Consider the following 568,733-nt stretch of genomic DNA (forward strand, 5'->3'; position numbering starts at 1 on the left):
ACGGGTGCCAATGCTCTTCCGTAGTCTCCTTTGGCTAGCTGAGAGCCAGGGGCTGTTCCTTTGGAGAAAGCTTGAGAAATGTTAAAAAGGAGAAAAAAAAAGGGGAAAAAAGTGGTGGAAAGAAAAAGGGGGAAAAGAAAAAAAAGAAAAAGAAAAAAGGAGAAAAGAAAAAAAAAAGAGAAAGAGAAAAAAGGGGGGGAAGAAAGGCGGAAAAAAAAAGGGAAAAAGAACCCCAACTCAAATATAAAAAAAGGTTGTAAGAAAAAAAAAAAAAAAAACAAACACAAAACAAAACCAAGCAAGGAAAGTGGTGAAAGCCGCTGGGAAGAGGAGGGACGAGGGACGGGAGCGAAGGGGCGGGGGGGGGTGTGAGGTGGCGGTGCCAGTGTGGCCCCAGGGGCTGTGACACCATATTTTTGTCCTCTACTGCAAAGTGTTCCGTGAAAAAAAAACAACCAAACCCCACCCAACGACAACATCATCACAAGAAAAAGAGAAATCTCTGCAGCTCACACGAGCCTGAGCTCGCTCTCCGTTGCTCTCTTTCCAGTGTCTCGGGGGGGTCATGGCCGAGCTGAGATTGGGGGGTGGTGGTGGTGGGAGTTTGCCCCATGGCTGTGATGGGGGGAGAAGGGGTGGGTGGGGAGTGGGGGCTGTGCTGTGGGGTTTTTTTGGGGTGGTGGTGGTTTTTTGCCAGGCGCAGCTTTACCCAGTGGCTCGGGGAGGTGTTGGCATCAGGAAGCCTGTGCTAAAGCGGGGTGGGGGCCTCGCCGCAGTTGGTTAGCAGAGCCAAAGTGGTTACTAATGGTTATTAATGGTGCACTAATTACGCCCGTGTAACTGGGAAGCTCAGATGCCCCCAGTCACCCCCCCCATCCCCCCCCCCCGGGTGCTTCTCTAGCCAGGCGAGCGCTGGGCGTCCCCCCCGCAGGAGAGGAGCGCACCTCCGGGGTGGGTGGAAGGGCGTCACCCAACGGGGAGAAGACCAAGATGGGGCTTGGGTGTCCCTTGGGGTGGCCGGGTGGCGGGGTAGGGCTGCTGGGGGCTGCCACGATGAGGGACACCCCCACGCCTTTCTCCATGGCTCCCAGAGCTCTGCTCCCTCCCTCCCTCCCACCCATCCAGTGCCACCGGAGAGGTGGTGTCCCCCCTCCCGGGGTGGGCAGGGGCTGTGCCACCCCACCTAACACCTCAACGCACCAAACCAGCTTTCAGCAGTCACAGCCACCCGGGCACTGCCAAGGGGGCAGCAGGGGCTCCCCACAGGGGGCTTACAGAACACAGAGAGTGTCCGTACACCACTAACCCCTCTCCAGGGGCGGATTTTCGGGATGCTGCTTGCTCATCTCACCGCTGAACAACTCCCCGATTGCCCCTTCAGCACATTGTGACCATCGCTTCGTGGCTTTTGTGCTCCGATGCTCCTCCTGGCTCCAATCCTCTTCCTGGGGGATTGTGAGGGAGCAAAAAACCACATCGCTACATCCAACTTTTTTTCAGTTAAATAAAAAAAAGAATAAATCACCCTCTCTTATTACCAGGTAGAGTTTTGTTCCCTTAAGGCTCTTTTTATGAAAATAAATATTTAAATTATATAAAGAAATAAATACTTCTCTTTTCACATTAGATAACTCCCTGGAGACAGCAAAAAACAACCCAACACCACTGTGCACCAGTGTCCACCAGGGCTTTATACTTTTGTGGCTCTCATGTGCCAGGCCATCGAATCCACACAGTCCAATAAAGTCGGTTGTCCCTCTCCTCCTCCTGGCTGGAGGCAGGGCACCTCTACTGTTGACCGTAGTACCTACGATTATCAGATTGGTTCCTACCTGGTCCGTAGGATCGCCTACCGTAGGTTGGAGCAACCTTCTTCCTGTAAGAATCCTTTCTTCTATCGGCTTCATTTTGCAACTCAAGCACCCGTGCCTGTAGGGCTGAGGTAGGTTCTCCATCCCACTTCTTCATGTCTTCTGCATATTCACAGAGGCAAACCCACAGGATATCTCGCATCAGCTTTGATTTGTCTTGAGTCGGAGGGTGCGGCTGCCGGTGGTGCGGGTGCCGGTGCCGGTGCAGGCGGCGGCGGAGGCGCCTGTGCCGTGGCGGTGCGGAAGACGGCTGTCGGTGGTGCCGTTGCTCCGGGGGGGGCAGCTGCGGCCGGGCCGGGCGGAGCCGCGGTTCGCGCCGCTGCAGATCGCCGAGCGGCTGCGCGGGTCTGAGTGGCGGCAGCGCACGGTCCCCTCCAGCTCCCCCTGCACAGATGTTTCACAAGAAACCACCCCTGCACCACATTCAGGAGCATCAACAACAAAACCACGATCTTAACAAGGTACCAGTCCTTATCCTCAGAGCCCAGAAGGTTGCCATGCCCCAGCTCTGATGGGGTCACATCAGCATAATTATCAAAGGGCGAAGTAAACATTCCCCAGGTAGAAGAACCCTTTGATCCCTTTGGTCTCTTTTCTACTGAGCATGAGGCAGATGGGATGGAATACCCTGTTGGTCAGTTTTGGGTCACCTGTCCTGTCGCTCCTCCCCGCAGGTGGGACCCCACTATGCTTTTCCGCTTCCGACCCTCCAACGGGGCAAATAACAAAGCTGGTTGGCCGTGGGGGTTATAGCAATGAGTATAAGCAAGAGCCTCTCTGCATCCCATGCCTGGGCATCAGCTGTAACCATTGCTCTTATCGCTCTGAGAGAGTGAACGCTGACGGCACAATAGGCAGTTAATTTCAGTTGGTAGAAGAGGCCCAGCTAAGAAGCCAAGTTACTGAACAAAATTGGTTCTCTTTTACCTCAAACCAGGACACAGGGAGAGTTTCCTTCCATTAAGGCTCTTTTTATTAAAATAAATATTTATATTATATAAAGAAATAAATACTTCTCTTTTCACATTAGATCACTCCCTGGAGGCAGCAAAACAAGCCAACCCCAAACCAGCCCAAAGGACAGGGGCTTTGGTGAGAAATCAAGAGATGGTAAACGCTTTCTTTCTGTGGTCGTGACAAATCCAGTTTTAGGAATCAAGGAGACGGTAGATATTCCAGAAACAGAGGAAAACTCTCTTTGAGGAGACGGTAGTTCAGCACGTTGTCCTTGGGAAGGTAAGTTGGGCAAACACGACTGTAACCACCACCACGGATGTTTCCCATTTGTCTGTAACGTGGTCGCGTGCGCTGTGAGGCGCGAGCGTGCGGCTCAGCCATGGAAGTTGACGATGTTCCTTCTTCACTCTGCCCTTAACGAGGTCACACCCACCTTTCTGGCTTTTGCTTAAGGTGCGTTAGCTAATTTCAAAGAGAGTTACTGTCTCCAAAATAAGGGGGGGGGGGGGGTGGGTGGGGTGGTGGTGGGGAAATAAACTGTCTTAACCACTACTTCATAACTTGAAGAGGAAAACTTGTGTACCAAAACCCCAGAGTTACTGTCTCCAAAATAAGGGAGGTGGGGGGAACAAACCATCTTAACTTCTACTTCATAACCTAAAGAGGAAAATTCATCTAAGAAATGTAACTAAAGGTCTAAGAAAACTAACTAAAGGTCTAAGAAAAGTAACTAAAGGTCTAAGAAATGTAACTAAGGTCTAAGAAACGTAATTAAAATAAGAACTCTAATAGTCCATGTGTCACAGCAGCTGTTGGTGGATTATCTCCCACACCATCTTCTTGCGGAAGTATGGCATGTGAGTCTGAAAAGAGAAGAGAAATCCATTAAATAATGACATCACGGTAGAAAGAGGCGGCAAACAGGCATAAACGCCCAGCGGAGTCCTTAATAGGAAGTTCCCTTTAAGAACTGTCAACCGTTTGGGTACAACACCCCACGCGGCTCCTAAGAGGGTGACACGACAACCCGACAAAACCAGATTGACTTGACTGCGCGACAGCTTATGAGCACGCTAATAAAAGACCGGTGTAAAATGAAATCAATAAAAATAAGCGCTGTCTTGACTGGTCAAAGGGTAGAAGCCATTTCTCCAAAAGATACGAGCCCAGATATGCCAAACCCGCTGGCGGCAGTGCCTTGCCCAAGAGGAATCTCACCGGCAGCAGCTCCCAAAGGCGGGGATGGAGAACCACAGCTCTGCCCTGCCCAGGCCACTTGGAAGTTCTGACCCCAGCAACTACGCACCGAAACGGGGCACGAAACCTCAGCCCCTGCCCCGGACACAATTAAGAGCTGCTGCGTAACCTCCCTGGCTCCTGTCCCTGCGCGAAAGGGGCTGGAGGGGTTTATGACCTTCACTCACCTGGGTAAAGTTGAACGGTTTCTCTCTGGCGATGTAATCTGCGTATTTGCACATAAAGACGCCGCAGTCGCTTCCGTTCAGCTGCTGAGGGATCTCCTAAGGAATGCAAAGAAGATGGAGGATTTCCCTCTATCTCAAAAGAAAAGCAACTTGGAAGTAGCGCACATTACCCACACCGACACTGCGCTCACCGCACACTCCTGACCCTACTTGCCTAATCCCCGATACCCACTCCCGCCCACGAGGAACAGACCCAGTTCACTGCACACCATCCCTCCCCTCTGCCTCCCGGACTTGGACACTACGATCCAAATTCTTGGCAGGCCCAGAAGGGGCAGCAGCCCTCCTCCCTGCGAGGCCTCTCGAGGTTCGCACCGCCTTTTTCTTAAGTGACCTTTCTTAAATCCAGTCTTTAGGGACTGCTTTTTACTATCAACTCCTCGAGAAACATCAGCTCAGCCCTTTCTTTGCCACGTGCCAGGATCTGGGCCCCAAAGAAGCACTGACAGTTCCCATTTCAAACCCAAGTGGTGCTCACGTACACGTGGCTCCATGCTGTGAAGAGTCCACTCCAAAACATTCAGCTCCAGGTTTCTTTTTTCCCGGCTTTCTTTTTGCAGGTATTGGCTGGTTAAAACAAAAGGGAAAAAAAAATCCCTGCCAAACGGCAGGACAGTAAAATGTCAGAGGATCCTCACTGCAGCTGATTTAAGGCTGATTTTGAGGAAAAATCCCAATCTGAAACTTACAAACACAGGGAGAGGCTGTGAGCTAATGGTCAAGAACAAGGCCAATGATTCCATTGCTTCAGAGAGGTCAAAAAGCCCCAAATCACATGTTGTCAGAGGACAAAGAGACAAACCAAGCAAGGAACTGTAATGCCATAATTCCACCGTGTGCCTTCATCCCGCATCCTGGGATCCAACTAACAAAGTCGGTAGACGTGTGCCACGGGGCTATGGCGTATTTGGCTGTGCCTATCACGGGAAGGTGGCAGAATCCAGGCACCCCAGACCCTGGGCGGAGGGGACGCTGTGACACCAGATAAGCAGCCGATGCCAGACAACTCGCAGCAAGCAACGCCAAGATTCTGGGTTGGTTATCTACAAGCCATGTGAAAACTTGCAGTCGCCTTACAGGGACTCAATCTAAAATCCCTCTCCTCATTCACACCAGAAAAGCAGTGACGGAGCGGTTACTTACAGCAAAGTCTGACAAATCTTGTCCCCTTTCTGGCCCAGAGAGTCCAAGTACATGATGGTCTTCCTCCTGAGATCTATGACCTGTTATTAAAAGGTGACCATTAGACAAAGCACAACCTTGTGCCGCACACCCCCCAACACCTAAATGACTTCTCTTGCCAGTTTTTGCTCCCCGTCCAATTCTAAAGAAAAAGCCCGTGGGACTCACGGCTAGTGTCCAGTGCGCTTTCAAGTTTACAGGCACGAAGATGATGTCCTGCTTGAAGACATCGACACTTCTGGTCCATCTTCGTACTGCATCGTAGCCACCAGATCTTAGTTTGGCATAAAAGAAAGTACTGAAATCGTGGACCGCTGGATATCCTTCCTTCTTGCCTCTTTCCATCAGCAGACCCATGTAGAAATTAACAACCTGTACCATAAAGAGGAAACGTGAGGTGTCAAAATAAGACGCTGCCTTCCCCAATGAAAAATACAGCACCATGTCTTTTCTGGCCACCCTTAAGCACGCAGCGCAGAGAACTCCAGCCTCAGCTGTCAGCTTTTGTTCCCAGGATTTCACACGGGGCTACATCGGCAGTTTGATCAAAACACCTGCCACCCACACCAAAAACCCGGACGAACTCCGGGAAGCTGCATCATACAAGAAGTAACGGAACTTCCAGAAACGCTTGACCCTTCAATACCTCAAATAAGACTTCTACAGAGGTTTTTAGGCTCTGCCACGGATGTCGTCAAAGAACGTTGACGCGACTTCTGTACACGGCAGAGGGGTATTTTTCAATAAAGGCTGAGTGAGACTAGCCCTGTGCTGCAGCTGGTTTTACCTCATCGTTTAGCCAGCAAAGGTTCCTGAGCGTGCGGATGTCTTCGCGAGTGACCTTTAGTTTGAAGGCACTGCTCATGATCTCATCTGGCTCACCTTTGCCAAATGCGGCACTGACCTCTCTCTCCATGGCCTGAAAGGAACAATTCAATGGGGAAGGACTTGTGAAACAGCGCATGGAGCACGCTGACCTGGGGGCAGCTTTCCACTGAAACACGGCCTGTAAATTCAGCTCAGGTGACAGAGCAACTGCCTCCGACGGTTTCTTGGCTCAGTCAGCGATAGCGCTTTTGCCTTGCTTGGTTGGCTTCAGCATCCCAACTTTGAACTTTAGAGCCCAGGCTTGCTGCCATTTCTTTTCACCAAGGACGTTGGGATCAAACCCGTAAACTCAGCAAACACGCTAAAGCAGCTGAAAATGGAACACAACTCTGGCAACCCCCTTTCCCAGGTGCTGCTGCGGCCCTCGCAATACCCAGGTTTAAGCCAATCCCAGCGGGGAATGCAAAGAAACCACTACGGATGGTGGTATAAAATACTCTGATCTGCGATAGCATCTTCTTGCTTGAATCTGGGCGAGCAAAATAAGAAAACCACCCGGTTTCCCTTGTACCCAGCATCAACGCTGCAGACCTTGTAAACTCTGCATTTGCCCGCCCTTTCCGAGTCCATCCTCAACAGGCAGGAAAAGGTGGGGGGAGCTCAATTAGACTGCAACTCCAAAGAATAAAAGCAGCCAAAATTCATACAAGCAGGGGAAACTGAACTCCCACTCCCTGGGGAACGGCATCACGGACCAGCACAAGCTGATCTTTCAGGTTCTATCACCACGGTAGGACAAGAGGCACATCCAATAGAACTGGATGAGTCGGGTTAGCACTGCTCTGGAGACTGGTGTTCAACCTGGACTCATTTTTTGTCCTGCTAACAGAAGGCCCACAAACCCTCAGGGCAGCACAACTGAAGGAGCGCTGGAGCACACGAAATCCTTCAAACCAGCTTTAGTGCTGACCCTCGCACTGCAAAGTCACAGCCGCAGACACTCGCTAACAGGTTCAATGCAAGTTCTTCAGATTTCAAAAAGCCTCAAGAACCACCGAGAATAAGAGGAGTTCCCTGCAGCTCTGTCACAACCTTCTCTTTTGTCTAACAGACTGTCGGCTGTGGTACCTCTGTGAGCGGAGGAAAGCGTTCCGCTGTTTTTCCCAAGCCTGGCACTTTCTTTCCTTCCACGGTGAGGCTGGCTGACTTTTTGGACCGAACAGGTATAGGATGTCCTTGGAATAACGCATCTTCTGAGATTTCAGCTCCATGCTGCCTCTGTTAGACAAACGGACATTAAGCTAGCAATCAAGCACAGATTTGTTTGCTTGGGGACAGGACAGAAAACTGGAAGAGTTTTTGTACACACATCCAAACAGCAAACCCCAAAGTGACTTTTTATTGACGACTGCATTCCAACTGTGCACCCATGGAGTGCTGCACTTGGAGGCAAGAGAGGCAGAGAGCTCGTTTGGCTTGGGCTAGCGTTAAGAACCCCAGCAAAGCCTCCACGTGTAGGTATTAAGTTGAGAGTGAGACTACTATTTATGATTTCCATGATTAAAATTTTATTTTTGACCTCAATCCTGACCAGAGATGGAAGTCAGGGATGTACTTCCCATCCCAGCAAACAAGATAAGACTAAAGACACCCCAGTCCAGCTTTGCAGGTCAACTAAGGCTGTGCAGTAAAGATTTTGAGGCTATACCCAACACATGAAAGGGGAAGAATCAAAATGCTATAGTGTAGCGTGCTCCTAATAGTCCAGAAACAAAATTAACGGTAGCGGAAAACACTTTGCCATAGCGCTACTCATCAAATAACGCTCCCGCTTTCCCGGGGAAAAACAACCTGGGCAAATACAGATATTGTTGAGTAAGTCACGTGAAGTGGAGAGTGCTGAAGTTTCTGATCACAAATAGCTCTATTTTCCTTGTGAATAACGCAAGCTTACCCCCGCGATGGTTTGTTTCGCTGCTCCTTCCTCTTCCGGAGAGTTTTCTTCTGGTGTGCAGTACCCGCCAGGAGAGGGAGAGAGAGAAGTGAGCTTTGTATCTGTCCTCTCCCATGGAATTCTCAGGAATTCACCTTCTGGACAAGAAAGGCTTTTTCAAGGCTTATTCTGACTACAGCCCCAGTTGCACACATCAACACGTGACAATATCGCCTCAACGTCCAGCACCATTCTTTCTTAGCAGCAGGACTGGGATAGAATGAAGAGCTGGGAGCTTTGCAATTTTTTTTTTTTCCCATTTACTTGTACAAGACTCCTTTTCCTTCTCTTTATCAGTTGCATTATTTAGAAAACAGAGAAGCAACCAGCACTTCCTCTATCGAGTGCTTTGTGATCTACTGCTGATAAACACTGCACGCTGGGTGTTCTACTGCAAGGTGTAACAGGAACATCTGCAACTAGACTTGCATCCAAACAGAGTGAGCTTCGGGAAACTAAGGCCAGCACACTGAATTCCAAATGGGACAGCGACAGGATGTTTACTTGCCTTCTACAGGCCAGTCAAGAGAGTGACTATCCCCATTTGGAGAGGATTGTCATTCAAACCACGCAGACTCTGAAGAGCAAACAAATACACAGACATTAAAGTTGTCCAGATATGTGTCCCTGCTTCAAAAACAAGAATTCGCATTGTCACCAAAAGACCCCTTTGAGAGAGGCTGCTGGCCTCTCAAACCCAACTGCACGCTGCTTTTTTCCCCCTCCTAGTCAAACCCCACGCATCCTCTAAGTCCCAAAAACTGCCTCAAGTCCCACCAGGCTTTACAAGCTCTCTAATCCTTATGCTCAGGATGCGAGTTTCCAAGCGAAAGAAATGAAATGTCAGCTCGTTGATGGCTCGGCAGAATGACTCACAAACAAAAACGGATTCTGCATATCCAAGGACAACTTGGGACGGCCACCACTCGCACCCTTACTGGCTTTCTTCCCACAGCAAACACCACACCAGCACAACCCTCTTTGTCACGCAGCACGGCTCTCGCATGGCAGCTGTGCTGGAGATGCAACTGGCTTGCGAGCAATTCCGGAGCCGCAAGGTAGCTACTCATTACTACATTAAAAGAGACTCTACCTGATCGTATCACCTCTCTGCGACCACTGCGGGCAGCAAACATCTATACATTCGACACCTGCACAGAAAAGAAGTAGTAAGAAAACAAGAAGTCGATTTTCAATCACCAATGGATGTACATAGCTCTCCATTTCTGAGTGATAATTAAAAAAAAAAAAGAAAAACTTTGAATGCTGACTGTATGGTCAGGAAGTTTGAATTCTGGCAAGCGCTTTGAACATCATCTGCCAGTCTATAAGAAATGCCCTATTCTGATTTGAAGTCTACCTACAAAGTGGAACGGATTGGAATCACGGGGATACTCACCGGTCCTGAGTGTTGGATGTGGATAGACCTCTCCTCTGTATTTTGGTTCTTCCAGGTGACTCACAGTCGTCACTGGTTCCTTAGAGGAGGCTTGAACACTTTGGGGCAGGAAACAAACAACAGAGGAGAATCACAATTTTTATATGTGGGGCATTTGTTATCAGTGTATACCAATTCACGGTGGCTTTTGGGGTTTTTCTTTGAAAAGAAAAAAATATTCTTTGCACATCCGACAAATATCTGCATCAACCTGAGGAGGACACTTTACTCTGCGGGACAAGACAGCGTTCATTTCAACCAGCCTTGACCAATTCTGCTCAATCTATTTGTTAAAGATTATGCTGACAGTGAGAATGGCAATGTCCACAACATCCACACTGCTGGGACATTTTACTTCAGACCTGCCCTGCTCTGACCTCAGGGACTATATGCTCAGTAGCAGTTGGAGTGCATTAGACACCTTCCCCAGGAACCTTCTCTGGTTTACCTTCCTCTGAAAGGAATCTCTTTCTCATGCTCCAGATCTGCTCCAAAATATGAGCCAAACCACAATAAGCAACGACTGGCAGATTAGACGCCCAAAGCAGAGTCTTGACCCGCTCTCAAATGCAGTGCACTTAAACTCAGTGCAGCCAAAATTACATGAGAAACTGTTTTCTGTATCATTTTCATGATATGGATTTTCATCTGAAGTGGCGGATTCTGGCGCAGCGCGCTCCTTAATGGGTGGCCTCAGTGGTAAGAAGCTGTCTGGAGCAGATTTGATGCTCTGTTTGCCGTTCCGGCTTGTGCTGAAAACATCAACGGCAAAAGAAATCGTATCCAGAGAACATTCCAATATGCACCTCCACCACCAACTACTTTGTCAAGCACGTACACCGATGATGATGGAGACAGACACGAGATGTTCATGACTTTCAGATGAAGATACGCTGTTGATTGTGTCCTCAGCCTCCTCTCAAGTTCAACACTTCCTCTTACTGCAGACCTTTAATCTCTACCTAATCTCCTGCGTCAATTAAGTAGCTGGGTTTAAAGAAAAAGTTGAAAATTGGTTCTTCGGGGGGGAAGCAGCTGGAGACCTCCCTTACCATAGGCAGTAAACCTTTTGGGGAAGAAGTCAAAGAAAACAGAAGGATTTTTACCTCAGACGTGGAATTATCTTGTGAGGATGGGATAGTGGTTCCTTCGTCAGGTGAGCATGGGTTCCACACGGCATCTGACCTACGAGGGAAGAGCATAAGGCATCAGGAACTCTAAAAGGAAACTGAAGAGGTTCATGAGTTTACAGTAACGAGCTTCACCAAAGATAAACTGTCATTTTCTCTCTCACATCATCATATTATTTCTGTTATGTCACTTGAGGACATTTTCAGGTTTTCACACCGGCAACTACAGCAAGTTGTGCGCACAAGGTATTGCCAGCCAAAACCTGAAATACAAAAGGCTTCTCGGGATCTACTACCTAAAAGAAGCATTGAAAACAATTTACTTCTGGCAAGCTAACAGTGGACCTATCAGAATGGAAGGACTGCATCCAAGGCAGCTCTGGTACTGAGATGACAAGATAAATGCCCGTCCCCACTCCAGAAGCAATGCAAGGATGCAGGTAAGAAACAGAGGTCACGCTCAAGTCTTCCCAGATGCCGCCTCGTCCTGTGCCTGCAATAATCCGTACAGAACCCTAGGGGTAGGCTTGGACGGTACACAAGGTAGGGTGAAAATGAAACAAGTCGTATAACTTGATGTCAGCCTTACCAATTTGTAGCATTGCTACATCGAGCGATGAAAATCTTGGTCTTTTACTTGAAGGCTCAAAAGAAGTGGACTGAATCTTAAAAGAAAACAAAAAAAAGTACCAATGTGAGTATAACCTGAATGAGAATCCAAGCAAACACACTTCCTGAGACTTAGTCAGCTCTGCTATGACTTGCGGACCATGACTTGCTGGGTCAAATTGCAGAAGAATGCCAATCTTTGCAGGACCTTTGACAGGTACGCTTTAATTTTTGAATACAGGCTCTCATACATGCAGTCAGCTCCTAAACATTCCAAAGTGTGATAATTCAGCCCTTGAAAAATATATTTTGTACAAATAAGAGTTAACGACTCTCTCAGGAATGAAGAATTAGAGCCCGACAGTCTCTTAGGCCTCTAATTCCATGGGGTAATAAGAAAAATAGCACTACACCTTTGAACCAAACTAGGGAGTCAAGCAGTAGGTGGCTCATTTTTACAGAGCCAAAGTCCTACAGGAATCCTCTCCTGGGCTGGTGGCTAATGAGCAGAAAGAGGTTTATCCACAGGAAGTATGCAGTTTTTCTTGTAAGGTAGTCTATTTTGATTCCTTAACCACAAACTCAAGAAAGAGAATAACGCAGACTTGAGTAAGGCAAACCCAGCCCACATTAGAGCTGCCTGCTAGAAATGGAAAAGAACCACCTACAGCTGTACAGGCTCAGAGCAGGCTCAACCTCAAGATGCATTAGGGAGAGACGCTTGCTCTCGCACCTTGCACAGATCCTAATATTTCAAACCCCTCGCTAACCTCTTCCGCACACTCTGTGAATGGAACATCTTCGCTGACGGAGGCCGCCGGGCGTTTGGTTGCCTTGGTCGGCAACTGCACCACAGCAGAAACTTTCTCTTTCTGTTCAGAGATGGAATAATCTAAAAACCAAAGACAGGCCATAGAAGAACATGATAGAAAACCAACAGAGGTACATTGCGAATACAGCCAGGAGGGAGCACACAGCTTTGATTTAAAATACTCTTTCTGCTGACACACGCGGGCTCACCGCCAGAGACCTGGGCTATCTCCTGCTGGCAGTAAAAGTATTGGGCCCTGCCACAGTCACCGCAGAGAACGTCATACAGAGGGCTAAGCCCTACCGTACACCCTCAAGCCATTGGCTATAGGGATAGATAGCCACAAGGAAAGAACAGCTTGAAAAGCCACAGCTTCAGGAAGAATGCCAGAGCACAAAAGCCAGACTTTTCCAAGGGACACGAAACCTCAGAAAAATCAGGCATATTCAATACTTCTGTAATGTGCAATACCTGATGTTCTCTTTTTCGGCGGACTCTCGTCACCATCGTCCACAGGTATCCAAACGCTGAGGAAAGAACACACACAACAGTTTTTTGCAACCCTAGGGAAGCTCCCAACAGGCTGACTTCCCTTCACAGGGCCCAAACTTCCAAAGTTACTTTTACTATCCCGAAGGTCTCCCCCTCCAAATGCCCCTGGGATCATCTCAGGCACATACACATAACTGCACCCCTCCTCAACACCCCCCAACCTCTCCCAGCCAACGACTGCTCTCAGAGAGCTAATTATCCCGCTAATTATGCCTCTATTTGCCACCCCAAATGTCATGACAGACGGCAAGGATTCTTTGAAGAATTCTATGGTCTTTCTTACACAAAGGAATTTCTTTTAAACTGTTACGCCCCCAAACCCTGATGATAGCATTGCTTCTGGACTATCTTCTCTCTGTATCAGGAGCACAAAGAAGTCCCTAACGGCACCTTTCATACAATGTCAAAAGTATTGGCTATTCCTATGCTATTAAAGTCAGGCAGAAAATATCGAGGGGTAGGCATTAGAGGCAAATATCTTCCCATGAAAATGCATTCTTACTCAGCATATTTGATACTTCAGAAGGCAAAAGTAGAGAAGGCAAAATCTTTGTATCCTCCTGCTCAATTGTTCGCAGGAGCTAACTCCTTCTGAGCTGCTCTCCAGGCTCAAGGCTACGTCCTGAGAGAAGCGCAGTTTCAATACCTGACGGCACTTACGGCAACTGCCTGTGAACAGAAATGCCGCTTTCTCCAGCTTTACCAGAGCACCCGGCACCTGGGAGAGCCTTGTTTTGTCCTTTTTTACTTTACCAGCCACTTGGAGGTTTAGGATCAGTTTGAGGGCGAGAAAAGAGGAATTCTCTCCTGGGAAGTTGTACTAAGCTGCTCCCCGCTCCTTCACCACTCCAAGTCTCCACCCCCTCTTTTTCCCTTTTCAAGCCCCCGCTGTGCAGACGGAAAGCCAACGAGGGGGTGGCTTTGCCCACGGATTTGGGGGGAACATCTGGAAGCCACAGTCATCTCAGCATCACAGGGGAACGACTCTGACTGCGGCCCGGGGCGAGCCCACAGCGGCAGGAGCCACAGCCGCCGCACAGGGCCGGAAGGACGGGGCTGCCGGGCTGGGAGAGGGCGGGGGGGGCACGGGGCTGCCGGGGCCCACCACGAGCCCCACCGCCCCGGAGGGGGGGCTCTGGGCGGGCAGAGGGGCCGAGGCCAGAGCCAGTGGAGCCCCAGAGCAAGACCCCGCCCTGCACCCGAGCCCACAGAGCGACTAACGCCGCTCCCGGCCGAGGCGCCGGGCGGGCTCCCGCCAAGGAGCCCCGGGGGTCCCGCAGGCCCCAGGCGGAGGGGGGAGTGGGCGCCGGGGCGATGCCCGGGGGCGGCCCTGAGGCGGCGGGGCGGCTCGCTGACCTGGGGGGCGGCCTCTTGCGCGGCGGCGGGGCCGGGGGCGGCGAGGAGGGCGCCGAGGGCCCCCCACAGCCATCGGTACAGGGGAGGCTGAGGGGGGAGAGAGGGGCGGGGCGGTGGGTGCGCGCAGGCGCGCCGCGTCTGTGCTCTGCCTGAGGGGGCCGTTAAGGGCCGCCCGGCCCGCTTCTGCCCTGCCCTGCGGTGGGGCCGGGCCGGCGCCGTCCCGCCTCGCCCTCCTGTGTCTGGGGGAGGCGCTGGCCCTTCTCCGGAAGCCCCGAGCCGGGCCCCGGCTGGCAGCTGGGCGCCGGGAGGCCGGGGAGTGCCCGGAGGCGGGGAAGAGGCCTGTCTGCCCTCGGGGAGAGGCCCCCCCAGAGGCCGGAGGGGGCCCCCCAGAAGCCCTCCAGAGGCGGAGGGGCCCCCCAGAAGCCTCCCAGAGAGCGGAGGGCCCCACCCCCGAGAGCGGAGAAGCCTTTCGGCGTCCCGCAGGACTGAGGCGAGCGGCACCGCCCGGTGGCGCGGGCTCTCGCGCGCCCCCTCCTGCCTCCTCTGCCCGCGGTGGGTGAGGGAATGCCATGGGATGGTGGCATGGGGACAGCCACCTCCTTTATCCCTTGTCCGGCCGGTCCCCTGACCCTCTCGCTCTTCTGTGCCCCCGCAGCTGCTGGAGCAAGAGGCTGTGAACCTGTTCATTGGGACGCAGGGGGTGGGGGCCATCATCGGGAAGAAGGGGCAGCACATCAAGCAGCTGGTGCGGTTTTTGGGTGCCTCCATCAAGGTGAGGAAGGGGCCGCGGGGCTGGTCCTGCGTTTTGTGCCTCAGTTTCCCCTCCCCACTGCCGAGGGCAGGGAATGGGAGTCTGCGGGTTAAAGTGTTGCTCCCCAAATTATCATAGAATGGTTTCGGTTGACAGAGACCTTGAAGACCATCCAGTCCACCCTGCTGCCCTGGTCAGGGACACCTCCCACCCGCCCAGGTTGCTCCAAACCCTGACCAACCTGGCCTTGAACACCTCCAGGAATGGGGCAGCCACAGCTTCTCTTGCCATCTCATGTTGAGCTTCTCATCAATCAGCACCCCCAGGTCCTTCTCCTCAGGGCTGCACTCCATCCATTCTCCGCCCAGCCTGGATTTTTGCTGGGGATTGCCCCGACCCATGTGTAGGACCTTGCACTTGGCCTCCTTGAACTTCATGAGGTTGGCATGTGCCCACCTCTCCAGCCTGTCATTAGTAGAAGGCCAGGCCTGCAGCACCCTGGTTATCAGCCCAGCTCAGGTGGGAGGGGATGCTCCTGCATGGGGCGGTTGCCCTGCGTTGGGGGGGTACATCCCACCAAGGGAAGGTCTTGCTGAAGTGGGGGCTGCGCTCATGCTCCCTCTCCCTCATCCCTCCCCAGATCGCCCCGGCAGAAGGTCCCGAGGCCAGCGAGCGGATGGTCATCACGGGGCTTCCCGAGGCTCAGTTCAAGGTGCGCTGGGTGGGGGCTATGGGGGGGGCGACAGTAAGGGACAAGTCGAGGGCATCCCTGTGGTCACCACTGTGCTGGCAGCCTGCCTTGGCCTCCCTCAGCGCCAGGGGAGCTTTTTGCTGGGTACAGTGGTTTTGATGCTGCTGGACATGGGGACATCGTCAGCTTTGGGGATGGAGAGGCACAGTGGGCGCTGCCTGATGGTTTTCCTTTCTGTCCGTCTCCTCCCCAGGCCCAGGGGTGAATATTTTGGGAAGATGAAAGAGGAAAACGCGAAAGACGTGAAGCTTGAAGCCCACATCAAGGTGCCTTCTTTCGCCACCGGCCATGTTATAGGCAAAGGTGGCAAGACGGTAGGTGGTGGTGCCCCAGGGACGCAGAGTTGGGCATCAGCCGTCACCCCTGCCCACCCCAGGGGGACAAATCCTGGGTGCACAGTAGTTTCGGCGATGTCTTGACCCTCAGCCCCTATGTCCTGGTGGTGGTTCTTGTTGGTCCCAAGGAAGGGGGAGACACACAGGGTGCCTGGTGCCGTGGTGACACCGGCAGCAGAGCATTTTGGCTCTTCCACAACAAAACCCTCTTGTGGTTCGCTCCAGGTGAATGAACTGCAAATTTTAACCAGTGTGGAAGTCCTTGTGCCACGAGACCAAACCCTGGACAAGAACGAGGTCATCATTAAAATCATTGGGCACTTCTTTGCCAGTCAAGTACGGTTTGGCCGTGGCTTTACCCAATATTCCCCGGCTGCTTCCGTCCACCGAGGAAAGGCGTGGGGTGGCTGAGCCCAGCACCACCCGAGCGTCCTGCCACTCTTCTTTCAGGTGGTCCCTGTGCCCCCAAGAGGCACTGAAGGTGTTTCGGTAGCTCCCCCCGGCTGTGGGAGTGCTGAAATTGAAGATTGGCTCGATTGAGCTAAAAATGGGTGTTTTGAATGCTGTGCAGAGCGGCACCCAGGGTGTGAATGGAATCCTCAGTGCGGGCAGAGCCACGCGCATCGCACCTGGGTGCATCTTCCATAACCTTGTCTCCTGTCCACTCGAGAGGGATGGTGGCCCCCCAGAAAAATTCAGGTGGTCTTGAGGAGAGATGGAGGAAGCACAAGTTTAAAAAAAAAAAAAAAAACAAACCCCAAAAAACAAACAAACAAAAAAACCAACCAAACAAAACCCCTTGAAATTACTTACAGCTTGTCCAGAGTGACAAGTTGGGAGGGGCGAGATGCTCGGTGGGGGCTTGGGGGTGGGTGGTAGGGGGAGAAACAGTGCCCTGACCCCCACCTCTTGCTTTTCCCCTCTCCTCCCCAAGACTGCACAGCGCAAGATGAGGGAAATGTTCCAGCAGGTGAAGCAGCAGGAGCAGAAACACGCTCCGGGAGCCCCGGCCTCGCAGCACAGCAAGGGAGGCTCCCGCAATGATGCCCAGCACTGCCCAATGAATGTAACCCCACTGCCAGACTTTGCCCCCCCTCCCTCACCCCCAGCAGGTCAGGGGAGCAAACCAAAGACCCCTCCCAAACACACCTCCCCCCCCCCCCCATTCCACGTGGCACTGTGAGGATGCGCAGCCGAGGGGTGTGGGGAAGGCTCTCTCCATCACCTCCCGACGCTATCCCTTTAGTTGGACTAACATAGGCAGAGAGAGAGAGAAAGAGAGTTTTTATTATTCTTTTTTTAAAATTTTTTTATTTCCTAAAAGCCACCCGGTTTTCATCCCAGGCATGGCCAGAGGAGCTCACCCAGTGTTGAGGGGGGGAGGTTGGGCTGCGTCGCGCAGCGCAGCGGCTCATCAGTTTTTAGAATTAATGTAACAATAACAAAACTAATGGCGATTTTTAAGTTTTTTAAGGATTTTAATTCTTTATTTATTTCATTTCAGAGGGGATGGGGGCAGGAGGAGGATGTTTATTTTTTAGCACAAGCCGGATTTTCTAGAGGTTAAAGGAAAGGCCATGCTCGGCTGTAAACACTTTGGGGAATGATCCCGGTTGTAAGGAGAGAAGGGGGAAAGAGGGGCAGGGGTGGAAAGCCAGATTTCCAAGAGGCTGTCAGCCCAGGGCTGGGGGAAAAAAAAACAAACACACTAGCAAAATAACTTATTTTTTTTTTAATTTCAAAAATAAAACGCATACAACCCTCAACCCCAGATGACACACACACAACCACACAGAAAAACTACCTCAGGGTTTACCTCAGCACATTGCGCTTCTGTTTCCCTTTTAGAGATTTTGTGTGCCTTACAAAACTGATAGCTGGCACGTTATTTTTGTTTATTTTCTTAATAAAAAAAAAAAAAAAGAGTTGGAAAACACGCTCTACTGAGTGCGAGGCGGGAGAAGGAAAGCAATCCCACAGGTGCCAGAGCTCTTCCATAGTCTCCTTCTGCTGGCTGAGAGCCAGGGGCCGTTCCTTCGGAGAAAGCTTGAGATGTTTAAAAAGAGAAAGAGAAAAAAAAAAATAAAAGAAAAAAAGAGGGGGAGGAAAAAAACGAGGGGAAAGAAGAAAAAAGGGAAAAAGAGATAAAAAGGGGGGAAAAGAAAAAAAAAGGGAAAAAAAACCAACAACCCCAAATATAAAAAAAGAAAGGTAGAAAGGAAAAAAAACCCTAAAAAAACCAAGCAAAGTAAGTGGTGAAAGCCTTCGGGCAAGAGGAGGGACGAGAGCCAGGGGGTGAGGTGGCGCTGCCAGCGCCGCCCGGGGGCTGTGACACCACACTGCAAAGTGTTCTGTGAAAAAAAAACAAACAAATCCCATCCAACGACAACAACATAAAAAAACAAAGAGAAATCTCTCCAGCTCACACGAGCCTGAGCTCGCTCTCCGTTGCTCTCTTTCCAGTGACTCGGGGAGGGTGGGTGGGGGGGGGGGGGGTCATAGCTGAGCTGAGAGTGGGGGGGGTGGTGGGAGTTTGCCCCATGGCTGTGATGGGGGGAGAAGGGGTGGGTGGGGAGTGGGGGATGTGGTGTGGGGTTTTTGAGGGTGGTGTGGGTTTTTTTGCCAGGTGTCGCTTTACCCAGTGGCTTGGGGAGTGTGACGAAACGGAAAAAAGGACTTCACTGAGAGGTTCAAATTAACAATTTCTTTGGACTTCTCTCACAGGCCCAATACGTCACTATTGCAAGTTCTGTGTGTGCGATGGCGATTGCACTATTGCGGTTTAAAAGAAATTAGCGGGATCCACTATTGCGAGCTACAAATGCCCCCGACAAGTAGCAACACAAACCACAAGGGCGCTAGATATTAATGCCTTAGAAGAGGGCACCAGTCACAAACTCAATCGCATGCCCTATACCGTACGGATGTTTCTTAGTCACTTACCCTCTCTCTCTCAGGTGAGGTCGCTCCATCCCGGGGAAGTTACCCTGTACAGCGTCCTGGATGGGGGGGCGGATCTCCTAGGGGCCAGCTGTATCCTTGGAGGATTCCCCATTTGTCTCCCCAGACCCTGCGGTTTATATTTCCTGACTCGGTGAGGGTGCAGGATTATGCCTGAGTGGATTACACTGTCTGGGATATTTCCCTCTGGTGGTGCCATAGCGAAGTCTCTGTTGCCAATTTGTGATGTCCAGCGCTCAACGCCACGGGCAGAGTGGTGGGATGGGACTCGGGGCATTTTGATTGTTAAGGGCCATTTGGTTTTGGTTGTTCTGTGCCATCTGGAGATAAGCCCGGGCTGAGCTGTTTTGCAGCTCCCCCCACGTTCTCTCTGCACAGCCAAGGCACGGCGGGGATGGAGCTGAGTGGGATGGCAGCTCCCTGCCTCTCACCTCTGGTGCTCTGAAACCGGCTTGGCTGGCTGCTCCCACACGGTGTGTTACTGGCTTGCCCAGCAGGTAAAGAACCCAGATTTGGGACGCCACTGGGGTGTCCGTAAGGGGTCCTGGGCTGCCCTTATGGGGTCCTCGGGGGGAACTCTTGCAGGCCAGAGGGAGTCTGGGGCAGCCCTTCAAGGATCTGGGGGTCCCCTCTGGTGCCTCTGGGGAGGGTTTTGTGTCTGGAGAGGGCCCAGCTGGTTTCAAGAGGTGCTTCCTCCCTTTCTCCAGCCCACCCAGCTCCCCCGAAACCACCCCCCCCCCAGGTTGGTGGGTGCCAGCAGTGCCAGCCTGTCCCACTGGGTCGGGCACTGAGGGGGGCACAGCCCCAGCCGCGGGATGGCAGGATGAACCACAGCACCAGGGATAGAGACCAACATTTTATTTCTTTAACATTTCCCATGGGGGGCACCCCAGGGTTGCGCGGCTGCACCACAGCTGGTGCCAGGAGGGACTCCCAACATCCCCCCCACAGCTCACCTGGCTCCGCTCGTGATGCTTTTGATGGGGCTCAGCGCGGTCTCTTCTGTGCTACGGACCAAGCGGCTCCAGGTAGGCGACTGCTGCACCGCACTGTGCCACAGCGTGGGGAGGGGTGGGGGGCTGTGGCATGGGGCTGGGAGCTGCTCCCACTCACCCAGCTCCCGGGGTCCAGGAGACGGACTGGAAGTAGCCAAACCAAGGGACGGGGCTGTGCCCAGGGCTGCTGGCCGCTCACTCCGTCCCCTCCCTCAGCAGCTTCTCGGCTAGCGGATGAAGGATGGGAGCTAGAGTCAACACAGGAGAAGCAGGGAGTGTGGGGGAGACCCCCAGATCCTGCCCCAGACCCTCAGCCCATGCCCTGCCCTGCCTGCGCTGGGCAGCCCTGCCCGCCTGCTGAGGAGGGGGTGCTGCCTGCGGGCCCCGACGGAGGAGACGGGGTGCAGCGGGTCTCTTCTCTCTCCTCCTCTGCAGGGCAACCGAGGAGGCAGAGAGGAGGGAGCACCGGGCCCCACAGGACCCACTGGGCTCCCTGCCAACCATATACCATCTGAGCAGTGATGCCTCTCTCTACCCCCTGCACACCCCAAGCCCCCACGTCCCCCTGCCCTCCTCTGCTGCCTATAGGTCCTATCAGTGGGGACACCTCCTTCTGGTCCAGGCAACCCCCGGGCTCCTGGGCCCCCCGAGGGCCACCGCAACAGCCCCTGCAGCCTGTGCTCGCTGGCCAACTCGGAGGACTGCAGCAGCCTGTTGAGGAGCAGCTCCTCTTCCCAGAGCTCCCTCTACGACATCCTGGAGGCCTGGCCCAGTGCAGCAACAGAGCCAGTGGTGCTCACACACTCAGGACAACCCCGCTCTCCCATGGCTGCTGATGGAGCAGTGGGGAAACCGGGGCCGGTCCTCGGACATGAACCTCCACAGGAGCTGCCAGCAGGGACCGAGAAAGAGCGGGTTCCCAGGCAGGGGACGGGACTGAGTGTGGAAGCATACGCTGTGGGGCTCTGAGCTGCTGCGTGGTGCCAGGTCTATCCAACGTCAGGCAGTACGTTCCCAGGAGACGTCACCGCTAACAACTCTTCCGAGGAAGTCGGGCCGTTTCTGTAGTCGTAGCCTGCCTGGAGAAAGAGCCCCACGGAGCTAATAGTCTGCTGAGCAGCAAGGGAGCAGAGTCGCTGACTCTCAACCAAGGACTGAAATACAGCAACCCACTCTATTGCCTTCCCCCTTCGCCCGCTGCCTCCCACAGTTTGGAAGAAAAGAACCAGTGAGCTCCAAGTGAGGGGACCCCTCCCCCACTCCCCCAAATCTGCCCAACATCCCCAAACCTCCCTCACGACACGGGACTCCTCCCACACACCTCCACTCCCCACACCGACAACCCTCCCCCTCCCCCAACGCTCCAAAAAGCAGCAGTCCTTAGGGCAGACTCCTTAAGCTGACTCCACAGCTACGGCTCCCCGTCGGCTCTGGGGGAGACAAGGGGGCCCCGGGGCTCTCCGTGGGCTTTAAGGGGGTCCCAGGGCTGCCCACGGGCTCCCAGCAATGCCCGTGCCCACCACCCACCCCCGCTTCAGGGGGCCCAGCGCTGACACCCCCCGACCCATCTCGGGGGTACCTGGGGGGGCTCGGCCGTGGGCTGGAGGCGGGAGAAGGGGGCACGGCCGGGCTGACCTGCCGGGGGGGGCTGAGAGCGGAGCCCAGAGCGGAGCCAAGCGCCCGGCCAGGCCGGCCCCGGGCACCCTGCGCTGCGGCCGGGGCTGCCGCCACCTGCGGGGAGCGAGCGGGGGGCGAGGGGCGGCAGCGGGGGACGGGGGAGCCTGAATCGGCCCTGTTCTCCCCGGGGACCCCCCACTCGGCTCTGCCCCCCCCAAACAGGCCCAGGCCGCCCCCGAGCCCCCCAGCCCGGTCCCGACACCCCACAAACCCCCCGAAATGGCCCTGGACACCTCCGCACCACCGCTCCTGCCGCCACCCCCCCCCCGGTCCCCCGTCTCCCCCGGTACCGACCGCCGCAGCTCCCGACCGCCGCCGCACACCGGAAACGTTCTCCTTCGCGTCCGCCCACCCGCGCGTGCGCCGAGGGGCAGACCCGGGCCACGCCCCCCAGCGGGGGGGGCCGCGCCGAGGAGAACGAGGCCCCCTCAGCCCCGCGCCGACGCTTCCCTCCGCCCCGGGCACTGCGAGGCCGAAGAAACCAGCCCAGCCCTCCCCAAAATGAGCCGGGACCACCCCAAAACCAGCCCAGCCCTCCCCCAAATGAGGGTGTGTCGTTGTTGGGACGGACACGACACTGGACATCAAGTTGCAGCAATCCAATTTCTTTATTTAACAAGCAGTGCTTTTTTATATTCTTTATCCAGGTGCTTATCTATGCATATATTCAGCATTCTACTTTTGCCCGATACGCTCTCACATCACACGCTGTTCATGCTCTGGTCAGAGCCAGGATGTTTGCCAACCCTTATCTTTTTACTCAGCTCTTCTCAGGACTCCCCACTCTCTTCAAGGGTCCACGGATATCTGCTCAAGGTCAATGTTAAACTCGCATTCTGATCCCTCGGACCAGCCGAGGTTTCCCACAGGGGACAAGAGTCCCCTGGTCCATGGTGCTGCACTGCCTCAGCTAAGCAGCGTTGGGTTCTGTTTGCAGTACAACCTGTGCAAAGTGAGGAAGATCTTCGTGGGCACCAAAGGAATCCCTCATCTGGTCACCCACAATGCCCGCACCATCCGCTATCCAGACCCCCTCATCAAGGTGAATGATACGGTCCAGACTGACCTGGAGACAGGCAAGATCACAGATTTCATCGTTTGACACAGGTGGGTCTTGCACCCCATGTGGCAGTTCCCCACTGTGGAGAGCAGTACAGGAGTTAAGTACAAATGCCAAACAGCTTTTCTCTAAAATAAAGAAGCAGTGGTGGCAGTCTTGGGAAAGGGGTGGTTTCCCAAGAAACCACCTGGAGCAGGGTTTCCTCCCGTGTAGGAGGCGTTTGGCATAGGGACTTGGAGGGATTCCAAAAGCAAGCAGGCACCAGGTAAAAGCAATGAGCTGGCGGAGGGGTTGCTTGAGTCTTGGGACCAGAGAGAGCTCTTTGGCTCCTCGAAGTGTGCCAGTGTTCCTGTGGGACATACAGGTGTCCCCAGGTGCTCTGGTGGCCGCTCCGTGGGCCAGTGTGGCCCTGTCGCTGCCCTTCTCCAGTGGTGCTCCTCAAGGAGCCAAGCGGAAGGCCTTCACCACAGCTCCTGGTGCCAGCTCTTCTCACACCTGTATTCCGTGCCAACTTGGGCCATACTGGAGTGATCACCAACCGGGAGAGACACCCCGGGTCATTCAACGTGGTTCACGTGAAGGATGCCAATGGCAATAGCTTTGCTACCAGGCTCTCCAACATCTTTGTTATTGGCAAAGTAAGGCTGCGTGGGCACAAGGCGGGTGGGTGCTCTCCTAGCTCCCCAGGGCTCGGTGCTGGGGCCGGTTCTGTTTAATGTCTTTATCAACGATGTGGAGGAGGGGATCGAGTGCAGCCTCGCTAAGTTTGTAGAGGACACCAAGCTGGGTGAGAATGTTGATCTAGTGGTGGGTAGGAAGGCTCTACAGAGGGATCTGGACAGGCTGGCTGGCTGGGCTGCAGACAATGGTATGAGTTTCAACAAGGCCAAGTGTCAGGTCTTGCACTTGGGTGACAACCCCGTGCAGTGCTACGGGCTTGGGGAAGTGTGGCTGGAAAGCTGCCTGGCAGAAAGGGACCTGGGGGTGTTGGTCAATAGCCATCTTTCTCCTGAGATGGGCCAGGCACAGACAAGCATTGGGGGAAAATTGTCATCTTTTATTGGCCTCAGAAAGCCTCCATAGCCGAGCGGAGGCTGGCAGCACGATGTCCTCAGGGCAGATGAATGTCTGGGGCGCTGTCCATGCACCCATCCTTCGGTTGCCTGGATGCTGTGCAGGCTCAGGGCCAGATGCCACCTCTGGGGACCCGCCTGGCACTGGCAGCAGGACACTACTGTTCTTTCTGTCCCGCTATGCAGGTACAGCAGAAAGCCCTGCGCAGAGCCCTGAGTGCCCTCCTGAAGAAGGAGGGCCGTCGCTGTCGAGCCGGGGTGTGTGGCAGGGCCACGATGCCTGCGGGGAACAGAGAGCTGTAGGTGAGGGGCTGGGCAGGCAACGGGCAAGCCGCTGCCAGCCCCCTGCCACCGATGCGGTTCCCCAGGGAGGGGTGGCCACAGCACGGCCAGTCCCCGTGTGTGCAGTGCTGCCGACCTGCCCTGGGTGCTGCTCGCCGGGATGAGCAGCACCCAGCCAGGCCTGCCCTCGGCTCAGGGACCTACCTGGGACATCCTCCTGCACGTCCCTGCAGCCGCAGGAGGGCTGTGCACCGCCTGGATGCTCGGAGAGCGCCTGCAGGGGAAGAGCAAGAGCAGAGGTAGGGGAGGGAGGGGATGTCAGCGGGAGACCTGGAGGGCACCAGGCATCTCCCTGCTACACACAGCCCGGGCGCTGCGCCTGCCTTTGGCAACTCAGGATGCCCGGTGCTGGCCACGTGCGCCTGGCTCACCTGGTGCTGAGGTTCCTGAGCCACGGGAGAAGCTGCTGCACCTCCCTGGTCGTCTGCAGCTGGGGCGACAGGGGCTGTGCTGGCCTCTACGTGAGGTTCTGCAGCCAAGAGACGCTCAGTGTCTTGGTGTGCTGCAGGTGTTCTCGCAGCCATCTCTGCATCCGCGCTCTGTGCCTGCTCCTGCTGGATCACAAGCACAGCACCGGCCATGGCCTCCCGCACAGTGTGCCAGGCAACGTCCTGCAGAGCCTCCTCATATGCTGTGGGGCTGTGCGGGGCAGGTGCCTGGCTCTCTGCCTCTTCTGCTGGGGCAAAGTGGGGTGCGCCAACGTCTGCCGGAGCGTTTTGGAGCACTGAAGCAGCCACTTCATCCTCCTGCGCTGCCGGGGAGACAACAGCTGTGCTGTCCTCTCCATGAGCCTCTGTGGTCACCGGACCCTCGGTGCCCTGAGGTACTGCCGGTGTTCTTGCTGCCTGTTCTTGTTGGAATACAAGCACAGCGCTGGCCACAACCTCCCTCACAATGCACCAGGCTGTGTCCTGCAGTGCTGCCTCGTAGCCTGCGGGGTTGTGTGGGGCAGCTGCCCGGCTCTTTGCCTCTGCTGCTGGGGCCTGCTCGCCAAAGGCTTCTGCTGGCTCCTCTGCCTCCTCTTGTGCCACAGGAGCGAGTGGTGCACGCTGCCCCTCTTCCTCATGAGCTCCGGCCAGGCCAGAAGCTGTTGGTTCAATGTCCCTGGGACCATAGCTGGGACTTTGCAGATCCCCAGCTCTGTCTCCGGTCCCCTCTGTGTCCATGCTGCTGGGCCAGCCAGGCCCCTCCTGAGGACTAGAGTGGGCATCCTGGAAGAGCTCCTGGACCAAGGAGTTGTTGACACAGATGCTGGGGATGTTGATGTCTTCCCCCTGGGTCAGCTCTTTGTCCCTGTCGTTCTGACACTCCTCCTCGGCCAAGGCCTTTTCCTCTGGGCAGTCCCGCTGACACTGCAGGCTGGCATTCCTGAGCTGGGCCAGACTGTGCCCGGTGTGGGCCAGGAAGCTCCTCCCCAGCTCCTCCGGAGCCTGCATCTTGATGGATAGGATGTCCACATGCTCTGCAGAAGCCTGGTGGTGCACCCCCGGTGATCTCTTGTAGAGGTCGCACCTGATCCACATCGCCCACATTGCTGGGTTGTGCTCTGCTGCGTGTCCCCAGCACCCCGGCCTCATATGCTGTCCCCGGGCAGCTGGTGCAGGGCCCCTGACGGCAGCATCAGTGTCCCCCCCATGCATGGGGATCAGGCGAGAGCTGAGCTGCAGGAGCCTTGCTCCCATTGACACCTGGACCTCGTCTGTTCTTGCTGTTATTGACAGGGCCCTGTTACGTGCCCAGTCCCACGGTGCCACTGCCTGCTGGCTGTGACTCCAGCTCCCACGGAAAACCTTGCCTGGGACCTCACTGGTGAGGCACGGAGCTGTCCCCTTCACAGCTGGTGTATAGGCCGCAGGGCTCTGCGTGGCAGGCCTGAATCTCCTGACCCTCGCAGGTCTGCCCCGCTCACCGCAGGTGCCCCGAGGAGGTGGGACTGGCTGTCGGTGTCTGATGGCTGCACTGCTGCTGGCCGTGTCCCATGCCCCGGCAGAAGGTGCAGCGGGTGCTGCTGGCAGAGCAGGCAGCCTGCAGCGGGTGCTGTCAGCTGCTGGTAGCCGAGCTGCGGGTGCGTATCTGGGTGCCGCTGCCCGCCCGGGCAGAGTCTCCAGTTTCTCCACGATGCTGGGCAGTACCATCGGGTTGCAGGGCAGTGCCTCCATGTGTGCCACGCTGTCTGTCTGCAAAAGAAGCTGAGGAGAGAGGCTGTGAGACGGTGGCCCTTGCCCCCCTTGTAACAGCTGGAAGAGCTCCTGTGGCCGGGCTCCCCCGCCAGCCCCCAGGGCAGCGCTCAGCCCCACAGGCAGCTGCCGCCCTGTTCCCACAGCCGGCTGGGAGAGGGCTGGTCCCTGCAGGAGCATCCCCGGCATGCCCAGGCAGCCTGATGGGCATGGCACAGGGGGTCCAGCTTGCTACAGGGGCCGAGCCCGCCTGTCCTCTCCTGCACCTCCCACCTGCCCGTTGGCAGCTCCCCAGGGTCGGGAAAACATTCAGCCCCGTCTCTCGCAGGTTCCCTACCTGTGCGTGGCGACTCCCAGCGGCCTGCAAGCTCTCTGGGCAGTGCAGGTCTGGCAGCCTGACCCCGTGGAGGGACGAGGCCGGGCTCTGCCTGCCCTGCGGCGCTGGCGTTGGTGGCCTCTGGCCCACCTGCGGGCAGAAGAAGGAGAAGGCATGGGATGGAGGTGGCTGCCTTGGCACAGTGGCCCCCAGAGTGCCATCCAGCTCGGCCTCGGCACGAAGGCAGCTCGGTGTGGCCCCGTCCCACCAGCAGCCTCTCCCTCCTGCCCTATCCCTCACCTGACGCCTCTTCCGCAGGCTCAGCAGCCCCTTGTTGGGCTGAGATGGCGTGTTCGCCTCTCTGTCCATGGGCATCTTCGGCGTCCTGTGCCGTAGAGCTGCCGTGGGCACCCAGGGGAGATGCTGCCTCCTGAGGCAGGTGCTCTCCTGGGAGTGGGCACCCCAGGGCTCTGGCCCCTTATATACCCCACGGTCACTGTGGCCACCCGTGTCACAATGGCTGCTGGGCATGATGCGGTGCCCCCATCACAAAGCGCTGGCAGTCGCCATGGTGATGCCCACGCCCATGACCGGCTGGGACCAGCTGGGACTGGTTGTGCCATGGCTCCGAGGTGGCCATGCCCAGCATGGGTCAGCCCCTGCTCTCCCCTCAGAGAGGCCCTGGGAGGCCCGAGCCAACGCCTCCTGCACAGCCCGGTGCCAGCGGCCTCTGCAGAGCTCAGACCTGGGTGCCTTCAGCAGCTCGGAGTGCCACCGCCCTGGGCCTTGTCCCCCGGCATTGCTCCTGTCCGGCTCCTGGAGGTGTGCCAGCATTCCTGCGGGACATGTAAATTGAGCCCGGTGGTGAACTGGTTGAGCCTGGTGATGAACTGGATTTTCCTCTCCCTGAACTTACTGGCCTGTCTGGATCTACTGGCTCTCCATGACAGCAACCATCAGACAGGCACCAGGAGCATGTTCGGTGTCTGCGCAGCTGTCGCACTGCTGGCTGTTGGCCGCCTCTTTGCCCTCAGCTGCCACAATGCTGAGCTCTGCACTGCCGGACAAGCTGATGCCGACACCACACGTGAGCTGTGATGGGGTCCTGCGATGGGTGTCACCCCCCTGAGGGACCGGGAAAGGGTCATGGGGACACCCTGACCCGCTGCTACAGGATGAGTGGCCCCCCCTGGGTGGCTGGTGACCCCCAAAGCATCCTTGTCCCCAGTGCCTCTGTGGTGGCAGGGGGGGTTGGAAGCATGTGGGGAGGTGTATTCTCCCTATTTAAAAAAAAAAAAAAAAAAGGTGTTTCTGCAGATCCCCACCCTTCCTCTGCATGTTTTTTTGGGGGGGGGAACCTACTCCAGATCTGCCCCCTGCCCAGCACGGGGCTCTGTGCACGTGCGAGTTGCACGGTGGATCCGCGTTGTCCCGCGCAGCGGTGCCGGAGTCAGGCTCACACGAGTGTTCCTGGTACACGGGGCGCCTCTGTGCACACCCGCCGTTGTGTTGCACAATCGCCCCTGGTGCAGGGTGGGGGTTCCGTGAGCACCAATGCTTGTGTTGCACAATGGTCCCTGGTGCACGGGGGAGTTTCTGCGTCCACAGACACCACACGAACACGCGCCGGCACCACGCTCCGCCCGTTCTGCTCCCGAGCCCTAGCGGCTCTGCCCCGGGCAGCGCGGTACAGCGGGGACGGCGTGAGGCGTCGTGCGGATGCGCACCCCAAGGGAATGGCACGGGGACTACAACTCCCGCGTGCCCCGCGCCGCCAGCCGGCCGAAACCGCACTCGAGGCTGCGAGTGGGGCTCTGTGTGTGTCAGAGTGGGCGATGGTGTCATTTGGGGCAGCCCAAGGTCACCGGGGGTGGGGGGTGGGGGGCAGTGCTGCGGTGGAGGAGCAGGGGAGTGGGGGATGGGGAGGGTCACGCGGGGGTCGCTCCAAAAGAGGTGGGTCACAGCCCCCAAATGTCTGGAAGTTCATGGGGGGATTAAATACCATTAAAACCTGTGAATGTGGGTGTGAGGCACTGAAATGGAGAAAAAGCCTTTATTTTACTCTATGTTGATAAATGAGCATTCATTTATGTATATCGAAGGAGTTCAAAATAAAAACCTACTCTAAAAAAAAATATCTACTCTATTATATAGGAGAAAGGTTAACAAAACTGCCACCTTAGACTTCCGGAGGGCAAATTTTAATCTGTTCAGAAGACTGCTAGACAGAATCCCTTGGGAGGATGCCCTGATGGATACAGGAGTCCAGGAAGGATGGACATACTTCAAGAAAGAAGTCTTAAAGGCACAGGAGCAGGCTGTTCCCATGTGCCGAAAAACAAGTAGGCGGGTGTCCTGGTTTGAGAGACACAGGACTAATTTCTCTTCTAACACTTGGGAAAAGTGCACTTTCAGAAGACTCCAGTGTCTGAATTTGTGAAAATATTGACTTTACAGCCAGCTATGGTGTGTGGGTCTCAAGGTCTCAGTGTTTTCGAGCTCGCCAGGTGCAGGGATGAGGAGGAGCGAGACCCGGGCACTTGACCCAAGCTGGCCAACAGGATTATTTCATACCATTAACGTCACACTCATTATAAATTAGAAAGTTTGCTGCAAAGTTCGCTCTCTCCCTTGATGGCTGCCATCCTGAGAACTTCGTGCCCTGGTGCCGGAGCCCTGAGGCCTTCCCTTCCTCCTGAAGCCGTAGCGCTCGCAGTGTCCCACATTTGCTGTCCACTGCTGGGAGTGCACAGCTTCCTACTGATAGAATTGGCGGAGTATAATCTTTGCATATTCTGTATTGGTGTCGGGATCAATATCAGCTCTTCAGTGCTGTTAATGTTAATTATCTAATCTTATTCTATTAAATCTGTTTATACTTCAGCTCTCGGGTTTTCTTGTTTTTCCCGATTTCCCTTTCCCAGGTGGGGAGGGGTCATCGGGTGATAGAATGATTGTCTAAATGACAACAAATTGTTATGGGTCTCTCAAACCATAACACTCCTGAAGACACCATTGCAAACTGAAATTAACATCACCGTGCACCAGTTATTCTTTATGTTGTCTCTATTTTTTCAGTCTTTCCCTGTCTGTTTTGTGCTGGGGTTGTGTCTTTCTGATGGCCAGAAATGGCCTTGTCATTACAATTCTCAGAGAAGGACTGGCAGTGTAACGTGCTCTTGTTGTTGTTTCCCCAGCATCATCTTTTTGCCACTCCAGCATCTTTTTGGTGGAAAGAACTGACCTGGAAGCACTGATTGTTGTGGAAAGGTAAACTTGTAGTGTGACTGTTTGGTGGTATTGTTTCTTGTGTAACTCTGCTTTTCACATGGCTTGTCTCAGCTAGTGAATGCTTTAAGTGAAATGCTACTTTGTTTATGTTTCCAAATTGATGTACTGAAGGTGTTGGGTTGGAATGTGTTTTTCTGCACAACCTAGAGTTTTGGGGAAAAGAGCAACAAGCTTTAAGATTTTGATCCTTGCGTGTCACAAAGTGGCAATGTGACTTTGAAAAACTGTTCTATGGGATTCTAATAAAAGAAGCAGCAACTTGGAACTTGGTGTTATTTTAATCAGTCTTTAATCAGTCTTACCCCGGCAGAAAACACTCATTCCCTCCAAGAAGCAGCAGAGGTTTCTAGTATGAGCCGGGCCTCTGCTTCCCAGCAGGAAAAGGTCAAGATTGGTGAAGATACGGCGGCCTTGTGGAAGGAAAGGGAAAGGTACTGGAAGCAGAGGAGCCGCAGCAAGGCAGCGGGGCTGCGTCTGGGGGCCTCTTCCCGCTCTTGCCCTCGGCATCCCGTCGGGGCGGGAAGAGGCGGACGCCTCCAGCGGCGCCTGTGCTGTCGGCACCGGTGACTCGGGGCCCGATGCTCCTGGCTGCCGCCGTCAGTGCCACCGGCCCCGAGCTCGCTGGCGGGAGCAGTCGGGGCGGGAAAAGGCTTCTGCGTTGCTCCTCTTGCGCAGACGTGGCTGTGCTACTTACCCGCCCCGACGGGGGCTCCCCCGGCCGGGGGCTGCCCCTCCTGCCGCTGCCTGTGCCGCTGCGCTGCGCTGCGGGGGCTGCTCTGGGCGGCCCCTCGGGCTCCTTTCGCTCCGCATCGGGCAACCTGCGGCGCTCGGTGACTCCCGGGCGCAGCCCCACAGGGCTCTGCCCGCCCCGCGGTGGCCCCACCGCCCTCCCAGCGGGGGAGAGGGCGGGTACGGACGGGACGGTGTGTGCGGCACAGAGCCCGTGCGGCGGGGCCCGGGGCAGGCAGGAGGGTCCGGCCGTGCCCCCCGCCGGCTGCCCCGCCAAAGGGGGATGGCCGCCGGGACGGAGCCGGCCCCAGCCCAGCCCAGCCCCGGGGCTGCCCCGACGCCCGGACAGCGGGGACCCGAGGGACACCGAGTGGCTGCCCCGGACCGGCCGGGACCTCGGGGCAGCGCAGGAGGGGAGCGCCCCGCGGCCGCCTCCCGGGGCGGCTCGGCCCCTCCGCCCGCCGCTCCTCTGCCCGCCCTGCGCCAGCCCGGCCCCGCCGCCGCGCTCGGGGACGGCCCTGACCGGCCGAGAGGGGCCGCGAGATGACGAGCCGATCCGAGCGGGGCCGAGTGTTGCCGAGCGGAGCCGAGCGGCAGCCGGTACCTCTCGCCACAGCCGCTGGCGACACCTGGGCGTTGCCCGGGCAACGGCGGGAGGCTCAAACGCGCCGCAGCGGAGGGAGCGGCCGGTGGCCGAGGGAGCCGCTCCGGGGCCGGCCCGCTCCGCGGCGGAGAGCAGCGCAGCGTGAGGGGGGAGCAGGGGGACGGTGCGCTCGGCCTGGCGGCAGAGCCGGGGGGGAAGGAGAAAGGCTGAGGAGCAGCCGGGAGCGTGAGCGAGAGAGAGAGGGGCCGCTGGAGCCGCGCTCTGCCCTCCCGGAGACGGGGACGGGAACGGAGGACCCGATCTGCCGGGCAGACCCTCCTCTTGGGGAAGTCTGCTGCCCCCCCGGGCCCGGGTTAAGGACGTCACTAGGAAACTTCCCGGCCTGGTACGGCCCTCGGACTATTGCCCAGCGCTGCTCTTCCCTGTGGGTGGCCACGAAGCCACAATGCGTAGTCCGAGGGCGATCCGGAGAGACTTCAGGGCCTTGGGATGGGTGGTAAGGGAATCTGGAGCGCCGGCTATTTTTCCTCTCTCCTTCCAGTTATGCGCAGCGACACTGGAAGGAACAGACAGACCTGGTCTCTTAATACATGGTTCCGTGGCTGCTGTCACCACCACAATTTTGTTGGGTGGTTTTTTTTTTTTTTGGTTGGTTGTTGTTTTTTTTTTTTTTATTTATTTTTTCACAAATAGGGTGGCCTCCATGGTGCCAGGCCTGCTGGGGTCAGATGGGATTGAGCTTTCTGAAAGGGGGAAGAGGGTCTTTGCTCAGGAGCCAGTGGGGCTCATTGGCAGAGCTTTAAACTAGACTTGAAGGGGTCAGGGATAGGATCAGGCTTGCCCGTGACAAGCTGCGGGAACGTGCTAAGGTCAGGGGGACGGGGCGCCAGCGAGGACCCTCAGCCTGTTGGTCTGAGACGTGCTGGGTGCAGCAGACTCGGAGTCTTATGGAGATGAGCCAGGGGCTTCTGACGGAACAGAAGCCAACAGGGAAACATCAGTGAAATCACAGTGTCATAGAATCATTTGGGTTGGAAGGGACCTTTAGAGGTTGTTGAGTCCAACCCCCTGCAATAAGCAGGGATGGGGCATCTGGGAAGATTATGTTTTTTGATGATGAGGGTGGGGAGACACTGGCCCAGGTTGCCCAAAGAGGTGGGAGATGGCCCATACCTGGAAACATTCCAGGTCAGGTTGGATGGGGCTCTGAGCAAACAGATCCAATTGAAGACGACCCAGATCATTCTATGATTAAGTACCGCTTGGAAGAAACATACAAAGGAAAACTGAGTTAGAATCAAGTTAGGCTGATTCACACGGGGACTGGAGACACAAAGAGTAAGGAAGACCCTCCCATTGAGTCACGAGGTTCAGAGTGGATCCCCTTGCTTTCTAAACTCCTTATGGAGCCCCGGTCTCAGACTTGGAGAACAGCTTATGTCTAACGGAATTATCTATACAATGTTTGCAATAATATTGAGTAGCTGCATGGATTAGTAATGTCTCATTAGTACTAATTCAGCACGCTCTCAGTCACTTACTGAGGATCTGCCGCAGCTAAGGCATCTCTCCGCCGTGGGTGAGGAAGGCTCTCAGTCTCAGGTAAGGAATCTCTAACCTTGAGAGTCGCCCCTGCCCACGGGGAGAGTCGCCTGGCGTGCAGTCCAGCTGCCATTCAGGGAGAGGTCAAATTGGGCTCCTCCTGACGGTGATATTTATCGAGGGGAGTAGTTGGCTGCTAGGCGATAGCACAGACAAGAGAGATGTCTTTTGTTTAGCTCGGGTATCTCGTTCTGTACTTTGGTTATCTTGCATTTTTAGGGTTTGAAACCACCTTTAGTTCTTAAAGCAAGCAAACAAATAAACTTCTCCTGTACAACAGAATTTTACATTGTGTAACAGTTCTTTGGTTCCTTTTCCTTTCAGAATTCCTCCAAAGAAAAGGAGTGTGATTTTAGTCCAGCATCCCTCAGCGTGGGCTGTAGCCAAGTGAGATTCAGTAAGTAAAGAATTCCTGGATTGTTTCATTCAGTTCGGTCATATTAGACTGCTTGCCCTCACTATCCCTTGGCAGCACTTTCACAGCCCGACCAACACTGGGGCTCTGCGCTTTCCTTGCACCATAACGCTCCCAACACTCTCTCCCACACTCGCCAGAGCCCCGCTCCAAAATGGAAAACATCCAGCGACTGCTCCTACACAAAAGGAGCAAGGATGGAAAGCTGTTCCTGCCTTCACCATCCCGTAGCAGCGCTTTGACAGGCAGCTAATGGCAGCGTGGGCTGAGGCTGAGGTCCCCAGCAGCACGGGTGGCCCAGAGGAGAGAGGTGTCTGTTGCGGATGGAGCGATGCACTTCACTCGTAGAGAGAAGCAGCGACACGTTTATTGATACAAAACAGGGATTTAACAAAGTTTGAGAGTAAATGCGACAGTGCTTTAGCAGGATTCGATGGCAAGGTACACTTGGCTATTTCCTGCATGGAGGACAGGGTCAGGCAGAACTGCCAGGGAGACCCTCCTGTTGGGCTGAGGTTCGGAAAGGAGCCCCTTGCTTTCTAACCTCCTTCTCAGAGAGGAGTCTGGGTGCGGCTGGATCCAATCCTGGTCCCGGACTGGGTCAACGGTTTATGTCTAAGGGATTATATATGTGCAATCAATCCTTTCTATCACTTAGCTAAGATTTCACAGTTTCGCGTGCTATTAATCACTGACCGAGGATCTGTTGCGGCAAAGAATCTGTGAAGCTCGAGGAGTAACCTTGAGAGGCGTCCCCGCTCATGGGGAGATCCTGGCGTGCAGGGGAGCTCAAAGGGCTCTTGGGCTGTTCACTATTTATGTGGGTGAGATGATTGACCTATACTCATATCTGCATATTGGCCACAGTACCAGCACTGCTCAAGTTAGCCCTTGGCTACTGTGGTGTTATGTGTTTCCCCAAAACCACATCGAGCCGGGGGCAGCCATCACAAGTACACGTGCCCATTGTGACCACCACAGGTGTTAGTGCTTGGGCAGGGTCACGGGAGATAAAGGTCAGGTTGGAAGGTGGGGAGGGGGAGCACACCATCACAGTGTCAAGGAAGCGATGTTGGTGCAATACCGTTCCCTCCTCAACATACCTTTTCCAGCCACGTGTCCCTGGAGCTGTGGGATTCTCATACAGAACGCAAACCCTAACCTAACGCTAATGGGAGGGTTGGATGGATCCAGGAACAGAGACCTATTGGCAAAACAGAAGGAAGCTTCCGTGGAGGAGTCTTGGTAGCTACCTGTGATAGCAGGTACCTCAACTAGAGATCAAAAGTCTCTGGGAGATGCCGGGGAGGAGACATGGGTTTATCGCGGGGTAAAAAGCTTTGCGTAAAAGAGAAAAAACATGATAGGTAACTTCCCAAAGAGAAAAACCATCACAGGTATCTCACTTTGAACGGTCTAGAGGTCCTACCAGGGATCAGAGGTCCCTAAACTACATGACAAAAGACAACACCAGAAGCCTGGGAGAAGACTTGGTTGCAACCCAGAGGATGGAGCATTGTAGAAGGAGAAAAATAATCTCGGGTATCTTCCCTGGAGGAGTCTGGGGTTGCTACCCGGGATTACAGGGCCCCAAATCACAGGAAAAATGTCTGCGGGAGACGCCTGGGAGGAATCTCAGGTGCATCCCAGAGGATGGAGCATTGCCCAAGGATAAAAATCATTGCGGGTATCTTCCCGGGAGGAGTCTGGGGTTGCTACCTGGGATCACAGGACCCTAAAACACCAGAAGAAAGACTTGCGGACATACCGGCGAGGAGTCTCGGGTGTATCCCAGATGACAGAGCATTTTCCAAGGAGAAAAACGATCTCGGGTATCTTCCCTGGAGGAGTCTGGGGTTGCTACCCGGGATCACAGGGCCCTAAAGCATTGGAGAAAAACCTGCGGGAGACGCCTGGGAGGAGTTCTGAGCAGACCCCGCAGGATGGACCACTGTGAAGAGAGAAAAAACATCTTGGGTATCTTCTCTGGAGGAGTCTGGGGTTGCTACCCAGGATTACAGGGACCCAAACCACAGGAAAAACATCTGCGGGAGTCGCCTGGGAGGAATCTCAGATGCATCCCAAAAGATGGAGCATTGTCCAAGGAGAAAAATCATCTCGGGTATCTTCCCTGGAGGAGTCTGGGGTTGCTACCTGGGATGACAGAACCCTAAACCGCGAGAAAAATGACTCAGGGACATAGCTGCGACAAGTCCCGGATGCATCCCAGAGGATGGAGATTTGTCCAAGTAGAAAAATCATCTCGGGTATCTTCCTGAAGGAGTCTGGGGTTGCTACCCGGGATTAAAGGGACTCAAACCACAGGAAAAATGTCTGCAGGAGACGCCTGGGAGGAATCTCAGATGCATCCCAGAAGATGGAGCATTGTCCAAGGAGAAAAATCATCTCGGGTATCTTCCCTGGAGGAGTCTGGGGTTGCTACCCGGGATCACAGGGCCCTAAACCACTGGAATAAAGACTCAGGGACATACCTGCAAGGAGTCTCGGATGCTTCCCAGAGGATGGAGCATTGTCCAAGGAGAAAAATTATCTCGGGTATCTTCCCTGGAGGAGTCTGGGGTTGCTACCCGGGATTACAGGGACCCAAACCACAGGAAAAACATCTGCGGGAATCGCCTGGGAGGAATCTCAGATGCATCCCAAAAGATGGAGCATTGTCCAAGGAGAAAAATCATCTCGGGTATCTTCCCTGCAGGAGTCTGGGGTTGCTACCTGGGATGACAGAACCCTAACCCGCGAGAAAAAAGACTCAGGGACATAGCTGCGACAAGTCTCGGATGCATCCCAGAGGATGGAGCTTTGTCCAAGGAGAAAAATCATCTCGGTTGTCTTCCCTGGAGGAGTCTGGGGTTGCTACCCGGGATTACAGGGACCCAAACCACAGGAAAAACGTCTGCGGGAGACGCCTGGGAGGAGTTCTGGGTAGATCCCGCAGGATGGACCAATGTCAAGAGAGAAAAATCATCTTGGGTGTCTTCCCTGGAGGAGTCTGGGGTTGCTACCCGGGATTACAGGGACACAAACCACCGGAAAAATGTCTGCGGGAGACGCCTGGGAGAAATCTCAGATGCATCCCAGAGGATGGAGCATTGTCCAAGGAGAAACAGTATCTCGGGTATCTTCCCTGGAGGACTCTGGTGTTGCTACCAGGGATTACAGGGCCCCAAACCACAGGAAAAACATCTGCGGGAGTCGCCTGGGAGGAATCTCAGATGCATCCCAGAAGATGGAGCATTGTCCAAGGAGAAAAATCATCTCGGGTATCTTCCCTGGAGGAGTCTGGGGTTGCTACCTGGGATGACAGAACCCTAAACCGCGAGAAAAAAGACTCAGGGACATAGCTGCGACAAGTCTCGGATACATCCCAGAGGATGGAGATTTGTCCAAGTAGAAAAATCATCTCGGGTGCCTTCCCTGGGGGAGTCTGGGGTTGCTACCCGGGATCACAGGGCCCTAAACCACCGGAATAAAGACTCAGGGACATACCTGCAAGGAGTCTCGGATGCTTCCCAGAGGATGGAGCGTTGTCCAAGGAGAAAAATGTTCTCGGGTATCTTCCTGGAGGAGTCTGGGGTTGCTACCCGGGATTACATGGACCTAAAGCACTGGAGAAAACTCTGCGGGAGACGCCTGGGAGGAGGTCTGGATAGATCCCGCAGGATGGAGCACTGTCAAGAGAGAAAAATCATCTTGAGTGTCTTCCCTGGAGGAGTCTGGCGTTGCTACCTGGGATGACAGAACCCTAAACCGCGAGAAAAAAGACTCAGGGACATAGCTGCGACAAGTCTCGGATGCATCCCAGAAGATGGAGATTTGTCCAAGGAGAAAAATCATCTCCGGTATCTTCCCTGGAGGAGTCTGGGGTTGCTACGCGGGATTACAGGGAACCAAACCACAGGAAAAATGCCTACGGGAGACGCCTGGGAGGAATCTAAGATGCATCCCAGAAGATGGAGCATTGTCCAAGGAGAAAAATCATCTCGGGTATCTTCCCTGGAGGAGTCTGGGGTTGCTACCCGGGATCACAGGGCCCTAAACCACCGGAATAAAGACTCAGGGACACACCTGCAAGGAGTCTTTTTTGATTCCCAGAGGATGGAGCATTGTCCAAGGAGAAAAATCATCTCGGGTATCTTCCTGGAGGAGTCTGGGGTTGCTACCCATGATTAAAGGGACTCAAACCACAGGAAAAATGTCTGCGGGAGACGCCTGCGAGGAATCTCAGATGCATCCCAGAAGATAGAGCATTGTCCAAGGAGAAAAATCATCTCGGGTAACTTCCCTGGAGGAGTCTGGGGTTGCTATCTGGGATGACAGAACCCTAAACCGCGAGAAAAAAGACTCAGGGACATAGCTGCGACAAGTCTCGGATGCATCCCAGAGGATGGAGCTTTGTCCAAGGAGAAAAATCATCTCGGGTATCTTCCCTGGAGGAGTCTGGGGTTGCTACCTGGGATGACAGAACCCTAAACCGCGAGAAAAAAGACTCAGGGACATAGCTGCGACAAGTCTCGGATACATCCCAGAGGATGGAGATTTGTCCAAGTAGAAAAATCATCTCGGGTGCCTTCCCTGGGGGAGTCTGGGGTTGCTACCCGGGATCACAGGGCCCTAAAGCACCGGAATAAAGACTCAGGGACATACCTGCAAGGAGTCTCGGATGCTTCCCAGAGGATGGAGCATTGTCCAAGGAGAAAAATGTTCTCGGGTATCTTCCTGGAGGAGTCTGGGGTTGCTACCCGGGATTACATGGACCTAAAGCACTGGAGAAAACTCTGCGGGAGACGCTTGGGAGGAGGTCTGGGTAGATCCCGCAGGATGGAGCACTGTCAAGAGAGAAAAATCATCTTGAGTGTCTTCCCTGGAGGAGTCTGGCGTTGCTACCTGGGATGACAAAACCCTAAACCGCGAGAAAAAAAGACTCAGGGACATAGCTGCGACAAGTCTCGGATGCATCCCAGAAGATGGAGATTTGTCCAAGGAGAAAAATCATCTCCGGTATCATCCCTGGAGGAGTCTGGGGTTGCTACGCGGGATTACAGGGAACCAAACCACAGGAAAAATGTCTGTGGGAGAAGCCAGGGAGGAATCTCAGATGCATCCCAGAAGATGGAGCATTGTCCAAGGAGAAAAATCATCTCGGGTATCTTCCCTGGAGGAGTCTAGGGTTGCTACCCGGGATCACAGGGCCCTAAACCACCGGAATAAAGACTCAGGGACACACCTGCAAGGAGTCTTTTTTGATTCCCAGAGGATGGAGCATTGTCCAAGGAGAAAAATCATCTCGGGTATCTTCCTGGAGGAGTCTGGGGTTGCTACCCATGATTAAAGGGACTCAAACCACAGGAAAAATGTCTGCGGGAGACGCCTGCGAGGAATCTCAGATGCATCCCAGAAGATGGAGCATTGTCCAAGGAGAAAAATCATCTCGGGTATCTTCCCTGGAGGAGTCTGGGGTTGCTACCTGGGATGACAGAACCCTAAACCGCGAGAAAAAACACTCATGGACATAGCTGCGACAAGTCTCGGATGCATCCCAGAGGATGGATCTTTGTCCAAGGAGAAAAATCATCTCGGGTGTCTTCCCTGGAGGAGTCTGGGGTTTCTACCCGGGATTAAAGGGACTCAAACCACCGGAAAAATGCCTACGGGAGACGCCTGGGAGGAATCTAAGATGCATCCCAGAAGATGGAGCATTGTCCAAGGAGAAAAATCATCTCGGGTATCTTCCCTGGAGGAGTCTGGGGTTGCTACCCAGTATCACTGGGCCCTAAAGCACTGGAGAAAACTCTGCGGGAGACGCCTGGGAGGAGTTCTGGGTAGATCCCACAGGATGGACCACTGTAAAGAGAGAAAAATCATCTTGGGTGTCTTCCCTGGAGGAGTGTGGGGTTGCTACCTGGGATGACAGAACCCTAAACCGCGAGAAAAATGACTCAGGGACATAGCTGCGACAAGTCTCGGATGCATCCCAGAGGATGGAGCTTTGTCCAAGGAGAAAAATCATCTCGGGTGTCTTCCCTGGAGGAGTCTGGGGTTGCTACCCGGGATTACAGGGACCCAAACCACAGGAAAAACATCTGCGGGAGACGCCTGGGAGGAGTTCTGGGTAGATCCCGCAGGATGGACCACTGTCAAGAGAGAAAAATCATCTCGGGTATCTTCCCTGGAGGAGTCTGGGGTTGCTACCCGGGATCACAGGGCCCTAAAGCACTGGAGAAAACTCGGCGGGAGATACCTGGGAGGAGTTCTGGGTAGATCCTGCAGGATGGACCACTGTAAAGAGAGAAAAATCATCTTGGGTGTCTTCCCTGGAGGAGTGTGGGGTTGCTACCTGGGATGACAGAACCCTAAACCGCGAGAAAAATGACTCAGGGACATAGCTGCGACAAGTCTCGGATGCATCCCAGAGGATGGAGATTTGTCCAAGTAGAAAAATCATCTCGGGTGTCTTCCCTGGAGGAGTCTGGGGTTGCTACCCGGGATTACAGGGACCCAAACCACCGGAAAAATGTCTGCGGGAGACGCCTGGGAGGAATCTCAGATGCATCCCAGAAGATGGAGCATTGTCCAAGGAGAAAAATCATCTCGGGTATCTTCCCTGTAGGAGTCTGGGGTTGCTACCCAGTATCACTGGGCCCTAAAGCCCTGGAGAAAACTCTGCGGGAGAGGCCTGGGAGGAGTTCTGGGTAGATCCTGGAGGATGGACCACTGTCAAGAGAGAAAAATCATCTCGGGTACCTTCCCTGGAGGAGTCTGGGGTTGCTACCTGGGATGACAGAACCCTAAACCGCGAGAAAAAATACTCAGGGACATAGCTGCAAGAAGTCTCGGATGCATCCCAGAGGATGGAGCTTTGTCCAAGGAGAAAAATCATCTCGGGTGTCTTCCCTGGAGGAATCTGGGGTTGCTACCAAGGATTACAGGGACCCAAACCAGAGGAACAATGTCTGCGGGAGACGCCTGGGAGGAATCTCAGATGCATCCCAGAGGATGGAGATTTGTCCAAGTAGAAAAATCATCTCGGGTATCTTCCCTGGAGGAGTCCGGGGTTGCTACCCTGTATCACTGGGCCCTAAAGCACTGGAGAACACTCTGCGGGAGAGGCCTGGGAGGAGTTCTGTGTAGATCCCGCAGGATGGACCACTGACAAGAGAGAAAAATCATCGTGGGTGTCTTCCCTGGAGATGTCTGGGGTTGCTCCCCGGGATTAAAGGGACTCCAAGCACCGGAAAAATGTCTGCGGGAGACGCCTGGGAGGAATCTCAGATGCATCCCAGAAGATGGAGCATTGTCCAAGGAGAAAAATCATCTCAGGTATCTTCCCTGGAGGAGTCCGGGGTTGCTACCTGGGATGACAGAACCCTAAACCGTGAGAAAAAAGACTCAGGGACATAGCTGCGACAAGTCTCGGATGCATCCCAGAGGATGGAGGTTTGTCCAAGGAGAAAAATCATCTCGGGTGTCTTCCCTGGAGGAGTCTGGGGTTGCTACCCGGGATTACAGGGACCCAAACCACAGGAAAAATGTCGGCGGGAGACGCCTGGGAGGAATCTCAGATGCATCCCAGAAGATGGAGCATTGTCCAAGGAGTAAAATCATCTCGGGTATCTTACCTGGAGGAGTCTGGGGTTGCTACCCGGGATCACAGGGCCCTAAAGCACTGGAGAAAACTCTGCGGGAGATACCTGGGAGGAGTTCTGGGTAGATCCTGCAGGATGGACCGATGTCAAGAGAGAAAAATCATCTTGGGTGTCTTCCCTGGAGGAGTCTGGGGTTGCTACCTGGGATGACAGAACCCTAAACCGCGAGAAAAAGCACTCAGGGACATAGCTGCGACAAGTCTCGGATGCATCCCAGAGGATGGAGCTTTGTCCAAGGAGAAAAATCATCTCGGATATCTTCCCTGGAGGAGTCTGAGGTTGCTACCCTGTATCACTGGGCCCTAAAGCACTGGAGAAAACTCTGCGGGAGAGGCCTGGGAGGAGTTCTGGGTAGATCCCGCAGGATGGACCACTGCAAAGAGAGAAAAATCATCTTGGGTGTCTTCCCTGGAGGAGTCTGGGGTTGCTACCTGGGATGACAGAACCCTAAACCGCGAGAAAAAAGACTCAGGGACATAGCTGCGACAAGTCTCGGATGCATCCCAGAGGATGGAGCTTTGTCCAAGGAGAAAAATCATCTCGGGTGTCTTCCCTGGAGGAGTCTGGGGTTGCTACCCGGGATTACAGGGACCCAAACCACCGGAAAAATGTCTGCGGGAGACGCCTGGGAGGAATCTCAGATGCATCCCAGAAGATGGAGCATTGTCCAAGGAGAAAAATCATCTCGGGTGTCTTCCCTGGAGGAGTCTGGGGTTGCTACCCGGGATCACAGGGCCCTAAACCACCGGAATAAAGACTCAGGGACATACCTGCAAGGAGTCTCGGATGCATCCCAGAAGATGGAGCACTGTCCAAGGAGAAAAATCATCTCGGGTATCTTCCCTGGAGGAGTCTGGGGTTGCTACCCGGGATCACAGGGCCCTAAAGCACTGGAGAAAACTCTGCGGGAGATGCCTGGGAGGACTTCTGTTTAGATCCTGCAGGATGGACCGATGTCAAGAGAGAAAAATCATCTTGGGTGTCTTCCCTGGAGGAGTCTGGGGTTGCTACCTGGGATGACAGAACCCTAAACCGCGAGAAAAAAGACTCAGGGACACAGCTGCGACAAGTCTCTGATGCATGCCAGAGGATGGAGCTTTGTCCAAGGAGAAAAATCATCTCGGGTATCTTCCTGGAGGAGTCTGGGGTTGCTACCCAAGATTAAAGGGAATCAAACCACAGGAAAAACATCTGTGGGAGACGCCTGGGAGGAATCTCAGCTGCATCCCAGAAGATGGAGCATTGTCCAAGGAGAAAAATCATCTCGGGTATCTTCCCTGGAGGAGTCTGGGGTTGCTACCCGGGATCACAGGGCCCTAAAGCACTGGAGAAAACTCTGCGGGAGATACCTGGGAGGAGTTCTGGGTAGATCCTGCAGGATGGACCGATGTCAAGAGAGAAAAATCATCTTGGGTGTCTTCCCTGGAGGAGTCTGGGGTTGCTACCTGGGATGACAGAACCCTAAACCGCGAGAAAAAAGACTCAGGGACATAGCTACGACAAGTCTCGGATGCATCCCAGAGGATGGACATTTGTCCAAGGAGAAAAATCATCTCAGGTATCTTCTATGGAGGAGTCTGGGGTTGCTACCCGGGATTACAGGGACCCAAACCACCGGAAAAATGTCTGTGGGAGAAGCCAGGGAGGAATCTCAGATGCATCCCAGAAGATGGAGCATTGTCCAAGGAGAAAAATCATCTCGGGTATCTTCCCTGGAGGAGTCTGGGTTTGCTACCCGGGATCACAGGGCCCTAAACCACCGGAATAAAGACTCAGGGACATACCTGCAAGGTATCTCGGATGCTTCCCAGAGGATGGAGCATTGTCCAAGGAGAAAAATCATCTCGGGTATCTTCCCTGGAGGAGTCTGGGGTTGCTACCTGGGATGACAGAACCCTAAACCGCGAGAAAAAAGACTCAGGGACATAGCTGCGACAAGTCTCGGATGCATCCCAGAGGATGGAGCTTTGTCCAAGGAGAAAAATCATCTCGGATATCTTCCCTGGAGGAGTCTGGGGTTGCTACCCACTATCACTGGGCCCTAAAGCACTGGAGAAAACTCTGCGGGAGAGGCCTGGGAGGAGTTCTGGGTAGATCCTGGAGGATGGACCACTGTCAAGAGAGAAAAATCATCTCGGGTACCTTCCCTGGAGGAGTCTGGGGTTGCTACCTGGGATGACAGAACCCTAAACCGCGAGAAAAAATACTCAGGGAAATAGCTGCAACAAGTCTTGGATGCATCCCAGAGGATGGAGCTTTGTCCAAGGAGAAAAATCATCTCGGGTGTCTTTCCTGGAGGAGTCTGGGGTTGCTACCCGGGATTACAGGGACCCAAACCACCGAAAAAATGTCGGCGGGAGACGCCTGTGAGGAATCTCAGATGCATCCCAGAAGATGGAGCATTGTCCAAGGAGAAAAATCATCTCGGGTATCTTCCCTATAGGAGTCTGGGGTTGCTACCCGGGATCACAGGGCCCTAAAGCACTGGAGAAAACTCGGCGGGAGATACCTGGGAGGAGTTCTGGGTACATCCTGCAGGATGGACCGATGTCAAGAGAGAAAAATCATCTTGGGTGTCTTCCCTGGAGGAGTCTGGGGTTGCTACCTGGGATGACAGAACCCTAAACCGCGAGAAAAAAGACTCAGGGATATAGCTGCGACAAGTCTCGGATGCATCCCAGAGGATGGAGATTTGTCCAAGGAGAAAAATCATCTCGGGTGTCTTCCCTGGAGGAGTCTGGGGTTGCTACCCAGGATTACAGGGACCCAAACCACAGGAAAAATGTCTGCGGGAGACGCCTGTGAGGAATCTCAGATGCATCCCAGAAGATGGAGCATTGTCCAAGGAGAAAAATCATCTTGGGTATCTTCCCTGGAGGACTCTGGGGTTGCTACCCAGTATCACTGGGCCCTAAAGCACTGGAGAAAACTCTGCGGGAGATACCTGGGAGGAGTTCTGGGTAGATCCCACAGGATGGACCACTGTCAAGAGAGAAAAATCATCTTGGGTGTCTTCCCTGGAGGAGTCTGGGGTTGCTACACGAGATGACAGAACCCTAAACCGCGAGAAAAAAGACTCAGGGACATAGCTGCGACAAGTCTCGGATGCATCCCAGAGGATGGAGCTTTGTCCAAGGAGAAAAATCATCTCGGGTGTCTTCCCTGGAGGAGTCTGGGGTTGCTACCCGGGATTACAGGGACCCAAACCACCAGAAAAATGTCTGCGGGAGACGCCTGGGAGGAATCTCAGATGCATCCCAGAAGATGGAGCATTGTCCAAGGAGAAAAATCATCTCGGGTATCTTCCCTGGAGGAGTCCGGGGTTGCTACCTGGGATGACAGAACCCTAAACCATGAGAAAAAAGACTCAGGGACATAGGTGCGACAAGTCTCGGATGCATCCCAGAGGATGGAGCTTTGTCCAAGGAGAAAAATCATCTCGGATATCTTCCCTGGAGGAGTCTGGGGTTGCTACCCTGTATAAATGGGCCCTAATGCACTGGAGAAAACTCTGCGGGAGAGGCCTGGGAGGAGTTCTGGGTAGATCCCGCAGGATGGACCACTGTCAAGAGAGAAAAATCATCTTGGGTGTCTTCCCTGGAGGAGTCTGGGGTTGCTACCTGGGATGACAGAACCCTAAACTGCGAGAAAAAAGACTCAGGGACATAGCTGAGACAAGTCTCGGATGCATCCCAGAGGATGGAGCTTTGTCCAAGGAGAAAAATCATCTCGGGTGTCTTCCCTGGAGGAGTCTGGGGTTGCTACCCGGGATTACAGGGACTCAAACCACAGGATAAACATCTGCGGGAGACACCTGGGAGGAGTTCTGGGTAGATCCCGCAGGATGGACCAATGTCAAGAGAGAAATATCATCTTGGGTGTCTTCCCTGGAGGAGTGTGGGGTTGCTACACGAGATGACAGAACCCTAAACCGCGAGAAAAAAGACTCAGGGACATAGCTGCGACAAGTCTCGGATGCATCCCAGAGGATGGAGCTTTGTCCAAGGAGAAAAATCATATCGGATATCTTCCCTGGAGGAGTCTGGGGTTGCTACCCAGTATCACTGGGCCCTAAAGCACTGGAGAAAACTCTGCGGGAGAGGCCTGGGAGGAGTTCTGGGTAGATCCCACAGGATGGACCACTGTCAAGAGAGAGAAATCATCTTGGGTGTCTTCCCTGGAGGAGTCTGGTGTGGCTACCCGGGATTACAGTGAACCAAACCACAGAAAAAATGTCTACGGGAGACGCCTGGGAGGAGTCTCGGATGCATCCCAGAGGATGGAGATTTGTCCAAGGAGAAAAATCATCTCGGGTATCTTCCCTGGAGGAGTCTGGGGTTGATACCCGGGATCACAGGGCCCTAAAGCCCTGAAGAAAACTATGCAGGAGACGCCCGGGAGTAGTTCTGGGTAGGTCCCGCAGGATGGACCACTGTCAAGACAGAAAAATTATCTTGGGTGTCTTCCGTGAAGGAGTCTGGGGTTGCTACCCGGGATCACAGGGCCCTAAAGCACTGGAGAAAACTCTGCGGGAGATACCTGGGAGGAGTTCTGGGTAGATCCCACAGGATGGACCAATGTCAAGAGAGAAAAATCATCTTGGGTGTCTTCCCTGGAGGAGTCTGGGGTTGCTACCTGGAATGACAGAACACTAAACCGCAAGAAACAAGACTCAGGGACATAGCTGCGACAAGTCTCGGATGCATCAGAGAGGATGGAGCTTTGTCCAAGGAGAAAAATCATCTCGGGTGTCTTCCCTGGAGGAGTCTGGGGTTGCTACCCAGGATTACAGGGACCCAAACCACCGGAAAAATGTCTGCGGGAGACGCCTGGGAGGAATCTCAGATGCATCCCAGAAGATGGAGCATTGTCCAAGGAGAAAAATCATCTCGGGTATCTTCCCTGGAGGAGTCTGGGGTTGCTACCCGGGATCACAGGGCCCTAAACCACCGGAATAAAGACTCAGGGACATACCTGCAAGGAGTCTCGGATGCTTCCCAGAGGATGGAGCATTGTCCAAGGAGAAAAATCATCTCGGCTGTCTTCCCTGGAGGAGTCTGGGGTTGCTACCCGGGATTACAGGGACCCAAACCACCGGAAAAATGTCTGCGGGAGACGCCTGGGAGGAATCTCAGATGCATGCCAGAAGATGGAGCACTGTCAAAGGAGAAAAATCATCTCGGGTATCTTCCCTGGAGGAGTCTGGGGTTGCTACCCGGGATCACAGGGACCCAAACCACAGGAAAAACATGTGCGGGAGACGCCTGGGAGGAGTTCTGGGTAGATCCCGCAGGATGGACCAATGTCAAGAGAGAAAAATCATCTTGGGTGTCTTCCCTGGAGGAGTCTGGGGTTGCTACCCGGGATCACAGGGCCCTAAAGCACTGGAGAAAACTCTGCGGGAGAGGCCTGGGAGGAGTTCTGGGTAGATCCCACAGGATGGACCAATGTCAAGAGAGAAAAATCATCTCGGGTATCTTCCTGGAGGAGTCTGGGGTTGCTACCCGGGATTAGAGGAACTCAAACCACAGGAAAAATATCTTCGGGAGACGCCTGGGAGGAATCTCAGATGAATCCCAGAAGATGGAGCAGTGTCCAAGGAGAAAAATCATCTCGGGTATCTTCCCTGGAGGAGTCTGGGGTTGCTACCCGGGATCACAGGGCCCTAAACCACCGGAATAAAGACTCAGGGACATACCTGCAAGGAGTCTCGGATGCTTCCCAGAGGATGGAGCTTTGTCCAAGGAGAAAAATCATCTCGGGTGTCTTCCCTGGAGGAGTCTGGGGTTGCTACCTGGGATTACAGGGACCCAAACCACCGGAAAAATGTCTGCGGGAGACGCCTGGGAGGAATCTCAGATGCATCCCAGAAGATGGAGCATTGTCCAAGGAGAAAAATCATCCCGGGTATCTTCCCTGGAGGAGTCTGGGGTTGCTGCCCGGGATCAAAGGGCCCTAAACCATCGGAATAAAGACTGAGGGACATACCTGCAAGGAGTCTCGGATGCTTCCCAGAGGATGGAGCATTGTCCAAGGAGAAAAATCATCTCGGGTGTCTTCCCTGGAGGAGTCTGGGGTTGATACCCGGGATCACAGGTCCCTAAAGCTCTCGAGAAAACTCTGCGGGAGATACCTGGGAGGAGTTCTGGGTAGATCCTGCAGGATGGACTGATGTCAAGAGAGAAAAATCATCTTGGGTGTCTTCCCTGGAGGGGTCTGGGGTTGCTACCTGGGATGACAGAACCCTAAACCGCGAGAAAAAAGACTCAGGGACACAGCTGAGACAAGTCTCGGATGCATCCCAGAGGATGGAGCTTTGTCCAAGGAGAAAAATCATCTCGGTTGTCTTCCCTGGAGGAGTCTGGCGTTGCTACCCGGGATTACAGGGACCCAAACCACCGAAAAAATGTCTGCGGGAGACGCCTGGGAGGAATCTCAGATGCATCCCAGAAGATGGAGCATTGTCCAAGGAGAAAAATCATCTCGGGTATCTTCCCTGGAGGAGTCTGGGGTTGCTACCCGGGATCACAGGGCCCTAAACCACGGGAATAAAGACTCAGGGACATACCTGCAAGGAGTCTCGGATGCTTCCCAGAGGATGGAGCATTGTCCAAGGAGAAAAATCATCTCGGGTGTCTTCCCTGGAGGAGTCTGGGGTTGCTACCCGGGATTACAGGGACCCAAACCACAGTAAAAAAATCTGCGGGAGTCGCCTGGGAGGAATCTCAGATGCATCCCAGAAGATGGAGCATTGTCCAAGGAGAAAAATCTTCTCGGGTATCTTCCCTGGAGGAGTCTGGGGTTGCTACCCAGTATCACTGGGCCCTAAAGCACTGGAGAAAACTCTGCGGGAGAGGCCTGGGAGGAGTTCTGGGTAGATCCCGCAGGATTGGACCACTGTCAAGAGAGAAAAATCATCTTGGGTGTCTTCCCTGGAGGAGTCTGGGATTGCTACCTGGGATGACAGAACCCTAAACCGCGAGAAAAAAGACTCAGGGACATAGCTGCGACAAGTCTCGGATGCATCCCAGAGGATGGAGCTTTGTCCAAGGAGAAAAATCATCTCGGGTGTCTTCCCTGGAGGAGTCTGGGGTTGCTACCCGGGATCACAGGGCCCTAAACCACCGGAATAAAGACTCAGAAACATACCTGCAAGGAGTCTCGGATGCTTCCCAGAGGATGGATCTTTGTCCAAGGAGAAAAATCATCTCGGGTGTCTTCCCTGGAGGAGTCTGGGGTTGCTACCCGGGATTACAGGGACCCAAACCACAGAAAAAAATCTGCGGGAGTCGCCTGGGAGGAATCTCACATGCATCCCAGAAGATGGAGCATTGTCCAAGGAGAAAAATCATCTCGGGTATCTTCCCTGGAGGAGTCTGGGGTTGCTACCTGGGATGACAGAACCCTAAACCGCGAGAAAAAGGACTCAGGGACATAGCTGCGACAAGTCTCGGATGCATCCCAAAGGATGGATCTTTGTCCAAGGAGAAAAATCATCTCGGATGTCTTCCCTGGAGGAGTCTGGGGTTGCTATCTGGGATTACAGGGACCCAAACCACCGGAAAAATGTCTGCGGGAGACGCCTGGGAGGAATCTCAGATGCATCCCAGAAGATGGAGCACTGTCCAAGGAGAAAAATCATCTCGGGTATCTTCCCTGGAGGAGTATGGGGTTGCTACCTGGGATGTCAGAACCCTAAACCGCGAGAAAAAGGACTCAGGGACATAGCTGCGACAAGTCTCGGATGCATCCCAGAGGATGGAGCTTTGTCCAAGGAGAAAAATCATCTCGGGTGTCTTCCCTGGAGGAGTCTGGGGTTGCTACCCGGGATTACAGGGACCCAAACCACAGGAAAAATGTCTGCGGGAGACGCCTGGGAGGAATCTCAGATGCATCCCAGAAGATGGAGCATTGTCCAAGGAGAAAAATCATCTCGGGTGTCTTCCCTGGAGGAGTCTGGCGTTGCTACCCGGGATTACAGGGACCCAAACCACAGGAAAAATGTCTACGGGAGACGCCTGGGTGGAGTCTCGGATGCATCCCAGAGGATGGAGATTTGTCCAAGGAGAAAAATCATCTCGGGTATCTTCCCTGGAGGAGTCTGGGGTTGCTTCCCGGGATCACAGGGCCCTAAACCACCGGAATAAATACTCAGAAACATACCTGCAAGGAGTCTCGGATGCTTCCCAGAGGATGGAGCATTGTCCAAGGAGAAAAATTATCTCGGGTATCTTCCCTGGAGGAGTCTGGGGTTGCTACCCGGGATTACAGGGACCCATACCACATGAAAAACATCAGCGGGAGACGCCTGGGAGGAATCTCAGATGCATCCCAGAAGATGGAGCATTGTCCAAGGAGAAAAATCATCTCGGGTATCTACCCTGGAGGAGTCTGGGGTTGCTACCTGGGATGACAGAACCCTAAACCGCGAGAAAAAAGACTCAGGGACATAGCTGCGACAAGTCTCGGATGCATCCCAGAGGATGGAGCTTTGTCCAAGGAGAAAAATCATCTCGGGTGTCTTCCCTGGAGGAGTCTGGGGTTGCTACCCAGAATTACAGGGACCCAAACCACAGGAACAATGTCTGTGGGAGACGCCTGGGAGGAATCTCAGATGCATCCCAGAAGATGGAGCATTGTCCAAGGAGAAAAATCATCTCGGATATCTTCCCTGGAGGAGTCTGGGGTTGCTACCCAGTATCACTGGGCCCTAAACCACCGGAATAAAGACTCAGGGACATACCTGCAAGGAGTCTCGGATGCTTCCCAGAGGATGGAGCATTGTCCAAGGAGAAAAATCATCTCGGGTATCTTCCTGGAGGAGTCTGGGGTTGCTACCCGGGATTACGTGGACCTAAAGCACTGGAGAAAACTCTGCGGGAGACGCCTAGGAGGAGTTCTGGGTAGATCCCGCAGGATGGACCACTGTCAAGAGAGAAAAATCATCTCGGGTGTCTTCCCTGGAGGAGTCTGGGGTTGCTACCCGGGATCACAGGGCCCTAAACCACCGGAATAAAGACTCAGGGACATACCTGCAAGGAGTCTCGGATGCTTCCCAGAGGATGGAGCATTGTCCAAGGAGAAAAATCATCTCGGGTATCTTCCCTGGAGGAGTCTGGGGTTGCTACCCGGGACCACAGGGCCCTAAAGCCCTGAAGAAAACTATGCAGGAGACGCCCGGGAGGAGTTCTGGGTAGATCCCGCAAAATTGGACCACTGTCAAGAGAGAAAAATCATCTTGGGTGTCTTCCGTGAAGGAGTCTGGGGTTGCTACCCGGGATCACAGGGCCCTAAAGCACTGGAGAAAACTCTGCGGGAGAGGCCTGGGAGGAGTTCTGGGTAGATCCCACAGGATGGACCACTGTCAAGAGAGAAAAATCATCTTGGGTGTCTTCCCTGGAGGAGTCTGGGGTTGCTACCTGGGATGACAGAACCCTATACCGCGAGAAAAAAGACTCAGGGACATAGCTGCGACAAGTCTCGGATGCATCCCAGAGGATGGAGCTTTGTCCAAGGAGAAAAATCATCTCGGGTGTCTTCCCTGAAGGAGTCTGGGGTTGCTACCCGGGATTACATGGACCCAAACCATAGGAAAAACATCTGCGGGAGACGCCTGGGAGGAGTTCTGGGTAGATCCCGCAGGATGGAGCACTGTCAAGAGAGAAAAATCATCTTGGGTGTCTTCCCTGGAGGAGTCTGGGGTTGCTACCCGGGATCACAGGGCCCTAAACCACCGGAATAAAGACTCAGGGACATACCTGCAAGGAGTCTCGGATGCTTCCCAGAGGATGGAGCATTGTCCAAGGAGAAAAATCATCTCGGGTGTCTTCCCTGGAGGAGTCTGTGCTTGCTACCCAGGATTACAGGGACCCAAACCACAGGAACAATGTCTGTGGGAGACGCCTGGGAGGAATCTCAGATGCATCCCAGAAGATGGAGCATTGTCCAAGGAGAAAAATCATCTCGGGTATCTTCCCTGGAGGAGTCTGGGGTTGCTACCCGGGATTACAGGGACCCAAACCACAGGAAAAACATCTGCGGGAGACGCCTGGGAGGAGTTCTGGGTAGATCCCGCAGGATGGGCCAATGTCAAGACAGAAAAATCATCTTGGGTGTCTTCCCTGGAGGAGTCTGGGGTTGCTACCCGGGATCACAGGGCCCTAAAGCACTGGAGAAAACTCTTCGGGAGATACCTGGGAGGAGTTCTGGGTAGATCCTGCAGGATGGACCGATGTCAACAGAGAAAAATCATCTTGGGTGTCTTCCCTGGAGGAGTCTGGGGTTGCTACCTGGGATGACAGAATCCTAAACCGCGAGAAAAAAGACTCAGGGACATAGCTGCGACAAGTCTCGGATGCATCCCAGAGGATGGAGCTTTGTCCAAGGAGAAAAATCATCTCGGGTATCTTCCCTGGAGGAGTCTGGGGTTGCTACCCGGGATTAAAGGGACTCAAACCACCGGAAAAATGTTTGTGGGAGACGCCTGGGAGGAATCTCAGATGCATCCCAGAAGATGGAGCATTGTCCAAGGAGAAAAATCATCTCGGGTATCTTCCCTGGAGGTGTCTGGGGTTGCTACCTGGGATGACAGAACCCTAAACCGCGAGAAAAAATACTCAGGGACATAGCTGCGACAAGTCTCGGATGCATCCCAGAGGATGGAGCTTTGTCCAAGGAGAAAAATCATCTCGGGTGTCTTCCCTGGAGGAGTCTGGGGTTGCTACCCGGGATTACAGGGACCCAAACCACAGGAAAAACACCAGCGGGAGACGCCTGGGAGGAGATCTGGGTAGATCCCGCAGGATGGACCAATGTCAAGAGAGAAAAATCATCTTGGGTGTCTTCCCTGGAGGAGTCTGGGGTTGCTACCCGGGATCACAGGGCCCTAAAGCCCTGGAGAAAACTCTGCGGGAGATACCTGGGAGGAGTTCTGGGTAGATCCTGCAGGATGGACCACTGTCAAGAGAGAAAAATCATCTTGGGTGTCTTCCCTGGAGGAGTCTGGGGTTGCTACCTGGGATGACAGAACCCTAAACCGTGAGAAAAAAGACTCAGGGACATAGCTGCGACAAGTCTCGGATGCATCCCAGAGGATGGAGCTTTGTCCAAGGAGAAAAATCATCTCGGATGTCTTCCCTGGAGGAGTCTGGGGTTGCTACCTGGGATGACAGGGCCCTAAACAACCGGAAAAAACTCTCAGACACGTAATTGCGAGGAGTCTCGGATGCATCCCAGAGGAAGGAGCATTTTCCAAGGAGAAAAATCATGTGGGGTATCTTTCCTGGAGGAGTCTGGGTTTGCTACCCGGGATGACAGGTCACCAAAACACTGGAAAAAAAGACTCAGGGTCTTACCTGGGTGGGGTGTCGGGTGCATCCCAGAGAATGGAGCATTGTACAAGGAGAAAAATCATCTTGGGTATCTTCCCTGTATGAGTCTGGGGTTACTTCCTGGGAGCTCAGGTCCCTAAAGCAGTGATCAAATGGCTCCAGGAATTGCCTGGGAGGAGTCTTGGGTGGACCCTGGAAGATACATTTTCATAGTAAAAGAGTGTTTTGGTAGAGAATACCATGTCAGGTTTCCATGCTGGGATGGCCCTGAGGTGCCCCCAGTGGAAGCAGAGGAGGGGTTGGGCAGTGCACGTGTCCCCTGGAGCCACCGCTGCCCTGGAGGTCACGCAAAAGGTCTTGCTCGAGTGCTCAGGGAACAGCCGATCGCCAGTTTTGGGGTTAGGAAGGAATTTTTCCCCCGGGGCACACTGGCACGGGCCCCCGGGGGTTTTTCACCTTCCTCTGCAGCCCCGAGCACGGCCCCTTGCCAGGGCTCCTCGGGGCCAGTTGTGGCCAGCGGTTCCCTGTCCTGGCAGGAGCGGGAGTCCAGCGGTGCCCTCCATCCCTCCGCCTCTCCTCCCTGTGCCAGCTTGGCAGGGGCACCTCCGGGACCTCCCTGCACGAGCCCCCCGGGGGTCTTCTGCCCTGGGCCGGGCACGGCCTGCTTGCACAGGCTGCAGGCGCCATGCTGCCTCAGGACGGAGCGGGCAATCGAAGCGGAGCCTCCGTCTCCTCTGCCAGAGCCGCCGGCTGTGCCTCGTCTGTCCCGGCCGCAGCCCGAGAGCGTCTCCACCGGCCCGGGCCCGACCCTGTGCCCCGGGGGAGCCCCGCAGCCTCTGCCCCGCCGCCAGCCCGCCTCTCCCCGGGCCCGTCCCCGTCCCCGTCCCCGTCCCCGCCGGCACCGGGGGGAGCGCCGCCAGCGGCCGCAGCCCGGCCCCTCTCCGCACCCCCGCTGCCCGCCGACGGCCGCCCCGCCAGACCCCCGGCAGCAGCGGGCAGGGGCGGGGCCGCGCCCGGGGGACGCCCGACGGCTGCGCCGCTGCCCGCTCCCGCGGGGACCCGCTCACGGGCCCGCCGGCCCCGCGCTTCTGCCCTCGGGCCCCGCCGCGGCCTCCGCAGCCTCCGCGGAGCGAGGCCCACACGCCCCCTGCCCGCAGCCCCCGCACGCACCCACCGGGACCCCCGGCCCCCTCCGCGCCCACACCTGCCCCGCCGCTCCGCCGGGGCTCCCGCCGCACGGCCCGGCCCGGGCCCGCAGGGCCGCAGCCCACTCGAGCCGAGCCCGGCCCAGCCCGGCCCAGCCCAGCCCAGCCCGGCCCAGACGAGCCGAGCCCAGCCCAGCCCAGCCGATCCAGCCAGCCGTGCGGGCAGAGCCGGGCCGAGCCGGGCGGGGGGAGCAGGCGGCAGGCGCGGCCGGAGCGAGGCAGTGCCGCCTCCCCGGGACTCCCTCCCGCCTCTGCCGGGGATGGGGGGCGGGTGGCCGAGCAGCGCAGCGTCCCCGCAGGGCCCTCCCTGCCCTCTGCACCTGCGGGAGCAGACAAGTCCCCCCCAGGAGAGGCACTCGACGCTGTTCCATCCTTCCCCCGCTCTCTGCCCCCCTGCCCGTCCCCAGCGTCTTCCCGTCCTTTGGGACCTGCTCCTTGCTGCCCAGCCAGCTCCTCTGGGAAGCCCCTTCCCGGGCACTCTTGGGCCAGCAGGCAGTGCCAACGGCGGCCCTGGCAAGGGCCTGTGGCCCAACGCCTGTGGCAACCCAGCCCCGTCCTGCTGGGGAGGGCGAGGATGGGGCTGTGCTTGTGGCCGGGCGGGAGCAGTGTGGGTTGGGGGGATGCTGCCATGCCCCCAGGGATGCCATGCCCGTGGGGGTTGCCATGCCCACTGGGGTGCTGTGCCTGGGGGATTGCCACGTCTGTGGAGATTCTACGCCCGCAGGGACGTAGGTGCTGTACCCATGGGGATGCCGTGCCCCTGGAGATGCTGTGACCATGGTGGTGCTGTTCCCGTTGGGATGCTGTGCGCGCAGCATGCTGGCACTGTGCGAGGTCTGCTGGTCCCTGCTGCAGGACTGGGTGATCAGTGTGACCATCGGCTGGAACTGCAACCTGGACCTATCCGACAGCGAGTGCCGCCCTCGCTACTCCTTCCACCACCTCCACCCCAAAAGGACTTCGGCTTCCCCTTGGCTACAGCTACAGGTGATGGCCCTGTCCCTGCCCTGGCCCCGCTGCCCCGCATCCTTCATCCAGCCCTGCCCCACCATCCCCACAGCGCCCATTGGTCTGAGGATGCTCTGTGGTGGGGGGGCATCACCCTGGGGTGCTCCAGCCTCAGGCCAGCCCATCCCGTCCCTGCCCGGGTACCGCCGGAGCTGCAAAGGGCCATGGTGGCAGGCTGGGGTAACACTCGCTCTGCCCGAGACCATCCAAGTCCCCCCAGCTCTCAGTGACATGCTGCCCCCAGAAGGAGTTGCACCCCTGCCTGGGTGGGACATGTCCTACAGCCACGTGTCACTGCTGCCAGCCCCAGGCCTGTCAAGAAACCCCCGTGCTCAGCATCCCTGCCTGGGGCTGCTCCCTGCGGGCAGAAGGGAGGGGACGGGGACGGGGACGGGGGACAGGGACGGGGACGGGGGGATGGGGTAATGGGGGCGTCCCCATCCTTGAGCCCTGCAGTGCTGACGTGTGGAAACAAACTCCACAACTCACGCCGAGTTATAAAGCAGCTATGTCTATTGCAGCGCTGGGTGCAAGGGGGATCGCTCCTCCAAACTTGCACACCGTAAAGGGTTAGTTATACAGCTTATAGACATGCCATATATACACATTCACAAGGGTTTCGGAGAAGTGATTAACATGCTCATGACTTTTCCGGGAACTCATTACCATAAGCTACTACCCACCCCGGTATGCGCATTATAGTCTCCCGGTGGTCCTTCAGAATCCTCTGGGAGTCGTTGACTCCTTTTCAATCACTGTATTGTTTTGGTCAACTGTCCTTATCTGGTTGCCAAAGCCGCTGCTCTATGGCTCCAGATGGCTCTGCTCTCTGCCACTTCCAAGGTAGAGCTGCCCCAGGGTCACCATTCAGGAGCCTCTCAGCTACGACTCTCGCTATGCATTTTGCTATGTTGCAATGTCTCACTGGATGTTGTTTCCCCGTAGCGGTGCCATGGTGGGGACAGGCACATCCCCCAGCGCTCGTGGGGAGCTGGAGGGTCCTGGGGCTGCTTGCCCTGCTGCAGGCATGTGGGAAGAGCGCGGGGTCCTCCCAGCCCCCTCCGGGCACCGTCCCTGCCCACAGGCTGCCTGCAGAACCTGACACAGGCAGGCACCTTGGTTCGGGCGGCATTGCCCCCCCCGCTGCTACTGCAAGAGGAGGTCGCCCCTGACGGCACCTTGGCGTTGTCCCGAGAGCCCCCGGGGAGCACAGGAGGGGCTCTGCCCGCAGCCCCGGGGACCCTTTTCCCCCGGAGGGGGGCAGGAGCAGGAGCCGCCTGTCCGACGCTGGCAGCCCCTTCCCCTAGAGCTGCAGGGGGACAGCCGGGGGGGCTGCAGGGGTCAGACACGGACGGGTCCGTGGTCCTTCCTGCCCAGCAAGGTCACAGCTCCACCCCCTCAGCTGCATGCACCCCCCCACGGCCACAGCTCCTGCTTCCCCCCTCCCCAAATCTACACCTGCCTTCTACAAGCCAGTTCTTTACAGAAATTCAACATTAAAACCGCACCTGGGGGCCAGCACAGCCCTGCGGAGCACAGCTCCAGCCCTCGGTGCCCCCAGACCCCCGTGCCCGGCAGCGGGGGGCAGGACAGCCCCACGTTCCAGCTCTTCTCCCGCAGCTCCTCCGCGTTCGGCTCCCCTTCCCCCTCCTCTTCTGCCCCCGCCACCTCCTCCTCCCACACTCCTCTCTTGCCGCTGTCCTTCTGGAGGGAGACAGGGACGGCGCAGCAGTTCCTCCTGCCCGGCCAACACCTCCCTGCTCAGCTCAACCCCCCCCGCTGCTGCCGGGGTACGGAGCGCTGCCCAGCTCTGACCTCCCCGTAGCGGACGCGAGAGTCCAACTTCCCTCGGTACCTCCATAACCGGCTGGATCCATCCAGAGCAGGAACTCCCCGCAGCGGGAGCAGGAGATGGTCAGAGAGCGGAAGATCCCCTCGGAGTGGGTGCGGGAGGGCAGAGACTGCAGTCCCCCCCCGCGTTGGCATCGTCCCGAGTTCAGAGCCTTCTCTGGGGGACACTGTGGGGAGGAGGCGGTGCTGGCAAAGAGGGGGGGTTCCCTTCTCCCCTCCCACCACTGGGGGATGGATGGGCCGACCCCATCCGACCCCCGCCGAGCGGAGCCGACCCCATCCGAGCGGAGCCGAGTCCCGCCGGTGCCCGCGGGCGCGGTGCGGCTCCTCCCGCCGCGGGTGACGGCGCGCAGGAACCGGCCCCGCGGCACCGGGCGCTGCAGCTGCTCGTCCCGCTGCGCTCCGGCGGGGCGGCGCGGGCTCGGGGAGCTCCTGCCCAGGGCGGGGGCGGGCGGGCGGAGCGGGGCGCTGCCGGGGCCGGGGGGCGGCCCGCGGGGGAGGGGGCGTGTGGCGATGGGAACGCGCGGACTGCGATATGCAGGATCGAAACCGGAATCCGCTGTATTAAGCAAGCGTGCTCTTTACATACCTTTCTACCAAGGCAGTAATTGCCTACTTTACTTGTTTACACCATCGCGTACTCCAAAAGATCACGTTCCCACCGAAAAGGGAATCTCTCTTCCCTGTGAGCAGCACCTCCTTATCTCGGGAGGAGCTTCACACAACTTCGTCGTCTGCCAGAACAGTGCTGCAGCTGCTTATTCCTCCCGATTAGTTCTACCCCACTTAACCCTTCTTTTGCCTCAGTCCCCACATCTCCCCCTTTTTTGTTTTTCAATTAGAAACGCCGAGTTTATCATCTTCTGCAGGGCCCTTTGCAGACAAGAGTATAAACATGGAACAATTCATGCTATAAAAAAAATTATGATCAATATCATTAATCCTGTCTTAATAATTGCAGCTATCCATCCTGTAATTCCCCAACCAGATAACAAATCGTTCAACCAATTCCATTCATTGTCTATTTGCAACTTTCTGACCCCCTCCTTTAACATTTGAATGCTGTTATGCACAGATTCTGAATGATCTGACAGATTCACACGACACACTTCTGAAGACCAAAGTAACCGCTGGGCTGTAGCCGGCCCACACAAAAACCAACTTCCTCGTACTTTCACCGCTGCAGCAAAAGTTGTCGCCAACATCTCCATGTTATGAGAGTTAGAACCGATTCTTTGACATGCCTCAATCATTTGGACTATCGTTGGATTTTGTAACGAGCGCAAAATACACTGACATTCATAATTAGCATTTCCCACAATAAGCTGCGTTAACAAAGACTCTTTCGCAGCAGCATTCGCTGCTTGCAAGGGCTGCCACTTGGCAAGCAGATTTCCACGTTGACTCAAATAATACCATTTGCGTAGGAGTAAGTATTAAATACGTAATTTGCCAAATATCATAGGGTGTTAACTCATTCCCCCAAAATATTCCTTGTAGCAAACTTTGAGTATGTGGTGCACTTAACCCATTTTGCATAACAGTTTGTCTCAAGTCTTTAATTACTCCATAAGGAAAAAGCGTGTGCTCATTAGGCTGATCCGTTCGTCGTAAGACGGGACACGCTATTGCATTTCCACATGCTGTATCTCCACTGTCCAGTGCCTTTTGCTTTATTTGCCTCCATTTTTCAAGTGGATCATATCAAAAAGGGACATCTTCATTAAAGTCTGCTAACATAGTACCTTCCCCTGTGAAACTTGCAGTATTAGACTTCTTCGTAGGTGAGTCATAAAATCCTGGCAAATCAGAGGAGGCTGTCGCTTAAGTTTTGAAGCATCTGCGTTAGATTTTGTTGGATCAGGGCAATCTCATAACTCTGAACTTTCCTTAACCACGAACTCAGTCTGAGATGCCCGATCTCCTGGACTCTCCTGCAGTTAATGCTGTTTTAGCAATTTCCGCTATGGAATCACGGAATCACGGAGTTTTCAGAGTTGGAAGGGACCTCTAGAGATCATCTAGTCCAGCTCCCCTGCTAAAGCAGGATTGCCCAGAGCACATCACTCAGGACTGCATCCAGGTGGGTCTTGAAGATCTCCAGAGAAGGGGACTCCACAACCTCCCTGGGCAGCCTGGGCCAGTGCTCTGACACCCTCATTGTAAAGAAGTGTTTCCCTGTATTTGAACGGAACTTCCTGTGTTCTAACTTGTGCCCATTACCCCTCGTCCTGTCACTGGGAACCATTGAAAAGAGTCTGGCTCCATCCTCCTTCAACCCACCCTTTAGATACTCATATGCCATAATAAGGTCTCCCCTCAGCCTTCTCTTCTCCAGGCTAAAGAGTCCCAGCTCTCTCAGCCTTTCCTCATAAGGGAGATGCTCCACCCCACCCAGTTTGGTATCATCAGCAAACTTGCTGAGGATACACTCTGTCCCCTCATCCAGGTCATTAATGAATATATTAAACAAAATTGGACCAAGTATTGACCCCTGGGGGACACCACTGGTTACAGGCCTCCAACTAGACTCTGTGCCGCTGATCACAACCCTCTGAGTTCTGTCCCGCAGCCAACTCTCAATCCACCTCACTGTCACCTCATCTAGCCCATACTTCCTCAGCTTCCTAATGAGGATGTTGTGGGAGACAGTGCCCAAAGCCTTGCTAAAGTCAAGGTAGGTGACATCTACGACTTTCCCCTCATCCAGCCAACCAGTTATAACATCACAGAAAGCTATCAGATTGGTCAAGCATGATTTACCCTTGGTAAATCCATGTTGACCACTTCCAATAACTTCCTGTTCCTCAACGTGTTTGGATATGACATCCAGAATGAGTCGCTCCATTACCTTCCCAGGGACAGAGGTGAGACTAACTGGTCTGTAATTCCCTGGGCCCTCCTTCTTGCCTTTTTTGAAGATCAGAGTGATGTCAGCCTTCCTCCAGTCCTCAGGCACCTCTCCTGTTCTCCATGACCGTTCAAAGACGATGGAGAGTGGTCCAGCAATAACATCCGCCAGCTCTCTCAGCACTCGCGGGGTGCATGCCATCAGGGCCCGTGGACTTATGAATGTCCAGCTTGGCCAAGTGGTCTCTGACCCGGTCCTCCTCAACTGAGGGAAAATCTTCCTCTCTCCAGACCTTCTCCTTTGCCTTCAGAGTATGGGATTCGTGAGGGACAGCTTTAGCAGTGAAGACCGAAGAAAAGAAGGCATTCGGGAACTCTGCCTTCTCTGTGTCTTCCACCACTAGGGCACCTGTCTCATTCGCCAGTGGGCCTACATTTTCCCTAGTCTTCCTTTTTCTATTGATATACTCAAAGAATCTCTTCTTATTGTCTTTAACTGCAGTGGCCAAGCTGAGTTCTGAAGTTCACTTGTGCTGTTGTCTGAAGTTTACTTGTGCTGTTTTCTTCTCCGGGCAACGCCAGCAGCAGAGCGGTCGGAGGAGAAGGGTGAGTGCCAGGCTGGTGGTGTGGAGGGGCGTGTGAGTGTGATGTGCGCGGTGGCCCCGGAGGGCACTGAGAAGGGTTGGTTGGTCTGGCTGTGCGGGAGGATGCTCTGCCCGCGGCGACGGCCCGAGCAAGTGCGGCCTTGGGGAAGCGTCTGGTTGAGCGTTTGTTGGTGTATTGGAGAAGAGCTGGGCAGGTGTCCCAAAGGTCAGCGTTTGGTGGGACCCCCTTCAGCCCAAAGCTTTGTGGGACCTTTTTGAAGCCACCCTGGTGAGGCCTCTGCTCCTTCCACCCAAGTACTTTACGTTTCACACCGTGGAGTGGTCATTTCTGACTGCATCCTCAGCAGGACCTGGGGCCGGTGGCAGTAGCTTCAACTGTGGAGCTCTAGAGACCTGGCAAGGATGGAGGAGAAGGAATGAGGCTCCTGGTGAAGGGAGGGAAGTGAGGAGGTGCGGTGTCCACGCTGGCGTTGAGGACTGGCTGGGCAGGAGAGGACATGTTGGTGTAGGAGCCATGGAGCAGCCCATGGCCAGAAGCAGAGGGTGGACATGGGGAGCATGGGCTCAATGTGAGAGGGAGCACAACCTCAGCACAGCGGGTTTAACTAGAGGTCTGGGAGCGAGAGCGTCGTCCAGCCTGGGCAGGGGAGCTGGGTCTGCTCCTTCTCCACGTGAGAAATGGTGGTTTGCAGGTAGCATCTGGTTGCACTTGCTGGAATGCAGAGCAGGAGAGAGTTGTGTCTACTGCCAGGGGAAGTTTCTGATGGATTTGAGACATGGAAGAGTTGACGAGGCTTTGGGCTGGGTTGACTTGAGTTGGGGTGCTGGCACGCACCCCTTGCTGCTTTCCCCCCTGTCCCCAGCCCAGGTCTTGGGGGAACATCTTCCTCAGCCTTGGCTTTCTCTTCTCTTGGACCTGGAAAAGTGAAACGATGATGGAAATCAGAGCCAAACCAGACATGGTGCTCGGTTCTCGCCAATCCCCTACTTTCTGCGCAGGGGACCGATGGTGGTCACAGCACGGTTTCAGCTTTGCGGGGTTTTGGCTGCTCTGAAAGGCCGTTGGGGCCGGTTTTCCCCTACAAAGGCAGGACACAGGCAGAAACATGGCATCGGGGAACTGGGGGTACCTGGGTGCCCCCATCCGCCTCCCAGCCCCATCGCGCTGGGTCGGGGCCGCAGCTCACCCCAATGCACCCTCGGGTGCCCCCGTGCTCTGTGAGGGGGGTTTCAGGGCCTGAAGGGTTGTCCCTGTGTCCCTGCCGGGCTCACTGTGGTGGCACGCTGCTCTGCGTCGGGCTGGGGGTGGCGGGGAAAGGTCTGGCAGGCTGGGGCCGTCACTGACCCTCGTTTTCTCTCCCACCATGGAGCTCCTGGGTGTACCTCTCAGGTCTGTACGGAGCCCCCCCGGCTGGCACCTGCTCCAGGCTGAACAACCCCAACACTCAGCCTGTCCTCCCAGCAGAGGGGCTCCAGACCTCACAGCATCTCCATGGCCTCCTCTGGCCCCGCTCCAGCAGGTCCATGTCTTTTCTATGTTGGGGGCTCCAGAGCTGGACACAGTACTCCAGGTGGTGTCTCACCAGAACGCAGCAGAGGGGCAGAACCACATCCCTCGCCCTGCTGGCCCACTTCTTCTGATGTAGCCTGGGATATGGATGGCTTTCTGGGCTGAGATCATGTGTTGCCGGCTCATGTTGAGCTTCTCATCAATCAGCACCCCCAGGTCCTTCTCCTCAGGGCTGCGCTCCATCCATTCTCTGCCCAGCCTGGATTTGGGCTTGGATTGCCCCGACCCACGTGCAGGACCTTGCACTGGGCCTCATTGAACTTCATGAGGTTGGCATGTGCCCACCTCTCCAGCCTGTCATTAGTAGAAGGCCAGGCCTGCAGCACCCTGGTTATCAGCCCGGCTCGGGTGGGAGGGGATGCTCCTGCATGGGGGTGAACGTCCCACCGAGGGAAGGTCTCGCCAAAGTGGGGGCCGCGCTCATGCTCCCTTCCCCCATCCCTCCCCAGATCGCCCCGGCAGAAGGTCCCGAGGACAGCGAGCAGATGGTCATCATCACAGGGCCGCCCGAGGCTCAGTTCAAGGTGCGCTGGGTGGGGGCTGTGGGTGGGGGGGACAGTAAGGGACAAGTCGCGGGAGTCCCTGTGGTCACCACTGTGCTGGCAGCCTGGCTTGGCCTCCCTCAGCGCCGGGGGGGCTCTTTGCTGGGTACAGTGGTTTTGATGCTGCTGGACGTGGGGACATTATCAGCTTTGGGGATGGAGAGGCACAGCGGGTGCTGCCTGATGGTTTTCCTTCCCGTCCGTCTCCTCCCCAGGCCCAGGGGTGAATATTTGGGAAGCTGAAAGAGGAAAACTTCTTTAACGCAAAAGAAGAAGTGAAGCTTGAAGCCCACATCAAGGTGCCTTCCTTCGCCGCCGGCCGTGTGATAGGCAAAGGTGGCAAAACGCTGGGGGGTGGTGCCCCGGGGATGCAGAGTTGGGCATCACCCATCACCCCTGCCCACCCCAGGGGGACAAATCCCGGGTGCTCAGTGGTTTCAGCGACGCCTTGACCCTCAGCCCCCATGTCCTGGTGGTGGTTCTCGTTGGTCCCAAGGAAGGGGGAGACACACAGGGTGCCTGGTGCCGTGGTGACACCGACAGTGGAGGATTTTGGCTCTTCCACAACAGAAGCCTCTTGTGGTTCGCTCCAGGTGAATGAACTGCAAAACTTAACCAGTGTGGAAGTCCTTTTGCCATGAGACCAAACCCCAGACGAGAACGAGGAGGTCATCGTTAAAATCATTGGGCATTTCTTTGCCAGTCAGGTACGGTTTGGCTGTGGCTTTACCTGATCTTCCCCGGCCGCTTTCATCCACCGAGGAAAGGTGTGGGGCTTGCTGAGCCCAGCACCACCCGAGCGACCTGCTGCTCTTCTTTTGGGAGGTCCCTGTGCCCCCAAGAGGCACTGAAGGTGTTTTGGTAGCTCCCCCCGGCTGTGCGAGCGCTGAAATTGAAGATTGGCTTGATTGATCTAAAAATGTGTGTTCTGGAGGCCGTGCAGAGCAGCGCCCAGGGTGTGAATGGACTCCTCTGTGCAGGCAAAGCCACCCGCATCCCACCTGGGTGCATCTTCCATAACTGCACAGCGCCAGATGAGGGAAATGCTCCAGCAGGGGAAGCAGCAGGAGCAGAAACACGCTCCGGGAGCCCCGGCCTCGCAGCACAGCAAGGGAGGCTCCCGCCGTGCCGCCCAGCACCACCCGATGAATGTAACCCCACTGCCGGACATCCCCCCCGCCTCCCCCCACCCCCAGCAGGTCAGGGGAGCAAACCAAAGACCCCCCCAAACACACAGCCCCCATTCCCCGTGGCGCTGCGAGGATGCACAGCCGAGGGGTACGGGGAGGGCTCTCTCCATCCCACAGCCTCCCCCTTCCTCCTCCCTCGCCTCCCGACGCTATCCCTTTCGTTGGACTAACGTGGGCAGGTTTGGGTACCTCAGCACCTCACGCTTGTGTCTCCCTTTTAGAGATTTTGTGTGCCTTGTGTAAAACTGAGAGTTGGAGCTTTTTATTAGAAAATTAATTAAAAAAAAAAAGAACCGAGTTGGACAAAACGATGGGGATAGGCAGCACTGTGGTCATTCTCTCCGGGGCGTTGTGGAGGAAGGCTGCCAGTCTTCCTCCCAGTGTACTTTTCCCCGTTGGCTCCAGACTGCTGCTGGGGCTGAGCTCTGAGCCGCCAGAGCGGTTCTCAGCAGACGGTCACTCGGCGCAGACAATGAGGCCCTGAATAGCCCTTCCTGTGCTCTTGATGGCTCCGGACGGCTCTGCTCCTCTGCTGCTTCTAAGGTGGGGCTGCCCCAGTGCCCTCACTCAGGAGCCTTTTGTCTGTGCAGGTCTCACTTGTGACAGGGGGTGGGGGTGTTGCCAAACTAACTGCTGTGTTGCGATGTGTGAGTGGGTGTTCCTGCCCGTGTCAGTGCCAGAGCTCTTCCGTAGGCTCCTTCTGCCAGCGGAGAGCCAGGGGCCGCTCCTTCAGGAGAGAGCTTGTTTAAAAAGAGGAAAAAAAAAAAGGGGGGGGGGGGATGAAAAAAAAAAGTGGGAAAAGAAAAAAGGGGAAAAAAGAGAAAAAAAACGGGGGGGGGAAAGGGGAAACAAAAAAGAGGGGAAAAGCAAAAAAAAGGGAAAAAAAGGGGGGAAAAAGAGAAAAAAAGGGGAAAAAAGTGAAAAAAGAAGAAATAAGGGGAAAAAAGGAAGGGGAAGTGAAAAACAAAAGGAAGAAAGAAGAAAAAATGAAAAAGAAAAAACCCCCACATATTAAAAAAGAAAGGTAGAAAGGAAAAAAAAAAAACAAACGAACCAAGGAAGGAAAGTGGGAACAGCCGCCGGGCAGGAGGAGGGACAGGAGCCGGGGGAGGGCGGCGCGTGGGGGGAGGTGGCGGTGCCAGCGCCGGCCCCGGGGGCTGCGACACCACGTTTTTGTCCTCTACTGCAAAGTGTTCTGTGAAAAACAACCAACCAAATCCCACCCACCGACAACATCAAAACCCAAAGAGAAATCTCTCCAGCTCACACGAGCCTGAGCTCGCTCTCCGTTGCTCTCTTTCCAGTGTCTCGGGGAGGTGTTGGCATCAGGAAGCCTGTGCTAAAGCGGGGTGGGGGCCTCGCCGCAGTTGGTTAGCAGAGCCAAAGTGGTTATTAATGGTTATTAACGGCACAGTAATTAGGCCCGTGTAATGGGGAAGCTCAGATGCCCCCTAAGCACCCCCCGGTGCTTCTCTAGCCAGGCGAGCGCTGGGCGTCCCCCCCGCAGGAGAGGAGCGCACCTCCGGGGTGGGTGGAAGGGCGTCACCCAACGGGGAGAGGACCAAGATGGGGCTTGGGTGTCCTTGGGGTGGCCGGGTGGCGGGGTAGGGCTGCTGGGGGCTGCCACGATGAGGGACACCCCCACGCCTTTCTCCATGGCTCCCAGAGCTGTGCTCCCTCCCTCCCTCCCACCCATCCAGTGCCACCGGAGAGGTGGTGTCCCCCCTCCCGGGGCGGGCAGGGGCTGTGCCACCCCATCTAACACCTCAACGCACCAAAGCACCTCCCTGGGGGAGGGACCCTGTGCCTGGTAGCCCCATGCTCCCCAGCACTGTAAGGATGGGGCTGAGCCCCCACCACGGCCACCCTGTGCAAACCAAAGACCCACACACAGAACCCCTCCCCCCATTCCCCGTGGCACTGCGAGGATGCACAGCCGAGGGGTACGGGGAGGGCTCTCTCCATCCCACAGCCTCCCCCTTTCTCCTCCCTCGCCTCCCGACGCTATCCCTTTAGTTGGACTAACAGAGGCAGAGAGAGAGAGAGAAAGAGAGGTTTTATTATTTTTTTTTTTAATTTTTTATTTCCTAAAAGCCACCCGGTTTTCATCCCAGGCATGGCCAGAGGAGCTCGCCCAGCGTTGAGGGGGGGAGGTTGGGCTGCGGCACACAGCGCATCGACTCATCAGCTTTTAGAATTAATGTAACAATAAGGAAACTAACAGCTATTTTTAAGTTTTGTAAGGATTTTATTTTATTTATTTATTTATTTCATTTCAGAGGGGGTAGGGGCGGGAGGGGGATGTTTGTTTTTTAGCACAAGCCGGCTTTTCTAGAGGTTAAAGGAAAGGCCGTGCTCGGCTGTAAACCCTTTGCGGAAAGATCCCGGTTGCAAGGAGAGAAGGGGGGAAAGAGGGGCAGGGGGGGGAAAACAGATTTCCAAGAGGTTGTCAGCCCAGGGCTGGGGGGAAAAAAAAACAACACTAGCAAAAATATTAATTTTTTTTTTAGTTTCAAAAGTAACACACACACAACCCACAACCCCAAATGACACACACACATCCACACACAAAAACTACCTCAGGTTTTCATACCTCAGCACATTGCGCTTCTGTTCCTTTTAGAGATTTTGTGTGCCTTACAAAACTGATAGCTGGAGCATTATTTTTGTTTATTTTCTTAATAAAAAAAAAGAGTTGGAAAACACGCTCTCTACTGAGTGCGAGGCGGGAGAAGGAAAGCAATCCCACGGGTGCCAGAGCTCTTCCATAGTCTCCTTCTGCTGGCTGAGAGCCAGGGGCCGTTCCTTCGGACAAAGCTTGAGAGATGCTTAAAGAGAGAAAAAGAAAAAAACAAAAGAAAAAAAGCGGGGGGGGGGGAAGAGGGGAAAGAAGAACAAAGAGAAAAAGAGATAAAAGGGGGGGAAGAAAAAAGGGGGAAAAAGAAAAAAAGGGAAAAGGAAAAAAGGGGGGGGGGGAGAAAAAAAAAGGAAAAGGAAACAAAACCCCCAAATATAAAAAAAAAAGAAAGGTAGAAAGGAAAAAAAAACACAACCAAACCAAGCAAGGAAAGGGGTGAAAGCCACCGGGCAAGAGGAGGGACGAGAGCCGGGGGTGAGGTGGCGGTGCCAGCGCCGGCCTGGGGGGCTGTGACAGCACACTGCAGTATTCTGTGAAAAAAACCAACCAAACCCCACCCAACGACAACATCAAGAAACAAAGAGAAATCTCTCCAGCTCACACGAGCCTGAGCTCGCTCTCCGTTGCTCTCTTTCCAGTATCTCGGGGGGGGGGTCACAGCCGAGCTGAGATTGGGGGGTGGTGGTGGTGGGAGTTTGCCCCATGGCTGTGATGAGGGGAGAAGGGGTGGGTGGGGAGTGGGGGATGTGGTGTGGGGTTTTTTTGGGGTGGTGGTGGTTTTTTTTCCAGGTGTCGCTTTACCCAGTGGCTCGGGGAGTGTGACGAAACGGGAAAAAGGGCTTCACTGAGAGGTTCAAATTAACAATTTCTTTGGACTTCGCTCACAGGTCCAATACATCACTATTGCAAGTTCTGTGTGTGCGATGGCGATTACACTATTGCGGTTTAAAAGAAATTAGCGGGATCCACTATTGCGAGCTACAAATGCCCCCGACAAGTAGCAACGCAAACCACAAGGGCGCTAGATATTAATGCCTTAGAAGAGTGCACCAGTCACAAACTCAATCGCATGCCCTATACCGTACGGATGTTTCTTAGTCACTTACCCTCTCTCTCTCAGGTGAGGTCGCTCCATCCCGGGGAAGTTACCCTGTACAGCGTCCTGGATGGGTGGGACAGATCTCCTAGGGGCCAGCTGTATCCTTGGAGGATTCCCCATTTGTCTCCCCAGACCCTGCGGTTTATATTTCCTGACTCGGTGAGGGTGCAGGATTATGCCCGAGTGGATTACACTGTCTGGGATATTTCCCTCTGGTGGTGCCATAGCAAAGTCTCTGTTGCCAGTTTGTGATGTCCGGTGCTCAATGTCACGGGAAGAGTGGTGGGATGGGATGGTCAGCTCCCTGCCTCTCACCTCTTGTGCTCTGAAACCGGCTTGGCTGGCTGCTCCCACACAGTGTGTTACTGGCTTGCCCAGCAGGTAAAGAACCCAGATTTGAGACGCCACTGGGGTGTCCGTAAGGGGTCCTGGGGGGGACTCTTGCAGGCCAGAGGGAGTCTGGGGCAGCCCTTCAAGGATCTGGGGGTCCCCTCTGGTGCCTCTGGGGAGGCTTTTGTGGCTGGAGAGGGCCGAGCTGGTTTCAAGAGGTGCTTCCTCCCTTTCTCCAGCCCACCCAGCTCCCCTGACACCACCCTGCCCCCCAGGTTGGTGGGTGCCAGCAGTGCCAGCCTGTCCCACTGGGTCGGGCACTGAGGGGGGCACAGCCCCAGCCGCGGGATGGGAGGAGGAACCACAGCACCAGGGATAGAGACCAACATTTTATTTCTTTAACATTTCCCATGGGGGGCACCCCAGGGTTGCGCGGCTGCACCGCAGCTGGTGCCAGGAGGGACTCCAACGTCCCCCCCACAGCTCACCTGGCTCCGCTCGTGATGCTTTTGATGGGGCTCAGCGCGGTCTCTTCTGTGCTACGGACCAAGCGGCTCCAGGTAGGCGACTGCTGCACCGCACTGTGCCACAGCGTGGGGAGGGGTGGGGGGCTGCGGCGCGGGGCTGGGAGCTGCTCCCGTCTCACCCAGCTCCTGGGGTCCTGCAGAGGGACTGGAAGAAGCCAAAGCAAGGGATGACGGACGCGAGAGCCCACCCGCAGGAGCAGAGCAGTGAGTGGCCCCAGCACCGAGCACCGGGCAAACAGCCCACACCCCACGGCAGCCCTGAGCCGGGGCTGTGCCGAGGGCTGCCGGCCGCTCACTCCGTCCCCTCCCTCAGCAGCTTCTCGGCTAGCAGATGAAGGATGGGACCTCAAGTCAACACAGGAGAAGCAGGGAGTGTGGGGGAGACCCCCAGATCCTGCCCCAGACCCTCAGCCCTGCCTGTGCTGGGCAGCCCTGCCCGCCTGCTGAGGAGGGGGTGCTGCCCGCGGGCCCCAACAGAGGAGACAGGGTATAGCGGGCTCTCTTCTCTCTCCTCCCCTGCAGGACAACCGAGGAGGCAGTGAGGAGGGAGCACCGGGCCCCACAGGACCCACTGGGCTCCCTGCCAACCATATACCATCGAAACAGTGATGCCTCTCTCTACCCCCTGCCCACCCTAAGCCCCCACGTCCCCCTGCCCTCCTCTGCTGCCTATAGGTCCTATCAGTGGGGACAGCTCCTTCTGGTCTAGGGAACCCCGGGGCTCCTGGGCCCTCCGAGGGCCACCACAAGCGCCCCTGCAGCCTGTGCTCGCTGGCCAACTCGGAGGACTGCAGCAGCCTGTTGAGGAGCAGCTCCTCTTCCCAGAGCTCCCTCTACCACTTCCTGGAGCCCTGGCCCAGTGCAGCAACAGAGCCAGTGGTGCTCACACACTCAGGACAACCCGGCTCTCCCATGGCTGCTGGTGGGGCAGTGGGGAAACTGGGGCCGGTCCTCGGCCAAGAGCCTCCACAGGAGCTGCCAGCAGGGACGGAGAAAGAGGGGGTTTCCAGGCAGGGGACGGGACTGAGTGTGGAAGCATACGCTGTGGAGCTCTGAGCTGCTGCGTGGTGCCAGGTCTATCCAACGTCCGGCAGTACGTTCCCAGGAGACGTCACCGCTGACAACTCTTCCGAGGAAGTGGGGCCGTTTCTGTAGTCGTAGCCTGCCTGGAGAAAGAGCCCCACGGAGCTAATAGTCTGCTGAGCAGCAAGGGAGCAGAGTCGCTGACTCTCAACCAAGGACTGAAGTACAGCAACTCACTCTATTGCCTTCCCCCTTCGCCCGCTGCCTCCCACAGTTTGGAAGAAAAGAACCAGGGAGCTCCAAAGGAGGGGACCCCTCCCCCACTCCCCCAAATCTGCCCAACATCCCCAAACCTCCCTCAAGACACGGGACTCCTCCCACACACCTCCACTCCCCACACCGCCAACCCTCCCCCTCCCACAACGCTCCAAAAAGCAGCAGTCCTTAGGGCAGACTCCTTAAGCTGACTCCACAGCTACGGCTCCCCGTCGGCTCTGGGGGAGACAAGGGGGCCCCGGGGCTCTCCGTGGGCTTTAAGGGGGTCCCAGGGCTGCCCACGGGCTCCCAGCAATGCCCGTGCCCACCACCCACCCCCGCTTCAGGGGGCCCAGCGCTGACACCCCCCGACCCATCTCGGGGGTACCTGGGGGGGCTCGGCCGTGGGCTGGAGGCGGGCGAAGGGGGCACGGCCGGGCTGACCTGCCGGGGGGGGCCGAGAGCGGAGCCCAGAGCGGAGCCAAGCGCCCGGCCAGGCCGGCCCCGGGCACCCTGCGCTGCGGCCGGGGCTGCCGCCACCTGCGGGGAGCGAGCGGGGGGTGAGGGGGGGGCAGCGGGGGCCTGAATCGGCCCTGTTTCCCCCGGGGACCCCCCACTCGGCTCTGCCCCCCCCCCAAAAAGGCCCAGACCGCCCCCCGAGCCCCCCAGCCCGGTCCCGCCACCCCACAAATCCCCCGAACTGGCCCTGGACACCACCGCCGCCGCCGCCGCCGCCGCCCCGCCCGCGCACGGTCCCGCTTGCGCTTCCGGTCCCCTCGGCCCCGGTCCTCCCGTCTCCCCCGGTACCGACCATCGCAGCTCCCGACCGCCGCCGCACACCGGAAATGCTCCCCCTCTCCTCCGCCCACCCGCGCATGCGCCGAAGGGAAACCCGGGCCACGCCCCCCAGCGCTTCTCTCCGCCCCGGGCAGTGCGAGGCCGAAACCAGCCCAGCCCTCCCCCAAATGCGCCGGGACCCCCGAAACCAGCCCAGCCTTCCCCAAAATGAGCCGGACAGCCGTCTGCAGAGCTCCGCCAGCCCCCCCGACGGACATCACGGGGATGGGGGGAAAGAAAACAACCAGAAAGGTACTGAAAATAGCTTGGAGACGGTGCTTAGAGATCCTTCCGAGAGGCAAAACCCGGCCTTTGTTCTCATTTTTGAACACGGGGTTTCGCAGTGCTTCGCGGGCAGTGGTTATCCAGGGGCATCAGCTATCCCGGGAAGCGAACGTTCCCATCCCGTGTGGCAAAAATCCACTCGCATGAATAACTTAGACAGAACCAGCCCACAAAAGGACAAGAGGCACCTTTGGTCACCCTTTGCTTGAAGCTTTGTGAAAACTGTATAGTCAGATTGGCCCTGTCCTGCAGTTTCTTTCCCAGAGTTTTGCCCCAAACCCACGCTTCTAGCCCCGCTCCCCAAGCCCTCCCTCAGGGCCCACCACCTTTCCCCAGCCCAGCCTGTCCTTAAAGCTTTTCTTTCCACACACAGCCCTTTCCACTCACCTCCCTCCGGGGCCTCCTCTCTCACAGGCACCTCACAGCCCTGCAAACCTCCCTCTCACGAAAAGCCATTCCCCCCTCGCTTCCCCCCTCACGCAACACCTATTCCCCTCACACACTCGCTCCCACACCCCCCACCATCCTCTCTTCCTCCTCTCCCATCTCCCGCCCACCCCATCTCTCGGCCCCCCTTTCCCTCTCCTCTCATCAAAATGGCGCCGCCCTTCCCTTCCCTCCCCCTCTCGCCTTTTCCTGCCTCAGCCCCCACCCCCCGCTCAGGTGACACCGCACACAGCCGCCATGAGGCGCGGCGGGGAGGGCCGGGGCTGTGAGAGGCGATGGCGGGGAGGGAATTTTCCGCTTTTTTCCTCTTCTTTTCATCTCCTCAGGCTTCGGGCAGCCCCGCGTGGGCGGCTGGAGATCCCCCCCTCCCCTTCCAGGAGTGGCCCCGGCCCTGGGGCGGCCCCCACCTCCCTCCTCCCCACAGGCTCTCCTCAGGGGGAGCCCCCAAATCTGTCCCCTGGGTGGCCCCACAGCCTCCTGTGTGTCCGGGAATGGGGTTTCCCTCAGGGGGAGCCCCCAAATCCATCCCCAGGGTGGTCCCACAGCTGCCTGTGTGGCCAGGAACGGCGTTTCCCCCATGGATGGAGCCCTCTCCTTCCCCCTACCCCACTCCTGGGCAGCCTTTTCCTCCCTCCCACCTTCTCCCCACAGCTCTTCCAGGGCTGGGAAAACACTCCTGCCCTTTCTCTTCCTGCGGGTTTTGAGAAGAAGAGCCCCCCATCTCCCCAGCCCACACGTGGGGTCTGGGCAGCTCCACGCCTTGTGTGTGAACTGGGAATTGGGATATTTCAGTTTTCTTCTGCGATCAGGCCTGGTTGTGAAAGGGCCAGTTGTAGTGGTTAGGCTTTGGTGGGTGTGAGAAACGCGCTCACTGTATTGAATTTTAGTCCGGGGCAAATTCGGTGGAGCAAAGAATATTTATTGCAGCGCTGGGAGTTACACAGGGGATTTCTCCTCCTGTGTCTCATTTTTCCCTTTACAACCGCTTGTTTTTATTTCATATTCCTTATAATTATTCATGTTTCTTCTTGGAACATAGTTTGCATAGTCAATGAGTTTTTGGAACGCGACCCACCCCCAAATACATAATCGATGAGTTCTGGGAATGCAACATGCCCCCAAATACATAGTCAATGAGTTCTGGGAATGCAACATGCCCCCCTCCCAGGCGGCATGCTTCCTCTGGGGTCTTCCTGATAGTCCATGGAGGGAGGGCCAAAGTCTTTATCACCATGTCCTTCTTGTGGCTTCTTCACTCCTTACACTTCTGTGGTTATCTTAGCTAGAGACACCACCCTTTGTTTTGCAATGGTTCGGTGCCTCCAACTGTTGGTTTCGTCTGATACCCTATCTAACACTATCCCCTTTCCCAAGCGCATAGCAAGCACATAACTATCTTTAGCTGAAGCCATAGCGAGCACACATCTATCAAACGCATAGCAAGCATATACCCATCTTTAGCTGAAGCCATAGCGAACACACATCCATTTTAGCTGAAGCAAAATTCTTTTGCTAAATTACTTATTACAGTGGGTGAGTAAGAGCAAATCTTATTGAACTTTTCCTTTTTTCAGATTTTGTGTAGGGGGCTCGTTGTCCTCACGCCCTCGAGTTCTGCTCCAGGTCAAGCGAAGCCCCATGGAACTGGCCCTAAGGGCGGCAGCGGCCATGGACCAGCGCCCATGCGGCATCAAGAAAGTGGTTTATTTCAAGGTGAATCTCCCTGTTTTTCTTGAGAAGCAGGGGGCTGGTTTGTAGCGAGGCTTAAAACCCCGCATTGTGCCTAAACATGGGGCTGATTTCAACCTCAGGGGCTGCGACTATGTCCAGCTCTGACTCACAGCCCTGGCAGCACCGTCAGCGTGCCGGGCTCGGCGTTCTCTTTTATTTTGAAGGGTTTCTTACGGATCGGCAGCAGCTGGGGATATTTAGCAGCTGTGTATTGGTGGTGGAATCCGTGTGGTGAAAAGATCTTTGGGGTAAAGAGGTGACTAGTTGTATTTTTTTTTTGCACCTTGAGAATGTTTCTTGTTGCCTTGTACCTGTAAAAAGACGTTCAAATCGTTAAGGCTGAAGAAGATGGTAACAATCATAACCCCTCTGTTTCACAGGAATTTCACTTCTGTCCTATTTTCATAAAATTACCTCCTAGACAGGAATATGTTTTGTGGATGGTTTGTTTTTTTTTCTTTTATGAGAGTCCTTTCAGCCTGCTCTCCAGGTGGAAATGGGCAATGCAAAGGCATTACAATGATAGATTTGCTAAATATGTTGCCAAGGTCTCTATTACTGGCTTTCCCGGAAGCGGGGAAAAGATGTCCTGTTCAATTCTATTTTGCATTTGAAAGTCTCTGTGAAATGGATTAAGCAGAGAGGGCTTCTTTTTGTGGGTCTGCCCTTGGAAGGAGAGCGCCTTTAGGAAAAGGCTTTTCTGGAGGGGACAGAGAACTTAATTGCTGATGGCTATAAAAGCGCGCGCTCTTTGGGTGGCCTGAAAACAAAACACATGAAAATCCATGACTGAAAAATGAGACTTTCTCCTCATGATTGGGGCTGGTGTTTTTACTGATTCGCCAATTAGTAACGGCTCGTTCCTTACGCGTGGTCCTTACTTGTAGTTGGGACCCTTGAATTGTTTCCCAAAGCCTAATCCAGCGGGAAGTGCTGGGGTTGTCAGGTTGCTGCAGATCAAATACCAGGTCAAATCGCTGCAGATCAAATAAAAGAGAGCGGTTTGTAGTTGTCTCATTCCCTCTGTCTTTTCCCAAGAAAGAGGGGTGGAAAAATGGTAAAATTTGTTACGTTGAAGGTCGGTGATAATCCAAAACTGCAGAGCGAGCTGGGTGCCCATGGAAGGGGAACCACACTCTCAAGTGGAAATACTTGGGGTCTTGTTGCCTGTGGGAGGGAAAGGGACGTCAAGAGTCAACCTAAAGGAACTTCTCACCTTCACAGATCGGGCTCTGGAGGTGACGGTTAATTGAGGGGAGTTGTGGAAGCGTGCCTTACTGAGCAACATGCTGCTGCTGGCCCGAGACTAAATGTCTCCAAAGTTTGGGGTTGGTTTAAGTGCTTTTTGGTTATTAGCTGGATGTCACTCTTACAAGCACCTCTTGCCCTGTCTGGAGGGGTTTGCTGCTGCCTCCTGCATTGGGCCAAGGGGACCGGCAGCCCTCAGGGCAGGGTATTTCTCAAGTGCAGAGGTTAAACCTGGTGCGTGCTGCTTAAAAACTGCTCTGGGTGTTAGTGCAGCGGTCACGGTGAGAAATGTGTTGGCTTAGGGGAGCCTGAGATTTGCATTCCTCTTACCTGCGTGGGATTTTGGGGAGCCTGGGTGGTACAATCCCCTTCCTGCTCCCAGATTCCTGTCGCTGGCCCGTCAGCGGGGTGTTAGCAGAGCTGATGCCCACAGCAGCTGAGTGTCGGCATGATCCCGGCATTGCCGGAGCTCTGGAGCCAAGGAATGGGAGCGTGGCCCATTTCCATCACAGCTTGTGAGGGAAATAGTGCGGTTTGATATAGCCGGGGTGCGTAAATGGGGATTCCTCTTCGCATGTGTGTTACTGGGAGTGTTTCTTAATGCCTTCGAAGCTTTATGAGATTGGTTAATGAGCGTTGCTTTGCCGTGCAAGTGCAAAGTGTTATTTTCATGGAGAAACCAGCTCAGATGTTCCGTTTATTTTTCTTTTTTTAAAGGCAGAATGCCTATTTTAAAGCTTTCCTTGCAGGCAGAATAACATCTGTTTTTGAGGATTGTTTCTTTCCCTGCAGGGTGGAAAAATCTAAAGCCTCACTAAGGCCGCAGAGGAAGAAAACTTGTCAGTTTCCTAGAGCAAACTGCAGTTTGGAGAGGGGGGTGGTTTGCCAGAGTGCCTTTTAGCCCCTCGTCGGGCACATTTCTTTTCCCTGGGGGCTGAGGTTTAACATTGGAGGACAAACCTTATGAGGAACGACTGAGGGATCTGGGGTTGTTTAGCCTGGAGAAGAGGAGGCTGAGGGGAGACCTTATCACCCTCTACAACTACCTGAAAGGAGGTTTTAGAGAGATGGGAGCCGACCTCTTCTCCCTGGCGACAAGTGATAGGACAAGAGGAAATGGGTTCAAGTTATGTCAGGGCCGGTTTAGATTAGATGTTAGGAAGCATTTTTTCACTGAAAGGGTTATTAAACATTGGAATAAGCTGCCCAGAGAGGTGGTGGATTCACCATCCCTGGAGGTGTTTAAGAAAAGGGTAGATGAGCTGCTTAGGGACATGGTTTAGGAGTGGTGGTGTTTTTATCAGGGTAGGTTAATGGTTGGACTTGATGATCTTAAAGGTCCCTTCCAACCTCACTGATTCTATGGCCTTTTCATTTGCCTAGCTTTTGGTTGTATGAATTAATGCGTGTTTCAATGAGAACCAGAAGACCTAATTTCTGAGTCGCCATCTTAAAAATTGTGCAGGGACGGAAGTGGGACAGGGAGGTGACCGGAGTGAAACGCTGAAGGCTGTTAAGGCTGGAATAAGGAATGGCGGGGCTTGTTCTGGTCACCCAATATGACAATAAAAGGCCACAAGTTCCTCGTGGAGGTAAAGAACCGACAATCTGGGAGGGCGTTCAGGGTCTTGCCTGGCCGAAGGGTTTCCAGGGGAATATGGGGGTCACTCTCCATCTCATTCCTGGTGAGCTGCCTGCCTGTTAAGACCATTATTGTATTATAATCATGGAGACAGGGCCTGAGTTTAGGTTTAGGAAACCATTAGCTAATTTTGTGGTTAATTCTTTTTTTTTTAGAGTGACTCTGTGACTCGGTTCTCTCTGCTGAAGATGAGACACGTCCTGCCCTCTGCTTTGGCAATGGCAGCTTTCCTTGGGCGCAGGGACCGCACACCCCTCTGGTCCTTTCTCTGTAAGTAAATCGTGGCTGTGCCGCCTTCCTGCCCGGCCTGGGGAGCTTGTCCTTTACTGAGTGAGAAAGCAAGTTTTTCCCTGGAAGAAATAAAGAGATTTAAAAATCTCTGTCCTTCTGTGTAGCAGTGCCGTCCCAATGCGGCCTCGGGAGAGGCACCTTTCCTCCAGCGCTGGAACCATGGCAGGGAAGGGACCTGCTGTCTTGTTCAGATGGATGAATTTCATCGTTCTTTGGCAACAAACGAATGTGGTGACAATCATTACGTGGTCCAGCCGGCCTTGGTGGTCAGCCCCCTCCTCCCTTTCCCTGTGGGAAGTCTCCAAGGATCTCCCGGGCTATAGGAACAGGCAGGCAGTAAGGATGCTGCGCTGGGAAGCTTTGACTGCCTTTGCTATCTTCCTCCTGCAAATGGAGAGATGAATCCTCAGCACTTTGGAGCTCACCTTCCCCAAACGCTGAGTTCGCTATTTCTTATCCACAAACGATGTGTTATTCTGTGCAGGAAACGGGATTTTTCAGAAATTCCAGCACGGTATGGGAAGAAAACACTCCTGGCATTTTTAATGCAGGTTATTCCTTTTTTGTGTCGCAATTAAAAAGCGACATCTGTAACTTTGAAACAAATATTTATACGTATTTGTCAATGGGTGCAATTCACGTAGTTGCTGGAAGGAGAATGGATCTTAACCGCATCTCTTATTTCAGGCTGTATCGTGATAACGCCAGGGATTGATGTCCCGCTGGGGATTTTTCTTCAGTTCCCATCTTTTGCCGCTAATTGAGCAGCAGAGATTTCCCAGCTAGACAGGCAGTGAGCTCTACTGAGTGAATGCAAGCGCGGATCTAATGTTGACGGTGATTAAACTATATTGTTAAAAGACTCGTGCCTTGCAAAGAAAGTCTGGAAAAGTGAAAAAGGATGTGCCTTTCTCCTTTGGGATTGCTTTTGTGGCAGAGGGGATGGAAACAGCCCACCGGGCTTTTGCTCCGCTCCTGGCTTTGGATTGGAAAAAGCCCTGAATGGCTCAATCCCTGCGGGGCCGACTGTAACCCAGGTGAGGGGCAGCTGTGCCAGGAGATCCGGAGGGTCCATCTCCACACCTTCCGTGTCCAGTGAGAGATTTCCCCGAAAGGGGGGACATTCTGGGAGAATGGGGAGCGGTGTTCAATGATGAGGGTGGCGAAGAAGGCTAAAGGATGGTCTCAATGATTTTTACCGTGAGCGGGTTTTTTCATATATCTTTCGGGCAGAATGGACGGGGACTTTGTGTTTTGGCCAATGAAGGTTAACTCTAAAATCCGCATTGGGCCGTGAGTTCCGGCCCAGCGATCAGAATAACCGCAAACCCTGGGGAAAGGGGGCTGAGGAGTGGGTGCGTGGTTGGTTCGGCGCCGGGGCTCTGCCAGCCCTCACTGTTGCCGTTGACCTTCTCCCTGTGGCTCGGCCACTTCTCCCACTGCCCCACAGCACTGCGGAGGGTAATGGAGGGTTATTTTTGGCTGGAGTATACCCCTGTGCTGGCCAGAAATGGCCAGTGCTAGCCCAGGCTGGGCTTGCCACTCAGGCTGACCTCATGATGCCGGTTGCTGGCCTCCCGCCTTCTACACAACATTCCGACGGTGGTCTTGGCCCACCGTCGCAGCTCTTCTGCTGCTGGCTGTGGCTCTTGGAGTGAACTTTGCCAGTTTGCTCAGGGTTTTGAGGAAGGAAGCGGCAATTTTCTTGCCCGATGGGGCGCAAAAGGGCTCATGTGGTGGAACGGTAATGCTGTTGGTGGCGAGAAGGGGCTGTGGGAGTTGTTAGAGGGCAGTTGGTGACGCTGTGCTGGGAAATAACTGCCGTACCTGACACATCCCCTCCTTTGAAGCGGGTGCGTGCTATCGTGCTGTTCCCAGCTCTGCTTTCTCACCTCCTCTGCCTTAACAATTTCAGACACGTCAACATTGGCAGCGACTTTCAGGCAGAGATCCCAGACCTGCAGGAGAGATCCCGTTTGGAAGAGGAGGAGGAGGGAGCGTCGCTAGTGTGGAAGCCCTGGGGAGACATCGCAACAAACCCGGAAACACAGGACAGAGGTTTCTCTTAACGTTTTTCTTGTCAGTTCCCCCCCGAGATACTAAGGGTCGAAAACTGCACATTTTCACAGCAGCTGTTTGTCTGTTGGGACCCTCTCCCTCCTTTCATTGACTGCCTTCATGGCTGGTAGCACCCGAGGGTGCTCAGATCTGATGGGACAGTGAACAGATAACCGGTGGTGCTCTGAGTCGCGTCCTCTGGGAGAGACGGTCAGGGGTGTTTGTAGCTGTCCCACCTCAACTGCAGCGACCTTGGTAGAGGGGAGATCTGTCTCTGGAGCTTCTGGTCCCAAAGCTGCTCTGAAGGGAGAGAGAGCGATACCGGATAACCTGCCTTTTTTTCAGTGCCTTTTCTGGGCCTCCAGTCTGTCTGCTCGGTTTGCCCTCGGCCTTGTATCGTATCTTTTCCTCTTTCTTGATGGGAACTGACTTTCTGTTGGTTTTTGTTGCATTTCTAGTGACAAATCTGCTCAATTTCGCCTGCTCCAATATGGTGCCGGGGGGAAGAGGCAACCTGGAGCACGCCTTGCACCGCCTGCATGAAGCTCTGGTAAGAAGCAGCTATTTTCGAATTCCTACCGGACTAGGACAGCCTTTGTTACTGGGGTGAGCTGGGAGTCGCTCCTGAGTTTTCTGTTCCACAGGCTCCAGTCCCTTTGCTAAAGGGGCAGAGTTCTTGCGTGCTGCCTGTTGGCCGCCCTCTGCATTAAGGTCTTGTGGGATGACAGACCCTGTGTATCAATGAGAGCTTGTTGTGTCTCTTGTCAATTCTGTGCCAATTTGGAGAATAGAAGTCCTCCTACTCCTGCAGGCAGCTCTGCCTGCAGCAGGGACGAGCCCAGAAGGACTCCAGCAGCAAGCAATGGCTGTTGGGGTGCCACAGCTTGGTCCCCGGAGATCTGCGCAGGTTCTGGTTTCTTAAAACACATCAGTGTGGATTGAGGAAATATTCCCATCGACTGCCGTGGGCGGAGGTGACCCCGACGCGCTGTTTCTGAGCATCGACTGAGCACCGTCTTCCCACAGTGGGCTAAAGAGTTGAGGTCCCTCCTGAGGGGGAATCTAAGTCTTGTTCTCTGAACTCCCGCAGGAGGGTCTGGAGATGCTGCAGTCTGGGGCACCCCAGCGACCTGAATCCCATCCCCTGGCTGATTATCACTACGCAGGTAAAGCGGAAGCAGAGTTTGTTGCTTCTCCGGGAATGCGAGCGGGTACTGCCGTTCCCTTTGTTCTGATTGAAAGAAGTGATTTTTAGAAACATGCGAGCAGCGGTTCGTGTTCTTCGGGGCAGGGAAAATAGTCGTTTTAATCTGTTCCGGGGCCTTTTGGCGCGGGGAGTGCCTTGTCCCTGTGTTCCAGCCCACTGCTGTCCTGTGCAGTGATGCCCCACGCTGCCGTACGCTCCTCCTTTTGCACGCCGGCTTCACGGCAGCTCTGCTGGCAGCCATAACTGCTCGTGCTAACGAACTCCCTGCGGCATTGGCTAATCACTTTCCAAAGGAGGAGAGATGTGGATGTGTGATGAATAACTTGTGCGGATTTCAGGTAGGCTGCGAGTGGTCTAATCATTTGCACGTGGCTGTTTCTTCCCAGGCTCAGACACTTGGACGCCCCTGGAGGAGCAGTTGTTTAAAGAGGCTTTTTATGTGCATAAGAAGAATTTCCACCTGATACAGAAGAAGGTAAAGCAGTTAGTCCGAGGCGGGTCACGGGTTGGTTGCGTGGAGGGGAGTTTTAACCCAGAAAAGTCTTTTGATCGGCGTGTCAGAATCCTGTCCTTGGGATGCAGCTTCATGCTAAAAAGACACTGGTACGAAACATAATTTTCCCTAATGTGTAATTACCAAACAATATTTAATCTCTCCGGTACAAAATATGGGAAATATTAAAAGAATAATGACACGTTCCGCTGACCATCGGCGTGTAATGTACAGTTCTGCTCTCCCAAGGCTTCTTTACAGCCCTTTCAGAAGAAGGGGGCTCGTTTTCAGCCTGATCTCACCTGTGGGAACTGCAGACGCAGGGGGGGACAGACAAAGAGCACTGGATAGATCCGTCCTGGGTCTGTGCCTTCGGTGTTTTGCTGCGCTATTTCCCTCATCGATCGCTTCTGGTTTTCTCCCGACAGATTCAGACGAAGACCGTGGCCCAGAGTGTGGAATATTACTATACCTGGAAAAAACACGTCAGGTTTGGCGCCACCCGACCTGGACGGATAGCCAAAAGGCTCCAGGGAGGCACGGATGAGGTGGAGGAGGCTGAAGAGAAGGTAGGAAAACCGCTGGGGGTGGGTGCGAGATGCCGCTCCTCCATGATCGCCTTCTCCCGGGCTCTGGGAAACGATACCCTTCGCATTAAACTTGCTGCTGCTGATGATTTTCGGGGATGTTTTGTAATGTCCCAGTGCTCTGGAAGAGGAACTGCCGGGGACCCGCCTCTGCGCGGGTGTTGCCAAAACGTTCCTTGCCAGGAAGCAGAAATGTGGCTCACAGAAATATATATTATTTAGGGTTTTTTTTGGTGGCAGCCACTGGGTAAGCATGTCACTTCAGTTCTCAGAAATTCTACTGTTCTGCTGAGGACAGTGGAAATAATACGGTTTTTCTTTCACCATCTGTCTTTGCACCCCATCCTCCCTGTCGAATTTCGGCATTGTTTTGGCTGTTTTAACGTTCAGAGGAGCTCAGCGGGGCAGGCTGGGGCTGATAGAACGCGTTCCACCCAGCACACAAATAAACCCCTCAGTGTCTGGGCCGTTTGGGGATGTTTCCAGCCAGTTTTTCGCTTTAGCTGTCCCCCTTGCTGAGGAGATGGAGAAATGAGCACAGGCTGTCTGCTTTACAGGCTGGTTGCAGCCCGAAGAAGAGGCGCCGGCTCGGGCCGAAGGAGAATGCCAAAAGAAAGCGGAAGAGCAGCGAAAAGATGCCCTGTGGCACAGGCAGTCCCTCCCGCCATCCCGGGGACGCTCCGCGTGGGGCTGGGGGCGCAGGCGATGCAGCTGGGTTTCCCTGCGGGCAGTGTGGAAGGTGAGCTGCTCGCTTTTTCTTCTTGAAACTCACTGCTTTGGGCTCAAACAGATGGAAACTCTCCGAGATGGCCGGGGGGGAGCAGAACTAAGGGCAGCTGGAGGATTCCCCCTGTCCCGCTGCCACCTGCTGCTTTTGTTGGACTTTTAGCCGAAACTGCTGTGTTTTCCTGTGCCTTTGAAGGCCTCACGGTCTCTTCCCTGAGGTGTTGGGGCACCTGTCCCATGCCGCACGCTGCCACGTGTTGTCACCACCATTTGTTTAACAGCTGCTTTTCCTCTGTGCCCGTTGGAGCAACGAACCTGTTGGGATTGTTCCTGCTCAGTTCCATCCTCCTCCCGTCTCCCTGCACTCGGGGCTCCTCCGTCTCCCGCTGACTGCAGCCACAACGGTTTCTCTCTCTCCCTTTGAAGGCCCTTTCCTCCCATTACAGGCCTGGGGCGGTTCATCTCCTTGGGCGAGAATCCCAGCGTTTCTCCTTTGTTTGGCTGAGAAAAAGGTTCCACTGAAGTTTCTTCTTGCGGTTTGCGGCCCGAGGGCTCCCGCGCTGCAGTCGCTCGTGCCAAGCGACATCGCTCGTGCCACGCAGAGCCACTCGAGTTTCAGTCCGACCCGATTTTAATCCATCGTGATGTTAATTCTCCTATTTTAATCCCCAATGATCTGCCGTGTTTAACCACCTAGGTCCCACCCAGCCGGGGGTACCGGCAGAGACTGTATGGCACCACGCAGCAAAACGCACAAGAAACTCACAAAATTAGAAGTAATGAAACGTCGTCTAACGAATTTTTTTTTCTTAGAAAAGGAGTTAAAAATCCCCGTTTGTTTTTTCCCTTCCAGGGTGTTTGGGACAGTCAACGGGAGGAACGCGCATGTGAAATACCATCGCCCACGGGAGGATCAGAAGGCCCTGGAGATGTCTTCAAAGGGCAGCGAAGCTGGCAGAAGCCCAGAGGGTGACCTCCTCCCTTTGGCAACTGGGCAACTGCCGGTTCAGCCCAGCAACCAGGTCCCTTTCCTCCACTAAGAAAACCCCACCCACCATCTCTCGCCTTCGGCAGCGCCTGAGCTCTGCGGAGGGTCCACCACCACGAGGTCACCCCCGCTCCAGAAAGACCCAGAAGATAAGAACAGCAGAGAATAAGGTATTGTATTTAATAGTGTTTCCCCCTTAGGTGATAGTGACGTGTAGATTTTCGGTCTTAGTTAGGCATCTTTTAGCTCTTAGTTTTAGGCTTTAGTGTTGTTCTGATAGGAGTAAGGTTTGTTGTTCTTCTGAGAGGAGTAAGTTGGTTTTTTTTTTATGTGTTCTCCTCAATTTATTAAAATGAGCTGTTGAACGTTCAAGTCCTGGGGCTGCTCTTGCTGGGTTTGAGCCAGAAATAATCGAAGCCGTCAAAACCCGTTCTGTGTGCGGTTGGTGGTGCGAAGCAAAGGAGAACCTGGGCCTGCGCCGCACAGTGCTGTTCCCCGGTTGGTTTTCCCACCGGAGAGCGCAGCGGCACTGCCATGACAAAGCCGGCAGCAGGACTGGGGCGGGTGAAGGCGTTGGATGGCCGCGAGGCCTCTCGGTTATTTGCCAGAGTCGGCGTTGGCCTTTCGTGCTGCACTGTAGCGCCCATCGGTGTTTGCACAAATAACGCGGTGTTTGGCAGTGACAATGGCGGTTGAGTTAGTTCAGGGAATGACATCTAAAGAAAGGGGCTGGTCTCCGCCGGCGGTGTACCGGGAGGGTGAAAAGGTTTATTTTTTGTTGCCAGGCCACCCGATTTTCATGGCTTTGTTTCTTTTTTTTTTTTTTTGGTGTGGCTGAATATTCCCGCCCGGTTGAAGCAAATTTGTATTTTGGTTCTGTTTTGTCTTTAAAGGATTGATCTTCAGGTCTGGGCCATGGTAAACTTCTTTCCCCGAAGCGCCCGCTTTGCAGAGCGGGTACGAACATTCTCCTTTTGTTTCCCATCACTTGTATTTATAAAAAAACTACCCTAGAAGTCAGAAGAGGCATTGGCGTGTTCACACCTCTTCCCTAAGCCTGCTCCTCACTGCCGGTGCTGCCAAAGCGATGCCAAAAAGGCGGGAGCTTGGGAAAAATACCCGGCACTGTATCTAACTGTGGCGTCCAAAACCCCACGGGTCGATTTAAACCTCCGCTGACCCAGGGAAGGGCTCCGCGTGCCAGTTCCTGTTCCAAGTCTTGTTGCTGTTTCACATTGATTCTAAAAAATCAGAATGGCGGATACAAGAACAGAATTTGGACCAGATTCTCCGGCACAAGGACAGTGCACCAATGCTCAGGGCGCTTTCCCCGGCAGCGAAGGCCTGGTCTGGCAGGAGGGCGGTGGCGGGGATGGCGAGGTACTGCCTGCTCAGCTGCCCCATGGCCGGGAAGCGATGCTCGTTCTTCTTCCACCAGCGCAGCAGCTGGTGCTGCGCTTGCAGAGGGGCTCCAGGATGTAGTTTTCCAGTTGCTGGTGGATCTCGGGCATGCTCTCCATCGGGTCCTACCCCAGAAGGATGTCGTAGCTGCTCTGAGACGGGGCGCTGGCGCATGGGTCCTTGCGAGCAGGCAGCTGGCTGCCGGCATCTGCGCCTGTGGCTTTGGAATCCGAGTTTGGCACCCCAGACTGGGTGGCAGATGGGGACTGGTGGTTGCAAACCCGCAATAGCGTGGTTCTCACTGGCTGGTGCAGCTCGCTTCTCAGGCTGGGGCTGAGAAACTGCATCTCCTTTAAGTGCAGGTCCAAAACAGATAACTGCTGGGCTTTTGAGCACTTTCTCGAATGCAGTTCCCTTCAGTTTGGAAGACGGCAGAACATGGAGAATGGCATTACATGCGATCTACTCCTTGGTGTATTGATTGGACAGGGAATCAGTCAAAAGAGAAAATAAGAAAAATTAATTTGCCTTCTACTTGGATGGCAGAAATCTACGAGAGGCAATAGAAGGGGGGTGGTGCTGTGAGGGCCATGGAAAGGGGAGTGAAGGGCATCTGCAAGGTTGGAGGGGGTAAGGAGGGGGGTAGGTGTCTAAAATGGGGTGCTGGGGGTGTGCAAGGAGGGGGGGCAGCAGGCCCCTGAAGGTGGGTGTAAGGCATCTGCAAGGCGGAGGGGTGGGGGCGCAAAGGGGGAGGTGAGGGGTACCCAAGGTGGGTGTGGGAGGGAGGCACCTGGGCGATGCCTGTTGGGGGTCTCCCCACCAGACCCCCCCCTCCTTGTCCCCTCCTCCGCATCTCGATGTGACCCCCTGGTGATGCTGCGGCCCTTCAGAGCAGGGGGACAAAGGCCACTGTCCCCGCAGAGCCCCATGCCACCCGGTCACCTCAGCTATTGTCCCACCGGGCGCTCGCGCGGATGTGCCCGGTGTCGGGGTGCAGGCAGGAGGTGGCTGGGTGGTCCCCCCATCTTTCTGCATCTCCTTGGCCTGGGGGAGGGCCTGTCCGCCCCCCCGCTGCACCCATGGGACCCGGCTGCAGGAGGTGCTCTCGGGTGCAAACGAGAGGTGGGCAATTAATTAATCTGCCCTGAAATTACAGCTCACGGGAAAGACTGAGAGGAATTTGCGTCTCCGCCAGCAAGGGATGACGGTCACGTCCTGGTGATGCTCAGCTGTGACCTGCGTGTGTGTCCCCCCTCACAGCCCCACTTTGGGGCTCTGGAGATGTGTCCTCTCCCAGGTCCAGTCCCCGTCACAGCCCAAATCCTGGCTCAGGAGCCAGAGGGGTCCCTGCAGGGGACGGTGCTGATCCCCACGATAGCAAAGGAGGGAGCCACAGGACCGGTGGCTTCGTCTGGGTAGGATGGAGATGGAGAGGGGCGAGGAGGGGGGTCTCCTGCTCCGCCACCAAAGCAGCTCCCCCAGTTTGGCCCCTCATCCCCTTATAACACTGGGATCAGTGTTATTAATTACATTTTGTGCGAGATTAATTACATCAATCCTCCCTCCGGCTGCTAGTGGCCAGTCCAGCTTGCGTGTGACGGGATGAGAGGGCCGAGGTGGGAGGTTTGCCTGCTTGTGTGATGCTTTTGGCCTCCCCCGGCACCGGGAGGACTCAAAGCCGGACCTGAACCTCTGCTTTGTGCTTTTCCTCATCCTCAATTACACCAAAGCTTCCCCAGGGAAAGATTTTTCTTTCTAACCGGAGGAGTTGCACTGAGACAGGTAAACTGAGGCAGGACAGTCAAAAGTCCCTCTCCCTCCTGCTGGGACAAAAAAAACCCTGCAGCAAAATAATAATTTGGAGAAGTTTTCTTGAGAGGGAACAACACCCTCTGCTCCGAAACTCAAAAGTGAGCTCGCCATCCCCTTTCCCAGCCCAGTTTCGATGATTTGATGTTTTCCAAGCGCCTGGCAGCGGCGGCAAAGGACAAAGAGGGAAGGCGAAGCGTCTGTGAGTGCTGGTACCCATCCTGGGATGGGATAATTTGCTTTCTGGAGGCATCTCTCCGTCCTGCTCTGTCCCATCCCAAGCCCACACATCTACAGATCCCATAGACTTATTAAATTCTTAAATCCTCCAGCGATTTCCTCAATGAAATAACCTTTCTGAGTCCATTTGAGTGGCTTAATCGGGGAAAAAGAGGGTTTTGAGTGGCACCGTTTCCTTCGGTGGCATCTCTGTGCGAGGTTTGCCACGATTTCGGGGATGCTGCAACAACTGGGGAAGGGCGATGGGATGCTCGGAGCATCTTGCCACGGACCCACTTGGCTTCTTTCCTCCTGTCTTTGTGCCTGAAGCTTTAATACTAAATAATAAAAAAGCAGCAGAGATCTGAGCTTGGATCCCGATGGGATTTTAACGGATTAGCCCTCGTTGTCACCCTCCTTCGCTGTGTTATTTTACATCCCATGTAACCTTTCAGGGCGAGCCGGGGCCGTTAACCTTTGTGCTGAGCAGCGCCGGGGAGGAAGTTCATGACAGCAAATGAATCTGTAGGCTGGAAATGAGGGATTAGCTCCGCTCGGAACATAAAGTAGGGCTGGAGATAGCTGGCGGAAGCCAGGAGAGTAAAACATGGGGCTTCTCTGGACATTTCCATACGGCGTAGGACTTGGTCTGGCTAACGAGGGTTTATGGAAGCCGCGAAGGGACGGAGGCCGTGCCAAAGGGAGACCTCCCTGAAACACCCTGATTTGATGCAGGAAATGTTGATGAAAATCAGGGCTGCCCCATAACGGGCATTTCCCCAACGGTTTGTGCCTCACATGGTCTTTTGGCAGTTTGGGCTTTCAAGTACACTCAAACACTGTGTGACACCTTTTGCCCCGCCGAGATGCAGCGTTTCCACCCCTTTTCTCTATTCTGGATAGTTTTTCCTCAAAACAGAGCAGGTTTCTCCCCATCCGCTAAGTTTTCCAAGCAGGATCAGTATTGGGGTGTATGGCTTTAAATAACTGCCGGGGTCACCCTGAACATTCCGATCCCAGCAACGGTCGCTGTTTATGTGCTGGAGATGGTGCAGACTGGGAGTCACTGGTCTGCAGTCGGAGGGTTTGGTCCTCTGATTGATCTGGAGGCTCAGTTATCCCCCAAAACCGGTGACCGACTTGAGGATGAAGCAGGAGGAGGGTCCCAAAATGACACTTCTGGAAGAGTTACAGGTGGGAGGGGTGTGCCGAGGGGCTGCGCATCCCCCAAAAAGGGGGGGAGACTTCCCAAAATCCCACTGGCATGTCGCCAGAGCAGGGAAGGATGCGGGGGGGACGATGCTTTGTGCCCTGCCGGGGGCAGGTTTAGCATCGTGGGTGGGAGCACGGAGCCAAAATGGTTTCTGAGAGAGAAGCAGACATTCCCCATGTCGCTCGGGGGGATTTGGGGAGCTGTGATGCCCAAATCGCTCCATTTATTCCCACTCTGACACCCCTGTAACACACTCAAGCTTGCCGTTGTATTTAAATTGCGATTTTATTTCAATTGTGATTGTATCTAAGTTGCGATTTAATTTAAATAGCGATTTAATTCAAATTGGGGTTTTATTTCGGTGGCGATTTTACTTAAATTGTGATTTAATTCAAATTGGTGTTTTACTTAAGTAACGATTTTACTAAAATTGCCATTTAAAGCGATTTGATTAAGCCCCTTTTGTCCCATGCCTTTTCTGAGGTTGGGGTTTGGGGTTTTGAGGTTTTTTTCCGGTAAATCTGGAGGGGAGTAGACGCATTGCTAAGAAGGGACAGAGGGTGGTGGAGATCGTCGTGGGAGAGAGGACGAGAAAGCCACAGGCGCGTCATAATCCGGCTGCCGGGTGACGTGGGCGAGTGCCGGGAGCTGGTGGGGAGGTCGCAGCAAGTCAGCTTTGAAATTAGTACTCGGGGGCCAGAAAAAACTCATTTCCAGATGGGAACGTTTGTTCCTTTTGCTCATTAAATTAACTGGTGAGCGGGGGAGGTGTGAGCTTCCCGAGCGTTGCTGCTGCGCAGCGGCAGGTGATGCCATTCAGTCAAAGCAGGGATTTGGGGGATAAAAAGCAGATTTCCGGTATTTTGCTCTTCTCTAAAGCGAAGTGTTTCCTGGAGGCCCTTTCAAAGTTGCAGTTGCGACTCGAGTGTGAGATGTGGTTGGGTTTTTATTTCTTTGAGCGTGGTAATCCCGGTGATGCCCTTCCCCAGCCCAGGGACAAGGGGAGAAGAGAACGCCTGTAGTTCTCCTTTGGCTTTTAAGGCACAGATGCTCTTTGTGCAGCGCTGGCAGTGGTATTTCAGCCAAGGAGGGCATTAGCTGTTAGCCTTTGGCTTTTCTTTTGAGGAGAAAAACGCAGTCTTGCTTGCAGCAAGAGAAGCCCGAGCCTGGTTGGGCTGAAGTCGAAGCTTCACCCTTGCAGGTTCTTGAGGGCCTTTGGAGGTTGGTGGTGGCCATGTCCTGTGGCCAAGTGCCATCTAGTGAGTTCTGCAGGTATCACGTTTGGAGAATGAAACTGGCTGTGATCAAAAGTGTGGAGTTGGGTTCCCCCACCCCACCCCACTCCACCCCCAGTTTGGAAATCCCTTTTTTAATTTTATTGTTTCGAAAGGAACCACAAGAACAAAGCAGGAGGTTTGGTTTTGGTTTGAAACACTCAACTCTCTCCCCTTTTAGTAAATCCTTCCAGACTCACAGTATATACAATACAGGTGACATTACAGGTGGTTTTATTTGGGTATGGGAATAAAAACCTCCAAGTCCGTGTTTTTAGGGCTGTGCCTGGAGGAGGAGACACACGGAGGTGTGATGCTCTTGGGCTCGCGTGGCGCAGGGATGGGTGATGACTGGGAGGACGTAAGGGAGCTCTCCTCACCTGGCCCCAACTTATATCTTCTTCTCCTCACTAAACAGAGACACGACGAGGAGGCGGTGATTGACCAGGGAAGAACGAGCACCATTGTCAATATTCACTATGAGAAGGAGGAGCTGGAAGGTGAGTCGGGAGAGGTGCCACCAGTCCCACGCGTTTTCCCGTCGCGCAAAGTCCCTGCTGCGTCCCGTGCTCAGCGTACGCATCACCTGCAGCGAAACGTGGCGTGCTTCTAAATAAGCAAGCACATTTATTTTCACATTGTTTTAATATTATGGCTTTTAGACAGAGGGGAAAAAGCCCCCGTGGCATCTGCGGTGTGAGCGTTGGCCACAGAGCTTGGTAGTTCCCAGCTTGTTTTCTCAGAGGCTGCTCTTGGCTTGGAGAGGTCAGGAGAATAAGTTGATGGCTGCAGACACAGGGCTGTGATTTTCTTTTTTTTTTGTTCCAGACTTCATTATCACAGGACTGATTGGATATCCTCTTGTTGCCTTGTGCCATACAAAGATTTTAAAAATAATTACCTTCTGTCGCTGCTTAATGAGCAGGCCTGAGTGTTGTCCAGCCGAAGCTGGAATTTTAGACAAGGGTTGATACTTTCAGGGCACTTTTAGGTGACCTGGAGCCATCGCTTGTTGTTGCTCTGTTGTTGCAAAGTTAGAGTAAAACAGGCTTGGAAAAAGGGAGGGGTCTCTGACATTCGGGGATGCAGTGAAACTAAAACGAAGAGAAGTTGGTGTTTCCTCCTGGGATGGATGTGCTGGTTTAATCGTGGCAGCGGCGTCAACCGTCTCCGCAATATCGAGAGTGATGCGAACACTGCTTTTTTCGCAGGCCACCGCACCCTGTCCGTGGGCGTGCGGATGCCTCTGGTGAGGCAAAGCCACCGGTGCCACCGGCACCACCGACCCCACCGCCAGAAGCATCAGAAGAAGGAAAGGGAGAAGGACTGTGCCCCGACGGAGCAGGGCTACCACTGTAAGTCCCGCCGCAGCGTTCACGAGCCTTCTCGGGGCTGCATGGGTGCCGGGGTCCTCTGCAAGCAGGTCTGTGTGGCTGATTTGTGTGGTTTGCTGTTCTTCTGAGGGAAAGTGGCGTTATTTGGGAGGCAGTTGAAGGCATAATGGATTGAGGCTGGTCTTCCTTAGAGGGATCCTGCCATTAAAAATGGAAACGTGGGGAAGGAAAGTGGCCCGTCCTTATGCAGAGGTGGAACAGATGCTTCTCCTTCTCCGTGGCTCTGTGCAAGCCCGGCCAGACCCGGGGTAGAGGGGCTAGCCCAATATTTAGGGCTGAACTGGTGCTGATCGATGGCCACTTTGTGTGTGAGCGTGATGGGTCAAATGCAGGTGTGGTAACGGGATTTATCTTCTGCCCCCAGACACCCCATCCCAGCGGGTGCAGTTCATCCTCAGCACCGAGGAGGACGAGCAGCACGTTCCCCACCACTTGTTCACTGAGCTGGATGAGATCTTCCTGAAGGAGGGTGAAGATGCCGAGTGGAAGGAAACGGCAAGGTAAATCCCTGCTGCCGGCTGCGGTGGCAGCTGTGGGCTCTGCCTTCCGCTCTCCGGGACGCGAAGCTTTTGCAGCTGCAGGTGCCGATGCGCGGAGCCTTCTCCTCTTGCCGCCCCGTAGCTGCACCAAAGGGGTTGCAGAGCTGAGGCTATTTTCTTGCAACGGGGCTGATCGTGCCCGATGTCCGCAGGTGGCTGAAGTTTGAGGAGGACGTGGAAGATGGTGGTGAGCGCTGGAGCAAGCCCTACGTGGCCACGCTGTCCTTGCACAGCCTCTTTGAGCTGCGGAGCTGCATCATGAACGGGACAGTGCTGCTGGATGTTTGTGCCAACAGCATCGAAGAGATCGCAGGTACTGAGCGCACTGCGTCCCGCCGGGAACGGCCGAGCTCAATTTGCCGCGGTGCCCTTCACTCCCATATCAAACCCTGCCCCAATGGCACGTCCTTTTCCAGAACCTCCGCTGTGTTTTTAAGTGGTGGGTTGCTTTTTGGATGTAGACTGGGTGTACAACAGTCACATCAGCTTTTTCTCCCAGTATGGGAGCCTTTTGAAAGCAATTTGTGGGGTCAGAGAGGCGATTAGAGAATATTCTCCGGCCAGAAAGGAGTGTCAGGGCTTGGCAGGCTGCTCTCAGGAACACGGAGTCTGCGTAAGAGCTGAACCTCCTTAAATAAACTACTTACTACAAGCTGTTTCCTCCCGTTCTTTGTTTTGGTTTTTTTTCCTATTGCCTTAACATCCAGGATTTAAGAGCTTTAAAGGCAGAGTTTATCTGGCAGGTGACCAAGCAGCATATTTCTGTGGGGAAGATAATTGAAGTTAATTGAAAAAGCAGCTTTGGAGAAATTATCTTTGACTGGCAGGTCTCCATTCAGCCCTTGCAAGAGCTGGAGAAATCGGAGCCGTTATTAGCACGTTTCTCCCTGTGTTTGGCAAATTGCAGTCGATGGGCAAAGGAAACTCTGGGAAAGTCTGTGATAGAGATTGCTTATAATTTGTTGAAATGTGTCGAGTCTAGAGAGTCTGTCTAGAAACGCCAGATCGGGCAAAAAAATGACATTATCTAGGATGGGGAATAATTATCTGAGCGGAGTGATGAATAAGCACTTTGATGATGGCTTTTAGCAAAAGAGAATTCTTCCTTTCGCTGCAAAGGCTGAACTGCATTAAAACGTCTTGCTAAGCAAGGCTGAGCCCACGTTAGGGTATCCTGCGTGGCGCAGCCTTCGCCGGGGGCTTGAGGGGTCGGGGCTTGGGGACTTTCTGCTCTGACGGCTTCGTTTCCCGTTGCCATCTCCAGATATGATCCTGGGCCAGCAAGAGCAGTCCGCAGAGTTTGATGAGTGCACGCGGGCGAAAGTTCGAGAAGTGCTTTTGAAGAAGCATCACCATCAGAACGAGAAGAAAAGAAACAACCTTCTCCCCATCGTCTGCTCATTTGCTGACATGAGCAAGAAGCAGTTAGACGTGCATCCCCTCGACAAGCCAGGTGAGGGTTCCTGCAGGGTTTGGTACCCAGTGAGGGTTTCTGCCAGGCTTTGGCACCAGGTGAAGGTTTCTGCAGGGCTTTGGCCCCATTAGACTTCTCCCGGCAAAGGAGAAGTGTCCCGATTGCTCCTTGCCTGTCTTTCTCAGTGTCTTTCTTTCTCCTCCCAACCCAAACACTCACTCCTCATCCATCTCCCACCACTGCAGAAGCTAAAAATGGGGTGAACCATGACAGCCATCCGATGGATCTAAGCAAGGTGAGACACTCGTAGCTTTCTTACGCTTTTAGGCCAGATTTGCTCTTGCAAACTTGGCTGCAGAGTGTTCTGCAGAGTGCTGTGGGCTTTGCTTTTGGGGTAATGGCTGAAAATCCCTTGTCGTGCCCAGGCGGAGCTGCGCTTCATGAAGAAAATTCCCACCGGGGCTGAAGCGTGCAGCGTGCTCGTAGGAGAGCTGGATTTCCTTCGCCAGCCCATCGTGGCATTTGTCCGCCTGAGCCCAGCTGTCCTCCTCTCGGGCATGATGGAAGTTCCCATCCCAACGAGGTCTGAATGAGAAGCGCAAAGTTTTTATTTAAAAAAAAAACACCACAACAAAACACCAAATTCATGCATCAGTTGGGCGTCCCAGGGGAACACAGCCAGTGGGAGCAAGCACATTTCTCCCACCCACATCTCCCTGCTTTCATTCCTCCCTTCCCTGCTGGAGCTTTTAAACCCATTGGCCAATTTTAATGAAAGTTGGTCCAAACCTCAAATTTGTGTTTGGTTTTGATGCGTTTCAAATTCATCACCGGAGTCGGTGAGCCTACACGTCCCCCCTGGAGCCACGCTCTGGGCTGGGAGCTCCCAGGGATTTCCTTGGGTGCCCTTTGAGTGAGGCCATGTTCTTCTCTCTCATTTTGGTTTTCTTGCCTAGGTTCCTGTTTGTTTTGCTTGGACCAGGAGGAAAAGCCCATCAGTACCATGAGATCGGCAGGTCCATGGCTACTATCATGACGGATGAGGTGTGACGAGATAAGAGATATCTCTGGGTCATTTTTTTGGGGCTTCACCTCTCCCTGTCTCTGTAGTAGTGAGGAAGAGGGTTTGTTGTCTCTCTTAGCTGCCTGCAGGAGGCTAAAATCCCACCTGGGCTGCAGCCCGCGCCTCATCCTTCTCCCCAGGGTCCCCAGCATGCTGTCCCCAGTGGTGGCATTGCCAGGGCCAGTGAAACTTCTCCTCTTGAAGCAGAAGGCTGTGGTGTGCCATGGGGGACGGGAGCCTGGTGGAGATGGTTACAAATACTGTGATGCACAGATTTTTGCTTTGGGGGGAATATTTCCTGCCACTTCCAACAGGCGATTTGGGGGAAATGACCTTGCATTTAGCCAAGAGCTTATTACACTGGTTAGGACATCCGAGATGGGTCATGCTCTCACCAGTTTGTCTCCTACGGCAGGTTTTCCACGACGTTGCCTATAAAGCCAAGAACCGGGCTGACCTGGTGGCTGGCATCGATGAGTTTCTGGATCAGGTCATGGTTTTGCCGCCAGGAGAGTGGGATCCCTCCATCCGAATTGAGCCCCCGAAAAACGTCCCTTCGCAGGTGGGTGCTGCGGCAGAAGGAGGCACGAGGAGGACAGGCAGGAGGGCAGCACAGCTGGGGGTGCTGCTCAGGGGCCCAAATTCACAGGTCACGTACCCAGCCCAAAAAGCAAAACAAGCCAGTGGCTGCAAAGACATATCTTTATCTTATTTGCATTTTAACAGGAAAAAAGGAAGTTGCCAGAAGCTCTCGATGACAGCGCTTCTCACAGCAAGCCGGAGAAGCACAGCGGTCCTGAACTGGAGCGGACAGGAAGGTGTGAACTGAAATAGTTTGGTGGGGTGTTTTTCTGTTTGCCCCTAAAATCTGAGTGTGCACCTCCCTTCTAGCAGAGTTTTGGGGTTAACTGGGTCAGTGAAGGGGCTCCAGGTTCCCAGCTTGGTCCCCTGGGCTGGGCGGGTGGGAGATTTGGGCAGCTGGGCTGAGCCGCAGCATGGTTGCACACAGGTTTTCTTGCTTTGGGGTGGAAGCAGATGTGTAAGTACCTCCAGGTAGAGCTCTGCTGCTTCTCAAAGTGAGGGACTGTTGCAATAAGAGGGGACGGGCTCTCAGGTTTGGTCTCCTTTTCTTTTTGTTGGAGGGGTTTTTTGTATGCCTCAGTTTCTACTGGGGCTAAAATGGGAGAAGGAGACTTCTTTTTAGCAACGGAAGTTACTCTGTGCTTGTGATTGTCCTTCCTCAGCCAAGAAAACTCAACGCTGTCTTCCACGAAAATGTTGTTTTGTTTTTTTTTTCCTTCCTCCAGGCTCTTTGGCGGTTTGATCCGGGATGTGAAGCGAAAAGCCCCCTGGTTCTGGAGTGACTTTCGGGATGGTCTGAGCCTGCAGTGTCTGGCGTCCTTCCTGTTCCTCTACTGTGCCTGCATGTCCCCCATCATCACCTTCGGGGGACTGCTGGGGGAGGCGACCAACGGCCACATAGTGAGCACCTCTCTCTGTTGGGTGGCACGGGGGAGGACAACACTCATGCAAAAGTCCTTGCTGCAGTGAATTTGCACTTGTTTTTTTCCCCCTAATGATTTAATTACTCGCTGCTGCCTCTCTTCCCCGGACAGAGTGCCATGGAGTCGCTGCTGGGCGCATCCATGACCGGCGTGGTGTATTCCCTCTTTGCTGGCCAACCTCTCACCATCCTCGGCAGCACCGGCCCCGTCCTCGTGTTCGAGAAGATCCTCTACAAATTCTGCAAGTAAGGCTGGCTTCTGCGGCCAGGTGCTGCGAGCGCCTTTGGAAGAAGGCAGGGATGGAGAAAGGATGTTTTTCTTAGTGGTAGTTGGTAGATTTAAGTTGTCTTCTGTGTCACAGACATCACGCGCTGCTGCTTTAGTATGTGACGGTGCAGGAGCCCTCAGTCTCTGAAGGATGGATGGGTGGTTCGGGTTTTTTAGGGTTAAAGTGAAAGAGCAGGAGGAGGAGAAACCACAAGGATGTGGATGCCCGAGATGGGCTGCACAGGGAAGATGAGACAAATGACTCTGGTTTGGGAATGAGGGAAGATTTGCTTTCCTCTCAGTACAAACTCGGGCACTTTTTTGTATGATTTTTGCTGGAAGTGGAAATATATTTTACCCACATATCCAAAGAGTTTTCTGGTCAAATGTTTTGATGATTTTTGAGAAAGCAGGAGCTTTTCAGGCGAAATGGATATTTTCCATGACAGTCTTTTTGTTGTGGCAACTGTGATGGGAGATTAACCCCCTTATTGCAATTAAATTTATTATGAAGCCCCAACTTGCTGGCAGCAGGTAACTGGGTGCAAACCCAGCCGGTTTCGCTGTTAGGGCATTGGGGTGATATGGGAGAACACCACCTTCCACAACAGGGACCTGACCTCAATTAGCCTCCGAGGCATTAACACAAGGTCATTGTTAAATAAGGATTAATTAGCCTCTCCTCCTGCGGGCCCACACCCTGTGCCGCAGCCCCGAGGCTGTCTGTAGTAGGACCGGAAACTGCATTTACCATCCGCAGCCTTGACACGCTCCTGAATTGCTGCCGACTTTCCCCGAAGGAAGGCACGGCTCGGAGTCTCTTGCTGCCCTCTCCACCCTGCGTTTTCTTTTGCTTTCCCAGGGACTACGCGCTCTCTTATCTCTCTCTCCGGGCATGCATCGGGCTGTGGACCGCCTTCTTCTGCATAGTGCTGGTGGCCACTGATGCTAGCTCTTTGGTGTGCTACATCACCCGCTTCACCGAAGAAGCCTTCGCCTCCCTCATCTGCATCATCTTCATCTATGAGGCTCTGGAGAAGCTGAGTCACCTGCGAGTGACCTACCCTGTGCACACGCACAGCAAGCTGGACTTCCTCACCATCTCCTAGTGGGTTTCTTCCTCCTAAAGTGCCGCTGCCCCTTGGCAGGAGCTCAGGGCTGCACCTCCATCGCCTTCCCCTCACCCCTGTCTTGGCTTCTCTCCTCCCAGCTGTAAGTGTGAGGCACCGACCCATCCCAGCAACGAAACCCTGCAGTTCTGGGAGAGCAACAAGATCAATGTGTCTGGCATCACCTGGGAGAACCTCACGGTGACTGTAAGTGCCCCGAGTCACTGCTTCCTCGTGCCGCGGCCGCAGGGTCCAGGGGCACTGGCCTGGTGCAAAGCTCAGAGCCCTTCAGGTGATGGTGGGCTTCAACTTGTGCCAGTGCTGCTCTGAAAAGTCATTACTTCAGTGTGTTTAACCTCCTTGGGCCTGGGAAGGAGAGTTCACCTCATCCCCGACATGGTGGGCAATAACTGTTATCCTCAGGACAGCGGTTCTGTCTGGGAGCAAGGTTCAGTGGGTGCTTTGGTTATTGGAGAAGTTGGAGGACTTAAGTTCATGCTTGAAGGCTGTAATTAGCTTCCTTCATTGGTTCCTAGTAACTCCAGGCCTTGCTTTCTTACTCAGCGCTGTCTGAAGGTACGTGCATAAACTTGCATGTCTGAGCAGCCCCTTGGGCCATTGTTGCTGGAAGCAGAGCTCAGGCACAGGGTGGGACGCTCTTATGGACATCTTCACCCCCCTTGGCCGTGTCCTGTGAGCCCGACCCTGGGAAGGGACAATTTGTCTCTTCTCCTTTCCTGTCACTGTTGTCTTAGCCCTCCTTCCCCGTTCCCTCTTTCACTCTCCCCAAGAGTTCCCAGTGTTTCCTTCCCCTCTGGTGTCTTCTTCAGCCACGGTTACCTGCTGTTCAAGCAGAGGATGTGCCATAGGTCTGTGGTACAGTGTCCCATCACATCTCCTCTCTCCGCTGTCTGTGTAGTTCCATGTGTCACTTATTCAGCTGCTGTTGATCGTTAAATATAAATCTCCGCTAGCTGCAGCAGTCCCGAGGTCACAGATCTTGGAGCAAGATCCTCCAAACCCCCTAGTTATCCGAGGTTTCCTTGACGCATGTGCACTACCTTTGTGTCCTGATGCTCTGTTTCCCCAGGAATGTCGGTATTTGCATGGAGAGTTTCGTGGACCTGCCTGTGGACACGATGGCCCCTACACGCCCGATGTCCTCTTCTGGTGCTGCATCCTCTTCTTCTCCACCTTTGTCCTGTCGGGCTTATTGAAGAAGTTTAAAACCAGCCGCTACTTCCCGACCAGAGTAGGTAGAAGACGGTGGCCAGCAGCAGTCTCCACACTCATTTCCCAAAATGGCTTTCCCGGAGCACTAAGCAGTGTTTGCCACCGCTTGGTCAAACTGGGAAATATTGGACCTTGAAGGCCAAACTTGGATGTCTCTCACTCATTTCCAGGAGTGCAAAACGATCGTAGCGTTTCCCACCTGCCTCGTGACCTGCCCCGGAGTGGTTTTTTCCCCAGGCAGTGGGAAATCGGTCTTCCAAAGTTGGTTGTTTGTTGTATTTTCATTTGTGGTTTTTTTCACCTTGTGTGCCCAAGGGGAAAGTTGATTCAAATGAGGAACTGCCATAGAAAAAGACACAAAAGACACTGTTTCTTCCTTTTGAGGAGCAAATGATGCCTCAGTGCCTTATTCCCATTGTAGCTGTGAGTGCAGCTGTAGTGGCAGACGTCTGTTTCATTATTTTTTAATATTTATTGGCTTTTTTTTTAAGTTTGAATTTAAACCACCCTTTTCCACCTAATTAAACTTTTTTTATTGCCTGACACCAGATCTTGCAGGTACAAACACAGCAACACTATCCAAACGAGGGATTTGGCTGCATCTTCTCAGAGTGGTGGGAATTTGTTAACCAGCCTTAATGCTGTTGATGTCTTTAACTTTTCCATCTCACGGTATGGCCCCGTTTGTGCTGTCCCTTTCAGCTCTGCTTTCTTGCCCCAGGTACGGTCCACAGTCAGTGACTTTGGTGTCTTCCTCACCATCGTCATCATGGTCCTCATTGACTTCCTGGTTGGGATCCCATCGCCGAAGCTCCACGTCCCCCACATGTTCAAGGTAATGGGGTGTTTTGGTGTGGAGCCGCTTTCGGCCCTTGGGGATGCCACAGGGTGATGCTGGGACAGGACAGGGCTGAGTCTGGGGATGCTGGTGGTGTTACCATCTCCTCTTCCACCTCCGAATGCATCGTTTCCTTCTGGAAAGAAGACGCCAGCCCCAAAACTTGATACCTACAGAAGTATCTATAGGTGCTTGCGACGAGGACGCTGGCACTGCTGAACCCCGTAGGAGAGGGTGACGTGAAGGCAGGGCCAGGAGATGAGGCGGCACAGCGATGGAGAGGAAAATCAAAGCCAGTGAAGTGGCTGGGCTGGGAGTTGATCCTGATGTGTGTTTTGGCTTTGTTGCAGCCTACCAGAGACGACCGCGGGTGGTTGGTCAACCCCATAGGGCCCAACCCTTGGTGGACGGTGTTGGCCGCGCCCATCCCAGCTCTGCTCTGCACCATCTTGATATTCATGGACCAGCAGATCACGTCTGTCATTGTCAACAGGAAGGAGCACAAGCTGAAGGTAAGGGGCTGCAAGAGCTGACCCCATCCCCACCCCACTCTGGGCTGCAGGTGTGGGGAGAAGCTCCTATGCCAAGTGCTTTGTGAAGGCGTTGGTTTGGGACAAGGTCAGGCTGTGTGGCAGGATGCTCTGCTGGATTAGTGATGTCACAGGGAGCAAACGAGGGCAGTTCAGATGAGCAATCTTTTGGAGGAGCAAATTAATTTTCGAGCACTATAGAAGCGTGTTTTTGTTTCAGAATGCCAGCAGGAGCTGGGGGAACGAACTGTTTTGACACACTGCCAGGGATAACTCAGGGTCACATCTTGCTTACAAGCAGTAGAAATTTCTTTATGAATGAAAATAGTCTGTTTGTTTGTGTGTTTGTTTGAGAAGTAGCTATTGCACAAACCTCCCAAATCCACTTGGTCTGAACTCCTGCCAGATTTTCACGCAAGGTGCTTGCGCAAAGACCAGATCCATCCTTATTTTTGCCAATTCTTCTCTTTAATTTTCAAGAGGGTGACTTGCGCCCAAGTAGGGTTTGAGTCTGAGTCGCGACGTTGTCCTTGCTCTTGTGCTGTGGGATGCTCTGTTCCTTGTTTTGCTGCCCACAGAAAGGATGCGGGTACCACCTGGACCTTTTCATGGTGGCCGTGATGCTCGGGGTGTGCTCCGTGATGGGGCTGCCCTGGTTTGTGGCTGCGACTGTCCTGTCCATCACCCACGTGAATAGCCTCAAAGTGGAGTCTGGCTGCTCAGCTCCAGGAGAACAACCCAAGTTTCTGGGGATACGAGAGCAGAGAGTCACCGGCTTGATGATCTTTGTGCTCATGGGCTGCTCTGTCTTCTTCACTTCGGTGTTAAAGGTAAGAGGAAAATGCAAAACGCCCAACAAGCGTGAGCTTTTTGGAGGTTATACAAAAACCATCCCCTCCCTCCAGGCCTGAGTAGGTGTGGAGCAGAGGAGGAGGCGATCCCAAACCTTGAGGCTTGGCCCACGGTGGGAACCAGCCTTAGTTACCCTTTCCAGCCCTTCACACCCCAGTTTGGTGTCCTCGAGGCAAGCGAGCAGGACAACTGCTTTAATTCCCAGGTGTCTCTCAGGCCCACCTGTGTTTATGGGTTACGATGAAGTGGATTCAGACCAGTACACTGCTCTCTTTCAAGCAGGCAGCACCTTATGGGATGCAATTGGCTCCCCCAAATGCCTCCCAACAGCCGTTCCCAGTAGCTAAACACACCAAAATCATCCCCGTGGGCTTCCTTGTGTGTTCCTCCCTGTTACGGTTTGAGAGACCCATAACAATTTGTTCTCATTTAGACAATCATTCTATCACCCGATGACCCCTCCCCACCTGGGAAAGGGAAATTGGGAAAAACAAGAAAACCCGAGAGCTGAAGTATAAACAGATTTAATAGAATAAGATTAGATAATTAACATTAACAGCACTAAAGAACTGATATTGATCCCGACACCAATACGGAATATGCAAAGATTATACTCAGCCAATTCTATCAGTAGGAAGCTGTGCACTCCCAGCAGTGGACAGCTAATGTGGGACACTGCGAGCGCTACGGCTTCAGGAGGAAGGGAAGGCCTCAGGGCTCCGGCACCAGGGCACGAAGTTCTCAGGATGGCAGCCATCAAGGGAGAGAGAGAACTTCGCAGCAAACTTTTTAATTTATAATGAGTGTGACGTTGATGGTATGAAATAATCCTGTTGGCCAGCTTGGGTCAAGTGCCCGGGTCTCGCTCCTCCTCATCCCTGCACCTGGCGAGCTCGAAAACACTGAGACCTTGAGACCCACACACCATAGCTGGCTGTAAAGTAAATATTTTCACAAATTCAGACACTGGAGTCTTCTAAAAAAGCGAAGTTTTCCCAAGCATTAGAAGACAAATTAGTCCTGTGTCTCTCAAACCAGGACACTCCCACAAAGTCACCTCAGCTCTAGGCTAAAAGGAGGCACTTCGCTTTTGGGTGTTGCCACAAGAATGTGTAGAAATGTTCTTCTGCCGTCACAGAACGTGGCGTACAGTAGCATGGGTGAAATGGCCTATTTTCCTCCAACCTTTCAGGAAAATAGGATTATTCTAATGAAACATAACTCAGAAGCTCAGCCTAAAGCAGAGCATTCACTCACTCACTCGCACGCACAAAACCTCTACGGGTTAAGAGGTGACACATCTCCAACCCTGTGGAAACTGGAAAGTTTTAGGCAATTTTAGGCAGTGCCTCTAGAAGAGAGCAGTAATACTGAAAAAGCAATTAAAAAAATAAAATATTTCATTCTTTTTTTTTTAATTTCCCAGTTTATACCCATGCCTGTGCTTTACGGTGTCTTTCTCTACATGGGTGTGTCGTCGCTCAGAGGGATTCAGGTACGGACTCTTACAGCGTGCGGCTCCCTGCTGTGTCATCTCCAGAGAAGCAGGAAAAAAGCAGTGGTGTGGGAGAAAACCTCCCCAAAAGCAGGCAGTGAAAGTATTTTGTATAAGGAAAAGATTGGTGGGGGCACAGGAGGTACGTAGGGTGGGAGGACCAGGCAAGTTCAGCGCGCTCTGCGTCACGGTTTGGGACAGGGCAGTGTTTGGTGTGGTGAAAATGGGGGAATTCAGTGCAAAGCGAAGGCGATTTCTACTGCCGGTGGGAATCCTCACTGGGGGATTCAGTGGGCTGAGAAATGCCAAATAACAAACAGAAGAATAGAATATATTAAAAATATATTTTTATAGAAGAACAGGGAGAGGGGGTGAGATGGTCTGAGGAGGACCTGGGGGTGCGGACTGATGAGAAGCTCACCGTGAGCCGGCAATGCGCGATCGCAGCCCAGAAGGCCGACCGCATCCTGGGCTGCATCAGCAGTGTGGCCGGCAGGGCGAGGGGGGATTGTGCCCTCTGCTGTGCTCTGCTCTGGGGAGACCCCCTGCAGTGCTGCCTCCAGCTCGGGGACTGCAGCACAGGAGAGCCATGGACCTGGTGGAGCGGGGCCAGAGGAGGCCCCGGAGCTGCTGGGAGGGCTGGAGCCCCTCTGCTGGGAGGACAGGCTGGGAGAGGTGGGGGTGTTCAGCCTGGAGAAGAGAAGGCTCCGGGGAGTCCAGTGCCTAAAGGGGCTCCAGGAGAGTTGGGGAGGGACTCTGGATGAGGGAGGGGAGTGATGGGATGAGGGGGGATGGTTTGACACTGACAGAGGGCAGATTGAGATGAGATATCAGGGAGAAATTTTTCCCTGTGAGGGTGGTGAGGCACCAGCGCGGGTTGCCCTGAGAATCTGTGGCTGCCCCATCCCTGGAGGTGTTCAAGGCCAGGTTGGACGGGGCTTGGAGCAACCTGGGCTGGTGGGAGGTGTCCCTGCCCAGGGCAGGGGGTGGGACTGGATGATCTTTGAGGTCCCTTCCAACCTAAACCCTTCTGTGATTCTATAATAGAAGGACGTGGAATTATTGCAATTTGGTGGGCAGCTCTCATGGACACACTGGTTTATAGATGGAGCAAAGGGAAAACGGGTGCTGCTCCCGGGAGGATCAAAGTGGGATCCAGGATTTCTCACTGCACGCGAGATCCTGAAAACTCCTTCCACATCCCAACAGGGCCGGAAACTTTCCGCAGCTCCAAGGGGTAACTTTTCCGCTTTTATTTTGCAGTTCTTCGATCGCTTGAAGCTCTTTTGGATGCCGGCAAAACACCAACCGGATTTCATCTACCTGCGGCACGTTCCCTTGCGGAAGGTGCATTTCTTCACCGTGATCCAGCTCATCTGCCTTGTCCTGCTCTGGGCCATCAAGGTGTCCCGTGCTGCCATCATCTTTCCCATGATGGTAAGAGCCGGTGCCGCTCGGCAGCGGGACGTTTGCAGCATCAGAGTGAGACGTAGCATCATCTCACACCTCACCCCCTCTTCCTTCTTATTTTGTGAAGGTTTTGGCTCTCGTGTTTGTCCGGAAAGTGATGGACTTCTGCTTCTCAAAGCGGGAGCTCAGCTTTTTGGATGACCTTATGCCAGAAAGCAGGAAGAAGTTGGCCGATGCCAAAAATGAAGCCAAAGAAGAAGAGGTGATGCTTGCTGGGTGCTCGGGGGTGGGTGTCTCCCTCGGGCTCTGAGATTGCTTCTTTCCGTCACAGCTTCTCTTGAAATGTTGGGGGAAGATCCAAACTCAATAGAAATAGATCCTGACAGCCTGGATCCCGCATCATAACCTTGTTTTTAAATTAGCAGTGAGCTTAACACTTGAATAGCGGTATAATTTTTAAAGGTGCCATTTATAATAAACATTATAATTATGATGGAAAGATTTGCTCATAAGGGTGGTTTTAACTCACCACCACCACCCCCCCCCCAAAATGTTTGGAGTGAAAGGTCTTTCCCTGGCTGCGCTAACAGAAGGTCAGAAGGAGAGGGCAGCACGTGGGCTTTGCTGGGTGTTTAGTTTATCTCCACTTCGATCATAGACAGAGAACTTTGATTTGTCCCTTTTTATGTCAGGAGTCCCAGGAGATGATGGAAGCTGCTGCTGCAAACTCTGTTCGGCTGCAGCTGGGCAAGACCAGCAGCGCGGATATCCCAAAGCCAAGCAGCGACAGGTAAAGCCCCACCAAGCAGCAGGACCCCCGGCAAGATTAGCCTGAAGGGGGTTGGCAGAATTTTCACTGCGTTTATCTTTGCTGAGCATCCCAGCGCCATGCACTCAGCTTGGCGGGAAGAGCAAATTTATGGGCAGGGCGGGCGGCAGAGCGCTGGCACAGGCTGCCCAGAGAGGTGGGGGAGTCTCCTACTCGGGAGCCATTCCAAACCCGCCTGGAGGTGTCCTGTGCCACTGCTGTAGGTGCCCCTGCTCTGGCGGGGGTGGGACTGGGGGAGCTCCAGAGGGCCCTTCCAGCCCTGACCAGTCTGGGATTCTGTGCAGAGCCTTTGCACAGAGCTGTAGCTCTGCGGCTCTCCGGCTCGCCTTCCAAACCTCCTCATCCCGCCCAACCCGCTGTGCTTATGCTCAGCTTTGGTTCTCCTCCCCCCCGTTCCTCTTGCTGGTGCTGATGCGCTGGGTGGCGTCAGTTCCCACAGTCACAGATTGCTGTCTCAAATATTTATTGCAGGACTGATCCTTCGGAGATTAATATCTCGGATGAGATATCAAGAACACCCGTGTGGAAGGCTCTCACTATGAGCATGGAAACAGTCTGAATCTGGGGAGGAAAGAGGTAAAGGATCGCGTGGGAACGTGGCCGTGCTCCTTTGCGAGCGGTGGCACGTGCCTATGGCTTTTTTTTTTTTGCCGGCAATGCTGAGCAAGCGGCGAGGGCTGCGGCACACGAACCAGCTCCTCTCTGCCGGCACGGTCCCACGAGCGGGGCAACAGCCCCACTGATGACGCTCTCCCTCCTTTTCTCTCTCCTCCTCCCCCCAACTCCAGTTTTCGTGTTTAGGAATCTTGACTTTGAAGGAGAGGCGTGAGAACGTGACTGGGGATGTGCCCACGCAGACATGGGCAGAAACCGCTTTTATTTTGTTTTCCAGTTGGCGGATTCCCCTTTAAGCCACGGCGATGGTTTCAGCTGTCCTTGGTGTGCTTCAGGCATTCCCTCTCTCCAGAGCAGCAAACTGAGGTGCACATGACAGTCAGTGGGAGTTCGGTGGTGTTCCGCCTCCGTGTGTTCGTGTGTGGGTTGTTGCCGTTTTGTAGCGGTAGAGGGACTGCTGCCGCTTCATCGTTCAGTGCTATTTTTTTAATACCTCACTCCTTCTGTTTCTCTTTTTTTTTTGTTCCCCCAAAATAAACTCTGAATGTTTCTGTTGTATGTGATGCATTCTCCACTTTCTTCTTCATCGCGACCAGATTCTCGGGTCTGGTTTGGGGTCCTGCCTTCAGTTCGCCCTTCTGTCTCTCCCTGGCAGGAGAGGGATGCCCTCCGTGGCGGGGCAGCGCGGAGCGCCCGAGCGGTTGGGCCGAGGCGAAGGAAAAGCATTTACTCCCTGCGCTCCAGTTTTACACTGGAGTTTTTTTGGAATTTTTGTTTGTTGGTTTGTTTGTTTGTTTTATGATAATTATTTTTCTTGCTGCGGCTCTGCCGTCAGCCTGGAAGCTGCAAAAGGCAGAAATGGCGCCTTCTCCTCCCCCGGCTGTTAAATTAATATAAGGCAGCGCTTCAGATCAACCCCCTCCAATCCGCCGGGTGGTGGCGGGAGTGTCCAGGCGAGACCTGGGGCTCTGTGTCCCCGGGCTGCCCCTCTGCTGTCCCTCCGCTTTCCTTCCTTTTCCCTCCCTGGCTCTCTCGCTGTGGTGTTTTTTCCTCCTCCCCTCTCCTCGCAAAGCCGCGTCTCTCTCGCAGGGTGGGATGAGCCCGGAGGCAAGTGGGAAGGTGCCTTTTCCTCCTTGGCAGCTGCCTCCAGAAGTCCTTACTTAAAAAGCAAAGCAGATTTCCCCGGTGCAGCCCTCTTCTGTATTCGAAGCTCGGGGGTTTTTGCTGCTCACAGGGTGAGATTTTTTATTTATTTATATATTTATGTATTTATTTTTAATTAAATGAAAGCTGAGGTCTTGGTTAACAACGTGACTCTGAGCCACCTAAAAGGCGGCTGTAACCCCCCTGGGCTGACTGTGGGACACAGTGCTGCGCCTGTCCCCCCCTTCGTGCTCCGTGATCCCATGGCCGGCTCTGTATTTTGGGAGGATTTAATATTTCCCTGTGCAGAGGAGAATTTTACGGGGAGGAGTCGGGAGTAAAAATCCCTCTCAAAGCTGCTCCTGGAGTCGCTTTAGGAATCAAAAGAGATATCCCTGCAGTGACCCGCAATGCTTTAGTTGGCAGCAAAGCCCCTTCCCAGCGAGGCGGGACGGGGGCTGCTGTGCGCTTCGGTGCCTTCAAACAGCTCCTCACACCCCCCGGGGGCCCCTCGAAAGAAGTTTCCTAAAATGATGCGCATAATAGAGATCCTTAAGCTGGGGGGAGGGGGGGGTAATGTAAAAAGGTAATAAAAAAGGGTGGGTTTTTTAAAATTATTTTAATTCCCCCTCCCCCAGTGCGCTACATGTAGAAATACAGCAATTATTTTAGTTGCGCAGATGCTGAAATATATTTATTTTATTGTAAGAGATGATCTAGTTTGGAAACGCTCCGTGTTGTAAATCAAACTGGGGGTGGGGGAATCCCCCAAGCGAATCTGTGTTATTTATCACTTTGAATCTTTGTGTGGTTTTGTGTTTGGTTTTAGGTTTTTTGTTTCATTGGGTTTTTTTAATTTATTTTGGGTTCATTCTGTGGAACACAGATGACACAAATCCCTGTCGCCGTCGCGTGGGTCCCGTCGGTGGAGCGTCACTGTGGACTGAGGGGTTCCCCCCGCCGGAGCCGGGACTGTCGGCCCTTTTTCTCTTGTTGCCCATTGAACGTAATGGGAAAAAAAATGGAATAAACCTCTCGTTTGTCTCACTGCGCCGCTGCCGTGTCTTTGGGAGGGCGGGGAGGAGGCGGAGGGGGCTGTGGAGCTTTTTTTTGGGGGGGGGGGGGGGGGGGCTGGAGGGGATGGGGGAGTGGGCAGCACTGATTTTTGGGAGAAAGCCCATTTGCGTGGGGCTGGGGGTGGGGAACCAGCTGACTGGGGAAAAGGCTGAAATTAGCGGGTTTGGGGGGTTGAAAAATTTAATGACTTAACTATGTTTTGGGTTTTAATTTTTTTTTTTTTTAATTTGGGTTATTAAATTTGGGGGTTTAAATTTTGTTGTTTACTTTAATTTGGGTTTTTAAATGTTTTTTTTATATATAATTTTGGTTGTTTCTCTGTGCAAGTAATTGCAATGAGCTCTGTGTTGCAGGAGGGAGGGGACAGCAGTGTCACACGTGTCCCCTCTGCCAGACCGTGGGGTGCTCAGGGAGCTCAGAAAGGGGACTGGGGGGAGGGAGGGGCCGGCGCACAACAGAAATTGAGCATTTCTTCCTCCCTACATTCTTGGGGGTATATTTTTGCCCATTTGCAATAGTTAATTAGCATTACATTAAATCCAAAGAGATTCTAGTTATCTTTCATATAGTATTTTTTTTATTCATTTCTTTCAAACCCCCCTCTGTCACAGGTCTGTGGGGTCAGGCAGGCGCATCCCCAGTTCCCTTTTACCTAAAATTTGAGGAATTGAGTGAAAAAAGAGGGCACCTGAGCCAAGCCAGGGGTCAGAGCCTGGAAATCCCGGGGGACCAGCGGCGTGCGGGATCCCTGTGGGATGCTCGGAGGCGTTGGAGACGTCAGAAACCTGCTGCCGGATTTAGGGAAGGTTTTATTACGATTCAGGGAAAGCTGCAGGATCCGTGGTGCTGTGGGAGCAGTTACAGAGAAAACAGCCAGAGAAATCGAGGTTTGAAGGGGCGGTCGAGCCGCGGGGGCACTTACCTTCTGCAAAGACAGCCGTTCCCCTAAAAGCAAGATCCTCTTTTCCTCCTTCGAGCTGGTTGTGGCTAAACTCTTCTCCTCACCGGTGCCTTTAAGCTGGTTAGCAGGATGCTAAAAGCTGACGGGTAGGTCACTGCTACTCCTGGTTTTAGTCGGATGGGTCATTATGAATCATTACAGCATTTTTTAAGTGGGGCTGTTGCAAAAAATACAGTTGTTGCACTATTTCCCACCTTACGCCTTCAGCGAGGGGCTGATTTGGTGGTTGGGGGTGGGGGGGTGGGGGAGGGTGGGGGGTGGGGGGGGGTGGTGGTGGTGGTGGTTCTCTTTTCTATTTTTTTCCACTCTTTGGACCAAAGGAGTGACCTGTGGGTTTCCTCCTTTCAGGTGAGATGGCCCCGTGGTGCCACAGCCCATCTCGCAGGGAGGAATGATTTCTCTGCCCACGGGGCCGCCCTTTCCAACACCTTTGGTTTGAGTTGAAAAAGTTAAGAAACAAAGAAGAGGAAAAATGTAAAAGAAGCCTTTGGGTACCCAAGCACCGGCTGCTGCTTTTCGCCGAGTGAAACTCGGGTGGGAGCTCATCAGCTGGACAGACACCATCATAGACTCACGGAATGGTTTGGGTTGGAAGGGACCTTGAAGGTCATCGAGTTCCACCCCCCCACCATGGGCAGGGACACCTCCCACTAGACCCAAGCCTGGTTTCATCCCCCAAGGTCAGATCTGAAACTGGGGCCGTTCCCCACCAAGTGTCAAGGACCGGCGCAGGAAGTGCAATTCCGGGGGCTCTGGTGGATTAAAGGAGCTGCTTCGGTCCCTCAAGATACCCTAAAAAAAACAGAACAGGGGCAGAATCCACCCAGTGTGAAGGAGTTACAGCAAGTTCTAGGAACTTTAAGCTGTTGGCGTAAACACACCCCTGGCTTTTCCATCATTGCTCGCCCCTTGATGATTTGCTCAGGAAGGGAAAATCCTGGGAATGGACTGACCAACATACCAATGCCTTGGAATTGCTAATAAAAGAGCTGAGGTTATTCCAACAACTTGGTCCTATACATCCAACTGACCCTGTCCATGTAGAATGGGGGTTCAGTGAACGTGGTTCTCACTGCACTTTGGCAGAAGGGACCCACACATCTCCACTCCCCACACCGACAACCCTCCCCCTCCCCCAACGCTCCAAAAAGCAGCAGTCCTTAGGGCAGACTCCTTAAGCTGACTCCACAGCTACGGCTCCCCGTCGGCTCTGGGGGAGATAAGGGGGCCCCGGGGGTCTCCGTGGGCTTTAAAGGGGTCCCATGGCTGCCCACGGGCAGAGAGAGGGGTAGGAGAAGAAAAAAGGAGAAGAAGAGAAGAGGTGGGTCGAGGGGGGAGGGGAGAATGGTGGGGGGAATGGTTGGGGGTGTGGGAGTGAGCGTGTGAGGGGGGAGTGAGGGGAATGGATGTTTGTGAGGGGGGAATAGATTTTCGTGAGCGGGAGAGGTGAAGGAGCGGAGGTTTGCAGGGCTGTGAGGTGCCTGTGAGAGAGGAGGCCCCGGAGGGAGCTGAGTGGAAAGGGCTGTGTGTGGAAAGAAAAGCTTTAAGGACAGGCCGGGCTGGGGAAAGGTGGTGGGCCCTGAGGGAGGGCTTGGGGAGCGGGGCTAGAAGCGTGGGTTTGGGGCAAAACTCTGGGAAAGAAACTGCAGGACAGGGCCAATCTGAGGATACAGTTTTAGCGAAGCTTCAAGCAAAGGGTGACCAAAGGTGCCTCTTGTCCTTTTGTGGGCTGGTTTTGTCTAAGTTATTCATGCGAGTGGATTTTTGCCACACGGGATGGGAACGTTCGCTTCCCGGGATAGCTGATGCCCCTGGATAACCACTGCCCGCGAAGCACTGCGAAACCCCGTGTTCAAAAATGAGAACAAAGGCCGTGTTTTGCCTCTCGGAAGGATCTCTAAGCACCGTCTCCACGTTATTTTCAGTACCTTTCTGGTTGTTTTCTTTCCCCCCATCCCCGTGATGTCCGTCGAGGGGGCTGGCGGAGCTCTGCAGGCAGATGTGGGGCTCATTTTGGTGAGGGCTGAGCTGATTTCAGGGAGTCCCGGCTCATTTTGCGGAGGATTGGGCTAGTTTAGGGGGGTCCCGGCGCATTTGGGGGAGGGCTGCGCTGTTTTCGGCCTCGCAGTGCCCGGGGCGGAAAGAAGCGGTGGTGCGGGGCTGAGGGGGCCTCGTTCTCCTCGGCGCGGCCCCGCCCCTCTCGCCCGCCGTTGCCGCGGCGACGTTGGGGGGCGTGGCCCGGATCTGCCCCATGGCGCATGCGCGGGTGGGCGGACGCGAAGGAGAACGTTTCCGGTGTGCGGCGGTGGTCGGGAGCTGCGGCGTTTGGTACCGGGAGAGACGGGGGGACCGGGGCCGAGGGGGGCGGGAGCGGGGTGGGGGTGGGGCGGCGGCGGCGGCAGGAGCGGTGCGGAGGTCTCCGGGTCCAGTTCGGGGGGTTGTGGGGTGGCGGGACCGGGCTGGGGGGCGCGGGGTGTGGTCTGGGCCTGTTTGGGGGGGGTAGAGCCGAGTGGGGCGTCCCCGGGGGAAACAGGGCCGATTCAGGCTCCCCCGTCCCCCGCTGCCATCCCCTCACCCCCCGCTCGCTCCCCGCAGGTGGCGGCAGCCCCGGCCGCAGCGCAGGGTGCCCGGGGCCGGCCTGGCCGGGCGCTTGGCTCCGCTCTGGGCTCCGCTCTCAGCCCCCCCCGGCAGGTCAGCCCGGCCGTGCCCCCTTGGCCCGCCTCCAGCCCACGGCCGAGTCCCCCCAGGTACCCCCGAGATGGGTCGGGGGGTGTCAGCGCTGGGCCCCCTGAAGCGGGTGGTGGGCATGGGCATTGCTGGGAGCCCGTGGGCGGCCCTGGGACCCCCTCAAAGCCCACGGAGACCCCCCGGGGCCCCCTTATCTCCCCCGGAGCCGACGGGGAGCCGTAGCTGTGGAGTCAGCTTAAGGAGTCTGCCCTAAGGACTGCTGCTTTTTGGAGCGTTGGGGGAGGGGGAGGGTTGTCGGTGTGGGGAGTGGAGCTGTGTGGGAGGAGTCCCGTGTCTTTGGGGAGCTTTGGGGGTGTTGGGCAGATTTGGGGGAGTGGGGGAGGGGTCCCCTCCTTTGGAGCTCCCTGGTTCTTTTCTTGTAGACTGTGGGAGGCAGCGGGCGAAGGGGGAAGGCAATAGAGTGAGTTGCTGTACTTCAGTCCTTGGTTGAGAGTCAGCGACTCTGCTCCCTTGCTGCTCAGCAGACTATTGGCTCCGTGGGGCTGTTTCTCCAGGCAGGCTACGACTACAGAAACGGCCCCACTTCCTCGGAAGAGTTGTCAGCGGTGATGTCTCCTGGGAACATACTGCCTGACGTTGGATAGACCTGGCACCACGCAGCAGCTCAGAGCTCCACAGTGTATGCTTCCACGCTCAGTTCCGTTCCCTGCCTGGGAACCCGCTCTTTCTCGGTCCCTGCTGGCAGCTCCTGTGGAGGCTCCTGGCCGAGGACCAGCCCCAGTTTCCCCACTGCCCCACCAGCAGCCATGGGAGAGCGGGGGGTGTCCTGAGTGTGTGAGCACCACTGGCTCTGTTGCTGCACTGGGCCAGGGCTCCAGGAAGTGGTAGAGGGAGCTCTGGGAAGAGGAGCTGCTCCTCAACAGGCTGCTGCAGTCCTCCGAGTTGGCCAGCGAGCACAGGCTGCAGGGGCTCTTGCGGTAGCCCTTGGGGGGCCCAGGATCCCGGGGGGTTCCCTGGACCAGAAGGAGCTGTCCCCACTGATAGGACCTATAGGCAGCAGAGGAGGGCAGGGGGACGTGGGGGCTTGGGGGGGTTAGGGGGTAGAGAGAGGCATCACTGCTCAGATGGTATATGGTTGGCAGGGAGCCCAGTGGGTCCTGTGGGGCCCGGTGCTCCCTCCTCGGTTGCCCTGCAGAGGAGGAGAGAGAAGAGACCCGCTGCACCCCGTCTCCTCCGTCGGGGCCCGCGGGCAGCACCCCCTCCTCAGCAGGCGGGCAGGGCTGCCCAGCACAGGCAGGGCACGGGCTGAGGGTCTGGGGCAGGATCTGGGGGTCTCCCCCACACTCCCTGCTTCTCCTGTGTCGACTTGAGCCTCCCATCCTTCATCCGCTAGCCGAGAAGCTGCTGAGGGAGGGGACGGAGTGAGCGGCCGGCAGCCCCCGGCACAGCCCCGGCTCAGGGCTGCCGTGGGGTGTGGGCTGTTTGCATGGTGCTCGGTGCCAGGGCCACTCACTGCTCTGCTCCTCTGGGCGGGCTCTCGCGTCCGTCGTCCCTTGCTTTGGCTTCTTCCAGTCCCTCTGCAGGACCCCGGGAGCTGGGTGAGACGGGAGCAGCTCCCAGCCCCGCGCCGCAGCCCCCCACCCCACCCCACGCTGCGGCACAGTGCGGTGCAGCAGTCGCCTACCTGGAGCCGCTTGGTCCGTAGCACAGAAGAGACCGCGCTGAGCCCCATCAAAAGCATCACGAGCGGAGCCAGGTGAGCTGTGGGGGGGATGTTGGACTCCCTCCTGGCACCAGCTGCGGTGCAGCCGCGCAACCCTGGGGTGCCCCCCATGGGAAATGTTAAAGAAATAAAATGTTGGTCTCTATCCCTGGTGCTGTGGTTCCTCCTCCCATCGCGTGGCTGGGGCTGTGCCCCCCTCAGTGCCCGACCCAGTGGGACAGGCTGGCACTGCTGGCACCCACCAACCTGGGGGGTGGTGGTGTCGGGGGAGCTGGGTGGGCTGGAGAAAGGGAGGAAGCACCTCTTGAAACCAGCTCAGCCCTCTCCAGCCACAAAACCCTCCCCAGAGGCACCAGAGGGGACCCCCAGATCCTTGAAAAACTGCCCCAGACTCCCTCTGGCCTGCAAGATTCCCCCCCCAGGACCACATAAGGGCCGCCCAGGATCCCTAACGGACACCTTAGTGGCGTCCCAAATCTGGGTTCTTTACCTGCTGGGCAAGCCAGTAACACACTGTATGGGAGCAGCCAGCCAAGCCGGTTTCAGAGCACCAGAGGTGAGAGGCAGGGAGCTGCCATCCCACTCAGCTCCATCTCCGCCGTGCCGTGGCTGTGCAGAGAGAACTTGGGGGGAGCTGCAAAACAGCTCAGCCCGGGCTTATCTCAAGATGGCACAGAACAACCAAAACCAAATGGCCCTTAACAATCAAAATGCCCCGAGTCCCATCCCACCACTCTTCCCGTGACATTGAGCACCGGACATCACAAATTGGCAACAGAGACTTTGCTATGGCACCACCAGAGGGAAATATCCCAGACAGTGTAATCCACTCAGGCATAATCCTGCACCCTCACCGAGTCAGGAAATATAAACCGCGGGGTCTGGGGAGACAAATGGGGAATCCTCCAAGGATACAGCTGGCCCCTCGGAGATCCGTCCCCCCCATCCAGGACGCTGGAGGGGAGCATTTACAGCCGAGGACGGCCTTTCCTTTAACCTCTAGAAAAGCCGGCTTTTGCTAAAAAACAAACGTCCCCCTCCTGCCCCTGCCCCCTCTGAAATGAAATAAATAAAGAATTAAAATCCTTGCAAAACTTAAAAATAGCCGCTAGTTTCGTTATCGTTACATTGATTGTAAAAACTGATGAGCTGCTGTGCTGTGCGCCGCAGCCCAACCTCCCCCCCCCAACGCTGGGCGAGCTCCTCTGGCCATGCCTGGGATGAAAAACCGGTGGCTTTTAGGAAATATCAAATAAAAAATTAAAAGAAAAAAAAGAATAATAAAACCTCTCTTTCTCTCTGCCTGTGTTAGTCTAACAAAACGGATGGCGTCGGGAGGCGAGGGAGGAGGAATGGGGAGGCTGTGGGTTGGAGAGAGCCCTCCCCGTACCCTTCGGTGGTGCATCCTCGCAGTGCCGCAGGGAATGGGGGAGGGGGGGTGTTTTTGGGAGGGGTCTTTGGTTTGCACAGGGTAGCAGTGGTGGGGGCTCAGCCCCATCCTTACAGTGCTGGGGCGCACGGGGCTACCAGGCGCAGAGTCCCTCCCCCAGTGAGGTGCTTTGGTGTGTTGAGGTGTTAGATGGGGTGGCACAGCCCCTGCCCGCCCCGGGAGGGGGGACACCACCTCTCCGGTGGCACTGGTTGGGTGGGAGGGAGGGAGGGAGGGAGCAGAGCTGTGGGAGCCATGGAGAAAGGCGTGGGGGTGTCCCTCATCGTGGCAGCCCCCAGCAGCCCTACCCCGCCACCCGGCCACCCCAAGGGACACCCAAGCCCCATCTTGGTCCTTTCCCCCTTGGGTGACGCCCTTCCACCCACCCCGGAGGTGCGCTCCTCTCCTGCGGGGGGGACGCCCAGCGCTCGCCTGGCTAGAGAAGCACCGAGGGGGAGTGGTTAGGGGGCATCTGAGCTTCCCCATTACACGGGCCTAATTACTGTGCCGTTAGTAACCATTAGTAACCACTTTGGCTCTGCTAACCAACTGCGGCGAGGCCCCCACCCCGCTTTAGCACAGGCTTCCTGATGCCAACACCTCCCCGAGCCACTGGGTAAAGCTGCGCCTGGCAAAAAACCACCACCCCAAAAAAACCCCACACCACATCCCCCACTCCCCACCCACCCCTTCTCCCCCCATCACAGCCATGGGGCAAACTCCCACCACCACCACCCCCAATCTCAGCTCGGCCATGACCCCCCCGAGACACTGGAAAGAGAGCAACGGAGAGCGAGCTCAGGCTCGTGTGAGCTGCAGAGATTTCTCTTTGGGTTTTGATGTTGTCGGTGGGTGGGATTTGGTTGGTTGTTTTTCACAGAACACTTTGCAGTAGAGGACAAAAACGTGGTGTCGCAGCCCCCGGGGCCGGCGCTGGCACCGCCACCTCCCCCCCCCTCCCCCCTCCCCCGGCTCCTGTCCCTCCTCCTGCCCGGCGGCTGTTCCCACTTTCCATCCTTGGTTTGTTTGTTTTTTTTTTTTTTTTCCTTTCTACCTTTCTTTTTTAATATGTGGGGTTTTCTTCTTTCTCCCTTTTGTTTTTTGCTTCCCCCTCCTTTTTTCTCTTTTTCCCCTTTTTGCTTTTTCCCTTTTTTTTTGCTTCCCCCCCCCTTTTTTCTCTGTTTCCACCTTTTCCCCCGTTTTCACTTTTCTCCTTTTTTCACTTTTTTCCCCTTTTTTTCTCTTTTTCCCCTTTTTTCTTTTCCCACAATTCCGCCCCCCCCCCCCCCCTTTTTTTTTTTTCCTCTCTTTAAACAAGCTCTCTCCCGAAGGAGCGGCCCCTGGCTCTCCGCTGGCAGAAGGAGCCTACGGAAGAGCTCTGGCACTGACACGGGCAGGAACACCCACTCACACATCGCAGCACAGCAGTTAGTTTGGCAACACCCCCACCCCCTGTCACAAGTGAGACCCGCACAGACAAAAGGCTCCTGAGTGAGGGCACTGGGGCAGCCCCACCTTAGAAGCAGCAGAGGAGCAGAGCCGTCCGGAGCCATCAAGAGCACAGGAAGGGCTATTCAGGGCCTCATTGTCTGCGCCGAGTGACCGTCTGCTGAGAACCGCTCTGGCGGCTCAGAGCTCAGCCCCAGCAGCAGTCTGGAGCCAACGGGGAAAAGTACACTGGGAGGAAGACTGGCAGCCTTCCTCCACAACGCCCCGGAGAGAATGACCAGAGTGCTGCCTATTCCCATCGTTTTGTCCAACTCGTTTCTTTTTTTATTAGAAAATTAATAAAAAAAACCCTCCAACTCTCAGGTTTCCAAGGCACACAAAATCTCTAAAAGGGAGACACAAGCGTGAGGTGCTGAGGTACCCAAACCTGCCCCTGTTAGTCCAACTAAAGGGAGAGCGTCGGGAGGGGAGGGAGGAGGAAGGGGGAGGCTGTGGGATGGAGAGAGCCCTCCCCGTACCCCTCGGCTGTGCATCCTCGCAGCGCCGCGGGGAATGGGGGGCTGTGTGTTTGGGGGGGTCTTTGGTTTGCTCCCCTGACCTGCTGGGGGTGGGGGAGGGGGGGGGGATGTCTGGCGGCGGGGTTACAGTCATCGGGCGGTGCTGGGCGGCACGGCGGGAGCCTCCCTTGCTGTGCTGCGAGGCCGGGGCTCGCGGAGCGTGTTTCTGCTCCTGCTGCTTCACCTGCTGGAGCAATTCCCTCATCTTGCGCTGTGCAGTTATGGAAGATGCACCCAGGTGGGATGCGGGTGGCTTTGCCTGCACAGAGGAGTCCATTCACACCCTGGGCGCTGCTCTGCACGGCCTCCAGAACACACATTTTTAGCTCAATCGAGCCAATCTTCAATTTCAGCACTTGCACAGCCGGGGGGAAGCTACCGAAACACCTTCAGTGCCTCTTGGGGGCACAGGGACCACCCAAAAGAAGAGTGGCAGGGTGCTCGGGTGGTGCTGGGCTCAGCAAGCCCCACGCCTTTCCTCGGTGGATGAAAGCGGCCGGGGAAGATCAGGTAAAGCCACGGCCAAACCGTACCTGCCTGGCAAAGAAATGCCCAATGATTTTAACGATGACCTCCTCGTTCTCGTCTGGGATTTGGTCTCGTGGCACAATGACTGCCGCTGGTTAAGTTTTGCAGTTCGTTTACCTGGAGCGAACCACAAGAGGGTGACGCCCTTCCACCCACCCCGGAGGTGCGCTCCTCTCCTGCGGGGGGGGACGCCCAGCGCTCCCCTGGCTAGAGAAGCACCGGGGGGGGGGGGGGGGGGTGGGGTGGTTAGGGGGCATCTGAGCTTCCGCATTACACGGGCGTAATTAGTGTGCCATTAACCACCATTAATAACCACTTTGGCTTTGCTAACCAACTGCCCCCACCCCGCTTTAGTGCGGGCTTCCTGATGCACACGCCTCCCTGTGTGGGAGCAGCCAGCCAAGCCGGTTTCGGAGCACCAGAGGTGAGAGGCAGGGAGCTGCCATCCCACTCAGCTCCATCCCCGCCGTGCCTTGGCTGTGCAGAGAGAACTTGGGGGGAGCTGCAAAACAGCTCAGCCCGGGCTTATCTCAAGATGGCACAGAACAACCAAAACCAAATGGCCCTTAACAAACAAAATGCCCCGAGTCCCATCCCACCACTCTTCCCGTGACGTTGAGCGCTGGACATCACAAATTGGCAACAGAGACTTCGCTATGGCACCACCAGAGGGAAATATCCCAGACAGTGTAATCCACTCGGGCATAATCCTGCACCCTCACCGAGTCAGGAAATATAAACCGCAGGGTCTGGGGAGACAAATGGGGAATCCTCCAAGGATACAGCTGGCCCCTAGGAGATCCGCCCCCCCATCCAGGACGCTGTACAGGGTAACTTCCCCGGGATGGAGCGACCTCACCTGAGAGAGAGAGGGTAAGTGACTAAGAAACATCCGTACGGTATAGGGCATGCGATTGAGTTTGTGACTGGTGCACTCTTCTAAGGCATTAATATCTAGCGCCCTTGTGGTTTGCGTTGCTACTTGTCGGGGGCATTTGTAGCTCACAATAGTGGATCCCGCTAATTTCTTTTAAACTGCGATAGTGTAATCGCCATCGCACACACAGAACTTGCAATAGTGATGTATTGGGCCTGTGAGCGAAGTCCAAATAAATTGTTAATTTGAACCTCTCAGTGAAGCCCTTTTCCCCTTTTTTCACACACACAGAGCAGAGGTATTTCTAAGTTTATGCCATTAATGTGCAGAAATGGGCTGCTTGTCCCAAAACAGGAGCGCTCACACCTTAGTTCCAAAAATCTCCACTTTTATTCATTGATTATTACATATTCGAACAATTAATACATATTCCCTGTCATTCCCTCTAATGACTGGTCGAGATTTCTTTGCTTCCCACGTAAAGGAGTGCGCAGACTCTGTCTTATTTTTCCTTCTTTTGAGTAGGTGGTACCGTTTGGGGAGGTGGTCAATGAGTGGGTGGTCACCATCTCCCCCTGCCGGAACTCCCTTTTACCTGCTTTTCCTCTCATCTTGGCACTTCCGAGTGGTTTTCGGGGTTTGCTGACCAGGCCTACAGTTCATGGCTCTCTCGACAGGAACCCCCTGCTTCTCAACAGTGCTCCATCGCCTGCTGGGTAGTTCCTTAACTGAACCATAGATAAATCGTGTCCAGTAACTATTTCTCTATGTGAAGATGAGGTCAAGAAATGGCGTTGGGGCAGTAGAGAGGACTTGAGCAGCAGCAGGTTTCCTTTGTTGCTTCAATGACATTTAATTTTCCTAGTTGATGTCCGTTTTACTACAACAATTCCCCCCTTTGAGACTTATCCAAGTTTTTCTGTACTTGGATGAGCCTCATTTTCTATCCCGTATCACTAATACATAAGATTGAGATAATTGCTTGATAACGAGGCTCTTAAGACATTCGAACAAAACTCACTATGATGACAAAAACCTTTGCAGCCATCTGGTCAGGGCAAACTCCAATGTCATTCCCTGGACTAATCCAACTGCCATTTTCACTGCCGAAAGCCGCGTTATTTGTGCAATCAAACACCGATGGGCGCTACAGTGCAGCACGAAAGGCCAACGCCGACTCTGGCGGATAACCGAGAGGCTTCGCGGCCATCCAACGCCTTCACCCACCCCAATCCTGCTGCCGGCTCTGCCACGGTGGTGCAACGGTGCTCTCCAGTGGGAAAACCAACCAGGGAACAGCACCACGCGGCGCGGGCCCGGGTTCTCCTTCACTTTGCACCATCAACCGTGTGGAACGGGTTTTGACGGCTTCAGTTATTTACAGCACAAACCCAGCAAGAGCAGCCCCAGGACTGGAATGTTCAACAACCCAATGTAATAAATTAAGGAGAACAACACATAACCCCCCCCACTTACTCCTATAACAAGATAAACATCCTGACTCGTACCAGAAGAACAAACCTCACTCCTATCAGAAGAACACTAAAGCCTAAAACTAAGACCTAAAGGATGGCTAGCTAAGACCTAAAACCTACACGGGACTATTACCTAAGGGGGAAACACTATTAAATATGATAACTCTTTCTCTGCCATTCTCAACTTGTGGGTCTTTCGTGAGTGGGGGCGACCTCGTGGTGGTGGACCCTCCGCAGAGCTCAGGTGCTGCCGGAGGCGAGAGATGGTGGGTGGGTTTTCCCAGTGGAGGAAAGGGACCTGGTTGCTGGGCTGAACCGGCAGTTGCCCAGTTGCCAACTAGAGGCGGTCACCCTCTGGGCTTCTGCCGGCTTCGCCGCCCTTTAAAGACTCCTCTGGGGCCTTCCGATCCTCCTGCAGGCGATGGTATTTCACGTGCGCATTCCTCCCGTTGACTGTCCCAAACACCCTGGAAGGGAGAAAACAAACAGGGATTTTGAATTCTTTTTTTTTTTTAAAAAAAAAAAAAAATCATTAGATGACATTTCATTATTTCTACTTTTGTGAGCTTCTGGTCTGTTTTGCTGCGTGGTGCCATACAGCTTGTGCCAGTACCCCCGGGTGGGTGGGACCTCGGTGGTTAAACACGGCAGATCATTAGGGATTGAAATAAGAGAAGTAACGGCGAGACGGCTTAAAATCGGGTCAGACTGAAACTCAAGTGGCTCTGCGTGGCACAAGCGACTGTAGTGCGGGAGCCCTCGGGCCGCAAACCGCAAGAAGGAACTTCAGTGGAACCTTTTTCTCAGCCAAAAAAACCGAGAAACGCTGGGATTCTCGCCCAAGGAGATGAACCGCCCCAGGCCTGTAATGGGAGGAAAGGGCCTTCAAAGGGAGAGAGAGAGAGAGAGACCCTTGTGGCTGCAGTCAGTGGGAGACGGAGGAGCCCCGAGTGCGGAGGAGATGGGAAGAGGATGGAAATGCCGAGTCTCCATCGGTTTGAGCCCAGATCAGCAGGTTTTGAGAAGAAAAAACGAGCAGCTCACCTTCCACACTGCCCGCAGGGAAACCCAGCCACATCGCCTGCGCCTCCAGCCCCGCACGGAGCGTCCCCGGAATGGCGGGAGGGACTGCCTGTGCCACGGGGCGTCTTTTCGCTGCTCTTCTGCTTCTTGGTGAGCTTTTCATTGGGCCCGAGCCGGCGCCTCTTCTTCGGGCTGCAACCAGCCTGTAAAGCAGACAGCCTGTGCTCATTTCTCCTTCTCCTCAGCAAGGGGGACAGCTAAAGCGAAAAACTGGCTGGAAACATCCCCAAATGGCCCAGGCAGTGAGGGGTCTATTTGTGTGCCGGGTGGAACGTGTTCTATCAGCCCCAGCCTGCCCTGCTGAGCTCCTCCGAACACTAAAACAGCCCAAACAATGCTGAAACTCGGCGGGGAGGATGGGGTGCGAAGACAGATGGTGAAAGAAAAACCGTATTATTTCTACCGTCCTCAGCGGAACAGCACTTTCCTCCACAAAAGTCTGTAAAATGGGTTTAAAACGTAGAATTACTGAGCACTGAAGGGACATGGTTACCCGGTGTCTACCACCAAAAAAAACCCTAAATAATATGTGTTTCTGTGAGCCAAAGTCCCATTTCCTGGCAAGGAAGGTTTTGGCAACACCCGCGCAGAGGTGGGTCACCAACAGTTCCTTTGACGGAGCACTGGGACGTTACGAAACATCCCCAAAAATCATCATCAGCAGGTTTAACACGAAGTGGATCGTTTCCCAGAGCCTGGGACGAAGGGTTCATGGAGGAGCGGCATCTCGCACCCACCCCCGGCAGTTTTCCTACCTTCTCTTCGGCCTCCTCCACCTCATCCGTGCCTCGCTGCAGCCTTTTGGCTGTCCATCCTGGTCGGGTGGCGCCAAACCTGACGTGTTTTTTCCAGGTGTAGTAATATTCCACACACTGGGCCACGGTCTTCGTCTGAATCTGTCGGGAGAAAACCAGAAGCGATCGATGAGGGAAATACCACAGGAAAACAATGAAGGCACAGACCCAGGACGGATCTATCCAGCACTGTTTGTCCTCCCCTGTGTCTGCGGTTCCCACAGCGCAACGCACGGGTGAGATCAGGCTGAAAACGAGCCCCCTTCTTCTGAAAGGGCCGTAAAGAAGCCTTGGGAGGGCAGAACTGTACGTTTCGTGCCGATGGTCAGCGGAACGTGTCAGTATTCTTCTAGTATTTCCTGTATTTTGTACTGGAGAGATTAAATATTCGCTTGATATTCGGGCAAATTCGGTAGACATTAGAGCCAATTATGTCTTGTACCGGTATCTTTTTGGAATGAAGCGTCATCCCAAGGACAGGATTACAATGCACCATTCAAAAGACTACTTTTCTGGGTTAAAACTCCCCTCCACGCTACCAACCCGTGACCCGCCTCGGTCTAACGGCTTTACCTTCTTCTGGATCAGGTGGAAATTCTTCTTATGCACATAAAAAGCCTCTTTAAACAACTGCTCCTCCAGGGGCGTCCAAGTGTCTGAGCCTGGGAAGAAACAGCCACGTGCAAACGATTAGACCCCTTGCAACCTCACGGAAACGCGCACAATTTATTCGTCACGCGTCCACATGTCTCCTCCTTCGGAAAGCAATTAGCCAACACCGCAGGGAGTTTGTTAGCACGAGCAGTTATGGCTGCCAGCAGAGCAAGCCCTGCACGCAGTAAAGCCGGGGCGCGAGGGAAAGGAGGAGCGTTGGGCGGCGTGGGGTGTCACCGCAAGGGACAGCAGCAGGCTAGAACACAGGGACGAGGCATTCCCCGTGCCAAAAGGCCCCCAGAACAGATTAAAAAGACTACTTCCCTGCCCCAAAGAACACGAGCCACTGCTCGCACGTTTCTAAAAATCACTTCTTTCAATCAGAACAAAGGGAACGGCAGTACCCGCTCGCATTCCCGGAGAAGCAACAAGCTCTGCTTCCACTTTACCTGCGTAATGATAATCAGCCAGGGGATGGGATTCAGGTCGCTGGGGTGCCCCAGACTGCAACATCTCCAGACCCTCCTGCGGGAGTTCAGAGAACAAGACTTAGATTCCCCCTCAGCAGGGGCCAAAAGATCAACTCTTCAGCCCACTGTGGGAAGATGGTACTCAGTCGACGCTCAGCAACAGCGTGTCGGGGTCACCTCCGCCCACGGCAGTTGATGAGAATATTTCCTAGTCCAGTAGGAATTCGAAAAGAGCTGCTTCTTACCAGAGCTTCATGCAGGCGGTGCAAGGCGTGCTCCAGGTTGGCTCTTCCCCCCGGCATGACATTGGAGCAGGCGAAGTTGAGCAGATTTGTCACTAGAAATGCAACAAAAACCAACAGAAAGTCAGTTTTCGTCAAGAAAGGAGAAAAAGTGCGATACAAGGCAGAGGGCAAACAGAGCAGACAGACTGGAGACCCAGAAAAGGCACCGAAAAAAAGGCAGGTTATCCGGTATCGCTCTCTCTCCCTTCAGAGCAGCTTTGGGACCGGTAGCTCCAGAGACAGATCTCCCCTCTCCCGAGGTCGCTGCAGCTGACGTGGGACAGCTACAAACGCCCCTGACCGTCTCTCCCAGAGGACACGACTCAGAGCACCACCGGTTGTTATCTGTTCACTGTCCCACCAGATCTGAGCCACCCTCGGGTGCTACCAGCCACGAATGCTGTCAAGGAAAAGAGGGAGAGGGTCCCAACGGACAAACAGCTGCTGTGAAAACGTGCAGTTTTCGACCCTTAGTATCTCGGGGGGGACCTGGGAAGAAAAGCGTTAAGAGAAACCTCTGTCCTGTGTTTCCGGGTTCGTTGCGATGTCTCCCCAGGGCTTCCACACTAGCGACGCTCCCTCCTCCTCCTCCTCCAACCGGAATCTGTCCTGGAGGTCTGGGATCTCGGCCTGAAATTCACTGCCGACGTTGACGTGTCTGAAATTGTTAAGGCAGAGGAGGTGAGGAAGGAGAGCTGGGAACAGCACGCTAGCACGCACCCGCTTTGAAGGAGGGGACGTGTCAGGTACGGCAGTTATTTCCCAGCACAGCATCACCAACTGCCCTCTAACAACTCCCACAGCCCCTTCTCGCCACCAACAGCATTACCGTTCCACCACGTGAGCCCTTTTGCGCCCCATCAGGCAAGAAAATTGCCACTTCCTTCCTCAAACGCTGAGCAAACTGGCGAGGTTCACTCTGAGACCGACAGCCAGCAGCAGAAGAGCTGCGACGGTGGGCCAAGACCACCGTTGGAATGTTGTGTAGAACGCGGGAGGCCGGCAACCGGCATCATGAGGTCAGCCTGAGTGGCAAGCCCAGCCTGGGCTAGCACTGGCCATTTCTGGCAAGCACGGGGGGTATACTCCAGCCAAAATAACCCCTCTGTTACCCTCTGCAGCGCTGCGGGGCAGTGGGAGAACTGGCCAAGCCATGGGGAGCAGGTCAACAGCAACAGCAAGGACTGGCAGAGCCCCGGTGCCGAACCAACCGTGCACCCGCTCCTCAGCCCCCTTTCCCCAGGGTTTGCGGTTATTCTGACCGCTGGGCCGGAACTCACGGCCCAACGCTGATTTTAGGGTTATCCTTCTTCGGCTAAACCCAAAGTCCCCATCCATTCTACCCAAAAGATGTATAGAAAAAACAGCACAGGTTAAAATCATTGAGATCATCCTTTAGCCTTCCTCACCGCCCTCATCATCACACACCGCTCCCCATTCTCCCAGAATTTCCCTCCTTTCGGGGAAACTGCTCACTGGACACGGAAGCTGTGGAGATGGACCCTCTGGATCTCCTGGCACAGCTGCCCCTCACCCTGCTCAGAGTTGGCCCCACAGGGATCAAACCGTTCAGGGCTTTTTCCAAGCCAAAGCCAGGAGCGGAGCAAAACCCCCGTGGGTTGTTTCCATCCCCTCTGCCACAACAGCAATCCCAAAGGAGAAAGGCACCTCCTTTTTCACTTTTCCAGACTTTCATTAAAAGGAGGAACCTCTGAACAACGTAGTTTAATTACCGTCAACGTTGGATCCGCGCTCACATTCCTGCGTAGAGCTCACTGCCTGTCTAGCTGGGAAATCTCTGCCGCTCATTTAGTGGCAAAAGGTGGGAACTGGAGAAAAATCTCCAGCGCGACATCAATCCCCGGCATTATCACGATACAGCCTAAAATCAGAAATGCGGTTAAGATCCCTTCTCCTGTGAGCGGCTATGTGAATTGTACCCGTTGACAGATGCATACAAATATTCATTTCAAAGTTACAGACATCACGTTTTAACCGCTACACCAAAAAAGAATGACCTGCATTAAAAACTCCAGGAGCGTTTTCTTTCCATAACACGCTGGAATTTCTGAAAAATCCATTTCCTGCACGGAAAAACACGTCGTTTGTGGATAACAAATGGCAAACTCAGCGTTTGGGGAAGGTGAGCTCCCAAGTGCTGCGGATCCATCTCTCCATCTGGAAGACAGCAAAGGCAGTCAAAGCTCCCCAGCACAGCATCCTTACTGCCTCCCCTTTCCTACAGCCCAGGAGATCCTCGGAGCCTTCCCACAGGGAAAGGGAGGAGCGGACTGATCACCAAGGCTGGCTGGACCAGGTCACCATTGTCACCACATTCGTTTGTTGCCAAAGAACGATGAAATTCGTCCACCTAACGATATAGCAGGTCCCTTCCCTGCCATGGTTCCAGCGCTGGAGGAAAGGTGCCTCTCCCGAGGCCGCATTGGGACGGCACTGCTGCACAGAAGGATAGAGATTTTTAAATCTCTTTATTTCTTCCAGGGAAAAACTTGCTTTCTCACTCAGTAAAGGACAAGCTCCCCAGGCCGGGCAGGAAGGCGGCACAGCCACAATTTACTTACCGAGAAACGTGCAGAGGGCTGTGTGGTCCCTGTGCCCAAGGAAAGCGGCCATTGCCAAAGCAGAGGGAAGGACGTGTCTCACCTTCAGCACAGAGAACCGATTCACAGACTCACTCTGAAAAAAAAAAAAAAGCATTAACCACAAAATTAGCTAATGGCTTCCCAAACCTGAATTCAGGGCCTCCCTCCGTGATTATAAAGTAATAATGGTCTTAACAGGCAGGCAGCTCACCAGGAATGAGATGGAGAGTGACCCCCATATTCCCCTGGAAACCCTTCGATGAGGCAAATCCCTGAACGCCCTCCCAGATTGTCGGTTCTTTACCTCCACGAGGAACTCGTGGCCTTTTATTGTCATAGTGTGTGACCAGAACAAGCCCCGCCATTCCTTATTCCAGCCTTAACAGCCTTCAGCGTTTCACTCCGGTCACCTCCCTGTCCCACTTCCGTCCCTGCACAATTTTTAAGATGGCGACTGAGAAATTAGGTCTTGTGGTTCCCATTGAAACACCCATTAATTCATACAACCAAAAGCTAGGCAAATGAAAAGGCCATGTTAAACCTCAGCCCCCAGGGAAAAGAAATGTGCCCGACGAGGTGCTAAAGGCGCTCTGGCAAAACATCCCCCTCTCCAAACTGCAGTTTGCTCCAGGAAACTGACAAGTTTTCTTCCTCTGCGGCCTTAGCGAGGCTGTAGATTTTCCCACCCTGCAGGGAAAGAAACAATCCTCAAAAGCAGATGTTATTCTGCCTGCAAGGAAAGCTTTAAAATATTTTTCTTTTTTTAAAGGCAGAATGCCTAAACGGAACATCCGAGCTGGTTTCTCCATGAAAATAACACTTTGCACTTGCACAGCAAAGCAACGCTCATTAACCAATCTCGTAAATCTTCGCAGGCATTAAGAAACACTCCACGTAACACACATGCGTGCACCCTGTAAGCACATGTGCAAAGAGGAATCCCCGTTTACGCACCCCGGCTATATCAAACCGCACTATTTCCCTCACAAGCTGTGATGGAAATGGGCCACGCTCCCATTCCTTGGCTCCAGAGCTCCGGCGATGCCGGGATCATGCCAACCCTCAGCCGCTGCGGGCATCAGCTCTGCTAACACCCCGCTGATGGGTCAGTGACAGGAATCTGGGAGCAGGAAGGGGATTGTACCACACAGGCTCCCCAAAATCCCCCGCACTTAAGAGGAATGCAAATCTCAGGCTCCCCTAAGCCAACACATTTCTCACCGTGACCGCCGCACTAACACCCAGAGCAGTTTTTAAGCAGCACGCACTGGGTTTAACCTCCGCGCCTGAGAAAGTCCCTGTCCTGAGGGCTGCCGGTCCCCTCGGCCCAATGCAGGAGGCAGCAGCAAACCCCTCCAGACAGGGCAAGAGGTGCTTCTAAGAGTGACATCCAGCTAATAACCAAAAAGCACTTAAACCAACTCCAAACTTTGGAGACATTTAGTCTCGGGCCGGCAGCAGCATGTTGCTCAGTAAGGCACACTTCCACGACTCCCCTCAATTAACCATCACCTCCAGAGCGCGACCTCTGAAGGTGAGAAGTTCCTTTAGGTTGACTCTTGACGTCCCTTTCCCTCCCACAGGCAACGAGACCCCAAGTATTTCCACTTGAGAGTGCGGTTCCCCTTCCACGGGCACCCAGCTCGCTCTGCAGTTTTGGATTATCACCGACCTCTGTGCCAGCTCCACCAAGAAGCCAGGTGAGAGGCTCTGAATCACGTTACTAAAGATCCCAAGGCTTGACCTTGTTCCATTTATTTCTAAACCTTTGGCCCTGGATCAATGAGTTCATTGTTTTCAGGGCGTTCCAGATGTAAGCGCTGAGTACTGTTATTGGTGAATCCAGAACTGTCAACAGTGATAAAAAACAGAGCGCAGGAAGACAGTAAGGCCTCCGAGTCCCAAACTCAAATAACAGATGGCTAAAAAGGAAGGAGGAGCACACAGACATATTCGAATCCTGCTGAAAATAGTCAGCCATGGCCAACAGGAGCCGAGGAGGCAGTGGCCGTGGACACCTGGCTCGGGGGAGCCGCGCAGCTCAGCACGTATTTCGAGAGCTTTTCAGAACAAGTAATAAAAGCTTGACAGCAGCAGGGAGTGCGGGAGTCGCGGCAGCAGTTGCATCGATAAGCAATCTGCGCAACAGTTCCTAAAACAGGGGCTGCCCACAATCAGAAGTTGACTCTTTGGTACAAACTCCCTCCACACCAGTCATCACACAGGGGAAAAAAAACAACCAAGCTATTGTAGGGCTCAGTATTACCCATTTCTCTGCAGCTGGACAGAAATACACACTTCTGCGGCTTTTCCCACACTGGAAAATTCAAAGCACCCAAACAGGGCGCGCTTTTAGAGACATCAGCAATTAAGTTCTCTGTCCCCTCCAGAAAAGCCTTTTCCTAAAGGCGTTCTCCTCCCAAGGGCAGACCCACAAAAAGAAGCCCTCTCTGCTTAATCCATTTCACAGAGAATTTGAAATGCAAACAAGAATTAAACAGGACATCTTTTCCCCGCTTCAGGGAAAGCCACTAATAGAGACCTTGGCAACATATTTAGCAAATCTATCATTGTAATGCCTTTGCATTGCCCATTTCCACCTGGAGAGCAGGCTGAAAGGACTCATAAAAAAACCTCAAACCAACCACAAAACATATTCCTGTCTAGGGGGTAATTTTATGAAACGATTTGAACACCTTAACGATTTGAACATCTTTTTACAGGTACAAGGCAACAAGAAACATTCTCGAGGTGAAAAAAAAACAAACCACCTATTCACCTCTTTACCCCAAAGATCTTTTCACCACACGGATTCCACCACCAATACACAGCTGCTAAATATCCCCGGCTGCTGCCAATCCGTAAGAAACCCTTCAAAATACAAGAGAACGCTGAGCCCAACGCGCTGACGGTGCTGCCAGGGCTGTGAGTCGGAGCCCCTGAGGACAGAGTCGCAGCCCCTGAGGTTGAAATCAGCCCCACACTTAGGCACAACCCGGGGTTTTAAGCCTCACTACAAACCAGCCCCCCGCTTTTCAAGAAAAACAGGGAGATTCACCTCAAAATAAACCACGTTCTCGACGCCAAAGGGGCGCTGGTCCATGGCCGCCGCCGCCCTTAGGGCCAGTTCCATGGGGCTTCGCTTGACCTGGAGCAGAACTCGCGGGCGTGAGGACAACGAGCCCCCTACACAAAATCTGAAAAAAAGGAAAAGTTCAATAAGATTTGCTGTTACTCGCCCACCAAAGCCTAACCACTACAACTGGCCCTTTCACAACCATTCCTGATCGCAGAAGAAAACTGAAATATCCCAATTCCCTCTTCAAACACAAGGCGTGGAGCTGCCCAGACCCCACGTGTGGGCTGGGAAGACAGGGGGCTCTTCTCAAAACCCGCAGGAAGAGAAAGGGCAGGAGTGTTTTCCCAGCCCTGGAAGAGCTGTGGGGAGAAGGTGGGAGGGAGGAAAAGGCTGCCCAGGAGTGGGGTAGGGGGAAGGAGAGGGCTCCATCCATGGGGGAAACGCCGTTCCTGGCCACACAGGCGGCTGTGGGACCACCCTGGGGATGGATTTGGGGGCTCTCCCTGAGGGAAACACTGCTCCCAGCCATGCAGGAGGCTGTGGGACCACCCTGGGGATAGGTTTGGGGATGAGGGGGGATCTATCCCTGAGGGAATCACTGCTCCCAGCCATGCAGGAGGCTGTAGGGCAATGACAGAGATGGATTTGGGGGCTCTCCCTGAGGGAAACCCCATTCCCGGACACACAGGAGGCTGTGGAGCCGCCCAGGGGACAGATTTGGGGGCTCTCCCTGAGGAGAGCCTGTGGGGAGGAGGGAGGCGGGGGCCGCCCCAGGGCCGGGGCCACTCCTGGAAGGGGAGGGGGGGATCTCCAGCCGCCCACGCGGGGCTGCCCGAAGCCTGAGGAGATGAAAAGAAGAGAAGATGAAAAGAAGAGGAGAAAAGCCGAAAATTCCCTCCCCGCCATCGCCTCTCACAGCCCCGGCCCTCCCCGCCGCGCCTCATGGCGGCTGTGTGCGGTGTCACCTGAGCGGGGGGCGGGGGCTGAGGCAGGAAAAGGCGAGAGGGGGAGGGAAGGGCCATTTTGAATGGGAGGAGAGGGGAAGGGGGGGCGAAAGATGGGGGGAGGGGAGGGGAGGAGAGAGGAAGAGAGGATGGGGGGGGGGTGGGAGCGAGTGTGTGAGGGGAATAGGTGTTGCGTGAGGGGGGAGCGAGGGGGGAATGGCTTTTCGGGAGAGGGAGGTTTGCAGGGCTGTGAGGTGCCTGTGAGAGAGGAGGCCCCGGAGGGAGGTGAGTGGAAAGGGCTGTGTGTGGAAAGAAAAGCTTTAAGGACAGGCTGGGCTGGGGAAAGGTGGTGGCCCTGAGGGAGGGCTTGGGGAGCGGGGCTAGAAGCGTGGGTTTGGGGCAAAACTCTGGGAAAGAAACTGCAGGACAGGGCCAATCTGAGGATACAGTTTTAGCGAAGCTTCAAGCAAAGGGTGACCAAAGGTGCCTCTTGCCCTTTTGTGGGCGGGTTCTGTCTAAGTTACTCATGCGAGTGGACTTTTGCCACACGGGATGGGAACGTTCGCTTCCCGGGATAGCTGATGCCCCTGGATAACCACTGCCCGCGAAGCACTACGAAACCCCGTGTTCAAAAATGAGAACAAAGGCCGTGTTTTGCCTCTCAGAAGGATCTCTAAGCACTGTCTCCACGTTATTTTCAGTACCTTTCTGGTTGTTTTCTTTCCCCCCATCCCTGCGATGTCCGTCGGGGGGGCTGGCGGAGCTCTGCAGACGGCTGTCCGGCTCATTTTGGGGAAGGCTGGGCTGGCTTCGGGGGGTCCCGGCGCATTTGGGGGAGCGCTGGGCTGGTTTCGGCCTCGCACTGCCCGAGGCGGAGAGAAGCGGTGGTGCGGTGATGAGGGCGGGGGCGGTGCTGGGGGGCGTGGCCCGGGTTTGCCCTTCGGCGCATGCGCGGGTGGGCGGACGCGAAGGGGAGCACTTCCGGTGTGCGTCGGCGGTTGGGAGCTGCGATGGTCGGTACCGGGGGAGACGGTACCCGGTCGGACCGGGGCCGAGGGGGGCGGAAGCGGAAGCGGGAGCGGGAGCGTGCGCGGGCGGGGCGGCGGCGGCAGCGGCAGCGGCAGCGGCAGGAGCGGAGGTGTCCAGGGCCAGTTCGGGGTGTTTGTGGGGTGGCGGGACCGGGCTGGGGGGCTCGGGGGGTGGGCTGGGCCTGTTTGGGGGGGGCAGAGCTGACTGGGGGGTCCCCGGAGGGAACAGGGCCGATTCAGGCCCCCCGTCCCCCGCTGCCCCCCCCTCACCCCCGCTCGCTCCCCGCAGGTGGCGGCAGCCCCGGCCGCAGCGCAGGATGCCCGGGGCCGGCCTGGCCGGGTGCTTGGCTCCGCTCTGGGCTCCGCTCTCAGCCCCCCCCGGCAGGTCAGCCCGGCCGTGCCCCCTTGGCCCGCCTCCAGCCCACGGCCGAGCCCCCCCAGGTACCCCCGAGATGGGTCGGGGGGTGTCAGCGCTGGGCCCCCTGAAGCGGGGGTGGGTGGTGGGCACGGGCATTGCTGGGAGCCCGTGGGCAGCCCTGGGACCCCCTTAAAGCCCACGGAGAGCCCCGGGGCCCCGTTGTCTCCCCCAGAGCCCACGGGGAGCCGTAGCTGTGGAGTCAGCTTAAGGAGTCTGCCCTAAGGACTGCTGCTTTTTGGAGCTTTGGGGGGGAGGCAGGGTTGTCGGTGTGGGGAGTGGAGATGTGTGGGAGGAGTCCTGTGTCTTTGGGGAGCTTTGGGGGTGTTGGGCAGATTTGGGGGAGTGGGGGAGGGGTCCCCTCACTTGGAGCTCCCTGGTGACTGTGGGAGGCAGCGGGCGAAGGGGGAAGGCAATAGAGTGGGTTGCTGTATTTCAGTCCTTGGTTGAGAGTCAGCGACTCTGCTCCCTTGCTGCTCAGCAGACTATTGGTTCCGTGGGGCTCTTTCTCCAGGCAGGCTACGACTACAGAAACGGCCCCACTTCCTCGGAAGAGTTGTTAGCGGTGACATCTCCTGGGAACGTACTGCCTGACGTTGGATAGACCTGGCACCACGCAGCAGCTCAGAGCCCCACAGCGTATGCTTGCACGCTCAGTTCCGTTCCCTGCCTGGGAACCCACTCTTTCTCGGTCCCTGCTGGCAGCTCCTGTGGAGGCTCCTGGCTGAGGACCAGCCCCAGTTTCCCCACTGCCCCACCAGCAGCCATGGGAGAGCGGGGTTGTGCTGAGTGTGTGAGCACCACTGGCTCTGTTGCTGCACTGGGCCAGGGCTCCAGGAAGTGGTAGAGGGATCTCTGGGGAGAGGAGCTGCTCCTCAACAGGCTGCTGCAGTCCTCCGAGTTGGCCAGCAAGCGCAGGCTGTAGGGGCTCTTGGGGTGGCCCTCGGGGGGCCCAGGAGCCCGGGGGGTGCCTGGACCAGAAGGAGCTGTCCCCACTGATAGGACCTATAGGTGGCAGAGGAGGGCAGGGGGACCTGGGGGCTTGGGGGGGGGGCAGGGGGTAGAGAGAGGCATCACTGCTTCGATGGTATATGGTTGGCAGGGAGCCCAGTGGGTGCTGCCTCCTCGGTTGCCCTGCAGAGGAGGAGAGAGAAGAGAGCCCGCTATACCCTGTCTCCTCTATCGGGGCCCGTGGGCAGCACCCCCTCCTCAGCAGGCGGGCATGGCTGCCCAGCGCAGGCAGGGCAGGGCACAGGCTGAGGGTCTGGGGCAGGATCTGGGGGTCTCCCCCACACTCCCTGCTTCTCCTGTGTCGACTTGAGCTCCGTTCCTTCATCTGCTAGCTGAGAAGCTGCTGAGGGAGGGGACGGAGTCCTCCTCCCATCCCGCGGCTGGGGCTGTGCCCCCCTCAGTGCCCGACCCAGTGGGACAGGCTGGCACTGCTGGCACCCACCAACCTGTGGGGGGGTGGTGTCGGAGGAGGTGGGTGGGCTGGAGAAAGGGAGGAAGCACCTCTTGAAACCAGCTCGGCCCTCTCCAGCCACAAAACCCTCCCCAGAGGCACCAGAGGGGACCCCCAGATCCTTGAAAAACTGTCCCAGACTCCCTCTGGCCTGCAAGAGTCCCCCCCAGGACCCCGTAAGGGCAGCCCAGGACCCCTTACGGACACCCCAGTGGCGTCCCAAATCTGGGTTCTTTACCTGCTGGGCAAGCCAGTAACACCCTGTGTGGGAGCAGCCAGCCAAGCCGGTTTCAGAGCACCAGAGGTGAGAGGCAGGGAGCTGCCATCCCACTCAGCTCCATCTCCGCCGTGCCTTGGCTGTGCAGAGAGAACTTGGGGGGAGCTGCAAAACAGCTCAGCCCGGGCTTATCTCAAGATGGCACAGAACAACCAAAACCAAATGGCCCTTAACAAACAAAATGCCCCGAGTCCCATCCCACCACTATTCCTGTGACGTTGAGCGCCGGACATCACAAATTGGCAACAGAGACTTCGCTATGGCACCACCAGAGGGAAATATCCCAGACAGTGTAATCCACTCGGGCATAATCCTGCACCCTCACCGAGTCAGGAAATATAAACCGCGGGGTCTGGGGAGACAAATGGGGAATCCTCCAAGGATACAGCTGGCCCCTAGGAGATCCGTCCCCCCCATCCAGGACGCTGTACAGGGTAACTTCCCCGGGATGGAGCGACCTCACCTGAGAGAGAGAGGGTAAGTGACTAAGAAACATCCGTACGGTATAGGGCATGCGATTGAGTTTGTGACTGGTGCACTCTTCTAAGGTATTAATATCTAGCGCCCTTGTGGTTTGTGTTGCTACTTGTCGGGGGCATTTGTAGCTCGCAATAGTGGATCCCGCTAATTGCTTCTAAACCGCAATAGTGTAATCGCCATCGCACACACAGAACTTGCAATAGTGACGTATTGGGCCCGTGAGTGAAGTCCAAAGAAATTGTTAATTTGAACCTCTCAGTGAAGCCCTTTTTCCCGTTTCGTCACACTCCCCGAGCCACTGGGTAAAGCGACACCTGGCAAAAAAAACACCACCACCTCAAAAAAACCACCACCACCCCAAAAAAAACCCACACGACACCACCCACTCCCACCCACCCCTTCTCCCCCCATCACAGCCATGGGGCAAACTCCCACCACCACCACCCCCCAATCTCAGCTCGGCTGTGACCCCCCGAAGACACTGGAACGAGAGCAACGGAGAGCAAGCTCAGGCTCTTGTGAGTTTGGTTTTTGATGTTGTCGTTGGGTGGGTTTTGGTTGTTTTTTTCACAGAACACTTTGCAGTGTGGTGTCACAGCCCCCGGGGCCGGCGCTGGCACCGCCACCTCACCACCGGCTCTTGTCCCTCGTCTTGCCCGAGGGCTTTCACCCCTTTCCTTGCTTGGTTTGGTTGTTTGTTTTGTCCTTTCTACCTTTCTTTTTTTTTTTATATTTGGGGGTTTTGTTTCCTTTTCCTTTTTTTTTCTCTTCCCCCCCCTTTTTTTCCTTTTCCCTTTTTTTCCGCTTCCCCCTTTTTTCTTCCCCCCCTTTATCTCTTTTTCTCTTTGTTCTTCTTTCCCCTCTTTTTTTTTCTCCCCCCATTTTTTTCTTTTGTTTTTTTTTTCTTTTTCTCTTTTTAAACATCTCTCAAGCTTTCTCCGAAGGAATGGCCCCTGGCTCTCAGCCAGCAGAAGGAGACTATGGAAGAGCTCTGGCACCCGTGGGATTGCTTTCCTTCTCCCGCCTCGCACTCAGTAGAGAGCGTGTTTTCCAACTCTTTTTTTTTTTTTTTTTTATTAAGAAAATAAACAAAAATAATGCTCCAGCTATCAGTGTTACAAGGCACACAAAATTTCTAAAAGGGAAACAGAAGCGCAATGTGCTGAGGTACGAAAACCTGAGGTAGTTTTTGTGTGTGGATGTGTGTGTGTCACCTGGGATTGGGGGTTGTGTGTGTGTTACTTTTGAAATTAAAAAAAAATAATAATTTTGCTAGTGTTTTGTTTTTTTTTTTCCCCCCAGCCCTGGGCTGACAACCTGTTGGAAATCTGGCTCTTCCCCCTTTCTCTCTTTGCAACCGGGATCTTTCCCCAAAGCATTTATATCCAAGCACGGCCTTTCCTTTAACCTCTAGAAAAGCCGGCTTGTGCTAAAAAACAAACACCCTCTCTGCCCCTGCCCCCACCCGCTCTGAAATTAATTAAATACATAAATAATTAAAATCCTTACAAAACTTAAAAATCACCGTTAGTTTCGTTATCGTTACATTAATTCTAAAAACTGATGAGCCGCTGCGCTGCGCGACGCAGCCCAACCTCCCCCCCTCAACGCTGGGCGAGCTCCTCTGGCCATGTCTGGGATGAAAAACCGGTGGCTTTTAGGAAATAAAAAAATAATAAAAAAAAGAATAATAAAACCTCTCTGTCCCTGTCTCTGTCTCTCTGCCTGTGTTAGTCCAACTAAAGGGATAGCGTCGGGAGGCGAGGGAGGAGGAAGGGGGAGGCTGTGGGATGGAGAGAGCCCTCCCCGTACCCCTCGGCTGTGCATCCTCGCAGCGCCGCGGGGAATGGGGGGCTGTGTGTTTGGGGGGATCTTTGGTTTGCACAGGGTGGCCGTGGTGGGGCCTCAGCCCCATCCTTACAGTGCTGGGGAGCACGGGGCTACCAGGCACAGGGTCCCTCCCCCAGTGAGGTGCTTTGGTGCGTTGAGGTGTTAGATGGGGTGGCACCAGCCCCTGCCCGCCCCGGGAGGGGGGACACCACCTCTCCCGTGGCACTGGATGGGTGGGAGGGAGGGAGGGAGCAGAGCTGTGGGAGCCATGGAGAAAGGCGTGGGGGTGTCCCTCATCGTGGCAGCCCCCAGCAGCCCTACCCCGCCACCCGGCCACCCCAAGGGACACCCAAGCCCCATCTTGGTCCTCTCCCCGTTGGGTGACGCCCTTCCACCCACCCCGGAGGTGCGCTCCTCTCCTGCGGGGGGGACGCCCAGCGCTCGCCTGGCTAGAGAAGCACCGGGGGGGGTGGTTAGGGGGCATCTGAGCTTCCCAGTTACACGGGCGTAATTAGTGCACCATTAATAACCATTAGTAACCACTTTGGCTCTGCTAACCAACTGCGGTGAGGCCCCCACCCCGCTTTAGCACAGGCTTCCTGATGCCAACGCCTCCCCGAGCCACTGGGTAAAGCGACGCCTGGCAAAAAACCACCACCCCCCAAAAAACCCCACAGCACATCCCCCACTCCCCACCCACCCCTTCTCCCCCCATCACAGCCATGGGGCAAACTCCCACCACCACCACCCCCCAATCTCAGCTCGGCCGTGACCCCCCCCGAGACACTGGAAAGAGAGCAACGGAGAGCGAGCTCAGGCTCTTGTGAGCTGGAGAGATTTCTCTTTGGTTTTTGATGTTGTCGGTGGGTGGGATTTGGTTGGTTGTTTTTCACAGAACACTTTGCAGTAGAGGACAAAAACGTGGTGTCGCAGCCCCCGGGGCCGGCGCTGGCACCGCCACCTCCCCCCACCTCCCCCCCCTCCCCCGGCTCCTGTCCCTCCTCCTGCCCGGGGGATGTTCCCACTTTCCATCCTTGGTTTGTTTGTTTTTGTTTTTTTTTCCTTTCTACCTTTCTTTTTTAATATGTGGGGTTTTCTTCTTTCTCCCTTTTGTTTTTTGCTTCCCCCCCCCTTTTTTCTCTGTTTCCACCTTTTCCCCCGTTTTCACTTTTCTCCTTTTTTCACTTTTTTCCCTCTTTTTTCCCTTTTTTCTTTTCCCACAATTTCCCCCCCCCCCCCCCTCTTTTTTTTTTCCTCTTTTTAAACAAGCTCTCTCCCGAAGGAGCGGCCCCTGGCTCTCCGCTGGCAGAAGGAGCCTACGGAAGAGCTCTGGCACTGACACGGGCAGGAACACCCACTCACACATCGCAACACAGCAGTTAGTTTGGCAACACCCCCACCCCCTGTCACAAGTGAGACCTGCACAGACAAAAGGCTCCTGAGTGAGGGCACTGGGGCAGCCCCACCTTAGAAGCAGCAGAGGAGCAGAGCCGTCCGGAGCCATCAAGAGCACAGGAAGGGCTATTCAGGGCCTCATTGTCTGCGCCGAGTGACCGTCTGCTGAGAACCGCTCTGGCGGCTCAGAGCTCAGCCCCAGCAGCAGTCTGGAGCCAACGGGGAAAAGTACACTGGGAGGAAGACTGGCAGCCTTCCTCCACAACGCCCCGGAGAGAATGACCACAGTGCTGCCTATCCCTATCGCTTTTCCAACTCGGTTCTTTTTTTATTAGAAAATTAATAAAAAACCCTCCAACTCTCAGGTTTCCAAGGCACACAAAATCTCTAAAAGGGAGACACAAGCGTGAGGTGCTGAGGTACCCAAACCTGCCCACGTTAGTCCAACTAAAGGGATAGCGTCGGGAGGCGAGGGAGGAGGAAGGGGGAGGCTGTGGGATGGAGAGAGCCCTCCCCGTACCCCTCGGCTGTGCATCCTCACAGCGCCGCGGGGAATGGGGGGCTGTGTGTTTGGGGGGGTCTTTGGTTTGCTCCCCTGACCTGCTGGGGGTGGGGGAGGAGGGTTTGGGAGGGGGGGGATGTCCGGCAGCGGGGTTACATTCATCGGGTGGTGCTGGGCAGCACAGCAGGAGCTTCCCTTGCTGTGCTGCGAGGCCGGGGCTCCCGGAGCGTGTTTCTGCTCCTGCTGCTTCACCTGCTGGAGCATTTCCCTCATCTTGTGCTGTGCAGTCTTGGGGAGGAGAGGGGAAAAGCAAGAGGTGGGGGTCAGGACACCGCTTCTCCCCCCACCACCCACACCCGAGCTGCCACCGAGCATCTCAATGCTCCCAACTTTTCACTCCAGACAAGCTGTAACTAATTTCAAGTTTGTTTTTTTGGTTTGTTTTGTTTTTGCCTTTTTTTTTTTTTTAACTTGTGCTTCCTCCATCGCTCCTCAAGAGCACCTGAATTTTTTTGGGGGGCCGCCCTCCCTCTCGAGTTGACAAGAGACAAGGTTATGGAAGATGCACCCAGGTGGGATGCGCGTGGCTTTGCCCGCACCAAGGAGGCCATTCACACCCTGGGTGCTGCTCTGCACAGCATCCAAAACACCCATTTTTAGATCAGTCAAGTCAATCTTCAATTTCAGCGCTCGCACAGCCAGGGGGAGCTGATGAAACACCTTCAGTGCCTCTTTTGGGTGGTCCCTGTGCCCCCAAGAAGAGCAGCAGGACACTCGGGTGGTGCTGGGCTCAGCCACCCCGCGCCTTTCCTCGGTGGATGAAAGCGGCTGGGGAATATGGGGTAAAGCCATGGCCAAACTGTACCTGACTGGCAAAGAAATGCCCAATGATTTTAACGATGACCTCCTCGTTCTCGTCCGCGGTTTGGTCTCATGGCAAAAGGACTTCCGCACTGGTTAAGTTTTGCAGTTCATTCACCTGGAGCGAACCACAGGAGGCTTCTGTTGTGGAAGAGCCAAAATCCTCTGCTGCTGGTGTCACCATGGCACCAGGCACCCTGTGTGTGTGTCGCCCTTCCTTGGGACCAACGAGAACCACCACCCGGACATGGGGGCTGAGGGTCAAGATGTTGCTGAAACCACTGTGCACCCGGGATTTGTCCCCCTGGGGTGGGCAGGGATGACGGCTGATGCCCAACTCTGCAGCCCTGGGGCAAAGAGGGGGGGGGGGGGCACCCATGCACACACACACACCCCCTCCCGACTGTCTTGCCACCTTTGCCTATCACACAGCTGGAGGCGAAGGAAGGCACCTTGATGTGGGCTTCAAGCTTCACTTCTTTTGGGTTAAAGAAGTTATCCTCTTTCAGCTTCCCAAATATTCACCCCTGGGCCTGGGGAGGAGACGGACAGAAGGAAAACCATCAGGCAGCACCCGCTGTGCCTCTCCATCCGCAGAGGGGATGATGTCCCCATGTCCAGCAGCATCAAAACCACGGTACCCAGCAAAGAGCTCCCCTGGCGCTGAGGGAGGCCAAGCCAGGCTGCCAGCACAGTGGTGACCACAGAGACGCTCTCATCTTGTCCCTTAGTGTCCCCCCCACCCACAGCCCCCACCCAGCGCACCTTGAACTGAGCCTCGGGCAGCCCCGTGATGATAACTATCCGCTTGCTGGCCTCGGGACCTTCTGCCAGGGTGATCTGGGGAGGGATGGGGGAGAAGGAGCATGAGCACAGTGCCCACTTTGGCAAGACCTTCCCTCGGTGGGATGTCCCCCCCACAACGCAGGGCAACCTCCCCATACAGGAGCATCCCCTCCCCCCTGAGCCGGGGTGATAACTGGGGTGCTGCAGGCCTGGCCTTCTACTAACGACAGGCTGGAGAGGTGGGCATGTGCCAACCTCCTGAAGTTCAACCAGGCCAAGTGCAAGCTCCTGCACCTGGGTCGGGGCAATCCCCAGCACAAATCCAGGCTGGGTGGAGAATGGATGGAGTGCAGCCCTGGGGAGAAGGACCTGGGGGTGCTGATTGATGAGAAGCTCAACATGAGCCGGCAACACGTGATCGCAGCTCAGAAAGCCACCCGTATCCTGGTATCCTGGGCTGCATCAGAAGAAGTGTGGCCAGCAGGGCGAGGGAGGGGATTCTGCCTCTCGGCTGCACTCTGGGGACACCTCTCTGCAGTGCTGCCTCCAGCTCAGGCGGTTCCAACAGCAGCAGGACACAGACTTGGTGGAGTGGGGCCAGAGGAGGCCCTGGAGATGCTGTGAGGGCTGGAGCCCCTCTGCTGGGAGCACAGGCTGAGAGAGTTGGGGGGTTCAGCCCGGAGAAGAGAAGGCTCCAGGGACACCTTAGAGCCCCTTCCAGTCCCTAAACGGCTACAGGAGAACTGGGGAGGGACTTTTTACAAGGGCATGGAGTGATAGGACGACAGGGAATGGCTTCAAACTGGAAGAGGGGAGATTGAGATGAGATATCAGGAAGAAATTTTTCATTGTGAGGGTGGTAAATCACTGGCCCAGGTTGCCCAGAGAAGTTGTGGCTTCCCCATCCCTGGAGGTGTTCAAGGCCAGGTTGGTCGGGGTTTCGAGCAACCTAGGGTGGTGGGAGGTGTCCCTGACCAGGGCAGCAGGGTGGACTGGATGGTCTTCAAGGTCTCTGTCAACCCATTCTATGATAATTTGGAGAGCAACACCGCAACCCGCAGACTCCCATTCCCTGCCCTCAGCAGTGGGGAGGGGAAACTGAGGCACGAAGCACAGGACCAGCCCCGCAGCACCTTTCTAACCTTGGTGGAGGCAACGCAAACCGCACCAGCTGCTTGATGTGCTGCCCCTTCTTCCCGATGATGGCCCCCACCCCCTGCGTCCCGATGAACAGGTTCACAGCCTCTTGCTCCAGCAGCTGCGGGGGCACAGAAGAGCGAGAGGGTCAGGGGACCGGCCGGACAAGGGATAAGGGAGGTGGCTGTCCCCATGCCACCATCCCATGGTAGTAGTTGCTCACCCTCCCAAGGTGCCCAAGCGAAGAAGGGGTGCCAGGCATTTACCGGGTGCTGATGGGGGAAGGTGCCAGCCAGGTGAGCTCCATACAGACCCGAGAGGTATGCTGAGGAGCTCTATGGTGGGAGAGATAATGAGGGTCAGTGACGGCCCCAGCGTGCCAGATCCTTCCCCGCCGCTCCCAGCCCCATGCACAGCAGCGTGACACCAGCGTGAGCCCAACAGGGACACGGGGACAACCCTTCAGGCCCTGAACTCCTCCCCTCACAGAGGGTGTGTGCACCCGAGGGTGCATTGGGGTGAGCTGCAGCCCCAACCCAGCGCGATGGGGCTGGGAGGTGGATAGGGGCTCCCAGTTTCTCCCACTCCCTCCCCGCTGCCACGTTTCCACCCGTGTCCTGCCTTTGTAGGGGAAAACCAGGACACAACTCTCTCCTGCTCTGCGTTCCAGCAAGTGCAACCAGATGCTACCTGCAAACCACCATTTCTCAGGGGGAGAAGGAGCAGACAGAGCTCCCCTGCCCAGGCTGAGGGCCACTCTCGCTCCCAGACCTCCATTTAAACCCCCCACGCCGAGGTTTTGTGCTCCTCCTCGCATTGAGCCCATGCTCCCCGTGTCCACCCTCTGCTTCGGGCCACGGGCTGCTCCATGGCTCCTACACCAACGTGTTCCCTCCTGCCCAGACACTCCTCGACGCCGGGCTGGACACCGCACCTCCTCACTTCCCTCCCTTCACCAGGAGCCTCGTTCCTTCTCCTCCATCCTTCCCACGACTCTACAGCTCCACAGATGAAGCTACAGCCACCGATGTGATAAGCTCAGCACTGTTTGTTCACCAAAACTAGAAACTTACATTGTTACATTGTTTTACAAAAAGGCAATTGCTGAACCTGCTGTTGCAAGATAGCCCGCATCCTGTTGAATGAGCAAGGCTAAAACTGCAAAGGTCAGGTTATGCAAACAAAGTAGGATGTGAAAAAGACTTGGAGGAGGGGAGGGGGGCTCATGAAGACGAAGAGTACATGATGTGAGGAAGACATGAATCTTTCATCCCTGTGACAACCAGGAGGAAAAGGAAAGCAGAAAACGACCCCCTAGCAACAAGTCGTGTCGTGCAGATGCAGAGTACCTCTCTACCGGAAAAAGAAGAGTATAAAACCAGGGACTTTCGGGAACCGGGCGCCAGCCGTCGGCGGAGTGAGACTCCCGGGCCGCCCAGCGCTGTTTTGCTTGCTGCCGCTTGCTAAATAAATATTCCAAATTTTTAATTGACTCTGTCTCGCATCAATTTGTGGGATCAAATTATAACAACCGACACCACGTCCTGCTCAGAACATTCGCTCCTCTTACACTTAAAAAACTCTCTGGAAAAGCCTCTCCGCCACGGGGCTGCAGCAACACCCGCACATGTCCACCCCCCGTTAACGACGGGCGAGCACCGCATTGAAAAGCCCCCTTAGTAGCAAGGGCAGGGCGAGGCAGCGCCCCAAGAGCCAGCCCAACCCCCCAGCACACAGCTCAGCACTCACCACACGCTCGCCGGCCCCCGCAGCAGCGGCTCGAGCGGGGCTGCCCGCGGCCGGCGGTTGGGCGCCGCTCCATCGCAGCCGCTCACCATGGTGGAACGCCGAACGCAGTCCGCGTCCTTCCAGTCGCGCCGCAGCCATGGCGCAGCCGGATGCGGCCACCGGAGCTCCGCGCCAGAGGGGCGCAAAGCGCCGTGCGAGCGCGGAGGAAAGGGCTCGGTAAGCCCGGGATTGGCATTCCCTCACCCACCGCGGGCAGAGGAGGCAGGAGGGGGCGCGCAAGAGCCCGCGCCGCCGGGCGCTGTCGCTCGCCTCAGTCCTGCGGGACGCCGAAAGGCTTCTCCGCTCTCTGGGGGGCCCCTCCGCCTCTGGAGGGCTTCTGGGGGGGCCTCTCCCCGAGGGCAGACAGGCCTCTCCCCCGCCTCCGGGCACCCCCCGCCTCCCGGCGCCCAGCTGCCAGCCGGGGCCCGGCTCGGGGCTTCCGGAGAAGGGCCAGCGCCTCCCCCAGGCACAGGAGGGCGAGGCGGGACGGCGCCGGCCCGGCCCCACCGCAGGGCAGGGCAGAAGCGGGCCGGGCGGCCCTTAACGGCCCCCTCAGGCAGAGCACAGACGCGGCGCGCCTGCGCGCACCCACCGCCCCGCCCCTCTCTCCCCCCTCAGCCGCCCCTGTACCGATGGCTGCGGGGGGCCCTCGGCGCCCTCCTCGCCGCCCCCGGCCCCGCCGCCGCGGAAGAGGCCGCCCCCCAGGTCAGCGAGCCGCCCCGCCGCCTCAGGGCCGGCCCCGGGCATCGCCCCGGCGCCCACTCCCCCCTCGGCCGGGAGCGGCGTTAGTCGCTCTGTGGGCTCGGGTGCAGGGCGGGGTCTTGCTCTGGGGCTCCCCTGGCTCTGGCTGCCCTCCCCTGGGCTGGGCTCGGCCCCTCTGCCCGCCCAGAGCCCCCCCTCCGGGGCGGTGGGGCTCGTGGTGGGCCCCGGCAGCCCCGTGCCCCCCCCGCCCTCTCCCAGCCCGGCAGCCCCGTCCTTCCGGCCCTGTGCGGCGGCTGTGGCTCCTGCCGCTGTGGGCTCGCCCCGGGCCGCAGTCAGAGTCGTTCCCCTGTGATGCTGAGATGACTGTGGCTTCCAGATGTTCCCCCCAAATCCGTGGGCAAAGCCACCCCCTCGTTGGCTTTCCGTCTGCACAGCGGGGGCTTGAAAAGGGAAAAAGAGGGGGTGGAGACTTGGAGTGGTGAAGGAGCGGGGAGCAGCTTAGTACAACTTCCCAGGAGAGAATTCCTCTTTTCTCGCCCTCAAACTGATCCTAAACCTCCAAGTGGCTGGTAAGGTAAAAAAGGACAAAACAAGGCTCTCCCAGGTGCCGGGTGCTCTGGTAAAGCTGGAGAAAGCGGCATTTCTGTTCACAGGCAGTTGCCGTAAGTGCCGTCAGGTATTGAAACTGCGCTTCTCTCAGGACGTAGCCTTGAGCCTGGAGAGCAGCTCAGAAGGAGTTAGCTCCTGCGAACAATTGAGCAGGAGGATACAAAGATTTTGCCTTCTTTACTTTTGCCTTCTGAAGTATGAAATATGCTGAGTAAGAATGCATCTTTATGGGAGGGTATTTGCCTCTAATGCCTACCCCCCGATATTTTCTGCCTGACTTTAATAGCATAGGAATACCCAATACTTTTGACGTTGTATGAAAGGTGCCGTTAGGGACTTCTTTGTGCTCCTGATACAGAGAAAAGATAGTCCAGAAGCAATGATATCAGCAGGGTTCAGGGGCATAACAGTTTAAAAGAAATTCCTTTGTGTAAGAAAGACCATAGAATTCTTCAAAGAATCCTTGCCGTCTGTCATGACATTTGGGGGGGCAAACAGAGGCAAAACCCCACCTAGGACCAACCTTTGTGCTCCATTCCCAAAGGAAAAAGTGATTGAAGTGGGTGTATGCACGAGTTGCTTTGCCACCTTTTATGTCCTGTCCTCCTTAGACTTTTCTTTGCAACTCAGTGTAGTGATTTAGGAAATGAGATGGCGTAGTAATCTCTGGTGTGCTGCTTTCCCTGAGGAAAGAGGAAAACATTACATTTAAACTCAATTTTTTGGCAATAGGAACAAATGTAAAATGTTAGGAAGCATTAACAGAATGAGAAAAAGAGGCCTAATGTGCTGCAGCGGGATAATTAGCTCTCTGAGAGCGGTCGTTGGCTGGGAGAGGTTGAGGAGGGGTGCAGTTAGGTGTATGTGCCTGAGATGATCCCAGGGGCATTTGGAGGGGGAGACCTTCGGGATAGTAAAAGTAACTTTGGAAGTTTGGGCCCTGTGAAGGGAAGTCAGCCTGTTGGGAGCTTCCCTAGGGCTGCAAAACACTGTTGTGTGTGTTCTTTCCTCAGCGTTTGGATACCTGTGGACGATGGTGACGAGAGTCCGCCGAAAAAGAAAACATCAGGTATTGCACATTACAGAAGTATTGAATATGCCTGATTTTTCTGAGGTTTCGTGTCCCTTGGAAAAGTCTGGCTTTTGTGCGCTGGCATTGTTCCTGAAACTGTGGCTTTTCAAGCTGTTCTTTCCTTGTGGCTATCTATCCCTATAGCCAATGGCTTGAGGGTGTACGGTAGGGCTTAGCCCTCTGTATGACGTTATCTGCGGTGACTGTGGCAGGGCACAATACTTTTACTGCCAGCAGGAGATAGCCCAGGTCTCTGGCGGTGAGCCCGCGCGTGTCAGCAGAAAGAGTATTTTAAATCAAAGCTGTGTGCTCCCTCCTGGCTGTATTCGCAATGTACCTCTGTTGGTTTTCTATCATGTTCTTCTATGGCCTGTCTTTGTTTTTTAGATTATTCCATCTCTGAACAGAAAGAGAAAGTTTCTGCTGTGGTGCAGTTGCCGACCAAGGCAACCAAACGCCCGGCGGCCTCCGTCAGTGAAGATGCTCCATTCACAGAGTGTGCGGAAGAGGTTAGCGAGGGCTTTGAAATGGGTCTGTGCAAGGTGCGAGAGCAAGCAGCTCTCCCTAATGCATCTTGAGGTTGAGCCTGCTCTGAGCCTGTACAGCTGTAGGTGGTTCTTTTCCATTTCTAGCAGGCAGCTCTAATGTGGGCTGGGTTTGCCTTACTCAAGTCTGCGTTATTCTCTTTCTCGAGTTTGTGGTTAAGGAATCAAAATACACTACCTTACAAGAAAAACTGCATACTTTCTGTGGATAAACCTATTTCTGCTCATTATCCAACAGTTCAGGAGAGGATTTCTGTAGGACTTTGGCTCTGTAAAAATGAGCCACCGACTGTTTGACTCCCTAGTTTGGTTCAAAGGTGTAGTGCTATTTTTCTTATTACCCCATGGGATTAGAGGGCTAAGAGACTGTCGGGCTCTAATTCTTCATTCCTGAGAGAGTCGTTAACTCTTATTTGTACAAAATATATTTTTCAAGGGCTGAATTATCACACTTTGGAATGTTTAGGAGCTGACTGCACGTATGAGAGCCTGTATTCAAAAATTAAAGCGTCCCTGTCAAAGGTCCTGCAAAGATTGGCATTATTCTGCAATCTGACCCAGCAAGTCATGGTCCGCAAGTCATAGCAGAGCTGACTAAGTCTCAGGAAGTGTGTTTGCTTGGATTCTCATTCAGGTTATACTCACATTGGTACTTTTTTTTGTTTTCTTTTAAGATTCGGTCCACTTCTTTTGAGCCTTCAACTAAAAGACCAAGATTTTCATCGCTCGATGTAGCAATGCTACAAATTGGTAAGGCTGACATCAAGTTATACGACTTGTTTCATTTTCACCCTACCTTGTGTACCGTCCAAGCCTACCCCTAGGGTTCTGTACGGATTATTGCAGGCACAGGACGAGGCAGCATCTGGGAAGACTTGAGCGTGACCTCTGTTTCTTACCTGCATCCTTGCATTGCTTCTGGAGTGGGGACGGGCATTTATCTTGTCATCTCAGTGCCAGAGCTGCCTTGGATGCAGTCCTTCCATTCTGATAGGTCCACTGTTAGCTTGCCAGAAGTAAATTGTTTTCAATGCTCCTTTTAGGTAGTAGATCCCGAGAAGCCTTTTGTATTTCAGGTTTCGGCTGGCAATACCTTGTGCGCACAACTTGCTGTAGTTGCCAGTGTGAAAACCTGAAAATGTCTCCAAGTGACATAACAGAAATAATATGATGATGTGAGAGGGAAAATGACAATTTATCTCTGTTGAAGCTCGTTACTGTAAACTCATGAACCTCTTCAGTTTCCTTTTAGAGTTCCTGATGCCTTACTCTCTTCTCTTGTAGGTCAAATTCCGTGTGGAACCCATGCTCACCTGACGAAGGAACCACTATCCCATCCTCACAAGATAATTCCACGTCTGAGGTAAAAATCCTTCTGTTTTCTTTGACTTCTTCCCCAAAAGGTTTACTGCCTATGGTAAGGGAGGTCTCCAGCTGCTTCCCCCCCGAAGAACCAATTTTCAACTTTTTCTTTAAACCCAGCTACTTAATTGACGCAGGAGATTAGGTAGAGATTAAAGGTCTGCGGTAAGAGGAAGTGTTGAACTTGAGAGGAGGCTGAGGACACAATCAACAGCGTATCTTCATCTGAAAGTCATGAACATCTCGTGTCTGTCTCCATCATCATCGGTGTACGTGCTTGACAAAGTAGTTGGTGGTGGAGGTGCATATTGGAATGTTCTCTGGATACCATTTCTTTTGCCGTTGATGTTTTCAGCACAATCCGGAATGGCAAACAGAGCATCAAAGCTGGTCCAGACAGCTTCTTACCCCTGAGGCCGCCCATTAAGGAGCGCGCTGCGCCAGAATCCGCCACTTCAGATGAAAATCCATATCATGAAAATGATACAGAAAACAGTTTCTCATGTAATTTTGGGTGCACTGAGTTTAAGTGCACTGCATTTGAGAGCGGGTCAAGACTCTGCTTTGGGCGTCTAATCTGCCAGTCGTTGCTTATTGTGGTTTGGCTCATATTTTGGAGCAGATCTGGAGCATGAGAAAGAGATTCCTTTCAGAGGAAGGTAAACCAGAGAAGGTTCCTGGGGAACGTGTCTAATGCACTCCAACTGCTACTGAGCATATAGTCCCTGAGGTCAGAGCAGGGCAGGTCTGAAGTAAAATGTCCCAGCAGTGTGGATGCTGTGGACATTGCCATTCTCACTGTCAGCATAATCTTTAACAAATAGATTGAGCAGAATTGGTCAGGGCTGGTTGAAATGAACGCTGTCTTGTCCCGCAGAGTAAAGTGGCCTCCTCAGGTTGATGCAGATATTTGTCGGATGTGCAAAGAATATTTTTTTCTTTTCAAAGAAAAACCCCAAAAGCCACCGTGAATTGGTATACACTGATAACAAATGCCCCACATATAAAAATTGTGATTCTCCTCTGTTGTTCTTTCCTGCCCCAAAGTGTTCAAGCCTCCTCTAAGGAACCAGTGACGACTGTGAGTCACCTGGAAGAACCAAAATACGGAGGAGAGGTCTATCCACGTCCAACACTAAGGACCGGTGAGTATCCCCATGATTCCAATCCGTTCCACTTTGTAGGTAGACTTCAAATCGGAACAGGGCATTTCTTATACACTGGCAGATGATGTTCAAAGCGCTTGCCAGAATTCAAACTTCCTGACCATACAGTCAGCATTCAAAGTTTTTCTTTTTTTTTTTAATTATCACTCAGAAATGGAGAGCTATGTACATCCAATGGTGATTGAAAGTCGACTTCTTGTTTTCTTACTACTGCTTTCCTGTGCAGGTGTCGAATGTATAGATGTTTGCTGCCTGCAGCGGTCGCAGAGAGGTGATACGATCAGGTAGAGTCTCTTTTAATGTAGTAATGAGTAGCTACCTTGCGGCTCCGGAATTGCTCGCAAGCCAGTTGCATCTCCAACACAGCTGCCATGTGAGAGCCGTGCTGCGTGACAAAGAGGGTTGTGCTGGTGTGGTGTTTGCTGTGGGAAGAAAGCCAGTAAGGGTGCGAGTGGTGGCCGTCCCAAGTTGTCCTTGGATGTGCAGAATCCGTTTTTGTTTGTGAGTCGTTCTGCCGAGCCATCAAGGAGCTGACATTTCATTTCTTTCACTTGGAAACTCGCATCCTGAGCATAAGGATGAGAGAGCTTGTAAAGCCTGGTGGGACTTGAGGCAGTTTTTGGGACTTAGAGGATGCGTGGGGTTTGACTAGGAGGGGGAAAAAAGCAGCGTGCGGTTGGGTTTGAGAGGCCAGCAGCCTCTCTCAAAGGGGTCTTTTGGTGACAACGCAAATTCTTGTTTTTGAAGCAGGGACATATATCTGGACAACTTTAATGTCTGTGTATCTGTTTGCTCTTCAGAGTCTGCGTGGTTTGAATGACAATCCTCTCCAAATGGGGATAGTCACTCTCTTGACTAGCCTGTAGAAGGCAAGTAAACATCCTGTCGCTGTCCCATTTGGAATTCAGTGTGCTGGTCTTAGTTTCCCGAAGCTCACTCTGTTTGGATGCAAGTCTAGTTGCAGATGTTCCTGTTACACCTTGCAGTAGAACACCCAGCGTGCAGTGTTTATCAGCAGTAGATCACAAAGCACTCGATAGAGGAAGTGCTGGTTGCTTCTCTGTTTTCTAAATAATGCAACTGATGAAGAGAAACAAAAGAAGTCTTGTACAAGCTATTGGGGAAAAAAAAAATAAATTCCAAAGCTCCCAGCTCTTCATTCTATCCCAGTCTTGCTGCTAAGAAAGAACGGTGCTGGAAGTTGAGATGATATTGTCACATGTTGATGTGCGCAACCGGGTCTGTAGTCAGCATAAGCCTTGAAAAAGCCTTTCTTGTCCAGAAGGTGAATTCCTGAGAATTCCATGGGAGAGGACGGATACAAAGCTCACTTCTCTCTCTCCCTCTCCTGGCAGGTACTGCACACCAGAAGAAAACTCTGAGGAAGAGGAAGGAGCAGCAAAACAAACCATCGCAGGGGTAAGCTTGTGTTATTCACAAGTGTTATGGTTTGAGAGACCCATAACAATTTGTTGTCATTTAGACAATCATTCTATCACCCGATGACCCCTCCCCACCTGGGAAAGGGAAATCGGGAAAAACAAGAAAACCCGAGAGCTGAAGTATAAACAGATTTAATAAAATAAGATTAGATAATTAACATTAACAGCACTAAAGAACTGATATTGATCCCGACACCAATACGGAATATGCAAAGATTATACTCAGCCAGTTATATCAGTAGGAAGCTGTGCACTCCCAGCAGTGGACAGCAAATGTCGGACACTGCGAGCGCTACAGCTTCAGGAGGAAGGGAAGGCCTCAGGGCTCCGGCACCAGGGCACGAAGTTCTCAGGATGGCAGCCATCAAGGGAGAGAGAGACTTCGCAGCAAACTTTCTAATTTATAATGAGTGTGACGTTGATGGTATGAAATAATCCTGTTGGCCAGCTTGGGTCAAGTGCCTGGGTCTCGCTCCTCCTCATCCCTGCACCTGGCTAGCTCGAAAACACTGAGACCTTGAGACCCACACACCATAGCTGGCTGTAAAGTAAATATTTTCACAAATTCAGACACTGGAGTCTTCTGAAAGTGCAGTTTTCCCAAGCATTAGAAGAGAAATTAGTCCTGTGTCTCTCAAACCAGGACAACAAGGAAAATAGAGCTATTTGTGATCAGAAACTTCAGCACTCTTCACTTCACATGACTTACTCAACAATATCTGTATTTCCTCAGGGTGTTTTTCCCCGGGAAAGCGGGAGCATTATTAGATGAGTAGTGCTATGGCAAAGTGTTTTCCACTGCCGTTAATTTTGTTTCTGGACTATTAGGAGCACACTACACTATAGCATTTTGATTCTTCCCTTTGCTGGGGTTCTTAACGCTAGCCCAAGCCAAATGAGCTTTCTGCCTCTCTTGCCTCCGAGTGCAGCACTCCATGGGTGCACAGTTGGAATGCAGTCATCAATAATAAGTAACTTTGGAGTTTGCTGGTTGGATGGGTGTGCATAAACCCTTCCAGTTTTCTATATAAGCAAGATTTTCTGTCCTGTCCCCGAGCAAACAAATCTGTGCTTGATTGCTAGCTTAATGTCCGTTTGTCTAACAGAGGCAGCGTGGCACTGAAATCTCAGAAGATGCGTTATTCCGAGGACATCCTGCACGTGTTTGGTCCAAAAAGTCAGCCAGCCTCGATGTGGAAGAAAAGAAAGTGCCAAGCCTGGGAAAAACAGCGGAACGCTTTCCTCCGCTCACAGAGGTACCACAGCCGACAGTCTGTTAGACAAAAGAGAAGGTTGTGACAGAGCTGCAGGGAACTCCTCCTATTCTCGGTGGTTCTTGAGGCTTTTTGAAATCTGAAGAACTTGCATTGAACCTGTTAGCGAGTGTTTGCGGCTGTGACTTTGCAGTGCGAGGGTCAGCACTAAAGCTGGTTTGAAGGATTTCGTGTGCTCCAGCGCTCCTTCAGTTGTGCTGCCCTGAGGGTTTGTGGGCCTTCTGTTAGCAGGACAAAAAATGAGTCCAGGTTGAACACCAGTCTCCAGAGCAGTGCTAACCCGACTCATCCAGTTATATTGGATGTGCCTCTTGTCCTACCGTGGTGATAGAACCTGAAAGATCAGCTTGTGCTGGTCCGTGGTGCCGTCCACCGGAGAGTGGGAGTTCAGTTTCCCCTGCTTGTATGAATTTTGGCTGCTTTTATTCTTTGGAGTTGCAGTCTAATTGAGCTCCCCCCACCTTTTCCTGCCTGTTGAGGATGGACTTGGAAAGGGCGAGCAAATGCAGAGTTTACAAAGTCTGCAGCTTTGATGCTGGGTACAAGGGAAACCGGGTGGTTTTCTTATTTTGCTCACCCAGATTCAAGCAAGAAGGAGATGCTCTTGCAGATCAGAGTATTTTATACCACCATTTGTAGTGGTTTCTTTGCATTCCCTAGGCAGACTTAGATGGGAATGTGCAAATTGGGACCAGTTGTGTGCACAAGCTGGACTCCCCATTGCCTGACTCCAGTGTAGCTGCCTCAGTTTCCCCCTTTGCCGTTCCCTTTGAAGTCCCCCACCTTCACGTTCTTTCAGGCTCCTGACTTAGCTGCCTCGGTACGGAGGATGCCCTCTGGGGTTGGCTTAAACCTGGGTATTGCGAGGGCCGCGGCAGCACGTGGGAAAGGGGGTTGCCAGAGTTGTGTTCCATCTTCAGCTGCTTTAGCGTGTCTGCTGAGTTTACAGGTTTTATCCCAACGTCCTTGGTGAAAAGAAATGGCAGCAAGCCTGGGCTCTAAAGTTCAAAGTTGGGATGCTGAAGCCAACCAAGCAAGGCAAAAGCTCTATCGCTGACTTAGCCAAGAAACCGTCGGAGGCAGTTGCTCTGTCACCTGAGCTGAATTTACAGGCCGTGTTTCAGTGGAAAGCTGCCCCCAGGTCAGCGTGCTCCATGCTCTGTTTCACAAGTCCTTCCCCATTGAATTGTTCCTTTCAGGCCATGGAGAGAGAGGTCAGTGCCGCATTTGGCAGAGGTGAGCCAGATGAGATCATGAGCAGTGCCTTCAAACTAAAGGTCACTCGCGAAGACATCCGCACGCTCAGGAACCTTTGCTGGCTAAATGATGAGGTAAAACCAGCTGCAGCACAGGGACAGTCTCACTCAGCCTTTATTGAAAAATACCCCTCCGCCGTGTACAGAATTCCCGTCAACGTTCTCTGACGACCTCCACGGCAGAGCCTAAAAACCTCTGTACAAGTCTTATTTGAGGTATTGAAGGGTCGATCGTTTCTGGAAGTTCCGTTACTTCTTGTATGACGCAGCTTCCCGGAGTTCGTCCGGGTTTTTGGTGTGGGGGGCAGGTGTTTTGATCAAACTGCCGATGTAGCCCCGTGTGAAATTCTGGGAACAAAAGCTGACAGCTGAGGCTGGAGTTCTCTCCGCTGCGTGCTTAAGGGTGGCCAGAAAAGAGGTGGTGCTGTATTTTTGGTTGGGGAAGGCAGCGTCTTATTTTTACACCTCACGTTTCCTCTTTATGGTACAGGTGGTTAATTTCTACATGGGTCTGCTGATGGAAAGAGGGAAGAAGGAAGGCTATCCAGTGGTCCACGCGTTCAGTACTTTCTTTTATGCCAAACTAAGATCTGGGGGCTACGATGCAGTAAGAAGATGGACCAGAAGTGTGGATGTCTTCAAGCAGGACATCATCTTCGTGCCTGTGAACTTGAAAGCGCACTGGACACTAGCTGTGAGTCCCACGGGCTTTTTCTTTAGAATTGGACAGGGAGCAAAAACTGGCAAGAGAAGTCATTTAGGTGTTGGGGGGTGTGCGGCACAAGGTTGTGCTTTGTCTAATGGTCACCTTTTAATAACAGGTCATAGATCTCAGGAAGAATACGATCACGTACTTGGACTCGCTGGGCCAGAAAGGGGACAAGATTTGTCAGACTTTGCTGTAAGTAACCACTCCGTCACTGCTTTTATGGTGTGAATGAGGAGAGGGTTTTTAGATTTAGTCCCTGTAGGGCGACTGCAAGTTTTCACATGGCTTGTAGATAACCAAGCAGGAATCTTGGAGTTGCTTGCTGTGAGTTGTCTGGCATCGACTGCTTATCTGGTGTCACAGCGACCCCTCCGCCCAGGGTCTGGGGTGCCTGGATTCTGCCACCTTCCCGTGAGAGGCACAGCCAAATACGCCATAGCCCCGTGGCACACGTGTGCCGACTTTATTAGTTGGATCCCAGGATGTGGGATCAAGGCACCCGGTGGAATTATGGCATTACAGTTCCTTGCTTGGTTTGTCTCTTTGTCCTCTGATAACATGTGATTTGGGGCTTTTTGACCTCTCTGAAGCAATGGAATTGTTGGCCTCGTTCTTGACCATTAGCTCACAGCCTCTCCCCGTGTTTGTAAGTTTCAGATTGGGATTTTTCCTCCCAAATCAGCCTTAAATCAGCTGCTGTGAGGATCCTCTAACGTTTTCCCATCCTGCCGTTCGTCTTCCTGTGATCCTTCAGCTGCTTTATTTTGTTGTTGGCCTAAATTACAGAGATGAAAAGGGATTTTTTGTTCCCTTTTGTTTTAACCAGCCAATACCTGCAAAAAGAAAGCCGGGAAAAAAGAAACCTGGAGCTGAATGTTTCGGAGTGGACTCTTCACAGCATGGAGCCACGTGTACGTGAGCACCACTTGGGTTTGAAATGGGAACTGTCAGTGCTTCTTTGGGGCCCAGATCCTGGCACGTGACAAAGCAAAGGGCTGAGCTGATGTTTCTCAAGGAGTTAATAGTAAAAAGCAGTCCCTACAGACTGGATTTAAGAAAGGTCACTTAAGAAAAAGGCGGTGCGAACCTCGAGAGGCCTCGCAGGGAGGAGGGCTGCTGCCCCTTCTGGGCCTGCCAAGAATTTGGATTGTAGTGTCCGAGTCCGGGAGGCAGAGGGGAGGGATGGTGAGCAGTGAACTGGGTCTGTTCCTCGTGGGCGGGAGTGGGTATCGGGGATTAGGCAAGTAGGGTCAGGAGTGTGCGGTGAGCGCAGTGTCGGTGTGGGTAATGTGCGCTGCTTCCAAGTTGCTTTTCTTTTGAGACAGAGGGAAATCCTCCATCTTCTTTGCATTCCTTAGGAGATCCCTCAGCAGCTGAACGGAAGCGACTGTGGTGTCTTTATGTGCAAATACGCCGAGTACATCGCCAGAGAGAAACCGTTCAACTTTAGCCAGGTGAGTGAAGGTCATAAACCCCTCCAGCCCCTTTCGCGCAGGGACAGGAGCCAGGGAGGTTACGCAGCAGCTCTTAATTGTGTCCGGGGCAGGGGCTGAGGTTTCGTGCCCCGTTTTGGTGCGTAGTTGCTGGGGTCAGAACTTCCAAGTGGCCTGGGCAGGGCAGAGTTGTGGTTCTCCATCCCCGCCTTTGGGAGCTGCTGCCGGTGAGATTCCTCTTGGGCAAGATACTGCCGCCAGCGGGTTTGGCATATCTGGGCCCAGTATCTTTTGGAGAAATGGCTTCTACCCTTTGACCAGTCAAGGCACTGCTTATTTTTATTGATTTTGTTTTATAGCGTTTTGTTTGTTAGCGTGCTTGTAAGCTGTTGCACGGTCAAGTCAATCTGGTTTTGTCGGGTTGTCATGTCACCCTCTTAGGAACCGCGTGGGGTGTTGTACCCAAACGGTTGACAGTTCTTAAAAGAAACTTCCTATTAAGGATTCCGCTGGGCGTTTATGTGTGTTTGCCGCCTCTTTCTACCGTGACGTCATTATTTAATGGATTTCTCTTCTCTTTTCAGACTCACATGCCATACTTCCGCAAGAAGATGGTGTGGGAGATAATCCACCAACAGCTGCTGTGACACGTGGACTATTAGAGTTCTTATTTTAATTACGTTTCTTAGACCTTAGTTACATTTCTTAGACCTTTAGTTACTTTTCTTAGACCTTTAGTTAGTTTTCTTAGACCTTTAGTTACATTTCTTAGACGAATTTTCCTCTTTAGGTTATGAAGTAGAAGTTAAGATGGTTTATTCCCCCCACCTCCCTTATTTTGGAGACAGTAACTCTGGGGTTATGTTTTTTTTTTTTTTTGCCAACACCACCAACAGCTGCTGTGAGATGTGCACTATTAGAACAACGCTGTGATCACCTCCGGGTGACTAGTTGTTATTGTAGTTACATTTCTTAGACCTTATTTGGAACAGCAGCAGGCACACAAATTTTCCTCTTCAAGTTATGAAGTAGTGGGTTAAGACAGTTTATTTCACCGCCCCCCCCCCCCGCCTTATTTTGGAGACAGTAACTCTGAAATTAGCTAACGCACCTTAAACGAGAGCCAGAAAGATGGGTGTGACCTCGTTAAGGGCAGAGTGAAGAAGGAACGTCGTCAACTTCCATGGCTGAGCCGCACGCTCGCGCCTCGCAGCACACGCGACCACATTACAGACAAATGGGAAACATCTGTGGTGGTGGTTACAGTCGTGTTTGCCCAACTTACCTTCCCAAGGACAACGTGCTGAACTACCGTCTCCTCAAAGAGAGTTTTCCCCTGTTTCTGGAATATCTACCGTCTACTTGATTCCTAAAACTGGATTTGTCACGACCACGGAAAGAAAGCGTTTACCATCTCTTGATTTCTCACCAAAGCCCCTGTCATTTGGGCTGGTTTGGGGTGGTTTGTTTTTTGCTGTCTCCAGGGAGTTATCTAATGTGAAAAGAGAAGTATTTATTTCTTTATATAATTTAAATATTTATTTTAATAAAAAGAGCCTTAATGGAACGAAACTCTACCTGTGTCCTGGTTTGAGGTAAAACAGAACCAATTTTGTTCAGTAACTTCGCTTCTTAGCGGGGCCTCTTCTAACTACTGAAGTTAACTGCATATTGCGCAGACAGTGTTCACTCTCTCAGAGAGGTCAGACCAATGGTTACAGCTGATGCCCGGGCGTGGGATGCAGAGAGGCTCTGCTTATACTCATTGCTATACCCCCCACGGCCAAACAACTTTGTGATTTGCCCCGTTGGAGGGTCGGAAGCGGAAAAGCATAGTGGGGTCCCACCTGCAGGGAGGAGCGGACAGGACAGGTGACCCAAAACTGACCAACAGGGTATTCCATCCCATCTGCCTCATGCTCAGTATAAAAGCTGAGGGATCAAAGGGTCAGTGCTCTTCCTTCAATGGCCGATGTCTGAGGGGGACTCTGTTTGTCTGCCTGCGATCCCCATCCTGAATGCAGATCCGGAATCCAGTTCCTGTCCGTCACTGAGTCCAGCCTGGGACTGCCCCAGTGCCAGCCGGTGATGTGATTGTCATCTCGGGAGCTTGATATGGTTTTGTATATATTTTTCATTATTTCTTTTTATTTTATTATTAATATTTCATTAAAGTAGTTTAGTTCCTTCTAAACTCCTAAGTCTCTTTTTCCTCCTCTGCCTCTCTCTTTGAAGAGGGGTAGAGGGGAGCATCTGTCGGTCCCATTTGGGGTCCCCCAGGTCCCCAGTGGTGGATTTGGCCTAAACCACGACAGATTAATTGGCGCCCAACGTGGGGCCCGAGCAGTGCTCCACCAGAGCTGTGATAAATTGTCCAAACAGTTTGAATTCCAGTTTGCTCAGAGATTAGAACAGACAGCTTGCATCATGTCGTTCTTAGAGGAAATATTGTATCATGCCTTTAAACAGCTTTGTTGGACCTTAATGCAGTCAACTTGGTTTAACCTGCCAAAGGTGTTGCAAACTTCATTTATTCTTTGTCTTTTTATGCGAAGGTTTAAAGGTGCTGTTTTGGTGTGGTTCGCAATTCAGATGTATAACACGATGAGTTGGGTAACGGCTCTACCTGTATATCTCGGGCATCAGGTGATGGGTTCTGTTATTAGTTACACTTTCGGTTCTACCTGGGGAATGTTTACTTCGCCCTTTGATAATTATGCTAATGTGACACCCTCAGAGCTGGGGCATGGCAACCTTCTGGGCTCTGAGGATAAGGACTGGTACCTTGTTAAGATCGTGATTTTGTTGTTGATGCTCCTGAATGTGGTGCAGGGGTGGTTTCATGTGAAACATCTGTGCAGGGGGAGCCGTAGGGGACCGTGCGCTGCCGCCACTCAGACCCGCGCAGCCGCTCGGCGATCTGCAGCGGCGCGAACCGCGGCCCCGCCCGGCCCGGCCGCAGCCGCCCCCCCCAGAGCAACGGCACCACCGGCAGCCGCCCCCCGCACTGCAACACCACCGGCCCCTCCGCCGCCCGATCCGGCACAAGCCGTGCCCCCTCCTGGAGCGGCACAAGCCACGCCGCCGCCTGTCCCGGCACAACCTACTGCAGCCACTACAACCAGTACCAAAACTACTCAAACTCCATCAAAATCGGTACAAGCTGCCCCGGTAACCAGGAGGAAGAAGAGGAGGTCAACTCCTTCCCCTGCCCCTTACGACAAAGACCACCTCAAGTCAGATAGCTTGGGGGAGAGTTCTGAAGAAGATCCAGGGGAGGGTCCTTCAAGACCAGATAAGGGAAAGAGACCTTTGAAAACAGACAGAGGCGAGAGTCCTTCTAGAGCAGATGCTGCAGAGGCCCCCTCTAGGGCAGCCTCACCACAGGAGGACTCAGATGTAAAGGGAGTTGTTCAATCCTTCTCTAGGAAAGATCTGAGAAATATCAGGAAGGACTTTAGTCGTCATGAAGGCGAAACACTTGTCTCCTGGTTGCTCCGATGCTGGGATAGTGGAGCAGATACCCTAGATTGAGATGGCAGAGAAGCTAGGCGATTGGGAAACCTGTCCAAGGATGGAGGGATTGATAAAGAGATTGGGAGAAAGACAAGCACTCTCAGTCTCTGGAGGCGACTGGTGTCAGCCATAAAGTGCAGGTATCCCTTTAAAGACGATATCGAATGCCGTCCAAGTAAATGGACCAACATGGGAAAAGGTATTAAGTACCTGAGAGAAATGGCTGTGCGAGAGGTGATTTATAGTGATGGGCAAAGTGATTGTAGACCCTGAGGAAATGCCATGCAAACGGTCTATGCTCAAAAAGTTTGTACAAAGTGCACCATCAACATATTCCCACCCATTGTCAACAATGGTCTGGGGAGGATCCGATACTGACACACCAACTGTAAATGAAGGGGTTAATAAGGTATGACAGTATGAAGACAGTCTCTCTGGTCCCTTCTCTGTGGCAGCCATAGAAAAGCTGACTGTGACCACCGAGAAAATGACTGAGAAACTGACTGAGAAAATAGAGCAGATGACCCAGAAATTAGTTGAGCAAACCGATAAACTGTTTGATAAACTAACCAAGGTGGAGGAAAAACTCCATGCTTTCCCTGTACAGACTCATGTTGCAGCTGCTAAGAGGAAACGCCCTCCTACTCAAGAGAAAAACCACCCTCCGACTCAAGACAAATCAAACCCGATGCGAGATATCCTGTGGGTTTGCCTCTGAATATGGTGAAGACATGAAGAAGTGGGATGGAGAACCTACCTCAGCCCTACAGGCACGGGTGCTTGAGCTGCAAAATGAAGCCGATAGAAGAAAGGATTCTTACAGGAAGAAGGTTGCTCCAACCTACGGTAGGCGATCCTACGGACCAGGTAGGAACCAATCTGATAATCGTAGGTACTACGGTCAACAGTAGAGGTGCCCTGCCTCCAGCCAGGAGGAGGAGAGGGACAACCGAGTTTATTGGACTGTGTGGATTCGATGGCCTGGCACATTAGAGCCACAAAAGTATAAAGCCCTGGTGGACACTGGTGCACAGTGTACCCTATTGCCATCGAATCATAAAGGGGCAGAAACTGTCACCATTTCTGGAGTGACAGGCGGATCTCAAGAACTGACTGTATTAGAAGCTGAAGTGAGCCTAACTGGGAATAAATGGGAGAAACACCCCATTGTTCCTGGTCCAGATGCTCTGTGCATCCTTGGCATAGACTATCTCAAGAGAGGGTATTTTAAAGACCCAAAAGGGTATCGGTGGGCTTTTGGTATAGCAGCTGTGGAGACTGAGGATGTTACACAGCTGTCTACCTTACCCGGTCTTTCAGATGACCCTTCTGTTGTGGGACTGCTGAGGGTTGAAGATCAGCAGGTGCCAATTGCTACTGCCACGGTGCATCGACAACAGTATCGCACCAACCGGGACTCCCTGATTCCCACCCATAATCTGATTCGACGGCTAGAGAGCCAAGGAGTGATCAGCAGAACTCGCTCACCCTTTAACAGCCCTATATGGGCAGTGCGAAAGTCTGACGGGACTGGAGATTAACAGTAGACTATCGTGGCCTGAATGAAGTTACACCACCCCTGAGTGCTGCTGTGCCAGACATGCTACAACTTCAGTATGAACTGGAGTCAAAGGCAGCCCAATGGTATGCTACAATGGACATTGCTAATGCCTTTTTCTCTATTCCTTTAGCAGCAGAGTGCAGGCCACAGTTTGCTTTCCCCTGGAGGGGCGTACAGTACACCTGGAATCGACTGCCCCAGGGGTGGAAACACAGCCCTACTGTTTGCCATGGACTGATCCAGACTGCACTGGAGAAGGGTGGAGCTCCAGAACACCTACAATACATCGATGACATCATTGTGTGGGGTAATTCAGCAGCAGAAGTTTTCCACAAAGGTAGGGAAATAATTAAGATTCTTCTGAAAGCAGGTTTTGCCATTAAAAGAGGTAAGGTCAAGGGACCTGCACGAGAAATCCAGTTTTTGGGAATTAAGTGGCAAGATGGCCGTCGCCAGATCCCAATGGATATAATTAACCGAATAACATCTATGTCCCCACCTACTAACAAAAAGGAAACACAAGCCTTTTTAGGTGTTGAGGGTTTCTGGAGAATGCATATTCCAGGTTATAGCCAGATTGTGAAACCTCTCTATGAAGTGACTCGAAAGAAAAATGAGTTTGTGTGGGGCCCTGAGCAACGACAAGCCTTTGTGCAAATTAAACAAGAGATTGTGCATGCAGTAGCCCTTGGACCAGTCCGAACTGGACGGAACATTAAAAATGTGCTCTACACCGCAGCCGGGGATAATGGCCCTACCTGGAGCCTTTGGCAGAAAGCACCAGGGGAGACTCGAGGTCGACCCCTGGGATTCTGGAGTCGGGGATATAAAGGCTCCGAGGCCAACTATACTCCAACTGAGAAAGAAATCTTGGTAGCATACGAAGGAGTTAGAGCTGCTTCAGAAGTAATTGGTCCTGAGGCACAGCTCCTCCTGGCGCCCCCATTACCAGTACTGGGATGGATGTTCAAGGGTAAAGTTCCTTCTACTCATCATGCCACCGATACTACCTGGAGTAAGTGGGTTGCCTTAATCACGCAACGAGCTCGAATAGGAAACCCAAATCGCCCAGGAATCGTAGAAGTGATCACAAATTGGCCCGAAGGCAAAGACTTTGGGATGCCACCAGAGGAGGTGGTGACACGTGCTGAGGAAGCTCCACCATATAATGAACTCTCAGATAATGAGAAACAGTATGCCTTGTTTACTGATGGGTCTTGTCGTATTGTAGGAAAACATCGAAGGTGGAAAGCTGCTGTATGGAGTCCTACACGACGAGTCGCGGAAGCTGCTGAAGGACAAGGTGAATCGAGTCAATTTGCAGAGGTAAAAGCCATCCAGCGGGCATTGGACGTTGCTGAACGAGAAAAGTGGCCAATACTCTATCTCTATACTGACTCATGGATGGTGGCAAATGCTCTGTGGGGGTGGCTAAAGCAGTGGAAGCAGAGCAACAGGCAGTGCAGAGGTAAACCCATCTGGGCTGCTGAGCTGTGGCAAGACATTGCCGACCGGCTAGCAAACCTAGTCATAAAGGTACGTCACCTAGATGCCCATGTACCCATGGGTCGGGCCACTGAGGAACATCAAAGCAATCAGCAAGCGGATCAGGCTGCTAAAGTTTTCCAGACAGACTTGGACTGGGAACATAAAGGTGAACTATTCTTAGCTCGGTGGGCCCATGACACTTCAGGTCATCAAGGAAGGGATGCAACATATAAATGGGCACGTGACCGAGGCGTGGATTTAACCATGGACGCTATTGCGCAGGTTATCCATGACTGTGAAACATGCGCCGAAATCAAGCAAGCTAAACGGTTAAAACCTTTGTGGTATGGGGGACGATGACTGAAATATAAATATGGGGAAGCTTGGCAAGTTGATTACATCACACTCCCTCAAACTCGCCAGGGCAAGTGCTATGTGCTTACAAAGGTGGAAGCAAGCACCGGATGGTTGGAAACCTATGCCGTACCTCATGCCACTGCCCGGAATACCATCCTGGGCCTTGAAAAGCAGGTCTTGTGGCGACATGGCACGCCAGAAAGAATTGAGTCAGACAATGGGACTCATTTTAAAAACAATCTTATAAGTAATTGGGCAAAAGAACATGGTATTGAGTGGATATATCATATCCCCTATCACGCACCCACTTCTGGGAAGACTGAGCGATACAATGGACTGTTAAAAACCACCCTAAAAGCTATAAGAGGTGGAACCTTTAAAAATTGGGACAAGCATTTACAACAAGCTACCTGGTTAGTTAACACCAGGGGATCCATCAATCGAGCTGGTCCTGCTCAATCAGACCTTTTACATACTGTAGAAGGGGATAAAGTCCCTGTGGTGCATGAAAGGAATTTGTTAGGGAAAACTGTTTGGGTTTTCCCTGCTTCAGGCAAAAGCAAACCCATTCGTGGGACTGGTTTTGCTCAAGGACCTGGATGTACTTGGTGGGTGATGCTGAAGGATGGAGAAGTTCAATGTGTACCCCAAGGGAATTTAACCCTTGGTGAGAATACTCAATCCTGAGCAGTATGATGCTGATCACTACGTAATACTAACAGTGTTCGATACGTGTTTTTCAGAATAACACAGTGGTGATGAAACCTGAGCTAACTTCATCAAGTGGCGTCCAGCAAGCTCTTCAAGATGAACATGCTACCCATGGGCACGAACCGGAATGAATTTTGTACCATCTTTCCTGCCCTGAGATGAGATCCTGCAATCATGAACTAAATGGACTTAAAAATTTGTATATAAATATAAACCGTAGATGAGTGACCTGCATATATCCATATCATATATAACTGTGTGTGTGTAAATTTGATGTATAAAAGTAATAGTAATCTGAGCAAGATGCAAATGGTATGGAATAAGGGGTGGAATGTCCTGGTTTGAGGTAAAACAGAACCAATTTTGTTCAGTAACTTGGCTTCTTAGCTGGGCCTCTTCTAACTACTGAAGTTAACTGCATATTGTGCAGACAATGTTCACTCTCTCAGAGTGATAAGGCCAATTGTTTACAGCTGATGCCCAGGCATGGGATGCAGAGAGGCTCCTGCTTACACTTATTGCCATAACATCCAAGGCCAACCAACTTTGTTATTTGCCACGTTGGAGGTCGGAAGCGGAAAAGCGTAGTGGGGTCCCACCTGGAGGGAGGAGCGGACAGGACAGGTGACCCAAAACTGACCAACAGGGTATTCCATCCCATCTGCCTCATGCTCAGTATAAAAGCTGAGGGATCAAAGGGTCACGGGCTCTTCCTTCAATGGCCGATGTCTGAGGGGGACTCTGTTTGTCTGCCTGTGATCCCCATCCTGAATGCAGATCCGGAATCCAGTTCCTGTCCATCACTGAGTCCAGCCTGGGACTGCCCCAGTGCCAGCCGGTGACATGAGTGTCATCTCTGGAGCTTGATACAGTTTTGTATATATTTTTCATTACTTCTTTTTATTTTATTATTAATATTTCATTAAAGTAGTTTAGTTTCTTCTAAACTCATAAGTCTCTTTTTCCTCCTCTGCCTCTCTCTTTGTAGAGGGGTAGAGGGGAGCATCTGTCGGTCCCGTCTGGGGTCCCTCGGGTCCCCAGTGGTGGATTTGGCCTAAGCCACGACACAGTTTCACCCTCCTCCCATCCAATCCGCACTTGGGTCTCCTCTGTCTCCGGACTCTCTTTGAAGGCCCTTTCCTCGAATTACAGGCTTGCTCCGCTTCATCCAGTTGTGCAAGAATCCCAGCGTTTCTCTATTTTCACTAAGAAGAGGTTCCACTAAAGTTCCTTTTTGCGGTTTGCGGCCCGAGGGCTTCCACGCTGCAGTCACTCGTGCCAAGCAACATCACTCATGCCCAGCAAAGCTGCTCAAGTTTCAATCCACCTTAATTTTAAGCAATCACACCATTAATTCTCCTATTTTAATCCCCAACAATCTCTCTTGTTTAACCAGCAAGGTCCCACCCAGCCAGGGGTACCGGCAGAAACTGTGTAGGACCACGCAGCAAAACACAGCAGAAACTCACAAAATAAAACTAATGAAACGTGGTCTAAGAAACTAAAAAAAGAAATTAAAAATTCCCGTTTGTTTTCTCCCTTCCAGGGTGTTTGGGAAGGTCAATGGGAGGAACGCTCACATGAAATTCCATCGCCTGTGGGGCAATTGGAAGGCCCCAGCAGCGTTTTTAAAGGGAGGTGAAGCCAAGAGAAGCCCAGATGGTGACCTCCTCCAGCTGGCAACTGGGCAACTGTCATCTCAGACCACCAACGAGGTCAATTTACTCTGTTTAGAAAACCCCACCGACCTCTAGCATGGGGGCAGCGCCTGAGCTCTGCAGAGGATCCACCACCACGAGGTCGCCCCCACTCCAGAAAGGCCCAGAAGAAGCAAACAGCAGAGAAATAGTTATCGTATTTAATAGCGTTTCCCTCTTAGGTGATAGTCCCGTGTAGGTTTTAGGTCTTCGTTAGCCATCTTTTAGGTCTTCGTTTTAGGCTTTAGTGTTCTTCTGATAGGAGTAAGGTTTGTTTTTCTTCTGATAGGAGTAAGGTTTGGTTTTCAGGAATCATGAAATTTTCAGAGTTGGAAGGGACCTCTAGAGATCATCTAGTCCAGCTCCCCAGCTAAAGCAAGATTGCCTAGAGCACATGACTCAGGACTGCATCCAGGCGGGTCTTGAAGATCTCCAGAGAAGGGGACTCCACAACCTCCCTGGGCAGCCTGTTCCAGTGCTCGATCACCCTAACCTTAAAGAAGGTTTTTTCTTGTATTTGAATGGAACTTCCAACTTGTGCCCGTGTCCGTGTCACTGGGAACCACTGAAAAGAATCTGGCTCCATCCTCCTTCAACCCACCCTTTAGATACTTAGAAGCAATAAGAAGGTCTCTCCTCAGCCTTCTCTTCTCCAGGCCAAAGAGTCCCAGCTCTCTCAGCCTTTCCTCATAAGGGAGATGATCCAATCCCTTAATCATCTAAGCTGCCCTATGCTGGACTCTCTCCAGTAGTTCCCCATCTCTCTTGAAGCGGGGAGCCCAGAACTGGACACAGTATTCCAGTTGTGGCCTCACCAGTGCAGAGTAGAGGGGAGAATGACCTCCCTCCACCTAGTGGCCCCAGTCAGATTCAACACTTGGCTCCAAATAGGCTGGAAAACTGTCCTTACCCCAATGCACCTCAGAAATCAATCTGCATGAACAGGGAACTGTCACTCTCTGCAAACTCATCACCAGGGGAGCTGGAAAAATATTTATAAAATCTATAGCTACTTAGAGTCCAGACGATAAAAAGCACAGCACAGGTCCCATGAGAGAAACTGCAATGGGAAGAGGTCTTGGTTTGATTAGGTTGCTGGATAACAGCTTCAAGTTAAGGGATTTCTTGAGCTACCGCAACCATTTGCTGATTGTCCTCCTCTTCCTTCCCCCTTGCTCTTCTCCTCACAAATCAATGGCAAAGGACACAAAGGGACAGACTTCCTTCATTGTATCCAAATGCCCCAGTGCCTTACAGGAACACATTTTAAGGAAAAGAGCAACAGAAGTGACTGACAACATGGAAGAAGAATGGGCAATAATCCATTAAAAAAAACCCCAGACAATTAAACGACACCAGAAAATGCAATTGAAATGCCTCCTCTCTTCTTTGGCACTTGGGAAACTTCATCTGGACTCTTCTGTCCCCCTCCTGGTTTCCACAGCCCAAGAAAAGACTTGCTGTGGGCCCAGCCCAAAGCCTTTGGGATGGTGAGGGGCACACAAGAGGCAGGCAGAGGGAGCTGCCTCTGGTCTGCATCAAGAAGAGGAGGCTCAGGGTGGACCCAACTGGTGACTACAGCTGAACAAGTGGCACTAGGCCCAGAAGAAATCCCAGCTAGACAAAATGAAAAGATTGTCACCGTGAGGCTCCTCAGACACAGCACAAGGGCCCAGAGGGGTTGTGAAGCCTGTCCTTGAGGGTACCCAAACATGACTGAACTAAGTCCCAAGCAACGGGATCCAGCTGTGGCTGCTCTAAGCAGAAGCTTGGACTGAAGACCTCCAAGCATCTCTACCAACCTCTATGCTTCTGTGGTTCTTCAAAGGTGAGCTGTCCTGCCTTCCCCAGATGGGCAGCGACAGCCACAACCTTGTGGAAGGCGGCCTGTCGCACTACCACCCAGACACCTACTTCAGATGAAGAGCCACTATCAAGCACGGGGGGCTTTGCCACTTGCAGGATACTGTGTCGGTGGGAGGGCACTGAGGACCCCCAGCCCTCCTGGAACACTGTTGCCACCATGTTGTTGAGACCCCAGCCACGGGATGAGGAGAGAGCTGGAGCCCAGGGCTCATGAGGGGAGCTGGAAGGCGGTCCCTATGCCCAAGGGGTGGCCTTTCTCTCAGGCAAGCAACATGGCGGGCAGGAGCGAGCCCCAGGAAAGAGGCTTTCGGCCCCCTCGACCCTCCTCCTCTTCCCATATTTGGGCACGTTTCAGGCCACAGCCCCCCCACGCCCAAACATACCATAGTTGGCCACACGCATCAGCCACAGTCCCAATCAACATCACAATGGCTTCCTGATGTCATCAGCCACCTCACACTGCCTGTTCTTGGGGACCTATAAAAGCAGGGGTCCCTGCAGCTGGCCCACAGTTTGCCGAGCTTCCAGGCCCTCAGATGCCAAGCATGCTTGGAAGGAAGAGGAGCTGGAGCAGCGAGGCGCATGGCTGCCCACCTTTGTGTGGAACGCCGCAGAGCCACTCCCCGCAACCGCAGAGGAGGCAGGCTCATCCCAGGAGGAGGAAGCTCAATGAGCAGAGGCGGCACACCACTCCTGATGGCACAAGTGCAGATGACCTCGATTCTATAATCAGAGGCATGGAGCGCCTGACCATAAGCTCACCAGAAGATGACACAAGCGCAGCTGACCTCGATATTATAATCAGAGGCATGGAGCGCCTGACCATAAGCTCACCAGAAGATGGCGTGGAGCCCAAGCGCATCTGCCTGCCAGGGAACAGCCAGAGCAGTGAAGCAGATGGCTGTCCACTTTGGCATGGGACGCCACAGAGCCACTCCCTGCCACCAGGGAGGAGGAAGGCACCTCCCAGGAGGAGAAAGCGCAAGCAGCAGAGGAGGAACATCACTCCTCATGGCACAGGTGCGAGTGACCTCGCTTCCGCGATCAACGGCACACAGCGCATGGCTGTAAGCCCACGAGAGAACGGCGTGGAGCACAAGTGCATCTGCCTGCCAGGGAGCAGCCGGCGCAGCGAGGCAGATAGCTGCTCAGCTTGCCATGGGATGCCACAGAGACGCTTCCGGCAACCATGGAGGAGGAAGGCACCTCCCAGGAGGAGGAAGCGCAATCGGAGGAGGAGGAGGAACAACAACATCATCACCCCCCATGGCATAATTGTGACTGCCCTGGCTTCTGCAATCAAGAGCATGCAATCCACAGCATACAATCAACTGCAACACATTTTATGTCTTTAACTTATTAAATTGGGTTGGTGAATGTAAAAGTTCTGGGACTGCTCTTGCTGTTTGTGCCGTAAATAATTTAAGCAATTAAAACTTGTTCCGCTTGGTTGGTGGTGCTGTTATGGCTGGAGAGACCCATAACAATTTATTGTCATTCTATCACTCGATGAGCCCTCCCCACCTGGGAAAGGGAATTGGGTAAAACAAGGAAACCCGGGAGCTTAAGTATAAACATGTTTAGTAGAGTTAGATTAGGTAATTAACAGCACATTCTCCTTTTGCTCCTCATCACTTGTTCGTAAAAAAACCTGAAAATCAAAGAAGCGGCGGTGTGTTCACACCTCCTCCCTAAGCCCGCTCCTCGCTGCGGGTGCTGCCAAAGCGATGCCAAAAGGTGGGAATTTGGGGAAAATACCCAGCACGGTATTGAAATACAGGTCCAAAAGCCCCGCGGGTGGATTTAAACCACCGCTGCCCCACAGAAGGGCTCCACGTGTGGATTCCTGCTGCAAGTCTTGCTGCTGTTCCGTACGGCTTCAAAAACCTCAAAGTTCTGACGCATAAACAGAATCTGGGCCAGATTCTCTGGCACCAGGACGGCGCGCCCATGCTCCAGGGCACCTTCCCTGGCAGCGAAGGCCTGGTCTGGCAGGAGGGCGGTGGCGGGGATGGCGAGGTACTGCTGGCTCAGACGCCCCGTTGCCGGGAAGCGATGCTCGTTGCTCTGCCACCAGTGCAGCGGCTGGTGCTGCGCTTGCAGAGGGGCTCCAGGATGTAGTTTTCCAGTTGCTGGTGGATCTCGGGGTTCTCTTCATGGCGTCCTTCCCCAGAAGGATGTCGTAGCTGCTCTGAGACGGGGCGCTGGCACATGGGTCCTTGCGAGCAGGCAGCTGGCTGCCAGCATCTGTGCCTGTGGCTTTGGAATCGGAGTTTGACACCCCAAACAGGGTGGCACATGGGGACCGGTGGTTGCAAACCCACAACAGCATGGTTCTCACTGGCTGGTGCAGCTCGGTTCTCAGGCTGGGGCTGAGAAACCACATCTCCTGGAAGCGCTACCCAAAACAGAGGCATCTTCGGGTCTGGGGTTCCCCTGATGGTGCTGTGGGTCCCTTTATGGTTTCCTGGTTTGTGCTGGACGGGCCCTTGAGGACACTGCGTATCCGCTGCGGTGTCCTGGTGCTGTAGTAAAATCCCTAACATGGGTTCAATTACAGCATGTCTGCCTTTACCAAAGACAGCAAACTCTCCTTTGGAGCAGGGAATTTGAACACAGAGAAAAGCATTATGTGCAATCTACTCCTTGGTGTATGGATTGGACAGGGAATCAGTCAAAAGAGAAGATAGGAAAAATTAATTTGCCTCCTGCTTGGATGGCAGAAATCTACAAGAGGCAATAGAAGTCGGATGGTTGAAGAAGATCTTGCTTGGCTTTGAGTTTGCCCGGACCAGATGGCTGCAAAGCCTATTGCGAAACCCAATCATTTTTGTGATTGTAGTGATTTTTGTTTGTGTTTTGTTTGGATGTCTTAAGAGCATCGTTATCAAGCAATCATCTCAAGCTTATGTATTAGTATGTGTATTAGGAAATGAGGCTCACTGAAGTAGAGGAAGACTTGGGTAAGTCTCAAGGGGGGGGAATTGTTGTAGTAAAATCGACATAAACCAGGATAATTAAATGTAAACTGTAATTGAAGCAACAAAGGAAACCTGCTGCTGCTCAAGTCCTCTATACTGCCCCAACGCTAGTTATTTACCTAATCTCAATATAGGGAAATAGTTAGTAGACACGATTTCTCTATGATTCGGTTAAGGAACTACCCAGCAGACAGTGTAGCACTGTTGATAAGCAGGGTATTCCTATCAAGAGAGCGACGAACTGTAGGCCTGGTCAGCAAACCCAGAAACCCACTTGGAACTGCCGAGATCAGAGGAAAAGCAGGTAAAAGGTGGTTCCGTCCGGGGGGAGATGGTGACCACCGGCTCATTGACCACCTCCCCAAATGATACCACCTATTAAAAAGAAGGAAAAAGAAGACAGAGTCTGCACGCTCATTTACTCATTTACCCAATCATTAGAGGGAATAACAGTGACTATGTATTAATTGTTTGAATATGTAATAATCAATGTGTAAAAGTGGAGACTTTTGGAACTAAGGTGTGAGCGCTCCCGTTTTGGGACAAGCACCCATTTCTGCGCATTAATGGCATAAAATTAGAAATACCTCTGCTCTGTGTGTTATTGGCTTGCCCAGCAGGTAAAGAACCCAGATTTGGGATGCCACCGGGCTGACTGTAAGGGGTCCTGGGCAGCCCTTATGGGGTCCTGGGGGGGACTCTTGCAGGCCAGAGGGTGTCTGGGGCAGCCCTTCAAGGATCTGGGGATCCCCTCTGGTGCCTCTGGGGAGGGTTTTGTGTCTGGAGAGGGCTGAGCTGGTTTCAAGAGGTGCTTCCTCCCTTTCTCCAGCCCACCCAGCTCCCCTGACACAGCCACCCCCCCAGGCTGGTGGGTGCCAGCAGTGCCAGCCTGTCCCACTGGGTCGGGCACTGAGGGGGGCACAGCCCCAGCCGCGGGATGGGAGGAGGAACCATAGCACCAGGGATAAAACGTTGGTCTCTATTTCTTTCACATTTCCCATGGGGAGCACCCCAGGGTTCCGCGGCTGCACCACAGCTGGTGCCAGGAGGGACTCCAACATCCCCCCCTGTAGAAAGATTACTAAAAATGATCAATAATACAGCATTGGTCACACGTTAAGGAATGGTATACAATCAAAAGGCTTCTGTGTGAGCCGACTCGGGCAGGACGCAGGAACGACCACAAGACCACGGATGAAAGACAAAGAACAAATGTGATCTCAATACCTCGCGAATCGGGGAGTCTCCACAGCAACGCCCGGGCAGAGGGACACACGCAGGGGATGCAGGTGCCACAGGGTGGGAGAAAGTCCTTGTTAGCAGCAGCGTGAGCTCCAACTCGCTGTTCTCGCCTGCTTTTCAAGGGTTCAAGCAGGCGTAGTTTTCCACTGTGCTCTGACCTTCTTCAAGACCAAGGCAGTGATCTCCCATATGCCAGATAAGGTGTTCCTAAGCCCATCCCAGGCTCACGGTATCTAAGTGCAGATATTCCATCTGCGAGCACACGGGGCTGAATTAGTGTGATAGATGTGTTGTCCAGCACCCCAGGTGCGCGTCACTTGAGCGTGTTTACAGTCCTCCTCGCCAATCTTCTGTTACTTTCCCACATTCCACCCCCTCGCTCAAGAGACCGCTTCAGCTGGGGCTGACAAAGTTGGAAATGTTCATTCAAACTTGTGGGGTGTAATACAGAGTAATTTACAGAGGCATGAAATAAACACACATAAAAAAAGAAATAAACAACTCTCTAAAGTAAAGCTTTGAATCAGGTGTCCCATTCCTCCTGTCAAGAAATTAAACCCCTCAGCCAGCCGGGCACCGCCAGTACGTTGTTTCACTGGATGCATTAAGTCCTGGAGGATTTTGAATGTCTTGCTTCATGCTGACTGCTTCCTCAGTTATGTTGGAACAACACGTGTTTTCAAAGTCGAAGCAGCATTTCTGATGTTGAGGGAGGAAACAGTCCACCATCAGTTGGGTTTGTAATATTCATTGGCGTACAGCTGTTACCTACTCAGAAGAGAGCAATGAGAGACATTAATACCAAAACCACTTTGCACAGTGTAGTTCTATAGTACAGCTGCTGGGGTTGATGTGCCATGGAAACAAGTTACCAAAAGATCTGCAGCTGCTCATCTTCCCTTGATACAAAAGGCAGATGAGTTAGTGACAGTAGAGGCTGACCAAATCTAAGTATTTGCATGTTGGTTTGTCAGAGCTGTACCCAGGGCATGCACTTGTAGCACAAGACTACAAAGCACGAGTGGCCAACCTGTGATAGGGGAGAAAAGCAGCAGTGTCATCTCCTTCCAGTGACACATAGACGTCGCTCCAGCTCCTTCAGCCAATATTACTCTAGATTTGATACCCTCATGTGGGGTAATTGCCCATACAGACTGGAGAGCTGTGGCGTGCACTTTTTCAGATGGAACTTCAACGTGATGTTGTGTTTGCAACACCGTTCCGATGCCGTCTCCTCTAGATAAGATGCAGGTATTTGTCGAAGATACCTGAAATACAAGAACTCGAGAATCTGATACTAATAAGTGATGTCAAATAAGAGGGGAAGTTGGGGTATAATGTATTGTGGAGTCTTGTAATGCCTTGGACCAAAATCCTACAGGTTCTTTCTCATTTCTTGTCCCAATCATCTGCCACAATCCCGAGAGTGTATCATCTGGACTTGTTACTTCTAATTCAAAAGGATATCCTTGCTTAGGAGTGCATAATTGCAAATGCTCAATCAAAGCATTTTTGCAGGCATCAGAGGCTTCTTGTTGCTTGGTCCCTTGCCAGAAAACTTTCTTCCTCATTAATTTCTGCAGAAGGCACATTAATATCACCAAATGTGGGAAAAAGTCCTCCAATACCCTAAAAGTCCCCCAAAGGTCTGTAACTCTTCTACTGCGATGGGCACAGGAAGCTGCTGGGCTGTTTGCTGTACCTGATTTGGTATTCCTCTCATCTGTCCATGCCAAACTACTCCCCAAAATTGTACGGTAGTACTCGGACCCTGTACTCTCTTGGCATTCATTGCCCAGCCTCAGTCCTGCAAATGCGCTTTCAGCAATTTGGCAGCTGCTTCACTTTCTTGTTATGACTCGGCCAGAATCAATAGATCATCAATAGAACGGTAACCAGTAACAGTCCCCGAGCATAGTGCTAAATCAGCTGCTGTCATTAGGCGGCAAATGGAGGGACTGTGTGTGTATCCCTGAGGCAATACTCGGAAAGTACAGTGCTTTTGTTTCCAGGTCACACCTTGCAGTGAGGGGGCAGGCAGGGTGGAGGGGGGTGAGGAGTTGGTGGTGGGGCAGGGGGCGGTTGGCTTTTTTGCGTAAACGCTAACTTTTGCCATTGTCGAAACCTTTTTGATGCTGTGATCCCATCTATTTCTGGTCGGGGGATACTGGCTTGCACAAGATTATTCCACATTTGTTTCCTTGTAACCTGTGCTGTAACTCCCCTCGGTTTTGCCGGCTTTACTTTATTCACCACCTGCACAGATGGTCCCGAAATTGCAGCCCCAATTTCCCTCAAGGTGTTTCCTAGGGCACCTACATTACCCACAGCATTTGTCACATGGGGTTTAGTGAGGCAGGCGGTCCCCTCACAAACTGCACTTTGATACTTCTCGTCACTGCTAAACTCTCTGGATTGCACCCTGTACCCAACACATGAGCCATCCCCACCTGCTGCACCAAATTAGTACCTTTCTCCATTGCACACCAGTTTCTGAGGGACGACACTGATCCAACGGGTTCTGTATATGCTGCTGAAACTGCTGCACACAACCACTGATACAACATCGGTGCAATAATGTCTCGCCTGGCAGGACCTCTGACATTTTGCAGCTGAGCATATCCTCATTGTGTCTGATCATCAATGGCTATAAGGCTTACTAAATCTTTTCCACCTGCTGATAAAAGAATAGATGTAGCTCTACTACCCCAAGATTGCAAAATCCATGCCGGCATTCCTTCCTCACTCTTTTACTGATACATCTCTAAAAACTCCCTTAAATCTTTCAGGAGTTCCTCATCTACATCCTCCTCATTAACAGGAGGTCCCTAGCATGTACCTGCAAGCACGGCACCCACGTTGGTCTGCCTGCTGACCCTGGCCCCTAAGCCGGCTCCTGTCCCACCCCGAGCAGCAGGCAAGTCCACCTCCTCGCCTTCCCACATGGCCCTTCCTGAAGAACCCGCGTCTCTCCACTGCAGCTCTCCCGCTGTGCCATTTACACACCACACCTCCACGGTCCCAGTGTGGTCACAGCCTGGTAATCACGTGCAGACTTCTGGCCCTGCTGGTGGTACTCCGTGCAGTGTGCAGGAGCGTGCCAGGCATGTCAGGGAGGTACCAGCTGGGCTGGTTTCCCACCCGGGAAGGGTGTGAGAGTTCAGGAGGCTGCACATCTTTGCGCTGTGGGCTATGTGTGGACTCCATCTCTCCTGCCCCTACGAGGAGTTCTGGGATGACACATGGGGTGTGCACAATCCCTTTAGATTGATCCACGCCAGGAACAGGCCAGTCAGTCCAGCTGGGAACAGCCCCAGAGCTCTTGATTTTATATTTCTAGGTGCATATCAGCAGCTGAGAAGCCGCCCAGCCCCTTGGCTAACCGCCACCGCTACAGCCGCTGCTCCCAGCATCTGCCCCTCTGCTGCAGTACCAGCATGTAGTGCCAGGGAAGAAGAAAGAAAAGTGTATGATCATATGGAGAGGGAGAAGGCAGAGATACCCCACAGGCATCGCTCAGGCCACCCACGGTGGGAGGGATCTGCTTGCGAGAGAGCCTCAAGGTGTCTGTGAAGTGGGAGAGGCCCCTGATGCCCAAGCCCAGGAGAAGGTCCCAGGTACAGCTGGTCAGCCTGGGGCTGAGACCTTGGCTGTCCCATAGTGGTATGCCCCCTCAGGGCAAGGCATCTTGGGGCAGGACATGCTCTCCAGTTTGGAAAGAGGAAGCTACAGCCATCAGAGGGATCCCTCTGCCTTCAGCCAGGACTTCTACTGCCCCCGTGGAAAGCCAATTCTGGGTGCCCAGGCAGTCCCCTTGGGGGGCAGGGAGGTCCAGCCTAAAGCCGGCCTCCAAAACCTCCTTCTGTCTGACGAGTGGTGTCAGAGATATCCCCTCCTTCCCCCAGGGCTGCCCTCAGTAGAGGGATGGGTCCTGGAGCCAGGGGAAGCACCATCCCTTCTTGGACACAGTTACCAGGGGAGCTGCCTCTGCTGCTCTCCACACAGCCTGTTCTCAGTGACGTGCTGGAGTATGTTCCTCCGTGCCTGATGCAGCTCCAGCCTTCTGAGGACTTGGGTGGCTTGTGGAGAAAGGTGGCTGCAACAAGAGGGCAACATCATCCCTCTGCTGGAGACCCCTTCTTGCCACCTCAAGTCCACATGCCCACCCTGTCCCACATCCACCCACCCTTTAACCCTGCGGGTGGGTTTTGGGCCTTGGCTTGGGAGGGCAATCCACATCATGCCCATGGTAGGAGACATCAGAGAGTGTCCTGTACAACCCCAGGACGCAGGGACCCCCTGGGCATCTCTGCGGGGTCATGGCTGCTCGACTGCCCCAGGCTGTGGCCCGAGTCAGCACACACTTACTCAGGCTGGAGTCTCTGCAGCTGGGCTGCTGCTGCCATCTCCTCTGCTGGGAGAGGCTTTCCAGCCTTCCTCCACCTCTGGCTGACCTCCTTTCTCCTGGGCTGGGCTGGAGGGTGGGGAGTCCAAGTGCCTGCAGTGCCGAGTGCCTGCCAAGGAGGAGACGCTCTCAGCAAACCAGACAGCAAACAGAGGTGCCCTTTCCCAGAGGACCTCCTGAAAGGAGCCTGCAGCGGGACCTGGGAGCCGGGAGACTCGGCACCGCGTGCCCGTCCTCACGGATGGCGGCTGCTTTGCCCCTAGCACCCTGCCGCCCACCTCTCCTGCACAGGGCTGAGCAGGCAAAGCCCTGCCCTGCAGCTGGGGGTCAGTCGTGCTCCCACCCCCACAGACCTGCCACCCCGGGTGCCGCGACAGAGAGGGTGGCTGCTGTCTCAGCGCTGTCAATGGCTGCCTGTACCTGGGGCAGCTGTCGGTCCTCCCCTGCAGGCCAGGCTTCCCACGCCCCCCATTCGGCCCTCACTTGTTCCTGCCGCTCCTGTCACGGCATCTTCAACCCGTCCCACTCTGCAGACAGCTCCTGACCTCCTGGAGGGCAGGGAAATGCAGCAGGAGGCAGGATTAGTCTTGGCTCCTGGAGGGGCTTCCTTGGTCAGCAGTGCTTTGCCCCTGACAGATCAGGGGCCGTGGAGCCATGCCAGGCTCCTCAAGTCCTGACAAAACACAGCAGAGTGACCAAGACCTCCACTGCCAACCACCTGGAAAGGACTCGCACATTTTCCATAGCCCCTGTCCACAGTAAGGTTTCCCTGACCACTCAGGGGGCAATAAAAGGCAGGAAGGGCATGCAGCACCTTCCTTGTCGTGAAGCAGATCTGAAGGAGGTGACAATGAATGCAGGCCAAGGGATCCTTTCAGGATGGCTCTCTGCACAAAGAGGCCTTTGCCGAGTCTCAGACAGCACAGCAGTTAAAGCAAGGCAGGGCACGTACCTGCAGTGCTCTCTTGCAGTTTTCAGAGGATGGGAGGGCCACGGTGGGCCTGGCTGGAGGAGCTGGCTCCTGCCTGCCCGCCTCCTTGGTCCTGGGGGAGCTGCCTGGACACCGGGGGAGCGCACTGCAAAGAGACACCAGGAGGAGGCGGCACGAGCACGGGGCAGGTTGGCCTCCCGTGTGCATCTGGGATCAAAGCTTCCCAGGCTGGCAGAAGAAGCGGGGGAGGTGGGGCCGTTTCCCATGGCAAGGGGGGATGAGCCCTGAGCCCCTTCAGGAGGATGGGAGAGGACTGCACCTCAGGTCTGCTGTAAGGGCAAGCAAAGTGATGCGGGGTGCACTCAGCATCTGCCGTCTTCCCCACTCAGAGGCCTGCGATGAGGCAAACAAGCTCATGAAAACCATATGGCACGTGTTGGGGACCTCCAGAGTCCCTACAGCCACAGTGTCCAAAGGGGATGGCTCTCCTGCATGGCTGCAACTTAAACCTGGAAAGCAAATGATGACACAGGCTTGAAGAGGGCTGATCCCTACCCTCTGCAGCTCCCCAGCACTAGTCCTCCTGGCTGTCATGTGAGGTGTGGCATCCCTCTCCCTTTGGGGCCATGCACGCCTTTTATTGGCAATCTCCCCCCAACACCAGAAAACTTGCCTCTCCGTGTCCTCTCCATCTGCACTTGGTTCTCTCTGCTGGCAATGACGGCAGGCTGGCTGCGAGAAATGCGATCACGATGTCCAGTCACTCCAGGAGAATACACACGCAGCCCAAACTCAGCATTCGTTAAACAGAAAGCAGTCCCTTCAGGACTGATCCCTGACTCGGCGCCTAGTGTTGAGCCCCTACAACGCGTGCTCCTAAGCAGGAGCTGGCAAGCCACCCGCTCGCTCGCTCGAGGGCTGCAGAAGAACCGCACTCACTTTGGGAATGCGTGGGGAACAAGCAGCTTAGCTCCAAGCTGACGGCCACAGTGCAGCAGCCCTCCCTCGCGCTTGCTGCTTGCCCTCAGCTCAGGGAAAAGGGATGCTCTTTGCAGCTCCCTGCCCAAAACTCCTCTCCGACGTGCTCCTGCTCTGCCTGTCAGCAAGGGTCCCCCAGCACAGCCCCGCTGCCTCCCGACCCCGCTCCTGGCTGTGCAGCAGATCTGAAGCGAAGCAGTAGGGAGCCCCTCAGCAGTGCCCAGCAGTGCCCAGGCCTCGCCAGGAAGTCCTGGCAATGCTGCTTTGCTGGGGTGACCTCCCTGTGCCATCAGCCTGCGTCACGTGAAGGTGTGTTATGACACCTGCAGGGAGGGGGCACAGCTGGGTAGAGAGGAAATAGGTTTCCCATCTTGTCCTGGGAATCAGCGATCCCCTTTTTCCCCAGTCCTTTCCCAAAAATCCCAACTGCCCCCTGCACCAGTATGTCTCTGCCACTGGCAGCCCGTCCGGGCAGGTGGGGTTTAGGGGTGGGCTGCGGCTGGGCAGTTACAAGAGAGGGCATCGAATGCCTCTGGGATGCATCGGCCTCTCCAGCGTGCTTCAACACTCCTCTCTGCTGCATGTGGCTGCTGCGGCAGGAGTAGGATGGGCTTTACGGCAATGCTTTTGCCTGGGACGGAGTTAGTTTGCTCCACAGCAGCCTAAATGGTGCCCTGTTTTGGATCCGTGACCAAAACAGTCCTGATAACACAACGCAGTTTTAGCTGTTGATGAACAGGGCTTGCACAGCAGCAAGGCCTTCTCTGCCTCTCGTGCTGACCCACCAGCAACTAGCCTGGGGGTGGGCAAGAAGCTGGGAGAGGACACAGACGGGACAGCTGACCCCAAATGACCAAAGGGATATCTCACACCATAGGACGTCGTGCTCAGCAATAAAAGTTGGGGAAAGATAGAGCAAGGTGTTGGGGGAAGGTCTCTTGAAGGCTATGGCGTTTGTCCTTCCAAGTGACTGTTATGCGTGATGGAGCCCTGAACATAATGAGTAGCAAAAGGTGCAGTTGCTCTAAATTTTGGCATCTGCTGTCATCTCAGTTGGACAAAGGAATTTCCCAACAACCTCCAAGGAGATGCCCCTAGATGTTGCCCCGTCTCTCAGAGTTGCTCCCTTAGAGCTTGCAGTTCCCTGCACGTACCCTGGACCAACTCAGTACCTCCCATGTCACCAGGTGTTTGTGTCTGAGCAGCTCACCACTGCCCTCCACCTCCAGTCATTAGCAGCAGAGCCCAGACAAGGAGCTCCCACCAGGGCGGCTGTGTTGTGCACACCTGAGCTGAGGCAAGAGGAATCCCACCTCCTTTGATGTATATGTAGTGTGCATGGGAGGGAACCGAGTTCCTTCCTGTCCCCAGGACTGAAAACACCAGAGGAGGTGCCTCAATTGACTCAGCTGAATCCCTTCCCTCCTCAGGGGTAAAGGAGATCCCTCCCTGGCACTGTCTGGTTGTCCTGCCTAACGATGGGACAAGGCAAGACAATTCTCACACCCAGCTGCTTTCCTGGAAGGAGAAATGACACTGCTGGAAAGAAGCCTTTGACCCCAGCTGAGGAAGGGAACATCAGTGATTCCTTCCGTAAAAGGAGCAAGGAGACAATTCTGAGAGAATGAGGTAACTTCAGAAGGCGGCCACCCAGCAACCCAGAAAACCAATAAGAAATCAAGAGACCACCAACCAGAATGAAGCGATTGCACTTGGGCATTGGGTGATGGGCGGTATTTTCTGGGGAATCTGTCTGTAAGGGTATAATTGGGGTGCGCAATCTGCAGTAGGGGTCCCTCCCTGGAGGCAACAGCTTGAACTGCTCTGCGTGTCGGGTAAATAAACCACCGAGTTACTCAGCAGACTGGCGACTCGTCTTCTGCGAGGGGCAACATGGGGCTGAGCCCTGTTGGGGTGGCACATACATAATTCCTACCACAGTCTCGCTGGCGGCTGCGTAATTCCTGAAACAACAAGCCAGAGGCTTCTCCTGCCCTAACACCTACTCAAACACAGATGACATTACAAGCAGCTGCACAAGCCAGGTCCTGCTCCTGCTCTCAGGCAGGCACCTCTTCAGGCACATGGGACAGCACAAGCACATGAAAAAGCCAGGTGTGACCTTCTACACTATCACCTACTCGCCCAGCTGTGGCAGCACAAGCAGCTGCACAAACCAGGGCCTTCTCCTGCCTTAAATCCTGCTCAGCCACCAGTGACCTCACAAGCACCTGCACAGCAGGAGCACCCTTACTGCCAACCCCCAAGATTTTGCCCCTCCATCCCTGTCTCCCACTTCCCCAGGCTCTCCCCTCTCCCAGGCACCTTTCTCACCTGCTCCATGACATCCCAACATCTCCGGCTGTCTCTGTGTTTGTGTGGCAGATGGTACCTCAGAAGCATTGTCCCAGCCACATCACCTGCATCTCCTTCTGCTCTCATTGTTACTGCGCCAGCTGTCTGATGAGCTTTTGCACCTCATGCACCCTCTCATCCTGCCTCTCTTCTGCTCTTAAACCTGCAAGAGAAGTGACAGCCAGGCGGTTGCCCCCTCTGTGGCATCTTACCAGCACCTGCCTGAGATGCACAGCTGGTGGGAACTGTCACCATCAGTCCCAGCATGGCGGGAAGTCTTCTCTTGGCACAGCAACAGCTCTGGCTGTGCTTGGTGCGTACCGTGCTTCCTGAAGGAGAACCACAGCACTCAGTGCCTCCTGGGAAGAGCTGATTTGAAGGCAGCTTTGTCGCAGGTCCCCAGGCCGCTCCAGGGGTTCTTCCTCTCCCCCAGCTCAGCCACAGGTCCCTCATCTAGCTCCTTCCAGCAGGATTTTGCAGAGCCTGTTCCAGCTGTGAGCACCGGGCCAAGGGCTCGGGGCACAAACAGCCCCCACCCCCCAAGGCCCAGCCCACAATGCGACTCTGTCCCCAAACTACTACACCTGCCAAACAGGCTCTCCCGTTACCGCAATGATCTTCCCTTTTAAGAAGAGCTTACGTAGTCGCACACCATGAGAGGGCGATTTGGACTTCAGCCCCAGAACAAAAGAATTCCCATTATAGAATCTCAGCCAACACCTCCAGGAGCCTCTTGTCAGCGACCCACAAACACTGTTGCAAAGAAAGCTGACAGCTAATACAAAGTATTATAATATAATATAATAACAAAGTGTTATACTATGTATAATACAAAGTATATGACAGCTAATACAAAGTATCTTCTACTGTCATTACCACCGGTCTGAAACATCTCCAAACCATCACTCACCGATGTCGACGTGGACATCTCTGCCTGACAAGAGACAACTGGCCCCAAAACTGGATCTTAGGGTGTCCTGGCTCTACTGAAGCCAAACCATTTAGAATAAGGATACAAACAAGTTTCAGAGAAAGCAGCATAGTTAGTGAAAGAGGTGAGAAATGTAATGTGTCTCAGCCACCCCTAATTTCACAGGAAGTTTCAAGAGTTTTTGTTTTTTTCTTTTTTAATCACTGCCCAGCACAAGTGAAAAAGCACACACCCACTCTTTTAAGGAGAACGAAAAACCACAAGAGTAGGACTGTCGAGATCTGAGCAGCTCAACCACTGCCACAGCATTTTCTGTCCCTACGAGCAGTCCTGCCCCATTCCGAGGCACTTGGAAAGCGCCCACAAGGACCATCTCACTCACTGCCTTAATCACAACTAGCGGTGGCCTCGGCACCCTGAAGCTGTTTCTGTCACTGCACACATGCAGTTCATACGGCCTTTCTTGACGCAGCCTCCTTCCTCGTGGGACTTCCCACCGAGTACCATGATGGCAGCTCTTCACTGTATGTCCACAGAGCAGCTTCCACCCACTGTCCCCTGCTCACAGCAAGAACAAACAGCCCTGTCCTCTCCCCTGCCCGTCTCCACACTCGCTCAGGAGGGGCTGCTCACGCGCCCCTTGCGGCCCGAAAATTCCTAACAAGGCTCATGGCTAGAAGAGAGTTGAGACAATTTAAAACCAGAACCAACCTTTGACTGGCAGCACTGTCTTTCTCAGTTCTTTGTATTTCTTTCTTCCCTCCGGAGTACATATCAAGATCTTCCTGACTCAAAGAAACAAGAAAGGTCAGTCACAAACACACAGAAAAGCAGACACCCACCAACTCGGGGACTGCACAGTAGCACTCTCAAGGCCCTGCCTATACACACAAGATTAAATTAACAGACTCCTCTCTCTCACACACACAAAAGCAATTCCAACTCAAGGTGCTGCAACCCACACCCCTCCCTCCCCTCAGGCCCTCTTCTTCTCAGGCCCCTCGGCCCCGCCCCCGGATGGCTGTGACTGACAGCCCAACACCGGCTCCGCTGATTGGCTCAGCCCTGGCCAATGGCACGGCGAGGGAAGACCCCGTGGTGAACCAGTGGAGGAGGGCTCCCTCACAGCCTGCCCGGGCCTCAGGTACCCGTCGGCGGCCTGAGCCTCTCTTCCCCCCAGAAGGGCGCTCCTGGGTAAGATTCGAACACTTCCCCGGGACACTTAGAGATCTCCACAGAGTGGTTTTATAGCTTAGCGCATTTGTAACCGAGCTGCATTACTGACGTCTGTAGTATTCGCACAGGCTTTGCAGACAGTCACTTATTTATTTATTTATTTATTTATATTTTATTTATTTAAGTAAATCTTATTTAACTTTTCCTTTTTTTAGGTTTTGTTTAGGGAAGTCATTGTCCTCATGCCCGCGAGTTCTGCTCCAGGTCAAGCGAAGCCCCATGGAACTGGCCCTAAGGGCGGCGGTGGCCATGGACCAGCGCCCCTTTGGCATCGAGAACGTGGTTCATTTCGAGGTGAATCTCCCTGTTTTTTTCAAAAGCGGGGGTCTGGTTTGTAGTGAGGCTTAAAACCCCGGGTTGTGCCTAAACGTGGGGCTGATTTCAACCTCAGGGGCTGCGACTCCTTCCATCTCCGACTCACAGCCCTGGCAGCACCGTCAGCGCACCGGGCTCAGCGTTCTCTTGTATTTTGGAGGTTTTTTTACAGATTGGCAGCAGCCGGGGATATTTAGCAGCTGTGTATTGTTGGCAGAATCCGTGTCATGAAAAGATCTTTGGGGTACAGAGGTGAATAAGTGGGGTTATTTTGTACCTCAAAAATGTTTCTTGTTTCTTTGTACCTGTAAAAAGATGTTCAAATCGATAAGGCTGAAGAAGTCGGTAACAATCATAACACCTCTGTTTTGCAGGAACTTCACTATCATAAAATTACACCCTAGACAGGAATATGTTCTGTTGGTTTGTTTTTTGTTATGAGTCCTTGCAACCTGCTCTCCAGCTGGAAGTGGGAAATGCAAAGGTATTAAAATGATAGATTTGCTAAATATGTTGCAAAGGTTTGTATTACTGGCTTTCCCTGAAGCAGGGAAAATACATCCTGTTTAATTGTTGTTTGCGTTTGAAATTCTCTGTGAAATGGATTAAGCAGTGTGGGCTTCTTTTTGTGGGTCTGCCCTTGGAAGGAGAGCGCCTTTAGGAAAAGGCTTTTCTGGAGGGGACAGAGAATTTAATTGCTGATGGCTATAAAAGCGCGCCCTGTTTGGGTGGCCTGAAAACAAAACCCGTGAAAATCCATGACTGAAAAATAAGACTTTCTCCTAATGATCAGGTCTGGTGTGTCTACTGATTCGCCCATGAATAACAGCTCGTTCCTTACTCGTGGCTGAGGACCCTTGAATTGTTTCCCAAAGCCTAAGGCAGCGGGAAGGGCTGGGGTTGTCAGATCACTGCAAATCAAATAAAAGAGAGCAGTTTGGAGTTGTCTCGTTCCCTCTATCTTTTCCCAAGAAAGAGGGGTGGAAGAATGGTAGAATTTGTTACATTGAAAGTCGGTGGTAATCCAAAGCTGCAGAGTGAGCTTGGTGCCCGTGGAAGGGGAACTGCGCTCTCAAGTGGAAATACTTGGTGTCTCGTTGCCTGTGGGAGGGAAAGGGACGTCAAGAGTCAACCAAATGACTTTCTCGCCTTCAGAGATGAGGCTCTGGAGGTCACAGATAATTAAGGGTAGTTGTGGAAGTGTGCCTTACTGAGCAACATGCTGCTGCTGGATCGGGGCCTAAATATCTCCAAAGTTTGGGGTTGGTTTAAGTGCTTTTTGGTTATTAGCTGGATGTCACTCTTCCAAGCGCCTCTTGCCCTGTCCGGAGGGGTTTGCTGCTGCCTCCTGCATTGGGCCGAGGGGACCGGCAGCCCTCAGGACAGGGACTTTCTCAGGTGCAGCACCTGTCGGTGCTGCTTAAAAACTGCTCTGATGTTACTGTGGCGGTCACGATGTGAAATCTGGTGGCTTAGGGGAGCCTAAGATTTGCATTCCTCGTAACTGCGGGGGATTTTGGGGAGCCTGGGTGGTACAATCCCCTTCCTGCTCCCAGATTCCTGTCACTGACCCTGCAGCGGGTGGTTGGAAGAACTGATGCCCGCAGCGGCTGAGGGTCAGCATGATCCCGTCATTGCCGGAGCTCGTGAGCCGAGGAATGGGAGCGTGGCCCGTTTCCATCGTGGCTTGTGAGAGAAATAATGTGGTTTGATATAGTTGCGGTGTGGAAATGGCGATTCCTCTTTACACGTGTGCTTACAGGGTGCACGCAGGTGTTTCTTAATGCCTGCGAAGCTTTATGAGATTGGTTAATGAGCGTTGATTTGCTGTGCAAGTGCAAAGTGTTATTTTCATGGAGAAACCAACTCAGATGTTCCCTTTATTTTTCTTTTCTTAAAGGCAGAATGCCTATTTTAAAGCTTTCCTTGCAGGCAGAATAACATCTGCTTTTGAGGATTGTTTCTTTCCCTGCAGGGTGGAAAAATCTACAGCCTCGCTAAGGCCGCAGAGGAAGAAAACTCATCAGTTTTCAAGAGCAAACTGCAGTTTGGAGGGGGGTGGAGGTCTGCCATAGCGCCTTTTAGCCCCTCGTCGGGCACATTTCTTTTCCCTCAGGGCTGAGATTTAACATAGCCTTTTCATTTGGCTGGGTTTTGGTTGTATGAATTAATGGGTGTTTCAATGAGAACCACAAGACCTAATTTCTGAGTCTCCCTCCTAAGAATTGTTGAGGGACAGAAGCGGGACAGGGAGGTAACCCGAGTGAAACGCTGAAGGCTTTTAAGGATGGAATGAGGAATGGCCGGGCTTGTTCTGGTCACACACTATGACAATAAAAGGCCACAAGTTCCCCATGGAGGTAAAGAACCGACAATTTGAGAGAGCGTTAAGGGATTTGCCTCATCGAAAGGTGTCCTGGTTTGAGAGACACAGGACTAATTTCTCTTCTAACACTTGGGAAAACTGCACTTTCAGAAGACTCCAGTGTCTGAATTTGTGAAAATATTTACTTTACAGCCAGCTATGGTGTGTGGGTCTCAAGGTCTCAGTGTTTTTGTGCTAGCCAGGTGCAGGGATGAGGAGGAGCGAGACCCGGGCACTTGACCCAAGCTGGCCAACAGGATTATTTCATACCATCAACGTCACACTCATTATAAATTAGAAAGTTTGCTGCGAAGTGCTCTCTCTCTCTCTCCCTTGATGGCTGCCATCCTGAGAACTTCGTGCCCTGGTGCCGGAGCCCTGAGGCATTCCCTTCCTCCTGAAGCCGTAGCACTCGCAGTGTCCTACATTTGCTGTCCACTGCTGGGAGTGCACAGCTTCCTACTGATAGAATTGGCTGAGTATAATCTTTGCATATTCCGTATTGGTGTTGGGATCAATATCAGTTCTTTAGTGCTGTTAATGTTAATTATCTAATTTTATTTTATTAAATCTGTTTGTACTTCAGCTCTCAGGTTTTCTTGTTTTTCCCGATTTCCCTTTCCCGGGTGGGGAGGGGTAATCGGGTGATAGAATGATTGTCTAAATGACAACAAATTGTTTTGGGTCTCTCAAACCATAACAAATTTGGCGCCCAACGTGGTATTGTAACAAGTTTGGCACTCAGTGTGATATTTTGCGCTTAATTTAAATAGTGCTGTGAGAACCATAAGTTTTAATTGGAGAATTCTGAAGGGTTGAAGTTTTAAACAGATTTGATTGGATTCATTAAAAAGTCACTATGACCCTGTTGGAATGGTTTCAAAGGAATCTGGTCGGAGTTCTCCGCTATCTTTGTATAAACTTAGGTCAGGAGCTATCAGAGCTGTGGGGGAGGTCATTGCTGTTTCTCTCTCCTTTAAGGCAGCTTATCGTTTCTCAGTTTGGATTCAAAAACATTGCCTTGTTATTTTGTGTGGCGGTATTTTGCTACGTTATCGGGTCGTTTGTAATCTTTCCATTATTTGTCACCTATGTAATGACATCTCGAGAATCACAGCGGTCAGACCCACCTCGGGACGGTGGGAGTCCTTTGCTGACCATTGTGCATAATTATACCTTGGGTTATGTTACGGGCCATTTAGCAAAGGAGGGGATGTTTCTTGAGAATTTGTAGGTACTGATGTCATCAATAGTAACAGTTTTTGAGAGTTTGGAATACCCTTGGAATATTTTGATTGTTGTGCTTGGGTTGTTAAGTTTTGAGGGTTCGATCTGTTTTGTTGTCTGGACCTGCAGTAGATGGAATCGTCCAGCAGCAACCCCGCCGGCTCCTACCACGCACAGCCGCCACCGGCCTCTATGGCAGGCGTTGATCCAATCCAGACTCTGCAGGCTGAGATCCTGCCGGCTCCTACGACAGTCCCCACCGACCCCCCCTGCTGTACACCGTACCGGCATGGCCCCCGCCAGCCCCCCCGACAGACATCGCACCTGCACATTCCCGGCCAGCCCCCCCGACGGGCATTGTGCCTGCACAGCCCCCGCCAGCCCCCCCGACGGGCATCGTGCCTGTACAGCCCCTGCCAGTCCCTGCGACATACATCATACCTGTGCAGACCCTGTTGGCCCTGTGAAAGGCACTGATCCTATCCAAACCCCACCACCTCCCACAAAAGGACCCGCAGCTGCAACAAGTACTAGACCTACTCTGACCGTGGTGATGGCTGATGCAGCTGAACTACAGACACAACCAGTGCCAGTATTAGTCAACCCTGTACATAAGAGGAAACGTGCAATAGGGCTAGATAGCAATGGTCAACCAGGGACATCATACAACAAAGTGACAGAGGAGACTACTCGATCATTAACCCTTAGTGAGGTGTGTGACATACTTAAGGATTACGGCCATCAGGAAGGCGAGCAAGTGATTCCTTGGCTACTCCGATGCTGGGATACTAGAGCTGATAGTTTGGACTTAGATGGTAGAGAAGCCAAGCGGCTGGGACCATTAGCTAGAGATTCGGGTATTGACAGGGCTCTTGGAGGACCGCCAGAATCCCTCACCCTCTGGAGGCGACTCCTGTTAAGTGTGAGGAGCAGGTATCCCTATAGGGACGCTATCCCATACCGCCCATCCAAGTGGACAACTATTGAGAGAGGTGTTCAGAATCTGAGGGAAATAGCTGTGAGAGAGATGATTTTTACTGATTTGGACAACCTGCAGGCATCATTAAATCCAGATGGACTCAAAATTACTGGACCCATTTGGCGCAAGTGGGTACTGAGTGCACCGGCAGCGTACGCTCATGGATTGGCATTCTTTCGTTGGAAAGAGGATGAGGCACCGACAGTGGGAGATGTGGATACTGACATGCAGCATTATGCACATAATCTTTTTTCTACCCCACAGGACGGTGTCTCAGCATTGGACAGGTTACGTGACCAGGCCGGTGTTTCAGCGTTGGACAAGTCGTGTGACCAGGCTGGTGTCTCAGTTAAGGAAAAACGCTTTCCTAAAAGAACTGTTCAAGAGAAACGATGCACACCGCGACGTGTTCTGTGGGCTACTTTGCGTGATTGGGGGGAAAACATGAAGCAGTGGGATGGAAAACCTACTTCAGCATTACAGACACGCGTACGTGACTTGCGGAGTAAAACACCCCCAAGGAGGGGTTCTTTCAGAAGACATGCTGCTCCAGTTTCCAGTGGACAGTCCCCCAGACAGCACAGATGGGCTTCGGAACCTGATTTACGACATGTGGATGTCAGGGATGGCACTGAGGGACCCTCTAGTCGAAAGTAGAGGTGCCCTGCCTCCAGCCAGGAGGAGGAGGGGGATAATCGAGTTTATTGGACTGTGAGGATTCGATGGCCTGGCACATCAGAACCACAAAAGTATAGGGCCTTGGTGGACACTGGTGCACAGTGCACCATAATGCCGTCAAATCATAGAGGGGCAGAACCCATCACGATTGTTGGAGTGATGGGGGGATCTCAAGAGCTGACTGTATTGGAGGCCAAAGTGAGCCTAACTGGGAATAAACGGGAAAAGTTCCCCATTGTGACTGGTCCAGGTGCTCCATGCATTCTTGGCATTGATTACCTCAGGAGAGGGTATTTTAAGGACCTGAGGGGGTACTGGTGGGCGTTTGGTGTAGCGGCGGTGGAGATGGAGGAAGTTATCCAACTGTCTACTTTGCCTGGGCTGTCAGAGGACCCTTCTATTGTGGGGTTATTGAGGGCTGAGGAACAAAAGGTGCCCGTTGCTATTACAGCGGTGCATAGGCGACAATATCGCACTAATCGAGATTCTTTGCTCCCCATCCAGAAGTTGATCTGTCAGCTGGAAAGCCAAGGGGGGATCAGTAGGACTCGTTCACCCTTTAACAGTCCCATATGGCCGTGCGAAAGCCTAACGGGGAATGGAGACTGACGGTAGACTATCGTGGCCTGAATGAAGTCACACCACCATTGAGTGCTGCCGTCCCAGATATGTTAGAACTTCATTATGAGCTGGAGTCAAAGGAAGCTGAGTGGTATGCTACAATGGACATTGCTCGTGCCTTTTTCTCTATTCCTTTAGCGGCAGAGTGCAGGCCACAGTTTGCTTTCACCTGGAGGGGTGTCCAGTACACCTGGAATCGACTGCCCCAGGGGTGGAAACACAGCCCCACTGTTTGCCATGGACTGATCCAGACTGCACTGGAGAAGGGTGGAGCTCCAGAACACCTGCAATACATTGACGACATCATTGTATGGGGTAATACAGCAGAAGAAGTTTTTGAGAAAGGGGAGAAGGTAATCCAAATCCTTCTGGAAGCTGGTTTTGCCATCAAACGAGGTAAGGTCAAGGGGCCTGCGTGAGAAATCCAGTTTTTAGGAATTAAGGGGCAAGATGGGCGTCGTCAGATCCCAATGGACGTGATTAATAAAATAACAGCTATGTCACCACCTACTAACAAAAAGGAAACACAAACCTTCTTAGGCGTTGTGGGTTTCTGGAGAATGCATATTCCTGGTTACAGTCAGATTGTGAGCCCTCTCTATGAAGTGACGAGGAAGAAGAATGATTTTAAATGGGGCCCTGAGCAGTAATCAGCCTTTGAACAAATTAAACGGGAAATTGTCCATGCAGTAGCCCTTGGGCCAGTTCGGACTGGACCAGATGTAAAAAATGGGCTCTACACTGCAGCAGGGGAGAACGGCCCTACCTGGAGTCTCTGGCAAAGGGCACCTGGAGAGACTCGAGGCTGACCCCGTGGGTTTTGGAGCCGAGCATATAGAGGATCCGAGGCTCGGTATACCACTACTGAGAAAGAGATATTGGCAGCATATGAAGGAGTTGGAGCTGCTTCGGAGGTAATTGGTACTGAAGCACAGCTCCTCCCGGTGCCTCGGTTGCCAGTGTTGAACTGGATGTTTAAAGGGAAGGCTCCTTCCACACATCACGCCACTGATGCGACGTGGAGTAAATGGATCACACTAATTACTCAGCGAGCTCGAATAGGGAACCCTAATCGTCCAGGAATTTTGGAGGTGATCACGGATTGGCCGCAAGGCACAGATTTTGGCGGGTCCCCAGAGGAGAGGGTGGTGCGTGCTGAGGAAGCCCCACCATATAATCAATTATCAGCAAATGAAAGGCAATATGCGCTATTCACAGATGGATCTTGTCGTATTGTAGGAAATCAGTGAAGGTGGAAAGCTGCTGTATGGAGTCCTACTCGGCAAGTTGCAGAAGCGGCTGAGGGAGTGGGTGAGTCGAGTCAGTTTGCAGAAGTGAAAGCCATCCAGTTGGCTTTAAATATTGCTGAGCGAGAAAAGTGGCCGGTGCTTTATCTTTATACTGATTCATGGATGGTGGCACATGCCTTGTGGGGATGGTTAAAGGAGTGGAAAAAGAGTAACTGGCAGCGCAGAGGTAAACCCATTTGGGCTGCTGATTTGTGGCAAGATATTGCTGCCCGATTAGAAAAGTTGTCTGTTAAGGTACGCCATGTAGATGCCCATGTACCCAAGAGTCGGGCCACTGAGGAACAACAAATCAACCAGCAGGTGGATCAGGCTGTTAAAATTAAAGTGTCCCAAGTAGACTTGGATTGGCAATGTAAGAGTGAATTGTTTTTAGCTCGGTGGGCCCATGACACTTCAGGTCATCAAGGAAGAGATGCGACATACAGATGGGCTCGTGACCGAGGGGTGGATTTGACTATGGATAATATATCACAGGTTATTCTTGAATGTGAAACGTGCTGAAATTAAGCAAGCTAAATGGTCAAAACCTTTATGGTACGGGGAACAGTGGCTGAAATATAAGTATGGAGAGGCCTGGCAAAGTGACTATATTTCCCTTCCACGAACCCGCCAGGGCAAGTGCTATGTGCTTACAATGGTGGAAGCAACCACCGGATGGCTGGAAACGTATGCTGTGTCTCATGCCACTGCCCGTAACACTATTTTAGGCCTGGAAAGACAAATGTTGTGGCGACATGGTACTCCAGAGAGAATTGAGTCAGACAATGGGACTCACTTCCGAAATAATCTCATAGATGCCTGGGCTAAAGAACATGGTATTGAATGGATATATCATATCCCCTACCACGCACCAGCTGCTGGGAAGGTCGAACGATGCAATGGATTACTGGAGACTACCTTGAAAGCAATGACTGCTGGAACATTTAAAAAGTGGGATGAGCATTTACCGAAAGCCACCTGGTTAGTCAACACCAGGGGAACTGTCAGCCGAGCTGGTCCGGCTCAGTCAGAGCGTTTACCTACTGTAGAAGGGGACAAGGTCCCTGTGGTGCATGTAAAGAATATGTTGGGGAAAACAGTCTGGGTTACCCCGGCCTCAGGTAAAGGCAGGCCCACTCGTGGGGTTGCTTTTGCTGAAGGACCAGGGCATACCTGGTGGGTGATGCAGGAAAATGGAGAAGTTCGATGTACACCGTTAGGAGATTTGATTTGGGGAGAGAATCCTTAATTTTAAAATGTGTGGTGTTAATTGTCACATAACACTAACAGTGTTCAATAAGTGTTTTTCAGGATAACATGGTGGTAATGAAACCGGAGCCAACTCCATCGAATGGCGTCCAGCGACAGGGAACATGCTAGCCGTGAGCACAACACGTTATATTGCTGCGCCCAACTCTACACGTCTGTTGTCCTGTATGGAGGCCCGGTCCCGATCTGACAACTGAGACGATGCCACATCACTGGTTCTTACCCTAAAAGACTATTGTGATAGATGGAACTCCTAGTTTTCAACTAAAAAACTTAATAGACCTTTTAGAGGAATAGTTTATAGCTTTAGAGGATTATATATTTGTGTGTATATATATGAGAGGACTAATACAACAGTAATTTGAGTGTGTCATATATATGGTATGAAATAAGGGGTGGAATGTCCTGGTTTGAGAGACACAGGACTAATTTCTCTTCTAACACTTGGGAAAACTGCACTTTCAGAAGACTCCAGTGTCTGAATTTGTGAAAATATTTACTTTACAGCCAGCTATGGTGTGTGGGTCTCAAGGTCTCAGTGTTTTCGAGCTAGCCAGGTGCAGGGATGAGGAGGAGCGAGACCTGGGCACTTGACCCAAGCTGGCCAACAGGATTATTTCATACCATCAACGTCACACTCATTATAAATTAAAAAGTTTGCTGTGAAGTCTCTCTCTCCCTTGATGGCTGCCATCCTGAGAACTTCCTGCCCTGGTGCCGGAGCCCTGAGGCCTTCCCTTCCTCCTGAAGCCGTAGCGCTCGCAGTGTCCCACATTTGCTGTCCACTGCTGGGAGTGCACAGCTTCCTACTGATAGAATTGGCTGAGTATAATCTTTGCATATTCTGTATTGGTGTCGGGATCAATATCAGTTCTTTAGTGCTGTTAATGTTAATTATCTAATCTTATTCTATTAAATCTGTTTGTACTTCAGCTCTCGGGTTTTCTTGTTTTTCCCGATTTCCCTTTCCCGGGTGGGGAGGGGTCATCGGGTGATAGAATGATTGTCTAAATGACAACAAATTGTTATGGGTCTCTCAAACCATAACACTCCTGAAGACACCATTGCAAACTGAAATTAACATCACCGTGCACCAGTTATTCTTTATGTTGTCTCTATTTTTTCAGTCTTTCCCTGTCTGTTTTGTGCTGGGGTTGTGTCTTTCTGGTGGCCAGAAATGGCCTTGTCATTACAATTCTCAGAGAAGGACTGGCAGTGTAACGTGCTCTTGTTGTTGTTTCCCCAGCATCATCTTTTTGCCACTCCAGCATCTTTTTGGTGGAAAGAACTGACCTGGAAGCACTGATTGTTGTGGAAAGGTAAACTTGTAGTGTGACTATTTGGTGGTATTGTTTCTTGTGTAACTCTGCTTTTCACATGGCTTGTCTCAGCTAGTGAATGCTTTAAGTGAAATGCTACTTTGTTTATGTTTCCAAATTGATGTACTGAAGGTGTTGGGTTGGAATGTGTTTTTCTGTACAACCTAGAGTTTTGGGGAAAAGAGCAACAAGCTTTAAGATTTTGATCCTTGCGTGTCACAAAGTGGCAATGTGACTTTGAAAAACTGTTCTATGAGATTCTAATAAAAGAAGCAGCAACTTGGAACTTGGTGTTATTTTAATCAGTCTTACCCCGGCAGAAAACACTCATTCCCTCCAAGAAGCAGCAGAGGTTTCTAGTATGAGCCGGGCCTCTGCTTCCCAGCATGAAAAGGTCAAGATTGGTGAAGATACGGCGGCCTTGTGGAAGGAAAGGGAAAGGTACTGGAAGCAGAGGAGCTGCAGCAAGGCAGCGGGGCTGCGTCTGGGGGCCTTTCCCGGTCTTGCCCTCGGCATCCCGTCGGGGCGGGAAGAGGCGGACGCCTCCAGCGGCGCCTGTGCTGTCGGCACCGGTGACTCGGGGCCCGATGCTCCTGGCTGCCGCCGTCAGTGCCACCGGCCCCGAGCTCGCTGGCGGGAGCAGTCGGGGCGGGAAAAGGCTTCTGCGTTGCTCCTCTTGCGCAGACGTGGCTGTGCTACTTACCCGCCCCGACGGGGGCTCCCCCGGCCGGGGGCTGCCCCTCCTGCCGCTGCCTGTGCCGCTGCGCTGCGCTGCGCTGCGGGGGCTGCTCTGGGCGGCCCCTCGGGCTCCTTTCGCTCCGCATCGGGCAACCTGCGGCGCTCGGTGACTCCCGGGCGCAGCCCCACAGGGCTCTGCCCGCCCCGCGGTGGCCCCACCGCCCTCCCAGCGGGGGGGAGGGCGGGTACGGACGGGACGGTGTGTGCGGCACAGAGCCCGTGCGGCGGGGCCCGGGGCAGGCAGGAGGGGGGGATGGCCGCCGGGACAGAGCCGGCCCCAGCCCAGCCCAGCCCCGGGGCTGCCCCGACGCCCGGACAGCGGGGACCCGAGGGACACCGAGCGGCTGCCCCGGACCGGCCGGGACCTCGGGGCAGCGCAGGAGGGGAGCGCCCCGCGGCCGCCTCCCGGGGCGGCTCGGCCCCTCCGCCCGCCGCTCCTCTGCCCGCCCTGCGCCAGCCCGGCCCCGCCGCCGCGCTCGGGGACGGCCCTGACCGGCCGAGAGGGGCCGCGAGATGACGAGCCGATCCGAGCGGGGCCGAGTGTTGCCGAGCGGAGCCGAGCGGCAGCCGGTACCTCTCGCCACAGCCGCTGGCGAGACCTGGGCGTTGCCCGGGCAACGGCGGGAGGCTCAAACGCGCCGCAGCGGAGGGAGCGGCCGGTGGCCGAGGGAGCCGCTCCGGGGCCGGCCCGCTCCGCGGCGGAGAGCAGCGCAGCGTGAGGGGGGAGCAGGGGGACGGTGCGCTCGGCCTGGCGGCAGAGCCGGGGGGGAAGGAGAAAGGCTGAGGAGCAGTCGGGAGCGTGAGCGAGAGAGAGAGGGGCCGCTGGAGCCACGCTCTGCCCTCCCGGAGACGGGGACGGGAACAGAGGACCGGACCTGCCGGTGACATGCGGAAACGAAACTCCAGAGACTCCACAACCCGGAAGGTTGTAAAGTGGGTATATTTATTCAGCGCTGGGCAGCACGGGGGGTCGCCCCACCACAATCGTGTGCGCCCAATGCAGCGGCCTTCTCAAATATATATAGTTCTTAATTACATAATCATAAGATTTCCCAATACGCCTATACATATGCATAACCTGTCCCCACTTCGTATTAAAATTAGCTCTAAGAAGTCATTTCCATAAACTCCTCCCAACCGCGCTTGCGCAATGCCTCCTGGTGGTGGTCGCTGAGGGTCGTGACCACGAAGGCTGATGATTCCTCTTCATCACCGCAAGTAACTCTTTGTCCTTGCGCAGACTCAGTTCTTCTTTGGTCTTTGTCCAGACCGCAGGGTTGGTTTCAGCCGCTTTTCAAGGCATACTCTTATTCGTTATCAGGAGCTGTCCTTGGCAATCTCAAGACTTCTTGCTTCGCCCATTTTTATCAGGCCTGTCCTTTAGGTTATGAATCACTGCTAGTCAATCAGTGCACAATGTGTTATTGTCTCTATCGCATACCCCTGACTCACCGGGCAGACCCTCCTCTTGGGGAAGTCTGCTGCCCCCCTGGGCCCGGGTTAAGGACGTCACTAGGAAACTTCCCGGCCTGGTACGGCCCTCGGACTATTGCCCGGCGCTGCTCTTCCCTGTGGGTGGCCACGAAGCCACAATGCGTAGTCCGAGGGCGATCCGGAGAGACTTCAGGGCCTTGGGATGGGTGGTAAGGGAATCTGGAGCGCCGGCTATTTTTCCTCTCTCCTTCCAGTTATGCGCAGCAACACTGGAAGGAACAGACGGACCTGGTCTTTTAATACATGGTTCTGTGGCTGCTGTCACCACCACAATTTTGTTGGGTGGGGTTTTTGGGGTTTTTTGGTTTTTTTTTTGGGGGGGTTGGTTTTTTTTGTTTGTTTGTTTGTTTGTTTTTTTCACAAATAGGGTGGCCTCCATGGTGCCAGGCCTGCTGGGGTCAGATGGGATTGAGCTTTCTGAAAGGGGGAAGAGGGTCTTTGCTCAGGAGCCAGTGGGGCTCATTGGCAGAGCTTTAAACTAGACTTGAATGGGTCAGGGATAGGATCAGGCTTGAATGGGTCAGGGATAGGATCAGGCTTGAAGGGGTCAGGGATAGGATCAGGCTTGAAGGGGTCAGGGATAGGATCAGGCTTGCCCATGACAAGCTGCGGGAACATGCTAAGGTCAGGGGGACGGGGCGCCAGCGAGGACCCTCAGCCTGTTGGTCTGAGACGTGCTGGGTGCAGCAGACTCGCAGTCTTATGGAGATGAGCCAGGGGCTTCTGACGGAACAGAAGCCAACAGGGAAACATCAGTGAAATCACAGTGTCATAGAATCATTTGGGTTGGAAGGGACCTTTAGAGGTTGTTGAGTCCAACCCCCTGCAATAAGCAGGGATGGGGCATCTGGGAAGATTATGTTTTTTGATGATGAGGGTGGGGAGACACTGGCCCAGGTTGCCCAAAGAGGTGGGAGATGGCCCATACCTGGAAACATTCCAGGTCAGGTTGGACGGGGCTCTGAGCAACCAGATCCAATTGAAGACGACCCAGACCATTCTATGATTAATTACCGCTTGGAAGAAACATACAAAGGAAAACTGAGTTAGAAGCAGGTTAGGCTGATTCACACAGAGACTGGAGACGCAAAGAGTAAGGAAGACCCTCCCATTGAGTCACGAGGTTCAGAGTGGATCCCCTTGCCTTCTAAACTCCTTATGGAGCCCCGGTCTCACACTTGGAGAACAGCTTATGTCTAACGGAATTATCTATACAATGTTTGCAATAATATTGAGTAGCTGCATGGATTAGTAATGTCTCATTAGTACTAATTCAGCACGCTCTCAGTCACTTACTGAGGATCTGCCGCAGCTAAGGCATCTCTCCGCCGTGGGTGAGGAAGGCTCTCAGTCTCAGGTAAGGAATCTCTAACCTTGAGAGTCGCCCCTGCCCACGGGGAGAGTCGCCTGGCGTGCAGTCCAGCTGCCATTCAGGGAGAGGTCAAATTGGGCTCCTCCTGACGGTGATATTTATCGAGGGGAGTAGTTGGCTGCTAGGCGATAGCACAGGCGAGAGAGATGTCTTTTGTTTAGCTCGGGTATCTCGTTCTGTACTTTGGTTATCTTGCATTTTTAGGGTTTGAAACCACCTTTAGTTCTTAAAGCAAGCAAACAAATAAACTTCTCCTGTACAATAGAATTTTACATTGTGTAACAGTTCTTTGGTTCCTTTTCCTTTCAGAATTCCTCCAAAGAAAAGGAGTGTGACTTTAGTCCAGCATCCCTCAGCGTGGGCTGTAGCCAAGTGAGATTCTGTAAGTAAAGAATTCCTGGATTGTTTCATTCAGTTTGGTCATATTAGACTGCTTGCCCTCACTATCCCTCGGCAGCACTTTCACAGCCCGACCAACACTGGGGCTCTGCGCTTTCCTTGCACCGTAACGCTCCCAACACTCTCTCCCACACTCGCCAGAGCCCCGCTCCAACATGGGAAACATCCAGCGACTGCTCCTACCCAAAAGGAGCAAGGATGGAAAGCTGTTCCTGCCTTCACCATCCCGTAGCAGCGCTTTGACAGGCAGCTAATGGCAGCGTGGGCTGAGGCTGAGGTCCCCAGCAGCACGGGTGGCCCAGAGGAGAGAGGTGTCTGTTGCGGATGGAGCGATGCACTTCACTCGTAGAGAGAAGCAGCGACACGTTTATTGATACAAAACAGGGATTTAACAAAGTTTGAGAGTAAATGCGACAGTGCTTTAGCAGGATTCGATGGCAAGGTACACTTGGTTATTTCCTGCATGGAGGACAGGGTCAGGCAGAACTGCCAGGGAGACCCTCCTGTTGGGCTGAGGTTCGGAAAGGAGCCCCTTGCTTTCTAACCTCCTTCTCAGAGAGGAGTCTGGGTGCGGCTGGATCCAATCCTGGTCCCGGACTGGGTCAACGGTTTATGTCTAAGGGATTATATATGTGCAATCAATCCTTTCTATCACTTAGCTAAGATTTCACAGTTTTGCGTGCTATTAGTCACTGACCGAGGATCTGTTGCGGCAAAGAATCTGTGAAGCTCGAGGAGTAACCTTGAGAGGCGTCCCCGCTCATGGGGAGATCCTGGCATGCAGGGGAGCTCAAAGGGCTCTTGGGCTGTTCACTATTGATGTGGGTGAGATGATTGACCTATAGTCATATCTGCATATTGGCCACAGTACCAGCACTGCTCAAGTTAGCCCTTGGCTACTGTGGTGTTATGTGTTTCCCCGAAACCACATCGAGCCGGGGACAGCCATCACATGTACACGTGCCCATTGTGACCACCACGGGTGTTAGTGCTTGGGCAGGGTCACGGGAGATAAAGGTCAGGTTGGAAGGCGGGGAGGGGGAGCACACCATCAGAGTGTCAAGGGAGTGATGTTGGTGCAATGCAGCTCCCTCCTCGACATACCTTTTCCAGCCACGTGTCCCTGGAGCTGTGGGATTCTCATACAGAACGCACACCCTAACCTAACCCTAATGGGAGGGTTAGATGGATCCAGGAACAGAGACCTACTGGCAAAACAGAAGGAAGCTTCCTTGGAGGAGTCTTGGTAGCTACCTGTGATATCAGGTCCCTCAACTAGAGATCAAAAGTCTCTGGGAGATGCCTGAAAGGAGCCATGGGTTTATTGCGGGGTAAAAAGCTTTGCCTAAAAGAGAAAAAACATGATAGGTTACTTCCCAGTGAGAAAAAACCATCACAGTTATCTCCCATTGGAGAGTCTGGAGGTCCTACAGGGATCTGAGGTCCCTAAAATACATGACAAAAGACAACAACAGAAGCCTGGAAGGAGTCTCGGGTGAAACCCAGAGGATGGAACATTGTCCAAGGAGAAAAATCATCTCGGGTATCTTCCCTGGAGGAGTCTGGGGTGGCTACCCAGGATGACAGGGCCCAAAAGCACCGGAATAAACACTCAGTGACATACCTGCAAGGAGTCTCGGATGCTTCCCAGAGGATGGAGCATTGTCCAAGGAGAAAAATTATCTTGGGTATCTTCCCTAGAGGAGTCTGGGGTTGCTACCCGGGATCACAGGGCCCTAAACCCCAGGAAGAAAACACTCAGAAAAAGAGCTGGGAGGAGTCTCGGGTGCATCCCGCAGGATGGACAATAGTCCAAGGAGAAAAATCAACTTGGGTATCTTCCACGGAGGAGTCTGGGGTTGCTACCCGGGATCACAGGGCACCAAAACACCGGAATAAACACTCAGGGACATACCTGCAAGGAGTCTCGGATGCTTCCCAGAGAATGGAGCATTGTCTAAGGAGAAAAATCATCTCGGGTATCTTCCCTGGAGGAGTCTGGGGTTGCTAACCGGGATTACAGGGACACAAAACACAGGAAAAATGTCTGCGGGAGACGCCTGGGAGGAATCTCAGATGCATCCCAGAGGATGGAGCATTGTCCAAAGAGAAAAATCGTCTCGGGTATCTTCCCTGGAGGAGTCTGGGGTTGCTACCCGGGATCACAGGGCCCTAAAGCACCGGAATAAATACTCAGGGACATACCTGCAAGGAGTCTAAGATGCTTCCCAGAGGATGGAGCATTGTCCAAGGAGAAAAATCATCCCGGATATCTTTCCTGGAGGAGTCTGGGGTTGCTACCCGGGTTTACAGGGACCCAAACCACAGGAAAAATGTCTGCGGGAGACGCCTGGGAGGAATCTCAGATGCATCCCAGAAAATGGAGCATTGTCCAAGGAGAAAAATCATCTCGGGTATCTTCCCTGGAGGAGTCTGGGGTTGCTACCCGGGATCACAGGGCCCCAAAACACCGGAGAAAACTCTGCGGGAGACACCTGGGAGGAATTCTGGGTAGATCCCGCAGGATGGACCACTGTCAAGAGAGAAAAATCATATTGGGTGTCTTCCCTGGAGGAGTCTGGGGTTGCTACCTGGGATGACAGAACCATAAACCGTGAGAAAAAGACTCAGGGACATAGCTGCGACAAGTCTCGGATGCATCCCAGAGGATGGAGCTTTGTCCAAGGAGAAAAATCATCTCGGGTATCTTCCCTGGAGGAGTCTGGGGTTGCTACCCGGGATCACAGGGCCCTAAACCCCTGGAAGAAAACACTCAGAAACAGAGCTGGGAGGAGTCTCAGGTGCATCCCGCAGGATGGACAATAGTCCAAGGAGAAAAATCAACTTGGGTATCTTCCACGGAGGAGTCTGGGGTTGCTACCCGGGATGACAGGGCCCAAAAGCACCGGAATAAACACTCAGGGAAAAGCTGCAAGGAGTCTCGGATGCTTCCCAGAGGATGGAGCATTGTCCAAGGAGAAAAATCATCTCGGGTATCTTCCCTGGAAGAGTCTGGGGTTGCCACTGGGAATCACAGGGCCCCAAAACACCGGACTAAAAACTCAGGGACATACCTGCAAGGAGTTTCGGATGCTTCCCAGAGGATGGAGCATTGTCCAAGGAGAAAAATTATCTCGGGTATCTTCCCTAGAGGAGTCTGGGGTTGCTACCCGGGATCACAGGGCCCTAAAGCACTGGAGAAAACTCTGCGGGAGACGCCTGGGAGGAATTCTGGGTAGATCCCGCAGGATGGACCACTGTCAAGAGAGAAAAATCATATTGGGTGTCTTCCCTGGAGGAGTCTGGGGTTGCTACCCGGGATCACAGGGCCCTAAAGCACTGGAATAAACACTCAGGGACAAAGCTGCAAGGAGTCTCGGATGCATCCCAGAAGATGGAGCTTTGTCCCAGGAGAAAAATCATCTCGGGTATCTTCCCCAGAGGAGTCTGGTGTTGCTACCCGGGATCACAGGGCCCCAAAACACCAGAATAAATACTCAGGGACATACGTGCAAGGAGTCTCGGATGCTTCCCAGAGGATGGAGCTTTGTCCAAGGAGAAAATTCATCTCGGGTATCTTCCCTGGAGGAGTCTGGGGTTGCTACCCGGGATTACAGGGACCCAAACCAAAGGAAAAATGTCTGCGGGAGACGCCTGGGAGGAATCTCAGATGCATCCCAGAAGATGGAGCATTCTCCAAGGAGAAAAATCATCTCGGGTATCTTTCCTGGAGGAGTCTGGGGTTGCTACCCGGGATCACAGGGCCCTAAACCTCAGGAAGAAAACACTCAGAAACAGAGCTGGGAGGAGTCTCGGGTGCATCCCGCAGGATGGACAATACTCCAAGGAGAAAAATCAACTTGGGTATCTTCCACGGAGGAGTCTAGGGTTGCTACCCGGGATGACAGGGCCCAAAAGCACCGGAATAAACACTCAGGGAAAAAGCTGCAAGGAGTCTCGGATGCTTCCCATAGGATGGAGCTTTGTCCAAGGAGAAAAATCATCTCGGGTATCTTCCCTGGAGGAGTCTGGGGTTGCTACCCGGGATTACAGGGACCCAAACCACAGGAAAAATGTCTGCGGGAGACGCCTGGGAGGAATCTCAGATGCATCCCAGAACATGGAGCATTGTCCAAAGAGAAAAATCATCTCGGGTATCTTCCCTGGAGGAGTCTGGGGTTGCTACCCGGGATTACAGGGCCCCAAAACACCGGAATAAGCACTCAGGGACATACCTGCAAGGAGTCTCGGATGCTTCCCAGAGGATGGAGCATTGTCCAAGGAGAAAACTCATCTCGGGTATCTTCCCTGGAGGAGTCTGGGGTTGCTACCCGGGATCACAGGGCCCTAAAGCACTGGAGAAAACTCTGCGGGAGACCCCTGGGAGGAATTCTGGGTAGATCCCGCAGGGTGGACCACTGTCAAGAGAGAAAAATCATATTGGGTGTCTTCCCTGGAGGAGTCTGGGGTTGCTACCTGGGATGACAGAACCATAAACCGTGAGAAAAAGACTCAGGGACATAGCTGCCACAAGTCTCGGATGCATCCCAGAGGATGGAGCTTTGTCCAAGGAGAAAAATCATCTCGGGTATCTTCCCTGGAGGAGTCTGGGGTTTCTACCCGGGATTACAGGGACCAAGTCACAGGAGAAATGTTTGCGGGAGACGCCTTGGAGGAATCTCAGATGCATCCCAGAAGATGGAGCATTGTCCAAGGAGAAAAATCATCTCGGGTATCTTCCCTGGAGGAGTCTGGGGTTTCTACCCGGGATCACAGGGCCACAAAACACCAGAATAAACACTCAGGGACATACCTGCAAGGAGTCTCGGATGCTTCCCAGAGAATGGAGCATTGTCTAAGGAGAAAAATCATCTCGGGTATCTTCCCTGGAGGAGTCTGGGGTTGCTACCCGGGATTACAGGGAACCAAACCACAGGAAAAATGTCTGCGGGAGACGCCTGGGAGGAATCTCAGATGCATCCCAGAGGATGGAGCATTGTCCAAAGAGAAAAATCATCTCGGGTATCTTCCCTGGAGGAGTCTGGGGTTGCTACCCGGGATCACAGGGCCCCAAAACACCGGAATAAACACTCAGGGAAAAAGCTGCAAGGAGTCTTGGATGCTTCCCAGAGGATGGAGCATTGTCCAAGGAGAAAAATCATCTCGGGTATCTTCCCTGGAGGAGTCTGGGATTGCTACCCAGGATGACAGGGCGCTAAACCACCGGAATAAGGACTCAGGGACATACCTGGAAGGAGTCTCGGATGCTTCCCAGAGGATGGAGCTTTGTCCAAGGAGAAAAATCATCTCGGGTATCTTCCCTGGAGGAGTCTGGGGTTGCTACCCGGGATTACAGGGACCCAAACCACAGGAATAATGTTTGCGGGAGACGCCTGGGAGGAATCTCAGATGCATCCCAGAGGATGGAGCATTGTCCAAAGAGAAAAATCATCTCGGGTATCTTCCCTGGAGGAGTCTGGGGTTGCTACCCGGGATCACAGGGCCCTAAACCCCAGGAAGAAAACACTCAGAAACAGAGCTGGGAGGAGTCTCGGGTGCATCCCGCAGGATGGAGCATTGTCCAAGGAGAAAAATCATCTCGGGTATCTTCCACGGAGGAGTCTGGGGTTGCTACCCGGGATGACAGGGCCCAAAAGCACCGGAATAAACACTCAAGGACATACCGGCAAGGAGTCTCGGATGCTTCCCAGAGAATGGAGCATTGTAATGGAGAAAAATCATATTGGGTGTCTTCCCTGGAGGAGTCTGGGGTTGCTACCTGGAATGACAGAACCATAAACCGTGAGAAAAAGACTCAGGGACATAGCTGCGACAAGTCTCGGATGCATCCCAGAGGATGGAGCATTGTCCAAGGAGAAAAATGATCCCGGATATCTTTCCTGGAGGAGTCTGGGGTTGCTACCCGGGATTACAGGGACCCAAACCACAGGAAAAATGCTTGCGGGAGACGCCTGGGAGGAATCTCAGATGCATCCCAGAAGATGGAGCATTGTCCAAGGAGAAAAATCATCTCGGGTATCTTCCCTGGAGGAGTCTGGGGTTTCTACCCGGGATCACAGGGCCCCAAAACACCGGAATATATACTCAGGGACATACCTGCAAGGAGTCTAAGATGCTTCCCAGAGGATGGAGCATTGTCCAAGGAGAAAAATCATCCCGGATATCTTTCCTGGAGGAGTCTGGGGTTGCTACCCGGGTTTACCGGGACCCAAACCACAGGAAAAATGTCTGCGGGAGACGCCTGGGAGGAATCTCAGATGCATCCCAGAAAATGGAGCATTGTCCAAGGAGAAAAATCATCTCGGGTATCTTCCCTGGAGGAGTCTGGGATTGCTACCCGGGATTACAGGGACCCAAGCCACAGGAAAAATGTTTGCGGGAGACGCCTGGGAGGAATCTCAGATGCATCCCAGAAGATGGAGCATTGTCCAAGGAGAAAAATCATCTCGGGTATCTTCCCTGGAGGAGTCTGGGGTTGCTACCCGGGATCACAGGGCCCTAAAGCACTGGAGAAAACTCTGCGGGAGACGCCTGGGAGGAATTCTGGGTAGATCCCGCAGGATGGACCACTGTCAAGAGAGAAAAATCATATTGGGTGTCTTCCCTGGAGGAGTCTGGGGTTGCTACCTGGGATGACAGAACCATAAACCGTGAGAAAAAGACTCAGGGACATAGCTGCCACAAGTCTCAGATGCTTCCCAGAGGATGGAGCATTGTCCAAGGAGAAAAATCATCTCGGGTATCTTCCCTGGAGGAGTCTGGGGTTGCTACCTGGGATTACAGGGACCCAAACCACAGGAAAAATATCTGCGGGAGACGCCTGGGAGGAATCTCAGATGCATCCCAGAAGATGGAGCATTGTCCAAGGAGAAAAATCATCTCGGGTATCTTCCCTGGAGGAGTCTGGGGTTGCTACCTGGGATTACAGGGACCCAAACCACAGGAAAAATGTCTGCGGGAGACGCCTGGGAGGAATCTCAGATGCATCCCAGAAGATGGAGCATTGTCCAAGGAGAAAAATCATCTCAGGTATCTTCCCTGGAGGAGTCTGGGGTTGCTACCCGGGATCACATGGCCCTAAACCCCAGGAAGAAAACACTCAGAAACAGAGCTGGGAGGAGTCTCGGGTGCATCCCGCAGGATGGAGCATTGTCCAAGGAGAAAAATCATCTCGGGTATCTTCCACGGAGGAGTCTGGGGTTGCTACCCGGGATGACAGGGCCCAAAAGCACCGGAATAAACATTCAGGGACATACCTGCAAGGAGTCTCGGATGCTTCCCAGAGAATGGAGCATTGTAAAGGAGAAAAATCATATTGGGTGTCTTCCCTGGAGGAGTCTGGGGTTGCTACCTGGGATGACAGAACCATAAACCGTGAGAAAAAGACTCAGGGACATAGCTGCCACAAGTCTCGGATGCTTCCCAGAGGATGGAGCTTTGTCCAAAGAGAAAAATGATCCCGGATATCTTTCCTGGAGGAGTCTGGGGTTGCTACCCGGGATTAAAGGGACCCAAACCACAGGAAAAATGTCTGCGGGAGACGCCTGGGAGGAATCTCAGATGCATCCCAGAAGATGGAGCATTGTCCAAGGAGAAAAATCATCTCGGGTATCTTCCCTGGAGGAGTCTGGGGTTGCTACCCGGGATCACAGGGCCCCAAAACACCGGGATAAACACTCAGGGACATACCTGCAAGAAGTCTCGGATGCTTCCCAGAGGATGGAGCTTTGTCCAAGGAGAAAAATCATCTCGGGTATCTTCCCTGGAGGAGTCTGGGGTTGCTACCCGGGATTACAGGGACCCAAACCACAGGAAAAATGTTTGCGGGAGACGCCTGGGAGGAATCTCAGATGCATCCCAGAAGATGGAGCATTGTCTAAGGAGAAAAATCATCTCGGGTATCTTCCCTGGAGGAGTCTGGGGTTGCTACCCGGGATCACAGGGCCCCAAAACACTGGAATAAACACTCAGGGACATACCTGCAAGGAGTCTCGAATGCTTCCCAGAGGATGGAGCTTTGTCCAAGGAGAAAAATCATCTCGGGTATCTTCCCTGGAGGAGTCTGGGGTTGCTACCCGGGATTACAGGGACCCAAACCACAGGAAAAATGTCTGCGGGAGACGCCTGGGAGGAATCTCAGATGCATCCCAGAGGATGGAGCATTGTCCAAAGAGAAAAATCATCTCGGGTATCTCCCCTGGAGGAGTCTGGGGTTGCTACCCGGATCACAGGGCCCTAAACCCCTGGAAGAAAACACTCAGAAACAGAGCTGGGAGGAGTCTCGGGTGCATCCCGCAGGATGGACAATAGTCCAAGGAGAAAAATCAACTTGGGTATCTTCCACGGAGGAGTCTGGGGTTGCTACCCGGGATCACAGGGCCCAAAAGCACCGGAAAAAACACTCAGGGAAAAAGCTGCAAAGAGTCTCGGATGCTTCCCAGAGGATGGAGCATTGTCCAAGGAGAAAAATCATCTCGGGTATCTTCCCTGGAGGAGTCTGGGGTTGCTACCCGGGATCACAGGGCCCTAAAGCACTGGAGAAAACTCTGCGGGAGACGCCTGGGAGGAATTCTGGGTAGATCCCGCAGGATGGACCACTGTCAAGAGAGAAAAATCATATTGGGTGTCTTCCCTGGAGGAGTCTGGGGTTGCTACCTGGGATGACAGAACCATAAACCGTGAGAAAAAGACTCAGGGACATAGCTGCCACAAGTCTCGGATGCATCCCAGAGGATGGAGCTTTGTCCAAGGAGAAAAATCATCTCGGGTATCTTCCCTGGAGGAGTCTGGGGTTGCTACCCGGGATCACAGGGCCCCAAAACACCGGAATAAAGACTCAGGGACATACCTGCAAGGAGTTTCGGATGCTTCCCAGAGGATGGAGCATTGTCCAAGGAGAAAAATCGTCTCGGGTATCTTCCCTGGAGGAGTCTGGGGTTGCTACCCGGGATTACAGCGACCCAAACCACAGGAAAAATGTTTGCGGGAGACGCCTGGGAGGAATCTCAGATGCATCCCAGAAGATGGAGCATTGTCCAAGGAGAAAAACCATCTCGGGTATCTTCCCTGGAGGAGTCTGGGGTTGCTACCCGGGATCACAGGGACCCAAACCACAGGAAAAATGTCTGCGGGAGATGCCTGGGAGGAATCTCAGATGTATCCCAGAAGATGGAGCATTGTCCAAGGAGAAAAATCATCTCGGGTATCTTCCCTGGAGGAGTCTGGGGTTGCTACCCGGGATCACAGGGCGCTAAAGCACTGGAGAAAACTCTGCGGGAGACGCCTGGCAGGAATTCTGGGTAGATCCCGCAGGATGGACCACTGTCAAGAGAGAAAAATCATATTGGGTGTCTTCCCTGGAGGAGTCTGGGGTTGCTACCTGGGATGACAGAACCATAAACCGTGAGAAAAAAGACTCAGGGACATAGATGCCACAAGCCTCGGATGCTTCGCAGAGGATGGAGCTTTGTCCAAGGAGAAAAATCATCTCGGGTATCTTCCCTGGAGGAGTCTGGGGTTGCTACCCGGGATTACAGGGACCCAAACCACATGAAAAATGTCTGCGGGAGATGCCTGGGAGGAATCTCATATGCATCCCAGAAGATGGAGCTTTGTCCCAGGAGAAAAATCATCTTGGGTATCTTCCCTGGAGGAGTCTGGGGTTGCTACCCGGGATCACAGGGCCCCAAAACACCGGAAAAAACACTCAGGGACATACCTGCAAGGAGTCTCGGATGCTTCCCAGAGGATGGAGCTTCGTCCAAGGAGAAAAATCATCTCGGGTATCTTCCCTGGAGGAGTCTGGGGTTGCTACCCGGGATCACAGGGCCCTAAAGCACTGGAGAAAACTCTGCGGGAGACGCCTGGGAGGAATTCTGGGTAGATCCCGCAGGATGGACCACTGTCAAGAGAGAAAAATCATATTGGGTGTCTTCCCTGGAGGAGTCTGGGGTTGCTACCTGGGATGACAGAACCATAAACCGTGAGAAAAAGACTCAGGGACATACCTGCGACAAGTCTCGGATGCATCCCAGAGGATGGAGCTTTGTCCAAGGAGAAAAATCATCTCGGGTATTTTCCCTGGAGGAGTCTGGGGTTGCTACCCGGGATCACAGCGCCCCAAAACACCGGAATAAAGACTCAGGGACATACCTGCAAGGAGTTTCGGATGCTTCCCAGAGGATGGAGCATTGTCCAAGGAGAAAAATCATCTCGGGTATCTTCCCTAGAGGAGTCTGGGGTTGCTACCCGGGATCACAGGGCCCTAAAGCACTGGAGAAAACTCTGCGGGAGACGCCTGGGAGGAATTCTGGGTAGATCCCGCAGGATGGACCACTGTCAAGAGAGAAAAATCATATTGCGTGTCTTCCCTGGAGGAGTCTGGGGTTGCTACCTGGGATGACAGAACCATAAACAGTGAGAAAAAGACTCAGGGACATAGCTGCGACAAGTCTCGGATGCATCCCAGAGGATGGAGCTTTGTCCAAAGAGAAAAATCGTCTCGGGTATCTTCCCTGGAGGAGTCTGGGGTTGCTACCCGGGATTACAGGGACCCAAACCACAGGAAAAATGTCTGCGGGAGATGCCTGGGAGGAATCTCATATACATCCCAGAAGATGGAGCTTTGTCCCAGGAGAAAAATCATCTTGGGTATCTTCCCTGGAGGAGTCTGGGGTTGCTACCCGGGATCACAGGGCCCCAAAACACCGGAAAAAACACTCAGGGACATACCTGCAAGGAGTCTCGGATGCTTCCCAGAGGATGGAGCTTCGTCCAAGGAGAAAAATCATCTCGGGTATCTTCCCTGGAGGAGTCTGGGATTGCTACCCAGGATGACAGGGCGCTAAACCACCGGAATAAAGACTCAGGGACATACCTGCAAGGAGTCTCGGATGCTTCCCAGAGGATGGAGCTTTGTCCAAGGAGAAAAATCATCTCGGGTATCTTCCCTGGAGGAGTCTGGGGTTGCTACCCGTGATCACAGGGCCCTAAAGCACTGGAGAAAACTCTGCGGGAGACGCCTGGGAGGAATTCTGGGTAGATCCCGCAGGATGGACCACTGTCAAGAGAGAAAAATCATATTGGGTGTCTTACCTGGAGGAGTCTGGGGTTGCTACCTGGGATGACAGAACCCTAAACCGTGAGAAAAAAGACTCAGGGACATAGCTGCCACAAGTCTCGGATGCATCCCAGCGGATGGAGCTTTGTCCAAGGAGAAAAATCATCTCGGGTATCTTCCCTGGAGGAGTCTGGGGTTGCTACCAGGGATTACAGGGAACCAAACCACAGGAAAAATGTCTGGGAAATGCCTGGGAGGAATCTCATATGCATCCCAGAAGATGGAGCTTTGTCCCAGGAGAAAAATCATCTCGGGTATCTTCCCTGGAGGAGTCTGGGGTTGCTACCCGGGATCACAGGGCCCCAAAACAACGGAATAAAGACTCAGGGACATACCTGCAAGGAGTCTCGGATGCTTCCCAGAGGATGGAGCTTTGTCCAAGGAGAAAATTCATCTCGGGTACCTTCCCTGGAGGAGTCTGGGATTGCTACCCAGGATGACAGGGCGCTAAACCACCGGAATAAAGACTCAGGGACATACCTGCAAGGAGTCTCGGATGCTTCCCAGAGGATGGAGCTTTGTCCAAGGAGAAAAACCATCTCGGGTATCTTCCCTGGAGGAGTCTGGGGTTGCTACCCGGGATTACAGGGACCCAAACCACAGGAAAAATGTTTGCGGGAGACGCCTGGGAGGAATCTCAGATGCATCCCAGAAGATGGAGCATTGTCCAAGGAGAAAAATCATCTCGGGTATCTTCCCTGGAGGAGTCTGGGGTTGCTACCCGGGATCACAGGGCCCCAAACCACAGGAAAAATGTCTGCGGGAGACGCCTGGGAGGAATCTCAGATGCATCCCAGAACATGGAGCATTGTCCAAGGACAAAAATCATCTCGGGTATCTTTCCTGGAGGAGTCTGGGGTTGCTACCCGGGATTACAGGGACCCAAACCACAGGAAAAATGTCTGCGGGAGACGCCTGGGAGGAATCTCAGATGCATCCCAGAGGATGGAGCATTGTCCAAAGAGAAAAATCATCTCGGGTATCTTCCCTGGAGGAGTCTGGGGTTGCTACCCGGGATCACAGGGCCCTAAACCCCAGGAAGAAAACACTCAGAAACAGAGCTGGGAGGAGTCTCGGGTGCATCCCGCAGGATGGACAATAGTCCAAGGAGAAAAATCAACTTGGGTATCTTCCACGGAGGAGTCAGGGGTTGCTACCCGGGATGACAGGGCCCAAAAGCACCGGAATAAACACTCAGGGAAAAAGCTGCAAGGAGTTTCGGATGCTTCCCAGAGGATGGAGCATTGTCCAAGGAGAAAAATTATCTCGGGTATCTTCCCTAGAGGAGTCTGGGGTTGCTACCCGGGATTAAAGGGACCCAAACCACGGGAAAAATATCTGCGGGATACGCCTGGGAGGAATCTCAGATGCATCCCAGAAGATGGAGCATTGTCCCAGGAGAAAAATCATCTCGGGTGTCTTCCCTGGAGGAGTCTGGGGTTGCTACCTGGGATGACAGAACCATAAACCGTGAGAAAAAGACTCAGGGACATAGCTGCCACAAGTCTCGGATGCTTCCCAGAGGATGGAGCTTTGTCCAAGGAGAAAAATCATCTCGGGTATCTTCCCTGGAGGAGTCTGGGGTTGCTACCCGGGATTACAGGGACCCAAACCACAGGAAAAATGTCTGGGAGATGCCTGGGAGGAATCTCATATGCATCCCAGAAGATGGAGCTTTGTCCCAGGAGAAAAATCATCTCGGGTATCTTCCCTGGAGGAGTCTGGGGTTGCTACCCGGGATCACAGGGCCCCAAAACACCGGAATAAACACTCAGGGAAAAAGCTGCAAGGAGTCTTGGATGCTTCCCAGAGGATGGAGCATTGTCCAAGGAGAAAAATCATCTCGGGTATCTTCCCTGGAGGAGTCTGGGATTGCTACCCAGGATGACAGGGCGCTAAACCACCGGAATAAGGACTCAGGGACATACCTGGAAGGAGTCTCGGATGCTTCCCAGAGGATGGAGCTTTGTCCAAGGAGAAAAATCATCTCGGGTATCTTCCCTGGAGGAGTCTGGGGTTGCTACCCGGGATTACAGGGACCCAAACCACAGGAATAATGTTTGCGGGAGACGCCTGGGAGGAATCTCAGATGCATCCCAGAGGATGGAGCATTGTCCAAAGAGAAAAATCATCTCGGGTATCTTCCCTGGAGGAGTCTGGGGTTGCTACCCGGGATCACAGGGCCCTAAACCCCAGGAAGAAAACACTCAGAAACAGAGCTGGGAGGAGTCTCGGGTGCATCCCGCAGGATGGACAATAGTCCAAGGAGAAAAATCAACTTGGGTATCTTCCACGGAGGAGTCTGGGGTTGCTACCCGGGATGACAGGGCCCAAAAGCACCGGAATAAACACTCAGGGAAAAAGCTGCAAGGAGTTTCGGATGCTTCCCAGAGGATGGAGCATTGTCCAAGGAGAAAAATTATCTCGGGTATCTTCCCTAGAGGAGTCTGGGGTTGCTACCCGGGATTAAAGGGACCCAAACCACGGGAAAAATGTCTGCGGGATACGCCTGGGAGGAATCTCAGATGCATCCCAGAAGATGGAGCATTGTCCCAGGAGAAAAATCATCTCGGGTGTCTTCCCTGGAGGAGTCTGGGGTTGCTACCCGGGATCACAGGGCCCTAAAGCACTGGAATAAACACTCAGGGACAAAGCTGTAAGGAGTCTTGGATGCTTCCCAGAGGATGGAGCATTGTCCAAGGAGAAAAATCATCTCGGGTATCTTCCCTGGAGGAGTCTGGGGTTGCTACCCGGGATCACAGGGCCCTAAAGCCCTGGAGAAAACTCTGCGGGAGACGCCTGGGAGGAATTCTGGGTAGATCCCGCAGGATGGACCACTGTCAAGAGAGAAAAATCATATTGGGTGTCTTCCCTGGAGGAGTCTGGGGTTGCTACCTGGGATGACAGAACCATAAACCGTGAGAAAAAGACTCAGGGACATAGCTGCCACAAGTCTCGGATGCTTCCCAGAGGATGGAGCTTTGTCCAAGGAGAAAAATCATCTCGGGTATCTTCCCTGGAGGAGTCTGGGGTTGCTACCCGGGATTACAGGGACCCAAACCACAGGAAAAATGTCTGGGAGATGCCTGGGAGGAATCTCATATGCATCCCAGAAGATGGAGCTTTGTCCCAGGAGAAAAATCATCTCGGGTATCTTCCCTGGAGGAGTCTGGGGTTGCTACCCGGGATCACAGGGCCCCAAAACACCGGAATAAACACTCAGGGACATACCTGCAAGGAGTCTCGGATGCTTCCCAGAGGATGGAGCTTTGTCCAAGGAGAAAAATCATCTCGGGTATCTTCCCTGGAGGAGTCTGGGATTGCTACCCAGGATGACAGGGCGCTAAACCACCGGAATAAGGACTCAGGGACATACCTGGAAGGAGTCTCGGATGCTTCCCAGAGGATGGAGCTTTGTCCAAGGAGAAAAATCATCTCGGGTATCTTCCCTGGAGGAGTCTGGGGTTGCTACCCGGGATTACAGGGACCCAAACCACAGGAATAATGTTTGCGGGAGACGCCTGGGAGGAATCTCAGATGCATCCCAGAGGATGGAGCATTGTCCAAAGAGAAAAATCATCTCGGGTATCTTCCCTGGAGGAGTCTGGGGTTGCTACCCGGGATCACAGGGCCCTAAACCCCAGGAAGAAAACACTCAGAAACAGAGCTGGGAGGAGTCTCGGGTGCATCCCGCAGGATGGACAATAGTCCAAGGAGAAAAATCAACTTGGGTATCTTCCACGGAGGAGTCTGGGGTTGCTACCCGGGATGACAGGGCCCAAAAGCACCGGAATAAACACTCAGGGAAAAAGCTGCAAGGAGTCCCGGATGCATCCCAGAGGATGGAGCATTGTCCAAGGAGAAAAATCATCTCGGGTATCTTCCCTGGAGGAGTCTGGGATTGCTACCGAGGATGACAGGGCGCTAAACCACCGGACTAAGGACTCAGGGACATACCTGGAAGGAGTCTCGGATGCTTCCCAGAGGATGGAGCTTTGTCCAAGGAGAAAAATCATCTCGGGTATATTCCCTGGAGGAGTCTGGGGTTGCTACCCGGGATTACAGGGCCCCAAAAAACCGGAATAAACAATCAGAGACATACCTGCAAGGAGTCTCGGATGCTTCCCAGAGGATGGAGCTTTGTCCAAGGAGAAAAATCATCTCGGGTATATTCCCTGGAGGAGTCTGGGGTTGCTACCCGGGATTACAGGGCCCCAAAAAACCGGAATAAACAATCAGAGTCATACCTGCAAGGAGTCTCGGATGCTTCCCAGAGGATGGAGCTTTGTCCAAGGAGAAAAATCATCTCGGGTATCTTCCCTGGAGGAGTCTGGGGTTGCTACCCGGGATTACAGGGACCCAAACCACAGGAAAAATGTCTGCGGGAGACGCCTGGGAGGAATCTCAGATGCATCCCAGAGGATGGAGCATTGTCCAAAGAGAAAAATCATCTCGGGTATCTTCCCTGGAGGAGTCTGGGGTTGCTACCCGGGATCACAGGGCCCTAAACCCCAGGAAGAAAACACTCAGAAACAGAGCTGGGAGGAGTCTCGGGTGCATCCCGCAGGATGGACAATAGTCCAAGGAGAAAAATCAACTTGGGTATCTTCCACGGAGGAGTCTGGGGTTGCTACCCGGGATGACAGGGCCCAAAACCACCGGAATAAACACTCAGGGAAAAAGCTGCAAGGAGTCCCGGATGCTTCCCAGAGGATGGAGCATTGTCCAAGGAGAAAAATCATCTCGGGTATCTTCCCTGGAGGAGTCTGGGGTTGCTACCCGGGATTACAGGGAACCAAACCACAGGAAAAATGTCTGCGGGAGATGCCTGGGAGGAATCTCAGATGCATCCCAGAGGATGGAGCATTGTCCAAAGAGAAAAATCATCTCAGGTATCTTCCCTGGAGGAGTCTGGGGTTGCTACCCGGGATCACAGAGCCCTAAACCCCAGGAAGAAAACACTCAGAAATAGAGCTAGGAGGAGTCTCGGGTGCATCCCGCAGGATGGACAATAGTCGAAGGAGAAAAATCATCTCGGATATCTTCCCTGGAGGAGTCTGGGGTTGCTACCCGGGATCACAGGGCCCTAAAGCACCGGAATAAACACTCAGGGAAAAAGCTGCAAGGAGTCTTGGATGCATCCCAGAAGACGGAGAATTGTCCAAGGAGAAAAATCATCTCGGGTATCTTCCCTGGAGGAGTCTGGGGTTGCTACCCGGGATCACAGGGCCCTAAAGCACTGGAGAAAACTCTGCGGGAGACGCCTGGGAGGAATTCTGGGTAGATCCCGCATGATGGACCACTGTCAAGAGAGAAAAATCATATTGGGTGTCTTCCCTGGAGGAGTCTGGGGTTGCTACCTGGGATGACAGAACCATAAACCGTGAGAAAAAGACTCAGGGACATAGCTGCGACAAGTCTCGGATGCATCCCAGAGGATGGAGCTTTGTCCAAGGAGAAAAATCATCTCGGGTATCTTCCCTGGAGGAGTCTGGGGTTGCTACCCGGGATTACAGGGACCCAAACCACAGGAAAAATGTTTGCGCGAGACGCCTGGGAGGAATCTCAGATGCATCCCAGAAGACGGAGAATTGTCCAAGGAGAAAAATCATCTCGGGTATCTTCCCTGGAGGAGTCTGGGGTTGCTACCCGGGATTACAGGGACCCAAACCACAGGAAAAATGTCTGGGAGATGCCTGGGAGGAATCTCATATGCATCCCAGAAGATGGAGCTTTGTCCCAGGAGAAAAATCATCTCGGGTATCTTCCCTGGAGGAGTCTGGGGTTGCTACCCGGGATCACAGGGCCCCAAAACACCGGAATAAACACTCAGGGACATACCTGCAAGGAGTCTCGGATGCTTCCCAGAGGATGGAGCTTTGTCCCAGGAGAAAAATCATCTCGGGTATATTCCCTGGAGGAGTCTGGGGTTGCTACCCGGGATCACAGGGCCCCAAAAAAACGGAATAAACAATCAGGGACATACCTGGAAGGAGTCTCGGATGCTTCCCAGAGGATGGAGCTTTGTCCAAGGAGAAAAATCATCTCGGGTATATTCCCTGGAGGAGTCTGGGGTTGCTACCCGGGATTACAGGGAACCAAACCACAGGAAAAATGTCTGCGGGAGACGCCTGGGAGGAAGCTCAGATGCATCCCAGAGGATGGAGCATTGTCCAAAGAGAAAAATCATCTCGGGTATCTTACCTGGAGGAGTCTGGGGTTGCTACCTGGGATGACAGAACCATAAACCGTGAGAAAAAGACTCAGGGACATAGCTGCCACAAGGCTCGGATGCATCCCAGAGGATGGAGCTTTGTCCAAGGAGAAAAATCATCTCGGGTATCTTCCCTGGAGGAGTCTGGGGTTGCTACCCGGGATTACAGGGAACCAAACCACAGGAAAAATGTCTGCGGGAGATGCCTGGGAGGAATCTCAGATGCATCCCAGAGGATGGAGCATTGTCCAAAGAGAAAAATCATCTCGGGTATCTTCCCTGGAGGAGTCTGGGGTTGCTACCCGGGATCACAGGGCCCTAAACCCCAGGAAGAAAACACTCAGAAACAGAGCTGGGAGGAGTCTCGGGTGCATCCCGCAGGATGGACAATAGTCCAAGGAGAAAAATCAACTTGGGTATCTTCCATGGAAGAGTCTGGGGTTGCTACCCGGGATGACAGGGCCCAAAAGCACCGGAATAAACACTCAGGGAAAAAGCTGCAAGGAGTCTTGCATGCTTCCCAGAGGATGGAGCATTGTCCAAGGAGAAAAATCATCTCGGGTATCTTCCCTGGAGGAGTCTGGGGTTGCTACCCGGGATTACAGGGCCCTAAAGCACTGGAGAAAACTCTGCGGGAGACGCCTGGGAGGAATTCTGGGTAGATCCCACAGGATGGACCACTGTCAAGAGAGAAAAATCATATTGGGTGTCTTCCCTGGAGGAGTCTGGGGTTGCTACCTGGGATGACAGAACCATAAACCGTGAGAAAAAGACTCAGGGACATAGCTGCGACAAGTCTCGGATGCAGCCCAGAGGATGGAGCTTTGTCCAAGGAGAAAAATCATCTCGGGTATCTTCCCTGGAGGAGTCTGGGGTTGCTACCCGGGATCACAGGGCCCCAAAACAGCGGAATAAACACTCAGGGACATACCTGCAAGGAGTTTCGGATGCTTCCCAGAGGATGGAGCATTGTCCAAGGAGAAAAATTATCTCGGGTATCTTCCCTGGAGGAGTCTGGGGTTGCTACCCGGGATTACAGGGACCCAAACCACAGGAAAAAAGTCTGCGGGAGACGCCTGGGAGGAATCTCAGATGTATCCCAGAAGATGGAGCATTCTCCAAGGAGAAAAATCATCTCGGGTATCTTCCCTGGAGGAGTCTGGGGTTGCTACCCGGGATCACAGGGCCCTAAAGCACTGGAGAAAACTCTGCGGGAGACGCCTGGGAGGAATTCTGGGTAGATCCCGCAGGATGGACCACTGTCAAGAGAGAAAAATCATATTGGGTGTCTTCCCTGGAGGAGTCTGGGGTTGCTACCTGGGATGACAGAACCATAAACCGTGAGAAAAAGACTCAGGGACATAGCTGCCACAAGTCTCGGATGCTTCCCAGAGGATGGAGCTTTGTCCAAGGAGAAAAATCATCTCGGGTATCTTCCCTGGAGGAGTCTGGGGTTGCTACCCGGGATTACAGGGACCCAAACCACAGGAAAAATGTCTGGGAGATGCCTGGGAGGAATCTCATATGCATCCCAGAAGATGGAGCTTTGTCCCAGGAGAAAAATCATCTCGGGTATCTTCCCTGGAGGAGTCTGGGGTTGCTACCCGGGATTACAGGGAACCAAACCACAGGAAAAATGTCTGTGGGAGATGCCTGGGAGGAATCTCAGATGCATCCCAGAAGATGGAGCATTGTCCAAGGAGAAAAATCATCTCGGGTATCTTCCCTGGAGGAGTCTGGGGTTGCTACCCGGGATCACAGGGCCCCAAAACACCGGAATAAACACTCAGGGACATACCTGCAAGGAGTCTCGGATGCTTCCCAGAGGATGGAGCTTTGTCCAAGGAGAAAAATCATCTCGGGTATCTTCCCTGGAGGAGTCTGGGATTGCTACCCAGGATGACAGGGTGCTCAACCACCGGAATAAACACTCAGGGACATACCTGGAAGGAGTCTCGGATGCTTCCCAGAGGATGGAGCTTTGTCCAAGGAGAAAAATCATCTCGGGTATCTTCCCTGGAGGAGTCTGGGATTGCTACCCAGGATGACAGGGTGCTCAACCACCGGAATAAAGACTCAGGGACATACCTGGAAGGAGTCTCGGATGCTTCCCAGAGGATGGAGCTTTGTCCAAGGAGAAAAATCATCTCGGGTATCTTCCCTGGAGGAGTCTGGGGTTGCTACCCGGGATCACAGGGCCCCAAAACACCGGAATAAACAATCAGGGACATACCTGCAAGGAGTCTCGGATGCTTCCCAGAGGATGGAGCTTTGTCCAAGGAGAAAAATCATCTGGGGTATATTCCCTGGAGGAGTCTCGGGTTGCTACCCGGGATTACAGGGACCCAAACCACAGGAAAAATGTCTGCGGGAGACGCCTGGGAGGAATCTCAGATGCATCCCAGAAGATGGAGCATTGTCCAAGGAGAAAAATCATCTCGGGTATCTTTCCTGGAGGAGTCTGGGGTTGCTACCCGGGATTACAGGGAACCAAACCACAGGAAAAATGTCTGCGGGAGATGCCTGGGAGGAATCTCAGATGCATCCCAGAGGATGGAGCATTGTCCAAAGAAAAAAATCATCTCGGGTATCTTCCCTGGAGGAGTCTGGGGTTGCTACCCGGGATCACAGGGCCCTAAACCCCAGGAAGAAAACACTCAGAAACAGAGCTGGGAGGAGTCTCGGGTGCATCCCGCAGGATGGACAATAGTCCAAGGAGAAAAATCAACTTGGGTATCTTCCACGGAGGAGTCTGGGGTTGCTACCCGGGATGACAGGGCCCAAAAGCACCGGAATAAACACTCAGGGAAAAAGCTGCAAGGAGTCTTGGATGCTTCCCAGAGGATGGAGCATTGTCCAAGGAGAAAAATCATCTCGGGTATCTTCCCTGGAGGAGTCTGGGGTTGCTACCCGGGATCACAGGGCCCTAAAGCACTGGAATAAACACTCAGGGACAAAGCTGCAAGGAGTCTCGGATGCTTCCCAGAGGATGGAGCATTGTCCAAGGAGAAAAATCATCTCGGGTATCTTCCCTGGAGGAGTCTGGGGTTGCTACCCGGGATTACAGGGAACCAAACCACAGGAAAAATGTCTGCGGGAGATGCCTGGGAGGAATCTCAGATGCATCCCAGAGGATGGAGCATTGTCCAAAGAGAAAAATCATCTCGGGTATCTTCCCTGGAGGAGTCTGGGGTTGCTACCGGGGATCACAGGGCCCTAAACCCCAGGAAGAAAACACTCAGAAACAGAGCTGGGAGGAATCTCGGGTGCATCCCGCAGGATGGACAATAGTCCAAGGAGAAAAATCAACTTGGGTATCTTCCCTGGAGGAGTCTGGGGTTGCTACCCGGGATGACAGGGCCCAAAAGCACCGGAATAAACACTCAGGGAAAAAGCTGCAAGGAGTCTTGGATGCTTCCCAGAGGATGGAGCATTGTCCAAGGAGAAAAATCATTTCGGGTATCTTCCCTGGAGGAGTCTGGGGTTGCTACCCGGGATCACAGGGCCCTAAAGCACTGGAGAAAACTCTGCGGGAGACGCCTGGGAGGAATTCTGGGTAGATCCCGCAGGATGGACCACTGTCAAGAGAGAAAAATCATATTGGGTGTCTTCCCTGGAGGAGTCTGGGGTTGCTACCTGGGATGACAGAACCATAAACCGTGAGAAAAAGACTCAGGGACATAGCTGCCACAAGTCTCGGATGCATCCCAGCGGATGGAGGTTTGTCCAAGGAGAAAAATCATCTCGGGTATCTTCCCTGGAGGAGTCTGGGGTTGCTACCCGGGATCACAGGGCCCCAAAACACCGGAATAAAGACTCAGGGACATACCTGCAAGGAGTTTCGGATGCTTCCCAGAGGATGGAGCATTGTCCAAGGAGAAAAATCGTCTCGGGTATCTTCCCTGGAGGAGTCTGGGGTTGCTACCCGGGATTACAGGGACCCAAACCACAGGAAAAAAGTCTGCGGGAGACGCCTGGGAGGAATCTCAGATGTATCCCAGAAGATGGAGCATTGTCCAAGGAGAAAAATCATCTCGGGTATCTTCCCTGGAGGAGTCTGGGGTTCCTACCCGGGATCACAGGGCCCTAAAGCACTGGAGAAAACTCTGCGGGAGACGCCTGGGAGGAATTCTGGGTAGATCCCGCAGGATGGACCACTGTCAAGAGAGAAAAATCATATTGGGTGTCTTGCCTGGAGGAGTCTGGGGTTGCTACCTAGGATGACAGAACCATAAACCGTGAGAAAAAAGACTCAGGGACATAGCTGCGACAAGTCTCGGATGCATCCCAGAGGATGGAGCTTTGTCCAAGGAGAAAATTCATCTCGGGTATCTTCCCTGGAGGAGTCTGGGATTGCTACCCAGGATGACAGGGTGCTCAACCACCGGAATAAACACTCAGGGACATACCTGGAAGGAGTCTCGGATGCTTCCCAGAGGATGGAGCTTTGTCCAAGGAGAAAAATCATCTCGGGTATCTTCCCTGGAGGAGTCTGGTGTTGCTACCCGGGATTACAGGGACCCAAACCACAGGAAAAATGTTTGCGGGAGACGCCTGGGAGGAATCTCAGATGCATCCCAGAGGATGGAGCATTGTCCCAGGAGAAAAATCATCTCGGGTATCTTCCCTGGAGGAGTCTGGGGTTGCTACCCGGGATCACAGGGCCCCAAAACACCGGAATAAACAATCAGGGACATACCTGCAAGGAGTCTTCAGATGCTTCCCAGAGGATGGAGCTTTGTCCAAGGAGAAAAATCATCTGGGGTATCTTCCCTGGAGGAGTCTGGGGTTGCTACCCGGGATTAAAGGGACCCAAAACACAGGAAAAATGTCTGCGGGAGACGCCTGGGAGGAATCTCAGATGCATCCCAGAAGATGGAGCATTGTCCAAGGAGAAAAATCATCTCAGGTATCTTTCCTGGAGGAGTCTGGGGTTGCTACCCGGGATTACAGGGAACCAAACCACAGGAAAAATGTCTGCGGGAGATGCCTGGGAGGAATCTCAGATGCATCCCAGAGGATGGAGCATTGTCCAAAGAGAAAAATCATCTCGGGTATCTTCCCTGGAGGAGTCTGGGGTTGCTACCCGGGATCACAGGGCCCTAAAGCACTGGAGAAAACTCTGCGGGAGACGCCTGGGAGGAATTCTGGGTAGATCCCGCAGGATGGACCACTGTCAAGAGAGAAAAATCATATTGGGTGTCTTCCCTGGAGGAGTCTGGGGTTGCTACCTGGGATGACAGAACCATAAACCGTGAGAAAAAGACTCAGGGACATAGCTGCGACAAGTCTCGGATGCAGCCCAGAGGATGGAGCTTTGTCCAAGGAGAAAAATCATCTCGGGTATCTTCCCTGGAGGAGTCTGGGGTTGCTACCCGGGATCACAGGGCCCCAAAACACCGGAATAAACACTCAGGGACATACCTGCAAGGAGTTTCGGATGCTTCCCAGAGGATGGAGCATTGTCCAAGGAGAAAAATTATCTCGGGTATCTTCCCTAGAGGAGTCTGGGGTTGCTACCCGGGATTACAGGGACCCAAACCACAGGAAAAAAGTCTACGGGAGACGCCTGGGAGGAATCTCAGATGTATCCCAGAAGATGGAGCATTGTCCAAGGAGAAAAATCATCTCGGGTATCTTACCTGGAGGAGTCTGGGGTTGCTACCCGGGATCACAGGGCCCCAAAACACCGAAATAAAGACTCAGGGACATACCTGCAAGGAGTTTCGGATGCTTCCCAGAGGATGGAGCTTTGTCCAAGGAGAAAAATTATCTCGGGTATCTTCCCTGGAGGAGTCTGGGGTTGCTACCCGGGATTACAGGGACCCAAACCACAGGAAAAATGTTTGCGGGAGACGCCTGGGAGGAATCTCAGATGCATCCCAGAAGACGGAGAATTGTCCAAGGAGAAAAATCATCTCGGGTATCTTCCCTGGAGGAGTCTGGGGTTGTTACCCGGGATTACAGGGACCCAAACCACAGGAAAAAAGTCTGCGGGAGACGCCTGGGAGGAATGTCAGATGTATCCCAGAAGATGGAGCATTGTCCAAGGAGAAAAATCATCTCGGGTATCTTCCCTGGAGGAGTCTGGGGTTGCTACCCGGGATCACAGGGCCCTAAAGCACTGGAGAAAACTCTGCAGGAGACGCCTGGGAGGAATTGTGGGTAGATCCCGCAGGATGGACCACTGTCAAGAGAGAAAAATCATATTGGGTGTCTTGCCTGGAGGAGTCTGGGGTTGCTACCTGGGATGACAGAACCATAAACCGTGAGAAAAAAGACTCAGGGACATAGCTGCGACAAGTCTCGGATGCATCCCAGAGGATGGAGCTTTGTCCAAGGAGAAAATTCATCTCGGGTATCTTCCCTGGAGGAGTCTGGGATTGCTACCCAGGATGACAGGGCGCTCAACCACCGGAATAAAGACTCAGGGACATACCTGCAAGGAGTCTCGGATGCTTCCCAGAGGATGGAGCTTTGTCCCAGGAGAAAAATCATCTCGGGTATCTTCCCTGGAGGAGTCTGGGGTTGCTACCCGGGATTACAGGGACCCAAACCACAGGAAAAATGTTTGCGGGAGACGCCTGGGAGGAATCTCAGATGCATCCCAGAAGATGGAGCATTGTCCAAGGAGAAAAATCATCTCGGGTATCTTCCCTGGAGGAGTCTGGGGTTGCTACCCGGGATCACAGGGCCCCAAAACACCAGAATAAACAATCAGGGACATACCTGCAAGGAGTCTCGGATGCTTCCCAGAGGATGGAGCTTTGTCCAAGGAGAAAAATCATCTCGGGTATCTTCCCTGGAGGAGTCTGGGGTTTCTACCCGGGATTACAGGGACCAAGTCACAGGAGAAATGTTTGCGGGAGACGCCTTGGAGGAATCTCAGATGCATCCCAGAAGATGGAGCATTGTCCAAGGAGAAAAATCATCTCGGGTATCTTCCCTGGAGGAGTCTGGGGTTTCTACCCGGGATCACAGGGCCACAAAACACCAGAATAAACACTCAGGGACATACCTGCAAGGAGTCTCGGATGCTTCCCAGAGAATGGAGCATTGTCTAAGGAGAAAAATCATCTCGGGTATCTTCCCTGGAGGAGTCTGGGGTTGCTACCCGGGATTACAGGGAACCAAACCACAGGAAAAATGTCTGCGGGAGACGCCTGGGAGGAATCTCAGATGCATCCCAGAGGATGGAGCATTGTCCAAAGAGAAAAATCATCTCGGGTATCTTCCCTGGAGGAGTCTGGGGTTGCTACCCGGGATCACAGGGCCCTAAACCCCAGGAAGAAAACACTCAGAAACAGAGCTGGGAGGAGTCTCGGGTGCATCCCGCAGGATGGACAATAGTCCAAGGAGAAAAATCAACTTGGGTATCTTCCACGGAGGAGTCTGGGGTTGCTACCCAGGATGACAGGGCCCAAAAGCACCGGAATAAACACTCAGGGAAAAAGCTGCAAGGAGTCTTGGATGCTTCCCAGAGGATGGAGCATTGTCCAAGGAGAAAAATCATCTCGGGTATCTTCCCTGGAGGAGTCTGGGGTTGCTACCCGGGATTACAGGGAACCAAACCACAGGAAAAATGTCTGCGGGAGATGCCTGGGAGGAATCTCAGATGCATCCCAGAGGATGGAGCATTGTCCAAAGAGAAAAATCATCTCGGGTATCTTCCCTGGAGGAGTCTGGGGTTGCTACCCGGGATCACAGGGCCCTAAACCCCAGGAAGAAAACACTCAGAAACAGAGCTGGGAGGAGTCTCGGGTGCATCCCGCAGGATGGACAATAGTCCAAGGAGAAAAATCAACTTGGGTATATTCCATGGAAGAGTCTGGGGTTGCTACCCAGGATGACAGGGCCCAAAAGCACCGGAATAAACACTCAGGGAAAAAGCTGCAAGGAGTCTTGGATGCTTCCCAGAGGATGGAGCATTGTCCAAGGAGAAAAATCATCTCGGGTATCTTCCCTGGAGGAGTCTGGGGTTCCTACCCGGGATCACAGGGCCCTAAAGCACTGGAGAAAACTCTGCGGGAGACGCCTGGGAGGAATTCTGGGTAGATCCCGCAGGATGGACCACTGTCAAGAGAGAAAAATCATATTGGGTGTCTTGCCTGGAGGAGTCTGGGGTTGCTACCCGGGATCACAGGGCCCCAAAACACCGGAATAAACAATCAGGGACATACCTGCAAGGAGTCTCGGATGCTTCCCAGAGGATGGAGCTTTGTCCAAGGAGAAAAATCATCTCGGGTATCTTCCCTGGAGGAGTCTGGGGTTGCTACCCGGGATTACAGGGACCCAAACCACAGGAAAAATGTCTGCGGGAGACGCCTGGGAGGAATCTCAGATGCATCCCAGAAGATGGAGCATTGTCCAAGGAGAAAAATCATCTCAGGTATCTTCCCTGGAGGAGTCTGGGGTTGCTACCCGGGATTACAGGGAACCAAACCACAGGAAAAATGTCTGCAGGAGATGCCTGGGAGGAATCTCAGATGCATCCCAGAGGATGGAGCATTGTCCAAAGAGAAAAATCATCTCGGGTATCTTCCCTGGAGGAGTCTGGGGTTGCTACCCGGGATCACAGGGCCCCAAAACACCGGAATAAACAATCAGGGACATACCTGCAAGGAGTCTCGGATGCTTCCCAGAGGATGGAGCTTTGTCCAAGGAGAAAAATCATCTCGGGTATCTTCCCTGGAGGAGTCTGGGATTGCTACCCAGGATGACAGGGCGCTAAACCACCGGAATAAAGACTCAGGGACATACCTGGAAGGAGTCTCGGATGCTTCCCAGAGGATGGAGCTTTGTCCAAGGAGAAAAATCATCTCGGGTATCTTCCCTGGAGGAGTCTGGGGTTGCTACCCGGGATTACAGGGACCCAAAACACAGGAAAAATGTCTGCGGGAGACGCCTGGGAGGAATCTCAGATGCATCCCAGAGGATGGAGCATTGTCCAAAGAGAAAAATCATCTCGGGTATCTTCCCTGGAGGAGTCTGGGGTTGCTACCCGGGATCACAGGGCCCCAAAACACCGGAATAAAGACTCAGGGACATACCTGCAAGGAGTTTCGGATGCTTCCCAGAGGATGGAGCATTGTCCAAGGAGAAAAATTATCTCGGGTATCTTCCCTAGAGGAGTCTGGGGTTGCTACCCGGGATCACAGGGCCCTAAAGCACTGGAGAAAACTCTGCGGGAGAAGCCTGGGAGGAATTCTGGGTAGATCCCGCAGGATGGACCACTGTCAAGAGAGAAAAATCATATTGGGTGTCTTCCCTGGAGGAGTCTGGGGTTGCTACCCGGGATCACAGGGCCCTAAAGCACTGGAATAAACACTCAGGGACAAAGCTGTAAGGAGTCTCGGATGCTTCCCAGAGGATGGAGCATTGTCCAAGGAGAAAAATCATCTCGGGTATCTTCCCTGGAGGAGTCTGGGGTTGCTACCCGGGATCACAGTGCCCTAAAGCACTGGAGAAAACTCTGCGGGAGATGCCTGGGAGGAATTCTGGGTAGATCCCGCAGGATGGACCACTGTCAAGAGAGAAAAATCATATTGGGTGTCTTCCCTGGAGGAGTCTGGGGTTGCTACCTGGGATGACAGAACCATAAACCGTGAGAAAAAGACTCAGGGACATAGCTGCCACAAGTCTCGGATGCTTCCCAGAGGATGGAGCTTTGTCCAAGGAGAAAAATCATCTCGGGTATCTTCCCTGGAGGAGTCTGGGGTTGCTACCCGGGATTACAGGGACCCAAACCACAGGAAAAATGTCTGGGAGATGCCTGGGAGGAATCTCATATGCATCCCAGAAGATGGAGCTTTGTCCCAGAAGAAAAATCATCTCGGGTATCTTCCCTGGAGGAGTCTGGGGTTGCTACCCGGGATCACAGGGCCCCAAAACACCGGAATAAACACTCAGGGACATACCTGCAAGGAGTCTCGGATGCTTCCCAGAGGATGGAGCTTTGTCCAAGGAGAAAAATCATCTCGGGTATCTTCCCTGGAGGAGTCTGGGATTGCTACCCAGGATGACAGGGCGCTAAACCACCGAAATAAAGACTCAGGGACATACCTGGAAGGAGTCTCGGATGCTTCCCAGAGGATGGAGCTTTGTCCAAGGAGAAAAATCATCTCGGGTATCTTCCCTGGAGGAGTCTGGGGTTGCTACCCGGGATTACAGGGACCCAAACCACAGGAAAAATGTTTCGTGAGACGCCTGGGAGGAATGTCAGATGCATGCCAGAAGATGGAGCATTGTTCAAGGAGAAAAATCATCTCGGGTATCTTCCCTGGAGGAGTCTGGGGTTGCTACCCGGGATTACAGGGAACCAAACCACAGGAAAAATGTCTGCGGGAGACGCCTGGGAGGAATCTCAGATGCATCCCAGAGGATGGAGCATTGTCCAAAGAGAAAAATCATCTCGGGTATCTTCCCTGGAGGAGTCTGGGGTTGCTACCCGGGATCACAGGGCCCCAAAACACCGGAATAAACAATCAGGGACATACCTGCAAGGAGTCTCGGATGCGTCCCAGAGGATGGAGCTTTGTCCAAGGAGAAAAATCATCTCGGGTATATTCCCTGGAGTAGTCTGGGGTTGCTACCCGGGATTACAGGGACCCAAAACACAGGAAAAATGTCTGCGGGAGACGCCTGGGAGGAATCTCAGATGCATCCCAGAAGATGGAGCATTGTCCAAGGAGAAAAATCATCTCGGGTATCTTTCCTGGAGGAGTCTGGGGTTGCTACCCGGGATTACAGGGAACCAAACCACAGGAAAAATGTCTGCGGGAGACGCCTGGGAGGAATCTCAGATGCATCCCAGAGGATGGAGCATTGTCCAAAGAGAAAAATCATCTCGGGTATCTTCCCTGGAGGAGTCTGGGGTTGCTACCCGGGATCACAGGGCCCTAAAGCACTGGAGAAAACTCTGCGGGAGACGCCTGGGAGGAATTCTGGGTAGATCCCGCAGGATGGACCACTGTCAAGAGAGAAAAATCATATTGGGTGTCTTCCCTGGAGGAGTCTGGGGTTGCTACCTGGGATGACAGAACCATAAACCGTGAGAAAAAGACTCAGGGACATACCTGCAAGGAGTCTCGGATGCTTCCCAGAGGATGGAGCTTTGTCCAAGGAGAAAAATCATCTCGGGTATCTTCCCTGGAGGAGTCTGGGATTGCTACCCAGGATGACAGGGCGCTAAACCACCGGAATAAAGACTCAGGGACATACCTGGAAGGAGTCTCGGATGCTTCCCAGAGGATGGAGCTTTGTCCAAGGAGAAAAATCATCTCGGGTATCTTCCCTGGAGGAGTCTGGGGTTGCTACCCGGGATTACAGGGACCCAAACCACAGGAAAAATGTTTCGTGAGACGCCTGGGAGGAATGTCAGATGCATGCCAGAAGATGGAGCATTGTTCAAGGAGAAAAATCATCTCGGGTATCTTCCCTGGAGGAGTCTGGGGTTGCTACCCAGGATGACAGGGCGCTAAACCACCGGAATAAAGACTCAGGGACATACCTGGAAGGAGTTTCGGATGCTTCCCAGAGGATGGAGCATTGTCCAAGGAGAAAAATCATCTCGGGTATCTTCCCTGGAGGAGTCTGGGGTTGCTACCCGGGATTACAGGGACCCAAAACACAGGAAAAATGTCTGCGGGAGACGCCTGGGAGGAATCTCAGATGCATCCCAGAAGATGGAGCATTGTCCAAGGAGAAAAATCATCTCGGGTGTCTTCCCTGGAGGAGTCTGGGGTTGCTACCTGGGATGACAGAAACATAAACCGTGAGAAAAAGACTCAGGGACATAGCTGCGACAAGTCTCGGATGCAGCCCAGAGGATGGAGCTTTGTCCAAGGAGAAAAATCATCTCGGGTATCTTCCCTGGAGGAGTCTGGGGTTGCTACCCGGGAGCACAGGGCCCCAAAACACCGGAATAAAAACTCAGGGACATACCTGCAAGGAGTTTCGGATGCTTCCCAGAGGATGGAGCATTGTCCAAGGAGAAAAATCATCTCGGGTATCTTCCCTAGAGGAGTCTGGGGTTGCTACCCGGGATCACAGGGCCCTAAAGCACTGGAATAAACACTCAGGGACAAAGCTGTAAGGAGTCTCGGATGCTTCCCAGAGGATGGAGCATTGTCCAAGGAGAAAAATCATCTCGGGTATCTTCCCTGGAGGAGTCTGGGGTTGCTACCCGGGATCACAGTGCCCTAAAGCACTGGAGAAAACTCTGCGGGAGATGCCTGGGAGGAATTCTGGGTAGATCCCGCAGGATGGACCACTGTCAAGAGAGAAAAATGATATTGGGTGTCTTCCCTGGAGGAGTCTGGGGTTGCTACCTGGGATGACAGAACCATAAACCGTGAGAAAAAGACTCAGGGACATAGCTGCCACAAGTCTCGGATGCTTCCCAGAGGATGGAGCTTTGTCCAAGGAGAAAAATCATCTCGGGTATCTTCCCTGGAGGAGTCTGGGGTTGCTACCCGGGATTACAGGGACCCAAACCACAGGAAAAATGTCTGGGAGATGCCTGGGAGGAATCTCATATGCATCCCAGAAGATGGAGCTTTGTCCCAGAAGAAAAATCATCTCGGGTATCTTCCCTGGAGGAGTCTGGGGTTGCTACCCGGGATCACAGGGCCCCAAAACACCGGAATAAACACTCAGGGACATACCTGCAAGGAGTCTCGGATGCTTCCCAGAGGATGGAGCTTTGTCCAAGGAGAAAAATCATCTCGGGTATCTTCCCTGGAGGAGTCTGGGATTGCTACCCAGGATGACAGGGCGCTAAACCACCGGAATAAAGACTCAGGGACATACCTGGAAGGAGTCTCGGATGCTTCCCAGAGGATGGAGCTTTGTCCAAGGAGAAAAATCATCTCGGGTATCTTCCCTGGAGGAGTCTGGGGTTGCTACCCGGGATTACAGGGACCCAAACCACAGGAAAAATGTTTCGTGAGACGCCTGGGAGGAATGTCAGATGCATGCCAGAAGATGGAGCATTGTTCAAGGAGAAAAATCATCTCGGATATCTTCCCTGGAGGAGTCTGGGGTTGCTACCCGGGATCACAGGGCCCCAAAACACCGGAATAAACAATCAGGGACATACCTGCAAGGAGTCTCGGATGCGTCCCAGAGGATGGAGCTTTGTCCAAGGAGAAAAATCATCTCGGGTATATTCCCTGGAGGAGTCTGGGGTTGCTACCCGGGATTACAGGGACCCAAACCACAGGAAAAATGTCTGCGGGAGACGCCTGGGAGGAATCTCAGATGCATCCCAGAAGATGGAGCATTGTCCAAGGAGAAAAATCATCTCGGGTATCTTTCCTGGAGGAGTCTGGGGTTGCTACCCAGGATTACAGGGAACCAAACCACAGGAAAAATGTCTGCGGGAGACGCCTGGGAGGAATCTCAGATGCATCCCAGAGGATGGAGCATTGTCCAAAGAGAAAAATCATCTCGGGTATCTTCCCTGGAGGAGTCTGGGGTTGCTACCCGGGATTACAGGGACCCAAACCACAGGAAAAATGTCTGCGGGAGACGCCTGGGAGGAATCTCAGATGCATCCCAGAAGATGGAGCATTGTCCAAGGAGAAAAATCATCTCGGGTGTCTTCCCTGGAGGATTCTGGGGTTGCTACCCGGGATCACAGGGCCCTAAAGCACTGGAATAAACACTCAGGGACAAAGCTGTAAGGAGTCTCGGATGCTTCCCAGAGGATGGAGCATTGTCCAAGGAGAAAAATCATCTCGGGTATCTTCCCTGGAGGAGTCTGGGGTTGCTACCCGGGATCACAGGGCCCTAAAGCACTGGAGAAAACTCTGCGGGAGACGCCTGGGAGGAATTCTGGGTAGATCCCGCAGGATGGACCACTGTCAAGAGAGAAAAATCATATTGGGTGTCTTCCCTGGAGGAGTCTGGGGTTGCTACCTGGGATGACAGAACCATAAACCGTGAGAAAAAGACTCAGGGACATAGCTGCCACAAGTCTCGGATGCTTCCCAGAGGATGGAGCTTTGTCCAAGGAGAAAAATCATCTCGGGTATCTTCCCTGGAGGAGTCTGGGGTTGCTACCCGGGATTACAGGGACCCAAACCACAGGAAAAATGTCTGGGAGATGCCTGGGAGGAATCTCATATGCATCCCAGAAGATGGAGCTTTGTCCCAGGAGAAAAATCATCTCGGGTATCTTCCCTGGAGGAGTCTGGGGTTGCTACCCGGGATCACAGGGCCCCAAAACACCGGAATAAACACTCAGGGACATACCTGCAAGGAGTCTCGGATGCTTCCCAGAGGATGGAGCTTTGTCCAAGGAGAAAAATCATCTCGGGTATCTTCCCTGGAGGAGTCTGGGATTGCTACCCAGGATGACAGGGCGCTAAACCACCGGAATAAAGACTCAGGGACATACCTGGAAGGAGTTTCGGATGCTTCCCAGAGGATGGAGCATTGTCCAAGGAGAAAAATCATCTCGGGTATCTTCCCTGGAGGAGTCTGGGGTTGCTACCCGGGATTACAGGGACCCAAAACACAGGAAAAATGTCTGCGGGAGACGCCTGGGAGGAATCTCAGATGCATCCCAGAAGATGGAGCATTGTCCAAGGAGAAAAATCATCTCGGGTGTCTTCCCTGGAGGAGTCTGGGGTTGCTACCTGGGATGACAGAACCATAAACCGTGAGAAAAAGACTCAGGGACATAGCTGCCACAAGTCTCGGATGCATCCCAGAGGATGGAGCTTTGTCCAAGGAGAAAAATCATCTCAGGTATCTTCCCTGGAGGAGTCTGGGGTTGCTACCCGGGATTACAGGGACCCAAACCACAGGAAAAATGTCTGGGAGATGCCTGGGAGGAATCTCAGATGCATCCCAGAAGATGGAGCTTTGTCCCAGGAGAAAAATCATCTCGGGTATCTTCCCTGGAGGAGTCTGGGGTTGCTACCCGGGATCACAGGGCCCTAAAGCACTGGAGAAAACTCTGCGGGAGACGCCTGGGAGGAATTCTGGGTAGATCCCGCAGGATGGACCACTGTCAAGAGAGAAAAATCATATTGGGTGTCTTCCCTGGAGGAGTCTGGGGTTGCTACCTGGGATGACAGAACCATAAACCGTGAGAAAAAGACTCAGGGACATAGCTGCCACAAGTCTCGGATGCTTCCCAGAGGATGGAGCTTTGTCCAAGGAGAAAAATCATCTCGGGTATCTTCCCTGGAGGAGTCTGGGATTGCTACCCAGGATGACAGGGCGCTAAACCACCAGAATAAAGACTCAGGGACATACCTGGAAGGAGTCTCGGATGCTTCCCAGAGGATGGAGCTTTGTCCAAGGAGAAAAATCATCTCGGGTATATTCCCTGGAGGAGTCTGGGGTTGCTACCCGGGATGACAGGGACCCAAAACACAGGAAAAATGTCTGCGGGAGACGCCTGGGAGGAATCTCAGATGCATCCCAGAAGATGGAGCATTGTCCAAGGAGAAAAATCATCTCGGGTATCTTTCCTGGATGAGTCTGGGGTTGCTACCCGGGATTACAGGGAACCAAACCACAGGAAAAATGTCTGCGGGAGACGCCTGGGAGGAATCTCAGATGCATCCCAGAGGATGGAGCATTGTCCAAAGAGAAAAATCATCTCGGGTATCTTCCCTGGAGGAGTCTGGGGTTGCTACCCGGGATCACAGGGCCCTAAAGCACTGGAGAAAACTCTGCGGGAGACGCCTGGGGGAATTCTGGGTAGATCCCGCAGGATGGACCACTGTCAAGAGAGAAAAATCATATTGGGTGTCTTCCCTGGAGGAGTCTGGGGTTGCTACCTGGGATGACAGAACCCTAAACCGTGAGAAAAAGACTCAGGGACATAGCTGCCACAAGTCTCGGATGCATCCCAGAGGATGGAGCTTTGTCCAAGGAGAAAAATCATCTCGGGTATCTTCCCTGGAGGAGTCTGGGGTTGCTACCCGGGATTACAGGGACCCAAACCACAGGAAAAATGTCTGGGAGATGCCTGGGAGGAATCTCATATGCATCCCAGAAGATGGAGCTTTGTCCCAGGAGAAAAATCATCTCGGGTATCTTCCCTGGAGGAGTCTGGGGTTGCTACCCGGGATCACAGGGCCCCAAAACACCGGAATAAACACTCAGGGACATACCTGCAAGGAGTCTCGGATGCTTCCCAGAGGATGGAGCTTTGTCCAAGGAGAAAAATCATCTCGGGTATCTTCCCTGGAGGAGTCTGGGATTGCTACCCAGGATGACAGGGCGCTAAACCACCGGAATAAAGACTCAGGGACATACCTGGAAGGAGTTTCGGATGCTTCCCAGAGGATGGAGCATTGTCCAAGGAGAAAAATCATCTCGGGTATCTTCCCTGGAGGAGTCTGGGGTTGCTACCCGGGATTACAGGGACCCAAAACACAGGAAAAATGTCTGCGGGAGACGCCTGGGAGGAATCTCAGATGCATCCCAGAAGATGGAGCATTGTCCAAGGAGAAAAATCATCTCGGGTGTCTTCCCTGGAGGAGTCTGGGGTTGCTACCTGGGATGACAGAACCATAAACCGTGAGAAAAAGACTCAGGGACATAGCTGCCACAAGTCTCGGATGCATCCCAGAGGATGGAGCTTTGTCCCAGGAGAAAAATCATCTCGGGTATCTTCCCTGGAGGAGTCTGGGGTTGCTACCCGGGGATCACAGGGCCCTAAAGCCCAGGAAGAAAACACTCAGAAATAGAGCTGGGAGGAGTCTCGGGTGCATCCCGCAGGATGGACAATAGTCCAAGAAGAAAAATCAACTTGGGTATCTTCCACGGAGGAGTCTGGGGTTGCTACCCGGGATCACAGGGCCCAAAAGCACCGGAATAAACACTCAGGGAAAAAGCTGCAAGGACTCTTGGATGCTTCCCAGAGGATGGAGCATTGTCCAAGGAGAAAAATCATCTCGGGTATCTTCCCTGGAGGAGTCTGGGGTTGCTACCCGGGATCACAGGGCCCTAAAGCACTGGAGAAAACTCTGCGGGAGACGCCTGGGAGGAATTCTGGGTAGATCCCGCAGGATGGACCACTGTCAAGAGAGAAAAATCATATTGGGTGTCTTCCCTGGAGGAGTCTGGGGTTGCTACCTGGGATGACAGAACCATAAACCGTGAGAAAAAGACTCAGGGACATAGCTGCGACAAGTCTCGGATGCATCCCAGAGGATGGAGCATTGTCCAAGGAGAAAAATGATCCCGGATATCTTTCCTGGAGGAGTCTGGGGTTGCTACCCGGGATTAAAGGGACCCAAACCACAGGAAAAATGTCTGCGGGAGACGCCTGGGAGGAATCTCAGATGCATCCCAGAAGATGGAGCATTGTCCAAGGAGAAAAATCATCTCGGGTGTCTTCCCTGGAGGAGTCTGGGGTTGCTACCCGGGATCACAGGGCCCTAAAGCACTGGAATAAACACTCAGGGACAAAGCTGTAAGGAGTCTCGGATGCTTCCCAGAGGATGGAGCATTGTCCAAGGAGAAAAATCATCTCGGGTATCTTCCCTGGAGGAGTCTGGGGTTGCTACCCGGGATTACAGGGAACCAAACCACAGGAAAAATGTCTGGGAAATGCCTGGGAGGAATCTCATATGCATCCCAGAAGATGGAGCTTTGTCCAAGGAGAAAAATCATCTCGGGTATCTTCCCTGGAGGAGTCTGGGGTTGCTACCCGGGATCACAGGGCCCCAAAACACCGGAATAAACACTCAGGGACATACCTGCAAGGAGTCTCGGATGCTTCCCAGAGAATGGAGCATTGTCTCAGGAGAAAAATCATCTCGGGTATCTTCCCTGGAGGAGTCTGGGGTTGCTACCCGGGATTACAGGGACCCAAACCACAGGAAAAATGTCTGCGGGAGACGCCTGGGAGGAATCTCAGATGCATCCCAGAAGATGGAGCATTGTCCAAGGAGAAAAATCATCTCGGGTATCTTCCCTGGAGGAGTCTGGGGTTGCTACCCGGGATTACAGGGAACAAAACCACAGGAAAAATGTCTGCGGGAGACGCCTGGGAGGAATCTCAGATGCATCCCAGAGGATGGAGCATTGTCCAAACAGAAAAATCATCTCGGGTATCTTCCCTGGAGGAGTCTGGGGTTGCTACCCGGGATCACAGGGCCCTAAAGCACTGGAGAAAACTCTGCGGGAGACGCCTGGGAGGAATTCTGGGTAGATCCCGCAGGATGGACCACTGTCAAGAGAGAAAAATCATATTGGGTGTCTTCCCTGGAGGAGTCTGGGGTTGCTACCTGGGATGACAGAACCATAAACCGTGAGAAAAAGACTCAGGGACATAGCTGCCACAAGTCTCGGATGCTTCCCAGAGGATGGAGCTTTGTCCAAGGAGAAAAATCATCTCGGGTATCTTCCCTGGAGGAGTCTGGGGTTGCTACCCGGGATTACAGGGACCCAAACCACAGGAAAAATGTCTGGGAGATGCCTGGGAGGAATCTCATATGCATCCCAGAAGATGGAGCTTTGTCCCAGGAGAAAAATCATCTCGGGTATCTTCCCTGGAGGAGTCTGGGGTTGCTACCCGGGATCACAGGGCCCCAAAACACCGGAATAAACACTCAGGGACATACCTGCAAGGAGTCTCGGATGCTTCCCAGAGGATGGAGCTTTGTCCAAGGAGAAAAATCATCTCGGGTATCTTCCCTGGAGGAGTCTGGGATTGCTACCCAGGATGACAGGGTGCTCAACCACCGGAATAAAGACTCAGGGACATACCTGGAAGGAGTCTCGGATGCTTCCCAGAGGATGGAGCTTTGTCCAAGGAGAAAAATCATCTCGGGTATCTTCCCTGGAGGAGTCTGGGGTTGCTACCCGGGATCACAGGGCCCCAAAACACCGGAATAAACAATCAGGGACATACCTGCAAGGAGTCTCGGATGCTTCCCAGAGGATGGAGCTTTGTCCAAGGAGAAAAATCATCTGGGGTATATTCCCTGGAGGAGTCTCGGGTTGCTACCCGGGATTACAGGGACCCAAACCACAGGAAAAATGTCTGCGGGAGACGCCTGGGAGGAATCTCAGATGCATCCCAGAAGATGGAGCATTGTCCAAGGAGAAAAATCATCTCGGGTTTCTTTCCTGGAGGAGTCTGGGGTTGCTACCCGGGATTACAGGGAACCAAACCACAGGAAAAATGTCTGCGGGAGACGCCTGGGAGGAATCTCAGATGTATCCCAGAAGATGGAGCATTGTCCAAGGAGAAAAATCATCTCGGGTATCTTCCCTGGAGGAGTCTGGGGTTGCTACCCGGGATCACAGGGCCCTAAAGCACTGGAGAAAACTCTGCGGGAGACGCCTGGGAGGAATTCTGGGTAGATCCCGCAGGATGGACCACTGTCAAGAGAGAAAAATCATATTGGGTGTCTTCCCTGGAGGAGTCTGGTGTTGCTAGCTGGGATGACAGAACCCTAAACCGTGAGAAAAAAGACTCAGGGACGTAGCTGCCACAAGTCTCGGATGCATCCCAGAGGATGGAGCTTTGTCCAAGGAGAAAAATCATCTCGGGTATCTTCCCTGGAGGAGTCTGGGGTTGCTACCCGGGATTACAGGGAACCAAACCACAGGAAAAATGTCTGGGAAATGCCTGGGAGGAATCTCATATGCATCCCAGAAGATGGAGCTTTATCCCAGGAGAAAAATCATCTCGGGTATCTTCCCTGGAGGAGTCTGGGGTTGCTACCCAGGATCACAGGGCCCCAAAACACCGGAATAAACACTCAGGGACATACCTGCAAAGAGTCTCGGATGCTTCCCAGAGGATGGAGCTTTGTCCAAGGAGAAAAATCATCTCGGGTATCTTCCCTGGAGGAGTCTGGGATTGCTACCCAGGATGACAGGGCGCTAAACCACCGAAATAAAGACTCAGGGACATACCTGGAAGGAGTTTCGGATGCTTCCCAGAGGATGGAGCATTGTCCAAGGAGAAAAATCATCTCGGGTATCTTCCCTGGAGGAGTCTGGGGTTGCTACCCGGGATCACAGGGCCCCAAAACACCGGAATAAAGACTCAGGGACATACCTGCAAGGAGTTTCGGATGCTTCCCAGAGGATGGAGCATTGACCAAGGAGAAAAATGATCCCGGATATCTTTCCTGGAGGAGTCTGGGGTTGCTACCCGGGATTACAGGGACCCAAACCACAGGAAAAATGTTTGCGCGAGACGCCTGGGAGGAATCTCAGATGCATCCCAGAAGACGGAGAATTGTCCAAGGAGAAAAATCATCTCGGGTATCTTCCCTGGAGGAGTCTGGGGTTGCTACTCGGGATCACAGGGCCCTAAAGCACTGGAGAAAACTGTGCGGGAGACGCCTGGGAAGAATTCTGGGTAGATCCCGCAGGATGGACCACTGTCAAGAGAGAAAAATCATATTGGGTGTCTTCCCTGGAGGAGTCTGGGATTGCTACCTGGGATGACAGAATCATAAACCGTGAGAAAAAGACTCAGGGACATAGCTGCCACAAGTCTCGGATGCTTCCCAGAGGATGGAGCTTTGTCCCAGGAGAAAAATCATCTCGGGTATCTTCCCTGGAGGAGTCTGGGGTTGCTACCCGAGATTACAGGGACCCAAACCACAGGAAAAATGTCTGGGAGATGCCTGGGAGGAATCTCATATGCATCCCAGAAGATGGAGCTTTGTCCCAGGAGAAAAATCATCTCGGGTATCTTCCCTGGAGGAGTCTGGGGTTGCTACCCGGGATCACAGGGCCCCAAAACACCGGAATAAACACTCAGGGACATACCTGCAAGGAGTCTCGGATGCTTCCCAGAGGATGGAGCTTTGTCCAAGGAGAAAAATCATCTCGGGTATATTCCCTGGAGGAGTCTGGGGTTGCTACCCGGGATCACAGGGCCCCAAAAAACCGGAATAAACAATCAGGGACATACCTGCAAGGAGTCTCGGATGTTTCCCAGAGGATGGAGCTTTGTCCAAGGAGAAAAATCATCTCGGGTATATTCCCTGGAGGAGTCTCGGGTTGCTACCCGGGATTACAGGGACCCAAACCACAGGAAAAATGTCTGCGGGAGACGCCTGGGAGGAATCTCAGATGCATCCCAGTGGATGGAGCATTGTCCAAAGAGAAAAATCATCTCGGGTATCTTCCCTGGAGGAGTCTGGGGTTGCTACCCGGGATCACAGGGCCCTAAACCCCAGGAAGAAAACACTCAGAAACAGAGCTGGGAGGAGTCTCGGGTGCATCCCGCAGGATGGACAATAGTCCAAGGAGAAAAATCAACTTGGGTATCTTCCACGGAGGAGTCTGGGGTTGCTACCCGGGATCACAGGGCCCAAAAGCACCGGAATAAACACTCAGGGAAAAAGCTGCAAGGAGTCCCGGATGCTTCCCAGAGGATGGAGCATTGTCCAAGGAGAAAAATCATCTCGGGTATCTTCCCTGGAGGAGTCTGGGGTTGCTACCCGGGATTACAGGGAACCAAACCACAGGAAAAATGTCTGCGGGAGATGCCTGGGAGGAATCTCAGATGCATCCCAGAGGATGGAGCATTGTCCAAAGAGAAAAATCATCTCGGGTATCTTCCCTGGAGGAGTCTGGGGTTGCTACCCGGGATTAAAGGGACCCAAACCACGGGAAAAATGTCTGGGAGATGCCTGGGAGTAATCTCATATGCATCCCAGAAGATGGAGCTTTGTCCCAGGAGAAAAATCATCTCGGGTATCCTCCCTGGAGGAGTCTGGGGTTGCTACCCGGGATTACAGGGAACCAAACCACAGGAAAAATGTCTGCGGGAGATGCCTGGGAGGAATCTCAGATGCATCCCAGAGGATGGAGCATTGTCCAAAGAAAAAAATCATCTCGGGTATCTTCCCTGGAGGAGTCTGGGGTTGCTACCTGGGATCACAGGGCCCTAAACCCCAGGAAGAAAACACTCAGAAACAGAGCTGGGAGGAGTCTCGGGTGCATCCCGCAGGATGGACAATAGTCCAAGGAGAAAAATCAACTTGGGTATCTTCCACGGAGGAGTCTGGGGTTGCTACCCGGGATGACAGGGCCCAAAAGCACCGGAATAAACACTCAGGGAAAAAGCTGCAAGGAGTCTTGGATGCTTCCCAGAGGATGGAGCATTGTCCAAGGAGAAAAATCATCTCGGGTATCTTACCTGGAGGAGTCTGGGGTTGCTACCCGGGATCACAGGGCCCCAAAACACCGAAATAAAGAGTCAGGGACATACCTGCAAGGAGTTTCGGAAGCTTCCCAGAGGATGGAGCTTTGTCCAAGGAGAAAAATTATCTCGGGTATCTTCCCTGGAGGAGTCTGGGGTTGCTACCCGGGATTACAGGGACCCAAACCACAGGAAAAATGTTTGCGGGAGACGCCTGGGAGGAATCTCAGATGCATCCCAGAAGACGGAGAATTGTCCAAGGAGAAAAATCATCTCGGGTATCTTCCCTGGAGGAGTCTGGGGTTGCTACCCGGGATCACAGGGCCCTAAAGCACTGGAGAAAACTCTGCGGGAGACGCCTGGGAGGAATTGTGGGTAGATCCCGCAGGATGGACCACTGTCAAGAGAGAAAAATCATATTGGGTGTCTTGCCTGGAGGAGTCTGGGGTTGCTACCTGGGATGACAGAACCATAAACCGTGAGAAAAAAGACTCAGGGACATAGCTGCGACAAGTCTCGGATGCATCCCAGAGGATGGAGCTTTGTCCAAGGAGAAAATTCATCTCGGGTATCTTCCCTGGAGGAGTCTGGGGTTGCTACCCGGGATCACAGGGCCCCAAAACACCAGAATAAACAATCAGGGACATACCTGCAAGGAGTCTCGGATGCTTCCCAGAGGATGGAGCTTTGTCCAAGGAGAAAAATCATCTCGGGTATCTTCCCTGGAGGAGTCTGGGGTTGCTACCCGGGATTACAGGGACCGAAAACACAGGAAAAATATCTGCGGGAGACGCCTGGGAGGAATCTCAGATGCATCCCAGAAGATGGAGCATTGTCCAAGGAGAAAAATCATCTCAGGTATCTTTCCTGGAGGAGTCTGGGGTTGCTACCCGGGATCACAGGGCCCTAAACCCCAGGAAGAAAACACTCAGAAACAGAGCTGGGAGGAGTCTCGGGTGCATCCCGCAGGATGGACAATAGTCCAAGGAGAAAAATCAACTTGGGTATCTTCCACGGAGGAGTCTGGGGTTGCTACCCGGGATGACAGGGCCCAAAAGCACCGGAATAAACACTCAGGGAAAAAGCTGCAAGGAGTCTTGGATGCTTCCCAGAGGATGGAGCATTGTCCAAGGAGAAAAATCATCTCGGGTATCTTCCCTGGAGGAGTCTGGGGTTGCTACCCGGGATCACAGGGCCCTAAAGCACTGGAGAAAACTCTGCGGGAGACGCCTGGGAGGAATTCTGGGTAGATCCCGCAGGATGGACCACTGTCAAGAGAGAAAAATCATATTGGGTGTCTTCCCTGGAGGAGTCTGGGGTTGCTACCTGGGATGACAGAACCATAAACCGTGAGAAAAAGACTCAGGGACATAGCTGCCACAAGTCTCGGATGCATCCCAGAGGATGGAGCTTTGTCCAAGGAGAAAAATCATCTCGGGTATCTTCCCTGGAGGAGTCTGGGGTTGCTACCCGGGATCACAGGGCCCCAAAACACCGGAATAAACACTCAGGGACATACCTGCAAGGAGTTTCGGATGCTTCCCAGAGGATGGAGCATTGTCCAAGGAGAAAAATCGTCTCGGGTATCTTCCCTAGAGGAGTCTGGGGTTGCTACCCGGGATGACAGGGCCCTAAAGCACTGGAGAAAACTCTGCGGGAGACGCCTGGGAGGAATTCTGGGTAGATCCCGCAGGATGGACCACTGTCAAGAGAGAAAAATCATATTGGGTGTCTTGCCTGGAGGAGTGTGGGGTTGCTACCTGGGATGACAGAACCATAAACCCTGAGAAAAAAGACTCAGGGACATAGCTGCCACAAGTCTCGGATACATCCCAGAGGATGGAGCATTGTCCAAGCAGAAAAATGATCCCGGATATCTTTCCTGGAGGAGTCTGGGGTTGCTACCCGGGATTAAAGGGACCCAAACCACGGGAAAAATGTCTGCGGGAGACGCCTGGGAGGAATCTCAGATGCATCCCAGAAGATGGAGCATTGTCCAAGGAGAAAAATCATCTCGGGTGTCTTCCCTGGAGGAGTCTGGGGTTGCTACCCGGGATCACAGGGCCCTAAAGCACTGGAATAAACACTCAAGGACAAAGCTGCAAGGAGTCTCGGATGCTTCCCAGAGGATGGAGCATTGTCCAAGGAGAAAAATCATCTCGGGTATCTTCCCTGGAGGAGTCTGGGGTTGCTACCCGGGATCACAGGGCCCTAAAGCACTGGAGAAAACTCTGCGGGAGACGCCTGGGAGGAATTCTGGGTAGATCCCGCAGGATGGACCACTGTCAAGAGAGAAAAATCATATTGGGTGTCTTCCCTGGAGGAGTCTGGGGTTGCTACCTGGGATGACAGAACCATAAACCGTGAGAAAAAGACTCAGGGACATAGCTGCCACAAGTCTCGGATGCTTCCCAGAGGATGGAGCTTTGTCCAAGGAGAAAAATCATCTCGGGTATCTTCCCTGGAGGAGTCTGGGGTTGCTACCCGGGATTACAGGGACCCAAACCACAGGAAAAATGTCTGGGAGATGCCTGGGAGGAATCTCATATGCATCCCAGAAGATGGAGCTTTGTCCCAGGAGAAAAATCATCTCGGGTATCTTCCCTGGAGGAGTCTGGGGTTGCTACCCGGGATCACAGGGCCCCAAAACACCGGAATAAACACTCAGGGACATACCTGCAAAGAGTCTCGGATGCTTCCCAGAGGATGGAGCTTTGTCCAAGGAGAAAAATCATCTCGGGTATCTTCCCTGGAGGAGTCTGGGATTGCTACCCAGGATGACAGGGCGCTAAACCACCGGAATAAGGACTCAGGGACATACCTGGAAGGAGTCTCGGATGCTTCCCAGAGGATGGAGCTTTGTCCAAGGAGAAAAATCATCTCGGGTATCTTCCCTGGAGGAGTCTGGGGTTGCTACCCGGGATCACAGGGCCCCAAAACACCGGAATAAAGACTCAGGGACATACCTGCAAGGAGTTTCGAATGCTTCCCAGAGGATGGAGCATTGTCCAAGGAGAAAAATTATCTCGGGTATCTTCCCTAGAGGAGTCTGGGGTTGCTACCCGGGATCACAGGGCCCTAAAGCACTGGAGAAAACTCTGCGGGAGACGCCTGGGAGGAATTCTGGGTAGATCCCGTAGGATGGACCACTGTCAAGAGAGAAAAATCATATTGGGTGTCTTCCCTGGAGGAGTCTGGGGTTCCTACCTGGGATGACAGAACCATAAACCGTGAGAAAAAGACTCAGGGACATAGCTGCGACAAGTCTCGGATGCATCCCAGAGGATGGAGCTTTGTCCAAGGAGAAAAATCGTCTCGGGTATCTTCCCTGGAGGAGTCTGGGGTTGCTACCCGGGATTACAGGGACCCAAACCACAGGAAAAATGTTTGCGCGAGACGCCTGGGAGGAATCTCAGATGCATCCCAGAATACGGAGAATTGTCCAAGGAGAAAAATCATCTCGGGTATCTTCCCTGGAGGAGTCTGGGGTTGCTACCCGGGATTACAGGGACTCAAACCACAGGAAAAAAGTCTGCGGGAGACGCCTGGGAGGAATCTCAGATGTATCCCAGAAGATGGAGCATTGTCCAAGGAGAAAAATCATCTCGGGTATCTTCCCTGGAGGAGTCTGGGGTTGCTACCCGGGATCACAGGGCCCTAAAGCACTGGAGAAAACTCTGCGGGAGACGCCTGGGAGGAATTCTGGGTAGATCCCGCAGGATGGACCACTGTCAAGAGAGAAAAATCATATTGGGTGTCTTCCCTGGAGGAGTCTGGGGTTGCTACCTGGGATGACAGAACCATAAACCGTGAGAAAAAGACTCAGGGACATAGCTGCCACAAGTCTCGGATGCTTCCCAGAGGATGGAGCTTTGTCCAAGGAGAAAAATCATCTCGGGTATATTCCCTGGAGGAGTCTGGGGTTGCTACCCGGGATCACAGGGCCCCAAAACACCGGAATAAACAATCAGGGACATACCTGCAAGGAGTCTCGGATGCTTCCCAGAGGATGGAGCTTTGTCCAAGGAGAAAAATCATCTCGGGTATATTCCCTGGAGGAGTCTCGGGTTGCTACCCGGGATTACAGGGACCCAAACCACAGGAAAAATGTCTGCGGGAGACGCCTGGGAGGAATCTCAGATGCATCCCAGAAGATGGAGCATTGTCCAAGGAGAAAAATCATCTCGGGTATCTTTCCTGGAGGAGTCTGGGGTTGCTACCCGGGATTACAGGGAACCAAACCACAGGAAAAATGTCTGCGGGAGATGCCTGGGAGGAATCTCAGATGCATCCCAGAGGATGGAGCATTGTCCAAGGAGAAAAATCATCTCGGGTATCTTCCCTGGAGGAGTCTGGGGTTGCTACCCGGGATCACAGGGCCCTAAACCCCAGGAAGAAAACACTCAGAAACAGAGCTGGGAGGAGTCTCGGGTGCATCCCGCAGGATGGACAATAGTCCAAGGAGAAAAATCAACTTGGGTATCTTCCACGGAGTAGTCTGGGGTTGCTACCCGGGATGACAGGGCCCAAAAGCACCGGAATAAACACTCAGGGAAAAAGCTGCAAGGAGTCCCGGATGCTTCCCAGAGGATGGAGCATTGTCCAAGGAGAAAAATCATCTCGGGTATCTTCCCTGGAGGAGTCTGGGGTTGCTACCCGGGATCACAGGGCCCTAAAGCACTGGAGAAAACTCTGCGGGAGACGCCTGGGAGGAATTCTGGGTAGATCCCGCAGGATGGACCACTGTCAAGAGAGAAAAATCATATTGGGTGTCTTCCCTGGAGGAGTCTGGGGTTGCTACCTGGGATGACAGAACCATAAACCGTGAGAAAAAGACTCAGGGACATAGCTGCGACAAGTCTCGGATGCTGCCCAGAGGATGGAGCTTTGTCCAAGGAGAAAAATCATCTCGGGTATCTTCCCTGGAGGAGTCTGGGGTTGCTACCCGGGATCACAGGGCCCCAAAACACCGGAATAAACACTCAGGGACATACCTGCAAGGAGTTTCGGATGCATCCCAGAGGATGGAGCTTTGTCCAAGGAGAAAAATCGTCTCGGGTATCTTCCCTGGAGGAGTCTGGGGTTGCTACCCGGGATTACATGGACCCAAACCACAGGAAAAAAGTCTGCGGGAGACGCCTGGGAGGAATCTCAGATGTATCCCAGAAGATGGAGCATTGTCCAAGGAGAAAAATCATCTAGGGTATCTTCCCTGGAGGAGTCTGGGGTTGCTACCCGGGATCACAGGGCCCTAAAGCGCTGGAGAAAACTCTGCGGGAGACGCCTGGGAGGAATTCTGGGTAGATCCCGCAGGATGGACCACTGTCAAGAGAGAAAAATCATATTGGGTGTCTTGCCTGGAGGAGTGTGGGGTTGCTACCTGGGATGACAGAACCATAAACCGTGAGAAAAAAGACTCAGGGACATAGCTGCGACAAGTCTCGGATGCACCCCAGAGGATGGAGCATTGTCCAAGGAGAAAAATGATCCCGGATATCTTTCCTGGAGGAGTCTGGGGTTGCTACCCGGGATTAAAGGGACCCAAACCACGGGAAAAATGTCTGCGGGAGACGCCTGGGAGGAATCTCAGATGCATCCCAGAAGATGGAGCATTGTCCAAGGAGAAAAATCATCTCGGGTGTCTTCCCTGGAGGAGTCTGGGGTTGCTACCCGGGATCACAGGGCCATAAAGCACTGGAATAAACACTCAGGGACAAAGCTGTAAGGAGTCTCGGATGCTTCCCAGAGGATGGAGCATTGTCCAAGGAGAAAAATCATCTCGGGTATCTTCCCTGGAGGAGTCTGGGGTTGCTACCCGGGATCACAGGGCCCTAAAGCACTGGAGAAAACTCTGCGGGAGACGCCTGGGAGGAATTCTGGGTAGATCCCGCAGGATGGACCACTGTCAAGAGAGAAAAATCATCTCGGGTATCTTCCCTGGAGGAGTCTGGGGTTGCTACCCGGGATTACAGGGACCCAAACCACAGGAAAAATGTCTGGGAGATGCCTGGGAGGAATCTCATATGCATCCCAGAAGATGGAGCTTTGTCCCAGGAGAAAAATCATCTCGGGTATCTTCCCTGGAGGAGTCTGCGGTTGCTACCCGGGATCACAGGGCCCCAAAACACCGGAATAAAGACTCAGGGACATACCTGCAAGGAGTCTCGGATGCTTCCCAGAGGATGGAGCTTTGTCCAAGGAGAAAAATCATCTCGGGTATATTCCCTGGAGGAGTCTGGGGTTGCTACCCGGGATCACAGGGCCCCAAAACACCGGAATAAACAATCAGGGACATACCTGCAAGGAGTCTCGGATGCTTCCCAGAGGATGGAGCTTTGTCCAAGGAGAAAAATCATCTCGGGTATATTCCCTGGAGGAGTCTCGGGTTGCTACCCGGGATTACAGGGACCCAAACCACAGGAAAAATGTCTGCGGGAGACGCCTGGGAGGAATCTCAGATGCATCCCAGAAGATGGAGCATTGTCCAAGGAGAAAAATCATCTCGGGTATCTTTCCTGGAGGAGTCTGGGGTTGCTACCCGGGATTACAGGGAACCAAACCACAGGAAAAATGTCTGCGGGAGATGCCTGGGAGGAATCTCAGATGCATTCCAGAGGATGGAGCATTGTCCAAAGAAAAAAATCATCTCGGGTATCTTCCCTGGAGGAGTCTGGGGTTGCTACCCGGGATCACAGGGCCCTAAACCCCAGGAAGAAAACACTCAGAAACAGAGCTGGGAGGAGTCTCGGGTGCATCCCGCAGGATGGACAATAGTCCAAGGAGAAAAATCAACTTGGGTATCTTCCACGGAGGAGTCTGGGGTTGCTACCCGGGATGACAGGGCCCAAAAGCACCGGAATAAACACTCAGGGAAAAAGCTGCAAGGAGTCTTGGATGCTTCCCAGAGGATGGAGCATTGTCCAAGGAGAAAAATCATCTCGGGTATCTTCCCTGGAGGAGTCTGGGGTTGCTACCCGGGATCACAGGGCCCCAAAACACCGAAATAAAGACTCAGGGACATACCTGCAAGGAGTTTCGGATGCTTCCCAGAGGATGGAGCTTTGTCCAAGGAGAAAAATTATCTCGGGTATCTTCCCTGGAGGAGTCTGGGGTTGCTACCCGGGATTACAGGGACCCAAACCACAGGAAAAATGTTTGCGGAAGACGCCTGGGAGTAATCTCAGATGCATCCCAGAAGACGGAGAATTGTCCAAGGAGAAAAATCATCTCGGGTATCTTCCCTGGAGGAGTCTGGGGTTGTTACCCGGGATTACAGGGACCCAAACCACAGGAAAAAAGTCTGCGGGAGACGCCTGGGAGGAATCTCAGATGTATCCCAGAAGATGGAGCATTGTCCAAGGAGAAAAATCATCTCGGGTATCTTCCCTGGAGGAGTCTGGGGTTGCTACCCGGGATCACAGGGCCCTAAAGCACTGGAGAAAACTCTGCGGGAGACGCCTGGGAGGAATTCTGGGTAGATCCCGCAGGATGGACCACTGTCAAGAGAGAAAAATCATATTGGGTGTCTTGCCTAGAGGAGTCTGGGGTTGCTACCTGGGATGACAGAACCATAAACCGTGAGAAAAAAGACTCAGGGACATAGCTGCGACAAGTCTCGGATGCATCCCAGAGGATGGAGCTTTGTCCAAGGAGAAAATTCATCTCGGGTATCTTCCCTGGAGGAGTCTGGGATTGCTACCCAGGATGACAGGGCGCTCAACCACCGGAATAAAGACTCAGGGACATACCTGCAAGGAGTCTCGGATGCTTCCCAGAGGATGGAGCTTTGTCCAAGGAGAAAAATCATCTCGGGTATCTTCCCTGGAGGAGTCTGGGGTTGCTACCCGGGATTACAGGGACCCAAAACACAGGAAAAATATCTGCGGGAGACGCCTGGGAGGAATCTCAGATGCATCCCAGAAGATGGAGCATTGTCCAAGGAGAAAAATCATCTCAGGTATCTTTCCTGGAGGAGTCTGGGGTTGCTACCCGGGATTACAGGGACTCAAACCACAGGAAAAATGTCTGCGGGAGATGCCTGGGAGGAATCTCAGATGCATCCCAGAGGATGGAGCATTGTCCAAAGAGAAAAATCATCTCGGGTATCTTTCCTGGAGGAGTCTGGGGTTGCTACCCGGGATCACAGGGCCCTAAACCCCAGGAAGAAAACACTCAGAAACAGAGCTGGGAGGAGTCTCGGGTGCATCCCGCAGGATGGACAATAGTCCAAGGAGAAAAATCAACTTGGGTATCTTCCACGGAGGAGTCTGGGGTTGCTACCCGGGATGACAGGGCCCAAAAGCACCGGAATAAACACTCAGGGAAAAAGCTGCAAGGAGTCTCGGATGCTTCCCAGAGGATGGAGCATTGTCCAAGGAGAAAAATCATCTCGGGTATCTTTCCTGGAGGAGTCTGGGGTTGCTACCCGGGATTACAGGGACCCAAACCACAGGAAAAATGTTTGCGGGAGACGCCTGGGAGGAATCTCAGATGCATCCCAGAAGACGGAGAATTGTCCAAGGAGAAAAATCATCTCGGGTATCTTCCCTGGAGGAGTCTGGGGTTGTTACCCGGGATTACAGGGACCCAAACCACAGGAAAAAAGTCTGCGGGAGACGCCTGGGAGGAATCTCAGATGTATCCCAGAAGATGGAGCATTGTCCAAGGAGAAAAATCATCTCGGGTATCTTCCCTGGAGGAGTCTGGGGTTGCTACCCGGGATCACAGGGCCCTAAAGCACTGGAGAAAACTCTGCGGGAGACGCCTGGGAGGAATTCTGGGTAGATCCCGCAGGATGGACCACTGTGAAGAGAGAAAAATCATATTGGGTGTCTTCCCTGGAGGAGTCTGGGGTTGCTACCTGGGATGACAGAACCATAAACCGTGAGAAAAAAGACTCAGGGACATAGCTGCGACAAGTCTCGGATGCATCCCAGAGGATGGAGCTTTGTCCAAGGAGAAAATTCATCTCGGGTATCTTCCCTGGAGGAGTCTGGGATTGCTACCCAGGATGACAGGGCGCTCAACCACCGGAATAAAGACTCAGGGACATACCTGCAAGGAGTCTCGGATGCTTCCCAGAGGATGGAGCTTTGTCCAAGGAGAAAAATCATCTCGTGTATCTTCCCTGGAGGAGTCTGGGGTTGCTACCCGGGATTACAGGGATCCAAACCACAGGAAAAATGTTTGCGGGAGACGCCTGGGAGGAATCTCAGATGCATCCCAGAAGATGGAGCATTGTCCAAGGAGAAAAATCATCTCGGGTATCTTCCCTGGAGGAGTCTGGGGTTGCTACCCGGGATCACAGGGCCCCAAAACACCGGAATAAAAAATCAGGGACATACCTGCAAGGAGTCTCGGATGCTTCTCAGAGGATGGAGCTTTGTCCAAGGAGAAAAATCATCTCGGGTATCTTCCCTGGAGGAGTCTGGGGTTGCTACCCGGGATTACAGGGACCCAAAACACAGGAAAAATATCTGCGGGAGACGCCTGGGAGGAATCTCAGATGCATCCCAGAAGATGGAGCATTGTCCAAGGAGAAAAATCATCTCAGGTATCTTTCCTGGAGGAGTCTGGGGTTGCTACCCGGGATTACAGGGAACCAAACCACAGGAAAAATGTCTGCGGGAGATGCCTGGGAGGAATCTCAGATGCATCCCAGAGGATGGAGCATTGTCCAAAGAGAAAAATCATCTCGGGTATCTTCCCTGGAGGAGTCTGGGGTTGCTACCCGGGATCACAGGGCCCTAAAGCACTGGAGAAAACTCTGCGGGAGACGCCTGGGAGGAATTCTGGGTAGATCCCGCAGGATGGACCACTGTCAAGAGAGAAAAATCATATTGGGTGTCTTCCCTGGAGGAGTCTGGGGTTGCTACCTGGGATGACAGAACCATAAACCGTGAGAAAAAGACTCAGGGACATAGCTGCGACAAGTCTCGGATGCAGCCCAGAGGATGGAGCTTTGTCCAAGGAGAAAAATCATCTCGGGTATCTTCCCTGGAGGAGTCTGGGGTTGCTACCCGGGATCACAGGGCCCCAAAACACCGGAATAAAAACTCAGGGACATACCTGCAAGGAGTTTCGGATGCTTCCCAGAGGATGGAGCATTGTCCAAGGAGAAAAATTATCTCGGGTATCTTCCCTAGAGGAGTCTGGGGTTCCTACCTGGGATGACAGAACCATAAACCGTGAGAAAAAAAGACTCAGGGACATAGCTGCGACAAGTCTCGGATGCATCCCAGAGGATGGAGCATTGTCCAAGGAGAAAAATGATCCCGGATATCTTTCCTGGAGGAGTCTGGGGTTGCTACCCGGGATTAAAGGGACCCAAACCACGGGAAAAATGTCTGCGGGAGACGCCTGGGAGGAATCTCAGATGCATCCCAGAAGATGGAGCATTGTCCAAGGAGAAAAATCATCTCGGGTGTCTTCCCTGGAGGAGTCTGGGGTTGCTACCTGGGATCACAGGGCCCTAAAGCACTGGAATAAACACTCAGGGACAAAGCTGTAAGGAGTCTCGGATGCTTCCCAGAGGATGGAGCATTGTCCAAGGAGAAAAATCATCTCGGGTATCTTCCCTGGAGGAGTCCGGGCTTGCTACCCGGGATCACAGGGCCCCAAAACACCGGAATAAAAACTCAGGGACATACCTGCAAGGAGTTTTGGATGCTTCCCAGAGGAGGGAGCATTGTCCAAGGAGAAAAATTATATCGGGTATCTTCCCTAGAGGAGTCTGGGGTTGCTACCCGGGATCACAGGGCCCTAAAGCACTGGAGAAAACTCTGCGGGAGACGCCTGGGAGGAATTCTGGGTAGATCCCGCAGGATGGACCACTGTCAAGAGAGAAAAATCATATTGGGTATCTTCCCTGGAGGAGTCTGGGGTTGCTACCTGGGATGACAGAACCATAAACCGTGAGAAAAAAGACTCAGGGACATAGCTGCGACAAGTCTCGGATGCATCCCATAGGATGGAGCATTGTCCAAGGAGAAAAATGATCCCGGATATCTTTCCTGGAGGAGTCTGGGGTTGCTACCCGGGATTAAAGGGACCCAAACCACGGGAAAAATGTCTGCGGGAGATGCCTGGGAGGAATCTCAGATGCATTCCAGAAGATGGAGCATTGTCCAAGGAGAAAAATCATCTCGGGTGTCTTCCCTGGAGGAGTCTGGGGTTGCTACCCGGGATCACAGGGCCCTAAAGCACTGGAGAAAACTCTGCGGGAGACGCCTGGGAGGAATTCTGGGTAGATCCCGCAGGATGGACCACTGTCAAGAGAGAAAAATCATATTGGGTATCTTCCCTGGAGGAGTCTGGGGTTGCTACCTGGGATGACAGAACCATAAACCGTGAGAAAAAGACTCAGGGACATAGCTGCCACAAGTCTCGGATGCTTCCCAGAGGATGGAGCTTTTTCCAAGGAGAAAAATGATCCCGGATATCTTCCCTGGAGGAGTCTGGGGTTGCTACCCGGGATTACAGGGACCCAAACCACAGGAAAAATGTCTGGGAGATGCCTGGGAGGAATCTCATATGCATCCCAGAAGATGGAGCTTTGTCCCAGGAGAAAAATCACCTCGGGTATCTTCCCTGGAGGAGTCTGGGGTTGCTACCCGGGATCACAGGGCCCCAAAACTCCGGAATAAACACTCAGGGACATACCTGCAAGGAGAATCGGATGCTTCCCAGAGGATGGAGCTTTGTCCAAGGAGAAAAATCATCTCGGGTATCTTCCCTGGAGGAGTCTGGGATTGCTACCCAGGATGTCAGGGAGCTAAACCACCGGAATAAAGACTAAGGGACATACCTGGAAGGAGTTTCGGATGCTTCCCAGAGGATGGAGCATTGTCCAAGGAGAAAAATTATCTCGGGTATCTTCCCTGGAGGAGTCTGGGGTTGCTACCCGGGATCACAGGGCCCCAAAACACCGGAATAAACAATCAGGGACATACCTGCAAGGAGTCTCGGATGCTTCCCAGAGGATGGAGCTTTGTCCAAGGAGAAAAATCATCTCGGGTATCTTCCCTGGAGGAGTCTGGGGTTGCTACCCGGGATTACAGGGACCCAAAACAGAGGAAGAATGTCTGCGGGAGACGCCTGGGAGGAATCTCAGATGCATCCCAGAAGATGGAGCATTGTCCAAGGAGAAAAATCATCTCGGGTATCTTTCCTGGAGGAGTCTGGGGTTGCTACCCGGGATTACAGGGACCCAAACCACAGGAAAAATGTCTGCTGGAGACGCCTGGGAGGAATCTCAGATGCATCCCAGAGGATGGAGCATTGTCCAAAGAGAAAAATCATCTCGGGTATCTTCCCTGGAGGAGTCTGGGGTTGCTACCCGGGATCACAGGGCCCCAAAACACCGGAATAAGGACTCAGGGACATACCTGCAAGGAGTCTCCGATGCTTCCCAGAGGATGGAGCTTTGTCCAAGGAGAAAAATCATCTCGGGTATCTTCCCTGGAGGAGTCTGGGGTTGCTACCCGGGATTACAGGGAACCAAACCACAGGAAAAATGTCTGCGGGAGACGCCTGGGAGGAATCTCAGATGCATCCCAGAGGATGGAGCATTGTCCAAAGAGAAAAATCATCTCGGGTATCTTCCCTGGAGGAGTCTGGGGTTGCTACCCGGGATCACAGGGCCCTAAACCCCAGGAAGAAAACACTCAGAAACAGAGCTGGGAGGAGTCTCGGGTGCATCCCGCAGGATGGACAATAGTCCAAGGAGAAAAATCAACTTGGGTATCTTCCACGGATGAGTCTGGGGTTGCTACCCGGGATGACAGGGCCCAAAAGCACCGGAATAAACACTCAGGGAAAAAGCTGCAAGGAGTCTCGGATGCTTCCCAGAGGATGGAGCTTTGTCCAAGGAGAAAAATCATCTCGGGTATCTTCCCTGGAGGAGTCTGGGATTGCTACCCAGGATGACAGGGCGCTAAACCACCGGAATAAAGACTCAGGGACATACCTGGAAGGAGTCTCGGATGCTTCCCAGAGGATGGAGCTTTGTCCAAGGAGAAAAATCATCTCGGGTATCTTCACTGGAGGAGTCTGGGGTTGCTACCCGGGATTACAGGGAACTAAACCACAGGAAAAATGTCTGCGGGAGACGCCTGGGAGGAATCTCAGATGCATCCCAGAGGATGGAGCATTGTCCAAAGAGAAAAATCATCTCGGGTATCTTCCCTGGAGGAGTCTGGGGTTGCTACCTGGGATCATAGGGCCCTAAAGCACTGGAGAAAACTCTGCGGGAGACGCCTGGGAGGAATTCTGGGTAGATCCCGCAGGATGGACCACTGTCAAGAGAGAAAAATCATATTGGGTGTCTTCCCTGGAGGAGTCTGGGGTTGCTACCTGGGATGACAGAACCATAAACCGTGAGAAAAAGACTCAGGGACATAGCTGCCACAAGTCTCGGATGCTTCCCAGAGGATGGAGCTTTGTCCAAGGAGAAAAATCATCTCGGGTATCTTCACTGGAGGAGTCTGGGGTTGCTACCCGGGATTACAGGGAACTAAACCACAGGAAAAATGTCTGCTGGAGACGCCTGGGAGGAATCTCATATGCATCCCAGAAGATGGAGCTTTGTCCCAGGAGAAAAATCATCTCGGGTATCTTCCCTGGAGGAGTCTGGGCTTGCTACCCGGGATCACAGGGCCCCAAAACACCGGAATAAACATTCAGGGACATACCTGCACGGAGTCTCGGATGCTTCCCAGAGGATGGAGCTTTGTCCAAGGAGAAAAATCATCTCGGGTATCTTCCCTGGAGGAGTCTGGGATTACTACCCAGGATGACAAGGCGCTAAACCACCGGAATAAAGACTCAGGGACATACCTGGAAGGAGTTTCGGATGCTTCCCAGAGGATGGAGCATTGTCCAAGGAGAAAAATTATCTCGGGTATCTTCCCTGGAGGAGTCTGTGGTTGCTACCCGGGATCACAGGGCCCCAAAACACCGGAATAAACAATCAGGGACATACCTGCAAGGAGTCTCGGATGCTTCCCAGAGGATGGAGCATTGTCCAAAGAGAAAAATCATCTCGGGTATCTTCCCTGGAGGAGTCTGGGGTTGCTACCCGGGATCACAGGGCCCTAAAGCACTGGAGAAAACTCTGCGGGAGACGCCTGGGAGGAATTCTGGGTAGATCCCGCAGGATGGACCACTGTCAAGAGAGAAAAATCATATTGGGTGTCTTCCCTGGAGGAGTCTGGGGTTGCTACCTGGGATGACAGAACCATAAACCGTGAGAAAAAGACTCAGGGACATAGCTGCGACAAGTCTCGGATGCAGCCCAGAGGATGGAGCTTTGTCCAAGGAGAAAAATCATCTCGGGTATCTTCCCTGGAGGAGTCTGGGGTTGCTACCCGGGATGACAGGGCCCAAAAGCACCGGAATAAACACTGAGGGAAAAAGCTGCAAGGAGTCTTGGATGCTTCCCAGAGGATGGAGCATTGTCCAAGGAGAAAAATCATCTCGGGTATCTTCCCTGGAGGAGTCTGGGGTTGCTACCCGGGATCACAGGGCCCCAAAACACCGAAATAAAGACTCAGGGACATACCTGCAAGGAGTTTCGGATGCTTCCCAGAGGATGGAGCTTTGTCCAAGGAGAAAAATTATCTCGGGTATCTTCCCTGGAGGAGTCTGGGGTTGCTACCCGGGATTACAGGGACCCAAACCACAGGAAAAATGTTTGCGGGAGACGCCTGGGAGGAATCTCAGATGCATCCCAGAAGACGGAGAATTGTCCAAGGAGAAAAATCATCTCGGGTATCTTCCCTGGAGGAGTCTGGGGTTGCTACCCGGGATTACAGGGACCCAAACCACAGGAAAAATGTCTGCGGGAGACGCCTGGGAGGAATCTCAGATGCATCCCAGAAGATGGAGCATTGTCCAAGGAGAAAAATCATCTCGGGTATCTTCCCTGGAGGAGTCTGGGGTTGCTACCCGGGATCACAGGGCCCTAAACCCCAGGAAGAAAACACTCAGAAACAGAGCTGGGAGGAGTCTCGGGTGCATCCCGCAGGATGGACAATAGTCCAAGGAGAAAAATCAACTTGGGTATCTTCCACGGAGTAGTCTGGGGTTGCTACCCGGGATGACAGGGCCCAAAAGCACCGGAATAAACACTCAGGGAAAAAGCTGCAAGGAGTCCCGGATGCTTCCCAGAGGATGGAGCATTGTCCAAGGAGAAAAATCATCTCGGGTATCTTCCCTGGAGGAGTCTGGGGTTGCTACCCGGGATTACACGGAACCAAACCACAGGAAAAATGTCTGCGGGAGATGCCTGGGAGGAATCTCAGATGCATCCCAGAGGATGGAGCATTGTCCAAAGAGAAAAATCATCTCGGGTATCTTCCCTGGAGGAGTCTGGGGTTGCTACCCGGGATCACAGGGCCCTAAACCCCAGGAAGAAAACACTCAGAAACAGAGCTGGGAAGAGTCTCGGGTGCATCCCGCAGGATGGACAATAGTCCAAGGAGAAAAATCAACTTGGGTATCTTCCATGGAAGAGTCTGGGGTTGCTACCCGGGATGACAGGGCCCAAAAGCACCGGAATAAACACTCAGGGAAAAAGCTGCAAGGAGTCTTGGATGCTTCCCAGAGGATGGAGCATTGTCCAAGGAGAAAAATCATCTCGGGTATCTTCCCTGGAGGAGTCTGGGGTTGCTACCCGGGATCACAGGGCCCTAAATCACTGGAGAAAACTCTGCAGGAGACGCCTGGGAGGAATTCTGGGTAGATCCCGCAGGATGGACCACTGTCAAGAGAGAAAAATCATATTGGGTGTCTTCCCTGGAGGAGTCTGGGGTTGCTACCTGGGATGACAGAACCATAAACCGTGAGAAAAAGACTCAGGGACATAGCTGCGACAAGTCTCGGATGCAGCCCAGAGGATGGAGCTTTGTCCAAGGAGAAAAATCATCTCGGGTATCTTCCCTGGAGGAGTCTGGGGTTGCTACCCGGGATCACAGGGCCCCAAAACACCGGAATAAACACTCAGGGACATACCTGCAAGGAGTCTCGGATGCTTCCCAGAGAATGTAGCATTGTCTAAGGAGAAAAATCATCTCGGGTATCTTCCCTGGAGGAGTCTGGGGTTGCTACCCGGGATTACAGGGAATCAAACCACAGGAAAAATGTCTGCAGGAGACGCCTGGGAGGAATCTCAGATGCATCCCAGAGGATGGAGCATTGTCCAAAGAGAAAAATCATCTCGGGTATCTTCCCTGGAGGAGTCTGGGGTTGCTACCCGGGATCACAGGACCCTTAACCCCTGGAAGAACACACTCAGAAACAGAGCTGGGAGGAGTCTCGGGTGCATCCCGCAGGATGGACAATAGTCCAAGGAGAAAAATCAACTTGGGTATCTTCCACGGAGGAGTCTGGGGTTGCTACCCGGGATGACAGGGCCCAAAAGCACCGGAATAAACACTCAGGGAAAAAGCTGCAAGGAGTCTTGGATGCTTCCCAGAGGATGGAGCATTGTCCAAGGAGAAAAATCATCTCGGGTATCTTCCCTGGAGGAGTCTGGGGTTGCTACCCGGGATCACAGGGCCCTAAAGCACTGGAGAAAACTCTGCGGGAGACGCCTGGGAGGAATTCTGGGTAGATCCCGCAGGATGGACCACTGTCAAGAGAGAAAAATCATATTGGGTGTCTTCCCTGGAGGAGTCTGGGGTTGCTACCTGGGATGACAGAACCATAAACCGTGAGAAAAAGACTCAGGGACATAGCTGCCACAAGTCTCGGATGCTTCCCAGAGGATGGAGCTTTGTCCAAGGAGAAAAATCATCTCGGGTATCTTCCCTGGAGGAGTCTGGGGTTGCTACCCGGGATTACAGGGACCCAAACCACGGGAAAAATGTCTGCGGGAGACGCCTGGGAGGAATCTCAGATGCATCCCAGAAGATGGAGCATTGTCCAAGGAGAAAAATCATCTCGGGTGTCTTCCCTGGAGGAGTCTGGGGTTGCTACCCGGGATCACAGGGCCCTAAAGCACTGGAATAAACACTCAGGGACAAAGCTGTAAGGAGTCTCGGATGCTTCCCAGAGGATGGAGCATTGTCCAAGGAGAAAAATCATCTCGGGTATCTTCCCTGGAGGAGTCTGGGGTTGCTACCCGGGATTACAGGGAACCAAACCACAGGAAAAATGTCTGGGAAATGCCTGGGAGGAATCTCATATGCATCCCAGAAGATGGAGCTTTGTCCCAGGAGAAAAATCATCTCGGGTATCTTCCCTGGAGGAGTCTGGGGTTGCTACCCAGGATCACAGGGCCCCAAAACACCGGAATAAACACTCAGGGACATACCTGCAAGGAGTCTCGGATGCTTCCCAGAGGATGGAGCTTTGTACAAGGAGAAAATTCATCTCGGGTATCTTCCCTGGAGGAGTCTGGGGTTGCTACCCGGGATCACAGGGCCCCAAAACACCGGAATAAACACTCAGGGACATACCTGCAAGGAGTCTCGGATGCTTCCCAGAGAATGGAGCATTGTCTAAGGAGAAAAATCATCTCGGGTATCTTCCCTGGAGGAGTCTGGGGTTGCTACCCGGGATTACAGGGACCCAAACCACAGGAAAAATGTCTGCGGGAGACGCCTGGGAGGAATCTCAGATGCATCCCAGAAGATGGAGCATTGTCCAAGGAGAAAAATCATCTCGGGTATCTTCCCTGGAGGAGTCTGGGGTTGCTACCCGGGATCACAGGGCCCTAAAGCACTGGAGAAAACTCTGCGGGAGACGCCTGGGAGGAATTCTGGGTAGATCCCGCAGGATGGACCACTGTCAAGAGAGAAAAATCATATTGGGTGTCTTCCCTGGAGGAGTCTGGGGTTGCTACCTGGGATGACAGAACCATAAACCGTGAGAAAAAGACTCAGGGACATAGCTGCCACAAGTCTCGGATGCTTCCCAGAGGATGGAGCTTTGTCCAAGGAGAAAAATCATCTCGGGTATCTTCCCTGGAGGAGTCTGGGGTTGCTACCCGGGATTACAGGGACCCAAACCACAGGAAAAATGTCTGGGAGATGCCTGGGAGGAATCTCATATGCATCCCAGAAGATAGAGCTTTGTCCCAGGAGAAAAATCATCTCGGGTATCTTCCCTGGAGGAGTCTGGGGTTGCTACCCGGGATCACAGGGCCCCAAAACACCGGAATAAACACTCAGGGACATACCTGCAAGGAGTCTCGGATGCTTCCCAGAGGATGGAGCATTGTCTAAGGAGAAAATTCATCTCGGGTATCTTCCCTGGAGGAGTCTGGGGTTTGTACCCGGGATCACAGGGCCCCAAAACACCGGAATAAACACTCAGGGACATACCTGCAAGGAGTCTCGGATGCTTCCCAGAGAATGGAGCATTGTCTAAGGAGAAAAATCATCTCGGGTATCTTCCCTGGAGGAGTCTGGGGTTGCTACCCGGGATTACAGGGACCCAAACCACAGGAAAAATGTCTGCGGGAGACGCCTGGGAGGAATCTCAGATGCATCCCAGAAGATGGAGCATTGTCCAAGGAGAAAAATCATCTCGGGTATCTTCCCTGGAGGAGTCTGGGGTTGCTACCCGGGATCACAGGGCCCTAAAGCACTGGAGAAAACTCTGCGGGAGACGCCTGGGAGGAATTCTGGGTAGATCCCGCAGGATGGACCACTGTCAAGAGAGAAAAATCATATTGGGTGTCTTGCCTGGAGGAGTCTGGGGTTGCTACCTGGGATGACAGAACCATAAACCGTGAGAAAAAGACTCAGGGACATAGCTGCCACAAGTCTCGGATGCTTCCCAGAGGATGGAGCTTTGTCCAAGGAGAAAAATCATCTCGGGTATCTTCCCTGGAGGAGTCTGGGGTTGCTACCCGGGATTACAGGGACCCAAACCACAGGAAAAATGTCTGGGAGATGCCTGGGAGGAATCTCATATGCATCCCAGAAGATGGAGCTTTGTCCCAGGAGAAAAATCATCTCGGGTATCTTCCCTGGAGGAGTCTGGGGTTGCTACCCGGGATCACAGGGCCCCAAAACACCGGAATAAACACTCAGGGACATACCTGCAAGGAGTCTCGGATGCTTCCCAGAGGATGGAGCTTTGTCCAAGGAGAAAAATCATCTCGGGTATCTTCCCTGGAAGAGTCTGGGATTGCTACCCAGGATGACAGGGTGCTAAACCACCGGAATAAAGACTCAGGGACATACCTGGAAGGAGTCTCGGATGCTTCCCAGAGGATGGAGCTTTGTCCAAGGAGAAAAATCATCTCGGGTATATTCCCTGGAGGAGTCTGGGGTTGCTACCCGGGATCACAGGGCCCCAAAACACCGGAATAAACACTCAGGGACATACCTGCAAGGAGTCTCGGATGCTTCCCAGAGGATGGAGCTTTGTCCAAGGAGAAAAATCATCTCGGGTATATTCCCTGGAGGAGTCTCGGGTTGCTACCCGGGATTACAGGGAACCAAACCACAGGAAAAATGTCTGCGGGAGACGCCTGGGAGGAATCTCAGATGCATCCCAGAAGATGGAGCATTGTCCAAGGAGAAAAATCATCTCGGGTATCTTTCCTGGAGGAGTCTGGGGTTGCTACCCGGGATTACAGGGAACCAAACCACAGGAAAAATGTCTGCGGGAGATGCCTGGGAGGAATCTCAGATGCATCCCAGAGGATGGAGCATTGTCCAAAGAGAAAAATCATCTCGGGTATCTTCCCTGGAGGAGTCTGGGGTTGCTACCCGGGATCACAGGGCCCTAAACCCCAGGAAGAAAACACTCAGAAACAGAGCTGGGAGGAGTCTCGGGTGCATCCCGCAGGATGGACAATAGTCCAAGGAGAAAAATCAACTTGGGTATCTTCCACGGAGGAGTCTGGGGTTGCTACCCGGGATCACAGGGCCCCAAAACACCGGAATAAACACTCAGGGAAAAAGCTGCAAGGAGTCCCGGATGCTTCCCAGAGGATGGAGCATTGTCCAAGGAGAAAAATCATCTCGGGTATCTTCCCTGGAGGAGTCTGGGGTTGCTACCCGGGATTACAGGGAACCAAACCACAGGAAAAATGTCTGCGGGAGATGCCTGGGAGGAATCTCAGATGCATCCCAGAGGATGGAGCATTGTCCAAAGAGAAAAATCATCTCGGGTATCTTCCCTGGAGGAGTCTGGGGTTGCTACCCGGGATCACAGGGCCCTAAACCCCAGGAAGAAAACACTCAGAAACAGAGCTGGGAGGAGTCTCGGGTGCATCCCGCAGGATGGACAATAGTCCAAGGAGAAAAATCAACTTGGGTATCTTCCATGGAAGAGTCTGGGGTTGCTACCCGGGATGACAGGGCCCAAAAGCACCGGAATAAACACTCAGGGAAAAAGCTGCAAGGAGTCTTGGATGCTTCCCAGAGGATGGAGCATTGTCCAAGGAGAAAAATCATCTCGGGTATCTTCCCTGGAGGAGTCTGGGGTTGCTACCCGGGATCACAGGGCCCCAAAACACCGAAATAAAGACTCAGGGACATACCTGCAAGGAGTTTCGGATGCTTCCCAAAGGATGGAGCTTTGTCCAAGGAGAAAAATTATCTCGGGTATCTTCCCTGGAGGAGTCTGGGGTTGCTACCCGGGATCACAGGGCCCTAAAGCACTGGAGAAAACTCTGCGGGAGACGCCTGGGAGGAATTCTGGGTAGATCCCGTAGGATGGACCACTGTCAAGAGAGAAAAATCATATTGGGTGTCTTCCCTGGAGGAGTCTGGGGTTGCTACCTGGGATGACAAAAACATAAACCGTGAGAAAAAGACTCAGGGACATAGCTGAGACAAGTCTCGGATGCATCCCAGAGGATGGAGCTTTGTCCAAGGAGAAAAATCGTCTCGGGTATCTTCCCTGGAGGAGTCTGGGGTTGCTACCCGGGATTACAGGGACACAAACCACAGGAAAAATGTTTGCGGGAGACGCCTGGGAGGAATCTCAGATGCATCCCAGAAGACGGAGAATTGTCCAAGGAGAAAAATCATCTCGGGTATCTTCCCTGGAGGAGTCTGGGGTTGCTACCCGGGATTACAGGGACCCAAACCACAGGAAAAAAGTCTGCGGGAGACGCCTGGGAGGAATCTCAGATGTATCCCAGAAGATGGAGCATTGTCCAAGGAGAAAAATCATCTCGGGTATCTTCCCTGGAGGAGTCTGGGGTTGCTACCCGGGATCACAGGGCCCTAAAGCACTGGAGAAAACTCTGCGGGAGACGCCTGGGAGGAATTCTGGGTAGATCCCGCAGGATGGACCACTGTCAAGAGGAAAAATCATATTGGGTGTCTTCCCTGGAGGAGTCTGGGGTTGCTACCTGGGATGACAGAACCATAAACCGTGAGAAAAAAGACTCAGGGACATAGCTGCGACAAGTCTCGGATGCATCCCAGAGGATGGAGCTTTGTCCAAGGAGAAAATTCATCTCGGGTATCTTCCCTGGAGGAGTCTGGGATTGCTACCCGGGATCACAGGGCGCTCAACCACCGGAATAAAGACTCAGGGACATACCTGCAAGGAGTCTCGGATGCTTCCCAGAGGATGGAGCTTTGTCCAAGGAGAAAAATCATCTCGGGTATCTTCCCTGGAGGAGTCTGGGGTTGCTACCCGGGATTACAGGGACCCAAACCACAGGAAAAATGTTTGCGGGAGACGACTGGGAGGAATCTCAGATGCATCCCAGAAGATGGAGCATTGTCCAAGGAGAAAAATCATCTCGGGTATCTTCCCTGGAGGAGTCTGGGGTTGCTACCCGGGATCACAGGGCCCCAAAACACCGGAATAAACAATCAGGGACATACCTGCAAGGAGTCTCGGATGCTTCCCAGAGGATGGAGCTTTGTCCAAGGAGAAAAATCATCTCGGGTATCTTCCCTGGAGGAGTCTGGGGTTGCTACCCGGGATTACAGGGACCCAAAACACAGGAAAAATGTCTGCGGGAGACGCCTGGGAGGAATCTCAGATGCATCCCAGAAGATGGAGCATTGTCCAAGGAGAAAAATCATCTCAGGTATCTTTCCTGGAGGAGTCTGGGGTTGCTACCCGGGATTACAGGGAAACAAACCACAGGAAAAATGTCTGCGGGAGATGCCTGGGAGGAATCTCAGATGCATCCCAGAGGATGGAGCATTGTCCAAAGAAAAAAATCATCTCGGGTATCTTCCCTGGAGGAGTCTGGGGTTGCTACCCGGGATCACAGGGCCCTAAACCCCTGGAAGAAAACACTCAGAAACAGAGCTGGGAGGAGTCTCGGGTGCATCCCGCAGGATGGACAATAGTCCAAGGAGAAAAATCAACTTGGGTATCTTCCACGGAGGAGTCTGGGGTTGCTACCCGGGATGACAGGGCCCTAAAGCACCGGAATAAACACTCAGGGAAAAAGCTGCAAGGAGTCCCGGATGCTTCCCAGAGGATGGAACATTGTCCAAGGAGAAAAATCATCTCGGGTATCTTCCCTGGAGGAGTCTGGGGTTGCTACCCGGGATTACAGGGAACCAAACCACAGGAAAAATGTCTGCGGGAGATGCCTGGGAGGAATCTCAGATGCATCCCAGAGGATGGAGCATTGTCCAAAGAGAAAAATCATCTCGGGTATCTTCCCTGAAGGAGTCTGGGGTTGCTACCCGGGATGACAGGGCCCAAAAGCACCGGAATAAACACTCAGGGAAAAAGCTGCAAGGAGTCTTGGATGCTTCCCAGAGGATGGAGCATTGTCCAAGGAGAAAAATCATCTCGGGTATCTTCCCTGGAGGAGTCTGGGGTTGCTACCCGGAATCACAGGGCCCCAAAACACCGGAATAAACACTCAGGGACATACCTGCAAGGAGTCTCGGATGCTTCCCAGAGGATGGAGCTTTGTCCAAGGAGAAAAATCATCTCGGGTATCTTCCCTGGAGGAGTCTGGGATTGCTACCCAGGATGACAGGGTGCTCAACCACCGGAATAAAGACTCAGGGACATACCTGGAAGGAGTCTCGGATGCTTCCCAGAGGATGGAGCATTGTCCAAGGAGAAAAATGATCCCGGATATCTTTCCTGGAGGAGTCTGGGGTTGCTACCCGGGATTAAAGGGACCCAAACCACGGGAAAAATGTCTGCGGGAGACGCCTGGGAGGAATCTCAGATGCATCCCAGAAGATGGAGCATTGTCCAAGGAGAAAAATCATCTCGGGTGTCTTCCCTGGAGGAGTCTGGGGTTGCTACCCGGGATCACAGGGCCCTAAAGCACTGGAATAAACACTCAGGGACAAAGCTGTAAGGAGTCTCGGATGCTTCCCAGAGGATGGAGCATTTTCCAAGGAGAAAAATCATCTCGGGTATCTTCCCTGGAGGAGTCTGGGGTTGCTACCTGGGATCACAGGGCCCTAAAGCACTGGAGAAAACTCTGCGGGAGACGCCTGGGAGGAATTCTGGGTAGATCCCGCAGGATGGACCACTGTCAAGAGACAAAAATCATATTGGGTGTCTTCCCTGGAGGAGTCTGGGGTTGCTACCTGGGATGACAGAACCATAAACCGTGAGAAAAAGACTCAGGGACATAGCTGCCACAAGTCTCGGATGCTTCCCAGAGGATGGAGCTTTGTCCAAGGAGAAAAATCATCTCGGGTATCTTCCCTGGAGGAGTCTGGGGTTGCTACCCGGGATTACAGGGACCCAAACCACAGGAAAAATGTCTGGGAGATTCCTGGGAGGAATATCATATGCATCCCAGAAGATGGAGCTTTGTCCCAGGAGAAAAATCATCTCGGGTATCTTCCCTGGAGGAGTCTGGGGTTGCTACCCGGGATCACAGGGCCCCAAAACACCGGAATAAAGACTCAGGGACATACCTGCAAGGAGTTTCGGATGCTTCCCAGAGGATGGAGCATTGTCCAAGGAGAAAAATCATCTCGGGTATCTTCCCTGGAGGAGTCTGGGGTTGCTACCCGGGATCACAGGGCCCTAAACCCCTGGAAGAAAACACTCAGAAACAGAGCTGGGAGGAGTCTCGGGTGCATCCCGCAGGATGGACAATAGTCCAAGGAGAAAAATCAACTTGGGTATCTTCCATGGAAGAGTCTGGGGTTGCTACCCGGGATGACAGGGCCCAAAAGCACCGGAATAAACACTCAGGGAAAAAGCTGCAAGGAGTCTTGGATGCTTCCCAGAGGATGGAGCATTGTCCAAGGAGAAAAATCATCTCGGATATCTTCCCTGGAGGAGTCTGGGGTTGCTACCCGGGATCACAGGGCCCTAAAGCACTGGAGAAAACTCTGCGGGAGACGCCTGGGAGGAATTCTGGGTAGATCCCGCAGGATGGACCACTGTCAAGAGAGAAAAATCATATTGGGTGTCTTGCCTGGAGGAGTCTGGGGTTGCTACCTGGGATGACAGAACCCTAAACCGTGAGAAAAAGACTCAGGGACATAGCTGCCACAAGTCTCGGATGCTTCCCAGAGGATGGAGCTTTGTCCAAGGAGAAAAATCATCTCGGGTATCTTCCCTGGAGGAGTCTGGGGTTGCTACCCGGGATTACAGGGACCCAAACCACAGGAAAAATGTCTGGGAGATGCCTGGGAGGAATCTCATATGCATCCCAGAAGATGGAGCTTTGTCCCAGGAGAAAAATCATCTCGGGTATCTTCCCTGGAGGAGTCTGGGGTTGCTACCCGGGATCACAGGGCCCCAAAACACCGGAATAAACACTCAGGGACATACCTGCAAGGAGTCTCGGATGCTTCCCAGAGGATGGAGCTTTGTCCAAGGAGAAAAATCATCTCGGGTATCTTTCCTGGAGGAGTCTGGGGTTCCTACCCGGGATTACAGGGAACCAAACCACAGGAAAAATGTCTGCGGGAGATGCCTGGGAGGAATCTCAGATGCATCCCAGAGGATGGAGCATTGTCCAAAGAAAAAAATCATCTCGGGTATCTTCCCTGGAGGAGTCTGGGGTTGCTACCCGGGATCACAGGGCCCTAAACCCCAGGAAGAAAACACTCAGAAACAGAGCTGGGAGGAGTCTCGGGTGCATCCCGCAGGATGGACAATAGTCCAAGGAGAAAAATCAACTTGGGTATCTTCCACGGAGGAGTCTGGGGTTGCTACCCGGGATGACAGGGCCCAAAAGCACCGGAATAAACACTCAGGGAAAAAGCTGCAAGGAGTCTTGGATGCTTCCCAGAGGATGGAGCATTGTCCAAGGAGAAAAATCATCTCGGGTGTCTTCCCTGGAGGAGTCTGGGGTTGCTACCCGGGATTACAGGGACCCAAACCACAGGAAAAAAGTCTGCGGGAGACGCCTGGGAGGAATCTCAGATGTATCCCAGAAGATGGAGCATTGTCCAAGGAGAAAAATCATCTCGGGTATCTTCCCTGGAGGAGTCTGGGGTTGCTACCCGGGATCACAGGGCCCCAAAACACCGAAATAAAGACTCAGGGACATACCTGCAAGGAGTTTCGGATGCTTCCCAGAGGATGGAGCTTTGTCCAAGGAGAAAAATTATCTCGGGTATCTTCCCTGGAGGAGTCTGGGGTTGCTACCCGGGATCACAGGGCCCTAAAGCACTGGAGAAAACTCTGCGGGAGACGCCTGGGAGGAATTCTGGGTAGATCCCGTAGGATGGACCACTGTCAAGAGAGAAAAATCATATTGGGTGTCTTCCCTGGAGGAGTCTGGGGTTGCTACCTGGGATGACAAAAACATAAACCGTGAGAAAAAGACTCAGGGACATAGCTGCGACAAGTCTCGGATGCATCCCAGAGGATGGAGCTTTGTCCAAGGAGAAAAATCGTCTCGGGTATCTTCCCTGGAGGAGTCTGGGGTTGCTACCCGGGATTACAGGGACACAAACCACAGGAAAAATGTTTGCGGGAGACGCCTGGGAGGAATCTCAGATGAATCCCAGAAGACGGAGAATTGTCCAAGGAGAAAAATCATCTCGGGTATCTTCCCTGGAGGAGTCTGGGGTTGCTACCCGGGATTACAGGGACCCAAACCACAGGAAAGAAGTCTGCGGGAGACGCCTGGGAGGAATCTCAGATGTATCCCAGAAGATGGAGCATTGTCCAAGGAGAAAAATCATCTCGGGTATCTTCCCTGGAGGAGTCTGGGGTTGCTACCCGGGATCACAGGGCCCTAAAGCACTGGAGAAAACTCTGCGGGAGACGCCTGGGAGGAATTCTGGGTAGATCCCGCAGGATGGACCACTGTCAAGAGGAAAAATCATATTGGGTGTCTTGCCTGGAGGAGTCTGGGGTTGCTACCTGGGATGACAGAACCATAAACCGTGAGAAAAAAGACTCAGGGACATAGCTGCGACAAGTCTCGGATGCATCCCAGAGGATGGAGCTTTGTCCAAGGAGAAAATTCATCTCGGGTATCTTCCCTGGAGGAGTCTGGGATTGCTACCCGGGATCACAGGGCGCTCAACCACCGGAATAAAGACTCAGGGACATACCTGCAAGGAGTCTCGGATGCTTCCCAGAGGATGGAGCTTTGTCCAAGGAGAAAAATCATCTCGGGTATCTTCCCTGGAGGAGTCTGGGGTTGCTACCCGGGATTACAGGGACCCAAACCACAGGAAAAATGTTTGCGGGAGACGACTGGGAGGAATCTCAGATGCATCCCAGAAGATGGAGCTTTGTCCAAGGAGAAAAATCATCTCGGGTATCTTCCCTGGAGGAGTCTGGGGTTGCTACCCGGGATCACAGGGCCCCAAAACACCGGAATAAACAATCAGGGACATACCTGCAAGGAGTCTCGTATGCTTCCCAGAGGATGGAGCTTTGTCCAAGGAGAAAAATCATCTCGGGTATCTTCCCTGGAGGAGTCTGGGGTTGCTACCCGGGATTACAGGGACCCAAAACACAGGAAAAATGTCTGCGGGAGACGCCTGGGAGGAATCTCAGATGCATCCCAGAAGATGGAGCATTGTCCAAGGAGAAAAATCATCTCAGGTATCTTTCCTGGAGGAGTCTGGGGTTGCTACCCGGGATTACAGGGAACCAAACCACAGGAAAAATGTCTGCGGGAGATGCCTGGGAGGAATCTCAGATGCATCCCAGAGGATGGAGCATTGTCCAAAGAAAAAAATCATCTCGGGTATCTTCCCTGGAGGAGTCTGGGGTTGCTACCCGGGATCACAGGGCCCTAAACCCCTGGAAGAAAACACTCAGAAACAGAGCTGGGAGGAGTCTCGGGTGCATCCCGCAGGATGGACAATAGTCCAAGGAGAAAAATCAATTTGGGTATCTTCCACGGAGGAGTCTGGGGTTGCTACCCGGGATGACAGGGCCCTAAAGCACCGGAATAAACACTCAGGGAAAAAGCTGCAAGGAGTCCCGGATGCTTCCCAGAGGATGGAACATTGTCCAAGGAGAAAAATCATCTCGGGTATCTTCCCTGGAGGAGTCTGGGGTTGCTACCCGGGATTACAGGGAACCAAACCACAGGAAAAATGTCTGCGGGAGATGCCTGGGAGGAATCTCAGATGCATCCCAGAGGATGGAGCATTGTCCAAAGAAAAAAATCATCTCGGGTATCTTCCCTGGAGGAGTCTGGGGTTGCTACCCGGGATCACAGGGCCCCAAAACACCGGAATAAAGACTCAGGGACATACCTGCAAGGAGTTTCGGATGCTTCCCAGAGGATGGAGCATTGTCCAAGGAGAAAAATCATCTCGGGTATCTTCCCTGGAGGAGTCTGGGTTTGCTACCTGGGATGACAGAAACATAAACCGTGAGAAAAAGACTCAGGGACATAGCTGCCACAAGTCTCGGATGCATCCCAGAGGATGGAGCTTTGTCCAAGGAGAAAAATCATCTCGGGTATCTTCCCTGGAGGAGTCTGGGGTTGCTACCCGGGATTACAGGGACCCAAACCACAGGAAAAATGTCTGGGAGATTCCTGGGACGAATCTCATATGCATCCCAGAAGATGGAGCTTTGTCCCAGGAGAAAAATCATCTCGGGTATCTTCCCTGGAGGAGTCTGGGATTGCTACCCAGGATGACAGGGCGCTAAACCACCGGAATAAAGACTAAGGGACATACCTGGAAGGAGTTTCGGATGCTTCCCAGAGGATCGAGCATTGTCCAAGGAGAAAAATTATCTCGGGTATCTTCCCTGGAGGAGTCTGGGGTTGCTACCCGGGATCACAGGGCCCCAAAACACCGGAATAAACAATCAGGGACATACCTGCAAGGAGTCTCGGATGCTTCCCAGAGGATGGAGCTTTGTCCAAGGAGAAAAATCATCTCGGGTATCTTCCCTGGAGGAGTCTGGGGTTGCTACCCGGGATTACAGGGACCCAAAACACAGGAAAAATGTCTGCGGGAGACGCCTGGGAGGAATCTCAGATGCATCCCAGAAGATGGAGCATTGTCCAAGGAGAAAAATCATCTCGGGTATCTTTCCTGGAGGAGTCTGGGGTTGCTACCCGGGATTACAGGGACCCAAACCACAGGAAAAATGTCTGCTGGAGACGCCTGGGAGGAATCTCAGATGCATCCCAGAGGATGGAGCATTGTCCAAAGAGAAAAATCATCTCGGGTATCTTCCCTGGAGGAGTCTGGGGTTGCTACCCGGGATCACAGGGCCCCAAAACACCGGAATAAACAATCAGGGACATACCTGCAAGGAGTCTCGGATGCTTCCCAGAGGATTGAGCATTGTCCAAGGAGAAAAATCATCTCGGGTATCTTCCCTGGAGGAGTCTGGGATTGCTACCCAGGATGACAGGGCGCTAAACCACCGGAATAAAGACTCAGGGACATAGCTGCGACAAGTCTCGGATGCTTCCCTGAGGATGGAGCTTTGTCCAAGGAGAAAAATCATCTCGGGTATCTTCCCTGGAGGAGTCTGGGGTTGCTACCCGGGATTACAGGGACCCAAACCACAGGAAAAATGTCTGGGAGATGCCTGGGAGGAATCTCATATGCATCCCAGAAGATGGAGCTTTGTCCCAGGAGAAAAATCATCTCGGGTATCTTCCCTGGAGGAGTCTGGGATTGCTACCGAGGATGACAGGGCCCCAAAACACCGGAATAAACATTCAGGGACATACCTGCACGGAGTCTCGGATGCTTCCCAGAGGATGGAGCTTTGTCCAAGGAGAAAAATCATCTCGGGTATCTTCCCTGGAGGAGTCTGGGGTTGCTACCCGGGATCACAGGGCCCTAAAGCACTGGAGAAAACTCTGCGGGAGACGCCTGGGAGGAATTCTGGGTAGATCCCGCAGGATGGACCACTGTCAAGAGAGAAAAATCATATTGGGTGTCTTCCCTGGAGGAGTCTGGGGTTGCTACCTGGGATGACAGAACCATAAACCGTGAGAAAAAGACTCAGGGACATAGCTGCCACAAGTCTCGGATGCTTCCCAGAGGATGGAGCTTTGTCCAAGGAGAAAAATCATCTCGGGTATCTTCCCTGGAGGAGTCTGGGGTTGCTACCCGGGATTACAGGGACCCAAACCACAGGAAAAATGTCTGGGAGATGCCTGGGAGGAATCTCATATGCATCCCAGATGATGGAGCTATGTCCCAGGAGAAAAATCATCTCGGGTATCTTCCCTGGAGGAGTCTGGGGTTTCTACCCGGGATCACAGGGCCCCAAAACACCGGAATAAACACTCAGGGACATACCTGCAAGGAGTCTCGGATGCTTCCCAGAGGATGGAGCTTTGTCCAAGGAGAAAAATCATCTCGGGTATCTTCCCTGGAGGAGTCTGGGATTGCTACCCAGGATGACAGGGCGCTAAACCACCGGAATAAAGACTCAGGGACATAGCTGCGACAAGTCTCGGATGCTTCCCAGAGGATGGAGCTTTGTCCAAGGAGAAAAATCATCTCGGGTATCTTCCCTGGAGGAGTCTGGGGTTGCTACCCGGGATTACAGGGACCCAAACCACAGGAAAAATGTCTGGGAGATGCCTGGGAGGAATCTCATATGCATCCCAGAAGATGGAGCTTTGTCCCAGGAGAAAAATCATCTCGGGTATCTTCCCTGGAGGAGTCTGGGATTGCTACCCAGGATGACAGGGCCCCAAAACACCGGAATAAACATTCAGGGACATACCTGCACGGAGTCTCGGATGCTTCCCAGAGGATGGAGCTTTGTCCAAGGAGAAAAATCATCTCGGGTATCTTCCCTGGAGGAGTCTGGGATTACTACCCAGGATGACAGGGCGCTAAACCACCGGAATAAAGACTCAGGGACATACCTGGAAGGAGTTTCGGATGCTTCCCAGAGGATGGAGCATTGTCCAAGGAGAAAAATTATCTCGGGTATCTTCCCTGGAGGAGTCTGGGGTTGCTACCCGGGATAACAGCGCCCCAAAACACCGGAATAAACAATCAGGGACATACCTGCAAGGAGTCTCGGATGCTTCCCAGAGGATGGAGCTTTGTCCAAGAAGAAAAATCATCTCGGGTATCTTCCCTAGAGGAGTCTGGGGTTGCTACCCGGGATTACAGGGACCCAAAACACAGGAAAAATGTCTGCGGGAGACGCCTGGGAGGAATCTCAGATGCATCCCAGAAGATGGAGCATTGTCCAAGGAGAAAAATCATCTCGGGTATCTTTCCTGGAGGAGTCTGGGGTTGCTACCCGGGATTACAGGGAACCAAACCACAGGAAAAATGTCTGCGGGAGACGCCTGGGAGGAATCTCAGATGCATCCCAGAGGATGGAGCATTGTCCAAAGAGAAAAATCATCTCGGGTATCTTCCCTGGAGGAGTCTGGGGTTGCTACCCGGGATCACAGGGCCCCAAAACACCGGAATAAACAATCAGGGACATACCTGCAAGGAGTCTCGGATGCTTCCCAGAGGATGGAGCATTGTCCAAAGAGAAAAATCATCTCGGGTATCTTCCCTGGAGGAGTCTGGGGTTGCTACCCGGGATTACAGGGAACCAAACCACAGGAAAAATGTCTGCGGGAGACGCCTGGGAGGAATCTCAGATGCATCCCAGAGGATGGAGCATTGTCCAAAGAAAAAAATCATCTCGGGTATCTTCCCTGGACGAGTCTGGGGTTGCTACCCGGGATCACAGGGCCCTAAAGCACTGGAGAAAACTCTGCGGGAGACGCCTGGGAGGAATTCTGGGTAGATCCCGCAGGATAGACCACTGTCAAGAGAGAAAAATCATATTGGGTGTCTTCCCTGGAGGAGTCTGGGGTTGCTACCTGGGATGACAGAACCATAAACCGTGAGAAAAAAGACTCAGGGACATAGCTGCGACAAGTCTCGGATGCATCCCAGAGGATGGAGCATTGTCCAAGGAGAAAAATGATCCCGGATATCTTTCCTGGAGGAGTCTGGGGTTGCTACCCGGGATTAAAGGGACCCAAACCACGGGAAAAATGTCTGCGGGAGACGCCTGGGAGGAATCTCAGATGCATCCCAGAAGATGGAGCATTGTCCAAGGAGAAAAATCATCTTGGGTGTCTTCCCTGGAGGAGTCTGGGGTTGCTACCCGGGATCACAGGGCCCTAAAGCACTGGAATAAACACTCAGGGACAAAGCTGTAAGGAGTCTCGGATGCTTCCCAGAGGATGGAGCATTGTCCAAGGAGAAAAATCATCTCGGGTATCTTCCCTGGAGGAGTCTGGGGTTGCTACCCGGGATCACAGGGCCCTAAAGCACTGGAGAAAACTCTGCGGGAGACGCCTGGGAGGAATTCTGGGTAGATCCCGCAGGATGGACCACTGTCAAGAGAGAAAAATCATATTGGGTGTCTTCCCTGGAGGAGTCTGGGGTTGCTAGCTGGGATGACAGAACCCTAAACCGTGAGAAAAAAGACTCGGACATAGCTGCCACAAGTCTCGGATGCATCCCAGAGGATGGAGCTTTGTCCAAGGAGAAAAATCATCTCGGGTATCTTCCCTGGAGGAGTCTGGGGTTGCTACCCGGGATTACAGGGAAACAAACCACAGGAAAAATGTCTGGGAAATGCCTGGGAGGAATCTCATATGCATCCCAGAAGATGGAGCTTTGTCCCAGGAGAAAAATCATCTCGGGTATCTTCCCTGGAGGAGTCTGGGGTTGCTACCCAGGATCACAGGGCCCCAAAACACCGGAATAAAACTCAGGGACATACCTGCAAGGAGTCTCGGATGCTTCCCAGAGGATGGAGCATTGTCCAAGGAGAAAAATCATCTCGGGTATCTTCCCTGGAGGAGTCTGGGGTTGCTACCCGGGATCACAGGGCCCCAAAACACCGGAATAAACACTCAGGGACATACCTGCAAGGAGTCTCGGATGCTTCCCAGAGGATGGAGCTTTGTCCAAGGAGAAAATTCATCTCGGGTATCTTCCCTGGAGGAGTCTGGGGTTGCTACCCGGGATCACAGGGCCCCAAAACACCGGAATAAACACTCAGGGACATACCTGCAAGGAGTCTCGGATGCTTCCCAGAGAATGGAGCATTGTCTAAGGAGAAAAATCATCTCGGGTATCTTCCCTGGAGGAGTCTGGGGTTGCTACCCGGGATTACAGGGACCCAAACCACAGGAAAAATGTCTGCGGGAGACGCCTGGGAGGAATCTCAGATGCATCCCAGAAGATGGAGCATTGTCCAAGGAGAAAAATCATCTCGGGTATCTTCCCTGGAGGAGTCTGGGGTTGCTACCCGGGATCACAGGGCCCTAAAGCACTGGAGAAAACTCTGCGGGAGACGCCTGGGAGGAATTCTGGGTAGATCCCGCAGGATAGACCACTGTCAAGAGAGAAAAATCATATTGGGTGTCTTCCCTGGAGGAGTCTGGGGTTGCTACCTGGGATGACAGAACCATAAACCGTGAGAAAAAAGACTCAGGGACATAGCTGCGACAAGTCTCGGATGCATCCCAGAGGATGGAGCATTGTCCAAGGAGAAAAATGATCCCGGATATCTTTCCTGGAGGAGTCTGGGGTTGCTACCCGGGATTAAAGGGACCCAAACCACAGGAAAAATGTCTGCGGGAGACGCCTGGGAGGAATCTCAGATGCATCCCAGAAGATGGAGCATTGTCCAAGGAGAAAAATCATCTCGGGTGTCTTCCCTGGAGGAGTCTGGGGTTGCTACCCGGGATCACAGGGCCCTAAAGCACTGGAATAAACACTCAGGGACAAAGCTGTAAGGAGTCTTGGATGCTTCCCAGAAGATGGAGCATTGTCCAAGGAGAAAAATCATCTCGGGTATCTTCCCTGGAGGAGTCTGGGGTTGCTACCCGGGATCACAGGGCCCTAAAGCACTGGAGAAAACTCTGCGGGAGACGCCTGGGAGGAATTCTGGGTAGATCCCGCAGGATGGACCACTGTCAAGAGAGAAAAATCATATTGGGTGTCTTCCCTGGAGGAGTCTGGGGTTGCTACCTGGGATGACAGAACCATAAACCGTGAGAAAAAGACTCAGGGACATAGCTGCCACAAGTCTCGGATGCTTCCCAGAGGATGGAGCATTGTCCAAGGAGAAAAATCATCTCGGGTATCTTCCCTGGAGGAGTCTGGGGTTGCTACCCGGGATTACAGGGACCCAAACCACAGGAAAAATGTCTGGGAGATGCCTGGGAGGAATCTCATATGCATCCCAGAAGATGGAGCTTTGTCCCAGGAGAAAAATCATCTCGGGTATCTTCCCTGGAGGAGTCTGGGGTTGCTACCCGGGATCACAGGGCCCCAAAACACCGGAATAAACACTCAGGGACATACCTGCAAGGAGTCTCGGATGCTTCCCAGAGGATGGAGCTTTGTCCAAGGAGAAAAATCATCTCGGGTATCTTCCCTGGAGGAGTCTGGGATTGCTACCCAGGATGACAGGGCGCTAAACCACCGGAATAAAGACTCAGGGACATACCTGGAAGGAGTTTCGGATGCTTCCCAGAGGATGGAGCATTGTCCAAGGAGAAAAATTATCTCGGGTATCTTCCCTGGAGGAGTCTGGGGTTGCTACCCGGGATCACAGGGCCCCAAAACACCGGAACAAACAATCAGGGACATACCTGCAAGGTGTCTCGGATGCTTCCCAGAGGATGGAGCTTTGTCCAAGGAGAAAAATCATCTCGGCTATCTTCCCTGGAGGAGTCTGGGGTTGCTACCCGGGATTACAGGGACCCAAAACACAGGAAAAATGTCTGCGGGAGACGCCTGGGAGGAATCTCAGATGCATCCCAGAAGATGGAGCATTGTCCAAGGAGAAAAATCATCTCGGGTATCTTTCCTGGAGGAGTCTGGGGTTGCTACCTGGGATCAGAGGGCCCCAAAACACCGGAATAAAAACTCAGGGACATACCTGCAAGGAGTTTCGGATGCTTCCCAGAGGATGGAGCATTGTCCAAGGAGAAAAATTATCTCGGGTATCTTCCCTAGAGGAGTCTGGGGTTGCTACCCGGGATCACAGGGCCCTAAAGCACTGGAGAAAACTCTGCGGGAGACGCCTGGGAGGAATTCTGGGTAGATCCCGCAGGATGGACCACTGTCAAGAGAGAAAAATCATATTGGGTGTCTTCCCTGGAGGAGTCTGGGGTTGCTACCTGGGATGACAGAACCCTAAACCGTGAGAAAAAAGACTCACGGACATAGCTGCGACAAGTCTCGGATACATCCCAGAGGATGGAGCATTGTCCAAGGAGAAAAATGATCCCGGATATCTTTCCTGGAGGAGTCTGGGGTTGCTACCCGGTATCACAGGGCCCCAAAACACCGGAATAAACACTCAGGGACATACCTGCAAGGAGTCTCGGATGCTTCCCATAGGATGGAGCTTTGTCCAAGGAGAAAAATCATCTCGGGTGTCTTCCCTGGAGGAGTCTGGGATTGCTACCCAGGATGACAGGGCGCTAAACCACCGGAATAAAGACTCAGGGACAAACCTGGAAGGAGTTTCGGATGCTTCCCAGAGGATGGAGCATTGTCCAAGGAGAAAAATCGTCTCGGGTATCTTCCCTGGAGGAGTCTGGGGTTGCTACCCGGGATCACAGGGCCCTAAAGCACTGGAGAAAACTCTGCGTGAGACGCCTGGGAGGAATTCTGGGTAGATCCCGCAGGATAGACCACTGTCAAGAGAGAAAAATCATATTGGGTGTCTTCCCTGGAGGAGTCTGGGGTTGCTACCCGGGATTAAAGGGACCCAAACCACGGGAAAAATGTCTGCGGGAGACGCCTGGGAGGAATCTCAGATGCATCCCAGAAGATGGAGCATTGTCCAAGGAGAAAAATCATCTCGGGTGTCTTCCCTGGAGGAGTCTGGGGTTGCTACCCGGGATCACAGGGCCCTAAAGCACTGGAATAAACACTCAGGGACAAAGCTGTAAGGAGTCTCGGATGCTTCCCAGAGGATGGAGCATTGTCCAAGGAGAAAAATCATCTCGGGTATCTTCCCTGGAGGAGTCTGGGGTTGCTACCCGGGATCACAGGGCCCTAAAGCACTGGAGAAAACTCTGCGGGAGACGCCTGGGAGGAATTCTGGGTGGATCCCGCAGGATGGACCACTGTCAAGAGCGAAAAATCATATTGGGTGTCTTCCCTGGAGGAGTCTGGGGTTGCTACCTGGGATGACAGAAACATAAACCGTGAGAAAAAGACTCAGGGACATAGCTGCGACAAGTCTCGGATGCATCCCAGAGGATGGAGCTTTGTCCAAGGAGAAAAATCATCTCGGGTATCTTCCCTGGAGGAGTCTGGGGTTGCTACCCGGGATTACAGGGACCCAAACCACAGGAAAAATGTTTGCGGGAGACGCCTGGGAGGAATCTCAGATGCATCCCAGAAGATGGTGCATTGTCCAAGGAGAAAAATCATCTCGGGTATCTTCCCTGGAGGAGTCTGGGGTTGCTACCCGGGATCACAGGGCCCTAAAGCACTGGAGAAAACTCTGCGGGAGACGCCTGGGAGGAATTCTGGGTAGATCCCGCAGGATGGACCACTGTCAAGAGAGAAAAATCATATTGGGTGTCTTCCCTGGAGGAGTCTGGGGTTGCTACCTGGGATGACAGAACCCTAAACCGTGAGAAAAAAGACTCAGGGACATAGCTGCCACAAGTCTCGGATACATCCCAGAGGATGGAGCTTTGTCCAAGGAGAAATATCATCTCGGGTATCCTCCCTGGAGGAGTCTGGGGTTGCTACCCGGGATTACAGGGAACCAAACCAAAGGAAAAATGTCTGGGAAATGCCTGGGAGGAATCTCATATGCATCCCAGAAGATGGAGCTTTGTCCCAGGAGAAAAATCATCTCGGGTATCTTCCCTGGAGGAGTCTGGGGTTGCTACCCAGGATCACAGGGCCCCAAAACACCGGAATAAACACTCAGGGACATACCTGCAAGGAGTCTCGGATGCTTCCCAGAGGATGGAGCTTTGTCCAAGGAGAAAATTAATCTCGGGTATCTTTCCTGGAGGAGTCTGGGGTTGCTACCCGGGATCACAGGGCCCCAAAACACCGGAATAAACACTCAGGGACATACCTGCAAGGAGTCTCGGATGCTTCCCAGAGGATGGAGCATTGTCTAAGGAGAAAAATCATCTCGGGTATCTTCCGTGGAGGAGTCTGGGGTTGCTACCCGGGATTACAGGGACCCAAACCACAGGAAAAATGTCTGCGGGAGACGCCTGGGAGGAATCTCAGATGCATCCCAGAAGATGGAGCATTGTCCAAGGAGAAAAATCATCTCGGGTATCTTCCCTGGAGGAGTCTGGGGTTGCTACCCGGGATCACAGGGCCCTAAAGCACTGGAGAAAACTCTGCGGGAGACGCCTGGGAGGAATTCTGGGTAGATCCCGCAGGATGGACCACTGTCAAGAGAGAAAAATCATATTGGGTGTCTTCCCTGGAGGAGTCTGGGGTTGCTACCTGGGATGACAGAACCCTAAACCGTGAGAAAAAAGACTCAGGGACATAGCTGCCACAAGTCTCGGATGCTTCCCAGAGGATGGAGCTTTGTCCAAGGAGAAAAATGATTCCGGATATCTTTCCTGGAGGAGTCTGGGGTTGCTACCCGGGATCACAGGGCCCCAAAACACCGGAATAAACACTCAGGGACATACCTGCAAGGAGTCTCGGATGCTTCCCAGAGGATGGAGCTTTGTCCAAGGAGAAAAATTATCTCGGGTATCTTCCCTGGAGGAGTCTGGGGTTGCTACCCGGGATCACAGGGCCCTAAAGCACTGGAGAAAACTCTGCGGGAGACGCCTGGGAGGAATTCTGGGTGGATCCCGCAGGATGGACCACTGTCAAGAGAGAAAAATCATATTGGGTGTCTTCCCTGGAGGAGTCTGGGGTTGCTACCTGGGATGACAGAACCATAAACCGTGAGAAAAAGACTCAGGGACATAGCTGCCACAAGTCTCGGATGCATCCCAGAGGATGGAGCTTTGTCCAAGGAGAAAAATCGTCTCGGGTATCTTCCCTGGAGGAGTCTGGGGTTGCTACCCGGGATTACAGGGACCCAAACCACAGGAAAAATGTCTGCGGGAGACGCCTGGGAGGAATCTCAGATGCATCCCAGAAGATGGAGCATTGTCCAAGGAGAAAAATCATCTCGGTTATCTTCCCTGGAGGAGTCTGGGGTTGCTACCCGGGATCACAGGGCCCCAAAACACCGGAATAAACACTCAGGGACATACCTGCAAGGAGTCTCGGATGCTTCCCAGAGGATGGAGCTTTGTCCAAGGAGAAAAATCATCTCGGGTATCTTCCCTGGAGGAGTCTGGGATTGCTACCCAGGATGACAGGGCGCTAAACCACCGGAATAAAGACTCAGGGACATACCTGGAATGAGTTTCGGATGCTTCCCAGAGGATGGAGCATTGTCCAAGGAGAAAAATTATCTCGGGTATCTTCTCTGGAGGAGTCTGGGGTTGCTACCCGGGATTACAGGGACCCAAAACACAGGAAAAATGTCTGCGGGAGACGCCTGGGAGGAATCTCAGATGCATCCCAGAAGATGGAGCATTGTCCAAGGAGAAAAATCATCTCGGGTATCTTTCCTGGAGGAGTCTGGGGTTGCTACCCGGGATTACAGGGAACCAAACCACAGGAAAAATGTCTGCGGGAGACGCCTGGGAGGAATCTCAGATGCATCCCAGAGGATGGAGCATTGTCCAAAGAGAAAAATCATCTCGGGTATCTTCCCTGGAGGAGTCCTGGGTTGCTACCCGGGATCACAGGGCCCTAAAGCACTGGAGAAAACTCTGCGGGAGACGCCTGGGAGGAATTCTGGGTAGATCCCGCAGGATGGACCACTGTCAAGAGAGAAAAATCATATTGGGTGTCTTCCCTGGAGGAGTCTGGGGTTGCTACCTGGGATGACAGAACCCTAAACCGTGAGAAAAAAGACTCAGGGACATAGCTGCGACAAGTCTCGGATACATCCCAGAGGATGGAGCATTGTCCAAGGAGAAAAATGATTCCGGATATCTTTCCTGGAGGAGTCTGGGGTTGCTACCCGGGATCACAGGGCCCCAAAACACCGGAATAAACACTCAGGGACATACCTGCAAGGAGTCTCGGATGCTTCCCAGAGGATGGAGCTTTGTCCAAGGAGAAAAATTATCTCGGGTATCTTCCCTGGAGGAGTCTGGGGTTGCTACCCGGGATCACAGGGCCCTAAAGCACTGGAGAAAACTCTGCGGGAGACGCCTGGGAGGAATTCTGGGTGGATCCCGCAGGATGGACCACTGTCAAGAGAGAAAAATCATATTGGGTGTCTTCCCTGGAGGAGTCTGGGGTTGCTACCTGGGATGACAGAACCATAAACCGTGAGAAAAAGACTCAGGGACATAGCTGCCACAAGTCTCGGATGCATCCCAGAGGATGGAGCTTTGTCCAAGGAGAAAAATCGTCTCGGGTATCTTCCCTGGAGGAGTCTGGGGTTGCTACCCGGGATTACAGGGACCCAAACCACAGGAAAAATGTCTGCGGGAGACGCCTGGGAGGAATCTCAGATGCATCCCAGAAGATGGAGCTTTGTCCCAGGAGAAAAATCATCTCGGGTATCTTCCCTGGAGGAGTCTGGGGTTGCTACCCGGGATCACAGGGCCCCAAAACACCGGAATAAACACTCAGGGACATACCTGCAAGGAGTCTCGGATGCTTCCCAGAGGATGGAGCTTTGTCCAAGGAGAAAAATCATCTCGGGTATCTTCCCTGGAGGAGTCTGGGATTGCTACCCAGGATGACAGGGCGCTAAACCACCGGAATAAAGACTCAGGGACATACCTGGAATGAGTTTCGGATGCTTCCCAGAGGATGGAGCATTGTCCAAGGAGAAAAATTATCTCGGGTATCTTCCCTGGAGGAGTCTGGGGTTGCAACCCGGGATCACAGGGCCCCAAAACACCGGAATAAACAATCAGGGACATACCTGCAAGGTGTCTCGGATGCTTCCCAGAGGATGGAGCTTTGTCCAAGGAGAAAAATCATCTCGGGTATCTTCCCTGGAGGAGTCTGGGGTTGCTACCCGGGATTACAGGGACCCAAAACACAGGAAAAATGTCTGCGGGAGACGCCTGGGAGGAATCTCAGATGCATCCCAGAAGATGGAGCATTGTCCAAGGAGAAAAATCATCTCGGGTATCTTTCCTGGAGGAGTCTGGGGTTGCTACCCGGGATTACAGGGAACCAAACCACAGGAAAAATGTCTGCGGGAGACGCCTGGGAGGAATCTCAGATGCATCCCAGAGGATGGAGCATTGTCCAAAGAGAAAAATCATCTCGGGTATCTTCCCTGGAGGAGTCTGGGGTTGCTACCCGGGATCACAGGGCCCTAAAGCACTGGAGAAAACTCTGCGGGAGACGCCTGGGAGGAATTCTGGGTAGATCCCGCAGGATGGACCACTGTCAAGAGAGAAAAATCATATTGGGTGTCTTCCCTGGAGGAGTCTGGGGTTGCTACCTTGGATGACAGAACCATAAACCGTGAGAAAAAGACTCAGGGACATAGCTGCCACAAGTCTCGGATGCTTCCCAGAGGATGGAGCTTTGTCCAAGGAGAAAAATCATCTCGGGTATCTTCCCTGGAGGAGTCTGGGGTTGCTACCCGGGATTACAGGGACCCAAACCACAGGAAAAATGTCTGGGAGATGCCTGGGAGGAATCTCATATGCATCCCAGAAGATGGAGCTTTGTCCCAGGAGAAAAATCATCTCGGGTATCTTCCCTGGAGGAGTCTGGGGTTGCTACCCGGGATCACAGGGCCCCAAAACACCGGAATAAAAACTCAGGGACATACCTGCAAGGAGTTTCGGATGCTTCCCAGAGGATGGAGCATTGTCCAAGGAGAAAAATTATCTCGGGTATCTTCCCTAGAGGAGTCCTGGGTTGCTACCCGGGATCACAGGGCCCTAAAGCACTGGAGAAAACTCTGCGGGAGACGCCTGGGAGGAATTCTGGGTAGATCCCGCAGGATGGACCACTGTCAAGAGAGAAAAATTATATTGGGTGTCTTCCCTGGAGGAGTCTGGGGTTGCTAGCTGGGATGACAGAACCCTAAACCGTGAGAAAAAAGACTCAGGGACATAGCTGCGACAAGTCTCGGATACATCCCAGAGGATGGAGCATTGTCCAAGGAGAAAAATGATCCCGGATATCTTTCCTGGAGGAGTCTGGGGTTGCTACCCGGGATCACAGGGCCCCAAAACACCGGAATAAACACTCAGGGACATACCTGCAAGGAGTCTCGGATGCTTCCCAGAGGATGGAGCTTTGTCCAAGGAGAAAAATCATCTCGGGTGTCTTCCCTGGAGGAGTCTGAGATTGCTACCCAGGATGACAGGGTGCTAAACCACCGGAATAAAGACTCAGGGACATACCTGCAAGGAGTTTCGGATGCTTCCCAGAGGATGGAGCATTGTCCAAGGAGAAAAATTATCTCGGGTATCTTCCCTGTAGGAGTCTGGGGTTGCTACCCGGGATCACAGGGCCCTAAAGCACTGGAGAAAACTCTGCGGGAGACGCCTGGGAGGAATTCTGGGTGGATCCCGCAGGATGGACCACTGTCAAGAGAGAAAAATCATATTGGGTGTCTTCCCTGGAGGAGTCTGGGGTTGCTACCTGGGATGACAGAACCCTAAACCGTGAGAAAAAAGACTCAGGGACATAGCTACGACAAGTCTCGGATGCATCCCAGAGGATGGAGCATTGTCCAAGGAGAAAAATCATCTCGGGTATCTTTCCTGGAGGAGTCTGGGGTTGCTACCCGGGATTACAGGGAACCAAACCACAGGAAAAATGTCTGCGGGAGACATTTGGGAGGAATCTCAGATGCATCCCAGAGGATGGAGTATTGTCCAAGCAGAAAAATTATCTCGGGTATCTTCCCTGGAGGAGTCTGGGGTTGCTACCCAGGATGACAGGGTGCTAAACCACCGGAATAAAGACTCAGGGACATACCTGCAAGGAGTCTAAGATGCTTCCCAGAGGATGGAGATTTGTCCAAGGAGAAAAATCATCTCGGGTATCTTCCCTGGAGGAGTCTGGGGTTGCTACCCGGGATTACAGGGAACCAAACAACAGGAAAAATGTCTGCGGGAGACGCCTGGGAGGAATCTCAGATGCATCCCAGAGGATGGAGCATTGTCCAAAGAGAAAAATCATCTCGGGTATCTTCCCTGGAGGAGTCTGGGGTTGCTACCCGGGATCACAGGGCCCTAAACCCCAGGAAGAAAACACTCAGAAACAGAGCTGGGAGGAGTCTCGGGTGCATCCCGCAGGATGGACAATAGTCCAAGGAGAAAAATCAACTTGGGTATCTTCCACGGAGGAGTCTGGGGTTGCTACCCGGGATGACAGGGCCCAAAAGCACTGGAATAAACACTCAGGGAAAAAGCTGCAAGGAGTCTCGGATGCTTCCCAGAGGATGGAGCATTGTCCAAGGAGAAAAATCATCTCGGGTATCTTCCCTGGAAGAGTCTGGGGTTGGTACTGGGGATCACAGGGCCCCAAAACACCGGAATAAAAACTCAGGGACATACCTGCAAGGAGTTTCGGATGCTTCCCAGAGGATGGAGCATTGTCCAAGGAGAAAAATTATCTCGGGTATCTTCCCTAGAGGAGTCTGGGGTTGCTACCCGGGATCACAGGGCCCTAAAGCACTGGAGAAAACTCTGCGGGAGACGCCTGGGAGGAATTCTGGGTAGATCTCGCAGGATGGACCACTGTCAAGAGAGAAAAATCATATTGGGTGTCTTCCCTGGAGGAGTCTGGGGTTGCTACCTGGGATGACAGAACCCTAAACCGCGAGAAAAAAGACTCAGGGACATAGCTGCGACAAGTCTCGGATGCATCCCAGAGGATGGAGCATTGTCTAAGGAGAAAAATCATCTCGGGTATCTTCCCTGGAGGAGTCTGGGATTGCTACCCAGGATGACAGGGCGCTAAACCACCGGAATGAAGACTCAGGGACATACCTGCAAGGAGTCTCGGATGCTTCCCAGAGGATGGAGCATTTTCCAAAGAGAAAAATCATCTCGGGTATCTTCCCTAGAGGAGTCTGGGGTTGCTACCCGGGATCACAGGGCCCTAAAGCACTGAAGAAAACTCTGCGGGAGACGCCTGGGAGGAATTCTGGGTAGATCCTGCAGGATGGACCACTGTCAAGAGAGAAAAATCATATTGGGTGTCTTCCCTGGAGGAGTCTGGGGTTGCTACCTGGGTTGACAGAACCATAAACCCCAGGAAAAAAGACTCAGGGACATAGCTGCGACAAGTCTCGGATGCATCCCAGAGGATGGAGAATTGTCCAAGGAGAAAAATCATCCTGGATATCTTTCCTGGAGGAGTCTGGGGTTGGTACCCGGGATTAACGGGAGCCAAACCACAGGAAAAATGTCTGCGGGAGACGCCTGGGAGGAATCTCAGATGCTTCCCAGAGGATGTAGCATTGTCCAAGGAGCAAAATCATCTCGGGTATCTTCCCTGGAGGAGTCTGGCGTTGCTACCCGGGTTTACAGGGACCCAAACCACCGGAAAAATGTCTGCGGGAGACACCTGGGAGGAATCTCAGATGCATCCGAGAAGATGGAGCATTGTCCAAGGAGAAAAATCATCTCGGGTATCTTCCCTGGAGGAGTCTGGGGTTGCTACCCAGGATGACAGGGCCCTAAACCACCGGAATAAACACTCAGGGACATACCTGCAAGGAGTCTCAGATGCTTCCCGGAGGATGAAGAATTGTCCAAAGAGAAAAATCATCTCGGGCATCTTCCACGGAGGAGTCTAGTGTTGCTACCCGGGATCACAGGGCCCTAAACCCCCGGAAGAAAACACTCAGAAACAGAGCTGGGAGGAGTCTCAGGTGCATCCCGCAGGATGGACAATAGTCCAAGGTGAAAAATCAACTTGGGTATTTTCCACGGAGGAGTCTGGGGTTTCTACCTGGGATCACAGGGCCCAAAACCACCGGAATAAACACTCAGGGACAAAGCTGCAAGGAGTCTCGGATGCTTCCCAGAGGATGGAGCATTGTCCAAGGAGAAAAATCATCTCGGGTATCTTCACTGGAGGAGTCTGCGGTTGCTACCCGGGATTGCAGGGCCCTAAAGCACTGGAGAAAACTCTGCGGGAGACGCCTGGGAGGAGTTCTGGATAGATCCCGCATGATGGACCACTGTCAAGAGAGAAAAATCATATTGGGTGTCTTCCCTGGAGGAGTCTGGGGTTGCTACCTGGGATGACAGAACCCTAAAAGGCGAGAAAAAAGACTCGGGGACATAGCTGCGACAAGTCTCTGATGCTTCCCAGAGGATGGAGCTTTGTCCAAGGAGAAAAATCATCTCGGGTATCTTCCCTGGAGGAGTCTGTGGTTGCTACCCGGGATTACAGGGACCCAAACCACCGGAAAAATGTGTGCGGGAGACGCCTGGGAGGAATCTCAGATGCATCCCAGAACATGGAGCATTGTCCAAGGAGAAAAATCATCTCGGGTATCTTCCCTGGAGGAGTCTGGGGTTACTACCCGGGATTACAGGGCCCCAAAACACCGGAATAAACACTCAGGGACATACCTGCAAGGAGTCTCGGATGCTTCCCAGAGGATGCAGCATTGTCCAAGGAGAAAAATCATCTCGAGTATCTTCCCTGGAGGAGTCTGGGGTTGCTACCCGGGGATCACAGGTCCCTAAACCCCAGGAAGAAAACACTCAGAAACAGAGCTGGGAGGAGTCTCGGGTGCATCCCGCAGGATGGACAATAGTCCAAGGTGAAAAATCAACTTGGGTATTTTCCACGGAGGAGTCTGGGGTTTCTACCTGGGATCACAGGGCCCAAAAGCACCGGAATAAACACTCAGGGACAAAGCTGCAAGGAGTCTCGGATGCTTCCCAGAGGATGGAGCATTGTCCAAGGAGAAAAATCATCTCGGGTATCTTCACTGGAGGAGTCTGCGGTTGCTACCCGGGATCACAGGGCCCTAAAGCACTGGAGAAAACTCTGCGGGAGACGCCTGGGAGGAGTTCTGGATAGATCACGCATGATGGACCACTGTCAAGAGAGAAAAATCATCTTGGGTGTCTTCCCTGGAGGAGTCTGGAGTTGCTACCCGGGATGAAAGGGACCCAAACCACCGGAAAAATGTCTGCGGGAGACGCCTGGGAGGAATCTCACATGCATCCAAGAAGATGGAGCATTGTCCAAGGAGAAAAATCATCTCGGGTATCTTCCCTGGAGGAGTCTGGGGTTGCTACCTGGGATCACAGGGCCCTAAACCCCAGGAAGAAAACACTCAGAAACAGAGCTGGGAGGAGTCTCAGGTGCATCCCACAGGATAGACAATAGTCCAAGGAGGAAAATCATCTTTGGTATCTTCCCTGGAGGAGTCTGGGGTTGCTACCCGGGATCACAGGGTCCTAAAGCATTGGAGAAAACTTGCGGGAGACGCCTGGGAGGAGTTCTGGGTAGATCTTGCAGGATGGAGTACTGTCAAGAGAGAAAAATCATCTTGGGTGTCTTCCCTTGAGGAGTCTGGGGTTGCTCCCTGGGATGACAGGGCCCTAAACAACCGGAAAAAACTCTCAGACACATAATTGCGAGGAGTCTCGGATGCATCCCAGAGGAAGGAGCATTTTCCAAGGAGAAAATGCATGTGGGGTATCTTTCCTGGAGGAGTCTGTGGTTGCTACCCGGGATGACAGGTCACCAAAACACTGGAAAAAAAGACTCAGGGCCATACCTGGGTGGGGTGTCGGGTGCATCCCAGAGAATGGGGCATTGTACAAGGAGAAAAATCATCTTGGGTATCTTCCCTGTATGAGTCTGGGCTTGCTTCCTGGGATCTCAGGTCCCTAAAGCAGTGATCAAATGGCTCCAGGAATTGCCTGGGAGGAGTCTTGGGTGGACCCTGGAAGATACATTTTCATAGTAAAAGAGTGTTTTGGTAGAGAATACCATGTCAGGTTTCCATGCTGGGATGGCCCTGAGGTGCCCCCAGTGGAAGTAGAGGAGGGGTTGGGCAGTGCACGTGTCCCCTGGAGCCACCGCTGCCCTGGAGGTCACGCAAAAGGTCTTGCTCGAGTGCTCAGGGAACAGCCGATCGCCACTTTTGGGGTCAGGAAGGAATTTTTCCCCGGGGCACACTGGCACGGGCCCCCGGGGGTTTTTCGCCTTCCTCTGCAGCCCCGAGCACGGCCCCTTGCCAGGGCTCCTCGGGGCCGGTTGTGGCCAGCGGTTCCCTGTCCTGGCAGGAGCGGGAGTCCAGCGGTGCCCTCCATCCCTCCGCCTCTCCTCCCTGTGCCAGCTTGGCAGGGGCACCTCCGGGACCTCCCTGCACGAGCCCCCCGGGGGTCTTCTGCCCTGGGCCGGGCACGGCCTGCTTGCACAGGCTGCAGGCGCCATGCTGCCTCAGGACGGAGCGGGCAATCGAAGCGGAGCCTCCGTCTCCTCTGCCAGAGCCGCCGGCTGTGCCTCGTCTGTCCCGGCCGCAGCCCGAGAGCGTCTCCACCGGCCCGGGCCCGACCCTGTGCCCCGGGGGAGCCCCGCAGCCTCTGCCCCGCCGCCAGCCCGCCTCTCCCCGGGCCCGTCCCCGTCCCCGTCCCCGTCCCCGCCGGCACCGGGGGGAGCGCAGCCAGCGGCCGCAGCCCGGCCCCTCTCCGCACCCCCGCTGCCCGCCGACGGCCGCCCCGCCAGACCCCCGGCAGCAGCGGGCAGGGGCGGGGCCGCGCCCGGGGGACGCCCGACGGCTGCGCCGCTGCCCGCTCCCGCGGGGACCCGCTCCCGGGCCCGCCGGCCCCGCGCTTCTGCCCTCGGGCCCCGCCGCGGCCTCCGCAGCCTCCGCGGAGCGAGGCCCACACGCCCCCTGCCCGCAGCCCCCGCACGCACCCACCGGGACCCCCGGCCCCCTCCGCGCCCACACCTGCCCCGCCGCTCCGCCGGGGCTCCCGCCGCACGGCCCGGCCCGGGCCCGCAGGGCCGCAGCCCACTCGAGCCGAGCCGAGCCCGGCCCAGCCCAGCCCAGCCCAGCCCGGCCCAGCCGATCCAGCCAGCCGTGCGGGCAGAGCCGGGCCGAGCCGGGCGGGGGGAGCAGGCGGCAGGCGCGGCCGGAGCGAGGCAGTGCCGCCTCCCCGGGACTCCCTCCCGCCTCTGCCGGGGATGGGGGGCGGGTGGCCGAGCAGCGCAGCGTCCCCGCAGGGCCCTCCCTGCCCTCTGCACCTGCGGGAGCAGACAAGTCCCCCCCAGGAGAGGCACTCCACGCTGTTCCATCCTTCCCCCGCTCTCTGCCCCCCTGCCCGTCCCCAGCGTCTTCCCGTCCTTTGGGACCTGCTCCTTGCTGCCTGGCCAGCTCCTCTGGGAAGCCCCTTCCCGGGCACTCTTGGGCCAGCAGGCAGTGCCAACGGCGTCCCTGGCAAGGGCCTGTGGCCCAACGCCTGTGGCAACCCAGCCCCGTCCTGCTGGGGAGGGCGAGGATGGGGCTGTGCTCGTGGCCGGGCGAGAGCAGTGTGGGTTGGGGGGATGCTGCCATGCCCCCAGGGATGCCATAGCCGTGGACATGCTGTGCCCGCAGGGATGCCATGCCCGTGGGGGTTGCCATGGCCATTGGGGTGCTGTGCCTGGGGGATTGCCATGTCTGTGGAGATTCTACGCCCGCAAGGAGGTAGGTGCTGTATCCCATGGGGATGCCGTGCCCCTGGAGATGCTGTGACCATGGTGGTGCCGTGCCCGTTGGGATGCTGTGCGCGCAGCGTGCTGGCACTGTGCGAGGTCTGCTGGTCCCTGCTGCAGGACTGGGTGATCAGTGTGACCATCAGCTGGAACTGCAACCTGGACCTGTCCGACAGCGAGTGCCACCCTCGCTACTCCTTCCACTACCTCCACCCCAAAAGGACTTCGGCTTCCCCTTGGCTACAGCTACAGGTGATGGCCCTGGCCCTGCCCTGGCCCCACATCCTTTATCCAGCCCTGCCCCACCATCCCCACAGCGCCCATTGGTCTGAGGATGCTCTGTGGTGGGGGGGCATCACCCTGGGGTGCTCCAGCCTCAGGCCAGCCCATCCCGTCCCTGCCCGGGTACCACCGGAGCTGCAAAGGGCCATGGTGGCAGGCTGGAGTAACACTCGCTCTGCCCAAGACCATCCAAGTCCCCCCCAGCTCTGAGTGACATGCTGCCCCCAGAAGGAATTGCACCCCTGCCTGGGTGGGACATGTCCTACAGCCCCCATGTGTCACCACTGCCAGCCCCAGGCCTGTCAAGAAACCCCCGTGCTCAGCATCCCTGCCTGGGGCTGCTCCCTGCAGGCAGAATGGAGGGGGGGGATGGGACGGGACAGGACGGGACGGGGGGGGGGGGGTGTCGTCCCCATCCTTGAGCCCTGCAGTGCTGACGTGCGGAAACAAATTCCACGACTCACGCAGAGTTATAAAGCAGCTATGTCTATTCCAGCACTGGTGCAAGGGGGATCGCTCCTCCAAACGTGCTCACCGTAAAGGGTTAGTTATACACCTTATAGACATGCCATATATACACATTCACAAGGGTTTCAGGGAAATGATTAACATGTTCATGACTTTTCCGGGAACTCATTACCATAGGCTACTACCCACCCCGGTATGCCCATTATAGTCTCTCGATGGTCCTTCAGAATCCTCTGGGAGTCGTTGACTCCTTTTTAATCACTGTATTGTTTTGGTCAACTGTCCTTAACTGGTTGCCAAAGCCGCTGCTCTATGGCTCCAGATGGCTCTGCTCCTCTGCCACCTCCAAGGTAGAGCTGCCCCAGGGTCACCATTCAGGAGCCTCTCAGCTACGACTCTCGCTATGCATTTTGCCATGTTGCAATGTCTCTCTGGATGTTGTTTCCCCGTAGCGGTGCCATGGTGGGGACAGGCACATCCCCCAGCGCTCGTGGGGAGCTGGAGGGTCCTGGGGCTGCTTGCCCTGCTGCAGGCATGTGGGAAGAGCGCGGGGTCCCCCCAGCCCCCTCCGGGCACCGTCCCTGCCCACAGGCTGCCTGCAGAACCTGACACAGGCAGGCACCTTGGTTCGGGCGGCATTGCCCCCCCCGCTGCTACTGCAAGAGGAGGTCGCCCCTGACGGCACCTTGGCGTTGTCCCGAGAGCCCCCGGGGAGCACAGGAGGGGCTCTGCCCGCAGCCCCGGGGACCCGTTTCCCCCGGAGGGGGGCAGGAGCAGGAGCCGCCTGTCCGACGCTGGCAGCCCCTTCCCCTAGAGCTGCAGGGGGACAGCCGGGGGGGCTGCAGGGGTCAGACACGGACGGGTCCGTGGTCCTTCCTGCCCAGCAAGGTCACAGCTCCACCCCCTCAGCTGCATGCACCCCCCCACGGCCACAGCTCCTGCTTCCCCCCTCCCCAAATCTACACCTGCCTTCTACAAGCCAGTCATTTACAGAAATTCAACACTAAAACCACACCTGGGGGCCAGCACAGCCCTGCGGAGCACAGCTCCAGCCCTCGGTGCCCCCAGACCCCCGTGCCCGGCAGCGGGGGGCAGGACAGCCCCATGGTCCAGCTCTTCTCCCGCAGCTCCTCCGCGTTCGGCTCCCCTTCCCCCTCCTCTTCTGCCCCCGCCACCTCCTCCTCCCACACTCCTCTCTTGCCGCTGTCCTTCTGGAGGGAGACAGGGACGGCGCAGCAGTTCCTCCTGCCCGGCCAACACCTCCCTGCTCAGCTCAACCCCCCCCGCTGCTGCCGGGGTACGGAGCGCTTCCCAGCTCTGACCTCCCCGTAGCGGACGCGAGAGTCCAACTTCCCTCGGTACCTCCATAACCGGCTGGATCCATCCAGAGCAGGAACTCCCCGCAGCGGGAGCAGGAGATGGTCCGAGAGCGGAAGATCCCCTCGGAGTGGGTGCGGGAGGGCAGAGACTGCAGTCCCCCCCCGCGTTGGCATCGTCCCGAGTTCAGAGCCTTCTCTGGGGGACACTGTGGGGAGGAGGCGGTGCTGGCAAAGAGGGGGGGTTCCCTTCTCCCCTCCCACCACTGGGGGATGGATGGGCCGACCCCATCCGACCCCCGCCGAGCGGAGCCGACCCCATCCGAGCGGAGCCGAGCCCCGCCGGTGCCCGCGGGCGCGGTGCGGCTCCTCCCGCCGCGGGTGACGGCGCGCAGGAACCGGCCCCGCGGCACCGGGCGCTGCAGCTGCTCGTCCCGCTGCGCTCCGGCGGGGCGGCGCGGGCTCGGGGAGCTCCTGCCCAGGGCGGGGGCGGGCGGGCGGAGCGGGGCGCTGCCGGGGCCGGGGGGCGGCCCGCGGGGGAGGGGGCGTGCGGCGATGGGAACGCGCGGACTGCGATATGCAGGATCGAAACTGGAATCCGCTGTATTAAGCAAGCGTGCTCTTTACATACTTTCCTACCTCCTACCAAGGCCAGTAATTGCCTACTTTGCTTGTTTATACCATCGCGTACTCCAAAAGATTGGAGTTCCCACCGAAACGTGGAGTTCTCCACGTTCCCACCGAAAAGGGAATCTCTCTTCCCTGTGAGCAGCACCTCCTTATCTCGGGAGGAGCTTCACACAACTTCGTCGTCTGCCAGAACAGTGCTGCAGCTGCTTATTCCTCCCTATTAGTTCTACCCCACTTAACCCTTCTTTTGCCTCAGTCCCCACATCTCCCCCTTTTTTGTTTTTCAATTAGAAACGCCGAGTTTATCATCTTCTGCAGGGCCCTTTGCAGACAAGAGTATAAACATGGAACAATTAATGCTATAAAAAAAATTATGATCAATATCATTAATCCTGTCTTAATGATTGCAGCTATCCATCCTGTAATTCCCCAACCAGATAACAAATCGTTCAACCAATTCCATTCATTGTCTACTTGCAACTTTCTGATCCCCTCCTTTAACATGTGAATGCTTTTATGCACAGATTCTGAATGATCTGACAGATTCACGCGACACACTTGTGAAAGACCAAAGTAACTGCTGGGCTGTAGCCGGCCCACACAAAAACCAACTTCCTCGTACTTTCACCGCTGCAGCAAAAGTTGTCGCCAACATCTCCATGTTATGAGAGTTAGAACTGATTCTTTGACATGCCTCAATCATTTGGACTATCGTCGGATTTTGTAACGAACGCAAAATACACTGACATTCATAATTAGCATTTCCCACAACAAGCTGCGTTAACAAAGACTCTTTCGCAGCAGCATTCGCTGCTTGCAAGAGCTGCCACTTGGCAAGCAGATTTCCACGTTGACTCAAATAATACCATTTGCGTAGGAGTAAGTATTAAACGTGTAATTTGCCAAATATCATAGGGTGTTAACTCATTCCCCCCAAATATTCCTTGTAGCAAACTTTGAGTATGTGGTGCACTTAACCCATTTTGCATAACAGTTTGTCTCAAGTCTTTAATTACTCCATAAGGAAAAGGCGAGTGCTCATTAGGCTGATCCGTTCGTCGTCAGACGGGACACGCTATTGCATTTCCACATGCTGTATCTCCACTGTCCAGTGCCTTTGGCTTTATTTGCCTCCATTTTTCAAGTGGATCATATCAAAAAGGGACATCTTCATTAAAGTCTGCTAACATAGTACCTTCCCCTGTGAAACTTGCAGTATTAGACTTCTTCGTAGGTGATTCATAAAATCCTGGCAAATCAGAGTGAGGCTGTCGCTTAAGTTTTAAAGCATCTGCGTTAGATTTTGTTGGATCAGGGCAATCTCGTAACTCTGAACTTTCCTTAACCACAAACTCAGTCTGAGATGCCCGATCTCCTGGACTCTCGTGCAGTTAATGCTGTTTTAGCAGTTTCCACTATGGAATCACAGAATCATGGAGTTTTCAGAGTTGGAAGGGACCTCTAGAGATCATCCAGTCCAACTCCCCTGCCAAAGCAGGATTGCCCAGAGCACATGACTCAGGACTGCATCCAGGCGGGTCTTGAAAAGCTCCAGAGAAGGGGACTCCACCACCTCCCTGGGCAGCCTGTGCCAGTGCTCTGTCACCCTCACCGTAAAGAAGTGTTTCCGTGTATTTGAACGGAACTTTGTGTGTTCTAACTTGAGCCCATTGCCCCTCGTCCTTTCACTGGGAACCATTGAAAAGAGCCTGGCTCCATCCTCCTTCAACCCACCCTTTAGATACTCATATGCCATAATAAGGTCTCCCCTCAGCCTTCTCTTCTCCACGCCAAAGAGTCCCAGCTCTCTCAGCCTTTCCTCATACGGGAGATGCTCCGATCCCTTCATCATCTTAGTTGCCCTTCGCTGGACTCGCTCCAGCAGTTCCCTGTCCCTCTTGAACTGGGGAGCCCAAAACTGGACACAGTATTCCAGTTGTGGCCTCACCGGTGCAGAGTAGAGGGGGAGAATGACCTCCCTCGACCTACTGGCCACACTCTTCCCTATGCAGCCCAGGATTACATTGGCCTTTTTGGCAACAAGGGCACATTGCTGGGTCATGGATAATTTACTGTCTACTAGGACCCCCAGATCCTTCTCCTCAGAGCTACTTCCCAGCAGGTCCACCCCTAACCTATACTGGTGCTTTACATTCTTCCTCCCCAGGTGCAGGACCTTGCACTTGGTTTTGTTGAACCTCATTAGGTTCTTCTCTGCCCAGCTCTCCAGCCTGTCCAGGTCACGCTGGATGGCAGCACAGCCCTCTGGGGTGTCAGCCACCCCACCCAGTTTGGTATCATCAGCAAACTTGCTGAGGATACACTCTGTCCCCTCATCCAGGTCATTAATGAATATATTAAACAAAATTGGACCAAGTCTTGACCCTTGGAGGACACCACTGATTACAGGCCTCCAACTAGACTCTGTGCCGCTGATCACAACCCTCTGAGTTCTGTCCCACAGCCAACTCTCAATCCACCTCGCCGTCACCTCATCTAGCCCATACTTCCTCAGCTTCCCAATGAGGATGTTGTGGGAGACAGTGTGAAAAGCCTTGCTAAAGTCAAGGTAGATGACATCTACGACTCTCCCCTCATCCAGCCAACCACTTATAACATCATAGAAAGCTATTAGATTGGTCAAGCATGATTTACCCTTGATAAATCAATGTTGACCACTTCCAATAACTTGCTGTTCCTCAACATGTTTGGAGATGACATCCAGAATGAGTCGCTCCATTACCTTCCCAGGGACAGAGGTGAGACTAACTGGTCTGTAGTTCCCTGGGTCCTCCTTCTTGCCTTTTTTGAAGATTGGAGTGATGTCAGCCTTCCTCCAGTCCTCAGACATCTCTCCTGTTCTCCATGACCTTTCAAAGACGATGGAGAGTGGTCTAGCAATAACATCTGCCAGCTCTCTCAGCACTCGCGGGTGCATCCCGTCAGGGCCCATGCACTTATGAATGTCCAGCTTGGCCAAGTGGTCTCTGACCCGGTCCTCCTCAACTGAGGGAAAATCTTCCTCTCTCCAGACCTTCTCCTTTGCCTTCAGAGTATGGGATTTGTGAGGGACAGCTTTAGCAGTGAAGACCAAAGAAAAGGCGGCATTCAGGAACTCTGCCTTCTCTGTGTCTTCCACCACTAGGGCACCTGTCTCATTCACCAGTGGGCCTACATTTTCCCTAGTCTTCCTTCTTCTATTGATATACTGAAAGAATCTCTTATTGTCTTTAACTGCAGTGGCCAAGCTGAGTTCTGAAGTTCACTTGTGCTGTTGTCAGAAGTTTACGTGTGCTGTTTTCTTCTCCTGGCAACGACAGCAGCAGAGCAGTCGGAGGAGAAGGGTGAGTGCCAGGCTGGTAGTGCGGAGGGGCGTGTGTGTGTGATGTGCGTGGTGGCCCCGGAGGGCACTGAGAAGGGTCAGTTGGTCCGGCTGTGCGGGAGGATGCTCTGCCCGCGGCGACCACCCGAGCAAGCGCGGCCTTGGGGAACCGTCTGGTTGAGTGTTGGTGTGCTGGAGAAGAGCTGGGCAGGTGTCCCAAAGGGCAGCCTTTGGTGGGACCCCCTTCAGCCCAAAGCTTTGTGGGACCTTTTTGAAGCCACCCTGGTGAGGCCTCTGCTCCTTCCACCCAAGTAATTTATGTTTCACACCATGGAGTGGTCATTTCTGACTGCATCCTCAGCAGGACCTGGGGCCAGTGGCTGTAGCTTCAACTGTGGAGCTCGAGAGACCTGGCAAGGATGGAGGAGAAGGAATGAGGCTCCTGGTGAAGGGAGGGAAGTGAGGAGGTGCAGTGTCCACGCTGGCCTTGAGGACTGGCTGGGCAGGAGAGGACATGTTGGTGTAGGAGCCATGGAGCAGCCCGTGGCCAGAAGCAGAGGGTGGACACAGGGAGCGTGGGCTCAATGTGAGAGGGAGCACAACCTCGGTGCAGCGGGTTTAACTAGAGGGCTGGGAGCAAGAGTTGGGTCTGCTCCTTCTCCACGTGAGAAATGGTGGTTTGCAGGTAGCATCTGGTTGCACTTGCTGGAACGCAGAGCAGGAGAGAGTTGTGTCTACTGCCAGGGGAAGTTTCTGATGGATTTGAGACATGGAAGAGTTGACGAGGCTTTGGGTTGGGTTGACTTGGGTTGGAGTGCTGGCACGCACCCCTTGCTGCTTTCCCCCCTGTCCCCAGCCCAGGTCTTGGGGGAACATCTTCCTCAGCCTTGGCTTTCTCTTCTCTTGGACCTGGAAAAGTGAAACGATGATGGAAATCAGAGCCAAACCAGACATGGTGCTCAGTTCTCGCCAATCCCCTACTTTCTGCGCAGGGGACCGATGGTGGTCACAGCACGGTTTCAGCTTTGCGGGGTTGCGGCTGCTCTGAAAGGCCGTTGGGGCCGGTTTTCCCCTACAAAGGCAGGACACAGGCAGAAACATGGCAGTGGGGAGGAACTGGGGGTACCTGGGTGTCCCCATCCGCATCCCAGCCCCGTTGTGCTGGGTCGGGGCCGCAGCTCACCCCAATGCACCCTCGGGTGCCCCCGTGCTCTGTGAGGGGGGGTTTCAGGGCCTGAAGGGTTGTCCCCGTGTCCCTGCCGGGCTCATGGTGGTGGCACGCTGCTCTGCGTCGGGCTGGGGGTGGCGAAGAAAGGTCTGGCACGCTGTGGCCGTCACTGACCCTCGTTTTCTCTCCCACCATAGAGCTCCTCGGCGTACCTCTCGGGTCTGTACGGAGCCCCCCTGGCCGGCGCCTGCTCCAGGCTGAACAACCCCAACGCTCAGCCTGTCCTCCCAGCAGAGGGGCTCCAACCCTTCCAGCATCTCCATGGGCTCCTCTGGCCCCGCTCCAGCAGGTCCATGTCTTTCCTATGTTGGGGGCTCCAGAGCTGGACGCAGTACTCCAGGTGGGGTCTCACCAGAACGCAGCAGAGGGGCAGAACCACATCCCTTGCCCTGCTGGCCCACTTCTTCTGATGCAGGCTGGGATATGGATGGCTTTCTGGGCTGCGATCATGTGTTGCCGGCTCATGTTGAGCTTCTCATCAATCAGCACCCCCAGGTCCTTCTCCTCAGGGCTGCGCTCCGTCCATTCTCCGCCCAGCCTGGATTTGGGCTTGGGATTGCCCCGACCCACGTGCAGAACCTTGCACTGGGCCTCATTGACCTTCATGAGGTTGGCATGTGCCCACCTCTCCAGCCTGTCATTAGTAGAAGGCCAGGCTTGCAGCACCCTGGTTATCAGCCCGGCTTGGGTGGGAAGGGATGCTCCTGCATGGGGGGGTTGCCCTGCACTGGGGGGGAAATGCCACAGAGGGAAGGTCTCGCCAAAGTGGGGGCCGCGCTCATGCTCCCTCTCCCCCATCCCTCCCCAGATTGCCCCGGCAGAAGGTCCCGAGGGCAGCGAGCGGATGGTGATCATCACAGGGCCGCCCGAGGCTCAGTTCAGGGTGCGCTGGGTGGGGGCTGTGGGTGGGGGGGACAGTAAGGGACAAGTCGCGGGCGTCCCTGTGGTCACCACTGTGCTGCCAGCCTGGCTTGGCCTCCCTCAGCGCCAGGGGATGCTCTTTGCTGGGTACAGTGGTTTTGATGCTGCTGGACGTGGGGACATTATCAGCTTTGGGGATGGAGAGGCACAGCGGGCGTTGCCTGATGGTTTTCCTTCCCGTCCGTCTGCTCCCCAGGCCCAGGGGTGAATATTTGGGAAGCTGAAAGAGGCAAACTTCTTTAATGCGAAAGAAGTGAAGCTTGAAGCCCACATCAAGGTGCCTTCCTTCGCTGCTGGCCGTGTGATAGGCAAAGGTGGCAAAACGGTAGGTGGTGGTGCCCCGGGGACGCAGAGTTGGGCATCACCCATCACCCCTGCCCACCCCAGGGGGACAAATCCCGGGTGCACAGTGGTTTCAGTGACGTCTTGACCCTCAGCCCCCATGTCCTGGTGGTGGTTCTCGTTGGTCCCAAGGAAGGGGGAGACACACAGGGTGCCTGGTGCCGTCGTGACACCGGTAGTGGAGGTTTTTGGCTCTTCCACAACAGAAGCCTCTTGTGGTTCCTCCAGGTGAACGAACTGCAAAACTTAACCAGTGCAGAAGTCATTGTGCCATGAGACCAAACCCCGGACGAGAACGAGGAGGTCATCGTTAAAATCATTGGGCATTTCTTTGCCAGTCAGGTACTGTTTGGCTGTGGCTTTACCCGATATTCCCCGGCCGCTTTCATCCACCGAGGAAAGGTGTGGGGCTTGCTGAGCCCAGCACCACCCGAGCGACCTGCTGCTCTTCTTTTGGGAGGTCCCTGTGTCCCCAAGAGGCACTGAAGGTGTTTCATCAGCTCCCCCCGGCTGTGCAAGTGCTGAAATTGAAGATTGGCTCGATTGAGCTAAAAATGTGTGTTTTGGATGCTGTGCAGAGCAGCGCCCAGGGTGTGAATGGACTCCCCAGTGCGGGCAAATCCATGCGCATCCCACCTGGGTGCATCTTCCATAACCTTGTCTCCTGTCCACTTCGGCGGGATGGCGACCCCCCCAAAAATTCAGGCTCTCTCGAGGAGTGAAGCACAAGTTAAAAAAAAAAAAAACAAAACAAACAACCGGAAATTAATTACAGCTTGTCCAGAGTGACAAGTTGGGAGCAGCGAGATGCTCGGTGGGGGCTCGGGAGTTGGTGGTGGGGGGAGAAGCGGTGCCCTGACCCCCACCTCTTGCTTTCCCCCTCTCCTCCCCAAGACTGCACAGCGCAAGATGAGGGAAATGCTCCAGCAGGTGAAGCAGCAGGAGCAGAAACACACTCCGGGAGCCCCGGCCTCGCAGCACAGCAAGGGAGGCTCCCGCCGTGCCGCCCAGCACCGCCCGATGACTGTAACCCCGCCGCCAGACATCCCCCCCCAACCCCTCCCCCACCCCCAGCAGGTCAGGGGAGCAAACCAAAGACCCCCCCAAACACACAGCCCCCCATTCCCCGCGGCGCTGCGAGGATGCGCAGCTGAGGGGTACGGGGAGGGCTCTCTCCATCCCACAGCCTCCCCCTTCCTCCTCCCTCGCCTCCCGACGCTATCCCTTTCGTTGGACTAACGTGGGCAGGTTTGGGTACCTCAGCACCTCACGCTTGTGTCTCCCTTTTAGAGATTTTGTGTGCCTTGGAAACCTGAGAGTTGGAGGGTTTTTTTATTCATTTTCTAATAAAAAAAGAACCGTGTTGGAAAAGCGATGGGGATAGGCAGCACTGTGGTCATTCTCTCCGGGGCGTTGTGGAGGAAGGCTGCCAGTCTTCCTCCCAGTGTACTTTTCCCCGTTGGCTCCAGACTGCTGCTGGGGCTGAGCTCTGAGCCGCCAGAGCGGTTCTCAGCAGACGGTCACTCGGCGCAGACAATGAGGCCCTGAATAGCCCTTCCTGTGCTCTTGATGGCTCCGGACGGCTCTGCTCCTCTGCTGCTTCTAAGGTGGGGCTGCCCCAGTGCCCTCACTCAGGAGCCTTTTGTCTGTGCAGGTCTCACTTGTGACAGGGGGTGGGGGTGTTGCCAAACTAACTGCTGTGTTGCGATGTGGGAGTGGGTGTTCCTGCCCGTGTCAGTGCCAGAGCTCTTCCGTAGGCTCCTTCTGCCAGCGGAGAGCCAGGGGCCGCTCCTTCAGGAGAGAGCTTGTTTAAAAAGAGGGGAAAAAAAAAAGGGGGGGGGGGGAGGAAAAAAAAAAGTGGGAAAAGAAAAAAGGGGAAAAAAGAGAAAAAAAGGGGAAAAAAGTGAAAAAATGAGAAAAGTGAAAACGGGGGAAAAGGGGGAAACAGAGAAAAAAGGGAGATAAGGAAAAAAAAAAAAAACCAAAAAGGGAAAAAGAACAAAGGGGAAAAAGAGGAAAAAAGTAAAAAAAAAGAGAAAAAGTAAAATGGGGAAAAGGAGAAACAGAAAAAAGGGGGAAAAGGCAAAAAAAAGGGAAAAAGAAAAAAAGGGGGAAAAGAGAAGAAAGGAGGGGGAAGCGAAAAACAAAAGGGAGAAAGAAGAAAACCCCACATATTAAAAAAGAAAGGTAGAAAAGAAAAAAAACCTAACAAACTAAACAAGGAAGGAAAGTGGGAACAGCCGCCGGGCAGGAGGAGGGACAGGAGCCGGGGGAGGGGGGGGGCCGTGGGGGGAGGTGGCGGTGCCAGCGCCGGCCCCGGGGGCTGCGACACCACGTTTTTGTCCTCTACTGCAAAGTGTTCTGTGAAAAACAACGAACCAAATCCCACCCACCGACAACATCAAAAAACAAAGAGAAATCTCTGCAGCTCACACGAGCCTGAGCTCGCTCTCCGTTGCTCTCTTTCCAGTGTCTCGGGGGGGTCACGGCCGAGCTGAGATTGGGGGGTGGTGGTGGTGGGAGTTTGCCCCATGGCTGTGATGGGGGGAGAAGGGGTGGGTGGGGAGTGGGGGATGTGGTGTGGGGGTTTTTTGGGGGGTGGTGGTTTTTTGCCAGGTGTCGCTTTACCCAGTGGCTCGGGGAGGCGTTGGCATCAGGAAGCCTGTGCTAAAGCGGGGTGGGGGCCTCACCACAGTTGGTTAGCAGAGCCAAAGTGGTTACTTATGGTTATTAATGGTGCACTAATTACGCCCGTGTAACTGGGAAGCTCAGATGACCCCTAACCACCCCCCCCACCGGTGCTTCTCTAGCCAGGCGAGCGCTGGGCGTCCCCCCCGCAGGAGAGGAGCGCACCTCCGGGGTGGGTGGAAGGGCGTCACCCAACGGGGAGAGGACCAAGATGGGGATAGGGTGTCCCTTGGGGTGGCGGGGTAGGGCTGCCACGATGAGGGACACCCCCACGCCTTTCTCCATGGCTCCCAGAGCTCTGCTCCCTCCCTCCCTCCCACCCATCCAGTGCCACCGGAGAGGTGGTGTCCCCCCTCCCGGGGTGGGCAGGGGCTGTGCCACCCCATCTAACACCTCAACGCACCAAAGCACCTCACTGGGGGAGGGACCCTGTGCCTGGTAGCCCCGTGCGCCTCAGCACTGTAAGGATGGGGCTGAGCCCCCACCACGGCCACCCTGTGCAAACCAAAGACCCCCACACAGACCCCCCCCCCCCCATTCCCCGCGGCGCTGCGAGGATGCACAGCCGAGGGGTACGGGGAGGGCTCTCTCCATCCCACAGCCTCCCCCTTCCTCCTCCCTCGCCTCCCGACGCTATGCCTTTAGTTGGACTAACAGAGGCAGAGAGACAGAGAAAGAGAGTTTTTATTATTATTTTTTTATTTTTTATTTCCTAAAAGCCACCTGTTTTTCATCCCAGGCACGGCCAGAGGAGCTCGCCCAGCGTTGAGGGGGGGAGGTTGGGCTGTGTCGCGCAGCGCAGCGGCTCATCAGTTTTTAGAATTAATGCAATGATAACGAAACTAATGGCGATTTTTAAGTTTTGTAAGGATTTTAATTATTTATTTATTTATTTCATTTCAGAGGGGGCAGGGGCGGAGGGGGTGTTTGTTTTTTAGCAGAAGCCGGCTTTTCTAGAGGTTAAAGGAAAGGCCATGCTTGGATATAAATGCTTTGGGGAAAGATCCCGGTTGCAAAGAGAGAAGGGGGGAAGAGCCAGATTTCCAACAGGTTGTCAGCTCAGGGCTGGGGGAAAAAAAAACAAACAACACACTAGCAAAATTTTTTTTTTTTTTTTTAATTTCAGAAGTAACACACACATAACCCCAACCCCAGGTGACACACACACATCCACACACAAAAACTACCTCAGGTTTTCGTACCTCAGCACATGGCGCTTCTGTTTCCCTTTTAGAAATTTTGTGTGCCTTGTAAATCTGATAGCTGGAGCATTATTTTTGTTTATTTTCTTAATAAAAGAAAAAAAAAACGAGTTGGAAAACACACTCTCTACTGAGTGCGAGGCGGGAGAAGGAAAGCAATCCCACGGGTGCCAGAGCTCTTCCATAGTCTCCTTCTGCTGGCTGAGAGCCAGGGGCCGTTCCTTCGGAGAAAGCTTGAGAGATGTTTGAAAAGAGAAAAAGAAAAAAACCAAAAGAAAAAAATGGGGGGAGAAAAAAAAAGAGGGGAAAGAAGAACAAAGAGAAAAAGAGATAAAAGGGGGGGAAGAAAAAAGGGGGAAACGGAAAAAAAGGGAAAAGGAAAAAAAGGGGGGGAAGAGAAAAAAAAAGGAAAAGGAAACAAAACCGCCAAATATAAAAAAAGAAAGGTAGAAAGGAAAAAGCAAACAACCAAACCAAGCAAGGAACGGGGTGAAAGCCACCGGGCAAGAGGAAGGACGAGAGCCAGGGGGTGAGGTGGCGGCCCCAGCGCCGGCCCCGGGGGCTGTGACACCACACTGCAAAGTGTTCTGTGAAAAAAACCAACCAAAACCCACCCAACGACAACAACATCAAAAAACAAAGAGAAATTTCTCCAGCTCACACGAGCCTGAGCTCGCTCTCTGTTGCTCTCTTTCCAGTGTCTCGGGGGGGTCACAGCCGAGCTGAGATTGGGGGGTGGTGGTGGTGGGAGTTTGCCCCATGGCTGTGATGGGGGGAGAAGGGGTGGGTGGGGAGTGGGGGATGTGGTGTGGGGTTTTTTTGGGGTGGTGGTGGTTTTTTGCCAGGTGTCGCTTTACCCAGTGGCTCGGGGAGTGTGACGAAACGGGAAAAAAGGCTTCACTGAGAGGTTCAAATTAACAATTTCTTTGGACTTCACTCACGGGCCCAATACGTCACTATTACAAGTTCTGTGTGTGCGATGGTGATAACACTATTGCAGTTTAGAAGCAATTAGCGGGATCCACTATTGCGAGCTACAAATGCCCCCGACAAGTAGCAACACAAACCACAAGGGCGCTAGATATTAATACCTTAAAAGAGTGCACCAGTCACAAACTCAATCGCATGCCCTATACCGTACGGATGTTTCTTAGTCACTTACCCTCTCTCTCTCAGGTGAGGTCGCTCCATCCCGGGGAAGTTACCCTGTACAGCGTCCTGGATGGGGGGGCGGATCTCCTAGGGGCCAGCTGTATCCTTGGGGGATTCCCCATTTGTCTCCCCAGACCCTGCGGTTTATATTTCCTGACTCGGTGAGGGTGCAGGATTATGCCTGAGCGGATTACACTGTCTGGGATATTTCCCTCTGGTGGTGCCATAGCGAAGTCTCTGTTGCCAATTTGTGATGTCCGGCGCTCACTGTCACGGGAAGAGTGGTGGGATGGGACTCGGGGCATTTTGTTTGTTAAGGGCCATTTGGTTTTGGTTGTTCTGTGCCATCTGGAGATAAGCCCGGGCTGAGCTGTTTTGCAGCTCCCCCCAAGTTCTCTCTGCACAGCCAAGGCACGGCGGAGATGGAGCTGAGTGGGATGGCAGCTCCCTGCCTCTCACCTCTGGTGCTCTGAAACCGGCTTGGCTGGCTGCTCCCACACAGGGTGTTACTGGCTTGCCCAGCAGGTAAAGAACCCAGATTTGGGACGCCACTGGGGTGTCCGTAAGGGGTCCTGGACAGCCCTTATGGGGTCCTGGGGGGGAACTCTTGCAGGCCAGAGGGTGTCTGGGGCAGCCCTTCAAGGATCTGGGGGTCCCCTCTGGTGCCTCTGGGGAGGGTTTTGTGGCTGGAGAGGGCCCAGCTGGTTTCAAGAGGTGCTTCCTCCCTTTCTCCAGCCCACCCAGCTCCCCCGACACCACCACTCCCCCAGGTTGGTGGGTGCCAGCAGTGCCAGCCTGTCCCACTGGGTCGGGCAGTGAGGGGGGCACAGCCCCAGCCGCGGGATGGGGGGAGGAACCACAGCACCAGGGATAGAGACCAACATTTTATTTCTTTAACATTTCCCATGGGGGGCACCCCAGGGTTGCGCGGCTGCACCGCAGCTGGTGCCAGGAGGGACTCCAACATCCCTCCCTGTCATGGTTTGGCCTCAGCCAGCAACAAAGAACCACGCAGCCGCTCGCTCGACTCCCACAGCCGTGGAAAAATCGGCAGAAAAGGGGCAAAACTCGTGGGTTGAAATATTATAATTTAACAGAACAGACAAAGGGAAGAAGAAAGAAAAACATTAACACCGGTAAAGGAATATAAGAACGCAATTACAGTACTGCCGTGCAGCGCACCGACTGCACCCGTACCACCGCAGCCCGCCCCCGAGTGGCGACTGACTCCCTCTCCCCGGCTAGCGCCTCTTATAGCTGGCCATGGGTCACGTGGTATGGAATACTTGCCTCCTCTGCCGGCTCCTTGGGCAAATTAACCCCATCCTTGCCGGAACCAGGACACTCCCACAGCTCACCTGGCTCCGCTCGTGATGCTTTTGATGGGGCTCAGCGCGGTCTCTTCTGTGCTACGGACCAAGCGGCTCCAGGTAGGCGACTGCTGCACCGCACTGTGCCGCAGCGTGGGGAGGGGTGGGGGGCTGCGGCGCGGGGCTGGGAGCTGCTCCCGTCTCACCCAGCTCCCGGGGTCCTGCAGAGGGACTGGAAGAAGCCAAAGCAAGGGACGACAGACACGAGAGCCCACCCAGAGGAGCAGAGCGGTGAGTGGCCCTGGCACTGAGCACCATGCAAACAGCCCACACCCCACGGCAGCCCTGAGCCGGGGCTGTGCCGGGGGCTGCCGGCCGCTCACTCCGTCCCCTCCCTCAGCAGCTTCTCGGCTAGCGGATGAAGGATGGGAGCTAGAGTCAACACAGGAGAAGCAGGGAGTGTGGGGGAGACCCCCAGATCCTGCCCCAGACCCTCAGCCCGTGCCCTGCCCGTGCTGGGCAGCCCTGCCCGCGGGCCCCAACGGAGGAGACGGGGTGCAGTGGGTCTCTTCTCTCTCCTCCTCTGCAGGGCAACCGAGGAGGCAGCACCGGGCCCTGCAGGACCCACTGGGCTCCCTGCCAACCATATACCGTCGAAGCAGTGATGCCTCTCTCTACCCCCTATCCCCCCCCAAGCCCCCAGGTCCCCCTGCCCTCCTCTGCCGCCTATAGCTCCTATCAATGGGGACAGCTCCTTCTGGTCCAGGCACCCCCCGGGCTCCTGGGCCCCCCGAGGGCCACCCCAAGAGCCCCTGCAGCCTGTGCTCGCTGGCCAACTCGGAGGACTGCAGCAGCCTCTTGAGGAGCAGCTCCTCTTCCCAGAGCTCCCTCTACCACTTCCTGGAGCCCTGGCCCAGTGCAGCAACAGAGCCAGTGGTGCTCACACACTCAGGACACCCCCGCTCTCCCACGGCTGCTGGTGGGGCAGTGGGGAAACTGGGGCTGGTCCTCAGCCAGGAGCCTCCACAGGAGCTGCCAGCAGGGACGGAGAAAGAGGGGGTTCCCCAGCAGGGGATGGACAGGACACAGAGGCCCACGGACGAGCACCTGTCCCCCGGAAGGCCCCCAGCCATGGACATGGACAAGGTGGAGCGGGTGCAGGAGACTACCTGTGCTTTCCAGGCCTTGAATGCAAAGACGGAGGAGTCCTGCAAGACCACGGGCAGGGAGCGTGGCCAGGCAGACCCAGGGCTGTGCAGGGCAGGAAGGTGCCCGCGGCAGGGCTGCGCCCGGCTGTGGGGCTACCTGAAGGGCTGGTGGAGATGCCACTAGCTGTGTCTGCTTCTGCCAGCCCTGCAAGTGGTGACAGCGCCAGGCCCAGAAGACCAACAATGCCCCTAATACTGAGCGGCTGTGGGGTGTGGGGCCAGGAACCCCTCTGGGGTACCCTCTATGTGAAACGTTAAAGAAATAAAATGTTTGTCTCTAGCCCTCGTGCTGTCCTTCCTCCTCCCATCCCACGGCTGCGGGTGCTCCCCCGAGGGAGCAGGTGCAATCAGCAAGCACTGTGTGTTGAGCTTCCCTGCTCACAGCCATGCTCCACCTGAAGGCGGCGAGGCAGGAGCAGTCCCCAGCCGACTTGGGCGCAAAAAGGTTCATCTGACTCAGCAGGTGAGGAATGGCCCGTTTCAACTCCGTACCTTTGGCATTCTCAGGTCGGACGATTTGATGGAGCCAACTGAGAGCGGCAGCATACGCTGTGGGGCTCTGAGCTGCTGCGTGGTGCCAGGTCTATCCAACGTCAGGCAGTACGTTCCCAGGAGATGTCACTGATAACAACTCTTCCGAGGAAGTGGGGCCGTTTCTGTAGTCGTAGCCTGCCTGGAGAAACAACCCACGGAGCTAATAGTCTGCTGAGCAGCAAGGGAGCAGAGTCGCTGACTCTCAAACAAGGACTGAAGTACAGCAACTCACTCTATTGCCTTCCCCCTTCGCCCGCTGCCTCCCACAGTTTGGAAGAAAAGAACCAGGGAGCTCCAAGTGAGGGCACCCCTCCCCCACTCCCCCAAATCTGTCCAACATCCCCAAAGCTCCCTCAAGACACGGGACTCCTCCCACACATCTCCACTCCCCACACTGCCAGCCCTCCCCCTCCCCCAACGCTCCAAAAAGCAGCAGTCCTTAGGGCAGACTCCTTAAGCTGACTCCACAGCTACGGCTCCCCGTCGGCTCTGGGGGAGACAAGGGGGCCCCGGGGCTCTCCGTGGGCTTTAAGGGGGTTCCAGGGCTGCCCACGGGCTCCCAGCAATGCCCGTGCCCACCACCCACCCCCGCTTCAGGGGGCCCAGCGCTGACACCCCCCGACCCATCTCGGGGGTACCTGGGGGGGCTCGGCCGTGGGCTGGAGGCGGGCGAAGGGGGCACGGCCGGGCTGACCTGCCGGGGGGGGGGCTGAGAGCGGAGCCCAGAGCGGAGCCAAGCGCCCGGCCAGGCCGGCCCCGGGCACCCTGCGCTGCGGCCGGGGCTGCCGCCACCTGCGGGGAGCGAGCGGGGGGTGAAGGGGCGGCAGCGGGGGAGGGGGGGGGGGCCTGAATCGGCCCTGTTCCCCCCGGGGACCCCCCACTCGGCTCTGCCCCCCTCAAACAGGCCCAGGCCGCCCCCCAAGCCCCCCAGCCCGGTCCCGGCACCCCACAAACCCCCCGAACTGGCCCGGCACACCTCCGCACCACCGCTCCTGCCGCTGCCGCTGCCGCCGCCGCCGCCGCCGCCGCCGCCCGCCCGCGCCCGCGCCCGCTCCCGCCTTCCACGGCCCCGGTTCCCCCCTCTCCCCCGGTACCAACCGTCGCAGCTCCCGACCGCCGACGCATACCGGAAGTGGTCCCCTTCGTGTCCGCCCACTCGCGCATGTGCCGAGGCGAAAACCCGGGCCACGCCCCCCTGCGTCGCCGCGGCAAACGCGAGCGAGGGGGCGGGGCCGCGCCGAGGAGAACGAGCCCCACATCACAGCTTCTCTCCGCGTCGGGCAATGCGAAGCCGACACCATCCCTGCACTCCCCAAAAAGAGCCGGGACCCCCCGAAACCATCCTAGCCCTCCCCAAAATGAACCGGACATCCGTCTGCAGAGTTCCGCCAGCACCCCGACGGACATCACCGGGATGGGGGGAAAGAAAACAACCAGAAAGGTACTGAAAAGAAGGTGGAGACGGTGCTTAGAGATCCTTCTGAGAGGCAAAACCCGGCCTTTGTTCTCATTTTTGAACACGGGGTTTCACAGTGCTTCGCGGGCACTTCTTTCCCAGAGTTTTGCCCCAAACCCACGCTTCTAGCCCCGCTCCCCAAGCCCTCCCTCAGGGCCCACCACCTTTCCCCAGCCCAGCCTGTCCTTAAAGCTTTTCTTTCCACACACAGCCCTTTCCACTCACCTCCCTCCGGGGCCTCCTCTCTCACAGGCACCTCACAGCCCTGCAAACCTCCCTCTCCCGAAAAGCCATTCCCCCCTCGCTCCCCCCTCACGCAACACCTATTCCCCTCACACACTCGCTCCCACCCCTCCCCCCATCCTCTCTTCCTCTCTCCTCCCCCTCCCCCCATCTTTCACCCCCCCTTCCCCTCTCCTCCCATTCAAAATGGCCCTTCCCTCCCCCTCCCGCCTTTTCCTGCCTCAGCCCCCGCCCCCCGCTCAGGTGACACCGCACACAGCCGCCATGAGGCGCGGCGGGGAGGGCCGGGGCTGTGAGAGGCGATGGCGGGGAGGGAATTTTTTTTCTTCTTCTTTTCATCTCCTCAGGCTTCGGGCAGCCCCGCGTGGGCGGCTGGAGATCCCCCCCCTTCCCTGGGGCGGCCCCCGCCTCCCTCCTCCCCACAGGCTCTCCTCAGGGGGAGCCCCCAAATCTGTCCCCTGGGCGGCCCCACAACCTCCTGTGTGTCCGGGAATGGGGTTTCCCTCAGGGAGAGCCCCCAAATCCATCTCTGTCATTGCCCTACAGCCTCCTGCATGGCTGGGAGCAGTGATTCCCTCAGGGATAGATCCCCCCTCATCCCCAAACCTATCCCCAGGGTGGTCCCACAGCCTCCTGCATGGCTGGGAGCAGTGTTTCCCTCAGGGAGAGCCCTCAAATCCATCCCCAGGGTGGTCCCACAGCCGCCTGTGTGGCCAGGAACGGCGTTTCCCCCATGGATGGAGCCCTCTCCTTCCCCCTACCCCACTCCTGGGCAGCCTTTTCCTCCCTCCCACCTTCTCCCCACAGCTCTTCCAGGGCTGGGAAAACACTCCTGCCCTTTCTCTTCCTGCAGGTTTTGAGTAGAGCCCCCTGTCTTCCCAGCCCACACGTAGGGTCTGGGCAGCTCCACGCCTTGTGTTTGAAGCAGGAATTGGGATATTTCAGTTTTCTTCTGCCATCAGGCATGGTTGTGAAAGGGCCAGTTGTAGTGGTTAGGCTTTGGTGGGTGAGTAACAGCAAATCTTATTGAACTTTTCCTTTTTTTCAGATTTTGTGTAGGGGGCTCGTTGTCCTCACGCCCGCGAGTTCTGCTCCAGGTCAAGCGAAGCCCCATGGAACTGGCCCTAAGGGCGGCGGCGGCCATGGACCAGCGCCCCTTTGGCGTCGAGAACGTGGTTTATTTTGAGGTGAATCTCCCTGTTTTTCTTGAAAAGCGGGGGGCTGGTTTGTAGCGAGGCTTAAAACCTCGGGTTGTGCCTGAGTGTGGGGCTGATTTCAACCTCAGGGGCTGCGACTCCGTCCTCAGGGGCTCCGACTCACAGCCCTGGCAGCACCGTCAGCGCGCCAGGCTTGGCATTCTCTTGTATTTTGAAGGGTTTCTTACGGATCGGCAGCAGCCGGGGATATTTAGCAGCTGTGTATTGGTGGTGGAATCCGTGTGGTGAAAAGATCTTTGGGGTAAAGAGGTGAATAGGTGGTTTGTTTTTTTTTTCACCTCGAGAATGTTTCTTGTTGCCTTGTACCTGTAAAAAGATGTTCAAATCGTTAAGGTGTTCAAATCGTTTCATAAAATTACCCCCTAGACAGGAATATGTTTTGTGGTTGGTTTGGGTTTTTTTATAAGAGTCCTTTCAGCCTGCTCTCCAGGTGGAAATGGGCAATGCAAAGGCATTACAATGACAGATTTGCTAAATATGTTGCCGAGGTCTATATTAGTGGCTTTTCCTGAAGCGGGGAAAAGACGTCCTGTTTAATTCTTGTTTGCATTTCAAATTCTCTGTGAAATGGATTAAGCAGAGAGGGCTTCTTTTTGTGGGTCTGCCCTTGGGAGGAGAGCGCCTTTAGGAAAAGGCTTTTCTGGAGGGGACAGAGAACTTAATTGCTGATGGCTCTAAAAGCGCGCCCTGTTTGGGTGCTTTGAATTTTCCAGTGTGGGAAAAGCCGCAGAAGTGTGTATTTCTGTCCAGCTGCAGAGAAATGGGTAATACTGAGCCCTACAATAGCTTGGTTGGTTTTTTTCCCCTGTGTGATGACTGGTGTGGAGGGAGTTTGTACCAAAGAGTCAACTTCTGATTGTGGGCAGCCCCTGTTTTAGGAAGTGTTGCACAGATTGCTTATCGATGCAACTGCTGCCGCGACTCCCGCACTCCCTGCTGCTGTCAAGCTTTTATTACTTGTTCTGAAAAGCTCTCGAAATACGTGCTGAGCTGCGCGGCTCCCCCGAGCCAGGTGGCCATGGCCACTGCCTCCTCGGCTCCTGTTGGCCATGGCTGACTATTTTCAGCAGGATTCGAGTATGTCTGTGTGCTCCTCCTTCCCTTTTAGCCATCTGTTATTTGAGTTTGAGACTCGGAGGCCTTACTGTCTTCCTGCACTCTGTTTTTTATCACTGTTGACAGTTCTGGATTCACCAATAACAGTACTCAGCGCTTACATCTGGAACGCCCTGAAAACAATGAACTCATTAATCCAGGGCCAAAGGTTTAGAAATAAATGGAACAAGGTCAAGCCTTGGGATCTTTAGTAACGTGATTCGGAGCCTCTCACCTGGCTTCTTGGTGGAGCTGGCACAGAGGTCGGTGATAATCCAAAACTGCAGAGCGAGCTGGGTGCCCGTGGAAGGGGAACTGCACTCTCAAGTGGAAATACTTGGGGTCTCGTTGCCTGTGGGAGGGAAAGGGACGTCAAGAGTCAACCTAAAGGAACTTCTCACCTTCAGAGGTCGCACTCTGGAGGTGACGGTTAATTGAGGGGAGTCGTGGAAGCGTGCCTTACTGAGCAACATGCTGCTGCCGGCCCGAGACTAAATGTCTCCAAAGTTTGGGGTTGGTTTAAGTGCTCTTTGGTTATTAGCTGGATGTCACTCTTACAAGCACCTCTTGCCCTGTCTGGAGCGGTTTGCTGCTGCCTCCTGCATTGGGCCGAGGGGACCGGCAGCCTTCAGGACAGGGACTTTCTCAAGTGCAGAGGTTAAACCCAGTGTGTGCTGCTTAAAAACTGCTCTGGGTGTTAGTGCGGCGGTCACGGTGAGAAATGTGTTGGCTTAGGGGAGCCTGAGATTTGCATTCCTCTTAAGTGCGGGGGATTTTGGGGAGCCTGGGTGGTACAATCCCCTTCCTGCTCCCAGATTCCTGTCGCTGACCCGTCAGCGGGGTGTTAGCAGAGCTGATGCCCGCAGCAGCTGAGGGTCGGCATGATCCCGGCATCGACAGAGCTCTGGAGCCAAGGAATGGGAGCGTGGCCCATTTCCATCACGGCTTGTGAGGGAAATAGTGCGGTTTGATATAGCCGGGGTGCGTAAACGGGGATTCCTCTTTGCACGTGTGCTTACAGGGTGCACGCAGGTGTGTTACTTGGAGTGTGTCTTAATGCCTGTGAAGCTTTACGAGATTGGTTAATGAGCGTTGCTTTGCTGCGCAAGTGCAAAGTGTTATTTTCATGGAGAAACCAGCTCAGATGTTCCCTTTATTTTTCTTTTTTTAAAGGCAGAATGCCTATTTTAAAGCTTTCCTTGCAGGCAGAATGACATCTGCTTTTGAGGATTGTTTCTTTCCCTGCAGGGTGGGAAAATTCTATAGCCTGGCTAAGGCCGCAGAGGAAGAAAACTTGTCAGTTTCCTGGAGCAAACTGCAGTTTGGAGAGGGGGGTGGTTTGCCAGAACGCCTTTTAGCACCTCGTCGGGCGCATTTCTTTTCCCTGGGGGGGGCTGAGGTTTAACATCGCCTTTTCATTTGCCTAGCTTTTGGTTGTATGAATTAATGGGTGTTTCAATGGGAACCACAAGACCTAATTTCTCAGTTGCCGTCTTAAAAACTGTGCAGGGACGGAAGTGGGACAGGGAGGTGACCGGAGTGAAACGCTGAAGGCTGTTAAGGCTGGAATAAGGAATGGCAGGGCTTGTTCTGGTCACCCAATATGACAATAAAAGGCCACAAGTTCCTCGTGGAGGTAAAGAACCGACAATCTGGGAGGGCGTTCAGGGATTTGCCTCATCGAAGGGTTTCCAGGGGAATACGGGGGTCACTCTCCATCTCATTCCTGGTGAGCTGCCTGCCTGTTAAGACCGTTACTGCATTATAACCACAGAGACAGGCCCTGAGTTTAGGTTTGGGAAGCCATTAGCTAATTTTGTGGTTAATGCTTTTTTCTTTTAGAGTGAGTCTGTGAATCGGTTCTCTCTGCTGAAGATGAGACACGTCCTTCCCTCTGCTTTGGCAATGGCCGCTTTCCTTGGGCACAGGGACCGCACACCCCTCTGGTCCTTTCTCTGTAAGTAAATCGTGGCTGTGCCGCCTTCCTGCCCGGCCTGGGGAGCTTGTCCTTTACTGAGTGAGAAAGCAAGTTTTTCCCTGGAAGGAAAAAAAGAGATTTAAAAATCTCTGTCCTTCTGTGCAGCAGTGCCGTCCCAATGCAGCCTCGGGAGAGGCACCTTTCCTCCAGCGCTGGAACCATGGCAGGGAAGGGACCTGCTATATTGTTAGATGGATGAATTTTATTGTTCTTTGGCAAGAAATGAATATGGTGACAATCGTTACCCAGTCCAGCCGGCCTTAGTGGTCAGCCCCCTCCTCCCTTTCCCTGTGGGAAGTCTCCGAGGATCTCCCGGGCTATAGGAACAGGCAGGCAGTAAGGATGCTGTGCTGGGAAGCTTTGACTGCCTTTGCTATCTTCCTCCTGCGAATGGAGAGATGGATCCTCAGCACTTTGGAGCTCACCTTCCCCAAACGCTGAGTTTGCCATTTGTTATCCACAAATGATGCGATTTTCTGTGCAGGAAACAGGATTTTTCAGAAATTCCAGCACGGTATGGGAAGAAAACGCTCCTGGAACTTTTAATGCAGGTCATTCCTTTTTGGTGTCGCAATTAAAAAGTGACGTCTGTAACTTTGAAACAAATATTTGTACATATTTGTCAATGGGTGCAATTCACGTAGCCGCTGGAAGGAGAAGGGATCTTAACCACCTCTCTTATTTCAGGCTGTATCCTGATAATGCCGGGGATTGATGTCCCGCTGGGGATTTTTCTCCAGTTCCCATCTTTTGCGGCTAATTGAGCGGCAGAGATTTCCCAGCTAGACAGGCAGTGAGCTCTACGGAGGGAATGCGAGTGCAGATCTAACGTTGACTGTGATTAAACTATATTGTTAAAAGACTCCTGCCTTCCAAAGAAAGTCTGGAAAAGTGAAAAAGGATGTGCCTTTCTCCTTTGGGATTGCTTTTGTGTCAGAGGGGATGGAAACAGCCCACCGGGCTTTTGCTCCGCTCCTGGCTTTGGCTTGGAAAAAGCCCGGAACGGCTCAATCCCTGTGGGGCCGACTGTGACCCAGGTGAGGGGCAGCTGTGCCAGGAGATCCGGAGGGTCCATCTCCACACCTTCCGTGTCCAGTGAGAGATTTCCCCGAAAAGAGGGAAGTTCTGGGAGAATGGGGAGTGGTGCAATGATGAGGGTGGCGAGGAAGGCTAAAGGATGGTCTTGATGATTTTTACCGTGAGTGGGTTTTTTCATATATCTTTTGGGCAGAATGGCCGGGGACTTTGTGTTTAGGCCGATGAAGGTCAACTCTAAAATCCGCATTGGGCCATGAGTTCCAGCCCAGCGGTCAGAATAACCGCAAACCCTGGGGAAAGGGGGCTGAGGAGCGGGTGCGTGGTTGGTTCGGCGCCGGGGCTCTGCCAGCCGTCGCTGTTGCCGTTGACCTTCTCCCTGTGGATCGGCCACTTCTCCCACTGCCCCACAGCACTGCGGAGGGTCATGGAGGGTTATTTTTGGCTGGAGTATACCCCTGTGCTGGCCAGAAATGGCCAGAGCTAGCCCAGGCTGGGCTTGCCACTCAGGCTGACCTCATGATGCCGGTTGCCGGCCTCCCGCCTTCTACACAACATTCCGACAGTGGTCTTGGCCCACCGTTGCAGCTCTTCTGCTGCTGGCTGTCGGTCTCGGAGTGAACTTTGCGAGTTTGCTCAGGCTTTTGAGGAAGGAAGCGGCAATTTTCTTGCCCGATGGGGCGCAAAAGGGCTCACGTGGTGGAACGGTAATGCTGTTGGTGGCGAGAAGGGGCTGTGGGAGTTGTCAGAGGGCAGTTGGTGATGCTGTGCTGGGAAATAACTGCCATACCTGACACGTCCCCTCCTTCGAAGCGGGTGCGTGCTATCGTGCTGTTCCCAGCTCTGCTTCCTCACCTCCTCTGCCTTAACAATTTCAGTCATGTCAACATTGGCAGCGACTTTCAGGCCGAGATCCCAGACCTGCAGGACAGATCCCGTTTGGAAGAGGAGGAGGAGGGAGCGTCGCTAGTGTGGAAGCCCTGGGGAGACATCGCAACGAACCTGGAAACAAAGGACAGAGGTTTCTCTTAACGCTTTTCTTGTCAGTTCCCCCCCGAGATACTAAGGGTCGAAAACTGCACGTTTTCACAGCAGCTGTTTGTCCGTTGGGACCCTCTCCCTCCTTTCCTTGACTGCCTTCGTGGCTGGTAGCACCCGAGGGTGCTCAGATCTGATGGGACAGTGAACAGATAACTGGTGGCACTCTCAGTCGCGTCCTCTGGGAGAGACGGTCAGGGGTGTTTGTAGCTGTCCCACCTCAACTGCAGCGACCTCGGTAGAGGGGAGATCTGTCTCTGGACCTTCTGGTCCCAAAGCTGCTCTGAAGGGAGAGAGAGCGATAGTGGATAACCTGCCTTTTTTGCAGTGGCTTTTCTGGGTCTCCAGTCTGTGTGCTCTGTTTGCCCTCGGCCTTGTATCGTACCTTTTCCTCTTTCTTGATGGGAACTGACTTTCTGTTATTTTTTGTTGCATTTCTAGTGACAAATCTGCTCAATTTCGCCTGCTCCAATGTGGTGCCGGGGGGAAGAGGCAACCTGGAGCACGCCTTGCACCGCCTGCATGAAGCCCTGGTAAGAAGCAGCTATTTTCGAATTCCTGCTGGAGTAGGACAGACTTAATTACTGGGGTGAGCTGGGAGTCGCTCCTGAGTTTTCTGTTCCGCAGGCTCGAATCCCTTTGCTAAAGGGGCAGAGTTCTTGCGTGCTGCCTGTTGGCCGCCGTCTGCATTAAGGTCTTGTGGGATGACAGACCCTGTGTATCAATAAGAGCTTGTTCTGTCTCTTGTCAATTCTGACAATTTGGAGAATAGAAGTCCTCCTACTCCTGCAGGCAGCTCTGCCTGCAGCGGGGACAAGCCCAGAAGGACTCCAGCAGCAAGCAGTGGCCGTTGGGGTGCCACAGCTTGGTCCCCGGAGATCTGCGCGGGTTCTGGTTTCTTAAAACACATCAGTGTGGATTGAGGAAATATTCCTATCGACTGCCGTGGGCGGAGGTGACCCCGACGCGCTGTTGCTGAGCATCGACTGAGCACCGTCTTCCTACAGTGGGCTGAAGAGTTGAGGTCCCTCCTGAGGGGGAATCTAAGTCTTGTTCTCTGAACTCCTGCAGGAGGGTCTGGAGATGTTGCAGTCTGGGGCACCTCAGCGACCTGAATCCCATCCCCTGGCTGATTATCATTACGCAGGTAAAGTGGAAGCAGAGCTTGTTGCTTCTCCAGGAATGCGAGCGGGTACTGCCGTTCCCTTTGTTCTGATTGAAAGAAGTGATTTTTAAAAACGTGCGAGCAACGGTTCATGTTCTTCGGGGCAGGGAAAATAGTTGTGTTAATCTGTTCCGGGGGTCTTTTGGCATGGGGAGTGCCTTGTCCCTGTATTCCAGCCCACTGCTGTCCTGTACAGTGATGCCCCACGCTGCTGTACGCTCCTTTTGCATGCCGGCTTCACGGCAGCTCTGCTGGCAGCCATAACTGCTCGTGCTAACGAACTCCCTGCGGCATTGGCTAATCACTTTCCACAGGAGGAGAGATGTGGATGTGTGATGAATAACTTGTGCGGATTTCAGGTAGGCTGCGAGTGGTCTAATCATTTGGACGTGGCTGTTTCTTCCCAGGCTCAGACACTTGGACGCCCCTGGAGGAGCAGTTGTTTAAAGAGGCTTTTTATGTGCATAAGAAGAATTTCCACCTGATCCAGAAGAAGGTAAAGCCGTTAGACCAAGGCGGGTTGCGGGTTGTTAGTGTGGAGGGGAGTTTTAACCCAGAAAAGTCATCTTTTGAACGGCGTGTCGGAATCCTGTCCTTGGGATGCAGCTTCATGCTAAAAAGACACCGGTACGAAACATAATTTTCCTAATGTGTAATTACCAAAGAAATTGAATCTCTCCGGTACAAAATATGGGAAATATTAAAAGAATAATGACACATTCTGCTGACCATCGGCATATAACGTACAGTTCTGCCCTCCCAAGGCTTCTTTACGGCCCTTTCAGAAGAAGGGGGCTCGTTTTCGGCCTGATCTCACCTGTTCATTGTGCTGTGGGGACTGCAGACAGAGGGGGGGACAGACAAAGAGCACTGGATAGATTTGTTGTGGATCTGTGCCTTCAGTGTTTTCCTGCAGTATTTCCCTCATCGATCGCTTCTGTTTTTTTCCTGACAGATTCAGACGAAGACCGTGGCCCAGTGTGTGGAATATTACTACACCTGGAAAAAACACGTCAGGTTTGGCGCCACCCGACCAGGACAGACAGCCAAAAGGCTCCAGCGAGGCACGGATGAGGTGGAGGCGGCTGAAGAGAAGGTAAGAGAACTGCCGGGGGTGGGTGCGAGATGCCCCATGGACGCATTGTCTCGGGCTCTGGGAAACGATCCCCTTTGCATTAAACTTGCTTCTGATGATTTTCGGGGATGTTTCATGACGTCCCAGTGCTCCGTCACAGGAACTGCCGGTGATCCGCCTCTGTGTGGGTGTTGCCAAAATGTTCCTTGCCAGGAAGCAGAAATGTGGCTCACAGAAATACATATTATTTAGGGTTTTTTTTTGATGGCAGCCACTGGGTAAGCATGTCACTTCAGTTCTCTGTAATTCTACTGTTCTGCTGAGGACAGTAGAAATAATATGGTTTTTCTTTCACCATCTGTCTTTGCACCCCATCCTCCCCGTCGAATTTCAGCATTGTTTTGGCTGTTTTAGCGTTCGGAGGAGCTCAGCAGGGCAGGCTGGGGCTGATAGAACGCGTTCCACCCAGCACACAAATAAACCCCTCACTGCCTGGGCCGTTTGGGGATGTTTCCAGCCAGTTTTTCGCTTTAGCTGTCCCCCTTGCTGAGGAGCAGGAGAAATGAGCACAAGCTGTCTGGTTTACAGGCTGGTTGCAGCCCAAAGAAGAGGCGCCGGCTTGGGCCCACCAAGAAGCAGAAGAGCAGCGAAAAGACGCCCCGTGGCACAGGCAGTCCCTCCCGCCATCCCGGGGACGCTCCGCGCGGGGTTGGAGGCGCAGGCGATGCAGCTGGGTTTCCCTGCGGGCAGTGTGGAAGGTGAGCTGCTCGCTTTTTCTTCTTGAAACTCACTGCTTTGGGCTCAAACAGATGGAAACTCTCCAAGATGGCTGGGGGGGAGCAGAACTAAGGGCAGCTGGAGGATTCCCCCTGTCCCGCCGCCACCTGCTGCTTTTGTTGGACTTTTAGCTGAAACCGCTGTGTTTTCCTGTGCCTTTGAAGGCCTCACGGTCTCTTCCCTGAGGTGTTGGGGCACCTGTCCCATGCCGCACATGGCCACGTGTTGTCACCACCATTTGTTTAATAGCCGCTTTTCCTCTGCGCCTGTTGGAGCAACGAACCTGTCGGGATTGTTCCTGCTCAGTTCCATCCTCCTCCCGTCTCCCCTGCACTCGGGGCTCCTCCGTCTCCCGCTGACTGCAGCCTCAACGGTTTCTCTCTCTCTCTTTGAAGGCCCTTTCCTCCCATTACAGGCTCGGGGCGGTTCATCTCCTTGGGCGAGAATCCCAGCGTTTCTCCTTTGTTTGGCTGAGAAAAAGGTTCCACTGAAGTTCCTTCTTGCGGTTTGCGGCCCGAGGTCTCCTGCGCTGCAGTCGCTCGTGCCAAGCGACATTGCTCGTGCCACGCAGAGCCACTCGAGTTTCAGTCCGACCCGATTTTGATCCATCGTGATGTTAATTCTCCTATTTTAATCCTCAATGATCTGCCGTGTTTAACCAACGAGGTCCCACCCAGCCGGGGGTACCGGCAGAGACTGTGTGGCACCACGCAGCAAAACGCACAAGAAACTCACAAAATTAGAAGTAATAAAACGTCGTCTAACAAATTTTTTTTTCTTAGAAAAGGAGTTAAAAATCCCCGTTTGTTTTTTCCCTTCCAGGGTGTTTGGGACAGTCAACGGGAGGAACGCGCATGTGAAATACCATCGCCCACGGGAGGATCGGAAGGCCCTGGGGACGTCTTCAAAGGGCGGCGAAGCCGGCAGAAGCCCAGAGGGTGACCTCCTCCCGTTGGCAACTGGGCAACTGCCGGTGCAGCCCAGCAACCAGGTCCCTTTCCACCACTAAGAAAACCTCACCCACCATCTCTCGCCTCCAGCAGCGCCTGAGCTCTGCGGAGGGTCCACCACCACGAGGTCACCCCCACTCCAGAAAGACCCAGAAGATAAGAACAGCAGAGAATAAGGTATTGTATTTAATAGTGTTTCCCCCTTAGGTGATAGTGACGTGTAGATTTTCGGTCTTAGTTAGGCATCTTTTAGCTCTTAGTTTTAGGCTTTAGTGTTGTTCTGATAGGAGTAAGGTTTGTTGTTCTTCTGAGAGGAGTAAGGGTTTTTTTTATGTGTTCTCCTCAATTTATTAAATTGAGCTGTTGAACGTTCAAGTCCTGGGGCTGCTCTTGCTGGGTTTGTGCTGTAAATAACTGAAGCCGTCAAAACCTGTTCCGCACAGCTGGTGGTGCGAAGCAAAGGAGAACCTGGGCCTGCGCCACACAGTGCTGTTCCCGGGTTGGTTTTCCCACTGGAGAGCGCAGCGGCACTGCCATGACAAAGCCGGCAGCAGGATTGGGGCGGGTGAAGGCATTGGATGTCTGCGAGGCCTCTTGGTTATTTGCCAGAGTCGGCGTTGGCCTTTCGTGCTGCGCTGTAGCGCCCATCGGTGTTTGTTTGCACAAATAACGCAGCGTTTGGCAGTGACAATGGTGGTTGGGTTAGTTCAGGGAATGACATCTAAAGAAGGGGGCTGGTCTCTGCTGGCGGTGTACCGGGAGGGAGAAAAGGTTTACTTTTCGTTGCCAGGCCACCTGATTTTCATGGCTTTGGTTTTTTGTTTGTTTTTTTTTTGTTTTGTTTTGGTTTGGTTTGGTTTTTTTTTTGTGTGGCTGAATATTCCCGCCCGGTTGAAGCAAATCTGTATTTTGGTTCTGTTTTGTCTTTAAAGTATTGATCTTCAGGTCTGGGCCATGGTAAACTTCTTTCCCTGAAGCGCCCGCTTTGCAGAGCGGGTACGAACATTCTCCTTTTGTTTCCCATCACTTGTATTTATAAAAAAACTACCCTAAAAGTCAGAAGAGGCATCGGCGTGTTCACACCTCTTCCCTAAGCCTGCTCCTCACTGCCGGTGCTGCCCAAGCGATGCCAAAAAGGCGGGAGTTTGGGAAAAATACCCGGCACCCTATCTAACTGTGGTGTCCAAAACCCCGTGGGTCGATTTAACCCCCCACTGACCCAGGGAAGGGCTCCACGTGCCAGTTCCTGTTCCAAGTCTTGTTGCTGTTTCACATTGATTCTAAAAAATCAGAATGTGGATGCAAGAACAGAATTTGGACCAGATTCTCCGGCACCAGGACAGTGCACCGATGCTCCAGGGCGCTTTCCCCAGCAGCGAAGGCCTGGTCTGGCAGGAGGGCGGTGGCGGGGATGGCGAGGTACTGCCGGCTCAGCCGCCCCACGGCCGGGAAGCGATGCTCGTTCTTCTTCCACCAGCTGGTGCTGTACTTGCAGAGGGGCTCCAGGATGTAGTTTTCCAGTTGCTGGTGGATCTCAGGCATGCTCTCCATCGGGTCCTACCCCAGAAGGATGTCGTAGCTACTCTGAGACGGGGCGCTGGCGCATGGGTCCTTGCGAGCAGGCAGCTGGCTGCCGGCATCTGCGCCCGTGGCTTTGGAATCTGAGTTTGGCACCCCAGACTGGGTGGCAGATGGGGACTGGTGGTTGCAAACCCACAACAGTGTGGTTCTCACTGACTGGTGCTACTCGCTTCTCAGGCTGGGGCTGAGAAACTGCATCTCCTTGAAGCGCGGGTCCAAAACAGAGGCGATAACTGCTGGGCTTTCGAGCACTTTCTCGAATGCAGTTCCCTTCAGTTTGGAAGACGGCAGAACACGGAGAATGGCATTACACGCGATCTCCTCCTTGGTGTATTGATTGGACAGGGAATCAGTCAAAAGAGAAAATAAGAAAAATTAATTTGTTTTCTACTTGGATGGCAGAAATCTACGAGAGGCAATAGAAGTCGGATGGTTGAACAAAATCTTGCATGGCTTTGAGTTTGCCCTGAGCTGACAGCTGCAAAGCCTATTGTGAAACCTACTCATTTTTGTGATCGTAGTGATTTTTGTTTGTGTTTTGTTTGGATGTCTTAAGAGTATCGTTATCAAGCAATTATCTCCCCCCCAGCCCCGCCATGCCCACCAGCAGCAACGGGCCGATGGGATCCTCAGCTGTCAGGTGGGGGGCAGCGGCACCAGGGCAGGGAGGGCGATGCCTGGTACCCCCGGGCGGGCCATGCCGACGGTGTGGCTGGAGAATGCTCCATGGCTGTTCACTGCGGCATTTCTCATGGCTGGGGGGAAACACGTTGGGAGCAGGGGGTGGGGGTGAATGGGGGAGGCAAAGCATCTGCAAGGGGCTGTGAGGGCCATGGAAAGGGGAGTGAAGGGCATCTGCAAGGTTGGAGGGGGTAAGGAGGGTGGTAGGTGTCTAAAATAGGGTGCTGGGGGTGTGCAAGGAGGGGGGACAGCAGGCCGCTGAAAGGGGGTGTAAGGCATCAGCAAGGCATCTGCAAGGCAGAGGGGTGGGGGCTCAAAGGGGGAGGCGAGGGGTACCCAAGTTGGGTGCGGGAGGGATGTGAGGAGGGGAGGAAGGCACCTGGGCAATGCCTGTTGGGGGTCTCCCCACCAGACCCCCCCTCCTCCGCATCTCGATGTGACCCCCTGGTGATGCTGTGGCCCTTCAGAGCAGGGGGACAAAGGCCACTGTCCCCACAGAGCCCCATGCCACCCGGTCACCTCAGCTATTGTCCCACCGGGCGCTTGCACGGATGCGCCCGGTGTTGGGGTGCAGGCAGGAGGTGGCTGGGTGGTCCCCCCCTCTTTCTGCATCTCCTTGGCCCGGGGGAGGGCCTGTCCGCCCCCCCGCTGCACCCATGGGACCCAGCTGCAGGAGGTGCTCTCGGGGGCAAACGAGAGGTGGGGAATTAATTAATCTGCCCTGAAATTACAGCTCACGGGAAAGACTGAGAGGAATTTGCGTCTCTGCCAGCAAGGGAAGACGGTCACGTCCTGGTGATGCTCAGCTGTGACCTGCATGTGTCCCCCCCTCACAGCCCCACTTTGGGGCTCTGGAGATGTGTCCTCTCCCGGGTCCAGTCCCCGTCACAGCCCAAATCCTGGCTCAGGAGCCGGAGGGGTCCCTGCAGGGGATGGTGCTGACCCCCACGATAGCAAAGGAGGGAGCCACAGGACCGGTGGCTTCGTCTGGGTAGGATGGAGATGGAGAGGGGCGAGGAGGGGGGTCTCCTGCTCCACCACTAGAGCAGCTCCCCCAGTTTGGCCCCTCATCCCCTTATAACACTGGGATCAGTGTTATTAATTACACTTTGCGCGAGATTAATTACATCAATCCTCCCTCCTGCTGCTGGTGGCCAGTCCAGCTTGTGAGTGACGGAATGAGGGGGCTGAGATGGGAAGTTTGCCTGCTCGTGCGATGCTTTTGGCCTCCCCTGGCACCGGGAGGACTCAAAGCCGGACCTGAACCTCTGCTTTGTGCTTTTCCTCATCCTCAATTACACCAAAGCTTCCCCAGGGAAAGATTTTTCTTTCTAACTGGAGGAGTTGCACTGAGACAGGTAAACTGAGGCAGGACAGTCAAAAGTCCCTCTCTCTCCTGCTGGGACAAAAAAAACCCTGCAGCAAATTAATAATTTGGAGAAGTTTTCTTGAGAGGGAACAACACTCTCTGCTCCGAAAGTCAAAAGTGAGCTTGCCATCCCCTTTCCCAGCCCAGTTTCGATGATTTGATGTTTTCCAGGCGCCTGGCAGCAGCGGAGAAGGACAAAGAGGGAAGGCGAAGTGTCTGTGAGTGCTGGTACCCATCCTGGGATGGGATAATTCGCTTTCTGGAGGCATCTCTCCGTCCTGCTCCGTCCCATCCCAAGCCCACGCATCCACAGATCCCATAGACTTATTAAATCCTTAAATCCTCCAGCGATTTCCTCAATGAAATAACCTTTCTGAGTCCATTTGGGAGTCTTAATCGGGAAAAAGAGGGTTTTGAGTGGCACCGTTTCCTTCGGTGGCATCTCTGTGCGAGGTTTGCCGCGATTTCTGCTGCAACAACTGGGGAAGGGCGATGGGATTCTCGGAGTGTCTTGCCACGGACCCACTTGGCTTCTTTCTCCTGTATTTGCGCCTGAAGCTTTAATACTAAATAATAAAAAAGCAGCAGAGATCTGAGCTTGGATCCCGATGGGATTTTAACGGATTAGACCTCATTGTCACCCTCCTTCGCTGTGTTATTTTACATCCCATGTCACCTTTCAGGGCGAGCCGGGGCTGTCAACCTTTGTGCTGAGCAGCGCCGGGGAGGAAGTTCATGACAGCAAATGAATCTGTAGGCTGGAAATGAGGGATTAGCTCCGCTCGGAACATAAAGTAGGGCTGGAGATAGCTGGCGGAAGCGAGGAGAGTAAAACATGGGGCTTCTCTGGCCATTTCCGTACGGCGTAGGACTTGGTCTGGCTAACGAGGGTTTATGGAAGCCGCGAAGGGACGGAGGCTGTGCCGAAGGGAGACCTCCCTGAAACACCCTGATTTGATGCAGGAAATGTTGATGAAAATCAGGGCTGCCCCATAACGGGCATTTCCCCAATGGTTTGTGCCTCACGTGGTCTTTTGGCAGTTTGGGCTTTCAAATACGCCCAAACACTGTGTAACACCTTTTGCCCTGCCGAGATGCAGCATTTCCACCCCTTTTCTCTATTCTGGAGAGTTTTTCCTCAAAACAGAGCAGGTTTCTCCCCATCCGCTAAGTTTTCCAAGCGGGATCAGTATTGGGGTGTATAGCTTTAAATAACTGCCGGGGTCACCCTGAACATTCCGATCCCAGCAACGGTCGCTGTTTATGTGCTGGAGATGGTGCAGACTGGGAGTCACTGGGCTGCAGTCGGAGGGTTTGGTCCTCTGATTGATCTGGAGGCTCAGTTATCCCCCAAAACCGGTGACCGACTTGAGGATGAAGCAGGAGGAGCGTCCCAAAATGACACTTCTGGAAGAGTTACAGGTGGGAGGGCTGTGCCGAGGGTCTGTGCATCCCCCAAAAAGGGGGGGAGACTTCCCAAAATCCCAGTGGCATGTCGCCAGAGCAGGGAAGGATGCGGGGGGACGATGCTTTGTGCCCTGCCGGGGGCAGGTTTAGCATCGTGGGTGGGAGCACGGAGCCAAAATGGTTTCTGAGAGAGAAGCAGACTTTCCCCATGTTGCTCGGGGGGGATTTGGGGAGCTGTGATGCCCAAATCGCTCCGTTTATTCCCACTCTGACACCCCTGTAACACACTCAAGCTCGCCGTTGTATTTAAATTGCGATTTTATTTCAATTGTGATTGTATCTAAGTTGCGATTTAATTTAAACAGTGATTTAATTCAAATTGGGGTTTTATTTCGGTGGCGATTTTACTTAAATTGTGATTTAATTCAAATTGGTGTTTTACTTAAGTAATGATTTTACTAAAATTGCCATTTAAAGCGATTTGATTAAGCCCCTTTTGTCCCGTGCCTTTTCTGAGGATGGGTTTGGGTTTTTGAGTTTTTTTTCCGGTAAATCTGGAGGGGAGTAGACGCATTGCTAAGAAGGGACGGAGGGTGGTGGAGATCGGCGTGGGAGAGAGGACGGGAAAGCCACAGGCGCGTCATAATCTGGCTGCCGGGTGACGCGGGCGAGTGCCGGGAGGTGGCGGGGAGGTCGCAGCAAGTCGGCTTTGAAATTAGTACTCGGGGGCCAGAAAAAACTCATTCCCAGATGGGAACGTTTGTTCCTTTTGCTCATTAAATTAACTGGTGAGCGGGAGGTGTGAACTTCCCGAGTGTCGCTGCTGCGCGGCAGCAGATGATGCCATTCAGTCGAAGCAGGGATTTGGGGGATAAAAAGCAGATTTCTGGTGTTTTGCTCTTCTCTAAAGAGAAGTGTTTCCTGGAGGCCCTTTCAAAGTTGCAGTTGCGACTCGAGTGTGAGACGTGGTTGGGTTTTTATTTCTTTGAGCGTGGTGATCCCGGTGATGCCCTTCCCCAGCCCAGGGGCAAGGGGAGAAGAGAACGCCTGTAATTCTCCTTCAGCTTTTAAGGCACAGATGCTCTTTGTGCAGCGCTGGCAGTGGTATTTCAGCCAAGGAGGGCATTAGCTGTTAGTCTTTGGCTTTTCTTTTGAGGAGAAAAACGCAGTTTTGTGTGGAAAGCAGGCTTGCAGCAAGAGAAGCCCGAGCCTGGTTGGGCTGAAGTCGAAGCTTCACCCTTGCAGGTTCTTGAGGGCCTTTGGAGGTTGATGGTGGCCATGTCTTGTGGCCAAGTGCCATCTAGTGAGTCCTGCAGGTATCACTTTTGGAGAATGAAACTGGCTGTGCTCAAAAGTGTGGAGTTGGGTTCCCCCACCCCACTCCACCCCCAGTTTGGAAATCCCTTTTTTAATTTTAATTTTTCGAAAGGAACCACAAGAACGAAGCAGGAGGTTTGGTTTTGGTTTGAAACACTCAACTGTCTCCCCTTTTAGTAAATCCTTCCAGACTCACGGTATATACAATACAGGTGACATTACAGGTGGTTTTATTTGGGTATGGGAATAAAAACCTCCAAGTCCGTGTTTTTAGGGCTGTGCCTGGAGGAGGAGACACGCAGAGGTGTGATGCTCTTGGGCTCACGTGGCCGCAGGGATGGGTGATGACTGGGAGGACGTAAGGGAGCTCTCCTCACCTGGTCCCAACTTGTATCTTCTTCTCCTCACTAAACAGAGACACGACGAGGAGGCGGTGATTGACCAGGGAAGAACGAGCACCGCTGTCACTATTCACTATGAGAAGGAGGAGCTGGAAGGTGAGTCGGGAGAGGTGCCACCAGCCCCACGCGTTTTTCCGGCCGCGTCCTGTGCTCAGCGTATGCAGCGAAACGTGGCGTGCTTCTAAATAAGCAAGCACAGTTATTTTCACATTGTTTTAATATTATGGCTTTTAGACAGAGGGGAAAAAGCCCCCATGGCATCTGCGGTGTGAGTGTTGGCCACAGAGCTTGGTAGTTCCCAGCTTGTTTTCTCAGAGGCTGCTCTTGGCTTGGAGAGGTCAGGAGAATAATTTGATGGCTGCAGACACAGGGCTGTGATTTTCTTTTTTTTTTGTTCCAGACTTCATTATCACAGGACTGATTGGATCTCCTCTTGTTGCCTTGTGCCATACAAAGATTTTAAAAATAATTACCTTCTGTGGCTGCTTAATGAGCAGGTCTGAGTGTTGTCCAGCCAAAGCTGGAATTTTAGACAAGGGTTGATATTTTCAGGGCACTTTTAGGTGACCCGGAGCCATCGCTTGTTGTTGCTCTGTTGTTGCAAAGTTAGAGTAAAACAGGCTTGGAAAAAGGGAGGGGTCTCTGACATTCAGGGATGCAGTGAAACTAAAATGAAGAGAAGTTGGTGTTTCCTCCTGGGATGGATGCGCTGGTTTAATCGTGGCAGCGGCGTCAACCGTCTCCGCAATATCGAGAGTGATGCGAACACTGCTTTTTTCGCAGGCCACCGCACCCTGTCCATGGGCGTGCGGATGCCGCTGGTGAGGCAAAGCCACCGGCGCCACCGGCACCACCGACCCCACCGCCAGAAGCATCGGAAGAAGGAACGGGAGAAGGACTGTGCCCCGATGGAGCAGGGCTACCACTGTAAGTCCCGCCGCAGTGTTCACGAGCCTTCTCGGGGCTGCGTGGGTGCCGGGGTCCTCTGCAAGCAGGTCTGTGTGGCTGATTGGTGTGGTTTGCTGTTCTTCTGAGGGAAAGTGGCATTATTTGGGAGGCAGTTGAAGGCATAATGGATTGAGGCTGGTCTTCCGTAGAGGGATCCTGCCTTTAAAAATGGAAACGTGGGGAAGGAAAGTGGCCCGTCCTTATGCAGAGGTGCAATAGATGCTTCTGCTTCTCCGTGGCTCTGTGCAAGCCTGGCCAGACCCGGGGGAGAGGGGCTAGCCCAATATTTAGGGCTGAACTGGTGCCGATCGATGGCCACTTTGCGTGTGAGCGTGACGGGTCGAATGCAGGTGTGGTAACGGGATTTATCTTCTGCCCCCAGACACCCCATCCCAGCGGGTGCAGTTCATCCTCAGCACCGAGGAGGACGAGCAGCATGTTCCCCACCACTTGTTCACTGAGCTGGATGAGATCTTCCTGAAGGCGGGTGAAGATGCCGAGTGGAAGGAAACGGCAAGGTAAATCCCTGCCACCGGCTGTGGTGGCGGCCATGGGCTCTGCCTTCCGCTCTCCGGGACGTGAAGCTTTTGCAGCTGCAGGTGCCGATGCGCGGAGCCTTCTCCTCTTGCCGCCCCGTAGCTGCACCGAAGGGGTTGCAGAGCTGAGGCTGTTTTCTTGCAACGGGGCTGATCGTGCCCAATGTCCGCAGGTGGCTGAAGTTTGAGGAGGACGTGGAAGATGGCGGCGAGCGCTGGAGCAAGCCCTACGTGGCCACGCTGTCCTTGCACAGCCTCTTTGAGCTGCGGAGCTGCATCAGCAACGGGATGGTGCTGCTGGACGTTTGTGCCAACAGCATCGAAGAGATCGCAGGTACTGAGCACGCTGCGTCCCGCCGGGAACGGCTGAGCACAATTTGCCGCGGTGCCCTTCACTCCCGTATCAAACCCTGCCCCAATGGCACATCCTTTTCCAGAAGTCGCGCGGTGTTTTTAAATCGTGGGTTGCTTTTTGGATGTAGACTGGGTGTACAACAGTCACATCAGCTTTTTCTCCCAGTATGGGAGCCTTTTGAAAGCAATTTGTGGGGTCAGAGAGGCGATTAGAGAATATTCTCTGGCCAGAAAGGAGTGTCAGGGCTTGGCAGGCTGCTCTCAGAAACACGGAGTCTGCGTAAGAGCTGAACCTCCTTAAATAAGCTACTTACTACAAGCTGTTTCCTCCCATTCTTTGTTTTGTTTTTTTCCTATTGCCTTAACATCCAGGATTTAAGAGCTTTAAAGGCAGAGTTTATATGGCAGGTGACCAAGCAGCATATTTCTGTGGGGAAGATAATTGAAGTTAATTGAAAAAGCGGCTTTGGAGAAATTATCTTTGACTGGCAGGTCTCCATTCAGCCCTTGCAAGAGCTGGAGAAATCGGAGCCATTATTAGCACGTTTCTCCCTGTGTTTGGCAAATTGCAGTCGATGGGCAAAGGAAACTCTGGGAAAGTCTGTGCTAGAGATTGCTTATAATTTGTTGAAATGTGTCGAGTCTAGAGAGTCTGTCTAGAAACGCCAGATCGGGCAAAAAAATGTCATTATCTAGGATGGGGAATAATTATCTGAGCGGAGTGATGAATAAGCACTTTGATGATGGCTTTTAGCAAAAGAGAATTCTTCCTTTTGCTGCAAAGGCTGAACTGCGTTAAAACGTCTTGCTAAGCAAGGCTGAGCCTGCGTTAGGGTATCCTGCGTGTCGCAGCCTTCGCCGGGGGCTTGAGGGGTCGGGGCTTGGGGACTTTCTGCTCTGACGGCTTCGTTTCCCGTTGCCATCTCCAGATATGATCCTGGGCCAGCAAGAGCAGTCCGCGGGGTTTGATGAGTGCACGCGGGAGAAAGTTCGAGAAGTGCTTTTGAAGAAACATCACCATCAGAACGAGAAGAAAAGAAACAACCTTCTCCCCATCGTCTGCTCGTTTCCTGACATGAGCAAGAAGCAGTTAGACGTGCATCCCCTCGACAAGCCAGGTGAGGGTTCCTGCAGGGTTTGGTACCCGATGAGGGTTTCTGCCAGGCTTTGGCACCAGGTGAAGGTTTCTGCAGGGCTTTGGCCCCATTAGACTTCTCCTGGCAAAGGAGAAGTGTCCCGATTGCTCCTTGCTTTTCTTTCTGAGTGTCTTTCTTTCTCCTTCCAACCCAAACACTCACTCCTCACCCATCTCCCACCACTGCAGAAGCTAAAAATGGGGTGAACCGTGACACCAATGCAATGGACCTAAGCAAGGTGAGACACTCAGCTTTCTTACACCTTTAGGGCCAGATTTGCTCTTGCAAACTTGGCTGCAGAGTGTTCTGCAGAGTGCGGTGCGCTTTGCTTTTGGGGTAATGGCCTGAAAATCCTTTGTCATGCCCAGGCTGAGCTGCGCTTCATGAAGAAAATTCCCACCGGGGCTGAAGCGTGCAACGTGCTCATAGGAGAGCTGGATTTCCTTCGCCAGCCCATCGTGGCATTTGTCCGCCTGAGCCCAGCTGTCCTCCTCTCGGGCATGACGGAAGTTCCCATCCCAACGAGGTCTGAATGAGAAGCGCAAAGTTTGTATTTAAAAAAAAACACCACAACAAACCACCAAATTGCACGCATCAGTTGGGCGTCCCAGGGGAACACGGCCAGTGGGAGCAAGCACGTTTCTCCCACCCACATCTCCGTGCTTTCATTTCTCCCTTCCCTGCTGGAGCTTTTAAACCCATTGGCCAATTTTAATGAAAGTTGGCCCCAAACTCAAATTTGCATTTGGTTTTGATGCGTTTCAAATTCATCACCGGAGTCGGTGAGCCTACACATCCCCCCTGGAGCCACGCTCTGGGCTGGGAGCTCCCAGGGATTTCCTTGGGTGCCCTTTGAGTGAGGCCATGTTCTTCTCTCTCATTTTGGTTTTCTTGCCTAGGTTCCTGTTTGTTTTGCTTGGACCAGGAGGAAAAGCCCATCAGTACCACGAGATCGGCAGGTCCATGGCTACTATCATGACGGATGAGGTGTGACGAGATAAGAGATATCTCCGGGTCATTTTTTTGGGCTTTCTTCACCTCTTCCTGTCTCTGTAGTAGTGAGGAAGAGGGTTTGTTGTCCCTGTTAGCTGCCTGCAGGAGGCTAAAATCCCACCTGGGCTGCAGCCCGCGCCTCATCCTTCTCCCCAGGGTCCCCAGCACGCTGTCCCCAGTGGTGGCATTGCCAGGGCCAGTGAAACTTCTCTGCTTGAAGCAGAAGGCTGTGGTGTGCCATGGGGGACGGGAGCCTGGTGGAGATGGTTACAAATACTGTGATGCACAAATTTTTCTTTTGGGGGGAATATTTCCTGCCACTTCCAACAGGCGATTTGGGGGAAATGACCTTGCATTTAGCCAAGAGCTTATTGCACTGGTTAGGACATCTGAGATGGGTCATCCTCTCACCAGGTTGTCTCCTACGGCAGGTTTTCCACGACGTTGCCTATAAAGCCAAGAACCGGGCTGACCTGGTGGCTGGCATCGATGAGTTTCTGGATCAGGTCATGGTTTTGCCGCCAGGAGAGTGGGATCCCTCCATCCGAATTGAGCCCCCCAAAAACATCCCTTCGCAGGTGGGTGCTGCGGCAGAAGGAGGCACGAGGGGGACGGGCAGGAGGGCAGCATGGCTGGGGGTGCTGCTCAGGGGCCCAAATTCACAGGTCACGTACCCAGCCCAAAAAGCAAAACAAGCCAGTGGCTGCAGAGACATATCTTTATCTTATTTCCATTTTAACAGGAAAAAAGGAAGGTGCCAGAAGCTCTCGATGACAGCGCTTCTCACAGCAAGCCGGAGAAACACAGCGGTCCTGAACTGGAGCGGACAGGAAGGTGTGAACTGAAATAGTTTGGTGGGGTGTTTTTCTGTTTGGTCCTAAAATCTGAGTGCGCACCTCCCTTCTAGCAGAGTTTTGGGGTGAACTGGGTCAGTGAAGGGGCTCCAGGTTCCCAGCTTGGTCCCCTGGGCTGGGCGGGTGGGACATTTGGGCAGCTGGGCTGAGCCACAGCATGGTTGCACAGAGGTTTTCTTGCTTTGGGGTGGAAGCAGATGTGTAAGTACCTCCAGGTAGAGCTCTGCTGCTTCTCAAAGTGAGGGACTGTTGCAATAAGAGGGGACGGGCTCTCAGGTTTGGTCTCTTTTTCTTTTTGTTGGAGGGGTTTTTGTATGCCTCAGTTTCTACTGGGGCTAAAATGGAAGAAGGAGACTTCTTTTTAGCAACGGAAGTTACTCTGTGCTTGTGATTGTCCTTCCTCAGCCAAGAAAACTTAATGCGGTCTTCCACGAAAATGTTGTGGTTTTTTTTTTTCCTTCCTCCAGGCTCTTTGGAGGTTTGATCCGGGATGTGAAGCGAAAAGCCCCCTGGTTCTGGAGTGACTTTCGGGATGGTCTGAGCCTGCAGTGTCTGGCGTCCTTTCTCTTTCTCTACTGTGCCTGCATGTCCCCCATCATCACCTTTGGGGGACTGCTGGGGGAGGCGACCAACGGCCACATAGTGAGCACCTCTCTCTGTTGGGTGGCACGGGGGAGGACAAAACTCATGCAAAAGTCCTTGCTGCAGTGAATTTGCACTTGTATTTTTCCCCCTAATGATTTAATTACTCACTGCTGCCTCTCTTCCCCGGACAGAGTGCCATGGAGTCGCTGCTGGGCGCATCCATGACCGGCGTGGTGTATTCCCTCTTTGCTGGCCAACCTCTCACCATCCTCGGCAGCACCGGCCCTGTCCTCGTGTTCGAGAAGATCCTCTACAAATTCTGCAAGTAAGGCTGGCTGCTGCGGCCAGGTGCTGCGAGCGCCTTTGGAAGAAGGCAGAGATGGAGAAAAGATGTTTTTCTTAGTGGTAGTTGGTAGATTTAAGTTGTCTTCTGTGTCACAGACATCACGCGCTGCTGCTTTAGTATGTGACGGTGCAGGAGCCCTCAGTCTCTGAAGGATGGATGGGTGGTTCGGGGTTTTTAGGGTTAAAGTGAAAGAGCAGGAGGAGGAGAAACCACAAGGATGTGGATGTCCGAGATGGGCTGCACAGGGAAGATGAGACAAATGACTCTGGTTTGGGAATGAGGGAAGATTTGCTTTCCTCTCAGTACAAACTCGGGCACTTTTTTGCATGAATTTTGCTGGAAGTGGAAATATATTTTACCCACATATCCAAAGAGTTTTCTGGTCCAATGTTTTCATGATTTTTGAGAAAGCAGGAGCTTTTCAGGCGAAATGGATATTTTCCATGACAGTCTTTTTGTTGTGGCAACTGTGATGGGAGATTAACCCCCTTATTGCAATTAAATTTATTATGAAGCCCCAACTTGCTGGCAGCAGGTAACTGGGTGCAAACCGAGCCGGTTTCGCTGTTAGGGCATCGGGGTGATGTGAGAGAACACCTTCCACAACAGGGACCTGACCTCAATTAGCCTCCGAGGCATTAACACAAGGTCATTGTTAAATAAGGAGAATTAAATAATTGGCCTCTCCTCCTGCGGGCCCACACCCTGCGCCGCAGCCCCGAGGCTGTCTGTCGTAGGACCGGAAACTGCATTTACCATCTGCAGCCTTGACACGCTCCTGAATTGCTGCCGACTTTCCCCGAAGGAAGGCACGGCTCGGAGCCTCTTGCTGCCCTCTCCACCCTGCGTTTTCTTTTGCTTTCCCAGGGACTACGCGCTCTCCTATCTCTCTCTCCGGGCATGCATCGGGCTGTGGACCGCCTTCTTCTGCATAGTGCTGGTGGCCACCGATGCTAGCTCTTTGGTGTGCTACATCACCCGCTTCACCGAAGAAGCCTTCGCCTCCCTCATCTGCATCATCTTCATCTACGAGGCTCTGGAGAAGCTGAGTCACCTGCGAGTGACCTACCCTGTGCACACGCACAGCAAGCTGGACTTCCTCACCATCTCCTAGTGGGTTTCTTCCTCCTAAAACGCCGCTGCCCCTTGGCAGGAGCTCAGGGCTGCACCTCCATCGCCTTCCCCTCACCCCCGTCTTGGCTTCTCTCCTCCCAGCTGTAAGTGTGAGGCACCGACCCATCCCAGCAACGAAACCCTGCAGTTCTGGGAGAGCAACAAGATCAATGTGTCTGGCATCACCTGGGAGAACCTCACGGTGACTGTAAGTGCCCCGAGTCACTGCTTCCTCGTGTCGCGGCCGCGGGGTCCAGGGGCACTGGCCTGGTGCAAAGCTCAGAGCCCTTCAGGTGATGATGGGCTTCCAACTGTGCCAGTGCTGCTCTGAAAAGTTGTTACTTCAGTCTAAGGTTTGGGTTTAACCCCCTTGGGCCTGGGAAGGAGAGTCCACCTCATCCCCGACATGGTGGGCAATAACTGTTATCCTCAGGACAGCGGTTCTGTCTGGGAGCAAGGTTCAGTGGGTGCTTTGGTTATTGGAGAAGTTGGAGGACTTCAGTTCATGCTTGAAGGCTGTAATTAGCTTCCTTAATTGGTTCCTAGTGACTCCAGGCCTTGCTTTCTTACTCAGCGCTGTCTGAAGGTACGTGCATAAACTTGCATGTCTGAGCAGCCCCTTGGGCCATTGTTGCTGCAAGCAGAGCTCAGGCACAGGGTGGGACGCTCTTATGGACATCTTCACCCCCCTTGGCCGTGTCCTGTGAGCCCGCCCCTGGGAAGGGACAATTTGTCTCTTCTCCTTTCCTGTCGCTGTTGTCTTAGCCCTCCTTCCCTGTTCCCTCCTTCCCCGTCCCCAAGAGTTTCCAGTGTTTCCTTCCTCTCTGGTGTCTTCTTCAGCCACGGTTACCTGCCGTTCAAGCAGAGGATGTGCCATGGGTCTGTGGTACGGTGTCCCATCACATCTCCTCTCTCCGCTGTCTGTGTAGTTCCATGTGTCACTTATTCAGCTGCTGTTGATCGTTAAATATAAATCTCCGCTAGCTGCAGCAGTCCCGAGGTCACAGATCTTGGAGCAAGATCCTCCAAACCCCCTAGTTATCCGAGGTTTCCTTGCCGCATGTGCACTACCTTTGTGTCCTGATGCTCTGTTTCCCCAGGAATGTCGGTATTTGCATGGAGAGTTTCGTGGACCTGCCTGTGGACACGATGGCCCCTACACGCCCGATGTCCTCTTCTGGTGCTGCATCCTCTTCTTCTCCACCTTTGTCCTGTCGGGCTTATTGAAGAAGTTTAAAACCAGCCGCTACTTCCCGACCAGAGTAGGTAGAAGACGGTGGCCAGCAGCAGTCTCCACACTCATTTCCCAAAATGGCTTTCCTGGAGCACTAAGCAGTGTTTGCCACCACTTGATCAAACTGGGAAATATTGGACCTTGAAGGCCAAACTTGGATGTCCCTCACTCATTTCCAGGAGTGCAAAATGATCGTAGCGTTTCCCACCTGCCTCGCGACCTGCCCCGGAGCAGTTTTTTGCCCAGGCAGTGGGAAATCGGGTCTTCCAAAGTTGGTTGTCTGTTGTTTTTTTGTTTGTGTTTTTTTTTCACCTGGTGTGCCCAAGGGGAAAGTTGATTCAAATGAGGAACTGCCATAGAAAAAGACACAAAAGACACTGTTTCTTCCTTTTGAGGAGTAAATGATGCCTCAGTGCCTTATTCCCATTGTAGCTGTGAGTGCAGCTGTAGTGGCAGATGTCTGTTTCCTTATTTTTTAAGTTATTGGCTTTTTTTTAGGGTTTGAATTTAAACGACCCTTTTCCACCTAATTAAACTTTTTTTATTGCCTGACACCAGATCTCGCAGGTACAAACACAGCAACAGTATCTAACCGAGGGATTTGGCTGCATCTTCTCAGAGTGGTGGGAATTTGTTAACCAGCCTTAATGCTGTTGATGTCTTTAACTTTTCCATCTCACGATATGGCCCCGTTTGTGCTGTCCCTTTCAGCTCTGCTTTCTTGCCCCAGGTACGGTCCACAGTAAGTGACTTTGGTGTCTTCCTCACCATCATCATCATGGTGCTCATTGACTTCCTGGTTGGGATCCCGTCGCCGAAGCTCCATGTCCCCCACATGTTCAAGGTAATGGGGTGTTTTGGTGTGGAGCCACTTTCAGCTCTTGGGGATGCCACAAGGTGATGCTGGGACAGGACAGGGCTGAGTCTGGAGATGCTGGTGGTGTTACCATCTCCTCTTCCACCTCCGAATGCATTGTTTCCTTCTGGAAAGAAGACGCCAGCCCCAAAACTTGATACCTACAGAAGTATCTATAGGTGCTTGCGACGAGGACGCTGGCACTGCTGAACCCCGTAGGAGAGGGTGACACGAAGGCAGGGCCAGGAGATGAGGCGGCACAGCGATGGAGAGGAAAATCAAAGCCAGTGAAGTGGCTGGGCTGGGAGTTGATCCTGATGTGTGTTTTGGCTTTGTTGCAGCCTACCAGAGACGACCGCGGGTGGTTGGTCAACCCCATAGGGCCCAACCCTTGGTGGACGGTGTTGGCCGCGCCCATCCCAGCTCTGCTCTGCACCATCTTGATATTCATGGACCAGCAGATCACGTCTGTCATTGTCAACAGGAAGGAGCACAAGCTGAAGGTAAGGGGCTGCAAGAGCTGACCCCATCCCCACCCCACTCTGGGCTGCAGGTGTGGGGAGAAGCTCCTATGCCAAGTGCTTTGTGAAGGCGTTGGTTTGGGACAATGTCAGGCTGTGTGGCAGGATGCTCTGCTGGATTAGTGATGTCTCAGGGAGCAAACGAGGGGAGTTCAGATGAGCAATCTTTTGGAGGAACAAATTAATTTTCAAGCACTACAGAAGCGTGTTTTTGTTTCAAAACGCCAGCAGGAGCTGGGGGAACGAACTGTTTTGATGCACTGCCAGAGATAACTCAGGGTCACATCTTGCTTGCAAACAGTAGAACTTTCTTTATGAATGAAAATAGTCTTTTTCTTTGTTTGAGAAGTAGCTATTGCACAAACCTCCCAAATCCACTTGGTCTGAACCCCTGCCAGATTTTCATGCAAGGTGCTTGCGCAAAGACCAGATCCATCCTTATTTGTTGCCAATTCTTCTAAATTTTCAAGAGGGTGACTTGCGCCCAAGTAGGGTTTGAGTCTGAGTCGCGACGTTGTCCTCGCTCTTGTGCTGTGAGATGCTCTGTTCCTTGTTTTGCTGCCCACAGAAAGGATGCGGGTACCACCTGGACCTTTTCATGGTGGCCGTGATGCTCGGGGTGTGCTCCGTGATGGGGCTGCCCTGGTTTGTGGCTGCGACTGTCCTGTCCATCACCCACGTGAATAGCCTCAAAGTGGAGTCTGGCTGCTCAGCTCCAGGAGAACAACCCAAGTTTCTGGGGATACGAGAGCAGAGAGTCACCGGCTTGATGATCTTTGTGCTCATGGGCTGCTCTGTCTTCTTCACTTCGGTGTTAAAGGTAAGAGGAAAATGCAAAACGCCCAACAAGCGTGAGCTTTTTGGAGGTTTGACAAAAACCATCCCCTCCCTCCAGGCCTGAGTAGGTGTGGAGCAGAGGAGGAGGCGATCCCAAATCTTGAGGCTTGGCCCACGGTGGGAACCAGCCTTAGTTATACTTTCCAGCCCTTCACACCCCAGTTTGGTGTCCTCGAGGCAAGCGAGCAGGACAACTGCTTTAATTCCCAGGTGTCTCTCAGGCCCACCTGTGTTTATGGGTTACGATGAAGCGGATTCAGACCAGTACACTGCTCTCTTTCAAGCAGGCAGCACCTTATGGGATGCAATTGGCTCCCCCAAATGCCTCCCAACAGCCGTTCCCAGTAGCTAAACATACCAAAATCATCCCCGTGGGCTTCCTTGTGTGTTCCTCCCACAAAGTCACCACAGCTCTAGGCAAAAGGAGGCACTTCGCTTTTGCGTGTTGCCACAAAAATGTGTAGAAATGTTCTTCTCCCATCACAGAACGTGGTGTACAGTTTCATTGGTGAAATGACCTATTTTCCTCCAACCTTTCAGGAAAATAGGATTATTCTAATGAAACGTAACTCAGAAGCTCAGCCTAAAGCAGAGCATTCACTCACTCACTCGCACGCACAAAACCTCTACGGGTTAAGAGGTGACACATCTCTAACCCTGTGGAAACTGGAAAGTTTTAGGCAATTTTAGGCAGTGCCTCTAGAAGAGAGCAGTAATACTGAAAAAGCAATTAAAAAAATAAATTATTGCATTCTTTTTTTTTTTAATTTCCCAGTTTATACCCATGCCTGTGCTTTACGGTGTCTTTCTCTACATGGGCGTGTCATCGCTCAGAGGGATTCAGGTACGGACTCTTACAGCGTGCAGCTCCCTGCTGTGTCATCTCCAGAGAGGCAGGAAAAAAGCAGTGGTGTGGGAGAAAACCTCCCCAAAAGCAGGCAGTGAAAGTATTTTGTATAAGGAGAAGATTGGTGGGGGCACAGGAGGTACGTAGGGCGGGAGGACCAGGCAAGTTCAGCGCGCTCTGCGTCACGGTTTGGGACAGGGCAGTGTTTGGTGTGGTGAAAATGGGGGAATTCAGTGCAAAGCGAAGGCGATTTCTACTGCCGGTGGGAATCCTCGCTGGGGGATTCAGTGGGCTGAGAAATGCCAAATAGCAAACAGAAGAATAGAATATATTAAAAATATATTTTTATAGAAGAACAGGGAGGGGGGGGTGAGATGGTCTGAGGAGGACCCGGGGGTGCGGACTGATGAGAAGTTCACCATGAGCCGGCAATGCACAATCGCAGCCTGGAAGGCCGACTGCATCCTGGGCTGCATCAGCAGTGTGGCCGGCAGGGCGAGGGGGGATTGTGCCCTCTGCTGTGCTCTGCTCTGGGGAGACCCCCTGCAGTGCTGCCTCCAGCTCGGGGGCTGCAGCACAGGAGAGACATGGACCTGGTGGAGCGGGGCCAGAGGAGGCCCTGGAGCTGCTGGGAGGGCTGGAGCCCCTCTGCTGGGAGGACAGGCTGGGAGAGTTGGGGATGTTCAGCCCGGAGAAGAGAAGGCTCTGGGGAGCCCTCAGAGCCCCTTCCAGTGCCTAAAGGGGCTCCAGGAGAGCTGGGGAGGGACTCTGGATGAGGGAGGGGAGCGATGGGACGAGGGGGGATGGTTTGACACTGACAGAGGGCAGATTGAGATGAGATATCAGGGAGAAATTTTTCCCTGTGAGGGTGGTGAGGCACCAGCGCAGGTTGCCCTGAGAATCTGTGGCTGCCCCATCCCTGGAGGTGTTCAAGGCCAGGTTGGACGGGGCTTGGAGCAAACTGGGCTGGTGGGAGGTGTCCCTGCCCAAGGCAGGGGGTGGGACTGGATGATCTTCGAGGTCCCTTCCAACCTAAACCCTTCTGTGATTCTATAATAGAAGGACGTGGAATAATTGCAATTTGGTGGGCAGCTCTCATGGGCACACTGGTTTATAGATGGAGCAAAGGGAAAACGGGTGCTGCTCCCGGGAGGAACAAAGTGGGATCCAGGATTTCTCACTGCACGCGAGATCCTGAAAACTCATTCCACGTCCCAACAGGGCCGGAAACTTTCCGCAGCCCCAAGGGGTAACTTTTCCGCTTTTATTTTGCAGTTCTTCGACCGCTTGAAGCTCTTTTGGATGCCGGCAAAACACCAGCCGGATTTCATCTACCTGCGGCACGTTCCCTTGCGGAAGGTGCATTTCTTCACCGTGATCCAGCTCATCTGCCTCGTCCTGCTCTGGGCCATCAAGGTGTCCCGTGCTGCCATCATCTTTCCCATGATGGTAAGAGCCGGTGCCGCTCGGCAGCGAGACGTTTGCAGCGTCAGAGTGAGACGTAGCATCATCTCACACCTCAACCCCCTCTTCCCTCTTATTTTGTGAAGGTTTTGGCTCTCGTGTTTGTCCGGAAAGTGATGGACTTCTGCTTCTCAAAGCGGGAGCTCAGCTTTTTGGATGACCTTATGCCAGAAAGCAGGAAGAAGTTGGCCGATGCCAAAAATGAAGCCAAAGAAGAAGAGGTGATGCTTGCTGGGTGCTCGGGGGTGGGTGTCTCCCACGGGCTCTGAGATTGCCTCTTTCTGTCACAGCTTCTCTTGAAATGTTGGGGGAAGATCCAAACTCAATAGAAATAGATCCTGACAGCCTGGATCCCGCATCATAACCTTGTTTTTAAATTAGCAGTGAGCTTAACACTTGAATAGCGGTATAATTTTTAAAGGTGCCATTTATAATAAACATTATAATTATGATGAAAAGATTTGCTCATAAGGGTGGTTTTAACCCCCTCCCAAAATGTTTGGAGTGAAAGGTCTTTCCCCGGCTGCGCTAACAGAAGGTCAGAAGGAGAGGGCAGCACGTGGCTTTTGCTGGGTGTTTAGTTTATCTCCACTTCGATCATAGACAGAGAACTTTGATTTGTCCCTTTTTATGTCAGGAGTCCCAGGAGATGATGGAAGCTGCTGCTGCAAACTCCGTTCGGCTGCAGCTGGGCAAGACCAGCAGCGCGGATATCCCAAAGCCAAGCAGCGACAGGTAAAGCCCCACCAAGCAGCAGGACCCCCGGCAAGATTAGCCTGAAGGGGGTTGGCAGAATTTTCTCCACGTTTATCTTTGCTGAGCATCCCAGCGCCATGCACTCAGCTTGGTGGGAAGAGCAAATTTATGGGCAGGGCGGGCGGCAGAGCGCTGGCACAGCTGCCCAGAGAGGTGGGGGAGTCTCCCACTCGGGAGCCATTCCAAACCCGCCTGGAGGTGTCCTGTGCCACTGCTGTAGGTGCCCCTGCTCTGGCGGGGGTGGGACTGGGGGAGCTCCAGAGGGCCCTTCCAGCCCTGACCAGTCTGGGATTCTGTGCAGAGCCTTTGCACAGAGCTGTAGCTCTGCGGCTCTCCGGCTCGCCTTCCAAACCTCCTCATCCCGCCCAACCCGCTGTGCTTATGCGCAGCTTTGGTTCTCCTCCCCCCCGTTCCTCTTGCTGGTGCTGATGCGCTGGGTGGCATCAGTTCCCGCAGTCACGGATTGCTGTCTCAAATATTTATTGCAGGACTGATCCTTCGGAGATTAATATCTCGGAAGAGATATCAAAAACAACCGTGTGGAAGGCTCTCACTATGAGCACGGAAACAGTCTGAATCTGGGGAGGAAAGAGGTAAAGGATCGCGTGGGAACGTGGCCGTGCTCCTCTGCGAGCGGTGGCACGTGCCTACGGCTTTTTTTTTTTTGCCTGCAATGCCGAGCAAGCGGCGAGGGCTGCGGCACACGAACCAGCTCCTCTCTGCCGGCACGGTCCCACGAGCGGGGCAGCAGCCCCACTGATGACGCTCTCCCTCCTTTTCTCTCTCCTCCTTCCCCCCAACTCCAGTTTTCATGTGTAGGAATCTTGACTTTGAAGGAGAGGCGTGAGAACGTGACTCGGGGATGTGCCCACGCAGACATGGGCAGAAACCGCTTTTATTTTGTTTTCCAGTTGGCGGATTCCCCTTTAAGCCACGGTGATGGTTTCAGCTGTCCTTGGTGTGCTTCAGGCATTCCCTCTCTCCAGAGCAGCAAACTGAGGTGCACATGACAGTCAGTGGGAGTTCGGTGGTGTTCCGCCTCCGTGTGTTCGTGTGTGGGTTGTTGCCGCTTTGTAGCGGTAGAGGGACAGCTACCGCTTCATCGTTCAGTGCTATTTTTTTAATATCTCACTCCTCCTCTTCTGTTTCTCTTTTTGTTCCCCCAAAATAAACTCTGAATGTTTCTGTTGTATGTGATGCATTCTCCACTTTCTTCTTCATCGCGACCAGGTTTTCGGGTCTGGTTTGGGGTCCTGCCTTCAGTTCGCCCTTCTGTCTCTCCCTGGCAGGAGAGGGATGCCCTCCGTGGCGGGGCAGCGCGGAGCGCCCGAGCGGTTGGGCCGAGGCGAAGGAAAAGCATTTGCTCCCTGCGCTCCAGTTTTACATTGGAGTTTTTTTTTAATTTTTGTTTGTTTGTTTGTTTGTTTTTATTATAATTATTTTTCTTGTTTCAGCTCTGCCGTCAGCCTGGAAGCTGCAAAAGGCAGAAATGGCGCCTTCTCCTCCCCTGGCTGTTAAATTAATATAAGGCAGCGCTTCAGATCAAACCCCTCCAATCCGCCGGGTGGTGGCGGGAGCGGCCAGGCGAGACCTGGGGCTCTGTGTCCCCGGGCTGCCCCTCCGCTGCCCCTCCGCTTTCCTTCCTTTTCCCTCCCTGGCTCTCTCTCTGTGGTGTTTTTTCCTCCTCCCCTCTCCTCGCAAAGCCGCGTCTCTCTCGCAGGGTGGGATGAGCCTGGAGGCAAGTGGGAAGGTGCCTTTTCCTCCTCCTTTTTCCTGCCCCTTTGCAGGAAGAAGCTGTTGAGCAGAGATGGTTCTCGTGCTCTCTTCCCATCTCGGGGGGGTCGTTGGGCTGCGGCGTGGGGCCACAGAGCCTGGGAGGAGAGGACAACCCCGAAGAAAAGGTCCCCTTGCCGCCCTCCACCAGCAGCGGTGGGATGGGTGCAGGGACCCTCCTGCCATCGGCTTATCCCGTCCCCCGTGGGAGCCTTTTTCTGCAGCAAACCGACCCAAAACGACAACGGCACGTTGGTGCTTCTTGCTAAATGGGGAGGGGGGAGAAAAACAAATCATCTATCAGTTTGCTCTGTAAGGATGGAAGCGGCGCATCCCCAAACAGGGCCAAAATCAGGCGGCTTTTACGGGATGGGGTTTTGCAAAGCGGCTGGTGCCAGTGCCCCACGGTGACGGTCGGAGGGGGAAGAAACTGGTTGAGCCCTTAAAAAGAGGAAAAGAAAAAGGCTCGGAGGAAGGGAAAGGTGCAGCACCGGGGTTTCCTTGCTGCTGTTCCTCCAGGATGCCCGTGCGTGTCCCCTCCACGCTGCCCGCCGGGCAGGACTGTGCTCGCTGCTCCGGCTCTGCCTCCCCGGAGGGGAAAGGTCCCAGAGCAGGAGAGTCCCCGTCTCTCCCCCCTTCCCAAAAGAAACTTTAATTTAATCGTTGCACTGGTGACCCACAGTGGCTGTGGGGCTGGGGGGCTGTGGTACCAGCCCTGTTGCTGCCCTGCCCTTAAAATGGAATTATACACTTCTAATATAGAGCAATTTGGGTTTTTTTTTCCATTTTGTTTTCCTCCCTGTAAAAGGAGGGAGTGGGGCTGAGCTTCAATTCCTCCTGGCCGGGACCGGGGCCAGAGCCTGGGATGGTTTTCAGCATGTGCCAGGCATCACTCCAGCGGAGACGGAAAAGAAGAAAGTCACCCTGGAGGGAAAACGCGGCCGGTTTTGGGGCAGAGCGGGCTGAGTCCGGCTCTGCATCTCCCCCTTCCCCGGGGGCCACAAAACCTTGGCAGCTGCCTCCAAAAGTCCTTACTTAAAATCAAAGCAGATTTCCCCGGCGCGGCCCTCTCCTGCATTTGAAGCTCGGGGGTTTTTGCTGCTTACAGGGTGAGATTTTTTATTTATTTATATATTTATGTATTTATTTTTAATTAAATGAAAGCTGAGGTCTTGGTTAACAACGTGACTCTGAGCCACCTAAAAGGTGGCTGTGACCCCCCGGGCTGACTGTGGGACACAGTGCTGCGCCTGTCCCCCCCTTCGGGCCCCGTGATCCCACAGCCGGCTCCGTATTTTGGGAGGATTTAATATTTCCCTGTGCAGAGGGGAATTTTATGGGGAGGAGTCGGGAGGAAAAATCCCTCTCAAAGCTGCTGCTGTAGTTGCTTTAGGAATCAAATCCCACTGGACCCAAGCCTGGTTTCATCCCCCAAGGTCAGATCTGAAACTGGGGCCGTTCCCCACCAAGTGTCAAGGACCGGCGCAGGAAGTGCAATTCCTGGGGCTCTGGTGGATTAAAGGAGCTGCTTCAGTCCCTCAAGATACCCTAAAAAAAAACAGAACAGGGGCAGAATCCACCCAGTGTGAAGGAGTTACAGCAAGTTCTAGGAACTTTAAGCTGTTGGCATAAACACACCCCTGGCTTTTCCATCATTGCTCGCCCCTTGATGATTTGCTCAGGAAGGGAAAATCCTGGGAATGGACTGACCAACATACCAATGCCTTGGAATTGCTAATAAAAGAGCTGAGGTTATTCCAACAACTTGGTCCTATACATCCAACTGACCCTGTCCATGTAGAATGGGGGTTCAGTGAACGTGGTTCTCACTGCACTTTGGCAGAAGGGACCCACACACCTCCACTCCCCACACCGACAACCCTCCCCCTCCCCCAACGCTCCAAAAAGCAGCAGTCCTTAGGGCAGACTCCTTAAGCTGACTCCACAGCTACGGCTCCCGGTGGGCTCTGGGGGAGACAAGGGGGCCCCGGGGCTCTCCGTGGGCTTTAAAGGGGTCCCAGGGCTGCCCATGGGCAGAGAGAGGGGTAGGAGAAGAAAAAAGGAGGAGAGGAGAGGAGAGGAGAGGAGAGGAGAGGAGAGGAGAGGAGAGGAGAGGAGAGGAGAGGAGAGGAGAGGAGAGGAGAGGAGAGGAGAGGAGAGGAGAGGAGAGGAGAGGAGAGGAGAGGAGAGGAGAGGAGAGGGAAGAGTCGAGGGGGGAGGGGAGAATGGTGGGGGGAATGGTTGGGGGTGTGGGAGTGAGCGTGTGAGGGGGGAGTGAGGGGAATGGGTGTTTGTGAGGGGGGAATGGGTTTTCGTGAGCGGGAGAGGCGAAGGAGAGGAGGTTTGCAGGGCTGTGAGGTGCCTGTGAGAGAGGAGGCCCCGGAGGGAGGTGAGTGGAAAGGGCTGTGTGTGGAAAGAAAAGCTTTAAGGACAGGCTGGGCTGGGGAAAGGTGGTGGCCCTGAGGGAGGGCTTGGGGAGCGGGGCTAGAAGCGTGGGTTTGGGGCAAAACTCTGGGAAAGAAACTGCAGGACAGGGCCAATCTGAGGATACAGTTTTAGCGAAGCTTCAAGCAAAGGGTGACCAAAGGTGCCTCTTGTCCTTTTGTGGGCGGGTTCTGTCTAAGTTATTCATGCGAGTGGACTTTTGCCACACGGGATGGGAACGTTCGCTTCCCGGGATAGCTGATGCCCCTGGATAACCACTGCCCGCGAAGCACTGCGAAACCCCGTGTTCAAAAATGAGAACAAAGGCCGTGTTTTGCCTCTCGGAAGGATCTCTAAGCACCGTCTCCACGTTATTTTCAGTACCTTTCTGGTTGTTTTCTTTCCCCCCACCCCTGTGATGTCCGTCGGGGGGGCTGGCGGAGCTCTGCAGGCGGATGTGTGGCTCATTTTGGTGAGGGCTGAGCTGATTTCAGGGAGTCCCGGCTCATTTTGCGGAGGATTGGGCTGGTTTAGGGGGGTCCCGGCGCATTTTGGGGGAGGGCTGCGCTGGTTTCGGCCTCGCAGTGCCCGGGGCGGAAAGAAGCGGTGGTGCGGGGCTGAGGGGGCTTCGTCGTCCTCGGCGCGGCCCCGCCCCTCTCGCCCGCCGTTGCCTCGGCGACGTTGGGGGGCGTGGCCCGGATCTGCCCCTCGGCGCATGCGCGGGTGGGCGGACGCGAAGGAGAACGTTTCCGTTGTGCGGCGGTGGTCGGGAGCTGCGGCGTTCGGTACCGGGAGAGATGGGGGGACCAGGGCCGAGGGGGGCGGGAGCGGGAGCGGGAGCGGGAGCGGGAGCGGGGTGGGACGGGGCGGCGGCGGCGGCAGCGGCAGGAGTGGTACGGAGGTCTCCGGGGCCAGTTCGGGGGGTTTGTGGGGTGGCGGGACCGGGCTGGGGGGCTCGGGGGGCGGCCTGGGCCTGTTTGGGGGGGACAGAGCCGAGTGGGGGGTCCCCGGGGAGGACAGGGCCGATTCAGGCTCCCCCGTCCCCCGCTGCCGCCCCCTCACCCCCCGCTCGCTCCCCGCAGGTGGCGGCAGCCCCGGCCGCAGCGCAGGGTGCCCGGGGCCGGCCTGTCCGGGCGCTTGGCTCCGCTCTGGGCTCCGCTCTCAGCCCCCCCCGGCAGGTCAGCCCGGCCGTGCCCCCTTCGCCCGCCTCCAGCCCACGGCCGAATCCCCCCAGGTACCCCCGAGATGGGTCGGGGGGTGTCAGCGCTGGGCCCCCTGAAGCGGGGGTGGGTGGTGGGCACGGGCACTGCTGGGAGCCCGTGGGCAGCCCTGGGACCCCCTTAAAGCCCACGGAGACCCCCGGGGCCCCCTTGTCTCCCCCAGAGCCGACGGGGAGCCGTAGCTGTGGAGTCAGCTTAAGGAGTCTGCCCTAAGGACTGCTGCTTTTTGGAGCGTTGGGGGAGGGGGAGGGTTGTCGGTGTGGGGAGTGGAGGTGTGTGGGAGGAGTCCCGTATGTTTGGGGAGCTTTGGGGATGTTGGGCAGATTTGGGGGAGTGGGGGAGGGGTCCCCTCCTTTGGAGCTCCCTGGTTCTTTTCTTCTAGACTGTGGGAGGCAGCGGGCGAAGGGGGAAGGCAATAGAGTGTGTTGCTGTACTTCAGTCCTTGGTTGAGAGTCAGCGACTCTGCTCCCTTGCTGCTCAGCAGACTATTGGCTCCGTGGGGCTGTTTCTCCAGGCAGGCTACGACTACAGAAATGGCCCCACTTCCTCGGAAGAGTTGTCAGCGGTGACGTCTCCTGGGAACGTACTGCCGGACGTTGGATAGACCTGGCACCACGCAGCAGCTCAGAGCTCCACAGCGTATGCTTCCACACTCAGTCCCGTCCCCTGCCTGGAAACCCCCTCTTTCTCCGTCCCTGCTGGCAGCTCCTGTGGAGGCTCCTGGCCCAGGACCGGCCCCGGTTTCCCCACTGCGCCACTAGCAGCCATGGGAGAGCGGGTGTGTCCTGAGTGTGTGAGCACCACTGGCTCTGTTGCTGCACTGGGCCAGGTCTCCAGGAAGTGGTAGAGGGAGCTCTGAGAAGAGAAGCTGCTCCTCAACAGGCTGCTGCAGTCCTCCGAGTTGGCCAGCGAGCACAGGCTGCAGGGTGCAGCCGCGCAACCCTGGGGTGTCTGCCGTGGGAAATGTTAAAGAAATAAAATGTTGGTCTCTATCCCTGGTGCTGTGGTTCATCCTCCCATCCCGCGGCTGGGGCTGTGCCCCCCTCAGTGCCCGACCCAGTGGGACAGGCTGGCACTGCAGGCACCCACCAACCTGGGGGGGTGGTGGTGTCGGGGGAGCTGGGTGGGCTGGAGAAAGGGAGGAAGCACCTCTGGAAACCAGCTCAGCCCTCTCCAGCCACAAAACCCTCCCCAGAGGCACCAGAGGGGACCCCCAGATCCTTGAAGGGCTGCCCCAGACTCCCTCTGGCCTGCAAGAGTCCCCCCCAGGACCCCATAAGGGCCGCCCAGGACCCCTTACGGACACCCCAGTGGTGTCCCAAATCTGGGTTCTTTACCTGCTGGGCAAGCCAGTAACACACTGTGTGGGAGCAGCCAGCCAAGCCGGTTTCAGAGCACCAGAGGTGAGAGGCAGGGAGCTGCCATCCCACTCAGCTCCATCTCCGCCGTGCCTTGGCTGTGCAGAGAGAACTTGGGGGGAGCTGCAAAACAGCTCAGCCCGGGCTTATCTCAAGATGGCACAGAACAACCAAAACCAGATGGCCCTTAACAAACAAAATGCCCCGAGTCCCATCCCACCACTCTTCCCGTGACGTTGAGCGCCGGACATCACAAATTGGCAACAGAGACTTCGTTATGGCACCACCAGAGGGAAATATCCCAGATAGTGTAATCCACTCGGGCATAATCCTGCACCCTCACCGAGTCAGGAAATATAAACCGCAGGGTCTGGGGAGACAAATGGGGAATCCTCCAAGGATACAGCTGGCCCCTAGGAGATCCGTCCCCCCCATCCAGGACGCTGGAGGGGAGCATTTACAGCCGAGCACGGCCTTTCCTTTAACCTCTAGAAAAGCCGGCATTTGCTAAAAAACAAATGTTCCCCTCCGGCCCTGGCCCCCTCTGAAAATAAATAAATAAATAAAGAATTAAAATCCTTGCAAAACTTAAAAATCACCGTTAGTTTCGTTAGCGTTACATTAATTCTAAAAACTGACGAGCCGCTGCGCTGTGTGCCGCAGCCCAACCTCCCCCCCTCAATGCTGGGCGAGCTCCTCTGGCCATGCCTGGGATGAAAAACGGGTGGCTTTTAGGAAATAAAAAATTAAAAAAAAAAAGAAGAATAATAAAACCTCTCTTTCTCTCTCTCTCTGCCTGTGTTAGTCCAACGAAAGGGATAGCGTCGGGAGGCGAGGGAGGAGGAAGGGGGAGGCTGTGGGATGGAGAGAGCCCTCCCCGTACCCCTCGGCTGTGCATCCTCGCAGTGCCACGGGGAATGGGGGTGGGGGGGTCTGTGTGGGGGTCTTTGGTTTGCACAGGGTGGCCGTGGTGGGGGCTCAGCCCCATCCTTACAGTGCTGGGGCGCACGGGGCTACCAGGCACAGGGTCCCTCCCCCAGTGAGGTGCTTTGGTGCGTTGAGGTGTTAGATGGGGTGGCACCAGCCCATGCCCGCCCCGGGAGGGGGGACACCACCTCTCCGGTGGCACTGGATGGGTGGGAGGGAGGGAGGGAGGGAGCAGAGCTGTGGGAGCCATGGAGAAAGGCGTGGGGGTGTCCCTCATCGTGGCAGCCCTACCCGGCCACCCCAAGGGACACCCAAGCCCCATCTTGGTCCTCTCCCCGTTGGGTGACGCCCTTCCACCCACCCCAGAGGTGCGCTCCTCTCCTGCGGGGGGACGCCCAGCGCTCGCCTGGCTAGAGAAGCACCGGGGGGGGGGGGGTGGTTAGGGGTCATCTGAGCTTCCCAGTTACACGGGCGTAATTAGTGCACCATTAATAACCATTAGTAACCACTTTGGCTCTGCTAACCAACTGCGGCGAGGCCCCCCACCCCGCTTTAGCACAGGCTTCCTGATGCCAACACCTCCCCGAGCCACTGGGTAAAGCGACGCCTGGCAAAAAACCCACCACCCCCAAAAAAAACCCACAGCACATCCCCCACTCCCCACCCAGCCCTTCTCCCCCCATCACAGCCGGGGCAAACTCCCACCACCACTCCCCCCAATCTCAGCTCGGCCGTGACCCCCCCGAGACACTGGAAAGAGAGCAACGGAGAGCGAGCTCAGGCTCGTGTGAGCTGCAGAGATTTCTCTTTGGGTTTTGATGTTGTCGGTGGGTGGGATTTGGTTGTTTGTTTTTCACAGAACACTTTGCAGCAGAGGACAAAAACGTGGTGTCGCAGCCCCCGGGGCCGGCGCTGGCACCGCCACCTCCCCCCCCCTCCCCCCCCCCCCCCCCTCCCCCGGCTCCTGTCCCTCCTCCTGCCCGGGGGCTGTTCCCACTTTCCTTCCTTGGTTTGTTTGTTTTTTTTTCTTTTCTACCTTTGTTTTTTAATATGTGGGGTTTTTTTCCGTTTTCCCTTTTTCTTTTTTCTCCCTTTCGTTTTTTGCTTCCCCCTCCTTTTTCTTCTTTTTCCCCTTTTTGCTTTTTCCTCCTTTTTTCTGTTTCCCCTTCCCCCCCCCCGTTTTTTTTTCTCTCCCCCCGCCTTTTCCCCTGTTTTTCTTTTTCATTTTTCCCCCTTTTTTTCTTTTTCCCCTTTTTTCTTTTCCCACTTCCCCCCCCCCCCCCCCCTTTTTTTTTTCCCCTCTTTTTAAACAAGCTCTCTCCCGAAGGAGCAGCCCCTGGCTCTCCGCTGGCAGAAGGAGCCTACGGAAGAGCTCTGGCACTGACACGGGCAGGAACACCCACTCACACATCGCAGCACAGCAGTTAGTTTGGCAACACCCCCACCCCCTGTCACAAGTGAGACCTGCACAGACAAAAGGCTCCTGAGTGAGGGCACTGGGGCAGCCCCACCTTAGAAGCAGCAGAGGAGCAGAGCCGTCCGGAGCCATCAAGAGCACAGGAAGGGCTATTCAGGGCCTCATTGTCTGCGCCGAGTGACCGTCTGCTGAGAACCGCTCTGGCGGCTCAGAGCTCAGCCCCAGCAGCAGTCTGGAGCCAACGGGGAAAAGTACACTGGGAGGAAGACTGGCAGCCTTCCTCCACAACGCCCCGGAGAGAATGACCACAGTGCTGCCTATTCCCATCGTTTTGTCCAACTCGTTTCTTTTTTTATTAGAAAATTAAAAAAAAAACCCTCCAACTCTCAGGTTTCCAAGGCATACAAAATCTCTAAAAGGGAGACACAAGCGTGAGGTGCTGAGGTACCCAAACCTGCCCACGTTAGTCCAACTAAAGGGATAGCGTCGGGAGGCGAGGGAGGAGGAAGGGGGAGGCTGTGGGATGGAGAGAGCCCTCCCCATACCCCTCGGCTGTGCATCCTCGCAGCGCCGCGGGGAATGGGGGGCTGTGTGTTTGGGGGGGTCTTTGGTTTGCTCCCCTGACCTGCTGGGGGGGGGGGGGGATGTCTGGCGGCGGGGTTACAGTCATCGGGCGGTGCTGGGCGGCACGGCGGGAGCCTCCCTTGCTGTGCTGCGAGGCCGGGGCTCCCGGAGCGTGTTTCTGCTCCTGCTGCTTCACCTGCTGGAGCATTTCCCTCAGCTTGCGCTGTGCAGTTATGGAAGATGCACCCAGGTGGGATGCGGGTGGCTTTGCCTGCACAGAGGAGTCCATTCACACCCTGGGCGCTGCTCTGCACGGCCTCCAGAACACACATTTTTAGCTCAATCGAGCCAATCTTCAATTTCAGCACTTGCACAGCCGGGGGGAAGCTACCGAAACACCTTCAGTGCCTCTTGGGGGCACAGGGACCACCCAAAAGAAGAGTGGCAGGGTGCTCGGGTGGTGCTGGGCTCAGCAAGCCCCACGCCTTTCCTCGGTGGATGAAAGCGGCCGGGGAAGATCGGGTAACGCCACGGCCAAACCGTACCTGACTGGCAAAGAAATGCCCAATGATTTTAACGATGACCTCCTCGTTCTCGTCTGGGGTTTGGTCTCGTGGCACAATGACTGCTGCGCTGGTTAAGTTTTGCAGTTCGTTTACCTGGAGCGAACCACAAGAGGGTGACGCCCTTCCACCCACCCCGGAGGTGCGCTCCTCTCCTGCGGGGGGGACACCCAGCGCTCGCCTGGCGAGAGAAGCACCGGGGGGGGGGGTGGTTAGGGGGCATCTGAGCTTCCGCATTACACGGGCGTAATTAGTGTGCCATTAACCACCATTAATAACCACTTTGGCTTTGCTAACCAACTGCCCCCACCCCGCTTTAGTGCGGGCTTCGTGATGCACACGCCTCCCTGTGTGGGAGCAGCCAGCCAAGCCCGTTTCAGAGCACCAGAGGTGAGAGGCAGGGAGCTGCCATCCCACTCAGCTCCATCTCCGCCGTGCCTTGGCTGTGCAGAGAGAACTTGGGGGGAGCTGCGAAACAGCTCAGCCCGGGCTTATCTCAAGATGGCACAGAACAACCAAAACCAAATGGCCCTTAACAAACAAAATGCCCCGAGTCCCATCCCACCACTCTTCCCGTGACGTTGAGCGCCGGACATCACAAACTGGCAACAGAGACTTCGCTATGGCACCACCAGAGGGAAATATCCCAGACAGTGTAATCCACTCGGGCATAATCCTGCACCCTCACCGAGTCAGGAAATATAAACCGCAGGGTCTGGGGAGACAAATGGGGAATCCTCCAAGGATACAGCTGTCCCCTAGGAGATCCGTCCCCCCCATCCAGGACGCTGTACAGGGTAACTTCCCCGGGATGGAGCGACCTCACCTGAGAGAGAGAGGGTAAGTGACTAAGAAACATCCGTACGGTATAGGGCATGCGATTGAGTTTGTGACTGGTGCACTCTTCTAAGGCATTAATATCTAGCGCCCTTGTGGTTTGTGTTGCTACTTGTCGGGGGCATTTGTAGCTCGCAATAGTGGATCCCGCTAATTTCTTTTAAACCGCAATAGTGTAATCGCCATCGCACACACAGAACTTGCAATAGTGACGTATTGGGCCTGTGAGAGAAGTCCAAAGAAATTGTTAATTTGAACCTCTCAGTGAAGCCCTTTTTCCCCGTTTTGTCACACACACAGAGCAGAGGTATTTCTAAGTTTATGCCATTAATGCGCAGAAATGGGCTGCTTGTCCCAAAACAGGAGTGCTCACACCTTAGTTCCAAAAATCTCCACTTTCATTCATTGATTATTACATATTCGAACAATTAATACATATTCCCTGTCATTCCCTCTAATGACTGGTCGAGATTTCTTTGCTTCCCACATAAAGGAGTGCGCAGACTCTGTCTTTTTTTTCCTTCTTTTGAGTAGGTGGTACCGTTTGGGGAGGTGGTCAATGAGTAGGTGGTCACCATCTCCCCCTGCCGGAACTCCCTTTTACCTGCTTTTCCTCTCATCTTGGCACTTCCGAGTGGTTTTCGGGGTTTGCTGACCAGGCCTACAGTTCATGGCTCTCTCGACAGGAACCCCCTGCTTCTCAACAGTGCTCCATCGCCTGCTGGGTAGTTCCTTAACTGAACCATAGATAAATCGTGTCCAGTAACTATTTCTCTATGTGAAGATGAGGTCAAGAAATAGCGTTGGGGCAGTAGAGAGGACTTGAGCAGCAGCAGGTTTCCTTTGTTGCTTCAATGACATTTAATTTTCCTAGTTGATGTCCGTTTTACTACAACAATTCCCCCCTTTGAGACTTATCCAAGTCTTTCTGTACTTGGATGAGCCTCATTTTCTATCCCGTATCACTAATACATAAGATTGAGATAATTGCTTGATAACGAGACTCTTAAGACATTTGAACAGAACTCACTATGATGACGAAAACCTTTGCAGCCATCCGGTCAGGGAAAACTCCAATGTCATTCCCTGGACTAATCCAACTGCCATTTTCACTGCCGAAAGCCGCGTTATTTGTGCAATCAAACACCGATAGGCGCTACAGTGCAGCACGAAAGGCCAACGCCGACTCTGGCGGATAACCGAGAGGCTTCGCGGCCATCCAACGCCTTCACCCGCCCCAATCCTGCTGCTGGCTCTGCCACGGTGGTGCCACAGTGCTCTCTGGTGGGAAAACGCGGCGTGGGCCCGGGTTCTCCTTCGCTTCGCACCACCAGCTGTGCGGAACAGGTTTTGACGGCTTCAGTTATTTACAGCACAAACCCAGCAAGAGCAGCCCCAGGACTGGAACGTTCAACAACCCAATGTAATAAATTAAGGAGAACAACACATAACCCCCCCCACTTACTCCTATAACAAGATAAACATCCTGACTCGTACCAGAAGGACAACAAACCTCACTCCTATCAGAAGAACACTAAAGCCTAAAACTAAGACCTAAAGGATGGCTAGCTAAGACCTAAAACCTACACGGGACTATTACCTAAGGGGGAAACACTACACTATTAAATATGATAACTCTTTCTCTGCCGTTCTCAACTTGTGGGTCTTTCGTGAGTGGGGGCGACCTCGTGGTGGTGGACCCTCCGCAGAGCTCAGGTGCTGCCGGAGGCGAGAGATGGTGGGTGGGTTTTCCCAGAGCAGGAAAGGGACCTGGTTGCTAGGCTGAACCGGCAGTTGCCCAGTTGCCAACTAGAGGCGGTCACCCTCTGGGCTTCTGCCGGCTTCGCCGCCCTTTAAAGACTCCTCTGGGGCCTTCCGATCCTCCTGCAGGCGATGGTATTTCACGTGCGCATTCCTCCCGTTGACTGTCCCAAACACCCTGGAAGGGAGAAAACAAACAGGGATTTTGAATTCTTTTTTTTTAAAAAAAAAAAAAAAATCATTAGATGACATTTCATTATTTCTACTTTTGTGAGCTTCTGGTCTGTTCTGCTGCGTGGTGCCATACAGCTTGTGCCAGTACCCCCGGGTGGGTGGGACCTCGGTGGTTAAACACGGCAGATCATTAGGGATTAAAATAAGAGAAGTAACGGCGAGACGGCTTAAAATCGGGTCAGACTGAAACTCAAGTGGCTCTGCGTGGCACAAGCGACTGTAGTGCGGGAGCCCTCGGGCCGCAAACCGCAAGAAGGAACTTCAGTGGAACCTTTTTCTCAGCCAAAAAAACCGAGAAACGCTGGGATTCTCGCCCGAGGAGATGAACCGCCCCAGGCCTGTAATGGGAGGAAAGGGCCTTCAAAGGGAGAGAGAGAGAGAGAGACCCTTGTGGCTGCAGTCAGCGGGAGACGGAGGAGCCCCGAGTGCGGAGGAGATGGGAAGAGGATGGAAATGCCGAGTCTCCATCGGTTTGAGCCCAAAGCAGCGGGTTTTGAGAAGAAAAAACGAGCGGCTCACCTTCCACACTGCCCGCAGGGAAACTCAGCCACATCGCCTGCGCCTCCAGCCCCGCACGGAGCGTCCCCGGGATGGCGGGAGGGACTGCCTGTGCCACGGGGCGTCTTTTCGCTGCTCTTCTGCTTCTTGGTGGACCCGAGCCGGCGCCTCTTCTTCGGGCTGCAACCAGCCTGTAAAGCAGACAGCTTGTGCTCATTTCTCCTTCTCCTCAGCAAGGGGGACAGCTAAAGCGAAAAACTGGCTGGAAACATCCCCAAATGGCCCAGGCAGTGAGGGGTCTATTTGTGTGCCGGGTGGAACGTGTTCTATCAGCCTCAGCCTGCCCCAGTGAGCTCCTCCGAACGCTAAAACAGCCCAAACAATGCTGAAACTCGGCGGGGAGGATGGGGTGCGAAGACAGATGGTGAAAGAAAAACCGTATTATTTCTACCGTCCTCAGCGGAACAGCACTTTCCTCCACAAAAGTCTGTAAAATGGGTTTAAAACGTAGAATTACTGAGCACTGAAGGGACATGGTTACCCGGTGTCTACCACCAAAAAAACCCCTAAATAATATGTGTTTCTGTGAGCCAAAGTCCCATTTCCTGGCAAGGAAGGTTTTGGCAACACCCGCGCAGAGGTGGGTCACCAACAGTTCCTTTGACAAGGCACTGGGACGTTACGAAACATCCCCAAATATCATCATCAGCAGGTTTAACACGAAGTGGATCGTTTCCCAGAGCCTGGGACAAAGGGTTCATGGAGGAGCGGCATCTCGCACCCACCCCCAGCGGTTTTCCTACCTTCTCTTCGGCCTCCTCCACCTCATCCGTGCCTCGCTGGAGCCTTTTGGTTGTCCGTCCTGGTCGGGTGGCGCCAAACCTGACGTGTTTTTTCCAGGTGTAGTAATATTCCACACACTGGGCCACGGTCTTTGTCTGAATCTGTCGGGAGAAAACCAGAAGCGATCGATGAGGGAAATACCACAGCAAAACACTGAAGGCACAGACCCAGGACAGATCTATCCAGCACTGTTTGTCCTCCCCTGTGTCTGCGGTTCCCACAGCGCAACGCACGGGTGAGATCAGGCCGAAAACGAGCCCCCTTCTTCTGAAAGGGCCGTAAAGAAGCCTTGGGAGGGCAGAACTGTACGTTTCGTGCCGATGGTCAGCGGAACGTGTCAGTATTCTTCTAGTATTTCCTGTATTTTGTACTGGAGAGATTAAATATTCGGTTGATATTCGGGCAAATTCGGTAGACATTAGAGCCAATTATGTCTTGTACCGGTATCTTTTTAGCATGAAGCGGCATCCCAGGGACAGGATTCCAACGCACCATTCAAAAGACAACTTTTCTGGGTTAAAACTCCCCTCAACGCTACCAACACGTGACCCGCCTCGGTCTAACGGCTTTACCTTCTTCTGGATCAGGTGGAAATTCTTCTTATGCACATAAAAAGCCTCTTTAAACAACTGCTCCTCCAGGGGCGTCCAAGTGTCTGAGCCTGGGAAGAAACAGCCACGTGCAAACGATTAGACCCCTTGCAACCTCACGGAAACGCGTACAATTTATTCGTCACGCGTCCACATGTCTCCTCCTTCGGAAAGCAATTAGCCAACACCGCAGGCAGTTTGTTAGCACGAGCAGTTATGGCTGCCAGCAGAGCAAGCCCTGCACGCAGTAAAGCCGGGGTGCGAGGGAAAGGAGCGTTGGGCGGCGTGGGGTGTCACCGCAAGGGACAGCAGCAGGCTAGAACACAGGGACGAGGCATTCCCAGCGCCAAAAGGCCCCCAGAACAGATTAAAAAGACTATTTCCCTGCCCCAAAAAACACGAACCGCTGCTCGCATGTTTCTAAAAATCACTTCTTTCAATCAGAACAAAGGGAACGGCAGTACCCGCTCGCATTCCCGGAGAAGGAACAAGCTCTGCTTCCAGTTTACCTGCGTAATGATAATCAGCCAGGGGATGGGATTCAGGTCGCTGGGGTGCCCCAGACTGCAACACCTCCAGACCCTCCTGCAGGAGTTCAGAGAACAAGACTTAGATTCCCCCTCAACAGGGGCCAAAAGGTCAACTCTTCAGCCCACTGTGGGAAGACGGTGCTCAGTCGATGCTCAGCAACAGCGTGTCGGGGTCACCTCCGCCCACGGCAGTTGATGAGAATATTTCCTAGTCCAGTAGGAATTCAAAAATAGCTGCTTCTTACCAGAGCTTCATGCAGGCGGTGCAAGGCGTGCTCCAGGTTGGCTCTTCCCCCTGGCATGACATTGGAGCAGGCGAAGTTGAGCAGATTTGTCACTAGAAATGCAACAAAAACCAACAGAAAGTCAGTTTTCGTCAAGAAAGGAGAAAAAGTGCGATACAAGGCAGAGGGCAAACAGAGGAGACAGACTGGAGACCCAGAAAAGGCACCGAAAAAAAGACAGGTTATCCGGTATCGCGCTCTCTCCCTTCAGAGCAGCTTTGGGACTGGTAGCTCCAGAGACAGATCTCCCCTCTCCCGAGGTCGCTGCAGCTGACGTGGGACAGCTACAAACGCCCCTGACCGTCTCTCCCAGAGGACGCAACTCAGAGCACCACCGGTTGTTAATCTGTTCACTGTCCCACCAGATATGAGCCACCCTCGGGTGCTACCAGCCATGAAGGCGGTCAAGCAAAAGAGGGAGAGGGTCCCAACGGACAAACAGCTGCTGTGAAAACGTGCAGTTTTCGACCCTTAGTATCTCAGGGGGGGAACTGACAAGAAAAGCGTTAAGAGAAACCTCTGTCCTGTGTTTCCGGGTTCGTTGCGATGTCTCCCCAGGGCTTCCACACTAGCGACGCTCCCTCCTCCTCCTCTTCCAAACGGGATCTCTCCTGCAGGTCTGGGATCTCTGCCTGAAAGTCGCTGCCAATGTTGACGTGTCTGAAATTGTTAAGGCAGAGGAGGTGAGGAAGGAGAGCTGGGAACAGCACGCTAGCACGCACCCGCTTCGAAGGAGGGGACGTGTCAGGTACGGCAGTTATTTCCCAGCACAGCGTCACCAACTGCCCTCTAACAACTCCCACAGCCCCTTCTCGCCACCAACAGCATTACCGTTCCACCACGTGAGCCCTTTTGCGCCCCATCGGGCAAGAAAATTGCCGCTTCCTTCCTCAAACCCTGAGCAAACTGGCGAGGTTCACTCTGAGACCGACAGCCAGTAGCAGAAGAGCTGCGACGGTGGGCCAAGACCACCGTTGGAATGTTGTGTAGAACGCGGGAGGCCGGCAACCGGCATCATGAGGTCAGCCTGAGTGGCAAGCCCAGCCTGGGCTAGCACTGGCCATTTCTGGCAAGCACGGGGGTATACTCCAGCCAAAATAACCCCTCTGTTACCCTCTGCAGCGCTGCAGGGCAGTGGGAGAACTGGCCAAGCCACGGGGAGCAGGTCAACAGCAACAGCAAGGACTGGCAGAGCCCCGGTGCCGAACCAACCATGCACCCGCTCCTCAGCCCCCTTTTCCCCAGGGTTTGCGGTTATTCTGACCGCTGGGCCGGAGCTCACGGCCCAACGCTGATTTTAGGGTTATCCTTCTTCGGCTAAACCCAAAGTCCCCATCCATTCTGCCCAAAAGATGTATAGAAAAACCAGCACAAGTTAAAATCATCGAGATCATCCTTTAGCCTTCCTCGCCGCCCTCATCATCACACACCGCTCCCCATTCTCCCAGAATTTCCCTCCTTTCGGGGAAACTGCTCACTGGACACGGAAGCTGTGGAGATGGACCCTCCGGATCTCCTGGCACAGCTGTCCCTCACCCTGCTCAGAGTTGGCCCCACAGGGATCAAACCGTTCAGGGCTTTTTCCAAGCCAAAGCCAGGAGCGGAGCAAAACCCCCGTGGGCTGTTTCCATCCCCTCTGCCACAACAGCAATCCCAAAGGAGAAAGGCACCTCCTTTTTCACTTTTCCAGACTTTCATTAAAAGGTAGGAACCTCTGAACAACGTAGTTTAATTACCGTCAACGTTGGATCCGCGCTCACATTCCTGCGTAGAGCTCAGTGCCTGTCTAGCTGGGAAATCTCTGCCGCTCATTTAGTGGCAAAAGGTGGGAACTGGAGAAAAATCTCCAGCGCGACATCAATCCCCGGCGTTATCAGGATACAGCCTAAAATCAGAAATGCGGTTAAGATCCCTTCTCCTTTGAGCGGCTACGTGAATTGTACCCGTTGACAGATGCATACAAATATTCGTTTCAAAGTTACAGACGTCACATTTTAACCGCGACACCAAAAAAGAATGACCTGCATTAAAAACTCCAGGAGCGTTTTCTTTCCATAACGCACTGGAATTTCTGAAAAGTCCATTTCCTGCACGGAAAAACACGTCGTTTGTGGATAACAAATGGCAAACTCAGCGTTTGGGGAAGGTGAGCTCCCAAGTGCTGCGGATCCATCTCTCCATCTGGAAGACAGCAAAGGCAGTCAAAGCTCCCCAGCACAGCATCCTTACTGCCTCCCCTTTCCTACAGCCCAGGAGATCCTCGGAGCCTTCCCACAGGGAAAGGGAGGAGCGGACTGATCACCAAGGCTGGCTGGACCAGGTCACCATTGTCACCACATTCGTTTGTTGCCAAAGAACGATGAAATTCGTCCACCTAACGATATAGCAGGTCCCTTCCCTGCCATGGTTCCAGCACTGGAGGAAAGGTGCCTCTCCCGAGGCCGCATTGGGACGGCACTGCTGCACAGAAGGACAGAGATTTTTAAATCTCTTTATTTCTTCCAGGGAAAAACTTGCTTTCTCACTCAGTAAAGGACAAGCTCCCCAGGCTGGGCAGGAAGGCCGCACAGCCACGATTTACTTACAGAGAAAGGACCAGAGGGGTGTGCGGTCCCTGTGCCCAAAGAAAGCAGCCATTGCCAAAGCAGAGGGAAGGACGTGTCTCATCTTCAGCACAGAGAACCGATTCACAGAGTCACTCTAAAAAAAAAAAGCATTAACCACAAAATTAGCTAATGGCTTCCCAAACCTGAATTCAGGGCCTCCCTCCGTGATTATAAAGTAATAATGGTCTTAACAGGCAGGCAGCTCACCAGGAATGAGATGGAGAGTGACCCCCATATTCCCCTGGAAACCCTTCGATGAGGCAAATCCCTGAACGCCCTCCCAGATTGTCGGTTCTTTACCTCCACGAGGAACTCGTGGCCTTTTATTGTCATAGTGTGTGACCAGAACAAGCCTGCCATTCCTCATTCCATCCTTAACAGCCTTCAGCGTTTCACTCCGGTCACCTCCCTGTCCCACTTCCGTCCCTGCACAATTTTTAAGATGGCGACTGAGAAATTAGGTCTTGTGGTTCCCATTGAAACACCCATTAATTCATACAACCAAAAGCTAGGCAAATGAAAAGGCCATGTTAAACCTCAGCCCCCCCCGAGGGAAAAGAAATGTGCCCGACGAGGTGCTAAAAGGCGCTCTGGCAAAACACCCCCCTCTCCAAACTGCAGTTTGCTCCAGGAAACTGACAAGTTTTCTTCCTCTGCAGCCTTAGCGAGGCTGTAGATTTCTCCACCCTGCAGGGAAAGAAACAATCCTCAAAAGCAGATGTTATTCTGCCTGCAAGGAAAGCTTTAAAATAGGCATTCTGCCTTCAAAAAAAGAAAAATAAATGGAACACCTGAGCTGGTTTCTCCATGAAAATAACACTTTGCACTTGCACAGCAAAGCAACGCTCATTAACCAATCTCGTAAAGCTTCGCAGGCATTAAGAAACACTCCGTGTAACACACGTGCGTGCACAAGCTGTGATGGAAATGGGCCACGCTCCCATTCCTTGGCTCCAGAGCTCCGGCGATGCCGGGATCATGCCGACCCTCAGCCGCTGCGGGCATCAGCTCTGCTAACACCCCGCTGACGGGTCAGTGACAGGAATCTGGGAGCAGGAAGGGGATTGTACCACCCAGGCTCACCAAAATCCCCCGCACTTAAGAGGAATGCAAATCTCGGGCTCCCCTAAGCCAACACATTTCTCACCGTGACCGCTGCACTAACACCCAGAGCAGTTTTTAAGCAGCACGCACCGGGTTTAACCTCCGCGCCTGAGAAAGTCCCTGTCCTGAGGGCTGACGGTCCCCTCGGCCCAATGCAGGAGGCAGCAGCAACCCCCTCCAGACAGGGCAAGAGGTGCTTGTAAGAGTGACATCCAGCTAATAACCAAAAAGCACTTAAACCAACCCCAAACTTTGGAGACATTTAGTCTCGGGCCGGCAGCAGCATGTTGCTCAGTAAGGCACACTTCCACGACTCCCCTCAATTAACCATCACCTCCAGAGCACGACCTCTGAAGGTGAGAAGTTCCTTTAGGTTGACTCTTGACGTCCCTTTCCCTCCCACAGGCAACGAGACACCAAATATTTCCACTTGAGAGTGCGGTTCCCCTTCCACGGGCACCCAGCTCGCTCTGCAGTTTTGGATTATCACCGACCTCTGCGCCAGCTCCACCAAGAAGCCAGGTGAAAGGCTCCGAATCATGTTACTAAAGATCCCAAGGCTTGACCTTGTTCCATTTATTTCTAAACCTTTGGCTCTGGACTAATGAGTTCGTTGTTTTCAGGGCGTTCCAGATGTAAGCGCTGAGTACTGTTATTGGTGAATCCAGAACTGTCAACAGTGATAAAAAACAGAGTGCAGGAAGACAGTAAGGCCTCCGAGTCCCAAACTCAAATAACAGATGGCTAAAAGGGAAGGAGGAGCACGTAGACACACTTGAATCCTGCTGAAAATAGTCAGCCATGGCCAACAGGAGCTGAGGAGGCAGTGGCCGTGGCCACCTGGCTCGGGGGAGCTGCGCAGCTCAGCACGTATTTCGAGAGCTTTTCAGAACAAGTAACAAAAGCTTGACAGCAGCAGGGAGTGCGGGAGTCGCGGCAGCAGTTGCATCGATAAGCAATCTGCGCAACAGTTCCTAAAACAGGGGCTGCCCACAATCAGAAGTTGACTCTGTTACAAACTCCCTCCACACCAGTCATCACACAGGGGAAAAAAAACAACCAAGCTATTGTAGGGCTCAGTATTACCCATTTCTCTGCAGCTGGACAGAAATACACACTTCTGCGGCTTTTCCCGCACTGGAAAATTCAAAGTACCCAAACAGGGCGCACTTTTAGAGCCATCAGCAATTAAGTTCTCCGTCCCCTCCAGAAAAGCCTTTTCCTAAAGGCGCTCTCCTCCCAAGGGCAGACCCACAAAAAGAAGCCCTCTCTGCTTAATCCATTTCACAGAGAATTTGAAATGCAAACAAGAATTAAACAGGACGTCTTTTCCCCGCTTCAGGGAAAGCCACTAATATAGACCTTGGCAACATATTTAGCAAATCTGTCATTGTAATGCCTTTGCATTGCCCATTTCCACCTGGAGAGCAGGCTGAAAGGACTCTTATAAAAAAAACCAAACCAACCACAAAACATATTCCTGTCTAGGGGGTAATTTTATGAAACGATTTGAACACCTTAACGATTTGAACATCTTTTTACAGGTACAAGGCAACAAGAAACATTCTCGAAGTGAAAAAAAAACAAACCACCTATTCACCTCTTTACCCCAAAGATCTTTTCACCACACGGATTCCACCACCAATACACAGCTGCTAAATATCCCCGGCTGCTGCCGATCCATAAGAAACCCTTCAAAATACAAGAGAACGCTGAGCCCGGCGCGCTGACGGTGCTGCCGGGGCTGTGAGTCAGAGCTGGACATAGTCGCAGCCCCTGAGGTTGAAATCAGCCCCACACTCAAGCACAACCCGGGGTTTTAAGCCTCACTACAAACCAGCCCCCCGCTTCTCAAGAAAAACAGGGAGATTCACCTCAAAATAAACCACGTTCTCGACGCCGAAGGGGCGCTGGTCCATGGCCGCCACCGCCCTTAGGGCCAGTTCCATGGGGCTTCGCTTGACCTGGAGCAGAACTCGCAGGCGTGAGGACAACGAGCCCCCTACACAAAATCTAAAAAAAGGAAAAGTTCAATAAGATTTGCTGTTACTCACCCACCAAAGCCTAACCACTACAACTGGCCCTTTCACAACCGTGCCTGATGGCAGAAGAAAACTGAAATATCCCCATTCCCGCTTCACACACAAGGCGTGGAGCTGCCCAGACCCCACGTGTGGGCTGGGCAGACGGGGGGCTCTTCTTCTCAAAACCCGCAGGAAGAGAAAGGGCAGGAGTGTTTTCCCAGTCCTGGAAGAGCTGTGGGGAGAAGGTGGGAGGGAGGAAAAGGCTGCCCAGGAGTGGGGTAGGGGGAAGGAGAGGGCTCCATCCATGGGGGAAACGCCGTTCCTGGCCACACAGGCGGCTGTGGGACCACCCTGGGGATGGATTTGAGGGCTCTCCCTGAGGGAAACACTGCTCCCAGCCATGCAGGAGGCTGTGGGACCACCCTGGGGATAGGTTTGGGGATGAGGGGGGATCTATCCCTGAGGGAAACACTGCTCCCAGCCATGCAGGAGGCTGTGGGGCAATGACAGAGATGGATTTGGGGGCTCTCCCTGAGGGAAACCCCATTCCCGGACACACAGGAGGCTGTGGAGCCGCCCAGGGGACAGATTTGGGGGCTCTCCCTGAGGAGGGAGGCGGGGGCCGCCCCAGGGCCGGGGCCACTCCTGGAAGGGGAGGGGGGGATCTCCAGCCGCCCACGCGGGGCTGCCCGAAGCCTGAGGAGATGAAAAGAAGAGGAAAAAAATTCCCCTCCCCGCCATCGCCTCTCACAGCCCCGGCCCTCCCCGCCGCGCCTCATGGCGGCTGTGTGCGGTGTCACCTGAGCGGGGGGCGGGGACTGAGGCAGGAAAAGGCGAGAGGGGGAGGGAAGGGCCATTTTGAATGGGAGGAGAGGGGAAGGGGGGGCGAAAGATGGGGGGAGGGGGAGGGGAAGGAGAGAGGATGGGGGGGGGGGGTGGGAGCGAGTGTGTGAGGGGAAGAGGTGTTGCGTGAGGGGGGAGCGAGGGGGGAATGGCTTTTCGGGAGAGGGAGGTTTGCAGGGCTGTGAGGTGCCTGTGAGAGAGGAGGCCCCGGAGGGAGGTGAGTGGAAAGGGCTGTGTGTGGAAAGAAAAGCTTTAAGGACAGGCTGGGCTGGGGAAAGGTGGTGGGCCCCGAGGGAGGGCTTGGGGAGCGGGGCTAGAAGCGTGGGTTTGGGGCAAAACTCTGGGAAAGAAACTGCAGGACAGGGCCAATCTGAGTATACAGTTTTAGCGAAGCTTCAAGCAAAAGGTGACCAAAGGTGCCTCTTGTCCTTTTGTGGGCTGGTTTTGTCTAAGTTATTCATGCGAGTGGACTTTTGCCACACGGGATGGGAACGTTCGCTTCCCGGGATAGCTGATGCCCCTGGATAACCACTGCCCGCGAAGCACTGCGAAACCCCGTGTTCAAAAATGAGAACAAAGGCCGAGTTTTGCCTCTCGGAAGGATCTCTAAGCACCGTCTCCACGTTATTTTCAGTACCTTTCTGGTTGTTTTCTTCCCCCCCATCCCCGTGATGTCCGTCGGAGGGGCTGGCGGAGCTCTGCAGGCGGATGTCGGGCTCTTTTTGGGGAAGGCTGGGATGGTTTCGGACTCGCATTACCCGACGCGGAGAGAAGCTGTGCTGCGGGGCTCGTTCTCCTCGGCGCGGCCCCGCCCCCTCGCTCGCGTTTGCCGCGGTGACGCAGGGGGGCGTGGCCCGGGTTTTCGCCTCGGCACATGCGCGGGTGGGCGGACGTGAGGGGGAGCACTTCCGGTGTACGGCGGCGGTCGGGAGCTGCGACGGTCGGTACCGGGGGAGACGGGAGCCGAGGAGGGCGGGAGCGGGCGGGCGGCGGCGCGGAGGTGTGCCGGGCCAGTTCGGGGGGTTTGTGGGGTGGTGGGACCGGGCTGGGGGGCGCGGGGGGCGGCCTGGGCCTGTTTGGGGGGGGCAGAGCCGAGTGGGGGGTCCCCGGGGGAAACAGGGCCGATTCAGGCCCCCCCCCGTCCCCCGCTGCCGCCCCCTCACCCCCCGCTCGCTCCCCGCAGGTGGCGGCAGCCCCGGCCGCAGCGCAGGGTGCCCGGGGCCGGCCTGGCCGGGCGCTTGGCTCCGCTCTGGGCTCCGCTCTCAGCACCCCCCCGCCCTCGGCAGGTCAGCCCGGCCGTGCCCCCTTCGCCCGCCTCCAGCCCACGGCCGAGTCCTCCCAGGTACCCCCGAGATGGGTCGGGGGGTGAGCACGGGCATTGCTGGGAGCCCGTGGGCAGCCCTGGGACCCCCTTAAAGCCCACGGAGACCCCCGGGGCCCCCTTGTCTCCCCCAGAGCCGACGGGGAGCCGTAGCTGTGGAGTTAGCTTAAGGAGTCTGCCCTAAGGACTGCCGCTTTTTGGAGCGTTGGGGGAGGGGGAAGGTTGGCGGTGTGGGGAGTGGAGGTGTGTGGGAGGAGTCCCGTGTCTTGAGGGAGGTTTGGGGATGTTGGGCAGATTTGGGGGAGTGGGGGAGGGGTCCCCTCACTTGGAATTCACTGGTTCTAAACTGTGGGAGGCAGCGGGCGTAGGGGGAAGGCAATAGAGTGAGTTGCTGTATTTCAGTCCTTGGTTGAGAGTCAGCGACTCTGCTCCCTTGCTGCTCAGCAGACTCTTAGCTCCGTGGGGCTGTTTCTCCAGGCAGGCTACGACTACAGAAACGGACCGACTTCCTCAAAAGGGTTGTTAGCGGTGACGTCTCCTGTGAATGTACTGCCTGACGTTGGATAGACCTGGCACCACGCAGCAGCTCAGAGCCCCACAGCGTACGCTGCCGCTCTCAGTTGGCTCCATCAAATCCTCTGACCTGAGAATACCAAAGGTACGGAGTTGAAACGGGCCCTTCCTCACCCGCTGAGTCAGATGAACCTTTTTGCGCCCAAGTCAGCTGGGGACTGCTCCTGCCTCCCTGCCTTCAGGCGGAGCATGGCTGTGAGCAGGGGAGCTCAACACACAGTGCTTGCTGATTGCACCTGCTCCCTCGGGGGAGCACCCGCAGCGGTGGGATGGGAGGAGGGAGGACAGCACGAGGGCTAGAGACAAACATTTTATTTCTTTAACGTTTCACATAGGGGGTACCCCAGAGGGGTTCCCGGCCCCACACCCCACAGCCGCTCAGTATTCGGGGCACTGTTGGTCTTCTGGGCCTGGCGCTGTCACCACTTGCAGGGCTGGCAGAAGCAGACATGGCTAGTGGCATCTCCACCAGCCCTTCAGGTAGCCCCACAGCCAGGCGCAGCCCTGCCGTGGGCATCTTCCTGCCCTGCACAGCCCTGGGTCTGCCTGGCCACACTCCCTGCCCGTGGTCTTGCAGGACTCCTCTGTCTTTGCGTTCAAAGCCTGGAAAGCGCAGGTGGTCTCCCGCACCCGCTCCACCTTGTCCATGTCCATGGCTGGGGGCCTTCCGGGGGACAGTTGCTCGTCCGTGGGCCTCTGTGTCCTGTCCATCCCCTGCTGGGGAACCCACTCTTTCTCGGTCCCTGCTGGCAGCTCCTGTGGAGGCTCCTGGCTGAGGACCAGCCCCAGTTTCCCCACTGCCCCACCAGCAGCCGTGGGAGAGCGGGGGTGTCCTGAGTGTGTGAGCACCACTGGCTCTGTTGCTGCACTGGGCCAGGGCTCCAGGAAGTGGTAGAGGGAGCTCTGGGAAGAGGAGCTGCTCCTCAACAGGCTGCTGCAGTCCTCAGAGTTGGCCAGCGAGCACAGGCTGCAGGGGCTCTTGCGGTGGCCCTCGGGGGGCCCAGGAGCCCGGGGGGTGCCTGGACCAGAAGGAGGTGTCCCCACTGCTAGGACCTATAGGCGGGAGAGGAGGGCAGGGGGACCTGGAGGCTTGGGGGGGACAGGGGGTAGAGAGAGGCATCTCTGCTTGGATGGTATATGGTTGGCAGGGAGCCCAGTGGGTCCTGTGGGGCCCGGTGCTGCCTCCTCGCTGCCTCCTCAGTTGCCCTGCAGAGGAGGAGAGAGAAGAGACCCACTGCACCCCGTCTCCTCCGCTGGAGCCCGCGGGCAGCACCCCCTCCTCAGCAAGCGGGCAGGGCTGCCCAGCACAGGCAGGGCAGGGCACGGGCTGAGGGTCTGGGGCAGGATCTGGGGGTCTCCCCCACACTCCCTGCTTCTCCTGCATCGACTTGAGCTCCCATCCTTCATCTGCTAGTCAAGAAGCTGCTGAGGGAGGGGACGGAGTGAGCGGGCGGCAGCCCCCGGCACAGCCCCGGCTCAGGGCTGCCGTGGGGTGTGGGCTGTTTGCATGGTGCTCGGTGCCAGGGCCACTCACCGCTCTGCTCCTCTGGGCGGGATCTCGCGTCCGTCGTCCCTTGCTTTGGCTTCTTCCAGTCCCTCTGCAGGACCCCGGGAGCTGGGCGAGACGGGAGCAGCTCCCAGCCCCGTGCTGCAGGCCCCCACACCACCCCACGTTGCGGCACAGTGCGGTGCAGCAGTCGCCTACCTGGAGCCGCTTGGTCCGTAGCACAGAAGAGACCGCGCTGAGCCCCATCAAAAGCATCACGCATGGAGGCAGGTGAGCTGTGGGGGGGATGTTGGAGTCCCTCCTGGCACCAGCTGCGGTGCAGCCGCGCAACCCTGGGGTGCCCCCCATGGGAAATGTTAAAGAAATAAAATGTTGGTCTCTATCCCTGGTGCTGTGGTTCCACCTCCCGTCCCGCGGCTGGGGCTGTGCCCCCCTCAGTGCCCGGGTTGGGACAGGCTGGCACTGCTGGCACCCACCAACCTGGGGGGGTGGGGGTGTCAGGGGAGGTGGGTGGGCTGGAGAAAGGGAGGAAGCACCTCTTGAAACCAGCTTGGCCCCCCCCAGCCACAAAACCCTCCCCAGAGGCACCAGAGGGGACCCCCAGATCCTTGAAGGGCTGCCCCAGACTCCCTCTGACCTGCAAGAGTGCCGCCCAGGACCCCTTACGGACACCCCAGTGGCGTCCCAAATCTGGGTTCTTTACCTGCTGGGCAAGCCAGTAACGCACTGTGTGGGAGCAGCCAGCCAAGCCGGTTTCAGAGCACAAGAGGTGAGAGGCAGGGAGCTGCCATCCCACTCAGCTCCATCCCCGCCGTGCCTTGGCTGTGCAGAGAGAACTTGGGGGGAGCTGCAGAACAGCTCAGCCCGGGCTTATCTCCAGATGGCACAGAACAACCAAAACCAAATGGCCCTTAACAAACAAAATGCCCCGAGTCCCATCCCACCACTATTCCCGTGACTTTGAGCGCCGGACATCACAAATTGGCAACAGAGACTTCGCTATGGCACCACCAGAGGGAAATATCCCAGACAGTGTAATCCACTCGGGCATAATCCTGCACCCTCACCGAGTCAGGAAATATAAACCGCAGGGTCTGGGGAGACAAATGGGGAATCCTCCAAGGATACAGCTGGCCCCTAGGAGATCCGCCCCCCCCATCCAGGACGCTGTACAGGGTAACTTCCCCGGGATGGAGCGACCTCACCTGAGAGAGAGAGGGTAAGTGACTAAGAAACATCCGTACGGTATAGGGCATGCGATTGAGTTTGTGACTGGTGCACTCTTCTAAGGCATTAATATCTAGCGCCCTTGTGGTTTGTGTTGCTACTTGTCGGGGGCATTTGTAGCTCGCAATAGTGGATCCTGCTAATTTCTTTTAAATTGCAATAGTGTTATCACCATCGCACACACAGAACTTGCAATAGTGATGTATTGGGCCCGTGAGCGAAGTCCAAAGAAATTGTTAATTTGAACCTCTCAGTGAAGCCCTTTTTCCCGTTTCGTCCCACTCCCCGAGCCACTGGGTAAAGCGACACCTGGCAAAAAACCCACCACCACCACCCCAAAAAAAACCCCACACCACATCCCCCACTCCCCACCCACCCCTTCTCCCCCCATCACAGCCATGGGGCAAACTCCCACCACCACCCCCCAATCTCAGCTCGGCCGTGACTCCCCCCGAGACACTGGAACGAAAGCAGCGGAGAGCGAGCTCAGGCTCTTGTGAGCTGGAGAGATTTCTCTTTGTTTTTTGATGTTGTTGTCATTGGGTGGGGTTTGGTTGTTTTTTTCACAGAACACTTTGCAGTGTGGTGTCGCAGCCCCCAGGGCCGGCGCTGGCACCGCCACCTCACCCCCGGCTCTCGTCCCTCCTCCTGCCCGGTGGCTTTCACCACTTTCCTTGCTTGGTTTGGTTGTGGTTTTTTTTTCCTTTTTACCTTTCTTTTTTTATATTTGGGGTTTTTGTTTCCTTTTCCTTTTTTTTTCTCTTCCCTCCCCTTTTTTCATTTTCCCTTTTTTCTTTTTCCCCTTTTTTTCTTCCCCCCCTTTTATCTCTTTTTCTGTTTGTTCTTCTTTCCCCTCTTTTTTTTTCTTCCCCCATTGTTTTCTTTTGTTTTTTTTTTTTTTTTTCTTTTTCTCTTTTCAAACATCTCTCAAGCTTTCTCCGAAGGAACGGCCCCCGGCTCTCAGCCAGCAGAAGGAGACTATGGAAGAGCTCTGGCACCCGTGGGATTGCCTTCCTTCTCCCGCCTCGCACTCAGTAGAGAGTTTGTTTTCCATCTCGTTTTTTTTTTGTTAAGAAAATAAACAAAAATAATGCTCCAGCTATCAGTTTTACAAGGCATAGAAAATCTCTAAAAGGGAAACAGAAGCGCAATGTGCTGAGGTATGAAAACCTGAGGTAGTTTTTGTGTGTGGATGTGTGTGTGTCATTTGGGGTTGGGGGTTGTGTGTGTTTTACTTTTGAAATTAAAAAAAAAATAATAATTTTGCTAGTGTTTTGTTTTTTTTTTCCCCCAGCCCTGGGCTGACAACCTCTTGGAAATCTGTTTTCCCCCCCTGCCCCTCTTTTCCCACCTTCTCTCCTTGCAACCGGGATCTTTCCCCAAAGCGTTTACGGCCGAGCACAGCCTTTCCTTTAACCTCTAGAAAAGCCGGCTTGTGCTAAAAAACAAACATCCCCCTCCCGCCCCCACCCCCTCTGAAATGAAATAAATAAATAAATAAATAAAAACCTTACAAAACTTAAAAATCGCCGTTAGTTTTGTTATCGTTACATTAATTCTAAAAACTGATGAGCCGCTGCGCTGTGTGCCACAGCCCAACCTCCCCCCCTCAACGGTGGGCGAGCTCCTCTGGCCATGCCTGGGATGAAAAACCGGTGGCTTTTAGGAAATAAAAAATAAAAAATTAAAAAAAAAGAATAATAAAACCTCTCTTTCTCTCTCTCTCTGCCTCTGTTAGTCCAACTAAAGGGATAGCGTCGGGAGGCGAGGGAGGAGGAAGGGGGAGGCTGTGGGATGGAGAGAGCCCTCCCCATACCCCTCGGCTGTGCATCCTCGCAGCGCTGCGGGGAATGGGGGTGGGGGTGTTTGGGGGGGTCTTTGGTTTGCACAGGGTGGCCGTGGTGGGGGCTCAGCCCCATCCTTACAGTGCTGGGGCGCACGGGGCTACCAGGCTCAGAGAGTCCCTCCCCCAGTGAGGTGCTTTGGTGCGCTGAGGTGTTAGGTGGGGTGGCACAGCCCCTGCCCGCCCCGGGAGGGGGGACACCACCTCTCCGGTGGCACTGGATGGGTGGGAGGGAGGGAGGGAGCAGAGCTCTGGGAGCCATGGAGAAAGGTGTGGGGGTGTCCCTCATCGTGGCAGCCCCCAGCAGCCCTACCCGGCCACCCGGCCACCCCAAGGGACACCCAAGCCCCATCTTGGTCCTCTCCCCGTTGGGTGATGCCCTTCCACCCACCCCGGAGGTGCTCTCCTCTCCTGCGGGGGGGACGCCCAGCACTCGCCTGGCTAGAGAAGCACCGGGGGGGTGCTTAGGGGGCATCTGAGCTTCCCAGTTACAAGGGCGTAATTAGTGCACCATTAATAACCATTAATAACCACTTTGGCTCTGCTAACCAACTGCGGCGAGGCCCCCACCCCGCTTTAGCACAGGCTTCCTGATGCCAACGCTTCCCACAGCCACTGGGTAAAGCAACACCTGGCAAAAAACCACCACCACCCCAAAAAAAAACCCCACACCACATCCCCCACTCCCCGCCCACCCCTTCTCCCCCCATCACAGCCATGGTCTTATAAGTTGATCCCACAAATTGATGCGAGACAGAGTCAATTAAAAATTTGGAATATTTATTTAGCAAGCGGCAGCAAGCAAAACAGCGCTGGGCGGCCCGGGAGTCTCACTCCGCCGACGGCTCGCGCCCGGTTCCCGAAAGTCCCTGGTTTTATACTCTTCTTTTTCCGGTAGAGAGGTACTCTGCATCTGCACGACACGACTTGTTGCTAGGGGGTCGTTTTCTGCTTTCCTTTTCCTCTTGGTTGTCGCAGGGATGAAAGATTCATGTCTTCCTCACATCATGTACTCTTCGTCTTCATGAGCCCCCCTCCCCTCCTCCAAGTCTTTTTCACATCCTACTTTGTTTGCATAACCTGACCTTTGCAGTTTTAGCCTTGCTCGCTCACAGGATGCTGGCTATCTTGCAACAGCAGGTTCAGCAATTGCCTTTTTGTAAAACAATGTGACAATGTAAGTTTCTAGGTTTGGTGAACAAACAGCGCTGAGCTTATCACAATTCCCCCCTTTTACTTTTTATTATTTTGTTCATCAAACCGCTTAAGCGCTTGTGCTTGAGCTTTTATTGTGCTTGAGATAACCTACTGTCCAGACGGTCCTTGAGCGACTGGTTGCATCAGCAAATGATCTTCTGTTACTTATTACAATCCTTCCCCTCTTTTTCTTTTATTTACAAGAAATTTGCTGATCAAACCTGGACAGTACTTCACAAGCTGCATTTAACTCAGAGTTTTCATCTGGTATAATCTTCATTTCTAGTTTTGATTGCTTTATTACCATTAGTTGCACTGTTTTTAACTTGTTCTTAACAAAAGCTACAAATTTATTAACAATAACAAGGCCCGAAGGTTAGAATTAACCACAGTATTATGAGGGGCCCCGCCAGGGTGGAAATTAAGGTAGTTAACTATGGTGCCAATGGAAGGGTTGGTGCTCATTTCTTGAGGCCGTGGTAGTGAAAGGATACCAGCTTTCATTGCCCCACTGTTTAATACCTCTCTGCCTGTCCTCGTCTACTCTCTTGCAGAGAGCAACGGGATATCAACATCTTCTCGGCAGCAGCAGGTAGTCTTCAGGGGAATTTTCTGGCTTTCCTTTTACCACGCCTTTCTCACTTTAGTAACTCTGCTGTTAATTTATCAATAATTCTTAAATATATTTCCACCTGTTTTGTTGCTGGGCCTGTTTCCAGAGGAATCTTACAGCGCACTGTCTTAAGGCTCAATACCAGTTCATTTCTTATACCTCCCAGGGTTCAGATATTGATAGTTCCCACCCCCAAAATAATTTACAGATTTTTGCTTGACTTTCTGATTCTTGATATGTCAGATTTTTGCGACAATTCATACAGCAAGATTGCATGTTAAACGAGACACATGACCACTTCTTACCAAACTTTGCACACTTGCAAACAACCCAACATAGGTGTCCAGAAGTACGGTGCTTTATACATGGTTAAACTATCCGTTACTTCTCTTCTGGAAAAGTGTATTTACCAGTCTCGTTCCTTAATCTTACTCAAAGGTCTCTCGGTTCCGATGTCATAGTCCACCTTTCTGGGAAGATAGGTCCTTTTATTCTGCTAGTGTGGGTCTATCCTTTCTCCGCTGTCCATACTGCTGTATCTGTGTTAAGTAAAACAACAAAAAGGTCCCTCCCAGCGGGGCGTTAAAGATGTTTCTTTTCTGGTTTTGGTCAACACCTGATCTCCAGGTTGGATTCGGTGTATGGAAATGTCCAAGGGAGGTCTCTTCTTTTAGTGAGTTCTAAAATATACTCCGTTAAGATTTCATCTTCGACTTTCAGGTGTTTTACTAATATTCCGAAATCGTAAGGCATCCCATACAACAATTTAAAGGGGGATATACCAGTATCTGTTCTTGGCTGAGTTCTAATATGTAGTAAGGCTAATGGCAAACATTTAACCCAATTCATTCTCGTCTCTACCTTTAGTTTGGTTAGATGTTTCTTTATCTCCTCATTCATTCTTTCTACTTTCCCAGAACTTTGAGGATACCAGGGAGTGTGGTATTCCCATTTTGTTCCAAATAATTTAGTTGCTTCTTGATTATTTTGGAGGTAAAATGTGGGCCTCTCTTCCAAGAGGACTTTAATAACTGTTTTCGCCATAGTTCTTACCACCAAGAAGGCTTCTACAAAGATCATCAACCAAGACTAATAGATACTGATATCTCTCAACCTTCGGTAATTCAGTAAAATCTACTTGTTTGTTTGTTTTTGTTTTTTTTTTTCAAATGGTCTTTTAGCCAATTCACGCCCTTCTTGTACTTTTTCTTTAAGTTGTCTCTTATTCACTTTGTGACAGGTTAAACATCTTTCTAAGATCCTTTTTGCTAAACCATATATCCCGACACAGGCATAGTTAGTTTCAAATTGATCTACAAGGGCTTGAATTCCTCAATGGGTTCTGCTGTGTAATTTGTTAAGTATGCCCCGGGCTAATTCTTTTGGTAGGATTTCCAAAGGTATGTACCACCTCAAAGGCATACTTGGAATCCGTATAAATAGTCCCAATTTTATTCTCTAAAAGTTTTTGGTGCTTTCAACATAGCATATGATTCACAGGCTTTTGCAGACCCAGCCGTATTCAATGGCCCCGATTCTCTTATTCGAAAAGTGTACTTATCCACGATGGCATATCCCGATTTTTGTTTCCCTTCCACTACTCATGAGGAGCCGTCCACAAAGAATTTTTCTCTTTCATCTAATTCTTCTTCTTCTAAATCTTCTCTTATTTTGGTCTGTAGATTTATTAACTGGAGACAGTAGTCTTTCTTTGGGCTCTCCGTATAAAAATTGGGCCGGATTTTGAATGGAAGTCATTTCCATTTCTAATCTAGGGGAGTTAATCAGAATTCTCTCATACTTCGACAACCGACTGTCAGTAAGCCATTTATCAGCTCGTTGTTGCAACACTCCCCGGATGTTATGGGGGGTATATACTTTCAGTTCACCTCCTAAGGTGACTTTTCCAACCTCCTTTATTAATAATGCGGTTGTCACTACCACTTGCAGGCAAGTGGTCCACCCCTGGCTTACAGGATCTAAGATTTTAGAATAATATCTTACAGGTTTTCTCTGCCCTGCCCATCCCTGGGTCAAATCCACATATGTTGTTCTATTATCCACATTGATGAAAATTTGAAAGGGTTTACGGATATCAGGTAAGCTGAGGACAGGTGCTTCTATTAATTTTCTTTTTATCTCTTCCCAACGCCTCTTGTCCTCAGAGGTCTACTTTACTAGTTCATTTTTAGTTAATTTCATTCATATAAATGTTTTACTTTATTACTATAATCTTTTATCCATTCGACAGTACCCTAACAATTCTAATTGTCTTATTTGCCTTTTATTAGTGGGTATTGTTAGAGACAAGATTCCCTTTACTCTTTCGGGATTTAATTTCTAATGCCCCTTTGTAAGCCAGTGCTCTAGATATTTTACTTCTTCTTCTGTAAACTGTAATTTAGATCTTGAAACCTTTAGTCCCTGGAGACTTAGAAAATTTAGCAACTTAATGCTTTCAGTTCTAACATCTTCTTGAGTTTTTCCAGCAATTAGTAAGTCATCTACATATTGTATCAGAATCAACTCTTGATTTAATTCATAGGATTCTAATAATTGCTCTAAAGCTTGTCCAAACATATTTGGGGTTTCTGTAAACCCCTGGGGCAAGACGGTCCACCGTAATTGCTGTTTTCTATGTGTTTTGGGATTTTCCCATTTGAAGGCGAAATAATCCCTGCAATTTTCTTCTAAGGAGGAGGCCCAAAAGGCATCTTTTAAATTTATGACACTATACCACTTGTAATCTGGGCTTAATTGATTAAGTATAGTGTTGTACCAGACGATAGGACCCATCCGGCTGCTTTACGGGCAGGATGGGAGTATTGTGAGGAGACATACAGGGTTTTAAAAGTCTTTGGGTCAAAAATCTCTAGATTATTGGTTGCAACTCTTCTCTCCCTTCTCTGGAGAAGGGATATTGTTTCATCTTAATTGGTTGGTCTGGGTCTCTTATGGAGACTGTGATGCGTTTAATTTTCTTTTTTTTTTTTTTTTCCACCAATCCTGGGCTATACCAGGTTTCTGGATTAATTCTGGCTTCATGTTCCGCAGTTAATAAGCATAATTTTACTTTTAGTTTCTCCTGATCTACTCTCAAATTAATTCCTAATTTTACTATCAGGTCTCGTCTCAAAAAGTTATATTCAGCTTCTGGAACTAATAAAAATGTTCTCACTCCATATTTATTTGGAGTTTCTATTGTTACACTTTTTATCAGGGGCACTTTAAAAGTTTTCCTCTTTGCACTAATTACTCGGAGTTTTTCCTCTGATTCAACACATCCAGATGGTAACCTTTGGACGGTTGATCTTTTGGTGCCCAAGTTCACAAGGAACTCGGACACTTCGTGTTGGGGACTCAATGTTAACTTCATTTAGGGCTCGGTGACTTTACGAGTCCCCAGTAAATAGAAACTTTGACCCCCCTAATCTTCATTAAAATCTTTTCGTCTTATATTCTTTTTCAACAATGTTTTTGTAAATGTCGGGGGGGGTTATCTTTCCCTTGATATTCACTAATTCACTCATTAAACACTCACTCAGTCATATAAAAGAGCCTATTACACTTCTCACTCACACCACAAGATTTTCTAATTAAAACAATAGCTAGTTACGTGTAACTTAAATCTTAAACTATTTGCCGTTTACCACTAATCTGCACCAAGATAGTCAGACTGATCACAAATCTAAATTGGCCAATATAAACATTTTCTTATTTGTTTCTTTCTCTCCATATTTCCATACAATAGTGAATCAATTTCACTTTGTCCTTACCCCGCCTAGAAGGGGTAATCATCCTAATATTTGATCATTAAACCTAACGGACTGTCTGGTGGTATTTGGGGAAGTCTCACATGAGGTCCCAATCCACCCATGGGATCAGAGGGCTTGCTCTTCCTCTGTCCCATCTTCCGGAGTGCCTTCTTACACACACACACACACGCTCCCCCTATTCGTGGCCCAGTCCCTCGCGGGAGATGGGAACCGCACTACTAAGGGGTCCGCACTCGCTTCATCCGGTGGACTACTAAGTCCAGTGGACGTCTCACATTATCACACTCCGGGATACCCAACCCCAACCGAACGGATAACCGGCCTATACTCACGCGTTCCTGCGTCTTCGTTCGGGGCTTCGTGCACAAAGATTACAGGGTTTGCCGGCTTTCTTTTGCTTGTTGCCGAATTTAGGGTTCGTCGGTAGAGACAATGTATGTTTCTAGGTTTGGTGAACAAACAGCGCTGAGCTTATCACATTTCTCCCTTTTGTTTTCCCTTCCCCCTCCTTTTTTGTCTTTTTCCCCTTTTTTCCTCTTTTTTCACTTTTTTCCCCTTTTCTCTCTTTTTCCCTTTTTTTGCCCCCCCTTTTTTTTTTGCTTTTTCCCCCTTTTTTGTTTCCCCTTTCCCCCGTTTTTATTTTTCTCTTTTTTCACTTTTTCCTCCTTTTTCTCTTTAGCCCCTTTTTTCTTTTTCCCTTTTTTTTTTTCTTTTTCCCCCTTTTCTCTTGTGAGAAACGCGCTCACTGTATTGAATTTTAGTCCGGGGCAAATTCGGTGGAGCAAAGAATATTTATTGCAGCGCTGGGAGTTACACAGGGGATTTCTCCTCCTGTGTCTCATTTTTCCCTTTACAACCGCTTGTTTTTATTTCATATTCCTTATAATTATTCATGTTTCTTCTTGGAACATAGTTTGCATAGTCAATGAGTTTTTGGAACGCGACCCACCCCCAAATACATAATCGATGAGTTCTGGGAATGCAACATGCCCCCAAATACATAGTCGATGAGTTCTGGGAATGCAACATGCCCCCCTCCCAGGCGGCATGCTTCCTCTGGGGTCTTCCTGATAGTCCATGGAGGGAGGGCCAAAGTCTTTATCACCATGTCCTTCTTGTGGCTTCTTCACTCCTTACACTTCTGTGGTTATCTTAGCTAGAGACACCACCCTTTGTTTTGCAATGGTTCGGTGCCTCCAACTGTTGGTTTCGTCTGATACCCTGTCTAACACTATCCCCTTTCCCAAGCGCATAGCAAGCACATAACTATCTTTAGCTGAAGCCATAGCGAGCACACATCTATCAAACGCATAGCAAGCATATACCCATCTTTAGCTGAAGCCATAGCGAACACACATCCATTTTAGCTGAAGCAAAATTCTTTTGCTAAATTACTTATTACATCTCTGTTTCCCCTTCCCCCCCCCGTTTTTCTTTTTCTCTTTTTTCACTTTTTTCCCCTTTTTTCTTTTCCCACTTCCCCCCCCCCCCTTTTTTTTTTTCTCTTTTTAAACAAGCTCTCTCCCGAAGGAGCGGCCCCTGGCTCTCCGCTGGCAGAAGGAGCCTACGGAAGAGCTCTGGCACTGACACGGGCAGGAACACCCACTCCCACATCGCAACACAGCAGTTAGTTTGGCAACACCCCCACACCCTGTCACAAGTGAGACCTGCACAGACAAAAGGCTCCTGAGTGAGGGCACTGGGGCAGCCCCACCTTAGAAGCAGCAGAGGAGCAGAGCCATCCGGAGCCATCAAGAGCACAGGAAGGGCTATTCAGGGCCTCATTGTCTGCGCCGAGTGACCGTCTGCTGAGAACCGCTCTGGCGGCTCAGAGCTCAGCCCCAGCAGCAGTCTGGAGCCAACGGGGAAAAGTACACTGGGAGGAAGACTGGCAGCCTTCCTCCACAACGCCCCGGAGAGAATGACCACAGTGCTGCCTATCCCCATCGCTTTTCCAACACGGTTCTTTTTTTATTAGAAAATTAATTAAAAAAAAAGCTGCAACTCTCAGGTTTCCAAGGCATACAGAATCTCTAAAAGGGAGACACAAGCGTGAGGTGCTGAGGTACCCAAACCTGCCCACGTTAGTCCAACGAAAGGGAGAGCGTCGGGAGGCGAGGGAGGAGGAAGGGGGAGGCTGTGGGATGGAGAGAGCCCTCCCCGTACCCCTCGGCTGTGCATCCTCGCAGCGCCGCGGGGAATGGGGGGCTGTGTGTTTGGGGGGGTCTTTGGTTTGCTCCCCTGACCTGCTGGGGGTGGGGGGGGGGTGGGGATGTCTGGCGGCGGGGTTACAGTCATGGGGCGGTGCTGGGCGGCACGGCGGGAGCCTCCCTTGCTGTGCTGCGAGGCCGGGGCTCCCGGAGCGTGTTTCTGCTCCTGCTGCTTCACCTGCTGGAGCATTTCCCTCATCTTGCACCGTGCAGTCTTGGGGAGGAGAGGGGAAAACCAAGAGGTGGGGGTCAGGGCACTGTTTCTCCCCCCACCAACCACTCCCGAGCACCCATCGAGCATCTCGCTGCTCCCAACTTGTCACTCCGGACAAGCTGTAATTAATTTCAGGTTGGTTGTTTTTTGTTTTTTTAACTTGTGCTTCACTCCTCGAGAGAGCCTGAATTTTTTGGGGGGTCGCCATGCCACCTAAGTGTACAGGAGACAAGGTTATGGAAGATGCACCCAGCTGCGATGCGCGTGGCTTTGCCCGCACCGGGGAGTCCATTCACACCCTGGGTGCTGCTCTGCACAGCATTCAAAACACCCATTTTTAGATCAACCGAGCCAATCTTCAATTTCAGCACTTGCACAGCCGGGGGGAGCTGATGAAACACCTTCAGTGCCTCTTGGGGACACAGGGACCTCCCAAAAGAAGAGCAGCAGGTCGCTCGGGTGGTGCTGGGCTCAGCAAGCCCCGTGCCATTCCTCGGTGGATGAAAGCGGCCGGGGAAGATCAGGTAAAGCCACAGCCAAACCGTACCTGACTGGCAAAGAAATGCCCAATGATTTTAACGATGACCTCCTCGTTCTCATCCGGGGTTTGGTCTCATGGCACAATGACTTCCGCACTGGTTAAGTTTTGCAGTTTGTTCACCTGGAGCGAACCACAAGAGGCTTCTGTTGTGGAAGAGCCAAGAACCTCCACTACCGGTGTCACCACGGCACCAGGCACCCTGTCTGTCTCCCCCTTCCTTGCGACCAACGAGAACCACCACCAGGACATGGGGGCTGAGGGTCAAGACGTCGCTGAAACCACTGTGCACCCGGGATTTATCCGCCTGGGGTGGGCAGGGGTGATGGGTGATGCCCAACTTTGCATCCCCGGGGCACCACCCCCCACCGTTTTGCCACCTTTGCCTATCACATGGCCGGCTGCAAAGGAAGGCACCTTGATGTGGGCTTCAAGCTTCACTTCTTCTTTCGCGTTAAAGAAGTTTGCCTCTTTCAGCTTCCCAAATATTCACCCCTGGGCCTGGAGAGGAGACGGACGGGAAGGAAAACCATCAGGCAGCGCCCGCTGTGCCTCTCCATCCCCAAAGCTGACAATGACCCCATGTCCAGCAGCATCAAAACCATGGTACCCAGCAAAGAGCTCCCCCGGCGCTGAGGGAGGCCAAGCCAGGCTGGCAGCACAGTGGTGACCACAGGGACGCCTGCGACTTGTCCCTTACTGTGTGTCCCCCCCCCATAGCCCCCACCCAGAGCACCTTGAACTGAGCCTCGGGCGGCCCTGTGATGATCACCATCCGCTCGCTGCTCTCGGGACCTTCTGCCGGGGCGATCTGGGGAGAGATGGGGGAGAGGGAGCATGAGCGCAGCCCCCACTTTGGCGAGACCTTCCCTCTGTGGCATTTCCCCCCCAGTGCAGGGCAACGCCCCCATGCAGGAGCATCCCCTCCCACCAGAGCTGGGCTGATAACCGGGGTGCTGCAGGCCTGGCCTTCTACTAACGACAGGCTGGAGAGGTGGGCACATGCCAACCTCATGAAGGTCAATGAGGCCCAGTGCAAGGTCCTGCACCTGGGTCGGGGCAATCCCAAGCCCAAATCCAGGCTGGACGGAGAATGGATGGAGCGCAGCCCTGGGGAGAAGGACCTGGGGGTGCTGATTGATGAGAAGCTCAACATGAGCCGGCAACACATGATCGCAGCCCAGAAAGCCATCCATATCCCAGCCTGCATCAGAAGAAGTGGGCCAGCAGGGCAAGGGATGTGGTTCTGCCCCTCTGCTGCGTTCTGGTGAGACCCCACCTGGAGTACTGCGTCCAGCTCTGGAGCCCCCAACATAGGAAAGACATGGACCTGCTGGAGCGGGGCCAGAGGAAGCCACAGAGATGCTGGAAGGGCTGGAGCCCCTCTGCTGGGAGGACAGGCTGAGCATTGGGGTTGTTCAGCCTGGAGCAGGCGCCGGCCAGGTGGCTCCGTACAGACCCGAGAGGTACGCCGAGGAGCTCTATGGTGGGAGAGAAAATGAGGGTCAGTGACGGCCACAGCGTGCCAGACCTTTCCCTGCCACCCCCAGCCCGACGCAGAGCAGCGTGCCACCACCGTGAGCCCGGCAGGGACACAGGGGCAACCCTTCAGGCCCTGAAACACCCCCTCACAGAGCACGGGGGCACCCGAGGGTGCATTGGGGTGAGCTGCGGCCCCGACCCAGCACGACGGGACTGGGATGCGGACGGGGGCACCCAGGTACCCCCAGTTCCTCCCTACTGCCATGTTTCTGCCTGTGTCCTGCCTTTGTAGGGGAAAACCGGCCCCAACGGCCTTTCAGAGCAGCCAAAACCCCGCAAAGCCAAAACCGTGCTGTGACCACCATCGGTCCCCTGCGCAGAAAGTAGGGGATTGGCGAGAACCGAGCACCATGTCTGGTTTGGCTCTAATTTCCACCACCGTTTCACTTTTCCAGGTCCAAGAGAAGAGAAAGCCAAGGCTGAGGAAGATGTTCCCCCAAGACCTGGGCTGGAGACAGGGGGGAAAGCAGCAAGGGGTGCGTGCCAGCACCCCAACCCAAGTCAACCCAACCCAAAGCCTCGTCAACTCTTCCATGTCTCAAATTCATCAGAAACTTCCCCTGGCAGTAGACACAACTCTCCTGCTCTGCGTTCCAGCAAGTGCAACCAGATGCTACCTGCAAACCACCATTTCTCACGTGGAGAAGGAGCAGACCCAGCTCCTCTGCCCAGGCTGGACGCCGCTCTCGCTCCCAGCCCTCTAGTTAAACCTGCTGCGCCGACGTTGTGCTCCCTCTCACATTGAGCCCACGCTCCCCGTGTCCACCCTCTGCTTCTGGCCACGGGCTGCTCCATGGCTCCTACACCAACATGTCCTCTCCTGCCCAGCCAGTCCTCAAGGCCAGCGTGGACACCGCACCTCCTCACTTCCCTCCCTTCACCAGGAGCCTCATTCCTTCTCCTCCATCCTTGCCAGGTCTCTCGAGCTCCACAGCTGAAGCTACAGCCATAGGCCCCAGGTCCTGCTGAGGATGCAGTCAGAAATGACCACTCCATGGTGTGAAACGTAAAGTACTTGGGTGGAAGGAGCAGAGGCCTCACCAGGGTGGCTTCAATAAGGTCCCACAAAGCTTTGGGGTGAAGGACGTCCCACCAAACGCTGCCCTTTGGGACACCTGCCCAGCTCTTCTCCAGCACACCAACAAACGCTCAACCAGACACTTCCCCAAGGCCGCGCTTGCTCGGGCAGTCGCCGCGGGCAGAACATCCTCCCGCACAGCCAGACCAACCGACCCTTCTCAGTGCCCTCCGGGGCCACCGTGCACATCACACTCACACGCCCCTCCGCACCACCAGCCTGGCACTCACCCTTCTCCTCCGACCGCTCTGCTGCTGGCGTTGCCAGGAGAAGAAAACAGCACACGTAAACTTCAGACAACAGCACAAGTGAACTTCAGAACTCAGCTTGGCCACTGCAGTTAAAGACAATAAGAAGAGATTCTTTCAGTGTATCAATAGAAGAAGGAAGACTAGGGAAAATGTAGGCCCACTGGTGAATGAGACAGGTGCCCTAGTGGTGGAAGACACAGAGAAGGCAGAGTTCCTGAATGCCTTCTTTTCTTCGGTCTTCACTGCTAAAGCTGTCCCTCATGAATCCCACACTCTGAAGGCAAGGGAGAAGGTCTGGAGAGAGCAAGATTTTCCCTCAGTTGAGAAGGACCGTGTCAGAGACCACTTGGCCAAGCTGGACATTCATAAGTCCATGGGCCCTGATGGCATGCATCCGCGAGTGCTGAGAGAGCTGGCGGATGTTATTGCTGGACCACTCTCCATCGTCTTTGAACGGTCATGGAGAACAGGAGAGGTGCCTGAGGACTGGAGGAAGGCTGACATCACTCCGATCTTCAAAAAAGGCAAGAAGGAGGACCCAGGGAACTACAGACCAGTTAGTCTCACCTCTGTCCCTGGGAAGGTAATGGAGCGACTCATTCTGGATGTCATCTCCAAACACGTTGAGGAACAGGAAGTTATTGGAAGTGGTCAACATGGATTTACCAAGGGTAAATCATGCTTGACCAATCTGATAGCTTTCTATGATGTTATAAGTGGTTGGCTGGATGAGGGGAGAGTCGCAAATGTCATCTACCTTGACTATAGCAAGGCTTTTCACACTGTCTCCCATAACATCCTCATTAGGAAGCTGAGGAAGTATGGGCTAGATGAGGTGACAGCGAGGTGGATTGAGAGTTGACTGCGGGACAGAACTCAGAGGGTTGTGATCAGCAGCACAGAGTCTAGTTGGAGGCCTGTAACCAGTGGTGTCCCCCAGGGGTCAATACTCGGTCCAATTTTGTTTAATATATTCATTAATAACCTGGATGAGGGGACAGAGTGTATCCTCAGCAAGTTTGCTGATGATACCAAACTGGGTGGGGTGGCTGACACCCCAGAGGGCCGTGCTGCCATCCAGCGTGACCTGGACAGGCTGGAGAGCTGGGCAGAGAAGAACCTAATGAGGTTCAAGAAAAGCAAGTGCAAGGTCCTGCACCTGGGGAGGAAGAATGCTAGGCACCAGTGTAGGTTAGGGGCGGACCTGCTGGGAAGTAGCTCTGAGGAGAAGGATCTGGGGGTTGTGGTAGACAGTAAATTATCCATGACCCAGCAATGTGCCCTTGTCGCCAAAAAGGCCAATGGAATCCTGGGCTGCATAGGGAAGAGTGTGGCCAGTAGGTCGAGGGAGGTCATTCTCCCCCTCTACTCGGCACTGGTGAGGCCACAACTGGAATACTGTGTCCAGTTTTGGGCTCCCCAGTTCAAGAGGGACAGGGAACTGCTGGAGCGAGTCCAGGGAAGGGCAACTAAGATGATTAAGGGCTTGGAGCATCTCCCTTATGAGGAAAGGCTGAGAGAGCTGGGACTCTTTAGCCTGGAGAAGAGAAGGCTGAGGGGAGACCCTTACGGACACCCCACTGTCCTCCCAAATCTGGGCTCTTTACCTGCTGGGCAAGCCAGTAACACACAGAGCAGAGGTATTTCTCTGTTTATGCCATTAATGCACAGAAATGGGTGCTTGTCCCAAAACGGGAGCGCTCACACCTTAGTTCCAAAAAGCTTCACCTTTACACATCGATTATTACATATTCAAACAATTAATACATATTCACTGTTATTCCCTGTAATGATTGGTCGAGATTTCTTTGCTTCCCACATAAATGAGTGTGCAGACTCTGTCTTCTTTTTCCACTCTTATGTTTTTAATAGGTGGTATCGTTTGGGGAGGTGGTCAATGAGTGGGTGGCCACCATCTCCGCCTGCCGGAACTCCCTTTTACCTGCTTTTCCTCTGATCTTGGCAGTTCCAAGTGGGTTTCTGGGTTTGCTGACCAGGCCTACAGTTCGTCGCTCTCTTGATAGGAATACCCTGCTTATCAACAGTGCTACACTGTCTGCTGGGTAGTTCCTTAACTGAATCATAGAGAAATCGTGTCTACTAACTATTTCTCTATTTTGAGATAAGGTAAATAAATTGCATTGGGGCAGTATAGAGGACTTGAGCAGCAGCAGGTGTCCTTTATTGCTTCAATTACATTTTACATTTAATTTTCCTGGTTTATGTCGATTTTAGTACAACAATTCCCTCCCTTTGAGACTTACCCAAGTCTTTCTGTACTTCAGTGAGCCTCATTTCCTATCCCGTATCACTAATACATAAGGTTGAGATAATTGCATGATAACGATACTCTTAAGACATCAAAACAAAACACAAACAAAAATCACTACGATCACAAAAATGATTGGGTTTCGCAATAGGCTTTGCAGCCATCCGGTCCGGGCAAACTCAAAGCCTTCAAGATCTCGTTCAACCATCCGACTTCTATTGCCTCTCGTAGATTTCTGCCATCCAAGCAGGAGGCAAATTAATTTTTCCTATCTTCTCTTTTGACTGATTCCCTGTCCAATCCATACACCAAGGAGTAGATTGCACGTAATGCCATTCTCCGTGTTCTGCAGTCTTCCACACTGAAGGGAACTGCATTCCCCGAGGGAATCGATCACATGGTCCTGTTTGCTTAACCAATACAGGTTGCTGGGTCTCGTTAATATGCCAACACCAATTTTCAGAATCATTCCCCAGAACCTTCCATTTCCCTAATCCAAATCCCCTTTCCTTTTTCAAATTAAATCTTAATATTCCGGTTCCATTCGTGAAGATGGTATCAAAGGTCCAATTCAAAGCGAGGGTTCAAATTCCCTGCTCCAAAGGAGAGTTTGCTGTCTTTGGTAGAGGCAGACATGCTGTAATTGAACCCATGTTGGGGATTTTACTACAGCACCAGGACACCGCAGTGGACACGCAGTGTCCTCAAGGGCCCGTCCAGCACAAACCAGGAAACCAAAAAAGGGACCCCCGACCCAAAGAGGCCTCTGATTTGGGCAGTGCTTCCAGGAGATGCGGTTTCTCAGCCCCAGCCTGAGAAGCGAGCTGCACCAGCCAGTGAGAACCACGCTGTTGCGGGTTTGCAACTGACAGTCCCCATCTGCCACCCAGTTTGGGGTGACAAACTCGGATTCCAAAGCCGAGGGCGCAGATGCCAGCAGCCAGCTGCCTGCTCGCAAGGACCCATGCGCCAGCGCCCCGTCTCAGAGCAGCTACGACATCCTTTTGGGGAAGGACACCATGGAGAGAACCCCGAGGTCCACCAGCAACTGGAAAACTACATCCTGGAGCCCCTCTGCAAGAGCAGCACCAGCCGCTGCACTGGTGGCAGAGCAACGAGCATCGCTTCCCGGCAACGGGGCGGCTGAGCCGGCAGTACCTCGCCATCCCCGCCACCGCCCTCCTGCCAGACCAGGCCTTCGCTGCCGGGGAAAGCACCCTGGAGCATCGGCGCACTGTCCTGGTGCCAGAGAACCTGCGCCACATTCTCTTCTTGCATCAGAACTTTTTGGAAGCGGTGCGGAATAGCAGCAAGACTTGCAGCAGGAAACTGCACGTGGAGCCCTTCCGTGGGGTAGCAGCGGTTTACATCCACCTACGGGGCTTTCGGACCTGTGTTTCAATACTGTGCTGGGTATTTTCCCCAAACTCCCACCTTTTGGCATCGCTTTGGCAGCACCCGCAGTGAGGAGCAGGCTTAGGGAGGAGGTGTGAACACACCGCCGCTTCTTTGATTTTCAGTTCTTTTTACGTACAAGTGATGAGGAGCAAAAGGAGAATGTGCTGTTAATGTTAATTACCTAATCTAACTCTACTAAATGTGTTTATACTTCAGCTCCTGGTTTGCCTTGTTTTACCCGATTCCCTTTCCCGGGTGGGGAGGGCTCATAGGGTGATAGAATGATTGCCTAAATGACAATAAATTGTTATGGGTCTCTCCAACCATAACAGCACCACCAACCCAGCAGAACGAGTTTTAAGTGCTTAAATTAGTTACGGCACAAACAGCAAGAGCAGTCCCAGAACTTTTACATTCACCAACCCAATTTAATAAGTTAAAGACATAAAATTTGCAGTTCATTGCATGCTGTTGATTGCATGCTTTTGATTGCAGAAGCAAGGGCGGTCACAATTATGCCATGGGGGGTGATGATGTTGCTCCTCCTCCTCCTCCTCCGATTGCGCTTCCTCCTCCTGGGAGGTGCCTTCCTCCTCCATGGTTGCTGGAAGCGGCTCTGTGGCATCCCATGCCAAGCTGAGCACCTATCTGCCTCCCTGCGCCGGCTGCTCCCTGGCAGGCAGATGCGCTTGGGCTCCACGCTGTTCTCTCGTGGGCATACAGCCATGTGCTGTGTGCCGTTGATCACGGAAGCGAGGTCACTCGCACCTGTGCCATGAGGAGTGACATTCCTCCTCCGCTGCTTGCGCTTTCTCCTCCTGGCAGGTGCCTTCCTCCTCCCTGGTTGCAGGGAGTGGCTCTGTGGCCAAAGTGGACAGCCATCTGCCTCACCGCTCTGGCTGTTCCGTGGCAGGCAGATGCGCTTGGGCTCCACGCCATCTTCTGGTGAGCTTATGGTGAGGCGCTCCATGCCTCTGATTATAATATCGAGGTCAGCCGCGCTTGTGTCATCTCCTGGTGAGCTTATGGTCAGGCGCTCCATGCCTCTGATTATAATATCGAGGTCATCTGCGCTTGTGCCATCAGGAGTGGTGTGCCGCCTCTCCTCATTGAGCTTCCTCCTCCTGGGATGAGCCTGCCTCCTCTGCGGTTGCGGGGAGCGGCTCTGCGGCGTTCCACACAAAGGTGGGCAGCCATGCGCCTCGCTGCTCCAGCTCCTCTTCCTTCCAAGCATGCTTGGCATCTGAGGGCCTGGAAGCTCGGCAAACTGTGGGCCAGCTGCAGGTACCCCTGCATTTATAGCTCCCCAAGAACAGGCAGTGTGAGGTGGCTGATGACATCAGGAAGCCATTGTGATGTTGATTGGGACTGTGGCTGATGCGTGTGGCCAACTATGGTATGTTTGGGCGTGGGGGGGCTGTGGCCTGAAACATGCCCAAATGTGGGAAGAGGAGGAGGGTCGAGGGGGCCGAAAGCCTCTTTCCTGGGGCTCGCTCCTGCCCGCCATGTTGCTTGCCCGAGAGAAAGGCCACCCCTTGGGCATAGGGACCACCTTCCAGCTCCCCTCATGAGCCCTGGACTCCAGCTCTCTCCTCATCCCGTGGCTGGGGTCCCAACAACATGGTGGCAACAGTGTTCCAGGAGGGCTGGGGGTCCTCAGTGCCCTCCCACCGACCCAGTGCCCTGCAAGTGGCAAAGCCCCCCGTGCTTGATAGTGGCTCTTCATCTGAAGTAGGGGCCTGGGTGGTAGTGCGACAGGCCGCCTTCCACAAGTTTGTGGCTGTCGCTGCCCATCTGGGGAAGGCAGGACAGCTCACCTTTGAAGAACCACAGCAGCATAGAGGTTGGTAGAGACGCTTGGAGGTCTTCAGTCCAAGCTTCTGCTCAGAGCAGCCACAGCTGGATCCCGTTGCTTGGGACTTAGTTCAGTCATGTTTGGGTACCCTCAAGGACAGGCTTCACAACCCCTCTGGGCCCTTGTGCTGTGTTTGAGGAGCCTCATGGTGACAATCTTTTCCTTTTTATCTAGCTGGGATTTCTTCTGTTCAGCTGTAGTCACCAGTTGGGTCCACCCCGAGCCTCCTCTTCTTGATGCAGACCAGAGGCAGCTCCCTCTGCCTGCCTCTTGTGTGCCCCTCACCATCCCAAAGGCTTTGGGCTGGGCCCACAGCAAGTCTTTTCTTGGGCTGTGGAAACCAGGAGGGGGACAGAAGAGTCCAGATGAAGTTTCCCAAGTGCCAAAGAAGAGAGGAGGCATTTCAATTGCATTTTCTGGTGTCGTTTAATTGTCTGGGGTTTTTTTTAATGGATTATTGCCCATTCTTCTTCCATGTTGTCAGTCACTTCTCTTGCTCTTTTCCTTAAAATGTGTTCCTGTAAGGCACTGGGGCATTTGGATACAATGAAGGAAGTCTGTCCCTTTGTGTCCTTTGCCATTGATTTGTGAGGAGAAGAGCAAGGGGGAAGGAAGAGGAGGACAATCAGCAAATGGTTGCGGTAGCTCAAGAAATCCCTTAACTTGAAGCTGTTATCCAGCAACCTAATCAAACCAAGACCTCTTCCCATTGCAGTTTCTCTCATGGGACCTGTGCTGTGCTTTTTATCGTCTGGACTCTAAGTAGCTATAGATTTTATAAATATTTTTCCAGCTCCCCTGGTGATGAGTTTGCAGAGAGTGACAGATCCCTGTTCATGCAGATTGATTTCTGAGGTGCATTGGGGTAAGGACAGTTTTCCAGCCTATTTGGAGCCAAGTGTTGAATCTGACTGGGGCCAGTAGGTCGAGGGAGGTCATTTTCCCCCTCTACTCTGCACTGGTGAGGCCACAACTGGAATAATGTGTCCAGTTTTGGGCTCCCCACTTCAAGAGAGATGGGGAACTACCGGAGAGAGTCCAGCATAGGGCAGATTAGATGATTAAGGGATGGGAGCATCTCCCTTACGAGGAAAGGCTGAGAGAGCTGGGACTCTTTGGCCTGGAGAAGAGAAGGCTGAGGGGAGACCTTCTTATTGCTTCTAAGTATCTAAAGGGTGGGTTGAAGGAGGATGGAGCCAGACTCTTTTCAGTGGTTCCCAGTGACAGGGCAACGGGCACAAGTTGGAAGTTCCATTCAAATACAAGAAAAAACCTTCTTTAAGGTTAGGGTGATCGAGCACTGGAACAGGCTGCCCAGGGAGGTTGTGGAGTCCCCTTCTCTGGAGATCTTCAAGACCCGCCTGGATGCAGTCCTGAGTCATGTGCTCTGGGGAATCCTGCTTTAGCTGGGGAGCTGGACTAGATGATCTCTAGAGGTCCCTTCCAACTCTGAAAATTTCATGATTCCTGAAAACCAAACCTTACTCCTATCAGAAGAAAACCAAACCTTACTCCTATCAGAAGAACACTAAAGCCTAAAACTAAGACCTAAAAGATGGCTAACGAAGACCTAAAACATACATGGGACTATCACCTAAGGGGGAAACGCTATTAAATACGATAACTATTTCTCTGCTGTTTGCTTCTTCTGGGTCTTTCTGGAGTGGGGGCGACCTCGTGGTGGTGGATCCTCTGCAGAGCTCAGGCGCTGCCCCCTGCTAGAGGTCGGTGGGGTTTTCTAAACAGAGTAAATTGACCTCGTTGGTGGTCTGAGATGACAGTTGCCCAGTTGCCAGCTGGAGGAGGTCACCATCTGGGCTTCTCTCGGCTTCACCTCCCTTTAAAAACGCTGCTGGGGCCTTCCAATTGTCCCACAGGCGATGGCATTTCATGTGAGCGTTCCTCCCATTGACCTTCCCAAACACCCTGGAAGGGAGAAAACAAATGGGAATTTTTAATTTCTTTTTTTAGTTTCTTAGACCACGTTTCATTAGTTTTATTTTGTGAGTTTCTGCTGTGTTTTGCTGCGTGGTCCTACACAGTTTCTGCCAGTACCCCTGGCTGGGTGGGACCTTGCTGGTTAAACAAGAGAGATTGTTGGGGATTAAAATAGGAGAATTAACGGTGTGATTGCTTAAAATTATGGTGGATTGAAACTTGAGCATCTTTGCTGGGCATGAGTGATGTTGCTTGGCACGAGTGACTGCAGCATGAAAGCCCTCGGGCTGCAAACCGCAAAAAGGAACTTTAGTGGAACCTCTTCTTAGTGAAAATAGAGAAACGCTGGGATTCTTGCACAACTGGATGAAGCGGAGCAAGCCTGTAATTCGAGGAAAGGGCCTTCAAAGAGAGTGAGAAACCGTTCCAGCTGAAGTCAGCAGGAGACAGAGGAGACGCAAGTGCGGATTGGATGGGAGGAAGATGAAACTGCAGGAGTAGAAACAATTCCCACTGCATTGTCGCTCCAATCAATGCAGAGGAAAAGCGGCTATTAAACAAATCGCTGGGAGAAAAGTCGGTGCATGCAGAACACAGAGGTGCCTGAACACCTCAGGGAATAGACCTTCTAAGGCACCAGAAGACAAGCGAGAGGGCTCTCTCTTCGGAGATACCCAGCTCAGCTGGAACAAAGCCACTCTGGGGCAGAGACGGGGCTCCGGACTCTCCTTCCCAGTTGGAGGCTGAGGCTGGATACAGCCACACCGAGACTCCTCTCCCAGAGGAGGTGAGAAAGCAAAGGGGGTCTGGTCCGAACCTCGCGACTCAGCGGGAGGGTCTCCCCACGTCAGAAAACACAGAGGTTTGGGTTTAAAGTCAAACAAAACCGCCAAAATTCTGCGGGGCAGGGGGAACCCTCCAGCTGCCCTTAGCTCCGCTCCCCCTGGGCACCTTTGAAAGTTTCCATCGGTTTGAGCCCAAAGCAGCAGGTTTCAAGAAGAAAAACGACCAGCTAACCTTCCACACTCTCTGCAGGGAAACAGCCACATCACTGGCGCCTCCACCCCAGCACGGAGAGTCATGGGGACAGCGGGAGGGACTGCCCGTGCTGCGGGGCGTCTTTTCACAACTCCTCTGCTTTTTCTTGGTGTTTTCCTTCGGCCCGAGCTGGTGCCTCTTCTTCGGGCTGCAAGCAGCCTGTAAAGCAGACAGCCTTTAGTTATTTCTCCTTCTCCTCAGCAAGGGGGACAGCTAAAGTGAACAACTAGCTTGAAACATCCCCAAATGGCCACGGCAGTGAGGGATTTATTTTTGTGCTGGGTGTAACGCGTTCTGTCAGTGCCAGCCTGCCCTGCTGAACTCCTCTGAACACGAAACAGTTAAAAAAACACTGAAATTCAACAGGGAGGAGGGGGTGCAAAGACAGACCTTGAAAGAAAAACCGTATAATTCCTACTGTCCTCAGTGGAACAGCACTATCCTCCACAGAAGTCCGTACAATGGGTTTAAAGTGTAGAAGTACTGAGCACTGAAGTGACGTGGTTACCCAATTTCTACCACTAGAAAAAAAAAATAATTCTGTGAACCTAATTCCTGTTTCCTGGGAAGGAACGTTTTTGGCAACCCCTGTGCACAGCCGTGTGACAAGCAATTCCTTTTATGAAGCACTGGGATGTTACGGAACATCCCCGAAAATCATCATCAGCAAGTTTAACGCAAATGGGATTATTTCCAAGAGCCCGGGACGATAGCTTCATCGAGGAGCGACATCTCGCACCAACCCCCGGCAGTTTTTCTACCTTCTCTTCAGCCTCTTCCACCTCCTCCTTGTTTCCCTTCAGCTTTTCTTCTGTCCCTTGAGCTTGACCACTGGCAAATCTGACACGTTTTTTCCAGGCGTAGTAGTATTCGACACACTGGGACACAGTCTTCGTCTGAATCTATTGGGAGAAAAACAGAAGCGATCGATGAGGGAAAGACTGCAGGAAAACATTTAGGGCACAGACCCACAACAAATCTGTCGAGTGCTGTTTGTCTGTCCCCCCTTGTCTCTGGTTCTCACAGCACAACGAATGGGAGAGATCAAGCAGAAAATGAGCCTCCTTCTTCTGAAAGGGCTGTAAAGAAGCCATGGGAAGGCAGAATTGTACGTTTCACACCGGTGGTCAGCGGAACGTGTCAGTATTCTTTTAGTATTTCTGGTATTTTGCACCAGAGAGATGAAATATTCTGTGGTAATTACACATTAGGGCACATTATGTCTTGTACCAGTGTCTTTTTAGCGTGAAGCGCATCCCAAGAACAGGATTCCAACCCACTATTCAAAAGATGACTTTTCTGGGTTAAAACTCCCCTCCATGCTAACAACCCGAGACCCGCCTCGGTCTAACGGCTTTACCTTCTTCTGTATCAGGTGCAAATCCTTCTGGTGTACAGAAAAGGCCTCTTTAAACAACTGCTGCTCGAGAGGAGTCCAAGTGTCTGCCCCTGGGAAGAAACAGAGACATGGAAACGATTAGACCACTCACCCTGTGCCAAAACCCCACCAGAACAGATTAAAAAGACTGTTTTCCCCAACCCAAAGAACACAGACCATCACTCGCACCTTTTTAAAAATCACTTCTTTCAATCAGAACAAAGGGAACGGCAGTACCCACTCGCATTCCCGGAGAAGGAACAAGCTCTGCTTCCACTTTACCTGCGTAATGATAATCAGCCAGGGGATGGGATTCAGGTCGCTGGGGTGCCCCAGACTGCAACATCTCCAGACCCTCCTGCGGGAGTTCAGAGAACAAGACTTCGATTCCCCCTCAGGAGGGGTCAAAAGGTCAACTCTTCAGCCCACTGTGGGAAGACGGTGCTCAGTCGATGCTCAGCAACAGCGCGTCGGGGTCACCTCCCCAGACGGGAGTTGATGGGAATATTTCCTCAATCCACACTGATGTGTTTTAAGAAACCAGAACCTGTGGACATCTCTGGGATCCAAGCTGTGGCACCCCACCGGCCACCACCTCCAGGAGAAGACTGCTCGCTGCTGGAGTCCTTTTGGGCTCGTCCCTGCTGCAGGCAGAGCCTCCTCGTGCAGATGCAGCAGACGCCGAGTCCTCTGCCGCAGCTCAGCACTGTGAAATCCCTTCTCCGAAGAAGAGGGAGCAAAGCAGACCCGCTCGGGGGTTCACCGGGGTCAGGCTGGAGGCGTTTGCTCAGCAAGGAGCGCCCAGGGACGGTGCAGTTGTCAAGGACAGGACGTTTCTCCGGGGCAGACCTCGGGTTTTAGCTAATATTCCTTCATTCCCAGCACTGGGAGTAGGAGGACTTCTGTTCTCCAAATTGTCACAGAATTGACAAGAGACAAAACAAGCTCTTATTGATACATGGGGTCTGTCACCCCACGAGACCTTAACTCTGCCTCTTTAGCAAAGAGATTTGAGCCTGCAGAACAGAAAACTCAGGAGCGACTCCCAGCTCACCCGAGTGCCAAAGGCTGTCCTAGACCGGTAGGAATTCAAAAACAGCTGCTTCTTACCAGAGCTTCATGCAGGCGGTGCAAGGCATGCTCAAGGTTGGCTCTTTCCCCCGGCACGATCTTGGAGCAGGTATCCGGGTTTGTTTCGATGTCTCCCCAGGGCTTCCACACCAGCGACGCTCCCTCTTCCTCCTCTTCCAAGCGGGATCTCTCCTGCAGGTCTGGGATCTCCGCCTGAAAGTTGCTGCTCATGTTGACGTATCTGAAATCGATAAGGCAGAGGAGGTGAGGAAGGCAAGTTGGGAACAGCACGATAGCACGCACCTGCTTCGAAGGAAGGGACGCGTCAGGTACGGCAGTTTTTTCTCAGCAGAGCATCACCAACTGCCCTCTAACAACTCCCACAGCCTCGTCTTGGCACCAACAGCATTACCGTGATGCCCTTCGAGCCCTTTTGTGCCCCATCAGGCAAGAAAATTGGGTATTTCTTCCTCAAAACCTGATCGAAATGGCAAGATCTACTACGAGACTGACGGCCAGCAGCAGAAGAGCTGTGACCGCAGGCCAAAATGAGCGTCAGAATGTTGTGTAGAACGCGGGAGTCCGGCAAACAGCATCATGAGGCCAGCCTGAGTGGCAAGCCCAGCCTGGACTAGCACTGGCCATTTCTGGCCAGCACGGGGGGATCCTCTGGCCAACAAAAACCCTCCGTTACCCTCAGCAGTGCTTTGGGGCAGTGGGAGAACTGGCCGAGGCATGGGGAGAAGGACAACAGCAACAATGAAGGCCGGCCGAGCCCCAGCACCAAACCAACATCACACCTGCTCCTCAGCCCCGTTTCCCCAGGGTTTGCGGTTATTCTGACCGTTGGGCCAGAACTCACGGCCCAACGTGGATTTTAGGGTTATCCTTCATCGGCCAAAACCCAAAGTCCCCGTCCATTCTGCCCGAAAGATAGATAAAAAAAAATCCGCTTAAGATAAAAATCATTCTGCTGAGACCATCCTTTAGCCTCACAGCACTCACCATCGCACACCACCCCCTATTCTCTTGGAATTTCCCTGCTTTCAATGAAATTGCTCACTGGACATGTAAGCTGTGGAGATAGACCCTCCGGATCTCCTGGCACAGCTGCCCCGCACCCTGCTCAGAGTCAGCCCCACAGAGATTGAGCCGTTTGGGGCTTTTTCCAAGCCAAAGCCAGGAGCGGAGCAAAACCCCGGTGGGCTGTTTCCATCCCCTCTGCTACAATAGCAATCCCAAAGGAGAAAGGCACATCCTTTTTCACTTTTCCAGACTTTCATTGGAAGGCAGGAGCCTCTGAACAAAACAGTGCAATCACCGTCAACCACGCTCACATTCCTGCGTAGAGCTCACTGCCTGTCTAGCAGGGAAATCTCTGCCCCTCATTTAGCGGCAAAAGGTGGGAACTGGAGAAAAATCCCCAACGGGACATCAATCCCCGGCGTTATCATGATGCAGCCTGAAATAAGAGAGGTGGTTAAGATCCCTCCTCCTTTGAGCGGCTATGTGAATTGTCGGTTCTTTACCTCCACAGGGAACTTCTGGCCTTTTATTGTCATAGTGTGTGACCAGAACAAGCCCCGCCATTCCTCATTCCATCCTTAAAAGCCTTCAGCATTTCACTCGGGTAACCTCCCTGTCCCGCTTCCGTCCCTCAACAATTCTTAGGAGGGAGACTCAGAAATTAGGTCTTGTGGTTCCCATTGAAACACCCATTAATTCATACAACCAAAAGCTAGGCAAATGAAAAGGCTATGTTAAATCTCAGCCCTGAGGGAAAAGAAATGTGCCTGACGAGGGGCTAAAAGGCGCTATGGCAGACCACCCCCCCCCCCTCCAAACTGCAGTTTTCTCTAGAAAACTGATGAGTTTTCTTCCTCTGCGGCCTTAGCGAGGCTGTAGATTTTTCCACCCTGCAGGGAAAGAAACAATCCTCAGAAGCAGATGTTATTCTGCCTGCAAGGAAAGCTTTAAAATAGGCATTCTGCCTTTAACAAAAGAAAAATAAAGGGAACATCTGAGTTGGTTTCTCCAGGAAAATAACACTTTGCACTTGCACAGCAAAGCAATGCTCATTAACCAATCTCATAAAGCTTCGCAGGCATTAAGAAACACCTGCGTGCACCCTGTAAGCACACGTGTAAAGAGGAATCGCCATTTCCACACCGCAACTATATCAAACCGCATTATTTCCCTCACAAGCCACGATGAAAACGGGCCACGCTCCCATTCCTCAGCTCACGAGCTCTGGCAATGCCGGGATCATGCCGACCCTCAGCCGCTGCGGGCATCAGTTCTTCCAACCACCCGCTGCAGGGTCAGCGACAGGAATCTGGGAGCAGGAAGGGGATTGTATCAGCCAGGCTCCCCAAAATCCCCCGCAGTTACGAGGAATGCAAATCTTAGGCTCCCCTAAGCCAACAGATTTCACATTGTGACCGCCGCAGTAACATCAGAGCAGTTTTTAAGCAGCACCGACAGGGTTTAACCTCCGCGCCTGAGAAAGTCCCTGTCCTGAGGGATGCTGGTCCCCTCGGCCCAATGCAGGAGGCAGCAGCAAACCCCTCCGGAGAGGGCAAGAGGCGCTTGGAAGAGTGACATCCAGCTAATAACCAAAAAGCACTTAAACCAACCCCAAACTTTGGAGATATTTAGGCCCTGAGCCAGCAGCAGCACGTTGCTCAGTAAGGCACACTTCCACAACTACCCTTAATTAACCGTGACCTCCAGAGCCTCATCTCTGAAGGCGAGAAAGTCGTTTAGTTGACTCTTGACGTCCCTTTCTGTCCCACAGGCAACGAGACACCAAGTATTTCCACTTGAGAGCGCAGTTCCCCTTCCACAGGCACCGAGCTCGCTCTGCAGCTTTGGATTACCACCGACCTTCAATGTAACAAATTCTACCATTCTTCCACCCCTCTTTCTTGGGAAAAGATAGAGGGAACGAGACAACTCCAAACCGCTCTCTTTTATTTGATTTGCAGTGATCTGACAACCCCAGCCCTTCCCGCTGCCTTAGGCTTTGGGAAACAATTCAAGGGTCCTCAGCCACGAGTAAGGAACGAGCTGTTATTCATGGGCGAATCAGTAGAAACAGCAGCCCCGATCATTAGGAGAAAGTCTCATTTTTCAGTCATGGATTTTCACAGGTTTTGTTTTCAGGCCACCCAAACAGGGCGCACTTTTATAGCCATCAGCAATTAAGTTCTCTGTCCCCTCCAGAAAAGCCTTTTCCTAAAGGCGCTCTCCTTCCAAGGGCAGACCCACAAAAAGAAGCCCACACTGCTTAATCCATTTCACAGAGAATTTCAAATGCAAACAACAATTAAACAGGATGTATTTTCCCCGCTTCAGGGAAAGCCAGTAATACAGACCTTTGCAACATATTTAGCAAATCTATCATTTTAATGCCTTTGCATTTCCCACTTCCAGCTGGAGAGCAGGTTGCAAGGACTCATAACAAAAAACAAACCAACAGAACATATTCCTGTCTAGGGTGTAATTTTATGATAGTGAAGTTCCTGCAAAACAGAGGTGGTATGATTCTTAGGCCCTTAGGACCAGTTCCATGGGGCTTCGCTTGACCTGGAGCAGAACTCGAGGGTGTGAGTACAACGAGCCCCCTAAACAAAACCTAAAAAAAGGAAAAGTTCAATAAGATTTGCTGTTCCTCACCCACAAAACCCTAAACACTACAACTGGCCCTTTCACAACCAGGCCTGATCGCAGAAGAAAACTGAAACATCCCAATTCCCGGTTCAAACACAAGGCGTGGAGCTGCCCAGACCCCACGTGTGGGCTGGGGACATGGGGCCTCTTCTTCTCAAAACCCGGAGGAAGAGAAAGGGCAGGAGTGTTTTCCTTAACACTCTGTTTGCTTAAACAACAGAGACACGACTTCTTTTGGATTGCCGGTGACAGTGACTGTCTGCAAAGCCCGTGCGAATACTACAGACGTCAGTAATGCAGCTCGGTTACAAATGCGCTAAGCTATAAAACCACTCTGTAGAGATCTCTAAGTGTCCCGGGGAAGTGTTCGAATCTTACCCAGGAGCGCCCCTCTGGGGGGAAGAGAGGCTCAGGCCGCCGACAGGTACCTGAGGCCCGGGCAGGCTGTGAGGGAGACCTCCTCCACTGGTTCACCACGGGGTCTTCCCTCGCCGTGCCATTGGCCAGGGCTGAGCCAATCAGCGGAGCCGGTGTTGGGCTGTCAGTCACAGCCATCCGGGGGCGGGGCCGAGGGGCCTGAGGAGGGGAGGGCCTGAGGGGAGGGAGGGGTGTGTGGGATATGTGGCTGTGAGTGCTGCTGGACTTTGAGCTGGAATTGCTTGCTGTGTAGGCGAATGGTGCCTTAATTTAATTTTGTGCATATAGGCAGGACCATGAGAGTGCTCCTGTGCAGTCCCCGAGTTGGTGGGTGTCTGCTTTTCTGTGTGTTTGTGACTGACCTTTCTTGTTTCTTTGAGTCAGGAAAATCTTGATATGTACTCCGGAGGGAAGAAAGAAATACAAAGAACTGAGAAAGACAGTTCTGGCAGTCAAAGGGGGAGTGCAGGTTAGTTCTGGTTTTAAATTGTCTCAACTGTCTTGTAGCTACAAGCCTTGTCTTAAACGAGTGAAACAAGTTGAATCACGGGGTATTTTTCATGCCTGTGCAATTCTGTATTGGAATCACGGAGTTTTCAGAGTTGGAAGGGACCTCTAGAGATCATCTAGCCCAACTCCCCTGCTAAAGCAGGATTGCCCAGAGCACATGACTCAGGACTGCATCCAGGTGGGTCTTGAAAAGCTCCAGAGAAGGGGACTCCACAACCTCCCTGGGCAGCCTGTGCCAGTGCTCTGACACCCTCACCGTAAAGAAGTGTTTCCCTGTATTTGAACGGAACTTCCTGTGTTCTAACTTGTGCCCATTACCCCTCGTCCTTTCACTGGGAACCACTGAAAAGAGCCTGGCTCCATCCTCCTTCAACCCACCCTTTAGATACTTAGAAGCAATAAGAAGGTCTCCCCTCAGCCTTCTCTTCTCCAGGCTAAAGAGTCCCAGCTCTCTCAGCCTTTCCTCATACGGGAGATGCTTCAATCCCTTCATCATCTTAGTTGCCCTTCGCTGGACTCGCTCCAGCAGTTCCCTGTCCCTCTTGAGCTGGGGAGCCCAAAACTGGACACAGTATTCCAGTTGTGGCCTCACCAGTGCAGAGCAGAGGGGGAGAATGACCTCCCTCGACCTACTGGCCACACTCTTCCCTATGCAGCCCAGGATTCCATTGGCCTTTTTGGCAACAAGGGCACATTGCTGGGTCATGGATAATTTACTGTCTACCAGGACCCCCAGATCCTTCTCCTACGAGCTACTTGTAGCAGGTCCGCCCCTAACCTATACTGGTGCCTAGCATTCTTCCTCCCCAGGTGCAGGACCTTGCACTTGCTTTTCTTGAACCTCATTAGGTTCTTCTCTGCCCAGCTCTCCAGCCTGTCCAGGTCACGCTGGATAGCAGCATGGCCCTCTGGGGTGTCAGCCACCCCACCCAGTTTGGTATCATCAGCAAACTTGCTGAGGATACACTCTGCCCCCTCATCCAGGTCATTAATGAATATATTAAACAAAATTGGACCGAGTATTGACCCCTGGGGGACACCACTGGTTACAGGCCTCCAACTAGACTCTGTGCCGCTGATCACAACCCTCTGAGTTCTGTCCCACAGCCAACTCTCAATCCACCTCGCTGTCGCCTCATCTAGCCCATACTTCCTCAGCTTTCTAATGAGGATGTTATGGGAGACAGTGTCAAAAGCCTTGCTAAAGTCAAGGTAGGTGACATCTACAACTCTCCCCTCATCCAGCCAGCCACTTATAACATCATAGAAAGCTATCAGATTGGCCAAGCATGATTTACCCTTGGTAAATCCATGTTGACCACTTCCAATAACTTCCTGCTCCTCAACGTGTTTGGAGATGACATCCAGAATGAGTCACTCCATTACTTTCCCAGGGACAGAGGTGAGACTAACTGGTCTGTAGTTCCCTGGGTCCTCCTTCTTGCCTTTTTTGAAGATCGGAGTGATGTCAGCCTTCCTCCAGTCCTCAGACACCTCTCCTGTTCTCCATGACCTTTCAAAGATGATGGAGAGTGGTCCAGCAATAACATCCGCCAGCTCTCTCAGCACTCGCGGGTGCATCCCGTCAGGGCCCATGGACTTATGAATGTCCAGCTTGGCCAAGTGGTCTCTGACCCGGTCCTCCTCAACTGAGGGAAAATCTTCCTCTCTCCAGACCTTCTCCTTTGCCTTCAGAGTATGGGATTCGTGAAGGACAGCTTTAGCAGTGAAGACCGAAGAAAAGAAGGCATTCAGGAACTCTGCCTTCTCTGTGTCTTCCACCACTAGGGCACCTGTCTCATTCACCAGTGGGCCTACATTTTCCCTAGTCTTCCTTTTTCTATTGATATACTGAAAGAATCTCTTCTTATTGTCTTTAACTGCAGTGGCCAAGCTGAGTTCTGAAGTTCACTTGTGCTGTTGTCTGAAGTTTACTTGTGCTGTTTTCTTCTCCTGGCAATGCCAGCAGCAGAGCTGTCAGAGAAGGGTGAGTGCCAGGCTGGTGGTGCGGAGGGGCGTGTGAGTGTGATGTGCGCGGTGGCCCCGGAGGGCACTGAGAAGGGTCGGTTGGTCTGGCTGTGCGGGAGGATGCTCTGCCCGCGGCGACCGCCCGAGCAAGCGCGGCCTTGGGGAAGCGTCTGGTTGAGCGTTTGTTGGCGTATTGGAGAAGAGCTGGGCAGGTGTCCCAAAGGGCAGCGTTTGGTGGGACGCCCTTCAGCCCAAAACTTTGTGGGACCTTATTGAAGCCACCCTGGTGAGGCCTCTGCTCCTTCCACCCAAGTACTTTATGTTTCACACCTTGGAGTGGTCATTTCTGACTGCATCCTCAGCAGGACCTGGGGCCGGTGGCTGTAGCTTCAGCTGTGGAGCTCTAGAGACCTGGCAAGGATGGAGGAGAAAGAATGAGCCTCCTGGTGAAGGGAGGGAAGTGAGGAGGTGCGATGTCCACACTGGCCTTGAGGAGTGGCTGGGCAGGAGAGGACATGTTGGTGTAGGAGCCATGGAGCAGCCCGTGGCCAGAAGCAGAGGGTGGACACGGGGAGCACGGGCTCAATGTGAGAGGGAGCACAACCTCGGCACAGCGGGTTTAACTAGAGGGCTGGGAGCAAGAGTGGCGTCCAGCCTGGGCAGGGGAGCTGGGTCTGCTCCTTCTCCACGTGAGAAATGGTGGTTTGCAGGTAGCATCTGGTTGCACTTGCTGGAATGCAGAGCAGGAGAGAGTTGTGTCTACTGCCAGGGGAGATTTCTGATGGATTTGAGACATGGAAGAGTTGACGAGGCTTTGGGCTGGGTTGACTTGGGTTGGAGTGCTGGCAAGCACCCCTTGCTGCTTTCCCCCCTGTCCCCAGCCCAGGTCTTGGGGGAACATCTTCCTCAGCCTTGGCTTTCTCTTCTCTTGGACCTGGAAAAGTGAAACGATGATGGAAAACAGAGCCAAACCAGACATGGTGCTCGGTTCTCACCAATCCCCTACTTTCTGTGCAGGGGACCGATGGTGGTCAGAGCACAGTTTAAGCTTTGCGGGGTTGCGGCTGCTCTGAAAGGCCGTTTGGGCCGGTTTTCCCCTACAAAGGCAGGACACAGGCAGAAAGATGGCAGCGGGGAGGAACTGGGGGTACCTGGGTGCTGAGTCGGGGCTGCAGCTCACCCCAATGCACCCTCGGGTGCCCCCGTGCTCTGTGAGGGGGGGTTTCAGGGCCTGCTGGGCTCACGGTGGTGGCATGCTGCTCTGCGTCGGGCTGGGGGTGGCGGGGAAGGGTCTGGCACGCTGGGGCCGTCACTGACCCTCGTTTTCTCTCCCACCATAGAGCTCCTGGGCGTACCTCTCAGGTCTGTACGGAGCCCCCCCGGCTGGCACCTGCTCCAGGCTGAACAACCCCAACGCTCAGCCTGTCCTCCCAGCAGAGGGGCTCCAGCCCTCACAGCATCTCCGTGGCCTCCTCTGGCCCCACTCCAGCAGGTCCATGTGTTTCCTATGTTGGGGGCTCCAGAGCTGGATGCAGTACTCCAGGTGGGGTCTCCCCAGAGCGCAGCAGAGGGGCAGAACCACATCCCTCGCCCTGCTGGCCCACTTCTGATGCAGGCTGGGATATGGATGGCTTTCTGGGCTGTGATCACGTGTTGCCGGCTCATGTTGAGCTTCTCATCAGTCAGCACCCCCAGGTCCTTCTCCCCAGGGCTGCGCTCCATCCATTCTCCGCCCAGCCTGGATTTGGGCTTGGGATTGCCCCGACTAAGCTGCAGGACCTTGCACTGGGCCTCATTGAACTTCATGAGGTTGGCATGTGCCCACCTCTCCGGCCTGTCGTTAGTAGAAGGCCAGGCCTGCAGCACCCTGGTTATCACCCCGGCTCGGGTGGGAGGGGATGCTCCTGCATGGGGGGGTTGCCCTGCACTGGGGGGGAAATGCCACAGAGGGAAGGTCTTGCCGAAGTGGGGGCTGCGCTCATGCTCCCTCTCCCCCGTCCCTCCCCAGCTCACCCCGACAGAAGGTCCCGAGGGCAGCGAGCAGATGGTCATCATCACAGGGCCGCCCTAGGCTCAGTTCAGGGTGCTCTGGGTGGGGGCTATGGGGGGGGGGACAGTAAGGGACAAGTCACAGGCGTCCCTGTGGTCACCACTGTGCTGCCAGCCTGGCTTGGCCTCCCTCAGCACCAGGGGAGCTCTTTGCTGGGTACCATGGTTTTGATGCTGCTGGACATGGGGACATTATCAGCTTTGGGGATGGAGGGGCACAGCGGGCGCTGCCTGATGGTTTTCCTTCCTGTCCGTCTCCTCCCCAGGCCCAGGGGTGAATATTTGGGAAGCTGAAAGAGGCAAACTTCTTTAACGTGAAAGAAGAAGTGAAGCTTGAAGCCCACATCAAGGTGCCTTCCTTCGCAGCAGGCTGTATGATAGGCAAAGGTGGCAAGATGGTAGGTGGTGGTGCCCTGGGGACGCAGAGTTGGGCATCATCCATCACCCCTGCCCAACCCAGGGGGACAAATCCCGGGTGCACAGTGGTTTCAGCGACGTCTTGACCCTCAGCCCCCATGTCCTGGTGGTGGTTCTCGTTGGTCCCAAGGAAGGGGGAGACACACAAGTGGTGACACCAGCAGTGGAGGATTTTGGCTCTTCCACAACAGAAGCCTCTTGTGGTTCGCTCCAGGTGAACGAACTGCAAAACTTAACCAGTGCGGAAGTCATTGTGCCATGAGACCAAACCCCAGACGAGAACGAGGAGGTCATCATTAAAATCATTGGGCATTTCTTTGCCAGTCAGGTACGGTTTGGCCGTGGCTTTACCTGATCTTCCCCGGCCGCTTTCATCCACCGAGGAAAGGTGTGGGGCTTGCTGAGCCCAGCACCACCCAAGCACCCTGCCACTCTTCTTTTGGGAGGTCCCTGTGTCCCCAAGAGTCACTTGAAGGTGTTTCGGTAGCTTCCCCCCGGCTGTGCAAGTGCTGAAATTGAAGATTGGCTCGATTGATCTAAAAATGTGTGTTCTGGAGGCCGTGCAGAGCACCGCCCAGGGTGTGAATGGACTCCTCTGTGCAGGCAAAGCCACCCGCATCCCACCTGGGTGCATCTTCCATAACTGCACAGCGCAAGATGAGGGAAATGCTCCAGCAGGTGAAGCAGCAGGAGCAGAAACACGCTCCGGGAGCCCCGGCCTCGCAGCACAGCAAGGGAGGCTCCCGCCGTGCCGCCCAGCACCGCCCGATGACTGTAACCCCGCCGCCAGACATCCCCCCCCCTTCCCCCACCCCCAGCAGATCAGGGGAGCAAACCAAAGACCCCCCCAAACACACAGCCCCCCATTCCCCGCGGCGCTGCGAGGATGCACAGCCGAGGGGTACGGGGAGGGCTCTCTCCATCCCACAGCCTCCCCCTTCCTCCTCCCTCGCCTCCCGACGCTATCCCTTTAGTTGGACTAACGTGGGCAGGTTTGGGTACCTCAGCACCTCACGCTTGTGTCTCCCTTTTAGAGATTTTGTGTGCCTTGGAAACCTGAGAGTTCGAGGGTTTTTTTATTAATTTTCTAATAAAAAAAGAAACGAGTTGGACAAAACGATGGGAATAGGCAGCACTGTGGTCATTCTCTCCGGGGCGTTGTGGAGGAAGGCTGCCAGTCTTCCTCCCAGTGTACTTTTCCCCGTTGGCTCCAGACTGCTGCTGGGGCTGAGCTCTGAGCCGCCAGAGCGGTTCTCAGCAGACGGTCACTCGGCGCAGACAATGAGGCCCTGAATAGCCCTTCCTGTGCTCTTGATGGCTCCGGACGGCTCTGCTCCTCTGCTGCTTCTAAGGTGGGGCTGCCCCAGTGCCCTCACTCAGGAGCCTTTTGTCTGTGCAGGTCTCACTTGTGACAGGGGGTGGGGGTGTTGCCAAACTAACTGCTGTGTTGCGATGTGTGAGTGGGTGTTCCTGCCCGTGTCAGTGCCAGAGCTCTTCCGTAGGCTCCTTCTGCCAGCGGAGAGCCAGGGGCCGCTCCTTCAGGAGAGAGCTTGTTTAAAAAGAGAAAAAAAAAAGGGAGTGGGGGGTGGGGGGAAGGAGAAAAAAAAAAGTGGGAAAAGAAAAAAGGGGAAAAAGAAAAAAGGGGAAAGAAGTGAAAAAAGAGAAAAAGAAAAATGGGGGGAAAAGGGGAAACAGAGAAAAAAGGGGGAAAAAGCAAAAAAAAGGGAAAAAGAAGAAAAGGGGAAAAAGGGAAAAAAGGAGGGGGAAGTGAAAAACAAAAGGGAGAAAGAAGAAAACCCCCACATATTAAAAAATAATGGTAGAAAGGAAAAAAAAAAAGCAAACCAAGGAAGGAAAGTGGGAACAGCCGCCGGGCAGGAGGAGGGACAGGAGCCGGGGGAGGATGGGGGGCCGTGGGGGGAGGTGGCAGTGCCAGCGCCGGCCCCGGGGGCTGCGACACCACGTTTTTGTCCTCTACTGCAAAGTGTTCTGTGAAAAACAACCAACCAAATCCCACCCACCGACAACATCAAAACCCAAAGAGAAATCTCTCCAGCTCACACGAGCCTGAGCTCGCTCTCCGTTGCTCTCTTTCCAGTGTCGCGGGGGGCTCACGGCCGAGCTGAGATTGGGGGGTGGTGGTGGTGGGAGTTTGCCCCATGGCTGTGATGGGGGGAAAAGGGGTGGGTGGGGAGTGGGGGATGTGCTGTGGGTTTTTTTTGGGGTGGTGGTGGTTTTTTGCCAGGTGTCGCTTTACCCAGTGGCTGTGGGAGGTGTTGGCATCAGGAAGCCTGTGCTAAAGCGGGGTGGGGGCCTCGCCGCAGTTGGTTAGCAGAGCCAAAGTGGTTATTAATGGTTATTAACAGCACAGTAATTAGGCCCGTGTAATGGGTGTGATAAGCCCAGCGCTGTTTGTTCACCAAACCTAGAAATTTACATTGTCACATTGTTTTACAAAAAGGCAATTGCTGAACCGGATGTTGCAAGATAGCCAGCACAGCATCCTGTGAGCGGGCAAGGTTAAAAACTGCAAAGGTCAGGTTATGCAAACAAAGTAGGATGTGAAAAGACTTGAAGGAGGGGAGGGGGGCTCATGAAGACGAAGAGTACATGATGTGAGGAAGACATGAATCTTTCATCCCTGCGACCACGGGAGGAAAAGGAAAGCAGAAAACGACCCCCTAGCAACAAGACAAGTCGTGCAAATGCGGAGTATGCCTATACCGGAAAAAGAAGAGTATAAAACCAAAAGATTTTCGGGAACCAGGCGCATGCCGTCGGCGGAGTGAGTCTCCCAGGCCGCCCAGCGCTGTTTTGCTTGTTGCCGCTTGCTAAATAAATATTCCAAATTTTAATTGACTCTGTCTCACATCAATTTGTGGGATCAACTTATAACAATGGGGAAGCTCAGATGCCCCCTAAGCACCCCCCGGTGCTTCTCTAGCCAGGCGAGCGCTGGGCGTCCCCCCTGCAGGAGAGGAGCGCACCTCTGGGGTGGGTGGAAGGGCGTCACCCAACGGGGAGAGGACCAAGATGGGGCTTGGGTGTCCCTTGGGGTGGCCGGGTGGCCAGGTAGGGCTGCTGGGGGCTGCCACGACGAGGGACACCCCCACGCCTTTCTCCATGGCTCCCACAGCTCTGCTCCCTCCCTCCCTCCCACCCATCCAGTGCCACCGGAGAGGTGGTGTCCCCCCTCCCGGGGTGGGCAGGGGCTGTGCCACCCCATCTAACACCTCAACGCACCAAAGCACCTCACTGGGGGAGGGACTCTGCGCCTGGTAGCCCCGTGCGCCCCAGCACTGTAAGGATGGGGCTGAGCCCCCACCACGGCCACCCTGTGCAAACCAAAGACCCACACACAGACCCCCCCACCCCCATTCCCCATGGCGCTGCGAGGATGCACAGCCGAGGGGTACGGGGAGGGCTCTCTCCATCCCACAGCCTCCCCCTTCCTCCTCCCTCGCCTCCCGACGCTATCCCTTTCGTTGGACTAACACAGGCAGAGAGACAGAGAAAGAGAGTTTTTATTATTCTTTTTTTTTTTAAATTTTTCATTTCCTAAAAGCCACCCGGTTTTCATCCCAGGCATGGCCAGAGGAGCTCGCCCAGCGTTGAGGGGGGGAGGTTGGGCTGCGTCACGCAGCGCAGCGACTCATCAGTTTTTAGAATTAATGTAACGATAACGAAACTAACGGCGATTTTTAAGTTTTGTAAGTAGTTTTTTTTTTTTTAATTTATTTCATTTCAGAGGGGGTGGGGGCGGGAGAGGGATGTTTGTTTTTTAGCACAAGCCGGCTTTTCTAGAGGTTAAAGGAAAGGCTGTGCTTGGATAAAAATGGTTTGGGGAAAGATCCCGGTTGCAAAGAGAGAAGGGGGGCAAAGCCAGATTTCCAACAGGTTGTCAGCCCAGGGCTGGGGGAAAAAAAACAACACACTAGCAAAATTATTATTTTTTTTTTTAATTTCAAAAGTAACACAGACACAACCCCCAACCCCAGATGACACACACACATCCACACACAAAAACTACCTCAGGTTTTCATACCTCAGCACATTGCGCTTCTGTTTCCCTTTTAGAGATTTTGTGTGCCTTGTAAAACTGATAGCTGGAGCGTTATTTTTGTTTATTTTCTTAATAAAAAAAAAAAAACGAGTTGGAAAACACACTCTCTACTGAGTGCGAGGTGGGAGAAGGAAAGCAATCCCACGGGTGCCAGAGCTCTTCCATAGTCTCCTTCTGCTGGCTGAGAGCCAGGGGCCGTTCCTTCGGAGAAAGCTTGAGAGATGTTTAAAAAGAGAAAAAGAAAAAAAACAAAAGAAAAAAATGGGGGGAGAAAAAAAAAGAGGGGAAAGAAGAACAAAGAGAAAAAGAGATAAAAGGGGGGAAGAAAAAAGGGGGAAACGGAAAAAAAGGGAAAAGGAAAAAAGGGGGGGGGGAGAGAAAAAAAAAGGAAAAGGAAACAAAAACCCCAAATATAAAAAAAAAGAAAGGTAGAAAGGAAAAAACAACCAACCAAACCAAGCAAGGAACGGGGTGAAAGCCACCGGGCAAGAGGAAAGACGAGAGCCGGGGGTGAGGTGGCGGTGCCAGCGCCGGCCCCGGGGGCTGTGACACCACACTGCAAAGTGTTCTGTGAAAAAAACCAACCAAACCCCACCCAACGACAACAACATCAAAAAACAAAGAGAAATCTCTCCAGCTCACACGAGCCTGAGCTCGCTCTCCGTTGCTCTCTTTCCAGTGTCTCGGGGGGGGTCACGGCCGAGCTGAGATTGGGGGGGTGGTGGTGGGAGTTTGCCCCATGGCTGTGATGGGGGGAAAAGGGGTGGGTGGGGAGTGGGGGATGTGGTGTGGGGTTTTTTTTTGGGGTGGTGTTTTTTTTGCCAGGTGTTCCTTTACCCAGTGGCTCGGGGAGTGGGACGAAACGGGAAAAAGGGCTTCACTGAGAGGTTCAAATTAACAATTTCTTTGGACTTCACTCACGGGCCCAATATGTCACTATTGCAAGTTCTGTGTGTGCGATGGCGATTGCACTATTGCGGTTTAAAAGCAATTAGTGGGATCCACTATTGCGAGCTACAAATGCCCCCGACAAGTAGCAACGCAAACCACGAGGGCGCTAGATATTGATACCTTAGAAGAGTGCACCAGTCACAAACTCAATCGCATGCCCTATACCGTACGGATGTTTCTTAGTCACTTACCCTCTCGCTCTCAGGTGAGGTCGCTCCATCCCGGGGAAGTTACCCTGTACAGCGTCCTGGATGGGGGGGACAGATCTCCTAGGGGCCAGCTGTATCCTTGGAGGATTCCCCATTTGTCTCCCCAGACCCTGCGGTTTATATTTCCTGACTCGGTGAGGGTGCAGGATTATGCCCGAGTGGATTACACTGTCTGGGATATTTCCCTCTGGTGGTGCCATAGCGAAGTCTCTGTTGCCAGTTTGTGATGTCCGGCGCTCAACATCACGGGAGGAGTGGTGGGATGGGACTCGGGGCATTTTGATTGTTAAGGGCCATTTGGTCTTGGTTGTTCTGTGCCATCTGGAGATAAGCCCGGGCTGAGCTGTTTTGCAGCTCCCCCCAAGTTCTCTCTGCACAGCCAAGGCACGGCGGGGATGGAGCTGAGTGGGATGGCAGCTCCCTGCCTCTCACCTCTGGTGCTCTGAAACCGGCTTGGCTGGCTGCTCCCACACAGTGTGTTACTGGCTTGCCCAGCAGGTAAAGAACCCAGATTTGGGATGCCACTGGGGTGTCCGTAAGGGGTCCTGGGGGGGACTCTTGCAGGCCAGAGGGAGTATGGGCAGCCCTTCAAGGATCTGGGGGTCCCCTCTGGTGCCTCTGGGGAGGGTTTTGTGGCTGGAGAGGGCCGAGCTGGTTTCAAGAGGTGCTTCCTCCCTTTCTCCAGCCCACCCAGCTCCCCCGACACCACCACCCCCCCAGGTTGGTGGGTGCCAGCAGTGCCAGCCTGTCCCACTGGGTCGGGCACTGAGGGGGGCACAGCCCCAGCCGCGGGATGGCAGGATGAACCACAGCACCAGGGATAGAGACCAACATTTTATTTCTTTAACATTTCCCATGGGGGGCACCCCAGGGTTGCGCGGCTGCACCGCAGCTGGTGCCAGGAGGGCCTCCAACGTCCCCCCCACAGCTCACCTGGCTCCGCGCGTGATGCTTTTGATGGGGCTCAGCGCGGTCTCTTCTGTGCTACGGACCAAGCGGCTCCAGGTAGGCGACTGCTGCACCGCACTGTGCCGCAGCGTGGGGAGGGGTGGGGGGCTGCGGCGCGGGGCTGGGAGCTGCTCCCGTCTCACCCAGCTCCCGGGGTCCTGCAGAGGGACTGGAAGAAGCCAAAGCAAGGGATGACGCACGTGAGAGCCCGCCCGCAGGAGCAGAGCAGTGAGTGGCCCCAGCACCGAGCACCATGCAAACAGCACACACCCCACGGCAGCCCTGAGCCGGGGCTGTGCCAAGGGCTGCCGGCCGCTCACTCTGTCCCCTCCCTCAGCAGCTTCTCGGCTAGCAGATGAAGGATGGGAGCTCAAGTCGATGCAGGAGAAGCAGGGAGTGTGGGGGAGACCCCCAGATCCTGCCCCAGACCCTCAGCCCGTGCCCTGCCCTGCCTGTGCTGGGCAGCCCTGCCTGCCTGCTGAGGAGGGGGTGCTGCCCGTGGGCCCCGACGGAGGAGACAGGGTGCAGCGGGTCTCTTCTCTCTCCTCCTCTGCAGGGCAACCGAGGAGGCAGCGAGGAGGAAGCACCGGGCCCCACAGGACCCACTGGGCTCCCTGCCAACCATATACCATCTGAGCAGTGATGCCTCTCTCTACCCCCTGCCCCCCCCAAGCCCCCAGGTCCCCCTGCCCTCCTCTGCCGCCTATAGGTCCTATCAGTGGGGACAGCTCCTTCTGGTCCAGGCACCCCCTGGGCTCCTGGGCCCCCCGAGGGCCACCGCAAGAGCCCCTGCAGCTTGTGCTCGCTGGCCAACTGGGAGGACTGCAGCAGCCTGTTGAGGAGCAGCTCCTCTTCCCAGAGCTCCCTCTACCACTTCCTGGAGCCCTGGCCCAGTGCAGCAACAGAGCCAGTGGTGCTCACACACTCAGGACAACCCCGCTCTCCCATGGCTGCTGGTGGGGCAGTGGGGAAACTGGGGCTGGTCCTCAGCCAGGAGCCTCCACAGGAGCTGCCAGCAGGGACCGAGAAAGAGTGGGTTCCCCAGCAGGGGATGGACAGGGCACAGGGGCCCACGGATGAGCACCTGTCCCCCAGAAGGCCCCCAGCCATGGACATGGACAAGGTGGAGCGGGTGCAGGAGATCACCTGTGCTTTCCAGGCCTTGAACGCAAAGACGGAGGAGTCCTGCAAGACCATGGGCAGGGAGTGTGGCCAGGCAGACCCAGGGCTGTGCAGGGCAGGAAGGTGCCTGCGGCAGGGCTGCGCCCGGCTGTGGGGCTACCTGAAGGGCTGGTGGAGATGCCACTAGATGTGTCTGCTTCTGCCAGCCCTGCAAGCGGTGACAGCGCCAGGCCCAGAAGACCAACAGTGCCCCTAATACTGAGCAGCTGTGGGGAGTGGGGCCGGGAACCCCTCTGGGGTGCTGCGTATGTGAAACGTTAAAGAAATAAAATGTTTGTCTCTAGCCCTCGTGCTGTCCTTCCTCCTCCCATCCCACGGCTGCGGGTGCTCCCCCGAGGGAGCAGGCTGCAATCAGCAAGCACTGTGTGTTGAGCTCCCCTGCTCACAGCCATGCTCCGCCTGAAGGCGGTGAGGCAGGAGCAGTCCCCAGCCAACTTGGGTGCAAAAAGGTTCATCTGACTCAGCGGGTGAGGAAGGGCCCGTTTCAACTCTGTACCTTTGGCATTCTCAGGTCAGAGGATTTGATGGAGCCAACTGAGAGCGGCAGCATACGCTGTGGGGCTCTGAGCTGCTGCGTGGTGCCAGGTCTATCCAACGTCAGGCAGTACGTTCCCAGGAGACGTCACCGCTAACAACTCTTCCAAGGAAGTGGGGCCGTTTCTGCAGTCGTAGCCTGCCTGGAGAAACAGCCCCAAGGAGCTAATAGTCTGCTGAGCAGCAAGGGAGCAGAGTCGCTGACTCTCAAGCAAGGACTGAAATACAGCAACCCACTCTATTGCCTTCCCCCTTCGCCCGCTGCCTCCCACAGTTGAGAAGAAACCAACCAGGGAGCTCCAAAGGAGGGGACCCCTCCCCCACTCCCCCAAATCTGCTCAACACCCCCAAACCTCCCTCAAGACACGGGACTCCTCCCACACACCTCCACTCCCCACACCGCCAACCCTCCCCCTCCCCCAACACTCCAAAAAGCAGCAGTCCTTAGGGCAGACTCCTTAAGCTGACTCCACAGCTACGGCTCCCCGTCGGCTCTGGGGGAGACAAGGGGGCCCCGGGGGGTCTCCGTGGGCTTTGAGGGGGTCCCAGGGCTGCCCACGGGCTCCCAGCAATGCCCGTGCCCACCACCCACCCCCGCTTCAGGGGGCCCAGCGCTGACACCCCCCGACCCATCTCGGGGGTACCTGGGGGGGCTCGGCCGTGGGCTGGAGGCGGGCGAAGGGGGCACGGCCGGGCTGACCTGCCGGGGGGGGGCTGAGAGCGGAGCCCAGAGCGGAGCCAAGCGCCCGGCCAGGCCGGCCCCGGGCACCCTGCGCTGCGGCCGGGGCTGCCGCCACCTGCGGGGAGTGAGCGGGGGGTGAGGGGGCGGCAGCGGGGGACGGGAGGGGCCTGAATCGGCCCTGTCCTCCCCGGGGACCCCCCACTCGGCTCTGCCCCCCCCAAACAGGCCCAGACCGCCCCCCGAGCCCCACAGCCCGGTCCCGCCACCCCACAAACCTCCCAAACTGGCCATGGACTCCACCGCCACCGCCCGCCCGCCCGCCCGCCCGCTCCTGCTCTCCTCGGCCCCCGTCCCCCCCGGTACCGACCGTCACAGCTCCCGACCGCCGACGCACACCGGAAGTGCTCCCCATCACGTCCGCCCAACCGCGCATGTGCCGAGGGGCAGACCCGGGCCACGCCCCCCTGCGTCGCCGCGGCAAACGCGAGCGAGAGGGGCGGGGCCGCGCCGAGGAGAACGAGCTCCACACCAGCGCTTCTCTCCGCGTCGGGCAATGCGAGGCCGAAACCAGCCCAGCCCTCCTCCAAAAGATCTGGGACCGCCCGAAACCAGCCCGGCCTTCTCCAAAATGAGACGGACATCCGCCTGCAGAGCTCCGCCAGCCCCCCCGACGGACATCACGGGGATGGGGGGAAAGAAAACAACCAGAAAGGTACTGAAAACAACGTGGAGACGGTGCTTAGAGATCCTTCCGAGAGGCAAAACCCGGCCTTTGTTCTCATTTTTGAACACGGGGTTTCGCAGTGCTTCGCGGGCAGTGGTTATCCAGGGGCATCAGCTATCCCGGGAAGCGAACGTTCCCATCCCGTGTGGCAAAAATCCACTCGCATGAATAATTTGGACAAAACCAGCCCACAAAAGGACAAGAGGCACCTTTGGTCACCCTTTGCTTGAAGCTTCGCTAAAACTGTATCCTCAGATTGGCCCTGTCCTGCAGTTTCTTTCCCAGAGTTTTGCCCCAAACCCACGCTTCTAGCCCCGCTCCCCAAGCCCTCCCTCAGGGCCCACCGCCTTTCCCCAGCCCAGCCTGTCCTTAAAGCTTTTCTTTCCACACACAGCCCTTTCCACTCACCTCCCTCCGGGGCGGTGTTTTGTTTTGGTGGTTTTTTTTTTTTTTTTCCTAGCTTTGGAGCAAAAAGTGGGTTTTAAAGGTGGGAAATGAGGGGGTCTCCCAGCTTCCCGGTGGAAAAAAGCCGGTTTTAGCACTTCCTTAAAGCAGCTTTTAACCCTTCCTATAAAGTGTTGTTCGTTCCCCCCCCGCCCCTTTTCAGTTTTTTTTTCCTTCCTCCTTTTTGGGGCAGTTTCCCCCCATTTCTCCCCCGTTTTTGGGGGTGCTTTTTCCTACTTTTTTTTGGGGCAGTTTTCCCACCTTCCTAAATACAATTTTCTTCCTTGGTGGTGAATCTATAAAAAGCTCTTTTTCATAGTGTTTTAAAACGCATTAAATCCTCACAACGCTGCCTCTACCTCCTTTTTTTCAGGGCTTAAAACCAGAGTTTTGGACAAATACACAGAGGAGCGCTCCTCTCACCACCAAACCCCCTTCTCCCTCCCCGCTTTTATTCCCCAGTTATTTTTTTATTATTATGTTTTTCTACCCAGGATTCAGGAAATATCATTGGACAAATCTAAACAATTTGGGGGGAAGAAAGCTGGGAATTGTTGAGTGCTGCAAATCCTTTTGTCAGCGACATTTGTGTGTCCCCGTGCGTGTCGTCTTTGTCTGGGTGATGCTGTCACCGGCGCCTTGAAAGGAATCGGGAGTAATTTGGTGCTTTATTTGTCTATAACATAACTTGGGGAACTGGATTTTTTTAATACAAATGGGGCCTGGGAGAAGCTACCAGCGCAATTTGGGATTTTTTTCCCATCCCCAACTCCATTCGGACGCCCGTTCCGCACTTTCAGTGCAGCACCTCTGGAAAACCCCTCAAAAACTAAACTATTCTGGAGCTTTGATACTGCCTGAGCGCCTTTGGGTGAATTCGGGCCCAAAAATTATGTTTAAAACCCCCTTTTTTCCCTTTTTTGGGCTGTTTCATCCAAAAGTGAAAGTTGGAATAGGCCAAGAATGGGATGGAGGGGAGGTCTTTCCCCAAACGCGGAGTCTTCCGGGGCCCCGAGCGGGAGGAACCGGCTGCCCGGTCTTCCCCGGCCCCGCTGCGGGTTTTGCTCGCCCCGTTCCTCGCCCGGGGTGAGTGGCCTCTGGTAGGTGGGTGGTGCGAGGGGGCGTGGCCTATGCAAATAGTGTGACTGTGGGCGTGGTGCATCCAAATATAGCGAGTCGGGGGCGTGGCGCATGCGAATCTCTGGGCGCGGGGGCGGTGGCGCATGGGAGGACTCGTTCTGGAGGCGCCGTGTGTGGAAATCTATGGGAGGGGGCGTGGTCTATGCAAATGTGCCGGTTCGGGGGCAGGCGCTGGCGGAGGGGTTGTGTGCGTTATTTTTCGCCCGTACCGAGCCGGGGTGTCCCCGCCGCTGCTGTCCACCCCCCGGTAGCCGTGGGCGGGTCGGTGCGGGGGTGCGGGTGGCGGTCAGGCAGCGCGCTGAGCCCCTGTGCGTCAGTGCCGGGCGGGGCCCTGCCTCCGGAGCCCGTGCGGGAGTGTGGGAGCCCCCGCGCCGAAGCCCCCGTGCGGGGGTGTGGGAGCCCCCCGCTGGTCAGACGTCACGGGGGGGTTCTGCCAATGCCGCAATTCCGCCTGAAATCGCTTAACTCCGCTACCGGCGGCGGCGGGCCGGGGGGGCTGCCCCCTCCCCGGGCACCGGCCCGGCCGTCTCTTCCGCCCCCATTCCCCGAGGCCCGGCCCCGCCGCCCCCGGACAGCCCTCCCGGTGCGGCCGCCGCGGGTCATGTCTGCGAGTACAATGTACCTCCCCAAAAGGAGGTGTCGGCGTCGCCTATCGCCCCCCCTCCCCGCCCCCGTTACCGTAAATCAGCAGAACCAAACTTTCTAAGCCTTAATTTAAGTATAGAAAGCAGGCACTGCTTTATTACGGCGCCGGGCGCACAGGGGATCGCTCCACCCAGTGTGCGTACCGAGTTGCTCCGCTACAAAAATTATATACAATCCAAATAGACATATTCATCGCATTTCCGAGAAACAATTAACATATTTATACAATTTCCGGGAACTCATTAATATATGTAAATGTCAATGATGCATGCGCCTTCAGGTACACTGGTGGTCGTCCGTAGTCTTCCCACTCTGTCCGCTGGTTGAACCCGGTCCTTGCGCGTGCTCAGCTTGGTCACAGAGTTCCACCCCCCCTTTAATCTTGGAACCTCCAGAAGATTTTCTCGGTTTACTAACCAGGCCTACAACTCATCGCTTTCTTGACAGGTACTTCAAAGCTACAGCTAGGTTAGGTCATACCTAGTTCCCAAATGCCTATTATGGGTTTGATTTTCATTGATTGGTCCCTTGACTATACATTACTCTCAATACCCATATCCAAATAATCAATGGTTATTTCTATTAATATCTATTACTTTGGGTCTAGATATTTAAATCAAGATGGGAAGGGTAAGGGGGTTTCTAAGCAGCGTCACTGGTGTATAACAGGTTTCTATAATTACTAGCCTTAAACAAAACTTCTCTATTCTATTCTTCATTGTTTCACCTAGGTTCTACTTGTTCCTTGATACAAAACAATGATTACCTAGTGAGGGCTCTATGCTTGCGAGTTTCAGAATACCCAGTGCTCTCACATTCTACTTCTGCTATAACCACAATCTGGTGATTTTACAACAAGGGAGAGCCCCAAATCCATTCCTGCAGTTGCCCTACAGACTCTTGCAAGGCCGGGAGCAGCAATTCCCTCAGGGAGAGCCCCCAGGTCCATCCCTGGGTGTCCCCACAGCCTCCTGCGTGGCCAGGAATTGCGTTTCCCTCAGGGAGAGACCCCAGACCCATGCCTAGGGCAGCGGCACAGCCTCCTGTGAGGCCGAGAGCAGCGTTTTCCCTCAGGAAGAGCTACCAAACTCCCCCAAATCCATCCCTGGGGCAGCCCCACAGCTTCCTGCATGGCTGGGAATGGCGTTTCCCTCAGGAAGAGCCCCCAAACCTATTCCCAGGGTGTCCTAACAGCCTCCTGTGTGGCTGGGAATGGTGTTTCCCTCAGGGAGAGCCCCAGATCCATCCCTGCCGTTGCCCTACAGCCTCCTGCATGGGTGGGAGCAATGATTCCCTCAGGGATAGAAACCCCCTTAACCCCAAACCTATCCCCAGGGTGTCCCCACAGCCTCCTGCAGGGCTGGGAGCAGCGTTTCCCTCAGGGAAAAGCCCCCAAACCCATCCCTGGGGCAGCCCCACAGCTTTCTGCAAGGCTGGGAATGGTGTTTCCCTCAGGGAGAGCCCCCAGATCCATCTCTGGGGTGGCCCCACAGCCTCCTGCGTTGTCAGGAGCAGCGTTTCCCTCAGGGATGGAGCCCCTTCCTTCCGCCAACCCCACTCCTGGGCAGTCTTTTCCTCCCTCCCACCTTCTCCCCACACCTCTTCCAGGGCTGGGAAAACACTCCTGCCCTTTCTCTTCCTGCGGGTTTTGAGAAGAGCCCCCCGTCTGCCCAGCCCACACGTGGGGTGTGGGCAGCTCCACGCCTTGTGTTTGAAGCGGGAATTGGGATATTTCAGTTTTCTTCTGCGATCAGGCATGGTTGTGAAAGGGCCAGTTGTAGTGGTTAGGCTTTGGTGGGTGAGTAACAGCAAATCTTATTGAACTTTTCCTTTTTTTAGATTTTGTGTAGGGGGCTTGTTGTCCTCACGCCCTCGAGTTCTGCTCCAGGTCAAGCGAAGCCCCATCGAACTGGCCCTAAGAGCGCTGGCGGCCATGGACCAGTGCCCCTTCTGTGTCAAGAACATGGTTTATTTTGAGGTGAATCTCACTGTTTGTTTTATTTTTTTTCAAAGGTGGGTGTTTGGTTTGTAGCGAGGCTTAAAACCCCGGGTTGTGCCTAAGTGTGGGGCTGATTTCAACCTCAGGGGCTGCGACTCCGTCCTCAGGGGCTCCGACTCACAGCCCTGGCTGCACCGTCAGCGCACCGGGCTCAGCGTTCTCTTGTATTTTGAAGGGTTTCTTACGGATCGGCAGCAGCCGGGGATATTTAGCAGCTGTGTATTGGTGGTGGAATCCGTGTGGTGAAAAGATCTTTGGGGTAAAGAGGTGAATAGGTGGGGTTTTTTTTGCACCTCAAAAATGTTTCTTGTTGCCTTGTACCTGTAAAAAGACATTCAGATTGATACGGCTGAAGAAGACGGTAACAATCATAACCCCTCTGTTTCACAGGAATTTCACTTCTGTCCTATTTTCATAAAATTACCCTCTAGACAGGAATATGTTCTGTGGTTGGATTGGTTTTTGTTTTTTGTTTTTGTTTTTGTTTTTTTTATGAGAATCCTTTCAACCTGCTCTCCAGCTGGAAATGGGCAATGCAAAGGCATTACAATGACAGATTTGCTAAATATGTTGCCAAGGTCTCTATTAGTGGCTTTCCCTGAAGCGGGGAAAAGACGTCCTGTTTAATTCTATTTTGCATTTGAAAGTCTCTGTGAAATGGATTAAGCAGAGAGGGCTTCTTTTTGTGGGTCTGCCCTTGGGAGGAGAGTGCCTTTAGGAAAAGGCTTTTCTGGAGGGGACGGAGAACTTAATTGCTGATGGCTATAAAAGCGTGCCCTCTTTGGGTGGCTTGAAAAGAAAACACGTGAAAATCCATGACTGAAAAATGAGAGTTTCTCCTAATGATTGGGTTGGTTGCTCTTCATCTTGTTCTGCCTATTCTTAAGTTTGTCACCAGGTACTAGAGATACCTCTAGTGATAATACCACTGGAAGTGGACGTCCAGCCTGGCTTATGTTCCTACCTCTCGTGCCTATTGGGGTGCCTCCAACAGCCGATAAATAGTTCTTCTTGGCAGCGAGTCCAGAGGCCAACCTGGTCTTGCCCTCCATCCTCTTTAGTTCGGTATCTCTGATTCTTGTGGCACAATAGGGTCCTTTCTTCAGTCCCAGAACTCATATTGGAGTTGATATTTCGAGGATATGTGAACATTCTGGTTGGGTCGGTCCACATTACGTAATTCTCTGTGGGTTCTGCAACAATAATGTCTAATCCACTTACACTTATCTATTGGGGTTGTATTCCCACATCGGATACACTAAAGATCGAGGACTTGGGAGAGGTACTGCTCCTGTCTGCCACGGGGACCTAAAATGACTTTATTACAATTCTTACACTTAACCCGTAGATACACGCAACAATTACAATAGCAGCAAAGTGGGGTCGAAGGGGTTTGGTGCCACCCCAGTCCGAAGGCACTTTTGAGGCTTTTGCTGTCTGTCGCTCTCATGCAGCAGCACGGACTCTTATGCGCCTTCTGAAGGCTCTCCAGGGCTTTTTCCTGTCAAAGCAAAAACACGAGACTTCCTTTCCATGGTTAATTTCCACATGCGTACTTTGAATCTGTATAGATAATGCCTTCTTTTCCCTGGAGATAATCTAAAGCTCTCTTCAGAGCATATAGTTCACAACTCTGGGCTGACTAATTTGCTGGTAATCCTCCTTCTTCAATTACTGCTTTTTCTTCCCCCAAAATGATGACATAACTACTTGCTCTCTTTCTATCTATACATCAGGAGGAACCGTCTATAAAAAGTTGTTGGATAGTTTTTTGGTTTTGTTGTTTGTTTTTTTTTTTTTTTTTTACATAGGGCACTCGTGTGTTTATTAGGTCTTCTCTTACCCTGGTTTGGTAATTTATAAAATCTAATCAATCATGGTGCGGCTCCCCACTTGCCTGTTCCTACAGGAGTTGTGAAGGATTCAGGTTTCCGTCTACCACCAGGGTCAAATCATTCTTTTCTATTAAAATGGTTTCGTACTTCAAAGTTCTGGAATCTGTTAACCACCGGCCAGACTTTTGAGATAAGATAGTTCTTACAGTGGGGGGGTATGTACAATTAGGGTTCTTCTAGAGGTTAATTTTTGGCTTTTTTCTACTAATATTGCTGTGGCCACTACTGCCTGTATGCATGTGGGCCACCCCCAACATACCGGGTCCATTAATTTTGGATAGGTGTGCCACCGGTTTCCTTTCTCCGCCCCGTTCCTGCATTACGACTCCATGCACTATCCCTTCTTCCATGTTTATAAAAAGGTGATTTTTTTTTTTTCCAGGGAGGGGAGGGCTAAACCCGGGGCTTCTGTTAACTTCTGCTTTAATTATTAAATTGCTCTTGTTTGTCTTCTGTCCGCTGTATTGGACTGTCTTTTACAAGTTTGTCATACAGAAATTTTATTGATTGAGTGTATCCTTTAGCCCATAATTTACAGTACTCTAGTAACCTTAAAATCTTCTTTATTTCTCATTTCGTTCTTGGGACACTTAATGCTGTAATTCGTTCTGGATTGATTTTTCTTTTTCTATTGCTAATTAGATGCCTTAAATACTTTACTTCTTTTTGTACAAATTGCAGTTGTGTCGTTGAGACTCTTAACTCTTGTTCTCCAAAAAAAAAAAAAACATTCAGCAAAGTATCGATGTCTCTTTCTGACTTTTTGCTCCCTCTCTCCTGATACCAACAGATCATTTCCATATTGCAAGATTCTTACTGCGGTTCTGCCCTAAAATTTTCTCTAGCATCTGTTCAAATATATTTGGGGATTTTGTGAATCCTTGAGGCAGGGAGGTCCAGCGGAGTTGCTGCTTCTTCCCGGTGTCTGGATTTTCCCATTCAAAGGCAATTTCATAATACAAGACTTCTCAGCTCCTGAGTCTACTAAAAAGGCGTAAATTTCCTCCTGGGGGCCCAATTTTAAATTTATCAAGGGCTCACTAATTCTTTCTTCCCCCAGCAGGCAGAGCCCTTGACACCCTTACTCGGGAGCGTATTCTTCCTGTTGACAGATTTTTAAACACTCGTTGATCTCTCTTTCGCCTGGGACACTCTCTCTTAAAATGTTCTTCCTGCCCACAATGGTAACACTTTCCGCCCTCTGGGGCTCCTGATTTCATTCACATGGGCTTTTTGAGCGGCAGCAGATGGGCTCCCTGTATCTTGTGTTCTCTCATCCCTGGCCCCGGATTCTGGGGCGCTTTATCTTTAGTTTTTGTTATTTCTTTTACAGTCGCCACCATTAGTTTTGCTTTTGCCCTCTGATTCTCCTCATCGCGCTTCACATATACTCTTTGTGCTTCTCGTAACAGCTCATTCATTCCTCTCTCATGCCAGTCTTCCATCTTTTTCATTTTTTTCCTAATAGCTGGCCAGGCATGGGTGACAAAATTTATTTTTTAATAATTTCTGGCCAGCCACAGTCTCTGGATCAGTCACAGAAAACTGCTGAATATTCCTTCAGAGCCTCTTCAACCATTCCATCAGCGATTCCTCTTTCCCTTGTTTACTGCCAACGGCTTTGCTCACATTTGACCCCCTCGGGGCTGCCTCTTTAATTCTCCTTATAATTAATGTCCGATAATCAGACATGTTTCTTCTCCTTGCGGAGTCATTTTGATTCCAATCAGGTCTTTGTAGGGGTAACTTTTGGTCCCCCACCACCCCATGAACGTTTTTCCTTTCCCATATTCTCGTCCCTGCTACAGGGATCATTTGTCTTTCCTCAAGGGAGAACAAAGTTCCCATTTCTTCCCAAGTGTATACATTTGGACCTAAAAATTGGTCTAATTGTTTTGACAAACCTAGGGGATCTTCCAACAATTTCTTCATTTCTTTTTTAAAGTTCCTGACTTCCGTACTGGTTAGGGGCACATTCACAAATCCTGCCCCATTTTGAACTCCTGGCATTGGGACCTCCCGTAAAGGATGCAGCCCAATTGGTTCCGTCATCTCCTCTTTTTCTTCCACTACGGACCTCCCCACTTCCCGCCTCCGTCTCCTCTGGCATTCCCTTCTAACGGGGGCCTGAGGCTCTCTCGTGCCTTCCGGAGGGTCCGGGTTATATGGGGGAGGTAAGTATTCAAGAGGATCCCAGACTGGTCTCTGGTCCTCCTCCTTCTCCTTCTCCTTTTGTGTCTCCCATTTAAAAACCCCTGCAGCTCCTTTCCAACACGCTGCATACTCGCTTTCTTCTTGATCAAATGATTCTATAGAGTTAACGTATACATTTAGTGCTTGACACAGCTGTCCCTCTACAGAACCATACTTTGGCCAATACAACCTGTCTGGCCTCATGGGCTCTTTGGTCCATTTAAACATACAGTAATTGATCATCTTTGCTTTGTCCTTACCCCGGGTGCAGGACTCTCCTTCCTGCCCCCGTTGTAACAACATCCTCCCGAATGGACTGTCCGGAGGTATTTCTGGAATTCCCTAATCAGCTTTTCCCTTAGATTCCTTTTTACTTTTCCCTTGTCCCATTTTTTTACCCCGGGGGATCTCTCAACTCCAGCCTTTCGCTTCGTCTCTTCACCGGCCAGTCTCCTCGCGGAGATACGGAACTGCGGTTAGAAAGACTCCGCACTCGCTTCGCAGATCTAGTCCGTGTCTCACTCACACCACTCTCAATCCCCCGTCACTCAGCCGCCCGAGCAATACTTAACAGTCAATTTTCTTACCTGGGTCTCGTGCACAAGTATTATCGGCTGCCACGGTTATCCCTGGGACCCCTCTTTGGTCCACGAGCCCCTTCACCGGGCTGTTGCCGCTGGTCCGTCACCGAGGGCGGGGAGAATCCGAGGATTGCTGAAATCAGCAGTGGCGCGCCGTCCCGGTCTACTCACCCGTCCAAGGCTCCGAACGTGGGCTTCAGGTCTCCTGGACGAGCCCCCAAATTGTGAGAAACACACTCACTGTATTGAATTTTAGTCTGGGGCAAATTCGGTGGAGCTAACACCCCAAACACGCCCCCACCACACATGGAACACCCCACGTAATGCACACAGTGCTCGTGCACGTCATGCACAGAGCGTGGAAGGCATGCACATGCAGCACGCGCACACACACACAGTGCGGGCACACACAGCCTGCCAGCATACGCACAAAATGCCCGCACACACGGCACGCGCTCGACCCAGTGAACGCATACCTGCAGTGCGCACGCTCACAGGCTCATCTACACCACACTGCACGTAAACAGTGTGCACCCACCGTGTGGGTACCGGGACACGGAGTGCACCCAGACACCGAGTGCACCCACACACAGGGCACACACGATGCGTGCACACACAGAGTGCAGCACACAAACTGACGTGCCGGCATTTCCCAGTCCCTGAAGGGCCGACAGGAGAGCTGGGGAGGGACTTTTTACAAGGGCGTGTAGTGACGGGATGAGGGGGAAGGGCTTCAAACTGGAAGAGGGGAGGTTTAGAATAGATCTTAGGAAGAAATTCTTGACTGTGAGGGTGTTGGACCCCGGCGCAGGTTGCCCAGAGAAGCTGTGGCTGCTCCATCCCTGGAAGTGATCAAGGCCAGGTTGGACGGGGCTCTGGGCAACCTGGGCTGGTGGGAGGTGTCCCTGCCCAGGCTGGGGGGGTTGGAACTTGATGGTGTTCAAGGTCCCTTCCAGCCTAAACCATTCTGTGATTCTGTGTGTGCGCCCAGGCGTGCGCATAGGTACGGAGTGCAGCATGTGGGTGTGCTGGACTCGTCCCGCTCGCACATCACCGCTTGCCTGCTGCGGCTGTAGCCAGATGGGCCCCTCAACACCCAAAACCGTGCATGCTGCCTGTAGCAGTTCTGTTCTCTGGTGTATGTGTTTTGGGAAGGCCCTGGTGGCAAAGGGCTGCAGAGAGCGGGGTGGCAGTGAACTTCCCCAAGAGGCCGCGATGCCACACGGGGTTTTTTGCTGCCAGCTGTCAGCAGGCAGCGCTCGCAGCCAGGCGCTGCTGCCTGCCGCGGGGCCTGCACAGCCTCGTCCCGCAGGCAGAGCGTTCAGCGGGGGTCTGTCGGGGGTGTCCCATGCCGGCTTCTGCCTCCCCTCCTGCCGGGAACCCCCCATGGCGCCCCCCCTTCTGCCAAGAGGCCACCGGGCCCGGTGCCCGGAACCAGCGACTCTGTGACATCAGCCCCGGGAACAAGAGCACCGTGGGCAGCGTGAGCACTGCGGGCACTACGTCGGCTGCGGCACTGGTGGCGACAGGCCCTCGGTTCGCTTCTTGCAGGTGCCACGTGCCGCCACTGGCAGCAATGAAACTGCTCCTCGTCGTCGTCCTGCTGGCCCTGTGCTGGCCTGTGCAAGGCGCGTGGGACAGCTGTGGGTAAGTGGCCCCAGGCTCTGGGGGGGAGCTTGGGCAACCCTGATGGGGTTCACTGGAGGGAGCCCGCTTGTCCCCCGTGGCCACAGCTTCCCCAACCCCGCCTGGGAGCCTCAGATCCTGGCCAGCACCCCGGCTGCTGGCACAGCTCCTCTGCGGGGCTCAGGCAGAAACAGGGGCGCACGCACGCCCGCCCCAGGGGGTTCCCTGGCCCTGCTGTCCGTGCAGCGCCTTGTGGGGAGGGAAGAGGGCTGACCTTCAGCCTGAAGCGCAGCACGCCGTGGAGCAGGACAGTCATGAGTTTCTGGTTACAGAGGGACCTGCGGGCTCCGGCCCATGGCTTACCAGTACGGCATGTCGCGCGTGGTGGGTGGCACCAATGCCCGTCCAGGAGCCTGGCCCTGGATCGTCAGCATCCAGGACCCCTGGGAAGCAGGCACGGGGCACATCTGCGGAGGGTCCCTCATCAGCCCACAGTGGGTCCTCACGGCGGCACACTGCTTCATCGAGGCCAGGTAAGGAGGGCCAGGGAAGGGGGCTGTCCCCACCACCCTCGCGGGTGCCCTGCGTGCAGCACCGCCTGCTACTCCCATCCCCGTTCCTGCCAGTACGCCCAGTGCCTGGGCACTGCCGAGCCCAGCCCAGAGACTGCTCAGGAGAAGGCTGGGCTCGGGCCACTGCTTCCTAGCAGCCTCCAGCGCCACATGGCTCGTGCCTAAGGCATGCCAGGGCGGTGGCAGCCTGCGTGGCACTGCTCTCCTCTCTGCCTTGGGAAGCAGAAGGCAGGGAACGGCGGGGCTGCTGCAGCGCGTGGCTCCGCTCCCTCTGACCCCCCTCTCCATCTGCCTTCCAGGCACATCAGCATGTGGCGCGTGGTGATCGGGGCCACCCAGTTGACTCGGCTGGGCCCCGAGGCCCAAGTGCGCCATATTAAGCGGCTGCTGGTTCACGAGCACTACAGGAATATCACGCAGAGGAACGACATCGCCCTGCTGGAGCTGGACCAGCCGGTCCAGTGCAACTACTACACCCAGCTTGCCTGTGTGCCCGACGCCTCACTTAGAGTGTCAGAGCTGCACACCTGCTACGTCAGCGGTTGGGGCGCCACCACTGCAAGATGTGAGTTCCCCCAAAGTGCTGGTGTCCTGAGTGCAAGCTCGGCACACTGGGGAGAGGGGTTGGGCTTCCCGAGAGCAGAGGCGAAAGCCGGAGTGAGGCTGCGGGGACATATGCCTCCAGGGAGAATGGGCTGACCCACCGCCCAAAGCCAGACAGAGGGGAAACACGGGCACAGTGCCTTCAGGACGCAAAGCCAAGCCCTAGGGAAGGGGTTCACCCAGGCAGGGGGGGAGCTGCTGGGGCTTCATTGCTTTCTGTGCTCACAGCTGCAGGGTCAACGGATGTCCTGCAGGAGGCCAAGGTCCAGCTCATTGATGTCAACCTCTGCAACAGCAGCGGGTGGTACAGAGGGGCCATCCACAGCCACAACCTGTGTGCTGGCTATCCGCAGGGTGGCATCGACACCTGCCAGGTAGGACGTGCTGCAAGTCAAGCCCCGGCAGCACCGGCAGCCCTCTCGCAACGCCCAAACATCGCCCGGCACGTGCTTGGCCTGGCAAGTCACCCTGCCACCGCTGGGTCTCCACTGCTGCTGGTGCTCACCTCCCCTTCCCCAGCTGCAGGTCCTTGCCCAGTCCCCGCCTTGTCCCAGAGCCCGGGGACGCTGCCCAGAAAGCCCATCCTGTGCTCCCGGCAGCCCATAGGTCCAGATCCCAAAGCATCCCCCTTCCACACAGCCGGGAGCACTGTGCAGAGATGAGAGAGCGCCCGACCTTACAGGCCCTCCACCCCCTCCCACATGAGGCTCTGTAGGCTCCAGCGCCGGAGCAGAGCCGTTGTGTGCAGTGAGCAGAGCTCTGGCAGGTGCTGGGAGAGAGAAGGAGCCAGCCAGAGCGCTGACAGCGGCCACCCAACACCACCTCAACCCTCTCTCCTCCCCTGCAGGGTGACAGTGGTGGTCCCCTGGTGTGCAAAGACAACAACGCGGACTACTTCTGGCTTGTTGGGGTGACCAGCTGGGGGAGAGGCTGTGCCAGAGCCAAACGGCCCGGAGTCTACACCTCCACCCAGCACTTCTACGACTGGATCCTGGTCCAGATGGGACTGCACCCAGCAGTAAGGGGTACTCCAACAGCACGGGCTTGGAGTCATTTTCTCACCGCCTCAACCCCCTATCAGAGGCCAAGGCCAACACCAACACCACCGGGCACGATTAGCTCCTGCCCATTTCCACTCCAGAAGCTGGTGGAATTCTTTAGTCGGCTGCAGGAGTTGCTGCAGGTCCTGTGGGGGAAAAAGGCTTGAGCAGCGTGACGAAGAGGCTCCAGAGCAGGCCGCCCCGTTCCACGACCATTTCCTTCCGGGGCAATGCCTGCTGAGCCAAAGGCAGCCTCAGTGCCAAGGCCTGCTCTGTCCTGCCCGCGCTCCTCTGAGCGCAGAAGGGCTGATGTTGACTCGGTTGTAGAAATAAAGTTCCTGATTTTCACAGCTGAGCGTGCTTGAGTCCAATTCAGTCTCCGGTGCAAGGCAAGGACTTGCATGCCCGGCGCCTGCCAATGAGGCCGCAGGCAGACAGCAGGGCGCGAAGGGAGAGTGACTCCCAAGGGCTGAAACGGTGCCTGGTCAGAGAGGAGGGTGCTCAGAGCCACCATGGGACGCAGAAGACTGGCACATGGAGGATAGGAAACAGTGATGTGACCTGCAGACAACTTTGGGGCTATGCATTAAGGCACACAGCTGGAGATTAGGGCCCAGCGTAAGCCGTAGCTAATTGAACAGACGGTGTGAAACTCCTGAGCGTGACAAGAGAAATTGCTGACCACAGCAAAGAGTGAGAAGCCAACAGGGCTCTCAGTCCCAGAAGGAAGAGCCGGATTTCAGGGGATTGATCCCCCCTTGTCTCCATTTTCCCTGCTTGAACATCCCCCTCATCTTCCTTGACTCCTCCCTTTCTCCTCCCTTGTCTCTCCTCCCAAACAAGGGACCCACCCCAGGTCACTTCCTCCCTCTCCTCCCAGGTTTGTTCCATCGGTGAAGAGATTTGGTGTTTCAGGTGCTGGTAGCTCGGTCGCCTGGGACCGCCATGGCGTTACTGATGCGGCTTCCTGGGCACTGCTGTCCCTGCTAGATTCCTCTGCCCACACTGACCCCAACCGTTCCTCCAGTTATCTGTGCAGTGTGGCCACTCTCATCGTTCCTCCTCGACCACCTGCCAAACGTGGTGCTGGAATAGCAGAGTACCCACGGAAGACAAGCTGCCTTCTCTAAGGCTTCCTTCTGTCTACTCTACGCAGATATGGGGCACCACCTTCAGGTCACATTTCAGAAAACAAAGCAGCCTTGAGTGAGTCCAGTTTGGGGCCCGGTTCTGGCGCCTGTGAAGCCATGAGACTCCTCAAGGAGGGCCTCGAGAGCAGCTCTCCCACTTTCAGAGCCAGCCTGCCCTGCCATCTCGGGGACCAGGTTGCGCACTCAGCTGTGTGCCTTCCGTCCGGCCACACAAGGCAGGGTGGCAGCAGGAGGCTCCCACACCGTGCATGAGCTTTGACGCTGCCATTCTTCAAGCCACTGCTCTCTGCGCTCCAGGGACTCAGCCCTGCTCAGCAAACGCAACGCACGTGGCCGGCTCCTGCTTTTCTCCCAGGACTGCCCCGCACTCCAGCACGGGCGCAAGGCTCCACCATACAGCTGTAGAAGGCAGACCCATGAGTCCTGGTTTAGGCTGGACAAGGGTCAATTTCTCTTTCTAGGGATGCTGTGACAGGAATGCCAATAACAGCTATTGGGTTTAGTTGTTGTTAAGCGATGTTTACATAATTCAAGGACTTTTTTTTAGCTTCCCATAGAAGAACAGACAGAGCGATGGAATGGCCAATGAAATACTCCACACCATAGATGACATGCCCAGTATATAAATGGGGGTTAGCCAGGGGGTGGGAACCCGCCATCACTGCTCGGGACGATGCCAGCTTCTGGGCAGTGCGAGTGCCTGGTGTTCTTCTTGTTCTTGTGTTATTTTGCTTTCTCTGATATTGTTCTATTCAAGTGTCTTTGTCTCAACCCAGGAGATTTTTTTTCTTTGCCCTCCTTTTCTCCCTCTTGTCCCTTGCGGGGGGAAGAGGGGGTAAGCGAGCGGCTGCGTGGTGGGGGTTAAGCCATGACAAGGGTTTACCCAAGCCATGGAGAATGGCCCGTGGGGCTGAGAGCGGGAGCATCCTTCTCTGTCTAGAGCTTAACGTTGCGTGTCTTTGGCCATGCAAAGCAGGTGCCACAACTGCCCTTGTCAGTGTTGTCCCAGAGCAGCACTCTAACTCAGCGACAGCAAGGACAGAAAGCCTGCCGGAGGGTGCTGCTGTGGCTGACATAGCCCGTGTGGACTGTGCTGCACCTGCCTTTCACCGTGCTTTGTGCGGGAAGGTTGGCACCGCTTGGGTACGCCTGGCTTATTTGGCTTGCGCATCACCGCTTGCCTGCTGCGGCTGTAGCCAGATGGGCCCCTCAACACCCAAAAAGGTGCGTGCTGCCTGTAGCAGTTCTGTTCTGTTCTCTGGTGTATGTGTTTTGGGAAGGCCCTGGTGGCACAGGGCTGCAGAGAGCGGGGTGGCAGTGAACTTCCCCAAGAGGCCGCGATGCCACACGGGGTTTTTTGCTGCCAGCTGTCAGCAGGCAGCGCACGCAGCCAGGCGCTGGTGCCTGCCGCGGGGCCTGCACAGCCTCGTCCCGCAGGCAGAGCGTTCAGCGGGGGTCTGTCGGGGGTGTCCCATGCCGGCTTCTGCCTCCCCTCCTGCCGGGAACCCCCCATGGCGCCCCCCCTTCTGCCAAGAGGCCACCGGGCCCGGTGCCCGGAACCAGCGACTCTGTGACATCAGCCCCGGGAACAAGAGCACTGTGGGCAGCGTGAGCACTGCGGGCACTACGTCGGCTGCGGCACTGGTGGCGACAGGCCCTCGGTTCGCTTCTTGCAGGTGCCACGTGCCGCCACTGGCAGCAATGAAACTGCTCCTCGTCGTCGTCCTGCTGGCCCTGTGCTGGCCTGTGCAAGGCGCGTGGGACAGCTGTGGGTAAGTGGCCCCAGGCTCTGGGGGGGAGCTTGGGCAACCCTGATGGGGTTCACTGGAGGGAGCCCGCTTGTCCCCCGTGGCCACAGCTTCCCCAACCCCGCCTGGGAGCCTCAGATCCTGGCCAGCACCCCGGCTGCTGGCACAGCTCCTCTGCGGGGCTCAGGCAGAAACAGGGGCGCACGCACGCCCGCCCCAGGGGGTTCCCTGGCCCTGCTGTCCGTGCAGCGCCTTGTGGGGAGGGAAGAGGGCTGACCTTCAGCCTGAAGCGCAGCACGCCGTGGAGCAGGACAGTCATGAGTTTCTGGTTACAGAGGGACCTGCGGGCTCCGGCCCATGGCTTACCAGTACGGCATGTCGCGCGTGGTGGGTGGCACCAATGCCCGTCCAGGAGCCTGGCCCTGGATCGTCAGCATCCAGGACCCCTGGGAAGCAGGCACGGGGCACATCTGCGGAGGGTCCCTCATCAGCCCACAGTGGGTCCTCACGGCGGCACACTGCTTCATCGAGGCCAGGTAAGGAGGGCCAGGGAAGGGGGCTGTCCCCACCACCCTCGCGGGTGCCCTGCGTGCAGCACCGCCTGCTACTCCCATCCCCGTTCCTGCCAGTACGCCCAGTGCCTGGGCACTGCCGAGCCCAGCCCAGAGACTGCTCAGGAGAAGGCTGGGCTCGGGCCACTGCTTCCTAGCAGCCTCCAGCGCCACATGGCTCGTGCCTAAGGCATGCCAGGGCGGTGGCAGCCTGCGTGGCACTGCTCTCCTCTCTGCCTTGGGAAGCAGAAGGCAGGGAACGGCGGGGCTGCTGCAGCGCGTGGCTCCGCTCCCTCTGACCCCCCTCTCCATCTGCCTTCCAGGCACATCAGCATGTGGCGCGTGGTGATCGGGGCCACCCAGTTGACTCGGCTGGGCCCCGAGGCCCAAGTGCGCCATATTAAGCGGCTGCTGGTTCACGAGCACTACAGGAATATCACGCAGAGGAACGACATCGCCCTGCTGGAGCTGGACCAGCCGGTCCAGTGCAACTACTACACCCAGCTTGCCTGTGTGCCCGACGCCTCACTTAGAGTGTCAGAGCTGCACACCTGCTACGTCAGCGGTTGGGGCGCCACCACTGCAAGATGTGAGTTCCCCCAAAGTGCTGGTGTCCTGAGTGCAAGCTCGGCACACTGGGGAGAGGGGTTGGGCTTCCCGAGAGCAGAGGCGAAAGCCGGAGTGAGGCTGCGGGGACATATGCCTCCAGGGAGAATGGGCTGACCCACCGCCCAAAGCCAGACAGAGGGGAAACACGGGCACAGTGCCTTCAGGACGCAAAGCCAAGCCCTAGGGAAGGGGTTCACCCAGGCAGGGGGGGAGCTGCTGGGGCTTCATTGCTTTCTGTGCTCACAGCTGCAGGGTCAACGGATGTCCTGCAGGAGGCCAAGGTCCAGCTCATTGATGTCAACCTCTGCAACAGCAGCGGGTGGTACAGAGGGGCCATCCACAGCCACAACCTGTGTGCTGGCTATCCGCAGGGTGGCATCGACACCTGCCAGGTAGGACGTGCTGCAAGTCAAGCCCCGGCAGCACCGGCAGCCCTCTCGCAACGCCCAAACATCGCCCGGCACGTGCTTGGCCTGGCAAGTCACCCTGCCACCGCTGGGTCTCCACTGCTGCTGGTGCTCACCTCCCCTTCCCCAGCTGCAGGTCCTTGCCCAGTCCCCGCCTTGTCCCAGAGCCCGGGGACGCTGCCCAGAAAGCCCATCCTGTGCTCCCGGCAGCCCATAGGTCCAGATCCCAAAGCATCCCCCTTCCACACAGCCGGGAGCACTGTGCAGAGATGAGAGAGCGCCCGACCTTACAGGCCCTCCACCCCCTCCCACACGAGGCTCTGTAGGCTCCAGCGCCGGAGCAGCGCCGTTGTGTGCAGTGAGCAGAGCTCTGGCAGGTGCTGGGAGAGAGAAGGAGCCGGCCAGAGCGCTGACAGCGGCCACCCAACACCACCTCAACCCTCTCTCCTCCCCTGCAGGGTGACAGTGGTGGTCCCCTGGTGTGCAAAGACAACAACGCGGACTACTTCTGGCTTGTTGGGGTGACCAGCTGGGGGAGAGGCTGTGCCAGAGCCAAACGGCCCGGAGTCTACACCTCCACCCAGCACTTCTACGACTGGATCCTGGTCCAGATGGGACTGCACCCAGCAGTAAGGGGTACTCCAACAGCACGGGCTTGGAGTCATTTTCTCACCGCCTCAACCCCCTATCAGAGGCCAAGGCCAACACCAACACCACCGGGCACGATTAGCTCCTGCCCATTTCCACTCCAGAAGCTGGTGGAATTCTTTAGTCGGCTGCAGGAGTTGCTGCAGGTCCTGTGGGGGAAAAAGGCTTGAGCAGCGTGACGAAGAGGCTCCAGAGCAGGCCGCCCTGTTCCACGACCATTTCCTTCCGGGGCAATGCCTGCTGAGCCAAAGGCATCCTCAGTGCCAAGGCCTGCTCTGTCCTGCCCGCGCTCCTCTGAGCGCAGAAGGGCTGATGTTGACTCGGTTGTAGAAATAAAGTTCCTGATTTTCACAGCTGAGCGTGCTTGAGTCCAATTCAGTCTCCGGTGCAAGGCAAGGACTTGCATGCCCGGCGCCTGCCAATGAGGCCGCAGGCAGACAGCAGGGCACGAAGGGAGAGTGACTCCCAGGGGCTGAAACGGTGCCTGGTCAGAGAGGAGGGTGCTCAGAGCCACCATGGGACGCAGAAGACTGGCACATGGAGGATAGGAAACAGTGATGTGACCTGCAGACAACTTTGGGGCTATGCATTAAGGCACACAGCTGGAGATTAGGGCCCAGCGTAAGCCGTAGCTAATTGAACAGACGGTGTGAAACTCCTGAGCGTGACAAGAGAAATTGCTGACCACAGCAAAGAGTGAGAAGCCAACAGGGCTCTCAGTCCCAGAAGGAAGAGCCGGATTTCAGGGGATTGATCCCCCCTTGTCTCCATTTTCCCTGCTTGAACATCCCCCTCATCTTCCTTGACTCCTCCCTTTCTCCTCCCTTGTCTCTCCTCCCAAACAAGGGACCCACCCCAGGTCACTTCCTCCCTCTCCTCCCAGGTTTGTTCCATCGGTGAAGAGATTTGGTGTTTCAGGTGCTGGTAGCTCGGTCGCCTGGGACCGCCATGGCGTTACTGATGCGGCTTCCTGGGCACTGCTGTCCCTGCTAGATTCCTCTGCCCACACTGACCCCAACCGTTCCTCCAGTTATCTGTGCAGTGTGGCCACTCTCATCGTTCCTCCTCGACCACCTGCCAAACGTGGTGCTGGAATAGCAGAGTACCCACGGAAGACAAGCTGCCTTCTCTAAGGCTTCCTTCTGTCTACTCTACGCAGATATGGGGCACCACCTTCAGGTCACATTTCAGAAAACAAAGCAGCCTTGAGTGAGTCCAGTTTGGGGCCCGGTTCTGGCGCCTGTGAAGCCATGAGACTCCTCAAGGAGGGCCTCGAGAGCAGCTCTCCCACTTTCAGAGCCAGCCTGCCCTGCCATCTCGGGGACCAGGTTGCGCACTCAGCTGTGTGCCTTCCGTCCGGCCACACAAGGCAGGGTGGCAGCAGGAGGCTCCCACACCGTGCATGAGCTTTGACGCTGCCATTCTTCAAGCCACTGCTCTCTGCGCTCCAGGGACTCAGCCCTGCTCAGCAAACGCAACGCACGTGGCCGGCTCCTGCTTTTCTCCCAGGACTGCCCCGCACTCCAGCACGGGCGCAAGGCTCCACCATACAGCTGTAGAAGGCAGACCCATGAGTCCTGGTTTAGGCTGGACAAGGGTCAATTTCTCTTTCTAGGGATGCTGTGACAGGAATGCCAATAACAGCTATTGGGTTTAGTTGTTGTTAAGCGATGTTTACATAATTCAAGGACTTTTTTTTAGCTTCCCATAGAAGAACAGACAGAGCGATGGAATGGCCAATGAAATACTCCACACCATAGATGACATGCCCAGTATATAAATGGGGGTTAGCCAGGGGGTGGGAACCCGCCATCACTGCTCGGGACGATGCCAGCTTCTGGGCAGTGCGAGTGCCTGGTGTTCTTCTTGTTCTTGTGTTATTTTGCTTTCTCTGATATTGTTCTATTCAAGTGTCTTTGTCTCAACCCAGGAGATTTTTTTCCTTTGCCCTCCTTTTCTCCCTCTTGTCCCTTGCGGGGGGAAGAGGGGGTAAGCGAGCGGCTGCGTGGTGGGGGTTAAGCCATGACAAGGGTTTACCCAAGCCATGGAGAATGGCCCGTGGGGCTGAGAGCGGGAGCATCCTTCTCTGTCTAGAGCTTAACGTTGCGTGTCTTTGGCCATGCAAAGCAGGTGCCACAACTGCCCTTGTCAGTGTTGTCCCAGAGCAGCACTCTAACTCAGCGACAGCAAGGACAGAAAGCCTGCCGGAGGGTGCTGCTGTGGCTGACATAGCCCGTGTGGACTGTGCTGCACCTGCCTTTCACCGTGCTTTGTGCGGGAAGGTTGGCACCGCTTGGGTACGCCTGGCTTATTTGGCTTGCGCATCACCGCTTGCCTGCTGCGGCTGTAGCCAGATGGGCCCCTCAACACCCAAAAAGGTGCGTGCTGCCTGTAGCAGTTCTGTTCTGTTCTCTGGTGTATGTGTTTTGGGAAGGCCCTGGTGGCACAGGGCTGCAGAGAGCGGGGTGGCAGTGAACTTCCCCAAGAGGCCGCGATGCCACACGGGGTTTTTTGCTGCCAGCTGTCAGCAGGCAGCGCTCGCAGCCAGGCGCTGCTGCCTGCCGCGGGGCCTGCACAGCCTCGTCCCGCAGGCAGAGCGTTCAGCGGGGGTCTGTCGGGGGTGTCCCATGCCGGCTTCTGCCTCCCCTCCTGCCGGGAACCCCCCATGGCGCCCCCCCTTCTGCCAAGAGGCCACCGGGCCCGGTGCCCGGAACCAGCGACTGTGACATCAGCCCCGGGAACAAGAGCACTGTGGGCAGCGTGAGCACTGCGGGCACTACGTCGGCTGCGGCACTGGTGGCGACAGGCCCTCGGTTCGCTTCTTGCAGGTGCCACGTGCCGCCACTGGCAGCAATGAAACTGCTCCTCGTCGTCGTCCTGCTGGCCCTGTGCTGGCCTGTGCAAGGCGCGTGGGACAGCTGTGGGTAAGTGGCCCCAGGCTCTGGGGGGGAGCTTGGGCAACCCTGATGGGGTTCACTGGAGGGAGCCCGCTTGTCCCCCGTGGCCACAGCTTCCCCAACCCCGCCTGGGAGCCTCAGATCCTGGCCAGCACCCCGGCTGCTGGCACAGCTCCTCTGCGGGGCTCAGGCAGAAACAGGGGCGCACGCACGCCCGCCCCAGGGGGTTCCCTGGCCCTGCTGTCCGTGCAGCGCCTTGTGGGGAGGGAAGAGGGCTGACCTTCAGCCTGAAGCGCAGCACGCCGTGGAGCAGGACAGTCATGAGTTTCTGGTTACAGAGGGACCTGCGGGCTCCGGCCCATGGCTTACCAGTACGGCATGTCGCGCGTGGTGGGTGGCACCAATGCCCGTCCAGGAGCCTGGCCCTGGATCGTCAGCATCCAGGACCCCTGGGAAGCAGGCACGGGGCACATCTGCGGAGGGTCCCTCATCAGCCCACAGTGGGTCCTCACGGCGGCACACTGCTTCATCGAGGCCAGGTAAGGAGGGCCAGGGAAGGGGGCTGTCCCCACCACCCTCGCGGGTGCCCTGCGTGCAGCACCGCCTGCTACTCCCATCCCCGTTCCTGCCAGTACGCCCAGTGCCTGGGCACTGCCGAGCCCAGCCCAGAGACTGCTCAGGAGAAGGCTGGGCTCGGGCCACTGCTTCCTAGCAGCCTCCAGCGCCACATGGCTCGTGCCTAAGGCATGCCAGGGCGGTGGCAGCCTGCGTGGCACTGCTCTCCTCTCTGCCTTGGGAAGCAGAAGGCAGGGAACGGCGGGGCTGCTGCAGCGCGTGGCTCCGCTCCCTCTGACCCCCCTCTCCATCTGCCTTCCAGGCACATCAGCATGTGGCGCGTGGTGATCGGGGCCACCCAGTTGACTCGGCTGGGCCCCGAGGCCCAAGTGCGCCATATTAAGCGGCTGCTGGTTCACGAGCACTACAGGAATATCACGCAGAGGAACGACATCGCCCTGCTGGAGCTGGACCAGCCGGTCCAGTGCAACTACTACACCCAGCTTGCCTGTGTGCCCGACGCCTCACTTAGAGTGTCAGAGCTGCACACCTGCTACGTCAGCGGTTGGGGCGCCACCACTGCAAGATGTGAGTTCCCCCAAAGTGCTGGTGTCCTGAGTGCAAGCTCGGCACACTGGGGAGAGGGGTTGGGCTTCCCGAGAGCAGAGGCGAAAGCCGGAGTGAGGCTGCGGGGACATATGCCTCCAGGGAGAATGGGCTGACCCACCGCCCAAAGCCAGACAGAGGGGAAACACGGGCACAGTGCCTTCAGGACGCAAAGCCAAGCCCTAGGGAAGGGGTTCACCCAGGCAGGGGGGGAGCTGCTGGGGCTTCATTGCTTTCTGTGCTCACAGCTGCAGGGTCAACGGATGTCCTGCAGGAGGCCAAGGTCCAGCTCATTGATGTCAACCTCTGCAACAGCAGCGGGTGGTACAGAGGGGCCATCCACAGCCACAACCTGTGTGCTGGCTATCCGCAGGGTGGCATCGACACCTGCCAGGTAGGACGTGCTGCAAGTCAAGCCTCGGCAGCACCGGCAGCCCTCTCGCAACGCCCAAACATCGCCCGGCACGTGCTTGGCCTGGCAAGTCACCCTGCCACCGCTGGGTCTCCACTGCTGCTGGTGCTCACCTCCCCTTCCCCAGCTGCAGGTCCTTGCCCAGTCCCCGCCTTGTCCCAGAGCCCGGGGACGCTGCCCAGAAAGCCCATCCTGTGCTCCCGGCAGCCCATAGGTCCAGATCCCAAAGCATCCCCCTTCCACACAGCCGGGAGCACTGTGCAGAGATGAGAGAGCGCCCGACCTTACAGGCCCTCCACCCCCTCCCACACGAGGCTCTGTAGGCTCCAGCGCCGGAGCAGCGCCGTTGTGTGCAGTGAGCAGAGCTCTGGCAGGTGCTGGGAGAGAGAAGGAGCCGGCCAGAGCGCTGACAGCGGCCACCCACCACCACCTCAACCCTCTCTCCTCCCCTGCAGGGTGACAGTGGTGGTCCCCTGGTGTGCAAAGACAACAACGCGGACTACTTCTGGCTTGTTGGGGTGACCAGCTGGGGGAGAGGCTGTGCCAGAGCCAAACGGCCCGGAGTCTACACCTCCACCCAGCACTTCTACGACTGGATCCTGGTCCAGATGGGACTGCACCCAGCAGTAAGGGGTACTCCAACAGCACGGGCTTGGAGTCATTTTCTCACCGCCTCAACCCCCTATCAGAGGCCAAGGCCAACACCAACACCACCGGGCACGATTAGCTCCTGCCCATTTCCACTCCAGAAGCTGGTGGAATTCTTTAGTCGGCTGCAGGAGTTGCTGCAGGTCCTGTGGGGGAAAAAGGCTTGAGCAGCGTGACGAAGAGGCTCCAGAGCAGGCCGCCCTGTTCCACGACCATTTCCTTCCGGGGCAATGCCTGCTGAGCCAAAGGCATCCTCAGTGCCAAGGCCTGCTCTGTCCTGCCCGCGCTCCTCTGAGCGCAGAAGGGCTGATGTTGACTCGGTTGTAGAAATAAAGTTCCTGATTTTCACAGCTGAGCGTGCTTGAGTCCAATTCAGTCTCCGGTGCAAGGCAAGGACTTGCATGCCCGGCGCCTGCCAATGAGGCCGCAGGCAGACAGCAGGGCACGAAGGGAGAGTGACTCCCAGGGGCTGAAACGGTGCCTGGTCAGAGAGGAGGGTGCTCAGAGCCACCATGGGACGCAGAAGACTGGCACATGGAGGATAGGAAACAGTGATGTGACCTGCAGACAACTTTGGGGCTATGCATTAAGGCACACAGCTGGAGATTAGGGCCCAGCGTAAGCCGTAGCTAATTGAACAGACGGTGTGAAACTCCTGAGCGTGACAAGAGAAATTGCTGACCACAGCAAAGAGTGAGAAGCCAACAGGGCTCTCAGTCCCAGAAGGAAGAGCCGGATTTCAGGGGATTGATCCCCCCTTGTCTCCATTTTCCCTGCTTGAACATCCCCCTCATCTTCCTTGACTCCTCCCTTTCTCCTCCCTTGTCTCTCCTCCCAAACAAGGGACCCACCCCAGGTCACTTCCTCCCTCTCCTCCCAGGTTTGTTCCATCGGTGAAGAGATTTGGTGTTTCAGGTGCTGGTAGCTCGGTCGCCTGGGACCGCCATGGCGTTACTGATGCGGCTTCCTGGGCACTGCTGTCCCTGCTAGATTCCTCTGCCCACACTGACCCCAACCGTTCCTCCAGTTATCTGTGCAGTGTGGCCACTCTCATCGTTCCTCCTCGACCACCTGCCAAACGTGGTGCTGGAATAGCAGAGTACCCACGGAAGACAAGCTGCCTTCTCTAAGGCTTCCTTCTGTCTACTCTACGCAGATATGGGGCACCACCTTCAGGTCACATTTCAGAAAACAAAGCAGCCTTGAGTGAGTCCAGTTTGGGGCCCGGTTCTGGCGCCTGTGAAGCCATGAGACTCCTCAAGGAGGGCCTCGAGAGCAGCTCTCCCACTTTCAGAGCCAGCCTGCCCTGCCATCTCGGGGACCAGGTTGCGCACTCAGCTGTGTGCCTTCCGTCCGGCCACACAAGGCAGGGTGGCAGCAGGAGGCTCCCACACCGTGCATGAGCTTTGAGGCTGCCATTCTTCAAGCCACTGCTCTCTGCGCTCCAGGGACTCAGCCCTGCTCAGCAAACGCAACGCACGTGGCCGGCTCCTGCTTTTCTCCCAGGACTGCCCCGCACTCCAGCACGGGCGCAAGGCTCCACCATACAGCTGTAGAAGGCAGACCCATGAGTCCTGGTTTAGGCTGGACAAGGGTCAATTTCTCTTTCTAGGGATGCTGTGACAGGAATGCCAATAACAGCTATTGGGTTTAGTTGTTGTTAAGCGATGTTTACATAATTCAAGGACTTTTTTTTAGCTTCCCATAGAAGAACAGACAGAGCGATGGAATGGCCAATGAAATACTCCACACCATAGATGACATGCCCAGTATATAAATGGGGGTTAGCCAGGGGGTGGGAACCCGCCATCACTGCTCGGGACGATGCCAGCTTCTGGGCAGTGCGAGTGCCTGGTGTTCTTCTTGTTCTTGTGTTATTTTGCTTTCTCTGATATTGTTCTATTCAAGTGTCTTTGTCTCAACCCAGGAGATTTTTTTCCTTTGCCCTCCTTTTCTCCCTCTTGTCCCTTGCGGGGGGAAGAGGGGGTAAGCGAGCGGCTGCGTGGTGGGGGTTAAGCCATGACAAGGGTTTACCCAAGCCATGGAGAATGGCCCGTGGGGCTGAGAGCGGGAGCATCCTTCTCTGTCTAGAGCTTAACGTTGCGTGTCTTTGGCCATGCAAAGCAGGTGCCACAACTGCCCTTGTCAGTGTTGTCCCAGAGCAGCACTCTAACTCAGCGACAGCAAGGACAGAAAGCCTGCCGGAGGGTGCTGCTGTGGCTGACATAGCCCGTGTGGACTGTGCTGCACCTGCCTTTCACCGTGCTTTGTGCGGGAAGGTTGGCACCGCTTGGGTACGCCTGGCTTATTTGGCTTGCGCATCACCGCTTGCCTGCTGCGGCTGTAGCCAGATGGGCCCCTCAACACCCAAAAAGGTGCGTGCTGCCTGTAGCAGTTCTGTTCTGTTCTCTGGTGTATGTGTTTTGGGAAGGCCCTGGTGGCACAGGGCTGCAGAGAGCGGGGTGGCAGTGAACTTCCCCAAGAGGCCGCGATGCCACACGGGGTTTTTTGCTGCCAGCTGTCAGCAGGCAGCGCTCGCAGCCAGGCGCTGCTGCCTGCCGCGGGGCCTGCACAGCCTCGTCCCGCAGGCAGAGCGTTCAGCGGGGGTCTGTCGGGGGTGTCCCATGCCGGCTTCTGCCTCCCCTCCTGCCGGGAACCCCCCATGGCGCCCCCCCTTCTGCCAAGAGGCCACCGGGCCCGGTGCCCGGAACCAGCGACTGTGACATCAGCCCCGGGAACAAGAGCACTGTGGGCAGCGTGAGCACTGCGGGCACTACGTCGGCTGCGGCACTGGTGGCGACAGGCCCTCGGTTCGCTTCTTGCAGGTGCCACGTGCCGCCACTGGCAGCAATGAAACTGCTCCTCGTCGTCGTCCTGCTGGCCCTGTGCTGGCCTGTGCAAGGCGCGTGGGACAGCTGTGGGTAAGTGGCCCCAGGCTCTGGGGGGGAGCTTGGGCAACCCTGATGGGGTTCACTGGAGGGAGCCCGCTTGTCCCCCGTGGCCACAGCTTCCCCAACCCCGCCTGGGAGCCTCAGATCCTGGCCAGCACCCCGGCTGCTGGCACAGCTCCTCTGCGGGGCTCAGGCAGAAACAGGGGCGCACGCACGCCCGCCCCAGGGGGTTCCCTGGCCCTGCTGTCCGTGCAGCGCCTTGTGGGGAGGGAAGAGGGCTGACCTTCAGCCTGAAGCGCAGCACGCCGTGGAGCAGGACAGTCATGAGTTTCTGGTTACAGAGGGACCTGCGGGCTCCGGCCCATGGCTTACCAGTACGGCATGTCGCGCGTGGTGGGTGGCACCAATGCCCGTCCAGGAGCCTGGCCCTGGATCGTCAGCATCCAGGACCCCTGGGAAGCAGGCACGGGGCACATCTGCGGAGGGTCCCTCATCAGCCCACAGTGGGTCCTCACGGCGGCACACTGCTTCATCGAGGCCAGGTAAGGAGGGCCAGGGAAGGGGGCTGTCCCCACCACCCTCGCGGGTGCCCTGCGTGCAGCACCGCCTGCTACTCCCATCCCCGTTCCTGCCAGTACGCCCAGTGCCTGGGCACTGCCGAGCCCAGCCCAGAGACTGCTCAGGAGAAGGCTGGGCTCGGGCCACTGCTTCCTAGCAGCCTCCAGCGCCACATGGCTCGTGCCTAAGGCATGCCAGGGCGGTGGCAGCCTGCGTGGCACTGCTCTCCTCTCTGCCTTGGGAAGCAGAAGGCAGGGAACGGCGGGGCTGCTGCAGCGCGTGGCTCCGCTCCCTCTGACCCCCCTCTCCATCTGCCTTCCAGGCACATCAGCATGTGGCGCGTGGTGATCGGGGCCACCCAGTTGACTCGGCTGGGCCCCGAGGCCCAAGTGCGCCATATTAAGCGGCTGCTGGTTCACGAGCACTACAGGAATATCACGCAGAGGAACGACATCGCCCTGCTGGAGCTGGACCAGCCGGTCCAGTGCAACTACTACACCCAGCTTGCCTGTGTGCCCGACGCCTCACTTAGAGTGTCAGAGCTGCACACCTGCTACGTCAGCGGTTGGGGCGCCACCACTGCAAGATGTGAGTTCCCCCAAAGTGCTGGTGTCCTGAGTGCAAGCTCGGCACACTGGGGAGAGGGGTTGGGCTTCCCGAGAGCAGAGGCGAAAGCCGGAGTGAGGCTGCGGGGACATATGCCTCCAGGGAGAATGGGCTGACCCACCGCCCAAAGCCAGACAGAGGGGAAACACGGGCACAGTGCCTTCAGGACGCAAAGCCAAGCCCTAGGGAAGGGGTTCACCCAGGCAGGGGGGGAGCTGCTGGGGCTTCATTGCTTTCTGTGCTCACAGCTGCAGGGTCAACGGATGTCCTGCAGGAGGCCAAGGTCCAGCTCATTGATGTCAACCTCTGCAACAGCAGCGGGTGGTACAGAGGGGCCATCCACAGCCACAACCTGTGTGCTGGCTATCCGCAGGGTGGCATCGACACCTGCCAGGTAGGACGTGCTGCAAGTCAAGCCCCGGCAGCACCGGCAGCCCTCTCGCAACGCCCAAACATCGCCCGGCACGTGCTTGGCCTGGCAAGTCACCCTGCCACCGCTGGGTCTCCACTGCTGCTGGTGCTCACCTCCCCTTCCCCAGCTGCAGGTCCTTGCCCAGTCCCCGCCTTGTCCCAGAGCCCGGGGACGCTGCCCAGAAAGCCCATCCTGTGCTCCCGGCAGCCCATAGGTCCAGATCCCAAAGCATCCCCCTTCCACACAGCCGGGAGCACTGTGCAGAGATGAGAGAGCGCCCGACCTTACAGGCCCTCCACCCCCTCCCACACGAGGCTCTGTAGGCTCCAGCGCCGGAGCAGAGCCGTTGTGTGCAGTGAGCAGAGCTCTGGCAGGTGCTGGGAGAGAGAAGGAGCCGGCCAGAGCGCTGACAGCGGCCACCCAACACCACCTCAACCCTCTCTCCTCCCCTGCAGGGTGACAGCGGTGGTCCCCTGGTGTGCAAAGACAACAACGCGGACTACTTCTGGCTTGTTGGGGTGACCAGCTGGGGGAGAGGCTGTGCCAGAGCCAAACGGCCCGGAGTCTACACCTCCACCCAGCACTTCTACGACTGGATCCTGGTCCAGATGGGACTGCACCCAGCAGTAAGGGGTACTCCAACAGCACGGGCTTGGAGTCATTTTCTCACCGCCTCAACCCCCTATCAGAGGCCAAGGCCAACACCAACACCACCGGGCACGATTAGCTCCTGCCCATTTCCACTCCAGAAGCTGGTGGAATTCTTTAGTCGGCTGCAGGAGTTGCTGCAGGTCCTGTGGGGGAAAAAGGCTTGAGCAGCGTGACGAAGAGGCTCCAGAGCAGGCCGCCCCGTTCCACGACCATTTCCTTCCGGGGCAATGCCTGCTGAGCCAAAGGCAGCCTCAGTGCCAAGGCCTGCTCTGTCCTGCCCGCGCTCCTCTGAGCGCAGAAGGGCTGATGTTGACTCGGTTGTAGAAATAAAGTTCCTGATTTTCACAGCTGAGCGTGCTTGAGTCCAATTCAGTCTCCGGTGCAAGGCAAGGACTTGCATGCCCGGCGCCTGCCAATGAGGCCGCAGGCAGACAGCAGGGCGCGAAGGGAAAGAGTGACTCCCAAGGGCTGAAACGGTGCCTGGTCAGAGAGGAGGGTGCTCAGAGCCACCATGGGACGCAGAAGACTGGCACATGGAGGATAGGAAACAGTGATGTGACCTGCAGACAACTTTGGGGCTATGCATTAAGGCACACAGCTGGAGATTAGGGCCCAGCGTAAGCCGTAGCTAATTGAACAGACGGTGTGAAACTCCTGAGCGTGACAAGAGAAATTGCTGACCACAGCAAAGAGTGAGAAGCCAACAGGGCTCTCAGTCCCAGAAGGAAGAGCCGGATTTCAGGGGATTGATCCCCCCTTGTCTCCATTTTCCCTGCTTGAACATCCCCCTCATCTTCCTTGACTCCTCCCTTTCTCCTCCCTTGTCTCTCCTCCCAAACAAGGGACCCACCCCAGGTCACTTCCTCCCTCTCCTCCCAGGTTTGTTCCATCGGTGAAGAGATTTGGTGTTTCAGGTGCTGGTAGCTCGGTCGCCTGGGACCGCCATGGCGTTACTGATGCGGCTTCCTGGGCACTGCTGTCCCTGCTAGATTCCTCTGCCCACACTGACCCCAACCGTTCCTCCAGTTATCTGTGCAGTGTGGCCACTCTCATCGTTCCTCCTCGACCACCTGCCAAACGTGGTGCTGGAATAGCAGAGTACCCACGGAAGACAAGCTGCCTTCTCTAAGGCTTCCTTCTGTCTACTCTACGCAGATATGGGGCACCACCTTCAGGTCACATTTCAGAAAACAAAGCAGCCTTGAGTGAGTCCAGTTTGGGACCCGGTTCTGGCGCCTGTGAAGCCATGAGACTCCTCAAGGAGGGCCTCGAGAGCAGCTCTCCCACTTTCAGAGCCAGCCTGCCCTGCCATCTCGGGGACCAGGTTGCGCACTCAGCTGTGTGCCTTCCGTCCGGCCACACAAGGCAGGGTGGCAGCAGGAGGCTCCCACACCGTGCATGAGCTTTGAGGCTGCCATTCTTCAAGCCACTGCTCTCTGCGCTCCAGGGACTCAGCCCTGCTCAGCAAACGCAACGCACGTGGCCGGCTCCTGCTTTTCTCCCAGGACTGCCCCGCACTCCAGCACGGGCGCAAGGCTCCACCATACAGCTGTAGAAGGCAGACCCATGAGTCCTGGTTTAGGCTGGACAAGGGTCAATTTCTCTTTCTAGGGATGCTGTGACAGGAATGCCAATAACAGCTATTGGGTTTAGTTGTTGTTAAGCGATGTTTACATAATTCAAGGACTTTTTTTTAGCTTCCCATAGAAGAACAGACAGAGCGATGGAATGGCCAATGAAATACTCCACACCATAGATGACATGCCCAGTATATAAATGGGGGTTAGCCAGGGGGTGGGAACCCGCCATCACTGCTCGGGACGATGCCAGCTTCTGGGCAGTGCGAGTGCCTGGTGTTCTTCTTGTTCTTGTGTTATTTTGCTTTCTCTGATATTGTTCTATTCAAGTGTCTTTGTCTCAACCCAGGAGATTTTTTTCCTTTGCCCTCCTTTTCTCCCTCTTGTCCCTTGCGGGGGGAAGAGGGGGTAAGCGAGCGGCTGCGTGGTGGGGGTTAAGCCATGACAAGGGTTTACCCAAGCCATGGAGAATGGCCCGTGGGGCTGAGAGCGGGAGCATCCTTCTCTGTCTAGAGCTTAACGTTGCGTGTCTTTGGCCATGCAAAGCAGGTGCCACAACTGCCCTTGTCAGTGTTGTCCCAGAGCAGCACTCTAACTCAGCGACAGCAAGGACAGAAAGCCTGCCGGAGGGTGCTGCTGTGGCTGACATAGCCCGTGTGGACTGTGCTGCACCTGCCTTTCACCGTGCTTTGTGCAGGAAGGTTGGCACCGCTTGGGTACGCCTGGCTTATTTGGCTTGCGCATCACCGCTTGCCTGCTGCGGCTGTAGCCAGATGGGCCCCTCAACACCCAAAAAGGTGCGTGCTGCCTGTAGCAGTTCTGTTCTGTTCTCTGGTGTATGTGTTTTGGGAAGGCCCTGGTGGCACAGGGCTGCAGAGAGCGGGGTGGCAGTGAACTTCCCCAAGAGGCCGCGATGCCACACGGGGTTTTTTGCTGCCAGCTGTCAGCAGGCAGCGCTCGCAGCCAGGCGCTGGTGCCTGCCGCGGGGCCTGCACAGCCTCGTCCCGCAGGCAGAGCGTTCAGCGGGGGTCTGTCGGGGGTGTCCCATGCCGGCTTCTGCCTCCCCTCCTGCCGGGAACCCCCCATGGCGCCCCCCCTTCTGCCAAGAGGCCACCGGGCCCGGTGCCCGGAACCAGCGACTGTGACATCAGCCCCGGGAACAAGAGCACTGTGGGCAGCGTGAGCACTGCGGGCACTACGTCGGCTGCGGCACTGGTGGCGACAGGCCCTCGGTTCGCTTCTTGCAGGTGCCACGTGCCGCCACTGGCAGCAATGAAACTGCTCCTCGTCGTCGTCCTGCTGGCCCTGTGCTGGCCTGTGCAAGGCGCGTGGGACAGCTGTGGGTAAGTGGCCCCAGGCTCTGGGGGGGAGCTTGGGCAACCCTGATGGGGTTCACTGGAGGGAGCCCGCTTGTCCCCCGTGGCCACAGCTTCCCCAACCCCGCCTGGGAGCCTCAGATCCTGGCCAGCACCCCGGCTGCTGGCACAGCTCCTCTGCGGGGCTCAGGCAGAAACAGGGGCGCCCGCCCGCCCGCCCCAGGGGGTTCCCTGGCCCTGCTGTCCGTGCAGCGCCTTGTGGGGAGGGAAGAGGGCTGACCTTCAGCCTGAAGCGCAGCACGCCGTGGAGCAGGACAGTCATGAGTTTCTGGTTACAGAGGGACCTGCGGGCTCCGGCCCATGGCTTACCAGTACGGCATGTCGCGCGTGGTGGGTGGCACCAATGCCCGTCCAGGAGCCTGGCCCTGGATCGTCAGCATCCAGGACCCCTGGGAAGCAGGCACGGGGCACATCTGCGGAGGGTCCCTCATCAGCCCACAGTGGGTCCTCACGGCGGCACACTGCTTCATCGAGGCCAGGTAAGGAGGGCCAGGGAAGGGGGCTGTCCCCACCACCCTCGCGGGTGCCCTGCGCGCAGCACCGCCTGCTACTCCCATCCCCATTCCTGCCAGTACGCCCAGTGCCTGGGCACTGCCGAGCCCAGCCCAGAGAGTGCTCAGGAGAAGGCTGGGCTCGGGCCACTGCTTCCTAGCAGCCTCCAGCGCCACATGGCTCGTGCCTAAGGCATGCCAGGGCGGTGGCAGCCTGCGTGGCACTGCTCTCCTCTCTGCCTTGGGAAGCAGAAGGCAGGGAACGGCGGGGCTGCTGCAGCGCGTGGCTCCGCTCCCTCTGACCCCCCTCTCCATCTGCCTTCCAGGCACATCAGCATGTGGCGCGTGGTGATCGGGGCCACCCAGTTGACTCGGCTGGGCCCCGAGGCCCAAGTGCGCCATATTAAGCGGCTGCTGGTTCACGAGCACTACAGGAATATCACGCAGAGGAACGACATCGCCCTGCTGGAGCTGGACCAGCCGGTCCAGTGCAACTCCTACACCCAGCTTGCCTGTGTGCCCGACGCCTCACTGAGAGTGTCAGAGCTGCACACCTGCTACGTCAGCGGTTGGGGCGCCACCACTGCAAGATGTGAGTTCCCCAAAAGTGCTGGTGTCCTGAGTGCAAGCTCGGCACACTGGGGAGAGGGGTTGGGCTTCCCGAGAGCGGAGGCGAAAGCCGCAGTCAGGCTGCGGGGACGTATGCCTCCGGAGAGAATGGGCTGACCCACCGCCCAAAGTCAGACAGAGGGGAAACACGGGCACAGTGCCTTCAGGACGCAAAGCCAAGCCCTAGGGAAGGGGTTCACCCAGGCAGGGGGGGAGCTGCTGGGGCTTCATTGCTTTCTGTGCTCACAGCTGCAGGGTCAACGGATGTCCTGCAGGAGGCCAAGGTCCAGCTCATTGATGTCAACCTCTGCAACAGCAGCGGGTGGTACAGAGGGGCCATCCACAGCCACAACCTGTGTGCTGGCTATCCGCAGGGTGGCATCGACACCTGCCAGGTAGGACATGCTGCAAGTCAAGCCTCAGCAGCACCGGCAGCCCTCTCGCAACGCCCAAACATCGCCCGGCACGTGCTTGGCCTGGCAAGTCACCCTGCCACCGCTGGGTCTCCAGTGCTGCTGGGGCTCACCTCCCCTTCCCCAGCTGCAGGTCCTTGCCCAGTGCCCGCCTTGTCCCAGAGCCCGGGGACGCTGCCCAGAAAGCCCATCCTGTGCTCCCGGCAGCCCATAGGTCCAGATCCCAAAGCATCCCCCTTCCACACAGCTGGGAGCACTGTGCAGAGATGAGAGAGCGCCCGACCTTACAGGCCCTCCACCCCCTCCCACACGAGGCTCTGTAGGCTCCAGCGCCGGAGCAGCGCCGTTGTGTGCAGTGAGCAGAGCTCTGGCAGGTGCTGGGAGAGAGAAGGAGCCGGCCAGAGCGCTGACAGCGGCCACCCAACACCACCTCAACCCTCTCTCCTCCCCTGCAGGGTGACAGTGGTGGTCCCCTGGTGTGCAAAGACAACAACGCGGACTACTTCTGGCTTGTTGGGGTGACCAGCTGGGGGAGAGGCTGTGCCAGAGCCAAACGGCCCGGAGTCTACACCTCCACCCAGCACTTCTACGACTGGATCCTGGTCCAGATGGGACTGCGCCCAGCACCATCGGCTACTACAACACCACAGCCAGTCTTTACTTCAACCCCCTATCAGAGGCCAAGGCCAATACCCACACAGTCGGGCGGGTTTGCACCATGTCCATTTCCACGCCAGAAGCTGGTGGAATTTTTTAAGCTGCTGCAGGAGCTGCTGCAGGTCCTGTGGGGGAAAAAGACTCGAGCAGCATGACAAACAGGCTCCAGAGCAGGCTGCGCTGTTCCACGACCATTTCCTTCCGGGGCAATGCCTGCTGAGCCAAAGGCAGCCTCAGTGCCAAGGCCTGCTCTGTCCTGCCCGCGCTCCTCTGAGCACAGAAGGGCTGATGTTGACTCGGTTGTAGAAATAAAGTTCCTGATTTTCACAGCTGAGCGTGCTTGAGTCCAATTCAGTCTCCGGTGCAAGGCAAGGACTTGCATGCCCGGCGCCTGCCAATGAGGCTGCAGGCAGACAGCAGGGCACGAAGGGAGAATGACTCCCAAGGGCTGAAACGGTGCCTGGTCAGAGAGGAGGGTGCTCAGAGCCACCATGGGGTGGAGAAGACTGGCACATGGAGGATAAGAAACAGTGATGTGACCTGCAGACAACTTTGGGGGTATGCATTAAGGCACTCAGCTGGAGATTAGGGCCCAGCGTAAGCTGTAGCTAATCGAACAGACGGTGTGAAACTCCTGAGCGTGACAAGAGAAATTGCTGACCACAGCAAAGAGTGAGAAGCCAACAGGGCTCTCAGTCCCAGAAGGAAGAGCTTGATTTCAGGTGTAGTTAACGGGGGATTGATCCCCCCTTGTCTCCATTTTCCCTGCTTGAACATCCCCCTCATCTTCCTTGACTCCTCCCTTTCTCCTCCCTTGTCTCTCCTCCCAAACAAGGGACCCACCCCAGGTCACTTCCTCCCTCTCCTCCCAGGTTTGCTCCATCGCTGAAGAGATTTGGTGTTTCAGGTGCTGGTAGCTCGGTCGCCTGGGACCGCCATGGCATTACTGATGCGGCTTCCAGGGCACTGCTGGCCCTGCTAGATGCCTCTGCCCACACGGACCCCAACCATTCCTCCAGTTGTCTGTGCAGTGTGGCCACTCTCATCGTTCCTCCTCGACCACCTGCCAAACGTGGTGCTGGAATAGCAGAGTACCCACAGAAGAAGGTTTGCTCCATCGCTGAAGAGATGGGGTGTTTCAGGTGCTGGTAGCTCGGTCGCCTGGGACTGCCTCGGTCCCCGCCACTGCCTGCATGCATGTGGGCCACCCCCACGTACTGGGTCCATTAATTTGGATAGGTATGCCACTGGTTTCCTTTTTCCGCCCCGTCCCTCCATTAGGACTCCATGCGCTATCCCTTCTGCCACGTTTACAAGAAGGTGAAATGATTTTGGTTTCTTTTTTTTTTTTTTCTAGGGAGGGGAGGGCTAAAACCAGGGCTTTTATTAGCTTCTGCTTCAGTTTTTGTAATGGCTCCTGTTTGTCTTCTGTCCACTGTATTGGACCTTCTTTTACTAGTTTGTCATACAGAAATTTTACTAATTGAGTGTATCCCTCAACCCATAGTCTACAGTACCCTAGTAACCCTAAAATCTTCCTTATTTCTCTTTTTGTTCTTGGGACACTTAAAGCTGTAATCCCAGAAATTCGTTCTGGATTGATTTCTCTTTTTCCTCCACTAATTAAATGCTCTAAATACCTTACTTCCTTTTGTACAAACTGCAGTTTTGCCTTTGACACTCTTAATCCTTGTTCTCCTAAAAAATTCAGCAAACGTATCGATGTCTCTTTCTGACTTTCTGCTCTTTCTCTCCCGATACCAACAGATCATTTCCATATTGCAAGATTCTTACTGCGGGTTCTGCCTGGAACTCCGCTAAAATTTTCTCTAGCATCTGTCCAAATAGATTTGGGGATTCTGTGAACCCTTGAGGCAGGGAGGTCCAGCAGAGTTGCTGCTTCCTCCCGGTGTCCGGATCTTCCCATTCAAAGGCAAATAAGTTTCTACTCTCCTCTGCTAACGGACAGGCCCAAAAGGCATCTTTAAGGTCTATTACACTAAACCATTTATGATTATGCGATATTTTACTCAGGAGGGTATATGGGTTCGAAACCACAGGCTGCTGAGTCTGTACTCGTTTATTGACTTCTCGTAGGTCTGCGACTAATCTCTATCTCCCCTCAGCCATCCTGACCGGTAGAATTGGACTATTGTAAGGTGACATCCAGGGTTCCAACAATCCATCCTTCAACAATGAATCAATTACTGGTTTTAGACCTTTCCTCCCCTCATAAGATACGGGATATTGTTTTATCCTTACTGGCTGGTCCTCTTTAACTTCTAGTTTCGCGCAGGTTCATTTACTTGTGCTGTTTTCTTCTCCTGGCAACGCCAGCAGCAGAGCGGTCGGAGGAGAAGGGTGAGTGCCAGGCTGGTGGTGCGGAGGGGCGTGAGTGTGATGTGCGCGGTGGCCCCGGAGGGCACTGAGAAGGGTCGGTTGGTCTGGCTGTGCAGGGGGATGCTCTGCCTGCAGCGACGGCCCGAGCAAGCGCGGCCTTGGGGAACCGTCTGGTTGAGCGTTTGTTGGTGTGCTGGAGAAGAGCTGGGCAGGTGTCCCAAAGGGCAGCCTTTGGTGGGACGTCCTTCACCCCAAAGCTTTGTGGGACCTTTTTGAAGCCACCCTGGTGAGGCCTCTGCTCCTTCCACCCAAGTACTTTACGTTTCACACCGTGGAGTGGTCATTTCTGACTGCATCCTCAGCAGGACCTGGGGCCGGTGGCATTAGCTTCAACTGTGGAGCTGTAGAGACCTGGCAAGGATGGAGGAGAAGGAATGAGGCTCCTGGTGAAGGGAGGGAAGTGAGGAGGTGCAGTGTCCACGCTGGCGTTGAGGAGTGTCTGGGCAGGAGAGGACATGTTGGTGTAGGAGCCATGGAGCAGCCCGTGGCCAGAAGCAGAGGGTGGACACGGGGAGCATGGGCTCAATGTGAGAGGGAGCACAACCTCGGCGCAGCGGGTTTAACTAGAGGGCTGGGAGCGAGAGCGGCGTCCAGCATGGGCAGGGGAGCTGGGTCTGCTCCTTCTCCATGTGATAAATGGTGGTTTGCAGGTAGCATCTGATTGCACTTGCTGGAACGCAGAGCGGGAGAGAGTTGTGTCCTGGTTTTCCCCTACAAAGGCAAGACATGGGTGGAAACGTGGCAGTGGGGAGGGACTGGGAGTAACTGGGACCCCCCATCCGCCTCCCAGCCCCATCGCGCTGGGATGGGGCTGCACATCACCCCAGGGTTTCAGGGCTTGAAGGGTTGTCCCCGTGTCCCTGCCAGGCTCACAGTGGTGGCACGCTGCTCTGCGTCGGGCTGGGGGTGGCTGGGAAAGGTCTGGCACGCTGGGGCCATCACTGACTCTCATTTTCTCTCCCACCATAGAGCTCCTCGGCGTACCTCTCGGGTCTGTACGAAGCCCCCCTGGCCGGCGCCTGCTCCAGGCTGAACAACCCCAACTCTCAGCCTGTCCTCCCAGCAGAGGGGCTCCAGCCCTCACAGCATCTCCGTGGCCTCCTCTGGCCCCACTCACAGGGGCCCCCATCCCTCCCCAGATCGCCCCGTCAGAAGGTCCCGAGGCCAGTGAGCGGATGGTCATCATCACGGGGCCGCCCGAGGCTCAGCTCAAGGTGCGCTGGGTGGGGGCTGTGGGTGGGGGAGACAGTAAGGGCCAAGTCGAGAGCATCCCTGTGGTCACCACGGTGCTGCCAGCCTGGCTTGGCCTCCCTCAGCACCAGGGGAGCTCTTTGCTGGGTACCATGGTTTTGATGCTGCTGGACGTGGGCACATCATCAGCTTTGGGGATGGAGGGGCACAGCGGGCGCTGCCTGATGGTTTTCCTTCCGTCCGTCTCCTCCCCAGGCCCAGGGGTGAATATTTGGGAAGCTGAAAGAGGATAACTTCTTTAACCTGAAAGAAGAAGTGAAGCTTGAAGTCCACATCAAGGTGCCTTCCTTCGCCGCCGGCCACGTGACAGGCAAAGGTGGCAAAACGGTGGGGGGTGGTGCCCGGGGGATGCAAAGTTGGGCATCAGCCATCACCCCTGCCCACCCCAGGGGGACAAATCCCGGGTGCTCAGTGGTCTCAGCGATGTCTTGACCCTCAGCCCCCATGTTCTGGTGGTAGTTCTCATTGGTCCCAAGGAAGGGGGAGACACACAGGGTGCCTGGTGCCATCGTGACTGTGGCAGTGGAGGATTTTGGCTCTTCCACAACAGAAGCCTCTTGTGGTTCGCTCCAGGTGAACGAACTGTAAAACTTAACCAGCGCGGAAGTCCTTGTGCCACGAGACCAAACCCCGGACAAGAACGAGGACGTCATCGTTAAAATCATTGGGCATTTCTTTGCCAGTCAGGTACAGTTTGGCCGCGGCTTTACCCGATCCTCCCCGGCCGCTTTCATCCACCGAGGAAAGGCACAGGGCTTGCTGAGCCCAGCACCACCCGAGCACCCTGCCACTCTTCTTTTGGGAGGTCCCTGTGTCCCCAAGATGCACTGAAGGTGTTTCGGTAGCTCCCCCCGGCTGTGCGAGAACTGAAATTGAAGATTGGCTCGATTGAGCTAAAAATGGGTGTTTTGAATGCCGTGCAGAGCAGCGCCCAGGGTGTGAATGGACTCCTCTATGCAGGCAAAGCCACCCGCATCCCACCTGGGTGCATTTTCCATAACCTTGTCTCCTGTCCACTCGAGCAGGATCGCAGCCCCCCAGAAAAATTCAGGTGCTCTCGAGGAGCAATGGAGGAAGCACAAGTTAAAAAAAAAAAAACAAAACAAAAAACAACACCCCAAACCGCCCCCAGAATTAATTATGGCTTGTCCAGAGTGACAAGTTGGGAGCAGCAAGATGCTCGGTGGGGGCTCGGGAGTGGGTGGTGGGGGGAGAAGCGGTGCCCTGACCCCCACCTCTTGCTTTTCCCCTCTCCTCCCCAAGACTGCACAGCGCAAGATGAGGGAAATGCTCCAGCAGGTGAAGCAGCAGGAGCAGAAACACGCTCCGGGAGCCCCGGCCTCGCAGCACAGCAAGGGAGGCTCCCGCCGTGACGCCCAGCACCGCCCGATGAATGTAACCCCACTGCCGGATATCCCACACCCCCCCTCCCCAAACCCCCCTCCCCCACCCCCAGCAGGTCAGGGGAGCAAACCAAAGACCCCCCCAAACACACAGTTCCCCCATTCCCCACGGCGCTGCGAGGATGCACAGCCGAGGGGTACGGGGAGGGCTCTCTCCATCCCACAGCCTCCCCCTTCCTCCTCCCTCGCCTCCCGACGCTGTCCCTTTAGTTGGACTAACAGAGGCAGAGAGAGAGAGAGTTTTTAGTATTTTTTTTTATTATTTTTAATTTACTAAAAGCCACCTGTTTTTCACCTCAGGCACAGCCGGAGGAGCCGGAGGATTTTTCAGTTTTGTAAGGATTTTAATTTTTTTTTTTTTTTTCAGAGGGGGTGGGGGCGGGAGGAGGATGTTTGGTTTTTAGCCAAAGCCGGCTTTTCTCGAGGTTCAAGGACAGGAACTAGTCCAGTGGTTCTCTAATGCCCGGTAGAGCAGGGATGTAGGATTGCCAGCAGGGGGTGAAACCCCCCATAATAATTAAAGGAGCGTTAAAAAGCGATTTCTTAAGGGCTTTGAGAAGAGCAGTGCCTGTATGAGCCAAGAGAAGATATCCCGTCTCCTCAAAGAGGCATTTCTCTTTCACGCGCCCTTTCCTCTTTGCTTCCCTGAGTCCCAAACTGGGGTTGGCATCTGCTGCGTCCCCCCGTCCCGGCTGTCCCTCTGTCCCTTCGCTCTCCATCACCGCCCCGACGCGGCTGAAAGATGCGGGTTGCAGGAGAGAAGGGGGGAAAGAGGGGCGGGGGGTGTCCTGGTTCCGGCAGGGATGGGGTTAATTTCCCCGAGGAGCCGGCAGGGACACAGGTATCCCATCCCCTGTGAGCCATGCCCGGGGCTGGGGGGAGCTCGCCGGGGGAGGGGGCGGGAAGTCGCGGCTGGGAGCGGGCTGCGGCGGTGCGGGGCCGGTCGGTGCGCGGAGGCGCTGTCATCGCGTCCGTCTATTCCTTTACCGCTGTTATTGGGATTGTTTGCCCTTCCCGTTGCTCTTCTCTTAAACTGCCTTTATCTCAACCCGCGAGTTTTTTGCCTTTTTCTTCCGATTTTGCCCCCGGCTGCGGGAGTGGAGCGAGCGGCCGCGTGGTTCTTTGTTGCCGGCTGAGGCCAAACCACGACGGGGGAAACACCGGATTTCCAAGAGGTTGTCAGCCCAGGGCTGGGGAAAAAAAAAAAAAAAACCAACAAAAAACCTAGCAAAATTATTATTTTTTTTAAATTTCAAAAATAAAGCACACACAACCCCCAACCCCAGATGACACACACACATCCACACAGAAAAAAACACCTCAGGTTTTCATACCTCAGCACCTTGCGTTTGTGTTTCCCTTCTAGAGATTTTGTGTGCCTTGTAAAACTGATACTTGGAGCTTTTTTTTTTGTTTAATTTGTTAAAAAAAAAAAGACGAGTTGGAAAAAACGATCTCGACCGAGTGTGAAGCAGGAGAAGGAAACCACTCCCACGGGTGCCAATGCTCTTCCGTAGTCTCCTTTGGCTAGCTGAGAGCCAGGGGCTGTTCCTTTGGAGAAAGCTTGAGAAATGTTAAAAAGGAGAAAAAAAAAGGGGAAAAAAGTGGTGGAAAGAAAAAGGGGGAAAAGAAAAAAAAGCAAAAGAAAAAAGGAGAAAAGAAAAAAAAAAGAGAAAGAGAAAAAAGGGGGGGAAGAAAGGCGGAAAAAAAAGGGAAAAAGAACCCCAACTCAAATATAAAAAAAGGTTGTAAGAAAAAAAAAAAAAAAAACAAACACAAAACAAAACCAAGCAAGGAAAGTGGTGAAAGCCGCTGGGAAGAGGAGGGACGAGGGACGGGAGCGAAGGGGGGGGGGGGGGGGTGAGGTGGCGGTGCCAGTGTGGCCCCAGGGGCTGTGACACCATATTTTTGTCCTCTACTGCAAAGTGTTCCGTGAAAAAAAAACAACCAAACCCCACCCAACGACAACATCATCACAAGAAAAAGAGAAATCTCTGCAGCTCACACGAGCCTGAGCTCGCTCTCCGTTGCTCTCTTTCCAGTGTCTCGGGGGGGTCATGGCCGAGCTGAGATTGGGGGGTGGTGGTGGTGGGAGTTTGCCCCATGGCTGTGATGGGGGGAGAAGGGGTGGGTGGGGAGTGGGGGCTGTGCTGTGGGGTTTTTTTGGGGTGGTGGTGGTTTTTTGCCAGGCGCAGCTTTACCCAGTGGCTCGGGGAGGTGTTGGCATCAGGAAGCCTGTGCTAAAGCGGGGTGGGGGCCTCGCCGCAGTTGGTTAGCAGAGCCAAAGTGGTTACTAATGGTTATTAATGGTGCACTAATTACGCCCGTGTAACTGGGAAGCTCAGATGCCCCCAGTCACCCACCCCCATCCCCCCCCCCCGGGTGCTTCTCTAGCCAGGCGAGCGCTGGGCGTCCCCCCCGCAGGAGAGGAGCGCACCTCCGGGGTGGGTGGAAGGGCGTCACCCAACGGGGAGAAGACCAAGATGGGGCTTGGGTGTCCCTTGGGGTGGCCGGGTGGCGGGGTAGGGCTGCTGGGGGCTGCCACGATGAGGGACACCCCCACGCCTTTCTCCATGGCTCCCAGAGCTCTGCTCCCTCCCTCCCTCCCACCCATCCAGTGCCACCGGAGAGGTGGTGTCCCCCCTCCCGGGGCGGGCAGGGGCTGCTGCCACCCCACCTAACACCTCAACGCACCAAACCAGCTTTCAGCAGTCACAGCCACCCGGGCACTGCCAAGGGGGCAGCAGGGACTCCCCAAAGGGGGCTTACAGAACACAGAGAGCGTCCGTACACCGCTGACCCCTCTCCAGGGGCGGATTTTCGGGATGCTGCTTGCTCATCTCACCGCTGAACAACTCCCCGATTGCCCCTTCAGCACATTGTGACCATCGCTTCGTGGCTTTTGTGCTCCGATGCTCCTCCTGGCTCCAATCCTCTTCCTGGGGGATTGTGAGGGAGCAAAAAACCACATCGCTACATCCAACTTTTTTTCAGTTAAATAAAAAAAAGAATAAATCACCCTCTCTTATTACCAGGTAGAGTTTTGTTCCCTTAAGGCTCTTTTTATGAAAATAAATATTTAAATTATATAAAGAAATAAATACTTCTCTTTTCACATTAGATAACTCCCTGGAGACAGCAAAAAACAACCCAACACCACTGTGCACCAGTGTCCACCAGGGCTTTATACTTTTGTGGCTCTCATGTGCCAGGCCATCGAATCCACACAGTCCAATAAAGTCGGTTGTCCCTCTCCTCCTCCTGGCTGGAGGCAGGGCACCTCTACTGTTGACCGTAGTACCTACGATTATCAGATTGGTTCCTACCTGGTCCATAGAATCGCCTACCGTAGGTCGGAGCAGCCTTCCTCCTGTAAGAATCCTTTCTTCTATCGGCTTCATTTTGCAACTCAAGCACCTGTGCCTGTAGGGCTGAGGTAGGTTCTCCATCCCTCTTCTTCATGTCTTCTGCATATTCACAGAGGCAAACCCACAGGATATCTCGCATCAGCTTTGATTTGTCTTGAGTCGGAGGGTGGTTTTTCTCTTGAGTAGGAGGGCGTTTCCTCTTAGCAGCTGCAACATGAGTCTGTACAGGGAAAGCATGGAGTTTTTCCTCCACCTTGGTTAGTTTAGCAAACAGTTTATCGGTTTGCTCAACTAATCTCTGGGTCATTTGCTCTATTTTCTCAGTCAGTTTCTCAGTCATTTTCTCGGTGGTCACAGTCAGCTTTTCTATGGCTGCCACAGAGAAGGGACCAGAGAGACTGTCTTCATACTGTCGTACCTTCTTAACCCCTTCATTTACAGTTGGTGTGTCAGTATCGGATCCTCCCCAGACCATTGTTGACAATGGGTGGGAATATGTTGATGGTGCACTTTGTACAAACTTTTTGAGCAGAGATCGTTTGCATGGCATTTCATCAGGGTCTACTATCGCTTGCCCATCACTATAAATCACCTCTCGCACAGGCAGTTCTTTCAGGTACAATCCCTCCATCCTTGGACAGGTTTCCCAATCGCCTAGCTTCTCTGCCATCTCAGTCTAGGGTATCTGCCCCGCTATCCCAGCATCGGAGCAAGCAGGAGACAAGTGTTTCGCCTTCATGACGACTAAAGTCCTTCCTGATACTTCTCAGATCTTTCACGGAGAAGGATTGAACAACTCCCTCTACATCTGAGTCCTCCTGTGGGGAGGCTGCCCCAGAAGGGGCCTCTCCAGCATCTGCTCTAGAAGGACTCTGGCCTTTGTCTGTTTTCAAAGGTCTCTTTCCCTTCTGTGGTCTTGAAGGACCCTCCCCTGGATCTTGTTCAGAACTCTCCCCCAAGCTATGTGACTTGAGGTGGTCTTTGTGGTAAGGGGCAGGGGAAGGAGTTGACCTCCTCTTCCTGCTCCTGGTTCCCGGGGCGGCTTGTACCGATTTTGATGGAGTTGGAGTAGTTTTGGTACTGGTTGTAGTGGCTGCAGTAGGTTGTGCCGGGAGAGGCGGCGGCGTGGCTTGTGCCGCTGCAGGGGGGGGCGCGGCTTGTGCCGGGACGGGCGGCGGAGGGGCCGGTGTTGTTGCGGTGGGGGGGGCGGCTGCCGGTGGTGCGGGTGCCGGTGCCGGTGCAGGCGGCGGCGGAGGCGCCTGTGCCGTGGCGGTGCGGAAGACGGCTGCCGGTGGCGCCGTTGCTCCGGGGGGGGCAGCTGCCGGTGGCGCCGGTGCCGTGGGGGAGGCGGCTGCCGGTGGTGCCGTTGCTCCGGGGGGGGCAGCTGCGGCCGGGCCGGGCGGGGCCGCGGTTCGCGCCGCTGCAGATCGCCGAGCGGCTGCGCGGGTCTGAGTGGCGGCAGCGCACGGTACCCTCCAGCTCCCCCTGCACAGATGTTTCACAAGAAACCACCCCTGCACCACATTCAGGAGCATCAACAACAAAACCACGATCTTAACAAGGTACCAGTCCTTATCCTCAGAGCCCAGAAGGTTGCCATGCCCCAGCTCTGATGGGGTCACATCAGCATAATTATCAAAGGGCGAAGTAAACATTCCCCAGGTAGAAGAACCCTTTGATCCCTTTGGTCTCTTTTCTACTGAGCATGAGGCAGATGGGATGGAATACCCTGTTGGTCAGTTTTGGGTCACCTGTCCTGTCGCTCCTCCCCGCAGGTGGGACCCCACTATGCTTTTCCGCTTCCGACCCTCCAACGGGGCAAATAACAAAGCTGGTTGGCCGTGGGGGTTATAGCAATGAGTATAAGCAAGAGCCTCTCTGCATCCCATGCCTGGGCATCAGCTGTAACCATTGCTCTTATCGCTCTGAGAGAGTGAACGCTGACGGCACAATAGGCAGTTAATTTCAGTTGGTAGAAGAGGCCCAGCTAAGAAGCCAAGTTACTGAACAAAATTGGTTCTCTTTTACCTCAAACCAGGACACAGGGAGAGTTTCCTTCCATTAAGGCTCTTTTTATTAAAATAAATATTTATATTATATAAAGAAATAAATACTTCTCTTTTCACATTAGATAACTCCCTGGAGGCAGCAAAACAAGCCAACCCCAAACCAGCCCAAAGGACAGGGGCTTTGGTGAGAAATCAAGAGATGGTAAACGCTTTCTTTCCGTGGTCGTGACAAATCCAGTTTTAGGAATCAAGTAGACGGTAGATATTCCAGAAACAGAGGAAAACTCTCTTTGAGGAGACGGTAGTTCAGCACGTTGTCCTTGGGAAGGTAAGTTGGGCAAACACAACTGTAACCACCACCACGGATGTTTCCCATTTGTCTGTAACGTGGTCGCGTGCGCTGTGAGGCGCGAGCGTGCGGCTCAGCCATGGAAGTTGACGATGTTCCTTCTTCACTCTGCCCTTAACGAGGTCACACCCACCTTTCTGGCTCTTGCTTAAGGTGCGTTAGCTAATTTCAAAGAGAGTTACTGTCTCCAAAATAAGGGGGGGGGGGGGGGGTGGTGGAGGTGGGGAAATAAACTGTCTTAACCACTACTTCATAATTTGAAGAGGAAAACTTGTGTACCAAAACCGCAGAGTTACTGTCTCCAAAATAAGGGAGGTGGGGGGAATAAACCATCTTAACTTCTCCTTCATAAGCTAAAGAGGAAAACTTGTGTACCAAAACCCCAGAGTTACTGTCTCCAAAATAAGGGAGGTGGGGGGAACAAACCATCTTAACTTCTCCTTCATAAGCTAAAGAGGAAAACTTGTGTACCAAAACCCCAGAGTTACTGTCTCCAAAATAAGGGAGGAGGGGGGAATAAACCATCTTAACTTCTACTTCATAACCTAAAGAGGAAAATTCGTCTAAGAAATGTAACTAAAGGTCTAAGAAAACTAACTAAAGGCCTAAGAAAAGTAACTAAGGTCGAAGAAACGTAATCAAAAGAAGAGCTCTAAGAGTCCACGTGTCACAGCAGCTGTTGGTGGATTATCTCCCACACCATCTTCTTCCGGAAGTATGGCATGTGAGTCTGAAAAGAGAAGAGAAAGAAAAGAGAAATTAAATAATGACGTCACGGTAGAAAGAGGTGGCAAACACGCATAAACGCCCAGCGGAGTCCTTAATAGGAAGTTCCCTTTAGGAACTGTCAACCGTTTGGGTACAACACCCCACGCGGTTCCTAAGAGGGTGACACGACAACCCGACAAAACCAGATTGACTTGACCGCGCGACAGCTTACAAGCACGCTAATAAAAGACCCGTCTAAAACGAAATCAAGAAAAAGAAGCGGTGTCTTGACTGGTCAAAGGGTAGAAGCCATTTCTCCAAAAGATACCGAGCCCAGATATGCCAAACCCGCTGGCGGCAGTATCTTGCCCAAGAGGAATCTCACCGGCAGCAGCTCCCAAAGGCGGGGATGGAGAACCACAGCTCTGCCCTGCCCAGGCCACTTGGAAGTTCTGATCCCAGCAACTACGCACCGAAACGGGGTACGAAACCTCAGCCCCTGCCCCGGACACAATGAAGAGCTGCTGCCTAACCTCCCTGGCTCCTGTCCCTGGGCGAGAGGGGCTTGGAGGGGTTTATGACCTTCACTCACCTGGCTAAAGTTGAACGGTTTCTCTCTGGCGATGTAATCTGCGTATTTACACATAAAGATGCCGCAGTCGCTTCCATTCAGCTGCTGAGGGATCTCCTAAGGAATGCAGAGAAGATGGAGGATTTCCCTCTGTCTCAAAAGAAAAGCAACTTGGAAGCAGCGCACATTACCCACACCGACACTGCGCTCACCGCACACTCCTGACCCTACTTGCCTAATCCCCGATACCCACTCCCGCCCACGAGGAACAGACCAAGTTCACTGCTCACCATCCCTCCCCTCTGCCTCCCGGACTCGGACACTACGATCCAAATTTTTGGCAGGCCCAGAAGGCGCAGCAGCCCTCCCCCCTGCGAGGTGTCTCAAGGTTCGCACCGCCTCTTTCTTAAGTGACCTTTCTTAAATCCGGTCTTTAGGGACTGCTTTTTACTATCAACTCCTCGAGGAACATCAGCTCAACCCTTTCTTTGTCACGTGCCAGGATCTGGGCCCCAAAGAAGCACTTACAGTTCCCATTTCAAACCCAAGGGGTGCTCACGTACACGTGGCTCCATGCTGTGAAGAGTCCACTCTGAAACATCCAGCTCCAGCTGTCTTTTTTCCCAGCTTTCTTTTTGCAGGTATTGGCTGGTTAAAACAAAAGGAAAAAAAAAAATCCCTTTTCATCTCTGTAATTTAGGCCAACAACAAAATAAAGCAGCTGAAGGATCACAGGAAGACGGACGGCAGGACGGTAAAATGTCAGAGGATCCTCACTGCAGCTGATTTAAGGCTGATTTTGAGGAAAAATCCCAATCTGAAACTTACAAACACGGGGAGAGGCTGTGAGCTAATGGTCAAGAACTAACAAAGTCGGCACACATGTGCCACGGGGCTATGGCGTATTTGGCTGTGCCTCTCACGGGAAGGTGGCAGAATCCAGGCACCCCAGACCCTGGGTGCAGGGGACGCTGTGACAGCAGATAAGCAGTCGATGCCAGACAAGTCGCAGCAAGCAACTCCAAGATTCCTGCTTGGTTATCTACAAGCCACGTGAAAACTGGCAGTCGCCTTACAGGGACTAAATCTAAAACCCCTCTCCTCATTCACACCAGAAAAGCAGTGACGGAGCGGTTACTTACAGCAAAGTCTGACAAATCTTGTCCCCTTTCTGCCCAAGCGAGTCCAAGTACGTGATCGTGTTCTTCCTCAGATCTATGACCTGTTATTAAAAGGTGACCGTTAGGCAAAGCACAACCTTGTGCCGCACACCCCCCAACACCTACATGACTTCTCTTGCCAGTTTTTGCTCCCCGTCCAATTCTAAAGGAAAAGCCCGTGGGACTCACGGCTAGTGTCCAGTGTGCTCGCGAGTTCACAGGCACGAAGAGGATGTCCTGCTTAAAGACATCGACACTCTTGGTCCACCTTCTGACCGACTCGTAGCCCCCAGATGTTAGTTTTGGATAAAAGAAACTACTAAACGCGTGGACTGCTGGATAGCCTTCCTTCTTCCCTCTTTCCATCACCAGACTCATGTAGAAATTAACGACCTGCACCATAAAGAGGAAACGTGAGGTGTCAAAATAAGACGCTGCCTTCCCCAACGAAAAATACAGCACCACCTCTGTTCTGGCCACCCTTAAGCACGCAGCGCAGAGAACTCCAGCCTCAGCTGGAGGCTTTTGTTCCCAGGATTTCACACGGGGCTACATCGGCAGTTTGATCAAAACACCTGCCACCCACGCCAATAACCCGGACGAACTCCTGGAAGCTGCGTCATACAAGAAGTAACGGAACTTCCCGAAACGCTCGACCCTTCAACACCTCAAATAAGAAGTGTACAGAGATTTCTAGGCTCTGCAGCGGAGGTCGTCAAAGAACGTTGACGCGACTTCTGTACAGGGCGGAAGGGTATTTTTCAATAAAGGCTGAGTGAGACTGTCCCTGTGCTGCAGCTGGTTTTACCTCATCGTTTAGCCAGCAAAGGTTCCTGAGCGTGTGGATGTCTTCGCGAGTGACCTTTAGTTTGAAGGCACTGCTCATGATCTCATCTGGCTCACCTTTGCCAAATGCGGCACTGACCTCTCTCTCCATGGCCTGAAAGGAACAATTAAATGGGGAAGGACTTGTGAAACAGAGCATGGAGCACGCTGACCTGGGGGCAGCTTTCCACTGAAACACGGCCTGTAAATTCAGCTCAGGTGACAGAGCAACTGCCTTCGACGGTTTCCTGCCTCAGTGAGCGATAGCGCTTTTGCCTTGCTTGGTTGGTTTCAGCATCCTAACTTTGAACTTCACAGCCCAGGCTTGCTGCCGTTTCTTTTCACCAAGGACGTGGGGATAAAACCCGTCAACTTAGCAAACACGCTCAAGCAGCTGAAAATGGAACACAACTCTGGCAACCCCCTTTCCCAGGTGCTGCTGCGGCCCTCGCAATACCCAGGTTTAAGCCAACCCCAGCGGGCATCCTCCGTACCGAGGCAGCTAAGTCAGGAGCCTGAAAGAACGTGAAGGTGGGGGACTTCAAAGGGAACGGCAAAGGGGGAAACTGAGGCAGCCGTCCCGCTAACAGAAGGCCCACAAACCCTTAGGGCAGCACAACTGAAGGAGCGCGGGGAGCACACAAAATCCTTCAAAGCAGCTTTAGTGCTGACCCTCGCACTGTGAAGCCACAACCACAGCCACTCGCTAACAGGTTCAATGCAAGTTCTTCAGATTTCAAAGCGCCTTAAGAACCACTGAGAAGAAGAGGACTTCCTTGCAGCTCTGCCACAACCTTCTCTTTTGTCTCACAGACTGTCGCCTACGGTACCTCTGTGAGCGGAGGAAAGCGTTCCGCTGTTTTTCCCAATCTTGGCACTTTCTTTTCCTCCACATCGAGGCTGGCTGACTTTTTGGACGGAACAGGTGTAGGGTGTCCTCGGAATAAGGCATCTTCTAAGATTTCTGTGCCACGCTGCCTCTGTTAGACAAACGGACGTTAAGCTAGCAATCAAGCACAGATTTGTTGAAGTTTCTGACCACAAAGAGCTCTATTTTCCTTGGGAATAACACAAGCTTACCCCTGCGATGGTTTCTTTCACTGCTCCTTCCTCTTCCGCAGAGTTTTCTTCTGGTGTGCAGTACCTGCCAGGAGAGGGAGAGAGAGAAGTGAGCTCTATATCCGTCCTGTCCCACGGAATTCTCAAGAATTCACCCTCTGGACAAGAAAGGCTTTTGCAAGGCCTATTCTGACTAGCCCCGGTTGCACACATCAACATGTGACAATATCGCCTCAACTTCCAGCACCGGTCTTTCTTAGCAGCAGGACTGGGATAGAATGAAGAGCTGGGAGCTTTGGAAGTTTGTTTTTTTTTTCCCATCTACTTGTACAAGACTCCTTTTCCTTCTCTTTATCAGTTGCATTATTTGGAAAACAGGGAAGCAACCAGCACTTCCTCTGTCGAGTGCTTTGTGATCTGCTGCTGATAAACACTGCATGCTGGGTGTTCTACTGCAAGGTATAACAGGAACATCTGCAACTAGACTTGCACCCAAACAGAGTGAGCTTCGGGAAACCAAGACCTGTTTCCATAAAGACCGCAAAGCCGTCGCAACTCACAGTCCTGCCAGCTCAGACAGCCAATACCAATGAGGCCGCTGGCCTCTCAAACCCAACTGCACGCTGCCTTTTTCCCCCTCCTAGGCAAACCCCAGGCATCCTTTGGGACTTACAAAGTCCCCAAAACTGCCTCAAGTCCCACCAGGCTTTACAAGCTCTCTAATCCTTCTGCTTAGGATGCGGGTTTCCAAGTGAAAGAAGTGAAATGTCAGCTCATTGATGGCTCGGCAGAACGACTCACAAACAAAAACGGATTCTGCACATCCAAGGGCAACTTGGGACGGCCACCACTCGCACCCTTACTGGCTTTCTTCCCACAGCAAACACCACACCAGCACAACCCTCTTTGTCACGCAGCACGGCTCTCGCTTGTGTTGGAGATGCAACTGGCTTGCAAGCAATTCCGGAGCCGCAAGCTAGCTACTTCTCTTTCACAGCACTGAGACGATCAAAGACCGTTGGTCATCTTCGAGACTCTACCAGCGGCTGAAAGAGATACACGTGCAGAGCCAAAAGGAACAAGAAGCATCATTAGAAGAGACTCTACCTGATCGTATCACCTCTCTGCGACCGCTGCGGGCAGCAAACATCTATACATTCGACACCTGCACAGAAAAGCAGTAGTAAGAAAACAAGAAGTCGACTTTCAATCACCATCAGATGTACACAGCTCTCCATTTCTGAGTGATAAATAAAAAAAAAGGAAAAACTTTGAAGGATGACGGTATGGTCAGGAAGTTCGAATTCTGGCAAGCACTTTGAACTCGGAACGTCATCTGCGAGTGTGTAAGAAATGCCCTATTCGGATTTGACGTCTACCTACAAAGTGGAACGGATTGGAATCATGGGGATACTCACCGGTCCTGAGTGTTGCACGTGGATAGACGTCTCCTCCGTATTTTGGTTCTTCCCGGTGACTCACAGTCGCCACTGGTTCCTTGGAGGAGGCTTGAACACTTTGGGGCAGGAAACAAACAACAGAGGAGAATCACAATTTTTATACGGGGGGCATTTGTTATCAGTGCGTACCAATTCACGCTGGCTTTTGGGGTTTTTCTTTAAGAAGAACAAAATATTCTTTGCACATCCGACAAATATCTGCATTAACCTGAGGAGGCCACTTTACTCTGTGGGACAAGACAGCGTTCATTTCAACCAGCCCTGACCAATTCTGCTCAATCTATTTGTTAAAGGTTATGCTGACGCTGAGAATGGCAATGTCCACAGCATCCACACTGCTGGGACATTTTACTTCAGACCTGCCCTGCTCTGACCTCAGGGACTATATGCTCAGTAGCGGTTGGAGTGCATTAGACACCTTCCCCAGGAACTTCTCTGGTTTAGCTTCCTCTGAAAGGAATCTCTTTCTCAGGCTCCAGATCTGCTCCAAAATATGAGCCAAACCACAATAAGCAACGACTGGCAGATGAGACGCCGACAGCAGAGTCTTGACCTGCTCTCAAATGCAGTGCGCTTAAACTCAGCGCACCCAAAATTACATGAGAAACTCTCTTCTGTATCATTTTCATGGTATGGATTTTCATCTGCAGTGGCGGATTCTGGCGCAGCGCACTCCTTAACTGGTGGCCTCAGTGGTAAGAAGCTGTCTGGAGCAGCTTTGATGCTCTGTTTGCCCTTCCGGCTTGTGCTCAAAACATCAACGGCAAAAGAAACGGTATCAAGAGAACATTCCAATGTGCACCTCCACCACCACCTGCTTTGTCAAGCACGTACACCGATGACGATGGAGACAGACACGAGATGTTTATGACTTTCAGATGAAGACCTGCTGTCTTCAACTGGCTAATGGGGAAGTAGAGAGAAGTAAAAGTGAAAATCACAACAACTGCCTTCAAGATACGCTGTTGATTGTGTCCTCAGCCTCCTCTCAAGTTCAACGCTTCCTCTTACCGCAGACCTTTAATCTCTAGCTAATCTCCTGTGTCAATTAAGTAGCTGGATTTAAAGAAAAAGTTTAATATTGGTTCTTCGGGAGGGGAAGCAGCTGACGACCTCCCTTACCATAGGCAGTAAACCTTTCGGGGAAGAAGTCAAAGAAAACGGAAGGATTTTTACCTCAGACGGGGAATTGTCTTGTCAGGACGAGAGAGTGGTTCCTTAGTCAAGCGAGCATGGGTCCCACACGGCATTTGACCTACGAGAGAAGAGCGTAAGGCATGGGTAAGTATAAAAGGAAACTGAAGAGGTTTATGAGTTTACAGTAACGAGCTTCACCAAAGATAAATTGTCATTTTCTCTCTCACATCATCATATGATTTGTGTTATGTCACTTTAGGACATTTTCAGGTTTTCACACCGGCAACTGCAGCAAGTTGCGCGCACAAGGTATTGCCAGCCGAAACCTGAAATACAAAAGGCTCCTCAGGATCTACTACCTAAAAGGACCATTGAAAACAATTTGCTTCTGGCAAGCTAACAGTGGACCTATCAGAACGGAAGGACTGCATCCAAGGCAGCTCTGGTACCGAGACGACCAGATCGACGCCCGGCTCCACTCCAGAAGCAATGCGAGGATGCGGGTAAGAAACAGAGGTCACGCTCAAGTATTCCCAGATGCTGCCTCGTCCCGTGCCTGCCATAATCCCTACAGAACCCTAGGGGTAGGCTTGGACAGTACACAAGGTAGGGTGAAAATGAAACAAGTCGTATAACTTGATGTCAGCCTTACCAATTTGCAGCACGGCTACCTCGAGTGACGAAAATCGTGGTCTTTTAGTGGAAGGCTCTAAAGAAGTGGACCCAGGCTTAAAAGAAAACAACAAAAAAGCACCAGCGTGAGTGTAACCTGAATGTGAATCCCAGCAAACACACTTCCTGAGGCGTAGTCAGCTCTACTATGACTTGGGGACCATGACTTGCTGGTTCAGATTGCAGAAGGCGGCAAATCTTGGCAGGACCTTTGACAGGTACGCTTTAAATTTTGAATACAGGCTCTCATATGTGCAGCAATTAAAAGAATACAGTCTTGTCACTGAGTTATCACTCAGTCGGCTTCTAAACATTCCAAAGGGTGATAGTTCGGCCCTTGAGAAATATATTGTGTACAAATAAGAGTTAACGACTCTCTCAGGAACGAAGAACTAGAGCCCGACAGTCTCTTAGCCCTCTAATCCCATGGGGCAATAAGAAAAACTGCACTACACCTTTGAACCAAACTAGGCAGTCAAGGTGGCTCATTTTTACAGAGCCAAAGTCCTACAGGAACGCTCTCCTGGACTGGTGGATAATGAGCAGAAAGTGGTTTATCCAGAGCAAGTATGCAGTTTTTCTTGTCAGGTAGTGTATATTGATTCCTTAACCACAAGCTTGAGAAAGAGAATAACAGTTTGCAAACACACTAAAACTATAAACTTGAACCATTCTCAAGTATCTGGAAGACAACAAACAGTTTGCTCCTCCCGCAGCTGCCAGTGCCGGAGCAGAGGACGCAGGCTTGAGTAAGGCAAACCCAGCCCACATTAGAGCTGCCTGCTAGAAATGCAAAAGAACCACCTACTGCTGTACAGGCTCAGAGCAGGCTCCACCTCAAGATGCAGTAGGGAGAGCCGCTTGCTCTCGCACCTTGCACAGACCCTAACATTTCAAAGCCCTCGCTAACCTCTTCCGCAGACTCTGTGCCGGCAGCATCTTCGCTGACGGAAGCCGCCGGGCGTTTGGTTGCCTTGGTCGGCAACTGCAGCACTGCAGAAACGTCAACTTTCTCTTTCTGCTCAGAGATGGAATAATCTAAAAAACAAAGACAGGCCGTATAAGAACAGGATAGAAAACCAACAGAGGTACATTGCGAATACAGACAGGAGGGAGCACACAGCTTGGATTTAAGATACTCTTTCTGCTGACAGGCGCGGGCTCAGCGCCAGAGACCTGGGCTATCTCCTGCTGGCAGTAAAAGTATTGGGCCCTGCCACAGTCACCGCAGAGAACGTCCGTCATCTATAGGGCTAAGCCCTACCGGACACCCTCAAGCCATTGGCTATAGGCATAGAGAGCCACAAGGCAAGAAGCCAACAGCTTGAAAAGCCACCGTTTCAGGAACAATGCCAGAGCACAAAAGCCAGACTTTTCCAAGGGACACGAAACCTCAGAAAAATCGGGCATATTCAGTACTTGTGTAATGCGCGATACCTGATTTTTGCTTTTTCAGCGGAGTCTCGTCATCATCATCATCCACAACTATGCAAACGCTGAGGAAAGAACACACACAACAGTGTTTTGCAGCCCTAGGGAAGCTCCCAGCAGGCTGACTTCCCTTCACAGGGCCCAAACTTCCCAAGTTACTTTTCCTATCCCAAAGGTCTCCCCCTCCAAGCGCCCCTGGGATCATCTCAGGCACATACACCTAACTGCAGCCCTCCTCAACACCCCCCAACCTCTCCCAGCCAACGACCGCTCGCAGAGAGCTAATGATCCCGCTGCAGCACATTAGGCCTCTTTGGCTCATTCCGTTAATGCTTCCCAACATTTTACCTTTCTTCCTATCGCCAACAAATTAAGTTCGTTTCGGAAATCCCTACACTGAGTTGCAAAGAAAAGTCTAAGGAGGACAGGACATAAAAGGTGGGAAAGCAACTCGGGCATACACCCACTTCAATCACTTTGTCCTTTGGGAATGGAGCACACAGGTTGGTCCGAGGTGGGTTTTTTCCTCTCTTTGCCCCCCCAAATGTCAGGACAGCCGGATCCTTTGAAGAACTCTTTGGTCTTTCTTACACAAAGGAATTTCTCTTGAACTGTTATGCCCCCGACCCCTGCTGATAGCATTGCTTCTGGCCGGGGAGATGGGGGGGGAGTGGGCGCCGGGGCGATGCCCGGGGGCGGCCCTGAGGCGGCGGGGCGGCTCGCTGCCCTGGGGGGCGGCCTCTTGCGCGGCGGCGGGGCCGGGGGCGGCGAGGAGGGCGACGAGGGGCCCCCACAGCCATCGGTACAGGGGAGGCTGAGGGGGGAGAGAGGGGCGGGGCGGTGGGTGCGCGCGCGCAGGCGCGCCGCCGTCTGTGCTCTGCCTGAGGGAGCCGTTAGCGGCCGCCCGGCCCGCTTCTGCCCCTGCCCTGCGGTGGGGCCGGGCCGGCGCCGTCCCGCCCGGCCCTGCTCTGTCTGGGGGAGGCGCTTGCCCTTCTCCGGAAGCCCCGAGCCGGGCCCCGGCTGGCAGCTGGGCGCCGGGAGGCCGGGGAGTGCCCGGAGGAGGGGAAGAGGCCTTCGGGGAGAGGCCCCCACGGAGGCCGGAGGGGCCCCCCAGAAGCCCTCCAGAGACGGAGGGGCCCCCCAGAAGCCCTCCAGAGACGGAGGGGCCCCCCAGAAGCCCTCCAGAGACGGAGGGGCCCCCCAGAAGCCTCCCAGAGAGCGGAGGGGCCCCTCGGAGAGCGGAGAAGCCTTTCGGCGTCCCGCAGGCCTGAGGCGAGCGACAGCGGCCGGCGGCGCGGGCTCTCGCGCGCCCCCTCCTGCCTCCTCTGCCCTCGGTGGGTGAGGGAATGCCAATCCCGGGCTTACCGAGCCCTTTCCTGCGCGCTCGCACGGCGCTTTGCGCCCCTCTGGCGGGGAGCTGCGCTCGCTGCACGCGGCTGCGCCATGGCTGCGGTGCGACTGGAAGGACGCGGACTGCGTTCGGCGTTCCACCATGGTGAGCGGCTGTGACGGAGCGGCGCCCAACCGCCGGCCGCGGGCAGCCCCGCTCGAGCCGCTGCTGCGGGGGCCGGCGAGCGTGTGGTGAGTGCTGAGCTGTGTGCTGGGGGGTTGGGCTGGCTCTTGGGGCGCTGCCTTGCTCCTAAGGGGGCTTTGAAATGCGGTGCTCGCCCCTCGTTAACGAGCTGTTTCCTGTGGGGTGGAAATGTGCGGCTGTTGCTGCAGCCCCGTCCTGGAGAGGCTTTTTTTCCAGGGCTGGGAGCGAGAGCGGCGTCCAGGCTGGGCAGGGGAGCCGGGTCTGCTCGTCCTCCAGCTGAGCAGTGGTGGTTTGCAGGTAGCATCCGGTTGCACTTGCTGGAATGCAGAGCAGGAGAGAGTTGTGTCGTGGTTTTCCCCTGCAGATGCGGGACACGGGCGGCAAGGTGGCAGCGTGGGGGGAGTGGGGGTAACTGGGAGCCCCCGTCTGCCTCCCAGCCCCATGGCGCTGGATGCAGCTCAGATGCACCCACGCTCTGTGAGGGGGGGTTTGAGGGCCTGAAGGGTTGTCCCCGTGTCCCTGCCGGGCTTATGGTGGTATCTTGCTGCTGTGCGTGGGTCTGGGGGTGGCCGGGAAGGGTCTGGCATGCTGGGGCCATCACTGACCCTCATTTTCTCTCCCACCATAGAGCTCCTCGGCATAGCTCTCAGCCAGCTCTCGGCGGAGCTCCCCCAGCCAGCGCCTTCCCACATCAGCACCCTTTAGGTGCCTGTGTCCCCTCTCCAGGAGATCTTTGCTGGGGCACCTTGGGAGAGTGGGCAACCACTACCATGGGATGGTGGGATGGGGACAGCCACCTCCTTTGTCCCCTGTCCAGCTGGTGCCCTGACCCTCTCACTCTTCCATGCCCCCGCAGCTTCCGGAGCAAGAGGTTGTGAACGTGTTCATCGGGACGCAGGCGGTGGGGGCCATCATCGGGAAGAAGGGGCAGCACATCAAGCAGCTGGTGCGGTTTGCGGGTGCCTCCATCAAGGTGAGGAAGGCGCTGCGGGGCTGGTCCTGCGCTTCGTGCCTCAGTTTCCCCTCTGCACTGCCGAGGTCAGGGAATGGGAGTGTGCGGGGAGCAGTTTTGCTCCCCAACTTATCACAGAACGGTTGAGGTTGGAAGGGACCTTGAAGATCATGGAGTCCCACCCCCCTGCCCTGTTCAGGGACACCTCCCCCCAGCCCAGGTTGCTCCAAGCCCCATCCAACCTGGCCTTGAACACCTCCAGGGCTAGGGCAGCCACAGCTTCTCTGGGCAAGCTGGGCCAGTGATTCACCACCCTCACAGTGAAAAATTTCTTCCTGTTATCTCCTCTAAATGTCCCCTCTTCCACTTTGAAGGCACTCCGCCTCGTCCTGTCACCCCATGCCCTTGTAAAAAGTCTCTCCCCAGCTCTCCTGTACCCGTTGGCATGGGCCCACCTCTCCCGCCTGTGTTTAGTAGAAGGCCAGATGCTCGGTGGGGGCTCAGGGGTGGGTGGTGGTGGGAGAAACAGTGCCCTGACCCCCAACTCTTGCTTTTCCCTTCTCCTCCCCAAGACTGCACAGTGCAAGATGAGGGAAATGGTCCAGCAGGTGAAGCAGCAGGAGCAGAAACACGCTCCGGGAGCCCCGGCCTCGCAGCACAGCAAGTGATGCTCCTGTCGTGCCGCCCAGCACCGCCTGATGAATGTAACCCCACTGCCGGACAACCCCCTCCAACCTCCTCCACCACCCCCAGCAGGTCAGGGGAGCAAACCAAAGACCCGCCCAGACACACAGCCCCCCATTCCCGCGGCGCTGCGAGGATGCGCAGCTGAGGGGTACGGGGAGGGCTCTCTCCATCCCACAGCCTCCCCCTTCCTCCTCCGTCGCCTCCCGACGCTGTCCCTTTAGTTGGACTAACAGGGGCAGGTTTTGGTACCTCAGCACCTCACGCTTGTGTTTCCCTTTTAGAGATTTTGTGTGCCTTGTAAAACTGAGAGTTGGAGCATTTTTTCATTAATTTTTTTAATAAAAAAGAATGAGTTGGAAAAAACCATGTCGAGCGAGTGCGAGGCGGGAGAAGGAAAGCAATCCCAGGGGTGCTGACGTGCGGAAAGAAACTCCCCAACTCGGGGCGAGTTACAAAGCAGCATGTTTATTGCAGCGCTGGGTGCAAGGGGGATGGCTCCCAACTCGCCCAGGGGCTGGTAAAGCAAGCGTTCCTTTCTGATGCAAAGGCGTACGTATTCATTAGTGTAGGCTGGGAATAGGCACCACTCTGGTCATGATCTGTGGGTTGTTGTGGAGGAAGGCTCCCAGTCTTCCTGCCGGTGTACTTTTCCCCTTTGGCTCAAGAGTGCTGCTGTGGCTGAGCTCTGAGCCGCCAGACCGGTTCTCAGCAGATGGTTACTTCGCGCAGACAATAAGGCCCTGAATAGCCCTTCCTGTTCTCTGGGTGGCTCTGGGTGGCTCTGCTCCTCTGCTGCTTCTAAGGTCGGGCTGCCCCAGTGTCATCATTGAGGAGCCTTTTGTCTATCCAGTTCTCACTTGTGGGTGTTCCTGCCCATGTCAGTGCCAGAGCTCTTCCGTAGGCTCCTTCTGCTAGCGGAGAGCCAGGGGCCGTTCCTTCAGGAGAAAGCTTGAGAAATGTTTAAAAAGAGAAAAGGGAAAGGAGGAAAAATAAAGTGGGAAAATGAAAAAGAGAAAAAGAAAAAAAGGGGGGGAAAAAGGGGGAAAAAGCAAAAAAGGTCAAAAGAAAAAAGGGGTAAAAGAGAAAAAAGGGGGAAGCGAAAACATATTAAAAAAGAAAGGTAGAAAGGAAAAAAAAACAACCAAACCAAGCAAGGAAAGTGGGAACAGCTGCGGGGCAAGAGGAGGGACAGGAGCTGGGGGGGGGAGGTGGCAGTGCCGGCGCCGACCCCGGGGGCTGCGACACCACGTTTTTGTCCTCTACTGCAAAGTGTTGTGTGAAAAACAACCAACCAAACCCCATCCAAGGACAACATCAAAAACCAAAGAGAAATCTCTGCAGATCACAGGAGCCTGAGCTTGCTCTCGGTTGCTTTCTTTCCAGTGTCTTGGGGGTGTCACCGCCGAGCTGAGATTGGGGTGTGGTGGTGGTGGGAGTTTGTCCCATGGCTGTGATGGGGGGAGAAGGGGTGGGTGGGGAGTGGGGGATGTGGTGTGGGGTTTTCTTTGGGTGATGGTGTTTTTTTGCCAGGCGTCGCTTTACCCAGTGGCTCAGGGAGGTGTTGGCATCACAAAGCCTGCGCTAAAGCGGGGTGGGGGCCTCGCCGCAGTTGGTTAGCAGAGCCAAAGTGGTTATTAATGGTTCTTAAGGGCGCCCTAATTATGCCCGTGTAACTGGGAAGCTCAGATGCCCCCTAAGCACCCCCCCGGTGCTTCTCTAGCCAGGCGAGTGCTGGGCGTCCCCCCCTGCAGGAGAGGAGCGCACCTCCAGGGCGGGTGGAAGGGCATCACCCAAGAGGGAGAGGACCAAGATGGGGCTTGGGTGTCCTTGGGGTGGCTGTGTGGCGGGGTAGGGCTGCTGGGGGCTGCCACGATGAGGGACACCCCCACGCCTTTCTCCAGGGCTTCCAGAGCTGTGCTCCCTCCCTCCCTCCCACCCATCCAGTGCCACCGGAGAGGTGGTGTCCCCCCTCCCGGGGCGGGCAGGGGCTGCTGCCACCCCACCTAACACCTCAACGCACCAAACCAGCTTTCAGCAGTCACAGCCACCCGGGCACTGCCAAGGGGGCAGCAGGGACTCCCCAAAGGGGGCTTACAGAACACAGAGAGCGTCCGTACACCGCTGACCCCTCTCCAGGGGCGGATTTTCGGGATGCTGCTTGCTCATCTGACCACTGAACGACACCTCGATTGCCCCTGCAGCACTGTGTGACCATCGCTTCGCGGCTTCTGTGCTCCGATGCTCCTCCTGGCTCCAATCCTCTTCCTGGGGGATTGTGAGGGAGCGAAAATCCACATCGCTACATCCAACTTTTTTTCAGTTAAATAAAAAAAAAAGAATAAATCACCCTCTCTCATTACCAGGTAGAGGTTCGTTCCCTTAAGGCTCTTTTTATGAAAATAAATATTTAAATTATATAAAGAAATAAATACTTCTCTTTTCACATTAGATAACTCCCTGGAGACAGCAAAAAAAAAAGCACCACCACTGTGCACCAGTGTCCACCAGGGCTTTATACTTTTGTGGCTCTCATGTGCCAGGCCATCGAATCCACACAGTCCAATAAAGTCGGTTGTCCCTCTCCTCCTCCTGGCTGGAGGCAGGGCACCTCTACTGTTGACCGTAGTACCTACGATTATCAGATTGGTTCCTACCTGGTCCGTAGGATCGCCTACCGTAGGTTGGAGCAACCTTCTTCCTGTAAGAATCCTTTCTTCTGTCGGCTTCATTTTGCAACTCAAGCACCTGTGCCTGTAGGGCTGAGGTAGGTTCTCCATCCCTCTTCTTCATGTCTTCTGCATATTCACAGAGGCAAACCCACAGGATATCTCGCATCAGCTTTGATTTGTCTTGAGTCGGAGGGTGGTTTTTCTCTTGAGTAGGAGGGCGTTTCCTCTTAGCAGCTGCAACATGAGTCTGTACAGGGAAAGCATGGAGTTTTTCCTCCACCTTGGTTAGTTTATCAAACAGTTTATCGGTTTGCTCAACTAATCTCTGGGTCATTTGCTCTATTTTCTCAGTCAGTTTCTCAGTCATTTTCTCGGTGGTCACAGTCAGCTTTTCTATGGCTGCCACAGAGAAGGGACCAGAGAGACTGTCTTCATACTGTCGTACCTTCTTAACCCCTTCATTTACAGTTGGTGTGTCAGTATCGGATCCTCCCCAGACCATTGTTGACAATGGGTGGGAATATGTTGATGGTGCACTTTGTACAAACTTTTTGAGCAGAGATCGTTTGCATGGCATTTCATCAGGGTCTACTATCGCTTGCCCATCACTATAAATCACCTCTCGCACAGGCAGTTCTTTCAGGTACAATCCCTCCATCCTTGGACAGGTTTCCCAATCGCCAGGCTTCTCTGCCATCTCAGTCTAGGGTATCTGCCCCGCTATCCCAGCATCGGAGCAAGCAGGAGACAAGTGTTTCGCCTTCATGACGACTAAAGTCCTTCCTGATACTTCTCAGATCTTTCACGGAGAAGGATTGAACAACTCCCTCTACATCTGAGTCCTCCTGTGGGGAGGCTGCCCCAGAAGGGGCCTCTCCAGCATCTGCTCTAGAAGGACTCTGGCCTTTGTCTGTTTTCAAAGGTCTCTTTCCCTTCTGTGGTCTTGAAGGACCCTCCCCTGGATCTTGTTCAGAACTCTCCCCCAAGCTATGTGACTTGAGGTGGTCTTTGTGGTAAGGGGCAGGGGAAGGAGTTGACCTCCTCTTCCTGCTCCTGGTTCCCGGGGCGGCTTGTACCGATTTTGATGGAGTTGGAGTAGTTTTGGTACTGGTTGTAGTGGCTGCAGTAGGTTGTGCCGGGAGAGGCGGCGGCGTGGCTTGTGCCGCTGCAGGGGGGGGCGCGGCTTGTGCCGGGACGGGCGGCGGAGGGGCCGGTGTTGTTGCGGTGGGGGGGGCGGCTGCCGGTGGTGCGGGTGCCGGTGCCGGTGCAGGCGGCGGCGGAGGCGCCTGTGCCGTGGCGGTGGGGGGGGCGGCTGCCGGTGGCGCCGGTGCCGTGGGGGAGGCGGTAAGGATTTTAATTTTTTTTTTTTTTTTTTCAGAGGGGGTGGGGGCGGGAGGAGGATGTTTGGTTTTTAGCCAAAGCCGGCTTTTCTCGAGGTTAAAGGACAGGAACTAGTCCAGTGGTTCTCTAATGCCCGGTAGAGCAGGGATGTAGGATTGCCAGCAGGGGGTGAAACCCCCCATAATAATTAAAGGAGCGTTAAAAAGCGATTTCTTAAGGGCTTTGAGAAGAGCAGTGCCTGTATGAGCCAAGAGAAGGGATCCCGTCTCCTCAAAGAGGCATTTCTCTTTCACGCGCCCTTTCCTCTTTGCTTCCCTGAGTCCCAAACTGGGGTTGGCATCTGCTGCGTCCCCCTGTCCCGGCTGTCCCTCTGTCCCTTCGCTCTCCATCACCGCCCCGACGCGGCTGAAAGATGCGGGTTGCAGGAGAGAAGGGGGGAAAGAGGGGCGGGGGGTGTCCTGGTTCCGGCAGGGATGGGGTTAATTTCCCCGAGGAGCCGGCAGGGACACAGGTATCCCATCCCCTGTGAGCCGTGCCCGGGGCTGGGGGGAGCTCGCCGGGGGAGGGGGCGGGAAGTCGCGGCTGGGAGCGGGCTGCGGCGGTGCGGGGCCGGTCGGTGCGCGGAGGCGCTGTCATCGCGTCCGTCTATTCCTTTACCGCTGTTATTGGGATTGTTTGCCCTTCCCGTTGCTCTTCTCTTAAACTGCCTTTATCTCAACCCGCGAGTTTTTTGCCTTTTTCTTCCGATTTTGCCCCCGGCTGCGGGAGTGGAGCGAGCGGCCGCGTGGTTCTTTGTTGCCGGCTGAGGCCAAACCACGACGGGGGAAACACCGGATTTCCAAGAGGTTGTCAGCCCAGGGCTGGGGAAAAAAAAAAAAAAAAAAAAACAACAAAAAACCTAGCAAAATTATTATTTTTTTTAAATTTCAAAAATAAAGCACACACAACCCCCAACCCCAGATGACACACACACATCCACACAGAAAAAAACACCTCAGGTTTTCATACCTCAGCACCTTGCGTTTGTGTTTCCCTTCTAGAGATTTTGTGTGCCTTGTAAAACTGATACTTGGAGCTTTTTTTGTTGTTTAATTTGTTAAAAAAAAAAAAGACGAGTTGGAAAAAAAGATCTCGACGGAGTGTGAAGCAGGAGAAGGAAACCACTCCCACGGGTGCCAATGCTCTTCCGTAGTCTCCTTTGGCTAACTGAGAGCCAGGGGCTGTTCCTTTGGAGAAAGCTTGAGAAATGTTAAAAAGGAGAAAAAAAAGGGGGAAAAAAGTGGTGGAAAGAAAAAGGGGGAAAAGAAAACAAGCAAAAGAAAAAAGGAGAAAAGAAAAAAAAAAAAGAGAAAGAGAAAAAAGGGGGGGAAGAAAGGCGGAAAAAAAAGGGAAAAAGAACCCCAACTCAAATATAAAAAAAGGTTGTAAGAAAAAAAAAAAAAAAACAAACAAACACAAAACAAAACCAAGCAAGGAAAGTGGTGAAAGCCGCTGGGAAGAGGAGGGACGAGGGACGGGAGCGAAGGGGGGGGGGGGGGTGAGGTGGCGGTGCCAGTGTGGCCCCAGGGGCTGTGACACCATATTTTTGTCCTCTACTGCAAAGTGTTCCGTGAAAAAAAAACAACCAAACCCCACCCAACGACAACATCATCACAAGAAAAAGAGAAATCTCTGCAGCTCACACGAGCCTGAGCTTGCTCTCCGTTGCTCTCTTTCCAGTGTCTCGGGGGGGTCATGGCCGAGCTGAGATTGGGGGGTGGTGGTGGTGGGAGTTTGCCCCATGGCTGTGATGGGGGGAGAAGGGGTGGGTGGGGAGTGGGGGCTGTGCTGTGGGGTTTTTTTGGGGTGGTGGTGGTTTTTTGCCAGGCGCAGCTTTACCCAGTGGCTCGGGGAGGTGTTGGCATCAGGAAGCCTGTGCTAAAGCGGGGTGGGGGCCTCGCCGCAGTTGGTTAGCAGAGCCAAAGTGGTTACTAATGGTTATTAATGGTGCACTAATTACGCCCGTGTAACTGGGAAGCTCAGATGCCCCCAGTCACCCACCCCCATCCCCCCCCCCCGGGTGCTTCTCTAGCCAGGCGAGCGCTGGGCGTCCCCCCCGCAGGAGAGGAGCGCACCTCCGGGGTGGGTGGAAGGGCGTCACCCAACGGGGAGAAGACCAAGATGGGGCTTGGGTGTCCCTTGGGGTGGCCGGGTGGCGGGGTAGGGCTGCTGGGGGCTGCCACGATGAGGGACACCCCCACGCCTTTCTCCATGGCTCCCAGAGCTCTGCTCCCTCCCTCCCTCCCACCCATCCAGTGCCACCGGAGAGGTGGTGTCCCCCCTCCCGGGGTGGGCAGGGGCTGTGCCACCCCATCTAACACCTCAACGCACCAAACCAGCTTTCAGCAGTCACAGCCACCCGGGCACTGCCAAGGGGGCAGCAGGGGCTCCCCACAGGGGGTTTACAGAACACAGAGAGTGTCCGTACACCACTAACCCCTCTCCAGGGGCTGATTTTCGGAATGCTGCTTGCTCATCTCACCGCTGAACAACTCCCCGATTGCCCCTTCAGCACATTGTGACCATCGCTTCGTGGCTTTTGTGCTCCGATGCTCCTCCTGGCTCCAATCCTCTTCCTGGGGGATTGTGAGGGAGCGAAAAACCACATCGCTACATCCAACTTTTTTTCAGTTAAATAAAAAAAAGAATAAATCACCCTCTCTTATTACCAGGTAGAGTTTTGTTCCCTTAAGGCTCTTTTTATGAAAATAAATATTTAAATTATATAAAGAAATAAATACTTCTCTTTTCACATTAGATAACTCCCTGGAGACAGCAAAAAACAACCCAACACCACTGTGCACCAGTGTCCACCAGGGCTTTATACTTTTGTGGCTCTCATGTGCCAGGCCACCGAATCCACACAGTCCAATAAAGTCGGTTGTCCCTCTCCTCCTCCTGGCTGGAGGCAGGGCACCTCTACTGTTGACCGTAGTACCTACGATTATCAGATTGGTTCCTACCTGGTCCATAGAATCGCCTACCGTAGGTCGGAGCAGCCTTCCTCCTGTAAGAATCCTTTCTTCTATCGGCTTCATTTTGCAACTCAAGCACCTGTGCCTGTAGGGCTGAGGTAGGTTCTCCATCCCTCTTCTTCATGTCTTCTGCATATTCACAGAGGCAAACCCACAGGATATCTCGCATCGGGTTTGATTTGTCTTGAGTCGGAGGGTGGTTTTTCTCTTGAGTAGGAGGGCGTTTCCTCTTAGCAGCTGCAACATGAGTCTGTACAGGGAAAGCATGGAGTTTTTCCTCCACCTTGGTTAGTTTATCAAACAGTTTATCGGTTTGCTCAACTAATCTCTGGGTCATTTGCTCTATTTTCTCAGTCAGTTTCTCAGTCATTTTCTCGGTGGTCACAGTCAGCTTTTCTATGGCTGCCACAGAGAAGGGACCAGAGAGACTGTCTTCATACTGTCGTACCTTCTTAACCCCTTCATTTACAGTTGGTGTGTCAGTATCGGATCCTCCCCAGACCATTGTTGACAATGGGTGGGAATATGTTGATGGTGCACTTTGTACAAACTTTTTGAGCAGAGATCGTTTGCATGGCATTTCATCAGGGTCTACTATCGCTTGCCCATCACTATAAATCACCTCTCGCACAGGCAGTTCTTTCAGGTACAATCCCTCCATCCTTGGACAGGTTTCCCAATCGCCAGGCTTCTCTGCCATCTCAGTCTAGGGTATCTGCCCCGCTATCCCAGCATCGGAGCAACCAGGAGACAAGTGTTTCGCCTTCATGACGACTAAAGTCCTTCCTGATACTTCTCAGATCTTTCACGGAGAAGGATTGAACAACTCCCTCTACATCTGAGTCCTCCTGTGGGGAGGCTGCCCCAGAAGGGGCCTCTCCAGCATCTGCTCTAGAAGGACTCTGGCCTTTGTCTGTTTTCAAAGGTCTCTTTCCCTTCTGTGGTCTTGAAGGACCCTCCCCTGGATCTTGTTCAGAACTCTCCCCCAAGCTATGTGACTTGAGGTGGTCTTTGTGGTAAGGGGCAGGGGAAGGAGTTGACCTCCTCTTCCTGCTCCTGGTTCCCGGGGCGGCTTGTACCGATTTTGATGGAGTTGGAGTAGTTTTGGTACTGGTTGTAGTGGCTGCAGTAGGTTGTGCCGGGAGAGGCGGCGGCGTGGCTTGTGCCGCTGCAGGGGGGGGCGCGGCTTGTGCCGGGACGGGCGGCGGAGGGGCCGGTGTTGTTGCGGTGGGGGGGGCGGCTGCCGGTGGTGCGGGTGCCGGTGCCGGTGCAGGCGGCGGCGGAGGCGCCTGTGCCGTGGCGGGGGGGGGGGCGGCTGCCGGTGGCGCCGTTGCTCCGGGGGGGCAGCTGCGGCCGGGCCGGGCGGGGCCGCGGTTCGCGCCGCTGCAGATCGCCGAGCGGCTGCGCGGGTCTGAGTGGCGGCAGCGCACGGTCCCCTCCAGCTCCCCCTGCACAGATGTTTCACAAGAAACCACCCCTGCACCACATTCAGGAGCATCAACAACAAAACCACGATCTTAACAAGGTACCAGTCCTTATCCTCAGAGCCCAGAAGGTTGCCATGCCCCAGCTCTGATGGGGTCACATCAGCATAATTATCAAAGGGCGAAGTAAACATTCCCCAGGTAGAAGAACCCTTTGATCCCTTTGGTCTCTTTTCTACTGAGCATGAGGCAGATGGGATGGAATACCCTGTTGGTCAGTTTTGGGTCACCTGTCCTGTCGCTCCTCCCCGCAGGTGGGACCCCACTATGCTTTTCCACTTCCGACCCTCCAACGGGGCAAATAACAAAGCTGGTTGGCCGTGGGGGTTATAGCAATGAGTATAAGCAAGAGCCTCTCTGCATCCCATGCCTGGGCATCAGCTGTAACCATTGCTCTTATCGCTCTGAGAGAGTGAACGCTGACGGCACAATAGGCAGTTAATTTCAGTTGGTAGAAGAGGCCCAGCTAAGAAGCCAAGTTACTGAACAAAATTGGTTCTCTTTTACCTCAAACCAGGACACAGGGAGAGTTTCCTTCCATTAAGGCTCTTTTTATTAAAATAAATATTTATATTATATAAAGAAATAAATACTTCTCTTTTCACATTAGATAACTCCCTGGAGGCAGCAAAAAAAGCCAACCCCAAACCAGCCCAAATGACAGGGGCTTTGGTGAGAAATCAAGAGATGGTAAACGCTTTCTTTCCGTGGTCGTGACAAATCCAGTTTTAGGAATCAAGGAGATGGTAGATATTCCAGAAACAGAGGAAAACTCTCTTTGAGGAGACGGTAGTTCAGCACGTTGTCGTTGGGAAGGTGAGTTGGGCAAACACGACTGTAACCACCACCACAGATGTTTCCCATTTGTCTGTAACGTGGTCGCATGCGCTGCGAGGCGCGAGCGTGCGGCTCAGCCATGGAAGTTGACGATGTTCCTTCTTCACTCTGCCCTTAACGAGGTCACACCCATCTTTCTGGCTTTTGCTTAAGGTGCGTTAGCTAATTTCAAAGAGAGTTACTGTCTCCAAAATAAGGGGGGGTGGGGGGTGGTGGTGGGGAAATAAACTGTCTTAACCACTACTTCATAACTTGAAGAGGAAAACTTGTGTACCAAAACCCCAGAGTTACTGTCTCCAAAATAAGGGAGGTAGGGGGAACAAACCATCTTAACTTCTACTTCATAACCTAAAGAGGAAAATTCATCTAAGAAATGTAACTAAAGGTCTAAGAAAACTAACTAAAGGTCTAAGAAAAGTAACTAAAGGTCTAAGAAATGTAACTAAGGTCTAAGAAACGTAATTAAAATAAGAACTCTAATAGTCCATGTGTCACAGCAGCTGTTGGTGGATTATCTCCCACACCATCTTCTTGCGGAAGTATGGCATGTGAGTCTGAAAAGAGAAGAGAAATCCATTAAATAATGACATCACGGTAGAAAGAGGCGGCAAACAGGCATAAACGCCCAGCGGAGTCCTTAATATGAAGTTCCCTTTAAGAACTGTCAACCGTTTGGGTACAACACCCCACGCGGCTCCTAAGAGGGTGACACGACAACCCGACAAAACCAGATTGACTTGACTGCGCGACAGCTTACAAGCACGCTAATAAAAGACCGGTGTAAAATGAAATCAATAAAAATAAGCGCTGTCTTGACTGGTCAAAGGGTAGAAGCCATTTCTCCAAAAGATACGAGCCCAGATATGCCAAACCCGCTGGCGGCAGTACCTTGCCCAAGAGGAATCTCACCGGCAGCAGCTCCCAAAGGCGGGGATGGAGAACCACAACTCTGCCCTGCCCAGGCCACTTGGAAGTTCTGACCCCAGCAACTACGCACCGAAACGGGGCACGAAACCTCAGCCCCTGCCCCGGACACAATTAAGAGCTGCTGCGTAACCTCCCCGGCTCCTGTCCCTGCGCGAAAGGGGCTGGAGGGGTTTATGACCTTCACTCACCTGGGTAAAGTTGAACGGTTTCTCTCTGGCGATGTACTCTGCGTATTTGCACATAAAGACGCCGCAGTCGCTTCCGTTCAGCTGCTGAGGGATCTCCTAAGGAATGCAAAGAAGATGGAGGATTTCCCTCTGTCTCAAAAGAAAAGCAACTTGGAAGCAGCGCACATTACCCACACCGACACTGCGCTCACCGCACACTCCTGACCCTGCTTGCGTAATCCCGAATACCCACTCCCGCCCATGAGGAACAGACCCAGTTCACTGCACACCATCCCTCCCCTCTGCCTCCCGGACTTGGGCACTACAATCCAAATTCTTGGCAGGCCCAGAAGGGGCAGCAGCCCTCCTCCCTGCGAGGCCTCTCGAGGTTCGCACCGCCTTTTTCTTAAGTGACCTTTCTTAAATCCGGTCTTTAGGGACTGCTTTTTACTATCAACTCCTCGAGAAACATCAGCTCAGCCCTTTCTTTGTCACGTGCCAGGATCTGGGCCCCAAAGAAGCACTGACAGTTCCCATTTCAAACCCAAGTGGTGCTCACGTACACGTGGCTCCATGCTGTGAAGAGTCCACTCTGAAACATTCAGCTCCAGCTGTCTTTTTTCCCGGCTTTCTTTTTGCAGGTATTGGCTGGTTAAAACAAAAGGAAAAAAAAAATCCCTTTTCATCTCTGTAATTTAGGCCAACAACAAAATAAAGTGGCTGAAGGATCACAGGAAGACAAACGGCAGGACAGTAAAATGTCAGAGGATCCTCACAGCAGCTGATTTAAGGCTGATTTTGAGGAAAAATCCCAATCTGAAACTTACAAACACGGGGAGAGGCTGTGAGCTAATGGTCAAGAACAAGGCCAATGATTCCATTGCTTCAGAGAGGTCAAAAAGCCCCAAATCACATGTTATCAGAAGACAAAGAGACAAACCAAGCAAGGAACTGTAATGCCATAATTCTACCGTGTGCCTTCATCCCACATACTGGGATCCAACTAACAAAGCCGGTAGACGTGTGCCACGGGGCTATGGTGGATTTGGCTGTGCCTATCACAGGAAGGTGGCAGAATCCAGGCACCCCAGACCCTGGGTGGAGGGGACGCTGTGACACCAGATAAGCAGTCGATGCCAGACAACTCGCAGCAAGCAACGCCAAGATTCCGGGTTGGTTATCTACAAGCCAAGTGAAAACTTGCAGTCGCCTTACAGGGACTAAATCTAAAATCCCTCTCCTCATTCACACCATAAAAGCAGTGACGGAGCGGTTACTTACAGCAAAGTCTGACAAATCTTGTCCCCTTTCTGGCCCAGAGAGTCCAAGTACATGATGGTCTTCCTCCTGAGATCTATGACCTGTTATTAAAAGGTGACCATTAGACAAAGCACAACCTTCTGCCGCACACCCCCCAACACCTACATGACTTCTCTTGCCAGTTTTTGCTCCCCGTCCAATTCTAAAGAAAAAGCCCGTGGGACTCACGGCTAGTGTCCAGTGTGCTCGCGAGTTCACAGGCACGAAGATGATGTCCTGCTTGAAGACATCGACACTTCTGGTCCATCTTCTTACTGCTTCGTAGCCCCCAGATGTTAGTTTGGCATAAAAGAAAGTACTGAAAGCGTGGACCGCTGGATAGCCTTCCTTCTTGCCTCTTTCCATCACCAGACTCATGTAGAAATTAACGACCTGTACCATAAAGAGGAAACGTGAGGTGTAAAAATAAGACGCTGCCTTCCCCAATGAAAAATACAGCACCATGTCTTTTCTGGCCACCCTTAAGCACGCAGCGGAGAGAACTCCAGCCTCAGCTGTCAGCTTTTGTTCCCAGAATTTCACACGGGGCTACATCGTCAGTTTGATCAAAACACCTGCCCCCCACACCAAAAACCTGGACGAACTCCGGGAAGCTGCGTCATACAAGAAGTAACGGAACTTCCAGAAACGCTCGACCCTTCAATACCTCAAATAAGACTTCTACAGAGGTTTTTAGGCTCTGCCACGGAGGTCGTCAAAGAACGTTGACGGGACTTCTGTACACGGCAGAGGGGTATTTTTCAATAAAGGCTGAGTGAGACTAGCCCTGTGCTGCAGCTGGTTTTACCTCATCGTTTAGCCAGCAAAGGTTCCTGAGCGTGCGGATGTCTTCGCGAGTGACCTTTAGTTTGAAGGCACTGCTCATGATCTCATCTGGCTCACCTTTGCCAAATGCGGCACTGACCTCTCTCTCCATGGCCTGAAAGGAACAATTCAATGGGGAAGGACTTGTGAAACAGAGCATGGAGCACGCTGACCTGGGGGCAGCTTTCCACTGAAACACGGCCTGTAAATTCAGCTCAGGTGACAGAGCAACTGCCTTCGACGGTTTCCTGCCTCAGTGAGCGATAGCGCTTTTGCCTTGCTTGGTTGGTTTCAGCATCCTAACTTTGAACTTCACAGCCCAGGCTTGCTGCCGTTTCTTTTCACCAAGGACGTGGGGATAAAACCCGTCAACTTAGCAAACACGCTCAAGCAGCTGAAAATGGAACACAACTCTGGCAACCCCCTTTCCCAGGTGCTGCTGCGGCCCTCGCAATACCCAGGTTTAAGCCAACCCCAGCGGGCATCCTCCGTACCGAGGCAGCTAAGTCAGGAGCCTGAAAGAACGTGAAGGTGGGGGACTTCAAAGGGAACGGCAAAGGGGGAAACTGAGGCAGCCGTCCCGCTAACAGAAGGCCCACAAACCCTTAGGGCAGCACAACTGAAGGAGCGCGGGGAGCACACAAAATCCTTCAAAGCAGCTTTAGTGCTGACCCTCGCACTGTGAAGCCACAACCACAGCCACTCGCTAACAGGTTCAATGCAAGTTCTTCAGATTTCAAAGCGCCTTAAGAACCACCGAGAAGAAGAGGACTTCCTTGCAGCTCTGCCACAACCTTCTCTTTTGTCTCACAGACTGTCGCCTACGGTACCTCTGTGAGCGGAGGAAAGCGTTCCGCTGTTTTTCCCAATCTTGGCACTTTCTTTTCCTCCACATCGAGGCTGGCTGACTTTTTGGACGGAACAGGTGTAGGGTGTCCTCGGAATAAGGCATCTTCTAAGATTTCTGTGCCACGCTGCCTCTGTTAGACAAACGGACGTTAAGCTAGCAATCAAGCACAGATTTGTTGAAGTTTCTGACCACAAAGAGCTCTATTTTCCTTGGGAATAACACAAGCTTACCCCTGCGATGGTTTCTTTCACTGCTCCTTCCTCTTCCGCAGAGTTTTCTTCTGGTGTGCAGTACCTGCCAGGAGAGGGAGAGAGAGAAGTGAGCTCTATATCCGTCCTGTCCCATGGAATTCTCAAGAATTCACCCTCTGGACAAGAAAGGCTTTTGCAAGGCCTATTCTGACTAGCCCCGGTTGCACACATCAACATGTGACAATATCGCCTCAACTTCCAGCACCGGTCTTTCTTAGCAGCAAGACTGGGATAGAATGAAGAGCTGGGAGCTTTGGAAGTTTGTTTTTTTTTTCCCATCTACTTGTACAAGACTCCTTTTCCTTCTCTTTATCAGTTGCATTATTTGGAAAACAGGGAAGCAACCAGCACTTCCTCTGTCGAGTGCTTTGTGATCTGCTGCTGATAAACACTGCATGCTGGGTGTTCTACTGCAAGGTATAACAGGAACATCTGCAACTAGACTTGCACCCAAACAGAGTGAGCTTCGGGAAACCAAGACCTGTTTCCATAAAGACCGCAAAGCCGTCGCAACTCACAGTCCTGCCAGCTCAGACAGCCAATACCAATGAGGCCGCTGGCCTCTCAAACCCAACTGCACGCTGCCTTTTTCCCCCTCCTAGGCAAACCCCAGGCATCCTTTGGGACTTACAAAGTCCCCAAAACTGCCTCAAGTCCCACCAGGCTTTACAAGCTCTCTAATCCTTCTGCTTAGGATGCGGGTTTCCAAGTGAAAGAAGTGAAATGTCAGCTCCTTGATGGCTCGGCAGAACGACTCACAAACAAAAACGGATTCTGCACATCCAAGGACAACTTGGGACGGCCACCACTCGCACCCTTACTGGCTTTCTTCCCACAGCAAACACCACACCAGCACAACCCTCTTTGTCACGCAGCACGGCTCTCGCTTGTGTTGGAGATGCAACTGGCTTGCAAGCAATTCCGGAGCCGCAAGCTAGCTACTTCTCTTTCACAGCACTGAGACGATCAAAGACCGTTGGTCATCTTCGAGACTCTACCAGCGGCTGAAAGAGATACACGCGCAGAGCCAAAAGGAACAAGAAGCATCATTAGAAGAGACTCTACCTGATCGTATCACCTCTCTGCGACCGCTGCGGGCAGCAAACATCTATACATTCGACACCTGCACAGAAAAGCAGTAGTAAGAAAACAAGAAGTCGACTTTCAATCACCATCAGATGTACACAGCTCTCCATTTCTGAGTGATAAATAAAAAAAAAGGAAAAACTTTGAAGGATGACGGTATGGTCAGGAAGTTCGAATTCTGGCAAGCACTTTGAACTCGGAACGTCATCTGCGAGTGTGTAAGAAATGCCCTATTCGGATTTGACGTCTACCTACAAAGTGGAACGGATTGGAATCATGGGGATACTCACCGGTCCTGAGTGTTGCACGTGGATAGACGTCTCCTCCGTATTTTGGTTCTTCCCGGTGACTCACAGTCGCCACTGGTTCCTTGGAGGAGGCTTGAACACTTTGGGGCAGGAAACAAACAACAGAGGAGAATCACAATTTTTATACGGGGGGCATTTGTTATCAGTGCGTACCAATTCACGCTGGCTTTTGGGGTTTTTCTTTAAGAAGAACAAAATATTCTTTGCACATCCGACAAATATCTGCATTAACCTGAGGAGGCCACTTTACTCTGTGGGACAAGACAGCGTTCATTTCAACCAGCCCTGACCAATTCTGCTCAATCTATTTGTTAAAGATTATGCTGACGCTGAGAATGGCAATTTCCACAGCATCCACACTGCTGGGACATTTTACTTCAGACCTGCCCTGCTCTGACCTCAGGGACTATATGCTCAGTAGCGGTTGGAGTGCATTAGACACCTTCCCCAGGAACTTCTCTGGTTTAGCTTCCTCTGAAAGGAATCTCTTTCTCAGGCTCCAGATCTGCTCCAAAATATGAGCCAAACCACAATAAGCAACGACTGGCAGATGAGACGCCGACAGCAGAGTCTTGACCTGCTCTCAAATGCAGTGCGCTTAAACTCAGCGCACCCAAAATTACATGAGAAACTCTCTTCTGTATCATTTTCATGGTATGGATTTTCATCTGCAGTGGCGGATTCTGGCGCAGCGCACTCCTTAACTGGTGGCCTCAGTGGTAAGAAGCTGTCTGGAGCAGCTTTGATGCTCTGTTTGCCCTTCCGGCTTGTGCTCAAAACATCAACGGCAAAAGAAACGGTATCAAGAGAACATTCCAATGTGCACCTCCACCACCACCTGCTTTGTCAAGCACGTACACCGATGACGATGGAGACAGACACGAGATGTTTATGACTTTCAGATGAAGACCTGCTGTCTTCAACTGGCTAATGGGGAAGTAGAGAGAAGTAAAAGTGAAAATCACAACAACTGCCTTGAAGATACGCTGTTGATTGTGTCCTCAGCCTCCTCTCAAGTTCAACGCTTCCTCTTACCGCAGACCTTTAATCTCTAGCTAATCTCCTGTGTCAATTAAGTAGCTGGATTTAAAGAAAAAGTTTAATATTGGTTCTTCGGGGGGGAAGCAGCTGACGACCTCCCTTACCATAGGCAGTAAACCTTTCGGGGAAGAAGTCAAAGAAAACGGAAGGATTTTTACCTCAGACGGGGAATTGTCTTGTCAGGACGAGAGAGTGGTTCCTTAGTCAAGCGAGCATGGGTCCCACACGGCATTTGACCTACGAGAGAAGAGCGTAAGGCATGGGTAAGTATAAAAGGAAACTGAAGAGGTTTATGAGTTTACAGTAACGAGCTTCACCAAAGATAAATTGTCATTTTCTCTCTCACATCATCATATGATTTGTGTTATGTCACTTTAGGACATTTTCAGGTTTTCACACCGGCAACTGCAGCAAGTTGCGCGCACAAGGTATTGCCAGCCGAAACCTGAAATACAAAAGGCTCCTCAGGATCTACTACCTAAAAGGAGCATTGAAAACAATTTGCTTCTGGCAAGCTAACAGTGGACCTATCAGAACGGAAGGACTGCATCCAAGGCAGCTCTGGTACCGAGACGACCAGATCGACGCCCGGCTCCACTCCAGAAGCAATGCAAGGATGCGGGTAAGAAACAGAGGTCACGCTCAAGTATTCCCAGATGCTGCCTCGTCCCGTGCCTGCCATAATCCCTACAGAACCCTAGGGGTAGACTTGGACAGTACACAAGGTAGGGTGAAAATGAAACAAGTCGTATAACTTGATGTCAGCCTTACCAATTTGCAGCACGGCTACATCGAGTGACGAAAATCGTGGTCTTTTAGTGGAAGGCTCTAAAGAAGTGGACCCAGGCTTAAAAGAAAACAACAAAAAAGCACCAGCGTGAGTGTAACCTGAATGTGAATCCCAGCAAACACACTTCCTGAGGCTTAGTCAGCTCTACTATGACTTGGGGACCATGACTTGCTGGTTCAGACTGCAGAAGGCGGCAAATCTTGGCAGGACCTTTGACAGGTACGCTTTAAATTTTGAATACAGGCTCTCATATGTGCAGCAATTAAAAGAATACAGTCTTGTCACTGAGTTATCACTCAGTCGGCTTCTAAACATTCCAAAGGGTGATAGTTCGGCCCTTGAGAAATATATTTTGTACAAATAAGAGTTAACGACTCTCTCAGGAACGAAGAACTAGAGCCCGACAGTCTCTTAGCCCTCTAATCCCATGGGGCAATAAGAAAAACTGCACTACACCTTTGAACCAAACTAGGCAGTCAAGGTGGCTCATTTTTACAGAGCCAAAGTCCTACAGGAACGCTCTCCTGGACTGGTGGATAATGAGCAGAAAGTGGTTTATCCAGAGCAAGTATGCAGTTTTTCTTGTCAGGTAGTGTATATTGATTCCTTAACCACAAGCTTGAGAAAGAGAATAACAGTTTGCAAACACACTAAAACTATAAACTTGAACCATTCTCAAGTATCTGGAAGACAACAAACAGTTTGCTCCTCCCGCAGCTGCCAGTGCCGGAGCAGAGGACGCAGGCTTGAGTAAGGCAAACCCAGCCCACATTAGAGCTGCCTGCTAGAAATGCAAAAGAACCACCTACTGCTGTACAGGCTCAGAGCAGGCTCAACCTCAAGATGCAGTAGGGAGAGCCGCTTGCTCTCGCACCTTGCACAGACCCTAACATTTCAAAGCCCTCGCTAACCTCTTCCGCAGACTCTGTGCCGGCAGCATCTTCGCTGACGGAAGCCGCCGGGCGTTTGGTTGCCTTGGTCGGCAACTGCAGCACTGCAGAAACGTCAACTTTCTCTTTCTGCTCAGAGATGGAATAATCTAAAAAACAAAGACAGGCCGTATAAGAACAGGATAGAAAACCAACAGAGGTACATTGCGAATACAGACAGGAGGGAGCACACAGCTTGGATTTAAGATACTCTTTCTGCTGACAGGCGCGGGCTCAGCGCCAGAGACCTGGGCTATCTCCTGCTGGCAGTAAAAGTATTGGGCCCTGCCACAGTCACCGCAGAGAACGTCCGTCATCTATAGGGCTAAGCCCTACCGGACACCCTCAAGCCATTGGCTATAGGCATAGAGAGCCACAAGGCAAGAAGCCAACAGCTTGAAAAGCCACCGTTTCAGGAACAATGCCAGAGCACAAAAGCCAGACTTTTCCAAGGGACACGAAACCTCAGAAAAATCGGGCATATTCAGTACTTGTGTAATGTGCGATACCTGATTTTTGCTTTTTCGGCGGAGTCTCGTCATCATCATCATCCACAACTATGCAAACGCTGAGGAAAGAACACACACAACAGTGTTTTGCAACCCTAGGGAAGCTCCCAGCAGGCTGACTTCCCTTCACAGGGCCCAAACTTCCCAAGTTACTTTTCCTATCCCAAAGGTCTCCCCCTCCAAGCGCCCCTGGGATCATCTCAGGCACATACACCTAACTGCAGCCCTCCTCAACACCCCCCAACCTCTCCCCGCCAACGACCGCTCGCAGAGAGCTAATGATCCCGCTGCAGCACATTAGGCCTCTTTGGCTCATTCCGTTAATGCTTCCCAACATTTTACCTTTCTTCCTATCGCCAACAAATTAAGTTCGTTTCGGAAATCCCTACACTGAGTTGCAAAGAAAAGTCTAAGGAGGACAGGACATAAAAGGTGGGAAAGCAACTCGGGCATACACCCACTTCAATCACTTTGTCCTTTGGGAATGGAGCACACAGGTTGGTCCGAGGTGGGTTTTTTCCTCTCTTTGCCCCCCCAAATGTCAGGACAGCCGGATCCTTTGAAGAACTCTTTGGTCTTTCTTACACAAAGGAATTTCTCTTGAACTGTTATGCCCCCGACCCCTGCTGATAGCATTGCTTCTGGCCGGGGAGATGGGGGGGGAGTGGGCGCCGGGGCGATGGCCGGGGCGATGCCCGGGGGCGGCCCTGAGGCGGCGGGGCGGCTCGCTGCCCTGGGGGGCGGCCTCTTGCGCGGCGGCGGGGCCGGGGGCGGCGAGGAGGGCGACGAGGGGCCCCCACAGCCATCGGTACAGGGGAGGCTGAGGGGGGAGAGAGGGGCGGGGCGGTGGGTGCGCGCGCGCAGGCGCGCCGCCGCCTGTGCTCTGCCTGAGGGAGCCGTTAGCGGCCGCCCGGCCCGCTTCTGCCCCTGCCCTGCGGTGGGGCCGGGCCGGCGCCGTCCCGCCCGGCCCGCCTGGCCCTGCTCTGTCTGGGGGAGGCGCTTGCCCTTCTCCGGAAGCCCCGAGCCGGGCCCCGGCTGGCAGCTGGGCGCCGGGAGGCCGGGGAGTGCCCGGAGGAGGGGAAGAGGCCTTCGGGGAGAGGCCCCCACGGAGGCCGGAGGGGCCCCCCAGAAGCCCTCCAGAGACGGAGGGGCCCCCCAGAAGCCCTCCAGAGACGGAGGGGCCCCCCAGAAGCCTCCCAGAGAGCGGAGGGGCCCCTCGGAGAGCGGAGAAGCCTTTCGGCGTCCCGCAGGCCTGAGGCGAGCGACAGCGGCCGGCGGCGCGGGCTCTCGCGCGCCCCCTCCTGCCTCCTCTGCCCTCGGTGGGTGAGGGAATGCCAATCCCGGGCTTACCGAGCCCTTTCCTGCGCGCTCGCACGGCGCTTTGCGCCCCTCTGGCGGGGAGCTGCGCTCGCTGCACCCGGCTGCGCCATGGCTGCGGTGCGACTGGAAGGACGCGGACTGCGTTCGGCGTTCCACCATGGTGAGCGGCTGTGACGGAGCGGCGCCCAACCGCCGGCCGCGGGCAGCCCCGCTCGAGCCGCTGCTGCGGGGGCCGGCGAGCGTGTGGTGAGTGCTGAGCTGTGTGCTGGGGGGTTGGGCTGGCTCTTGGGGCGCTGCCTTGCTCCTAAGGGGGCTTTGAAATGCGGTGCTCGCCCCTCGTTAACGAGCTGTTTCCTGTGGGGTGGAAATGTGCGGCTGTTGCTGCAGCCCCGTCCTGGAGAGGCTTTTTTTCCAGGGCTGGGAGCGAGAGCGGCGTCCAGGCTGGGCAGGGGAGCCGGGTCTGCTCGTCCTCCAGCTGAGCAGTGGTGGTTTGCAGGTAGCATCCGGTTGCACTTGCTGGAATGCAGAGCAGGAGAGAGTTGTGTCGTGGTTTTCCCCTGCAGATGCGGGACACGGGCGGCAAGGTGGCAGCGTGGGGGGAGTGGGGGTAACTGGGAGCCCCCGTCTGCCTCCCAGCCCCATGGCGCTGGATGCAGCTCAGATGCACCCACGCTCTGTGAGGGGGGGTTTGAGGGCCTGAAGGGTTGTCCCCGTGTCCCTGCCGGGCTTATGGTGGTATCTTGCTGCTGTGCGTGGGTCTGGGGGTGGCCGGGAAGGGTCTGGCATGCTGGGGCCATCACTGACCCTCATTTTCTCTCCCACCATAGAGCTCCTCGGCGGAGCTCTCAGCCAGCTCTCGGCGGAGCTCCCCCAGCCAGCGCCTTCCCACATCAGCACCCTTTAGGTGCCTGTCCCCCCTCTCCAGGAGATCTTTGCTGGGGCACCTTGGGAGAGTGGGCAACCACTACCATGGGATGGTGGGATGGGGACAGCCACCTCCTTTGTCCCCTGTCCAGCTGGTGCCCTGACCCTCTCACTCTTCCATGCCCCCGCAGCTTCCGGAGCAAGAGGTTGTGAACGTGTTCATCGGGACGCAGGCGGTGGGGGCCATCATCGGGAAGAAGGGGCAGCACATCAAGCAGCTGGTGCGGTTTGCGGGTGCCTCCATCAAGGTGAGGAAGGCGCTGCGGGGCTGGTCCTGCGCTTCGTGCCTCAGTTTCCCCTCTGCACTGCCGAGGTCAGGGAATGGGAGTGTGCGGGGAGCAGTTTTGCTCCCCAACTTATCACAGAACGGTTGAGGTTGGAAGGGACCTTGAAGATCATGGAGTCCCACCCCCCTGCCCTGTTCAGGGACACCTCCCCCCAGCCCAGGTTGCTCCAAGCCCCGTCCAACCTGGCCTTGAACACCTCCAGGGCTAGGGCAGCCACAGCTTCTCTGGGCAAGCTGGGGCAGTGATTCATCACCCTCACAGTGAAAAATTTCTTCCTGTTATCTCCTCTAAATCTCCCCTCTTCCACTTTGAAGGCACTCCGCCTCGTCCTGTCACCCCATGCCCTTGTAAAATGTCTCTCCCCAGCTCTCCTGTACCCGTTGGCATGGGCCCACCTCTCCCGCCTGTGTTTAGTAGAAGGCCAGGCCTGCAGCACCCTGGTTAGGAGCCCGGCTCGGGTGGGAGGGGATGCTCCTGCATGGGGGGATTGCCCTGCGTTGTGGGGGGACATGCCACCGAGGGAAGGTCTTGCTGAAGCGGTGGCTGCACTCACGCTCCTTCTCCCCCATACTTCCCCAGATTGCACCGGCAGAAGGTCCCAAGGGCAGCGAGCGCATGGTCATCATCACAGGGCCGCCCGAGGCTCAGTTCAAGGTGCGCTGGGTGGGGGCTGTGGGTGTGGGGGACAGTAAGGGCCAAGTTGAGAGCGTCCCTGTGGTCAGCACTGTGCTGCCAGCCTGGCTTGGCCTCCCTCAGCGCCAGGGGAGCTCTTTGCTGGGTACCATGATTTTGATGCTGCTGGACGTGAGGACATTGTGAATGGACTCCTCGGTGCGGGCAAAGCCACCCGCATCCCACCTGGGTTCATCTTCCATAACCTTGTCTCCTGTCCACTCGAGCGGGATGGCGGCCCCCCCCCAAAAAATTGAGCCTCTCTCAAGGAGCGATGGAGGAAGCACAAGTTAAAAAAACCCAGAAACCTGAAATTAATTAGGGCTTGTCCGGGGTGAAAAGTTGGGAGCGGCGAGATGCTCGGTGGGGGCTCAGGGGTGGGTGGTGGTGGGAGAAACAGTGCCCTGACCCCCAACTCTTGCTTTTCCCTTCTCCTCCCCAAGACTGCACAGTGCAAGATGAGGGAAATGGTCCAGCAGGTGAAGCAGCAGGAGCAGAAACACGCTCCGGGAGCCCCGGCCTCGCAGCACAGCAAGTGATGCTCCTGTCGTGCCGCCCAGCACCGCCTGATGAATGTAACCCCACTGCCGGACAACCCCCTCCAACCTCCTCCACCACCCCCAGCAGGTCAGGGGAGCAAACCAAAGACCCGCCCAGACACACAGCCCCCCATTCCCGCGGCGCTGCGAGGATGCGCAGCTGAGGGGTACGGGGAGGGCTCTCTCCATCCCACAGCCTCCCCCTTCCTCCTCCGTCGCCTCCCGACGCTGTCCCTTTAGTTGGACTAACAGGGGCAGGTTTTGGTACCTCAGCACCTCACGCTTGTGTTTCCCTTTTAGAGATTTTGTGTGCCTTGTAAAACTGAGAGTTGGAGCATTTTTTTATTAATTTTTTTAATAAAAAAGACTGAGTTGGAAAAAACCATGTCGAGCGAGTGCGAGGCGGGAGAAGGAAAGCAATCCCAGGGGTGCTGACGTGCGGAAAGAAACTCCCCAACTCGGGGCGAGTTACAAAGCAGCATGTTTATTGCAGCGCTGGGTGCAAGGGGGATGGCTCCCAACTCGCCCAGGGGCTGGTAAAGCAAGCGTTCCTTTCTGATGCAAAGGCGTACGTATTCATTAGTGTAGGCTGGGAATAGGCACCACTCTGGTCATGATCTGTGGGTTGTTGTGGAGGAAGGCTCCCAGTCTTCCTGCCGGTGTACTTTTCCCCTTTGGCTCAAGAGTGCTGCTGTGGCTGAGCTCTGAGCCGCCAGACCGGTTCTCAGCAGATGGTTACTTCGCGCAGACAATAAGGCCCTGAATAGCCCTTCCTGTTCTCTGGGTGGCTCTGGGTGGCTCTGCTCCTCTGCTGCTTCTAAGGTCGGGCTGCCCCAGTGTCATCATTGAGGAGCCTTTTGTCTATCCAGTTCTCACTTGTGGGTGTTCCTGCCCATGTCAGTGCCAGAGCTCTTCCGTAGGCTCCTTCTGCTAGCGGAGAGCCAGGGGCCGTTCCTTCAGGAGAAAGCTTGAGAAATGTTTAAAAAGAGAAAAGGGGGAAAAAAAAAAAGGGAAAGGAGGAAAAAAAAAGTGGGAAAAGAAAAAAGAGAAAAAGAAAAAAAGGGGGGGAAAAAGGGGGAAAAAGCAAAAAAGGTCAAAAGAAAAAAGGGGTAAAAGAGAAAAAAGGGGGAAGCGAAAACATATTAAAAAAGAAAGGTAGAAAGGAAAAAAAACCAACCAAACCAAGCAAGGAAAGTGGGAACAGCTGCGGGGCAAGAGGAGGGACAGGAGCTGGGGGGGGGAGGTGGCAGTGGCAGCGCCGACCCCGGGGGCTGCGACACCACGTTTTTGTCCTCTACTGCAAAGTGTTGTGTGAAAAACAACCAACCAAACCCCGTCCAAGGACAACATCAAAAACCAAAGAGAAATCTCTGCAGCTCACAGGAGCCTGAGCTTGCTCTCGGTTGCTTTCTTTCCAGTGTCTTGGGGGTGTCACGGCCGAGCTGAGATTGGGGTGTGGTGGTGGTGGGAGTTTGTCCCATGGCTGTGATGGGGGGAGAAGGGGTGGGTGGGGAGTGGGGGATGTGGTGTGGGGTTTTCTTTGGGTGATGGTGTTTTTTTGCCAGGCGTCGCTTTACCCAGTGGCTCAGGGAGGTGTTGGCATCACAAAGCCTGCGCTAAAGCGGGGTGGGGGCCTCGCCGCAGTTGGTTAGCAGAGCCAAAGTGGTTATTAATGGTTCTTAAGGGCGCCCTAATTATGCCCATGTAACTGGGAAGCTCAGATGCCCCCTAAGCACCCCCCCGGTGCTTCTCTAGCCAGGCGAGTGCTGGGCGTCCCCCCCTGCAGGAGAGGAGCGCACCTCCAGGGCGGGTGGAAGGGCATCACCCAAGAGGGAGAGGACCAAGATGGGGCTTGGGTGTCCTTGGGGTGGCCGTGTGGCGGGGTAGGGCTGCTGGGGGCTGCCACGATGAGGGACACCCCCACGCCTTTCTCCATGGCTTCCAGAGCTGTGCTCCCTCCCTCCCTCCCACCCATCCAGTGCCACCGGAGAGTTGGTGTCCCCCCTCCCGGGGCGGGCAGGGGCTGCTGCCACCCCACCTAACACCTCAACGCACCAAACCAGCTTTCAGCAGTCACAGCCACCCGGGCACTGCCAAGGGGGCAGCAGGGGCTCCCCAAAGGGGGCTTACAGAACACAGAGAGCGTCCGTACACCGCTGACCCCTCTCCAGGGGTGGATTTTCGGGATGCTGCTTGCTCATCTCACCACTGAACGACACCTCGATTGCCCCTGCAGCACTGTGTGACCATCGCTTCGCGGCTTCTGTGCTCCGATGCTCCTCCTGGCTCCAATCCTCTTCCTGGGGGATTGTGAGGGAGCGAAAATCCACATCGCTACATCCAACTTTTTTTCAGTTAAATAAAAAAAAAAGAATAAATCACCCTCTCTCATTACCAGGTAGAGGTTCGTTCCATTAAGGCTCTTTTTATGAAAATAAATATTTAAATTATCTAAAGAAATAAATACTTCTCTTTTCACATTAGATAACTCCCTGGAGACAGCAAAAAAAAAAGCACCACCACTGTGCACCAGTGTCCACCAGGGCTTTATACTTTTGTGGCTCTCATGTGCCAGGCCATCGAATCCACACAGTCCAATAAAGTCGGTTGTCCCTCTCCTCCTCCTGGCTGGAGGCAGGGCACCTCTACTGTTGACCGTAGTACCTACGATTATCAGATTGGTTCCTACCTGGTCCGTAGGATCGCCTACCGTAGGTTGGAGCAACCTTCTTCCTGTAAGAATCCTTTCTTCTATCGGCTTCATTTTGCAACTCAAGCACCCGTGCCTGTAGGGCTGAGGTAGGTTCTCCATCCCACTTCTTCATGTCTTCTGCATATTCACAGAGGCAAACCCACAGGATATCTCGCATCGGGTTTGATTTGTCTTGAGTCGGAGGGTGGTTTTTCTCTTGAGTCGGAGGGCGTTTCCTCTTAGCAGCTGCAACATGAGTCTGTACAGGGAAAGCATGGAGTTTTTCCTCCACCTTGGTTAGTTTATCAAACAGTTTATCGGTTTGCTCAACTAATCTCTGGGTCATTTGCTCTATTTTCTCAGTCAGTTTCTCAGTCATTTTCTCGGTGGTCACAGTCAGCTTTTCTATGGCTGCCACAGAGAAGGGACCAGAGAGACTGTCTTCATACTGTCGTACCTTCTTAACCCCTTCATTTACAGTTGGTGTGTCAGTATCGGATCCTCCCCAGACCATTGTTGACAATGTGTGGGAATATGTTGATGGTGCACTTTGTACAAACTTTTTGAGCAGAGATCGTTTGCATGGCATTTCATCAGGGTCTACTATCGCTTGCCCATCACTATAAATCACCTCTCGCACAGGCAGTTCTCTCAGGTACTTCATACCTTTTCCCATGTTGGTCCATTTACTTGGACGGCATTCGATATCGTCCTTGAAGGGATACCTGCGCTTTATGGCTGACACCAGTCGCCTCCAGAGACTGAGAGTGCTTGTCTTTCTCCCAATTTCTTTATCAATCCCTCCATCCTTGGCCAGGTTTCCCAATCGCCTAGCTTCTCTGCCATCTCAGTCTAGGGTATCTGCCCCGCTATCCCAGCATCGGAGCAACCAGGAGACAAGTGTTTCGCCTTCATGACGACTAAAGTCCTTCCTGATACTTCTCAGATCTTTCACGGAGAAGGATTGAACAACTCCCTCTACATCTGAGTCCTCCTGTGGGGAGGCTGCCCCAGAAGGGGCCTCTCCAGCATCTGCTCTAGAAGGACTCTGGCCTTTGTCTGTTTTCAAAGGTCTCTTTCCCTTCCGTGGTCTTGAAGGACCCTCCCCTGGATCTTGTTCAGAACTCTCCCCCAAGCTATGTGACTTGAGGTGGTCTTTGTGGTAAGGGGCAGGGGAAGGAGTTGACCTCCTCTTCCTGCTCCTGGTTCCCGGGGCGGCTTGTACCGATTTTGATGGAGTTGGAGTAGTTTTGGTACTGGTTGTAGTGGCTGCAGTAGGTTGTGCCGGGAGAGGCGGCGGCGTGGCTTGTGCCGCTGCAGGGGGGGGCGCGGCTTGTGCCGGGACGGGCGGCGGAGGGGCCGGTGTTGTTGCGGTGGGGGGGGCGGCTGCCGGTGGTGCGGGTGCCGGTGCCGGTGCAGGCGGCGGCGGAGGCGCCTGTGCCGTGGCGGGGGGGGGGGCGGCTGCCGGTGGCGCCGTTGCTCCGGGGGGGGGCGGCTGCCGGTGGCGCCGTTGCTCCGGGGGGGGCAGCTGCCGGTGGCGCCGGTGCCGTGGGGGAGGCGGCTGCCGGTGGTGCCGTTGCTCCGGGGGGGGCAGCTGCGGCCGGGCCGGGCGGGGCCGCGGTTCGCGCCGCTGCAGATCGCCGAGCGGCTGCGCGGGTCTGAGTGGCGGCAGCGCACGGTCCCCTCCAGCTCCCCCTGCACAGATGTTTCACAAGAAACCACCCCTGCACCACATTCAGGAGCATCAACAACAAAACCACGATCTTAACAAGGTACCAGTCCTTATCCTCAGAGCCCAGAAGGTTGCCATGCCCCAGCTCTGATGGGGTCACATCAGCATAATTATCAAAGGGCGAAGTAAACATTCCCCAGGTAGAAGAACCCTTTGATTCCTTTGGTCCCCTTTCTACTGAGCATGAGGCAGATGGGATGGAATACCCTGTTGGTCAGTTTTGGGTCACCTGTCCTGTCGCTCCTCCCCGCAGGTGGGACCCCACTATGCTTTTCCACTTCCGACCCTCCAACGGGGCAAATAACAAAGCTGGTTGGCCGTGGGGGTTATAGCAATGAGTATAAGCAAGAGCCTCTCTGCATCCCATGCCTGGGCATCAGCTGTAACCATTGCTCTTATCGCTCTGAGAGAGTGAACGCTGACGGCACAATAGGCAGTTAATTTCAGTTGGTAGAAGAGGCCCAGCTAAGAAGCCAAGTTACTGAACAAAATTGGTTCTCTTTTACCTCAAACCAGGACACAGGGAGAGTTTCCTTCCATTAAGGCTCTTTTTATTAAAATAAATATTTATATTATATAAAGAAATAAATACTTCTCTTTTCACATTAGATCACTCCCTGGAGGCAGCAAAAAAAGCCAACCCCAAACCAGCCCAAATGACAGGGGCTTTGGTGAGAAATCAAGAGATGGTAAACGCTTTCTTTCCGTGGTCGTGACAAATCCAGTTTTAGGAATCAAGGAGATGGTAGATATTCCAGAAACAGAGGAAAACTCTCTTTGAGGAGACGGTAGTTCAGCACGTTGTCGTTGGGAAGGTAAGTTGGGCAAACACAACTGTAACCACCACCACAGATGTTTCCCATTTGTCTGTAACGTGGTCGCATGCGCTGCGAGGCGCGAGCGTGCGGCTCAGCCATGGAAGTTGACGATGTTCCTTCTTCACTCTGCCCTTAACGAGGTCACACCCATCTTTCTGGCTTTTGCTTAAGGTGCGTTAGCTAATTTCAAAGAGAGTTACTGTCTCCAAAATAAGGGGGGCTGGGGGGTGGTGGTGGTGAAATAAACTGTCTTAACCACTACTTCATAACTTGAAGAGGAAAACTTGTGTACCAAAACCCCAGAGTTACTGTCTCCAAAATAAGGGAGGTAGGGGGAACAAACCATCTTAACTTCTACTTCATAACCTAAAGAGGAAAATTCATCTAAGAAATGTAACTAAAGGTCTAAGAAAACTAACTAAAGGTCTAAGAAAAGTAACTAAAGGTCTAAGAAATGTAACTAAGGTCTAAGAAACGTAATTAAAATAAGAACTCTAATAGTCCATGTGTCACAGCAGCTGTTGGTGGATTATCTCCCACACCATCTTCTTGCGGAAGTATGGCATGTGAGTCTGAAAAGAGAAGAGAAATCCATTAAATAATGACATCACGGTAGAAAGAGGCGGCAAACAGGCATAAACGCCCAGCGGAGTCCTTAATATGAAGTTCCCTTTAAGAACTGTCAACCGTTTGGGTACAACACCCCACGCGGCTCCTAAGAGGGTGACACGACAACCCGACAAAACCAGATTGACTTGACTGCGCGACAGCTTACAAGCACGCTAATAAAAGACCGGTGTAAAATGAAATCAATAAAAATAAGCGCTGTCTTGACTGGTCAAAGGGTAGAAGCCATTTCTCCAAAAGATACGAGCCCAGATATGCCAAACCCGCTGGCGGCAGTACCTTGCCCAAGAGGAATCTCACCGGCAGCAGCTCCCAAAGGCGGGGATGGAGAACCACAGCTCTGCCCTGCCCAGGCCACTTGGAAGTTCTGACCCCAGCAACTACGCACCGAAACGGGGCACGAAACCTCAGCCCCTGCCCCGGACACAATTAAGAGCTGCTGCGTAACCTCCCCGGCTCCTGTCCCTGCGCGAAAGGGGCTGGAGGGGTTTATGACCTTCACTCACCTGGGTAAAGTTGAACGGTTTCTCTCTGGCGATGTACTCTGCGTATTTGCACATAAAGACGCCGCAGTCGCTTCCGTTCAGCTGCTGAGGGATCTCCTAAGGAATGCAAAGAAGATGGAGGATTTCCCTCTGTCTCAAAAGAAAAGCAACTTGGAAGCAGCGCACATTACCCACACCGACACTGCGCTCACCGCACACTCCTGACCCTACTTGCCTAATCCCCGATACCCACTCCCGCCCATGAGGAACAGACCCAGTTCACTGCTCACCATCCCTCCCCTCTGCCTCCCGGACTCGGACACTACGATCCAAATTCTTGGCAGGCCCAGAAGGGGCAGCAGCCCTCCTCTCTGCGAGGCCTCTCGAGGTTCGCACCGCCTTTTTCTTAAGTGACCTTTCTTAAATCCGGTCTTTAGGGACTGCTTTTTACTATCAACTCCTCGAGGAACATCAGCTCAACCCTTTCTTTGCCACGGGCCAGGATCTGGGCCCCAAAGAAGCACTGACAGTTCCCATTTCAAACCCAAGTGGTGCTCACGTACACGTGGCTCCATGCTGTGAAGAGTCCACTCTGAAACATTCAGCTCCAGCTGTCTTTTTTCCCGGCTTTCTTTTTGCAGGTATTGGCTGGTTAAAACAAAAGGAAAAAAAAAATCCCTTTTCATCTCTGTAATTTAGGCCAACAACAAAATAAAGTGGCTGAAGGATCACAGGAAGACAAACGGCAGGACAGTAAAATGTCAGAGGATCCTCACAGCAGCTGATTTAAGGCTGATTTTGAGGAAAAATCCCAATCTGAAACTTACAAACACGGGGAGAGGCTGTGAGCTAATGGTCAAGAACAAGGCCAATGATTCCATTGCTTCAGAGAGGTCAAAAAGCCCCAAATCACATGTTATCAGAAGACAAAGAGACAAACCAAGCAAGGAACTGTAATGCCATAATTCCACCGTGTGCCTTCATCCCACATACTGGGATCCAACTAACAAAGCCGGTAGACGTGTGCCACGGGGCTATGGTGGATTTGGCTGTGCCTATCACAGGAAGGTGGCAGAATCCAGGCACCCCAGACCCTGGGTGGAGGGGACGCTGTGACACCAGATAAGCAGCCGATGCCAGACAACTCGCAGCAAGCAACGCCAAGATTCCGGGTTGGTTATCTACAAGCCATGTGAAAACTTGCAGTCGCCTTACAGGGACTAAATCTAAAATCCCTCTCCTCATTCACACCATAAAAGCAGTGACGGAGCGGTTACTTACAGCAAAGTCTGACAAATCTTGTCCCCTTTCTGGCCCAGAGAGTCCAAGTACATGATGGTCTTCCTCCTGAGATCTATGACCTGTTATTAAAAGGTGACCATTAGACAAAGCACAACCTTCTGCCGCACACCCCCCAACACCTACATGACTTCTCTTGCCAGTTTTTGCTCCCCGTCCAATTCTAAAGAAAAAGCCCGTGGGACTCACGGCTAGTGTCCAGTGTGCTCGCGAGTTCACAGGCACGAAGATGATGTCCTGCTTGAAGACATCGACACTTCTGGTCCATCTTCTTACTGCTTCGTAGCCCCCAGATGTTAGTTTGGCATAAAAGAAAGTACTGAAAGCGTGGACCGCTGGATAGCCTTCCTTCTTGCCTCTTTCCATCACCAGACTCATGTAGAAATTAACGACCTGTACCATAAAGAGGAAACGTGAGGTGTAAAAATAAGACGCTGCCTTCCCCAATGAAAAATACAGCACCATGTCTTTTCTGGCCACCCTTAAGCACGCAGCGGAGAGAACTCCAGCCTCAGCTGTCAGCTTTTGTTCCCAGAATTTCACACGGGGCTACATCGTCAGTTTGATCAAAACACCTGCCCCCCACACCAAAAACCTGGACGAACTCCGGGAAGCTGCGTCATACAAGAAGTAACGGAACTTCCAGAAACGCTCGACCCTTCAATACCTCAAATAAGACTTCTACAGAGGTTTTTAGGCTCTGCCACGGAGGTCGTCAAAGAACGTTGACGGGACTTCTGTACACGGCAGAGGGGTATTTTTCAATAAAGGCTGAGTGAGACTAGCCCTGTGCTGCAGCTGGTTTTACCTCATCGTTTAGCCAGCAAAGGTTCCTGAGCGTGCGGATGTCTTCGCGAGTGACCTTTAGTTTGAAGGCACTGCTCATGATCTCATCTGGCTCACCTTTGCCAAATGCGGCACTGACCTCTCTCTCCATGGCCTGAAAGGAACAATTAAATGGGGAAGGACTTGTGAAACAGCGCATGGAGCACGCTGACCTGGGGGCAGCTTTCCACTGAAACACGGCCTGTAAATTCAGCTCAGGTGACAGAGCAACTGCCTTCGACGGTTTCCTGCCTCAGTGAGCGATAGCGCTTTTGCCTTGCTTGGTTGGTTGCAGCATCCTAACTTTGAACTTCACAGCCCAGGCTTGCTGCCGTTTCTTTTCACCAAGGACGTTGGGATAAAACCCGTAAACTCAGCAAACACGCTAAAGCAGCTGAAAATGGAACACAACTCTAGCAAACCCCTTTCCCACGTGCTGCCGCGGCCCTCGCAATACCCAGGTTTAAGCCAATCCCAGCGGGGAATGCAAAGAAACCACTACGGATGGTGGTATAAAATACTCTGATCTGCAATAGCATCTCCTTCTTGCTTGAATCTGGGCGAGCAAAATAAGAAAACCACCCGGTTTCCCTTGTACCCAGCATCAACTCTGCAGACTTTGTAAACTCTGCATTTGCCCGCCCTTTCCGAGTCCATCCTCAACAGGCAGGAAAAGGTGGGGGGAGCTCAATTAGACTGCAACTCCAAAGAATAAAAGCAGCCAAAATTCATACAAGCAGGGGAAACTGAACTCCCACTCCCTGGGGAACGGCATCACGGACCAGCACAAGCTGATCTTTCAGGTTCTATCACCACGGTAGGACAAGAGGCACATCCAATATAACTGGATGAGTCGGGTTAGCACTGCTCTGGAGACTGGTGTTCAACCTGGACTCATTTTTTGTCCTGCTAACAGAAGGCCCACAAACCCTCAGGGCAGCACAACTGAAGGAGCGCTGGAGCACACGAAATCCTTCAAACCAGCTTTAGTGCTGACCCTCGCACTGCAAAGTCACAGCCGCAAACACTCGCTAACAGGTTCAATGCAAGTTCTTCAGATTTCAAAAAGCCTCAAGAACCACCGAGAATAAGAGGAGTTCCCTGCAGCTCTGTCACAACCTTCTCTTTTGTCTAACAGACTGTCGGCTGTGGTACCTCTGTGAGCGGAGGAAAGCGTTCCGCTGTTTTTCCCAAGCCTGGCACTTTCTTTCCTTCCACGGTGAGGCTGGCTGACTTTTTGGACCGAACAGGTATAGGATGTCCTTGGAATAACGCATCTTCTGAGATTTCAGCTCCATGCTGCCTCTGTTAGACAAACGGACGTTAAGCTAGCAATCAAGCACAGATTTGTTTGCTTGGGGACAGGACAGAAAACTGGAAGAGTTTTTGTACACACATCCAAACAGCAAACCCCAAAGTGACTTTTTATTGACGACTGCATTCCAACTGTGCACCCATGGAGTGCTGCACTTGGAGGCAAGAGAGGCAGAGAGCTCGTTTGGCTTGGGCTAGCGTTAAGAACCCCAGCAAAGCCTCCACGTGTAGGTATTAAGTTGAGAGTGAGACTACTATGATTTCCATGATTAAAATTTTATTTTTGACCTCAATCCTGACCAGAGATGGAAGTCAGGGATGTACTTCCCATCCCAGCAAACAAGATAAGACTAAAGACACCCCAGTCCAGCTTTGCAGGTCAACTAAGGCTGTGCACTAAAGATTTTGAGGCTATACCCAACACATGAAAGGGGAAGAATCAAAATGCTATAGTGTAGCGTGCTCCTAATAGTCCAGAAACAAAATTAACGGTAGCGGAAAACACTTTGCCATAGCGCTACTCATCAAATAACGCTCCCGCTTTCCCAGGGAAAAACAACCTGGGCAAATACAGATATTGTTGAGTAAGTCACGTGAAGTGGAGAGTGCTGAAGTTTCTGATCACAAATAGCTCTATTTTCCTTGTGAATAACGCAAGCTTACCCCCGCGATGGTTTGTTTCGCTGCTCCTTCCTCTTCCTGAGAGTTTTCTTCTGGTGTGCAGTACCTGCCAGGAGAGGGAGAGAGAGAAGTGAGCTTTGTATCTGTCCTCTCCCACGGAATTCTCAGGAATTCACCTTCTGGACAAGAAAGGCTTTTTCAAGGCTGATTCTGACTACAGCCCCAGTTGCACACATCAACACGTGACAATATCGCCTCAACGTCCAGCACCATTCTTTCTTAGCAGCAGGACTGGGATAGAATGAAGAGCTGGGAGCTTTGCAATTTTTTTTTTTTCCCATTTACTTGTACAAGACTCCTTTTCCTTCTCTTTATCAGTTGCATTATTTAGAAAACAGAGAAGCAACCAGCACTTCCTCTATCGAGGGCTTTGTGATCTACTGCTGATAAACACTGCACGCTGGGTGTTCTACTGCAAGGTATAACAGGAACATCTGCAACTAGACTTGCACCCAAACAGAGTGAGCTTCGGGAAACTAAGGCCAGCACACTGAATTCCAAATGGGACAGCCACAGGATGTTTACTTGCCTTCTACAGGCCAGTCAAGAAAGTGACTATCCCCATTTGGAGAGGACTGTCATTCAAACCACACAGACTCTGAAGAGCAAACAACTACACAGACATTGAAGTTGTCCAGATATATGTCCCTGCTTCAAAAACAAGAATTCGCATTGTCACCAAAAGACCCCTTTGAGAGAGGCTGCTGGCCTCTCAAACCCAACCGCACGCTGCTTTTTTCCCCCTCCTAGTCAAACCCCACGCATCCTCTAAGTCCCAAAAACTGCCTCAAGTCCCACCAGGCTTTACAAGCTCTCTAATCCTTATGCTCAGGATGCGAGTTTCCAAGTGAAAGAAATGAAATGTCAGCTCGTTGATGGCTCAGCAGAACGACTCACAAACAAAAACGGATTCTGCACATCCAAGGACAACTTGGGACGGCCACCACTCGCACCCTTACTGGCTTTCTTCCCACAGCAAACACCACACCAGCACAACCCTCTTTGTCACGCAGCACGGCTCTCACATGGCAGCTGTGTTGGAGATGCAACTGGCTTGCGAGCAATTCCGGAGCCGCAAGGTAGCTACTCATTACTACATTAAAAGAGACTCTACCTGATCGTATCACCTCTCTGCGACCACTGCGGGCAGCAAACATCTATACATTCGACACCTGCACAGGAAAGCAGTAGTAAGAAAACAAGAAGTCGACTTTCAGTCACCATCGGATGTACATAGCTCTCCATTTCTGAGTGATAATTAAAAAAAAAAAGAAAAACTTTGAATGCTGACTGTATGGTCAGGAAGTTTGAATTCTGGCAAGCGCTTTGAACATCATCACCCAGTGTATAAGAAATGCCCTATTCCGATTTGAAGTCTACCTACAAAGTGGAACGGATTGGAATCATGGGGATACTCACCGGTCCTTAGTGTTGGACGCGGATAGACCTCTCCTCCGTATTTTGGTTCTTCCAGGTGACTCACAGTCGTCACTGGTTCCTTAGAGGAGGCTTGAACACTTTGGGGCAGGAAAGAACAACAGAGGAGAATCACAATTTTTATATGTGGGGCATTTGTTATCAGTGTATACCAATTCACGGTGGCTTTTGGGGTTTTTCTTTGAAAAGAAAAAAATATTCTTTGCACATCCGACAAATATCTGCATCAACCTGAGGAGGCCACTTTACTCTGCGGGACAAGACAGCGTTCATTTCAACCAGCCTTGACCAATTCTGCTCAATCTATTTGTTAAAGATTATGCTGACAGTGAGAATGGCAATGTCCACAGCATCCACACTGCTGGGACATTTTACTTCAGACCTGCCCTGCTCTGACCTCAGGGACTATATGCTCAGTAGCAGTTGGAGTGCATTAGACACCTTCCCCAGGAACCTTCTCTGGTTTACCTTCCTCTGAAAGGAATCTCTTTCTCATGCTCCAGATCTGCTCCAAAATATGAGCCAAACCACAATAAGCAACGACTGGCAGATTAGACGCCCAAAGCAGAGTCTTGACCCGCTCTCAAATGCAGTGCACTTAAACTCAGTGCACACAAAATTACATGAGAAACTGTTTTCTGTATCATTTTCATGATATGGATTTTCATCTGAAGTGGCGGATTCTGGCGCAGCGCGCTCCTTAATGGGCGGCCTCAGGGGTAAGAAGCTGTCTGGAGCAGCTTTGATGCTCTGTTTGCCATTCCGGATTGTGCTGAAAACATCAACGGCAAAAGAAATGGTATCCAGAGAACATTCCAATATGCACCTCCACCACCAACTACTTTGTCAAGCACGTACACCGATGATGATGGAGACAGACACGAGATGTTCATGACTTTCAGATGAAGATACGCTGTTGATTGTGTCCTCAGCCTCCTCTCAAGTTCAACACTTCCTCTTACTGCAGACCTTTAATCTCTACCTAATCTCCTGCGTCAATTAAGTAGCTGGGTTTAAAGAAAAAGTTGCAAATTGGTTCTTCAGGGGGGAAGCAGCTGGAGACCTCCCTTACCATAGGCAGTAAACCTTTTGGGGAAGAAGTCAAAGAAAACAGAAGGATTTTTACCTCAGACGTGGAATTATCTTGTGAGGATGGGATAGTGGTTCCTTCGTCAGGTGAGCATGGGTTCCACACGGCATCTGACCTACGAGGGAAGAGCATAAGGCATCAGGAACTCTAAAAGGAAACTGAAGAGGTTCATGAGTTTACAGTAACGAGCTTCAACAAAGATAAACTGTCATTTTCTCTCTCACATCATCATATTATTTCTGTTATGTCACTTGAGGACATTTTCAGGTTTTCACACCGGCAACTACAGCAAGTTGTGCGCACAAGGTATTGCCAGCCAAAACCTGAAATACAAAAGGCTTCTCGGGATCTACTACCTAAAAGAAGCATTGAAAACAATTTACTTCTGGCAAGCTAACAGTGGACCTATCAGAATGGAAGGACTGCATCCAAGGCAGCTCTGGCACTGAGATGACAAGATAAATGCCCGGCCCCACTCCAGAAGCAATGCAAGGATGCAGGTAAGAAACAGAGGTCACGCTCAAGTCTTCCCAGATGCCGCCTCGTCCTGTGCCTGCAATAATCTGTACAGAACCCCAGGGGTAGGCTTGGACAGTACACAAGGTAGGGTGAAAATGAAACAAGTCGTATAACTTGATGTCAGCCTTACCAATTTGTAGCATTGCTACATCGAGCGATGAAAATCTTGGTCTTTTACTTGAAGGCTCAAAAGAAGTGGACCGAATCTTAAAAGAAAACAAAAAAAAAGTACCAATGTGAGTATAACCTGAATGAGAAACCAAGCAAACACACTTCCTGAGACTTAGTCAGCTCTGCTATGACTTGCGGACCATGACTTGCTGGGTCAGATTGCAGAAGAATGCCAATCTTTGCAGGACCTTTGACAGGTACGCTTTAATTTTTGAATACAGGCTCTCATACGTGCAGTCAGCTCCTAAACATTCCAAAGTGTGATAATTCAGCCCTTGAAAAATATATTTTGTACAAATAAGAGTTAACGACTCTCTCAGGAATGAAGAATTAGAGCCCGACAGTCTCTTAGGCCTCTAATTCCATGGGGTAATAAGAAAAATAGCACTACACCTTTGAACCAAACTAGGGAGTCAAGCAGTAGGTGGCTCATTTTTACAGAGCCAAAGTCCTACAGGAATCCTCTCCTGGGCTGGTGGCTAATGAGCAGAAAGAGGTTTATCCACAGGAAGTACGCAGTTTTTCTTGTAAGGTAGTCTATTTTGATTCCTTAACCACAAACTCGAGAAAGAGAATAACGCAGACTTGAGTAAGGCAAACCCAGCCCACATTAGAGCTGCCTGCTAGAAATGCAAAAGAACCACCTACTGCTGTACAGGCTCAGAGCAGGCTCAACCTCAAGATGCAGTAGGGAGAGCCGCTTGCTCTCGCACCTTGCACAGATCCTAATATTTCAAACCCCTCGCTAACCTCTTCCGCACACTCTGTGAATGGAGCATCTTCGCTGACGGAAGCCGCCGGGCGTTTGGTTGCCTTGGTCGGCAACTGCACCGCAGCAGAAACTTTCTCTTTCTGTTCAGAGATGGAATAATCTAAAAAACAAAGACAGGCCATGTAAGAACATGATAGAAAACCAACAGAGGTACATTGCGAATACAGCCAGGAGGGAGCACACAGCTTTGATTTAAAATACTCTTTCTGCTGACACGCGCGGGCTCACCGCCAGAGACCTGGGCTATCTCCTGCTGGCAGTAAAAGTACTGTGCCCTGCCACAGTCACCGCAGATAACGTCATACAGAGGGCTAAGCCCTACCGTACACCCTCAAGCCATTGGCTATAGGGATAGATAGCCACAAGGAAAGAACAGCTTGAAAAGCCACAGCTTCAGGAACAATGCCAGAGCACAAAAGCCAGACTTTTCCAAGGGACACGAAACCTCAGAAAAATCAGCCCTATTCAATACTTCTGTAATGTGCAATACCTGATATTTTCTTTTTCGCCGGACTCTCGTCACCATCGTCCACAGGTATCCAAACGCTGAGGAAAGAACACACACAACAGTGTTTTGCAGCCCTAGGGAAGCTCCCAACAGGCTGACTTCCCTTCACAGGGCCCAAACTTTCAAAGTTACTTTTCCTATCCCAAAGGTCTCCCCCTCCAAGCGCCCCTGTGATCATCTCAGGCACATACACCTAACTGCACCCCTCCTCAACACCCCCCAACCTCTCCCAGCCAACGACCGCTCTCAGAGAGCTAATGATCCCGCTGCAGCACATTAGGCCTCTTTTTCTCATTCTGTTAATGCTTCCTAACATTTTACATTTGTTCCTATCGCCAAAAAATTGAGTTTATATGTAATGTTTTCCTCTTTCATCAGGGAAAGCAGCACACCAGAGATTACTACGCCATCTCATTTCGTAAATCCCTACACTGAGTTGCAAAGAAAGGTCTAAGGAGGACAGGAAATAAAAGGTGGGAAAGCAACTCGTGCATACACCCACTTCAATCACTTTTTCCTTTGGGAATGGAGCACAAAGATTGCTCCTAGGTGGGTTTTTGCCTCTATTTGCCCTCCCAAATGTCATGACAGACGGCAAGGATTCTTTGAAGAATTCTTTGGTCTTTCTTACACAAAGGAATTTCTTTTAAAATGTTATGCCCCCGAACCCTGATGATAGCATTGCTTCTGGACTATCTTCTCTCTGTATCAGGAGCACAAAGAAGTCCCTAACGGCACCTTTCATACAATGTCAAGAGTATTGGCTATTACTATGCTATTAAAGTCAGGCAGAAAATATCGGGGGGTAGGCATTAGAGGTAAATATCTTCCCATGAAAATGCATTCTTACTCAGCATATTTGATACTTCAGAAGGCAAAAGTAGAGAAGGCAAAATCTTTGTATCCTCCTGCTCAATTGTTCGCAGGAGCTAACTCCTTCTGAGCTGCTCTCCAGGCTCAAGGCTACGTCCTGAGAGAAGCGCAGTTTCAATACCTGACGGCACTTACGGCAACTGCCTGTGAACAGAAATGCCGCTTTCTCCAGCTTTACCAGAGCACCCGGCACCTGGGAGAGCCTTGTTTTGTCCTTTTTTACTTTACCAGCCACTTGGAGGTTTAGGATCAGTTTGAGGGTGAGAAAAGAGGAATTTTCTCCTGGGAAGTTGTACTAAGCTGCTCCCCGCTCCTTCACCACTCCAAGTCTCCACCCCCTCTTTTTCCCTTTTCAAGCCCCCGCTGTGCAGACGGAAAGCCAACGAGGGGGTGGCTTTGCCCACGGATTTGGGGGGAACATCTGGAAGCCACAGTCATCTCAGCATCACAGGGGAACGACTCTGACTGCGGCCCGGGGCGAGCCCACAGCGGCAGGAGCCACAGCCGCCGCACAGGGCCGGAAGGACGGGGCTGCCGGGCTGGGAGAGGGCGGGGGGGGCACGGGGCTGCCGGGGCCCACCACGAGCCCCACCGCCCCGGAGGGGGGGCTCTGGGCGGGCAGAGGGGCCGAGGCCAGAGCCAGGGGAGCCCCAGAGCAAGACCCCGCCCTGCACCCGAGCCCACAGAGCGACTAACGCCGCTCCCGGCCGAGGCGCCGGGCGGGCTCCCGCCAAGGAGCCCCGGGGGTCCCGCAGGCCCCAGGCGGAGGGGGGAGTGGGCGCCGGGGCGATGCCCGGAGGCGGCCCTGAGGCGGCGGGGCGGCTCGCTGACCTGGGGGGCGGCCTCTTGCGCGGCGGCGGGGCCGGGGGCGGCGAGGAGGGCGCCGAGGGCCCCCCGCAGCCATTAGTGGAGGGGCGGCTGAGGGGGGAGAGAGGGGCGGGGCGGTGGGTGCGCGCAGGCGCGCCGCCGTCTGTGCTCTGCCTGAGGGGGCCGTTAAGGGCCGGCCGGCCCGCTTCTGCCCTGCCCTGCGGTGGGACCGGGCCGGCGCCGTCCCGCCTCGCCCTCCTGTGTCTGGGGGAGGCGCTGGCCCTTCTCCGGAAGCCCCGAGCCGGGCCCCGGCTGGCAGCTGGGCGCCGGGACGCCGGAGGGTGCCGAGAGGCGGGGAAGAGGCCTGTCTGCCCTCGGGGAGAGGCCCCCCCAGAGGCCGGAGGGGGCCCCCCAGAAGCCCTCCAGAGGCGGAGGGGCCCTCCAGAAGCCTCCCAGAGAGCGGAGGGCCCCCCCCCCCCCGAGAGCGGAGAAGCTTTCCGGCGTCCCGCAGGACTGAGGCGAGCGGCACCGCCCGGCGGCGCGGGCTCTCGCGCGCCCCCTCCTGCCTCCTCTGCCCGCGGTGGGTGAGGGAATGCCAATCCCGGGCTTACCGAGCCCTTTCCTCCGCGCTCGCACGGCGCTTTGCGCCCCTCTGGCGCGGAGCTCCGGTAGCCGCATCCGGCTGCGCCATGGCTGCGGCGCGACTGGAAGGACGCGGACTGCGTTCGGCGTTCCACCATGGTGAGCGGCTGTGACGGAGCGGCGCCCAACCGCCGGCCGCGGGCAGCCCCGCTCGAGCCGCTGCTGCGGGGGCCGGCGAGCGTGTGGTGAGCGCTGAGCTGTGTGCGGGGGGGTTGGGCTGGCTCTTGGGGCGCTGCCTCGCCCTGCCCTTGCTCCTAAGGGGGCTCTTCAATGCGGTGCTCGCCCGTCGTTAACGGGGGGTGGACATGTGCGGGTGTTGCTGCAGCCCCGTGGCGGAGAGGCTTTTCCAGAGGGGTTTTTAAGTGTAAGAGGAGCAAATGTCCTGAGCAGGAGCTGGTGTCTTGGGCTGTAGCTTCATCTGTGGAGCTGTAGAGTCGTGGGAAGGATGGAGGAGAAGGAACGAGGCTCCTGGTGAAGGGAAGGAAGTGAGGAGGTGCAGTGTCCAGCCCGGCGTCGAGGAGTGTCTGGGCAGGAGGGGACACGTTGGTGTAGGAGCCGTGGAGCAGCCGGTGGCCCGAAGCAGAGGGTGGACACGGGGAGTGTGAGCTCAATGCGAGGAGGAGCACAAAACCTCGGCGTGGTGGGTTTAAATGGAGGGCTGGGAGCGAGAGCGGCGTCCAGCCTGGGCAGGGGAGCTGGGTCTGCTCGTCCTCCATGTGAGCAATGGTGGTTTGCAGGTAGCATCTGGTTGCACTTGCTGGAATGCAGAGCAGGAGAGAGTTGTGTCCTGGTTTTCCCCTACAAAGGCAGGACACAGACGAAAACATGGCAGTGGGGGGGGTGTGGGGGTAACTGGGAGCCCCTGTCTGCCTCCCAGCCCCATCGCGCTGGGTCGGGGCTGCAGCTCACCCCAATGCACCCTCGGGTGCACCCACGCTCTGTGAGGGGGGGTTTCAGGGCCTGAAGGGTTGTCCCCGTGTCCCTGCTGGGCTCACAGTGGTGGCACACTGCTCTGCGTGGGACTGGGAGTGGCCGGGAAGGGTCTGGCACGCTGGGGCTATCGCTGACCCTCGTTTTCTCTCCAACCATAGGGCTCCTCGATGTACCTCTTGGGTGTGTATGGAGCCCCCCCCCGGCCGGTGCCTTCCGCCATCAGCACCCAGTAAGTGCCTGGTACCCCTTTCCAGGAGATCTTCACTTGGGCACCTTGGGAGGGTGAGCAGCTACTACCATGGGATGGTAACATGGGGACAGCCACCTCCCTTGTCCCTTGTCCGTCCGGTCCCCTGACCCTCTCGCTCTTCTGTGCCCCTTCAGCTGCCGGAGCAAGAGTTTGTGAACCTGTTCATCGGGACGCAGGCTGTGGGGGCCATCATCGGGAAGAAGGGGCAGCACATCAAGCAGCTGGTGCGGTTTGCGGGTGCCTCCATCAAGGTGAGGAAGGGGCCGCGGGGCTGGTCCTGTGTTTTGTGCCTCAGTTTCCCCTCCGCACTGCTGAGGGCAGGGAATGGGAGTGTGCGGGTTACAGTGTTGCTCCCCAAATTATCATAGAATGGTTTCAGTTGACAGAGACCTTGAAGACCATCCAGTCCACCCTGCTGCCCTGGTCAGGGACACCTCCCACCCGCCCAGGTTGCTCCAAACCCTGACCAACCTGGCCTTGAACACCTCCAGGAATGGGGCAGCCACAGCTTCTCTTGCCATCTCATGTCGAGCTTCTCATCAATCAGCACCCCCAGGTCCTTCTCCTCAGGGCTGCACTCCATCCATTCTCCGCCCAGCCTGGATTTTTGCTGGGGATTGCCCCGACCCATGTGTAGGACCTTGCACTTGGCCTCCTTGAACTTCATGAGGTTGGCATGTGCCCACCTCTCCAAGCCTGTCATTAGTAGAAGGCCAGGCCTGCAGCACCCCGGTTATCAGCCCAGCTCAGGTGGGAGGGGATGCTCCTGCATGGGGCGGTTGCCCAGCGTTGGGGGGGTACATCCCACCAAGGGAAGGTCTTGCTGAAGTGGGGGCTGCGCTCATGCTCCCTCTCCCTCATCCCTCCCCAGATCGCCCTGGCAGAAGGTCCCGAGGGCAGCGAGCGGATGGTCATCACGGGGCTTCCCGAGGCTCAGTTCAAGGTGCGCTGGGTGGGGGCTATGGGGGGGGCGACAGTAAGGGACAAGTCGAGGGCATCCCTGTGGTCACCACTGTGCTGCCAGCCTGGCTTGGCCTCCCTCAGTGCCGGGGGAGCTCTTTGCTGGGTACAGTGGTTTTGATGCTGCTGGACATGGGGACATCATCAGCTTTGGGGATGGAGAGGCACAGTGGGCGCTGCCTGATGGTTTTCCTTTCTGTCCGTCTCCTCCCCAGGCCCAGGGGTGAATATTTTGGGAAGATGAAAGAGGAAAATGCGAAAGACGTGAAGCTTGAAGCCCACATCAAGGTGCCTTCTTTCGCCACCGGCCATGTTATAGGCAAAGGTGGCAAGATGGTAGGTGGTGGTGCCCCGGGGATGCAGAGTTGGGCATCAGCTGTCACCCCTGCCCACCCCAGGGGGACAAATCCCGAGTGCACAGTGGTTTCGGCAATGTCTTGACCCTCAGCCCCTATGTCCTGGTGGTGGTTCTTGTTGGTCCCAAGGAAGGGGGAGGCACCCAGGGTGCCTGGTGCCGTGGTGACACCGGCAGCAGAGCATTTTGGCTCTTCCACAACAAAATCCTCTTGTGGTTCGCTCCAGGTGAATGAACTGCAAATTTTAACCAGTGTGGAAGTCCTTGTGCCACGAGACCAAACCCTGGACAAGAACGAGGAGGTCATCATTAAAATCATTGGGCACTTCTTTGCCAGTCAAGTACGGTTTGGCCATGGCTTTACCCAATATTCCCTGGCTGCTTCCATCCACCGAGGAAAGGCGCAGTGTGTGCTGAGCCCAGCACCACCCGAGCGTCCTGCCGCTCTTCTTTCAGGTGGTCCCTGTGCCCCCAAGAGGCACTGAAGGTGTTTCAGTAGCTCCCCCCGGCTGTGGGAGTGCTGAAATTGAAGATTGGCTCGATTGAGCTAAAAATGGGTGTTTTGAATGCTGTGCAGAGCGGCACCCAGGGTGTGAATGGACTCCTCGGTGCGGGCAGAGCCACGCGCATCCCACCTGGGTGCATCTTCCATAACCTTGTCTCCTGTCCACTCGAGAGGGATGGTGGCCCCCCAGAAAAATTCAGGTGGTCTTGAGGAGCGATGGAGGAAGCACAAGTTTAAAAAAAAAAAAAAAAAAAAAAAAAAAAAAAAAACCCAAACAAACAAAAAAAACAAAAAAAAAAACCTTGAAATTACTTACAGCTTGTCCAGAGTGACAAGTTGGGAGTGGCGAGATGCTCGGTGGGGGCTTGGGGGTGGGTGGTAGGGGGAGAAACAGTGCCCTGACCCCCACCTCTTGCTTTTCCCCTCTCCTCCCCAGGACTGCACAGCACAAGATGAGGGAAATGCTCCAGCAGGTGAAGCAGCAGGAGCAGAAACGCGCTCCGGGAGCCCCGGCCTCGCAGCACAGCAAGGGAGGCTCCCGCAATGATGCCCAGCACTGCCCAATGAATGTAACCCCACTGCCAGACTTTGCCCCCCCTCCCCCACCCCCAGCAGGTCAGGGGAGCAAACCAAAGACCCCCCCAAACACACCTCCCCCCTCCCCCCCCCATTCCACGTGGCACTGTGAGGATGCGCAACCGAGGGGTGTGGGGAAGGCTCTCTCCATCACCTCCCGACGCTATCCCTTTAGTTGGACTAACATAGGCAGAGAGAGAGAAAGAGGGGTTTTATTATTCTTTTTTTAAAATTTTTTTATTTCCTAAAAGCCACCCGGTTTTCATCCCAGGCATGGCCAGAGGAGCTCACCCAGTGTTCAGGGGGGGAGGTTGGGCTGCGTCACGCAGCGCAGCGGCTCATCAGTTTTTAGAATTAATGTAACAATAACGAAACTAACGGCGATTTTTAAGTTTTTTAAGGATTTTAATTCTTTATTTATTTCATTTCAGAGGGGGTGGGGGCGGGAGGGGGATGTTTGTTTTTTAGCACAAGCCGGCTTTTCTAGAGGTTAAAGGAAAGGCCATGCTCGGCTGTAAACCCTTTGGGGAAAGATCCTGGTTGCAAGGAGAGAAGGGGGAAAGAGGGGCAGGGGGGGAAAGCCAGATTTCCAAGAGGTTGTCAGCCCAGGGCTGGGGAAAAAAAAAAAAAAAACACTAGCAAAATATTTTTTTTTTTTTAATTTCAAAAATAAAACGCATACAACCCGCAAAACGCAAAACCCCCGATGACACACACACAACCACACACAGAAACTACCTCAGATTCTCATACCTCAGCACATTGCGCTTGTGTTTCCCTTTTAGAGATTTTGTGTGCCTTACAAAACTGATAGCTGGAGCATTATTTTTGTTTATTTTCTTAATAAAAAAAAAAATGAATTGGAAAACATGCTCTACTGAGTGCGAGGCGGGAGAAGGAAAGCAATCCCACGGGTGCCAGAGCTCTTCCATAGTCTCCTTCTGCTGGCTGAGAGCCAGGGGCCGTTCCTTCGGAAAAAGCTTGAGAAATGTTTAAAAAGAGAAACAGAAAGAAACATAAAAGAAAAAACGAGGGGAAAGAAGAAAAAAGGGAAAAAGATAAAAAGGGGGAAAAAGAAAAAGGGGAAAAGGAAAAGAAAAAAAAAAAGGGAAAAAAAAACAACAACCCCAAATATAAAAAAAGAAAGGTAGAAAGGAAAAAAAACCCTAACAAAACCAAGCAAGGTAAGTGGTGAAAGCCGTCCGGCAAGAGGAGGGACGAGAGCCAGCGGCACCGGCCCCGGGGGCTGTGACACCACACTGCAAAGTGTTCTGTGAAAAAAAACAACCAAAACCCACCCAACGACAACAACATCAAAAAACAAAGAGAAATCTCTCCAGCTCACACGAGCCTGAGCTCGCTCTCCGTTGCTTTCTCTCCAGTGACTCGGGGGGGTGGGGGGGGGTGGGGGGGGGTCGTAGCCGAGCTGAGAGTCGGGGGGTGGTGGTGGTGGGAGTTTGCCCCATGGCTGTGATGGGGGAAGAAGGGGTGGGTGGGGAGTGGGGGATGTGGTGTGGGGTTTTTGAGGGTGGTGTGGGTTTTTTTGCCAGGTGTCGCTTTACCCAGTGGCTCGGGGAGCGTGATGAAACGGGAAAAAGGACTTCACTGAGAGGTTCAAATTAACAATTGATTTGGACTTCACTCACAGGTCCAATACGTCACTATTGCAAATTCTGTGTATGCGATGGCGATTGCACTATTGCGGTTCAGAAGCAATTAGCGGGATCCACTATTGCGAGCTACAAATGCCCCCGACAAGTAGCAACGCAAACCACAAGGGCGCTAGATATTAATGCCTTAGAAGAGTGCACCAGTCACAAACTCAATCGCATGCCCTATACCGTACGGATGTTTCTTAGTCACTTACCCTCTCTCTCTCAGGTGAGGTCGCTCCATCCCAGGGAAGTTACCCTGTACAGCGTCCTGGATGGGGGGGGGCGGATCTCCTAGGGGCCAGCTGTATCCTTGGAGGATTCCCCATTTGTCTCCCCAGACCCCGCGGTTTATATTTCCTGACTCGGTGAGGGTGCAGGATTATGCCCGAGTGGATTACACTGTCTGGGATATTTCCCTCTGGTGGTGCCATAGCGAAGTCTCTGTTGCCAATTTGTGATGTCCAGCGCTCAACGTCACAGGAAGAGTGGTGGGATGGGACTCGGGGCATTTTGATTGTTAAGGGCCATTTGGTTTTGGTTGTTCTGTGCCATCTTGAGATAAGCCCGGGCTGAGCTGTTTTGCAGCTCCCCCCAAGTTCTCTCTGCACAGCCAAGGCACGGCGGGGATGGAGCTGAGTGGGATGGCAGCTCCCTGCCTCTCACCTCTGGTGCTCTGAAACCGGCTTGGCTGGCTGCTCCCACACAGTGTGTTACTGGCTTGCCCAGCAGGTAAAGAACCCAGATTTGGGACGCCACTGGGGTGTCCGTAAGGGGTCCTGGGCTGCCCTTATGGGGTCCTGGGGGGGACTCCTGCAGGCCAGAGGGTGTCTGGGGCAGCCCTTCAAGGATCTGGGGGTCCCCTCTGGTGCCTCTGGGGAGGCTTTTGTGGCTGGAGAGGGCCGAGCTGGTTGCAAGAGGTGCTTCCTCCCTTTCTCCAGCCCACCCAGCTCCCCCGAAACCACCCCCCCCCCCAGGTTGGTGGGTGCCAGCAGTGCCAGCCTGTCCCACTGGGTCGGGCACTGAGGGGGGCACAGCCCCAGCTCGGGATGGGAAGATGAACCACAGCACCAGCGATAGAGACCAACATTTTAATTCTCTCACATTTCCCATGGGGGGCACCCCAGGGTTGCGCGGCTGCACCGCAGCTGGTGCCAGGAGGGACTCCAACGTCCCCCCCACAGCTCACCTGGCTCCGCTCGTGATGCTTTTGATGGGGCTCAGCGCGGTCTCTTCTGTGCTACGGACCAAGCGGCTCCAGGTAGGCGACTGCTGCACCGCACTGTGCCGCAGCATGGGGTGGTGTGGGGAGCTGTGGCATGGGGCTGGGAGCTGCTCCCACTCACCCAGCTCCCGGGGTCCAGGAGACGGACTGGAAGTAGCCAAACCAAAGGACGGGGCTGTGCCCAGGGCTGCTGGCCGCTCACTCCGTCCCCTCCCTCAGCAGCTTCTCGGCTAGCGGATGAAGGATGGGAGCTAGAGTCAACACAGGAGAAGCAGGGAGTGTGGGGGAGACCCCCAGATCCTGCCCCAGACCCTCAGCCCGTGCCCTGCCCTGCCTGTGCTGGGCAGCCCTGACGCCTGCTGAGGAGGGGGTGCTGCCTGTGGGCCCCGACGGAGGAGACAGGGTGCAGCGGGCTCTCTTCACTCTCCTCCTCTGCAGGGCAACCGAGGAGGCAGAGAGGAGGGAGCACCGGGCCCCGCAGGACCCACTGGGCTCCCTGCCAACCATATACCATCTGAGCAGTGATGCCTCTCTCTACCCTCTGCACACCCTAAGCCCCCACGTCCCCCTGCCCTCCTCTGCTGCCTATAGGTCCTATCAGTGGGGACACCTCCTTCTGGTCCAGGCAACCCCCGGGCTCCTGGGCACCCCGAGGGCCACCGCAAGAGCCCCTGCAGCCTGTGCTCGCTGGACAACTCGGAGGACTGCAGCAGCCTGTTGAGGAGCAGCTCCTCTTCCCAGAGCTCCCTCTACCACTTCCTGGAGGCCTGGCCCAGTGCAGCAACAGAGCCAGTGGTGCTCACACACTCAGGACACCCCCGCTCTCCCATGGCTGCTGATGGGGCAGTGGGGAAACTGGGGCCGGTCCTGGGCCAGGAGCCTCCACAGGAGCTGCCAGCAGGGACCAAGAAAGAGCGGGTTCCCAGGCAGGGGACGGGACTGAGTGTGGAAGCACACGCTGTGGGGCTCTGAGCTGCTGCGTGGTGCCAGGTCTATCCAACGTCAGGCAGTACGTTCCCAGGAGACGTCACCGCTAACAACTCTTCCGAGGAAGTCGGTCCGTTTCTGTAGTCGTAGCCTGCCTGGAGAAAGAGCCCCACGGAGCTAATAGTCTGCTGAGCAGCAAGGGAGCAGAGTCGCTGACTCTCAACCCAGGACTGAAATACAGCAACTCACTCTATTGCCTTCCCCCTTCGCCCGCTGCCTCCCACAGTTTGGAAGAAAAGAACCAGGGAGCTCCAAAGGAGGGGACCCCTCCCCCACTCCCCCAAATCTGCCCAACATCCCCAAACCTCCCTCACGACACGGGACTCCTCCCACACACCTCCACTCCCCACACCGACAACCCTCCCCCTCCCCCAACGCTCCAAAAAGCAGCAGTCCTTAGGGCAGACTCCTTAAGCTGACTCCACAGCTACGGCTCCCCGTCGGCTCTGGGGGAGACAAGGGGGCCCCGGGGCTCTCCGTGGGCTTTAAGGGGGTCCCAGGGCTGCCCACGGGCTCCCAGCAATGCCCGTGCCCACCACCCACCCCCGCTTCAGGGGGCCCAGCGCTGACACCCCCCGACCCATCTCGGGGGTACCTGGGGGGGCTCGGCCGTGGGCTGGAGGCGGGCGAAGGGGGCACGGCCGGGCTGACCTGCCGGGGGGGGCTGAGAGCGGAGCCCAGAGCGGAGCCAAGCGCCCGGCCAGGCCGGCCCCGGGCACCCTGCGCTGCGGCCGGGGCTGCCGCCACCTGCGGGGAGCGAGCGGGGGGTGAGGGGGCGGCAGCGGGGGACGGGGGAGCCTGAATCGGCCCTGTTCTCCCCGAGGACCCCCCACTCGGCTCTGTCCCCCCCAAACAGGCCCAGGCCGCCCCCCCAGCCCGGTCCCGCCACCCCACAAACCCCCTGAACCTGCCCTGGACACCTCCGCGCCGCCCCCCCCGTCTTACCCGGTACCGACCGCCGCCGCACACCGGAAACGTTCTCCTTCGCGTCCGCCCACCCGCGCATGCGCCGAGGGCCAGACCCGGGCCACGCCCCCCAGCGGGGGGGCGCCGCGCCGAGGAGAAGGAGGTCCCCTCAGCCCCGCGCCACCGCTTCCCTCCGCCCCGGGCGCTGCGAGGCCGAAGAAACCAGCCCAGCCCTCCCCAAAAAGAGGGGGTGTCGTTGTTGGGACGGACACGACACTGGACATCAAGTTGCAGCAATCCAATTTCTTTATTTAACAAGCAGTGCTTTTTTATATTGTTTTACCCGGGTGCTTATCTATGCATATATTCAGCATTCTACTTTTGCCCGATACGCTCTCACATCACACGCTGTTCATGCTCTGGTCAGAGCCAGGATGTTTGCCAACCCTTATCTTTTTACTTAGCTCTTCTCAGGACTCCCCACTCTCTTCAAGGGTCCACGGATATCTGCTCAAGGTCAGTGTTAAACTCGCATTCTGATCCCTCGGACCAGCCGAGGTTTCCCACAGGGGACAAGAGTCCCCTGGTCCATGGTGCTGCACTGCCTCAGCTAAGCAGCGTTGGGTTTTGTTTGCAGTACAAGCTGTGCAAAGTGAGGAAGATCTTCGTGGGCACCAAAGGAATCCCTCATCTGGTCACCCACAATGCCCGCACCATCCGCTATCCAGACCCCCTCTTCAAGGTGAATGATACGGTCCAGACTGACCTGGAGACAGACAAGATCACAGATTTCATCAAGTTTGACACAGGTGGGTCTTGCATCCCATGTGGCAGTTCCCCACTGTGGAGAGCAGTACAGGAGTTAAGTACAAATGCCAAACAGCTTTTCTCTAAAATAGTCTTGGGCAGTCTTGGGAAAGGGGTGGTTTCCCAAGAAACCACCTGGAGCAGGGTTTCCTCCCGTGTAGCCTCCTACATATGCCTATGTTTGGCATAGGGACTTGGAGGGATTCCAAAAGCAAGCAGGCACCAGGTAAAAGCAATGAGCTGGTGGAGGGGTTGCTTGAGTCTTGGGACCAGAGAGAGCTCTTTGGCTCCTCGAAGTGTGCCAGTGTTCCTGTGGGACACGCAGGTGTCCCCAGGTGCTCTGGTGGCCGCTCCGTGGGCCAGTGTGGCCCTGTCGCTGCCCTTCTCCAGTGGTGCTCCTCAAGGAGCCAAGCGGAAGGCCTTCACCACGGCTCCTGGTGCCAGCTCTTCTCACACCTGCATTCCGTGCCAACTTGGGCCATAGTGGAGTGATCACCAACCAGGAGAGACACCCCAGGTCATTCGACGTGGTTCACGTGAAGGATGCCAATGGCAATAGCTTTGCTACTAGGCTCTCCAACATCTTCGTTATTGGCAAAGTAAGGCTGCGTGGGCACAAGGCGGGTGGGTGCTCTCCTAGCTCCCCAGGGCTCGGTGCTGGGGCCGGTTCTGTTTAATGTCTTTATCAACGATGTGGAGGAGGGGATCGAGTGCAGCCTCGCTAAGTTTGTAGAGGACACCAAGCTGGGTGAGAATGTTGATCTAGTGGTGGGTAGGAAGGCTCTACAGAGGGATCTGGACAGGCTGGCTGGCTGGGCTGCAGACAATGGTATGAGTTTCAACAAGGCCAAGTGTCAGGTCTTGCACTTGGGTGACAACCCCGTGCAGTGCTACGGGCTTGGGGAAGTGTGGCTGGAAAGCTGCCTGGCAGAAAGGGACCTGGGGGTGTTGGTCAATAGCCATCTTTCTCCTGAGATGGGCCAGGCACAGACAAGCATTGGGGGAAAATTGTCATCTTTTATTGGCCTCAGAAAGCCTCCATAGCCGAGCGGAGGCTGGCAGCACGATGTCCTCAGGGCAGATGAATGTCTGGGGCGCTGTCCATGCACCCATCCTTCGGTTGCCTGGATGCTGTGCAGGCTCAGGGCCAGATGCCACCTCTGGGGACCCGCCTGGCACTGGCAGCAGGACACTACTGTTCTTTCTGTCCCGCTATGCAGGTACAGCGGAAAGCCCTGCGCAGAGCCCTGAGCGCCCTCCTGAAGAAGGAGGGCCGTCGCTGTCGAGCCGGGGTGTGTGGCAGGGCCACGATGCCTGCGGGGAACAGAGAGCTGTAGGTAAGGGGCTGGGCAGGCAAACGGGCAAGCCGCTGCCAGCCCCCTGCCACCGAGGCGGTTCCCCAGGGAGGGGTGGCCACAGCACGGCCAGTCCCCGTGTGTGCAGTGCTGCCGACCTGCCCTGGGTGCCGCTCGCCGGGATGAGCAGCACCCAGCCAGGCCTGCCCTCGGCGCAGGGACCTACCTGGGACATCCTCCGGCACGTCCCTGCAGCCGCAGGAGGGCTGTGCGCTGCCTGGATGCTCGGAGAGCGCCTGCAGGGGAAGAGCAAGAGCAGAGGTAGGGGAGGGAGGGGATGTCAGCGGGAGACCTGGAGGGCACCAGGCATCTCCCTGCTACACACAGCCTGGGCGCTGCGCCTGCCTTTGGCAACTCAGGATGCCCGGTGCTGGCCACGTGCGCCTGGCTCACCTGGTGCTGAGGTTCCTGAGCCACGGGAGAAGCTGCTGCACCTCCCTGGTCGTCTGCAGCTGGGGCGAGAGGGGCTGTGCTGGCCTCTACGTGAGGCTCTGCAGCCAAGAGACGCTCGGTGTCTTGGTGTGCTGCAGGTGTTCTCGCAGCCGTCTCTGCGTCCGCGCTCTGTGCCTGCTCCTGCTGGATCACAAGCACAGCACCAGCCACGGCCTCCCGCACAGTGTGCCAGGCAACGTCCTGCAGAGCCTCCTCATATGCTGTGGGGCTGTGCGGGGCAGGTGCCTGGCTCTCTGCCTCTTCTGCTGGGGCAAAGTGGGGTGCGCCGTCTGCCGGAGCGTTTTGGAGCACTGAAGCAGCCACTTCATCCTCCTGCGCTGCCGGGGAGACAACAGCTGTGCTGTCCTCTCCATGAGCCTCTGTGGTCACTGGACCCTCGGTGCCCTGAGGTACTGCCGGTGTTCTTGCTGCCTGTTCTTGTTGGAATACAAGCACAGCGCTGGCCACAACCTCCCTCACAATGCACCAGGCTGCGTCCTGCAGTGCTGCCTCGTAGCCTGCGGGGTTGTGTGGGGCAGCTGCCCGGCTCTTTGCCTCTGCTGCTGGGGCCTGCTCGCCAAAGGCAGAAGCTGGCTCCTCTGCCTCCTCTTGTGCCACAGGAGCGAGTGGTGCACGCTGCCCCTCTTCCTCATGAGCTCCGGCCAGGCCAGAAGCTGTTGGTTCAATGTCCCTGGGACCATAGCTGGGACTTTGCAGATCCCCAGCTCTGTCTCCAGTCCCCTCTGTGTCCATGCTGCTGGGCCAGCCAGGCCCCTCCTGAGGACTAGAGTGGGCATCCTGGAAGAGCTCCTGGACCAAGGAGTTGTTGACACAGATGCTGGGGATGTTGATGTCTTCCCCCTGGGTCAGCTCTTTGTCACTGTCGTTCTGACACTCCTCCTCGGCCAAGGCCTTTTCCTCTGGGCAGTCCCGCTGACACTGCAGGCTGGCATTCCTGAGCTGGGCCATACTGTGCCCGGTGTGGGCCAGGAAGCTCCTCCCCAGCTCCTCCGGAGCCTGCATCTTGATGGATAGGATGGCGAGATGCTCTGCAGAATCCTGGTGGTTCACCCCCGGTGATCTCTTGTAGAGGTCGCACCTGATCCACATCGCCCACATTGCTGGGTTGTGCTCTGCTGCGTGTCCCCAGCACCCTGGCCTCATATGCTGTCCCCGGGCAGCTGGTGCAGGGCCCCTGATGGCAGCATCAGTGTCCCCCCCATGCATGGGGATCAGGCGAGAGCTGAGCTGCAGGAGCCTTGCTCCCATTGACACCTGGACCTCGTCTGTTCTTGCTGTTATTGACAGGGCCCTGTTACGTGCCCAGTCCCACGGTGCCACTGCCTGCTGGCTGTGACTCCAGCTCCCGCGGAAAACCTTGCCTGGGACCTCACTGGTGAGGCACGGAGCTGTCCCCTTCACAGCTGGTGTATAGGCCGCAGGGCTCTGCGTGGCAGGCCTGAATCTCCTGACCCTCGCAGGTCTGCCCCGCTCACCGCAGGTGCCCCGAGGAGGTGGGACTGGCTGTCGGTGTCTGATGGCTGCACTGCTGCTGGCCGTGTCCCATGCCCCGGCAGAAGGTGCAGCGGGTGCTGCTGGCAGAGCAGGCAGCCTGCAGCGGGTGCTGTCAGCTGCTGGTAGCCGAGCTGCGGGTGCGTATCTGGGTGCCGCTGCCCGCCCGGGCAGAGTCTCCAGTTTCTCCACGATGCTGGGCAGTACCATCGGGTTGCAGGGCAGTGCCTCCATGTGTGCCACGCTGTCTGTCTGCAAAAGAAGCTGAGGAGAGAGGCTGTGAGACGGTGGCCCTTGCCCCCCTTGTAACAGCTGGAAGAGCTCCTGTGGCCGGGCTCCCCCGCCAGCCCCCAGGGCAGCGCTCAGCCCCACAGGCAGCTGCCGCCCTGTTCCCACAGCCGGCTGGGAGAGGGCTGGTCCCCGCAGGAGCATCCCCAGCATGCCCAGGCAGCCTGATGGGCATGGCACAGGGGGTCCAGCTTGCTACAGGGGCCGAGCCCGCCTGTCCTCTCCTGCACCTCCCACCTGCCCGTTGGCAGCTCCCCAGGGTCGGGAAAACATTCAGCCCCGTCTCTCGCAGGTTCCCTACCTGTGCGTGGCGACTCCCAGCGGCCTGCAAGCTCTCTGGGCAGTGCAGGTCTGGCAGCCTGACCCCGTGGAGGGACGAGGCCGGGCTCTGCCTGCCCTGCGGCGCTGGCGTTGGTGGCCTCTGGCCCACCTGCGGGCAGAAGAAGGAGAAGGCATGGGATGGAGGTGGCTGCCTTGGCACAGTGGCCCCCAGAGTGCCATCCAGCCCGGCCTCGGCACCAAGGCAGCTCAGTGCGGCCCCGTCCCACCAGCAGCCTCTCCCTCCTGCCCTATCCCTCACCTGACGCCTCTTCTGCAGGCTCGGCAGCCCCTTGTTGGTCTGAAATGGCATGTTCGCCTCTCTGTCCATGGGCATCTTCGGCGTCCTGTGCCGTAGAGCTGCCGTGGGCACCCAGGGGAGATGCTGCCTCCTGAGGCAGGTGCTCTCCTGGGAGTGGGCACCCCAGGGCTCTGGCCCCTTCTATACCCCACGGTCACCGTGGCCACCCGTGTCACAATGGCTGCTGGGCATGATGCGGTGCCCCCATCACAAAGCGCTGGCAGTTGCCGTGGTGATGCCCATGCCCGTGACCGGCTGGGACCAGCTGGGACTGGTTGTGCCATGGCTCCGAGGTGGCCATGCCTGGCATGGGTCAGCCCCTGCTCTCCCCTCAGAGAGGCCCTGGGAGGCCCGAGCCAACGCCTCCTGCACAGCCCGGTGCCAGCGGCCTCTGCAGAGCTCAGACCTGGGTGCCTTCAGCAGCTCGGAGTGCCACCGCCCTGGGCCTTGTCCCCCGGCATTGCTCCTGTCCGGCTCCTGGAGGTGTGCCAGCGTTCCTGCGGGACATGTAAATTGAGCCCGGTGGTGAACTGGTTGAGCCTGGTGATGAACTGGATTTTCCTCTCCCTGAACTTACTGGCCTGTCTGGATCTACTGGCTCTCCATGACAGCAACCATCAGACAGGCACCAGGAGCATGTTCGGTGTCTGCGCAGCTGTCGCACTGCTGGCTGTTGGCCGCCTCTTTGCCCTCAGCTGCCACAATGCTGAGCTCTGCACTGCCGGACAAGCTGATGCCGACACCACACGTGAGCTGTGATGGGGTCCTGCAATGGGTGTCACCCCCCTGAGGGATCGGGAAAGGGTCATGGGGACACCCTGACCCGCTGCTACAGGATGAGTGGCCCCCCCTGGGTGGCTGGTGACCCCCAAAGCATCCTTGTCCCCAGTGCCTCTGTGGTGGCAGGGGGGGTTGGAAGCATGTGGGGAGGTGTATTCTCCCTATTTAAAAAAAAAAAAAAAGGTGTTTCTGCAGATCCCCACCCTTCCTCTGCATGTTTTTTTGGGGGGGGGAACCTACTCCAGATCTGCCCCCTGCCCAGCACGGGGCTCTGTGCACGTGCGAGTTGCACGGTGGAACCGTGTTGTCCCGCGCAGTGGTGCCGGAGTCAGGCTCACACGAGTGTTCCTGGTACACGGGGCGCCTCTGTGCACACCCGCCGTTGTGTTGCACAATCGCCCCTGGTGCAGGGTGGGGGTTCCGTGAGCACCAATGCTTCTGTTGCACAATGGTCCCTGGTGCACGGGGGAGTTTCTGCGTCCACAGACACCGCACAAACACGCGTCGGCACTATGCTCCGCCCGTTCTGCTCCCGAGCCCTAGCGGCTCTGCCCCGGGCAGCGCGGTACAGCGGGGACGGCGTGAGGCGTCGTGCGGATGCGCACCCCAAGGGAATGGCACGGGGACTACAACTCCCGCGTGCCCCGCGCCGCCAGCCGGCCGAAACCGCACTCGAGGCTGCGAGTGGGGCTCTGTGTGTGTCAGAGTGGGCAATGGTGTCATTTGGGGCAGCCCAAGGTCACCGGGGGTGGGGGGTGGGGGGCAGTGCTGCGGTGGAGGAGCAGGGGAGTGGGGGATGGGGAGGGTCACGCGGGGGTCGCTCCAAAAGAGGTGGGTCACAGCCCCCAAATGTCTGGAAGTTCATGGGGGGATTAAATACCATTAAAACCTGTGAATGTGGGTGTGAGGCACTGAAATGGAGAAAAAGCCTTTATTTTAATCTATGTTGATAAATGAGCATTCATTTATGTATATCGAAGGAGTTCAAAATAAAAACCTACTCTAAAAAAAAATATCTACTCTATTATATAGGAGAAAGGTTAACAAAACTGCCACCTTAGACTTCCGGAGGGCAAATTTTAATCTGTTCAGAAGACTGCTAGACAGAATCCCTTGGGAGGATGCCCTGATGGATACAGGAGTCCAGGAAGGATGGACATACTTCAAGAAAGAAGTCTTAAAGGCACAGGAGCAGGCTGTTCCCATGTGCCGAAAAACAAGTAGGCGGGTGTCCTGGTTTGAGAGACACAGGACTAATTTCTCTTCTAACACTTGGGAAAAGTGCACTTTCAGAAGACTCCAGTGTCTGAATTTGTGAAAATATTGACTTTACAGCCAGCTATGGTGTGTGGGTCTCAAGGTCTCAGTGTTTTCGAGCTAGCCAGGTGCAGGGATGAGGAGGAGCGAGACCCGGGCACTTGACCCAAGCTGGCCAACAGGATTATTTCATACCATTAACGTCACACTCATTATAAATTAGAAAGTTTGCTGCAAAGTTCGCTCTCTCCCTTGATGGCTGCCATCCTGAGAACTTCGTGCCCTGGTGCCGGAGCCCTGAGGCCTTCCCTTCCTCCTGAAGCCGTAGCGCTCGCAGTGTCCCACATTTGCTGTCCACTGCTGGGAGTGCACAGCTTCCTACTGATAGAATTGGCGGAGTATAATCTTTGCATATTCTGTATTGGTGTCGGGATCAATATCAGCTCTTCAGTGCTGTTAATGTTAATTATCTAATCTTATTCTATTAAATCTGTTTATACTTCAGCTCTCGGGTTTTCTTGTTTTTCCCAATTTCCCTTTCCCAGGTGGGGAGGGGTCATCGGGTGATAGAATGATTGTCTAAATGACAACAAATTGTTATGGGTCTCTCAAACCATAACACTCCTGAAGACACCATTGCAAACTGAAATTAACATCACCGTGCACCAGTTATTCTTTATGTTGTCTCTATTTTTTCAGTCTTTCCCTGTCTGTTTTGTGCTGGGGTTGTGTCTTTCTGGTGGCCAGAAATGGCCTTGTCATTACAATTCTCAGAGAAGGACTGGCAGTGTAACGTGCTCTTGTTGTTGTTTCCCCAGCATCATCTTTTTGCCACTCCAGCATCTTTTTGGTGGAAAGAACTGACCTGGAAGCACTGATTGTTGTGGAAAGGTAAACTTGTAGTGTGACTGTTTGGTGGTATTGTTTCTTGTGTAACTCTGCTTTTCACATGGCTTGTCTCAGCTAGTGAATGCTTTAAGTGAAATGCTACTTTGTTTATGTTTCCAAATTGATGTACTGAAGGTGTTGGGTTGGAATGTGTTTTTCTGCACAACCTAGAGTTTTGGGGAAAAGAGCAACAAGCTTTAAGATTTTGATCCTTGCGTGTCACAAAGTGGCAATGTGACTTTGAAAAACTGTTCTATGGGATTCTAATAAAAGAAGCAGCAACTTGGAACTTGGTGTTATTTTAATCAGTCTTTAATCAGTCTTACCCCGGCAGAAAACACTCATTCCCTCCAAGAAGCAGCAGAGGTTTCTAGTATGAGCCGGGCCTCTGCTTCCCAGCAGGAAAAGGTCAAGATTGGTGAAGATACGGCGGCCTTGTGGAAGGAAAGGGAAAGGTACTGGAAGCAGAGGAGCCGCAGCAAGGCAGCGGGGCTGCGTCTGGGGGCCTCTTCCCGCTCTTGCCCTCGGCACCCCGTCGGGGCGGGAAGAGGCGGACGCCTCCAGCGGCGCCTGTGCTGTCGGCACCGGTGACTCGGGGCCCGATGCTCCTGGCTGCCGCCGTCAGTGCCACCGGCCCCGAGCTCGCTGGCGGGAGCAGTCGGGGCGGGAAAAGGCTTCTGCGTTGCTCCTCTTGCGCAGACGTGGCTGTGCTACTTACCCGCCCCGACGGGGGCTCCCCCGGCCGGGGGCTGCCCCTCCTGCCGCTGCCTGTGCCGCTGCGCTGCGCTGCGGGGGCTGCTCTGGGCGGCCCCTCGGGCTCCTTTCGCTCCGCATCGGGCAACCTGCGGCGCTCGGTGACTCCCGGGCGCAGCCCCACAGGGCTCTGCCCGCCCCGCGGTGGCCCCACCGCCCTCCCAGCGGGGGAGAGGGCGGGTACGGACGGGACGGTGTGTGCGGCACAGAGCCCGTGCGGCGGGGCCCGGGGCAGGCAGGAGGGTCCGGCCGTGCCCCCCGCCGGCTGCCCCGCCAAAGGGGGATGGCCGCCGGGACGGAGCCGGCCCCAGCCCAGCCCTGGGGCTGCCCCGACGCCCGGACAGCGGGGACCCGAGGGACACCGAGCGGCTGCCCCGGACCGGCCGGGACCTCGGGGCAGCGCAGGAGGGGAGCGCCCCGCGGCCGCCTCCCGGGGCGGCTCGGCCCCTCCGCCCGCCGCTCCTCTGCCCGCCCTGCGCCAGCCCGGCCCCGCCGCCGCGCTCGGGGACGGCCCTGACCGGCCGAGAGGGGCCGCGAGATGACGAGCCGATCCGAGCGGGGCCGAGTGTTGCCGAGCGGAGCCGAGCGGCAGCCGGTACCTCTCGCCACAGCCGCTGGCGAGACCTGGGCGTTGCCCGGGCAACGGCGGGAGGCTCAAACGCGCCGCAGCGGAGGGAGCGGCCGGTGGCCGAGGGAGCCGCTCCGGGGCCGGCCCGCTCCGCGGCGGAGAGCAGCGCAGCGTGAGGGGGGAGCAGGGGGACGGTGCGCTCGGCCTGGCGGCAGAGCCGGGGGGGAAGGAGAAAGGCTGAGGAGCAGCCGGGAGCGTGAGCGAGAGAGAGAGGGGCCGCTGGAGCCACGCTCTGCCCTCCCGGAGACGGGAACAGAGGACCCGATCTGCCGGGCAGACCCTCCTCTTGGGGAAGTCTGCTGCCCCCCTGGGCCCGGGTTAAGGACGTCACTAGGAAACTTCCCGGCCTGGTACGGCCCTCGGACTATTGCCCAGCGCTGCTCTTCCCTGTGGGTGGCCACGAAGCCACAATGCGTAGTCCGAGGGCGATCCGGAGAGACTTCAGGGCCTTGGGATGGGTGGTAAGGGAATCTGGAGCGCCGGCTATTTTTCCTCTCTCCTTCCAGTTATGCGCAGCGACACTGGAAGGAACAGACGGACCTGGTCTTTTAATACATGGTTCTGTGGCTGCTGTCACCACCACAATTTTGTTGGGTGTTTTTTTTTTTTTTTTGGTTGGTTGTTGTTTTTTTTTTATTTATTTATTTTTTCACAAATAGGGTGGCCTCCATGGTGCCAGGCCTGCTGGGGTCAGATGGGATTGAGCTTTCTGAAAGGGGGAAGAGGGTCTTTGCTCAGGAGCCAGTGGGGCTCATTGGCAGAGCTTTAAACTAGACTTGAAGGGGTCAGGGATAGGATCAGGCTTGCCCGTGACAAGCTGCGGGAACGTGCTAAGGTCAGGGGGACGGGGCGCCAGCGAGGACCCTCAGCCTGTTGGTCTGAGACGTGCTGGGTGCAGCAGACTCGGAGTCTTATGGAGATGAGCCAGGGGCTTCTGACGGAACAGAAGCCAACAGGGAAACATCAGTGAAATCACAGTGTCATAGAATCATTTGGGTTGGAAGGGACCTTTAGAGGTTGTTGAGTCCAACCCCCTGCAATAAGCAGGGATGGGGCATCTGGGAAGATTATGTTTTTTGATGATGAGGGTGGGGAGACACTGGCCCAGGTTGCCCAAAGAGGTGGGAGATGGCCCATACCTGGAAACATTCCAGGTCAGGTTGGATGGGGCTCTGAGCAAACAGATCCAATTGAAGACGACCCAGATCATTCTATGATTAAGTACCGCTTGGAAGAAACATACAAAGGAAAACTGAGTTAGAATCAAGTTAGGCTGATTCACACGGGGACTGGAGACACAAAGAGTAAGGAAGACCCTCCCATTGAGTCACGAGGTTCAGAGTGGATCCCCTTGCCTTCTAAACTCCTTATGGAGCCCCGGTCTCAGACTTGGAGAACAGCTTATGTCTAACGGAATTATCTATACAATGTTTGCAATAATATTGAGTAGCTGCATGGATTAGTAATGTCTCATTAGTACTAATTCAGCACGCTCTCAGTCACTTACTGAGGATCTGCCGCAGCTAAGGCATCTCTCCGCCTTGGGTGAGGAAGGCTCTCAGTCTCAGGTAAGGAATCTCTAACCTTGAGAGTCGCCCCTGCCCACGGGGAGAGTCGCCTGGCGTGCAGTCCAGCTGCCATTCAGGGAGAGGTCAAATTGGGCTCCTCCTGACGGTGATATTTATCGAGGGGAGTAGTTGGCTGCTAGGCGATAGCACAGACAAGAGAGATGTCTTTTGTTTAGCTCGGGTATCTCGTTCTGTACTTTGGTTATCTTGCATTTTTAGGGTTTGAAACCACCTTTAGTTCTTAAAGCAAGCAAACAAATAAACTTCTCCTGTACAACAGAATTTTACATTGTGTAACAGTTCTTTGGTTCCTTTTCCTTTCAGAATTCCTCCAAAGAAAAGGAGTGTGATTTTAGTCCAGCATCCCTCAGCGTGGGCTGTAGCCAAGTGAGATTCAGTAAGTAAAGAATTCCTGGATTGTTTCATTCAGTTCGGTCATATTAGACTGCTTGCCCTCACTATCCCTTGGCAGCACTTTCACAGCCCGACCAACACTGGGGCTCTGCGCTTTCCTTGCACCATAACGCTCCCAACACTCTCTCCCACACTTGCCAGAGCCCCGCTCCAAAATGGAAAACATCCAGCGACTGCTCCTACACAAAAGGAGCAAGGATGGAAAGCTGTTCCTGCCTTCACCATCCCGCAGCAGCGCTTTGACAGGCAGCTAATGGCAGCGTGGGCTGAGGCTGAGGTCCCCAGCAGCACGGGTGGCCCAGAGGAGAGAGGTGTCTGTTGCGGATGGAGCGATGCACTTCACTCGTAGAGAGAAGCAGCGACACGTTTATTGATACAAAACAGGGATTTAACAAAGTTTGAGAGTAAATGCGACAGTGCTTTAGCAGGATTCGATGGCAAGGTACACTTGGCTATTTCCTGCATGGAGGACAGGGTCAGGCAGAACTGCCAGGGAGACCCCTCCTGTTGGGCTGAGGTTCGGAAAGGAGCCCCTTGCTTTCTAACCTCCTTCTCAGAGAGGAGTCTGGGTGCGGCTGGATCCAATCCTGGTCCCAGACTGGGTCAACGGTTTATGTCTAAGGGATTATATATGTGCAATCAATCCTTTCTATCACTTAGCTAAGATTTCACAGTTTCGCGTGCTATTAATCACTGACCGAGGATCTGTTGCGGCAAAGAATCTGTGAAGCTCGAGGAGTAACCTTGAGAGGCGTCCCCGCTCATGGGGAGATCCTGGCGTGCAGGGGAGCTCAAAGGGCTCTTGGGCTGTTCACTATTTATGTGGGTGAGATGATTGACCTATACTCATATCTGCATATTGGCCACAGTACCAGCACTGCTCAAGTTAGCCCTTGGCTACTGTGGTGTTATGTGTTTCCCCAAAACCACATCGAGCCGGGGGCAGCCATCACAAGTACACGTGCCCATTGTGACCACCACAGGTGTTAGTGCTTGGGCAGGGTCACGGGAGATAAAGGTCAGGTTGGAAGGTGGGGAGGGGGAGCACACCATCACAGTGTCAAGGAAGCGATGTTGGTGCAATACCGTTCCCTCCTCGACATATCTTTTCCAGCCACGTCTCCCTGGAGATGTGGGATTCTCGTACAGAACGCACACCCGAACCTAACCCTAATGGGAGGGTTGGATGGATCCAGGAACAGAGACCTATTGGCAAAACAGAAGGAAGCTTCCGTGGAGGAGTCTTGGTAGCTACCTGTGATAGCAGGTACCTCAACTAGAGATCAAAAGTCTCTGGGAGATGCCGGGGAGGAGACATGGGTTTATCGCGGGGTAAAAAGCTTTGCGTAAAAGAGAAAAAACATGATAGGTAACTTCCCAAAGAGAAAAACCATCACAGGTATCTCACTTTGAACGGTCTAGAGGTCCTACCAGGGATCAGGGGTCCCTAAACTACATGACAAAAGACAACACCAGAAGCCTGGGAGAAGACTTGGTTGCAACCCAGAGGATGGAGCATTGTAGAAGGAGAAAAATAATCTCGGGTATCTTCCCTGGAGGAGTCTGGGGTTGCTACCCGGGATTACAGGGCCCCAAATCACAGGAAAAATGTCTGCGGGAGACGCCTGGGAGGAATCTCAGGTGCATCCCAGAGGATGGAGCATTGCCCAAGGATAAAAATCATTGCGGGTATCTTCCCTGGAGGAGTCTGGGGTTGCTACCTGGGATCACAGGACCCTAAAACACCAGAAGAAAGACTTGCGGACATACCGGCGAGGAGTCTCGGGTGTATCCCAGATGACAGAGCATTTTCCAAGGAGAAAAACGATCTCGGGTATCTTCCCTGGAGGAGTCTGGGGTTGCTACCCGGGATCACAGGGCCCTAAAGCATTGGAGAAAAACCTGCGGGAGACGCCTGGGAGGAGTTCTGAGCAGACCCCGCAGGATGGACCACTGTGAAGAGAGAAAAAACATCTTGGGTATCTTCCCTGGAGGAGTCTGGGGTTGCTACCCAGGATTACAGGGACCCAAACCACAGGAAAAACATCTGCGGGAGTCGCCTGGGAGGAATCTCAGATGCATCCCAAAAGATGGAGCATTGTCCAAGGAGAAAAATCATCTCGGGTGTCTTCCCTGGAGGAGTCTGGGGTTGCTACCTGGGATGACAGAACCCTAAACCGCGAGAAAAATGACTCAGGGACATAGCTGCGACAAGTCTCGGATGCATCCCAGAGGATGGAGATTTGTCCAAGTAGAAAAATCATCTCGGGTATCTTCCTGAAGGAGTCTGGGGTTGCTACCCGGGATTAAAGGGACTCAAACCACAGGAAAAATGTCTGCGGGAGACGCCTGGGAGGAATCTCAGATGCATCCCAGAAGATGGAGCATTGTCCAAGGAGAAAAATCATCTTGGGTATCTTCCCTGGAGGAGTCTGGGGTTGCTACCCGGGATCACAGGGCCCTAAACCACTGGAATAAAGACTCAGGGACATACCTGCAAGGAGTCTCGGATGCTTCCCAGAGGATGGAGCATTGTCCAAGGAGAAAAATTATCTCGGGTATCTTCCCTGGAGGAGTCTGGGGTTGCTACCCGGGATTACAGGGACCCAAACCACAGGAAAAACATCTGCGGGAATCGCCTGGGAGGAATCTCAGATGCATCCCAAAAGATGGAGCATTGTCCAAGGAGAAAAATCATCTCGGGTATCTTCCCTGCAGGAGTCTGGGGTTGCTACCTGGGATGACAGAACCCTAACCCGCGAGAAAAAAGACTCAGGGACATAGCTGCGACAAGTCTCGGATGCATCCCAGAGGATGGAGCTTTGTCCAAGGAGAAAAATCATCTCGGTTGTCTTCCCTGGAGGAGTCTGGGGTTGCTACCCGGGATTACAGGGACCCAAACCACAGGAAAAACGTCTGCGGGAGACGCCTGGGAGGAGTTCTGGGTAGATCCCGCAGGATGGACCAATGTCAAGAGAGAAAAATCATCTTGGGTGTCTTCCCTGGAGGAGTCTGGGGTTGCTACCCGGGATTACAGGGACACAAACCACCGGAAAAATGTCTGCGGGAGACGCCTGGGAGAAATCTCAGATGCATCCCAGAGGATGGAGCATTGTCCAAGGAGAAACAGTATCTCGGGTATCTTCCCTGGAGGACTCTGGTGTTGCTACCAGGGATTACAGGGCCCCAAACCACAGGAAAAACATCTGCGGGAGTCGCCTGGGAGGAATCTCAGATGCATCCCAGAAGATGGAGCATTGTCCAAGGAGAAAAATCATCTCGGGTATCTTCCCTGGAGGAGTCTGGGGTTGCTACCCACTATCACTGGGCCCTAAAGCACTGGAGAAAACTCTGCGGGAGAGGCCTGGGAGGAGTTCTGGGTAGATCCCGCAGGATGGACCAATGTCAAGAGAGAAAAATCATCTTGGGTGTCTTCCCTGGAGGAGTCTGGGGTTGCTACCCGGGATTACAGGGACCCAAACCACAGGAAAAACATCTGCGGGAATCGCCTGGGAGGAATCTCAGATGCATCCCAAAAGATGGAGCATTGTCCAAGGAGAAAAATCATCTCGGGTATCTTCCCTGCAGGAGTCTGGGGTTGCTACCTGGGATGACAGAACCCTAACCCGCGAGAAAAAAGACTCAGGGACATAGCTGCGACAAGTCTCGGATGCATCCCAGAGGATGGAGCTTTGTCCAAGGAGAAAAATCATCTCGGTTGTCTTCCCTGGAGGAGTCTGGGGTTGCTACCCGGGATTACAGGGACCCAAACCACAGGAAAAACGTCTGCGGGAGACGCCTGGGAGGAGTTCTGGGTAGATCCCGCAGGATGGACCAATGTCAAGAGAGAAAAATCATCTTGGGTGTCTTCCCTGGAGGAGTCTGGGGTTGCTACCCGGGATTACAGGGACACAAACCACCGGAAAAATGTCTGCGGGAGACGCCTGGGAGAAATCTCAGATGCATCCCAGAGGATGGAGCATTGTCCAAGGAGAAACAGTATCTCGGGTATCTTCCCTGGAGGACTCTGGTGTTGCTACCAGGGATTACAGGGCCCCAAACCACAGGAAAAACATCTGCGGGAGTCGCCTGGGAGGAATCTCAGATGCATCCCAGAAGATGGAGCATTGTCCAAGGAGAAAAATCATCTCGGGTATCTTCCCTGGAGGAGTCTGGGGTTGCTACCTGGGATGACAGAACCCTAAACCGCGAGAAAAAAGACTCAGGGACATAGCTGCGACAAGTCTCGGATACATCCCAGAGGATGGAGATTTGTCCAAGGAGAAAAATCATCTCGGGTGCCTTCCCTGGGGGAGTCTGGGGTTGCTACCCGGGATCACAGGGCCCTAAACCACCGGAATAAAGACTCAGGGACATACCTGCAAGGAGTCTCGGATGCTTCCCAGAGGATGGAGCGTTGTCCAAGGAGAAAAATGATCTCGGGTATCTTCCTGGAGGAGTCTGGGGTTGCTACCCGGGATTACATGGACCTAAAGCACTGGAGAAAACTCTGCGGGAGACGCCTGGGAGGAGGTCTGGATAGATCCCGCAGGATGGAGCACTGTCAAGAGAAAAAAATCATCTTGAGTGTCTTCCCTGGAGGAGTCTGGCGTTGCTACCTGGGATGACAGAACCCTAAACCGCGAGAAAAAAGACTCAGGGACATAGCTGCGACAAGTCTCGGATGCATCCCAGAAGATGGAGATTTGTCCAAGGAGAAAAATCATCTCCGGTATCTTCCCTGGAGGAGTCTGGGGTTGCTACGCGGGATTACAGGGAACCAAACCACAGGAAAAATGCCTACGGGAGACGCCTGGGAGGAATCTAAGATGCATCCCAGAAGATGGAGCATTGTCCAAGGAGAAAAATCATCTCGGGTATCTTCCCTGGAGGAGTCTGGGGTTGCTACCCGGGATCACAGGGCCCTAAACCACCGGAATAAAGACTCAGGGACACACCTGCAAGGAGTCTTTTTTGATTCCCAGAGGATGGAGCATTGTCCAAGGAGAAAAATCATCTCGGGTAACTTCCCTGGAGGAGTCTGGGGTTGCTATCTGGGATGACAGAACCCTAAACCGCGAGAAAAAAGACTCAGGGACATAGCTGCGACAAGTCTCGGATGCATCCCAGAGGATGGATCTTTGTCCAAGGAGAAAAATCATCTCGGGTATCTTCCCTGGAGGAGTCTGGGGTTGCTACCTGGGATTAAAGGGACTCGAACCACCAGAAAAATGTCTGCGGGAGACGCCTGGGAGGAATCTCAGATGCATCCCAGAAGATGGAGCACTGTCCAAGGAGAAAAATCATCTCGGGTATCTTCCCTGGAGGAGTCTGGGGTTGCTAACCGGGATCACAGGGCCCTAAAGCACTGGAGAAAACTCGGCGGGAGATACCTGGGAGGAGTTCTGGGTAGATCCTGCAGGATGGACCGATGTCAAGAGAGAAAAATCATCTTGGGTGTCTTCCCTGGAGGAGTCTGGGGTTGCTACCTGGGATGACAGAACCCTAAACCGCGAGAAAAAAGACTCAGGGACATAGCTGCGACAAGTCTCGGATGCATCCCAGAGGATGGAGCTTTGTCCAAGGAGAAAAATCATCTCGGGTATCTTCCTGGAGGAGTCTGGGGTTGCTACCCGGGATTAAAGGGAATCAAACCACAGGAAAAACATCTGTGGGAGACGCCTGGGAGGAATCTCAGATGCATCCCAGAAGATGGAGCATTGTCCAAGGAGAAAAATCATCTCGGGTATCTTCCCTGGAGGAGTCTGGGGTTGCTACCTGGGATGACAGAACTCTAAAACGCGAGAAAAAAGACTCATGGACATAGCTGCGACAAGTCTCGGATGCATCCCAGAGGATGGAGCTTTGTCCAAGGAGAAAAATCATCTCGGGTGTCTTCCCTGGAGGAGTCTGGGGTTTCTACCCGGGATTACAGGGACCCAAACCACCGGAAAAATGTCTGCGGGAGACACCTGGGAGGAATGTCAGATGCATCCAAGAAGATGGAGCATTGTCCAAGGAGAAAAATCATCTCGGGTATCTTCCCTGGAGGAGTCTGGGGTTGCTACCCTGTATCACTGGGCCCTAAAGCACTGGAGACAACTCTGCGGGAGACGCCTGGGAGGAGTTCTGGGTAGATCCCACAGGATGGACCACTGTAAAGAGAGAAAAATCATCTTGGGTGTCTTCCCTGGAGGAGTGTGGGGTTGCTACCTGGGATGACAGAACCCTAAACCGCGAGAAAAATGACTCAGGGACATATCTACGACAAGTCTCGGATGCATCCCAGAGGATGGAGCTTTGTCCAAGGAGAAAAATCATCTCGGGTATCTTCCCTGGAGGAGTCTGGGGTTGCTACCCGGGATTACAGGGACCCAAACCACCGGAAAAATGTCTGCGGGAGACGCCTGGGAGGAGTTCTGTGTAGATCCCGCAGGATGGACCACTGTCAAGAGAGAAAAATCATCTTGGGTGTCTTCCCTGGAGGAGACTGGGGTTGCTACCTGGGATGACAGAACCCTAAACCGCGAGAAAAATGACTCAGGGACATAGCTGCGACAAGTCTCGGATGCATCCCAGAGGATGGAGCTTTGTCCAAGGAGAAAAATCATCTCGGGTATCTTCCTGGAGGAGTCTGGGGTTGCTACCCGGGATTAAAGGGACTCAAACCACCGGAAAAATGTCTGCGGGAGACGCCTGGGAGGAATCTCAGATGCATCCCAGAAGATGGAGCATTGTCCAAGGAGAAAAATCATCTCGGGTATCTTCCCTGTAGGAGTCTGGGGTTGCTACCTGGGATGACAGAACCCTAAACCGCGAGAAAAAAGACTCAGGGACATAGCTGCGACAAGTCTCGGATGCATCCCAGAGGATGGATCTTTGTCCAAGGAGAAAAATCATCTCGGGTGTCTTCCCTGGAGGAGTCTGGGGTTGCTACCTGGGATGACAGAACCCTAAACCGCGAGAAAAAAGACTCAGGGACATAGCTGCGACAAGTCTCGGATGCATCCCAGTGGATGGATCTTTGTCCAAGGAGAAAAATCATCTCGGGTGTCTTCCCTGGAGGAGTCTGGGGTTGCTACCCGGGATTACAGGGACCCAAACAAATGGAAAAATGTCTGCGGGAGACGCCTGGGAGGAATCTCAGATGCATCCAAGAAGATGGAGCATTGTCCAAGGAGAAAAATCATCTCGGGTATCTTCCCTGGAGGAGTCTGGGGTTGCTACCCAGTATCACTGGGCCCTAAAGCACTGGAGAAAACTCTGCGGGCGAGGCCTGGGAGGAATTCTGGGTAGATCCCACAGGATGGACCACTGTAAAGAGAGAAAAATCATCTTGGGTGTCTTCCCTGGAGGAGTCTGGGGTTGCTACCTGGGATGACAGAACCCTAAACCGCGAGAAAAATGACTCAGGGACATAGCTGCGACAAGTCTCGAATGCATTTTAGAGGATGGAGCTTTGTCCAAGGAGAAAAATCATCTCGGGTGTCTTCCCTGGAGGAGTCTGGGGTTTCTACCCGGGATTACAGGGACCCAAACCACCGGAAAAATGTCTGCGGGAGACACCTGGGAGGAATGTCAGATGCATCCAAGAAGATGGAGCATTGTCCAAGGAGAAAAATCATCTCGGGTATCTTCCCTGGAGGAGTCTGGGGTTGCTACCCTGTATCACTGGGCCCTAAAGCACTGGAGACAACTCTGCGGGAGACGCCTGGGAGGAGTTCTGTGTAGATCCCGCAGGATGGACCACTGTCAAGAGAGAAAAATCATCTTGGGTGTCTTCCCTGGAGGAGACTGGGGTTGCTACCTGGGATGACAGAACCCTAAACCGCGAGAAAAATGACTCAGGGACATAGCTGCGACAAGTCTCGGATGCATCCCAGAGGATGGAGCTTTGTCCAAGGAGAAAAATCATCTCGGGTATCTTCCTGGAGGAGTCTGGGGTTGCTACCCGGGATTAAAGGGACTCAAACCACCGGAAAAATGTCTGCGGGAGACGCCTGGGAGGAATCTCAGATGCATCCCAGAAGATGGAGCATTGTCCAAGGAGAAAAATCATCTCGGGTATCTTCCCTGTAGGAGTCTGGGGTTGCTACCTGGGATGACAGAACCCTAAACCGCGAGAAAAAAGACTCAGGGACATAGCTGCGACAAGTCTCGGATGCATCCCAGAGGATGGATCTTTGTCCAAGGAGAAAAATCATCTTGGGTGTCTTCCCTGGAGGAGTCTGGGGTTGCTACCTGGGATGACAGAACCCTAAACCGCGAGAAAAAAGACTCAGGGACATAGCTGCGACAAGTCTCGGATGCATCCCAGTGGATGGATATTTGTCCAAGGAGAAAAATCATCTCAGGTGTCTTCCCTGGAGGAGTCTGGGGTTGCTACCCGGGATTACAGGGACCCAAACAAATGGAAAAATGTCTGCGGGAGACGCCTGGGAGGAATCTCAGATGCATCCAAGAAGATGGAGCATTGTCCAAGGAGAAAAATCATCTCGGGTATCTTCCCTGGAGGAGTCTGGGGTTGCTACCCAGTATCACTGGGCCCTAAAGCACTGGAGAAAACTCTGCGGGCGAGGCCTGGGAGGAATTCTGGGTAGATCCCACAGGATGGACCACTGTCAAGAGAGAAAAATCATCTTGGGTGTCTTCCCTGGAGGAGTCTGGGGTTGCTACCTGGGATGACAGAACCCTAAACCGCGAGAAAAATGACTCAGGGACATAGCTGCGACAAGTCTCGAATGCATTTTAGAGGATGGAGCTTTGTCCAAGTAGAAAAATCATCTCGGGTGTCTTCCCTGGAGGAGTCTGGGGTTGCTACCCAGGATTACAGGGACCCAAACCACAGGAAAAATGTCTGCGGGAGACGCCTGTGAGGAATCTCAGATGCATCCCAGAAGATGGAGCATTGTCCAAGAAGAAAAATCATCTCGGGTATCTTCTCTGGAGGAGTCTGGGGTTGCTACCCGGGATCACTGGGCCCTAAAGCACTGGAGAAAACTGCGGGATATACCTGGGAGGAGTTCTGGGTAGATCCTGCAGGATGGACCGATGTCAAGAGAGAAAAATCATCTTGGGTGTCTTCCCTGGAGGAGTCTGGGGTTGCTACCTGGGATGACAGAACCCTAAACCGCGAGAAAAAAGACTCAGGGACATAGCTGCGACAAGTCTCGGATGCATCCCAGAGGATGGATCTTTGTCCAAGGAGAAAAATCATCTCGGGTGTCTTCCCTGGAGGAGTCTGGGGTTTCTACGCGGGATTACAGGGAACCAAACCACAGGAAAAATGCCTACGGGAGACGCCTGGGAGGAATCTAAGATGCATCCCAGAAGATGGAGCATTGTCCAAGGAGAAAAATCATCTCGGGTATCTTCCCTGGAGGAGTCTGGGGTTGCTACCCGGGATCACAGGGCCCTAAACCACCGGAATAAAGACTCAGGGACACACCTGCAAGGAGTCTTTTTTGATTCCCAGAGGATGGAGCATTGTCCAAGGAGAAAAATCATCTCGGGTATCTTCCTGGAGGAGTCTGGGGTTGCTACCCATGATTAAAGGGACTCAAACCACAGGAAAAATGTCTGCGGGAGACGCCTGCGAGGAATCTCAGATGCATCCCAGAAGATGGAGCATTGTCCAAGGAGAAAAATCATCTCGGGTATCTTCCCTGGAGGAGTCTGGGGTTGCTACCTGGGATGACAGAACCCTAAACCGCGAGAAAAAACACTCATGGACATAGCTGCGACAAGTCTCGGATGCATCCCAGAGGATGGATCTTTGTCCAAGGAGAAAAATCATCTCGGGTGTCTTCCCTGGAGGAGTCTGGGGTTTCTACCCGGGATTAAAGGGACTCAAACCACCGGAAAAATGCCTACGGGAGACGCCTGGGAGGAATCTAAGATGCATCCCAGAAGATGGAGCATTGTCCAAGGAGAAAAATCATCTCGGGTATCTTCCCTGGAGGAGTCTGGGGTTGCTACCCGGGATTACAGGGACCCAAACCACAGGAAAAACATCTGCGGGAGACGCCTGGGAGGAGTTCTGGGTAGATCCCGCAGGATGGACCACTGTCAAGAGAGAAAAATCATCTTGGGTGTCTTCCCTGGAGGAGTCTGGGGTTGCTACCCGGGATCACAGGGCCCTAAAGCACTGGAGAAAACTCTGCGGGAGATAGCTGGGAGGAGTTTTGGGTAGATCCTGCAGGATGGACCAATGTCAAGAGAGAAAAATCATCTTGGGTGTTTCCCCTGGAGGAGTCTGGGGTTGCTACCTGGGATGACAGAACCCTAAACCGCGAGAAAAAAGACTCAGGGACATAGCTACGACAACTCTCGGATGCATCCCAGAGGATGGAGATTTGTCCAAGGAGAAAAATCATCTCGGGTGTCTTCCCTGGAGGAGTCTGGGGTTGCTACCCGGGATTACAGGGACCCAAACCACCGGAAAAATGTCTGCGGGAGATGACTGGGAGGAATCTCAGATGCATCGCAGAAGATGGAGCACTGTCCAAGGAGAAAAATCATCTCGGGTATCTTCCCTGGAGGAGTCTGGGGTTGCTACCCGGGATCACAGGGCCCTAAAGCACTGGAGAAAACTCGGCGGGAGATACCTGGGAGGAGTTCTGGGTAGATCCTGCAGGATGGACCGATGTCAAGAGAGAAAAATCATCTTGGGTGTCTTCCCTGGAGGAGTCTGGGGTTGCTACCTGGGATGACAGAACCCTAAACCGCGAGAAAAAAGACTCAGGGACATAGCTGCGACAAGTCTCGGATGCATCCCAGAGGATGGAGCTTTGTCCAAGGAGAAAAATCATCTCGGGTATCTTCCTGGAGGAGTCTGGGGTTGCTACCCGGGATTAAAGGGAATCAAACCACAGGAAAAACATCTGTGGGAGACGCCTGGGAGGAATCTCAGCTGCATCCCAGAAGATGGAGCATTGTCCAAGGAGAAAAATCATCTCGGGTATCTTCCCTGGAGGAGTCTGGGGTTGCTACCTGGGATGACAGAACCCTAAAACGCGAGAAAAAAGACTCATGGACATAGCTGCGACAAGTCTCGGATGCATCCCAGAGGATGGATCTTTGTCCAAGGAGAAAAATCATCTCGGGTGTCTTCCCTGGAGGAGTCTGGGGTTTCTACCCGGGATTACAGGGACCCAAACCACCGGAAAAATGTCTGCGGGAGACACCTGGGAGGAATGTCAGATGCATCCAAGAAGATGGAGCATTGTCCAAGGAGAAAAATCATCTCGGGTATCTTCCCTGGAGGAGTCTGGGGTTGCTACCCTGTATCACTGGGCCCTAAAGCACTGGAGACAACTCTGCGGGAGACGCCTGGGAGGAGTTCTGGGTAGATCCCACAGGATGGACCACTGTAAAGAGAGAAAAATCATCTTGGGTGTCTTCCCTGGAGGAGTGTGGGGTTGCTACCTGGGATGACAGAACCCTAAACCGCGAGAAAAATGACTCAGGGACATATCTACGACAAGTCTCGGATGCATCCCAGAGGATGGAGCTTTGTCCAAGGAGAAAAATCATCTCGGGTATCTTCCCTGGAGGAGTCTTGGGTTGCTACCCGGGATTACAGGGACCCAAACCACCGGAAAAATGTCTGCGGGAGACGCCTGGGAGGAGTTCTGTGTAGATCCCGCAGGATGGACCACTGTCAAGAGAGAAAAATCATCTTGGGTGTCTTCCCTGGAGGAGACTGGGGTTGCTACCTGGGATGACAGAACCCTAAACCGCGAGAAAAATGACTCAGGGACATAGCTGCGACAAGTCTCGGATGCATCCCAGAGGATGGAGCTTTGTCCAAGGAGAAAAATCATCTCGGGTATCTTCCTGGAGGAGTCTGGGGTTGCTACCCGGGATTAAAGGGACTCAAACCACCGGAAAAATGTCTGCGGGAGACGCCTGGGAGGAATCTCAGATGCATCCCAGAAGATGGAGCATTGTCCAAGGAGAAAAATCATCTCGGGTATCTTCCCTGTAGGAGTCTGGGGTTGCTACCTGGGATGACAGAACCCTAAACCGCGAGAAAAAAGACTCAGGGACATAGCTGCGACAAGTCTCGGATGCATCCCAGAGGATGGATCTTTGTCCAAGGAGAAAAATCATCTCGGGTGTCTTCCCTGGAGGAGTCTGGGGTTGCTACCTGGGATGACAGAACCCTAAACCGCGAGAAAAAAGACTCAGGGACATAGCTGCGACAAGTCTCGGATGCATCCCAGTGGATGGATCTTTGTCCAAGGAGAAAAATCATCTCAGGTGTCTTCCCTGGAGGAGTCTGGGGTTGCTACCCGGGATTACAGGGACCCAAACAAATGGAAAAATGTCTGCGGGAGACGCCTGGGAGGAATCTCAGATGCATCCAAGAAGATGGAGCATTGTCCAAGGAGAAAAATCATCTCGGGTATCTTCCCTGGAGGAGTCTGGGGTTGCTACCCAGTATCACTGGGCCCTAAAGCACTGGAGAAAACTCTGCGGGCGAGGCCTGGGAGGAATTCTGGGTAGATCCCACAGGATGGACCACTGTCAAGAGAGAAAAATCATCTTGGGTGTCTTCCCTGGAGGAGTCTGGGGTTGCTACCTGGGATGACAGAACCCTAAACCGCGAGAAAAATGACTCAGGGACATAGCTGCGACAAGTCTCGAATGCATTTTAGAGGATGGAGCTTTGTCCAAGTAGAAAAATCATCTCGGGTGTCTTCCCTGGAGGAGTCTGGGGTTGCTACCCAGGATTACAGGGACCCAAACCACAGGAAAAATGTCTGCGGGAGACGCCTGTGAGGAATCTCAGATGCATCCCAGAAGATGGAGCATTGTCCAAGAAGAAAAATCATCTCGGGTATCTTCTCTGGAGGAGTCTGGGGTTGCTACCCGGGATCACTGGGCCCTAAAGCACTGGAGAAAACTGCGGGATATACCTGGGAGGAGTTCTGGGTAGATCCTGCAGGATGGACCGATGTCAAGAGAGAAAAATCATCTTGGGTGTCTTCCCTGGAGGAGTCTGGGGTTGCTACCTGGGATGACAGAACCCTAAACCGCGAGAAAAAAGACTCAGGGACATAGCTGCGACAAGTCTCGGATGCATCCCAGAGGATGGAGCTTTGTCCAAGGAGAAAAATCATCTCGGATATCTTCCCTGGAGGAGTCTGGGGTTGCTACCCAGTATCACTGGGCCCTAAAGCCCTGGAGAAAACTCTGCGGGAGACGCCTGGGAGGAGTTCTGGGTAGATCCTGGAGGATGGACCACTGTCAAGAGAGAAAAATCATCTCGGGTACCTTCCCTGGAGGAGTCTGGGGTTGCTACCTGGGATGACAGAACCCTAAACCGCGAGAAAAAATACTCAGGGACATAGCTGCAAGAAGTCTCGGATGCATCCCAGAGGATGGAGCTTTGTCCAAGGAGAAAAATCATCTCGGGTGTCTTCCCTGGAGGAATCTGGGGTTGCTACCAAGGATTACAGGGACCCAAACCAGAGGAACAATGTCTGCGGGAGACGCCTGGGAGGAATCTCAGATGCATCCCAGAGGATGGAGATTTGTCCAAGTAGAAAAATCATCTCGGGTATCTTCCCTGGAGGAGTCCGGGGTTGCTACCCTGTATCACTGGGCCCTAAAGCACTGGAGAACAGTCTGCGGGAGAGGCCTGGGAGGAGTTCTGTGTAGATCCCGCAGGATGGACCACTGACAAGAGAGAAAAATCATCGTGGGTGTCTTCCCTGGAGATGTCTGGGGTTGCTACCCGGGATTAAAGGGACTCCAAGCACCGGAAAAATGTCTGCGGGAGACGCCTGGGAGGAATCTCAGATGCATCCCAGAAGATGGAGCATTGTCCAAGGAGAAAAATCATCTCGGGTATCTTCCCTGGAGGAGTCCGGGGTTGCTACCTGGGATGACAGAACCCTAAACCGTGAGAAAAAAGACTCAGGGACATAGCTGCGACAAGTCTCGGATGCATCCCAGAGGATGGAGCTTTGTCCAAGGAGAAAAATCATCTAGGGTGTCTTCCCTGGAGGAGTCTGGGGTTGCTACCCGGGATTACAGGGACCCAAACCACAGGAAAAATGTCGGCGGGAGACGCCTGGGAGGAATCTCAGATGCATCCCAGAAGATGGAGCATTGTCCAAGGAGTAAAATCATCTCGGGTATCTTACCTGGAGGAGTCTGGGGTTGCTACCCGGGATCACAGGGCCCTAAAGCACTGGAGAAAACTCTGCGGGAGATACCTGGGAGGAGTTCTGGGTAGATCCTGCAGGATGGACCGATGTCAAGAGAGAAAAATCATCTCGGGTGTCTTCCCTGGAGGAGTCTGGGGTTGCTACCTGGGATGACAGAACCCTAAACCGCGAGAAAAAGCACTCAGGGACATAGCTGCGACAAGTCTCGGATGCATCCCAGAGGATGGAGCTTTGTCCAAGGAGTAAAATCATCTCGGGTATCTTACCTGGAGGAGTCTGGGGTTGCTACCCTGTATCACTGGGCCCTAAAGCACTGGAGAGAACTCTGCGGGAGAGGCCTGGGAGGAGTTCTGGGTAGATCCCGCAGGATGGACCACTGTCAAGAGAGAAAAATCATCTTGGGTGTCTTCCCTGGAGGAGTCTGGGGTTGCTACCTGGGATGACAGAACCCTAAACCGCGAGAAAAAGCACTCAGGGACATAGCTACGACAAGTCTAGGATGCATCCCAGAGGATGGAGCATTGTCCAAGTAGAAAAATCATCTCGGGTGTCTTCCCTGGAGGAGTCTGGTGTTGCTACCCGGGATTACAGGGACCCAAACCACCGGAAAAATGTCTGCGGGAGACGCCTGGGAGGAATCTCAGATGCATCCCAGGAGATGGAGCATTGTCCAAGGAGAAAAATCACCTCGGGTATCTTCCCTGCAGGAGTCTGGGGTTGCTACCTGGGATGACAGAACCCTAAACCGCGAGAAAAAAGACTCAGGGACATAGCTGAGACAAGTCTCGGATGCATCCCAGAGGATGGAGCTTTGTCCAAGAGAGAAAAATCATCTCGGGTATCTTCCCTGGAGGAGTCTGGGGTTGCTACCCAGTATCACTGGGCCCTAAAGCACTGGAGAAAACTCTGCGGGAGATACCTGGGAGGAGTTCTGAGTAGATCCCGCAGGATGGACCACTGTCAAGAGAGAAAAATCATCTTGGGTGTCTTCCCTGGAGGAGTCTGGTGTTGCTACCCGGGATTACAGGGACCCAAACCACAGGAAAAATGTCTACGGGAGACGCCTGGGAGGAGTCTCGGATGCATCCCAGAGGATGGAGATTTGTCCAAGGAGAAAAATCATCTCGGGTATCTTCCCTGGAGGAGTCTGGGGTTGCTACCCGGGATTACAGGGACCCAAACCACCAGAAAAATGTCTGCGGGAGACGCCTGGGAGGAATCTCAGATGCATCCCAGAAGATGGAGCATTGTCCAAGGAGAAAAATCATCTCGGGTGTCTTCCCTGGAGGAGTCTGGAGTTGCTACCCGGGATCACAGGGCCCTAAACAACCGGAATAAAGACTCAGGGACATACCTGCAAGGAGTCTCGGATGCTTCCCAGAGGATGGAGCATTGTCCAAGGAGAAAAATCATCTCGGGTGTCTTCCCTGGAGGAGTCTGGGGTTGCTACCCGGGATTACAGGGACCCAAACCACAGGAAAAATGTCTGCGGGAGACGCCTGGGAGGAATCTCAGATGCATCCCAGAAGATGGAGCTTTGTCCAAGGAGAAAAATAATCTCGGGTATCTTACCTGGAGGAGTCTGGGGTTGCTACCCAGTATCACTGGGCCCTAAAGCACTGGAGAAAACTCTGCGGGAGAGGCCTGGGAGGAGTTCTGGGTAGATCCCACAGGATGGACCACTGTCAAGAGAGAAAAATCATCTTGGGTGTCTTCCCTGGAGGAGTCTGGTGTTGCTACCCGGGATTACAGGGACCCAAACCACCGGAAAAATATCTGCGGGAGACGCCTGGGAGGAATCTCAGATGCATCCCAGAAGATGGAGCATTGTCCAAGGAGAAAAATCATCTCGGATATCTTCCCTGGAGGAGTCTGGGGTTGCTACCTGGGATGACAGAACCCTAAACCGCGAGAAAAAAGACTCAGGGACATAGCTGCGACAAGTCTCGGATGCATCCCAGAGGATGGAGCTTTGTCCAAGGAGAAAAATCATCTCGGGTGTCTTCCCTGGAGGAGTCTGGGGTTGCTACCCGGGATTACAGGGACCTAAACCACCGGAAAAATGTCTGCGGGAGACGCCTGGGAGGAATCTCAGATGCATCCCAGAAGATGGAGCATTGTCCAAGGAGAAAAATCATCTCGGGTGTCTTCCCTGGAGGAGTCTGGAGTTGCTACCCGGGATCACAGGGCCCTAAACCACCGGAATAAAGACTCAGGGACATACCTGCAAGGAGTCTCGGATGCATCCCAGAAGATGGAGCATTGTCCAAGGAGAAAAATCATCTCGGGTATCTTCCCTGGAGGAGTCTGGGGTTGCTACCCGGGATCACAGGGCCCTAAAGCACTGGAGAAAACTCTGCGGGAGATGCCTGGGAGGACTTCTGTTTAGATCCTGCAGGATGGACCGATGTCAAGAGAGAAAAATCATCTTGGGTGTCTTCCCTGGAGGAGTCTGGGGTTGCTACCTGGGATGACAGAACCCTAAACCGCGAGAAAAAAGACTCAGGGACACAGCTGCGACAAGTCTCTGATGCATGCCAGAGGATGGAGCTTTGTCCAAGGAGAAAAATCATCTCGGGTATCTTCCTGGAGGAGTCTGGGGTTGCTACCCAAGATTAAAGGGAATCAAACCACAGGAAAAACATCTGTGGGAGACGCCTGGGAGGAATCTCAGCTGCATCCCAGAAGATGGAGCATTGTCCAAGGAGAAAAATCATCTCGGGTATCTTCCCTGGAGGAGTCTGGGGTTGCTAACCGGGATCACAGGGCCCTAAAGCACTGGAGAAAACTCTGCGGGAGATACCTGGGAGGAGTTCTGGGTAGATCCTGCAGGATGGACCGATGTCAAGAGAGAAAAATCATCTTGGGTGTCTTCCCTGGAGGAGTCTGGGGTTGCTACCTGGGATGACAGAACCCTAAACCGCGAGAAAAAAGACTCAGGGACATAGCTACGACAAGTCTCGGATGCATCCCAGAGGATGGACATTTGTCCAAGGAGAAAAATCATCTCAGGTATCTTCTATGGAGGAGTCTGGGGTTGCTACCCGGGATTACAGGGACCCAAACCACCGGAAAAATGTCTGTGGGAGAAGCCAGGGAGGAATCTCAGATGCATCCCAGAAGATGGAGCATTGTCCAAGGAGAAAAATCATCTCGGGTATCTTCCCTGTAGGAGTCTGGGGTTGCTACCTGGGATGACAGAACCCTAAACCGCGAGAAAAAAGACTCAGGGACATAGCTGCGACAAGTCTCGGATGCATCCCAGAGGATGGATCTTTGTCCAAGGAGAAAAATCATCTCGGGTGTCTTCCCTGGAGGAGTCTGGGGTTGCTACCTGGGATGACAGAACCCTAAACCGCGAGAAAAAAGACTCAGGGACATAGCTGCGACAAGTCTCGGATGCATCCCAGTGGATGGATCTTTGTCCAAGGAGAAAAATCATCTCAGGTGTCTTCCCTGGAGGAGTCTGGGGTTGCTACCCGGGATTACAGGGACCCAAACAAATGGAAAAATGTCTGCGGGAGACGCCTGGGAGGAATCTCAGATGCATCCAAGAAGATGGAGCATTGTCCAAGGAGAAAAATCATCTCAGGTGTCTTCCCTGGAGGAGTCTGGGGTTGCTACCCGGGATTACAGGGACCCAAACCACCGGAAAAATGTCTGTGGGAGAAGCCAGGGAGGAATCTCAGATGCATCCCAGAAGATGGAGCATTGTCCAAGGAGAAAAATCATCTCGGGTATCTTCCCTGGAGGAGTCTGGGTTTGCTACCCGGGATCACAGGGCCCTAAACCACCGGAATAAAGACTCAGGGACATACCTGCAAGGTATCTCAGATGCTTCCCAGAGGATGGAGCATTGTCCAAGGAGAAAAATCATCTCTGGTATCTTCCCTGGAGGAGTCTGGGGTTGCTACCTGGGATGACAGAACCCTAAACCGCGAGAAAAAAGACTCAGGGACATAGCTGCGACAAGTCTCGGATGCATCCCAGAGGATGGAGCTTTGTCCAAGGAGAAAAATCATCTCGGATATCTTCCCTGGAGGAGTCTGGGGTTGCTACCCACTATCACTGGGCCCTAAAGCACTGGAGAAAACTCTGCGGGAGAGGCCTGGGAGGAGTTCTGGGTAGATCCTGGAGGATGGACCACTGTCAAGAGAGAAAAATCATCTCGGGTACCTTCCCTGGAGGAGTCTGGGGTTGCTACCCAGGATTACAGGGACCCAAACCACAGAAACCATGTCTGCGGGAGACGCCTGGGAGGAATCTCAGATGCATCCCAGAGGATGCAGATTTGTCCAAGTAGAAAAATCATCTCGGGTGTCTTTCCTGGAGGAGTCTGGGGTTGCTACCCGGGATTACAGGGACCCAAACCACCGAAAAAATGTCGGCGGGAGACGCCTGTGAGGAATCTCAGATGCATCCCAGAAGATGGAGCATTGTCCAAGGAGAAAAATCATCTCGGGTATCTTCCCTATAGGAGTCTGGGGTTGCTACCCGGGATCACAGGGCCCTAAAGCACTGGAGAAAACTCGGCGGGAGATACCTGGGAGGAGTTCTGGGTAGATCCTGCAGGATGGACCGATGTCAAGAGAGAAAAATCATCTTGGGTGTCTTCCCTGGAGGAGTCTGGGGTTGCTACCTGGGATGACAGAACCCTAAACCGCGAGAAAAAAGACTCAGGGATATAGCTGCGACAAGTCTCGGATGCATCCCAGAGGATGGAGATTTGTCCAAGGAGAAAAATCATCTCGGGTGTCTTCCCTGGAGGAGTCTGGGGTTGCTACCCAGGATTACAGGGACCCAAACCACAGGAAAAATGTCTGCGGGAGACGCCTGTGAGGAATCTCAGATGCATCCCAGAAGATGGAGCATTGTCCAAGGAGAAAAATCATCTTGGGTATCTTCCCTGGAGGACTCTGGGGTTGCTACCCAGTATCACTGGGCCCTAAAGCACTGGAGAAAACTCTGCGGGAGATACCTGGGAGGAGTTCTGGGTAGATCCCACAGGATGGACCACTGTCAAGAGAGAAAAATCATCTTGGGTGTCTTCCCTGGAGGAGTCTGGGGTTGCTACCTGGGATGACAGAACCCTAAACCGCGAGAAAAAAGACTCAGGGACATAGCTGCGACAAGTCTCGGATGCATCCCAGAGGATGGAGCTTTGTCCAAGGAGAAAAATCATCTCGGGTGTCTTCCCTGGAGGAGTCTGGGGTTGCTACCCGGGATTACAGGGACCCAAACCACCGGAAAAATGTCTGCGGGAGACGCCTGGGAGGAATCTCAGATGCATCCCAGAAGATGGAGCATTGTCCAAGGAGAAAAATCATCTCGGGTATCTTCCCTGGAGGAGTCTGGAGTTGCTACCCGGGATCACAGGGCCCTAAACAACCGGAATAAAGACTCAGGGACATACCTGCAAGGAGTCTCGGATGCTTCCCAGAGGATGGAGCATTGTCCAAGGAGAAAAATCATCTCGGGTGTCTTCCCTGGAGGAGTCTGGGGTTGCTACCCGGGATTACAGGGACCCAAACCACAGGAAAAATGTCTGCGGGAGACGCCTGGGAGGAATCTCAGATGCATCCCAGAAGATGGAGCTTTGTCCAAGGAGAAAAATAATCTCGGGTATCTTACCTGGAGGAGTCTGGGGTTGCTACCCAGTATCACTGGGCCCTAAAGCACTGGAGAAAACTCTGCGGGAGAGGCCTGGGAGGAGTTCTGGGTAGATCCCACAGGATGGACCACTGTCAAGAGAGAAAAATCATCTTGGGTGTCTTCCCTGGAGGAGTCTGGTGTTGCTACCCGGGATTACAGGGACCCAAACCACCGGAAAAATATCTGCGGGAGACGCCTGGGAGGAATCTCAGATGCATCCCAGAAGATGGAGCATTGTCCAAGGAGAAAAATCATCTCGGATATCTTCCCTGGAGGAGTCTGGGGTTGCTACCTGGGATGACAGAACCCTAAACCGCGAGAAAAAAGACTCAGGGACATAGCTGCGACAAGTCTCGGATGCATCCCAGAGGATGGAGCTTTGTCCAAGGAGAAAAATCATCTCGGGTGTCTTCCCTGGAGGAGTCTGGGGTTGCTACCCGGGATTACAGGGACCTAAACCACCGGAAAAATGTCTGCGGGAGACGCCTGGGAGGAATCTCAGATGCATCCCAGAAGATGGAGCATTGTCCAAGGAGAAAAATCATCTCGGGTGTCTTCCCTGGAGGAGTCTGGAGTTGCTACCCGGGATCACAGGGCCCTAAACCACCGGAATAAAGACTCAGGGACATACCTGCAAGGAGTCTCGGATGCATCCCAGAAGATGGAGCATTGTCCAAGGAGAAAAATCATCTCGGGTATCTTCCCTGGAGGAGTCTGGGGTTGCTACCCGGGATCACAGGGCCCTAAAGCACTGGAGAAAACTCTGCGGGAGATGCCTGGGAGGAATTCTGTTTAGATCCTGCAGGATGGACCGATGTCAAGAGAGAAAAATCATCTTGGGTGTCTTCCCTGGAGGAGTCTGGGGTTGCTACCTGGGATGACAGAACCCTAAACCGCGAGAAAAAAGACTCAGGGACACAGCTGCGACAAGTCTCTGATGCATGCCAGAGGATGGAGCTTTGTCCAAGGAGAAAAATCATCTCGGGTATCTTCCTGGAGGAGTCTGGGGTTGCTACCCAAGATTAAAGGGAATCAAACCACAGGAAAAACATCTGTGGGAGACGCCTGGGAGGAATCTCAGCTGCATCCCAGAAGATGGAGCATTGTCCAAGGAGAAAAATCACCTCGGGTATCTTCCCTGGAGGAGTCTGGGGTTGCTAACCGGGATCACAGGGCCCTAAAGCACTGGAGAAAACTCTGCGGGAGATACCTGGGAGGAGTTCTGGGTAGATCCTGCAGGATGGACCGATGTCAAGAGAGAAAAATCATCTTGGGTGTCTTCCCTGGAGGAGTCTGGGGTTGCTACCTGGGATGACAGAACCCTAAACCGCGAGAAAAAAGACTCAGGGACATAGCTACGACAAGTCTCGGATGCATCCCAGAGGATGGACATTTGTCCAAGGAGAAAAATCATCTCAGGTATCTTCTATGGAGGAGTCTGGGGTTGCTACCCGGGATTACAGGGACCCAAACCACCGGAAAAATGTCTGTGGGAGAAGCCAGGGAGGAATCTCAGATGCATCCCAGAAGATGGAGCATTGTCCAAGGAGAAAAATCATCTCGGGTATCTTCCCTGGAGGAGTCTGGGTTTGCTACCCGGGATCACAGGGCCCTAAACCACCGGAATAAAGACTCAGGGACATACCTGCAAGGTATCTCGGATGCTTCCCAGAGGATGGAGCATTGTCCAAGGAGAAAAATCATCTCTGGTATCTTCCCTGGAGGAGTCTGGGGTTGCTACCTGGGATGACAGAACCCTAAACCGCGAGAAAAAAGACTCAGGGACATAGGTGCGACAAGTCTCGGATGCATCCCAGAGGATGGAGCTTTGTCCAAGGAGAAAAATCATCTCGGATATCTTCCCTGGAGGAGTCTGGGGTTGCTACCCTGTATAAATGGGCCCTAATGCACTGGAGAAAACTCTGCGGGAGAGGCCTGGGAGGAGTTCTGGGTAGATCCCGCAGGATGGACCACTGTCAAGAGAGAAAAATCATCTTGGGTGTCTTCCCTGGAGGAGTCTGGGGTTGCTACCTGGGATGACAGAACCCTAAACCGCGAGAAAAATGACTCAGGGACATAGCTGCGACAAGTCTCGGATGCACCCCAGAGGATGGAGATTTGTCCAAGGAGAAAAATCATCTCGGGTGTCTTCCCTGGAGGAGTCTGGGGTTGCTACCCGGGATTACAGGGACTCAAACCACAGGATAAACATCTGCGGGAGACACCTGGGAGGAGTTCTGGGTAGATCCCGCAGGATGGACCAATGTCAAGAGAGAAATATCATCTTGGGTGTCTTCCCTGGAGGAGTGTGGGGTTGCTACACGAGATGACAGAACCCTAAACCGCGAGAAAAAAGACTCAGGGACATAGCTGCGACAAGTCTCGGATGCATCCCAGAGGATGGAGCTTTGTCCAAGGAGAAAAATCATATCGGATATCTTCCCTGGAGGAGTCTGGGGTTGCTACCCAGTATCACTGGGCCCTAAAGCACTGGAGAAAACTCTGCGGGAGAGGCCTGGGAGGAGTTCTGGGTAGATCCCGCAGGATGGACCACTGTCAAGACAGAAAAATCATCTCGGGTATCTTCCTGGAGGAGTCTGGGGTTGCTACCCGGGATTAGAGGAACTCAAACCACAGGAAAAATATCTTCGGGAGACGCCTGGGAGGAATCTCAGATGAATCCCAGAAGATGGAGCAGTGTCCAAGGAGAAAAATCATCTCGGGTATCTTCCCTGGAGGAGTCTGGGGTTGCTACCTGGGATGACAGAACCCTAAACCGCGAGAAAAAAGACTCAGGGACATAGCTGCGACAAGTCTCGGATGCATCCCAGAGGATGGAGCTTTGTCCAAGGAGAAAAATCATCTCGGGTGTCTTCCCTGGAGGAGTCTGGGGTTGCTACCTGGGATTACAGGGACCCAAACCACCGGAAAAATGTCTGCGGGAGACGCCTGGGAGGAATCTCAGATGCATCCCAGAAGATGGAGCATTGTCCAAGGAGAAAAATCATCCCGGGTATCTTCCCTGGAGGAGTCTGGGGTTGCTACCCGGGATCAAAGGGCCCTAAACCATCGGAATAAAGAGTGAGGGACATACCTGCAAGGAGTCTCGGATGCTTCCCAGAGGATGGAGCATTGTCCAAGGAGAAAAATCATCTCGGGTGTGTTCCCTGGAGGAGTCTGGGGTTGCTACCCGGGATTACAGGGACCCAAACAACAGGAAAAACATCTGCGGGAGACGCCTGGGAGGAGTTCTGGGTAGAGCCCGCAGGATGGACCGATGTCAAGAGAGAAAAATCATCTTGGGTGTCTTCCCTGGAGGAGTCTGGGGTTGCTACCTGGGATGACAGAACCCTAAACCGCGAGAAAAAGGACTCAGGGACATAGCTGCGACAAGTCTCGGATGCATCCCAGAGGATGGAGCTTTGTCCAAGGAGAAAAATCATCTAGGGTATCTTCCCTGGAGGAGTCTGGGGTTGATACCCGGGATCACAGGTCCCTAAAGCTCTCGAGAAAACTCTGCGGGAGATACCTGGGAGGAGTTCTGGGTAGATCCTGCAGGATGGACTGATGTCAAGAGAGAAAAATCATCTTGGGTGTCTTCCCTGGAGGGGTCTGGGGTTGCTACGTGGGATGACAGAACCCTAAACCGCGAGAAAAAAGACTCAGGGACACAGCTGCGACAAGTCTCTGATGCATGCCAGAGGATGGAGCTTTGTCCAAGGAGAAAAATCATCTCGGGTGTCTTCCCTGGAGGAGTCTGGGGTTGCTACCCGGGATTACAGGGACCCAAACCACAGTAAAAAAATCTGCGGGAGTCGCCTGGGAGGAATCTCAGATGCATCCCAGAAGATGGAGCATTGTCCAAGGAGAAAAATCTTCTCGGGTATCTTCCCTGGAGGAGTCTGGGGTTGCTACCCAGTATCACTGGGCCCTAAAGCACTGGAGAAAACTCTGCGGGAGAGGCCTGGGAGGAGTTCTGGGTAGATCCCGCAGGATTGGACCACTGTCAAGAGAGAAAAATCATCTTGGGTGTCTTCCCTGGAGGAGTCTGGGGTTGCTACCTGGGATGACTGAACCCTAAACCGCGAGAAAAAAGACTCAGGGACATAGCTGCGACAAGTCTCGGATGCATCCCAGAGGATGGAGCTTTGTCCAAGGAGAAAAATCATCTCGGGTGTCTTCCCTGGAGGAGTCTGGGGTTGCTACCCGGGATCACAGGGCCCTAAACCACCGGAATAAAGACTCAGAAACATACCTGCAAGGAGTCTCGGATGCTTCCCAGAGGATGGAGCATTGTCCAAGGAGAAAAATCATCTCGGGTGTCTTCCCTGGAGGAGTCTGGGGTTGCTACCCGGGATCACAGGGCCCCAAAACACCGGAATAAACACTCAGGGACATACCTGCAAGGAGTCTCGGATGCTTCCCAGAGGATAGAGCATTGTCCAAGGAGAAAAATCATCTCGGGTGTCTTCCCTGGAGGAGTCTGGGGTTGCTACCCGGGATTACAGGGACCCAAACCACAGAAAAAAATCTGCGGGAGTCGCCTGGGAGGAATCTCAGATGCATCCCAGAAGATGGAGCATTGTCCAAGGAGAAAAATCATCTCGGGTGTCTTCCCTGGAGGAGTCTGGGGTTTCTACGCGGGATTACAGGGAACTAAACCACAGGAAAAATGCCTACGGGAGACGCCTGGGAGGAATCTAAGATGCATCCCAGAAGATGGAGCATTGTCCAAGGAGAAAAATCATCTCGGGTATCTTCCCTGGAGGAGTCTGGGGTTGCTACCCGGGATCACAGGGCCCTAAACCACCGGAATAAAGACTCAGGGACACACCTGCAAGGAGTCTTTTTTGATTCCCAGAGGATGGAGCATTGTCCAAGGAGAAAAATCATCTCGGGTATCTTCCTGGAGGAGTCTGGGGTTGCTACCCATGATTAAAGGGACTCAAACCACAGGAAAAATGTCTGCGGGAGACGCCTGCGAGGAATCTCAGATGCATCCCAGAAGATGGAGCATTGTCCAAGGAGAAAAATCATCTCGGGTGTCTTCCCTGGAGGAGTCTGGGGTTGCTACCTGGGATGACAGAACCCTAAACCGCGAGAAAAAAGACTCAGGGACACAGCTGCGACAAGTCTCTGATGCATGCCAGAGGATGGAGCTTTGTCCAAGGAGAAAAATCATCTCGGGTATCTTCCTGGAGGAGTCTGGGGTTGCTACCCAAGATTAAAGGGAATCAAACCACAGGAAAAACATCTGTGGGAGACGCCTGGGAGGAATCTCAGCTGCATCCCAGAAGATGGAGCATTGTCCAAGGAGAAAAATCATCTCGGGTATCTTCCCTGGAGGAGTCTGGGGTTGCTAACCGGGATCACAGGGCCCTAAAGCACTGGAGAAAACTCTGCGGGAGATACCTGGGAGGAGTTCTGGGTAGATCCTGCAGGATGGACCGATGTCAAGAGAGAAAAATCATCTTGGGTGTCTTCCCTGGAGGAGTCTGGGGTTGCTACCTGGGATGACAGAACCCTAAACCGCGAGAAAAAAGACTCAGGGACATAGCTACGACAAGTCTCGGATGCATCCCAGAGGATGGACATTTGTCCAAGGAGAAAAATCATCTCAGGTATCTTCTATGGAGGAGTCTGGGGTTGCTACCCGGGATTACAGGGACCCAAACCACCGGAAAAATGTCTGTGGGAGAAGCCAGGGAGGAATCTCAGATGCATCCCAGAAGATGGAGCATTGTCCAAGGAGAAAAATCATCTCGGGTATCTTCCCTGGAGGAGTCTGGGTTTGCTACCCGGGATCACAGGGCCCTAAACCACCGGAATAAAGACTCAGGGACATACCTGCAAGGTATCTCGGATGCTTCCCAGAGGATGGAGCATTGTCCAAGGAGAAAAATCATCTCTGGTATCTTCCCTGGAGGAGTCTGGGGTTGCTACCTGGGATGACAGAACCCTAAACCGCGAGAAAAAAGACTCAGGGACATAGCTGCGACAAGTCTCGGATGCATCCCAGAGGATGGAGCTTTGTCCAAGGAGAAAAATCATCTCGGATATCTTCCCTGGAGGAGTCTGGGGTTGCTACCCACTATCACTGGGCCCTAAAGCACTGGAGAAAACTCTGCGGGAGAGGCCTGGGAGGAGTTCTGGGTAGATCCTGGAGGATGGACCACTGTCAAGAGAGAAAAATCATCTCGGGTACCTTCCCTGGAGGAGTCTGGGGTTGCTACCCAGGATTACAGGGACCCAAACCACAGAAACAATGTCTGCGGGAGACGCCTGGGAGGAATCTCAGATGCATCCCAGAGGATGCAGATTTGTCCAAGTAGAAAAATCATCTCGGGTGTCTTTCCTGGAGGAGTCTGGGGTTGCTACCCGGGATTACAGGGACCCAAACCACCGAAAAAATGTCGGCGGGAGACGCCTGTGAGGAATCTCAGATGCATCCCAGAAGATGGAGCATTGTCCAAGGAGAAAAATCATCTCGGGTATCTTCCCTATAGGAGTCTGGGGTTGCTACCCGGGATCACAGGGCCCTAAAGCACTGGAGAAAACTCGGCGGGAGATACCTGGGAGGAGTTCTGGGTAGATCCTGCAGGATGGACCGATGTCAAGAGAGAAAAATCATCTTGGGTGTCTTCCCTGGAGGAGTCTGGGGTTGCTACCTGGGATGACAGAACCCTAAACCGCGAGAAAAAAGACTCAGGGATATAGCTGCGACAAGTCTCGGATGCATCCCAGAGGATGGAGATTTGTCTAAGGAGAAAAATCATCTCGGGTGTCTTCCCTGGAGGAGTCTGGGGTTGCTACCCAGGATTACAGGGACCCAAACCACAGGAAAAATGTCTGCGGGAGACGCCTGTGAGGAATCTCAGATGCATCCCAGAAGATGGAGCATTGTCCAAGGAGAAAAATCATCTTGGGTATCTTCCCTGGAGGACTCTGGGGTTGCTACCCAGTATCACTGGGCCCTAAAGCACTGGAGAAAACTCTGCGGGAGATACCTGGGAGGAGTTCTGGGTAGATCCCACAGGATGGACCACTGTCAAGAGAGAAAAATCATCTTGGGTGTCTTCCCTGGAGGAGTCTGGGGTTGCTACCTGGGATGACAGAACCCAAAACCGCGAGAAAAAAGACTCAGGGACATAGCTGCGACAAGTCTCGGATGCATCCCAGAGGATGGAGCTTTGTCCAAGGAGAAAAATCATCTCGGGTGTCTTCCCTGGAGGAGTCTGGGGTTGCTACCCGGGATTACAGGGACCCAAACCACCGGAAAAATGTCTGCGGGAGACGCCTGGGAGGAATCTCAGATGCATCCCAGAAGATGGAGCATTGTCCAAGGAGAAAAATCATCTCGGGTATCTTCCCTGGAGGAGTCCGGGGTTGCTACCTGGGATGACAGAACCCTAAACCATGAGAAAAAAGACTCAGGGACATAGGTGCGACAAGTCTCGGATGCATCCCAGAGGATGGAGCTTTGTCCAAGGAGAAAAATCATCTCGGATATCTTCCCTGGAGGAGTCTGGGGTTGCTACCCTGTATAAATGGGCCCTAATGCACTGGAGAAAACTCTGCGGGAGAGGCCTGGGAGGAGTTCTGGGTAGATCCCGCAGGATGGACCACTGTCAAGAGAGAAAAATCATCTTGGGTGTCTTCCCTGGAGGAGTCTGGGGTTGCTACCTGGGATGACAGAACCCTAAACCGCGAGAAAAATGACTCAGGGACATAGCTGCGACAAGTCTCGGATGCACCCCAGAGGATGGAGATTTGTCCAAGGAGAAAAATCATCTCGGGTGTCTTCCCTGGAGGAGTCTGGGGTTGCTACCCGGGATTACAGGGACTCAAACCACAGGATAAACATCTGCGGGAGACACCTGGGAGGAGTTCTGGGTAGATCCCGCAGGATGGACCAATGTCAAGAGAGAAATATCATCTTGGGTGTCTTCCCTGGAGGAGTGTGGGGTTGCTACACGAGATGACAGAACCCTAAACCGCGAGAAAAAAGACTCAGGGACATAGCTGCGACAAGTCTCGGATGCATCCCAGAGGATGGAGCTTTGTCCAAGGAGAAAAATCATATCGGATATCTTCCCTGGAGGAGTCTGGGGTTGCTACCCAGTATCACTGGGCCCTAAAGCACTGGAGAAAACTCTGCGGGAGAGGCCTGGGAGGAGTTCTGGGTAGATCCCGCAGGATGGACCACTGTCAAGACAGAAAAATCATCTCGGGTATCTTCCTGGAGGAGTCTGGGGTTGCTACCCGGGATTAGAGGAACTCAAACCACAGGAAAAATATCTTCGGGAGACGCCTGGGAGGAATCTCAGATGAATCCCAGAAGATGGAGCAGTGTCCAAGGAGAAAAATCATCTCGGGTATCTTCCCTGGAGGAGTCTGGGGTTGCTACCTGGGATGACAGAACCCTAAACCGCGAGAAAAAAGACTCAGGGACATAGCTGCGACAAGTCTCGGATGCATCCCAGAGGATGGAGCTTTGTCCAAGGAGAAAAATCATCTCGGGTGTCTTCCCTGGAGGAGTCTGGGGTTGCTACCTGGGATTACAGGGACCCAAACCACCGGAAAAATGTCTGCGGGAGACGCCTGGGAGGAATCTCAGATGCATCCCAGAAGATGGAGCATTGTCCAAGGAGAAAAATCATCCCGGGTATCTTCCCTGGAGGAGTCTGGGGTTGCTACCCGGGATCAAAGGGCCCTAAACCATCGGAATAAAGAGTGAGGGACATACCTGCAAGGAGTCTCGGATGCTTCCCAGAGGATGGAGCATTGTCCAAGGAGAAAAATCATCTCGGGTGTGTTCCCTGGAGGAGTCTGGGGTTGCTACCCGGGATTACAGGGACCCAAACAACAGGAAAAACATCTGCGGGAGACGCCTGGGAGGAGTTCTGGGTAGAGCCCGCAGGATGGACCGATGTCAAGAGAGAAAAATCATCTTGGGTGTCTTCCCTGGAGGAGTCTGGGGTTGCTACCTGGGATGACAGAACCCTAAACCGCGAGAAAAAGGACTCAGGGACATAGCTGCGACAAGTCTCGGATGCATCCCAGAGGATGGAGCTTTGTCCAAGGAGAAAAATCATCTAGGGTATCTTCCCTGGAGGAGTCTGGGGTTGATACCCGGGATCACAGGTCCCTAAAGCTCTCGAGAAAACTCTGCGGGAGATACCTGGGAGGAGTTCTGGGTAGATCCTGCAGGATGGACTGATGTCAAGAGAGAAAAATCATCTTGGGTGTCTTCCCTGGAGGGGTCTGGGGTTGCTACGTGGGATGACAGAACCCTAAACCGCGAGAAAAAAGACTCAGGGACACAGCTGAGACAAGTCTCGGATGCATCCCAGAGGATGGAGCTTTGTCCAAGGAGAAAAATCATCTCGGGTGTCTTCCCTGGAGGAGTCTGGGGTTGCTACCCGGGATTACAGGGACCCAAACCACAGTAAAAAAATCTGCGGGAGTCGCCTGGGAGGAATCTCAGATGCATCCCAGAAGATGGAGCATTGTCCAAGGAGAAAAATCTTCTCGGGTATCTTCCCTGGAGGAGTCTGGGGTTGCTACCCAGTATCACTGGGCCCTAAAGCACTGGAGAAAACTCTGCGGGAGAGGCCTGGGAGGAGTTCTGGGTAGATCCCGCAGGATTGGACCACTGTCAAGAGAGAAAAATCATCTTGGGTGTCTTCCCTGGAGGAGTCTGGGGTTGCTACCTGGGATGACTGAACCCTAAACCGCGAGAAAAAAGACTCAGGGACATAGCTGCGACAAGTCTCGGATGCATCCCAGAGGATGGAGCTTTGTCCAAGGAGAAAAATCATCTCGGGTGTCTTCCCTGGAGGAGTCTGGGGTTGCTACCCGGGATCACAGGGCCCTAAACCACCGGAATAAAGACTCAGAAACATACCTGCAAGGAGTCTCGGATGCTTCCCAGAGGATGGAGCATTGTCCAAGGAGAAAAATCATCTCGGGTGTCTTCCCTGGAGGAGTCTGGGGTTGCTACCCGGGATCACAGGGCCCCAAAACACCGGAATAAACACTCAGGGACATACCTGCAAGGAGTCTCGGATGCTTCCCAGAGGATAGAGCATTGTCCAAGGAGAAAAATCATCTCGGGTGTCTTCCCTGGAGGAGTCTGGGGTTGCTACCCGGGATTACAGGGACCCAAACCACAGAAAAAAATCTGCGGGAGTCGCCTGGGAGGAATCTCAGATGCATCCCAGAAGATGGAGCATTGTCCAAGGAGAAAAATCATCTCGGGTATCTTCCCTGGAGGAGTCTGTGGTTGCTACCTGGGATGACAGAACCCTAAACCGCGAGAAAAAGGACTCAGGGACATAGCTGCGACAAGTCTCGGATGCATCCCAAAGGATGGAGCTTTGTCCAAGGAGAAAAATCATCTCGGATGTCTTCCCTGGAGGAGTCTGGGGTTGCTATCTGGGATTACAGGGACCCAAACCACCGGAAAAATGTCTGCGGGAGACGCCTGGGAGGAATCTCAGATGCATCCCAGAAGATGGAGATTTCTCCAAGGAGAAAAGTCATCTCGGGTATCTTCCCTGGAGGAGTCTGGGCTTGCTACCCGGGATTAAAGGGACCCAAACCACCGGAAAAATGTCTGCGGGAGACGCCTGGGAGGAATCTCACATGCATCCCAGAAGATGGAGCATTGTCCAAGGAGAAAAATCATCTCGGGTATCTTCCCTGGAGGAGTCTGGGGTTGCTATCTGGGATTACAGGGACCCAAACCACAGGAAAAATGTCTGCGGGAGACGCCTGGGAGGAATCTCAGATGCATCCCAGAAGATGGAGATTTCTCCAAGGAGAAAAGTCATCTCGGGTATCTTCCCTGGAGGAGTCTGGGCTTGCTACCCGGGATTAAAGGGACCCAAACCACCGGAAAAATGTCTGCGGGAGACGCCTGGGAGGAATCTCACATGCATCCCAGAAGATGGAGCATTGTCCAAGGAGAAAAATCATCTCGGGTATCTTCCCTGGAGGAGTCTGGGGTTGCTTCCCGGGATCACAGGGCCCTAAACCACCGGAATAAATACTCAGAAACATACCTGCAAGGAGTCTCGGATGCTTCCCAGAGGATGGAGCATTGTCCAAGGAGAAAAATTATCTCGGGTATCTTCCCTGGAGGAGTCTGGGGTTGCTACCCGGGATTACAGGGACCCATACCACATGAAAAACATCAGCGGGAGACGCCTGGGAGGAATCTCAGATGCATCCCAGAAGATGGAGCATTGTCCAAGGAGAAAAATCATCTCGGGTATCTACCCTGGAGGAGTCTGGGGTTGCTACCTGGGATGACAGAACCCTAAACCGCGAGAAAAAAGACTCAGGGACATAGCTGCGACAAGTCTCGGATGCATGCCAGAGGATGGAGCTTTGTCCAAGAAGAAAAATCATCTCGGGTATCTTCCCTGGAGGAGTCTGGGGTTGCTACCCAGTATCACAGGGCCCTAAACCACCGGAATAAAGACTCAGGGACATACCTGCAAGGAGTCTCGGATGCTTCCCAGAGGATGGAGCATTGTCCAAGGAGAAAAATCATCTCGGGTATCTTCCCTGGAGGAGTCTGGGGTTGCTACCCGGGACCACAGGGCCCTAAAGCCCTGAAGAAAACTATGCAGGAGACGCCTGGGAGGAGTTCTGGGTAGATCCCGCAAAATTGGACCACTGTCAAGAGAGAAAAATCATCTTGGGTGTCTTCCGTGAAGGAGTCTGGGGTTGCTACCCGGGATCACAGGGCCCTAAAGCACTGGAGAAAACTCTGCGGGAGAGGCCTGGGAGGAGTTCTGGGTAGATCCCACAGGATGGACCACTGTCAAGAGAGAAAAATCATCTTGGGTGTCTTCCCTGGAGGAGTCTGGGGTTGCTACCTGGGATGACAGAACCCTATACCGCGAGAAAAAAGACTCAGGGACATAGCTGCGACAAGTCTCGGATGCATCCCAGAGGATGGAGCTTTGTCCAAGGAGAAAAATCATCTCGGGTGTCTTCCCTGAAGGAGTCTGGGGTTGCTACCCAGGATTACAGGGACCCAAACCACCGGAAAAATGTCTGCGGGAGACGCCTGGGAGGAATCTCAGATGCATCCCAGAAGATGGAGCATTGTCCAAGGAGAAAAATCATCTCGGGTATCTTCCCTGGAGGAGTCTGGGTTTGCTACCCGGGATCACAGGGCCCTAAACCACCGGAATAAAGACTCAGGGACATACCTGCAAGGAGTCTCGGATGCTTCCCAGAGGATGGAGCATTGTCCAAGGAGAAAAATTATCTCGGGTATCTTCCCTGGAAGAGTCTGGGGTTGCTACCCGGGATTACAGGGACCCAAACCACAGGAAAAACATCAGCGGGAGACGCCTGGGAGGAGTTCTGGGTAGATCCCGCAGGATGGACCAATGTCAAGAGAGAAAAATCATCTTGGGTGTCTTCCCTGGAGGAGTCTGGGGTTGCTACCCCGGGATCACAGGGCCCTAAAGCACTGGAGAAAACTCTTCGGGAGATACCTGGGAGGAGTTCTGGGTAGATCCTGCAGGATGGACCGATGTCAACAGAGAAAAATCATCTTGGGTGTCTTCCCTGGAGGAGTCTGGGGTTGCTACCTGGGATGACAGAATCCTAAACCGCGAGAAAAAAGACTCAGGGACATAGCTGCGACAAGTCTCGGATGCATCCCAGAGGATGGAGCTTTGTCCAAGGAGAAAAATCATCTCGGGTATCTTCCCTGGAGGAGTCTGGGGTTGCTACCCGGGATTAAAGGGACTCAAACCACCGGAAAAATGTCTGCGGGAGACGCCTGGGAGGAGTCTCGGATGCATCCCAGAGGATGGAGCATTGCCCAAGGAGAAAAATCATCTCGGGTATCTTCCCTGGAGGAGTCTGGGGTTGCTACCCGGAATCACAGGGCCCTAAACCACCGGAATAAAGACTCAGGGACATACCTGCAAGGAGTCTCGGATGCTTCCCAGAGGATGGAGCATTGTCCAAGGAGAAAAATCATCTTGGGTATCTTCCTGGAGGAGTCTGGGGTTGCTACCCGGGATTACTTGGACCTAAAGCACCGGAGAAAACTCTGCGGGAGACGCCTGGGAGGAGTTCTGGGTAGATCCCGCAGGATGGACCACTGTCAAGAGAGAAAAATCATCTCGGGTGTCTTCCCTGGAGGAGTCTGGGGTTGCTACCCGGGATCACAGGGCCCTAAACCACCGGAATAAAGACTCAGGGACATACCTGCAAGGAGTCTCGGATGCTTCCCAGAGGATGGAGCATTGTCCAAGGAGAAAAATCATCTCGGGTGTCTTCCCTGGAGGAGTCTGTGCTTGCTACCCAGGATTACAGGGACCCAAACCACAGGAACAATGTCTGTGGGAGACGCCTGGGAGGAATCTCAGATGCATCCCAGAATATGGAGCATTGTCCAAGGAGAAAAATCATCTCGGGTATCTTCCCTGGAGGAGTCTGGGTTTGCTACCCGGGATCACAGGGCCCCAAAACACCGGAATAAACACTCAGGGACATACCTGCAAGGGGTCTCGGATGCTTCCCAGAGGATGGAGCATTGTCCAAGGAGAAAAATCATCTCGGGTATCTTCCCTGGAGGAGTCTGGGGTTGCTACCCGGGATTACAGGGACCCAAACCACAGGAAAAACATCTGCGGGAGACGCCTGGGAGGAGTTCTGGGTAGATCCCGCAGGATGGGCCAATGTCAAGACAGAAAAATCATCTTGGGTGTCTTCCCTGGAGGAGTCTGGGCTTGCTACCCGGGATCACAGGGCCCTAAAGCACTGGAGAAAACTCTTCGGGAGATACCTGGGAGGAGTTCTGGGTAGATCCTGCAGGATGGACCGATGTCAACAGAGAAAAATCATCTTGGGTGTCTTCCCTGGAGGAGTCTGGGGTTGCTACCTGGGATGACAGAATCCTAAACCGCGAGAAAAAAGACTCAGGGACATAGCTGCGACAAGTCTCAGATGCATCCCAGAGGATGGAGCTTTGTCCAAGGAGAAAAATCATCTCGGATGTCTTCCCTGGAGGAGTCTGGGGTTGCTATCTGGGATTACAGGGACCCAAACCACCGGAAAAATGTCTGCGGGAGACGCCTGGAAGGAATCTCAGCTGCATCCCAGAAGATGGAGCATTGTCCAAGGAGAAAAATCATCTCGGGTGTCTTCCCTGGAGGAGTCTGGCGTTGCTACCCGGGATTACAGGGACCCAAACCACAGGAAAAATGTCTACGGGAGACGCCTGGGAGGAGTCTCGGATGCATCCCAGAGGATGGAGCATTGTCCAAAGAGAAAAATCATCTCGGGTATCTTCCCTGGAGGAGTTTGGGGTTGCTACCCGGGACCACAGGGCCCTAAAGCCCTGAAGAAAACTATGCAGGAGACGCCCGGGAGGAGTTCTGGGTAGATCCCACAGGATGGACCACTGTCAAGAGAGAAAAATCATCTCGGGTGTCTTCCCTGGAGGAGTCTGGGGTTGGTACCTGGGATGACAGAACCCTAAACCGCGAGAAAAAAGACTCAGGGACATAGCTGCGACAAGTCTCGGATGCATCCCAGAGGATGGAGCATTGTCCAAGGAGGAAAATCATCTTGGGTATCTTCCCTGGAGGAGTCTGGGGTTGCTACCCGGGATTACAGGGACCCAAACCACCGGAAAAATGTCTGCGGGAGACGCCTGGGAGGAATCTCAGATGCATCCCAGAAGATGGAGCATTGTCCAAGGAGAAAAATCATCTCGGATATCTTCCCTGGAGGAGTCTGGGGTTGCAACCCGGGATCACAGGGCCCTAAACCACCGGAATAAAGACTCAGGGACATACCTGCAAGGAGTCTCTGATGCTTCCCAGAGGATGGAGCACTGTCCAAGGAGAAAAATCATCTCGGGTATCTTCCCTGGAGGAGTCTGGGGTTGCTACCCGGGACCACAGGGCCCTAAAGCCCTGAAGAAAACTATGCAGGAGACGCCCGGGAGGAGTTCTGGGTAGATCCCGCAAAATTGGACCACTGTCAAGAGAGAAAAATCATCTTGGGTGTCTTCCGTGAAGGAGTCTGGGGTTGCTACCCGGGATCACAGGGCCCTAAAGCACTGGAGAAAACTCTGCGGGAGAGGCCTGGGAGGAGTTCTGGGTAGATCCCGCAAAATTGGACCACTGTCAAGAGAGAAAAATCATCTTGGGTGTCTTCCCTGGAGGAGTCTGGGGTTGCTACCTGGGATGACAGAACCCTATACCGCGAGAAAAAAGACTCAGGGACATAGCTGCGACAAGTCTCGGATGCATCCCAGAGGATGGAGCTTTGTCCAAGGAGAAAAATCATCTCGGGTGTCTTCCCTGAAGGAGTCTGGGGTTGCTACCCGGGATTACAGGGACCCAAACCACCGGAAAAATGTCTGCGGGAGACGCCTGGGAGGAATCTCAGATGCATCCCAGAAGATGGAGCATTGTCCAAGGAGAAAAATCATCTCGGGTATCTTCCCTGGAGGAGTCTGGGTTTGCTACCCGGGATCACAGGGCCCTAAACCACTGGAATAAAGACTCAGGGACATACCTGCAAGGAGTCTCGGATGCTTCCCAGAGGATGGAGCATTGTCCAAGGAGAAAAATTATCTCGGGTATCTTCCCTGGAAGAGTCTGGGGTTGCTACCCGGGATTACAGGGACTCAAACCACAGGAAAAACATCTGCGGGAGACGCCTGGGAGGAGTTCTGGGTAGATCCCGCAGGATGGACCAATGTCAAGAGAGAAAAATCATCTTGGGTGTCTTCCCTGGAGGAGTCTGGGGTTGCTACCCCGGGATCACAGGGCCCTAAAGCACTGGAGAAAACTCTTCGGGAGATACCTGGGAGGAGTTCTGGGTAGATCCTGCAGGATGGACCGATGTCAACAGAGAAAAATCATCTTGGGTGTCTTCCCTGGAGGAGTCTGGGGTTGCTACCTGGGATGACAGAATCCTAAACCGCGAGAAAAAAGACTCAGGGACATAGCTGCGACAAGTCTCGGATGCATCCCAGAGGATGGAGCTTTGTCCAAGGAGAAAAATCATCTCGGGTATCTTCCCTGGAGGAGTCTGGGGTTGCTACCCGGGATTAAAGGGACCCAAACCACCGGAAAAATGTCTGCGGGAGACGCCTGGGAGGAGTCTCGGATGCATCCCAGAGGATGGAGCATTGCCCAAGGAGAAAAATCATCTCGGGTATCTTCCCTGGAGGAGTCTGGGGTTGCTACCCGGGACCACAGGGCCCTAAAGCCCTGAAGAAAACTATGCAGGAGACGCCCGGGAGGAGTTCTGGGTAGATCCCACAGGATGGACCACTGTCAAGAGAGAAAAATCATCTCGGGTGTCTTCCCTGGAGGAGTCTGGGGTTGGTACCTGGGATGACAGAACCCTAAACCGCGAGAAAAAAGACTCGGGGACATAGCTGCGACAAGTCTCGGATGCATCCCAGAGGATGGAGCATTGTCCAAGGAGGAAAATCATCTTGGGTATCTTCCCTGGAGGAGTCTGGGGTTGCTACCCGGGATTACAGGGACCCAAACCACCGGAAAAATGTCTGCGGGAGACGCCTGGGAGGAATCTCAGATGCATCCCAGAAGATGGAGCATTGTCCAAGGAGAAAAATCATCTCGGATATCTTCCCTGGAGGAGTCTGGGGTTGCAACCCGGGATCACAGGGCCCTAAACCACCGGAATAAAGACTCAGGGACATACCTGCAAGGAGTCTCTGATGCTTCCCAGAGGATGGAGCACTGTCCAAGGAGAAAAATCATCTCGGGTATCTTCCCTGGAGGAGTCTGGGGTTGCTACCCGGGACCACAGGGCCCTAAAGCCCTGAAGAAAACTATGCAGGAGACGCCCGGGAGGAGTTCTGGGTAGATCCCGCAAAATTGGACCACTGTCAAGAGAGAAAAATCATCTTGGGTGTCTTCCGTGAAGGAGTCTGGGGTTGCTACCCGGGATCACAGGGCCCTAAAGCACTGGAGAAAACTCTGCGGGAGAGGCCTGGGAGGAGTTCTGGGTAGATCCCGCAAAATTGGACCACTGTCAAGAGAGAAAAATCATCTTGGGTGTCTTCCCTGGAGGAGTCTGGGGTTGCTACCTGGGATGACAGAACCCTATACCGCGAGAAAAAAGACTCAGGGACATAGCTGCGACAAGTCTCGGATGCATCCCAGAGGATGGAGCTTTGTCCAAGGAGAAAAATCATCTCGGGTGTCTTCCCTGAAGGAGTCTGGGGTTGCTACCCGGGATTACAGGGACCCAAACCACCGGAAAAATGTCTGCGGGAGACGCCTGGGAGGAATCTCAGATGCATCCCAGAAGATGGAGCATTGTCCAAGGAGAAAAATCATCTCGGGTATCTTCCCTGGAGGAGTCTGGGTTTGCTACCCGGGATCACAGGGCCCTAAACCACTGGAATAAAGACTCAGGGACATACCTGCAAGGAGTCTCGGATGCTTCCCAGAGGATGGAGCATTGTCCAAGGAGAAAAATTATCTCGGGTATCTTCCCTGGAAGAGTCTGGGGTTGCTACCCGGGATTACAGGGACTCAAACCACAGGAAAAACATCTGCGGGAGACGCCTGGGAGGAGTTCTGGGTAGATCCCGCAGGATGGACCAATGTCAAGAGAGAAAAATCATCTTGGGTGTCTTCCCTGGAGGAGTCTGGGGTTGCTACCCCGGGATCACAGGGCCCTAAAGCACTGGAGAAAACTCTTCGGGAGATACCTGGGAGGAGTTCTGGGTAGATCCTGCAGGATGGACCGATGTCAACAGAGAAAAATCATCTTGGGTGTCTTCCCTGGAGGAGTCTGGGGTTGCTACCTGGGATGACAGAATCCTAAACCGCGAGAAAAAAGACTCAGGGACATAGCTGCGACAAGTCTCGGATGCATCCCAGAGGATGGAGCTTTGTCCAAGGAGAAAAATCATCTCGGGTATCTTCCCTGGAGGAGTCTGGGGTTGCTACCCGGGATTAAAGGGACCCAAACCACCGGAAAAATGTCTGCGGGAGACGCCTGGGAGGAGTCTCGGATGCATCCCAGAGGATGGAGCATTGCCCAAGGAGAAAAATCATCTCGGGTATCTTCCCTGGAGGAGTCTGGGGTTGCTACCCGGGATCACAGGGCCCTAAACCACCGGAATAAAGACTCAGGGACATACCTGCAAGGAGTCTCGGATGCTTCCCAGAGGATGGAGCATTGTCCAAGGAGAAAAATCATCTTGGGTATCTTCCTGGAGGAGTCTGGGGTTGCTACCCGGGATTACATGGACCCAAACCACAGGAAAAACATCTGCGGGAGACGCCTGGGAGGAGTTCTGGGTAGATCCCGCAGGATGGACCACTGTCAAGAGAGAAAAATCATCTCGGGTGTCTTCCCTGGAGGAGTCTGGGGTTGCTACCCGGGATCACAGGGCCCTAAACCACCGGAATAAAGACTCAGGGACATACCTGCAAGGAGTCTCGGATGCTTCCCAGAGGATGGAGCATTGTCCAAGGAGAAAAATCATCTCGGGTGTCTTCCCTGGAGGAGTCTGTGCTTGCTACCCAGGATTACAGGGACCCAAACCACAGGAACAATGTCTGTGGGAGACGCCTGGGAGGAATCTCAGATGCATCCCAGAAGATGGAGCATTGTCCAAGGAGAAAAATCATCTCGGGTATCTTCCCTGGAGGAGTCTGGGGTTGCTACCCGGGATTACAGGGACCCAAACCACAGGAAAAACATCTGCGGGAGACGCCTGGGAGGAGTTCTGGGTAGATCCCGCAGGATGGGCTAATGTCAAGACAGAAAAATCATCTTGGGTGTCTTCCCTGGAGGAGTCTGGGCTTGCTACCTGGGATGACAGAACCCTAAACCGCGAGAAAAAATACTCAGGGACATAGCTGCGACAAGTCTCGGATGCATCCCAGAGGATGGAGCTTTGTCCAAGGAGAAAAATCATCTCGGGTGTCTTCCCTGGAGGAGTCTGGGGTTGCTACCCGGGATTACAGGGACCCAAACCACAGGAAAAACATCAGCGGGAGACGCCTGGGAGGAGGTCTGGGTAGATCCCGCAGGATGGACCAATGTCAAGAGAGAAAAATCATCTTGGGTGTCTTCCCTGGAGGAGTCTGGGGTTGCTACCCGGGATCACAGGGCCCTAAAGCCCTGGAGAAAACTCTGTGGGAGATACCTGGGAGGAGTTCTGGGTAGATCCTGCAGGATGGACCACTGTCAAGAGAGAAAAATCATCTTGGGTGTCTTCCCTGGAGGAGTCTGGGGTTGCTACCTGGCATGACAGAACCCTAAACCGTGAGAAAAAAGACTCAGGGACATAGCTGCGACAAGTCTCGGATGCATCCCAGAGGATGGAGCTTTGTCCAAGGAGAAAAATCATCTCGGATGTCTTCCCTGGAGGAGTCTGGGGTTGCTATCTGGGATTACAGGGACCCAAACCACCGGAAAAATGTCTGCGGGAGACGCCTGGGAGGAATCTCAGATGCATCCCAGAAGATGGAGCATTGTCCAAGGAGAAAGATCATCTCGGGTATCTTCCCTGGAGGAGTATGGGGTTGCTACCTGGGATGACAGATCCCTAAACCGCGAGAAAAAGGACTCAGGGACATAGCTGCGACAAGTCTCGGATGCATCCCAGAGGATGGAGCTTTGTCCAAGGAGAAAAATCATCTCGGATGTCTTCCCTGGAGGAGTCTGGCGTTGCTACCCGGGATTACAGGGACCCAAACCACAGGAAAAATGTCTACGGGAGATGCCTGGGAGGAGTCTCGGATGCATCCCAGAGGATGGAGCTTTGTCCAAGGAGAAAAGTCATCTCGGGTATCTTCCCTGGAGGAGTCTGGGCTTGCTACCCGGGATTAAAGGGACCCAAACCACCGGAAAAATGTCTGCGGGAGACGCCTGGGAGGAATCTCAGATGCATCCCAGAAGATGGAGCATTGTCCAAGGAGAAAAATCATCTCGGCTATCTTCCCTGGAGGAGTCTGGGGTTGCTACCCGGGATTACATGGACCCAAACCACTGGAATAAAGACTCAGGGACATACCTGCAAGGAGTCTCGGATGCTTCCCAGAGGATGGAGCATTGTCCAAAGAGAAAAATCATCTCGGGTATCTTCCCTGGAGGAGTCTGGGGTTGCTACCCGGGATCCCAGGGCCCCAAAACACTGGAATAAACACTCAGGGACATACCTGAAGGAGTCTAGGATGCTTCCCAGAGGATGGAGCTTTGTCCAAAGAGAAAAATCATCTTGGGTATCTTCCCTGGAGGAGTCTGGAGTTGCTACCCAGGATTACAGGGACCCAAACCACCAGAAAAATGTCTGCGGGAGATGCCTGGGAGGAATCTCAGATGCATCCCAGAAGATGGAGCATTGTCCAAGGAGAAAAATCATCTCGGGTATCTTCCCTGGAGGAGTCTGGGGTTGCTACCCGGGATCACAGGGTCCTAAAGCACTGGAGAAAACTCTGCGGGAGACGCCTGGGAGGAGTCAGGGCTACATCCCAGAGTATGGAGCATTTTCTAAAGAGAAAAATCATCTCGGGTATCTTCCCTGGAGGAGTCTGGGGTTGCTACCTGGGATCACAGGGCCCTAAACCCCAGGAAGAAAACACTCAGAAACAGAGCTTGGAGGAGTCTCAGATGCATCCCGCAGGATAGACAATAGTCCAAGGAGGAAAATCATCTTGGGTATCTTCCCTGGAGGAGTCTGGGGTTGCTAGCCAGGATCACAGGGTCCTAAAGCATTGGAGAAAACTTGCGGGAGACGCCTGGGAGGAGTTCTGGGTAGATCTTGCAGGATGGAGTACTGTCAAGAGAGAAAAATCATATTGGGTGTCTTCCCTTGAGGAGTCTGGGGTTGCTACCTGGGATGACAGGGCCCTAAACAACCGGAAAAAACTCTCAGACACATAATTGCGAGGAGTCTCGGATGCATCCCAGAGGAAGGAGCATTTTCCAAGGAGAAAAATCATGTGGGGTATCTTTCCTGGAGGAGTCTGGGGTTGCTACCCGGGATGACAGGTCACCAAAACACTGGAAAAAAAGACTCAGGGTCTTACCTGGGTGGGGTGTCGGGTGCATCCCAGAGAATGGAGCATTGTACAAGGAGAAAAATCATCTTGGGTATCTTCCCTGTATGAGTCTGGGGTTACTTCCTGGGAGCTCAGGTCCCTAAAGCAGTGATCAAATGGCTCCAGGAATTGCCTGGGAGGAGTCTTGGGTGGACCCTGGAAGATACATTTTCATAGTAAAAGAGTGTTTTGGTAGAGAATACCATGTCAGGTTTCCATGCTGGGATGGCCCTGAGGTGCCCCCAGTGGAAGCAGAGGAGGGGTTGGGCAGTGCACGTGTCCCCTGGAGCCACCGCTGCCCTGGAGGCCACGCAAAAGGTCTTGCTCGAGTGCTCAGGGAACAGCCGATCGCCAGTTTTGGGGTTAGGAAGGAATTTTTCCCCCGGGGCACACTGGCACGGGCCCCCGGGGGTCTTTCGCCTTCCTCTGCAGCCCCGAGCACGGCCCCTTGCCAGGGCTCCTCGGGGCCAGTTGTGGCCAGCGGTTCCCTGTCCTGGCAGGAGCGGGAGTCCAGCGGTGCCCTCCATCCCTCCGCCTCTCCTCCCTGTGCCAGCTTGGCAGGGGCACCTCCGGGACCTCCCTGCACGAGCCCCCCGGGGGTCTTCTGCCCTGGGCCGGGCACGGCCTGCTTGCACAGGCTGCAGGCGCCATGCTGCCTCAGGACGGAGCGGGCAATCGAAGCGGAGCCTCCGTCTCCTCTGCCAGAGCCGCCGGCTGTGCCTCGTCTGTCCCGGCCGCAGCCCGAGAGCGTCTCCACCGGCCCGGGCCCGACCCTGTGCCCCGGGGGAGCCCCGCAGCCTCTGCCCCGCCGCCAGCCCGCCTCTCCCCGGGCCCGTCCCCGTCCCCGTCCCCGTCCCCGTCCCCGCCGGCACCGGGGGGAGCGCAGCCAGCGGCCGCAGCCCGGCCCCTCTCCGCACCCCCGCTGCCCGCCGACGGCCGCCCCGCCAGACCCCCGGCAGCAGCGGGCAGCGGCGGGGCCGCGCCCGGGGGACGCCCGACGGCTGCGCCGCTGCCCGCTCCCGCGGGGACCCGCTCCCGGGCCCGCCGGCCCCGCGCTTCTGCCCTCGGGCCCCGCCGCGGCCTCCGCAGCCTCCGCGGAGCGAGGCCCACACGCCCCCTGCCCGCAGCCCCCGCACGCACCCACCGGGACCCCCGGCCCCCTCCGCGCCCACACCTGCCCCGCCGCTCCGCCGGGGCTCCCGCCGCACGGCCCGGCCCGGGCCCGCAGGGCCGCAGCCCACTCGAGCCGAGCCCGGCCCAGCCCAGCCCAGCCCAGCCCAGCCCAGCCCAGCCCGGCCCAGCCCGGCCCAGCCCAGCCGAGCCGATCCAGCCAGCCGTGCGGGCAGAGCCGGGCCGAGCCGGGCGGGGGGAGCAGGCGGCAGGCGCGGCCGGAGCGAGGCAGTGCCGCCTCCCCGGGACTCCCTCCCGCCTCTGCCGGGGATGGGGGGCGGGTGGCCGAGCAGCGCAGCGTCCCCGCAGGGCCCTCCCTGCCCTCTGCACCTGCGGGAGCAGACAAGTCCCCCCCAGGAGAGGCACTCGACGCTGTTCCATCCTTCCCCCGCTCTCTGCCCCCCTGCCCGTCCCCAGCGTCTTCCCGTCCTTTGGGACCTGCTCCTTGCTGCCCAGCCAGCTCCTCTGGGAAGCCCCTTCCCGGGCACTCTTGGGCCAGCAGGCAGTGCCAACGGCGTCCCTGGCAAGGGCCTGTGGCCCAACGCCTGTGGCAACCCAGCCCCGTCCTGCTGGGGAGGGCGAGGATGGGGCTGTGCTTGTGGCCGGGCGGGAGCAGTGTGGGTTGGGGGGATGCTGCCATGCCCCCAGGGATGCCATGCCCGTGGGGGTTGCCATGCCCACTGGGGTGCTGTGCCTGGGGGATTGCCACGTCTGTGGAGATTCTACGCCTGCAGGGACGTAGGTGCTGTACCCATGGGGATGCCGTGCCCCTGGAGATGCTGTGACCATGGTGGTGCTGTTCCCGTTGGGATGCTGTGCGCGCAGCATGCTGGCACTGTGCGAGGTCTGCTGGTCCCTGCTGCAGGACTGGGTGATCAGTGTGACCATCGGCTGGAACTGCAACCTGGACCTATCCGACAGCGAGTGCCGCCCTCGCTACTCCTTCCACCACCTCCACCCCAAAAGGACTTCGGCTTCCCCTTGGCTACAGCTACAGGTGATGGCCCTGTCCCTGCCCTGGCCCCGCTGCCCCGCATCCTTCATCCAGCCCTGCCCCACCATCCCCACAGCGCCCATTGGTCTGAGGATGCTCTGTGGTGGGGGGGCATCACCCTGGGGTGCTCCAGCCTCAGGCCAGCCCATCCCGTCCCTGCCCGGGTACCGCCGGAGCTGCAAAGGGCCATGGTGGCAGGCTGGGGTAACACTCGCTCTGCCCGAGACCATCCAAGTCCCCCCAGCTCTCAGTGACATGCTGCCCCCAGAAGGAGTTGCACCCCTGCCTGGGTGGGACATGTCCTACAGCCACGTGTCACTGCTGCCAGCCCCAGGCCTGTCAAGAAACCCCCGTGCTCAGCATCCCTGCCTGGGGCTGCTCCCTGCGGGCAGAAGGGAGGGGACGGGGACGGGGGACAGGGACGGGGACGGGGGGATGGGGTAATGGGGGCGTCCCCATCCTTGAGCCCTGCAGTGCTGACGTGTGGAAACAAACTCCACAACTCACGCCGAGTTATAAAGCAGCTATGTCTATTGCAGCGCTGGGTGCAAGGGGGATCGCTCCTCCAAACTTGCACACCGTAAAGGGTTAGTTATACAGCTTATAGACATGCCATATATACACATTCACAAGGGTTTCGGAGAAGTGATTAACATGCTCATGACTTTTCCGGGAACTCATTACCATAAGCTACTACCCACCCCGGTATGCGCATTATAGTCTCCCGGTGGTCCTTCAGAATCCTCTGGGAGTCGTTGACTCCTTTTCAATCACTGTATTGTTTTGGTCAACTGTCCTTATCTGGTTGCCAAAGCCGCTGCTCTATGGCTCCAGATGGCTCTGCTCTCTGCCACTTCCAAGGTAGAGCTGCCCCAGGGTCACCATTCAGGAGCCTCTCAGCTACGGCTCTCGCTATGCATTTTGCTATGTTGCAATGTCTCACTGGATGTTGTTTCCCCGTAGCGGTGCCATGGTGGGGACAGGCACATCCCCCAGCGCTCGTGGGGAGCTGGAGGGTCCTGGGGCTGCTTGCCCTGCTGCAGGCATGTGGGAAGAGCGCGGGGTCCCCCCAGCCCCCTCCGGGCACCGTCCCTGCCCACAGGCTGCCTGCAGAACCTGACACAGGCAGGCACCTTGGTTCGGGCGGCATTGCCCCCCCTCGGTGCTACTGCAAGAGGAGGTCGCCCCTGACGGCACCTTGGCGTTGTCCCGAGAGCCCCCGGGGAGCACAGGAGGGGCTCTGCCCGCAGCCCCGGGGACCCTTTTCCCCCGGAGGGGGGCAGGAGCAGGAGCCGCCTGTCCGACGCTGGCAGCCCCTTCCCCTAGAGCTGCAGGGGGACAGCCGGGGGGGCTGCAGGGGTCAGACACGGACGGGTCCGTGGTCCTTCCTGCCCAGCAAGGTCACAGCTCCACCCCCTCAGCTGCATGCACCCCCCCACGGCCACAGCTCCTGCTTCCCCCCTCCCCAAATCTACACCTGCCTTCTACAAGCCAGTTCTTTACAGAAATTCAACATTAAAACCGCACCTGGGGGCCAGCACAGCCCTGCGGAGCACAGCTCCAGCCCTCGGTGCCCCCAGACCCCCGTGCCCGGCAGCGGGGGGCAGGACAGCCCCATGGTCCAGCTCTTCTCCCGCAGCTCCTCCGCGTTCGGCTCCCCTTTCCCCTCCTCTTCTGCCCCCGCCACCTCCTCCTCCCACACTCCTCTCTTGCCGCTGTCCTTCTGGAGGGAGACAGGGACGGCGCAGCAGTTCCTCCTGCCCGGCCAACACCTCCCTGCTCAGCTCGACCCCCCCCGCTGCTGCCGGGGTACGGAGCGCTGCCCAGCTCTGACCTCCCCGTAGCGGACGCGAGAGTCCAACTTCCCTCGGTACCTCCATAACCGGCTGGATCCATCCAGAGCAGGAACTCCCCGCAGCGGGAGCAGGAGATGGTCAGAGAGCGGAAGATCCCCTCGGAGTGGGTGCGGGAGGGCAGAGACTGCAGTCCCCCCCCGCGTTGGCATCGTCCCGAGTTCAGAGCCTTCTCTGGGGGACACTGTGGGGAGGAGGCGGTGCTGGCAAAGAGGGGGGGTTCCCTTCTCCCCTCCCACCACTGAGGGAGCGATGGGCCGTACCCATCCGACCCCATCCGAGCGGAACTGACCGGAGCCGACCCCATCCGAGCCTATCCGAACGCAGCCGAACCGAGCCCAGCCCACCAGAGCCGACCCCATCCGAGCGGAGCCGACCCCATCCGAGCGGAGCCGAGCCCCGCCGGTGCCCGCGGGCGCGGTGCGGCTCCTCCCGCCGCGGGTGACGGCGCGCAGGAACCGGCCCCGCGGCACCGGGCGCTGCAGCTGCTCGTCCCGCTGCGCTCCGGCGGGGCGGCGCGGGCTCGGGGAGCTCCTGCCCAGGGCGGGGGCGGGCGGGCGGAGCGGGGCGCTGCCGGGGCCGGGGGGCGGCCCGCGGGGGAGGGGGCGTGTGGCGATGGGAACGCGCGGACTGCGATATGCAGGATCGAAACCGGAATCCGCTGTATTAAGCAAGCGTGCTCTTTACATACTTTTCTACCAAGGCAGTAATTGCCTACTTTACTTGTTTACACCATCGCGTACTCCAAAAGATCACGTTCCCACCGAAAAGGGAATCTCTCTTCCCTGTGAGCAGCACCTCCTTATCTCGGGAGGAGCTTCACACAACTTCGTCGTCTGCTAGAACAGTGCTGCAGCTGCTTATTCCTCCCGATTAGTTCTACCCCACTTAACCCTTCTTTTGCCTCAGTCCCCACATCTCCCCCTTTTTTGTTTTTCAATTAGAAACGCCGAGTTTATCATCTTCTGCAGGGCCCTTTGCAGACAAGAGTATAAACATGGAACAATTCATGCTATAAAAAAAATTATGATCAATATCATTAATCCTGTCTTAATGATTGCAGCTATCCATCCTGTAATTCCCCAACCAGATAACAAATCGTTCAACCAATTCCATTCATTGTCTACTTGCAACTTTCTGACCCCCTCCTTTAACATGTGAATGCTTTTATGCACAGATTCTGAATGATCTGACAGATTCACGCGACACACTTGTCAAAGACCAAAGTAACAGCTGGGCTATAGCCGGCCCACACAAAAACCAACTTCCTCGTACTTTCACCGCTGCAGCAAAAGTTGTCGCCAACATCTCTATGTTGTGAGAGTTAGAACCGATTCTTTGACATGCCTCAATCATTTGGACTATCATCGGATTTTGTAACGAACGCAAAATACACTGACATTCATAATTAGCATTTCCCACAACAAGCTGCGTTAACAAGGACTCTTTCGCAGCAGCATTCGCTGCTTGCAAGGGCTGCCACTTGGCAAGCAGATTTCCACGTTGACTCAAATAATACCATTTGCATAGGAGTAAGTATTAAACGTGTAATTTGCCAAATATCATAGGGTGTTAACTCATTCCCCCAAAATATTCCTTGTAGCAAACTTTGAGTATATTTTGCATAAGAGTTTCTCTCAAGTCTTTAATTACTTCATAAGGAAAAGGCGAGTGCTCATTAGGCTGATCCGTTCGTCATCAGACGGGACACGCTATTGCATTTCCACATGCTGCATCTCCACTGTCCAGTGCCTTTTGCTTTATTTGCCTCCATTTTTCAAGTGGATCATATCAAAAAGGGACATCTTCATTAAAGTCTGCTAACATAGTACCTTCCCCTGTGAAACTTGCAGTATTAGACTTCTTCGTAGGTGATTCATAAAATCCTGGCAAATCAGAGGAGGCTGTCGCTTAAGTTTTGAAGCATCTGCATTAGATTTTGTTGGATCAGGGCAATCTCGTAACTCTGAACTTTCTTTAACCACGAACTCAGTCTGAGATGCCCGATCTCCTGGACTCTCGTGCAGTTAATGCTGTTTTAGCAGTTTCCGCTATGGAATCACGGAATCACGGAGTTTTCAGAGTTGGAAGCGACCTCTAGAGATCATCTAGTCCAACTCCCCTGCCAAAGCAGGATTGCCCAGAGCACATTACTCAGGACTGCATCCAGGTGGGTCTTGAAAATCTCCAGAGAAGGGGACTCCACAACCTCCCTGGGCAGCCTGTTCCAGTGCTCTGTCACCCTCACCGTAAAGAAGTGTTTCCGTGTATTTGAACGGAACTTCCTGTGTTCTAACTTGTGCCCGTTACCCCTCGTCCTGTCACTGGGAACCATTGAAAAGAGCCTGGCTCCATCCTCCTTCAACCCACCCTTTAGATACTTGTACGCCATAATAAGGTCTCCCCTCAGCCTTCTCTTCTCCAGGCTAAAGAGTCCCAGCTCTCTCAGCCTTTCCTCATAAGGCAGATGCTCCAATCCCTTCATCATCTTCGTTGCCCTTCACTGGACTCGCTCCAGCAGTTCCCTGTCCCTCTTGAACTGGGGAGCCCAAAACTGGACACAGTATTCCGGTTGTGGCCTCACCAGTGCAGAGTAGAGGGGGAGAATGACCTCCTTTGACCTACTGGCCACACTCTTCCCTATGCAGCCCAGGATTCCATTGGCCTTTTTGGCAACAAGGGCACATTGCTGGGCCATGGATAATTTACTCTCTACCATGACCCCCAAATCCTTCTCCTCTGAGCTCCTTCCCAGCAGGTCCACCCCTAACCTATACTGGTGCTTTGCATTCTTCCTCCCCAGGTGCAGGACCTTGCACTTGCTTTTGTTGAACCTCATTAGGTTCTTCTCTGCCCAGCTCTCCAGCCTGTCCAGGTCACGCTGGATGGCAGCACGGCCCTCTGGGGTGTCAGCCACCCCACCCAGTTTGGTATCATCAGCAAACTTGCTGAGGATACACTCTGTCCCCTCATCCAGGTCATTAATGAATATATTAAACAAAATTGGACCCAGTATTGACCCCTGGGGGACACCACTGGTTACAGGCCTCCAACTAGACTCTGTGCCGCTGATCACAACCCTCTGAGTTCTGTCCCGCAGCCAACTCTCAATCCACCTCACTGTCACCTCATCTAGCCCATACTTCCTCAGCTTCCTAATGAGGATGTTATGGGAGACAGTGCCAAAAGCCTTGCTAAAGTCAAGGTAGATGACATCTGCGACTCTCCCCTCATTCAGCCAACCAGTTATAACATCATAGAAAGCTATCAGATTGGCCAAGCATGATTTACCCTTGGTAAATCCATGTTGACCACTTCCAATAACTTGCTGTTCCTCAACGTGTTTGGAGATGACATCCGGAATGAGTCGCTCCATTACCTTCCCAGGGACAGAGGTGAGACTAACTGGTCTATAGTTCCCTGGGTCCTCCTTCTTGCCTTTTTTGAAGATCGGAGTGATGTCAGCCTTCCTCCAGTCCTCAGGCACCTCTCCTGTTCTCCATGACCTTTCAAAGACGATGGAGAGTGGTCCAGCAATAACATCTGCCAGCTCTCTCAGCACTCGCGGGGTGCATGCCATCAGGGCCCATGCACTTATGAATGTCCAGCTTGGCCAAGTGGTCTCTGACCCGGTCCTCCTCAACTGAGGGAATATCTTCCTCTCTCCAGACCTTCTCCTTTGCCTTCAGAGTATGGGATTCGTCAGGGACAGCTTTAGCAGTGAAGACCGAAGAAAAGAAGGCATTCGGGAACTCTGCCTTCTCTGTGTCTTCCACCACTAGGGCACCTGTCTCATTCGCCAGTGGGCCTACATTTTCCCTAGTCTTCCTTTTTCTATTGATATACTCAAAGAATCTCTTCTTATTGTCTTTAACTGCAGTGGCCAAGCTGAGTTCTGAAGTTCACTTGTGCTGTTGTCTGAAGTTTACTTGTGCTGTTTTCTTCTCCTGGCAACGCCAGCAGCAGAGCCGTCGGAGGAGAAGGGTGAGTGCCAGGCTGGTGGTGCGGAGGGGCGTGTGAGTGTGATGTGCGCGGTGGCCCCGGAGGGCACTGAGAAGGGTCGGTTGGTCTGGCTGTGCGGGAGGATGCTCTGCCCGCGGCGACCGCACGAGCAAGCGCGGCCTTGGGGAAGCGTCTGGTTGAGTGTTTGTTGTCGTATTGGAGAAGAGCTGGGCAGGTGTCCCAAAGGGCAGCATTTGGTGGGACCCCCTTCAGCCCAAAACTTTGTGGGACCTTATTGAAGCCACCCTGGTGAGGCCTCTGCTCCTTCCACCCAAGTACTTTACGTTTCACACCGTGGAGTGGTCATTTCTGACTGCATCCTCAGCAGGACCTGGGGCCGGTGGCAGTAGCTTCAACTGTGGAGCTGTAGAGACCTGGCAAGGATGGAGGAGAAGGAATGAGGCTCCTGGTGAAGGGAGGGAAGTGAGGAGGTGCGGTGTCCACGCTGGCCTTGAGGACTGGCTGGGCAGGAGAGGACATGTTGGTGTAGGAGCCATGGAGCAGCCCGTGGCCAGAAGCAGAGGGTGGACACAGGGAGCATGGGCTCAATGTGAGAGGGAGCACAACCTCGGTGCAGCGGGTTTAACTAGAGGGCTGGGAGCGAGAGCGGCGTCCAGCATGGGCAGGGGAGCTGGGTCTGCTCCTTCTCCACGTGAGAAATGGTGGTTTGCAGGTAGCATCTGGTTGCACTTGCTGGAACGCAGAGCAGGAGAGAGTTGTGTCTACTGCCAGGGGAGATTTCTGATGGATTTGAGACATGGAAGAGTTGACGAGGCTTTGGGTTGGGTTGACTTGGGTTGGAGTGCTGGCACGCACCCCTTGCTGCTTTCCCCCCTGTCCCCAGCCCAGGTCTTGGGGGAACATCTTCCTCAGCCTTGGCTTTCTCTTCTCTTGGACCTGGAAAAGTGAAACGAAGATGGAAATCAGAGCCAAACCAGACATGGTGCTCGGTTCTCGCCAACCCCCTACTTTCTGCGCAGGGGACCGATGGTGGTCACAGCACGGTTTCAGCTTTGCGGGGTTTTGGCTGCTCTGAAAGGCCGTTGGGGCTGGTTTTCCCCTACGAAGGCAGGACACAGGCAGAAACATGGCAGCGGGGAGGAACTGGGGGTACCTGGGTGTCCCCATCCGCATCCCAGCCCCGTCGTGCTGGGTCAGGGCCGCAGCTCACCCCAATGCACCCTCGGGTGCCCCCGTGCTCTGTGAGGGGGGGTTTCAGGGCCTGAAGGGTTGTCCCCGTGTCCCTGCCGGGCTCATGGTGGTGGCATGCTGCTCTGCGTCGGGCTGGGGGTGGCGGGGAAAGGTCTGGCACACTGGGGCCGTCACTGACCCTCGTTTTCTCTCCCACCATAGAGCTCCTGGGCGTACCTCTCGGGTCTGTACGGAGCCACCTGGCCGGCGCCTGCTCCAGGCTGAACAACCCCAACGCTCAGCCTGTCCTCCCAGCAGAGGGGCTCCAGCCCTCACAGCATCTCCATGGCCTCCTCTGGCCCCGCTCCAGCAGGTCCATGTCTTTCCTATGTTGGGGGCTCCAGAGCTGGACGCAGTACTCCAGGTGGGGTCTCACCAGAACGCAGCAGAGGGGCAGAACCACATCCCTTGCCCTGCTGGCCCACTTCTTCTGATGCAGGCTGGGATATGGATGGCTTTCTGGGCTGCGATCATGTGTTGCCGGCTCATGTTGAGCTTCTCATCAATCAGCACCCCCAGGTCCTTCTCCTCAGGGCTGCGCTCCGTCCATTCTCCACCCAGCCTGGATTTGGGCTTGGGATTGCCGCGACCCACGTGCAGAACCTTGCACTGGGCCTCATTGACCTTCATGAGGTTGGCATGTGCCCACCTCTCCGGCCTGTCATTAGTAGAAGGCCAGGCCTGCAGCACCCCGGTTATCAGCCCGGCTCGGGTGGGAGGGGATGCTCCTGCATGGGGGGGTTGCCCTGCGCTGGGGGGGAAATGCCACAGAGGGAAGGTTTCGCCAAAGTGGGGGCTGCGCTCAATCTCCCTCTCCCCCATCCCTCCCCAGATCGCCCCGGCAGAAGGTCCCGAGGGCAGTGAGCAGTGAGCGGATGGTCATCATCACAGGGCCGCCCGAGGGTCAGTTCAAGGTGCTCTGGGTGGGGGCTATGGGGGGGGACACACAGTAAGGGACAAGTCACGGGCGTCCCTGTGGTCACCACTGTGCTGCCAGCCTGGCTTGGCCTCCCTCAGCGCCAGGGGATGCTCTTTGCTGGGTACAGTGGTTTTGATGCTGCTGGACGTGGGGACATTATCAGCTTTGGGGATGGAGAGGCACAGCGGGCGCTGCCTGATGGTTTTCCTTCCTGTCCGTCTCCTCCCCAGGCCCAGGGGTGAATATTTGGGAAGCTGAAAGAGGCAAACTTCTTTAACGCGAAAGAAGTGAAGCTTGAAGCCCACATCAAGGTGCCTTCCTTTGCTGCCGGCCGCGTGATAGGCAAAGGTGGCAAAACGGTAGGTGGTGGTGCCCCGGGGACGCAGAGTTGGGCATCACCCATCACCCCTGCCCACCCCAGGGGGACAAATCCCGGGTGCACAGTGGTTTCAGCGACGTCTTAACCCTCAGCCCCCATGTTCTGGTGGTGGTTCTTGTTGGTCCCAAGGAAGGGGGAGACACACAGGGTGCCTGGTGCTGTCGTGACACCGGTAGTGGAGGTTTTTGACTCTTTCACAACAGAAGCCTCTTGTGGTTCGCTCCAGGTGAACGAACTGCAAAACTTAACCAGTGCGGAAGTCATTGTGCCATGAGACCAAACCCCAGACGAGAACGAGGAGGTCATCGTTAAAATCATTGGGCATTTCTTTGCCAGTCAGGTACGGTTTGGCCGCGGCTTTACCTGATCTTCCCCGGCCGCTTTCATCCACCGAGGAAAGGTGTGGGGCTTGCTGAGCCCATCACCACCCGAGCAACCTGCTGCTCTCCTTTTGGGAGGCCCCTGTGTCCCCAAGAGGCACTGAAGGTGTTTCGGTAGCTCCCCCCGGCTGTGCGAGTGCTGAAATTGAAGATTGGCTTGATTGAGCTAAAAATGGGTGTTTTGGATGCTGTGCAGAGCAGCACCCAGGGTGTGAATGGACTCCCCGGTGCGGGCAAATCCATGCGCATCCCACCTGGGTGCATCTACCATAACCTTGTCTCCTGTCCACTTCGGCGGGATGGCGACCCCCCAAAAAATTCAGGCTCTCTCGAGGAGTGAAGCACAAGTTAAAAAAAAAACAAAACAAACAACCTGAAATTAATTACAGCTTGTCCAGAGTGACAAGTTGGGAGTGGCGAGATGCTCGGTGGCGGCTCGGGTTGGGTGGTGGGGGGACAAGCGGTGCCCTGACCCCCACCTCTTGCTTTTCCCCTCCCCTCCCCTCCCCAAGACTGCACAGCGCAAGATGAGGGAAATGCTCCAGCAGGTGAAGCAGCAGGAGCAGAAACACGCTCCAGGAGCCCCGGCCTCGCAGCACAGCAAGGGAGGCTCCCGCCGTGCCGCCCAGCACCGCCCGATGACTGTAACCCCGCCGCCAGACATCCCCCCCCAACCCCTCCCCCACCCCCAGCAGGTCAGGGAGCAAACCAAAGACCCCCCCAAACACACAGCCCCCCATTCCCCGCGGCGCTGCGAGGATGCACAGCCGAGGGGTACGGGGAGGGCTCTCTCCATCCCACAGCCTCCCCCTTCCTCCTCCCTCGCCTCCCGACGCTATCCCTTTCGTTGGACTAACGTGGGCAGGTTTGGGTACCTCAGCACCTCACGCTTGTGTCTCCCTTTTAGAGATTTTGTGTGCCTTGGAAACCTGAGAGTTGGAGGGTTTTTTTATTAATTTTCTAATAAAAAAAGAACCGAGTTGGACAAAACGATGGGAATAGGCAGCACTCTGGTCATTCTCTCCGGGGCGTTGTGGAGGAAGGCTGCCAGTCTTCCTCCCAGTGTACTTTTCCCCGTTGGCTCCAGACTGCTGCTGGGGCTGAGCTCTGAGCCGCCAGAGCGGTTCTCAGCAGACGGTCACTCGGCGCAGACAATGAGGCCCTGAATAGCCCTTCCTGTGCTCTTGATGGCTCCGGACGGCTCTGCTCCTCTGCTGCTTCTAAGGTGGGGCTGCCCCAGTGCCCTCACTCAGGAGCCTTTTGTCTGTGCAGGTCTCACTTGTGACAGGGGGTGGGGGTGTTGCCAAACTAACTGCTGTGTTGCGATGTGTGAGTGGGTGTTCCTGCCCGTGTCAGTGCCAGAGCTCTTCCGTAGGCTCCTTCTGCCAGCGGAGAGCCAGGGGCCGCTCCTTCGGGAGAGAGCTTGTTTAAAAAGAGGAAAAAAAAAAGGGGGGGGGGGGGGGGATGAAAAAAAAAAGTGGGAAAAGAAAAAAGGGGAAAAAAGAGAAAAAAAACGGGGGGGGGAAAGGGGAAACAAAAAAGGGGGGAAAAGCAAAAAAAAAGGAAAAAAAGGGGGGAAAAAGAGAAAAAAAGGGGAAAAAAGTGAAAAAAGAAGAAATAAGGGGAAAAAAGGAAGGGGAAGCGAAAAACAAAAGGAAGAAAGAAGAAAAAATGAAAAAGAAAAAAAACCCCACATATTAAAAAAGAAAGGTAGAAAGGAAAAAAAAAAACAAACGAACCAAGGAAGGAAAGTGGGAACAGCCGCCGGGCAGGAGGAGGGACAGGAGCCGGGGGAGGGGGGAGGGGGGAGGTGGGGGGAGGTGGCGGTGCCAGCGCCGGCCCCGGGGGCTGCGACACCACGTTTTTGTCCTCTACTGCAAAGTGTTCTGTGAAAAACAACCAACCAAATCCCACCCACCGACAACATCAAAACCCAAAGAGAAATCTCTCCAGCTCACACGAGCCTGAGCTCGCTCTCCGTTGCTCTCTTTCCAGTGTCTCGGGGAGGTGTTGGCATCAGGAAGCCTGCGCTAAAGCGGGGTGGGGGCCTCGCCGCAGTTGGTTAGCAGAGCCAAAGTGGTTATTAATGGTTATTAACGGCACAGTAATTAGGCCCGTGTAATGGGGAAGCTCAGATGCCCCCTAAGCACCCCCCGGTGCTTCTCTAGCCAGGTGAGCGCTGGGCGTCCCCCCCGCAGGAGAGGAGCGCACCTCCGGGGTGGGTGGAAGGGCGTCACCCAACGGGGAGAGGACCAAGATGGGGCTTGGGTGTCCCTTGGGGTGGCCGGGTAGGGCTGCTGGGGGCTGCCATGATGAGGGACACCCCCATGCCTTTCTCCATGGCTCCCAGAGCTCTGCTCCCTCCCTCCCTCCCACCCATCCAGTGCCACCGGAGAGGTGGTGTCCCCCCTCCCGGGGCGGGCAGGGGCTGTGCCACCCCATCTAACACCTCAACGCACCAAAGCACCTCACTGGGGGAGGGACCCTGCGCCTGGTAGCCCCATGCTCCCCAGCACTGTAAGGATGGGGCTGAGCCCCCACCACGGCCACCCTGTGCAAACCAAAGCCCCCCACACAGAACCCCTCCTCCCATTCCCCACGGCGCTGCGAGGCTGCACAGCTGAGGGGTATGGGGAGGGCTCTCTCCATCCCACAGCCTCCCCCTTTCTCCTCCCTCGCCTCCCGACACTATCCCTTTAGTTGGACTAACAGAGGCAGAGAGAGAGAGAGAGAAAGAGAGGTTTTATTCTTCTTCTTTTTTTTTTTTATTTTTTTATTTCCTAAAAGCCACCCGGTTTTCATCCCAGGCATGGCCAGAGGAGCTCGCCCAGGGTAGAGGGGGGGAGGTTGGGCTGCGGCACACAGCGCATCGGCTCATCAGCTTTTAGAATTAATGTAACAATAAGGAAACTAACAGCTATTTTTAAGTTTTGTAAGGATTTTATTTTATTTATTTATTTATTTCATTTCAGAGGGGGTGGGGGCGGGAGGGGGATGTTTGTTTTTTAGCACAAGCCGGCTTTTCTAGAGGTTAAAGGAAAGGCCGTGCTCGGCTGTAAACCCTTTGCGGAAAGATCCCGGTTGCAAGGAGAGAAGGGGGGAAAGAGGGGCAGGGGGGGGAAAACAGATTTCCAAGAGGTTGTCAGCCCAGGGCTGGGGAAAAAAAAACAACACTAGCAAAAATATTAATTTTTTTTTTAGTTTCAAAAGTAACACACACACAACCCACAACCCCAAATGACACACACACATCCACACACAAAAACTACCTCAGGTTTTCATACCTCAGCACATTGCGCTTCTGTTCCTTTTAGAGATTTTGTGTGCCTTACAAAACTGATAGCTGGAGCATTATTTTTGTTTATTTTCTTAATAAAAAAAAAGAGTTGGAAAACACGCTCTCTACTGAGTGCGAGGCGGGAGAAGGAAAGCAATCCCACGGGTGCCAGAGCTCTTCCATAGTCTCCTTCTGCTGGCTGAGAGCCAGGGGCCGTTCCTTCGGACAAAGCTTGAGAGATGCTTAAAGAGAGAAAAAGAAAAAAACAAAAGAAAAAAAGGGGGGGGGGGGAAAGAGGGGAAAGAAGAACAAAGAGAAAAAGAGATAAAAGGGGGGGAAGAAAAAAGGGGGAAAAAGAAAAAAAGGGAAAAGGAAAAAAGGGGGGGGGGAGAAAAAAAGAGGAAAAGGAAACAAAACCCCCAAATATAAAAAAAAAAGAAAGGTAGAAAGGAAAAAAAAAACACAACCAAACCAAGCAAGGAAAGGGGTGAAAGCCACCGGGCAAGAGGAGGGACGAGAGCCGGGGGTGAGGTGGCGGTGCCAGCGCCGGCCCGGGGGGCTGTGACAGCACACTGCAGTGTTCTGTGAAAAAAACAACCAAACCCCACCCAACGACAACATCAAGAAACAAAGAGAAATCTCTCCAGCTCACAAGAGCCTGAGCTCGCTCTCCGTTGCTCTCTTTCCAGTATCTCGGGGGGGGGGGGTCACGGCCGAGCTGAGATTGGGGGGTGGTGGTGGTGGGAGTTTGCCCCATGGCTGTGATGAGGGGAGAAGGGGTGGGTGGGGAGTGGGGGATGTGGTGTGGGGTTTTTTTGGGGTGGTGTGGGTTTTTTTTCCAGGTGTCGCTTTACCCAGTGGCTCGGGGAGTGTGACGAAACGGGAAAAAGGGCTTCACTGAGAGGTTCAAATTAACAATTTCTTTGGACTTCGCTCACAGGTCCAATACATCACTATTGCAAGTTCTGTGTGTGCGATAGCCATTACACTACTGCGGTTTAAAAGAAATTAGCGGGATCCACTATTGCGAGCTACAAATGCCCCCGACAAGTAGCAACGCAAACCACAAGGGCGCTAGATATTAATGCCTTAGAAGAGTGCACCAGTCACAAACTCAATCGCATGCCCTATACCGTACGGATGTTTCTTAGTCACTTACCCTCTCTCTCTCAGGTGAGGTCGCTCCATCCCGGGGAAGTTACCCTGTACAGCGTCCTGGATGGGTGGGACGGATCTCCTAGGGGCCAGCTGTATCCTTGGAGGATTCCCCATTTGTCTCCCCAGACCCTGCGGTTTATATTTCCTGACTCGGTGAGGGTGCAGGATTATGCCCGAGTGGATTACACTGTCTGGGATATTTCCCTCTGGTGGGGCGATAGCGAAGTCTCTGTTGCCAATTTGTGATGTCCGGTGCTCAATGTCACGGGAAGAGTGGTGGGATGGGATGGGCAGCTCCCTGCCTCTCACCTCTTGTGCTCTGAAACCGGCTTGGCTGGCTGCTCCCACACAGTGTGTTACTGGCTTGCCCAGCAGGTAAAGAACCCAGATTTGAGACGCCACTGGGGTGTCCGTAAGGCGTCCTGGGCTGCTCTTATGGGGTCCTGGGGGGGACTCTTGCAGGGCAGAGGGAGTCTGGGGCAGCCCTTCAAGGATCTGGGGGTCCCCTATGGTGCCTCTGGGGAGGCTTTTGTGGCTGGAGAGGGCCGAGCTGGTTTCAAGAGGTGCTTCCTCCCTTTCTCCAGCCCACCCAGCTCCCCCGACACTACCACCCCCCCCAGGTTGGTGGGTGCCAGCAGTGCCAGCCTGTCCCACTGGGTCGGGCACTGAGGGGGGCACAGCCCCAGCCACGGGATGGGAGGAGGAACCACAGCACCAGGGATAGAGACCAACATTTTATTTCTTTAACATTTCCCATGGGGGGCACCCCAGGGTTGCGCGGCTGCACCGCAGCTGGTGCCAGGAGGGACTCAACGTCCCCCCCACAGCTCACCTGGCTCCGCTCGTGATGCTTTTGATGGGGCTCAGCGCGGTCTCTTCTGTGCTACGGACCAAGCGGCTCCAGGTAGGCGACTGCTGCACCGCACTGTGCCACAGCGTGGGGTGGGGGGCTGCGGCGCGGGGCTGGGAGCTGCTCCTGTCTCACCCAGCTCCTGGGGTCCTGCAGAGGGACTGGAAGAAGCCAAAGCAAGGGATGACGGACGCGAGAGCCCACCCGCAGGAGCAGAGCAGTGAGTGGCCCCAGCACCGAGCACCGGGCAAACAGCCCACACCCCACGGCAGCCCTGAGCCGGGGCTGTGCCGAGGGCTGCCGGCCGCTCACTCCGTCCCCTCCCTCAGCAGCTTCTCGGCTAGCAGATGAAGGATGGGACCTCAAGTCAACACAGGAGAAGCAGGGAGTGTGGGGGAGACCCCCAGATCCTGCCCCAGACCCTCAGCCCTGCCTGTGCTGGGCAGCCCTGCCCGCCTGCTGAGGAGGGGGTGCTGCCCGCGGGCCCCGACGGAGGAGACGGGGTGCAGCGGGTCTCTTCTCTCTCCTCCTCTGCAGGGCAACCGAGGAGGGAGCACCGGGCCCCACAGGACCCACTGGGCTCCCTGCCAACCATATACCATCTGAGCAGTGATGCCTCTCTCTACCCCCTAACCCCCCCAAGCCCCCACGTCCCCCTGCCTTCCTCTGCCGCCTATAGGTCCTATCAGTGGGAACAGCTCCTTCTGGTCCAGGCACCCCCGGGGCTCCTGGGCCCCCCGAGGGCCACCACAAGCGCCCCTGCAGCCTGTGCTCGCTGGCCAACTCGGAGGACTGCAGCAGCCTGTTGAGGAGCAGCTCCTCTTCCCAGAGCTCCCTCTACCACTTCCTGGAGCCCTGGCCCAGTGCAGCAACAGAGCCAGTGGTGCTCACACACTCAGGACAACCCCGCTCTCCCATGGCTGCTGGTGGGGCAGTGGGGAAACCGGGGCCGGTCCTCGGCCAAGAGCCTCCACAGGAGGTGCCAGCAGGGACTGAGAAAGAGTGGGTTCCCAGGTAGGGAACGGAACTGAGTGTGGAAGCATACGCTGTGGGGCTCTGAGCTGCTGCGTGGTGCCAGGTCTATCCAACGTCAGGCAGTACATTCCCAGGAGATGTCACTGCTAACAACTCTTCCGAGGAAGTGGGGCCGTTTCTGTAGTCGTAGCCTTCCTGGAGAAAGAGCCCCACGGAGCTAATAGTCTGCTGAGCAGCAAGGGAGCAGAGTCGCTGACTCTCAACCAAGGACTGAAATACAGCAACTCACTCTATTGCCTTCCCCCTTTGCCCGCTGCCTCCCACAGTTTAGAAGAAACCAACCAGGGAGCTCCAAGTGAGGGGACCCCTCCCCCACTCCCCCAAATCTGCCCAA

At 54.1% G+C, this 568,733-nt stretch overlaps 3 protein-coding genes across 3 annotated transcripts; all 3 read left to right on the forward strand.

Moving 5' to 3' along the window:
* Positions 1–72,214: 72,214 nt before the first annotated feature.
* On the forward strand, positions 72,215–326,085 carry LOC309684662 (electroneutral sodium bicarbonate exchanger 1-like; the record flags this gene model as incomplete). Its single annotated transcript, XM_082500529.1, has 24 exons — positions 72,215–72,259; positions 87,852–87,933; positions 312,913–313,056; positions 313,460–313,595; positions 313,787–313,947; positions 314,897–315,085; positions 315,232–315,341; positions 315,472–315,629; positions 316,003–316,090; positions 316,528–316,674; positions 316,839–316,930; positions 317,418–317,592; positions 317,727–317,860; positions 318,749–318,994; positions 319,097–319,202; positions 320,095–320,256; positions 320,959–321,072; positions 321,426–321,587; positions 322,174–322,425; positions 323,218–323,286; positions 324,565–324,738; positions 324,840–324,974; positions 325,391–325,488; positions 325,998–326,085. 24 exons carry the CDS (start codon positions 72,215–72,217, stop codon positions 326,083–326,085), a joined length of 3,267 nt encoding a protein of 1,088 aa, XP_082356655.1.
* On the forward strand, positions 92,954–94,724 carry LOC309684658 (electroneutral sodium bicarbonate exchanger 1-like; the record flags this gene model as incomplete). Its single annotated transcript, XM_082500525.1, has 3 exons — positions 92,954–93,325; positions 93,460–93,593; positions 94,478–94,724. The coding sequence occupies exons 1-3, from the start codon at positions 93,119–93,121 to the stop codon at positions 94,722–94,724; spliced, it is 588 nt and encodes a 195-aa protein (XP_082356651.1). The 5' UTR covers positions 92,954–93,118.
* Positions 326,086–399,234: 73,149 nt separating the features above from the next.
* Positions 399,235–428,438, forward strand: LOC309684663 (transmembrane protease serine 9-like; the record flags this gene model as incomplete). Its single annotated transcript, XM_082500530.1, has 16 exons — positions 399,235–399,279; positions 406,528–406,747; positions 407,005–407,144; positions 407,618–407,788; positions 411,645–411,864; positions 412,122–412,261; positions 412,735–412,905; positions 416,760–416,979; positions 417,237–417,376; positions 417,850–418,020; positions 421,875–422,094; positions 422,352–422,491; positions 422,965–423,142; positions 426,999–427,196; positions 427,463–427,608; positions 428,082–428,438. 16 exons carry the CDS (start codon positions 399,235–399,237, stop codon positions 428,436–428,438), a joined length of 2,877 nt encoding a protein of 958 aa, XP_082356656.1.
* Between the last annotated feature and the right edge of the window lie 140,295 nt (positions 428,439–568,733).

Source organism: Vanellus vanellus (assembly GCF_965231255.1).
Source record: "Vanellus vanellus genome assembly, contig: HAP1_SCAFFOLD_66, whole genome shotgun sequence".
Taxonomy (NCBI): domain Eukaryota; kingdom Metazoa; phylum Chordata; class Aves; order Charadriiformes; family Charadriidae; genus Vanellus; species Vanellus vanellus.